Source organism: Sabethes cyaneus, chromosome 3 (assembly GCF_943734655.1).
Source record: "Sabethes cyaneus chromosome 3, idSabCyanKW18_F2, whole genome shotgun sequence".
NCBI classification, from domain to species: Eukaryota; Metazoa; Arthropoda; class Insecta; order Diptera; family Culicidae; genus Sabethes; species Sabethes cyaneus.
The window spans coordinates 207,192,249-207,742,516 of record NC_071355.1 but is presented as its reverse complement, the minus strand read 5'-3'; the positions used below and the strand labels follow the sequence as shown (position 1 = coordinate 207,742,516).

At 39.6% G+C, this 550,268-nt stretch overlaps 22 protein-coding genes, 1 non-coding gene and 1 pseudogene across 32 annotated transcripts; 9 read left to right on the top strand and 15 right to left on the bottom strand.

Moving 5' to 3' along the window:
• Positions 1-5,564: 5,564 nt before the first annotated feature.
• Positions 5,565-16,223, bottom strand: LOC128741534 (uncharacterized). 2 transcript variants are annotated; one of them, XM_053837419.1, is made up of 3 exons: positions 16,157-16,223; positions 7,603-8,311; positions 5,565-7,528 (listed from the first exon to the last, which is right to left on the bottom strand). In XM_053837419.1, exons 2-3 carry the CDS (start codon positions 8,272-8,274, stop codon positions 7,457-7,459), a joined length of 744 nt encoding a protein of 247 aa, XP_053693394.1. In that variant the 5' UTR covers positions 8,275-8,311; positions 16,157-16,223; the 3' UTR covers positions 5,565-7,456. The 2 variants fall into 2 exon arrangements, with proteins under 2 accessions (XP_053693394.1, XP_053693392.1); XM_053837417.1 differs by lacking the exon at positions 16,157-16,223 and adding an exon at positions 15,618-15,697.
• A 7,465-nt stretch (positions 16,224-23,688) lies between these two features.
• Positions 23,689-25,506, bottom strand: LOC128741616 (cytochrome P450 4d8-like). The gene is made up of 6 exons (XM_053837563.1): positions 25,347-25,506; positions 24,896-25,279; positions 24,766-24,835; positions 24,393-24,711; positions 24,089-24,332; positions 23,689-24,029 (listed from the first exon to the last, which is right to left on the bottom strand). The coding sequence occupies exons 1-6, from the start codon at positions 25,504-25,506 to the stop codon at positions 23,689-23,691; spliced, it is 1,518 nt and encodes a 505-aa protein (XP_053693538.1).
• A 5,680-nt stretch (positions 25,507-31,186) lies between these two features.
• LOC128740652 (cytochrome P450 4C1-like) lies at positions 31,187-33,670 on the bottom strand. The gene is made up of 6 exons (XM_053836214.1): positions 33,511-33,670; positions 32,458-32,841; positions 32,331-32,400; positions 31,899-32,217; positions 31,592-31,835; positions 31,187-31,533 (listed from the first exon to the last, which is right to left on the bottom strand). The coding sequence occupies exons 1-6, from the start codon at positions 33,668-33,670 to the stop codon at positions 31,187-31,189; spliced, it is 1,524 nt and encodes a 507-aa protein (XP_053692189.1).
• An 18,493-nt stretch (positions 33,671-52,163) lies between these two features.
• LOC128741644 (uncharacterized protein DDB_G0271670-like) lies at positions 52,164-52,820 on the bottom strand (annotated as a pseudogene).
• An 11,869-nt stretch (positions 52,821-64,689) lies between these two features.
• Positions 64,690-72,861, top strand: LOC128744089 (uncharacterized). Its single transcript, XM_053840863.1, has 2 exons — positions 64,690-66,144; positions 72,739-72,861. Exons 1-2 carry the CDS (start codon positions 64,690-64,692, stop codon positions 72,859-72,861), a joined length of 1,578 nt encoding a protein of 525 aa, XP_053696838.1.
• Positions 72,862-114,568: 41,707 nt separating this feature from the next.
• LOC128742143 (endoplasmic reticulum transmembrane helix translocase) lies at positions 114,569-134,800 on the bottom strand. The gene is made up of 6 exons (XM_053838377.1): positions 134,258-134,800; positions 133,523-134,192; positions 131,589-133,448; positions 131,194-131,533; positions 130,844-131,120; positions 114,569-115,352 (listed from the first exon to the last, which is right to left on the bottom strand). Exons 1-6 carry the CDS (start codon positions 134,525-134,527, stop codon positions 115,236-115,238), a joined length of 3,534 nt encoding a protein of 1,177 aa, XP_053694352.1. The 5' UTR covers positions 134,528-134,800; the 3' UTR covers positions 114,569-115,235.
• Positions 130,451-130,614, bottom strand: LOC128744826 (U1 spliceosomal RNA). The gene has a single exon (XR_008412449.1). It is a non-coding gene; the product is annotated as a U1 spliceosomal RNA (small nuclear RNA).
• Positions 134,801-141,293: 6,493 nt separating the features above from the next.
• On the top strand, positions 141,294-142,333 carry LOC128744720 (TBP-related factor). Its single transcript, XM_053841912.1, has 3 exons — positions 141,294-141,460; positions 141,521-141,600; positions 141,665-142,333. Exons 1-3 carry the CDS (start codon positions 141,365-141,367, stop codon positions 142,182-142,184), a joined length of 696 nt encoding a protein of 231 aa, XP_053697887.1. The 5' UTR covers positions 141,294-141,364; the 3' UTR covers positions 142,185-142,333.
• Positions 142,314-144,435, bottom strand: LOC128744719 (mitochondrial-processing peptidase subunit alpha). Its single transcript, XM_053841911.1, has 4 exons — positions 144,269-144,435; positions 143,733-144,215; positions 142,761-143,653; positions 142,314-142,703 (listed from the first exon to the last, which is right to left on the bottom strand). The coding sequence occupies exons 1-4, from the start codon at positions 144,322-144,324 to the stop codon at positions 142,531-142,533; spliced, it is 1,605 nt and encodes a 534-aa protein (XP_053697886.1). The 5' UTR covers positions 144,325-144,435; the 3' UTR covers positions 142,314-142,530.
• Positions 144,436-146,570: 2,135 nt separating this feature from the next.
• Positions 146,571-148,411, top strand: LOC128742968 (U4/U6.U5 tri-snRNP-associated protein 2). The gene is made up of 3 exons (XM_053839465.1): positions 146,571-146,654; positions 146,723-147,962; positions 148,030-148,411. The coding sequence occupies exons 1-3, from the start codon at positions 146,621-146,623 to the stop codon at positions 148,292-148,294; spliced, it is 1,539 nt and encodes a 512-aa protein (XP_053695440.1). The 5' UTR covers positions 146,571-146,620; the 3' UTR covers positions 148,295-148,411.
• Positions 148,412-158,458: 10,047 nt separating this feature from the next.
• LOC128741491 (nuclear hormone receptor HR78) lies at positions 158,459-185,156 on the bottom strand. 9 transcript variants are annotated; one of them, XM_053837351.1, is made up of 6 exons: positions 174,374-174,551; positions 161,074-161,466; positions 160,637-161,020; positions 159,761-160,568; positions 159,064-159,341; positions 158,459-158,992 (listed from the first exon to the last, which is right to left on the bottom strand). In XM_053837351.1, exons 3-6 carry the CDS (start codon positions 160,986-160,988, stop codon positions 158,541-158,543), a joined length of 1,890 nt encoding a protein of 629 aa, XP_053693326.1. In that variant the 5' UTR covers positions 160,989-161,020; positions 161,074-161,466; positions 174,374-174,551; the 3' UTR covers positions 158,459-158,540. The 9 variants fall into 9 exon arrangements, with proteins under 9 accessions (XP_053693326.1, XP_053693327.1, XP_053693325.1 ...); XM_053837352.1 differs by lacking the exon at positions 174,374-174,551 and adding an exon at positions 174,091-174,341 and having other exon boundaries at positions 161,074-161,493; XM_053837350.1 differs by lacking the exon at positions 174,374-174,551 and adding an exon at positions 174,091-174,341.
• A 14,910-nt stretch (positions 185,157-200,066) lies between these two features.
• On the top strand, positions 200,067-372,590 carry LOC128741738 (uncharacterized). Its single transcript, XM_053837735.1, has 6 exons — positions 200,067-201,261; positions 298,615-298,720; positions 330,004-330,563; positions 357,858-359,340; positions 359,404-359,784; positions 370,823-372,590. Exons 3-6 carry the CDS (start codon positions 330,137-330,139, stop codon positions 371,565-371,567), a joined length of 3,036 nt encoding a protein of 1,011 aa, XP_053693710.1. The 5' UTR covers positions 200,067-201,261; positions 298,615-298,720; positions 330,004-330,136; the 3' UTR covers positions 371,568-372,590.
• On the bottom strand, positions 308,280-308,861 carry LOC128741739 (general odorant-binding protein 83a-like). The gene is made up of 2 exons (XM_053837737.1): positions 308,755-308,861; positions 308,280-308,692 (listed from the first exon to the last, which is right to left on the bottom strand). Exons 1-2 carry the CDS (start codon positions 308,797-308,799, stop codon positions 308,333-308,335), a joined length of 405 nt encoding a protein of 134 aa, XP_053693712.1. The 5' UTR covers positions 308,800-308,861; the 3' UTR covers positions 308,280-308,332.
• LOC128740650 (uncharacterized) lies at positions 323,097-323,635 on the bottom strand. The gene is made up of 3 exons (XM_053836213.1): positions 323,582-323,635; positions 323,376-323,519; positions 323,097-323,312 (listed from the first exon to the last, which is right to left on the bottom strand). Exons 1-3 carry the CDS (start codon positions 323,633-323,635, stop codon positions 323,097-323,099), a joined length of 414 nt encoding a protein of 137 aa, XP_053692188.1.
• A 258-nt stretch (positions 372,591-372,848) lies between the features above and the next one.
• LOC128740649 (sodium-coupled monocarboxylate transporter 1-like) lies at positions 372,849-374,877 on the top strand. Its single transcript, XM_053836212.1, has 4 exons — positions 372,849-373,096; positions 373,154-373,244; positions 373,306-373,715; positions 373,780-374,877. The coding sequence occupies exons 1-4, from the start codon at positions 372,849-372,851 to the stop codon at positions 374,807-374,809; spliced, it is 1,779 nt and encodes a 592-aa protein (XP_053692187.1). The 3' UTR covers positions 374,810-374,877.
• Positions 374,878-377,040: 2,163 nt separating this feature from the next.
• LOC128740648 (sodium-coupled monocarboxylate transporter 1-like) lies at positions 377,041-388,159 on the top strand. Its single transcript, XM_053836211.1, has 8 exons — positions 377,041-377,052; positions 378,846-379,136; positions 379,188-379,431; positions 379,570-379,800; positions 385,961-386,423; positions 386,486-386,576; positions 386,636-387,045; positions 387,109-388,159. Exons 1-8 carry the CDS (start codon positions 377,041-377,043, stop codon positions 388,157-388,159), a joined length of 2,793 nt encoding a protein of 930 aa, XP_053692186.1.
• A 7,670-nt stretch (positions 388,160-395,829) lies between these two features.
• On the bottom strand, positions 395,830-396,899 carry LOC128743820 (uncharacterized). The gene is made up of 3 exons (XM_053840493.1): positions 396,677-396,899; positions 396,470-396,566; positions 395,830-396,409 (listed from the first exon to the last, which is right to left on the bottom strand). The coding sequence occupies exons 1-3, from the start codon at positions 396,891-396,893 to the stop codon at positions 395,830-395,832; spliced, it is 894 nt and encodes a 297-aa protein (XP_053696468.1). The 5' UTR covers positions 396,894-396,899.
• Positions 396,900-408,235: 11,336 nt separating this feature from the next.
• Positions 408,236-418,951, top strand: LOC128743585 (sodium-coupled monocarboxylate transporter 1-like). The gene is made up of 8 exons (XM_053840184.1): positions 408,236-408,639; positions 416,969-417,246; positions 417,318-417,396; positions 417,467-417,610; positions 417,677-417,817; positions 417,885-418,368; positions 418,429-418,571; positions 418,662-418,951. Exons 1-8 carry the CDS (start codon positions 408,425-408,427, stop codon positions 418,948-418,950), a joined length of 1,773 nt encoding a protein of 590 aa, XP_053696159.1. The 5' UTR covers positions 408,236-408,424; the 3' UTR covers position 418,951.
• A 68-nt stretch (positions 418,952-419,019) lies between these two features.
• Positions 419,020-429,915, bottom strand: LOC128742050 (uncharacterized). Its single transcript, XM_053838242.1, has 3 exons — positions 429,104-429,915; positions 428,742-429,035; positions 419,020-419,838 (listed from the first exon to the last, which is right to left on the bottom strand). The coding sequence occupies exons 1-3, from the start codon at positions 429,224-429,226 to the stop codon at positions 419,020-419,022; spliced, it is 1,236 nt and encodes a 411-aa protein (XP_053694217.1). The 5' UTR covers positions 429,227-429,915.
• Positions 429,916-430,332: 417 nt separating this feature from the next.
• LOC128742049 (thioredoxin domain-containing protein 11) lies at positions 430,333-435,708 on the bottom strand. Its single transcript, XM_053838241.1, has 8 exons — positions 434,877-435,708; positions 434,335-434,776; positions 434,081-434,275; positions 433,044-434,024; positions 432,621-432,986; positions 431,057-431,250; positions 430,866-430,995; positions 430,333-430,801 (listed from the first exon to the last, which is right to left on the bottom strand). Exons 1-8 carry the CDS (start codon positions 435,377-435,379, stop codon positions 430,553-430,555), a joined length of 3,060 nt encoding a protein of 1,019 aa, XP_053694216.1. The 5' UTR covers positions 435,380-435,708; the 3' UTR covers positions 430,333-430,552.
• A 7,638-nt stretch (positions 435,709-443,346) lies between these two features.
• Positions 443,347-443,762, top strand: LOC128743794 (INO80 complex subunit C). Its single transcript, XM_053840459.1, has 2 exons — positions 443,347-443,494; positions 443,556-443,762. The coding sequence occupies exons 1-2, from the start codon at positions 443,347-443,349 to the stop codon at positions 443,750-443,752; spliced, it is 345 nt and encodes a 114-aa protein (XP_053696434.1). The 3' UTR covers positions 443,753-443,762.
• Positions 443,763-445,524: 1,762 nt separating this feature from the next.
• On the bottom strand, positions 445,525-448,217 carry LOC128743901 (putative ankyrin repeat protein RF_0381). The gene is made up of 6 exons (XM_053840589.1): positions 448,205-448,217; positions 447,105-447,381; positions 446,621-447,042; positions 446,130-446,368; positions 445,913-446,065; positions 445,525-445,842 (listed from the first exon to the last, which is right to left on the bottom strand). Exons 1-6 carry the CDS (start codon positions 448,215-448,217, stop codon positions 445,525-445,527), a joined length of 1,422 nt encoding a protein of 473 aa, XP_053696564.1.
• Positions 448,218-478,909: 30,692 nt separating this feature from the next.
• On the bottom strand, positions 478,910-479,581 carry LOC128743417 (DNA-directed RNA polymerase II subunit RPB9). Its single transcript, XM_053839990.1, has 3 exons — positions 479,449-479,581; positions 479,256-479,384; positions 478,910-479,191 (listed from the first exon to the last, which is right to left on the bottom strand). Exons 1-3 carry the CDS (start codon positions 479,511-479,513, stop codon positions 479,002-479,004), a joined length of 384 nt encoding a protein of 127 aa, XP_053695965.1. The 5' UTR covers positions 479,514-479,581; the 3' UTR covers positions 478,910-479,001.
• Positions 479,582-480,047: 466 nt separating this feature from the next.
• On the top strand, positions 480,048-481,318 carry LOC128743117 (hsp70-binding protein 1). Its single transcript, XM_053839639.1, has 4 exons — positions 480,048-480,179; positions 480,245-480,491; positions 480,562-481,145; positions 481,211-481,318. Exons 1-4 carry the CDS (start codon positions 480,126-480,128, stop codon positions 481,280-481,282), a joined length of 957 nt encoding a protein of 318 aa, XP_053695614.1. The 5' UTR covers positions 480,048-480,125; the 3' UTR covers positions 481,283-481,318.
• The last annotated feature ends 68,950 nt before the right edge of the window (positions 481,319-550,268 follow it).

The following is a 550,268-nucleotide window of genomic DNA, read 5'->3' as shown; positions in this document are numbered from 1 at the left end:
TACATGTGTTTGACAAACGTCGTTTAATGAAGAACAGTCCAGAAGTTCCGGAACTATGGCGAAACATACATTTGGCAACCTCCCAACGCTGATTCCCTTCCCTGATTGACCGTCCAGGCGTTTTGGATTTAGGGCCTTCCCCTGTTACGAACCCCCTTTTTCAATCCCTTCAATTCTGATTCCCGTATGTTAAGGAACATGTGTACCAAGTGGATGAAGAACCGTTCAGTCATTTCGGAGTTATGGCTTCTTCCCCTGTTAGTAACCTCCCCCTTCTTGTCAACCACCCAGTGCTGATTCTCTTATATCAAGGAACATGTGTGCCAAGTTTGGTGGAGAACGGTCAATGCGTTCTGGAGTTATCGTGGAACTTACAAACATACATACTTTAAACGTAAAAGCTGCAGACACATCTGTGATTAACCCATTTATAATTAAACAGGTCTAAAAAACGCTGACAGTTATTACTAGTCAGACTATACTACCTTGTGAAGGATTACTTACGAATGGCCGAAACAAAAATGACCGAATCATGAATGGTCGAAACACAAATGGCCGAAATAACGAATGGCATAATATATCAAATGGCCGAATCACGAATGGCCGAATCACAAAAGGCCGAATCACGAATGGCCGAATCACAAATGGCCGAAACACGAATGGCCGAATGCCATATTCGATCGAAAATATTCATAACCTTCAACCGGCGCAAACGTTGGGTTGGGTACGGATACAGGAGGCGTACGACGCGATGGAAGGAACGATGCCTGAAGAATTGGAGAATTTCCTTACATATTTTCGGAATACTTACATAAGTGGGAGGAACCGGAACAACAGGCCATTGTTTCACCCCACTCTGTGGTCAAATTTTAAGCCTGTCATTGACAAGCTACCGTGGATCACAAATAGCTTGGAAGGATGGCACTAACGATGGACAACCATTGTTGGTTCCCATCACCTGTCAATGACCAGGATCATCACAGAGCTGCGTGTGGAGCAAAAGGCGATAGAGGGGAAAATCCTTAGAATTCTTCAGAGGGATGTTCCGAATTCGTGCCGATAAATAGACGAAAAATCTACTCGAAATGTGTTAATGCTCACAAAATGAGCAGCAAAAATTTTGTTGACGCAGGTGCACTTTTATTAAGCACTAAACAAAGGCGTTCGTAAAGCATGTTTTGTTTGTTTAATAGCAGTAGTTTGTTTTTTGTTTGATTAAATTAATTTTTTACTACTTGCCAATTCATGGTTTTTTTATTGAGTAGTTATTTAGGCATTCCGAAAAATTTCGGCCTTTCGTGATTCGGCCTTTCGTGATTCGGTCTTATGTGACTGTTATTGAAATTCGGCCATTTGGATTTCGGCCATTCGTGATTCGGCCATTCGGTACCAGCCCCTTGTAAATTACTAAAGGTTATTTTAATTTTTTTTATTTAAAAGTACCGTGAACGTACCATATTCTGCCCAGTTAAGACATTTTTATGATTCTTCCGCTATTCTAAGTATCCTAGATTTAAATTAACAACGTGGATAGCAGCAACGTGTAGTGCTACGGTCTATAATATCTGGTAAAAAATATGGGAATTATAAGTCGACCAATAATTGAGTATTTTTTCGTTTTATAAACTTATCCACGGTGCCTAATTCTGCGCACTTTCTTGCTCATGTTTCTAATTCTGCGCATATTTGCTCCTAATTCTGCGCACCCAAAAAGTGAAAATAAATACTCTTGCCATGCTTTTTATGTCTTTATACGCTGAAAGCACACAAAAAAAATCCGTCATTAGCCATTACCATAATTGAATCCATGATCCGGCCTTCTTGTGCTGTCCGGGTGGCAAAGGAATATTGTTATCATTTTGATTGCCTCATTTTAATATTTTATTCTCGATAACGTGAAGGACGAATTGATTCGGGTTTTCTGCATACTGAACATTACACTGTAGACTAATACTAAAAATTGTGTTTTCATATAGAAACCACTTCCCCACTCTCTGAGAGCCCCATGAGGTTGGACATTAACAAAAAAAAAATAGAACACATGGTTTCATGAATTGGCGCTCGTAGGTTCGGACCCCGAGACGCCAGGACAGGACGCCACAGGACGCCAATCAATGTAAGTTAAAGATTCTACTTGAATTTTCATGCCTCTATACCTCAGCCATTTGGGCGAGGTTGCGTATTCTTTCGCGATTTCTTCGTAGGATACATTACTGCGCAGAATTTGGCACATGAATAAAAAATGTGTGCCTAAATCTGCGCATTATTGCATCGCATTTTTCTAAGGAAAGCAATGCATGCAATCACTCTTTTTGTCTAAAACATGACTAAAACTAATTATTCTTTCTAATTATGCTGGGTAATTTGATCATTGCAAAGAATTTCGATCATAAATTTGTTAATTTTCTAGAAGGACAATCTTAGCTTTGGTGCTAACGACGATGTTTTCTGCCATATAAAATACTTTCAGTTTCACTTTAAATTATTTCGCTCTCAAATATTATGGCCCGTTAGTGAATAATGGCGTAATATTCAACAGACGTTTATAAAAAAATAACGCAATGATCATAGTTATGCACAATGTTGAAAAATACTCATATAAAGAAAAATGCGCAGAATTAGGAGCTGCGCAGAATTAGGAGCTGCGCAGAATTAGGGGCGGTCACGGTACTCCGAAATCACGTCGAATTTCCGCAAATTCGATTAGGTCGATACCACCGAAGGATCCAGCTTAGTGTTTATTTCTTCTGCACCCGTTTTAGTAGTTCGAATGTTTTTTGTATGTTTCTTCAATTTTATTAGGAATTAGGCGACTCCCCAAAACTGATCGATCTATGAGAGGTAAATATTTGTTTAAATGGTGCAGCAGCTGATGAGAAAAACCGGTTCATAATTCAAACCTCTGCTTTGGTGATCCTTGATAAATCTATGCTGGTTCCAAAAATTATTATTCTTTCAAACTCCGTTTCCACATTCTTTTAGAAATAATTTAGCATCGTCAAATGTCGAGGTGAAGGATTCTACTTTCAATTTGAAGTCTTCTGGGTCAGAGGGTATAGCGATCTGTTTTCGTTACCTATGGTATATGCGTTTTTGAGTAAGCTTCTAAATTTTATTTTGAATGGGAGTGTAAATATTATCGCTTATTCAAACTTTATTTTTCCTTAACGTCACGAGTCAAGAGCGATAACTTTGTAAGGAAGGGTCCTAGAGTTTTGCAATCTTGAGCAAAAACGTGTATTTTGAGTCTTTCAATAATCGCCTAGAACCATATATTCTTGTAAAATGCAACCAACATAAGCTAAATATGAAAAACTAATTTTTAAAGAATTTCGAAGGAAAATGCTCTATAGCTCTGCAGTCGATAGAGATAGAAATGTCATTCCTTCAGCAAAGTTGTTTGCCTTTATATTTTCTATAACTTTGCCGAAGAAACCAAATGTCTGTTTACTAACACAAAAGAATGGACGGGTATCGAGCTTATAGCGAACGCGAAACACATAAAACATGCTTGCCGTACTCTCTTTTGGGTGGTTGGGGACAACCGGAACCCATACAAGTTTATAGTACTTGGCTTGAGCTTCAAGATGAAGCACTGATTTCATAAATCCACTTGCGCTATTTTACCCCAAGGGCTCGTGAAGCTATGGAAATTTAAAGCTTGAATATATGATAGCTTAGAAAGTGAAAGTCCCATAGATTTGCGGTCTTGTGCAAAAACGTACATTTTGAGTGTTTCAATAATTTCCTAGAACAATGTGTTCTTGTAAAATGCAACTAACGAAAGCTAAGAATGAAAAACTAATTTTTAAAGAAATTTCAAAGAATATGCCCTATAGTTCAATACTCGATAAAGATAGAAATTTAATTTTTTCGGCAAAGTAATTAAAAAAGTTATTTTTTTATTTTCATTATAGTAAGCGACGACTAACTTTTGGCAGTTTTATATTAAGGGGGATATTCATACGAACAAAAGTGCTGAAGGGCGTAAATGATAAAATGAAAGCAAAAGATTCTAGGAAAAAAGTTCCACTTTTGGCCCTTTCGGACCACTCACTGTTCGGTAGGGTGTATCAGCATCAGGTATCAGCATCTTTGGCTCGAGCAGCACGTTCCTCACAATCATGTGGAAGATTTGTGCCTTAGGGTGTACTCGACTATCACAGGCTTTGTATCGCCTTTTCATGTTGCACAAGTGTTAGTGACAGATGATATTGTCAAACGTGTGCCTATGAAAATGCTCTACGAACACTATGACAGGTTAGCAAACCCTGTTGCCGTCAGGAGCCACTTTACTGACGATTGAATCTGCGAAGTGTAGCGTATCTACGTTCTTTAATAATCTAAGGTAAAAGTGAATTTCAAGCAGCTTACAGATCAAGAGTTTTACACGGTTTCCGGAGAAGGAAAGACTCAGCAAAGCAAAGCGTAGGTGCAAACATTCCATCCTCGAAACGTGACCTTCTATTTTTATACGACAGCCTTCGCAGCCAGTTGTTAAAAGTACAGTACAATTTCGTGGTAAGTGCTACGATCCTATCGACTCTAAGCGCCTCTCCCGGCTGGAATCTGGACATACGACGACTGTTGTCATAGATCCTTGAAAAACACATGGTTTAGATGGCGATTTGCACCGATGATGATGGGTTAAAAAATGAATTCAGCTTGACTACTAGTAGTTTCAATCAAAATATTTATGTAAGGAAATGTTTGCAAAAAAAAATACTTTGTTGCCTTTTTCCGACTAAACATAGTTGCTCCGTGCTGTTTTGGCCAGAACACGCTTTCCTATCCGCGTCCAAATCAAAAATGTAATCGACGGAACTACGAACCACAAGAAAACTCAGAAAACTGTTTGAAAAGAGAAACTGATCAATATAAATTGCTTATTATGCTTTGTCGGAATCCTAATGGTTAGGTAATCATTGAGCTTCAAAAAGAAATTTCTGTACCGTTCCACCCTGTAGTCCTTTGCGATGAATCCAATTAAGTTTTTAAAAACGTCAACAGATGAAGAAAAGATTAAGATTTTCTGATTCACAAAAATCGAATCAAATCCAACCTGCGGGTATAATGTTATTACGCTTTCTGAAAGCGGCCAGCTTTATTTGCTCTACTATTCAAGCGACCGGTGATAAGTATCAAAACACGTTGGTAAGTAACAAAACACATCAGTTTGCAGAAATACTACACTCATTGTATTTATTTCTATTCTGTCATAAATGTGTGGAATATAGTATGCTGCTGTTTGATTGGCTAGGTTTAAAACGTTGCGTTTATGGATAAGGATAATACGTTTCTTGTTTTTTTTGTGTATACTTCCGATTTACGGTTCCCATTACCAGAATTGTGGTGGATTGGGTAATATAGGGATTATTTAATTTTTTTTTTATCAATTATACTTATACTCATTGATTGATTAAAGTTTTTCAAGGAACCAAACTATTTGTTAAACAGTATATTCTTTAAAAAAAACTTAAAATAGATCATTTATAATAAAAATATATAATTTTTGATAGTCATTATGATTACTAGATCTTAAAACATCAAGAACTGTTTAAGTAGTTGTTGCTCTCTTTAGTGAAATTTACATTTACAGGATTAATTTGTATTGTTTTGTTGTTGCTCTTGTCTGATCTTATCGATGCACTAGATTCTCTACGACAGTTCGTGGAGATTTTCATATTTTGCTAATCGGCTAGAAGCGGTTTAGCTATTGTTCTTCTCTCTCACTTTTTTTACTTTCTCTGACTTCACGTCTACACAATGCACATTCCCTTTGACGTTTCACAGGTTTTTGGCTGCGTTAAATATTGTCATCTCGTTTACCGCGAGGAGGACTCCCCGTTATTCACTTTAAATGCAGATTTTCGTCATCTATTGTTGTTGAAAACACTTTTCATATTAATTATATTTAAGTTTGTTCAAGGTAGTTATTACCTATTTTATATTATAACAATTTGTACGTTTTTGACTGACCTCTGGTTCGATTAGTGGATGTTGGACTGACTGGATTAGCCAGTTCAGAACTGGCTAGGCTGTTGTTGTTTTTTCCGGCCAATGTAAATGCAAACCAGAGGCCCCCAGTCTTGAAACATACACACTCGCGCGAAGAAGTTATAGTCAAATTTCTAGTCAGTTGTGGTTGACTTGGTTGTGGTCGAAATTTTCTGTTGGTTTCAAACAAGATTTTTTCTGTCCATTATCATCTATGTTTTTCTTTGTTCTCTGTGTCTGAATGAAGGTGATTTCACTTCATCGTTGTAATTTTGTAACTTATAGTTCATATACATTACATCTGGATTCAAGAGTATCTTGATAAAATAAATGCCTCATTTTGTATATTTATATTCTAGTATTTAAGAAGGGTTTTTAAAGCTTTTTACAGCTCGCTACGTTTATATAAACGAATCAATATAGCCATAATGTTATGTTGTACGATTATCTCCGGCGGCGGATCGAACCTTTTCCCAATATGTTAAGGATTTTTAGCAGTGTCCAAAAAGCATCAACTACTGGGAAAGAGAAATTCCACCGGCTCGGCGGTATCATCAGTTCACATATTATACAATTTATGCTCAAACGAAGCTTTATCCATGATATGTCTACGATTGTGTGTATGTGTGTTCATATCGAACGGAGAGCTTCTTTCACGATTTTTTATAGCATTAAAGCCGCCTTGCTTCAGTGTCGTCATCTGAACGTAGCTTTCGCGGCATTCAAACTGTGGATCATGCTTGCGGCTCCTGTGCACCAATGGGAAATTCAAACTTGGCGTCACTTTTGCATTTCCATTGTATGTTTTACTTGTTTCGATAAATTGTACCCAATCGTTACAGGATCCGCTGTTGATCGAACAAAAAATTTTTTGGGGAATTTGGGGCAACCTAATACATTTTTGGTCGTTAAGACCGCCAGATTTTTGCTAAATTTCAGCACTTAATCTCATTTTCTCAATTACTGTAATCCGATTAGTACAATGATATTATCATATGAACTTTTTATCATGCCGAACCTCATCGATTATATGGATAATTGTTGATTTAATCACGATTATTTGAAAGAAAGCGTTTTTTTTTTTGGTTTTTAAGCATTATAAGGAATAATTCGCTTAAATAGTCATTGACTGGTTGAAAGAATGCACCTGTTGAAGTAGTGGTATTTGGGGAAAATATAGTTGGATTTATCTCATTTGAAGTATCGTAGGCTGCATCATTGATTGTTTGTGTATGGGAAACTGTGTTCGCTATATAACGGTTACCATTAGCTGCGCTAGTTACTAGTTGTCTGGTAAATTACAGCTACACGCATATATCTACCTATATATTGTGCCGTAGTCCTGTTAAGTGTGCCAGATTGTCGTCTCCGTCAGTATCCTGTTGGTACTGTTGCGTGGTGGGTAGTCTCGTTTGTCATTTGACGGCCACTGTTTGGATGCCGTACCTACTCGTGGAATTTAGGATTGCACGTTGTAACCTTTCTTCGCTGCGATCGGAAGTTTTTCACCCTTCAAGAACGGATTAGTGTTCTAGGATTGAAAAACAAAAGCAATATAATGGAATATTTGAAAACACGTTGAAGATCCCTAAGGCCTCAGCTTACCTTTTTGACGTGAAACTTCTTTGCAACCAAATTCTTGTGCTCCTGGGTGTGGAATTGACGAGCGATGAAACTCTCCAAATCGGAATCCATCTGTGAGTTGGCCTCATTCTGTGGCTGGGATGGACAGTTGAACATATGTTCACCGTCACACATGCAATCCTGAGCTGCTTGGTACTCTCGGCTGAATGCTGCGGTATTCTCGAAATCCATCGTACAACCCTGGTCTTCCGTGTAACCTACCGGACATGGGTTCGGTGGATTGCAGTACGCGGGAAGGCTAGCGTCCGTCTTCACCTGTGGTTTCGGACGATGTGGCCCTTCTCCGGCTCCACCTGACACGTACTGATGTCCCCACAGCGAGCTGTGCTGCAGGTACTCCTGATCTCGCGTTGACGGATTCGGATTACCATCAAGCAGCGCATCGTAGTCCAGTTGCTCGGACTCCAAATCCTTGCTGGCTCGTGCCATCATGGCTAGCCGGCCGGGAAATTCATCCATCGGGTCAATATACGAATCGGCCGCCTCGGCTATGTCCTTGCCCATTCGATCGACGATCTCACGCAACAGTACGTCCGACAGTAGCTGATCCTTCAAGCCCGCTGATAGGTATGCTAGTGCCACCGGTGTGGCACAAGCAGCCATCAGCGAGGCCAAAACAAAAAAGAAATACATCTGGAGGTGCTCGCACACGGGCGCACCTAGTTTAGTCCTGGAAAACAAAAACAAGAAACATTTATTGAAGTACATTGTACACATTGAGTTGATTTTCTATTCATTTTCTTAAAATTTGATTTCATTTGGTTGTAAACTAGAGATGTACTGGCCATTTTAAGTCTATACTATATACTAGTCCATATGTATAGCAATATAGGTGAAAAAAGTTAGTAGCTCTGCACTGTTTGTGCACTGTTTGTGCCTTTTTCGTATTGATAAACGTAAAAGTTTAATATCTACTTTGACGTAATATTTTATCACCCACAACTTTTCTGAACAATATATTCAGATAGAAGGTAAGGATAATTAGTTATCAATTGATTTCCAAGCTAATATTTTTCCGATATGATTGATTTATTGTTATCGTACCAGAATGGTTTTCTTTTGTGAATTATGTCGTAGAGAGTAATTCTCGTTGAACGGGGCTTCTATTGACACGTGCTTTTCAAATATTAACTCTTTTATACCCATTGTTTTTGTTGTTATTCGTATATTGGGACCTTTTAAACAGCCTTATTTGTAAGGCTAATTTTATAACAGCCGGCTGTGAAGTCTGTCGATAAAGAAGGGAAATGTCTAAAGACGGTAAAACTCACAGCTATGCTTTTTATTTGTACTTGATTAGTTGAAAATGGTTAAAAAATGATTATTACACTTTCAATACCTCGAAACAGTAGAGAGTGGTCTAAAGACAAAAAAACAAAGCTTTCAAACACGGGGTAGGTCGCAATAACTGTCAGCGCTTCGTTTTTTGGACACATTTAATTAAAAATTGGTTAATCACAGATGTGTCTGCATGTTTTTCGTTTAGAGTGTAACGCATGAATGCAAAAATGTAACTTGTGATAAATCTGTTTTTGAAAAATTTTCGACAGTGTGATATTTTAAAGAAGCTGAAGCCACTCGGAATAAATGAAAGTTTCATCTTTTGTACCATCAACCGATAAGGACTGTATCGAAAAGTAATTAGCAACTTTTAAAATGATTTTACTCAAAAATAAGCGAAGTAATTTTTATGTGCGTGCAAGCAAAAGTTTGTTTAAATATCTAAAAAGAGTTCGATTTCGATTATTCTCTTACTTTTCGCTATGCCTCGGATTGATCTTGCAAACAGAAAAAAAATCTGCACACTTGGTGCACTGAAAACGGTATTTTTATCAACCAAATCGCAAAACGGTTTAAAGTGCACAAGCGTAAAAATATCATCGATAAATAAACTAGAGTTATCCTTGAAGGATCTGCCTTGGTCCGGAAGAAAACCTGGTTCCAGTTAGCCCCCCGGTAGATTATGAAGATCGGCGAACGAGGTAGTGGACGATACAGACAGTACGAATACGCTGGAAAAGTTTAGACAGAAGATTTTAGTATGGCATGCTTTTTGTACGTGTGGTCTGTGATGCGTATTTTCTTCACAAAATGTGTGCAATAAATGCTCAAATTTACAAACATGAATAATTGTAAAAAATATTGTGGCCCCTCTACAAACAGTATCAGTATCCCCCTCTCTTTTGGCCGAATTTGGCAGATGTACATTGCGCTAAGCCTGTACTACAGTGCCTTTTAGACATTAATATCCAATTCGTCGAGAAAAACATCAATCCACCAAATTGTCCAGAGCTCTGACCAATTGAACGTTACTGGTCGATTGTGAAGAGGATCTTCAGGAGGAAAGAAACAGTTACCCAAAGCATGGAGGAATGCAAGAAAAATTGAACAGCAGCATCCAGAAAATGCACAAAAGCTACTGTGCACAATTTGCTGGGAGGAGTTTCATCAAAAGTGCGCTTATTTTTTAGAACCGAAAATTTTGACTAATGTAAGTCATGTTATTGTTTCAAGTCGTACTGATCTTCAATAAACCGAAAACAAAAATTGAAATAATAATCGTGTTTCATTTTTATTCACGAATAGATGTTGCTAAAGACTTTTCGATACAGTCCTTACAAGAGAACCCGTACTTGCAAAATACTGCCCAAACCTGACCGCAAACAGACTGTAAGCACCGGAAGCCATCAAACGAGTTTGAGAGAAACCACGGAAACAAGACGAGTCTGGATGTAAGATAGCCAAGGAACTGGAAATTTCGTAGTCAATCATGAAGAATACTTTGAAAGATTATCTTTGAATGATTCCATTTTAAAAACGGATGCACGGTTTGACTGAAAAGCGGAACAGTGATTGTGAAATTCTGTTTTCAGACGAAAAAAGGATCCTGCTACAGGATCACCACAACACCACAATTCTTCGGGGCAAACTAGTTGTTCAAAGGTTCCAGAATGCTTCCATTATAATGGTATGGGGATGTTTCTCCAAAAATTTAAAAGTTCCATTGCTATTCATTGAACCTGGTATTAAAATCAACACTAAATAATACATCGGTAATGTGTTAAAGAACCATTTGCTTCCCATCGTCAAAAAACACGACAAGAATGCACCATACTACTTCCAACAAGATTCTGCACCGTCTCACCAGGCGAAAACTACACCGTCTGAGTGTGCAGGGGCGGACTGGCCCACCGGGCAACCGGGCAAATGCCCGGTGGGCCCCAGTAAAAATTTCGTTGTTACATAAAATAAGATTTTCCAAAAATTTTATGTCAGTTAAACTCTTTCTACGACTCACGAATGTTCAATTGCTGGGGCCCCATGATTAATGAAATCATTTAAGTTGAGCTGTTGGGGTTCAAGCTCCGAAAATATTATCAGCTTCAATTCTGAGTATTTAAAAGTAGAATTAGTATTTCATCCGCAGTTTTTTGACTACTTATAAATATTGAACTGTCGGCTTAAGCTCCATACTCAGTTTACTTCCTGCGCCGAATGAATTGTGGTCCTTCAGTACTCAATCCTGGGCTACCTTTCTTCAAACCCCTCGAACATCAGCTGAACGTGCATCATCCTCGATAGCGCACATCTATCAGTGCGATGTCTACTTCGAAGTCTACGGCCTCTTCTTGATTCTCTGCTTAAAATATTTTTGGCTATTCTTTCGTCGGGCATTCTAGACACGTGACCAACTCAGCGCAGACTGTCACACTGTACTATCTTCATTATAACAGCATATTTGCATTCTTAATATAGCTCGTGGTTCATGCGTCTGCGCTACACTCCATTTTGGATTTTGCCAAATTTTACGCTAAAACCCCAAGCATTCGTCGATCAGCTTCTTTTAGCGTCCATGATACATGTCCGTAAAGGGCCACCGAGAGGATTAGTGTTCTCTAGAGCGTCTGTTTTACGCGACTTTGCAAGCTACGGGACTACAAAATGTAATGCCTGCGTAAAGGCCAATTCGCAGCTGCAATTAGTCGTTTTATTTTGCGACTTACATCGTTGTCACATGTCACGAGCATATCAAAATATATTCAGTTCCTCTTCGACGCCAACACCATTTGGATTTCCACGCCGCTAAAGTCACTTGACATCGAATGGCTTGATTCTACTAAGATTCGAACCCACGACCACTCGCTTGTCAAAGTAGACTCGGTAACCTTGCGGCTACGGAGCCCCCAATACTACAGGGATACCTCGATATAAGACAACCTTGTTATAAAACAACCTCGATATAAGACAATTCGATATACTACAATCTTATCTTGTCTTATATCGAACAAACCCTTTTGACATGACTGGTAACGATACCATAGCTAATTTTTCATTCCAAAATCGGCGCCATGAAGATATTGATTATTTCCTTAAACCCTAAAAATTGTAGAACACTCACAATTCAAAAAATAATAAATAGTTCAAAAAACGTAAACACACAACACAGAATAAAATAGGCGACCCCTAATGCAAATTTTTTGAAAAACCTAGTATAACAAAGGTAAAAATCATGTTTCAATATAGGGCAATTTCGATATAAGACAACTTTTTGAAATAACAAATTGTCTTATATCGAGGTATCCCTGTACAGATAGTTGGTTGTTTCATTTAGTTAAGCATTTCATAACATTTTTTCTCAGCTTTCTAATGGTGGTCTTAAAACTAAAATCGGTTGGTGCGCTCATGGCCCAAAATCTAATATGATGACCAAATCTAAGATGGCCGCCAAAAAATTTCACTGCTTTGAAAGTCCTATTATTATTTTTTACAGAAAAATGTCATATGTTAGCTGTTTCGACGCAAATTTAGGAAGTGATTTCACGCCAATTCATCTATGAGGTTGGCAGTACCCTCTCAGATTTTGTGTGTAAAGAGTTCATGTAAATAAACAACTTTGTATACTCAGTTTTTCCAAAATTGGTCTAGACTGACTTTTGGAAAGGGCTCTATTTTTTTCTCTTTTTTAATAAAAAGTATAACTTGAAAACTATAGGACCTACAACAAAATGATCTATGGGCGACTTTTAGAAAATCTTATAAATTTGCATAAAAAACACTGAAAAAAATAAAAATAAATTTCTATCACTGAAAAACAGAGGTGTTTTAAGAACTAAAAATCGATTTTCCAAAAAAAGACAATCTCAGAAATCGATGAATTTTGTTCCGATGAATTTGAAAATAAATAATTACATAGCCTACAAGACTTCCATACATCACTAAATGGGCATATTCAAGGGAAAAAAGTTTTTCTAACAAAAACCTTTTCAAGTCCTTACCCAGCCAGCACAAACTCGTATTTAAATGAACGAAAATCGTAAATATCTTCTAACAATTTCAGAATCGTAAATAAAGGCTAATAAAGCGGGAACAAGTTGATATTCCATCGTTTAGAATGATAATAGCTGACAAACATAGGAGTTTCAGCACAAAGTTGTATAGCTGTCGCGTTTAACCGATTTTGTCGTATTGAAATACCTATACAAGTGAACCGTTTAAAATTATTCTTCCGCACATATATCGCCTCCAAAATGGTACGGCTGGTTTTGTGCATCGAATACGATTTTGCTGGACAATGACTTTTTTAATTTTTTAATGACTATTCAGAAAAATTAATATTTCCGAAAAGTTAATCGACCCAATCCCACTTCGATTTACTTTTTCGAGAGTCCACTGTATTGATGAGAATTGTTTTGTTTACGGTTTACAGACATAATAAGTGCTTACGGATACTGCCTTTAGTGTACAAAGGGAAGTCAGGCAGTCGCCCATGTGCGGATTTCTCTGTCTTATCACATCTTATTACATTATACAAAGTCGTTGGTAAGGACCGCCTACCGGCAGAGCTGCATAAACATGGCCAAGAAACGCTGGCAATGGCTTTACACTGGGTAATTTTCATGCTTTGGGAGGTGGAGAAGCTACCGGAGGAATATATGGAAGGAGTGATCTATCCCATTTATAAACAGGGTGATTCGCACGACGCACGACTGCTGCAACCACTGTGACATAATGCTGGTAAACTCCGCCTACACGGACCTTTTCCGAATGCTGTTACGCTGGCTGTCACTGATAGCACAAGGTTTCGTAGGGAATTATCAGGCGGGTTTCAGGGGATCTCGTGTAACTACGGACCAAATTTTCACCATCGGGCAAATCTTGCAGAAATGTCGGGAGTACAACGTGCCCACGCATTATACCTGTATTGATTTCAAAGCAGCATACGATACAGTCGATCGCGACAAGCTATGGCAGATAATGCGCGAACACGGTTTTCTGGATAAACGGATGAGACCTACATTGCATCGAGTGACGTGTTTCGTGCGCATCTCGGTAACACTCTCGAGTCCCTTTAAGACGTGGCAAGACTTGATACAAGGTGACGACTTATCCTGCATGCTGCTCAACATCGCTCTTGAGGGAGTGATCCGATGAGCGGGCATCGAAACGGGGGGCACGATTTTCACCAAACAAACGCGTGTCTCCACGGACGATAATCGTTGACAGCGACGAACTAGAAGTGGTAGATTAATTCGTGTAATTGGAATCGCTGGTGATCGCGAACAACAACAGTAGCAAGTAGATCCAGCGGTGCATTCAAGCCGGAAATCGGGCCTACTTTTCCCTTCGCAAAAGAAACATACGCCGCCGTACGAAGCTGACAATGTACAAAACTGCTTTGCTGCTCTGGGATGACATTCAGGCGCTAGTGATGTTCGAAATTTTCAATTATTCGAATACCGATTAATCGGTGAGCATTGTCTGCACTAATCGATTAATTCAACTATTCGTGCTAGTGGTGTTCAATTAAAAACATTCGAATATTTCTTTGATTAATTCGATTAATCGAACGATTATGAACGATTAACGAGCTTTATTCGGGTATTATTCGTAAGTACTCTTTGAACTATTCGATTAATTCAACTACTTTTGCTGGCAGTATTCGATTAAAAATTATTCGAATATTCCTTGTGTTATTCGATTAGTTGAATTAATCGAACGATTTACGGACATCACTATTCAGGCCCTTGCCGTGTGCGAGTGGAAGGTGCTGCGGACGATATTTGGCGGAGCACTGCTTGAAGAAATTTCCATCGTACATCTGGCAAAAGTCGGTACGCTACGATGGGCCGGACACGTCATAAGGATGCGACGAAAACAGTTCTCTGCAACAACCCTACCGGTATTAGGAACGTAGGGGCTCAACGTGCAAGATGGCTCGATAAGGTCGAAAGTGATTTGTGACTTCTGAGACGACTGGAAAATTGACGTCGAGTGACTCGAGTTGAATGGACACGACTGCTTGAAACATTTTTTTTTTCACCCGGATAATCGAGTCCGACCTGTATATCGAGTTTAGCAATCGCAAGCACAAATTATTTCGTATAAAATTTTGAATTTTTTTGAAAGAAACATTTTTTTTTTGCACATGAAGGTTTTGTCGTGACGTGTTTCTGCAAGGAAAAACGTGAAAATTGAATATTTTTTTAAAACATATTGACAATCAAAGTGCAACTCAAAAGCAATAAATAGTTAAATGTAGGCGAAATGTTGATTGTGAACGCGACAGCTTGTGATAATTAGCGTGGACAATTCTTGGTAGCAATTGCTGGAAAAATTGTATCAAAAAAATCTGTATTATTTTTCAACATTTACCTCCCAATAAATAAAATTTAAACAAACAACTCCCATATCAGATGCACTCCATAATTCATACTTCCATCTGTAGTGGCAGATGCTAAATCTGTAATACGTAACATTTTCAAACTGATGACGTTAACGCTGCATTGACTCGCATACGGAAGGCTTATGAATGGAAAACTAGGCAGCGCACGTTATCAATGAAAATAAATCCACGCGCTAAAAAACACAGTCGCCGTCTGCCCGACTGACGTTTCCCTTTCCAATCAAAACATATTATCTGCAGCAAGGAAACCAATTCGTACTGGGTACTGGGAAAATCAATTATATATCACCACCTGTTAAGCAACTCAGCATTCCTTGATTGCACGAAAACATAATGATTTTTCCCGATCACCATGCACCACCACCACCACCTGTTCAAATATTCGAGACCACGGAGATGAAACGATGACAGCACGATGTGGGTGGTAGTAATCAATAGTTTGCAAGATGTGATGACGTGATCAACTATCAGGAACTAGTTCACATTTGTGTCCTACATATGTTTGTTTAATACCTTGCACAATTGACTTTTATAAAACTGTAAGACGTTTGCATAGGTAAAATTGTAATGAATGAATTTTAAAGAAAGAAAAAATAGTCGGCCTCGTAGCATTTTCAACCACTAGCTTCTTGTCCACGTCAGCTTGCGAACGAATCGATATTGTTGGTAAACTCTTTTTTCCTTGAGTTCAAAAGTGGTAACCATTTTCATCGATATTCAAACTTGTGTCGAAGAAACTTTTACGGGGTGGTCAATGATAAAATCTTCAAATTGAATGTGTCACAAACGAACACTGAAACGAAAATGTTTTTCGCCTTAAAATGGACTAACCTTTAACTCGTCTGCAGAACTCGCTCTGACTCACTGAAGGACTGAAAAGAAACTGCGACTCGTCTAGTGAGGCAGTATCCGAGAGCTCGGAAGCACGATAAGCTTTTCCGAGCTTCACAGTATACCATGTACCATCCGGTGGTATATGTACTGTACATGTGAATCCTCGTGCTGTAAACGTGTCGAATGCGACAAATAACAAGCATGTCGAAAGTGATTTGGAAAACAGAAGCTCGATATCGCGACGCATGCGTCGCTGCTGTACCGTTTTGATGCCGAAAGCGTCGTCGTTGGATAGCGGGTGTTTGGTGGCCTCTATTCGGATCATGGTTATAATTGATGTTGGGGAGAAATTGATCAAATATTTAAATTTATTGTTAAGCTAGGTAAATTCCTAAAAATTCACCATTTTTGTGTTAATATTAGTATTTGCCCTTACCGGTATTTTTTAATCAAATGTAGGACCGAAAGGCAATTAGAAAATTCACAATCAGAAAGGCACGCTAAAATCAATAGTTGGACCAAATAAAGATCTTCTAATCATGCAATAACTTTATTTTAAAACTTGAAAATTCTAAATTGAGTTTTGGGGTGCAATAAGCTGGAAATTGGTTCGATGATATTCAGAAATAAGTGGCGAAGTCGCAGAAGGAGGCGGAACGGAAATTAACCTAGGAGCGCCCATGGAAGATAGTGATGTCCTAGCACCTGATCTCCAAGAAGTCAAACGAGAAATCAGGTTGCTGAAGACCAATAAAGCCGCTGGGAAGGACCGCCTACCGGCAGAGCTTTATAAACATGGCGGGGAAACGCTAGCAAAGGCTCTACACTGGGTTATTTCGAGGATTTGGGAGGAGGAAAAGCTACCGGAGGAATGGATGGAAGGAGTGGTTTGTCCCATCTACAAAAAGGGTGATCGGCTAGACTGCTTCAACTATCGTGGTATTACGCTGGTAAACGCCGCCTACAAGGTACTCTCCCAGATCCTGTTACGCCGGCTGTCACCGATAGCACAAGGTTTCGTAGGGAATTATCAGGCGGGTTTCATGGGGGCTCGCGCAACTACGGACCAAATGTTTACTATCCGACAGATCTTGCAGAAATGTCGGGAGTACAACGTGCCCACGCATCACATCTTTATCGATTTCAAAGCAGCATACGATACAGTCGATCGAGACAAGCTATGGCAGATAATGCACGAATACGGTTTTCCGGACAAACTGACGCGACTGATCAGAGCTACATTGGATCGAGTGATGTGTTTCGTACGCATCTCTGGGACACTCTCGAGTCCCTTCGAGACGCGACGAGGGTTGAGACAAGGTGACGGTCTATCCTGCATGCTGTTCAACATCGCTCTTGAGGGGGTGATCCGACGAGCGGGCATTGAAACGAGAGGCACGATTTTTACCAAGAGTAGCCAACTTCTAGGCTTTGCAGATGACTTCGATATCATTGCCAGGAACTTTGCGACGGCGGAGGCAATCTACGCCAGACTGAAAGCGGAGTCTAGGAGAATTGGGCTAAAAATAAATGCGTCGAAGACCAAATACATGAAAGGAAGAGGCTCAAAGGAAACAAATGCGCGCCTCCCATGGACGGTAACCGTTGACGGCGACGAACTAGAAGTGGTAGAAGAGTTCGTGTATTTGGGATCGCTGGTGACCGCGGACAACAACACTAGTAAGGAGATCCAGCGGCGCATCCAAGCGGGAAATCGGGCCTACTTTGCCCTTCGTAAAACGCTACGATCAGGAAGCATACGCCGCCGCACGAAGCTAACAATGTACAAAACCATTATTAGACCGGTAGTTCTTTATGGACTTGAAGCCGTGACGCTGCTTACGGAGGACATACGCGCCCTTGCCGTGTTTGAGCGGAAAGTGCTGCGGACGATATTTGGCGGAGTACAAACTGAAAGCGGAGAGTGGCGGAGGCGTATGAATCACGAGCTACAGGCACTGCTTGGGGAGACTCCCATCGTACATCTAGCGAAAGTTAGCAGGCTACGGTGGGCCGGACACGTCGTAAGGATGCCGGACGACAGTGCGACGAAAACGGTCCTCTTCAACAACCCCACCGGCACCAGGAACAGGGGGGCCCAACGTGCACGATGGCTCGACCAGGTCGAAAGCGATATGCGACTTCTGAGACGACTAGGAAATTGGCGACGAGTGGCCCAAGACCGAGTTGAATGGAGACGAGTGCTTGAAACAGCACGAGCCACCCCGGCTCTATGCTGCTGAAGAAGAAGAAGAAGAAGAAGATATTCAGAAATAAAACGGGAACATCTGTAAAAACAATTATCTGAAGACTTTTATTTAAAAAATCTAAATTCCAGGAAACATAATCCTCCATGAGTCAGCGTGACAAAATGAAATAAACTTGATTAAGTAGAAAAAAAATAACATAGAACTGGAAAAATGTTTACATAATACTGGGGCATCAATACTGATATACAGTTCTTCGTATCATTGATGTATTTGAAAGTTTCTACATTACGATCTTAGCAAAACGGTTAAATCGAAAGTCAACTCCTCGTGATAAGCTCTTTCGTTTTTCAAGATATTGTGCTTTTAGAAATAGTAGAACTGTTTCATATAATGACAGCATAATCAATAACAACAAGCAGAAATGAAAGTACGCCAAAATTTCCGTCCTAGCTCATTACGTCCCACGCTCGTGAAAAAAAGAAACGATTCTGTATGCTTGTATAAAGTGAAGTCATTCAACAAAGAAGCAAAAAAAAAACTGTCATTCGTTACTCATTCGAAACACACAGCCCCCATCAGCAGCAGCGGGCTGGGTCTGGGTCGGTCATACAAAATGCCGTGCATTTGTTTTATTTTTCGCTCTTTAGTATCATTTGCAGTTTTTCCATGTTCATTGTCTGCCAGCCTGCCTGCCGGTCGCAAACAACAAAAAAAAACTGAAAATCCTTATTGGGAAAACAACACAAAACGGCTCCATCCGCAATAGCGCAACAGTAGTCGAGTGAGTCGAGAGACGACGACAGACGCCCACGCGCGCGAGGATTGCTAGTGGAGCTGGCATTAATCATCGGTTGGCTGGAACGTATATATATGAGCCTCTGTCCCAAGAGGTATCAAGCCGAGCCGATATTACGAAACATCCTCAGAATCACATTAAAGGGCCAACGTTGCCATGATGAACAAACACATGGCTCTTCAGAATCCAACCGTCGTCGTTGTCATTTTCATTCCCACGCTTGGCGAAAGTTGGGCTTCATTGATAATACTGGGAACTGAGGGCAACGGCGGAAAATCCACCCTCGTCGTTTATGGCGCAGGACTGTATCATGGCACAACAGGACCTTTCGCAAACTGCTAGCACGTGTGGGCGCGCCGTTTTGTTTGGAGCACGATATTCGTTGATTGCAATAATCCCCGTTCGAAATGGATTGTTCCGGAAAGGCAAACATTTCGGCAACCGGAGTAGACTGGATTTGCTGCAATTGCGCATCAACCCGCATTTTATGGCCCTGGCAAGTTTACGGTCCGCTGGCTTAGGTCCATAACCGCCCACACACGTAATTGCTGACGGTGATTGCCGGCTGGATGGCCCATAAGAAGCACCCTTTTGCACAAAGCGGAACCAAGACGCAAAAACAGGGCCAGCGTTGAGCGATTTCCCAAAACACACGGACGGGAGCTCGAGGCGTAGTGGTGGAGCGTTTTCTGCTGAAACGTGAAATCATGGCGCCTTGTGCGCAGGACCTGTGTGCCCCTGCCACTCACCGGCAGGCAGGCAGTGCAGGCGTTTTATGAATGAAAGCTTCCGTCGTTCCAAAGCTCACTTTCAAATAGCAGCAGTGGCATCTGACAGCAAGGCATGAATGTGACAATTTGTTTTGATGTTTGCGAAGGAGGCTTTTGTTCGTGATGTGATGTTAGAAAGCTGATTAGGAAAACTGAGGAAAAGAAAACGGGCATGTCATTTGCGTTTTATGATTATGAAGTCAGTTTTGTTCTTCATTTAATTGATATTTACCGAATGCTTCAGCGGATAGTTCGGACGACATAATACGGTTCTATCAAGATTAAACTGACTGAGTAATGCCCATTATCGACTTTCGGCCCAACAGAATGTCACAAATCAAACATGGGGGTGGGATAATCTTTGCAGAAATTGTTAGGGGAGTTGAGTAGCTAACTAAATTTAACAATATGAATTCGAACACAAAAAGCAAGCAATATACAATTAAGTTTCCAAAAGAATGTGAATAACACTCATGCTTAGGAAAATCTAAGTAACTGCTAGAAACATATGTCACAACACAACAGAAGTATCATAAATGAAAATTTGAAAAAAAAGTTTTCGTTTCACAACAGTAAGTCAGTTTGACCAGAATTCCTTTTAGGTATTCTATTTTTAGATTTTAAACAAAATCGATAGGTAAGCTGTTGGTGAAAGGCAAAAAACTCGATATTTTAAACGAACTTGTGTATCAATATATCAGATTTATTCATTAATAATTCGTTTTTCTTTGTTCAATGATGATGGACGTAACAATCCGCAGTCCAATTCGCGTTGATTCCAATTTTAGTCTGGTGTTAGTGTTCTCTACCGTCTAAAGCTTGGCCTAAAGTTTCGGGCTGTGATATCAAACCGAGCAACAAGGCACAAAGAATTCTTGAGAAATTGTTACGACTCAATTTTTTTTTTGTTTTATTGGGCGGCCACCAGCACACCGAAAGGCTGGCACCGACTGGAAAGGCACCGACTCAAATTGATACCCACCTTACGTATCACAACCTCAAGTGCGATACACACCTCGCCTGGTTGTCGTCCTCGAGGAACTCGTGAGCAGGGCCTGCGCTAGCCCATTTTTCGTTCCATGCAAACCTCAAAAATGGCGCCCCCAAAATTTAGTCGTAAAAAATAACTAAGATTTATACGGATGTGTCGAGACACTCAACGAATTAACGATTAATAGCCCAGGAACGAGTATAGTGGAGAGAACTTCTTGATACGTCACGAGCGACCTCCTCTACTTCCTCCAAAATGGCCGCAAATACAGAGTTCCCACACATCGTTAGTTGGTTACATTCAAAACCTGTAAGTTATCGCTAAGCACAGCCACGAGCGTGGTATGGACCCCCTGAACCAATGCCTCAGGGTCGGCCTGCCTATCCTTGTTTTCGCGGGTAAAGAAATGCTCGGGATAGATAATGGAAAACTCACGATTGGTTTATAAAGGTTCACAATTTTATTCAGCGTTCACACTCACTTCTGGCTTTACTGTTCCCACTTTCTTATTGACTATCTAACCTTTCTATTTCTCTCGTCGACGGGGCCCCGTTTCCACCACAAGCGCCTTCCTTACTTCTCCAGAATCCGTACTCCAGCCACTCCGTTTCCGTTCCTCTGCTTTCGCCAACACACTCTCTCCGCATACACTACGGCCCTTGCCGCCAAGTGTATCTTCGACAGGACACTATCGCAGGAATCGGGATCCACGCAATCCGATACTACCGGCTTTGCGATGCACTAAACTCCGGCGCTGACGATGACGGTTATTTTAAATGTAACACAGCGGGGTTCTGCAGTCCAATTAGCGTAGTTGATAGATAGCTCTTTGAGCAATAGTATTTGCACGTGGTCTTTACATTGTATTACTTTTTGACGTATTATACGTTTACTTGTCGACTGTTTCGACCAAGATAATATGCACAAAATGAGTTAATTGTGTCTCGCCAAGACCTTTTTAATGCCTGCAGGTTATTCCCCTTAGCCAAAAGGACGTTGCCCCCATTATGTACATAAACAATCCCCGATCGCCATCTTTTCGCCACCTACAGCCTGTGAGCGGTGTCCAGCTTTCTGCCTGTTTTTCCCCTGGTGGCAGCAGGTGGAAACTCGATGGGTGTTGGGCTGCGTGCTTGGGGTATATGGCCCTATTTCTAACTGTTGTGGGATATCTTGTGGGAATTAACATTAACCAATACAAACATTTCTTACTTTTTAATGAAACAGTAAACAAACGAATAAAATAAACAAATAAATCCATAAAACCTTCATAGCGGAGCCTACCGACGCTTACAAGCCGCATATGATACCATCGATCGAAAAGAGCTATGGAAAGTCATCGACGAGTGTAGCTTCCGCAGAATCTTGGCTGAAGACATAGACAGTACACCAGACTAAAGCACGAAGCAAAAAAGATTGGGTTAAAAGCAAATACGTTTAAACCAAAGTAAACGCTGGCCGGCAGAATCGAGGCCGATCGACGCCGCTTGGGTAGTAATGTAACGATGGACGACGATGAGTTAGAGATAGTAGTCGATGAATTTGTCTACCTCAGCTTACTGGTAACGACAGATAATGACACCAGCCATTAGATTCGACCGCGTATTATCAGCGGAAGTCGTGCTTACTATGGACTTCACAATCAATTGCGGACGAACAGGCTAAGCCCCCGTATAAAATGCATCCTGATACAAGACGCTTATTAGACCGGTTGTTCTCTACGGGCGTGAACCGTGGTTCGTGGATCGCTTCAGGAGGACCTACGAGTGCTCGGAGTTTTCGAGAAACGAGTGCTAAGAACGATCTTCGGTGGCGTGGAGGATGAAGCATGAACTATGGTGAACCCAGCATTCAAAGGGTGACTAAAGCTGGATGGATACGATTGGCAGGGCATGTTGCAAGAATGCTGGACAACTACCCTGCAAAAATGGTGTTCGCTTCATATCCGGTAGGAACAAGACGACTAGGAGCTCAGCGAGCAAGATGGTTAGACCAGGTGAAGCAAGATTTTGCGGAAAGTACGCGGTGCCCAAGGAATTGGAGAGCAGTAACCAATCTCAAGACCTGTCTCAAATTTTTCCTATGAGTAATTTACATACTTTTTTCAATTTTTTGATATATTTGAACTGAAATAATATTTGGGTAGAGCGTTAGGCATGAAAAACTAAAAAATTGAACTATTTCATACCTAGCGGTCCTCCAGATAAATATTTTCATATGAAAATCAACACTCGAACTTCTTTTGAGTGTACTTTCATGATAAAGTAATCATTTACCAGATCGCATCGGTTTTACGATGCTGCCCGTTAGAGGGTTAAGGGAAGCGCCGGCCCTGTGCTTAGCAATCTCAATGAATATAACGAGGTGTGGCTGTAGATAATAGCCGCAGTGTAGTGTGTCGAAATTATGTAAATTTTAATGAACGTTCAAGATTCCGCAAAAAGCGCGTAGCTTCAAGTTTTCAAGCGTTCAAGAATTTCGGAATATTGTATTTATCTCTCGCCGCGAAATCTAAAAAGAAATCGAATGTCCATCAATATGACTATGAGCGGTGACTCACAGAGTAAAACAATAACAATGAAATGCTTCCAACCCAAACCTAAGTCGACGGCTTAAATTTCAAGTGTTTGCGGGAATACTACATCAGCTGCATAAGATTAAAAATTTAAAAATTTATTCACGTATATTTAAAAATAATGACAGTAATATTTCGGTTTCAACGAATAAATGCATAAACTTATCATGGCACTTTTCGAACGCTATCATTGCCTTAAAACTATTTTAACCGGAATGCCCTCATCCGGTCGCAACACTAAATCCGTTTTAACTCTCAGTTGTCTTAACGATTCTCCGGGTAGAATTTTGTAAGCAGCAATCAATTTGATCAGCGTGACTTTCATCTCCAGCATGGCGTAACGTTGCCCAATGCAGTTTCTTGATCCGGCACTGAACGGAATATAGTCGTACGGTCCACGGTTGGATTCGGCCGCTTCCGTGAACCGTTCCGGATCGAACCGTTCCGGGTCGGGGAAAACTTCCGGATTTCTATGGATTACGTAGATTGGAATGAGAATGTCCTGACCGGCTTTTAAGGTGGTTCCATCTGTTAAAATTTGATAGGAATCAGTTTGGCGATATTCAACTTTTCCGTGAACAACTTACTCATTTCCAAATCTTCCACTAGTTGTCGGCCAATAAGTGGAACAGGTGGAAATAGTCTCATTGATTCCTTAATCACAGCCTCAAGGTAACGAAAATCTTGAAGTTCTTGATGAGTGAGATTTTTAGATAGAGGATTTGGGCCTAGAATTTTTACCACTTCATCATACACGCGATCCTGGATAGACTGATTTAGAGCAAGTTGATATATGGCAAACGAAATTCCGCTAGTCGTAGTGTCATGGCCCTGTGGGAAGACGAAGAGACTTGTCAAAAAAACCCATACTCTATCCATTGAAGTACCTACCTCAAACATAAAGGTATCGACTTCCTCCCGAATATCCAAGTTGGACAAAGGTTTTCCTTCCACTCGAACATTCAACAGCAAATCTAAAAATGTCATCTTACGTTTGGCATACAAATTTTCCTCATCCTTGTTAAAATCAATCTGTTTTGATTGTTCCCGCTCCAGCTGTGTCCTCCTTTGTTCGATAATCGAATCGGTAAACTGATGAAGCTGCTTAACAATGCCTCGCTGTTCCCATCCCTTCGGATGGAAAAGTGCATACAGAAGGGGAAATCCCGAAAGGAAGCTAACTGTTTGCAGTAAAATTAGAACGGACATTCTGAAATACATTTTTGTTATAAATTTACTAATTCTGGTGCTCCGTGTTTACCACCTTTTTACATTCTGAACATATTTGTTCTGGGGATTCTTTTGAGCATCGACAGCGGTTCCCATTGATGTTTCTAAAAATAAAATTGAAATTGCTCAGCTCGTTTGACTTCTATAAAATGGTAAAGACTTACCACAAATGCTATCCAACGCCATTAGCGTAACATAATTGTAAATGTCAAACTCAGACCCGTCGACGTGTTTCTTGAGAACCTCTACCATTATGTCGCTTTCCTTATTGAATACATTAACGAAGTTTTCCAATATGTTGAAATGAAACGTTGGAGTAATAATCTTCCTTCTCTGGAACCACTTTTCACCACTGGAAATCAGCAAACCATCACCGAGCCATGGTCTGACGAAATCATAGATGAATGACTTTTTCGTTTTCTTAGCCATAATAACTTTCTCCACATTCTCAGCACTGGTCAGATTGAGCATCGTCAAATTTAGTGGACCCCAGGTGATAACGTCTTTACCGAACAATGTATGAAATCCAACCAAGGTTTCAAACATCCCTTAAAAATAGACATTCAAATCATTTTTATTTTGAAGATACGGCCAAAACAATCAACGCATCATCACCTGGAACATCCTGATAGGCAAAAAGGTGCACGTTACCCCAAACTGGATGCGGCTTCGGACCGACAAAATGGGTAGCCATCTGTTTCAATTGCTTCCTGGTTGTCAGAAAGTTGACCACCAGGTAAGTCAAAAAAATAATTGCGATAGCCTCTGCCAACATCGCAATAGCTTGTAAAATGTCACGAGCTTTGGTTTGAAAACACCTAGAATCGTCACGTTCCGTCAAAATACTGGCATAGGTTTTCGTTTTGTACCAAGGCTTACGAACAACTGTACCGAGTGGATTTATACCGATATTCTCCGATAAGACAAGCAAAGTTCAAGATAATCAGCAAAACAGGCATCAGTTTTATCTTTTGATTTTAAGCTTTTGCAAATCATTAAGATGTTGCAGTTTTTAAAAATGAATAATAATGATGATGAGGCACATTAGGGTTCACTTAAGAGTCACTAAAAAATTTGTAGTTAAATACAAACTACCATGCGTCTACGCTGCATTATCGAGACTTTATTTTAATTGAAACTCAAAAACAAGACTGGTAAACAGCTGAATAATGCATACCATCGGAGGCTTACGCACCTATAGGTATAGTAGGTCCTACAGTGTTCTACAGCCTCTTATTCAGCAATTCCTGTCCCTACCTCCTCGTGGTACCAGCCGGGATACAAGTAACTTTTGTAGAGATCGGGTAACGAGCCCCGGTGGAAGCTAAGGTTGTATGCTGACAGAAAAGGAGGATTTTTTTGAGCTTCGTTGGCCGCCATTATGAAAAATTAATAAGTAATGAGCGATGAACAAAAATAAATTAGACTAGTACAATCGGAATAGACCCGTGCGACGAACAATGACTATGGATTGGAAACTCAGGACGTGCAACTGCCGATCTCCTAACATCCAAGGGAGTACTCGAGTGCTCTCCGACGTATTGAAGTGCTGCAAGTTCGACGACGTAGCGCTGCAGGAGGTATACTGGAAGGGCTCAATGGTACCTGCGTTCAGGGATGGACATACCCTCTATCAGAGCTATGGCACCTTACACAAGCAGACTATAGCTTTCATAGTGATGGGCGAGATGCGGAAACTGGTGATTGGACGGTGGCCAATAAACCCTCGAATTTGTAGGTTGAGAACCAAGGGCCGGTTCTTCAACATAAGCATCAACAACGTGTACAGCCCTCATCTCAGAACTGCCGATGACGTCAAGAAGTAATTCTACGCGCAGTTGTAGCGTAAATACGACCGCTGCTGTCCTACACATGATATCAAGATCGTCATCGGGGATTTCAATGTTCGGGTCGGCCAGGAGGAGGAATACAAACTGGTGATAGGAGCGTTACACCCGCTGACCCACTTAATGGGCTTAAGAGTTATCAACTTTGCCACCGCCAAGAACATGGCCGTATGTAGTACCTTCTTCCAGCATAGACTTCTATATAAGTACATCTGAAGGGCACCAAATCAAACAAAATCACAGATCGACCACGTTTTGATTGACTGGCGGCACTTCTCATACATCATTGACATCAGATCCTATCAAGGCGCTAACGTTGACGTGGATGTTTAAAATGAGCCTAAAAACGGTTTTAAAAGTCACCCAGATGTCGCCGTAAACTGCGCGCATTCACTGAAAGTTGCGCTGCTGGAAGAGAAGGACCTAGACGAAGCCGCTCTCGAGGACTATTGGAATACCATCAAAACATCCGTCAGCAGTGTAGCGAAGAGCTCTATCAAGCACGTGGAACGGAATCAATCGAATGACTGGTTTGACAAAGAATGTAGGACGGTGTTAGATAAGGAGAAAGCTGCGCGGGCGGCCAAGATGCGCAGTGGTACACGTCAGAACATGGAAAAACGCAGACAGAAGATGCAACGAATCCAAATCTTCCAGGAAAAAAAGTGCTTCCGGGGAGAGTAGGAGTATGCGGAGTTGAAGCGACTGCACCGTTCTCAGGAAACGCCAAAGTTCTACCAGAAATTGGACGGATCCCGCCGCGAGCCGAAATGTGTCGAGAAAAGTCATCGTCGCCGTCAGCAGTCATGGTGGCTCGTGCTGTTTCTAGCAATTGTCTCCATTCAACTCGATCTCGGATCGCCAATTTCCCAGTCGTCTCAGAAGATGCAAATCACCTTCTTCTTCTTCTTGTTCTTCAGCATAGAGCCGGAGTGGCTCGTGCTGTTTCAAGCACTCGTCTCCATTCAACTCGGTCTTGGGCCACTCGTCGCCAATTTCTTAGCCGTCTCAGAAGTCGCAAATCACTTTCGACCTGGTCGAGTCATCGTGCACGTTGGGCCCCCCTGTTCTTGGTGCCGGTGGGATTGTTGAAGAGGACTATTTTCGTCGCACTGTCCTCCGGCATCCTTACGACGTGTCCGGCTTACCGTAGCCTGCTAACTTTCGCTAGATGTACGATGGGAGTCTCCCCAAGCAGTGCCTGTAGCTCGTGATTCATACGCCACCACCACTCTCCGCTTTCAGTTTGTACTCCGCCAAATATCGTCCGCAGCGCCTTCCGCTCGAACACGGCAAGGGCGTGTATGTCCTCCGTGATGCAGCGTCACGGCTTCAAGTCCATAAAGAACTACCGGTCCAATAAGGGTTTTGTACATTGTTAGCTTCGAGCGGCGGCGTAAGCTTCCTGATCGTAGCGTTTTACGAAGGACAAAGTAGGCCCGATTTCCCGCTTGGATGCGTCGCTGGATCTCTTTACTAGTGTTGTTGTCCGCGGTCACCAGCGATCCCAAATACACGAACTCCTCTACCACTCGCATTGGCGTAGCTAGAGGGGGTGCCTGGGGTACCAGGCCCCCTCCAGAAATCTGTAGGCCCCCTCCAGAAATTTTCCCCATTGGAATTTTAAAACCGGAAAAAAGTTCAGTGTACATGTTCCCGCTGCGTAGATATTTTCTTCTTCACTAGCCTAGCCTAGTAACCACCCCGAGTCATGCTGTTTCAAGTAGTCGTCTCCATTCAACTCCATCTTGGGCCACTCGTCGCCAATTTCCCAGTCTCAGAAGTCGCAAATCACTTTGGACCTGGTCGACCCATCTTGCACTTTGAGCCTCCCTGTTCCTGATACTGGAGCAGTTGTTAAAGAGAACTGTTTTCGTTGCACTATAGCCTACTAACTTTCGCCACCTGAAAATGGCAATCTCTCCAAACAGGGCTTGCAGCTCGTGATTCATACGTCTCCGCTACTCTTCGCTTTTAGTTTGTACACCACCATATATAGTCCCCAGTACTTTCCCGCTCGAACAGGGCAAGGGCGCGTACCGTCCGCGGGAAGCACGCGCTTGTTTCCTTTGAGTCTCTTTCTTTCATGTATTTTATCTTCAACGCATTTATGTTTAGCCCACTCCTCTTAAATTTCGCTTTCATCGGATCACACCCTCTAGTTGAATGCCTTCACATTGTCTCAACCTTCACCGTGTCTCAAAGGAATTCGAAAGTATCGCCGAGATGCACACGAAACGCATCACTCGATCCAAAGCTCTGATCAGTTGTAGCAAATCGTGTTCGTGCATTATCTGCCATAGCTGGTCTCGATCGACCGTATCGTATGTTGCTTTGAAATCAATAAAGATGTGATGCGTAAACACGTTGTACTCCCAACATTTCTGCAAGATCTGTGGAATGGTAAATATCTGGTCCGTAATGCCGCGGGCCCTCATGAAACCCACCTGGTATTTCCTTACAAAACGTTGTACTATCGGTGGCAGTCGGAGTAACAAGATGAATGAAATTTTTTTTTGGAAGGCACCCCCTAGGCCCCCTCCAGGGAACTTTCCTAGCTACGCCAATGACTACTCGTCGCCGTCAACAGTTACCGTCCGTGGGAGACGTGCGTTTGTTTCCGTTGAGCCTCTTCCTTTCATGTATTTGATCTTCGACGCATTTATTTTTAGCCCAATTCTCCTAGACTCCGCTTTCAGTCTGGCGTACATGGCCTCCGCCGTCGCAAAGTTCAAATCACCTGGTCGAGTCATTTTGCACGTTGAGCCCCCTTCTTCCTGGTGCCGGTGGGAATGTTGATTTGCCGCACTGTCGTCCGATGTCCTTACAACGTACGTGTCCCGCCCACCGTAGTCTACCGACTTTCGACAGATCTACTATGGAAATATCTGCAAACAGTGCCTGTAGCTCATGACTCATATACCTCCGCCACTCTCCGCTTTCAGTTTGTACTCCGAAAAATATCGTCTGAATACGGCAAAGGCGCATATGTCCTCCGTGAGCAGCATCACGGTGTCAAATCCATAACAAGTTACCGGTCTAATATGGCTTTTCTACATTGTGAGCTTCGTATGGTGGCGTATGTTTTTTTTAACATACCGAATGGCAAATTTGTTTCCTTTGGGCCTCTTCCTTTCATGTATTGACTCTTCGACGCATTTATTTTTGTCCTCCGCTTTCAGTCTGGTGTAGATTACCTCTCATTTCGATGTTCGCTTGTCGGATCACCCCCTCAAGAGCGATGAACAGCATTCAAAATAAACCGTCGTAGCTGTGATCAATCGCGTCAGTTTATACGAAGACCGCGTTTGTCCATTATCTGCCATAGTTGGTCTTGATCGCTGGTACCGTATGCTGCTTTGAAATCAATAAAGATGTAATCCACGGGTACGTTATACTCCTGACATTTCTGCAAGATCTGTCAGATGGTAAAAATTTGGTCCGTAGTTGCACGAGATCCCCATGAAGCCGTCTGGTAATTCCCTACGAAACCCTGCACTTTCGATGACACCCGGCATAACTGGATCTGGGAGAGTACCTTGTAAGCGGTGTTCACCAGCAATATGCCGCGATAGTTGCTTCGCCTACTCCTAAATCCTGGAAATAACCCAGTGTAGACCCGTTGCCAGTGTTTCGGAACTTCTCGGTCATGTTTATGGTTATGTTTATGTTAGCTTTGCCGATAGGCGGTCCTTACTAGCTGCTTTGTTGATCATTAGCATCCTGATCTCTCGTTTGACTTGGAGATCAGATCCTGGGACATTACTGTCCTCCGTGAGCACTTATAGGTTAACTTCCATTCGATCGGGATAAGACTGGCATTTTTTTTTTACGGACGATCGTGAGGTGGCCGAGAGGTGCAAGCAGCCCTTCGATGAACACTATTGCAAGATTTTGCAATACAGAACAACTACCGGAGGAATGGAAAGATGGGGTTATCTACCCGATCTAAACGAAGGGCGACAGGTTAGACGTAAGAAGTATCGTGAGATCATCGTTTTCAATGCCGCCGACTATCAACGACTGCGTACAGATTTGTGGGAGATTTATCAAACCGGCTTCGTCGAAGGACGGTCAACAACGGTTCAAATATTTACACTGCGGCAGATCCTCCAACGAGGCCACAAATACAGAATTCTCACGCACCATCTGTTCGTTGACTTCAACGCTACAAGCGATACCATCGACCAAAAAGAGCTACGGAGAATCATGGACGGGAACAATTTCCCCGGGAAGTTGATGAAACTGATTCAATCTACGATGGATGGTACACAGTGCTGTGTTCGGATTTCGGGTATATTGTCAAGTTCATTCGAATCATACAGAGGGCTTCTTCAAGATGATGGCCTCTCATGGCTTGCTTATAGAACCGAGAGGATATCAACATGTGGGCACAATGTTCAACAAATCTAATCAATTTGTCTACTTGGGCAGAACATCTGTGTGGTAGAAATAAAAAAAAACTCAGAAAAAAATTTAGTGGTGCGGTACAATATTGTCATCTTCCGTATAGAAACCTTTTTCATTTGTATACTCTTATATTTTTGTTGACATTTAATTTTAAACTGCAGAACTGATAGGTATTCAAATATAGTTGTGTCTAGTCTACTATAGAGAGCTTCGGGCGACTAGCTTCACAGGAAGACCCTTGTCAGGGCGAAGCACAAGATCGGTCTTCACTCGCAGCTGACGTAAAGATTCTCCCGGTAGTATCTTATAGTTCGAAAGCAATTTGACCAGTGTAGTTTTCATCTCCAACATTGCATAGCGCTGACCGATGCAATTGCGTGAGCCTGCACTGAACGGGATGTAGTCATACGGACCTCGGTTGGATTCGGTCATGTCCGAGAATCGATCCGGATCGAATTTTTCCGGATCGGGATAAACTTCGGGATTACGATGAATCACGTAAATTGGAATCAGGAAGTCCTGACCGGATTTAATAGTTGTGCCATCTGTCAAATGAAAAGATTTAGTTTCTTTTCAAGCATGTAAATTTAATCGAGTTCTCACTCATCTCTAAATCATCCACCAATTTTCTACCTATAAATGGAACCGGTGGGTACAGCCGCATTGATTCTTTGACAACAGTTTCCAAATAGCGAAACTCTTGCAGAATTTGATAGGTGAGTAGTGGACAGTCCTGGTTCTTTCCAAGCACCGTAACAATTTCATCATACACACGGTCCTGAATGTGCTGATTCAGTGCAAGTAAATAGATGGCAAAGGAAATTCCACTGGTTGTAGTATCGTGTCCCTGCACAAAAGAGAAGACCTTAGTTAGTGAAACGACACGAACAGTTCACTGCGCTCTACTAACTTCGAACATAAACGTATCAACTTCCTCTCGGATGTCCAGATCGGACAGTGGCTTTCCATCGACGTTTATATTCAACAGTAAATCCAGAAAAGTCATCTTACGCTTCGAGTACATATTTTCCTCATTCATGTCAAAATTAACTTGTTTCATCTTTTCTTGCTCCAGTTGCTTTCTCCGGGATTTAATAATTGAATCGGTAAACTTGTGCAGCTGTTTGATGATACCACGTTGCTCGTAGGCGTTCGGGTGGAACAGTGTGTATAGCGTCGGGAAGCCGGCCAGCACGCTGACCACTCGCAGCAAGATTAAAACGGACATTCTGTAAAAAATGAAATATTATGAAAATGGATACAAACGTGATATATCGACACAATTATAATAGATAGGAGCTTCTGAGTCACATGGAAAGAACCTCAATTGTACTTGACTAACCTTTTAACATTTTGTACATATTTATTGCAGGGATCCATTTGCGCATTAACTGTCGTACCCATTGATGTTTCTATTACAATTGGAATAATAAATATTTGAAAAATAATTCAATTTAATATCATCTTACCGCAGATGCTGTCTAGCGCCATTAGAGTGACATAATCGTAAATATCGAACTCCTTTCCGCCGACATGTTTCTTAAGGTTCCTCACCATAATATCCGTTTCTTTGTTGAAAACCGTTACGAATTGCTCGAGAATTTTAAAATGAAACGTCGGCGTAATAATCTTTCTCCGCTGGAACCATTTTTCACCGCTCGATATGAGCAATCCATCTCCGAGCCAAGGTTCGACAAACGAATAAAGCATAGATTTTTGTATTTGTTTGGCCATTACGACTTTTTCGACATTTTTCGCACTGCAAACGTTGATTACGCTTACATTGCCCAAAGTCCAAAGAATGATATCGGGCCCGTGACGCTTGTGTATGTCGATAATGGCTTCAAAAATACCTACGAAAAAAAATGATAAAGCACGATAATACTCCGCGGTAATCTGCCGGCTCTAATTTATTGTTATTCAATGTTTTTATTTGGTTTACCAAAAATAAATTCAATCAACTGACAGTGGCGGGAGATAACGACTTGTGTGACGAACTGCAATTGAAATGTCGTTCGTCTTGCATTTTTGCGGCAGCTTAGGTGCAGCAAAATTAGAGATTAGCATTATGAATCATCCATTTGAAGTTTGAATAAATATTTAATATCAAAAAGTGGAACTTTTATTCATATTCAAAGGATCATAAAATTGAGACAATGTGGTAAAGTAATCAAAAATTTAGTTCAACCTTTCATTTTAAAAAAATAAGAAATCAAAATTTATCTATTAATGGATGCAGGAATGAAGAAAATTGTCTTTTACTAGGTCAAATTCCTCCCCTTACCTGCTGTATAATTTTAATGATAAAACAGTAGTTATATATATTAAAACATTTACAAAACATTTTTTGGTATTTACATTTGACTTAAAGTTATTAAAATAAATAAGACTGAAATTAATATATAGTTTTCAAAGATTTTGCGTGATAACTCTTCTCTCCTTGAAGTTGTTACTCTGTACATTTATGAAACTAGATTTTTAATAGAGGGGTATAATATAAACCACTGCATTCCACTTCGTACCCGGTATATCCTTGTCGTAAAATTCTAATACATTGCCCAGAATCGGATTCGGTTTTGGTCCTGGAAAATAATTTGCCATTCGTTTCATTTGCTTCCGGAAAAACAGAAGTCCGAACAAAATGTATATCAAAAAGCCACCCAAAATTATCTCTATAAACATTTTTAAACACCACTTCTGTTACTTCAACCAAAACACAATAATAATCAATACCACCCGCGACGGTACGCAACGAACTGTTCGGAAGTTTTTGAACCCCCAGCAGTTCATATTGATTTCCAATTTAGCGGCGAACCGATGATACCAATTTATCTCGGCTTATCGCGCTTGATTTCTTTAGAATTTGCGAATTGCGATAGCGTGGTGATTTTGTAACCCAAAACAAAGTCCACTTTCATAGGCGAGACAAATAAACCGGGGTTAGTTTCTAATTTTGGCGCGTGTTGTGGTTACTGCATTCGCAGTTCTACGTGAACCCTTCGTCCGTGCTCCTAGGCAGAGACCTCCACACTTTTTGGATTATTTTTCCTGAATTCAGTATTTAAAAATCTAAGAATCAATAAAAAACTTACCAAATTTATCGCAGTTGCAAAAAATATTGCATAGGTACGGTAAGAATCGGGGTAAATAAAACGTTACGTGACGTGACGTTCCCTTCGACATGTTACGTGCTACTTGAGCCACACTCTTCGAATAATCATACAGAAATGTCAGGAATACAACGTGCCTACGCGTCGTATTTTTGTGGGTTTCAGAGCAGCATACGAAATAGTCGAGCGTAAAGAGCTATGGTAGATAATGTGTGTTTCGAGGGCACTGTCGAGTCCTTTAGAATCGAACATAGGGTTGCGGCTAATGAATGAACTGTCCTCTATGTTATTTAACATCGTAATTGAAAGTGTGACTCGGCGAGCGGGCACGGAAACGACGATCGTTCCTGTGTCTTCAGCAAAACTCCTCCAAGGAACAATTTTTGTTTATTAAACGTTTTACCGACAGCTTTTATTCAGCACATACTGTATAGCTGATTTGTAGAAAGTAGAAAAGTGTAAAATGTAGAAAGTGTTAATTTTGTTTTGTGGGTTTCGCTATTTTCATGTCTATTTTTGTATTCGTATTATTATAATTTAACGAGAATAGGAAATCATTGGTTAACTCAAAATTCATTACGTCTGCCATTATACTTTTTTTAATCACGCGGATTCGAACTTACATCCTGTCAGTCAAAAGCCGTCGACGAACACATCTAACATAATCTGACATATAATAAGCGCCGAGTTTTTGGCCGATGCAGATTTACAAGTTTAAGTGCGTCAAGCGTGGAACAAACCTCGGCTAAAATACATTTAAGCACTGAAGAGTAGTTTCCTAAATCATGAGTGAAAAAAAAGATGGCGTCGGTGTAGTCGATCTGTACGCGTGTGCTCCACAATTATTTGCTATTTTGCTTTGAAATATTATGATAAGAGACTTTGCGAACGGTTTAATGAAACTACACCGAAACCGCGCATAACTTTCGACAGATTACATTTTCCATCAAGTTGAATCTTTATCTAGCTCTTCACATCTACTAACAACAATTCCTTTTCCGAAATGCTAGTGAAGATACAGACGATTCCATGGACTTTAGCAGCAACAAGTATTGGACTAACATTCCTTCCCATTCCACCAGAACACGCATTCTGGCGTGGCCGGCGTCGGTATTGATCAGTATGGAGGGACCAGATAAGGTTGCACAATGAGGAATACTGTACTGTCTCAAGTATGCTTTAAAAACATTTAATAAACTATTTATTCTAAAGTAATATAGGGTACGGGAGGGTATTTTCAGCAGGTTTCTAAATTCAGCCTATTTGCCTCTTCTTTCGCCAATAAAAATACTTTGCCGACATACAATTTTAATATGTTATAACTATTTTCTCAAGTTTGTAAGTAATCTACTGTTTTTAGTTTAAAGAACGTCAAAATCACCTGTTCTTTCAGTAAAACTAGGCCATAAGCCGAAAAAATAGAGTATGATTACTAATTGATTATTTAATATTGATGCAAGTTAAAAGTTCATCGTAATGTCGTCGGTATGATGTGAAATAAAGTGGGCCCAATAAAAATTTAAAGTATAAAGTATAAAGTATAAAGTATAAAGTATAAAGTATAAAGTATAAAGTATAAAGTATAAAGTATAAAGTATAAAGTATAAAGTATAAAGTATAAAGTATAAAGTATAAAGTATAAAGTATAAAGTATAAAGTATAAAGTATAAAGTATAAAGTATAAAGTATAAAGTATAAAGTATAAAGTATAAAGTATAAAGTATAAAGTATAAAGTATAAAGTATAAAGTATAAAGTATAAAGTATAAAGTATAAAGTATAAAGTATAAAGTATAAAGTATAAAGTATAAAGTATAAAGTATAAAGTATAAAGTATAAAGTATAAAGTATAAAGTATAAAGTATAAAGTATAAAGTATAAAGTATAAAGTATAAAGTATAAAGTATAAAGTATAAAGTATAAAGTATAAAGTATAAAGTATAAAGTATAAAGTATAAAGTATAAAGTATAAAGTATAAAGTATAAAGTATAAAGTATAAAGTATAAAGTATAAAGTATAAAGTGTCATTCAAGTTCTTGGTGTTATTGGTTTCCATCAAGCATCTCTTATTCCACACCTGCTTTTAGTGGTGCTACTGATACGTTTGTACGACGCTTATTCGACTTATATTCCACAATTAGCAATACAGCTGAAACGTCTGAGAAACTTTCATTCCACTCTTATCCCGCACTTGTTCTCACCAATGCTGCTGATACGTTTACGCAACGTTCATTCCACTTTTATTCCACTATTATGCAACATTGTCTCTTAGCAATGCGTATGTTTGCACAACGTTTATTCGATTCTTATTCTACAGTAACATAACAACGTGTAGATGTTGATTAGAAGCTAGAAAAAATATTGGATATAACGTTTAAACAACAGTTACTTAAGCAAATTCGCTTATTCAGCACCGGATGCTACCACACACCTCTTATTCCTGCTCTATTAAGTGCTGCCGTTTTGTTCCTTGGGTTAGCCTTCGCAGACGACCTTAAGATCATTACTAGAAACCTTGGAATGGCAGAAGCAATCTATGCCAGATTAAAAACAGCGGCTACGAGGATTGGATTTTAAATCAATAATGTGTCAAAAACCAAATGTGTGGCAGGAAGTTGCTCCAGAAAAAACAGGGTTCGTCTACCACGGACAATGACTATTGGCGACGATGAACTGAAAGTGGTTGATGAGTTCATATATCTGGGGTCTCTGGTAATCGCCGACAATAACACGAGATTCAACGACGAATTCAAGCTGAAAGTCATTTCCCATTTTCCCTCCGCAACGCGTTTGGATCAAAAAGCATACACCGCCGCACAAAGCTGACATAACGATGTACACAACGCCAATCAGACTGGTAGTCCTCTACGGACTTGAAGCTGGAGCTTTGCTTACGAAAGGTGTTGCAGACTATTTTTGGCGAAGTACAGATAAAAAACGGAGAGCAGCGCAAGCGTTTGAGCCACAAGTTGCAGGCACTACTTGGAGAGGTTCCCATAGTGCACATGGCGAAAATCGGAAGGTTACGGTGGACTGGCCTCGTCGCAAGGATGCCGGACTACTATGCATCTGTTCTCTTGAAGAACCCTACCAGCTGACCCCAGCAATAGAGGGGTCCAATGCAGATTTGCTAGATTATTCTTGAAGATAAATCCGTAGTTGTATCATCTGTATTTTCGTTTCCAAATTAAGACAGAAGCAAAATTTAAATCTAATTTTAGTTTAAATAATATTTGCGCTTCATATGAAGGTTTGTTATTCTAAGTGCTAGCTAGTTTTACAGAAACCTTAATTGTATTTGAAGGAAATTAAAACCTTTTCGAATCAAATTAGTTCATGACATATTTGAGATTAGCTAAATTCAGGTTTTGTTACACTCTTATTATGGTTTTTGTGAGCAAAATTGGTCAGGAAAGCCGCAATAAGAGCGCAATAAAACTTACATTGTTACTTGCGATACTCTCGACTATCGTCATTCGCCTTTCGTCTGTATTTTATTGTATTTCATCTTTTATTTTTAGTCGTTTGATTTTTACGTCTTTAGTCTTTAATTTTTCGTTTTTTTTTGCTATGTGTATTCTGCGCCCGTTGCGGTCGTCTTCTTGTCGTTTGTTTGTTGCCTTGTTAACCTCTATTTGTCGTTTATCGTTCTTTTAAAATTTTGACTTTCTGGCATCTTTTCATCTTCTGTTTTTCTCTTTACAGCGATTTGTTGTCATGGGTTAGGAAGTTTTAAACACGTTAAGCTCATGGCTTTGCTTTTGCATCTATCTATAGTTTTTTCGTCGTTTTTGTAGTCTTTAAATGTATATAGTTTTCTTGTGGTCTTTCGTCTTTCGTTTTCTTCCGCGTTCCGTTTTCGTTTTCCTCCGCGATCAAAAATTGGATACTTTGCTAACCGATCTCGTGTACACTCCTTGTGTACACAGGTTTTTATTATTTGCGTAGCGACGCAATAATATAATGACATAATTCAATTGAAGGAGTAGAGCAATGATAGTTTTAAATTCCATAAACAAATCGAGCCATAAAACTTGGTAAGATATTTTCGTTTCTAGGGTAGTGAGTTCAAGATTGCAATATAAAATTTTTGGTTTCAACGCATAATAATGAACATGTTTTGGCAAATGAGCGAGCTTACGCAATGAAACTACAAACTGCATCTGGTACGAATCGGAAAACGGATTATAATGGAATAAATTTAGAACTTCTTGATGGACAATAAACTACGAGCGAAGGTCCTCGGTCCGCGCCGGCTGAGTAGTTGGTTGATGGAGAATAAAATTTCCATCGCCCGGAATCGATCGACTCAACCATTAAGCGGTAGAATTAATGTCTTATGCAGACATTAATATTCGCAGCCACAAAAATTCGCAAACATCGCTATCCACCCCGAGAGCGGGTTTGAGTACATAAACGCGCGTAAAATAAATGACGGATATAGAGCTGTGCTGATAACGTTGCTGGTGAGGGAAGATTGAGTGGGGGGGGATGTTTGCCGCGTACCGTTTTCGAACTACCGACTTGGAAAACTCGACTGGCGACGGTCAGACTAGTCATTTTAAAAATAACTTTCTGTGCTAAACTACAGCGCCACATTCGAACCAAACGTCGGCTGCTGGTGCCGTTTTTGGTGGCCGCTCACAGAAAGGGGGAAGGTGTTTGGTGTTTATGCGAATAAATCCGTGGGACACAAGAGGTTAAAGAGAGACAGCGAGTGTATGCTGGGTGGCCGCAGGGGGATGAGAGTTTGCCACTAGTTTTCGTCGAGTAGTGTGTGAAATTGGCCGCAGTTGGCTTCTGGCTGTGAAGGCTATATTCGGTACGGGTACGGGTTTCGCTGCTGCGTCGTCCATGCACGATTTATTTGGCACAGTCCAGTTATAGGAAGGTTCATTTCGGTGCCTAGACACAAGATTTGGCTCTAGATGGAAAATCGATCGCTCTTCGGTAGATAGAGGATATGACATATTTCCGACTGGTATATTTACGGTCCATGAAGGCAAACAGGTCGATAGACTACAGTAACATATTGTCTTTTATGTGAGTTTATAAATCGCTTACGATTAGAAAATTTTGAATTATGATGGAATAATTAGCAAAATTTTTCAAGTTAAATAGTCTGAATACATGCTCTTTTGCTATATTTATGGAATTGGTAACTAACGTCAGCTAACGACCATAAATATACACACAATGTAGCGTAGCCATTTAGTGGAGAACACTAAAACCAAAATATGTTTATAGCTGTGTATAATATCTGTCCTAAGCTGACCCAGAGCTATGTACGGATATGTGCGGGCAATGACCGTATTAACGACGGCGATAGCTACGAATGTTTTATTAATGTTATGGACCAAATGCTTTCCTCATTTGCATGCGTTTTGTTTCAGTAATGTTTTCACTAAAATTAGTTTGAATTTCTAATGTTACCTACTCATTATCATAAACATTTTGGGGCTATGTTTCTGAGCGCTGGTGGTAATTTGCTGACTATGGATTCGCTTCTAAATGATCCTCTTTCTACATACCCCTAATTTCAACCGTAGAAATTTTCAAATATTTTTCATAGCTTATTTCAGCATCTTCAGTTGATTTCATAAATTTAAACGTCAATCATCATTAACGCAAATGTTAGGTTATCATAATTTTTAATGTTTTTAGACGACAAAAAGTTCAATATTTTAGCGCAATTTTCTCATAAACTTTCACGATAGCGTAGGCGTTCCAAACAACCACTAAAGTGTGAGCATATACATCAATCTTGATTGTTCAGCATGTAACACTAATATGCAATATACTTTTAATGGCTCAATCATACCTGAGATGTTGACATTCATTTTCATATACCGTGATGAATCGATCCTCCCCCGCACGAACAGCTAGGTATCCGTTTCAGCGCGAAACGCAGTTAGTAAGGACGTATTCATTTCGTTTTTTATTCAATTCGTCGTAGTTTGATTTCATTCGTGGAAATGATAGATTGTCAGCCACACTCCTCTCGCCGAAGCATGTCTATTTGTGTCATGATATAATTGTTACATCTAGCTGTATCCTTACATCGCATCATGACAGCGGCTGGGCTGACGTCATTAGACAATTACCACATGCAGATGTTGCCCGATTACAGCACCCGTCAGATGCCAATATTGTCCTTTGTATTGCTGCATCGAAAAATATATTAAAAGCTGCGCTTAGCAGGAAGTCTGCCCTTTCCTCGGAAAAATCCGCAATTCGTTTTCAGACTAGAGCCATCATAATAGGATTTAATGCAGAACGTTTAAAAGCTACATCACAGTAATTATACCTACTTTCAACAATTGTGTACACTGAACTGCTCCCAAATTTATGTGTGCACAAATTTTTTAGTGTTTTTTTTTTTGAAGGATACTAAAATCAGCTGCAATTATGAGAAAAAACAATGCAATTGAATTATGAAATACATCCTATTTTCTCGATAGTAAATTTTAGAGTTTACGTTAATATATATTTAGGTAGGGGAACATGATTATATTTTCAAACTTTTGGCTGAGTATTTTGAAGTCAATTAGAATTTATCGTTGAAGAGTTATATTGAAATTCATAGAAAGTTACCAGGTTTCAAAATAAGGAGCATTTGTAGTAGCATTTTGTTTTGTTTATATATAACGTAGCGTGTAGTATGTTCATAGGTTGTTTACTGCACATTTCACACGTTGCGTGGGTTCCTCGAAAACCAAAGTTTGTGAGCTGTCATGGTAGATTGGCCGAAAGCGAATCCTTTTGTACCAACACTAAAAATAGCTTTTCATTTCGATTATGTGCTCCCAGGGAGAATCCCTACCTGCGTTTTTATGCGATGATTATAACCTAACTAGTTACTGCGCATTAGTTCGCAAATCAGCAGTTAAATTTGGCACGATTCATTCCGGGTGACTAAAAATAACCTCTTATCGTCGGCATTAGCTGTCAGTCGGTGGTCCTTGCTACTCTGACTGATGACAAGAAATGAACCGATGATTTATATGTTGAATTGAATTGAATGTCTCGTCATCATCGCTTCAGACGGGACTGCTAATAGTCGCTGCTGGCTGCTGAGACGATACTCTAGTTTCTTTATACGGCAAAACATGACAATATTCAGCCTCTCCATTAGATTAGATTGAATGAAATTTCAATGGCGAGAGTTTTTGCTGGTATTCAAAAGATTGTTTTGAATATGGAATTTTCGAAGGTACGCAGGGTGACAGACGCCTTCGTCATACCTTAAGAAGACATAAACGACTATCAATTTAGAGAAAAAAATCACAATTTTATTTCATTTCTACAGACTTTTGCGGTAAAAAAAACTATTCTGGGTTATCACTTACAGCACTGAATTGCATTCATAAATTTCCACGAAATTGTTGATAGCATCATTCATTGTGGAAGATTGATTTGAAGTAGAATTGTCTAACAACTAACAAAATATAAAGTAGCTAACGTACTCTGCATCTTATCGTAAAGACACTCTACAGCTATTTGCTTGACAGAAATACAATTGAAATTATGTAAAGAATTGCAAGCAAATACCGGACGCAGAGCAGCAAATGAAACACTCAAAAACTATCAGCTGTGTTTCCGTGCAAGACGACGGTTCCGAACAAATTCTTTTTTATTATTTACTAGCTGACCCGACAAACTTCGTATTGCCACAAATTAAACTATGTTGTACATAAATCGTGAGTCTCGGATGACCTTTTGTCAGAATCTCGAGTTTTGCAAAATTCTGAGGAGTTCATGGGTGTTTTAATATACAAATTTTCTTCACAGTAAAGTAGAAAACAACTCCCTCCATCGCTCAGCCTGATAAAATAAAGCGGATAGCATTTAAATATTCGCCATCATCACGAACAATTTCGCCGAATACCATTTTGCGGAACACCAATTCTCGGTTGACCATAACGCAGAATATAGAGTTTCGCAGAATACCATTTCACGAAAAACCTTACGCGGGATGTACCATTTTACGGAAAATCTTTTCGTAGAAAGTACCATTTCGCAGGGGTGGCCCAACTGAAGAAAAGTAATAGAGGTCAGTATATCTAGGAAAATAAATAAACCTAGATAGAAGTGATCTCTATGGGGGGCTGCCCCCGCAGTGGCCGGCGCTTCCGACGGCAGGTCGCCGGCAGCACTCGAGGCCTATGGCCGACTCGCGCTGAATCATCTAATATTACTATTGATAGTTTTTGGTGGTCTTGTTATTGATTAATGTTTTATGAGTCTAAAATTTCTCAAGTTTGATTAGTTTTTGAGTTACGCAAAAATTTCTGTTTTATTTGTATGAGAGTCCTTATCCTCCTACCACAGCGGTCTGGGGTCTCAAACCATCATTAAAAAAATTCCTGCCTCCAAAACCCCCCACATGCCAAATTTGGTTCCATTTGCTTGATTAGTTCTCGAGTTGTGAGGAAATCTGTATTTCATTTGTATAGGAGACCCCCCGCCCTCCCAAAGTGGCGAGAGGTTTCAATTTACCATAGAAAAAAATCTTGTCTCCAAAAACACCTACATTTCAAATTTGGTTCCATTTGCTTGATTAGTTTTCGAGTTATGAGGAAATTTGTATTTCATTTGTATGGAAGCCTCCCCTCTTAAAAGGGAGAGAGGTCATCATTCTCCTCCTAAAGAGGGGAGGGGTCTCAATTCAGCGTAGAAAAAAAATGGCTGCAAAAACACCCGCAAGCTAAATTTGGTTCCATTTGTTTGGTTAATTCTGGAGTTATGCAGAAATTTGTGTTTCATTTGTATGGGAGCCCCCCTCTTAGTGGGGGAAGGGGTCTCTAACCATCATAAGAACCTTCCCTGGCCCCAAAAACCCCTATATGCAAATTTTCACGCCAAACGGTTCTGTAGTTTTCGATTCTATAAGGAACATTCGGGCAGACAGACAGAAATCCATTTTTATAGGTTTAGATTTGTATGGGAGCCCCCCCTCTTATTGGGGGGAGGTATCTCTAACCATCAGAAGAACCTTCCCTGGCACCAAAAACTCCTACATGCAAATTTTCACTCCGATCGGTTCAGTAGTTTTCGATTCTATAAGGAACATAGAGCAGAAAGAAATCCATTTTATAGGCATAGATTTGTATGCCTATAAAACCCCCCTCTTAGTGGGGGAGAGGTCTTTTGCCATCGAGAGAACCTTTCCTAGCTCCAAAAACCTCTACATGCAAATTTTCGCGCCGATCGGTTCAGTAGTTTTCGATTCTATAAGGAACATACGGACAGACAGACAGAAATCCTTTTTTATAGGTATAGATTTATTTATTTCGAGCAGGGAAAAGCCCATTTGAGTGAACCGGGTCATGAAGAAAATGTATGGAGAAATTTGACCTTGAAACACACACATTTTCACTATTAAGCGTATAAAAGATTATTACAAATATATTACTATAAAACTGCTGGACATTTTATCTATCCAATGACATATTAACAGTTACGTTTCATTCACTTCTATTTTCGTTTTCACAAAGTGCTACAAGGTATAGTAAACCAAGACGTAATCCTTCGTCAAAAGGCATGTCGCGATCTCCCAAGGAGCACTGGAATGATTCCGGGACCATGTGCCCTATACCCGCGGAACCTGCAGGAATTACGTAAAAAGAAAAGATTTTTACAAAAACTCCCAAATGTGAAAAAATATTGAAAAATGAAAAAATCACAGCCATTTTAATGAATTTTAAGGTGCTAAATATGATGTAGAGGGGTAAATGAACGAATACATGGAACTTAGAGCGAACAATCGCGAACGAAACGCAAGCATCGAAGATTGGTAGTGAATAGCACATAAACCGAACCTGTATGCATGGATTCGGGTAGAAAAGTAGAATTCAGGGAAAGGTAAAAAGTGTCTAATTCGAAGATTGATTGGATGAACTGGAAAATTTTTATAAAGAACAAAAATGTATTGGGTTGCTTAATGGCAGGTAAGGCTCGCACCCACACTCTTTCCGTTGGTATCCGAATGTTTTACTCACTAAACTACTGCCGTCCGTTACATTAGATAGTCTATTACTTAGTTTGTTTTATTCTCCAATTAAATCATTTTGCATACACTCCTCTTGCAACGATATTATTTTTGTATGACTGCTATTTGTTACTACCGCCGAGAAGATAGACTGTTATCTACACGATCAGTGCGATAGAAACAAGCAGTGTGTTGTCGACTTTTGTTCCGGCAAGTTTTCGTATGATTAACCACCACGGGGTGTTTTTTCTTTATATTTACTTGTATATGACTCTAAATGACCGGCGTAAACTCTTTTCTGGAAAGAGAGGAAGTGTCTGATGCCAACTACAAAGCAAAACTGTATCATGTAGCAGGCCAAAACTCAAGCTGAATTACGTACGTTCAAGGTGCAGAAAGTCCCAAAAAAATACGGTAGCGAAAATCCGTGCCCAGACGAAATCACTCTGATGCCTTATGGAAACCCTCCAAAAACAGAAAATGTCGAAGTTTGCCAAGAAAAGCTTGATTTGATGAGCAATTTGTTAACGTGGAAAGCGGAGTACAGCTTTCGGGACCAATTGTCTCCAAAGACGACTTCTGCCTCTTCTGAAGTCCTACAGCTGTCCCACGATCTTCTGGCCGGATTTGGCTTCATGCCATTACGCAAAGGTCGTACTGGAGTGATACAGTAATGTTCCGATTTTGTCTATCCCCGATTTTATCAGCTTTTTATCCCGATTTTTTTGGCTTATAACTTTTGTTTAACTTTTGTGCTTTTAAACATGATTTATAAAACTTTGCAGCCTGCATGAAACTATTCTGATTCTCTGGGGAGAGTTTTAGAATAAAATGGTGCCTTCTTGCGAGTAATTCGGGGTCAAAATTAGGGTATTTTTATAGTAAAAGTTCTATAGTTCCTAAACAAGCAAAAATAGAGGTGTACTATATTCAGCAATGTTGTGTATTTTTTGCTATTTGTACAACTTTGAAAAACAGGAAAAAGGCATGCCGCAGCTACAAAGACAGCTAAAATAAAAAAAACTGATTTTAACGATTTTTCATTTATGGGAAATAGGATTTTTCTATCTTTGCTGAAGAGATAGAAGGTTACTGTCTTTAGCAAAATTTCTTGTGATAATATGCTGTAAAACTTTGCAGAACACATGAATGTGTTATATTGAAACTTGTTTAATTGTTTCATTTAACATCCTGAAAGTTTGTTGACAATCGGATAAAAACTGGAATTTTGCGAATTAATTTTGTGTGTCGCAATTATACCGTGGACACGCTTTAATAGTTTGCATGCAGTTGGGATTATAAAACACACATCGGTATAGTACAAGAGAAAAAGTAACGGTCTTAAGTTACTTCCCTGTGGACTACACTTATTGAAAAAATTACCGAATTCTAGAGATTTATTATGGGCCTACGATTCGTCAAGTATTCTTGAAGCTTTACTTTGCTACACAAGAGCTGAAATACGGGAATCTCCAATAACAAAAGAACTGGCACAATAAATGTTATTCCATGGTAATTCTCGATGTTGCATTTATTTTCTTGGCTGAAGTTTTTGGAGCGTCTTAGTAGAATACGAAATTAGGAAATTAAATAAAAAGAAAACTTATTCAATTTAATTCTACTATCTATATTTTATTCTTGACAGATACGTATTTCGTCTACGACTTGCAGGCTTCCTCAGTGTCTGTTTTCGAACTTCGTTTTCGGTTCGAAAACAAACACTGAGGAAGTCTGCAAGTCGTAGGCGAAATACGTATCTGTCAAGAATAAAATATACATGGTAGAATTAAATTGGATAAGTTTTATTTTGTTTAATTTCCAGATGCATATTCTTCCCTAAACACTGGATAATGATGAGGCAATTCTTAAATATAGAAATTCACCAACAGTTTGAACGCAATTCGCATCAAAGTTGTTTCTAATGCTGTTTTATTTCGTTCCTCCGACGGAAACGTAGACAAAGACTTGCGGTAGACGAAGACAGTCAGCACCCTAGACGCATTGGAAAGGGGTTTGTGGGTGCTGTATGATAGTAGGTACATACCTAAACGGTAAATTGTACGAAGTGAATAGCTCCGTCGGGTGCTATGACCTTTGACATTTGTTTTGAGTTAAGAGAAATAAAAAGGTTACAGCGAGCCGGTGCGTGTCAGCATCTGTGATCGGAACGGTTGACTCCATCTCTAAGGAAAAATGAATGCCTATCCTATCAGCACGCAACAGCACCAGCAGCGTAGGCATCAACCACGAGCAGGATGAAAGGAAAACATTTGTGTTTCCGATGGCAAAAGGATCTAAAGGCCATCAACATGGGCCATGCGAACATATCCAGACAAAATTCTTAATATTTAAAAAAAAAGTAAAATCATCAATTCATACAGATTAATTTTTGACGAAATAGTTTTTCGACATATCAAGTTAACAAAACTATTTACCATTCAATAAATTAGTATTTTTTGTAACTATGAACGCAGCTAACAACTGAAAATTTTCAAAAACGTGTTTCTCCGCCAAACTGAGAAATACATGAATGTTTGAAAAACAGGAGGAATAATATATTCAGGTTTCTCTAACATTCGTCACCAAAAAGCTACCGAGTATAGAAAAAGGTTAACAGTGATAAATAACTCATATCCTCTGCGCAAATACTTTCCGTAGAAATTTGGCCCGACCCCTATATGTTGCAGAGGTTCTATTTTTTGAGTAATTTTTCATAAATTCTTTAGTACTTTAGAAGAAACCTTTTCCATACCCCGCTTAAAAGTCACTAGGAAGCAATTAATTGGTCAAAGTTGTTAATAATTTTGTTCGACTCAATGTGAAAAGTGCAAGTTTATAATTAGAATTTGGTACTTATTTGCTACATCTGAGAATCAATAGTCATTAAAAGTTGTCCACTTTCAAGAAGTGGTCATCGGTCTGAGCGCTCAAAAGTTGACTGAACATTTCCTGAACGTTATACAACTGTTGTTATCAAAATTTATCATGCCCAGAGCTAGACAAGTTTGAATAATAATTGTGTATTTGACCTTTTCGTGATCAAGTAAATTAGCGAGTACAGAAGTCATTAACAGTATAGAAGTTATTAATTAAGCTGGGCACGTTAAGTTACTTTTGGTAAGAATACTATTTAACAATTTTGAGTAAATAAATGCGAAAAGCATTTATTTATATATAAAATCAGTACTGAGGTAAATTTTTACACCCGAAACCTGCAAATCTACTGCCATAAGATAACGCTTCCAATGTTCCTTCCAAAAGTCAACCATCCACATTTTGCTTCAAGTTAGCTCCGATCAACCCGGCAACCATTTGTAGAGGTACAACATCGCAACACGCAACAAAGCAATTCCCTGCTTGCCTGCCTGCATGGTTGAGCAAAATTAATTGTCTTTCCACGAAGATCCAACTCCCAAAAGTCACACCACACAGCCAGCAAAGTCAGTATGTGCAGAGCAGCTTCATTTTTCTTCATTTAATACGAAGCAAAATAAAAAACAACAACTTAGGTGGAAATCTTCGCAAATGGAAGCACCTAAGCTAAACATGCCGAACCGAAAACCTCGTGGGCTACGCTTTATTCTCCTAGCGAAAGCTTCCAGCAAAGTGGCTATGGCTAGGATATAAACGCGCACACACACATATCGAAGCCAACATACCGTTGCTGCAGCAGTGGAAAACTGAACGCCCACAGTTGTGAGGCTCCGAAGGGTGCCGGAAAAACATGCCACAGTTCAGAACAGCATTCACACCACTACATCGGCAGCAGACGGAAAATCTATCCGGGGATTCACGAAAATTGAAGCAATTCGTGGGGGCAGCGGAAACGGATGGCGTAAGCAGCACGCAACACTCGTAATTTTTCCGTTCTATGGAGGGGGATCAGCAAATTTTGTGAATGAAACTGCTGCTCAGCTCTTTGGCAGAGCTACTGCACATACGTATTCACAAACGTACACATGCACACACACACACACATACACCGAAACGGCTTCGAAGCATGTTAGTCAGCACAAAAATTACTCTACGGACAAGTGTTTCATGAAAACGCAACTTCAATTCGTGATGGCTCTGACGTAAGCCGTGCTTTTGGTGGCTCCAGACTGTTCTTTTCTCGAGGAGAAAATATACGAAAAAAATAAATGCTATCAGATATGAAACCCTTGCCGAAAGTTGATAAGCCGTAAAAATATTAGATGATTTATTTATGGAATTTTCTGAAAAAGTGTTGTTATTTACATCTTTGGATCCGAAATAGGGCTATAAAGTTTTATAAACACCATCACTAACTATAAGCTCAATGAATGCTGTTGGAACAGCAATAGATAGTAAACCAGCAAACTAGAAGCCATGTGAACATGTGAAATACTAAACTTATTTTAATAATTTTGAATTTAATTTGCAGTATTTTAGTAATATTTCTCAGATAACATATTGAATTAAAGTTTAATTTCTTTTTTAAACATCAAACATATTCGTTCTTTTGATTTTTATGGTTTGAGAACCAAAAAGACCCCCATTGTTTATACAGTTTGTAGAAAGCTGAGATTTTTATTTACATAACATTTCTAGGATTTAAAAATGAATAATCTTATTTTGCAGATGCAATTTTTTTAGGTATTGAAACTGTGAAGCGGAGCGTTACTGTTTCAGTTGAAACGGTTGAAACCAACGTTTTATTATTCTATCCAGCTTTTTACGAGTCATAATGACGGTCGTGTTCGTAATATTTGACAGCATTTTTGACATTTCCCTAATACATCGCACGTTTTCTTTCCGTACATTCCTTTATTTTTACCGTGAACTAAAAGCTGGATTGCATTGAGCTACAATTTGCAACTGAAGATGACTTTGCTGGGCCTTGGCTGCGATAATGCAATGGAGACGCAAGGTGTTATGGTTTTACCTGGACGGAACCGGAGATTTGCGGCAAAGGGGAATCAGGAATATTCGCTTCCTTGCTAGAAATTATTATCTTTCATGGGCAAGATTCATACTATTATCATGCACAAGAAATCTGTCTTATGCTTATCTCAAGGTAGGTTCATTTGAAGAAAATGTGGTTGGAGCGAGTTATGAGCTGCATTTTCACTTATTCCAAATTCCTATGTGCTCTGGAGTACCTTAACAAATCGGTTTTACAGAGATAAATTCTTTGTTCGTAGTAGATAGAGAGAAATGAACTAATAAAATGAATTGTTGCAAAGGAACAGGCTGAGCTATACTTACCAGTAAACTTGGCCAAACTGATTTAAAGTTTATTGTCAGGCTGACTTTACAATACCTATTTCCACGGCGTGGAAATACAAGAGAAGCGACATTGAAAGAAAGATGCCCTGCAATGACATTTGCAACTGGCAACCGGAGACGAATTTTTTGTGCACAATGCAGAGAGTTTATAATTCTTCTAACAACATTATTGATTACAAGTGGGAACACCCGTAGCAAGAGCCAGGAGTTTCAATAATCGGTTATCGATGTTCTTCAGAACCAATTAAATCCGACGATTTACCTACTCTTTTGGTGATTCATGGTAGTTTTCAAACATGAATTTTCTTAAGGCACTCGAGATCAGTGTGGTAAATAGATTTAGATCTATTCAACTAAGCAGGCTTCATTCTCGGGTTTTTGCTCAGTAGATGCTCAATTGACTATAGCGCTTCTACTAAACAGAATTCGAAAAAGTAGGGCAAAGGGCGATTGTAGAGCTTATTATTATCTATGGTATGGTATGGTTTTATCTTTTGTATTTACGGCGCTATGCGATTGCTACCCCGTTGGTAGCCAAATGAGCGCTCTTTTTGCTACCAACGGGGTAGCAGCCCCATAGCGCCGTAAATACAAAAGATAGAACTACACTTCCTTCAACAATAATGTATATAATAATTAGCGCTACAATCGCCCTTTACACTACTTTTTCGAATTCTGTTTAGTTGAGGCGCTGTAATCAAATGAGCATCTACTGAGCAAAAAACCGAGAATGAAGCCTGCAACTAAGTGGTTGCAATATGGTTGAGTTTACTTACATAAACGAACATTGGCTTTAGTTTAGTTTCTGATTTGGCTCATCCCGTCGAGGTATGCGGAATTGGCCTTGGAATAATAAAATAAACATAAATGGACATAAGTAGGGTGGTCGCAGCTAAGCACAATTGCTTTTCCTTCATTTACTGGGATTTATGCTCTAATTAATGTTCGTGGGATATTATTATATCAAGCACAAGATAATCGTCACTAGGAACGACATTGTACATTGTGGGAGGAAATTTCATAAAGAAAAATAAATTTTTCGATTGAATTAGATTGAACCAATAGCTGTGCTAATGTTCCTTTATTTGTTCTCGAGGTTTCTATAATGGTGCTCTAGAGCTATTCTCCGTTCCATTTATTTAGGTCAACTTTCAGTTCTGGTTTCTTTTTCCAACATCAAAACAGCTGCGGTTCGAGCTCTTTCGATTCATTTTTCGCATAAGGTGTTTCAAAGATTTCTGGGATTTCAAAAACAACTTTAATTCTTGAAATAATAATTATGTTCATAAAACTGAACTCATTTCATTCTTTCAGTCTATCAGAACACAATTTGTTTATTTGACTATTTGTTTTATAAAAATTCTTCTGACTCACAGTCTTATTAAACTAATTCTACCTTCTATTAAAAACATTAACTAGATACTCACGGAAAACGTTGATTGGAACTTTGAAGTCAGACATTTCAAACTTTATTGAAACAATGGCACATAAATCCAAATGGCTCATGAGCTCCCAATAAGCGGTTCCGCGGTTCCAAGTGCAAGATATTTCGTTGACGTAACGGTCTGATATGGTGCATATAAGTTGAGCTGTTGTCATAGCGACGTGCAATCGACGTGATGATGCAATAACTTCAATCTCAAAGGAAGAATTCCAAGAAGTCGGCAGTGTTCTTCATACGACGTTAGGTTCAGCGGATCTCACCAGGGCAGATGACGAAGTGCGAAGCGGATGATTTTTTGCTGTACCATTTCGATAATCTATTGATCCAATTAGCATTAAATGGACACCACACAACGGAATTCGTTTCGAGGTTAGATCTGACAATGGAGCAATAAAACAATTTCAAGCATTGAGGATCGCGAAACTCATCAGCGATTTTAAAAATAAATCCTAGTTTCCAGTTAGCCCGAGATACGATGCTGCCACAGTGGTTCCTGAATGTCAAATAAGTCTCTAATAAGACTCCAAGATCTTTGACACTCTGTCACTGACGAAGCTATAGCCGGAAATAGTGTATTTATACTCAATTGGTACAAGCTTTCGACAGAATGAAATTATGTTGCACTTGACAATACTTAAGGTTAAGCAGTTTGCGACACACCAGTCAACAAAACTATTCAAATATTCCAGTCCAGTAGGTCCACACAATCCCATTTGGCACGTGATGACTTTAAAGAGTTTCGTCTCGTCAGCATAAAACAGTTGACAGCCACGCGGTAGCAAAAGCGAAACTTCGTTAGTAAAAATGGAGAAAATATGCGGGCCCGGGTTGCTGCCTTGTGGGACTCCAGATCGATTGAAGAAGCAATGGGAAACAGTAGACCCCACTTTGACACACAAACTTCGTTTACCTGGAAATTAAATAAAAAGAAAGCTTATCTAATTTAACGGGAAACTAGCAGCCATTAACTTTTCGTCGGAAAGCCCAATTTCGTAAACAGTTTTTCGGCCCAAAAGCGGGATTCTGTTAATAAAAAAGTAAATACTACATTCTTCTTGCCAATCTGAATTTTTGTTTCAAACAAAAAAACTGCTTTTGAAATTGGCAGAATCGATGACGACTAATTTCACCTTAATTCTACTATATATATTTCATTCTTGGCAGATACGTATGTCGCTTACGACTTGCGGGCTTCCTTAGTGTCTGCTTTCTGTTTCTGTCTGTTGCCTCGATTAATGATGATGTTTTTGATAATGATGATGATGATGATGATGATGATGATGATGATGATGATGATGATGATGATGATGATGATGATGATGATGATGATGATGATGATGATGATGATGATGATGATGATGATGATGATGATGATGATGATGATGATGATGATGATGATGATGATGATGATGATGATGATGATGATGATGATGATGATGATGATGATGATGATGATGATGATGATGATGATGATGATGATGATGATGATGATGATGATGATGATGATGATGATGATGATGATGATGATGATGATGATGATGATGATGATGATGATGATGATGATGATGATGATGATGATGATGATGATGATGATGATGATGATGATGATGATGATGATGATGATGATGATGATGATGATGATGATGATGATGATGATGATGATGATGATGATGATGATGATGATGATAATGATGATGATGATGATGATTATGATGATGATGATGATGATGATGATGAAGATGAAGATGATGATGAAGATGATGATGATGATGATGATGATGATGATGATGATGATGATGATGATGATGATGATGATGATGATGATGATGATGATGATGATGATGATGATGATGATGATGATGATGATGATGATGATGATGATGATGATGATGATGATGATGATGATGATGATGATGATGATGATGATGATGATGATGATGATGATGATGATGATGATGATGATAATGATGATGATGATGATGATGATGATGATGATGATGATGATGATGATGATGATGATGATGATGATGATGATGATGATGATAATGATGATGATGATGATGACGATGATGACGATAATGACGATGATGACGATGATGAAGATGATGACGATGATGACGATGATGATGATGATAACGACGATGATGACGATGATGATGATGATAACGACGATGATTACTGTTGATGATTACCGATGATTGATGTTGGCTTCATTTTGGGTAGCGAAATAGGAAAGCCCCCCACAGTTAGGGTCAACCGGTTTATCCACCCGGGGAGCTTGCCTAGGATATAGCGATATCAGGCAGATTGCCCCGCCATAAATTCTATGAAATAGCTCAGTATATAAAAGCAACTCCGAGCAACTAATGTTGCTGAAACGTTCTTCCTTCATACCGAATACTGCATTATGAACAATTAAGTTTTCAAGACTGGTACTGGCTCGAGGAGCGTAATGCAGCCTCTTTTCCTGGGCACCTGATAGCTTGTTCCACCTCCTAGTTATAGATGAAACGACGATGAAAAATAGTTTTAAGTAAGCAAACGCACACATATACACGCACTTTCGTCGCACTCTGCTTTACGACGATAAAACCTCTAGCCGAGGCTAACTACAAGAAATGCTCTGGCTCGGGGTGCGTAATGAAGCCTCTTGGCTTATAACTAGTCTACAGAATACTAGGTCTACTAGTCTACTAAGAAAACAGAAAAACACCGGTCGTAACAGAAAAACATGGCGTCTCACAGCCACAGGTACTATAGCAGAGAGTTGGAGGATTGAGCGTTGCCACCAGGGCTTATGCATTCAACTTGCGCTTCGAATACACTTATTAGACTGCCGCTTGTGCCGCTGCCCCTGCAATCCATGTGTCCTCTCAAGGGAAACCAACAGTGGTTCTCCCGCTTTGCGTTCATATTAAAGAGTGTAAACTGCAAACTGACTGGAAGCACAAAATGGCATATTTTAACGTTACACTCAAGTCGCTTTTTACGCTAAGGATACGTCCCGCGTAAATCAAAACCGCGAAAATTCCGAAATTCGCATAAAAAACCGTTGTAAGGAAAGGTCCTAGAGATTTGCAATCTTCTGCAAAAACGTGTATTTTGAGTTCTTCAATAATCACCTAGAACCATATATTCCTGTAAAATGCAACCAACATAAGCTAAGTATGAAAAACTGATTTCATAAATCTGCTTGCCCCATTTTACCCCATGGGCTCGTGAAGCTATGGAAATTTAAAGCTTGAATATGTGATAGCTCAGTAAGTAAAGGTCCAAGAGATTTGCGGTCTTCTGCAAAAACATGTATTTTGAGAGCTTCGATAATTACCTAGAACATTGTATACTTGTGAAATGCAACTAACAAAAACTAATTATGAAAAACCAATCGTTAAAGAAGTTTTAAAGAATATGCCCTGTAGCTCAGCACTCGATAAAGATAGAAATTTTATTTCTTCAGCAAAGTTGCTTGTTTGTACAATATTTACAACTTATTTTTTAATTTTCATTATAGTAAGCGATGACGAACTTTTGACAGCTTTAGATTAAGAGGGATATTCATACGAACAAAAGTGCTGAAGACCATAACTGATGAAATGAAAGCAAAAGACACTAGGAAAAAAGTTCCGCTTTTCGCCCTTTTCGACCACTGTGCATTCGCTGCTCGAAACGGTAAAGGAAACTTCGAAACGAAAATGAAAAAAAAGAAAGATCAGAATACATTCGTTCTCCTATATACAACCGGAAGTATTACTGAGAGAGAGAGAGAGAGAAAGAGAGAGAGAGAGAGAGAGAGAGAGAGAGAGAAAGAGAGAGAGAGAGAGAGAGAGAGAGAGAGAGAGAGAGAGAGAGAGAGAGAGAGAGAGAGAGAGAGAGAGACAGAGAGAGAGAGAGAGAGAGAGAGAGAGAGAGAGAGAGAGAGAGAGAGAGAGAGAGAGAGAGAGAGAGAGCGTCAGAACCCAAAAAGTATAAAATTTCGATCGGCCTAGCCTCGACACTGTTTGGAGGATTCGCCGTCTTTAGTATGAATTCGACTCCATTGGCTTTGTACCAAGTGGGCGCATCAATACAAAATGTGGCCAATACTCAGACCACACAGAAGCATCTGGCAGCCAAATTTCATATGAGCTTCACCATTCATGGGGCCTTGGTTTGACGATGCGGCTTGTGTTGCACTTCATTTTGACTTCATCATGGCTTGATCACTAAATTCATCAGGAATGGCCAAGCTGAATTCGAAAAAGGTAAATATGGGACATTACCGCCTAGTTAGCTTCGAGGTGCGATACTGATCTAACAAGTAAGTCGTCATATGTTTGAATTTCGGTTGGGGTGTGCTGCTAGTGTCAATAGGATCGTTGCACTAGCCCTGTAATTGTCCTGTACAATCCTGTAATAACCGGCTGCAAAATCTGTCGATAAGGAAGGGTCAAGTCTTAAATACTTTTATACCTCCCAGTTGGCTTCGAGGTATGACGCTGGTCTAATAAGCCAGTCGTCGTATGTTCGTATCTCGACTGGGAGAGGCTGTTAGAGTCAATAGGATCGTAGCAACTGGCCCTGCAATTGTCCTGCGCTCTAACAGCTGGCTGCGAAGTCTGTCGTATAAAAACAGAAGGTCAAGTTTCGATAACGGAATGGCTTTGCTAGGCTTTGCTTTGCTTACCTAAGGCTTTGCTAAATATGGGACATTTGTAAACCTTGTGATTATCTTCAATTTAACTAAATAAAGCTTGACTGTATATTTTGTATTTACACTCAAGACGTTTAAGCCCTAAACTTTACTTTTTGGCAGCTACCCGGTGATAACCGAATTAACGTTCACTTGGCTACAAACAGGGTAGACGCATTGTATCGCCGTATATATAAAAGAGATAGCAAAACTTTGGTCAGCAATATTGTAGACAATGACTAGTTCTACAATTGTCCCACACGTTACTTTTTCAAGTTCTGCTTTGCTAACGGTTGCTGTCAAATGAATCAAATTTGAGTCAAAGTGCTCGAGTCATCCCAAGGAACTGGTCGCAGTGATGAGTCCATACACGTAAACAGGAACAAAAATGTGCCCATATTTTAACTTGTCCTGGAAAGTACACTTTTCACCATACCTTTAAATCCACTTCGTAGGTCCGATCCGATGCTAACATCTCCCTTTTTCGCCAACTAACTCAACGAAACATTAGAAATAGTGCATCAATTCGTGCGCGATCTGGTTAAGCTGTTCCGGAGAATTTTCACTAAAATGTCGTGAACTAGCACTCTAAACATACATAGAGATAACCATCAACTACTAGTAGCAGCGGTGGGGCTTATAACATATCTTTTAAATAATTTCAAGCATTCGAAACAAGAGAATTAGGCTGGGTAATAAAAACTAAAAGATATTACCAACAATATATTGAAAATTGCATCAAAAACGCGAAACGCAAGAAACTTGCAGACATTTTGCAAGCAAAATCCCAGCAGCGAGCTATCAATTATTCATGTCAATTTATTGGGATTGACACGCGCAATAAGTTAACATAAATATTTGACAGCTAGCTTCTGGCATTTTACTTGTAAACTGTTCACAAGATTTTTGCATTTCGCATTTTCAATGCAATTATCAATACTAAGGATTGAGAGTTAACTAAGATCTCAACAAACATTTTGGTTGAATAGCAGCTTATTTAATCATTATCTGACAATCTTAATCTATCATTATTTAACGATCAGTTAATCATAATAAAGTATTTTTTTTTTGTTTTATTCGGCCATTAGGAACGTGATTAAAAGATAGTTAAGTTTCGTCATCTGATAATTTTCATTATTTAAATAACAGAGTGAGTTTAGTATGAATTCAGTCATTAAACAATTTATCATCACCATTGGCATAGCCATTTCAATATTTCGTGCGTAACATCGCAGTTATATACCGATTTGAAAGACTTCAAAAGGATGGGAAATGGGCTTGTCATTTGTTCGAACGGAAATGAAATCATATTACTTTTTGAAGACTTGAACGGTGCTTCAAAGTAAAAAGATTAAACATAAACTTTATATCGTCTACTCGACAATGAACATTCCAGCTATTGTATAGGCCGGTACATAATCTTCTTTTCTTCTGAAACAGATGGTGATGAAGGCAACCTTTGTCGTTGATTGTTTCCTTCGTTATGTAAGTCATCCCATCGTTCCCTGTATTATGTAAGCTATTTGCCAGCATTTTTTAAATATATAGATCTCTTTTTTGTTAAACTTGATGACAAACAATAATTTTGCTGTTGTAAATAGACAAAAAAATATGTTTCTTAGGACAAATTACTAAATTTGAAATATTTGCTGCTCTCGAAACATCTTCCATTGCCCACAAAACAATCTTTGTTTTGAATGGGAACGAAAACGCAATAAGTGATGAAATCATCAACCAACGGATCGACCACAGCAAGACAAAAACAACAAAATTCACAGCTGCAGTTGGCTCATTGACGGGACCGGAGCCGGCCGGTGTGGAGTGGAGTATAACATCATTTTCCTCGATTGAATAGCATAAAAACACCGCCATCATCACGCTGCGCTACTGTATAGTTGCCCGACAATCAAAGAACCCGGAAACGGACAAAGGACCGTTGGGATTGGAGCGAACGAGACGTCCGAGGCGCACACAACCGGATCGGAGCAGTACCCGATGGAGCCTCGCAAATGCCGCCACACGGAGAGCTCTGTTCTAAAAATAGATTTTCCACTCCGACGTTGTTGTAGGTTCCTGATAGAGTCCTGTGATGGTATGCTCCGTGTACGTGTATGAGTGATTTTTTAAAGACGTCATAAATATGCCGGCCGCGTTGGGTTCCCTCAGCACCATATGGCCGTATTGTTATACGCACATATACTAGTGAGAAGTGACGAAGCTTTTACAATCGACTGCGCGTGAGCCGATGGGAGGCTCGTGCAGAAGCTTTCACTAGTGGTTAATGAAAGAAAGCTCCGGAATGTCGCACTAGTCTCAGTACAAGCTGCTTCGGTAGATGTGGGCCGACCCAACGCAATCGCTGAATGGAAAACTGGTGGAGGTACGATAAGGAGGAAGTTGGGCGGGAGGAATAGTAAGGGAGCGAAGTGGAATTTTCATTCAGAATGTGTGGGCGATAGACGTGTAACTTCCGATGAAAAACCCGAACTGAAACCGAACCGAAATCTATAAAAGGAGTCGATTCCATCGGTTATCACACATTCAGCAAGCGACCAGTAAAGTGAAAAGTGGAAAAGGGAACAAAACCCCCCATAACCCAGAGGATACTCTTAGTGAAGAAAAGCAACATACCAGTGAATTGTGATAAAGTGAATTGATGATAGCAAACTGAAAGCAAGAAGAGAGAAAGAGAGTGAGCGACGCAACCGTTCAACAGAGGACTAACACCCACGCAGATGAAAATTTTGTGTCCGCGGCATAAATTGAAAATCAAGAAAATTAATCTCTCTACAAGTAACCGCTGAAAAGAACACTTCAGAGGACAATCAACTTCTACTTGTTGAAAGTTTGTATCAATCTAAAGGAACGCTACACTTATTCAAAACAGCGTAAAAAGTGCAAAACTAAATAGTGTTAAATAAGGCAACCACTTGGATACACACCGTTTTTCAAACTTGTCCCACTTAAGTAAGTACGCAATAGAATCATAAGTCCCATATGTGCTTGTTTCACTTGTACGTTGACCTAAATTCCGTGCAAACATCCTGTTTGTGAACCGTCGTTGATTGCTTGCTGGACACATTCACAGGGCATTGCACGGAGCCTACCAGGCAATTTAATAAAGCTGTGCTATATAAAATGAAACCTGTTGAAGTAAAATAGGTCATACCGGATTGTGAAGTACATAGCCGTAGCATGCATTTACATTGCGAGCCCAAATAGCTGCACTGCTGCTGCTACTACTGCTGCAGCAGCTGCAGATTGTGTTCCCATTTTACACCTATTTTCCTAGAGGCTGTTTTTAGTACACAGTCATTGAATATAGCGCGATATGTAAATAGTCCTCATGTATGAAGCAGAGTTCCGTTTAATTATTTCCCACTTCGAGTAGCCTTCGGGACAGCCACCCAGTTGAGTTGAGCGTTGCTCTGGTAAGAATTTCAAATGCTGTCGTATTTTGGCATGAATGTCCTTCATCCGACAAAAAGCATTTCTAATTCCTAATTTTCTGCAGTATTTTACATCCATATTAAATACCTACGGTAATTAAGGCTCGATGTAGCAGCTGGTAGCTAGATTAGATTACAAACAATAGCTACTCATTTTCAGGCGGTTACAGGCCACATCGAGCTGAAAGGTCCTTGAGCTGCTGCGCTTGCTCACAGTATTGTCCCGCGAGCAGCGGGTTTCAGAACCAGAAAATTCGGACCATCCTGTTCCAGCAGAACAATGCAATGCAAAACTTTACAAAAAGGGATTCACAATTTCGTTTCAGTTCCAGTATGCCCGGAATACAACGTATCTACCTGGGAGTAAAAGGAACCTAGGAGTTGAAAGTGTTAAGGAGGATGCATAATCTTTCTTGGAAATGGATACATTAATTTATAACAAACCAGTGCACTCAACAAGTCAGCTCGAATTAAACTTTTGAAGTTCCAGCTGCATCTACCAATCATACACACAATATCGATGACCTCGAGCAAGTTCTAGATAAAGCCAGTTCTCCAGAAGTTGAAATAAAATAAGCTAGAAAATAATAGAAAATGACTGGAACTGTTTTTCTTCAGATTCAAAATAAATCTCTATCCATTGCCCGTCGGTTCCAATGTTGCTACAATTTGCACCTCAGCGAAACATAATAATCATTTACCTATCTAGAAGAAAATCATTTCATTTGCTGAGTAATTCTGCGAAAATGAGAAAGAGTGTTTCAATATTATCTTTTCTTATTCATACAGTAAGTTGAATAATAATGTTTTATTATTTAATCTTAATTATCGAAATCCGCATCACGTTTTCGCAAATATCTGAATGTTTTCGTTCAAAAAAATATTAATGAGATAGCGACTTTAATAACGCAGTTTCATATTTCTTTTTAGTATAATTGCTTCAATCCAGAATCTATCTGGTTTGCAAAAATTACTGGGACTGTTATTGTCTTATACAATTTTCCAAATTGGTAGTTCATACCACATATTTCTAGAATTGGAGCTAAATAAATCAATAGCTGCACAGCTTCTGAAATGAGAAAAAAGTGATGTAATGATGTTTCTGATTCATTTTCTAATAGCAAACAATAATAAAACTTAGTTATGATCTATGACATTCACAAAACTAACACACAATGTACTTATTTTACAAAACTAAAAAAAACAACATTATACAACATCATATATATTTGTGTCCATATATCTACCCTTATTAAGATATTTACTTTCTTTGTATTAAACCATTTCTGGAATGATCAATTTTAAGATATTTTTATGAGAACTACAAAGCAAAACTATTCTAGTTCCCAATTATTTGAAAATTATATCAATTTAACACTTCAACTATTTACAAGTTCCAACTCACTTTTTATCATTTCCAATTCCAAATGATAAATAATGAATTGTTTTAATGAAAAAGAATCGTTAACCAATAAACAGTCGATATGGATATGGTATGGTAAAAATCCTTTTTAGTCAATGAATGAAAAAACACGGATAGCACCGTTCTATCTTTATGACAGGAAATCTGAATTTTTCAAAATTATCTAACAAATTTGGGTCAAAGGATCAGTATTCAAACAATATTGGGAAGCAGTATTCAAAAATTAACGAGATTCGTTGACTCTATACTTTTTTGATTAAAAATGCTCGGCAATCTAGAAAAATATTGCCAGGAAAAAAATTTCCACAGAGTTTTTCATAATCAAAGAAGGCCGAAAGTTTCTATTGCTAGCCAATCACCAATCTTTTAGTGGTTAAAATTTACAATTTCCATTACGTAAAACTTCCCAAGTAACAATTTGGGTTTTATTACACTCTTATGATGGCATTTAAGACCAAAATTAGTCTTGAAGACCACCATAAGACAATAAAACTTACATTGTTGCTTGGGTTAGTTATTCCGACTTTGCTTTGGAGTTTTTTACTACCTTCAAAATTCTATTAAGAAAAATTTCTAGATAATATTTCTTCAAGATTGCAGGAAAAAATTTCTTGAATTTTCTTATACAAATTGATTTAAAGATGCATAGTCTGAAACAAAGAATGACAACAAATTTTCGAAAGAATCCCTGGGAAAATTGGTGTTTCCGAATGAACGTAGACTACATCCGTGTACACAATTTCAGTGCGATCATCTTGCATCGATTTTAATAAATGATATTTGAACGACACTATACTGCGCAGACCTTGTCGTAAGACGTTAGGCCAATTAAGTAAGTAAGTAAGTATTTGAATGACACTAAGTCTGGTGAATACGGTGGATCCAGTAAAACTTCTGAAAGGTTTTTTTTATTTCGGTCTGGGTATTAGTGAAGTTGTATTTTATAAAAAATCGCTATTTTCTCCATAACCCCTCCAACCGATTTTCATTTTAAGGCCATTTTAAGATTGGGGAGCTGAGAAAAAATGCTACAAGAAACACTCATTAAATTAGGTGCGCAGTGGCATTAACTAAACAAAAAAGATTATCTGTAGCAAAGTTTACAATTCTCAGCTAACGTTAAATCTTACTGCAGAAAATTAATCATTTAATTGGGTTAATTCGACTGCACATTAAAATTAGTGAATGCTTCATATAGCATGTTTTCTCAGCTACCGAGCTCAATGGTCTTAAAATGACAATCGGTTGGGGTCCCATGGCGAAAACGGCGATTTTCTGATAAAATCCAATATGGCGACCAAATCCAAGATGGCCACTAAAAAACTATTTATTCCATTTGAAAGTTCTGTTCTTCTTCTTTACAGAACCATGTCATTTGTTAGTTGTTTCATTGCAAATTTAGAAAATATCAAACTTGGGATTTATTCAAGGTTTGCAGAAAACTTAATTTTTTTCAAACTGTCGGGCCCCTTGGCAAAGAAGGTCCACTGTTAAAAAATGTAATGCTTATTTTATAACCATTTTCAAGCAATCAAATACAAAAGTTTGAATATTTGAAGCCGTTTCAACGAGAATTACTCACTGTCTTGATGAGAAGAGGACAAAAACTATAAAGAAAAACAAAAACGCGACAAAAAGCGTCAACAATGCGACAAAAAATGCAAAAAAAGACGACGGAAATATAATGAAAACACGAAAGAAAAACGATAAAAGTACGATTACAATTACTGCTTTGAAAGCGTACTTTCGTCGTTTTTATGTCGTGTTTGTTGTCCTGGCTACAAACAGGACAACGAAGAATGGCAAAGAATGACAACCAAATCCGAAACAATGACAAAACACTATAAAAAAATGACAAAAAGATGATGAAAAGATGACAAAAAAACGAATAAAAATAGAATTTAAAAAAATTCCAATCGGATTTGTTAAGAAAGAGCAAAAGAGATTTCATTGGAATTTTGCAATTATCGAATAGTAAAGTTCCATTTCATGTTAATTTGATTTCAAGTAATATTTCATGTCTAATTTCAAGTCAAATTGAATTCCGATTTTAACCAATTTCATGTCCAATTCCAAACCTAATTTTACTCAAATTTCGATTTCAATTCAAGTTTATTTTAAGTCCTATTTTGTGTCCCATTTTGAGTTCAACTTCATGTCTGATTTGATTCCAATTCCAACTCCGATTTCAAAACCGATTTGAAATCTAACTCCAAGTGCAAGTTCAAATCTAATTTCATGTCCAGTTTAGTATCCTATTATAAATGTAATTTCGAATCTAATCTAGTCCGATAACAAGTCCGAACTCAACTACTATTTCAGCTTGTTTGTGGTCCAATTTAATGTCCCACTTTAAGGACAAATTCAAACCTAACTATATTCCAATTCCAATTTCATCTCCAAATTGAAGTCTGATTTTAATGCCAATTTCAAGTGTAATTACATACAATTTCAAGCCAAATTGAGGTCCAATTTCAACTCCAATGTGATGTTCTATTTTAAGGTAAATTTCTGGTTAGCATTCACGCCTCTCACGCCGAGGACCCGGGTTCAAATCCCAACCCCGCAGAAGTCACGAATGACCTAAATTGTTAAAGTGACTATAATCAAGCAAAAAAAAAAGTCTAATTTAATTCCGATTTGACTTCCGATTTTAAACCCAATTTCATGTCTTTTTAGTTAAATTCAATTTCAATTTATAAGTTTAATTTTAAGTTCAATTTTATCCTCAATGACAATTAGAAGTCTCGTGGTGGTGGAACTTATAAGTCAACTTATAAGTCTGGAGCTTTTAACTTATTCGGTCGGTAATTTTACGATAAGCAAATTAATTGCGTAAAAAAGTGAAATGTTTGAAGACTGTCTGACATAAGGTTTCGTTTTAGACTTATAGACAAACATTAGCAGTCCTTATGGGAAACCCACATTCGCCATTTCTAGATGAAGTTTGCATGGCAAAGATTTAAATAAGGGTTAAATTTCTTCACCGAAACGCTGTCATGCGGATGACAATTTCAGTATTCAGTAGTAATACCAAAGTATGGGGAGATATTGTAGAGTTTGTGGAAATCTTCATGTAACTTTCAACAAAACGATATGTAAAACCTGCCTTCTAGATGTTGTTATAATTTGGCCTCTTAGTTGACCTCGATGCCGGTCTAACAAAGTTTTTTTTTTATAAACCCAACAAGAATTTAGAACAGATTAGAAAAAACGGGCCTTTTTTGTTAAAAAAAAAGTAGTATTTTTGATCAACGGGTGGTCCAACCGACTTCAACATGGGAAACCCAATTTGTGGTCTAAAATAAACAATTTTTCAAAATTTAGCTCAAATCAAGCAAGTTCGATAACACGTTTAAACTTTTACCAAGTCACTTCGCGTTAAAGTAATGTTTGAATTATTACAATCATATTACATCATTTGAGTACGCTGTCAGAGATACCTCAAATGGAACCAAAAATAGTACAACCGGTACTGGAGTAAATATTTCTTTCAGTTACGGTAGTCTAATTGTCCAGCAATCGACACTGATTTGTTTCCAATTGGCATATTGCTGGCCGTAATTGTCAACTGCCATCCATTCGTAATTGGCAAATCCCAAAATAGCCGCGCATATTTTTTTCTATTTAGGCTAAAAGTAATATCCTGCCCCATGTGCGACGTTCGAGCAAAATACCTCCGAGGCTCCCATGAAGCAGGCAAAATAGTCTGCTCTTCCCCATTGGTGGTCGTGGTGCTGTCACTGACGCAGGTTTGCTTTCGGACACTAGAGGAAAAATAATGATAATGATTATGGCGAAATAAAAACTACGGATTCATAACACCCGTTCGGCTGGATGAGAATCAACTATTAATGCAGACAGAGCGACCCTCTTTGCTCTATCTCCCTCTCACTCTCTTTCTATTTTCCTCTAGTGCCGGTAGCATTCTATCGGTCTCATCACCATCCGTGCCCGAAGGCCAACCGAGGCCATGTTTATCCGTCTTTGTCTAGCAGCGATGACGCAAATACCGCTCGTCCCGACACCAATCCACCACCATCAGGGCCGCGGCCGACGGCGCTCGACCAGCAGCGCTTATCGTTACTCCTTTCAATGTCCTTCAACTGTACAATGCGACTGGCGTCAGGGCACAAAGCGTCAGTCAATAGTGCAAGTGTTATGAGTGTTATGTTACTTGAACCTCCATCCGCAAACTTAGCCCCGCACAGATGTTGGCTTTTCACCTTCTTTTTTTCGCGGGCAACTCTATGCTGCCGCCATCAATTGCGTCGTTTTGCCGACGGATATGTCATACCCGCATCAGAATGCACAATTTTCTTTTTTTCTCTCATGTCTTCCTCAACAGGTGTACGTGCAACGACGATGTATACTTTCCTGTTGCCTTTGTTCGGCCTAATGGCGCTTGCAAGCGCATCACTAAACTATCCAGTTTTTGGCACTAAGCGGTACACCAGAGCAAACCTGCTCCCACCCAGCAATTACGGAAGTTCACTTTCGATGCCGGCATATCCAATTGTTCCGCAATACTACGAAAGTCCGCCACAATACACGATGGCGATGCCTTCGTACTCGATGAATCCATCATCGGCGGATTACTACGACGACAGTGGCTACTACAATAGTAACTATTACTACGTTCCTCCTGTGCATCGAAGACACCAGCGGCAAGATCGCTACCCTTCGTACGGGCTTCCGACATATCGTGGTGAGTACAAACCAACTCCGTATTACTACGCCCATGCTCCCAGCTACAGCTACTCCGATGATCGGGAATCCAACAACCCATTGGATGACCTTCATGAGGAAATGTTGCAAGAAGACGAGCGAGAAAGAGCCCGTGACTACATGCCCGTAGGACAAGAGCAGTGGTACGAAAGCCCAGCACGGCATTCTGCCGATTCCACGTTCCTGCGAAATCTCATCATGTACAATAAACAGATGAACTCACTACGCAACAATCAGCCTGATTCTGCTGAAGAATATGATGAATACGATGTGGGGGAGCCAGACTACTACGATGCACCATATGCCGACAATGGCAACAGTTACAGTAGCTATATCAATCCCTACAACAATGCTAATAGCGACAGTCGCAGTACTCTTAGCAAAATCACTAGCTTGCGGAACAGTATGGCTAAGAACGCTCTAGAAGATGACGAAGAAGTTCAAGAACTGAAGTCACTTATCCACCAGCAAAAGAACAGTCGAGTAGCCCAACAGCCACAGTTACACCAGCCGCAGTTCCAGCAATCGTTCAAACAATACCAGGACGAACCTTCAACGTCCGATCCTATCCTAGACACTAAACAACAACAGCAACGTTCGATGTCCAGCGACTATCAACAGTACGGAAACACGGACAACTGGCAGCAAGACAGTCCATCGTACAGCAGCTACGATTACGAGAACGAGTACGACGACAACAACTGGAGCCACTGGGACCGGAAGCGAAACGTGCAGCCGAAAAAGGTAGCTTTCCCCATGTTTCCCTTCACTTCGGCACCTACGACAGCGGCTCCCACGGTGGCTCCCTCAATGGCCGTAACGGTAGCACCTCTGCTGACTACTTCAGCAAAGCCCCCGTCGCAAGCGCAGACGCAGACCCATAACGGCCAAAAGGAGGTAGCGGTTCCGCGGCCCGCCGCTCCGGTACGCAATCCGTTTGCCAACCTGAACGCACTGCAAAAGCAGCCGAAGGGACACCACCCGGCCGGTACCGTCGTGAATGGGGTGGCCCAGGCTAAGCCCGTCAAGGTGAAGCCCAGCAGTGTGTACGACACGATCAAGAAGATCATCGACATGCAGCAGAATCTGGAGGTGAGTGGCATTTTTTTTCCTGTATTTTGAATTGAAAAGAATCTTAATATGACGGCTGAATCAAAACTTTATTCAAAACAAGCATCCAAACTATTCTGAACAAATTTGCATGATGGCTGTTGCAACTCAACATGCACTAGATTCTAAAGTTTAGAATGTGAAAATTTCTATGAAATTTGTCTGTCTAAAACCCTCAGCCAAAATTAACTAACAACCTAAGGAAACAAAAGGCTGTAGTGGCAAATAATGTCGAGTTTCATCAGCTTTCTAATGGTAGTCTTGAAATTGAAATCGGTTGGGAAAATCATGACGAAAATGACGATTTTTTGATAAAATCTAGCATAGCGGTAAAATCCAATATAGACGCCATTTTTTTACTTCATTCGAAAATCCTATTCTTCCTCTATCAAATTTTAGAAATATCACAATAATTAGATGAAAATTGCGAACCTTGCTACAGATAACTGGTTGTTTCATTTAGTAAATGCCAATGCTTACCTTATTTTATAAGTGTTTCATGCAGCATTTATTCTTAGCTTTCCAATGGTTGCTTTAAAATGAAAATCAGTTGAAGGGCTCATGACGAAAACGGCAATTTTTTAATAAAATCCAATTTGGTGACCAAATCCAAGATGGCCACCAAAAAAAATTACTCCATTTGCAAGCCTTGTTCTTCTTCTTTACGAAACCATGACATTTGTTAGTTGTTTCATAGCAAATTTAGGAAATATCACGTGTTATAGGTATCAAGGTTTGCTGAAAATTCAACCTTTTTTGAATCTTTCGGGCCCCTCGGCAAACGACGGGTCCATTGGTTCGAGGTATTAAAAGTGTAATTCTCATTTTTTGACCATTTTCAACCAACCAAGTAAAAAAGTTACAATATTTCTGTCAGTAGTGGCCCCGTTTCAGCGAAAATTACCTACTCATCTGAAGAAGAAAATGATCCTGCATTTCGTCCAAATTCCCTGAACAAGGCTTTAAGAAAAAGGCTGAAAAAGAAATCCTTCAGAAATGTCGATAAAAATTGATAAAAAAAATGCTACAACAAAGCTGAATAACTAGATGATCCTAAATTTTGTTCAAATTCGCTGAATAATAGTTGTAAATTTCAAAAAGAGCTATTGAAGCAAATCATCGCGAATTTTGATTCAAATCACGAAAATTGCTTTCATAGGTCAGAGAATCATCTCGAATCTGGATCAAAACTGATTTTAAAAAAACGTTTCTTATGTGATTCAATAAACTTCAGACAAAATTCGTCACAAATTTCGTTTAAAATCACTTATAACGCTCCTGAAGATCAGAAAAGGCTAAAGAAGAAAGTCATCCTGAATTTCCAAAAAAAAAACAATTCTAACTAGATTAGACTAAAACTGAAAATAATCCATTTTTTACCTAAGATTGCTGAATAACGCTGACCGAAGAAGAAAATCATCCTAAATATGGATACAACATCATTGTGGCAAAAGCCATTAATAACCCGGGAAAAGCTGAAGAAGGAGAGCATCTCGATTTTCAATAAAAATCAGAAAAGTCGAACTGCGAAATGAATTTCGAATTTCGCCTAAAATTACTAAACGTACTTTTACGCCCGGAAAAAGCTTGAAAATTAGGGTATCGCTTTAAATGACCGAAAAAATACTTTTAAAGGTCAGAAAAAGGTTTAAAGAAAAAAAAATCCCAAATTTTGACACTTCTAAAAGTTTCTTTTAAAGGCGCAAGATAGCCGAAAAGGAAAATCACCTTAAATTTTAATAGAAAATGTTAAAATTTTTGCTTCGAAAGGTCTGCAAAATTCAAAACGTGAAATAAAAATGCTTTCATTGAAATTCTGGAAAGGCTGAAAAAATCTCTGTACATGGTCAGAGAAGATTGAAGAAGGAATTGATCCACAACTTTGCATAAAATGGTTAAGAAACCTCTCTTTAGAGGCTGGCGAATACGGCAAGAAAAATAGTCTCAAAATTTGTCCGATATTGCTAAATAATGCTACTAAGGGTAAAAAAAAACTGTAGAGGAAAATGATCCCAAATTTAAAATTCAGCAGCAAAAATGATTCTGAATTTCGACTAAAATCGCTGAACAACGCTTCTGAATATCTCACAAAGGTAAAAAGTAACATGGGAAACGCTAAACTTCTCATTCCGATTGACCAATTGTGGGAGGCATGAAACCGCTTCCAAATACCAGAAAAGACTGAAAAAAATTCTGATTTTTACTAAAATCGCAGAACAACACTTCTGTCATCTGAAGGTCAGGAGAATCCCAAATTTCACCCAAATTCGCTGAAAAACGTTTCTAAATAACGGTTAAGAAAATTCCCCAGAAAGTCTTCATCAGATATGCCGTCGGTAAAGTTCGGCATATCATCACAATTGGATTCTTCATCACCATTTCTATCCTAGTTTCCCATTTTTTTAGCCATGAAAACATCCGATAAATTTGATAAAATATAGGACACTAGGGAAAACAAATTTTGCATTATTTGTCAACCATCCTGGAAACAAAAAATATATTCAAAATTGCTAGAACACCTTTCTAAACGCTGAGAAAAGACTGAATAAGAATATCTTCCTGAAATTCTATTAATATTGGTAAAACCGTTTCAACAATCTAGCCAAGGCCAAAAAAGAAAATGGTCCTTAATCACGAATAAAATCCTAATATCACCTCATATAGCCGTTTCCAAATGCCAAAAAAGGCGGAATAGAAAATGATTGCGAGTTTCGACTTAAATCGCTGAACAACACTTCTAAAAGCCACAAAAGGCTGAAGAAGAAAGTGATCCCAAATTTCACCCAAAATCCGCTGAAAAATGTTTCTAAAGACCGATTAAGGAAATCCCCCAGCAAACCTTCATCATATGCCGTCGGTAACGTTCGGTTCTTCATCATAATTGGACTCGTCACCACTCTCTCGTGATTTTCATCATTATTTTAATCATACCACCATATCCGTTAACGGGAATGTCATTAAAGCAGTCATCAACTTTTCGTCGGAGAGCCCAATTTCGGAAGCAGTGGGCCCAAAAACGGGATTCTATTTATAAAAATGTAAATACTGCATTCTTCTTGCCAATCTGAACACAGCGAATATATTTTCATGAACAGAATTTTTGTTTCAAACAAAAAAACTGCTTTTGAAATTGGCAGAATCGATGACGACTAATTTCACCTTAAATTAATTTAAATAACCGGCCACCACAGAAGACAGATTTTACATTATTTGACAATTGCACCGGGAAAGAAAAAAGTGCACAAATATGCAAGATTACACTTCTAAACGTGGAAAAAAGGCTGAACAATAGCTCTTTCCGACATTTTATTACAGTAATGTTCCGATTTTGTCAGCCCAATGTTAAATTTTGGGCTGACAAAATCGGGAAAAAAATTTCTAAATTCAAGACTTAAGAACTTTCAATATCGAAGACTTTTACTAAAAATTAAATTCTAACCCTCAATTGGTCAACCGAAAGCTCAATAAACCGGGCACAGCACAATGGCCCAGAACCTTTTTGGTGCGCATTAGCTTTGAACGGGAAAACTTGGTTTTAGGTTTATGGAACCTTTGGAAGAATTTCTTAAAATTAAAAGTTCTATCGTCCAACGGAATTTGAATTCCGATTGAATTTTGATTAATCCCCCTAAAAGTGCATTAAAAAAATTTTTTTTTTAGTTTCAATATAACACATTGATGTGTTCTGCTAAGTTTTACAGCATATTATTACAAGAAATTTTGCTGAAGACGGTAACCTTCTATCTCTTCAGCAAAGATAGAAAAATCCTATTTGTCATAAATGAAAAATCGTTAAAATCAGTTTTTCTATTTTAGCTGTTTTTGTAGTTGTTGTATGACTTTGTTATGTTTTACAAAGTTGTACAAATAGTAAAAATACACAACATTGCTGAATATAGTACACCACTATCTTTGCTTGTTTAGGACGTATAGAAGTTTTACTGCAAAAATACCCTAATTTTACCCCCTTAATGCCCGAATTACTCGCAAGAAGGCATCATTTTACTTAAAAACTCTCCTCAGAGAATCAGAATTATAAATCATAAATAATAAATCAAGATAAAAAGCTATAAAATTGGGGGTAGACAAAATCGGCGGTAGACATAATCGGGAGCTGACAAAATCGAAACATTACTGTATTTTATTAATTGCTAGGAAAGGCTTCTACATTCTAGCCAAGATTAGAAAATAATCCGGAATTTCGAATCGCTGTAAAAACACAGGCCGGAACATAATCTTGAATATCTCTTCAGATTGCTGAAAAAAACTTCAAAGGGCCTGAAAACACTGCAGAAAAAAATTATTCTAAATTAAGGATTAAGGATTTTAAAAATCCTGCAAAACGCAAAAGCCGTTAGAGAAATTCCAGCTCAAAACGCTGAAAATAAGACCATTTTTGACTCGACTATTTTTGATTGGAATGAAATTTTTCTGATGTGTTGATTTTTTTCGTCAAGAGTAACTGTTCAAAAGGGCGTATTATGAAATGAGATTAAGTTTTTCAAAAAACCATACCTTGAAAACTACTTATTTGATCAAAATGACGTCAAAAGAAAAGTTGTAGGAAATTAAATATATTTTCAGAAAAAATTACACTGAATGAAACTTTTCAGAACCATGCTAAAAATCATAAAATGTCAATTATCTCAAAACCACCCCCTTCGATTTGTCTAATTTGTTTTTAAAAGATAACTAAAATTATGCCCTAAAATCTGGTGAAGAGCTATCGATGGACGGCCGGGTTTATGAAAAAGTTCATATGTGAAAATTTGTGCAAAATTATGCGTAAAGTTTAATTTTGTTTGAGTTCTACAAAAAAAATTGTATGTTTTTGAAAAATTTGTCTGACTTGCCCGAAGAACAAAATGTTTCCGAATTTCGATTAATATAATGGAACTGCTTCAAAAGACCTAACAAGGCTGAAAAAGAAAACACGTTTTTTGAACGTAAAAGCAAATGATTCGAAAAATTTCGGTCAGAAACAAAATGATTTGGATTCCGATTAAAATCGCCCAAAATATGTGATAGTTTTTTTTGTTAGGTAAAGCATTTTTTCTTTTTTTACATGACTTTACCTAAGCAACAATTTGGGTTTTATTACACTTTTTGAAGGCTTTTATGACCAAAATTAGTCATAAAAACCACAATAAGAGTTCAATAAAACTTACGTTGTTACTTGGCATGGAGGTCATCACGTAAACTTTTCTTTTTTGAAAGGAGAGTAAATGTATGATACGAAAAATTATTATTTTGTCGGTATATAGACCAAAAATGTTGAATTAGGGCAAGTGGGACTTAAACGCCACAACTCTCGATCGCTGGTCGAGTGTGATACCATTACACCACCGCGCCATTCATTTATTGGATAGATTAACATTCAGTTTTGTTGCGCTCTTTCAATTTACCATTCTCCACATACTTTCTTAACGATAATGGTGTGTGGCTACCTTTGTTTCTGTCGCACAGATGAAAGATGGTTATCTCCTCGGTAAGTGCGGTAGAAACAGCTGTCAGATGCCGTCATCGCTTAGCGTCAAGTCAAGTAGCGACACCACCATATCTCATATCGCAGGCACGAACACGTAGAAAAAATATATTTTTTATAAAAACGAAAGCAAATGTTTTTAGTAATTCAGACAAAATATTATCTGAAAAGAATTTTTCACAAAACTTTTCAAATATGTGAAAGTCTTGTAGCAACCGAACTGACCCGCACTGAGGCGGAGCCTCTGGCCGAGCAAGCCTGAACGTGGCAAGTGAACCTCTCACGAGGTGGCGCTTAAGTCACTTGCCTCGAAGATTTGGGAAAGCGAATAACGGACTGAGTAGGTGGCCGTATTACGGCAGGCTACAGTCTACTAAGATAAGTCGGAAAGCATATGTCGTTGAAATCATGGTATTAAAATTGTTTTGAAAATTATATAGAACTTTGGGACAGTTTTGCACTCCATTGCTGATGAATGTTGGTTAAAATTGTAACTTAACTGTATGGTGGTATGAGTATATGGCCATCGCAGATTGCTGAGAATTACATGGAACTGCTCGGTACTCACGGGAACATGTCATGTCTAGTCTTGCGCTTTGCCTGAGACCGTTTCAAGACATTGGTAATCATTGGTGTTTTATCATATGTTGAGAATTTTAGCATTTTAGCTGTATAAAATATACATTAAATTGTCGATCAACGCAAACAGTTTTGAACCAACAATTTTCAAATTTAATTTTTCATCACGCTTCACAGACGTGATGAACAATAATTTGAAGTCGAACACTATACATTTGAGTATTGAGAAGCACAATTAAATATATTTGAGTGCGATAGACCAGCACTGCCATAGATCAAGCATAATCAAGCAGAAATTGTTAATTTTTATTGAAAATTCTTGTGAATATCATATAAAAAGTGATTGGCTGCTGTTTAGCAATTAAGACTTTGATGAATCTATGAATCAAATATTTCATCCGCTATCTGTACACGCATATCAGCTTGTTTAATGTTTTACGATTCTGATTTTATTTTACTCCATTTAGCACAGCATTTTTAGCATATTTTTTTGTTCTCATCTCTCTCCCCAGGGTGCTGAATTGGCTTTGCAGCTAGACAACCAGAAGCACCAGGATTCACGAGTTCAGAAACGGTTCGTAACCAACGAAGAGTCCCTGGTGCAGCAACTGGATGGCCTCAAACGAACGGCGTAAATATTTTCCCCCTCACACTATCGCCATTTTAGCGGCAAAATCAACCTTCCTTTAGCATGAAACCTTCATAATCGGCTAAAAATTGACTTACTTTTCGATAGCGTCCTTAAGAGCAAACCAAATTAAGCCAAAGCTTCATTCCACTGCTACAGCGGATTTGTTTTTTTTTTTTGCAAAAGGGCTAAAGCCCCATCGTGTTTGAACGTTATGTAGAGGGGAAAAATGCATCCCCCGCCAACCTGCCATTGTGTTTGCTGGTTCAAACGACGAGCGTGAGGCTTCCCTATCGGATGAAACAAATGTGTAAAATCATTACAAGTAATATTTTAAAACGAAACAACACACAGAGACACAAAAGAAAACACTGATTGAGACTGAACTTATGTAAATAATTATTAACAATGAGTATAACAGAAATTATATAAATATTTATGGATAAAAGGAGAACTGAAAATATGAGATCTTTGAGAATTTTTAGCCTTTTGAGTCAACTTTTTCCGTTACAAAAAATAGAACAAAGAAATATTCTCTTCATACTTGAATCTGATTAACTGATTAACTGTACATAAGTGTCGATGCTCATACCGAATAGGCTTTCTTCAAAGATCACATAATTTATTTTTTTATATTTGGCCTTATGATTAGTGTTTCCAGTTTTACAATTATTACCGCACTGGCGACGCTCGGTTTCGTTCGGCCGCACGAGTTGGACTGTTTTTAGAAATGGCCGAACGAACCGCGACCGTCGTCGCGTCATCCAGCTGCTATGGTCCATTCGGATCGAAGTGATAACGTCAATTTGCAAATACATAGCAGATATATTAAGAACTTCGATTGATTTTGAAGTCTATAGTATATGTTAATCGAACGTAAGGGCAGTTAATATTTTCCGTCGGTGTTATTAAATATGCAATTCCAGCACCTTTCATCCAAAATAAAAGCTTCGAAACTGTGGCCTGCCTCGCAAAAGGCGGCCACACACGAACACAAAATAATTCCATTCTCGGGCTAAATTTTTAAACCGATCAATATAATCAAGACACACACAAGCAAGCAGAGTATTATTAATATATTAATCGTGTTTAAGGAGAAAAAAATCAGACAGCGGAAAGAGACCACAAGACCCTTCCGATGGCAGCTAGCGCCCAAAATTATTGGTGGAGAGAATAAAAAAAAAACACAAACACACATGATTCAACTGTCAACCGCTTTCGAGCTGGTTTTCAAATGGTTTCTAGTCTGAAACAGGGGAAACTGAAAACCGACCGATGCAGCGGTTAACGTTATTAGAAACATACAATAAACGGCACACTTTTGCAGTTCCGATCACACGAAATTAATCACATGCAGAAACCAGCAGCAACTTATTACATTACCCTGTAGGTTAAACGATGTGATGCAAGTTGAAACATTATCGAAAGGAGAAGAAAAACTATTCATAGTGTCGCCTAGTCGGTGCCCATCAGCTGCAAACCGATGGGTGACTCACTCTTGTACATAGAACAATAATCGCAAACTGATAAAACAACACTGAAAATATTTTTTGTTTTCTAGCTTAAACTGTACATCTACGACTTTGCCGTTTTCTTTTATGTAGCTATTATCGAAAGCTCAAATTCCCTATTGCGCCGCCCACAGCGCCATTTAATGCCCATCCAGGTGAACATTTGTTATGTTTTCCCCACGCGCGCACTGATTAATACGAGCACCGGTTTTGTTTGTTTGCGAATCTAATGAAAATTAAACGGCAAGTCGCCTACGTTTACCGGATGCCTCGGAGAGGCTAGGTTGGATGTGCGGGGGAGTAGAAAGAAAAATAATAAAAAATCTCTTTTCTATTACCCATGCACAGCTAAACAGAGCTTCTGTACTACCATTTTGGGGTAAATTCGACGGGCAAAAATCCCCGCGGAGAACGTTCGCAAATATTTTTAATGTTTTCTATGCAAACAGGTTGATAATTTTGAGCAAATACTACTATACGACAAACGAGAGCAAGGACTGCAGGTAGCTAAAGTAGGACTTATCATTGTTTTATATGAAACAAAAAAAAATGTTAAAATAATCTACATATAATATGTGTCTGAAAAAATGACAGTGGAACCGATTTGAAAACTGTGCGTATCCCTCGTTGAAGTTCCAAAAAAATGGCACCAATTTTTTTCTATTTCCACACTTAACATGTGATTGCGACAGTCAGCAGAAATAATGCATGAAAAATTTAAATTCTTATGCATAAGTATCAATTTGATAGCGTCAATTGAAGACCGTTTCTCGTAGTTTAAGTCATTTTTTCATGTCACGTCGTAGTCGTTCGATTATTTCATTTTTTCCTCCATTTTAAATCGTATTCCCGAGATTTGACTGCCAAAAAGTTTGTTGAAAAATATTCGGTTGCCTTTGACTTAGGTATACGCAATCACTAATTTATTTTTCTGTGAATTCAAGGCACATTATTACGCATTTTTCTTTAGAACAAGCTTTACAGCTTCTTCGTAATATTAACAGAATGTTTGTAGGTAAGCGTTCTTGAGGCAAATTCACGTACCTAATATCTGCTGAAATAAGCCACTTTTAGAATAGGAAATTCATATTGCATACCAATCAAGGACAGAGTTAAACTGAATACAATAACATAACCAAAACACAAAAGAAAACTAAACAATGGTCACATATTTTACTAGATAGGTATACAAAATAATCTATTTATTCTCAATCATTTTTCAACGAAAGTCCAAGAGTGCAAGCAACTATTTACCATTTCATTATCACCCAAACCGCAATCGACCCTAAATCCAAATATTTTTCAAATACCAAAACTCCGTGCAAAGAAAAGTGGTCAGTCCGGAATGAACAAAACAAACATTCACAATCAAATAAGCACTCCACTGACGGACGGTAGCCAATCGAACCGAACCTGGCCGTGCATAATCATTATGCTCAACGCATAAGAACTCCGTTCCTACGTCACTTCTTCCCTTCCACCTGTTAAGTTCGCTTTTTTCGTGACATAGGAAACTTTCTTATGAGTAAACCACAAACTCATTCATGTTGCACGGAAAAAGGAACACCGAAAGTCGAACGTGCGACCAGCACCAACCAGTTGCTACGCTATAGCTTTTCATTTCGATCGAATCACACTTCCGAAAGCTGATTGACTCCAGCTGGTGTAGCAGCCGAATACGAATGTTGTTGAATCGATCGAAATGAACCCTTATCATCAATGATTGAGCAACAGATAAAATGAAAACAAAGCACTGCTTATTTTGCTTCTCCAGAGTGTGTGCACAGCCATGCGTCTCCATCAGTTGTCTCCCGTACAGGAAGCTGGGCACGCATGGTAAACGATGACGTTCGCACTAATCACAGTTTAAACTTTTCTACTTCTAAAGTGCGGTATCGATCGATGAAAAACCACTGTGAATCTTGCATAAGAATATAGCTTTTGTGATTCGTTTTGAAACAATTCGCCTTCTTTCAAACAAGCAAGCAAAGTGTAAGCAACAGTAAAACAGGCGATTAAAGGAAACAATCTCCGTTGATGAAATAAAAAAAAAAACAATTGATACGACACAGAAGATATGTAACACAAGAAAAACCAAATTTGACAATAACTAACTTTTTAAAACTGTGTAATTTTTATTAAACGCAAATGAAACTGCAATTATTTAAGTGCTTATCCAAACCAAGCTAAACAAAGGATTAGAAGTGTAAAAAAAACCAAACCCGTAAAACTCCACCACCGGAGTGTCGCTGTTTGTGGCAATAGGTATCAGTGTGTTCCCTCTAGCTAGCAAAGTTTTTGCACACACTTGAGTGTTACCAGCAGACAAAACCAAAAAATTAAAGAAGTTTTCAACGTTCACCTTTGGTTCGTTTTGATTTAGGGTGAGTGAGAGACCCCCCAGAACAGAGTGCCAACTTTTCTAAACTTAAACAAACCTACGAATAGTTTCGGTTCCTCGCCCAATGACTAATTTAAAAGAAAATCAAACCTTGCTCCATTAACAATCGCAGTGCTTGAGAGAGAAAAGGAAAACAATAAGTGTTAAACTCTGTACAAAGTATTGGAATGATAGAAAATTGATGGTATTTTTAAACAGACAGAAGCTAACCAACTTTTATAGTTTTTTGTTGAGCAGTTATTCATTCGAGACACATCGGAATTGGAATCTGGATTTCAATTTCAATATGGCGAGAAAAAAAATATTGTCGGATGCACAAATCAATCGGATTACAGTTTTAAAGGAATAGAAGTTTGCGCGCGAGTGTGGCAGAGCAAATTGGAACCCATTTTCCACTGTGTGAAACTTGTAGTGAATATAGGAAAACAAAACTAAACAATCAGCATTGTTTGATTTGTACATTGACGCAGCATTGTGCTGTGCTTCTTCAGCGACTCTTTTAACAGCAGATGGATACTGCAAGTAGTAACGTAAAATCAACCATGTGAGAACTAAAGCAGCAGTTATCGAAAAGATTACCGCGTATTCCCATATTTAATCAGCCTACAAAAAGGAATGAAGTAGAAATGTGGAATTTGAGGCTTCTTCTATATACATTTAAAGATAAAAAACACACACAAATGTACATATCCTCTCTATATATTTATACATAATCTATAGAATGAAAATGCTTTGTACATAGAATATAAATTATACTATGATCATGATAACAATTGAAAATAAATATACCAAGATGGAACAAAATCAAAACAGTCAGTTTATTTGTCCCAATCTCCCTCCGGGCGTTCCTCCCAACAAAAGGTTTGTATACTCGCAGTTTCCATTATGCGAATACCTTGCTACGTTGCATGCAGTAAGAATGCACTCATCAGAATGTTCATGCCGTATTGTGCACTTCACAGCAGCCGGTCGAATATATCACCCATTCTAGAGACAAGCTATTCTTCGTAAATAAACAATAAGTGAGTGCCATCGGTCATATGGAGACTAGCTTGTTTGTTCAAAAAAAGAGTAGGTACAATCAAGGTTAGTCTAGAAAGGTTTTCTGATGTTCAAGTTTGTTTTTCACCCCCGCTGGGTTACCCATGACGATCACCGAAATTTTCAAAGCGGAAACTATTGAATGTATAAACAACGTCGATGGTTGCTAACCAATCGTTCCGCGCACTTCTGCTCTACAAACTGTGAAAACTAGATCACCTATTTTAACTCACCTTGGGTACAATCTTCAGCTCTCACAAGAATCAGGGTTAACTATTATTTGTGTCAAGATTTTGACGACTGATTATTTTATTTTCGTTTAGTTTTGCTTCAAATATTTTCGCCATTTCTTTTATACATGTGGTACAAATCCAATATTATTTGTAATTAATTTTAATTATAATCAATACTGGTTATTACTGAAAGACTAAATTGACTATTACAGAGAGATGTAAAAAAGTCTAATCACGTATTTCAACCGGTTCCTTCCCGTTTTAAAAGTTGGAGCTAAATGCGCTCAAGTCCATGCTTTTAGTTGCATTTAAAAAGGTTCTATAGTCTTATAATCAATACTAGCTGAATGCCCAATCTTACTTGGGACCCCTTTGTTTCCCAGTTACCTGTCAACTGTTATCATAATGGCAAATTTCCTAAAGTAATAAACAAAACTTATTTTCCTCATTTAGACGTTCCTCCTCTGCTTGTCAGTTCTTTGCTTTTGTCACCCAATCACTTGATACTTTGGAGCGTCTTAGTAGAATCCGAAACCTGACATTAAATAAAAAGAATCACTTGTACTTCGTCATGTTTTCGAAAATTCCTTTAAACAAAACGAATGTTTGTCCCAATATATATTTGGCCTCGTATTGAAATTTCCTAGTTTCATCCAGTTTAATATTTTTCTCACCAAACGCTCCTTCACTTTACTTCCTGTTCCTCCCAGTTAGCTGCGAAACAGGGTATGTTTCTGCTTCGTCCTAATTGCCTATTCCCGTCCTATCCAACACAAATTATTAAAAATATCAGCATTTTTATGACACACAATGCAAAACTAGTTATTCCCTAATATTTTAGTTTGTTGTCTATTATACGCGATCAATCAAAGTGAGCTGAGACCCATTTAAATGCTTTTTATCATTAAAGAAGTCCTACCAGCCAAATTTCCTACGTTTTTTCGTGCGAGGAAAAAGAGAATGTCGACCTTTTAATATAATTTCCGTCATTCATAAATGAAAAAACTCACGCAAGGCATTGTCGTTATTCTACACAGCAAGGTAAACTTTCCTGACCTGCAGAAATTTTGCAGTATAACATTTGTCATGCCGTCCTACACAAACACATGCGTGTTAGCTTCGTAAACGTTGTTGTAGTTTTTAGTTCGGATGATGAAACATTTTGATGGATGGATTTTAAGACGGTACGACGAATTTAAGAAATAAAGTCAGTTGCGTAATTTCAATAATATGCTTTAATAATCGCTTTTCAGTGATTTTAAAGTTCACGGAGCGGAAGGTAAGTGTGTTTTAATCAAATCCGCATCACAAGAACTTTTGGAATATTCATTCAATCCATCCAACAAGTGATGAAAATTGGAATGGCTTTACTTACTACGACGGGAATTAGAAATAAACCCTATGACACTGCACTGTGGTCCAAAACGATAAGAAATTTTTGCAATAAAGTGTCCATAATCGACTACCCAGTTAACTTCAATGTATGATACTGCTCTAGCAACCCAGTCGTCATTTGTTCGAATCTCGGCTGGGCGCATGTGCTAGGGTGCAACGATCTTAACACTAGCCCCACCTGCAAATTCTATCGATAAAGAAATCCTAAAGGCGTTTGTACCCGAGGTTTTGCTTTTTTGTTTCCCATAATCTAAAAGTATTAAAGTTTAGCCGGGGCTTACAGTGATAATAATCAAATAAATAACTTTTTCGTGTTAGGAGGTAGAGACTTGATTTCTTCAGCGAAGTTGTAGAAAATGTGAAAACAAAAGAATTTGTTGAAAAAATGGAACTTCTATTTCCATCGTGTTCAAAATTATAGAGCATTTTCTTTGGAAATTCCTTAAAAATTAATTTTTTTTGCACTAATTTTGTTGATCGTATACATATCTTTTTGCAGTCGCTCAAAAGCGTATTCGGGGCAGCATTGCCAGACTTTGCTGAAGAAAAATGCGAAGTTTTACCACCTGTGTTCTTATCACCGATGAAAAGGATTTAGGGTACGGGAGGGTATTTCCAGCACGCTACTAAATTCGGCATACATTACCTTTTTTTGCTGCGCTTTCCCAAATAAAAATTTTGCCACTTTATAACAATACTGAAACGAATGTAGCACTCATAAGCTTTAATGTGTTATAGCTATTTTCATAAAAATGTAAGTAATTTGCTAAATTTTATTCAATAAACATCAAAACCACTGTTTTTCCACTGTCACGTAATCAGGCTGAAAACCCCGGCAGCAATCGCTTACGCGTATCCGCTCTTGATGATGGTTTGGAAAACACATAATTATGATCACGTTTACTTATTCTAGCAACTAAACAGCGGGGAATATGATGTCACAGAACAATTCTACTTCTTTTCATCACGGAAGAACACGGAAAATTTTGCTTTTAATTTCAGCATATGATGCTTTATTTACACTACTACCAAGATGTGATGCAGTTGCATCTGAAACTCTTCTATCGTGTTGACATAGCTAATATTTGAGTGACAACCACTTGCTTCTGGTGCTATTATATATGTACGATTCAATGAAACACTAGCGCCAGCAGCAAGCTGTTGTCACTGCAAAACTAGTTATCTTCAATGAGCCGGTATCTAGGCAATACCGACACGTTATCCATCGGTCTCTCTTTTGATCTGTTTTTGAAAAGCATCTAATCCCTGTGCAGGCTATTTCGGCCGGTCGGATTTAGAAAACACAGACATCTCTATAGAAAATGGGCCCAATTTAGCCGCAGCAACTTCATCATTTCTCGTGAGTCGCGACTATAACTCAAATTCAGTAGCGTTTCATTAAGACCAAAATTCACGCCGATATTCTATCAACTGGTATAAAAATCTTGTTTCGAATAGATATAGTTTCCACGTAATTCCTTAATATTGTTTACGCTACCGCTTAAAATTAAAAAAAAATTAGAAAAGAAGCACCATTCATTCAAATTTTAGTTTAAATGAAAGTTTATCCAATATTTGTATTTCATTCGCAGGGTTGTTGCTAATAAATATTTGATATTTTTGCAGAAAAGTCTAAATTAATTTCGATGTGTACTGTCTTCTAATATACTAGAGCATCTTTCATCACGGATGAACCCCGCTTCATTCTGCTTAAGCACGTGATACTCTTTATCGCATTGGTTTTATAGGTATTGTTCTTAATTGTATTTAAAGGAAATTGATTCAAAAAATTAAATCAGTTCATGATTTATTCGAGATTTGACCTAAATTATCCAAGGACGCTTACTCCCAACTTTCATTCTTGATCTTTAACCATTCGTCTATCGTTTTCATTTTTCCGTCAATCATCTGTCGTTTTACGTCAATTGGTTTTTCGTGTTTTGCCTTTCATTCTTCTTTTTTTTTGTAATCTGTACGCGTTTTGCTGTCATCTTTTTGTCGCTTTCATTGTTGTCTTTTTACCGTCCGTGTGTCGTTTTTCGTTCGTTTAACACCTGCTTTTCCGGCATCGTCGTTTTGACTGTTTTCAGCGATTTATTGTCATTTATTCTAGTCTTTTGGGGCGGTTTTATATGTTCTTGATAGCGTCTGTTTATCATCATTTGAAGCTTTTTTAACAAGTCTTGTTGCTGTATCGCCGTTTTTTATCGTCGCTTCTTCGCCTTTTCTGCATCTCTTAATAGTCGTTTCGTCGTTTCCATTGTCTTTTCATCGTGTTTTTGTAGTCTTTCGTTTTTTTCCATTGTCTATTTCGTCTATTTGTCATCACTTTTTCTTCGTCTTGCTGTCATGTTTTCGCTGTCTTTTTTTCGCCTCGTGGTTGTCTTTCTGTCGTCTATTTTCTCTCTTTTCATCATTTTTTTACTGTCTTTTCATCATATTATTGATGTCTTTTCGATGTCTTTTCTCCGTCTTCTATAATCACTTTCTCATGTGGCTTTACATCGTATTCTTTATCTTTTTGTCGTATAAAAATTCGTTTTTCAACCTCTGTTTTTGGCATTTTTTAACACCGCTTAGTGTAACACCGCTTAGTGTAACACCGCCTAGTGTAACACCGCTTGCTGTATAAGTAGTAAATAGTAGATAAATAGTATAAATGGTAGAATTTAATTTGAAAAGTTTTCTTTTTTTATTAAATTTCAGGTCTTTTTGTCACTGTTATTTTTTAGACTGCCTGTTGGCTGACAAGACAACAATAATGTTGTTTTTTACTACCTTTTCATTGCACTTTCACCGTCTTTCTGTCGTAAACAGTAATGTTCCGATTTTGTCAGCCCCATGTTGAATTTTGGGATGACAATCGGGAAACTGACAAAATCGACAACTGACTGACTGACAACTGACAAAAATTTTTTTTCCAAAATTTCTTCGTAATTCAAGACTTTAGACCTTGCAATATCGAAGACTTCTACTAAAAATTAAATTTTAATCCTCAATTCGTCAACCGAAAGTTCAATGAACCGGGCACAGCACACTGGTCCAGAACCTTTTTTGGCGCGCATTAGCTTTGAGCGGAAAAACGTGGTTTTAGGTTGATGGAACCTTTGGAAGACTTTCTTAAAATTAAAAGTTCTATCGTCCAGTGGCATTCAAATTTTGATTAATCCCTCTAAAAGTGAAAGAATAAAATTTATTTTTCTTCAGTCTCAATATAACACATTGATGTGTTCTGCAAAGTTTTACAGCATATTATTACAAGAAATTTTGCTGAAGACAGTAACCTTCTATCTCTTCACCAAAGATAGAAAAATCCTATTTCTCATAAATGAAAAATCGTTAAAATCAGTTTTTCTATTTTAGCTGTTTTTATAGTTGTATGACTTTTTCATGTTTTACAAAGTTGTACAAATAGTATAAACACAACATTGCTAGATATAATATACCTCTATCTTTGCCTGTTTAGCAACTATAGAACTTTTACTATAAAAATACCCTAATTTTGACCCCGAATTACTCGCAAGAAGGCATCATTTTATTCAAAAACTCTCCCCAGAGAATCAAATAAGTTTCAAGCAAGCTGAAAAGTTTTATAAATTATGTTTAAAAGCACAAAAGTTAAACAAAATTTATAGGCTGACAAAATCGGGATAAAAAGCTGATAAAATCGGGGGCAGACAAAATCGGGAGCTGACAAAATCGGAACATTACTGTATTTGCTATCTCTTTGTTGTCTTTTTTGCATATTTTGTCGCTCTTTTCACACTCTTAAACAAACATCTTTTCGTCGTATTTTTTGTCGCTATTTCGTTGTCTTTCCGTTGCATTTTCATATGATTACCGTCGTATTTTTATCGTCTTTCGTCAACTTTCTATTTTTTGTTTGGTTTTCATTATATTTTCATTGCATTTTCGGCTTCTTTTCGTCGTTTCTTTATTGTTTTCATCGTATTTTAGTTCATCACCTGAAAACGTAATAATTTTCTGGAGGCTCAAATGTTCAATAATTTTTAATTATCGCGTAAAAAGAGTAAAGCTAATTAATGCAACCAGAATAAGGATTTCAGCTACTTGGTGATGAAAAATTATTCGCTTGACAGTCAAAGATTTTGAAATTCTACCGCACAACAAAAAACATATTAGAAATGTTTGAAATGTGGGACGAAATAAAAACCAAAATATTTTGCCTTTTCCACTATTCCAAACAGAAAAACATCAGTGATACTTTTAATGTGCCATGTACTACGATGAGAGCGCGAAAGCCTAGAAGTTAAGAATATCATGCCATCAATGCATATAATGGTGAAAAGTTCTATCTGTCATCAAAGTGAAAAAAATTAGTATTGGCAGTATTGCAGTAGTGACGAAATCTTTCCTTTTAATTACCCTACTCATTATAGCGAAGCCTCTTTACTTTATTCCTTGCTTTTTTTGTTTCCCTCAGAAAAACTCCACCAGGAACATTTATATCGGTTCATAAAGAATAAAGTTATACTTTTCGGGGTAAAATTAACATTCAGAAATTTTCAACCGTTTTTGTATAATTTATGAAAAGCCGGTGACACGAACACTTTCTTAATCCATTGAATTACGAATCAATCAATAGATCCGGAATCACTGCTTCGGGGTAATGTAGACCTCAGCATGAGGAAAGGCCAATGAGGGACTTCAAAATAAATCCACACATATGAGTGCGTGGGAACAAGCCAACGTCTATACAAGTTAATAATACTTGACCTAATCTTTAAGATCAAACACTAATTATTTCATGTCCCCACTTGTCCCATTCTACCCATTCATTGATTCGTGAAGTTAAATTAAATATTAAAGTTGCCATAACTTTACAAGGAAAAAACCTAGATATTATCAACCTTCAGCAAAAAGGTGTGATTAGAGTGCTTCGATAATTTCCAAGAACAATATATTTTTATAAAATGCAATTAACAAAAGTTAAGTATAAAAAAATAGTTTTTATAGCACTTGCATAAAAAAAGTTCTATAATTCTGCACACGATGAAGATAGAAATGTCATTTCTTCTGCAAAGATCGTCACTTTTACATTTTCAATAACTTCGTTGAAGAAATTCGAGACATCTCCTGACACAAAAAGTTTTTTTTATTATTACCAATATCATACTTTGCTACGACCAACTGTTGATGCTTTTAGATTATGGGAGGCATTCACACGAGCAAATAATGTTACAAACAGAATATATTGCTAGAATGAAATCAAAAGATGTAAGGAAAAGGGAACAAATAAGGAGAACGTTAAATTCCTACGGAATGTAGCGCCAAGACTTTGTTTTTCTTATCCCTTTCTGAAAGACATAGTTTCACTTCAAAAGATTTGGCGGAAGAAAACTTTGCTGATGGATTACCAGATGCCAGCATTTGTGGCTCAATTGACGATGGAACGTTATTCAATGTTGTTTGTAAGATTTGCACTTTTAAATTTCTCATAATACGACGCAGAAACAAAACGAATAAACAAAAGATACCTTCTCCCGGCTGGAGAAGTAAAATTTAAAGCTTAAACCTAAACGACGACAGCCTAAAGATTTTCAACCTGCTTTCTTCGGCTCTAGCTCTCTATTGCGACGGCCGCTGCCGGCCACGGTCCGGCCGACACGCTGAGATAATTTATGGGGGTCCTACCCTCAAAATCGAAACAAAATTGATTTTTTTTTCTTCGTTTAATCCTCTAAGCTATTATCCGAAAACGGAACACTGGATTCGACCAATTACACGAAAGATACGACCGTCCGGCCAGTGGACATGACCGGTCATCGGCTGTGGGGAATGGTATTTAAGAAACTTTCAGGTCGCCTTTCTTGTGTGTGTGGAGTGTGTGGAATTTTTTTGAAGCTTTTGGTGTTTTTTTCAACTTTTATTTGGTAGTATTTTTTATTATGGTAGTATGGTAGTAAATTCTACTAAATGAATCACAATTTATATCAACTGTAATAATGAAATTAATTTTGCTGCCTCGCAAACACAAATAACAACAAATTTCAAACAATGGGTTGTATGTATTTTTGTTTTCTGATTTCGCTTAATCTTTCTCGTACGTTATAAATAAAAATACTAGCAAATCAGCGGCACATGACTTGTTACTGTAACAAGCGACAGACACTATCATGTTTACATACGGTGAGGTCCTCCAATGCACTAGGGATTTTTAATCAACAGTGGAATTCTTTTATGTGATTTTAGTCGTTTAAATTCGATTCAAATTATTTTATTTCTTTGGAAAAGGATAACAACGGAGAGAAAAGACAAAAATAACTTTTTCGTCCAAAGTATATGAATTCCTCCATTACCTTTTATCCTTTCTTTTCCATATCCACCACGGCACCAATACAAGTTGAACCCGCTCGTTCTCTGCCCAGCAACCATGTACTTCGTTTTGGCGGTGTTAATAATAAGTCCCAATCTCGATACTTCCGATACGCCTCTTCCACTACTCTGCGGTCAATGATATCGACTTCACCCACAAAGCCAAGAAGTGTGTGAGATCTAAGAATGATAGTCTCGTTCCTTAAAAGTGACTTAAGTCTCATCTATTCTGACGCATAATTTTGACCATCTAGTCGACGAATCTAGACAATCTAGTCGTACGAATCAGCTTGACTAGTTTCGTAGCATTATCTGACACAACTCTTTTCGTTCAACTGAATCGTACACAGCCTCAAAATCCACAAACAGGAACTTGTCTACTACCTTAGTAGATAGACCAACCACGTGTCTTGACTTTTGTAATGAGGTCAGATATTTAATTAATTTTTTACAACGGTAGTTTTTACAATTGGCGGACGGGGCGGTAAGAGAAAGTAAAGAAACAAAGGTGTTTAAAGTATCCAAAAAGATTTCATTATAAAGGTTAAGATAAAAACACGAGGTTGGTTGAAACGAACAAAGTCAATAGACCAGGAAATCCAGTTTACACTACAATTTGGTGGAATTATCATTGCAGTCATTTATTCTTGGAGTCAAACATGGACTAACGTAACTCCAATTCAACGAAACACTTTTCCGTTATTCATACAATCGGTAGGTAAAATTGTGGCTAAAGAAGCATCTAATCGTGCACGGTCGAACTTTCTTTTTTTTTTGTGCTGGACACTGTTACCTACATGTGAACGGTGTCGTGCAGATAATTTCGAGTTTGTATACTATTAGCAAATATATGTGTACGGGGAAACACAGTTCTCTTTACATCGCGATATCAGAGCATTGTAGAAGCCTATCAGCACCGGCTTGTATAGCGGGAAAGTCCATACCGTGTGCGGGTGACGCAGAGTAATTTTATTTCCGAGTGCCCCGGACGGGTCGAATTCAACCGCAAGCTTACATACCACTCCATATACCTACCGCGGTGACGGGCTAAACTCGAAACAATTGATCACGGGGTTTTCCTGGAAACATAATTGAATGAAATTACTATTGGCGCGGCGGTTTACTGGCTCTAAATAGCGGAAAAACACTTCGAGGAGGATTTTTCATCACTGTCAATGTTCATCGGCTTGTAATGTCCGAACCTATAATTGGTTTATAAATTTTGCCCAGGGCCTGGTAATTACATTGATTAACGGTAAATAATTGATTACTTAACATGCTGACACATATTCCGCACGAGCTGTCTTCCCTATGACCTAAATAAGTAAATTAAATTGATTGATCCTGATTCACATGTCAGCTGCTATTTATATTTGAATTCTGCCTGTTGAATGCTTAAGATTTTTTCAGGACATTGTTTGATACTCGAACCTACATGTACAATAAACCCGTAACGGTCATGTTTAGTCCGATCTAACATTATAGTGAAGGATATACAATACGCTCCTTGAAAGTTTTTAATCTTTCCGAGCACGCTATCAGAAAATCTTTGTACCCCGCATTTCAAAAGCTGCCTACAAAACAGCACACTGAAACTATGTAGATATGTATAGTGCTAGCCTTCTACCCGTCCTAGCAACGATCGAACGCCTAAGAATAGTGTTTGCGTGCAAATGAAAATAAAACCAATAATTTATTTTTAAACCATCCTGATTCAGCCGAGCCATGGACTGCCTGGTAAACTGTTGCTGTACAGTTCTATAGATAAACTATATACCCATTTTCTAGACATGTTCTCTGGAATTATCCATCCAGAGCTAAATTTAGAACTACCCAGTGCTCCTATTACAACGACGCTGTACACACCTGCAATTGAAAACGTATAGTTAGCCTGTTACCTTCACTGTTTGTGACACGTGATATGGCGACCGTTATGATTTGTTTTTTCAACTTCTGGTAGTTCAACGGAATCATACCTAATAGTCTACTAAATAATTCTGATCGCATTACACACTGGCACTTGAATGAAATTCAAATGTTATGCAGTGGTATTCAGTAGCAATTAATAACAACGTCATGTTTTAGATTTTAATCGGTTCAAACAACAATTAGAAACTAAAAGCTAGTTCGAGTTCTATTTCAGGAACTGATAAATAGATGTATTATTAATTATTAGATTGTAAATGGTAATCAAAATTTTGCTTCAATTCAGTTGCGACTACCAAATCACATTGAAAATTTTGAGCAACTTAATTTTGAATGTAACATATATTTATTCAAACAAAAACAAAGTCATATAATTTTATGAATAAAGGGTTTATTTCGAATTTTAATTTAAGAAGTTGTTTACCCATAGGTAGATACAGAATGCAATAAACAATCATTGCTCTACTGAATCGCCTTTTGCCTGAATAACACGCTTCAAGTGCTTTTAGATGTCGTTACATAAGGCACGCACTACTTCCATCGGAATTTCATCCCATATCCTGTTGATAACTCACTTAAATTCATCCAAATTATGATATTTACAATCCTTGAGCTTCTGCTGCATGTACCCCCAGATACAAGAATCCAGTGGGTTCAAATCAGGAGAACTTGCAGGCCATCCCCTTTTCGATATTAAATCTGTCAGATTGACTTTGCACCACGTCTGCACAAGATGTGCAGTATGGGCTGGAGCTCCATTCTGTTGAAAGCAGTAATATTCCTCACCATACATTCCCCGAACGTAAGGCATCAAAGTTTGTTCTAAGGCCATTTCCAGATAGTATTTTGCAATAACTTTCACAATATCATCCAGTTTACCATTCTTGCTCATCAAACCCTCCTCCAACTTTATAAAAAAAATTATTTACGTTGAACCGCGACAGAGTCAAAGACAAGTAAAACAGGAACAAAATAAACTTTCGCGCCTTTTTCAATAAATAGCTACAAAAGGAATTTTTCCTTTATTCGAAATGCCTCCTCATGCCGTTGATGAATTTTGGTATTGTGGTACATTCCGTTTGTCCTTTGGAACGTCCTTGATCGAAACCGACCGCAACCGATCATTTTGAACATGATGCGGGGTTTGAAGAACAAACAACTTCTCATCAGAAAAGATCACCACGGAATCACCGTGCCGACGGAGCAGCAGTTTGCATCTTTACTGCCGTTTTTGTTTTGTTGCTTCCGTTAATCCATGGATTTTACGTTTTTCGAATGCTTTCATATCTAGATCCATTTTCAAAATTCGACGAAGAGATTCCCTGTTGATATTCAGCTTAACTGTCATTTTCCGTGTGGACCGGTTGCAACTGCGAATTCGCTCTTGAACAATCCTTTTGACCTCTGCAGTTCTAACGCTTCGTTTTCTTCCGGTTTTTTACGGTTTTGAACAGATGCCGTCTCGACAAATCCTCTTTTTATGTCGTGATGTTTGAGGTCACGAAAAATAGTGCCGCATGTAGCACCGTTCCGGAATTTATTTATTATCAACGACCGTAACTCAAACATGGAACGTGCACACTGAACGAATCACAATACGAAAATGAAACTACGTCAAGCAAAACTTAAGTTATAATAACACACACATGGTATTATTTTGATTGTATTATTTGTTGTATTATTAGGGTCTTGCCTACGCCATTCTCAAAGGAGCGAAAGAACCCCATTATCTTTTGATTGTTATATAGTCAACTCACAATCATAGGTCACACAATTGTGGGTCATTTTAGCTTTAGCTACTAATTTTGCGTTTAAATATCACCTAATAATTAATCAAATTAGTAGTGCTACTTATGAGCAACAATTTTATCAATCAATTAGTATAATATTCACGCATTAATCGGAAGATAAAACTAAAATGACCCACAATTGTGTGTGACCCATGATTGTGGACTAACTGTACACTGTTAGAAAATACTGATCGTCAGTTGACAAACCTGTTTTCTGAAAACTTGCTCGCTGCGTCCTTGGTCATCTTGTTACCAGATTTGAAGCAAACACAATTTTTGCAGAGTAGTTGTCCGGCATTCTAGCAACATGGACTACCCACTGTATCCATCCTGCTTTCACCATGTTTTAAATACTGAGTTCGCCATAGAGCTGTACGAGTTCATGGTTCATCCTCCACCTCCATACTCTGATCTGCTGTACGCATCCGAGGAGAATCGAAATTCTTAGCCTTTCGACTTTCGAAAACTTCGAGTACGTGCATTGTTCATGTTTCATGCCCATAGAGAACTAATGAGCGTCTCGTACAGATTTTTTTTTAAGTGAGGGTGTTTTTGGTGCAATGATTAATAAACTGGATGAAACTGGGAAATTTCGATATGAGGCGAAAAATATATTGCGTCGTTCAATGGCAGGCGGAACTCCAACTCATACTCTCTCGGTGGTACCCAAATGTTTTTACAATTAAACTACTGCCATACCCTTATCTTAGATAGTTTCATGTCTAATTTTGTCCACCCAATCTTAGCCATTCCATACAAGCACAAATGTACACCCCCGCCGACGATAATTATTTTTGTATGATGTTTGTATGAGGGACAACTGTGCACCCAATTGTTTTAGAAACATTCTTATACTATAAATAAAAATGCCAGACGGAAATTTCCTATCGATCAGTGATGCAGAAAGCTTTTAAAATCCAATTCACAATATACGAAAATTATAGAAATTTAGATTCTATCTGAATCTTAGATGAAAATGAAGGAATGTTGGGGTTTTTGTTGTTCCTGGAAGTGGAACCTGGATATTCCACACGACATTACAATTTAGCGAATCCCAAAGAAGTATGCATTAGATTTTCTACCATACTTTCAAATTTCGTCATTCCGCTTAGGGATATCTTCAGGTGTTTTTCGGGAAGTAAAATTGTTCCCCTTTCAAGACTGTCCAGCTTACTGGTTGTTGAGCATAAGGGCCGCGAAAAAATTCCAAAATTTTAGTTGCCACCCGTTATACTCAATATTAGCGCATAAAACATTTACGTAAACCCACCCGGCTTGGCGCATCGGTGCATTTCGTTGTGTGGTTCAATTCAACCTTTCGCCTGCATTGATTAACAAATCGGACCTACCGCAGGGAAGCAATATAGGCCCATTGCTTTTCTTGTTGTACTTTAATGACGAAACTTTACTTTTAGGTGATGGATACAAATTAATGTACAACAATGGACGAATGGAATAATTCTCGCCTTTTGGTACATCGAAAATGCAAAGCCTGGGTGCTAATTCCATTATCGAAATTTGACCTTCTGGTTTTATACGACAGTACTACGATCCTATTGTACTATTGACTCTAACAGCCTCTCCCAGCCGAGATTCGAACATACGGCGACTGGCTTATCTCGAGGCCAACTGGGAGGCACCGGGAGGTCCATCGAAGACCAACATAATTTACAGCAGGGTATTTTCACTAACTGCTGTAATCCTCAGGTACTCAAGAGAGCTGAACATGTCAACGATCTGGGCATTGTTGTCGATACCAAGCTCAGTTTCAATATGAATCACTCAGCTGTCGTGGTTTTATATCTAAAAGCAGCATGGTTTTATATCTAAAATTGGCCGGGATTTTAAGATTGCATACTATTTAAGGCTGCTCCTTAGTGAGACCACAATTAGACAACGCATGTCGTATCTGGTTTTCTTATCAACCTGCCTGCACTTTGAGAATTAAGCGAGTGCAGAAGAAATACATTCGCCTAGCATTACGGTGGTCGGTGGTAGGATTTGGTGGGGGTTTCTAAGTCTACAAAAGGATGGCCCAAAAGAGGGCTTTTCCCCATTCAATTCAATCTTCCATGGAAACCCAATAGGTTGGATGAATGTAAAAAAATAAATATTCTTATTTTGGATTTATAAAAGCTCAAAAACAGCAAACTCATTTGGTACGAGACGAGAACCTTCGGCTTGTTGGGACGAACTTTAAGGATCGAGGCTGAATCATGCTTAGCCAGATCTCAATATATATGCAAAACAATTAAGGGTTTCATTTTGGACCAGAAAAATACAACCACGGTCTAGCCGATCCTTCTGCGTAAAACTTGGCTCGAGGGACTGGTTCTTGTGACATGAGTTTATTTTTCCTCAGCACTTTTGCGAAAGCCCGAGTAGCTTTAAGCTTTAACCAATACCATCGCTCTGTACTGTTTCTGTATCGACAGTGTGCCTATCTTTTAAGTGTCGAGACAAGCCAGAATATGTACATGATAATAAGTTGACATTTTCATACGTTAGCCGACCATTCACACAAAATGTCGTGTAGAAATGACATGCATTTGCCGCTTTTTGCTTACAGTTATAGTTGAAATAGCATGGGGAAGTGATAGAGAATAAGATGTATTGGGAACCTTTTTATTTAAAACCGTGTTGTTTGGGGGAAAGCAGTATGTTTGGCTTACGGACGCAAAGCAACAAAAGAGAATACAAAAAAATTGTCTCCAAGACTGGTGACACTTTTTCCCCCATATCGAAGAGTGTCTGACATGTAGAATAAAAGATGTTTTCGTTATTCTTGCATTTCTTTTCGGTGCTTGTGTACCAGTAACATGTCGCAAGACTGGTAGCAAGATAAAATGGTAAATGTCTTCAAATTTTTGTCACCAACCAGTACATTTAACGTCCCTGAGCCGATCCCTCTGCGTAAAACTTGGCTCGAGGGACTGGTTCTTGTGACATGAGTTTATTTTTCCTCAGCAGCGAAAACCCGAGTTGCTTTAAGTCGGAAAGTGAACTCAGGATCATCCGATTCTTTTGATGAATCGAAAAGCTTTATTTTATGCATATTGAACTCCAAACACCAGGTCTTTAAATTTATCTTGTACAAGTATGAGTTGGAAAAGAAAACAAAAGCCTAAAAACTACGTAACTAGAGCATACGCTGGAAAGTGCTTGTTCTACTTTTTTATGTGAGCATCAAAACTTTATTTAAACTAGTGTATTTATTATTTGTACACTAGGTTCGTACTCGTTACTTTAAATATTAAGCACAGAATATTGGTAATTTATTTTAACAGTAACGAAGACACAGTAGCGCTGGGAACCCAATGAAATCCCGAGCTGTTTTCCAGACAAATGTGTCAATACAATAGGTTTTGGCAATTTACGCCGAATATTATTAACGCCAATTTGGCAAAATATGACAACTCATTCGATAGTTTTTTAACGAGATTCGTACGATTCAAAAGTAATTTTTCGGTCAGTTCCGATCAGAAAACTACTTAACTGAGGTGATCGCTGGAAAGTGCTTCATTTACCCCTCTTATACGAGCGACAACAATTTGAACGTCCAAGCGACGGTAAATTCAACACCGTATTTGCATTTGCGAGCTTTCATAAATTTTCGACTTAGCTACGTGTTTCTCAAAATAAGCAAAGAAAGTAAAATTATTTCAAAAATTACTTTAAAATTAATTATGAAAAATCAATCACGGAAAATGATCAAGCACATCGTAAGAAACAATTCATAACTATCTTCAGGTTTAGTTGAAAATTTTCGGTGATTTTGCGGTGACCTAAAATCAAAGAACAATTCATAACTACTAGCCTCCACCTTTTAAGATTAAAAAGCGGAAACTTGTTTGTTGATTTTTTCAATAATTATCATTGTCCAAAGCTATTGTAATGGTAGACTATGGAATAAAAAATTGGAGTATAACAAGAGTTCCAATTACACCATTCTTATGAGAATAAAAAGGAGCAGTGCCAGTGATTCAGATTTAGTGAGCTTGACCTCTCATAAAATTGCATTGGAAGTATAGTCAGTCCACAATTATGGGTCACACACAATTGTGGCTCATTTTAGCTATAGTTGCTAATTTCCGTTTAAATATGAGCTAATGACCTAATTATTAGTGCTACCTATGAGTAACGATTTTATCAATCAATTAGTGTAATATTCACGCGTTAATCGGCAGATGAAGCTAAAATGACCCAGAATTATGTGTGACCCATGATTGTGGACTGACTGTAGTATGCATACTACAGTTGAGCCACAGATAAACAGACGGGACACTCGCGTTAATTCCATCGTCCAATAAAAAAACACTCATTTTTCAAAAAAGCATGTTTCGCAACATGGCCACACCGCGGCGCACCGGTATTGCTTCGAGTTTTCAGTATAAAACCATACAAATGTAAAAACCCTACAGCATAAAACCCTGCAAATACAAGCTACTCCGCAACATGCATAGCAGATGGTGCTAGTGTGCAAGCAAAATGTGTAGGACGATGGTTTTTAAAGGATTTTCTTCTATGTGTCATGTCAGTTCGTCAGTGGTTGAGCTATTATAAACTAAACCCAACATCCAAATTTATAAACCAAAGTTACGAAATCAGTACTGTTGTTTATCAATACAACTTCAAATTTTTTCTACAACGCTCAAATTGTTTCAAATGGTACATGTGCTCTACAGATTGTGCCTCCGGATTCCTGGTAACACAAATTTTCGATTATTACATGTAAGGAAAACCAAAAAAGATCGTGTTGCCCACCTACGCCTCCGAAAGACGACAGCTGTCCTGTAGCAACAAAACCACCAGAAAACTCCTTCAACTGCTGGTTGTCTTCAGCACAGTCGGAGGCTGGTACTGGAACGAACCGGCTCGGCACACCGAGCTACTTGACTCTGTCATCCATATAAATTCAGCGCTGAAGAAGCGTGATGTTATTATTTTATGCCCAGGATATGTATCCTATTGATTCATTGTGAAAAATGCTTCACACTTTTCTCGCGCTGTGTTGCACATCGGATCCTGGCGGAGGCGTTTACCGCTATGCGCAACAAGTAGGCTGTATCTAATGAAAATGGAACCGTACGGAATGAAATTCCGCGTCGTGGGCATTTCAAGGAATATAATTACGAAAAAGAATAAAATACACAGCATAAATGTTCATTTGCGCATTCATTTTTCTTTTTTAAATAGTAGACCTCGGTGACAATTATCTACCCGACAGTGCTTCAGCTTCAGCTCCCAAGCGCAGCTAAGAACCGGACGACCTTTGACATTTTGCAGAATCGAATCAAGTAAACAGGGGGCGCGCACACAACCGGTGGGCGGAGATTTTCCAGGAAACCCGATCGGGTCGCGATTTTCGTGAACCCCCCCAGAGACAGATGGATGGATGGATGGATGGATGGCTGGATGCTACTCGATACGATGTTTATGTCCTGATATGTATAAGTGTGATGGGAGAAATTTCCACACTGCCTACCTCTAAGATGATTAGAATAAAACGGTACGACGGCGGAGGCGTTTGACAGCCAGAGCCAATGTACCTTCCCATCTGCAGATGGATGTGCTTATATGTATGTTATTTCGACACAAGCGTGGCATTCTACAGCGAATAAAAGCTTTTTAAACTTGATCATGTAGGGGATAGTAGCGAAATGTAATCATTTTATTTTGTTATTTTCCAAAAGTAAAAATTAAAATTTCAATATTTTTTGTTGTGCTTGAGAGATGATGGTTTCATTATGATCAATTTCACCAAAAAAATTTTTATTAAAAAAATCAATCGGTTCGTATTAAAGATTCTTGCAAATCTATTAGAAATTTAGGTAGAAACTAGCAATACAATTCAAAAAATGTAATGAAATCTGGAGTATCACAAACAAAAATAAACAGTTTGTTTCATGCCTTTAAACTTAATGGTGAAGTAGAGAGCCATCGATAAAAACTTATTCGTGGTTGCGTCTAATTATTTCTTTTTTTTTTCTTTAGTTTATCTAAAATTTTGGCACAACAATTTTCCCACATTTTGGTCATTTTGAATGCACAAAAAGGTTACTGACTGTGGATACCGCTCATAAAAAGTCAAAGACTAGGGTCATGGCATGAAGCTGTATTAATACTCTATGTATACAACTTGTACCCCTACGATGGTTAACAATTCACCATCTTGCTAGAGACACGTGATTTCGCAAAATACGTTGCCGAAGAGAGAAAGCATGATGCAGCAACAGCAACAGCGATTTGTTCGATGGGCGTGGAAAACCATTGCTTGTTACAACAAGCTATCAGAGGGAAGTTCAAAGACAAGAAAAACGAAATTTTCCATGTGAAATGTGACATTCACTTTCTACAAGAAGGTTTCAAATTTCGAAATGTCACGAGTGTAACATAGAGCAGCTTCGTACATAGGTACAGGGTGTGACGGTAAATTCAGTAAAAATCAAATTATAATTCGTTTATGCCTTTTGATGATGTTATATTTAACGGTAAGTAGCAAAAACTGATAATAGAAATGAAATGTTAATGTACTTTGGAGAATAATATTTTAATGAGCAATGATTTTATAAGCACACCCTCTGTATAAGAAATCTAAGGCACCGCGCAACAATAAATCTGAATACCGAGTTGAAAGTAAATTAGCTGAATACGGGGTTGAATCTCCATGAAGCAAACGTGCTGGCGGAGCAACGTGTGCTGATATTGCAATATAATCGGTCGATGGGCGTGTACGAGCGCCAACGCTCAAAACTGCTGCCGGCTGACATTTACGAGACGAGAACTCATATTTTTGTCAGTGTAGGCGATTTTTATTAACGTTTTATTTTGCTACCTACTCGCAACACTAATACCTACTTTATTGTACTGAAAGAAATTAATGATTGTCCTTCATCAAAAATGAATATTAAATGTCAATGTCAACAATATCAGGATAACAATCGTTGCTTCAATTCAAGAAATATTTATAAGGCAGGTACTGAAAACAGTCATATTGAATTATTAGACGCCTAAAAATTCAAAGCTCTACGCTAAGAATCTGCACTTCTTATTCTAACTATTTTTCAAAGATTTGCAAGTTCTACTAAAATTTTGAATAATATTTTAGTAGAAATCCAAGGAATTCTCTTACAATTAGTTCGCGTTAATTAGTGATTTCTACACACTTAAAACTGATTCACGAACTCGATAGAAAAAAATGCCGAAATCACCAGGTTACTTTCAAATTTACTGATATCTCACCTAAAACAAAAAGCTTCTGACGTGGCTCGTCAGAACGTTTTCCTGAGATTTCATAAGAAAACTGTGGTTGGCAAATCTCATCAATTAAATATTGTTAGTTTTCTACCGTCGTCAGAATGAGGAGACTCCTCAGCAAGAATCAACAGAAGCTGAAAGTTTTGCTGACGATGAAGACACCAACAAACAAGGTGGTCAACAAATGGAAGCAGCTTTTCGATAGGCAACTCAATGACGATATAACAGAAGAAGGCGAAACAGAAATTAACCTAGGAGTGCCTACAAACGATAACAGACTATCGGTTCCCGATCTCGAAGAGATCCAGCTAGAAATCCGACAGCTGAAGACCTGGAGAGCTACCGGAAAGTACCGACTCCTGACAGAATTCTACAATCTAGTCACAAAAGACTATTGTCCGTTCGACCGAACGCGATACGCAGGAGCTATTGTTCTGAACGCGGAAGAAATCTCTTTACTACAAGTATATAAAAGGCGATCAGTAAATAGCATTCAGGGTTCAATGCACTAGCAGCCACTGTCGCTGGCGGATGGTTGTCTCCGGACATCTCGTGCTTTATTTTACTGTGTGAGAAAGCCAGCCCCGTTAGTAACCGGACCACCCTAACGACGATCACGAACAAGGGCGGTCGGTTCGATTGTGATAATTATCACGGTATTAAGCTGATCAACGATGCCTACAGGGTATTCTCTCAGATCTGGTTACGTTGTCTATCCCCAATAGCAAAAGATTTCGTAGGCCAGAATCAAGCAGGTTTTATGGAGGCACGGGCTACAACGGATCAAATTTGCAGACTTCGACAAGATTTCCAGAAATGTGGCGAGTACAAGGTGTCCATGCATCAGATTTGCATGGATTACAAGGCAGCATACGATACAATCGAGGGCGAACGGTTATGTCCGAGAAGCGATAATGCAAGGGAATGGTTTTCCGGACAAGCTGATGCGGCTCCTGGAACTTTTTTTTCAAATGATCAGCGCTCGGATCGGGCATACCGCGATCACCGCACTCTCTTCGGATCGCTTCCACAAATACTTCGGGATCGAAGTATGAAGTCTTCCATCCACGGGTGGTTGGAGTGTCGGCTCTACTCGCCGCCTGCCGCCTCGTTATCTGACCATTGTGTAGCCATTGTCTATCCTCCAGTCTCCTATCAGTCCAGGACTGCTGAAAGTCACGTCGATGATAGACTCCGCATCGTTCCTACTGAAGGTACTTGTGTTGCCGACGTTGGCTAGATCTACGTTAAGCTTTGCCAGAACCTTAAGTAGAATCCGCCCCTATGGTTCGTGCGACGACTTCCCCACTCTACCGGCCAAGCGATAAAGTCGCCCGCCACAACCACCGGCCTTAAACCAGCCAGCACAAATGATATTCGGTCTACCATCCGCGTAAACTGCTCGATAGACCAACTCTGTGGAGCATAACAACTGCAGTAGAACACTCCACCCTCTTTGGCAACCGCAAATCCCTCGTCTGCAGTTGACACAACCTCCTAAACCGGGAACCTGTTTATCGTCCATATAGCCGCCATCTCAGACCTATCCGAGACCCAGTTGCCGTTTCCGGCAGGGACGCGATATGGATCCGAGATTATGGCAATGTCCATTGTTGACTCAGAAACTGCTCGGTGTAACAGCTGCTGAGCCGTGCTGCAGTGGTTCAGGTTGAGTTGTGTCACTTGCACTATGAACGTGGCTTAGTCACCGGTACACCGGACCTGCTACGTGCTTTGCGTCCCGTTTACCGGTACAGATCAGGCACTTGAGAGGCTCCGCGCAGTCCCTTGCTTTATGGCCAGCACTGCCACGTCTCCTGCACAACTGGCTCCTATCTGACCCCTTGCAGTTCCAGGCTTTATGTCCATGCTCGAAGCACCAGAAGCAAGCTTCCGACTGCTTGAGCACGCTCAGTGGGCATACCGACCACCCCACTTTAGCCTAGCAGCTTTCAGGGCTTCGTTTCCGTCAGTCAGCGGAAGTCGTATGGTGGCTACCTGGGTCCCGACCGGACCCTTGCGTAGGTGAACCGCCTCGGTTGCCCCCACTACTCCACTTTGCTCTTTGAGAGCTTGTACGACCTCGCGCACTTCGGTGATCTCGCCCAGGTTCTTAAGCTGGAGAGTCACTTCAGGTGTGAGAGCACGTACCTGCACTCCGTCCCCGAGCACTCCTTCCGCTATGGACTTGTATGCGGAACTCTTCTTGGTGGCGTCCTTCTTTAACTTGAGGATCATATCGCCCATGCGTGAGCGGCGGATGCTCCGCACGTCCGCTCCCAGATCCTTGAGTAGGGTGTCTCCTCTCATGGCCTTCAGAACCTCCGAGTATTTCGACCCGTCGATTTTCAGGATAAGAGCATCGCCCTTCTCACTCGTTTCCTTGCCGGTTTAGGTGGAGCTGTTTTTTTTTACTGGAGCCTCCTCCGCCTTTTCTCTTGGCCTTAACGCCGGTCCACGGGCCACCCATCTTGGAGCTTCCCGCTGGTTCATCGGTTAGCTCTGCCAACCCGCTAGCCTGAGGGCTTTTACTGATAAGGCGTTTTTTCGGTCCACCAGGGGTGCTATCCCCCGGGGACTGTCTCAGACGCTTGGCGGACGCCTTATCGCTACTGGTAGCGCTTTCCGTGGCCTCCTGGGCCGCGTTGCGACGCTCCGTCAACGGGCAGGCGTCCCTCTGTACTGCCTTCAACGCCTTCACGGTCACCTTCTTCGCCTCTCCTGCACGCGCCACGAGGTTGTTGTGCATTTTGGTCGCTGCAAGCTCTGCTTCAGGTCCTTGGAGAAATTGCCGCGACCTGACGTGCACTCGATTATTATATCGAGCTGCTGTGACGCTGCTACCAATTTAGGTACTGCGTCTCTATTCTTCTCCATCGCCCTGATTAGCGCTGGGCCGTTCATCGCTGTGTCCGGTGTGGTAGGCATTCCGCTGCCTTTGCCACTCACACTAGCGCTCCTAGTTGCATCCTTCTTCACCCTTGGTGGAGAACGCTGGATGCCTCCTCTCGCGAACGGGGTTTCCACCGTATCTACACTATTTTTGTATTTTTGATTTTGCTTTCCATAAGAATCCCACAAGTTGAGGGGAAAGAAAAGTCTGCCACATCAGAGCTCCTCATGATGCGTCTGGTACTCCACAGGCTCCGTTTGAGGTTGAGTATTCATAGAACACTACCCCCCCCCCCCTACAATCCATCCCTCGGCACGGGTCGCATGACATTGGATTAGGGGTTTATCCATTCATGTTTTTACTTTTAGCCATGGATAACAGCTATTAAAACCATCCCCCTTTGGAGGCTTTGGACCCTCTGCTCAGGTTCTCAGTATTTTCAGGTTCATCGAACATGCTTCTACCGAGATCCGTCATTTGCAGGCGGAGAGTTTACACTCAGCTTTCGCATAAGTGCCCCCTTCTCTGTCCGCATACGACCCTAGTTTCCACCGGTTGTCCGATTTCCAATAAGGAACGTATCCCGGATGGTACCACGAGGAGGTAGAGATAGGAGTTGATAAATAAGAGGCTGTGGAACTTCGTGGTAGTTCTGGAACGCATTATTCAACCATTTACCATTCGCGACTCCTGGAGCTAACCCGGAGCGAGCGACGGGGTGCGTGCGTACTTCGGAGGCACACTCGAGTTATTTAACATCACTGTTAAAGTTGCGATCCGGCGAGCGATCATCGAAACGAAAGGAACGATCGTCGGCAAAAGCAGCCAACTCCTAGAGTACACAGATGACTAGGAGGTTTTGGGTTACAAATGACGGCGACAAACTTGAAGGTGAAAGTAAGTTCATATGTTTGAGATCAGTATTGCGAAGCCCATTCTTGTGTGGTCTAATTTTCTCACGAACGCATACTCGTTCTAACGAACCCGCCGGCATTAGCATCCCTTTCGGACTCTCGCTCTTCATGCACTGCGACGAGTTTTTGCGAGTGTGTATTTAGCTTACAGGCATGATCACCATTCCCGATCGTCATTGCAGCCCGAGCTGGTAATATCGATCACTCGCGAGGACTCGCACTCCCACCCGTGATTAGAATCAGGATAGAAAAAGAAGAAGAAAAGAAAAAGTAATGCAAAATCCCAGTACGCCGTTAACTCTCACGGGCAGTTGATTGTTTATGAGTTGTTTGCCTCGCGAGAGGGCTATGCAGAAAGACGCTACGAGGCTGAGCGTTCGCGAGTGTGTAGGTGGCCGAATGTCTGTAACCAGCAACGGCGGCTGTTTGTCTCACGCTTGCGTTAGTGGCGTAAGCGTTAAATGCTATCTTTCTCATACTCACTCGCATGAAAGTGGGCATTGTTTGCTTCTCGCTCGATTTGCAAAATTGTTTGGGGTCTCTGGTCATTACCGATAAAAAGGAGTAAGGATATTCGACGATATATTTAAACTGGAAGTCGGTTCTATTTTTCCCTTCGCAACACGGTTTGAAGAAAGATCATATGTCGGCGCACAAAGCTGACGATGTGCAGATGGTTAATATGACCGATAGTCCTTTATGGACTTGAGACTGTAACTTTGCTTGCGGAAGATATGCGGGCATTGCCGTACTTGAACGTAAGGTGTTGCGGAGTATTTTTGGCGGAATACAAACTGAAAGCGGAAAGTGACGCAGACGTATGAACTATAAAGTGCCGGGAGTACTTCTAGAGATTCCCATCCTACACCTGGCTAAAGTCGGTAGAGTACGGTGGGCCAGCCACGTCACATGGATGCCGAACGACCAGCTTCAAGCTAACTTGCGAGTGTCGAGACGCTCAACGAACTCGCGACGAATAGGCCAGCACCAAGTACGAGCCATCACGGCTCTCAACCGTACTAGAGGAGGAGGAGGAGGACAGGCGTTAAAATACTGCAACACCACTTATTTTCTTCGTGATTGGAGAATTCGGTGAAGCGAGCGAGGGCGCAAAAGAATAACGAAACGATACGAAGAGTGAGTTGAGTTGGATGAAGGCCTTTACGGAAGTATGATTATTGTTGTTTGCTCTGGTAAGCAGTTAAAAGCCTTTTTTAATAAAACTTTTCGATTAGGGGTCAGTCCCGGCTTAGTGCTTAGCATCCCAGCTAACCACAAATCGTATATCAATATATGAAAATTATCTTAAATGTCGTTAAACAAAATCGAAATCGTACACAAAGCTTGTTAAATCGCGCCCTAGTTTATATTCAATCGTACAAAATGATGACGACTGAATTACATACGATTTTCATCACAGAATTGTATAGGATTATGGAACTAATCATCCCAGATAACACAAAATCGTAATAGAAAGTTCATAATAAATCGTTTTCATGTCAATTTCACATTGGAATTGTATAATAATTAGAGTATGTCAAATCGAAGTGAACAATAAGTTGTTTTGCAGTCGTGCGTGCCTTCATATACAATTCATGACTGTGAATTATAAAGCAGTATAGACGATTGCAATATTTGATTATATCTTAATCATATATTCAGGAGTATTTAGTTGCGTGTTATAAAAACTACGCAAAAAAGAATTACAAATAATTGTCAAAGCTTTCGCACGTATATCGCCTCCACTTTGGTACATATATGTTCTTATATGGCGTGAAATATAACTTTTTCGTTCAGATATGATTTCGTATATCTCAGTTGCAATCGAGATATACAAACCAAATCGTTTACTGGGATGTTGAGTCGGATCTCATCGTATACAAATACTTATGAATGTGAATTCTTTACGAATAATCTGCAGTACGCATATCGCCTCCAAAATAGTACGCATATACTGGTTTCGTGCATCTAGTGCGATTTTTCAAGATATATATCGGTACATATTTCTCATTTTTCACTTTGATATACGTACGAAAATGTCTGCTGGGATTCACGGTCACGCCGGTGTCCCGGGTTAAAGTGACTATAATCTAACAAAAAAAAACTTTTCAAAAAAATAACCCCTTTTCTTTAAAAACCATAGAGCCACCTTATCAACTACTGCTCGCAGTCATACGATAACACCGACCAAGAGTCCGCTTAAATGTTCAACTAAATGGGTGCGCCTTATAATCCACTATTGCGGTGTTAAGTCCTAATGACTAAATGGCCATATCATGTTAACAATTTGCATATCAAAGTATTTGCATTCAGAGGTGCAAATGAATCTGAATTAAAGCTAGTTCGGTACGGCACAACGCACATAAAATTCTCATATGCACCAAGCCGCGAAAATGTCTGTGACAGTACTTCATAGTCTATGTGATCATATGCTAATAGCAGATCAATGTGCCCTCGATTAGTGCCTTATAAAGTGCACAGATCAACGTGAAATCCAGGAGGTATGTATATTACATTCCGAGCCAGAGTAACATTGAATTTAATTCGAACGATTTGGGTGCAACAAAAATACTGCTATTGCGTCCTAAAAATCGTCCCTTTTAAATACTGATTCTATTCAGTTCCATTTTCTTCATTTTGCTCATCAATTTTTCCTCAATCAAGTTATAATGGAATTCTTCCTAGCAACAATCAGTGTGATACAATCGTATTATAGTACTCTTGAAATTAATTGCATCTCTTACCTAATCGCAGTTAGATCACATCAATCCATTTGCTATTCGACAATAATACAACTGCCTCCGGCAGAATCGTAACCAACCGGCAGCTTCTTATTATATGTCAGTATACGAATATATTACACAATTTGGCATAGCCCGTCTCGTGGTTTGCGCGTTATTATTTAAGATTGGCGCCAGCAATTTATTCCGATGCAAGCAATTGAACTTCTCGAGTGCAAATGCCACCGGGTCAAAGTTGCTAGTAAAATACGAAACGATCCATCCTTCAAACATTTAATGGACTATTGCCGCACGGAAAATCAAATGGGTCGGACGGATCGGGTGCAGCTGCTTGTTGGTTTAAGTAGTAATAAATATTAATAATCCTCGCAAATCTTTTGGAGACCGGTCGCAATATAATACTCCTACGCGGAAAAAAATCCAATAAAAACTTTCTATCTTTTCCACTTCTGCACTCTTCCAATCAGTCCAGCGGCAGCGGCTGACTTTCCTGTGTCAACAGTGAAATGGAAAAGCAAGCAGGAGACAACATTGCCACTACCGGGAAAGAAAGTCTTTTTGGCAACGCCCCGCTCTCGGTGCACTATTGCAAGAAAGCAATGACTTTATTATTATTTTTATTAGTTACGCTCTCCACTTTGGACTTTCTCCCTAGGTGTCATAAAAACTATATGACGAAGCTTTCCATTCTTTTTTTTTTCATTCTATAAATAAAAATCATGATTCAGTGTTAAGTGCTTTGTTTTCGTCATGTTAACGAGGACCTGAATGGGCAACCACAACCCTAGATAGTTACGATACACACAGTATATGTGTTCACAAGTGGAATCAAGGCTAAGAAGAAATAAAACTACTAATTTTTAAAACTTGAAATGATAAGGAATATATTTGTCACAAGTACTCAGAAAGATAGGATTGTTTAAAACTGAACAAAATCATGGTTAATTCAAAAATAGAAAAAATCCCTGCCTGCGGTACCAAATTTGCATTCAACTTGAAATTCGCCTGTCCCGCTGTGTGCATGTATGTTAGCTCTACAAGACATCTCAAGGAGCATCTAGGTTCCTCGAAATGGGATGCGATAGGTACCTCCTGCCATCGAAATCTGAGTGCGGCTATATCACCCGAGTGGATATGTTACCGATCGGGACACTGTGAAAAAAAATCTATCTGATTTTTTTTATGATTTATTATTTAGTACTTGATAAAATACTTAGAATAATGATTTTAAAATTAATTGCGAAAGCATACCCTATTATATTATAACCTGCTTTTTTACCAACCGTATCAGGCACACTGCGGCTATGTTTTGGAAGGGTCGTTCCCCATTTCGTTGTTTCGCCGGGCGAACATATTAGTGCGGTGCAAATACCAAAATGGTATGAATGAAGTTCAGCTTACGCTGATTTACATAAACATACATAAGGAACTAGGCGACGTCAGAGAGAAGAATCGTCCGTTGCTGCTGCACAGAAATAAGACTGAAATCAACGACATATAGTTTCGGCTAGATGAACTCTATCCCGCAGTCAAAGCGCGCAGAGCTGCCTTGCCTCGCGAGCGAAGGAAGCTGTCTCCCAGGGCATAGGTACGTCCGCAGGGATACGGAAAGGGAACAAGTAAAGGGTGACATGTATAACGAGGCTCCGGCAAGTCTGAGCAGATGATGATATTATTACGCTAAAGTTTTGTCATCGCCGTCGCTCCACTGCACTGCAATCCTTGTTTCCGTGAGGATGGGTTGTCTACTGAACTGGCTGCTGCTCCTACTGTATCCAGCTGCCGGCTTGCGAAACGATGGCGATAGTTTTCGATAGGGAGGCTGAGAGCCAGGAAAAATGCACACATTTTTGCATCTATTTTTGGAGAGTGCCTTGACGTCATCTTTGTTGCGGTTTTATGCACTCCACTATGCTATGGTGTACAGCTGTGGTTTGCAGAAATTTACTAACATGATATTAGCGAGTAATTATTTTAATGGAAATTTCTAGTTATGCATGCTTCAAGTTCACGTTATCTTAGAGTAGTTTTAGAGTGTGACACAAATCATGGCCCAATCTAATTTCAGTTCAGGCTAGTCCTTTGAGGCAGAAAAGTAAACAGTTAAAGAAAAAATGCACCTAATTAGGTTACTCGCCGCTAAGTTTGCAGAGACTAGTTTTTCATTCAATCTGTGGTTTCGAAACAATGCAATAATGGAAAACGATAACCCTGCTCCCCGCATTGCGTTGGAAATTTGTATAACAATTTGCATGAAAAGTAATCCTTTTGCATTTTGCATTTATTTCATGTGACGTAGAAAAGAATTTGCATAGATGCAGACAACAATCCAATCAAGTAGATTTATTCAATGTAGTTTATTTTCATTTTTTTTAAATTTAATATAAATCACTATACAATCAAGTGTTGACAACTTTTGGACGATATAACCAGTCTCGAATATCTATTTAAGAAATTTCAACAAATCTGTAAAACACATTATAAATAGTTTAAAAATGTGCCATGTTTTATATTGAATGAAAAATATGTTTAAAACACTATTTTCTTAAAGGAGAGATTGTTTGTATTTAGATGTATCATAAAACTAGTTATCTATATTCTTGATCGAGTGTTCAATTACTTGTAATAAAGGTCCATAGAATGTTACGATATTTAGGTATCTTTGAACTACACAGCTGATTTTTAGCATGCCACCTTCGTGGATTCGCTAGTGAATTAACGGCGGTTAGTTTGTTTATTCCTGAGCTGAATTTATTTTGAAAAAACCGGTGAGTTGTTGAATATCCAACTCCATTCCCGTCCTAAAGACGACATTTATTAGGCAGTCAGGAGTCGCGAATCGTGTTCAATAAACAACAAACGCAGGAACTGCTGCAATATCTCTTAGGTTCGAAGAGGAGATTGTCCGAAATCAAGTTAACCAGCGGTCGAAACTTGCTAACTAACTTGCAATTTGGAAAAAAGGACGGTTTACAGCATCCAATCCAACAAAATCCACCAAGTTTACTAGAAGCTGCAAAATTTCGAATTTTCAGAATGTTTTACAGTTTCATAGATTGAATTATGATTTTTTTTTGTCTTCATTGCAATTGGGCTAATTTATCACCAGACCGAAATGATTTCTTCAAAGAGAGGCCGTCCCGAATTATAGGGTATGTTGCTGCTTCGTCGTAATTGCCTATTCCCGTCCTATCCAACACAAATTTTTAAATATATCAGCATTTTTATGACACACAATGCAAAACTAGTTATTCCCTAATATTTGAGTTTGTTGTCTATCATACGGCATCAATCAAAGTGAGCTGAGATCTATTTAAATGCTTTTTATCGTTAAAGAAGTCCTTCCAGCCTGTTTTCCTACGTTTTTTGTGCGACGAAGAAGAAAATGTCGACTAATCGTTCTAATTTCCGTCATTTATATATGAAAATAACTCACGCAATGCATTGTCGTTATTCTACAGCCAAGACCTGCAGAAATTTTGCAGAATAACATTTGTCATGCCATCCCACACAAATACATACGCGTTGGCTTCGTAAACAATGTTGTGATTTTTAGTTCGGACGATGAAAAATTTTGATGGACGGATTTTAAAGCGGTACGACGTATTTAAGAAATAAAGTCAGTTGCGTGATTTCAATAATATGCTTTTATAATCGCTTTTCAGTGATTTCAAAGTTCGCGGATCGGAAGGTAAGTGTGTTTTAGTCAAATCAGCACAAGAACTTTTGGAGTATTCATTAAATCCATCCAACAAATGATTAATATTAGAATGGCTTTACTTATTACGACGGGAATTAGAAATAAACCCTACTTGTCTATTGACCATTCAGTAAATTTTACTGGAGGCGCGTCTAAAAAACTCTTCAATTATTTTCTCCAAACCAAGTGTTCTAATGGGCTGGGTACAAACGGATTCAACATGAGAATACATAAAAATCCCTACTTTTGTTGAAATACGCGATTTATTCATACCAATGTACGTAGACTACTATGATTTCATATACAATTTATCTGCAATCCTCAAAACATGCCGTAAAAAGTGGTCTATATCAATGGGATTTGTAAATGTCAATAAATGATACAAAATCCCTATAAAACTGGTATTGGTGAAAAAGTAGTCCAGTTCAGTCCAGTCTTCAGGATATGGAATATCGTATTCTGACGCCATTTTGGAATTAAAGATAGCGACTTTCAGTTTTTTGGAAATGACCGCATTTGACTGGAAATAATGCAAAATCTCCACAGTATCAGATAAATGGTTTCAATGAGCAGAAGTCGAATATTGTGTAACAAAACAACGTAGTTTTGAAATCAAAAATGCTCGAATATCGATTATTAACAAGTCCCATGTATATAGACCACTATAATGCGGAACAGAATGGTCATTCTGTTCGAAACCAAAAATTCAACATGCAAAATGCAAGTTGGAAACCTGCTTTTTTGAAATTTTAATTGTTTGCAGGGTACATACAAAATATGATACAAAATACGATTCGTGCAAAATTCTCATCTATACCTATAAAAATGGATTTCTGTCTGTCTGTCGCTATGTTCCTTATAGAATCGAAAACTACTGAACCGATCGGCGTGAAAATGTGCATGTAGGGGTTTTTGGGGCCAGGGAAGGTTCTTATGATGGTTAGAGACCCCTCCCCCAGTAAGAGGGAGGGGCTCCCATACAAATAAAACACATTTCTGCATAACTCGAGAACTCAAGCAAATCAAGCAAATGGAAACAAATTTGGCATGCGTTTTGGAGGCAGGAATTTTTTAAATGATGGTTTGAGATGGTTTGGTAGGGGGATAAGGACTCTCATACAAATAAAACAGAAATTTTTGCGCAACTCAAAAACTAATCGAACTCGAGAAATTCTAGACTCTTTTATAAAACATTTATCAATAACAAGACCACTAAAAACTATCAATAGTAACATTATACCTGCCGTCGGAAGCGCCGGCCACTGCGGGGGGCACCTCTCCGTAGAGATCACCTCTATCTAGGTTTATTTATTTTCCTAGATCTACTGATCTCTATTACTTTCCTTCAGTTGGGTCATCCCTGCGAAATAGTACTTTCTACGAGAAGATTTTCCGTGAAATAGTACATCCCGCGTAAGGTTTTTCGCGAAATGGTATTCTGCGAAACTCTATATTCCGCGTTATGGTCAACCGAGAGTTGGTGTTCCACAAAATGGTATTCGGCGAAATGGTTTGTAGTGATGGCGAATATTTAAATGCTATCCGCTTTATTTTATCAGGCTGAGCGATGGGGGGATTGTTTTCTACTTTACTGTGAGAAAAGTTTGTATATTAAAACAAAACTTGCTAACCTCAAAAACTTGCAAAACTCGAGATTGTGACAAAGGTCATCCGAGATTCACGATTTATGTACAACACAGTCAGCTAGTTGTCGATAAAAATGGTAATTCAAAACGGCTCATATGAAAAGAGACATAGATTTAGAAATGGAGAAAAAATGGTAAGAGGAGCGGCTGGTAAACGGTTTAATAGAGCGTATCGTCGGTGTCTCGCGCACCTGTAGGTATCAAATAGACTCTAAAGTGATTCTCTGCCTCTTATTCACCTCCTCGTGGTATCAGACGAGCAGTTTTGGTGTAGATCAAGTAATCACTCCGGGTGGAAACCCCAAGCTTCTATGCTGACAGGGAAGGAAGACTCTTTTAAGCTTTGCTGGTCTTTACTCCGGCAAGTCAGGGAGTTGATGAAAAACTACGAAGCAGTGAACTATGGACAAAGAAATTCGGAATGAAACAATCGAAATAGACCTATGCGACGAAAAAGGACTATGGATTGGAAACTCGGAACGTGGATCTACCGATCTCTCAACTTCCAAGAGAGCACTCGAGTGCTCTCCAACGAATTAAAGAGTCGCAAGTTCGAGGTGTGCTGGAAGGGTTCAGCGGTACATACGTTCAGAGACGGACATACCATCTATTAGAACTGCGGCAACGCACATGAGTTGGGAACAGCTTTCATAGTGATGGGCGAGATGAAAAAATGTGTGATTGAGTGGTAACAAATCAATTTTTAACATGGTTTTAAGGTGAAGGAGCGTAAGGTGGGTAGAATGGTAGACCGGATGAAACTGCGAAACTTCGAATGGTTAGACTGGAATAATCAAAACTAGATCTGATATAGTGTGTAGTGTGCTGGTAGTTTAACGGTCAAAACACGTGGGCGCAAACCGAGGAGTATGGGTTACAGTCCCACTTAGCAATTGAACTACGCAATATTTTTGCCCCATATCGAAGTTTCATCCAGTCTACCATTCTGCCTACCAAACGCTCCTCCACCTTTAGTTAAGATAGAGTTTACGTTGGTCCGAGAATCAGAGAGTAAAAAACAAAAAGCAAATCCATCTTCGAATGCGTAGGTTGAGAATTAAATCCGATTCTTCAACATAGCATCAACAACGTGCACATCCCTCACCCCAGAAGTACCGATGACGACAAGGAGAAAATCTACGCGTAGTTGGCGTGTGAATAAGAAATACAAACCTTTGGGCTTTAGGCTTATCGACTTTGCCACTTTCAGGAACACGGCCGTACGTAGTACATTCTTCCAGAATAGACTCATACACAAGTACTCCCGAAGGTCACCAAATCAGAATCAGAATCACAGATCGACTACGATTTGATCGACAGTCGGCACTTCTTAAACATTATTAATGTCAGATCCTATCGAAGCGCTAACGCTTACTCCGACCACTTCCTAGTGATGGGTAAAATGCACACAAAACTCGGAGTTGTGAACAACATTCTGTACTGACACCAGCCACGGATAAATCTCGCGTATTTGAAGCATCCAGACTCACCGAAAATTACGCGCAGCCACTCGAAGCTAGCACTGCTGGAAGAGGACGAGCTGCACGAAGCCCCTCTCGAGGACTATTGGAATACCATCAAAATAGCCATGAACAGTGTAGCGGAGAGCTCCATTAGGCCCGTGGCGCAGCCACGTAGCCAAGGTTGGTGCCCTGGGGGCCTAGGCCCCCCCCCCGAAATGTTTTGGCTTACATTTTAAAAAAAAATTCAATGCAGAATAACAATACACCAAGCTAAAACTGTCGCACAAGTATATTTTTGATGAGTGCGCCTTTGAATGACAATATAACCGACATCGTTTTGTATCTCTCATAGTCTGTGAAAATTCTCAACTATGTAGCTCTCCGTTACTTGGAACATTCGGCATGGACAAAGGCGACGAAATATGGGCATGGAGTGCTGCTCGATTAGTTAGGACCCCGAAAGTTTGGCATCTGGCACTGCAGCAGAGATATGTCGCAAAGGCGAGAAGGTATGGATGATCCGTGGCAGTAAAGCCCAAATTTTTCATAGCGGTGGAGCGACCAACGAGCTGGGAACGGGCTTCGTAGTGTTGGGCAAAATGCAGAATCGCATAAAGGACTGGAAAACGATCAACGAGAGGATGTGTGTGTTGAGGATAAAAGGCCGTTTCTTCAATTACACTATCATTAACGTACACGAAGGTATACTCGATGACGAGAAGGAAGCGTTCTATGTGCAGCTGAAGGCGAAGTACGACAGCTGCTCATGATAGGACATCAAGATCATCATCGGGGCTATGAACGCCCAGGTCGGCAGGGAAGCAATGTATAGACCTGTGATCGGGCCCCATAGCATGCACACCGCCACAAATGACAACAGTCAGCGATGCATCAACTTTGCAGTTCCCGAGCACTTTCGTTTCCCATAAAGATATCCACAAAGCCACCTGGAAATTACCTGACCAACGAACTTCGAACCAAATCGACCATATTCTCATCGAGGGCCGGTTTTTCTCGAACATCACCAACGTATGCTCCCTATCGACTCGGACCATTACCTAGTAGCAGTACATGTGCGTTTAAAACTATCGACGGTTTATATCTCGCGACAAAACCGCTCTTCTCGGTTAAACATTCGGCAGTTAAACAACCCGCCCCAGTTGCCGAAAACTACGCGCGCGTACTGGATGAAGCTCTGCCTTCTTCTGTTGAGCTAGATGCTTCAACCCTCGAAAACGGATGGAGTATGATACGCTCGGCCGTCATCGAGGCAACCACGGTGCTAGGAGTGGATACATCGAGTGCACGAAATGATTGGTTTGACGGGGAATGCCAACAAGCGATAGAATTGTAGGAAAAGAAGAGCTTGGGAAAACTATCTAATCATATCCACGAGAGAGAATTTGGCCAAGAATCGACAAGTGCGGAATGGGTTGACCATGATCCTGAGGAGGAAAAAGCGCCTGAAGGAGGACAGAGATCGTGAGGAGCTGGAACAACTATTCTGGGCTAATGACACGCGCACGTTTTACGAAGAGATGAACCAAACTCGTAAGGGCTACACACCTAAACCTGACATGTGCAGGGACGACGGAGGGGATCTAATCACAAACGAGCGCGAGGTGTTCGATAGGTGGGAGCAGTATTTCGATGAGCATCTCAACGGCGATATAGCAATAGGAGACGCAACGGAAGTTAAACTCGGAGTGCCTACAAACGACAACAGCGTGCCGGCTCCCGATCTCGAAGAGATTCGGCGAGAAATTCGTATGCTGAAGAATAGGATTATCGGTCTAATTAGCGCTTTGTACATCGTCAGCTTTGTGCGGCGTATGCTCCTTGATCGAAGCGTTTTGCGGAGGGAAAAGTAGGTTCGATGCGAGAGTGCCAGAAGCTATGAAGTTTTTAAAAATCCTGTAAAACATTCTTCTCACCAGCAAACTAATTAGCATAAATCATATTGTACGCAAACTTATGAAAACCATTAGACAGTTACTTGTGTAACATGAATACCTAGTCAAACAAATTAATTAATTCGAAAGAACATTCTGTACCATAAGCATTAAATATATTTCTTAAACAAAATGCTTTCTGCATACTAACTTGGCCTCCCTCCAGAGGCGAGTGAACCTCTTAAGTTTAAAACTTAACTCTAATAAAAAAATGACTTGCCCCCCCCGAACGAAAATCCTGGCTACGTCACTGCCGTGGCGCACTCATCAGATCGGTTGCTATCTGCGGGCATGACACGTGGACAAGACTAGAGGAAGACCTGCGAGTACTCGCAGTGCGCTAAGTGCTAAGAACTATGTTCGGCGACGTACAGAAGAACGCAGTATGGAGACCGAGGATGAACTCGCATAGCTCAATGGCGAACCCAATATTCAAAAGGTGGCTAAAGCTGGATGGATACGATGGGTGAAGCATGTTGCTAGAATGCCGGATAACTACCCTGCAGAAATGGAGTTTGCTTCGAATCCGGTAACAATTAAAATGAATTAGTCCTAGCTAAATATAAAAATGGGTTCGCCAAATTTGAAATGTTCTTTGACACTATTGAAAATTCGTACATAAATATCGTTGCTTCAAAATAACCGGTGTTCATGCAGTGAAAGAGGTTTATAAGCATCGAGCACTATCTCAGTACACGTTATGACGCACGGAAATTTATTATTGATTTTTAAATCATAGGTGTAAACCAGACGACATGCTTTAAAAATGAGTTGAGCTACGTCATTGAAAAATATGATAAAAGATGTGAGCCAGGAATGCTACCTTGCGGTACACTCCCAAAACTATTGAGAAAATTTACTTACATTTTTATTACAGAGTTTTTATTTTACGATGCATGGAAAATATTATTTTCATGGACTTTTACATTAAATATACTCACGTGCAAAGTTTCATGAAATCCTACGACCTTTCGACACATTTCGGACGGTAGTTTTGAAGAAAAAAAAATCCAAAACGAAGTTGTACAGTGAAAGCTATTCGACGTCAATAGCCAACAATATCAATTGTGGTTTTAATATTGTTGTTTACCGAAACTCCAGAACCCTGGGTTCTGGGTTAAACCCCAGAAGATAAAAAATGATGAAAATGATAAAAAAAATATTAATGGAGAGAAAACCAAATTTCAATAATTGTTGTTTCGAGTTGTCTTCTACGCTTCGCGATTTATCGATTCATTTTTACTTCACCCAAATGGCATATAAAAATCGGAATTAAATGAAATAGTTTTATTCCGGGAATTTCTGCTATCCCCTCTATTGTGGGAATTTCTGCTAAAGCTAACACGGTTGATATATTTTGAGCTGCATCAAGTGACTTTAGGTGAAATCAGTTCCAAAGTAGTTTTCATTGTTCGCATTCTCTGCAAAATCCACCTACGTTCTCATTTCACTTCCGCAATTATACATAAACACCTTCGCAAAAAAAAGAACGCACTCAACACACCGAACTGCACCGTCCCCAAACCTCGACGCCTGGACCGGGACTACATAATAACATACACACTAACGATTCCATAATATAGCTTCCTATCTATTCGGACCGAGAAGAGGTGAATGTACGCTTGCATAACCCTGCAACTGCACTTCCACTTCTATGAAACCATCGACGATGTCCTACTTTTAGGCTCCCTGGATGGTGCTGCAGCAGCTGCTGCTGCTTCTGCTACTACTGCTGCTGCTGCCGCTGCTCCGTTGGAAGTTTGCGTGGGAGGATGATTGCAGCTGTTACCGTTCCCGGGCTACGATCTGACTGAATCGCACTACATTTCCGTGCGTGGGATGGGAAAAACGGATATGGCATGACGGAAAACGCCTTGGTTTCTTTGAAATATTGATATTTTTCAAGCAATATCATTGGGAATGCAAGATTTATTATCCATGCAATTTTTTATGTCATACGAATAACCCGCTGATTGAGTTAGCGTTAAGGCTGAGGCAGGTGCGCCGACATTATGTAACAATTAGCTTGCACAATAGCAAGCGTGGCTCGTTCTGTCTGAGGTATATCTGAACTTATCAAGCTAGCTTTAAGTTTATAAATACCTTTCAACAAAAACTATCACGCGAATCTTATTTTATTAATAAAAAAAGGAAATTCTCAACAATAACCAAAACTTTTTGTACGCAATTTATATTGCTCTCAGTTTTTCGTATAAATCAGCAGAATCTTATCTCAGCTAAATAAACAATATCCTATTTCATTTGCTTTTATGACAGAATGAAAACTTTTTGGATTGAGCACAACCGGTACTCTGATCCCTTTGACTTTCAACTACTGCGGTGGTGGGCAAAACAGTCTTATTCCTCCCACTTCGAAGTCGGCAATCGCTATTGGGTGTCGTCACACATGTGATATTGAATCTTAAAACCGATTCCGATAAGCAAGACATTTAGTTGATCGAATGTAGTTTTTTTATTGTATACTGACAGGATCACAGGATGTCATCAAATACTGGAAATAAAACATAATATTTCACATTTAAACGTTTGTTTTCATACGACGAATCATACAACATTATTTCAACTAAAAACTCGCAAGACAGTTCCACAAATTGTGTGTATGTGTGTGTGTATATTATATCAAGTAAACGGTTTCAAACGAGCTGGCGGCTAGCTTCATTTCCACTGGCTCGTTCCCTGCTTAATTATTATTTTATTGAATTATTTCATCTATTTTCACTTCCATTGCGCTTCTATACCTTAGACACCATAAAACAAACTCGATTTTGTATTCTTCCGGGTTGTACAACCAGTTAGTTTGCGCTCATTGCTGCACTCTTCTCTTTCATATTTTTCTATGCTATTATTTTATAGTTTCAAAAACACTTACATACCCTACAACAGGATTTAAAAGCAGCTCGAAACGCGAGCAGCTGCCTCCTCTTCAGTCGCCTTTTATTTTTGCTTGCATCGGAGCCGAATTAAAAATGCTCGCTATCACACGATTGCGGTCCGCTATATACTCTGCTATGAGAACATGATTGTTTTCTTTTCTATAATTAAAAACCGCAGAAAAACGACAATGTTTTTCCACGCTTTCAATCCCTTGTTTTCTGCTAGTAAATCTGCGATGCAAATCGAATGTGTTACTACTGCTTGCGAATAGTATGGATACTTCTGTTCTAGGTAATGATGTCCGTCTTCTTGCGTATCTCTCCGAACAGGAAGGAGCAAACGCGATCGACGAAATAGGCGAGGATCATGTCCGCCACCAGGACGCCCACCAGGATCTTGCGGAACTGGAAGAGAAAGAAGGTTTTTGTAAAACACCAGAAATCGATTCAAATTGCATTCGAAACTAATTCCAATTCAGTTATTTTTCTCTTCTAGGCTTGTTATTCTGTTCAAATTAATAAACCGGATACCTCTTTAATTCTATGGCTGTGAACCATTTCGCGAAATTTTTAACTTTTTGGTTAAAATTTGACAGTTCGATGGTTATTTCTCCTTGAGTGGTTAAAATCAGTTCAGAATGTGAACCATTTCATATTTGACGGATTGATAGTTTTTTTGCTCAATGAGAGCATATAAGGTGAGGATGAAAATATTGTTTATTCTGTCCGAGTTAAAATCGGAGGAATTTTTGATGTTCATTTGCTTTTATTTGATAGATAAAATTCATCTCATTTTAACCCGGGTTGTTTGAATAAATTTATAATGCGATAAGCATCCATACTAATGTAAAAAAAAACTAACGAAAAATCAGTGAAACTTGTCGAAGCTCTCTTCCTCACCTGTGCATATCTCATTGGCTCTCAGAACTTGGTTAAAACTAACCATGCTCCCGAGCAGGGTTATTTTCGGAAAACCATCGAACTGTCAAATTTTAACCAAAATGTTAAAAATTTCGCGAAATGGTTCACAGCCTATATATGTATTGTCTCTTCCTTAAATATTTATAATGAACCAGCCCATCGCGATCCATACCTTTTGGTTAAACACCATTAAAAAAGAAAACAGGATCGCCCTGTACAAGACGCTTATTAGACCGGTTGTTCTCTACGGGCATGAAACATGGACAATGCTCGAGGAGGACCTGCGAGTGCTCGGAGGTTTCGAACGACGAGTGCTAAGAACGATCTTCGGTGGCGTACTACAGGAGAACGGAGTATGGAGGCGGAAGATGAACCATGAACACGCACAGCTCTATGGCGAACCCAGTATCCAGAAGGTGGCTAAAGCTGGACGGATACCATGGGCAGGGCATGTTGCAAGAATGCCGGACAACTATCCTGCAAAGATGGTGTTCGCCTCAAATCCGGTAGGAACAAGACGACCAGGGGCGCAGCGAGCAAGATGGTTAGACTAGGTGGAGCGAGATCTGGCGGAGAGTATTCGGTGTCCGAGGAATTGGAAAGCGGTAGCCCTCAACCGAGTGACATGGAGAAACTTTGTTCAACAGGTTTTGTCTTAGGACGGCAAGCCACCTAAATAATGTTCCGATTTTGTCCGCTCCCGATTTTGTCTACCCCCGATTTTAGCAGCTTTTTATCCCGATTTTGTCAGCCTATAAATTTTGTTTAACTTTTGTGCCTTTAAACAAGATTTATGAAACCTTTCAGTCTGCATGAAACTATTCTGATTCCCTGGGGAGAGTTTTTGAATAAAATGATGCCTTTTTGCGAGTAATGCGGAGTCCAAATTAGGGTTTGCTGACGAAACCTCATTGTCTCGTCATGGACGTCAAGGCGGACTTCCGGCATCTTCCGGGATTATTGTTCTTCACCGCCAATCACAAGTTTGATGTTCCGGAGGAAATAAGGAAGCAGAAACTTTCAAAGTTTGCAAAGAAATACATGATTTGGCAAGCGATCTACTCATGTGACAAACGGAGTGCGCCGTTCGTGACTACCGGAACTGTAAACGGTCAGATCTACATCAAGGAGTGACTACAGAAGCGTCTGCTTCCTCTGTTGAAGCAACACGAGGACCCTACGATCTTCTGGCCGGATCTAGCTTCGTGCCACTATTCAAAGGATGTCCTGGAGTGGTACGAAGCCAACGGGGTTACTTTCGTACCCTAGGATATGAACCCCTCAACGCCAACGCACCGGAACTATGGCTTTTCATTTGGCCTATTATGAAGCAGGCTTTTCATACTGGCCTATTATGAAGCAGACACTACGGAAGCATCCCAAGAAGGTAAAATCTGAGGAAGGCATGAAGAAAAAGTGGGTTTCCGTAATGAAAAAGCTGCAGCCAGATGTTGTACAGAACCTTATGAGTGGAGTTAAGCGTAAGGTGCGAGCATGCGGTTATGGTATTGAAGTTGAATGAAATAAATATGCCAAAAGGTTATATTTTATTATCTGAAAGTTTGAAAAGGTTCGGTCAATAAGGTAATTCCGTGGTGCAAAGTGCAATCTGATCTGAGACACCCTTTATGTCTTAAATTTTGAAAAAAGTTTCGAAAAATCAATTTCCCGATTTTGTCAGCCCAAAATTCAACATGGGGCTGACAAAATACGAACATTACTGTAATACATCCAGTGTGGGTCGATCCAGTAACACGTAAACTCGTCTAAGGGTTTGGCTGAAATTGGGTAAAACGATCAAGCATGATAATGCACCTTATATGATATGCTATAGATGATCAAACTTTATTTCTTGTTGAGTACAAAATACAGGAAATTATTTTGATTAGTCTTCCGACTTATCAAATACGAACTGTCGGGCTTTACATGTCACATCTTTCGTCAGATGTTTTACCGCTATTGTATCGGGCTTATTTAATGGAAAATTAGCAGGCGTTAACTTTTCGTCGGAGAGCCCAATTTCGGTAGCAGTTTCTGGACCCAAAAACGGAGTTCTGTTTATAGAAATGTATTCACTGCATTCTTTTTGCCAATCTGAACACAGCGAAGATTTTTTCATGAACAGAATTTTTGCTTCAAGCAAAAAACTGCTTTTAAAATTCTCTTTTTTCCCTTTTGACTATGCTGAAAACGTCGTCGACGTAATGCTACCATCTTTTTGAGAGCACCTTGTTTTGTTACAGCTTACTTTTAATGTTAGCCATGAACAGCTCACACAGGAACGGCGATAATGGATTGCCCATCGGTGCACCTTTCAACTGCTTGTAATAGTTGTTTCTGAATGTGAAGTAGTTCTCCTCCATACACAAACGTGTCAGCTTTAAATAACCCCCCACCTTTTTTCTCCATGCGTTGTCCTCATGTCGTTTCAATAACTAGTCTTCTAAGAGGTACACAGGTAGTCTTAAGCATCAACAGACACATTGCATCCGTTTACCTACACTAATTTTGTGTACATACAAAACCTTAAGCTTCTATAAAAACTGTAAAATTGCTTTGGCTAATTTAGTTCGAAAACAGACACTGAGGAAGCCTGCAAGTCGTAGGCGAAATACGTATCTATCAAGAATAAAATATACATAGTAGAATTAAATTGGATAAGTTTTCTTTTCTTTTTATTCAATTTCCAGATCCAGATTACAACGCTGATATGCATTCGTCAATTTCCACGAAATAGTTGAAAGCATAATTCATTGTGATAGATTGATTTGAAGTCTAATTGTCTTACAACTAACATGTAGACAGCCAGTTAAAATATCAAAATATCCTCTGCATCTTACTAGTTTTTTCGACTCTCTACAATTTGCATACTTCACAGAAATACTATTGAAACTATAATTAAAAACTATTCTCGGATAAGACAATCGCTGATTTTCTTTGCTTTGAGGATTACTGCATCACATCATATGCACAAACATCCCTTTTGCCCTGTTTTCGTGTAAGACAACCGTTTCTAACAAATTCTTGCAGTATATAGACGCAATCTGGCAAAAGGCAAAAATGACCGCTCATTTTTCTATGACGTTTCACTTTAAGGCCATCAAATTAGACTGAATTCAATGTTTAAAGATAAAATCGATTGAAGAGAAGGGGTGGTTTTACACTTAAACAAAATTGTTTACTTTCAGGACATCAAATCGGACCAGGCTAAATGTTCAAGCGATAAAATCGGTTGAATGAACGGGCAACGGGGTGATTTTGCACTCTGGCCTACTTCCCAAGCACAGATTTGAAATTGGTATTCGCACAAATCGATCTCTTATACTCTCATGGAACTGCCATATGGAAAGTTTGTGAAGATTTGGTGCAAAGTTTAGTCTATCCTTTTCACTCTTTAACAAACCTGTGCACCGACTTCACAAATAGAACAAACTTGGGAAGGTGGCAGCACCGTTTCGCGTACATAGCGAATAGATTTAAACGTGTCGTATAAAGAATCTTCAACCTGTTGGGACGAGAGCTTCTGTTACTTTTGGCGTAGGACTATGTCTTTGTTCACTAAACTAGGTAGCACTTTGTGAACACGAAAATAGAAGTGTAACGATTGAATGAAAGCTTGCAAACGCTTATAACTACTATACTTCTGAATGCAACATAACTGTTTAGATGTGGTTGGATAGATAAAATGTCCAGCAATTTAATAGTAACAATCAAGCTACGAACAGTGTTGCAGACTAATCAACCTGGACTCTCTGCAAACACGTCGGGACGTAATCAAAGCTGTCTTTATATCAGATGCTTTGACGTCCCGGATCGACTGCCCTTGGATATTAGAGAGTATCGACATCTTAGCTCGACCTCGCTTTTACATGTACCACTCAGGAGAACCAACTACAGCATCTTTAGCACTATAACTGGCTTACAACCGTAAGCGTTTCGTGTTTTGACTTTGGCGTCAGCCGCAAAGTACTGAAATCTCGCTTCAGAACATTAGCTAGCAGTTTTTATTAGTCATCAGAATCAAGAAATTAGTAGACTTTTTCAACAAATCAACAAATTATCATAATCTTTTCTACTCTTAATAGTGAAAATGTATGTAAAGTTCCAAAGTCAAGTTTCTCTTATGCATTTCCCTTGTGATCGCATTGCTCCACAGGTACCGACGACACTTAGGTACAGCAAGCGATTCAGATCCAAATGATTTGGTACATGAGACTACTTTATAAGCCACATCCCTTTTCCAAAACGTGCCATATTTTCTGCTATATAACATGGGTTCAGCTGTGAAATAGTGTCAGGTTAATTTTACAATCTGAGTAATCAACATCGCCGGAGACACGGTAAGTGATAAATGGCTACAGATGGCCAGCCTTAACACGGTAGGCAAGCGGGCAGCACGGATGGCAAGTGGGGACAGACTGCAGTAAAACCTTCTCGGTGCAGGATACAGTGAATCGATGCCGATAACTTGCGTGCCTGCTGCCATTCATGCCAAAAAGGAAGGACATTCGACTGGCACGTCATATTTGCAATGAACCTGCTTTGGCTTAGATGTTAATTGTAACCAATGGCCCTTTTAAGGGCCACCAACGAATTATATGAAGGTAAAGTGAAATTGTTCTTAATCTACACTTTGCATTTATAATTATAAATTACGTTTGTCGTTAGAATATTTAGTTAATCGTACCTAGAACGTCCAACACATGCCACTTTCATGGCGTTTCCTTTAACTACTAAGCTACAACACTGTAAAATTCCCTAAACCAGTTTTTACTGTTGCTGATACATCGAAGTGATATTTTCAGCTGAAAGAAAATTGAATTTTATCTTCAATTATTACTTGATGTTGAAAGCCACCAAGGCCGATTAATGGATGATATTCACATTTAGCCTGAAACATTTACTAGGAGCTCGAATGTCATGAAAACATGGAACCGCATTTTCGCTAATTCACTCAGACCCAAAAAACGAAAGAAAGTCTGAGCTTCACGAACGGTTTCCGTAGCGCACATACTTACTTACTTAGGTGGCTTGCCGTCCTAAGACAAAGCCTGTTGAACAAAGTTTCTCCATGTAACTCGGTTGAGGGTTACCGCTCTCCAATTCCTCGGACACCGAGTACTCTCCGCCAGATCTCGCTCCACCTGGTCTAACCATCTTGCTCGCTGCGCTCCTAGTCGTCTTGTTCCTACCGGATTTAAGGCGAACACCATCTTTGCAGGGTAGTTGTCCGGCATTCTTGCAACATGCCCTGCCCATCGTATCCGTCCAGCTTTAGCCACCTTCTGGATACTGGGTTCGCCATAGAGCTGTGCGAGTTCATGGTTCATTCTCCGCCTCCATACTCCGTTCTTCTGTACGCCGCCGAAGATCGTTCTTAGCACTCGTTGTTCGAAAACTCCGAGCACTCGCAGGTCCTCCTCGAGCATTGTCCATGTTTCATGCCCGTAGAGAACAACCGGTCTAACAAGCGTCTTGTACAGGGTGCACTTTGTACGGGCACTGCTCGACCGCAATTGCTTGTGGAGCCCATAGTAAACACGACTTCCGCTGATAAAATGCCTCCGAATCTCACGGCTGGTATCATTGTCCGCCGTTACCAGTGAGCCAAGATACACAAATTAGTCGACTACCTCAAACTCATCGCCGTCTATCATCAAACTGCAGCCCAAGCGACGTCGTTCGGCCTCGGTTCCGCTGGCCAGCATGTACTTTGTTTTAGACGTATTTATCTTTAACCCAAATCCGGGCCACATGACCGATGGAGCTCTCCGCTACACTGCTGATGGCTGTTTTGATAGTTTTCCAACAATCCTCGAGAGGGGCTTCGTCCAACTCGTCCTCTTTCGGCAGCGTAGCTTCGAGTGAATGCGCGTAGCTCGCGGCGACGTCTGGCTGCTTCAGCCGCGCGAGATCTAGCCGAGGCTGGCGTCGGTACCGAATGTTTTTCACAACGGAGAGTCTTGGGCGCATCTTAACCATCACTAGGTAGTGGTCCGAGTCAACGTTAGCGCTTCGATAGGATCTGACGTCGATAATGTCTGAGAAGTGCCGACAGGCGATCAAAAAACGTGGTCGATCTGTGATTCTGTCTGATTTGGTGAACCCCAGGTGTACTTGTGATGGATTCTGTGCTGGAAAAAGGTACTACGTACGGCCATATTCTTGGAGGCAGCAAAGTCGATAAGTCTTAGGCCCATTCCAAGGCTGAACCTTCCAATCACCGGTTTGTATTCCTCCTCCTGGCCGACCTGAGCATTGAAACCCCCGATGACGATCTTGATATCATGTTCTGGGCAGCAGTCGTATTCACTCTCCAACTGCGCGTAGAATTCATCCTTGTCGTCATCGGTACTTCTGAGCTGTGCACGTTGATGATGCTTATATTGAAGAATCGGCCCTTGATCCTCAACCTGCACATTCGAGGATTGATTGACCACCACCCAATCACCCGTTTCCGCATCTCGCCCATCACTATGAAAGCTGTACCCAGCTCGTGTGTGTTGCCGCAGCTCTGGTAGATGGTATGTCCATCTCTGAACGTACGTTGATCTCTTCCAGCACACCTCCTGCAGCGCACATCCTCACTGTTTTAGCCAGCCAAACGGGAGTCAATAGATACTCATAAACATACACATGTCAGAAATGCAGTTTGCGTTAGTCCTTGCTCTAATGATCTGGCATAAAAGAATACTTCATCGAGTGAAATATGTTATCAACACAACGATAATGCTAACATAGGCCTACGTTAAACTTTCGTACAATCCTTAGGGCTGCTTTTTTTTTCTTTTTTTTTTTTTTTTTTTGAAGAAGGAAACTGCACTAAACACTGTCTGAGAAGCAAGGTAATCGAAGAAAATGTATGAGGAAATTTGAGCTTGAAACTTTTTGTTATTTTCACCATTTAGTGATTGAAAATGAAAATTATAATAAAAATCACATAATTGCTACATCTATTATGAATCGATCGGTTTTGAAACCATCAAAATCCATTCATAATTGACAGAGTTTTCATTCATTTCATTCAAAAGCTTTCATTTTTTCGTGACGCTCGCTTATTTTGATTTTTTGGAATTACCCCCTGTACCAGGTACTTTCCAGAGAGACGTAGTTCTACGACAAAATGGATTAAAATCGAACCAGAGAAGGAATTTATAATTCCATATCTATGATCTATGATTAAAGTCTAAAAAATATCCTACAAATGGAATGGAACTTACAAGTAGAGAAATTTCGAACTACACTATAAATCGCGGCACTTATGAAAAATCCACGTGTGTATTGCAGCATAAAAAACAATAATTATTACCAACAAATACTGAAAACTAGGCATGGGCGATACTGGTAATCGATACACTCAGTATCGATACCTTACCCTAAAGTATCGAGTATTTTGGCATCGATACCTCCGGATACCAATGAGTAGTGGTATCGATACTTTTCAAGCGATACTTAATGGTATCGTTTGTTTTTTTTAACCTGACGTAAAGCTGATTTGAACGTGCTGCTCGAGCCAAAGATATGCTGATACCTGATACCTGAAGGCTAATTTAGCCCTCTAACGGGTAAGACCGTCTGTAGACGGCCTTCGCTTTTGGAGCTCCACAGCCGCATACGAAATTTGTTTTCAATTGGCAATATGCAAAATGTGTTCAGAACAAATTTCTTGATATTTTGATATTGTCAATTGCAAGGAAAATTGTACCATCCAAAGTGCGATATCACTCATAAAAGTGCTATTTTAGCTTAAATCATTTCGGTATCTTCGGCGCACTTTTTCGTTATCTTCCAAGCAATAAGTGCGCCGAAGAGACCGAAACGATTTAAGCTAAAATAGCACTTTTATGAGCGATTGCGCACTTATTGATTGGGCAATTTTCCTTGCAATTGACAATACTAATATCATAACATTCTGATCATGCATTCAAAAGTTATCATCTTTCAAAAACAAAAATTCCGAAAAATTCCGAAAATAATTAATGCGCGAATATTCCCTTTTTTAATTTTGAAGGAAAAGGACATCTAGAACAAGATGATTGACCTAAAAAATGTTTCTATGAGTAAATTTCATACGTTATTTTAATTTTGTAATATATCTGAATTGAAAAAATATCTGGGCAGAGCGTTAGGCATGAAAAAAGAAAAAGAGAAATTGGACTTTTTCTTGCCTGGCGCTCCTCCAGATAATTATTTTTGCATGAAAATCAGAACTTAAGGTTTTTTTGTGGGTACTTTCATGATAAAATAGTCATTAGCTTGATCGCATCGTTTTTACGGTGTTGCCCGTTAGAGAGTTAGACTAACCGTGTAAACGGGTGGCGTAAGCGCCACTGTTCATGAAACGACCATCACCAACATTTACTGTTGCTCAGCATGAGACCCTCGTAGAGACATGTTCTTTGTATCCCGCGTTCGGGAAGGGAAGCAAGTTGGCAGATTTAAAACACCATGCGCTCTGCTTAAAACTTCGGGTGACCATACCTATGCACTGACCCGATACTTGAAAACAGTAGTATTTGATCTTGTTACAGCAGACAAAATGACGCGGGATTTTCATCAGTGGCTGTCCAGCTTCCACGTGAAAATAATTGTGAATGATTAGAGTGTCTCTAGCTGATTCCGGAGTTAGCCTCTCTGGTAGGGAAAGGACTCAAACTATTAGGACTCCACCAACTAAAGACATGAAAACCCTCACATGGAGGTTCGTCGCATTATCTCTAAACTAGAAAACTAGCAAACTAGAACTATTTAAGAACGGCACTTAACGAATTAGCCCTTAAATTGTATAAATTATTTATTCACTGGTTTTTTAATCTATTTCATTTTACCTAGGCCTAATTTTTCCTATCCTTTTCCATTTCTATTTTCACTGTCCAGCTACAAGATATGGTCGTGGAAAACTTCAAGTCGCATGCGCATTAACAAATTGACGAAAAATGTACTTATTAAATATGTCCGAGGTTTTACTTGAAGTTTACCGTTGCCGCGGGTTTAAGGTGCGGGAAATTAACATCCGCGCTACACAGATCCCGATACTGCTTTTCCTGCGTACAGCGCACAGATTTACTCAATGGTTGCTTAAGCTAGTTGGCTTAGGCTGGGCTTAATGGCTAGTTGTTAGGTACACGATGCTGTTGGTTGCTGTTTGGTGTTATTCATTGTTACCGAATTCTTTTCAGCCAGTCTATCCCGTACAGGGCGCAAGTTGACGGATGTAACCGGATGCAATGTCCGGCGTTGTATCGTACCGAGAAATCTTGATGATGAACAATGGAACAAGAGCAAACATTGGTACAATAGTGTGTTCCATGGCGAATCTGTTCAATTGAAAGTTATCCCATACGCGGTATCTTGGCAATAATAGGTGTCATACCTCTCGTAACACTTGTCCGTACGAAATAAGGTTGCACACGGGGGTTGCGGTAAGGAAAACTGCCTATTTAAGGGAGAAGATGGCTGTTAAGCTAGACTTGTGAAAAACCTTCATGCATTCCATAACATTATACATTACTGCACATGCATTAATCACGATCTAAAAAAAAATATGGGCCACTCGCCTCTTTCACAGGTCACATCAAAGTAAAAGATCAAGGCAAGGTGATCCTCAGATAGACATTCTTGGTATCCGGAAAACTGCCTCGCGAGGTTCTTTTGGGTAGTGTTTGAAATTGTACTTTCGGTTAAAGTTGTCTTCTGGCGAACAGTTTATATATCTTGCCAACCTCTCCCGACTGTACACAGGCCATTAGCTTTTTTCGGCAGGTCAAACTCGGTAGCGTTAGCGATACAGGCAAATCAAGCAAAGTAAGCGAGCCCCTGGAATCTCATTCTCATTATCAGCGTACGATAATGCCGCCAGCACATTTTCACTGAAAAATTAACTGAAACCGTTTAATTAATTTTAACCTCCCCATTACAAAAATGTTACACATTATGCACTAGGGTAAAAAATTACCAGTTTTGAGTTCTCAATCATCCATTTTCAATCCGAAATTCGTTTTCTTGACTTCATTTGAAAGGTACGACCCCAAACTTGCACTCAAAGTAAGTTAGGGAATATTTTGTTGACTAATGGCTACTTCAACGTCGGTTTCGGAACATCCACTACCTGGTACAGGGGGATTTTTGCATTTTTGGATTTTGAGATAATTTACCTTACGGTACATCAAATCACATCAGCTAGATAAAATTAGACTAATGGAAGTACAATGGGGACAATTTTTAACCAAATAGCTACTTCACCATCGGTTCCGGAATATGCGGAAGCAGGTATTTGGGGACATTTTTAAATTTTAGCATAACTCATCTCATCGCACACCAAATTACATCGCCTTGTATTTCGAACGGATCTTTATTTCATTCGACTTCGAACGAGTTATTTGGCCCATTTTATTTTGCTCATGGAATGAAGAATACCATGGCACTTTCGTTCGAAAAAACAATCCGTTTGAAAACAGAATGCGAGTGATAATGAGACTGATGGAAGTAAAATGGGAACGTTTTTAATCTTAATGGCCTCTTCAACAGTGATTCCGGATCATTAGTTAAGGGCAGAATAGAATGTTGCATCAACGCATCCATCAGCGTGAATTTGACAGTTGATCCTTGGCCATGATTTTATACCTACTTCAACCAGTCTTATTTTATTAAGTCGATGAGATTTGATGTGCCGCAAGATGAGTTATGCTAACTTGGTACCGCCTGTTCCGGAACCGACAGTGAAGTGGCCATTTGGTTCCAAATGTCCCTATTTTATTTCCATTAGTCTTATTTTATCAAGTTTGATTTAATGCGCCGCAAGATGAATTATCTCAAAAATACAAAATTCCCCCAATAACAGGCAGTGGATATTCCGGAACCGACGCAGAAGTGGTCATTTGTCAACAAAATATTCCCTAACTCCCCTATATTACCTTACGTGCAAGTTGGAGGTCATACCTTTCAAATGAAGCAGAGAAAACGAATTTAGGATTGAAAATGGAGCTTTTGAGCAAGCTCAAAATTGTAACTTTTTTTGCTGCGCTTCTTCTAGATGTCGCTGAAAGCTGAAACTCCCCCACAATGCTAGTTTTACATAGTTGGGAAAAGTTACAAATATTCAAGTCTGGCTGGTTCTGTTATTGAATAATAACTTTGTATATGTACTATATGTCGATTGGTCAAGTGACCCCAATGCACTACGAAGGTTAGGAAAGAAATGAAACATGAACTAATATCTAAGTTTACAAATAATAATAATGAAATTACGACAAATATTGAGTTAATTCTAAAGCTATAAACACGCATCAACCATCAGCAGCCTTCCACAAGTACTTTAACGCCGGCATCCACACGAGTTCGTTGGCGTTCCGTGATGCGATGTTACCTACTCATTTGTTTGTCGTGCAATTGGAAAACTCTCAAAATCCAAATTTATCTGACATAACGGCAATTGTCGTTTTAGAGAAAATATTCCCCGTATCGTTAGCAAAAAACGGCACTGCACAATTGTTTGGCAGCTTGAAATCGTCGCAGGCAAAAAACGCTTGGCTAAATAAATGAATTTTGCACTCACGACTGAGATCAGCTCGCAACGAATTTGGCGACGATTTCGTCCGCGACAGTTACAATTTACCGCGTTCGATAAGGTGGAAAATTTACATTAACACTTTTATCTTTTTTCTTGCATTTTGAAAAAAAAGGTTCGATACCGGTGGTATCGATAGTATCGATACTTTATCGCCGATACTTCGATACTTGGTATCGAATATTGGTAAGTATCGCCGATACCAAGGTATTCGATACTTTGCTTAGTATCGCCCATCCCTACGTGAAAACCGTAATTATTTTAAATAAATACTTCTGGTTTGGTTCAACTATCGACGCCGGGATGACAGCAATTTGAGGACTTTGCTTCTTACAAATTTAGTTTAGTTGCAATTAGTGATGTCCGATTACTTCTCGATTAATCGAACTAATCGATTATCCACTAAAATAATCGATTAATTTTTAATCGATTGCTTTATGTTCCGATTATTAGATAATCGATTAACTGGCAGATCGATTATGCCGGATTATTTAATATTTTATTCTTTGACAATTTCTAACAAATTTAATTATTACAGTGGCAGGCGCTTACCTTCTAAATTAACCACACGCAATCAGCCAGTTCGTTGGTTTCGAGATACGATGCTGATCTAAGAAACCAGTAGTCGTATGTTCAAATCTCAGCTAGGCAGTGCTCCTAGATAGAGTCAGTGGGATTGTTGCAATAGCCCCGTAACTGTCTTGTACTCTATTATCTGGCTGTGAAGTCTGTCGATAAAGATGGGTCAAATCTTAGAAAGGATGTTTAACCCAGTGTTGCCACATATTCATCTGTACTGGAAGGTAAAAAAATCTTTTTCATCTGTACTTTTGCTTTCAAAAATCTGTACCAAAATCTGTACCACAAAGTTGGTTTGTTACATAGGGAAACCTGGTTTGTTTGCTTTAAAGAATAGAAAAATCGCAAATTACTGATTTCTTTGATGATATTGGTACATTGGTAAAGACAGACATATTTTGTTTTGTTTGCATTCATGTCAAGAGGTGCTCCTCTATTGATTTCAAGCAACAAAACTGAAAGAAAAAAATTAGTTTTTGACACCTAAAAAAATCTGTACCCATCTGTACTTTATGACAAAAATCTGTAATCTGTACCGTACAGAATCTGTACCAAAAACATCGGAAAAATCTGTACTTTTCCAGATAAATATGTACATGTGGCAACACTGGTTTAACCCCAAGGCTTTGCATTTAATCATCCAGTTTGCACGCAGTAGGCCGGTTTAAATACCACGCTGAAGCCTAAAAACCAAACTAAACTTTATCTAGATACTAACTGTGCCACCGTCAAAAGATAATTCGAAAATTTGTCAGTCTGTCAGACACGGAATTTTGTAAGGAATTTTTAGAAAACTGGGTAATACCCTTCGTCTTTTTCTATACAAAAACCAAAAATGCGGTCTCCTCGATTTCTATGTAACTAGCCTAAGTCTGACTGCACATTCCAAAACACTCGTGGACAGTACTACGGGACGCAAAACTATTTTTTGGTGTCGGGGATTGTAACGAGGTTACAAAATAATTAAGGTAACAAACCCTTTTGTCCAATCCCACACACAACCGTCACTAAAAGCCTGTTCGCGTTACCTGCCGTTATCCCCGAAAAAAGGTTAGGGTACCGCGACAGTAAACAAACCCTGCTAATGCCCACCGGATGGAACCTGGCGAAACTAGCCGAAGCTGAATCGGCGGTCCCGTCGTAAAGTCATGTGCTTGACAGGACAGGCAAATCAGTCTGGGGAATGAGCGATTTTAAAGATAGCCACCTAAGAGACGACACGCAAGATTGGAAAGGGCTAGAAGTTAGAAGACGCAAAGTGACACATGAGAAGACGAAAAGCGAAGTAAACTAGTATTCGGAAAAGATACAATAAATAGAAGTAAAGTGGAAAAAAACACGAGTAGAAAATATAGGCGCTAAAGCGAGGTTAGATTACCTAGTCGAACGAAGCAAAAGACCACCAGCACCCTCCTTCAAACGGAGGTCTTCCCTTAGATCTTGAGAGCGCGACCGTCGTCAGTCGGCCTCAACACGTGTCGACCATGAGTGCGTGATCCGATTCTCCGAGCAACACACCGAGCGAGCAGGTAGTTGCTACCATCCGTGGCCCTATACACCATCGATCGTAGGAACCGATCGCCGAAGAGCGAACCGTATGCTATACCCACCACATAACTAATTGTTACTGTCCGTGGATTCATCACCGTTCGTACCGGCTACCGGATGTCGGACCCGGTCGAACTAAAACATTTCATTCACCATTTGCTACCCACCACGTATTTGGTACGGGCTATCTGTAAGCGGTTCACGAAACCGCTGGTCTAGCACAGTCACCTGTTCATCGGAACATCAGAGACCCTTCGTCGACAAGAAGCAGCAGGCCGTAAGTAAAACTGAAGAAAATTAACCACTAGATTAAGCCAAATGTGTAAATGAAGATCTGTTAACCCTCGAAATGGTGTTTGCTGCGATATGTGTCCTCGGAAAGTGTGAGTCCCCGAATGTGCCCCCCCCCTTGCCCCCCAGATCGGTTCGCGAGTTAGCCTCCGGTAGGTTAGTGTAGGATGCCTAGGGGACACTGCACTAGCCGATGGTTGCTCTTGTCCCCCTCTTGAGTCGGCCGAACGGATTCAACCGATGTTAGGTTAGTCGGCATTTCGTTCGTAAGTTTATAGTTGAGCGTTTGATGGACCTGCCCTGAGGTATTCTAGCCGGACCGGGATTGTAGCGCTAAATACGCTCCTTCACGGCAAGTTAATCCTTGCCTGGCGCTTAAGTGAAGGTTGTCACTGCTCCCTGCCCCAAAACCCAACCCGCCCCGTTACAGGACGTAAAGGTTATAACCAATCGATTATTTCGATTAATCGATTATGCAGCGCCAATTAATCGATGTCGATTATTGGCCGCCTAAAAAGTAATCGATTGTTAACTAATCGATTAACTGAAAAAATCGGACATCACTAGTTGCAATACAAACTTTGATTTCAAGATTAGGTCGGGATGTGCGCGTACGCACGTCCCGGCTACCAAAAATTACACATACGAGTTATCCACATGAGGGATAATCGCAGAGGTCAACTCAACCGAGGTGCAATGGAAGAGTCTCGCTCTGGGGGAACCGCCTTACTGATCACGGTAACCCCTATGCCAGGTAAGTATGCTTTAACGAGCGTACACGCAGACAGCCCTTTCTCGTTCGTCTTCTTCTGTTAGCGATTGATAAGAGATAAACTTCGAAGCGCAATATTATTACCTGCTTATTATGTGGAAGAACATCGATTCATACAGGAATTTATAGTCTTTTAGATTCGAATCTGATAGGATTCCAATCATATCCGATGATTTTTCCGATTTCCAGTTTAATTTATGAAAAAAATAAAATACTTACATCCGGTTCGAAGTCGATCACTTCGAACGTGTCCAGCAAATCCGGCACAACGCCCAGCGCTAGGCAGAGAACGATCGTACTGGACGTAAGAATGGCATAAGATAGCAGTCTATTCTCCCGCATGCTTTCCATGAACGGGTGGCCCTTGTAGTTCACGGCCACCGTCGCTATCTGCATCGTTACGCTAATTATGTACACCGTACTGTTGACAATGTTCGGAACGAACTCTTCCTTTTCGTCCGGACCCAGGTCCAGGTTAAGTTTCACTTTGCCTTCTCTGAAAATTGAAAAAAAAAAAAACATGTTTGTGACGTTGCGACTTTAGAACCTGGAATCCTGGAGTTCCTTACCTAGGGGGCGATCGCACGTTAGCCTCGTGTACCAAGTATATCAGTGCCGAAAAATGCACGGCAAATTGCGCCAAAATGGTCGTCACCGAGTACAAATTGAAAATATTCGGCAGTGGTGCTTGCTTTGACAACACTTTCAATGGTTTCGAACGGGTGATAAATAGAAAACAGGCCGCCGTCAGCAGTCCGTGCAGCGTTAGTTGTGTGTCACTATTCTTAACACCGTCGATGTACAGCACCGACTGGCAGTATGCGGAGATTAGAGCGTTAAGGGCTAATATTTTGAACATCTGCAGTGTCGTTACCAGGGTGCAACGGCCCTGCTTTATTATGTGGCAAACTGAAACGAAGATTGTTTTTTACTAAAAGGGATTTCTGACAAATTTTTAACTTACCGCTATTGATCGACGACGAACGGCTGGTGAAGGGTGCTGCAATGCTGGCATCCCCTAGCTTAACGATCTGCACTTGTTCGTCGTCCATTTCTTTCAGGACCTTTTGTAGTCTATCTTGGGTTGAATTCAGATTTTCGCGGTGCTTCAAGATCGCCCTCTCCCTGGGAGTTAGGGCTTTCCGATCTTCCTGTTTCTTTTTTTCCTTTTCGTTTTTATCGGCCCCGATCGACTCTACATTTGGGTTTGCCGCTCGCAGCTGACGCCTTTCCGCTCTCGACGGTTGATGACTTAGCAGTGAGACTCCGACATTCGCGTGCTTCAGCGCGCCAACATCGTTCGTTCCATCGCCACACATGAGCGTACAGAAGCCGAGCTGTTTCAGAGAAGTGATAACAAATTCCTTCTGCTTGGGGGCAAATCTAGCAAATACAGTCACGTACGGCATCAGTTTCAACAAAAACGAATGATGTTCATTATCCAAATATTGGAGACCTTCTCCGGTAATACAAAAGTCGTACTCCTTGTACCAGTCTTTTAAATTACGATTTTCATCTAGTGGAATTTTAATTTCTCCATTAATCGATTCCCAGTGCCAGTTTGATTCGCCTCGAGTCAACACAACGATGGTTCGCTTGGTAAAGCGAAGTTCCTTAGCAACATGACAAGCCGTCAGTGGATTATCGCCGGTTATCATCATCACTTTGTGCGAAGCCTGGATGATCTCTTTAATTGCGTACTTTGAATCCGGTTTAAGCGGACAGGATATAATGATAAATCCAGCAAATTCGAGATCTTTCTCGACATCAGCTCGCTTCAGTTCACGCACCGTTGCATTATCCAGTGTCCCAAATGACTTGTATCCGAGAGCAAGGACTCTTGCTCCACGACGAGAATACTCCAAATAGGTTTCTTCGTAATTTTCCGGTACGTTTTTCAGCATTTTCATGACAACTTCCGGTGCTCCTTTAACGGTTCCGATGTAGCAAGTTTCGTTACTGAATGGAACAAGGTGTCCAGCCAACACGGCCATTCTCTTCAGTGAAGACGAAAAATGGAAACGCTGATAGATTCTGAGCGCTTTAAATTTACCTCGTTTTGGAACAACCGAATCTCCTTTCGTGAGATTCCAATCAATAGCTGTCAGCGTTGCCTTCTCCAAAGGATCCCCTACCAAACCGTCATCCAGCTGAACCAGCGAGTGACAAGAACCCAAAACGTGAGCTGTGGCTTCCGGAATATCCACAACCGAAGTAATGCTTGCATCTTTCTTCAGACCAGCAACTCCTTCCACAACCAAATTATCACTAGTCAATGTGCCAGTTTTATCAAAGCAGCAAATTTGTACCTTTCCGGCAAAGGGTATCCGAAATGGTTCCGTACAAAAGACGAAAAGTTTCGATAATTGTAGCAGCGAAGTGTTGACGGCTAATGACAGCTCAATGGGTAGATCCGGTGGAATAATCGACGTTAGAATCAAAGTGCACTCCAAAAACAGCTTGTACCGATTTCGTTCCGGGTCTTCCGATCCCTTAATCCACACGTACACAGCTGCAGCAACGGCAAACACCATCAAGAACAGGATAAATGCAAACGTTTCCAAATTGTTCTCCGTTACACGCTTCACTCCAAACAAAATTGTACGTAACAGCTTGCCCTGTGAGGTGTTAAACCCGGTTCGCAGAACATACCCAATGCAGCCACTGTCCGGAGCACGCATAGCCCCTTTACTAGGTGATGAATGCTGAACTACTTTCGTACCACCGAACAAAACGTACAATTTACCGTCCGCTTCAACATCAAGCTCTTTCTTGTGCTCGTCTGTGTTTTCCAATGACTCCTTCATCTGAGGAACAGATTCGCCTGTAATCGAAAGAGAATTTATGTTAATTTACAATGACTCAAATTACAATAATTGCCTAAAATATCAAGCTCACCCGTCAGCATGCTTTCGTCAACGATACAAGTTCCTCGAATAAGCAGCAAATCGCACGGCACCAGGTTCTCATCTTGGGAACGTGTAATCGACACCAAGTCCCCGGGTACAAGCAAGTTGGACTTAATAGGGCGCCATTTACGGTTACGAAATACATTAATCATGTACGGCTTGTTTCCCATCTTTCGAATCTCGGACATATTCCGCAGCTGCTGCTGCACGAGAATACATTCGAAGGAAATTAGCATCCCCAGGGTGAACAGCGAATAGTACATGTACTCATCCAGGCACCAGAGTAAAACGGAGAATATTTGAAACACAAAAAACGGTGCCGTAGCTCGTTCGACAAACAGTTCCAGAAACTCCGGGACAACCATTTCCATGTTATTGTTTCCGTAGGTTCGTTCCGCCAACTGTACATCTGAGTCCTCCAGATGACCCCTAGATTCAAAATATTCCTCGTAGGTTTTATGAATAGGAAACTCAACATTGCGAAACTGTTTCTTATCGGAATCCCAAACATATTTCGTCTTCTGGAACATAAACCAGTAAATCGTATCCGACTTATCGCCGTCATCTAGCTTGGTTCGCTGCAGCTTGACCAGCTCCGACGATCCATTATTCTCGGTTGGGACTACCTTAACTGCCTGAGCCTTTTCCGGAGCGTGAGCCTATGTGGTGACAAATGCAAATTTTATTGTACAAAACCACTCTTTCCTATCAGAATTTAACATACCTTACGACAGTTGAGGAAAGTTTGCACGTGAACGCTCCAGAAGCAGCAGAGGCAAACGAAAACTTGAACAAAACCAATCCCGGCCAACGTCAGCAGTCCAGCTTCCCAGTACTCGTCCACTTTGTACACGAACACCCACAAATAGAACCAAATGGACACGAGCAGCAAGAACGGAAGTACACTTCCGTTCAGCAAAATGTGATTAGGAATGTGCAGCGTAACGTACTGCACCAGTTCATCTAGTGAACTGGATTTCCTGGGCGGTCCCATCGTCAGTATGGACAAAACTAATTCAAAGGAGAACTGCTGGCAACCGAAGAAAAAACACGAAACTTCAGCTTTCCTTCGGAACAAAACTGCTTCTTAAGAATGATATGCTTCTATTGCACTCAATTTAAGTCGATCATTATGAAAACTAAACTATTGTGCAAAATGCTGTTTTTTACAGGAAAATAATGAAATCCACGGTCGTTTCTCAAAGAACGACCAATTTTACACAGCAAGCAGAAAATTTTCAGACAATCGGCGATGTATTGACGTGTGATTTTCTTCTCACACTGGGTTGACATTTTTCTATCCTGGCCAGAGCTGCCAGATTCTTGTTTCTAACTACTCGAAAAAGGAACCAAAACTGCTCGAAGTCGGAGTCGCTGGATGGGAAAATAATCTTGGAAATAATCAGCAGCAACCACCCACCCCAAGTAATAATTTCAGGATGATGAAACGCCGTTATAGCGGATTTTATTCAACCTATGGCTGATGGTTTAGTTTTAGAAACAAAAACCTTTTTTAGCTGTTAAACATCTAAATCTGGTGATTTTAGCAAGCTTTGGACTTGTTAAAAGCTGCTTTCGAAGCTGCAATGAAGCTTATTACAGGCTTTTGCGCGCTTTTAAATAACCAATTTGCGTAATGCTGTCGATTCTATTTTTAGAACAAGAAATAGTTTTGCAATTCTTTTTCAGCCGCTTACTCAACGTCTCATCAACCTTTATGCAGTCAAAAAAATCTGTTTTTAATTTAAGTAAAAATGAAACGCGTCGTTTTTATTTTGCCGTGAACATTGTCGAACGCGATATTTTTAATTTCGTACAAGTGGTATAACTTTATTTCGTATAAGTACGCTAATTAAGAATGCATGTTTTTTTTTCGGGAATTGAACCCACCATCTTCTGATCCATAAGCACTCACCGTAGGATCCGCCCTACACTCAACCCCCGCTAATATGAAAAACACTTCGTTCAGATTGAGCGAGTTAATTCTTAATCTGAACATTTGGTAACTCTATTCATTTTCACGTACGCACAAGTCGCGCACTATGAACTTGTTGTTTTGATTCGACGAAATCAAACGTTTTAAAAACATTTCCAACATGCGCGAATTCTAACCGTCCAGTATGTAGAAGAGGTAAGGCGTGGTACACAAATTACGTAACGCAAAAATTAGTTTTTTGACCCCCTCCCTCCCCTATGTAACAAAAAGTAACGCTTGGCATATCCCCCCCTTTAAATTACGTAACGCTAACTGAACCTCCCCCCCTTCTCACTAAATAAACATTACACAATTCGTTTAATTTTTTTATTACAAACTCAAGAAACGAACCGATTCTACCTTCCTATCAAAACCATTCTGATCAGAAGTCAATTGGGTATTTTAGCGGTATTTTAATTCTCGCATATTATGATAAGATATGATGTCACTGTAAAGTCACATGAAGACTTTTCCAAATTTGACGAGTGAAAGTAATAAAAAAAGCATTTTTTTCATTTCAAAAAATTTTTTGGAATTAGACGATAGCTTATAAGTAAACCATTTTTCTTCTCAGCTCGCCTTCGACAACACAGTGGATAGATAAACTATGGTCATCAGACGATACAAGTTTCATATGGGAGCTGTCAAAAGCTCGGTCAAAATGAAAAGCTCTATCAGAAAGATAGAAGAGAGGAAGAGAACTTCTGACATCATTTCAATCAATCGGCTTGGTTGATATCTGTCAAACAGCAAATCATTCTATTTTTGATTTTTATTAATTTTTTCATCAAATATTGACTCATTTGAAATAAAAAAAGAACTGTTAGATTCGGAAAACGACGGGCTATCAAATGAGGTAAAAAAAGCAACTTATTTTGGAAAATTAAAATACCCAATTCTGAATTCTGGTCAAACTGTATGATTTAACACAACCAGATCTGAGTTCAGAACAGACATTTTGATCAGAATGGGTTTGATCAAGTAGAATCGCGGAGAGTTTCACAGTTGAAATAGCAAGGCATCACCTTTTGTTGCATATTGGGCTCAGCTGCTCAGATTTATTTAGCAAAAAAAAATTCCATAGTTTTTTTTTAATTTGATAAATTTGTTACGTAACTCTTCTCATGACTCCCCCTCCCCTCTACGTAACAAAAAGTAACGCAAGCTCGACCTCCCCCCCTCCCCTCTGACCGTTACGTAATTTGTGCACGAAGCCTAATTGGCTCGGCAGTTTCGACTAAAATGATCTATTTTGAGTGCTAAAGAGAAGTAAGTTCCATATGAGCTTTATTGCCAAAGCTCTTGAGCAAGAGGAAACGCAATAATTTTTTTTGCTTTTTTTTTCAATTTAGGGTAACCAACCTATTTTGGACCCCATCAGCAGCTGTACATAATTTGGACACTTGCATTTGATTTTGCTGTAAGTGTCCAAATTATGTACAGCTCTTGAGGGGGTCCAAAATACGTTGGTCATACCCGGTCAACTTTAACGTTAATTGTGTATGACGCTTGATCGGTTTTTAATGTGAACGCATTCATAACACCGGGGTACCGATTAAAAATGTTCAGATTAAAGAAGGTCATACCAACGGGGGTACACGGTATTTGCTTCTGCAGAACAGACAGTGGGAATATCTTTACACCTGAAGCAGTCGAAGACTGACAAAAATTTGCAGTCGGCTGAATTACGCAATTCTATTATCTGACAGTATGTGTGCTGTGAGCTGAATGAAAACTTGGTAGTAGTTTGTAAAGCCACGTTAACACCCTTAAACAGCCGTAAAACGGTTTGATGTCTATGGCTGCTTAGGAGCGGATTCTTTAGCAGAAAAATCCGCTATTAAGCCTTTTTATCAACTTTTGAGAGAGCGCTGGTTTGAAGAACTTAAAGTAGTTTGAACATCGCTTGTTTAAACACCATTTAAGTGCTTACTTTATGCAGCTTTGATCGCTTTAAATCAACCCGTAAACAGCGATTGCTCTTGCAATTCAGCTACCGTTGTTACTTGGGTACTGCCTTATCTAACCTAATGGGAATCTATACCTATAAAAATGGATTTCTGTCCGTCGGGATGTTCCTTATAGAATCGAAAACTACTGAACCAATCGGCGTGAAAATTTGCATATAGGTTTTTGGGGCCAGGGAAGGTTCTTATGATGGTTATAGACCCTTCCCCCACTAACAGGGGGGGGGGCTCCCATACAAATGAAGCACAAATTTCTGCATAACTCGAGAACTAATCAAGCAAATGGAACAAAATTTGGCATGTGGGTGTTTTTGGAGACAAGAATTTTTTCTATGGTGAATTTGGACCCCTCCCCTCTTTAGAAGGGGGGATATTATGACTCCTCTCCCCTTTAAGAGGGGGGAATTTTAAACAAAAAGAATTTTGTCTATGGTGAATTAGGACCCCTCCTCATTTTAGGAGGGGAATTATGATCCCTCCCCCCTTGAATAGTGGGGGGCTCCTATACAAATGAAATACAAATATCCTCATAACTAGAGAACTAATCAAGCAAATGGTACCAAATTTGGCATGTGGGAGGTTTTGGAAGCAGGAATTTTTTTATGATGGTTTGAGAACCCTCACCCCAGTGGTAGGGAGATAAGGACTCTCAAACAAATAAAACAGAAATTTTTGTGTAACTAAAAAACTAATCGAGCTCGAATTCTAAGACTGTCCCAGTGGCCTTTTAACCCAATGCCCTTCTGGCATACAAAAAAAACCGTACCAGAAATTATCAATAGTAATAGATGATTCAGGGGGAGACGGACACAGGCCGGGAGTGTGGCCGGCGACCTGCCGTCGGAAGCGCCGGCCACTGCGGGGGGGGGGGGGGCGTATTCCGTATAACTAACTTCTTTTTCGGCTGGTCTGCGAGAACTAAACAATGTTTACATTTTTCCACTCAACCGGCAAACAACCGTAGCAGCTTTTATATATAGCAACCGCAGTAATTGCTTGCATTGAATGTCAAAACCGAACTGTGCGGTGCCCTGCAGAAAGTTGTACCCATCAGCCGCCACTATCACTCGTGAAAAGCTGAATATATTTGTTATCGATGTAACTTGTAAAAAGTCTCAAAAATAGCTATTCAGTTTTAAAACCAATTCATTGCGTACTACTGTCACCTAAAATATAACGTTACATTCCTAATGCCATTCAGCTTCAGAGTAGTATTTAGAAATTCAGATTAAAAATGAGTTCGTCTGATCTGAACGAGACGTCATTTATATTAGCGGGGTTTTACGTTAGGTTACTCTACTGCCTACAACCGTGGTGGCCAGACTGTGGCCTGCGGGCCAGACTGTGGCCTGCGGGCCACATACGATCCTTCAAAGTAGTCCGTGTAGCCCGTGGACTGATTTAGGAGATGGTTGACTTGACGGATAGTCTAGTTTAGTCGTGATACCTTAATGGTGTATAACTGAATACATGTGGGCATGAATGTTTTTCTGAACCTTGGAAAATGATGGTCAGAGGTCATTGCGGACTTCAACGTTTCTGAAAAGATCTGATTTGGCCCTCAAGTACGTTGAGTACACTTTGCCACCATTGATCTGCAGCTACCGTGAAACCCCCGGCTTGTATGAATAACACCTCGTTCAGATCGGGCAAGTTCAGACCTGAATGACCATATATGGTTAAAAGGTCTCAAATATAAACAAACAAACAAACAACAACAGATCAGGCAAGTTTCTCAATCTGAATATTTAGTAACTCTATTCATTTTCAAATACGCGCAAGGTGCTCCAACCGGAAAACCGTCAGGATAACGCTGACGGACGCGTTGAAGCAATATTCTGTTTGGCCCTTTAGCCTTAACGGTTCTCCACAGAACTTGGCACACTTGTTCCTTGACATTAGCGAATCAGCACGTCCAGCAAATAACGTGATGCTTACCTGAATCTAAATTTCGGAATGATATTGTCAATTACAAGGAAAATTGTACCATCCAAAGTGCGATATCGCTCATAAAAGTGCTATTTTGCATTAAATCGTTTCGGTATCTTCGGCGCACTTATTGCTTGGGAGATAACGAAAAAGTGCGCCGAAGATACCGAAACGATTTAATGCAAAATAGCACTTTTATGAGCGATATCGCACTTTGGATGGTACAATTTTTCTTGCAATTGACAATATCCCGGGTAAAATGTAGTCCTGCATCAAAACTGCTATGATTTTTTTCTATGTGTAAAAATTTTCAGATTTTTCGAGCAGTATCTTTTTTCAGTTTTCGAGCGATTGTAAGGAAAGTAAAAATAATTTTAATTATTTAAAATATCTGGTACCTCTGCCCGGTTTTTGATGATTTCGATTTGTTTACGGTGGTTCAACGTGACACAACTAGTGATGTCCGATTTTTCCAGTTAATCGATTAGTTAATAATCGATTACTTTATGGGTGGCCCATAATCGACATCGATTAATCGGCGCTATATAATCGATTAGTCGAAATAATCGATTGGTTATAACCTTTACGTCCCGATACCAAAAATAAGGATACTTGCAGTTACACTCTCGGCTCTATCTCCATTGTTGTTCAATTGATATCTATGCAACTACTATTTTACCTGACTCACTGCGAATATGCGTATTATTGAAATAAAACGTAACCATACGTTTTATTCGTTTATAACGCATTTACAGTTAATATCGATAACAAACGATTTTTTATAAGTTGTGCTATTGTTATTGCGTTTAATTTGTAAAAAGTTGCATAAATAACATTTCAGTTTCACAATACAATTATTGCGTACTACTGGCACATGAAATATAACGTTTAAGTACGTTATTTTTAGTGATCAAAATTAATGATATTTTCGACACAAGGGCGATATTTTTCGAACCAACACGATCCCGCGAATACAACGCATATTCGCAGTGAGTCAGGTAACACAGTAACGTTAAAAGAACTACATCAGATTGGTCAGTAAATAGCAACGGGATGGCAAGGTTGTCATCTCCCATATATTTGGTGCGTAACCGACATCACTGGCACTGGCACCCGAAAAATGGCCTGTTCACCCTAAGGTAATGTTAAATCGGGTAACAAAATTTGTTGCTGGCTGTACCAAATGATGGCAGTTAAAGATTAATTAGTTTAGTACAATTTGCTGAACATTCTTGCGGTTTTGTAATATATTATACATCACATAATATTTTTCTGTTGAATGAGTGAAAATACGACAACAGTTTATCCAGTTTTGTGAAAGCAGAATGAAAATAGATGTTCGTTATGCTGAAATTCTAGCGTGCCACCCCGTTGGTAAATAGCAGGTTTTTTTCTTGAGCTGTTTTCTTTTCAGCTGGATACCTTAAGACTTGACCCCTATTTATCGACAGACTTCACATCAGTATTATTAGAGGGCTATTAGGACAGTTACGAAGCTAGTGTAACAACTCCACTGATTCTATTTAGCAGCATCGCCGAGATTTGAACATACGAATACGACGACCAGTTTGTTAGATCCGCATCGTACCTCGAAACCAACAAAGCGAAACCAACTAACTGGCTAATCGCGTGTGGTTAATTTAGTAGCTAAGCGCCAGCCACTGTAATAAATTAAATTTGTTAGAAATTGCTAAATAATAAAATTTTCAAAAATCCGGCATAATCGATCGACCAGGCAATCGATTATCTACTAATCGGAACATAAAGCAATCGATTAAAAATTAATCGATTATTTAAACAGATAATCGATTAGTTCGATTAATCGAGAAGTAATCGGACATCACTAGACACAACCGGAGGCAGCGCACCGATTGCTTTACGGTACGTTTTTACATCGAGAAGTTCCAATATTTTAATAGAAGTCAGATAACTAGATTGTGGTTCAGTGATAAAATCAAACATGGAAAAGACAGCTACCGAGTCTCCTTTGAAAACAATGCTGGCCGGTTCAGCACCGAGGCTATCGGCGGCTAGCAATGCATCGCAAGTTTCCAAGGTATGGCATCATACATTACCAATATACGAAAATTATAAATCTAGATTTCATGGTCCGTAGATTCCGCCACAATGCAGCATAGTTATGCAAACCCCAATGCCCTCCGGACCTCAGGAAGCTATCAATTCCGTTCAAGTGAAGTATGATAACTAGCTAATGTAACCATTCAAAGGTACGACTTGATTATTGCATTTATTTCTGTAGAAACTGTGTAGCAACTGTCGGCCTCGGATGCGAATTAAATCTACAGACGATAAATTTTCGAACGCGCAACTCAGAGTACAATCCATCCCGCTTTCACGGTGTCGTTATGCGGATACGAGATCCACGCTGCACGGCGCTGGTGTTTCGCTCGGGTAAAATTGTCTGCACCGGTGCCCGCAACGAGCATGATGCCAACCTTGCTGCTCGGAAGTTTGCCCGTATCATCCAGAAGGTTGGATACAATGTACGGTTTCTGGATTTCAAAGTACAAAACCTGGTTGCCACGGTCGATTTGCGGTTTCCCATCCGACTGGAGAACCTCAATCAGGTTCATGGTCAGTTCAGTTCCTACGAGCCGGAACTGTTTCCAGGACTGATCTATCGAATGGTAAAACCGCGCGTGGTGTTGCTGATATTCGTTAATGGAAAAATAGTTTTTACTGGTGCTAAATCGGAACGGGAAATCACTGACAGTTTAGAGAACATTTATCCCATATTGCAAAGTTTTCGAAAAAATTAGCCTGCCTATCATATTTGTGTATTTTTTGCATCATCTGAACTAAATCAAGCTACATCTCGGATTCTACAATTCATTTCATATTTAATTTAATTTTACATGAGGAAACTGAAATTATGTATATTATCTCATGTTTGTTTAATAGATTAACATTATACATTATACAAACAATTTCGGATTGATTCATTCAGCTTGCAAACATCCCTGATTGCATATTTTATATTTAAAACAATTTTCTGAAAACATAAATCATAATTAATAAGCCTAAAATTACTCACAGTTTCGATTCTGGTTGACTGGGACCCAAGTCGGGGTGCTTGCCATATCGCAAGCGAATGCCATCAGGAGTTTACCGGAACAGTGATAATCGACGGTTACCGGGCAGTTTGCCCTCGCTGGTTAGGGCTGTTTGGATATCTTTCACATCCGGAATGCCCTTGATTTCCCCGCGAGCTGCCAGGGCCGGAGGTGATGAAAGGAATCGCCTGGCTACGTTTTGAATATCTTCCGCAGTGATTTTTTCTGAAATATTTAGTCGCATTTAGTAGAGTAAAGATTATTTTAAATAATTAAACTCACCTATTTCTTGAATAAAATATTCGGGTCGTCTTCGTTCACCAGTCGCTAGTACTTGCCGACCGATGTCTTCAAACACGACCGGACGAGCTTCCAGATTCATTAGCAACATAGATTGTAGTTGCGTTTTGGCTCGACGTAACTCCTGATCTGCAGGGCGGTTTTGCATTGTGAACAATTCTTTAGTGATAACTTCGACTAGGCTTTTAACGTGTGTCGGGGGTGCTGTGGCGTGAATGCAAAACAGACCGTTATCGCCATATGAGTGATTGTAAGCCGTTGCACTATACATCCAATGATAACGGTTCAGAACGTTTGTATAGAGCCGTGTGTACATGCCTTTTCCTGGGCCTCCAGCGGAAAATGATCCTCCACCACCCATCATAATATTTAACACGCAAGCTGCAATGAAATCTTTGTCCTGGTGGGAACACCCCTGCAATCCAATCACAACGTGCGCCAGTTCCGGAAGACCAACTGCGGCGTACACCGGGATGACACATTCTTCCAGCTTTGAACCTCCGGTATATTGTGCCACAGAAGTATCCACAGCAGTAGGGTGTTTGGCCGCAACAGTCTCCTTTTCCCAGGTTGCGCCTTCGTCAACGAAAAACTTTTCCGCCAGTTTAACCAGCTCGTCATGCGGCACTCCGACGCCCGCCAAAACCATCCGATCTGGCGAATGGTGAAGTCTTAAATAAGATAACAACATATTCCGATCAATGCTCTGCGTATTCGGTTCTGGACACAGTTTTGGCAGTCCGAGGGTATTGTCACGGAAGGCAGCAGCGTGAATCATATCCATTAGGATCGGTTCCTGTTCGGGACGCATACCCAAGGTTTCCAACTCGAACTTTACCGCCTGTCGGGCGAAATCCACTTCATTCGCGGCAAGCCTAAAAAGGGCAGCAAATTTAAATTTTAAAATTTGAAATTTTAAAAATGTAAAACCGCTATTTAAAAGATTGGACATACCTTGGTCTCAGCACTACGTCCGCCAGTATTCTGGTGACCGATTCCAAACCTCGGCTGTCTGCGCTAGCCGCATACACAAATGTATCACGGGAGCTCTGACAGTCACAAATTCCACCATGTTTTTCCAGCTCCTTAAAAATGATATCCTTTTCTGCGAATGCTTCCGTCGATTGAAAAGCCAACTTCTCGAGAAAATGCGAAATTCCACTAGGAAACGCGAGCTCATAGCGAGGTCCTGAATCAATGATAACTCCCACAGTGCAGAACTGTCCGAAACGGTTTTCCGAGGCAACCCTCAGGCCATTAGAAAGCCGGGTCACCTGTGTAACGTTGCTTTGATCGCCGGGTCGAGCGTACTGAACTGGGGGTAAATCGGGAATCGGCTCTGACAGCGGCGGAAAGGGTGTGACGATTTCCTTCGAAGGAACATTGACTGTGGGACTGTCGGGTGGGACGCTGACGTAAGGTCGCCAAATGTTGTAGCTGCAGGGAAGAGGTTAAGATGCTTCGTTTTCGGCTTTAGTTCAAATACTTACCATTTGCTCAAAAACAGCCGTCTGGCTATGTTCCTAGTGTTGAAAGATAGAGACATTGTTTGTTTTAAAACTGAAACTTTCCAATTTTTGGCGATTGTTAAATGTGTAATCACGAGAATCACAAAACTAATTCCGCACAACTTGCACTGCACAACCGCACAACGCAAAGGATGATTTGACACTTTGACAGTTACATACAGAGATGCCAAATTTTTCTAAAAAAAAATATTCCACTGCTCGAAAACCAAAAAACTGCTGGTTACTCGAATTTTAAGATTGAAAAATTTCCTGAAAAATCTTTTCTACAGAAATTGTATTGAAAGGAAAGTTGTGATAATAGGCCAAACGTCGACCAACATTTGAAAGGGGCGGATAAGCCAACAGTCAAACAGACCGAGCGAGAGTTATTTTTTGCTGGAGCAGCATTCGCTATGTAAGCACAAATCGATCTCTTGTACTCTCATGGAACTGCCATATGGAAAGTTTGTGAAGATTTGGTGCAAAGTTTTGTCTATCCTTTTCACTCTTTAACAAACCTGTGCACAGACTTCACAAATAGAACAAACTTGGGAAGGTGGCAGCACCGTTTCGCGCACATAGCGAATAGGAAAATGAACTCTCACTCGTTCTGTTTGACAGTTGGCTTATCCGCCCCTTTCAGATGTTGGACGACAAATGTTTATGTATTTGACAGCTTTTTTTGGTAACAATTTTATTGGTGTTAGGGGCCATCCAGATACCACATGAACAGAAAAATACAAATTTTCAACCCCCCCTCCGTGGACAAGCGTGGACATTGGCTTAACCCGCACCCTTCTCCCTGTTTGTCCACGTGGACATTTTTTTTCTTATGCAAAATTTAACAAAACAGAAATGCATTGTGCTAAATTTAGTGTTCAACTTGATTTATCCAGTATTTATTGAAAAAGCTTACGTGAAAGGAAACTGCAGTCTGAAGGCCCCGACACAATGCATACGGATTTTTAGTCGTTGCGGAAATTGGATTTTTTCCGTGCATTGCATGCATTGTATTAAAATCCGTGTGCAAATTATTTGGACCTTAAGGTGAAACGGTACTGAAACCCAACATGGCCGCAACGATGGCACCCATATCCTTACATGGACGCCATTACAGTTCCAGTCATTTTGGGATTCAGTATCATTTTACCTTGATTCTTGTGATCTTGTCTATACTGCAAATTATTATCGACTGCAAGAAAGTCAGTTTCAGCTTGACTTTCGCTTGACGATTCTCCTCTGTCCAGAGTATCTTTGTCTAACCGGAGCACTTCAACTTGGCCGTCTACTTCAACACAACACAAAACCTTTCCGACGCGATATGATTCGTAAAATTTTCTGAAGACGAATCCTTTTGGAAATACGCTACCCATGGATGCAAAATGCAATCCACATTTGGTACAAGCGCAACCTGAATGATAAATGAGTCACGTGACTGGTGAATATTCGTGGATTCTTCCGTTACCTTTATCATTTCCCAAAGGAGGCAAGAGTTGTAAAAAAATAATAATATCTTTATCAAATGTCAGGCTAGGCAAACAACATCTATGAGTACTAGCGCAGGCTTAATCTTTTCAACAAGATTTATGCCAGATATGTGCTCTCATAATGCTCGGTTCATGTGTTTAGGTCAACATATGCCTTAGAACAGCGGTTCCCAAATGGGGGCTCGCGAACCCCCAGGGGTACGCCAAAACTTTAGTTCGCTTCAGAATAGTATAAGGAAATGCGTCAGGGGGTACGCGAACGACAGAAAGGTTGGGAACCGCTGCCTTAGAAGATAAAACTTTATTTGAGCCCAAAACCAATCACTAATCAATGGCTAATGGCTAATGCTGATATGTAGAATTAATTCAATATTGCTGTTTCTAATTTCAATTTTTTGTATGAAAAAAAAAACTTGTCCACGTGGACATTTTTCGTATCCCCTCCCCCCTTCCGTGGACAAGCGTGGACATTTTCATGCCCCCACCCACCTCTAAGCTGTCCATGTGGTATATGGATGGTCCCTTAGTAAATGCCAGCCCGGGCAACCATTTAGTGCCTACGATCATACCTTTTTAAATGTCAATACACTTTGGTCATGCAGCGTTCATCACTAGCAAGATCACAGCAATTCGCTGCAAGTCTCTTCTCTGTGAAATTTCGATTTTCGAGCAGTTCAATTTTTGAATTACAAACGGTTCAAAATATCTGGCAGCACTGTGTGTTAGTTTAATTTTGTTAGCTTTGCTTTTATTAAACGAAATTCAATATTGGAATTTTCGCTATTTTCTGCAAATACAGGCTAAAAATTCAACTAAAACTGTGAAAATTGTGTTAAACTTGAATATAATGTCGAAAATGATAAAAAGAAAAACCGACATCGGTTAGCATGATGCAGGCTGCCTAGAAACTTTTCTCGTTATTCTAACCAAAAACTATGTTTACTTTCAGATAATCCACCGTCGCTGAAACGCTTGAAGGTGCCCAAATTTCCCGACTCGGAAAATGAAGAACAGGACCAAAAACAGAAAATTACGCTGCCAGCTTCGAACGTACTTAATCGGTCCAAGCAATGTCCTTATTTAGATACCATCAATCGGCACTTGCTGGATTTCGATTTCGAAAAGCTGTGTTCGGTTTCCCTGACTAGGATAAACGTTTATGCCTGTCTGGTTTGCGGAAAATATTTCCAAGGTAGAGGAACCAATACACATGCCTACACGCATTCGGTTGCCGAATCGCATCATGTGTTTTTGAATTTATCTACTTTGAAGTTTTACTGTTTGCCGGATAATTACGAGATTATCGATTCCTCGCTGGATGATATCAAACATGTTTTGAATCCGGTGTTTACGCTGAAGGACATTCGCAATTTGGATAGAGAAGATCAGAAGATGTCCAGAACGGTTGATGGTACGCTTTATTCTCCCGGTATAGTTGGAATGAACAACATCAAAGCGAACGATTATTGCAACGTAATCTTGCAGTCACTGTCCCACGTGAAACCGATTCGTGATTTTTTCCTTATCGAAAATAATTACGCTAACATAAAGCGTCCCCCGGGAGATACGGCATTCACGTTGGTTCAACGTTTCGGTGAATTGCTGAGAAAACTTTGGAATCCTCGCAATTTTAAATCGCATGTTTCTCCTCACGAAATGCTGCAAGCGGTAGTACTGTGGAGCAGCAAAAAGTTTCAAATCACCGAACAAGGTGATCCTATCGAGTTCCTTTCCTGGTTTCTGCACAGTCTCCATAAACAGTTACGAGGCAATCGGCAGCCCAACTCGTCCGTCGTCAATCGAACGTTCCTGGGTGAGATGAAAATTTACACCCGTAAGCTTCCACCGACGGAGCTGGATGACGTGCAGAAACAGCTGCTGCTGGCCACGGATGAGTATCAGGAGAAGGAGGAAACGTCAACCTTTTTGTATTTGACGTGTGATTTACCAGCCACGCCACTGTTCATTGACGAGTTCAGAGAGAACATCATTCCGCAAGTGAATCTCTATCAGCTACTAGCGAAGTTTAATTCCGTGTCGGAAAAGGAGTACAAAACGTACAAGGAAAATTTTTTCAAACGATTTGAAATAACCAGACTTCCAAAGTTTGTCATTTTGTATATTAAGCGGTTTACTAAAAATACTTTCTTCTTGGAGAAGAATCCTACCATCGTTAACTTTCCCGTCAAGTAAGTTTTCTGTGCGGTAAGCCTCATTTGTTTCGTAGAATTAATTTGTCTTCTTCCTTTATGATAGAAACATCGATTTTGGAGACATTTTGACTGAGGAAAACAAAAGGCGCCACAAGCACACCAAGTACAATCTGGTGGCAAACATCGTACACGATGGTGAACCAAAGTCCGGTACCTATCGGTGCCACATACTGCAGAAGAGCACTAATCAGTGGTACGAAATGCAGGACTTACACGTGACCAGCATTCTGCCGCAGATGATTACACTAACGGAGGCGTATATTCAAATCTACGAGCAGCAGGAGGAAGATTGCACCGCGGACGGTTGACCGGTGGTTATTAAAGGTAATTTATTTATAATTGATTCCCATTTTTTTGTTGTTTTTTTTGAAGAATCCTTACTATAGTTAGTACGTTATCAGATAATATAGGGAAAACAATTTTCAACACAGTCGAAAATATTGTAATTATTAGTTGGAAATGGAAGTGAGAACAAAATTACTAAACACGATGGATTGGGTGTTGTGGTTCGATGTTTATTTCATTGGAATTTTAAACATTTTTATATTGCTCTTACTTCACTGGGGAAATACCAATGAAAAAAAAACTTAATTATCAGTGCATCATAACTCACTTACTTCTAGCATAGAGTCGGAGTGGCTCGTGTCGTATCAAGAATTTCTCTCCTTATACTCGGTTCTGCGCTACTCGTCGCGAATTCTTTGAGCGTCTCGACGCACGTAAGTCGGCTTCAATCTGATCGAGCCATCTAGCTTGTTGGACCCCTCTATTCCGAGTGCCATCTTGGTTCTTGAAGAGAATAGATTTCTTGGCACAGTCGTTCAGCATCCTTGCGCTGTGAACGGTCCACTAGAGTGCACCGTAGTTTCCCGACTATTGCCAGATATACAATGGGAATCTCCCCAAGTAGTGCATGCAGCTCTTGGTTCATAAACCTCCACCACTCTCCAGTCTATTTGTAAGCCGATAAAAACAGTACGCAACACCTTTTATTATGCTCCTCTCCTTAATCGAAGTACCTTGCGGAGGGCAAATCAGGCCCGACTTATTCAACCGAGAGCCGGGGTGGCTCTTGCCGTATCAAGATTCATACGTCTCTGCCACTCTCCGCTTTCCTTTTGTACTCCTTGTACTTGTGGTTCGACTCATGCACCTTCCAGCATTGGACAAAAGGTAGGAGTCAAAATGACTACTTGTCAAGCGTAGCTACCAATATTCCCCCCCTCCTTTTCGCTCTTCCCCTCCTTCACCAACAATTTTCATTTCTTTCCCCTACCGTCCCTTCATCAATTGTAGAACCATCGTTTCAAAAAATATTAATATATAAGTATGACCGCATTTCAAGGTCAAGACTAAAAACTTGAGATTAGTCTGTTTGTACTCCGCCAAAAATAGTCCGCAACACCTTTCGTTCCAAAACGGCAACTGCACGTATGTCTTCCGTAAGCAAAGCTACTGTCTCAAGTCCGTAGAGGACTACCGGTCTGATTAGCGTTTTGTACATCGTCAGCTTTGTGCGGCGGCGTATGCTCCTTGATCGAAACGTCTTGCGGAAGGAAAAGTAGGCTCGATTTCCAGCTTGAATGTGTCGTTGGATCTCGTTACTCGTATTATTGTCGGCGGTGATCACTGACCAGATATCCCAAATATACGAACTCATCAACCACTTCCAGTTCATCGCCGTCAATAGTCACTGTCCGTGAGAGGCAAACGTTTCTTTCTCGGGAGCCTCTTCCTACCATATATTTGGTTATCGACGCATTAATTTGTAACCCTATCCTCCTAGCCTTTGTTTTTAGTCTGGCGGAGATTGCCTCCGCAGTCCCATTGCCCCGCAGTTTCTAGTAATGATGTCGAGGTCGTCTGCAAAAGCTAGGAGTTGGCTACTCTTGCTGAAGATCGTTCCTCTCGTTTCGATGCCCGCTTGCCGGATCAAACCTTTAATAGCGATATTGAATAACATACAGGACAGTCCATCCCCTTGCCGTAACCTTCTGCGCGATTCCAAAGGATTTGAGAGTGTCCCCAAAACGCGCACGTAGCACTCGTTCCAGAGTAGCTTTGGGGCCCTATTCTCACAATCAGGGGAGCGGAGTCACCTAGGTGACTGAGAATCGCAAATTGTGCTCACCCAAAAAATTTAGTTGAGGTAACTGTGAGAATAGGGCCCTTGATCAGCCGCGTCAGTTTGTCCGGAAAACCGTACTCGTGCATTATCTGCCATAGCTATTCTCGTTCAACTGTATCGTATGCTGCTCTGAAATTCACGAAAATATGATGCGTGGGCACGTTGTACACTCGACATTTCTGGAGGATTTGTAGGAGAGTAAAAATATGATCCGTAGTAGCACGGGTTCCCATATAACCCGCCTGATACTGCCCTACAAATTGTCTTACTTGTTATTGGAAATAGACGACGCAACAAAATCTGGGAGAGTACCTTGTAGGCGGCGTTGATCAGCGTAATGCCGCGGTAGTTACAACAGTCTAGCCGGTCGCCCTTTTTGTAGATGGGACAGACCATGCATTCCATTCCATCCACTCCTCCGGTAGTTTCTCTTCTTCCCAAATCCTTGAAATCAGCCAGTGAAGTGCCATTGCTAGCGGTTCTTGGCCATTTTTGTAGAATTCTGCTGGGAGTTGGTCCTTTTTGGCGGCTCTATTATTCTTCAGCAGACCGATTTCTCGCCGGATCTCTTCGAGTCTCCTGCTGCTATATCGCCATTGAGGTGCTCATCGAAGAACTGCTTCCACCTATTGACCACCTCGCGCTCGTTTGTGATTAGATCCCCTCCCTCGTCCCTACACATGTCAGGTTTTGGTGTGTGGGCCTTGCGAGTTTGGTTCACCTTTTCGTAAAACTTGCGGGTGTCATTAGCCCGGAATAGTTGTTCTGGCTCAGTGATGGCCAAACTGGCCCTACATAATGATTCGTGTGGCCCGGAAACTGATTTGAAAGATGGTGGACTTATGAGGAAATTTTTTGATGACGTAGTAGTCACTCAGTTTAGTTGTAATGCCTCGTGCATGTTATGAATCGGAATGCTTTGTAGAAAATGGTTTTTGTTGTCGCGTATTTTACATTTTGTTATGCACAGGACTGGCCAGAGATTATTCGCGGGCGATCTGAATTGGTCCGCATTGTTTTTCCTCCACAGGATCGTGGTCAACTCAATCCTCGCTCGTCGATACTTGGCGAAATTCTCACTTGTGGATATGCTCAGGTAGTTTTCCTAAGCTCTTTTTTCCTCTCTATCGCTTCTTGGCATACCCCGTCAAACCAATCATTTCGTGCACTCGAGGTTTCCACACCTAGCACCGCGGTTGCGGCCTCGTTGACGGCCGAGTGTATCCTTCTTCATCCGTTTTCGAGGGTCAAAACATCTAGCTCCACAGGGGAAGGTAGAGCTTCATCCAGTACGCGCGCGTGGTTTTCAGCAGTTCGCGGGTTGTCTAGTGGTCGAATGTTTAGCCGAGGAGGGCGACTTTGTCGCGAGGTATAAACCATCGATAGTTACGAGCGCACTTGTACTGCTACTAGGTAGTGGTCCGAGTCAATATCCGCACTTCGTAGGGAGCGTACGTTGGTGTTGTTGGAGAAAAACCGGCCCTCGATGAGAATATGGTCGACTTGGTTCGAGGTTCGTTGGTCAGGTGATCTCCAGGAGGCCTTGTGGATATCTTTGTGGGGAAAGAAGGTGCTTTTGATCACCAAGCCTCGGGAAGCTCGGAAAGTTGATGCATCATTGGTCGTTATCGTTCGTGTCGGTGTGCAGGCTATGGGGCCCGATCATCGGTCTATACATTGCTTCCCTGCCGACTTGGGCGTTCATATCCCCGATGACGATCTTGATGTCCCGTGGTAAGCAGCTGTCGTACGTTGCCTCCAGCTGCGCATAGAACCCTTCCTTCTCGTCGTCGGGTCTACCTTCGTGTGGACAATGTACGATGTATGATGATGTAGTTGAAGAAACGGCCTTTAATCCTCAACACGCACATCCTCTCGTTGATCGCTCTCCAGTCCATTACGCGATCCTGCATTTTGCCCAACACTACGAAGCCCGTTGGTCGCTCCACCACTCTGGAAAAATTGGGCTTTGCCGCCACGGATCCTCTACACCTTCTCGCCTTTGCGACAGATCTCCTGCAGTGCCACGATGCCAAACTTTCGGGGTTCTAACTGATCGAGCAGCACTTTGTCGCCACCAACGAAATTCAGCGATCTGCTGTTCCAGGTACCAAGTCTCCATTCCATGTCCTTATTTCGTCGCCTTGGTCCATGCCGAATGTTTCGAGAAGATTTTTCTTGACACTTGTTAGTTTTTTTTTGGGTTTAGATAGGTAGCCGTACAAGGGCTTACGCTACCGAGTCTCGGGATGGGACAACACTGTGCCTCCCCTTAGTTTTCACCGGGGTTGGTTACCCGATCTCCGCTAAGGTTGCTCGTATTCCGGCTGGTATCATGTGGAGTTGCTAGATAAGAGGCTAGGGACCACAATGGGGTCTGTTTTACGCATTATCCAACCATTTACCAGCCAACAACCAACAAATCAGGCCCGGCATCTAGCTTGAATACTCGTGACCAGAGATCCTAAATATATGAACTCATCAACCTCTACCAGTTCATCAATGTCAATAGTCATTGTTCGTGGCAGTCAAGCATTGTTTTGCACTGTCATATATTTGGTTTTAATTTTCAGCCCAAGTCTCAGCCTCAGTTTTGACTCTGGTGTAGTTTGTCTCCGCCATCCCAAGATTTCTAATAATGATGTCAAGGTCGTTTACGAAGACTAGGAGTTGGCTACTTTTGCCGAAGATCGTTCCTCTCGTTTCGATGCCCGCTTACTGTATGACACCTTCAACGTTAAACCTGAATCCACAACTCTCGGTTGCCGGTCAAGTGTGATACAGTTACACCACCGGCACACTATTCTGTTAGGTAGCCTAATGTCTCATGATATTAGAGGACTCATGAGCAGACATTGGAAGTAGCACTATTCTCTTACTGCGTAGCGCGAATTCGGCTGAGACTGCATATTATACTTTAAAGTGATTAGTGGGATACTATTTCTGTAGGGTTGACTGAAAGCTGCACAGTTACATCCAAGTGATCATGCTGTCGCATAGAAATGTCTCTAGGTGCATGTACATCTACATGTACATGTTTGTATTTACAATTTGTATTTTCGTAGATGCCATGTATTGTGTACAAAATTTGAATTCATAATTGATAAACGACGAAGGTTGAGGCTTGCTTTTTTATGAATCAGGCGGATAAAACCGTGAAATGTGTTCAGTGGGAGAAAATTGTTACTTCAATACACAATTTTACGTTTACGCGACAGTACATTGCGGTGCACCAAGAAAAAGTATACGAGTTGGGAGTTGGGATTATTACCGGATGAATTCTAATATGCCATTCTACTTATGCCAAATCTTTTGTGGAGTTGGTGATAGTGAATGGATTGTTTCTGCAAGTGTCGAATTGTTCCTCGTTCAGGAAGTTAATGGATCCTACTGAGGCTGGATACAATTATAAATTTAATGAAACAACCGTTCATTTACAAATCGTCGCTTAAAATCGAAGAACGAATCTCGGAAATGGTAGAAAACCTTGTTTGCCTAATGTAAGATATTTGTACGAGAATCGATTTTGATATGTTGAGCATTAGCATCCAATTTGTGGATGACAAAGAAATAAAAACTAGATTCTTGGATTAAGAATTCGGGATAGATATAACTTTAATTTAATTTAACATGCTTGCCAAGTCTAAGTTACTAGAACAGGATGAATGTATTTCACTAAGTACAGAAGAAAATAACGGGTACGCAATAATGAGCTCATTTTTGACAGTATACCTTATTCGACCGGAAATAGCTGTCGTGAACGGACGTGTTTATTCTTTTCTTCGTGAAGTGTGCTAGTTCGGGAGGATTTCCAGTTATTTTTTAGCATAGAACGTATCCAAAAGTAGTAGTTTGATCATACAAGGTTTTTAACAACCGAATAATGTGGCATTGAAAAGAAAAGCTTCGGTGTGAAGATCGACCCGCGTGGTCGACTTTTCGTTGTAACCTAACCTCAAAATGGATGAAGCAAAAAAAAAAAACACCTGACAAGCTGAACATAGCAGATCGGCAATTGGACCACGACGTGGAACCGAACAACTGCACAGCTGGAGCACATAGTTTGGAAGCACGTCATCAGTGGACAAAAGAATTTACCAATGTATTATATACGGATGAGGACACTGGACAATACAGAATATACATCGAGCAGCGGGATGAAAGAGCAAAAGATCAAAAAAAAATCCGTTGGATCCACATTGAGGCAAATGAAGCTTCAGTTGCCAAACAAGGGTCACGGCTAGAAGAAGGTACACTGGGGGATATCCTCTTTGTGCGGCTAAATGCAGATCTGTTTAAACATATACTAAGTTACTCATAATAACTCGTTTTATTATTTGTTTGTCAGGCAAATACTCGATGAAAGATAGCGGGAAGGCAGGAGAACACAGTTATTCAACACTGTAGATCGGCGAACAGTGACAGAAATGCTAGAAAGGCTGGGAGTACCGGTATACCTGATAAATCGGCTAATGTCAACATGTCTCACAGAGGGAACATTCCTGCAGTGGTTCGGACAGAGTACTGGGCAACAAACAAGTTTAGGTACGAGGAATAAAACAAGGGTGACCGCTGTCTCAAACGGTCTCGTATATACTAGATCAAGCGCTTCAACAAATAAGGCAACATATGCCAGAGTTATTTCTAGAGCAACTATAGAGAATCAAGCTACCTTTGTCTGAGACGAAATTCTCATGATAGCCACAGGTCCAACACAAATCGCCAGAACACAAGGCCTCATCGGGCCCGGCTTGAGTAAATTTGGACTCGAATTAAATGTGGCTAAAATGGAAGTCCGAATTAGAGCGCCAGCACTGATATAAGTGTGTGACATAAGATTCGGCAAATACGAGCTTAAAGTAGTAACCAAACTAAGGTACCTAGGAGCTTACTGAACAGACGTGAAACGGTATCCGATAGGATTCACAAGGCACTTCGAGCATATCACTGCTCTGTAGCATTTGTGAGAGCATACAGGGTCTGGTGGGCAATTTCTCTCAGGAAATATCACGCTGTGATAAGTCCAATAGTACTGTATGCACTCAAGGTAACAACCCACACAAAGAAAAATAGAGATAGGTTACGCAATATCGAGTAAACTACAGTAACGGAACTGTATATGGTGTCGAAGCATGCTGAGGATCAGACGAACGAGCAGAACGCCGTAGACAAAGAAGTTATCAATGTAGATGCAGTATTACCAGGGATAATTAGAAAAATAGAGTAGGAACACTACTGTATCATCTCCGGACCCCTAAAATTGGGACGATCATGTCACAATTGGTGCACGTGCAGGGAACAAGACATGGAATGCACTTACCTGTCGGAGAGATATCTGCGAAAGTTAGCAGAAAATCGCGATAGGTTCAAAGCGTACGCGGATTGTATGTAGCAATATTATTGATGCAATGCAAAGGAAATTGTCAGATATACAAATGTATAAATTTGGTTCATCTCTACTCTTCGCTCATGTAAGTACGCTTCAGTTTGCGAATTTGACTGCGTCGTGTTTAGAACAAAGTGACAGACTTTATTCATCCAATAAAGCAAAAATTATTTGTTTTTAATTGAGGCTAGATGAAGTCCTGTACGTAAGTAATTTTGCAAGTGTTTAGAATACCCTTCCTCTTCGATCGTTGATATTCAATTATATCATTTGATCATTGAACGAACTTGATGTCCTGAACGTAAAGTGTGTTTGCAATAAAGAGCAACCATCCTTTCCTTACAAGCGATTCTTTCGAAATACTAAAATAATTTCGAAGTCTTGTACGGAAACAAAGTAGACGGACTATTCGTGAGTATTGTGTGACACAGCAGTTCTGGAAGTGAAGAACCAATCATACCCCAAAAATAAGACGTTTGATTTACTGCTTCGCATAAGTTAGTGAAAACGGAAAGCTAAGAAAACTTGGCAGATACAGAAAACGTTAACTAATTGATGAACTTTTATCCGCCACTATTACTATTATTAACTGGCTAGCCACATCGTATTTGAAAGACGAATCCATTTCAAATCAATCTGTCAGTGGGCACTAAATTATCCAAGCTTTCGCAATAGCACTTAATGATAATTTCCAGGTTTTGCTTCGGATTTGATTGCTGTTTACCGCGACATTATACTAATCGACACCATCTACAAGGTGGTGACGTTTGGAAGACATTTCAATCGAGGGGGAGCGTAGGACCCTTATAAAGCTGCCTCACAAAGCTGTACATCGTAAGCTATTCAGACCTAGCTGCTTGAATGGAAAGTTGTGAATTATTTTTGGCGGTGTAGGGTTTACTTCTAATTACCGTCCTAGTAAGTAAAGTCACTCTAAATTTCATCATTTCTTGGATGGATTTAATAAATATTCCAAAGCTTCTTGTGCTGATGCGGCTCAAACACACTTACCTTCCGATCCGTGCTCTTCGAAATCACAAAAAGCGGTTATAACCTAGTGTTATTAACGCATTTTATTGAAATTACGCAACTGACTTTATTTCTTAAATTCGTCGTACCATTTTAAAATCCGTCCATTAAAATTTTTCATCTTCCGAACTGAAAATCACAATAATGTTGACGAAATAAGCGCGCATTTATTTGTGTAGGATAGGAGGTGTAGGTGTAGGAGTCAGTAGGATTGTTGCACTGGCCCCGTAATTTTCCTGTACTCTAACAGCCGGCTGCGAAGTCTGTCGATAAAGAAGGGTAATGTCTAAAGACGGTATAAACCCATGACTTTGCTTTTTGCTTTGCTTTTTTATTTGTGTAGGACGGCATGACAAATGTTATTCTGCAAAAATTTCTGCTGGTCATGCAAGTTTTCCCGGCTGCAGTATAACGACAACGCGTTGCGTGAGTTATTTTCATTTTATGAATGACGGAAATTGAAACGATTAGGTAGTCGACATTTTCTTCTTCGTCGCACAAAACAACAGCAAATTTTGCTGCTAGGAATTGTTTAATGAAAAAAAAACTTTTAAATCAATCTTAGCTCACTTTGATTGATCGCGTATGATAGTCAATCAGCTAAAATATTAGGGAATAACTAATTTTGCATTGTGTCGTAAAAAACGTTGATATTTTTAATAATTTTTGTTGGATAGGACGGGAATAGGCAATTACGACGAAGCAGCAACATACCCTACTAACAGAAAGCGGAGAGTGGTAAGATTTGCATTGCACACCCAGCGATAGTCGGAAGGCTATGGTGGTCCGGACCCGTGGTCCAACGTGCTAGGTGGCTCAATCAGGTTAATTTGGCGACGAGAAGTTCAGGACTGAGTACAATTAGGAGAAGCTTAAGATGCAGCCTGAGCCACCAGGAGAGGAGTAGTTTCTAAATACCGTATATCGAGCCACAAGGTAGCTATCTCGGGTCATCTAGGGATATTTTTTTGTTCGTTACCGAGCAGTGATTTCCAATGCCGCTAAATGAATAGCGCTGTCTTACTTTATAAATAGATCCAGTTTTATTTGCTACGGTACTGAATGAATTACAAAAAAATATATGATTTAGATTTTTTTTAACATATGCTCTGAGCACAAATCACATAATGCATAGAAATAATAGAAAGAGGTCGGTACATATTATTAAAGAAGAAAGGAATAGAGTAACTTTTTCAACTAGGGGACAATAAAACGGGTTGGAAGTCCTGAACAGGCTTACACATTTTTACACAAACGTTCATTTATGCATTACGCAATTTGTGTATCGCGCCAAAAAATCGATGTTTTATTACATTATCAGTTCCTACTTTTATTTCTTTTATTTTGACAAAAAGAAGATTTGATATGCCTACTTGCAACGATGTTGTAATAAGAGAAGTGTAGGCACGCAGTACTTCATGGATTTTGTGGAAGCTCTTGCAAAAATTCTGATCTATACACAATCAACTTCGATAAGAGTTGTATAAACTGTCCGTGGCAGCTGCCATACAGTTACGTTACGCACCTTATTGAATATTACACGATCCTCGAACGTTTTGGTTCTTAAGTAAATAATCTACTAATAAGAGCTTGCTCCTATGTGCTAATTTGTTACTCATGTGAATTCCTAATAATACTTGTATATAAATGTATGTCTAAAAGATATACCTAGTTATCTTCTTAGCTAGAAACAATATACATTTCAAGATAATGCGTATCCTACTTGGTTTGTAAGTAAAAACCTTCGTTATGCAGACTTTGGAAGAGATTTTAAATTGGTTCTGGATACTTTCAATGATTTTTTCCTCTTTAGTGTTACTTTCAGTCAACTAGTTTTATAAGATCGGAATAATGTTCCTTTTTATCCTTTCAGGGCCCTCAGTTGGACAGGCAGTTAAGTCTGCCCGAACTCCTCACCTCGGTGGTTTCATATCATTACGCAGAAAAAAAATACTAGTGCCATTTTTGAAATCAAAATCATAAGCAGTAAATTGCCTTGTTGCGAACGAGATCAGTCGTCGCTGTCCATCTGGGACCCACCGGAACCGAGAGCGATGTTGGTGGAATAGTTCCGCACAACGCTGGCGAACGTTGCGGCACCATCGTTGGTCTGCAGGATGTACGTTAGCACATTCTCGATCTGCACCTGGCCTATTTGGTTGCTGAAAAAGAGATCTTCCAGGTCGCGCTTGGAGTTCAAGGCACGCAGCGTGGGCAGCTTCATCAGTACCATCATGAGCCGCTGCTCGAGGCTCAGCCGCCGCTGCTGCTGTCTCTGCTGCCGGTGGTGACTGGATTCGTAGTAGTCGTCTTCGTCGTCGTTGTTCCCGCGGATGTTCTCCTCGCTTTCACTGGACGCCAGTCGGCTGTGTTTGTGCTTGTAGTAATCGCGGAAGCTGGTAAGTACCATGTCCTGAATCTTTGCTAAGTGTTGATTCTTAACGTTGTCCTGGAGGATGTTGTCTGTTGGTGGGAGGGAAAAAGTTTAAAATGTTGTTCGGTTTCATTACTAATTTTATGGCTGCCTATCTTACCAGGATTAAATACACACAGCAACCGCATGTAAGCAAATTCCTGATCGGTTAGATTTAACTTCTGCAGCTCGGTGACGAATTCCTGTATCAGCAGTACATATTTGGTTAGATAGTTGATTACGTCACTGCCGTATTTCTTGTTCAGAATCAACGTTTTCATGTACTGGATAAGAGCCAACATGATGGTGTTGAAGGACAGCTGACCGCTGCTCTGTCCGAGCCCGATCATAAATAGTTCCGGCCATGTTTGGCGCAGCAACTCCGATTGGAACGAGTCACTGAAAAGTGATAAGCATCATGTTAGTTTCACAATTATCATCAGGGGAATTCTGTCGTTATATTGTTGCTTGTTTTCTAACAAAATTCGTAAACCACTTGAAGATTACGGGAATTTCAAATCAAAGTGTGGCATGCACAACGTTGACGTAGTAGAAATTTAAACCTTGGCCAATTACTCATAATGTTTTGAAATAATGATGTCAAGGATGTCGCTTCTCTTAACTGTTTTTACTAATATTAATCAAGCAATAAGTAAATCAGTACGGGTTTTTACACTAATGTATTAATCTCATTGTTGCACTGCCTTGCACGTGTGCACATGCAATTAGCTACTTTACGCAAACAATTTCCAGTTGTATCATTCACTTTTTCTTCACACTTATTCTAAAAACAAAACGCACGCACGAACTTCACTCACCTGAGCATCGAAAAGAGGTGATTCTTCTTCATCCAATGGACGGTAGCGAACAGCAGCCGCGAGGCGGTCTCACAAACGTAGTGTGCACTCAGATAGCTGGGCAGTACGTTCGGAACCTGGATGTCGAAACTGATACAGTTATCCGACAGCTCCAAGCTGCCGTAGTCGAAGTTTAGACAATCTTCGTCCTGATCGTCGTCCCGCCCGTTGTTCAGTTCTGCCTTAATGCCGTAATTGTTGTTGACGTTGTTGTTCAGTTCGTGTTCCAGATTTTGGATGAACTCCAGGGAATTGCAAATGAGGTTTTTCTCCAGCGACGTATTTTCTGCCGTATCCATCGGGAGGGTATGGGTTGACGATGGTGGAGGTTTCGTGGGGGCTTCCGGTGAGTCCAGTGTGGCCGGTTGCTGTGGTGGTCCCAGGCCAGACATTGCAACGGCTGCTGCGGCCGTTGGATTCAGACCGATCAGGGCTGCGATCGAATCGGCCGGAGTCGGTTGACGGGTTTCTTCCTGCGTTTTAAGAGAGTGCAGCGAGCTGAAGGGATTGGCAGGAGTAACTGTTGTTGCGGAGGACGGAAGATGTGATGCTGCTGCCGGAGGATTGCTTGCCCGTTTGCTTAGATTTGCGGTGAACTCGGCCAGGTTGAAACCAGGAAATATATTTAGGTAGGAAGCTGCAGCGGCGGCATTTGCCTTCTGCTCGTTGTGATATTCTTTGTTCCGATGAGGATTGTACTTGCTGTTCGGATTCGGACCGGCCTGGCCATCCTTCTTATCAATGATGGGCTTGCGTTCATGCTGGACAGCTGTAAAGTAAGAGAAAAAACATTAACTGAATGGTTTTCGGGCTCGAATAGCTACGGGGTTAAGTTACAATCACTTCGCATTCCGCAAGCCAAGCATTTCTGCAGCCGACAGTATTGACACCTGTTGCGATGATGTTTTGTCACTTCACAGTTCATTGACCCCCGGCATTGGTAGCCGAGCTGTTTTCGGATGGACCGTTTGAAGAATCCCTTGCAACCTTCGCAGCTGATGGCCCCATAGTGCCGACCGGAAGCACGATCTCCGCACACCAGACACAACTCGATGCTCATGCTGCTCAGTGAGGACAGGTGCTGCAAACTCTGCGTTTTGTCATCCAGACTGGTGCCGAACTGTTGCGTTCCAGGTTCCAATTTCATCTCCTGTAGATTTGGCTTTATATCGAAATGATGTGGCTCCATTAGAAACGATTCGACTAACGATTCAGGTAGAACTACACGAAAAACAACGATAATTGGAAAGGTCAAATCTAAATAGTTATGTTACCTAAGAGAGCAGCCTCTCTTTCAGTTGCTCTTGCGCTAAACGCTCTTGGGGACAACGCCAACCGATTTCCTGTTTCTTCGAAGTCAACAACACTCTGTGCACTTGACTCGCCACTGGCAGTCGAGAGAATGGCCACCAAACTCCCAGACAGCACTGGCAGGCAGACACAAGAAACTCGTTACGTCACTAATTTCAACTTTTATATTATATAGAGGTCAAAGCTCTCGCCTCACCACACCGCGGTTTGCATTGCTCTGGTGTTCCCCATCTAACATTACTTCTCAACTGACTGAGCTGACTCTGTTGTATTTAATCGACATGATACGGTTATTCCTCGTTCTTTTGCTCTGCAGCTCTCATTCGTCTCTACACACCACAGCGCACATCACATACCTAGCCAACGAACGGCAAGCACAACCACTACACATCATCATGTTGTTCCGCTACGGGCGGGCATCCACACCGTCTCTCCCACCGGGCGCATAACTTTTACACCCTTCTTGGGCCGCGAACCACGGCAGCAGCACCAGCAGCAGCAGCAGCAGCGCTGCCAGATGGCCGTCAAAATACGGTGCACTTTCCCGTTTGAACCTGAGATCACAAATTGTACCTGTCTTGCGTGGCTGCGATTCTGATTTTCGGCTTTCGGAGCTTTTGGGCTAGTTATGTTTGTTGCTCCAGATTGTCCAGATGCCAATCGCATGCAGGCAATCGAGAATAATAATTAGAACATAAAGGTAGCTGTGGATGGGAACGCTTGGCAGAGTTATTCACTCTCGATGAACGGTGAAAATAGCATTTGTTTATGCGTAGAAAAGCTATCCAAACTCTTGAACTTCTGCCGAACATTATTCAACATTTGCACTTAAGTTTAATTTTTGCAAGCTGCATGAAGAAATTTCTAATTTTAATTTAAAATGTTTGATGCATTTGTCATATGGATAACTTTTCTGGAATGGCACTGCATTAACTATTGCTGGAGTTTCTAGGTATCTCAGCATAAGCAAAACCAGCAAAGCCGGTCATTACCATGCCCTCCAATAAGGTCGTATATACTGTATACTCTAAACCGTAAGGCTCTCAGAATTTTAAGATTTTTTTTTCGCATGGGCACAGTTAATGCACTTATGAGCAGAAACAATATATAAAAAGATTCATGAAAACTCTAAGAGAAAATTATTCGATCTTTTTGAACGTCGCTTATTTCAAGTATTCATAACTCTTGAACCAAGTGTTGAAAATTCCAAAGGAAAATCTAAAAAACTATGCTCTGTCTAATGCAATATTTTTCAAATATTTTTTCCATATTCAGACTATTTCATGATAGCGTCAGTTTTCATTCCTGAACTAGTTTTACGGCTATCAAAAATATAAATGACAAAAAGGTCGATAAACACCATTACTCTTAATCAATAACGAAGAACAAAGTGCGGAATACAGAAAAATACATCTGGACCATATTAGAATAGATCAAAATATTAGTCGCAGTAATAATGTCCACAAAAAAAACTTTCGGGAGGTTTCCAATGAGTGAAAGTGTTAAAAATAAATAATTTAAAAACTGACAATGATAAACATTGCGGTTAATATTATTTTGACAGAATTTGTGAATCAGACATAAATATAACCTTTAGCACGTAATGTTCAGGGTTTTTATTTGCAAAATATTGCTACTTCCAGCAGGTTAGTTACCTTAATTTTCATTTCTACTGATGCTTCTCTGCATCAGTAGGAATATGTAAGGAAATGGAGGAAACGAAGCGGAGATTGTCATTGGGGCCTTCTGCGACACCCTGAATATATTTGCACCTTGAAAATATTTTGTCAACAAAATTTTAGACAAATGTATTGCTCAATAGAATCAGGCATTGTAAAAAGCGTCGAAGACGCTTTTAGTGTAGTACAAAACCAAAAGTCAATAAAAAATTAAGTAACTTTACGATACTAAATTCGTCATAGATATCTATCAACAAATCAACAATCACTGGCGTGCCTAGACCTAAACAGATGGTGGGAAATTTAAAATGGGACATAATGGACTTCAGTTGAACCTAAAAGTGCACTTTCAATTGGACTTGAAACTGAAGCTAAATGTTTACTTGCAATTGGCATAAAATTGAATACAAATTTGGATATATTTACTTTGCTTTGTTCTACTTCAAATTGAATTAGGATTTGTTTGTTTTTATTTACGACCCTTTAACCTTTTGGTCATTCAGGTCAATGAATTAAGATTTGGATTTTAAATTGGACCGGAAATTCCCTACGATAAAACTGAACCTTGTCGTGGTGTAGGGCTTTTTGACTAATCAGTAAATGAACAGCGGTCACGTTTACTTCTGAATGTGGGTATATATCAAAATACTTTTGTGATTTCAAGTGGGACTCGGGGTAAAAATTTACCAAATGTGATTGTTGCGTTGTTCAGAAAGTGCTTTTATTCCGTTTAAGAATAAGGCCAGTATGGGGATCTCTGACAATAGATTAAGTTTTCTGGGATTCATCCCTATTTATCACAACTGTCACAAATATCTCCGAAAAATGTCGGATTGATTGAGTTGGTCGGGGGCTTAGGGTTAGTAAGGGGATGTAAGCGGGATACCAGATCCGATTGGATGCCGAAGAACCACTCTGTAATAATTACGGGTAATAGCACTTCTTAGGTAGCAGATGGGAAAATTAGGTCAATTCGTGTCGCGTGTTCGAGTTTCGGCTAGGCGGTGCTGCTAGATAGAGTAGGATTTTTGCACTGGCCCTGTGGCTGTCCTGAGCTCTGATGGCCGCCCGCGGGCTCTGTCGATGGGAAGGGGTCGAGCCTTAAAGAGACGCTTAAGCCCAGAGCTTTACAGCACTTTGGTCTCGAGGGTTGGAAGGCGAGCGAGTCTCTATATTTTGAAGCTTCTGTCGACTACCGCGAACGTCCAGCTTGTGCTGCGCTCAATTTACTTTGTATCGTGGGAATACACTGTGTATGCTAAGGGGATGAAAGATTTAATTTGCCCTGATAAGTTGATAACCACTAATGCTCCGAAATTTGTCTTACCTATTGGTTCATTTGTGGTTGTTTGTGTTGGAAAACTGAAAGCGGGCGCGCGGTTGAAGACCGGTGTCAGGCGGGGCTGACGAATCCTCCACTTCTTCACTATACCACATATTGCAACTCGAGTGGTACAAAAAGTCCAAAGCACATTTACAAATTCGATCTATCATTTTTCTTCTCATCATCATCATTATTATCATCGTCATCATCATGATCGTCATCATCATCATTATCATCATCATCGTCATCATCATCATTATATTTAAAATATGACTTTCCGGCCTTTGGCAGAGAGATCTTAGAGTCAGTTCGTGGAGTCCGCGCAGGGCCGAAACGCCTCCGCCTGCGGGTATAGGCGTGACGGCTATGCTTGGGGCTCTACCTGTGTTTTAGTGGGCGACAGTGCCTGTCTCGTCAGGTAGAACTGATGTTTGAGGTCTCCCTGACACTTTGTTGACATCACAAAAGGGCCCAGCGCAGAGTTTTATACGCTATTAAGCGACCAGTTGGATAACCCGAAAAAAAGGAAAAAAAGGAAAAAAAAGGATTTTAAATTGGACCGGAAATTGAAATTGTGATTCGGCACGAGACTTGGATTTGGACTGGAATTGAAAGGCTATTGGAAGAACAACTCCGATTTCCGGGCAGAACTTTGTGGAATAATTTTGTTCTGTATTATTGTATTATTTTTAGAGAAGGGGGAGTACGTATTCCAGCATGCCCCAGCTTGGGCACGCCACTGTAAACAATAGTCAACAATCAAATGTTTCAGGTATATAGATGACTAGAGAACTATATTTCTCAAATTTCTTCAGGTTTTTCGGATTTCAAATCCCGTACTAAACTATTACATGCACGTCGTAAAATTCATTAAAAAAGTTTTCAAGTCATTTGCAGTTTGTTTATTAGTAGAAAACCAAGTGACAGTGCTAGCAAAATGATTTGACACACCATTACAGAATTTCCACATGTTTGATTGAACTTTCCTGACGATATTTAACCCTTCATACAGGCATTTTCCAATGTTTTCAGATAAATCGATATTCTCGCTGCCAAGGGAGGAGTGAGGCGCAATTAAAAAAAAATGTATTGCTTCTTGCCTCATGGGAATTTCTGAAACGAAAACAGTCGTACAAGTGGCTAAGAGACAAAAGGTGTGTGGGCGTGTTCTCTGACAAGAGGGGAAATCCAACTCTAAATATATGTTTGTATACACCGCCGTAACTCCGGAACGGCGGGACGATTCTTCATCAAACTTGGCATACACATTGGTGGAACGAGCGCTCATTTCTAGAGGGGGCTATAGCCTCCGGTTTTTTCGACCATTTTATTTGGTCGGCCAGCTCCATTTTTCTAGGGGGGGGGGGGGGGGAGTCTTAGCTTTTCGAGTGTGTATTTAGCTAACAGCTACAGTCGTCGCACTCGTTCGTCATTGCAGCCCGAGCTGCTGATACTGATTACTCGCGAGGGCTCGCACTCCCGCCCGTGAGTAGAATCGAGGGCGAAGATGAAGAAGAAAAGAAAAAGTTATCCAAAATCTGTATCTCAGTGCGCCACTAGCCCTCACGGGCAGTGTTGCCACATATTCATCTGTACTGGAAGGCAAAAAAATCTTTTTGATCTGTACTTTTGCTTTCAAAAATCTGTACCACTAAGTTTATTTGTTGCATAGAAAAACTTGGTTTGCTAGTTTTAAAAAATACATAAGTCACAAATTACTTATTTCTATGTAGATATTTATACATACTCTTGTTAAACTTAAACATAGACACGTTTTGTTTTATTTGCATTCATGCCAAGTGGTGCTGCTTAATTGATTTCGAGTAACAATACTGTAAGAAAAAAATGAGTTTTTGACACCCACAAAAAATCTGTATCTATCTATACTTTTTGACAAAAATCTGTAATCTGTACCGTACAGAATCTGTACCAAAAAATCGGAAAAATCTGTACTTTTCTAGATAAATCTGTACATGTGGCAACACTACTCACGGGCAGCTGATTGCTCACCAGTTGTTTGACTCGCGAGTAAGCTATGCAGGAGACAATATGAAGCTGGGCGCTCGCGAGTGTGTAGGTAGCAGAATATCTGCATATAGCAACGGTGGCTGTTTGTCTTACGCTTGCGTGAGCGTGAGAGTAGGCATCGTTGGCATCTTGCTCGATTTGCAACATTGGTCTCTAACAAGAGGGGAGGTTTTAAAAAAGTAAAAGTTAAAATTAAGTTAAGTTAAGAAGTTAAAATTTACTTTAAAAGGTTTAAAAAAAGTTGCAAATGCGAGCCAGATTTTAGTTGAAAGTCAAAAGTAAAAAGTCAAAAATCTATAGTAAAAGGTCATGTGTCACAAACATGAAATCAAAAGCCACAGAATAAAAAAGAATTAAATTGTACAAATGTTTAGCGGCGGCAAAGCCCAATTTTAAAAGAGCAGTGGAGTGATCAACGGGTTTCGTAGTGATAGGCAGAATGCTGGATTGCGTAACTGGAAACAATCAATCTACGTAACAATCAACGAAAGGTTATGCATGTTGAGGTTAAAAGGCCGTTTCATTGTCCATATGAAGGTAGACCTGGTGACGAGAATGAAGCGCTTTATGCGCAGTTGGAGGCAACGTACGACTAGAACTTTCTTTCCCCTTAAAAATATCCACAAAGCTACCTGAAGATCACCTGGCCAACGAACTTTGAACCAAGTCGACCATATTCTCGTCGATGGCAGGTTTTTCTCGAACTTCACCAACGTACGCTCCTACGGGGTGCGATCGATTCGGAGCATTATCTAGTAGCAGACATGTGCGCTCAACACTATTGATGGTTTATACCTCGAGACAAAGTCGCCATCTTCGGTTAAACATTCGGGAATTAGACAACCCGCGAGCTGCCGAAAATTACACCCGCATTTTGGATGAAGCTCTATCTTCCTCTGTAAAGATAGGTGCTTCGACTCTCGAAGACGGATGTATAGGATACGCTCGGCCGTCAATGAGGCCGCCACCGCGGTGCTAGGTAAAGAACCTCGAGCGCAGGTATGATTGATTTGACGGGGAATCCAAATACAGTATCCCCCCCGCTAATCCGACGACTCAATAGTCCGGATCTCGCTAATCCGGAAAATTCCGAATTAAAAAGTATTGAACTTGACTTCTTTCAATCGAACACTACCTTCGTTTGGCGTCAGAATGGCACTCTTTCTAACTAAATGGAAATGGTACTGCTTATAACTACACCCAAAACTCGGGGAGAATATTTTGTTGTTTTTGAGCAATAATCTATTACTTTTTTCGTCTTATGACCGTACATTAGACGAAAAGAGTAACAATCTAAAAGTAACAAGAAAAATGACTGCTGCATCTATGTATTCGTTTTTGCAATGAACCGCACATTCGCAAATTGTACTATATGTGTTAGTAAGAGATTAGTTTTTGTAGCTGTATCGATGCGATATTCGCTCATTACTCTATTTTTCACTAACTAAATTTAGCGCTAGCGTATGTGTACACTAGCGCCGAAATCAAGCAGTTGTGATTTTAGAAACCTATTCCCAGTTTTCAAACCATTCTTCATGGATCCATTCGCAGATCGACGTCACTTTTGTCCGTTTGCATCTTATAGGGTATAATAACCAGAAGAAGACATTTTTGTACTTAAGTTAATTTCTCTTATGAGAGAAAAGTTGATTGTTGGTAGTTAATTGATTACCCGAAATGCCCAAAAAGTTATGTTTACATCTTTAACAATATTGTCATATCATATTGTTGAGCTGTATTTTTCACATTAATCTTACAAACAGAAGCTGTTACAAGAATTCTAACATATTCACATGGAGAAGATTTGCAAAATGTGACATCTTTTGCATTGTAAATCGTTTAATAGATTTTGCTAAAAATACAATGATAAGTCGCTTGGAACACTATGCACCATATTCGTGCCAATTTTATTTAAATTGCAGCTTATTGTGCCGGCAAGGTTCAGATCAGTTCAAACTTGTGCTCGTTTGTTCAGTATGACAATGTTAAAGTTGGCAAAGCTGCTAAATTCCAAGATTTTAAAGTTTAGGTATCAAAAGGTGTCACTTGAGTGCACAGTGTGCAACAAATTGTGCAATGAATGTACCGCAATTGTGATTAATGAGCTGAATTATGTAAGACATCGTTCCCTGGAAGGTGCCTAGCACAATGTTCTCAGCGACTTTCCCCTTCTAAAAATATTCGTTTGGTAAAATATAGGCGTTTTTGACAAGCTATCGCCCGCTTAGAGGCGCTGCATAAAAAAAGTGATGAAAAGTAAAATCGCTGTCAAACTCCATACATTTTTGAAAAAAACTGAAATAAAATGCATTTTTTGATTAACCCTTTCAATTGTCAGGATTTTAGATAGCGAAATATTGGAAGAAATTTGTTTATCTACGTTAAGGTTAGTGAAAATATTCGAATTAATTAACTTTATGGCAGAAAAATGTTAATGTTTGATTTTGTACCGCATAAAACAAAAGTACATAGAGTCAGCTGTAAAGTTTACATATCCTGGATAGAGAATCACCAATTATTTTCAGTCTTCAGCGTTTTCCAATGTGTTTTTAAGTGCTAACGGATTTATTTTTTTGATTAGCATCATCTGCACCAAGAACCAAACATATAACCTATCAGTTCGTAACCATAAATACATTTGCGAAGCTCTAATAATCTCCCGAAGCAGGAACAATATATATCAAATGAAAGGTAATGCTTTTTCTTACCTCTATTATCCATTTTCATCATTCCCACTTTTGGTAATTCAATAAAATATTACATTTAAAGTCGAGTTCCATATAGGTGCCAGTAAGCATTTTGGGAATTGCACTTTTTTGTAGTTCCAATAATCACAACCAGGTAGCGAACGGTTGCTCTTAGCTTTGCTCGAATTCGCCTATTGACATTTATACATTGATTATCGAACTCGGAAAATAAATAAACTATTAATAAATAAATTTATAAATTAAAGTGTATTTGATGTTAACTTTATCCTGTTTCAAGCCGAATATATACAAAATTAATTATAAGCTAGAAAAAAATATATGCCTGGGTTCATAATATGAAAAGGGTCCATTACTGGTAGATGAACCCTATAATTGAAACCGATTACATGTTTGTCATGACCAGAGCTGCTAGTTTGTTTAACTTTTGGAAATTAGTATTCGTTTGCATATCAATTCATTTTTTTCAGAGCGGATGGTTGAAAATAAGCTCTATAGTTTATGTTTTCTAAGCAGAACTATATTCTAGAATTCAATGGCCGGTAAGAATAAAATAGTTTGTTTTGCTTCTTCCGTAAGGCTTACACAATAAAAGCAATGCAAACTGTTTTATTCATATGCCTCAATAGAACAATTTCTCGTTTACTCGTTTAACGTTGTACTTTAGCTGGAAAAATATACTGCAATTCAGTAAACAACCATGGTTTTCAAAATATCCGAAAATGGATAATTAGTTGCTTTTTGCCCAGAAATTCTGGCCGCGCAGTTTTACTCTTTCGTATTGGAATACGCAAACAAAACTTACCAATACGCCCACACTTTACAGATGCAAACCAGGGAGCTAGCAGGCAGCCATATTTTGCAGCTAACATCGAACATAATGCTAGTCGGCAACAACCTTTCAAAGGAACAATCTGCAAAATGTAAACAAACCGAGTAAGGGTTATTCTCTACTGGGCTAGCATAGGAAAAAAAACCAACTCGGTTTATTTACATTTTTCAAATTGGCCCTTTTGAAAAGCTGGTGCCAAAGTGTTTTCAGATGTCGGTCACGTTGCTCTCTGTTATGTCCCATCTGATGCTCCTGTCAGTACGAGTAGCACATGGTTGCTTAGATGTTTTGATGATTGCACAAATGGTAATGCTGTCTTCATCTTTACAATAAAAAAACAACAGACAGTTCCGGATGATAGTTTTCAGTCGAATAGTTTTCGTTCGTTTACGGCCCGCGATTGCTGTAATTTGTTATAGGAAGGAATAGGGCTGCTAGTCCCCCGATGCAAACGGTAACGGTTAGCAAATTCAACTTACAACGCACATTCACATTCAGCGTTTTTGTATTGAGTGCTATCCAACAGTCATGCTATGAATGTAACTCAAAGCGCAGGCGCAAACAGCAAACAGTTGGGCTGTATAATGTATACAATGTGCATTAGTATATGTTATTATTCAACCGGCGACGAACGCTATTACTCTTTAAGTAACAAAGTTGTTACTAAAAGAAGAATTTTTCGTTATTCCTTTTAAAGTAATAGTTTCAAGTTTTGGGTATACGTTCACGTTTGCTATGGCCATAATATTTTCATTTCTATTCTCAATAGACTGATGTGCTTGCACCTTTTTCGACACTGACTAAGAATTTCAAAGTATTTTGTTGACGAAATTGAGCATTACTGAGTATAAAACATAGTTATTGCGTTCTTACGACAAATATTTTCAAAAATTTCCGGAGTTGTTTACGTATGGATGTAAACAAAACCACATTTCAAACTCACGCTGACGTCAGTTTGATTGTCGGATTATCGAGTCAAAATTCGCTAATCCGGCTATAAATTTGTCGGATTAGCGGGGCGGTACTGTATGCGATGGAGAGGAAAAAATAATTTTGGGACTATCTAACTATCTAAGTATTGCAACAAGGGAGAAGTTGGCTAAGTTTCGACGAGTGCGGAATGAGTTGATCACGATCCTAAGGAGGAAAAAGCGCTACAAAGAGCTAGAATAACTTTTTCGGGCTAACGACACGCGTCAGTTCTGTGAGTTCTGTGAACCAATCCTGCGAGTGAGCGACAATCGGTCAGCTGAAGAATAATAGAGCCGGAAAGGATCGACTCCTAGCAGAACTCTACAAAAATGGCCAAGAATCGCTAGCAGCGGCGCCTCACTGGATAATTTCAAGGATTTGGGAGGTGAAGAAACTACCGGTGGAGTGGAGGGACGGTGTAGTTTGTACCATCTACAAAAAGGGCGATCGGTTAGATTACTGTAATTACTGCGACATTATGATGGTCAACGCCACCTACAAGGTGCTCTCTTAGATTTTGTTGCGTCGTCTATCCCCTATAGCAAGAGAACTCGTAGAGCAGTACCAGGCGGGTTTTATGGGGGCCCGTGCTCCTATGGATTACATTTGTTTTCTCCGACAACTCCTCTAGAAACGTCGAGAATACAACATGCCCACGTATTATATTGTCATGGATTTCATGGTAGCATATAATACAGTCGAGCACAAACTGCTGTGGCAGATAATGCACGAACGCGGCTTTCCGGGAAAACGCGATCTTAGTTATCCTTAAGCGAGTAATGTGTTACGTGTATGTTTCGGAGGCACTTTCAAATCACGCAGAGGGTTGCGGCAAGAGGATGGATTGTCCTGTGTATTATTCAACATCGATGGTGTTATACGGCGAACGGGCATCGAAACTAAAGGAACAATCTTCAGCAAGAGTAACCAACTTCTAGCCTTCATAGACGACCTCGACATCATTACTAGGAACCTTGGGAGGGCAGAAGCAATCTACGCTAGACTAAAAACAGAGGCTAGAAGGATAGGATAACCAATCAATGTGCCAACCAATAACCAATGCGTCGAAAACCAATATATCTCAGGAAGAGGATCCAGAGGAAGCAACGTTTGCCTCCTACGGACAGTGACTATTGACGGCGATAAACTGGAAGTGGTTGATGAATTCGTATATTTGGGATCTCTGGTCGCCGACAATAATACGAGTAAGGAGTTTCAACGATGCATTCAAGCCGGAAATCGAGCCTACTTTTCCATCCGCAAGACGCTTCGATTAAGGAGCAGACGCCGCCGCATAAAGCTGACGTTGTACAAAACGCTAATCCTCTACGGACTTGAGACAGTAACTGGAGGAGTAAGTTAGGAAGACATACGTGCACTTACCGTATTTGAACGAAAGGTGTTGCGGACTATTTTTGCGAAGTACAAACGGATAGCGGAGAGTGGCGAAGGTGTATGAACCACGAGTTGCAGGCACTAATTGGAGAGATTCTGATCGTACACCTGGCGAAAGTTGTTAGTCTACGGAATAGAGGGGCAACTAGGACTAGGGACTAGGAGACGGGCGACTGAAGCCGACTTGCCTGTGTCGAGACGCTCGATGAATTGGCGATGAGTAGCTCAGCACCAAGTACAGTAGAGAGGAATTCCTGATACTGCAAGAGCCATCCCGGCTCTATGCCGCTAGAAGTAATTGAGTAAACTTTACGATAACAGATGTAACAGATGGGAGACAAAGAGGCCCGAGTAAGATATTCAGCAAATGTTCCTATCTTAGACATTAACGGGTGACAACTAAAATTTTGGATTTTTTCTCAAGCTTTTAAAAAAAGACAGTTATACTAGCAGAAGATCTGATATACCAAAATTAAAGAGACATTGTCCATTGTTTTGAAAAAAATTGGTGAACATTTGAAAACGGTCCGTGATCGGTTGTTCGGCGAAGCTTCAGTTTGATGTCGGAACAGGAGCGTTGTACGACCATCATGTCAACTTTTCGAATGCATCTCTTGATTCGACCAATCAACTGTTTGCAATTCGTGCTCTCCAGTTATTTTTGTACACTAAGGAACTCAAAATCCCGAAGAATTCTTCGCTTGGCTGCACTGAGACAGATTTGTCGGCCCAGCCAGCATTTTCAAATGTATAATTAGATTTCAAATAAGAGTTACGCACTGATATGTATTCAACAAAATCGTATTAGACGTTCAAAAACCGCTTATCCGTACCATTTTGGAGGCGATATACGCACTGAGGAATAACCCGGAAAACCAGAGGGCTTGTTGTTGAAGGCATGAGAAAGAGAACGATGTCATTCTGCGTCCATAATTTTGGCTGGTCTTCCCCTACCTTGCAAAACTGGACAAGCCAAAGCAAAACAAAAAATATTGACAAAAAGAGGAGAGAGAGAGAGAGAGAGCTAACACATACATGCTCTCAATTCTCTCTGAGCTGGTTTGTTGATGAGTATAGGGCCCTCGAAAAAATTCCAAAATTTTAGTTGTCACCCGTTAGATGTAGACGAATTTTATGCTAACACAACTATTTGAGAATCAAATAAAATGAAACAAAATTTAAAAGCCAAAAGTCACAAATCAAAAGTAAAGGGCCAAAAGTTTAAACAAAAAGTCATAAAGTTGAATGCTGAAAGTTGAAAGTCTAAAGCCAAAATTCAAAGGGAAGTCAACATTTTACTGAACTCAATTGTGAAGAATCAAGAATTAAATGGTGAAAGCTAAAATTGAAAAGTGAAAAGTAAAAAGTCAAAAATCAAAAGTTAAAAGACGAACATCAAAAGTCGTAAGTCAAAACCCGTAAGGTAAAAGTTGAAACTCAAAAGTTAATAGTACAAAGTCAAAAGTTGAAAGTTGAAATTTAAAGCTAAATATCAAGAGTCAAAAGTTGAAGATCGAATGTCAAAATTTGTAAGTCAAAAGGTGAACGTATATTTTTACCAGACTTCCAATTCAGAACCAACCAGTATTTTCATTATCTCTCACTATTGCATTTACGTGTTATTTTTCCATCACATATCTTATGTACTCTTTTACTTGATATACACACATTAAATTATATTATTTCATCATCTTACATCGTCGTCGATCACCAAGTTAGAACGATTAATTAAAAAACTCATTGGGACCAAGGCTACGGTTTGGACATCGAACGGAGGAAGTTCACGTTCAGTTTGCGTCAAACGCGTCTTTTTCGAACGGTACTCGTCTCACGCAGCATAATAACGTACGCGTTTGACGAGATCATAAATTTTCGATACAATCTGGAGCACGGCCTAGCACCCGGAATCGGCTCATTGTTATGCGCATACCACTTCAACCGAACAGCCAAGTGTCATCTGGCAGCGCTGGCTGACTGCGTTGGCTCTCGTTCGTACTGCCCAATTCGCTATACCCGAATGCGGTTGTTGTATGTGGGTCTATTACCATCACCGACCGCGACTGCTGTTTCACTCCCGATTTGTTTACGTTCGACAATTACACGAGTGAGTTTCAATGAACTTTACGTGCGTGCGCATGCATCACTCTCGACTCTCGACTGATGGACTCTATCGGTTGCGGGCATCAACACCGTACTTCATCGATAAGATCATAACTGAGCGGGGCTAACAATGCGCGATGGTGACGACAACGCTGACGCCGACGGACTGACTCTGAATGATCGCGCACTAAAGAAACTCGTTCGAACTAAGAAGAAAAAGTTGCTTACGAAGTCATTTTTGTTGATCTAGTTCAGCCATTCGATCTGCCCGATCATCACGATTGTGTCTACAACTCCATCCGCGCAAATACTTCACCGTCATTGAACCATCGCCTCAGCGAAGACGACAGTAAAAATAACCGGGACCTGACATTAACTTGCCTCCGCGTCGATATCAATCGTTAAGCAATGTGAATATAGAAAAAAATAAAATGAAACCACCAGCACCAGCTAATGTCTATGCCAATTTTTCGAAAGGTCAAGTTGTTCAGCTCAGAAAATGACGTCGGCGAACGGCTGCTCCTCGAGACCGACACTCGAGAGGGCAATATTTTATCTGAGTCTGTGTATTAATATGTAGCTCTCTGTTTACGCTCTGTATATAAGATATGAGATACCGCTGCGCCAACAATCAGCCAAGCAGTGGACCAAACGAACCATACACCTTACACTTTGTGGGCCCAGACCGAGGGGATGATTGGATGGAATGGGATGTGTACTAGGTAGTACCGTACAGGTCTCAGTAATCATTCATCCGTCCATCCACCCGGAGCCGTCAGCACTCAGCAGCAGCAGCAGTATGGGCAGGCACCATACCATGCTGGTCATGTTGGCTGGTTGGGTGTTGTTTGTTGGGATAGTGTATAAGATCAAATCAAATAGTCGTAGCTACCGTCGTGCTCCTGACCGCTACGCTACTGCGGTAGATTTATCAGAATCAATTTCAAGCCCACCTAACTGCATGCCAGGTTGGTGGTGAACCAACTCGTCCGGGTTGCCAGGTTGATGCGCCGTTTGTTGTTTTTTCTTGCTTCAATATTGGAATGGTAAAAATTGGTATTTTTCAATGCTTTAATAAGGCTATTGTAAATTATTTTGAAAGTTTTTGGCAACTTTTTGTCACCTCCCTATGAAGTTGGCTTGAAAAATCGGGGGACTAACCAAAATTGTGGGATATGGGTCAAAACGCACGAAACAGAAGTGGAAATTCAAGCAATGAAATTTCCGAAAATCGGCATTCTTTTTTGATTTCGTCATTCTTTTGGTAAGTTTTTGCTTGGAAAATAATAACGTATATATGAAAAGTAAGAATAGATTTGTTTTTCACGTATAAGCTTTAACGGGAAACTAGCAGTCATTAACATTTCGTCAGAGAGTCCAATTTCGGAAGTAGTTTTTGGGCCCAAAATCAGGGTTCTGTTTATAGAAGACACATTCCGCGGGCCGGTATACCAACCAGACATTTTATAAAAGTTGCTTTTAGCATTGTTGAATATTTTTTCATGATTGGGCAATGTTTGAACCTTTCAAAACTGCCATGACTGATATTCTAGCATTTTCGGAAGTTATATAAAACGTGTATCGAAAATAAATGAAATTTACAAGAAATAAATGATTTTTCGTGATATTTTTAAAAATACTGCTACAGTGCGCTAAAACATTTCATAATATCATTTGTTTTCGACCAACTTACAAAGGAATATATGCTGAATCCATTCCAAAAATAGTTTGGATGTAATTTTGCAGTTATTTTGTATTTCAAGTGGATGAAATAGGGCCATTTTTTTGCGTTGTAACGTCACGAAAAAGGTGTACTTTTTAGCTTTCGCAGAAAAGTACAAATTCGAACAATCTAATAATCCATATTCTCTTTGTACTCAAAAATACCTTTAAAATGGTGCCTAAAGAATGATGATAAGTTAAGTAGAACCTAAGTTACAACTGATTGAAGCTCGCGTTGTAACGTCACGGCGGGCAGCCGGACGGATTCAAAACAAGTGAGACATAAGTAGTAGCATCGAAACCTTAAGACATAGCATTATAGTTGCTTCAAGAAAGTTTCTTCATTTAAAAAGCACTTTCTAGTGGTGAAAAAATATTCGGACGTTAGGGTGTCCTCAAGCAGATACAAAAACTATTTTCTCTATTTTAATTCAGAAATGATTGCTGTCTACAGAAAATTTGTAAAAAAACTAATTTCAAGAAACTTCGTTGAATACTGAAGATTTATATTTCTAACGTGAAAAAAGTTATAGAGCAAAACTCTTAGGGACACCCTTAAAAAAAATTTTTTTCGATCTAGTTCTTCAATAACGCTTCGTACGTCTTTTAGATGTTCTAAGAAATTGGTAATCGAGTTAAATTGCACATTTTCGTCGAAGATAGCAGAAATCTATCTTTTTTCCTTAAGGAGCTATCCCTTGTTTCTTTTATTTATACATGTTCACCTACGGTTGCCTTCATATATTTTTTTAGATTTTCCACAGTCTTCTACCCTAAGTTGTACATGGTGGAATACAGCATAAATTAACTCAAAAAAAACAAGTGAGATTAGCTGCTCATAGCTGCTCTCCCCCGAGACACACCCTCTTAAAGAGTACATATAAAAATAAAAAAGCCAGTGATAGTTTCTAAAGGGAAAAAGATAGTGCTCTACTATTTTCGACAAAAATGTGCAATTTAATTAGATTACCAATTTCCTAAAACATTTGTAAGCCATACAAAGGGTTATTTAAGAGCTAGATCGAAAAAAAATTTTTTAAGGGTGTCCCTAAGAGTTTGGCTTATAACTTTTTTTATGTAAGAAATATAAATCTTAACCATTCAACAAAGTTTCTTAAAATTAGTTTTTCTACAAATTTTCTGTAGACAGCAACCATTTCTGACTTAAAATAGAGAAAATATTTTTTGTATCTGCTTGAGGACACCCTAATGTCCGAATATTTCTTCACCACTAGAAAGTGCTTTTTAAATGAAGAAACTTTTCTGAAGCAACTATTATGCTATGTCTTAAGGTTTCGATGCTATTACTTATGTCCCACTTTCTTAGCATCCCTCCCACAGCGCGACGTAATTTGTGAACAACCCCACAATTACGTAGGCAAAATAGTGAAAGACAAATTAACAACACATTTTTGGATTATCCCTCATGTACACAGAGGGCAGCAACAGCGATAATTAACGAATATTAAATGAACAGATTTTTCGTGACGTTACAACGGAGCTACGACCCTCTCTGTGCAAAGCAGAGCGTTGTAACGTCACGAAAAGTAAAAGCTGTTTAAAAATTAACTTCACTAACTATCGGAATTCTGAAAACGGCAAGTTGTTCAGTATTCATCTCTTATCAAATCATAGAAGAAAATCTTTAGATAAAAGTTGAAAGAGAGCAGAATTTTCATGTTTTTTAACAGAAGAACCAAAAGACGTATTTCTGGCGCGTTGTAACGTCACGCTACATATTTGCTTTCCAAAACAATCTGGGCAAAGCAAATGCTATTAATTTGTCCACTTTTAATAGGAAATTTTATGCTCTTTCCAAATATATAATAATATTTGGGGGTTTCTCAACGATTTTCCCAGCTAAAACATAAATACTGTGCAAAGAAAAGTCAAAACGTTGTAACGTCACGGCGGAATGTGTCAGAAATATATTCACTGCATTTCGTCTTGCCAATAAGAATACAGCGAATATAGGGTTTATTTCTAATTCCCGTCGTAGTAAGTAAAGCCATTCTAATTTTCATCATTTGTTGGGTGGATTTAATGAATACTCCAAAAAGTTCTTGTGCTGATTTGACTAAAACACACTTACCTTCCGATCCGTGAACTTTGAAATTACTGAAAAGCGATTATTAAAGCATATTATTGAAATTACGCAACTAACTTTATTTCTCAAATTCGTCCTACCGTTTTAAAATCCGTCCATCAAAATTTTTCATGGTCCGAACTAAAAATCACAACAATGTTTACGAAGCTAATGCGCATGTATTTGTGTAGAACGGCATGACAAATATTATTCTGCAAAATTCCTGCAGGTCAGGCAAGTTTTCCTGGCTGTAGAATAACGACAATGCGTTGCGTGAGTTATTTTCATTTGTGAATGACGGAAATTAAAACGGTTAGTCAACATATTCTTCTTCATCGCACGAAAAAACGTAAGAAGTTTGGCTGGTAGGACTTTTTTAATAATAAAAAGCATTTAAATAGATCTCAGCTCACTTTGATTGATCGCGTATGATAGTCAACAAACTAAAATATTAGGGAATAACTAGTTTTGCATTGTGTGTCATAAAAATGCTGATATTTTTAATAATATGTGTTGGATAGGACGGGAATAGGCAATTACGACGAAGCAGCAACATACCCTATTTTCAAGAACAAAATTGTTGTTTCTAACAAAAAAAAACTACTTTTGAAATTTGCAGAATCGATGACGACTAATTTCACCTTAAGAAAAAATGCTATAACCGCTTGTTTGTTTTTTCTCGATTTAAAAAATCTCATTGTTTTTTTTCGTTTCGGATTCGGTTTGTGAGCAGTTTAGCAATATTATTGAATGCTGGGTAGCGGATATGTGGTCGAATTTGTAACATTTTGCCCTATAATATCTATCATTGAACAAATCGCACGTGCTCGATATGTTTCGCACGCAATAAAAATAAATGGTACAACAGTTTGGCAAATTCGTATTAAAATTAAACCGGCGAAAGCGTCATAGTCAACATATGTTAAGATTGAACCGGCGAGATGGCCATGACCAACGTATATTAAGATTGAGCCGGCGAGAGAGCCATGGCCAACAACTATGAAGATTAAGTCAACATGAGTCTAAGACCAATGTTTTCAAACCGTTAAACCATTGGATAGGTTGAATATCTCGACCATTGACTTCAAGAAGGTAAGGTTGATAGACGGTACAATATCAGTGACAAGATATGGTGGATTCTGGGACTATTATGCGTGTCATAACAAAAATTTTCGGTCAAGTAGTATTTTTTACTTCAGGTCGTTAGATTACAAAACAGATAGCGATGATTTGCTTTACAGGCTACGTATGAGAGCTAGCGAATTTCAATATAACAAACAAGAATAATTTGACGACTGCAGCAGCAATGTTGAGTATCTATGATTGATCTGAAATAATATATATTAAATTGTTCATTTTACGCATGGGGAGGATGTTGCATCCTGGTATTTATACCATATTAGAGGATTTACCTGTAATGTGTAATGTGTGTTTGCTTACACATTACTTAGGTAGTTGCCGATAGCGTGTAACGAAAGAGAGAGAAAGAGTCAGAGTGAGTTGATAGCTTTCCGCGTTAAATGGGGGCGCCAGTCAGTCACTCATGAGATGGTGAACAATTAGGATATAACACCTATTTGGTGTGATAATGATGATAATGCTTGAATTACTATTAATTAATGCGGATGATGTATTTTGTAGCGTTTTACGGGAATATCCGATTCATTTTTGAAAATGTTTGGAACAAAAAGCCGAATATGATTTCGATTTTTTGTCGAATATTGATTTCTAAGATGTAATTTTTTTTCTCATTTCGTTACTTTTGCGGGGTTGAAAACTGAACCCGGGTTCTCAGCGTGATAGGCGTGAATACTAACCACTATACCGGAATTAAGATATAAAATAATAATTCTACTTTCTGATATCAAATTGCTTAAACATGTATGGAACGTGACAAAATAAAGTTAAAGAAAAAACCCGAATTAATCCACCTAGCGGCGTGACCTAGCCTTTCTACTGCCACAATAATCATTATTTAATTTTTGCAGACTTGAATGAATATATATAGAAAATTAGAAATTAACCCTCTAACGGGTCTACAGACGGCCTTAACTTTCGGGCTTCAGAGCCACATACGAAACTTGTTTTGAATTGATAAAAAAGAAGAAAAACAAAAAGTTATTTATATCCTTTAATTCTACTACTGTGTTTTATTGATAAATACGTATTTCGGTCTCGACGTGTGACCTTCATCAGTATCTAACTAACTTAGACTGTTTTGTTTTGAATTGACAATATAATATATGTGTTCATAGCAGATGTTTTGATAGTTTGATATTAATACCATGCGTTCAAAAGCTTGCATCTTTGAAAAACAAGAGTTCAGAAAAATTATTATTATACTTCGCTTTTGAAGAAAAAGGATATCTACAACAAAATGATTAATCTCAAAATTTTACTATTAGTTTGCTTGGCTTCAATTTTGCAACATATCTGAATTAGAAAAAATAACTGAATAGAGCATTAGATATGAAAAAGAGAAATTTCTTAGCTGGTGCTCCTTCAGATAATTATTTTTGCATAAAAATCAAAACTTGAGCTTCTTTTGAATGTACTTTCATGAAAAGATAGTCATTAGCTTGATCGCATCGTTTTTACAATGTTAGAGGGTTAGGAAAACAAGAAGAAGTCGAAAAATGTGCAAAAGCTGCGCCATAAACATGCTTGAGAATGAAAAACATGATCGACATGATTTCCAGCGCTTGTCATTTTGGATTTATTTATTAAAACATGATACATGACATAAGACATCTGTCCTTTAAAATGTCACTAACGAAAACAAATCTTACAAAATTACTACCGTGCACCGTTTACTTCCTATTTTTCATATAACATTTCTAAGCTCTAATATCTAATGATTGAAGAGAGCATCTATTGATGCGCAAAATTTGTTTGAAATTTGTATATATTTATTTGGAAAAATCAACTCACTAGTATTTTTTATCCTATACACCACTTTACCGACATGCTTAAATTAACTGCTTTTTTTCGCTTTTTGCTTTTCTTGTACAATTGTGAGTAACAGCAAGTGAAGAAAATGACAATTAAAATCTTAAATCAAAGAAAGAAAAAACTTTTCGATTGAATCCCACTATTTAATATTTATTTCCAACAGATACGTAGTTCGCCTACGATGTGCAGGCTTCATCAGTGTCTTATTTCAAAGCGTATACGTATCTGTCGCGAATGAATATTAAATAGTGGAATTTAGTCGGTAAAAGTTTTTTCTTTTCTTTAATTTCAGAGTTCGTATTCCACTAAGAGGCTTCAAAAACCTTCTCACTTTTCTTGAATTTCAATGCAAATTTAAAAATTGCAAATTGTCATCACATACATACATACATACATACAGACATACATACATACATACATACATACATACATACATACATACATACATACATACATACATACATACATACATACATACATACATACATACATACATACATACATACATACACACACACATACATACATACATACATACATACATACATACATACATACATACATACATACATACATACATACATACATACATACATACATACACACACACATACATACATACATACATACATACATACATACATACATACATACATACACACATACATCACACACATCTCATACATTGAATACAATCAACATTTGATTGATATGTTTTGATTTCACACGTTTTAACGGTTTAATATACGGTGCTTAAGTGTTAAAGTTTGAATAACTTTTGAATGAAGCGTCCGATTTTAAATAATTCGGTTTCGTTTGATAGATCTCAGCAGTAATTTTCAAATAATAAAAAAATGTGTGATGTTTTTCATTAAATTAATGCTTATATGTTACATAAATATGTTTTAAATACTATTTTTTCACATTTCTTTATGTAACTTTCAAACTACAAGTCCAATCGTCATGAAATTTGGAAGTTAAGGGTTTGCAAGGCTCCTGTTGCATATGCAATCAATTTTGTTCAAATCGGTTAAGAGACCTATGAGATAATGAAGTCCCATATTTTTCGTACTTTTATACATAACTTTTGAACTAAAAGTCCGATCAGTATGAAATTCAATAGCGACCAATGGGACACCTAGACCTTTCATTTGACACTAAGAACATTAAAATCGGCCCAGCTATCTCCGAGAAAAGTGAGTGAGATTAAAAGCGTCACATACACACACACACATACACACACACACACATACATACACACACACAGAAAATGCTCAGTTTTCGAAACTGAGTCGAATGGTATATAACATTCGGCCCGCAGGACCTTCTTTCCATTTCCGGTTTTCCAAGTGATTTCTATACCTTTATACTATATATTTATATAGTAGAAAGGCAAAACGTCGGAAGTCGGCTTTATGTGATTTTAACTCGGAATAGCACATCGCTTCTAAGAGCTCAAGAGGTCTAAGAGGGTCGGTATACTAGCCCTGCCATTGTACTGTACGCTTACAGCTAGCAGACTAAGGTTTTAGAGCGTCTTAGTAAAATACGAAACTTAAATTAAATAAACATGAAAACTTTGCAATTAAATTCGAAAATAGACACTGATTAAGCCTGTCGTAGTCGTGGGCGAAATACGTATCTGTCAAGAATACATAGTAGAATTTAATTGGAAAGTTTTCTTTTTTTTTATTCAGGCCATTGCAAATCATATTCAAAGTTTTTGTCACCCCCCCCCCCCCCTTGGAAATTGGCTTGAAAAATCGGGGGGCAAAAAAATTATTTGTAGGATATGAGTCGAATTTCTTTTTATAAAATCAATTGTCTGTGGGCTCTACAGTCTGAAAAACTCAAAAAATGAGTCTCCGAGTTGAATTAACGCTTCTAGCACGGAACAGAAATGGAAATTCGAACAATGGAATTTCCGAAAATCGCCCAAAAAATTTTTGTCTTTTTTCGTATATTTGTGCATAGAAAATAATAACGTATATATTATAAGTAAGAATAGATTCGGTTTTCACGTTTAAACCTTAAATAAAAATTCTTAAAATCTATGTTTTTTGTTGCTCGATTAAAAAATTCATTTTGTTTTTTTTCGCCCCCCCCCTTCAGTGGCCGAACACGGGAAGGACAAAAACTTTATAAAATATTTGTAATGGCCTTAATTTCAGGTACAGTTAGCTACGGAGAGATTTTCTCCGGAACCGTTAAACCGATTTCAATTGATCTAGATCAATCGCGGGCAACTCACGGGTGGTCAAATTATGCTATGCTATGCAATGCTGGAACCGCTAAACCGATTTCAAAATTTTAATACATTTAGTAGATCAAATAAAAGGTCTTATTATCATCAAGTATTATTTTTTTTGAAACGATGGTTCTACAATTGATGAAGGGACGGTAAGGGAAAGTAATGAAGAAGGATTTTTTAGGAATGGAGGAAAGGAAGGGGGGTAATAGGTAGCTACGCTTAACAAGTTGTCTTTGTGACTCCTACCTTTTGTCCAATGCTGGAAGGTGCATGGGTCGAACCAAGCTATAATCTGAGATGATAACCGGATTTGAATCCACAACACCCGACAGGGCATGTTGTTGGTGTATGACGCCCTCCCAGGTATAACGCTGGCCTAATAAGCCAGTCATCGTATGTTCGAATCTCGGCTGGGAGAGGCTGCTAGAGTCAATAGGATCGTTGCAACTGGCCCCGCAATTGTCCTGTACTCTAACAACTGGCTGCGAAGTCGGTCGTATAAAAACAGAAGGTCAAGTTTCGATAACGGAATGTAGCACCTAGGCTTTGCTTTGCTTTGCTCTTTTGGCATACAAAAAAATTACTACCAACCCTTCCCCCACGTTAAAGTAATTAACAATTCGATTCCTTTTTATCAGTAGAATATTCTCTTTTTACTACTCTTCCAATCAAATGGCAAACTTGCGCATACATATAGAATCATATTACAAGGCAACACTACAGCTGCAGCGCCCTTTTCCAACACAGATATCAAATTCGCCTAGGATAGGTTGCGATCGGTTGGGACAAGAAATTTTTGTCATTTTTTTCTGGCACACTTCCCTAACACAGACTCAAAATTAGTCTAGGTTAAATCACGGTTGTCATCGTTAGAAATTTTGTTGGGACAAGGAATCTTTCACTCTTTCTGGTGTAGGTACTTCCCAAGCAAAGACATCAAGTTGGTCTAGGTTTAATGTCGTGGCGTTAAGAAGTCTTGTAGAGACGAGGAGACTTTGTCATTTGTTCTGGCTTACTTGCCAAGCACAGATATCAAATTGGTCGCAATATCAATCGTCACAAAGAATCTTCGACCTGTTAGGATGGGGAGATTTTAGAGGGATACCTCGATATAAGACAAATTATTATTTCGAAAAGTTGTCTTATATCGAAACATGATTTTTTCCAAATTTTTTTGCAATAGCGTCACCAATTTTGCTCTGTGTTGTGTGTTTACGTTTAAGAGATGGCTGAACGATAGTTTTAAAAAATCGTCTGAAAAAATAGAAAAAACTGCCCCATTCGTACTTTTTTAAATCATAATTGGAAGCTTTTAGCTCATTTTGCTATATTTACAGTTACTGGTATTCATTAGAGTTGTTCGCTTCAGCATTGCACCCACTTATGTGGCAGAACAAATGCTTAGGAAGAATTTAGCTTTCTGTACCTGTGCAATAATAATACATCTGCCGTTGCGTTCCGGCTAAAGTGCATCTCCTACGTACGAGTCAGCACACCGTCACCGTACTTATAATGTCCCACTGGCTGGTTCAGCAAAAGGGTACGCAATGTTTCATTAACAGCTAGCTATACCGAAATCACTTTGACCATTCTAATCGGAATCGGTGGATGCATGAATGCACCCGGTTTGCGTTGTACAGAAAGGTGCATTCGTAGCAGATTTTTTTTTCTCCTGTGCGTTGACTTCGAAGAAACCGAGAAACCGTGTTCGGTCGGTAAATGTTGAACATTTAGAGCAACATGAACAGACGAAGAAAGTGAGAGGTTCCTGCTGCTTACATAGGTTAGGAAACGAAATGTAGCTTTCTTACCTTTATGTGAAGATTCCGCTAGTCGCGATCCATTTGTTTACGCCGACAATATCACTGGTAGAAAATGAATGTTTTAATTTGAACAGTAATGATCACGTCTAACTAATCAATAACATAGAACTTATGAAGTGTCGTATTTTTAGAGAAACAAAAATGGAAATAATCAAAATAATTAAAAACAGTTTAACACCACGGAGCGCACGATAACTCTTCCGCCATGCACCACTATTTGTCAGATTGAATGTACTTACGTATAATAACACGAGCTCTCTGCTGCGAGCAGGTAGGTGGTATGTGGTGTTGGTGAATCACCTGGCATTTTGCGGCTTGACGGAATGTAATGAACACCGCGGCAGGCAGGCAGCAATGCTGACGTCTCCTTCTAGCGCAAGCGAGCAATGTGGCAACCGATTGAGACAGGTTTTATGCTCTACATCAGTGAATGAAATAGAAATAGAATCGAATGAACACCGTGTCATGTGTAGCGAGGGGGCTAGGAAACTTGAATCGAGGGGTGTTATGCTTTCGCTTATGCGCGCTCGATGGGCGGTTCAGTGGTACGCCATTCAATATGGCAGTTGCTTTACCTCCAATACGATTGTATCTTATTTTTATATTTGAAATCTGTTGAATTGGCATTTTGAACAAGAAAATGTGGCAATGAGCACAAACAGAATTGTTATATTGGATTTTTATTGTGTTGAAAAACATTTGTTCATAAAAATAATCTCTGAACATTAAATAAAACTAAAACCTTAAATCAGTAAGGAAAGGTATATTTCTTTCTTTGGAAAAGTAGTCTGCTTTGTGTTTTCTGCAGAGTTTTTTATGTCATATTCTCCAGTTTGACCTAAATAAGCCGTTATAATAGTTCAAAACTTCAAACATAAATTTAGCATGTATGACAAACTAAAATTTTCATAATTTTAAAATTACTTATATAAAAAATGGTTGAGTTGATCGAAGTACTCTCTTCAACAAAAGACGATTATCTTGCAAACATAAAAAATTTCACGTTTTGTAGAATAATTCTGAACAGTTGTCATCAGCTCGAAAATTTTTAAAGGAAATTCTGTGAGTTCAAAAATTTCAACTTTCCTCAATACTGTTGGTGGACTTTTAATACATTTTCGTTAAAAAGAACTGCTTTAGTGAAAAATTGACGACTGCCGTTTTTTGATATTATTATAACTTTTGATCGGATTATTTAATTTTGATTTTTTTAAAGCAATCATTCAAACTTTTTGCTAAAGATAGCATATGTTTTTCGCTTGAAATAAAAAAGTTATGCGAAATTGGGAGACAGAATATTTTTTGACCAAAAAAAAGTGTTCCCAGTTGTGAGACACTTCGGAAAATCCATAAAAGTAAATAAAAGTAAAGAAAAAATAGAAATATAAGATATATAAAATAAAATACTAGTAATTTATTAACGGAAAACATCTTACATGTAAACTAATTTATCAGCTTATTTAATCATCGAAATTTGAAATTTTACAGGAAATTGGCATTGACATGAAATTGGATTTAATTAAGGATCAATTTAGACTTACGGATTTATATTAGATAGAGCTGGAAGTTAGACTTTAAATTAAGCTCGAAGTTGAACTTGAAATTGGACTTAAAATTAAACTTAAAATTGGGCTTGAAATTGACAGAAAACTAAATTTGAATTTTTACTTGTAATCAAACATGAAATAGAACTTGAAATTGGACCATAAATTAAACTTGAAATTGAAATTGCAATTATTTTGAATTTTTTTTTTGAAGTTGGATTTGAAATTCGACCTAAAATTTGAAATTACTGCAAATTCGCTGAACTAAAACATTTGTTGTTCCTGGTTACAGCTCGAGCAATTATTTTTTCATACATTAAATTTTCTGAAGAGGGTATGGCCGTGCCCTAATATGCTCCGGACCGGAAAACTAACGATTTACGAGGGCACATAACGAGTCCGTAGATTTTCGACCATAACTATGAAACAAAACATAACGTTATCGAGAAATTTTTATACACCAATCGCCTGTCTTGCCAGACGTATTATTGCCAGAAGTCGCACTTACTGCGAACTTCACAAGACCCTACGGTCTGGGAAGCTTCACATCTCTACCCGTAGCTCTCTATGGGCACGAAACGTGGACAATGTTCGACGGGGACTTGAAGGCACTGGCCGTCTTTGACCGTCGTGTGCTTAGAACCATCCTTGCACCACTTGCTTAAGCTGGAATGGTGCAACGGGCGGGACATGTTTTGACACTGCCGAACAACAAATTCGCAAAAATGGTGTTCGCCTCGAGTCCGGTTGGTACCGGGCGTAGAGATGCGCAGCGTGCTAGATGGTTAGACTAATAGAGTTTTTGTTTTTTAACCTGGGTTTATTCTAACCGACCACTAAATAAACAAACATTTTCGCGAGCATAAACAAATGTTTTCGGGTTGTCAGTGTATTGCTTATTGCGAAGTTGAAACTGTGAAAAAACTCAGTGCGAACCCGTCGTCTAAAAAGTGCAACACAGAGCGAAACTAAGTTCAATCTGAGTGAAAAAACAAACGTTTTGACAGCCGTTCGATTTGAACTAGGGCGAACCTAGATTGGACCTAAGCAAAAACAAAAACGGTATAAGTGGAGCAAAACCTGGAAGGTATGGGATAGTCGAGAAATTCGAGACGGACAGACGGGAAGGACGGGATCCCAGCGGAACTACTAAAGGCCCAGACACAATGCATACGGATTTTACTACGTTGCGGCACTTTGACAGTTTTTCCATGGGTTTTCTGTCAAATTTCCGCAACGTAGTAAAATCCGTATGCATTGTGTCTGGGCCTTACGAGCGGAGAGCGAGCGGCTGAATTAATCAGATCATTGTAAGGATCTAGTTTGAACAATAAATGACGCAGAAGTGGTTGGATCGATTTATTTGCCCTATGTTTATAAAAGGACATCAAGTGTAAAAACTTTCGATATTGTTCATTTCTGCCTATATGGCGCACTTCCGTATTCTGTTCTGTAGACTGAGACCGTTAGCGGAGTTCTACGTCGGTTTTCGTGAAGGTTGCTCTTCGCCGAATCCTATATTTACCCTGCCTCAGGTACTAGACTTGCAGACTTATCGTCTATTTGTGAACTTTAAGGCGGCGTACAATTTAGTCAAACGAGATGTGTTGTGGCAGATAATGCAGGAACATAGTTTTTCAACGAAACTAGTTTAGTTGATTCGTGCGACGTTGTATGGGTCAAAATCATGCGTCAGAATAGCGGATGGGACCTCAGCCGCTTTCTTGAAGTTGGGTGGACTGAAGCAAAAAAACGCGTTTAAGGTTTCATACCACGATGCACTTCACTTGAGTTGACACCACAGCTTTTGCCGTAACTTCTCAACGAGATTTGATATCAACAAATTCTTTTAGTATGACATTCCTAAAGGTATAAACCTCTCGAAAATGCAAAAAAATCGATTTTCCGACTTAAGCGGTCCTTGATTTTTTGTGTTTTTGCTCATTTTCACAGCGTTATAATACTATTCTGCTTAACTATTTTTAAAAGAAATTACATATGTTTAAAGCACACTTGTAGAAATTTTGATTTAGCGTAATTTGAGTGATTCACAAGTTTTCCTTAGTTTGGCATAATTTGGCATCTCAGACAAAAGTTACCAAAAGGAGAGAAAGTTTGAAACATATTAAATAATATCAAAATTAATGTTATAGGTTCTCCGATCTTAGAACGGGCAAAGTGTAGACTTAAAACAAAATTAAGGAAGGGTTTATTTCTAATTCCCGTCGTAGTAAGTAAAGCCATACTAATTTTCATCATTTGTTGGATAGATTTAATGAATACTCCAAAAGTTCTTGTGCTGATTTGACTAAAACACACTTACCTTCCGATCCGTGAACTTTGAAATCACTGAAAAGCGATTATTAAAACATATTACTGAAATTACGCAACTGACTTTATTTCTTAAATTCGTCGCGCAATTTTTCCTGGCTGTAAAATAATGACAATGCCTTGCGTGAGTTATTTTCATTTATGAATGACGGGAATTAAAACGACTAGTCGACATTTTCTTCTTCGTCGCATGTAAAAACGCAGGAAATTTGGCTGGTAGGACTTCTTTAATGATAAAATGCATTTAGATCGATCTCAGCTCACTTTGATTGAGCAACAACATACCATAACTTTGCAACATAATCGAGACAAAATATAATGAGAATGCAAGGTTACCTTAGCTGCTGACAATGAATACATTTATATATAATGCATTTGCATTTGAAAAATTAAACTTACACCGTAAGGGCATGTGACTTGTTATCGAAGGCATGTTGAAAGTTTTATTCAAAACTTTGAATGATCATATTGAACCGTTTACTCATTTTACTTACCTACATTTGCTCCAAACTAAAATTACTGACCAATTTATGAACTGAATTATCACAGCTTTGTCATTTTATGTTACTGTTCATTTCAGCCATGCATGATAGCATTTGTTTTTTTAATTTAATACATAAACATTCTACTTAAAATGCTTTTAGCTTCTTCCCAACACAAAAAGCTATTTGTTTAAAAAATATTTGAATGCTTCAGAGCGGCTAAAACGTTTGAATTTCGCATCACTCTATAACGCACCAGGATTATTTCGTAACGGAGGTTTTTTTGCTGGTTCGTTAAGCCAGACAAAGGAAACGAACGATCGCCGTATATCCTCTTCGGATTGCCGTTTCCGGTTGTCAGTTTACCAGTTTACCAGTCTACCTACCCCAGTGCAGTGCAGTATCCGAAATTCGCACCGTAGAGAGCAATAAAACAAATTCAAGCTAATACCTATATTAGTTGAAAAACTTCCCACGGTTCGTTTGAGCAATTTGGCGTGCTTTGTCCTCCCATTGTCAATTTCGGCTTATTTAAATTATTTTAGTTCTTTATTACCTGTTGACTCGTCGTAAAACGTGGCGCATATGTTTCTGATTAGATTTTATGGATGCGCTGGAGACCTTTCTTGCCTCCAATATTCTTTCGTTTTCGGTTGACTTGTGCCTGATCGAATCCTGACCTGTTATAGATGGTTGGAGAAATACGAGAACAAAAAAAGATATATTATCTAACTTGTGTAGATTTATTCAAATAGAAAAATCACTAAGCAATGTTATTTCATTGCCTGTGTATATATGAAGATCACAGCATAAGGATGTGTTTCTACTCCAGTGAAGTAAGCGGATTTCTGTAACAATTGTTCACGTTTGCCATAAGTGGATGTGCATCGCCCGGCCCGGCGGTGTAGAACATCAGTCAACGAAACAAGCAAACGTGGTTGAGCACATGCTGGAACGTGATCTATCGCGTTTCTTTCACCAAATACCCTTTTTGGGCACATGAGAGGAAATAGGCTGACATGAAAATAACACCGGTTGTGTTGTCTGAGCTGAGCATGTAGTGCGATTCGTAGCATGCAGCCTGTCGTTTAGTCCGATGCTATGGATTGAAACGGAGAGTATCGACAATGAATATTTTCGAGTGCAACTGCCCAACAGTGAGCCAATGATCGTTTGAAATTTGGACACGTCCCAAAATGTTTATTTCCTGATACATTTCACTAGCATATAAGTCAACTGGTATTTAAAACTGAACTGGTATTCAAGCCGGTTATGTTTCTTAAGCAGAAAAAAACGGATCATGTCATTTAATTCAACGATTTCATCCAGCAATCCAGCATCCAGTGTACCACTATGCAGTAATTTTCCAACCAATAGCGACAGCATCATTTTGAAGAGTAAGCAAAAACGGAAATGACTGAACTCCTCGCGATTCTGCTTCTACACCCTTCACTCGTCCTCAGAATGACGAATACAATAAATTTTTACACCGAGCCTCTTTTCTACATGCGGGTGATTTGTTAAGGAACTCGATTGAATGATGCAGAGAAAAGCTCTCGTAAACGAATATTTCAGTGTACAGCAGGAGCGCTAGATGCACATCTTGTTGGCTTCGAGAGCAAAGCAGAGCCATGCCAGAGTAATATGGGTATGTTATTTCGGGATGTGATGTTATCATTCACGTTTGCCCTGCCAGCCATCGTCGTAAGTCCATGCGGCACAGGACCAAATTCGGTGCATGGCAATATTTTTCCTCTAACTGTAAAAATAAACTATCACCTCGTGCAGAATGATGCCGGTCGTCTGCGTGTTGCATAGAATTTGTTGTGGTATCTCGATCTCATAAATGGATATGTTTATGGTAACTGGTTTTGGGCTGAGTCGAACGCATGTAAACAAACTTTCTGACTGGCTGGATTTACTGAGAAACAAGAAACCCTTGGTGATTATGTATACCTACCGATCCTTATGTATTGAAATTTAAAAATAATCAAATAAGGCCATTGTAAATCATTTTTAAAGTCTTTGTCATCCCCCCCCCATTTGGAAATTGGCTTGAAAAATCGGGAGGCAAAAAAATAATTTGTTGGATATGAGATTTTATAAAATCAATTGTCTGTGGGCTCTACAGCCTGAAAAACTCGAATAATGAGTGTACGAGTTGAGTCAACGCATCTAGCACGAAATAGAAATGGAAATTCAAACAGTGACATTTTCGAAAATCGGCCAAAAAAATTTTCTTTCGTTTTTGTCTTTTTTTCGTAGATTTTTGCATGAAAAATAATAACGTATATATTAAAAGCAAGAATAGATTTGGTTTTCACGTTTAAACTTTAAGTAAAAATGCTCAAAATTCATTTTTTTGCTCGATTAAAAAAATCTCTTTGTTTTTTTATCGCCCCCCCCCTTCAGTGGCCCAATACCGGCGGGACAAAAACTTTTTATAATATTTGTAATGGCCTAAGTAATACTAATTTAAATTGAGTAAACACGAAGAACGATTGAATTAATCCATCACAGAATGTTAAATATATAATTCGACGTTTCAAGCGCAAAAAAAGTAAGGGATAAGAAAAAGAGGTAAAATCCACCTAAGAGGCACCTATTTAAAACTAAAAACTAGTGGATTACTTACAGTCTTGAGAAAATAATTATAACACATTAAAATTGTATGTCGGCAAATACCTGCTGAAAATACCTTCCCGTACCCTATGTGTATTTTCTTGCTGAATTTAATTACATTTTTGGTAATTCAATGGGTCAAGCTTCCACTGTACCACTGTATAGAATACATGACTATCTTCATGAGATGACATGACATGACAGCTATCATTTACACACAGAAAAACACTTATTAATTTAAGTAGAAAAGAGTCATTTACACATAGAATGAAAAGAAGAGGACCCAGGTGAGAATCTTGCGGAACTCTTGTATTCGTAACATTCGTAAAGTAACTTGTATTCGACAACAACACAACAACAACAGATCGTGTTTTGAAAGTGATAGTACCGACATCCAGCAAGATTGTGCCAAAAAAGCATATATTTTTTTGTTCTTTAGCTCAGTATACACGCAATTTGAGAACTAAGTCTAAATACACGCAATTTGAGAACTATATACTAAATTGTTCAATTAACAACTACCGTAGAGATGGTTGAGTTACAATGAAACCTAATTTTACTGGAAGTGCATGAACTTTGGCACAATCTCACCCCTTCTAGGGGGTGACATTGTGCCAAAAACATAAAGTTAGGCTAAAAACCTAAACAGTGAACATTAGCATGTTTATAAACAATACATATAAATATCTGTATAAAGTAGTTCATATGGAGCCGTCCATGAACTAAGTGGACTATTAGGGTCAGGGGGTCGGCCAAAAACAACGCATCATACAAAAACTATGAACGAAAATAACCAGGATAGGTCTGAAATAACTAAAAATGAGTTCGTAGTTAATGGACAGCCTTTATATAGCCAGTAGCGTTTCTAGGGTTAACAAGGGAGAGATATATGAAGGGGTGTATCCTAAGGGGGCATACCTATTTGATCATTTAACAAAAGTAACCATTACCATAACCATTCGTTCGAGAACCCGCGGCCGCCTTATAATAGAGTGTTCAAAGTATCTGAAATTTCCAGATTCCAGAGAGAAAATTAGTTTAAATTATTTACCAGATCTATGATGCTGTTTGCTCCAAAATGGATGATGCAAGCTAATCTGTCAAAATATTGTGCTCAATAGTAAAGAATGTGAGTGTGCTGGTGTATACTGACGTATTTTTGTTGTGTATGTGAAATCCACAAATTGGATCGATCATTATGGCATGGCACAATCTCACCCCCGTGAAGCTCGAAAAGTACAAAGTTTCGACAAATATTATTTTCGTAATCAAAACTTATCCAACGCATAATAATCTTTCAATACATTGTAAATGATTAGTTTATATACCTTCAAAATAGCAAGTTGATGCGATTTCTCGTTTAGGTTGGTTTATGCGGAACATTTTTTACAAACGTTATTTACGAGTATTTTTGATCGCGAACTTTGAAACCCTGTTTAGGCTAAATAGTTTGCTAATATTATCTGTGTTCCAATCTAAGTTATGAATAAATATGTTATGTTCATCGTCATTTTGAATTTAGGTCACCAGTTTCTATAGATATAATAAATTTTTACAAATAAACATTTTTGGTTTTTGGCACAATCTCATCCCCGTGGCACAATCTCGCCCCGGCGTTGTGGCGTTTTGTGGAATATGATTGTAGCCATCCAAAAGGTTTTTATTTCATCCCATATTTTAACATTGAACTGTCCCAGTAGACGCTGCAAAAAAAAAGAAAGCAAAGAAAATACTGATTTTCGCTTGATTTGCTTACTCTTAGCGTTTTGCGTGAAAGTTTCTGTTTTTTCGTTTGCATTATTTTATGAATTTTAAATATTTATCTTCGCTTGTTTGGATTAAGCTACGTGGAAGGTTGTATTTTGTATTTTTTATAAGCATAGTTGAAATGTATTGATTAATGCATATATATCCAATATCTCCAAATTGTGGAAACTTAAGTATCGGTATTTTAAATCACACTGTGTAGGAGCGATTTAGAATTTAGACAGTCACAAATAATATCAGGTTTCTCAGATTTTTCTTTTACGAAAATGACAAGTCTTAATTATAAAGCTGTGGTAATGGTCACATCGCTATGCTATGTTTTTACTTTTTCGTTGTTAGAAAACGTTGATAGAAAAAACTTCGTTTGTTTCAATTTACTTCGGTTGCAATTGTGAATCGACAGCAGTCGTTTCCTGGCACGTACACAAGGCAACGAGGATAGATATGCAGTGGTGCCAGCCTAAATAATTTATCATAAAATGGACTAGATATTTCCGCTATTGAATGAACAATCATAAAGGGTGTCCACGTTAAAATTGCAACGCTTTAAAATAGCTCTAACTTTTAAACCGTTGGGTAAAACTAGTTGAAATTTTGCTTGAAGAAAGTTCAGAGTGTATGGCTTACACTATGTGAGTCTTTTTATCAGATGCGCAAAGATTTAAAAAATGGTGCCGAAAGAATAGCTTGTGCACGAATAAATTCCTCACAAATACATATAAAATAAGAATTTATCACATCGTGCCACCGGTAAAAAGTTGGGAATCCCGAATTGTCATAAAACAAGTCGATCGTAAGCCCAGATGCGGAGAAAAAAGTCGTCCATATACAGTTAAGGATCACACCCGCGTAGTTGAGGCCTTCAATGGGTAACCAAACTCCTTCGTTCGAGATATGGCAAAAAAACTGAACATGAGCAAAAGTTTCGTGCAAAAGGCTAAAACTCGTGCTGTATTACGTACGTTCAAGGTTCAAAAACCCTAACAGAATATGGTTGCGAAAAGCCGGGTCCGGAAGTTATGTGACAAACTGACAAAACCACACTGCTGCGTTATGGACAAAGAACCCATATATGAAAGCGGATTTCAGCCCATATTCCGGGAACCAGTATTTTACTGTCATGGACAAGTTTGATGTTCCAGTGAAGTTTGCCAAGATATTTTAAATTTGATAAGCAATTTGTTCATACGGAAAGCGGAGTGCACCTTTTGTGACCACAGATATCATGACTGGACAGGTGTATTTGAAGAGTTTCTCCAAAAACAACTTCTTCCTTTTCCTTTTCCTCTTAAGGCCAAAGCAGCGCAAGCATCAAACAGCATTGGTGCGATCGAGAAAGATAGCATTTTGAAAATCTTAAATATTTCTTAAATAACGCTACAACATTTTTCGAATATATCATTGTGTGTAAAACCCGTATCTGGTATGATATGTCACTACAGTTGAGTATTCAAAACCATCTAATAAAAGCGCACTCTCATTGAAAATTTTGCTTCGTCTTTTTCTCTCTCTAATGCGCTGGCTTGGCCTTAAGTCTCACAGCTGTCGTACGATCTTCTGGCCGGATTTGGCATCATGCCATTACGCAAAGGACGTGCTGGAGCAGGTCGGACTCGCACCAACCTTCTTTCAGTTGGTACTCGAATGTTTTACTGACTAAACTACTGCCGCACTTACATATATTGAGTGGTCTAATAACTAGTTATATATTTATTCTCCCAATTCTATCATTCTTACTGTTTTAAAGACTGACGACGGTGCATGGCACACAATACTGTGATGAAGCTCCAAATCGAGATCGAAGCATTCATTTACTGAAAGTCTAAAATTTCAATCATTTGAACAAGAAAAAATATTTTAATGTGTTTTCATGTGCTGAACAAAGTTTTTCCTATGGGGTTCTTTATCATGGATAAAAACTTTATTGAAAACTTGATTATTTTTACTTATAAAGGGAGTCCCACATCAAATTGCATCCGAAAAAGCGCTGTTGAAATTTACCACAAGGAAACCATGCCGAACCATAAAAGGAAAACGGACATTCAAATCTGTTTTAATAATTGTGTAAACTATAGAAATTTGCAACATAAATCGATATTTTCTTAGGCTTAATCGAAAGTTACTCCTATTATAAGTGCCATCGGTTGCGTGTTTTGCGTTACAAGTTTAAAGTAATTCGTGGAAGAAAACTACTCAAGCACTAACTGGTCCACTAATGGTTAATTTACCCTATAACCCATTTGTAGGCTTTTGGCATATTTATTTAATTCAACTTCAATACCATTACTGATGCTCGCACCTTACGCTTAACTCCACTCATAGGGTTCTGTACAACATCTGGCTGCAGCTTCTTCTGTACGGAAAACCTCTTTTTCTTCATGTCTTCCTCGGATTTAACCTCCTTGGGATGCTTCCATAGTGTCTACTTCATAATAGCCCAGTTTTTTGCTGGGCCTTAGTTCCGGTGCGTTGCACAATAGTCGGAAAATTGCGATTTTTGGCCAAAATGATTTTTTAGTTTCAAATTGATTCTAGATTATATTTGTAACAAAAGAAATGATTTAAACATATAAGAACTCATATTTAGGGTGATTTGGGGAAAAATGATCAAATGTTACCGATATAAATATTTGCTTGACAAAAAAAAATTTTCTTTCTCGCGGGGATTCTCCCATTTTGTCATTGAAACTCTCTTCAGATACTAAATAAATTTAGTAACAAAGATAATCAAATTTGTTGAAAGAGTACTTAAAATTTCAAAGACTTGCTAAAAATATGACAATTTTAAAATTATTTTTTTTCGGAAAACGTCAAATTATAGCAAACTTTCAATTCATGTTTTGATACAACATACTTCGAGCTTTCAGACGCACTGTTAGAAACTGCGGCGACAAGAGGCGACAAGAGTTGTTTTTTTGATTAAAGTTTGTGAAAATTTCATTTTTATTATAAGTAGCCTATGGCGCACCACATTGAGTTTAAATTTGTTTTCATTTCATTTTTTAATAGGCTAAAATATCAGTTTTAAAATAATATATAACAATAATATTTACATCCGCGATAACTATTTAATTTTTTGACTTTTTCAAAATGACTCATTTTTCAAACTTTTGAAATGGGCAACTTTGACGGCTTATTTCTACATGACATTTTTTTTCTTTCAAAATTTTATTCACGAATCATAAAAATATAGACAATTTACTACAAAACCGCGTTTAAGCATGTGCTAAAATGTGAAATTTTACATTCGGCAATTTTGGCCGCTACTTTATATGGAGCCCTTCTTATGTGCGTTGGAGGGGTTGATGTCCTTGGGTACGAAAGTGACCCCATTGGCTTCGTACCACTCCAGGACATCCGTTTTGGCATTTCGTTTGCCACATGAGCAGATCGCTTGCCAAATCATGTATTTCTTGGCAAACTTTGAAAGCTTTCTGCTTCCTTACTTCCTCTGGAACATGTGCAAACTTGTGCTGGGCAGTGAAGAAAAGTAGCCTCGGAAGCTGCTGGAAATCCGCCTTGACATAAGTCTCATCACCTATGATGAGTCTTACCTTAGTACCCCCTCCCCCTCCCGCGCCCTTCCCGGTTCTTGGCTTTCTGAACGAAAAACTGGGATAGATTCAACTTATTGGCCACATCCCTGACCAAAGCATTGGGATTCCGCTTAAACGCTTTCACGACACGCTTGTGATCCTGAACACTAATAGAACATCCATTCTGATCGCATTTCTCCTTCCGTTCGATGCTCACTCAGAGTTTTAATCACACGACTCACCGTTGACTACACGATTCCGAGTTCTTTTCCGATGTCCCGATGAGAGAGTTGAGCATTTTCCTAGTGCTTGCGCAAAATCGATTTTCATTTATAAATCCATCTATTATGCCCGTGTACAAAACTATGTGAAATTCTGAAATCCATTTTATACGACAATTTTGAAAAGTAGAGTAGGGCGGGGCATAAGTGCGATTTTTTAAGTTGTCATCAATTTCCGTGAGATGTAAAGAAGGACAACAACAAAATAGATTTTATAGTGATGCAGTAATTCAATGTCTTCACATTGAACTATAAATCATCTGGTATAATAGTGTTATGCAAAATAAATTCTTAATTCTTCTGATCAAGTGCCGATTCGCACTTTTACCTCATTAGCGGGGCAAAAGTGCGAATACCGCAGGGCAAAAGTGCGAAGCTCGAATCCATGAAATTAGCAAAGCAGTAGCTAACAAAACCATATTATCTTCAATCTGCGGTATGTTTCGTTTATTTTGCGCTGGTGTATTGCAGCCTCCGCCAGATCGAAACTTTTCCAAACGTTTGTTTTTTGTTTCATCAGCGGAAAAACATAGTTTTCCTTCGGCCAACATCTCAACATCTTTAGGGCACACAGTTTTCTGCAGATGTTCCATTTCTAGTATCTGTAATATGAGTCATTCCACGTCAAGTGACCGAGAAACAGTACAAACACTTGTAATTGACCTTCTCGGGTTTTCACCAAATTTGGCCAGATTGTTCGTTTTGCTCACTCAGTTTTCGTATTCTGTTAAGACGCTCAAAAACAAACTTTAGTTGTATTATATACTGTTTATGTGATTCCACAACAGCGCTGTGTTTTTAGATTAAACCAGGTTAATTTTGCTTTTTTTGTTATTTGCTTATTGCTAGGAAATTTTATTTTGTTTATGATTTTACATGAGAAATTTGGAATTGTTTGTTTCAAAACGCGATATCTCAAGAACGGGACGGAACACCTTGTGGTTTTGAGTGATTCTTATGTAAAAAAGTCTGAGGAACACGATGGTGTTGAAATTTTTAAGATCAAATTGTACTCAATGAGAGAAAAATACAAATTTAGATTTCAGATCGAAAATAAAAGTATTTGGCAGCACTTCCGTCAAAAACTAATATTTTTTTCGGATTCCTCAGATGATTTCCCATGAAAATGTACAACAAAATTTCTTTTCTAAACTGAATATTTATGAAGATATAAGCAAAATAAAATAAGCGAATTTGACGAAAATGAGACTTTTTCCAATAAAAGGGAGGGGTTCCCAAAAATCGAGGGAAAGTCCAATCGGCTCCAAACTTGAGATTTTTGCTTCTTGACCTAAAACGAACAATCTGGCCGAATTTAGTGCAAATCCGAGAAGGTCGATTACAGGTGACTCGGACACTTGACGTGGAATGACCCATATGGTGCCTAAAACTGTATATAATTAGCTATACGTTTTTGCCTCGTCCCTGTGTCGCACTTTTGCCCCGTCCGCGAATCGCACTTTTACCCCGCTAGGCACATGACGGGGTTTAATTAAATTATGGAAAAGCGAAATATATTTTGCAAATTCTTTTCACTGTATTTTCAAAACAGATATGTGAGTGATGTAAAAAGCTGCTACAAATTTTCAACAAGTAATATCCTCCTGTTGATATCGTGTTTACCGTATAACGAAAAATTACATCAAAACCGCCCTAAAATAACATTTGCACATAACTCAGCAACTATGCTTCATAAGCAACCAAAGTTTACGTTAGGTTCAAGCTGTCAAAGTAGTCACCCATCCATGCCAATGTAGTCAATTTACTCGGAATCTGCACCGAAAAATCATTGAATCGCACTTTTACCCACATCGCACTTTTATTCCTCCTTACTCTATACGTTAAATAATTCTACGTATCCTCGGGGTTTTGCCAAAAATAATAAATCTGTATAAATCTTATAAATTGCTGTGAAATAGATTTAGTCGTTGCAGAGAAGAAAATTGCTGCACATACTATCATTTCTATCAACATGTACATTTAACAGTTTATTTGAATAACCCCTCGCCGGCTCAATACAGGCACTTTTATGGTTCAAACATGACTGTGCTCTCTGTTTATGTTGCTAATACATTTGAATTCCGAAGATGTGTCTCGCTCTCGAATACATAAACTCTCTTTCTCTCTCTTTAATGCATTTATGTTGCAGATCGTTGCTTGCACCGTGCGCGGTTCGCTATGCTTTTGCTGCCTGCCTGCTTACTCAGCGCAGCGGCACCAACCAACAGAGAAGAAGAGCGTCGCGAGTCGGCGAACTCGTCTGTGGCCATTTGCCATTAGCAGGCGGAATCGGAGGAAAAGTGTTTCGTTAGAAGTGTTGTGCGAACCAAGAAAATAAAAACTACCAACATGTTTCTCGCATGTTTTGCTTTTCCTTTCTTGCTCGCCTATGATGAGCGGCGGTAAGCAAACTATGTATGCGCTCAACAACAGCTCACGCCGAGATCGCTAGTTTTCTTCTGTTTACGTTTTCCAAACCAGTCCTATCGAAACCTTCCACCGGGTTGGATCGCTCGCTCGTTGTCCGTGTCGTTGTCGTCGGTCCGGGTGCCTGTCGTCATCGCATGCCGACGTCTCGTCCGTTTGCCGGCGTGTGTGCACTGTTGCTTAGTTGCATGTTTTGCGGTTTTTCCTCTTCTGGACGGTGCGTCCTTGCTAGTTATGCCACGGAATGTGCTACGTACGACGACGGGAAGGATTGTTGTACGTTGCTTAGCTCATTAGAAGACAGAAAGACTATTGACAAAGGTGGTGCAACACAGTACAGTAAGGCAGTGCTTCTTCTAACAACGGATGATATCTGTGATTGGGATGACCTTGTGATTGTGATCAGTTTTTTCAACTCGAACAAATGTTTTTGTCCGTGTTATTGATTCACGGCGGATGAGTCAGGATAAAACAATGCGTGGTAAATTAACGATGATCTAAACGGGTGGAGCCTGTTTCGATGTGATAGATAACGGTAATGAACAGCAGCAGATTATTATTTTTGTGTGGTTGAGCTGATTGTAACGAAAATTACCTTTGAATCTATCGTTTCTGCCCGTCCTTGTCTACGTTGAATCTTCAAGGTGTGCTGGACGAATTTGCGAGTACGGACAGTGTAATAATTGAATGTAAATCGTCTCTCGCAGAATGGCTAATAATGCACAAATTATAAACTGCTTGAACAGCTTGAGAAAATTGAAGCATTGAAGAGTGAGACTCATATGTGAAGCAGTTGCAGGAAGTGTTTTGTTGTGTGGGGGAAGAAAAAAAAGAAATAATTACATCTCGAATAATTTCGGATGAAATCGATCTATTGGCAGTGTGTGAGTGTGCATCGATAATTATTAACCGTAAGATCGAATAGTTCACCCACTGAGCAAAAAGGCTCCAATACCTGACGCGAACGAACGGTAGCAGGCAGTGCTGAGCGCAGTAGAAATCGAAGAAGAAATGTCTGAAGCGTGTGAGCTTTCTGAATATTAAAGTCATCGCTGTGGTAGCTGCTCTGGCGTTGTTGGAGCCGACTATGAATACGAAAATATATTTTTCAGCGAGGCAAATATTAAAGTGAAATCGAATGTTGATTTATGTGGCTGGATTGTCTATGTTCGTAGCCAAAGTGAGAGTAAACATTAATAATCTGGACGACGACGACGACGACCACCACAAACAAGATGGTTTAAAGCGGATCGGATAATACACTTAGAAGGATTACAAAGGAAAAAACCAAGGTACGGGATACATTTCACACGTTTGCGAAATCGTCGCCTACAATCACATGGCATATCTCTTTAGTCGTGTTCTGTGGAATTTCTCAAGAGCTAAGCTGAGAATTCGATTTTCGGGATCCCAAGTCCATTGAAAAGCTTTTTTCTTTACTCTCTAAGCGTTGGCAGGTAGCCGAATGAGCCTAACGAATTGTTGGTGTCCGCTTTGTGCCTTGAAAATTTCGGGGTTCCCATAATTTTCTAGCCTTGAACTGCTTTTGACTCACAGCTGGCTCAAACTGAGTTTTATGTCCGTTTTTTTTTATAAAAACAATAACAATTGCCTCACAATAACAGAGTTATACTTACAATTCTTTACGATGTCTTTTGTAAGTTTGATCCTGTTTGGCAATTAAAAAGAAAAAAGCATTCTTTAACTGCACCCCGTGAACCATTTTTTATCCCATTTTCCAGAGCCATACTTGATGACAGACATGATGAAATCGCCTGGGGCCTCCCTTCATCTACTTAAGTTTTTTCATCCGGAATCGTATTCTCAGAACACCTTCGAGCGGCGAAGAGGCTGACGAGGCATTTCGCGATTTACATAATCAGCATTTATGCTTATGCTGTTCCGCAAATTACATACAGCACAAGCATAAGCACAAGCAACATCTAGTTCAAACAAGAGCCGCGCGGTGGATCTCCCGGAGGTCTCAACGAGGTGAATTTAACATGTCTGCTCTGTCATTATACAACTTCCGAAAGGGGCATACATTGTGTAGCGTTGATAGCGACGTCTAATCAGGCGGTGCATCCCATTCCGTCCGTCTCACTAGCAAATGTTGAAGAATTAAAATATATTCCAGGAAAATTGTGGTTAAAAATGCTTTGAGGAAGGCAAATTAAAACGGAGTTGACTCTGATACATTTTTAGTTTAATGGAAATAAAATAATAATTGCTTCACTCTTCACTAATGTTGTTGACAACCGAGATTTGAACCAACTTTTTTCATAGTTTTGGGCATGTTTGCTCTATAACATTCAAAATAGTTTTTTTACAGCCGGAGATAATTTTATAATTCATAGACTTAAGCTTATCCTTAGACCTGTATCACATTTGTTTTCAGCTTCCAGTTTGTTTATGCCATCGATATCGTTAATCCGCTAGCAAGGCGAACCGGAGTCGGTCAATCAATAGCGCTTGTAAACAATTTTGACTTTGTGCAAAAACTACGTCTCATTAGTAATTAACGAGTGGAGAACAGGTTGTTGTTGAGGCGCTTGTTTATGTTTATTGAAGCTTTTCAGAGCACAGGTTTGCTGCTCTGATTGACAGCTGTGAAAAACTGTGTCCCCTTCCTGCAGTAATTATTGATTACTAAATTTTATGTACGGGTACATGGTCATCACCTCTATAAAAACTACAGTCACAGTTTCCCTTGCTTGGCCTTATAGATTAAATTCTTTGCTTTTATTGTTAGTTAGTTTGGCTCTGCAAACTTGTCCATTAGTTGAATAAAGTAATTTAAAACTTATTCGTATTTACAAAATTGTTTTCAAAATGTTATTCTAAGGGCGTTTTTATCCTTGTTAAGCAGCCAATTAATCAAATTGGTACTGCATTAAGGAGCAAAATTAGTCTGGGAGAGTATGCGGTTCCCAGTGCATACAATCTATACAAAGTATTATATCCTATCGTACGAGGAGTTTCCCTTCAACTTACGGAGCTGCTGTTGAATGCAAACCACTCCCTCGCCATAGCGTCTCTTGGCGCTATTGTTTGTTGAATGGGCCGAGAAAAAGGGCAGGTACCTAGTCAAAATCGATCGTTGAATCGAGGAGGGTGAGGTCCATTCATCGTTAAGTGCCGTACCGCGCCGGCTGTGATCGATCGAAGCTCTTGATTTATAAAAAAACCATCAAACACGCGCCGTTACCAAGTGAACCGACTGACGTATACGAGCGTTTGATGGTAGCTGGTTGGGCGAATTGTTCTGCCGAGCCAAAAAGTGATTGCGTGTCGAAAAGTTCTTCTGGCCAAAATAAGAAGCCCACGAACTCGAAGGTAATTACCTATATGCTGTACGTAGAACAGATGTTTTTGTTTGGAAATCTCACCCCGCGCACCGGCGACGTGCAAGCGCTATTTGGTGGGAGGGTCGCAACTGTGTAGAGGGAAAGCCCGTCCGAATGGCTTACGTATATTTCTTCATCACATATGTTAAACATCTTTCCATAAGGCTGCGGAAATGGTCCGTTTTAAACAGTGAACTGGTGCTGACTGGACTGACGTTGTGAATCGGTTTGTTGTTTGTGTATTTTTGGGCATCAGGCTGAATGGAATATTTTACATGCATTTAAATCTACGGTTAGGAAGAAAATATCGAAGTGATTTTGCTTAATCCCAAATTACACAACAAACAATTGAATTGTAAGACCATAAACATTGAATATATTGAAATTCACAATTCAATTCAAAATAGCACACAAAGAGGACAAAACTTTACGAGAACTACTGCTAAAGCTTGAGTCTCTTAATATCTGGACTGACTTTTTTTTTCATTGCAACGCTCCTAGTGGTCGGATCTGGAATGTTTTGACAGCAATTTGTTTTGAAATGTTTCCTCCTCCAGAGCTGAAAAGTTCGCCGCAATTAATTTTGTTTTAAAGAAGCTATACTTAATAGTAGTCGCGAAACGAAAATTAATTTTTGAAACCCACTTTGAAAATCCGACGTGGTCAGGTTCAAAAATTGCGAAATCATTAAAATTGGCTAAATCGACCGTGTGCAGCGTTAAAAAACTTTTCCGTGAGCAGCATACTATCGATCGGCAGGATCATAGCTAGTATCGTAGTGGAGCTAAGGATTAAAAGCTGCATTTGGCGGTGTTGAAAAGAATTGGGATAAATTCAGGGATGTCGAATTATGCCAAAAAATTCAATGCCAAGATATTCGGATATTGCCAAGAAATTCAGTGCCAGCCAAAGAACCGTTAAAAGGATTTGTCTGCGAGAAGAATTTCGTAGGATGCATTTTCTTGGACGACGAAATATATGTGAAGATGGATTAAAAGCAGGCTCCCGGATAAACGTTCAATTAAGCCACTGGTCATGGTAACTGGCTTGCTAGAGACAAGCTAGATTTGATTTTGTCGATAGATTCGCAAAAATGCTTACGATCGATCTGGCAAGGTATTTGTAGCTGCGGATAATAAACCCAAATTCACGTGGCAATCAAGACAATGGATTCCAAAATATACAAGCCAAGGATTGCCTAAAAATGTATTCTTCCTTACATTAAGGCTTACACATTCTTTACATAGCGTATTTCCGATTTGTTCTCAATCAGACGCGAGGTGACACACGCGGGTTACAGCTAGTTGAAAAATATTAGGCAATTCTGGCTTTAGTTTTCAGAAGGCCGCATAAGCCACGCAAAAGGGCTGATTATGCGACCTTCTGAAAACTAAAGCCAGAATTGTCAAACAGAAGTTTAAGAAGAGTGGAAAGGGTCGTGGTGCGACAGAAATGAAGAGATAGTGGAACAAAATGCCCGCTCAGGCTAGCCAAGAGAGTATCCAAAATATGATGAATAGTATCCGAAGAAAAGTTCCAGTTTTCTTCAAAAATAAATTTAAATATTTTTTTCTGTTTGGAAAATATTAATAATATTTTTCAACTAGCTGTAACCCGCGTGCGTCACCTCGCTCTAATTGAGAGCAAATCGGAGCTAAGAATGTGTAAGGAATTAATGTAAGGAAGAATACATTTTTAGGTAATCCTGCTTGTTGTATATTTTGTAATCCATAGTCTTGATTGCCACGTGAACTTGGGTTTATTATCCGCAGCTACAAATACCTTGCCAGTAGAAAAAATTACCTTTATTTTGAGTACTCATCATTTTCATTTCATTAACATGGTTTTATTAACAAGTTTTAGAACAATATAAGATTTAATTTCAATCCAAGGTCGAAAATTGAGCAAAGCAAAATAAGTAATGAAAAACAATTCTACTTAGAAATCATTATTTGCAAAAGAGTTAAGAAAAACCGAAAACTTTTAATTTTTATTTGGAATTTTTATTATTCATTTTCTAAAATCCTACTTGCCACTACAACTTTTGTTGTTTCTCAATCCAAGCTAGGTAGTTCAAATTGTGGTTCTGTGTACTAGAAATTTGTATCACGTTTTTTCCGTCTTTACGCCTCCATGTTTAAACGCATTGGAGGTAAATTCTAAGTTAGGCGGGAAACTTTGCAGACATTGAATTAAATGTTCATCACAACCGTGGATCACACACACCATTGTTTGTCACGTTTGACTTTAACTGCCGATTTCCTTTTGTATTTTACCTATTGATTGATAAAATGACTTTTTAATTGGAGACATATTCATTTTGTAACGGGTGACATCTAAAATTTTGGATTTTTTTTCTCAAGCTGTCAAAAAAAGACAAAGATCCGTGAAGAAGATCTGATCTACCGAAATAAAAGATACATTATCCATTGTTGAAAAAAAAAATTAATGTACCGTCGTCCGGGGCGAGATTGTGCCAAAAAAGCATATGGTTTTGTTCTTTAGCTCAGTATACACACAATTTAGGAACTAAGTTGATTTCAAACCTGTCAATATGTACTAAATTGTTCAATTAACAACTACCGTAGAGATGGTTTAGTTACAATGAAACCTAATTTTACTGGAAGTGCATGAACTTTGGCACAATCTCACCCCTTCTAGGGGGTGACATTGTGCCAAAAATTTAAAGTTAAGCTAAAAACCTAAACAGTGAACGTTAGCATGTTTATAAACAATACACATAAATATCAGTATAAAGTATTTCATATGGGGCCGTCCATGAACTGATTGGACTATCAGGGGCAGGGGGTCGACCAAAAACAACGCATCATACAAAAAGTATGAACGAAAATAACCCGAGGCGGTCTGAAATAACTAAAAATGAGTTCGTAGTCAATGGACAGCCTTTATATAGCCAGTAGCGTTTCTAGGGTTAACAAGTGGGAGATATATGAAGGGGTGTATCTTAAGGGGGCATACCTATTTGATCATTTAACAAAAGTAACCATTACTTCGTTCGAGAACCCGCTGCCGCAGAACATGTAGCCCATCCCACCCCCCTCCCCCTCGTTAAAACTGGCAGTTTATACCCGGTGTCTTATATTAGAGTGTTTATCTGAGCATCTGAAATTTCCAGAGAAAAAATAAAAATTAGTTTAATTTATTTAGCAGACCTATGCTCCAAAATGGATGATGCAATCTAATCTGTCAAAATATTGTGCTCAATAGTAAAGAATGTGAGTGTACTGGTGTATACTGACGTATTTTTGTTGTGTATGTGAAATCCACAAATTGGATCGATCATTATGGCTTGGCACAATCTCACCCCCGTGAAGCTCGAAAACTACAAAGTTTCGAAAAATATTATTTTCATAATCAAAACTTATCCAACGCATAATAACCTTTCAATACATTGTAAATGATTAGTTTATATACCTTCAAAATAGCAAGTTGATGCGATTTCTTGTTTGGGTTGGTTTATGGGGGACATTTTTTACAAGCGTTATTTCCGTGTATTTTTGTTCGCGAACTTTGAAACCCTGTTTAGGCTAAATAGTTTGCTAATATTATCTGTGTTCCATTCTAAGTTATGAATAAATATGTTATTTTCATCATCATTTTGAATTTAGGTCACCAGTTTTTATAGATATAAAAAAATTTCACTAATAAACATTTTTGGTTTTTGGCACAATCTCACCCCCGTGGCACAATCTCACCCCGGATGGCGGTACATTTGAAAACGGTCCGTAATCGGCTGTTCGGCGAAGCTTCCGTTTGATGTCGGAACGGGAGCATTGTACGGCCCTCATGTCAACTTTGCGAATGCATCTCTTAATTCTACCAATCAACTGTTTGCAATTCGTGGCTCTCCAGTTATTTTTATACACCAAGGAACTCAAAATCCCGAAGAAATCTTCAATTGGACGCACTGAAACAATTTTGTCGGGTCGTAGTTTTTGAGTACAAATGGGATCGAATGGGTATTCAGGAACGATTGTGTTTTTATCAGAGATGGAAAATCAGTGATGTTGATCAAATCTGTGAGTTATCGCCACACGCACAGATCATGATCCGTACAATACATGACGAACAGTGAATCTTTAATATTGATCACAAGATTTTGTTCTCTAAACAGTCTCAGCAGTCGATCATAGTGTTACATCTTATCTAACTGCGAGAAAAAAGGTTGCTCGTGTTGTTTGTATTGAGATTCACACGCTGCACACAACCAATCGTCTGTAGGGTTTATTTCTAATTCCCGTCGTAATAAGTAAAGCCATTCTAATTTTCATCATTTGTTGGATGGATTTAATGAATACTCCAAAAGTTCTTGTGCTGAGTTGACTAAAACACACTTACCTTCCGATCCGTGAACTTTGGTATCACTGAAAAGCAATTATTAAAGCATATTATTGAAATTACGCAACTGATTTTATTTCTTAAATTCGTCGTACCGTTTTAAAATCCGTTCATCAAAATTTTTCATCGTCTGAACTAAAAATCACAACAATGTTTACGAAGCTAACGCGCATAGATTTGTGTAGGACGGCATGACAAATGTTATTCTGCAAAATTTCTGCAGGTCAGGCAAGTTTTCCTGGCTGTAGAAAAACGACAATGCCTTTCGTGAGTTATTTTCATTTATGAATGACGGAAATTAAAACGATTAGTCTACATTTTCTTCTTCGTCGCACGAAAAAACGTAGGAAATTTGGCTGGTAGGACTTCTATAAAAAGCATTTAAATCGATCTCAGCTCACTTTGATTGATCACGTATGATAGACAATAAACTAAAATATTGGGGAATAACTAGTTTTGCATTGTGTGTCATAACAATGCTGTTATTTTTAATAATTTGTGTTGGATAGGACGGGAATAGGCAATTACGATAAAGCAGCAACATACTCTATATCTTATATTTCTCAGCGCGATTATGCAATGAACATGATCTGACATGAGGTTTACCATAATCTGTACAGATCGCGACAAAGTATTTGTCGCTAACAAGTAGTGATGTCAATGAATCTGAATCTGATCGCTCCTATAATCTTGATCGCTAGAAGCGATTTTTTCCATCCCTGGTTTTTATCGCGTAATGTGATGATGCTCTACCTAGCCAAAACACGTATTGTCCATCTGCATGATAATATGATATTTTTGTAGAAACGGGATCAACATTTTCTTCAAACATTCGTCTGAGCACATCTTAATTGATAGCCAGACCAGTAGGCTTTTTGTTAAAGGGACATAAATGACTAAAAATTTTGAAAAAATCATTATTTTTTTATTTCAGATTTTGATTCTGCAATCTTTTCCGCTTATTTTGATACTAAATTTGTAATGATCCGACCACGGGAAGTGACTGAAAAACGATCATACACATAAGCATTCCAGTGCGGCGTGGAACAACTTCGGCGGAATAACACGTCGCTCCTGAAACACCATGATTTTTAAACTTTATATACCTTTTTCTCAGAAACTACACAACGTATTGGAACCAACTTTTTTTTTGTTTTGTTGGTAGTACTTTGGCAAAAACTTTTATAACTTTTCAGTTTCGTAAACAAAACACAGCTTGAGAAAAACGAAAAAGAAGAAAAATAGATGCCTGAAAAAATAAAATTTTGTCTTTGGCTTGCGAATAGTTGTTGGGCATCTTAGGATATAAATGTTGTACCGTATACTTTTTGCCGAGATTTCTGTAGCAGTTCGTAGAAGTTTACAACGCGCTTTCGAAATGCTCCATGTTTGGACGCCATTTTAAGCAAAACTGGGCAAGCATAAACACAACAAAAAATATTAACAGAAAGAGGAGAGTAGAGAGAGCTAACACACACATAGGGGAATGTCGTCGTGGTTGGGCCATCTTTTGGTCTACAAATTTCATTTCAAAAGAAACTTTGGAAATTTAACAAAGGTCTTAATAATAGTTCGTAGTTAGACCTTTGTAGTAAGACCTTTGTTGAATTTCCAAAACTTCTTTTAAAATGGAATTCATGGACCAAAAGACGGCCCAACCACGACGACATTCCCCTACTCTTATTTCTCTCTGAACTCGTTTGTTGTTGAGTATAGGGGCATCGAAAAAATGCCAAAATTTTAGTTGTCACCCGTTACTACTAAGTTAGACAACTCATACCTAAACCTGTATACCTAAACGATGAAAAAACAAGGTTTCCATCATTTTCATTTTGCTAGATATTGTCAATTGCAAGGAAAATTGTACCATCCAAAGTGCGATATCGCTCGTAAAAGTGTTATTTTGCATTAAATCGTTTCGGTATCTTCGGCGCACTTATTGCTTAGAAGATAACGAAAAAGTGCGCCGAAGATACCGAAACGATTTAATGCAAAATAGCACTTTTATGAGCGATATCGCACTTTGGATGGCACAATTTTCCTTGCAATTGACAATATTTAGGTATCAAATCATCGCTGGAATTGTTAACCTTGTGTGTGAAAATTAAAACGACAAACGCCCAGAAAATGATTCATACATCAAAACGAAGGTAACATTTTTCTTTTCTGGGAGAAAAATACGTAATGTATTTTCAATATTTTGAAAAGGGAGGAAGTGTATGATGCGAGGAATGATTAATTGGGCGAACTGAAAAATTTAGATATAGACCAAAAATGCAATGGCAGGTGGAGCTCGCACCCACGGACAGTGGGACGGATTCAAAAACCATAGACATCGTCCGTCGAACTATTAACGATATCACCTTAATGTCTTCTGCGAAGTTTCTCCACTTTATGTGAACTTAGGGAAAATTATAGACAATGTTAAGTTGCATATTTTTGTGGAATATGTGGAAACTACAATTATCACGGGACCCCTGGCTGCGTAATCCGTAAAAGGATCTGCTGGCATCTGCTATCCGCCTTTTCACCCTTCGAATAGCACCTTCGAATACAATGTTATGCAGTAAATTTGATAATAAAATGGCTCTGGACTGCCGAAAAAGTTCACAAACGAAGAATAACAGGCATTACTCAATCAATATTCATGTGAAATGCACTAGGGTGAATCTTGCTGAATTATTTAGAGTGACACAACAAGCAGTTTCTGTTTCTGTCATGCTATGTATCTGGTGACAAGTTAAAATCTGGCAATTCCAATACGGGCGATCGATACAGACATCAATTGATTCGTGAATACATGCTGCATGACAATGCTCGGCCTCATGCCACAGAAGTCGTAAAAAAGTGCTTAGGAGAAACGATCAAGTGGAATATTGATAGTTCAAACCTTAAAGTACGTATCTATATCTACGGTTATTTCGACGAATGCACCATGACTAACAGGTTACCGTCTCACTTTTCCCGAAGAGATCAGAACTCAGCTCGAAGCTTGGTTCACCTCAAAAAACGTAGTCGAAATTGTCACATTTCGATGACGATATATCCATAAAAGTTTAGTTTGGAACGCCCTGCTTCTACGTCACTGCGATAATGCAACCAAAAACACCAACTATTTACTTGTTTCAATTCCAAACAAATGCAAAATTTGGTCATCACGTGGTAGTCATTTTATGTGCTTTATGACTAATCACCATCCACAATTCTATTCCTGGCTAATCCCGCCGTGTCAGTGAGCTAATCAGTCATCATCCTCCATCAACACACTCGGCTCTGTGCGCCAGCAAGACATCCGCGAATTGCGAATCGCGCACATTCGCGTCTGCGAGCAAATGATGTGTTTATTGATGAGCATCTCCAGCTGTAAGCGAAATCAATGTCGCTTCGCAGAAAATGTTTTGAGCCAACAAGTGCCTCCGGAGTCGTCAGTCAGTCAGTCAACGGATGGAACCGGTTTCGATGGCTACACCTGTATGAGATCGGCTGCAGCATACCGGAGCCACACTATTTCGGTGGAAACTCTTGGACTCGCACGGTAGCTGCAAATTCTTAAGCGAATTAATTTGAGCGCACCGAAATCAATCGTTGAAAGTCCACCTCTGGAGTACGAACTTTCTGACCCCACTCCCCACGGTCAATTATACGAGTATTAGACTTACGTTGACACCTTTGACCGCCCACCCCTTGTGATATTCCGCATGTGAGAATCGTGGCCCGTCGAAAAGGCTCTTACCGTGAGTTCAAACTGGTCACACTGGATTATGGCCTCAAGGACGTTCGAACGTGTTGGCAAAGGAATGTGCTGAATTTTGCGATTATGCTATCTGTCTCTCCGGTCTCCGCTACCAGCAGCGCCACCGTGTAGTATAAACTCCAAGCAGGTTTCTTCGCACGGGAGATTTTTAGAGACACACTCGCTTGAACCGGACTAACCTGAAGCTGGATGTTTGTAAAAGTACGGCAATCAGCACGATTAGTCATGAGATTGGCTAGCGCTCTGGTTGGCACATTTGAAGGCTCGAAAGTGCCAATCACTAGGTGTGAAGTTGCGAAACCTTTGTTTACAGCTTATTTTGCATGCTTGGATAGGTAAAATTGATTTGATAATTTTCACTTGGGTTGTTAGCCTTGAATTGTTGATTGTTACTTTGAAAAACGAGCAACTAATTCTGAAGCTGTATTTTTAGAAAATAAATTTTCATTATAGAACGGCATAGAAAACTACATTTAATGAAACAGAAAATAAATCTCATTCCAAAATTATAAAAGGAAACCGAATTTTATTTCGAATTGATTAGGACTTAATTAAGTCACTATAGAGCTGCATCATCCTAGTGCGGAGTCAATGATTGAACTAATCTCGTCGGACCTGGCACGAATGAATTATAGAGAGCGTAGCGGAATGAAGAAGAAGAATTTTAATGAAGGGAAAACGAGCGAGAATGATGCTGGGTCGGGGGATTTAAATCACCATCGTGTGTGAAGAACAGGTATTCTTTAAACAAAACCAAACCCAGAACAGAGCCAGGGCTGCTGGTTATGATGTGATCAAAGGAGTTCTGAAAATGTTATTTAAGAGTAGGTTTACGAATGTAGAACGAAAGACGAACGAAACAAAGCGAACCGGGCGTAAAGGAAATAACAAGGGACAAGCAAACCGGCTGGCCGGTCCTTGTATCCTTGCTGTGGTGAATAATAATCGCTGTAAATTTAATGAATCTCGATGGTAGTATATATCATATTGGGATAAAGAAGATTTCCGATCTTCGCGTTGCCGCAGCAACCTGTGTTCACCTGTGATGACCGTGAGCCGGGGTGGTTTTGTGGCATTTTGCTTTATTATTTGGCGACTATATTTGTCCAAGTGAAAAAGCATCAAACCAATTGAGCTTTGATGCAGACTTAGTAACTTTTAGAAGATAATATTGGCAAATTTTGTATTTTGCACAACACAACATTTTTGTTATTTTATTTTATTGTATTTACTTTTTATTATCTGACAAAATTTGCCTTAATGAATTGATATAAGAATCAAAGTGAATTGTCTGGAATTTGGAATTCATTATGAATTGAATATAATAGTCAAAATACGCCCAGACGATGATCAGTTTCTGATCGAGAAAGATCTAAACTTTAAGTTTAAAAGTTTACAAAAGTGTCATCCGATCCAACAATCTGAGGTGTTCAGTTGTTCCGTTGGCAGCTATCCGAACTTAAGATCAAAAACTCATTTATTTCAAAATGGGTGTCAATTACACAATACTTACAATTACACACTGAAACTGCCTGTGTCCTTTCCAATGATTCAGCAAGCTTCTTCAGCGTAATTTGACATGGACCTTTATCGAGTATAATGCCTCCGTTTCTTTGTTTGACCTTTTGTGGGTGGGACAAGCAGGGCTTACCTTGTACATTGAAATCATCTTTCTTGGAACGCCGAAACGATTCCCTACATGATTTACCAGAGCATTGTCGCCGTAAATCTCCATAAGCGTTCTACACGCTTTAAAGTATATGCACGAAGACCCTTCCATTTCTATTGAATACTCAAGCAGCACACTTTTAGCTCTCCTGCTTATGGAAACTTAATTAGGCCAGAAATTAGTCATATGTCGGTTGCCACAACTGGTTTGTAACAACTGTGCTAGTACGGTAGTAACGCTGCGTTATTTGTAATAGATACAAAATAACAATGGCTCAGATTACTACCCTGTGGTGCTTCAGAATTATTTGTAAATGCATGCTTAACAAGTTATTTAAAAAGTTACAATCATCTACAAAATTTTATGGTATGAGAAACAAAGTCTGAGGAAAAGTTTGATAAATATGGCATTTCTGAAAGTCTTGTTAAATCACTAGGTATTATGTCTATTGTGAGACCATTGTTTCTACCTCAGTACCAGCAACAGCTATTTTTTCATGATTTGATTGATAATGATGGTCCCACCTCATGCCCCTACATTTGTCAAGTTTCATTTTCGCTTGAACCCTCTCTTGTCACTTGCAGTTTCACTCCTCTGTTTCAAAATCGACCAGTATTCCTAAATCGGTCTTAGCCTCGGGATATTAGACGAGTTTCACTCTGTGGAAACCACAGTGACGTCATTGTCAATGTACCCCTGTTTGGTCGAATTTGAATAGTGATAGCTACCAAATCGGGCAATCAACCTCATACCAAAAAAGGCAACAACGTTTTCTGACGGCACTCTTTTTTAGCCTTTTCTGGTACCTATTTGAGCTTTTTTATTTTACTGTCTTTCGGAGCACGGTACCGATCGAACGACGTGTAAAATTCTTGTGCAGGGATTCGTCCACGAACACGACCTTGCAACACGTTTAATCATCTATAACGATACAGTCCAATATTGTGTTTGAATAAATATGAAAAGGGTATGAAGCCCGCTAGATAGGTGCCGCGATTGCTCACAATTACCCAAAACAGACATCGTGTCTAGTGTGCCATAGAGGGTATGCAATCAGGGTCAGGCAATCCGCAGCAAACGAAGTTTATTGTTTTATCACTGTTGTCGTATCATGGCTACTTCACTATACTGCCGCTACTCGCATAACAGTCCCATTTTCTATAGTTTCCTATATAAGAGGCCAGCGGACAATCTGGTCCCAAGAAAACGAGGGAGCCGTTCTTTTGACCAGGATTGTAATTTAATGGTCCTCATAAAATATTTTGAAAATTGTACAGCTCAAGTAATAAATCTACAATTGCTTGGTTTTATTTGAATTTTATGTAGTTTTTTTTTGTGGGAATAATGGCCAAAACTCAAATGGCCGAAATAACAAATGACATAATAGATTTAATGGCCGAAGGCTGACTGGCCGAATGTCATATTCGGCCGAAAATATTCACGACCTGCACAAATGTATATGTATATGCGGATTACCTACGAATGGTCGTAACACAAATGGCAGAATAGATCTAATGGCCAAAACATGAATGGCCGGAATATGAATGGCCGAGTGTCATATTTGGCCGAAAATATTCGCAACCTTTAACCTGCACAAATGTTGATCATATGGTGTCCTTACTCGCTACCGCTCGTTCGAACTCAACTAAGGGATAATCCCTACTAGTTAGTAAACCTGAAAAATGCATGCATCTGAATAAAAGTGGTTTCTGCGGGGGCTGTCCCACTTTTGACGTAGGACTACGTCTTACGGCAAGTTTTGAGATAGGGTGTCATTCCAAAAAATCGAAAAATGCGAGCGTCACGAAAAATGAAAAGTTTTGAGCGCTAATAGCTCAGCGGTTTTCCGAACGATATTCAATATTCTTACACCAATCGATCGGAAAATCTTTTAAGAATTGACCCAAATGAAGAAAAGTATGGATTCTTGACGTTGAACTATTGAAAAATTGAAAATAATGAACCTATGTTTTACCAGAAGAATTCGTGATTGGTTGGAAGATTCTTTACGATGATCTAAACCTATACCAATTTGATATCTGTGCTTGGGAAGTAAGCCAAAACAAGTGGCAGAGCTCCCTCATTTCAACAAGATTTCTTAACACCACGGCTCAACCTAGACCATTTTGATGTCCTAGCTTGGGAAGTACGCCAGAAAGAGTAACAAAGCCCCCTCGTGGCAACAGATTTCTTACGAACGCTATTAAACCTAGTCCAATTTGATGTCTGTGTTAGGGAAGTGTGCCAGAAAAAATGACACAAGTTTGTTGTCCCAACAGATCGCAAATTCTTTACTGCGAGACGATTAAACCTCGGCGAACTTGATATCTGTGTTGGAAAAATGTGCTACATCTGTACTGTTCGGTTATAATACGACTCTGTATGAATACGCATGCTTGCCGTTTCATTAGAAGTGTAGTAAAAAGATATGTGCTGTTGATAAAATAGGATTGAATTGGTAAAATCCCTTCAACGTGGGAAACCATGGATAATAAAAACAATCTTTAATTTCAGTAAGGTAGCAGGAAAGCAATAGTTTGTGTTCTTGATTTTGTTAAATTGTTTTCAAATGCAAAATCTTTTGAGAATTGAACGTATGCAATGTTACTACTTTGATAAATGTTACATACAACGCATGTAGCATGTATATATGTTGCATATAGCATGTATACCTGATGAATCGAATGATTACAAGCGTGAATACATGCCACTATTACTACAAAGAGACTTACGTAGTCCTGCGTCACCTATATATGCGCTCGTGTCTTGTACACAACCCCTCGGATTTTTTGTTCGATCAAAGTTATTTGTTAACTGTTTTCCAATTCATTTTTTTAACGAAAACATAGTTAATTAGGCATTTCAAGAAATCTCTTCAGTCAATGTTGAGCCTTTCGGAACTCAGCCAAATAGGGGTTCGGCTTTTCGTGAGTCGGCCAAATTCTGTGACAGTTGTTGGAATTAGGTTTAAATTTCGGTTGTTCGTTATTCGGCCATTCGGTACTAACCCGCATTAGTTATAGCTATTACTCCTCCGGCCTAAGTGCATCTGTTTTCTCTCAGGGAATCGCTATAAAGACAGAAAAGAAAAGCTTTTTAAGTGTCTTCCATGTCTATGGTCACCCTGGACCCTGCTGCTGTCGTTTATAAAGTCCACACTTATCATCCAGCCTTTACATCTGTTATTGATTCGCAATAATACAAGACAAACAAAGGCCTGTTTCTTTATTTCGACCCTCTCTCTTGTTAGGGACTGCGCTTTTCACAATTCCCTTGAGCGATTACTCTTTGTCAACAAAATTCTATGTCAAATATGATCGAAAATAGTCCAGACGTTCCATAGCACAGTGGTCCAGTTTAAAAAAATGCGGACATTAGCAATTGGGTAAAAAAGGCGTAATTTTTCAAGGGTAGTGTCGTCGGACGTATTGGTACAGAACAGAAGTGAAAGTCCGAACGATTCGGTAATCAAAACTGGTAACAGAGTTTTTTTTTGTTTTTATTTTTCTTTGGGAAGGTTTTCGTACAAAAGCGAATAACAGCAATATAAGCAGAACGCTCGCTGCCAATCGTGTAGCAGCTCTCACATGTTTTCGTGTGCATTCGTATGCGTTCGAGTGTTTTCGTGGAAAAAAGTGACTCGCTACCGCCAGGTCCGCTAGTATCTGTAGAAAGTAGCATGTACGTGTTTGGATTTGGATGGATACTTCCACTTCTGTTCTGTGCTATTGGGGTGACCGTGAATTCACATATCAGGGTGGTACATCAGGTGGTTTTGTTTTTTATAATAATTGCGAAACCCATTTTCACAAGATACTTGTCCGGCATTCTAGCAACATGTTCTGCCCAACGTATCCGTCCAGCTTTAACCACTTTCTTGATTCTGGGTTCGCCGTAAAGCTCGTGGTTTATTCGTCGCCTCCATACACTGCACTCTTGCACGCCGCCAAAAATGGTTCTTAACACCCGCCGTCCTAGAACTCCGAGTGCTCGTAGGTCCTTTTCTAATAGTGTCCACATTTTGTGCCCATAGGGGATACTTGGTCTAATTAGCGTCTAGTACAGTGTGCACTGCACTACTGGTCTCTCTTTTAATGAAACCTAAGTTCCTGTTAGCTCTGACAATGATGCTCGAGCAATGATCTCTGAATGAAAACTGCGAATCTTCCCTCCTCTGTTGGGTACTCTTACCACTGCGTTCAGTATTTTAAACTATTGTGGTATGCCCCGTTTTATTATTTTACTATACGCTTCAAGCTTACCTATCACTTATTGAAGAAGTGACAGGCTGTTAGCTGGATCGAGGAATGTGTCAATCAGGAATGACTAGGTTTATGAATCGCCGACGCCAACCAGATTTCCCCTTTTTGAGATACAGCCCGGACTCGATTATCCGGGTGCTCATTTTTATTTTCAGCCCGGATAATCGAATCACCCGGATAATCGAATCATCATTTTTGGTACAAAATTTTTTTTGGTATGTCAAGTTTTTTGACTTTTAGGTATCAGAAATGTTTTATTTATTATTGATCTATCTTCCCAAAAGTCAGAAAAATCCTTTCTTACGATTTTTCCACTGATGATTTATTTTGGTTCAATATTATTTTTTGTATTGTTATGTTTTTCAATATTTAGGTATTATAAATGTTTTTTTTATTATTGCCCCTTTTATGACTATTTAGACTACTGTGATAATCATTTAATGCAACATACCGCATTTTGCACTGTTAATCTGACACTAAAGTGGCTTTTAGTTTAATCAACTTATGCGTTTGACTTCTTTTTCCTTCTTGCCCTTCTTTTTTACTTCATTTTCTTTGAGCGAAATCGTGTGCGAGATTCGACTGTGATAATCGTGTAAATCGGGGTAGTCTAAATAGGGGCAAATGTCGCAATATTGATCAATCTCCCCTAAAGTCATAAAATTCCTTTTTTGCAATTTTTTTACTGATGATTACGATGATGATGATGATGATGATAATGATGATGGTGATGATGATTTTTAAGTAAAAAAATTGATTTCATTATCGCAGGATTTATTTTTGTTTTTTTTTTCGCCGATAATAGGGATATAAGAGAGGAATTTTGTAGCTTTAGGGAGGTTAATCAATGTTTGTCTAGTTGGAATCATCATGTAGCATGAAAATTATAACATTTGGGTTTAAAATAAATCAGTGAAAAAAAAATTTTTTTTTTTCACCCGGATAATCGAGTCTAAAAACCCGGATAATCGAATCCCCGGATAATCGAATCCCCGGTTAATCGAATCCCCGGATAATCGAGTCCGGCCTGTACTGCAGTCTGCGCACTATTTGTGCTTCACGATTGCAGAGCAAGTGTTCCGAGGTTAAATATCACCTTGTACGAAACCGAGATTCCGAAGATGATATTTACTCGGACTATGTCCTGTCGCAAGACCAGTAAGCTTGCTGAGATCTCTCTTATTAAGACTCAGCGACTTTTAAGTAACCCTCATACTCGACGTTATATATTTTTAGGTTGTTTGAGCCATCCTACTGGCCATAACTGTTCGGCTCTCCTTTTGTTTCAGCCCACCCTCCAGCACACAGTCAGAGATCAGGCAGAGTGAATCTCGACCCGTGAGTAGAGAGTTGGAGCCACATCTTCGTTTGTCGACTCACAACGAGTCGGCGTGTTGAGAATAGACGACGATCAGGACAGAACCTCTGCTAGCGCATCGTTCAAGTCCTGCTCCTTCCCTCTTCTCCTCTCCACCTCATTCGTTTCTTTGTTTTTCGACAGAGAGAGCAAGCTCGGTAGGAAATCGTCCACTGCATCAGTGACCGGCTTGATGCAGCAAGGGCAAATTACTGCGCAGGGTGCCCTGGTACTTCACAAGCTCCGTTGCGGCGAGAGAATTTATAGAACCCCCTCCACCATTCATCCCTCGGCACGGGTCGTGTCACACCTTGGATTAGGGGTTAATCCATTCAAGTTTTTACATAATAGCCACGGATAACAGCTATTAAAGCCATCCTCCTTTAGGGGCTTTGGACCCTCTGCTTTGGTTCTTAGTAGTCTTACCTGCTACAAGAACCGTCTTGCAGGCGGAAAGTTTACACTCAGCCTTTGCATGAGTGCCCTCTTCTCTGTCCGCATACGACCCTAGCTTCCATTGGTTGTCCGATTTCCACTAAGAAACGTATCCCGGATGGTACCACGAGGAGGTAGAGATAGGAGTTGTTTAATAAGAGGCTGTGGAACTTCGCGGTAGTTCTGGAGCGCATTACTCAACCATTTACCATCCTAAGTGCGATTCTAGCAAGACTACAAGATCTTTAACCACTTTTACTCGTTCAAGAGAGCAGCCGCCGATTTTGGAATCCCATCCAATAACTGTTTTCTTGCGTGTGGAGGAAATAACACAACATTTCTGTACACTATTTATTAGTTGAGTCCAACAACATCAGTCCTCGAACAACTTCACTAACCGCTGCAATTTCTGCCAGTCTTCTGTTGATTTAACTCTGATAAACATCTTCAGATCATCAGCATACAAAAGTTTGCAGGCATGAGGTATAAGCCGGTAAACATCATAAAAAATATTGAGAACAGTAAGGGTCCCAGCCTGGGACTCCCAGGTTGCTCCCCTGAGGTACTCCGGAATTGTTAGTAAAGCTGTAGGAGCGAAACGAACCCAGCTTAATATTTAGTTTGCGATTCACCAGATAGGTTTCCAGCCATCCAACGAAATGTGAACAAGTACCCAAGCGATTGATTTCAGCCAACAGTAGTCGGTAATTAACTCGGTCGAAGGCTGCGGGGGGGGGGGGGGGGGGGGGTGTTGTATCCATTTGGTATCCGTCTTCAATAGCCGAGCCTAGAATTCGACAAGATTTGACCTGCCTTTGAGAAACCATGTTGAGCAGGCGAGATGTATGATTTGACTGCAACGAAAAGTACGTCTCCTACTAAAATTTACAAAAGTTTGCATCCAGCACACAACGGGGTAATCCCACGATAGTTGGTGATATCACGCTTATCTCCTATGTTGAATAGCAAGAAAGACCATCTCCTTGTCGAAGTACCCTGCGAGATTCGAATGGGTCCGATAATCTACCCGAAATTCTCACACAGCATTGGATCCCATTCATCATGGCCATGATAAGTTTAGTAAGCTTACCCGGAACGCCAAGTTTTCGTCCAAGATTTGCCATAGCTCTTGTCGGTTTACGCTATCATATGCGGCTTAGAAATCGATGAACAGGTGATGTTTAAATTTGTGAACCATTTAAGTCGGTGGACAATTGTTGCACGAATTTTATTCTATTAAGCAGAAGAGTTGAAATTGAGTTAATCCACCACGCAGAATATTTTAAGCATTGATCTTGACATAAAACCGTATTCATCAGAAGGCTCGTTCAAGAACTGAAGCGAACTGATCTGCCACTGCGTCAAATACCCCTCATTGACGGTACTTTTTTTTGGGATGCAGGAAGAAGCTGCTCACCTCACGCATAAACCATGATTGACCTGTCCGATGCGCCTTGTTTTCGACCGACCAATGCCCAGTGGGAAAATCTGAGACTACCCCGCCCGGTACCGCGTTGAGGCGAGGCCCTTGGATGCTACCGAACAAAACGCTTCTTCTTTTCGGTCGGCCTTCTCGAGCGTAAAACCTTTGGCTGAGCGAGAGCGAAAGCATACCAGCGCAGCTCCAAGCGCAGACAGCCACAAAAAATAATGAAAACAAAAGCCGGCTAATGGCTATACTACCAACAGTGCAGTAGCGCGGTGGACCAAACTGGGTCCGGATACCGGCTTGGTGGTGCGCGAACTCAGAAGACGATTGTTAGAACCTTGTCATTATGCATGTGCGCGAAACGAAGCCGCCATAAGAAAGAAAACAAAAAATAAATCCCGGAAGCTGCTGAAGATTAATTACCCCCACGGGCTAACCGCCCAAAAGTTTAATGATTCTGTGAAGGTCCACGATTTTCAATGTATGGAGTCGTCTCTTGAAGTGGGACAACTGGACGCAGAGATTAACGGACACTGTGCAGTGGTGATGCATTTTCAACCGACCCCATTTAGCGGTCTCTCCAGTTACTCTTATTCCCCTTTTTTGTTGATGCTTGAAATGTTGCTCAAACAGGTAGATAAATATTATCACGATCTAACTAAATCTAGCCTAGGAGGCTACACTTGAGGGCTATACTTTTACTGTATTTTCGTGAAACAAACAATAACAACTTGGCCTGTTTTCCGACCACTTCCAGTGCCATATAACCGAATGCGCTTCTAAACATATCAGTTAGTGATTGTTGATAGTCAAGTTGTTCTTCAAACGCCGAAACATTCTCAAAATTCCGTAAACGAACTGCAATGGAAACAGACATGGTAAAACAAAAACATAAATCAAGCGTAAGATGCTGTTTAATGAACAACGGGTACGGTACGAAGCCCACTACCAAAAGATGATTCTTCTAATAATGACCAATAAGCGTCTGGTGAAGATCGATACTTTACATTTTTGAGTGGTTTGTTGGATTTGGGAAAGTAGTCGATCGTGCGTTCACTCGGGATGGGGAAATCGGCCGTGAGGGTGTTCCTTACAACGTTTAAAGCAACATTATTGGTTGATTTTTTTTAACATAAAACAGTTATCGTCGTAGCAGCGATAAAACGCCACCCGGATGTGAGCTTGCACCATCCGAGCCACAGCATTTTTAATAAGGAACCACCACATCTAAGGGCCCATTCCGAAAGCGGGGAAACTACCTACCGTCGACCGAAAAGCGCAGATAGGAAAAGTGCTTCCACTTCATCAGCACACCTTGAAATTCAATGATTTGCTTCTTGTTTGTACACCGATCGGAACCTTGCGCTGCAAAATTTCGAAACCATTGCGGCCGGCCGGTTTTAGATGGCACACTCTTCCCAACCAGCCGAGCCCATGCCAAGTGCCCACTGGGGGCCGACCGACGCCAAGTGCATGATGATGAGTTTTTGCGGTGAACCTCCCCGGCAATAACAGTGTCAACGATCTAACTGCATTTTCAGAGCGCGTCGGCACCGCCGTGTGTCCGTCACCGGCCTCATTCGGGCGAACCTGAAGCCAGATAGCTACTATGTTACGGCTTTGCCGTGGGTGCCCCGAGCTGATCTGATTTACACGCGACTGACAGCGTTGTTTTTCGGTGTTGAATTACAAGTGTTGCTTTTCCATCAACTGCCTACCTTTCGAAGGCTTTTCGAAGTCGAGTGCCACACGGCACCACCGTAGACCATTATTGCTCCCGCACAAGCCTTTGTGCCTGCCCATGGCCTCCCAGCTATGCGTTTGACCACTAAATGAGACTCGAAAAGTTTAGAAATATGTAAGAACAGAGAACTGTGCGGCATAAAGCAAGAAAGCCTTTGAATCAAACACATTCTGACCCCAGTAGGGTACTCAATATTCAATAAACGAACTTGCCCGAAACCCGCTTGTCTTACAAACGACTGTAGTTTTGAGAAATTTGAAGATTACAGATCACACTCGGTGGAACACAATTCCAGCGAAGAATGGGAAATGTATCGCGCTGGGGGAGAGCCAAAGAACGGAGGGACGTCGCGTGTTTCACAAGAATCGACAGCATAAATTATCTTCCAGCCCTTCGGCGTACTCTGCACCGGTTGGTGTCAGCTTTAAGTCATTTCGTAACGGTTGACAACAGACTAAGAGTGACAGAGAGCGAGAGAGACAGAGATTGGTTAAACCACAACACCGTACCGACCGAACCCCGTCGGAATTCGGATTGCGGTGCCACGGTTTAGCCGGTTGTGTTTCATTTTACACGGATACCGCCCGGCATCATCGATAGAAGAGGATTAGGCGGAGTGCATCCGAGATGAAATAAAAAACCCAGCCGTTCTCTGTGGTTGCATCCATAATAGGTCTGTGAAAATGTCGATCGGATTGTGTGTTTATTGGCAAGCAAGGTAACATTTTCTATTCGAAGCGCTAGGAAAACACAACGGGACAGATTGATATAATGAGGTCCGAAATGGTACCGGATTAAGGAGCTGGTTAGGCGTGGGTGGATGGATGTGGGTATTTTTTTTGGAAAATGGTTTACATGCTGAATGGTACAGTTTAAATCAATGCTGTCAAACGGCTATTTATGTTGTTGTTCGTTGGACGACAAAGAAAGTTTGAAAACTCTATTGTCGACCTTCCAGCCTTCGTAAAATCTGGGTGGAATAAATTATACAGTGATTTAAAACTACATTTCTCCGGTTAAAAAAACGAGCTTTTCATAGTTAAGGTGCTCGCGATGTTAAGCTGCTTTTATAAATCAAATTCTGCTTAAAGTCAGGTTTGAATGTTACACTGTCACTATGAGACTCGTAGTTTTTTTCTGGTGAATATTCTGGGCATGGTTTGATAGTTGGTATTGTATTTCGATGAACTTTTAGGGTAGAAGCTCGTACATATGATACACGCCTACAATATCGCGGAGTGTGGAGGTGAAAACCTTAAAAAAAATTTCCACCACATAAAACAAACATAAAATATCTGACGCGTTTGAAGAGTAAGACGATTATTTCAGTAATTTATACGAAAAATAAAATTGAGGCAAAATCGATTCGCGGAAGAATCCATAAGGAAAAGGATGTAGAATTTAAACCTAAAGGTGGAAAAAGTGATCAAATTTTGAACACTTATAACTCTTTTATTTCTTGGCGGGTTAGCAACATTTCTCTAACAACCGATAAGTAAATATTTTAAAAATTTATTCGGTTGGAAGAAGTGGTCGTATTTTATTTGCTAAGCAGTGTTAACTGATTTTTTTTTGCATGCTAGAAGGGCACTGGGTAGACGTCGACGTCGCCTGATAAAGATTCGCAGATTTTTATTAAAGATTTATTGTCGATTGATTTATAATGCGCTGATTATTCGATGGCTAAAAGCTTGGATTTATCATTTTGTTTTTGGTCCGGTATGGTTTTTGGACCCTTCCTTTAGTTTTGGTTTTTGGTTTTTGGACCCGTCGTTTGTCCGTCCGGATAGTTTACTTGCTAAAAGCTTGGATTTATCATTTTGTTTTTGGTTCGGTATGGTTTTTGGACCCTTCGTTAAGTTTTGGTTATTGGTTTTTGGACCCTTCGTTTGCCAAGGGTCCGTCCTGACAGTTTACAAAAAAAAAGTTGTTTTTAGTAAACCTGGACATCTTTATCATGTGATAATACCTAAATTGGCTATGAAAAAAATAACAAATGAAATGACTCAGTTCTGCACCAGGGACACAAATTGCTATCAAATGAAGACAAAAAATCTTTGGCAGCCGCCTTTGATTTGACCACCATATTGGATTTTATCAGAAAATAGCCGTTTTTGTCATAAGCCCACCATTCGATTTTAATTTCCAGCTCACCATTGGAAATCTGAGAAAAATTGCTTTAAAAAACGTTTATCAAATTAGGCAGTGCTTAGAAATCTCATATTCAATTTATACAATAGGGGAGTGTCGTCGTGGTTGGGCCATGTTTTGGAATTCGCCCATAACTTTCGTTTCGAAAGGAATTTTGGAAATCTAAATACATCGTTGCAAAGGTCTAAGAATAAGGTATATTTCCGGAAAGTTTCGAACTGATTGCTTGAAAAATAAAAAAGTTATAGGCATTTACGTGAAGACAAAAAATGTTGTCATTGTCGGGCCATGTTGTACAGCTTGGGCCAACGCAGAAAATCTAAGACATACGTATTGAAATTCTATATAGAGGCATGAAAAGAATGAATTCCATGAACAACGACTCATATATGTACACATACCCTATTTTTAATTGCATTTTTGCGAAATTTTGGCGATCTTGTAAATTCAGTATTGCTACAATCGCCTTTTCCGAATTGTACAACTACAATGAAATAACAACAAAAATCTAAGTATTTATCGTATTAATTTTGCTTCATTTCATCACATTTTACGTGACTGACATTCTCTAGTGATTATTGCGCTTCTGCGCTTAAAATTATGGTGGCCCAACCATGACTACTCAAGTGACCCGACCTGCACAAATAGCGCTTTTCTAGTATTTCACCTTAGCCTTCCCAAACACCTTACTGGAGGGGAGTTTTCGATAGTCTACGTGTGCAACACAACACACTTCATACATTTTCAAAATTTATCTCGATAATTGCATTTCATGAATCATTTCCTGAAGAAAAGTTCATTGCGCGTGGAAAACTTTTTTTGGAAGATTTAGTCACTGAATTCAGTACGGGTGTTTTGAATACACGATTGAAACTCACAATATTGTGAAAAGTTAGCTATCACAGTAAGAAGTTTTACAATGATTGTATCATAGATATCATTAGTTACTAAAACTGTAAAATCGTGATGGCCCCACCATAACAGTGGCCCGACGATAACGACAATACCCTACATCTGAGTTGATGCAAAATAGTTATTCTTTGCTGTTTCTAGTACAGATAAAATGAATTCAGCATTTCTAACCCGAAACCAACAATTCGAACGAATCACTTGCGTTCATGTTCGTGTTATTCTCTACATTCATTCATTCATTTTGAACTGCCGACAATAGTAAACGAAACTACAATAAATGTGAACATTACTCCCAAGTTTTAATGAATTTCCTTTAATCGGGTTTAGGTTGATTTTAAAAAGCAGGCAGTTTAAAAACTAAACTTTGAGACCTTAAATTTCAGTCAAGAGCAAGAAAATTGACTAACCGTTTAGATGAGCACTGCAATTCATGAGTTAATTGTATTGAAGGGTAGAAAACTGAGAAAGCCAAACACTGTCTGTAGCTCAGAAGTCATGTCCATGAGCTGATATTTAAAAGAATACTCCTAGGGGTAAAACTGTATGCGCTACATTTTTTCAAGCACTGAAATTAGGTCTTCATTGGGATGGGCTAACTGGGCGGGCCTATTTGACCCAGGTGACCCTTATTTGACCCCGGTGGGGTTAGTGCTACGATTCTATTGACTCTTATATCCTCTGCACTCTCGCAGTTGAGACTCAATCATGCGAGGACTGCCTTGTTAGACCAGTGACGCACCTCAAAGTCAACTTGGGGGCAGTTTAAATGTTATACATTTATCGCAGGGCTGTCCTGCTCTTTGTGCAACGATTTTACTTATTTAACTGTACCTTAGACAAGCAAAATTTGTAAAAGTTATGTACAGGTAGGCTGACCAGACGTCCCGGACTTAGCACAATTGTTCCGGTTTGGATGGCTTGTCCCGGATTACTAAGCGTCCCGAAATGTCCGCATTGATTAATTTTTTATCGTGCCATTTGAATGTTGAAACCACCCTATTGACATCAGATCCCGGTTCTATGCTACTGACGATGACGACGATGTCCCAGCGTCGTCGTCAGCATAAAGCCGGGTAGCGCGTCCTGTTTTAGGCAGTCGTCTCCATTAAACTCAAACTCGCAAGTCGCTTCCGATCCGGTCGACCCATCTTGCACGTTGGGCCCCTCTGTTCTTGGTGCCGGTGTGGTTGTTGAAGAGCATCGCTTTCGTCGCACTGTCTCCCGGCATCCTTATCAGGTGCCGTCAGCCTAGCGACTTTCGCCACATGTACGATGGGAATCTCTCCAAGCAGTGCGTGTAGTTCGTGATTCATACGCCTCCGCCACTCTTGGCTTTCAGTGTGTACTCTGCCACATATCGTACTCGTACAAGGCAAGAGCGCGAATATCACAGCTTCAAGCCCATAAAGAACTACCGGTCTAATGAGAATGATGTGCACAGTAGTCCAAAAGGGTGAAAAGCGGAACATTTTTCCTAGTGTCTTTTGTATTCATTTTATCATTTATGGTCTTCAGCACTTTTGTTCTTTGTTCGTATGAATATCCTCCTTAATCTTAGACTATCAAAAGTTAGTCATCGCTTATTATATTGAAAATAAAAAAAAAATTTTTTGTGTTAGGAAATATAGACATAGTTTTTACGGCGAAGTTGTAAATGTTGTAAAAACAAGAAACTTTGCTGAAGAAATAAAATTTATATTTTTATCGAGTGCTAAACTGTAAGGCATATTCTTTAAAACTTTTCTTAAAAATTGGATTTTCGTACTTAGCTTTTGTTAGTTGCATTTTACAAGAATACAATGTTCTAGGCAATTATCGAAGCTCTTAAAATACACGTTCTTGTACAAGACCGCAAATCTCTTGGGCTTTACTTGCTGAGTTATCGCATATTCAAGCTTTAAATTTCCATAGCTTCACGAGCCCGTGGGGTAAAATGGGGCAAGCAACTTTATGAAATCAGCACTTCGTCTTAAAGCTTAAGTCGAGTACTATTAACTTGTATGGGTTCCGCTTGTCCTCAACCACCCAAATGAGAGTACGGCAAGCATACGTTTTATGTGTTTCGCGTTCGCCAAAGGCTCGATACATGTCCATTTTTTTTGTTCGTAGATAGACACATGTTTCTTCGGCAAAGTTATAGAAAATATTAAGGCAAACAATTTTGCTAAAGAAATGACATTTCTATCTCTATTGAGTGCAGAGCTATAGAGCATTTTCTTTGTAAATTCTTTAAAAATAAGTTTCGCTTATTTAAGCTTTATTTTTCCATAACTTCGTCAGCCAAAAACGATAACTTTGTAAGGAAAGGTCCTAGAGATTTGAAATCTTCTGCAAAAACGTGTATTTTGAGTCTTTCAATAATCGCCTAGAACCATATATTCCTGTAAAATGCAACCAACATAAGCTAAGTATGAAAAACTAATGTTTTAAGAATTTCCAAGGAAAATGCTCTATAGCTCTGCACTCGATAGAGATAGAAATGCCATTTCCTTAGCAAAGTTGTTTGCCTTTATATTTTCCGTAACTTTGCCGAAGAAACCATGTGTCCATCTACTCGTCGTTTTCTCTAAACGTTGCTTAAAAGTATCCACAGTCAATCCTTGATACTCCCTAGTTTGCTTAACATGTAACCCTAGAAGTCTAGAGGATTCAAATCAGGCGAAGAGGCAAGCAACTCTTTCGAGGAAATAAAATCCAGAAATTTATCCTCACACCAAGTCTGTGTGTGTAGCTTACGCCTGGTGAGATGGTGCAGAATCTTGTTGGAAACAGTATGGGACATTCTTGTAGTGTTTTTTGACGACGGGATGCAAATGGTTCTTCAACACATTATCGATGCAATATTTAGTGTTGATTTTAACATCAAGTTCAATGAACAGCAATGGAAACTTCCGATTTTTGGAGAAAGTTCCTCATATCATTATTCTGAAGACATTCTGGAATCTTTGAACAGCAAGTTTGTCTCGACGAATATCAGAAAGATGTGCTGCAGATATCCGATCGTTTAGTTGATCAGTTTTTCATATGGAATCAACCAAAGATCATTTTTCAAAGTATTTTTAATGGTGACTGCGAAATTCCCAGTTTTTTGGCCATCTTACGTTCTGATCTGATCTCATTTCCGGTGAAATGGCTCTCTTATTCGTTTGATGGCTTCCGGTATCTCTACAATGCGTTTGCGGGCCAGGCTTGGGGATCATTTTCCAAGGACCGGTTTCCTTATATTGCTTGATAGTACGAAAGATAAATTTTTCATTTATTCCATGCGATTTTAGCGACTTTAAAATATCACATCACGGTCAAAAAAATTTCAAAAACAGACTTATCACAAGTTTTTTTTTTGTATCCATGATTACCACGACTCTTGAACGATTGAAAATTCAAAACCAACTTGCCAGCTATACTGACCTTTGAATATACTCTAAACGAAAAATATGCAGACACATTTGTGATTAACCCATATCCAAAAAACACTGACAGTTATTACTGCCCACCCTGTATTTACAGCATGTGTTTAATGAAGTCGTATCGTATCATAGACAAACAGATGTCTTGATTGTACAGTCTAATACAATACAAAACAATTGTAACAAAATGATGGACGCAGAAGGACATCGTTCTCTTTCTCGTGCCTTGAACAACAAGCCCTCTGGTTTGGTTGTGCATCAGACGAATGTTTGAAGAAAATTTTGATCCCATTTCTACAAAAACATCATGCAGATTGACAATACGTGTTTCGGCCGGATAGAGCGTCATCGCATTACGCCAAAAAACACAATCATTCCTGAATGCCAATTCGATCCCATTTGTACCCAAAAACCACGACCCGACACGCCCAATCAAAGATTTCTACGGGCTTTTGAGTTCCTTGGTGAACAAAAAGAACTGGAGAGCCACGAATTGCAAACAGTTGATTGATAGAATCTAGAGATGCATTCGCAAAGTTGACATGCCGGCCGCATAACGCTCCTGTTCCGACATCAAACGGAAGCTTCGCCGAACAGCCGATTACGGACCGTTTACAAATGTACAATAATTTTTTTCTAACAATGGACAATGTATCTTTAATTTCGGTAAATCAGATCTTCTTCACGCATCTTTGTCTTTTTTTTGACAGCCTGAGAAAAAAATTCCAAAATTTTAGTTGTCACCCGTTAATTTCCTTTTTAGTCATAGGCCCAAAATATCTGGGCCCTAGATCGTAGAAAAATTCATAAAATTGCAAAAGACCAAACCAGTATCATAATAAAGAAACCCTTCTGTTAAATTTCATCTCAGACGATCACAAAATCCAAGCTTGGTCTTCCAACTATTGAAATACTTTGATTATACTGGCATATCTATCTCCATCTCATTATCATAGGTACATTAAAAATCATTTGCTAGTTCCCTGTACAACAATTCACGTGTGCCATGCGAATCGATGAGCTCTGGCTCCCAAAAGCGCTAAAATTCATACCCGCAAGGGGCTGTACTGCTAATTATTAACTCATCATTTTGGCTTGTCCTATTTGGCTTCCAAAACTGTGACCCCAAGCGAAAGGCAAGGTAATTTATTTTTGTTGTTAGCATTAATTTCTCTTGACCCTGGAATGGTGTTCCTTCACCCAAGCGGAAATATTTGCAACATTTGAACCCAATCAAACCGGACGTTGTAATAGTTTTGACCTCCTATTACTGCTTCTGTGAACTGTAAAACCATTTACAACTAACATTCTTACATCGAGAGGTCCATTAACATTTTATTAGGGTTAATCATCGGTGATTCATGATGATCACCGCCGTCAGAAATCGTGGTCGTCGTAAATATTTGCGATTGAAGTCGGAACTGGATACAGTCGGCAAATGGCAAATCTGCTGAGCTGGAAGAAAATAATCGAGCGGACACATATGCTTCTAGACATTTGCTTTCTGAAACGGTTACAGAGAGCAAATTTACATTCCTGTCTAAGCACAAGTTGCACATTGCAGGAGTTCTGTAATTCTGTCGTTCATTTCATCTGATTTTTGACAATTTATTCATGCAGAACGAACATCATGTTAGTCGGCACAGCCTCGGTGCTCAGCCGAGGAGAACCGCAAGTCCGTTTTGCCAAGAGCCTACCGGAGCCAGTTCTCACTGGAAAACCGCACAAGCATTTTATTGATTCATTTATTCGATGTCAAATGTTTTATGTTACACTGCAATAATGTACAGTAAACATAGAGTCGGCTTTCTTGAGCGTCTGTTGTCTGTCAGCGAACGGTACTATGTTTAGTCTTGTGGTTTTTTTTCTCTCTGGAGGAGGTTTGAGGAACTGCTAGGATTTTGTGGTTTGCACTTAGAAACCTAATGGTTCGTAACACAATCGCACTGCTTTGGAGTATTATACTCACTCGATGTTGGTTTTGCTTGATGCCTGATCGGAATTCCCGGTGCCAGCCCATGTAATAAAACTGTTTTTTCTTTCCGTTTTTTTTCAGGTGAGTGACCCGCTGGAAGAACAAATCGTTGTGTAAAGGTAACTGAAACAAACATCATTTTTCTTTGAAAAGACTAACTCTACAAGTAATCAATTTGGAGAAGCTGATTTCCGACAGGTAATCACATCTCTAAACAACAACCGACGTTCAAATTTGCCGCTGGGCAAATTGGACTTCACAGAAAAAAAACTTACCTATTCGTACCGCCCGTTGGTGACTGAAGGTTTATCTAAGAAGTGATCGAAGTAATGGGAAAACCAATGTCCGCTTGTATTGAGTTACAGCAGTCCGAATGTTACCATTTACTGAATCGAGCTTCAGCTAGGTATAAATAGCAATTGATAGCAGGAAGTGGTGTTTGGCGCAGATATTCCCACACATCGAATTGTCACGTCAATCCATTTCACAACGCCAAATCGGAAATTAACCGGTAACAAATGCCATTTGAAGCACAATTCATTTGCCCAGTTATTGAGCTGGAAAGTGTCAACTTTGAATGGTCTGTTGTTATGTTTCTTGCGCCGGAGGCGCGAATGTTTTTAGTTGTATGACAACTGATTTTTATGTCTGCTTAGCACAAAACAGATTCACTCACTCGTGACAGATGCAGGTCGGAACTGTAAATCATTTTTCACTCTATAATACTAATAATGATGGTTGTACTTGACATTTTTCTTCACTATGAAACAAGTTATGATATTCTTTGATATTTTGATTGTTTTTTGTTTGTATTGTTTTCTTCGAGATTATCCATTGACTCAAAATGGTGTTGAATGTCACTTAATCTAACGTTCCTTGCTGGCCAGACGTTCTAACATCTGCAACGTCCAGAAGGGCATTTTTTAAAAATCACTTTCCGGTTTAACGGAACTGTACCGGCGGTAATCTTCCTGTCACGCGATACTTTTAGAAGCTCACGACGAGAAGTATTTTGTTAGCAAACATCTTGATGGACATCCGTCTCTGACAGAGGCTGTTGTGCAGGCTTAGGTGATGCTTTCTGTTTTGGGCAGCATCAGAGCAGCACAGTATTTTGATTTTATAACGGGGCTTGTAATATGATACGCGCGATTGGTGAGTAAACACCTTGACGTTGATTGGGCGTGGAGTTTTTACGTCAATCAACGCAATTGCTTTAATAGCAGGGTCATTTGCAGGTTGTTTTTTCGGCAGTTATGGGTAATTTTTGCACAATGCTGTCGGAGTCATTAGCGTAAGCTGTGCAGTGGCTTTTGAGAACGTGAGAACAATACGCCCGGCGTATGATTTTGCCTGTCCATGGTAGCCCCCAATCAATAAAGTATGCTACGTAACTAAAAAAATCGACAGTTTTCTGTTGCAAGATAGGTTAGAAAATATGACTACGTATGCTATGCAGAAACAGAAAGTGACAGTAGTCACGATTACAGGCATTCCGTTGAAAAGAAATTTGTGGAAAATTTGAAAATCGATAATCGGGCCGCAAGTGTGGGTCCTCTTCAATTTCTACGTTTGATGAGACGGTGAAGACCACTAATCATAGATACGCACAGTTCGATCGTGATGCTGTCAGAGCACAAAGCTGGAGCCGCAAAGAAATCTTCAATCGATCGAACGCAACGTTGAAGTTTCTCCGCTGTGAGGCAATCATCGGAAGGCGGGGAAGCAGAGTGAGAGACCATATGAGGGTATCCAAATATGCTATTAGCGACTTCATTACCAACCACTCTCGTCAACAATGCCGGTATGTGAGGGAGAAAAAAGCGAATGAACAGTAAGCACCTTCGGTAGGTACCTTAAGCGCTGCTGTGGCCTTTGTGAAATTGGGCGTCCGGTTTGAGGGATCCCAAACAAAAAAAAAATACTTTCGAGTGTGCGTAATTGCTTGATTCAATTGAATGATTGCCATTGATCGCGTGTAATTGACAAATTGGATTTGGTTCGGAGGAAAGTCCGAGGTTGTCAGGTATGAAGGTAGTCGGTGCAATGTTTGTAACCTTCATTTGGGCGGTTTGGAATGGTAACTGTTCATGAACATGGTAATGATCAAGACAGTTAATCCTTTCTTGTATTTTTTTCTCCGAATAATATGGTTAAATGTTCATTACGACACTTGTCTTCCAACATTTTTCAACACTGGTGTTCCATGCTGAGTACGCTGCTCAATCCTCAAGGTGTAACCAGTAAGCACGGATACTTGAATTTAATAGACCGACATTTTTGCGATAAATAATTTAACTGCGTAAAAATAGCCTCTCAGTTGACCTCGCGGTGTGACACTGGATTAACTAGCCAGCCGTCATATGTTCAAATCTCGACTAGGAAGGGTTGTAAGAATGAAAAAAAAACAAGCTCAGGGTCCGAATGTGGAATGTAGTACCCAGGGTTTACCCTCAATTTGTTTGTTTATGTGATAAATAAGCTTATGAAAGTTTATAAATAAGCAAACATGGTCGGTTTTTGTCTGCTATGAAAGCTTATCACACATACGATCTACACTTAATTGGAAGTAATCACAATTGGTATTGTTATATAGTAAGACTATATATTTTGACGCCGTCGACGTAAAACAAAGTACGTTGATAGGTAGCGGAAACAAAAGTAGTCCAAGATGACTCCCCTGGGGGACGCCAGACGCATTCCTATGCACTTCAGAACTAGAAGTTCCAATCTTAACGCAAAGCGTTTGGTTTGTCAAATTAGATCTGAACGATCAAGGATATGTAGTCTCTAAATTTCTCTAGTTTGCTTGACAGAATTCCATAATTCACTCGATAAAATGCTGCCATGAGATCAGTGTACACAGTATCAACTTGTGCACCGTTGTCCATTGGGTGAACGCAGAGTGATACAAATTTGTCGAAAACATAATGTAAAACGAAATGTTATTCTTACATGAGCAGAATAGCGCATCATTGATAATGATCTCAAAAATTTTTGAACAGCAGCATAACGAGTTGATGTCTCTGCAATTCCGAACGTCTTTCTTGTAACATTTCTTGTGAACAGGGAACATTAGTGAGATTTTCCAAAGTTCGGCAAATTTTCTCTTTAGCAGTTACCTGTTAAATATTTTTTGTAATTTCGTAAGCAGACTAAGCAACACATCCGAGCGCCACTTTAGAATGGACGCTGGAATGCCAGTTGGACCAGCATCAGTTGATGGTAATAGCTATGACTAAAAATTTTGAAAAAATCGGGAAAATTTTTTTATTTCACATTCTGATTCTACAGACAGTTTCCGCTTCTTTTGATACTAATTTTGTGATAATATGACTACGGGAAGTGGCCGAAAAACGATCATACACATAAGCATTCCAGTGCAACGTAGAACAACTTTGACGAAATAAAACGCGGTACCTGTAGAAACACGATTTTCAAACTTTATGTACCTTTTTCTCTGACACTACACAACGTATTGAAGCAAACTTTTTTTTTGTTTTGTTGGTAGAAGCTTGGCAAAGACTTTTATAACTTTTGAGCTTTGTAAAGCTTTGAGCTTGAGAAAAAAGAAAAAGTAGAAAAAAAATTGTCTGAAAAAATAAAATGTTGTCTCTTTTTTTTGCTCTGCAGATGTTCATTTGACTACAACGCCCCAACGAATCAGAATTCGAAAAAGTAGTGTAAGGGGCAATTGCAGAGTAAATTTATTATCTACAATATTGCTGAAGAAAGTACAATTTAATTTTTTTTTATTTACGGCGCTATGCACCAGACCACACACTCCTCTTGCGACTATATTATTTTTGTATGACTGCTCTTTGTTCCTATCGCCGAGAAGATAGACTATTATCTACTCGATCAATGCGATAGAAACACGCATTACGTTGCCGACGATCGCTCCGGTAAGTCTTCGTGTGATTAACCACCATTGGGTGTTTTTTCCTGTTATTTAGGCGCCATTGCAAATTATTTTTAAAGTTTTTGTCACCCTCCCTTTGAAAGTGGCATGAAAAATCGGAGGCGGAGGTGGCAAAAAAAATAATTTGTCGGATAAACGGCAAAACATTTTTATAAAAAAATGTCTGTGAGCTCTACAGCCTAAAAACTCGAAAAATGAGTATTAACGCTTCTAACACGGAACAGAAATGGAAATGTTGTACAACGGAATTTTCAAAAATAGGCAAAAATTTTTTCTTTCGATTTTGTCTTTTTTTCGTATTTTTTGGCATGGAAAATAATAACGGATATACAAAAAGCAAGAGGAGATTTAGTTTTCACATTTAAACTTTAAGTAAAAATGCTAAAAACGCAGTTAATTTGCTCGATTAAAATAATCTCTTTGTTTTTTTTTCGCCCCCCCCCCCCTCAATTGGCCAATACCGGAAGAACCAAAACTTTTTTAAATATTTGTAATGGCCTTACTTGTATATGTCCCTTATATTATATCATATTATCCGGAGGCGGCGGTAGTTTAGTCAATTAAACACCCGGGTACCAACCAAAAGAGCGTGGGTGTGAACCCCAGCTGCCATTGCACAACCCAAATTAAATCTTTTTTCGCATCAGACACTTTCTCCATTTTCAAAAAGAGTTTACGTCACGATCGTGTCATATACAAGTCAATACATACAAGTAAATAAAAAAGACAATCTTATGTTGTTCTGTATAAATGCTACTTACTGCGTGTGCAAACCGAGCTCCGGAAACAACCGAAAAATGTTTGGATTTTCGAATTCGAAATGGAAATGCTTGTCCATTCCTTCCCACGTGTTCCTTGGCAGAATTCAATCTATAGCCGTTTCTGAATCTTGGCAGTTGTTTGCAAACTTTAAACAGCCTCTAACCGGGATGCATAAACCGCTACTTCACCCTAAGGCCTGCTCAATCCGTTTGTATCAATTTAGTGGAATTTAACTCGATCTGTATTTCGCAAATATATATTTTCAGCCCATTAAGCGATTGCTTCTATTTTTTCGGCCAATGGCCTAGATCTAGAAGAACAGGTGGTTTTGGCGTTCTTATAATAAAAAAAAGTAGATTACTTACAATATTGAGAAAATAGTTAGGGTTTATTTCTAATTCCCGTTGTAGTAAGGAAAGCCACTCTAATTTTCATCATTTCTTAGGTGGATTTAATGAATACTACAAAAGTTCTTGTGCTAAATTGACTCAAACACACTTACCTTCCGATCCGTGCACTTTGAATTCACTAAAAAGCGATTATTAAAGAATTTTATTGAAATTACGCAACTGACTTTATTTCTTAAATTCGTCGTACCGTTTTAAAATCCGTCCATCAAAATTTTTCATCGTCCGAACTAAAAACCACAACAATGTTTACGAAGCTAGCGCACATGTATTTGTGTAGGACGGCATGAATAACAGCTGCGTAATAGCTGCAGAATAACGACAATGCGTTGCGCGAGCTATTTTCATTTTATGGATGACGGAAATTGAAACGATTAATTGATATTTTCTTCGTTGCACGAAAAAACGTAGGAAATTTGGTTGCTAGGAATTCTTTAATGAAAAAAGCATTTAAATAGATCTCAGCTCACTTTGATTAATCGCGTATGATAGTCAACAAACTAAAATATTAGGGAATAACTAATTGTGCATTATGTGTCATAAAAATCGCTGATATTTTTAATAATTTGTGCAGGTTAGGACGGGAATAGGCAATTACGACGAAGCAGCAATATACCCTATAACATATTAAAATTGTATGTCGGCAAAATATTTTTATTGGTGAGAGAAAAGGCAAATAGGCGGGATTTAGAAGCATGCCAAAAATGCCCTCCTGAACCCTAAGTGTTGTGTAATGACTCAGTTCGTACCTGCGTGTACTGCGCATGAAGCTTGACTTCTGCATCCCTTTGCAATTCACGAATACCTCAGGTGTTTCACAAGGTAGTAATATGGGACCTTTGCTGTTTTCACTATTTTTCAACGACATCACTCTGCTATTAGACATCGTTTGCAGACTAGTGACGCGGGTGATTTAAAACTGTTGCATTAGAAGTTCGATTCTATTCAACTTTCAGATTGAGGGGACAATGCTCCGCAGAGTAGACCACGTTAATGACGTTGCACAGTGGTCCAGAAAGTTGCGGAACTTTTGTGGCTAAGCGATTTATAATAGCTCCCTACAATGTTCAGCAAAATTGTTCAACTTTAAAAGACAATTAATGCGAAATCAACAACTAAGGTCCAGTTTGGCTTGTAAACACATAATCCTTAATTACTTTTTATAAGAAAGAGATAGAATGATAATTTCTTCGACAAAGTTGTAGCTAAAGATTATATAAGTAACTTTTCCAAAGACACAGTAGGCGTATTTTTAGGCGTTTCGAATTCACAGGGTGTATTACAACCTTTTTTTGAAATTCGAACGCATAACAAAATGGCGGATATTCAAACATAAAAGTAAGGTTTTTAGTCGAAAAAATTGACTTTAAACCATTATAAAAAATACAAAAATTACAATATCCAAAAAAGGATGAGTCAAACACTAGATAATTTGATTTGGCTTGGCTTTGAAACAAAAAAAGAATCATGAGAATTGCTTGAGCCGTTCTTGAGATATTTAAGGTACCGACTTTCAAAACCTGGTTTCGAGAAAAACGGCGTTGAAGTTTTTATTCGCTGTGTAATCGCTCCAGACATGCGCAGTATAAATAGCTGTAACTTTGTCAATTTTTGGAATTCATCCAAACGGCTTCAAGCACATATGCTAAAAATGTTAATCTTTTGATATAAACAATAAAAAAAATTTCGATTTTTTAGAATTGAAAAAGTACTATGCCCCCTTAAGACAGCATTTTCCAAATGGGGGTTTGCCAAAAATTTAGTTCGCAGCAGAATAGCATACAGAACTCCGCCCGGGGGGTTCGCGAATCAAAAAAGATTGGGAACTGCTGCCTTAACACCTTCACGCCACCGATGCCACATAACCTACTAAGAATTGATTTTCAATTTTTTCAGGCAACAAAACTAATCAAAAAATTTAGGCGTGAAAAGGTTAAACAACTTGAATTGAATTTATTTCCAGCCAAACAGGGCTCCAACAGGTAGTCGATAGGAAGCACAAAACGGTGCTCATGCTTCACAGGTTAACCCATCCTATTCTCGTGTGCCATCACTCGTATTTACCGATACGAAACCATGACTAGCATTAACCTTGACAATGGAAAATCCGTCGCCACTCGGACGTCGTCCGAGCTTCATCCGTGCTAGCCTTACTTTACAATGATTATTTTACTCCATACCTACTATGCGAAGAAGGGGTCACACAAGCACAACACAGCAAAATGATGCTGCTGCTGGGGTGCTGTTGTTGCAGAAAAATTCCTCTTTCATGTTTTTGTATGGGTATAGTGACGCCAAAGCATGTCAATTTGTCCGGGGATTGTCTGTCTAATTTTACTTTAACTCACTCTGATAGAAGCCGATAAGCAGTGGAAAATATTTTCATGCCATCATAATCCGGCTGGCTGTTGGGTTGAGTTGGGGTTGTTGATAATTCGCTCCTGTGCATACATTACTATGTTCTATTGATGTTCACTTTCCTTCATTAATATGGTTGGTTTACTATTAATTTTCTCATCCATTATGTACCTACGCCTTGAATTGCTGGTACCCTATTTCTCATGGACGATTAATTTCCTATAATTCGAAAGAAGAATCAATGAGCCCCACAAATAATTAACGAGTAACTTTTCGGGGGGCAGTAACCATTGCATTCTCGCGAGATCAATCACCTGCTTCGCAGGAGCTATTCTGTGCTTCGGATGATTTCTTCCAAATTCCGCTGAATCATAGTTTTCGGTATCCGAATGTTTAAAGTTCATCATAGAGTCGTGATGCTAGGATCTTGAATTTGTTTTACTGAGTTCTCGACGCACAGTGCCATATTTTCAGTTTAATGATGGTCAAAAAATAATTACCAAAAAGTCGTTTAAAATAAAAATGTACTGATCAAATCTGCAACGATGTCTAGCTAATTTCCCAACATCGAAAAAATCGACAAACTACAATGCAACAAACTGCTCTTCCACTACTGATTTCATACAATGACTTCAATGAGGAAGTGTTGAATCTGCCAGCATAGTTTCTTGCTCCCTTTTTCTTCTCTCAGTTCGGATGACCGTCATAGCTAATCGACGGTTGAATTATTGGCCACCATCTAAACAGTACACCTTAACAACAACAAAAACCGGCGTCTTCACGGTCCATAAATAGCACCATTATAGCCACAATGTTCATCACCATCAGCATCACCATCATCATCATCATAATCATCATCATCCTCATCATCATTATCATCAACAAAAACAGCCTTTCTCACCACCGCTCGCTGGGTATACTCACGGTCTTCGCCGGGAAGACACCAACGCAACGCACCGCGCTGCAACAGCTCAGGTCTAGGAAAATTGTTTATTTTGTTAGCATACTTTTGGAACCGCACATTTCCGAGGTGTCGACCGAAATTTCCGAAAGAAAAAATAATATCGTCTACCTATAATTACGGCCGGCGGCAAATGTTTATGATTTATTTGTCCGAAAATGGAAGAACAATTCATTCCCATAATCGGGGCACGGACGGACAACGCGACGGGAGAAGTCGGGTGCTTGCTATGCTACCTAGTGGGAGCGGGCCCGGAGTTTGCTACTAATAGTGTGCCAATGGAACAAACTGCGATTTTTTCGTGGATGGCGTCTGTTTGATGAGACCCGAATCTGGTTCAGAGGAGTGTTACATCAGAGGAGGTATGCGTGGAATTTTTTTCGAGTTATTAAACCGCAAACTTTTCATTTACTCTGTGTAATTGTGGCACATTATTGTTTTTGGTGTGATGGGTGTAAAATTAAAACAATTACGTTTGTTTATTTGTGGAGTAGCACAAAACAGATATTGCTGGTTAAACCACGAACAAGCTCTAGATATCAAATTGTGTAAAAAGAATTACCTTAAGGGTGCGGCGGAAAAATTTAAAACCACGAAAGTATAAATTCTGCAGAGTTTGGTCTATTTCATAGAAACGGAGCCTTTCACCGAAAACCCGCGCTGAGAATCGCGGCTAACACGCTGACAGACGAACAGTGTCACGCACAGTAGCTTGCAGGTCTCAAGGGCCTGCATAGTATCGTCGTCCTGACAGTAAAAACAAGTTAGATTAAAACTTCTCGGTCGGTGGTTTCTACAGTTGACGGAGGAAGAGGCACAATTTGTGTCTATAAATAGCCCAATTACATACGTCGCCATTTTAACAAGGGGGTTGCGCAGTCTCCTTTTGTCCAGCGCTTCTGCGGTTCATAGGTACACGGATACCAGCGAGTAACATGCCCTGGCGTGTATTGTGGGTTCAAATCCGGTTATAATCTTAGATTATAGCTTGGTTCGACCCATGCACCTTCCAGCATTGGACAAAAGGTAGGAGTCACAAAGACTACTGGTTAAACGTAGCTACCAATAACACCCCGTCACCTTCCCGCTCTCTTTCCTCCATTCCAAAAAATGTTCATTACTTGCCCCTACCATCCCTCCATCAATTGAAGAACCACCGTTTCAAAAAAAAAAATATTTCAAATTTCTGCATAACTCAAGAACTAATCAAGCAAATGGAACAAAATTTGGCATGTGGGTATTTTTGGAGACAAGAATTTTTTCTATGATGAATTCAGACCCCTCCCCTCTTTAGGAGGGGAATTACGACCCCTCGCCCCTTCAAGAGGGGGGCTCCCAAACAAATGAAATACAAATTTCCTCATTCAAGCAAATGGAACCAAATTTGGCATGTGGAGGTTTTTGGAGGCAAGATTTTTTTCCCCACTTTAGGAGGGGAGGGCTCCTATACAAATGAAATAAAAATTTCCTTCAAACTCGAGAACTAATCAATCAAATGGAACCAAAATTGGCATGTGGGTGCATTTGGCGGCAAATTTTTTTTCTATGATGAATTGAGATCACTTCTCTCTTTAGGAGGGGAATCATGACCCCTTCCCTAACAATCACAAGACCACCGAAAACTATCAATAGTAATACTACACTCAAATAATTTGTACGTCGAAATTACGGGAAAACTTATGTGAAAAATTTCCATCCAACTTTTCCCATACTATTTACGTGAATTTCGCGTAGTTTGCATTAGTATGCGTGCATTTACGTGGAAATTTATTTACATTTATTTATTTACATAATCCATCCGACAAGTTGTCTACATGAATACTTAATATTAAAAACTAGAGCCAAGTACGCGCTGGCGGTACAATTGAGGTGCTTCGTCGAAGCAGAAGAAATTAGTGTATCGATTGAATTGTCGAATCATTGACGATATGGGGGAGTTGGCGGTGTATTGCATGGAGTGAAATTCTTCTTGTAATTTTGTCCTAGCTCTCAGTACTCTTGATGGTGCGTACAGTCTGTGAGAGTCTGTGAGAGTAGATTTGGCTCATCAATTTGGGTATTAAGCAGCTTACAAATAAAAATTGCTTGTGATATATGTCTCGTTTTGGCCAATGTTTCAATTCCCAGCAACTTACAACGATCTTCATATGCGGGTAAGTTCTGTGGTTCGTTCCGCGGTAGTTGACGGTAGTCACTTTTCACTGCATGCCACTGCAAGGGAGATTGATCAATCCGTACAAAACTTTGAAAAATTGAATTTGGGGTTGGAATGAGCAATTATACCAAGTTTGACTGAAATCGGAGATGTTCGATTACAACAGGTAAGATCACTTGAGAGCGACCCCTACATAAACTTAAAAATTGAATTTTTCAAAAAACCCAAGATATAATATTTTAAAACCTTTTTTAAATTAATCGTTTTGACCAATACTAACATCCTGTGAAGAGAAATCTGAGGTGCATGAAAGTTAAATAATAAGTGCCTTCAGACATAGCGTGCGTCGTTTATATATAAAGAGAAGAGCAGTGGCCCCAAATTGCTACCTTGTGGGATCAGATAGATGTTATTGTGTTTTCCAATCATGTTTAACTGAAAGTCACGTAACTCCCTGTTGAGAAATATACGTGATTTTTTTACATGGAAAGGACGTGCGGATTATTTTGCGTGTAGATAATTCAAGGCGAGACGGCCACAGGCCGCGAGTGTTGCCGGTGACCCGCCGTCGGAAGCGATGGCAATCACCTCTATCTAGGTTTATTTATTTTCCTAGGTCTACTGACCTCTATTACTTTCCTTCAGTTGGGTCCGAACGAACGGCAGCGAGTATGGAGAGGAGCACCCCTGTGAAATGGTGCTTTCCACGAGAAGATTTTCCGTGAAATCGTACACCCCGCGTAAGGTTTTTTTGCGAAATGGTGTTCCGCAAAATGATATTCAGCAAAATGTTATATAATTATGGGGGTTTTACAAAAAAAAACTCACATGGCCTAACCGTTTAGTTAGGAAGAAGTTTAACCAGGAAATGAGGAATTATTTTCAGCTAAAAGTTGGTTAAAAGTGATTGAAATGGAGGGTCCATTTAACAAAAAATCAAATTGAAATACTAGACTACAAATATTAAAACTTTGGCTTCCCAGTTGGAATTGAAGTACGTTGTATGTTCGAATCTCAGGTGGAAGAGGATGCTAGAGTCCACATAATCGAGTCTCTTCAAGCCCATTTATCCTGCGTATTCTCCATATCCTGCATGCATGCATCGCTCTTAAGGTGATCCGACAAGCAACCCCCAAACCCCTCCCCCCTGTCGCTACGCCCATGATTTGTGGTAATATGAAGTTTGTCGGGTCAGCTAGTTATTCAATGAAGACGGAAAGCAAATGAAACCCATTTTCTCGTTTGACTAGTTTTTAGGTTGTTCCAACCAGTCAAACTTGAAAGGCAAAGCACATTGAAGCCGATATTCGAAAAAAGGCAGGATATAGTTTACACTTTTACAAAATTGTTTACTTTCACGATATTAATTTGACCTTTTGGTACAGAAAGATTCTGTTACTTTCTTCCAGAATCGAAATAAACGAAATCACAGGTGTATAAAATTGTCGTACCGGGGCTGGGAAGCAAAAGCCTGCTTACGTGTGATTGGTTGACTCGTTCATTCGTGACTGTGCGTAATATTCATGTTTATTTCAATAGTGACCAGGAAATTTGTTATTATATTCTCTATAGCAATCAATGCATAGAAAAATTTATGATCGATAGATGCAAATATCTTTAAAATCCTTTGAAAAATGGGTGAGTTATAAGCGTGCAAAATCTAACTACTTTTCGTTACATGTTCATTTCTCGTACTTTTAAAATGCAGCCCAATAAAATAAACAAAAACTTAGTTGTATGTTGAAAAATCACGTCGAAAATTACGTAGATATTTTTAGTTTAATAGTGCTTTAAACAATATCATGCATGCGGTAAATTGCACGGAAGAAATTGTGCAACTGTCGTATTTTATAATATCGCTGCTAGGCAGTGAGATATTATAGGTAGATTGTTACAAACACATAAAAAAATAATCGATAAGTTTGGCTTTGAAAGCGATCTTTGAACGAATACGGTTTAGAGAAAAAATTTTATGAGGATTAGTTATTCTTTATGCGATAGGATTTTGTTTATTTATTCATAGAATTGTTTCAAATCAGACACAACATTTTTATACGGAAGCTATAATGGGTGAACGTAACTTGTAACCTAACTGTAACTGCTGAATTTCCTAATGATCCACTTTAAGTGTACCAACCAATAAACAGACGAGATTAGTGATTGTAGATTTGAAATCGTCCATCATATTTATACTCCTGGTCGAAAACCGTTCCGTTTGCTACAGACCCATTCCTGTCAGCAAGTTCAGTGAGAGTATAACCTGTTGCTTCGTCGCTGTTTTAGTGTCACTTTTATTGCAGTCCCAACCTAATTTCACAGTGTGCATACAAATTAATCTAATTATATTGCCCTAAAACAGCGCAGTGCCATTTCGCTTTCGATTTTTTTTTTCATTTTATCGTAGCATCAACTTTATGCTCGGTTCACAGTCCGTCTGCTGGTTCGGTTCGGCTCGGCACTCAACAAGTGTGATTTATTGTTGATCTCCTGGTTGATTTATAGTTCGTTTTTCTTTCTGGGGCAGCCGACCGACGACGGACGGGGCGTTGTAAAAACATACAACATCGATTCAACTCTCACGGCCAAATTGAGACCTAATGAAGTCAAAGTCAGCCCGAAATTCACAGCCTTACAGCAGCTAAGCTTACAGCTTAGCTTAAAAATTTGCAAAGTTGTTTTGGGTGAAAATCGTTTCGCCGTTTGAGGGGATTTGTTGTCCGCTCTCGCCGCCGCTCCGGAAAGCGATATTATCCGTGGTTTTAGGCGTACTTCACCTAGTTTGCGGCGGCCGACCGGCCAGTCGGCTGTGGAATTGAGATGAGTGGATTTTTCTTTACACTACATGCACTGCTGCTAAGGTCTTCAGCAGCAGTGGTTTTGTGATTGTTTTAGCATACTCATGTGTGTTTTACTTACCTACTTGTTGTTCGAATAGGAAATTTAAGACCGAGGATGGATAGGCTTGAAGTGTCAATTTGGTTTGAGACGAACGGTCCGTTGAAACTATGTCGATCGATGTACGTACACAGTGTAGGAGGTGGGTGCTTGTTGAAACCTACAACAAGGGAAATCTATTTTCTCTTTTGTGCGCACGAAGCTGGTACTGTTAATAAACATTATCTACACAATAAGTAAATTGAAATTGCTATGTCTACAAGTGATAAAAGTACCATCCTACATGGAGGAGAATTGTAAGGCTTATTAAAATATCTCCTCGGGACAGCATTTATTTTGACCGGAGGCCACTGTGTAGTGTGCATCCATGGGGTGTGGAACGTTCGTCGGCTACTATTCGTTGCAATCTTGTCCGGTCGCAATAAAAAATTTCATGGCTTTGTGCCCCGCAACGTGCAAACGACCGACGAACGAGTGGTCAATTATTTGCATTCTGGGCGATTCCGGCGTTTCAGGCAATCTGCCTTTGCTCCTTGCTGTTTCCATGAATCGATCGATGGACGGTAGGCTTGGTGGGTGCATCACTTGGTCTCGGTGGCCATTATCACATCGTAGATACTGACACTGGCGTGCCGAGGCTGGAGCACGTGCTCCACCTTCTCTTTAAAGTTTAATATAAACCAGAATAATTTCTGTAACCATCACCCGTAGTTTTTATTTAGTCTGCCACTATTTTTGCGATAAGTAAGTTAATTGCGTAAAAATAGTTTGAAGTCTTTATTTTAATTTTATTTCCAATTAAATTCAAAATCCAAGTGCTATTTGATTCCAATTTATATACAGTTTCAATTCCCCTACAATAAAACTGTACCTTGAAGTGGTGTAGGGTTTTTTTTTAAATTATTCAGTAAATTAACAGCGGTCACGTTTACTTCTGAATGTGGAAATATGTCAAAAAAATTCTTTTGTAATTTCAAGTGGGACTCGCGGTAACAATTTACCAAATGTGATTGGTGCGTTATTCAGAAAGTGCTTTTGTTCCGCTTAAGAATAAGGCCAGTACGGGGATCTCTAATAAGTAATAGTTGAATGCTTCTTGGGTTCATCCCTTGGGTCGGCCGGAGCGTACGACTAGTAAGGGGATGTAAGCGGGATACCAGACGCGGTTTGGCTGTCGAAGGAGCATTCTACAATGCTTACGGGCAATGATTGAGGTGCTAAGGTAGCAGATGCGAAAATTAAGTCAGTACTTATACTATATTACATTTAATTCACAACAGTAATATTTCTTGGTCGGTTTTTGGGTTTGAAGATGGATTCCCGTTATAAATACTGCGCACTAGCTCTTTGGTCTCGTCGGTTGGAAAGCGGGTGTGACTCTAGGATTTAAAGCTTCTGTCGAATATCGCGAACGCCCATGTCATGTTGCGCTCAATTTACTTTGCAGACCTATCTAGGGACTTAAATGCTTAACTTAAATGCCTGGGGGATAACATTTGTTCCATAGGTTAAGCCCTGATAAGTTAATAACGAGGTACGAGGTAGGATGGTACGAGGTTTGTTTTCTTATTGGTTCATTTGTGGTTGTTTATATCGAAAAATTGATGGTGGGTGCGCGGTTGAGGACAACCGGTGTTGGGCGGGACTGACAACATCTCCACTTCTTCATTGTACTGCATTTTACAACTCAAGTAATCCATGACAAAGCCAATTTACATGTATTAGTTTTCCTCTCATCATCATTATCGTCATCATCATTATATATAAAACTAGCTGACCCGACAAACTTCGTATTTACTTACTTACTTATGTGTCCATGTCCGCCGGTCCGGCAGAACAAAGGGATGAAATTAGAGATCTCCACTGCTGACGGTTACCCGCCATGGCTTTTACCTGTCGCCAGGACAGGTTCTCGTCTACAGCCCGGATGTCGTTGGCTAAGCTCCGTCTCCATGAGCGTCTGGGTCTGCCTCTTCTACGCTGTCCTTGTGGATTCCAGTCGAGTGCTGCTCTGCAAACCTCGTTCGCTCCTTTCCTCAAGGTGTGTCCGATCCACTTCCACCTACGCTCACGAATTTCTGTGGCTATCGGCCGTTGATGACACCGACGATGGAGTTCCTCATTGGATATCCAATTATCAGGCCACCAGGCACGAATAATATATCGCAGGCACCGGTTAATGAATACCTGCAGTTTTTGCGTTGTCTCCGCTGAGACGCACCACGTTTCGCAGGCATACAGCAGTACGGATTAAACGTTTGAATTAAAGATTCGGGTTTTCGTACGTAGAGTGATCTGGTTTGAGCGCCAAATGTTTCGCAGACCTGCAAAGGCACCCCTGGCCTTCCTGATCCGTGTGGCTATATCAGTCTTGGTACCACCATCGGGCGTTGTTTGGCTACCAAGATATTGAAAGACGGCTACCTGCTCAACTTGTTGTCCCGCTACTGTAAAGTTGGTGGAATTGTCAGTGTTCACTACCATAGACTTAGTTTTCGCTACATTGACTGTGAGACCTGCTGCCTGGGAGCTCTCGGAGAGGTCATCTAACTTGCTCTGCATATCGTTTCGGCGTTGTGCGAGCAAGACAATGTCGTCGGCTAGGTCGAGGTCATTTAGCTGCTCCATCGTTAGAGGATTCCAAGGCAATCCTCGATTTGGTCTACTGTCAATTGCTCCAACTAATATCTCATCCATAACGATGAGAAACAGAAGCGGTGATAAAATGCAGCCCTGTCTCACGCCAGCAGTAACCCTTATGGGGTCGGACAAGACGCCGTCGTGCAAAACCTTGCACGAGAACGCCTCGTACTGAGCCTCGATGAGATGGACTAGCTTATCTGGAACTCCTCTACGCCTAAGTGCGCCCCAGATGTTTTCGTGATTGAGTCGGTCGAACGCCTTTTCGAAGTCAACGAACACCAGCAGAAGAGAGTCCTGGAATTCGTTGATCTGCTCCAATATAATGCGGAGCGTTGTGATATGGTCTACACATGATCGGCCAGCACGGAATCCAGCTTGCTGCCGCCGGAGAGTAGCGTCGATCTTCTCCTGGATCCGGTTGAGGATTACCTTACAGAGTACTTTGAGAGTAATACAGAGCAACGTGATGCCACGCCAGTTACCGCATTCCGTTAGGTCTCCTTTCTTAGGGACTTTGACCAATATGCCCTGCATCCAGTCCACCGGAAAAGTTGCGGTTTCCCAAATATTGCTGAAAAGCTGATGCATCATCTGAGCTGACAAAGATGGGTCAGCTTTGAGCATTTCGGCTGAAATACGATCTATCCCTGGCGCTCTATTGGATTTCATACTCTTGATGGCTGCTACAATTTCATCCAGCGATGGCGCCTCCGAGTTCACGCGATTTATTCGATGAACTGTAGGCGTCGTACGCTGCTGGTTTTGTTGGTCTCTGACATTTGAAACTCGGAAGAGTTGTTCAAAATGTTCAGTCCATCGCTTAAGCTGTTCTGTACGGTCAGTCAATAGCTGACCAGCTCTGTCCTTTAGCGGCATCTTTGTATTCATCCTGGCACCACTAAGGCGGCGAGAAATATCGTACAACAAACGGATATCACCATTGGCGGCGGCGGTTTCTCCTTGTTCGGGTAGGGAGTTAGTCCAGGCTCTCTTGTCCCGCCTACAAGCACGTTTAACAGCCCTCTCCAGTTCGGCGTATCGTTGACGGGCAGCTGTCTTAGCCGATCTGGTCCGCGCTCGCTCAATGCCGGCTTTCGCCTCTCTCCGCTCGTCGATCTTCCTCCAAGTTTCATCCGAAATCCACTCCCTCCGCCCACTGTGCGCTTTGCCGAGGGTTTCATCACTGGTCGTGATGAAGGCGTTCTTGATGCCGGTCCATTGCTCTTCGACGGTTCCACCAGATGGCAACTCCGAGGCTCGAGATTCAAGTTGTTCAACAAAGGCCCTTTTCACCTCAGGATTCTCCAATCGGCGGACGTCGTAGCGGCACCCAACTTTCTCCTCCCGTCGTTGGACACGTGCGACGCGCAGACGTATTTCAGCGATAACAAGATGATGGTCGGATGCAATGTCAGCGCTGCGTTTGTTGCGTACATCAAGAAGGCTCCTTCTCCATTTCCGGCTGATGCAGATGTGGTCGATTTGGTTTTCTGTTCGGCCGTCGCGGGAAACCCACGTGACTTTATGTACTGGTCTATGGGGGAAGAGCGATCCACCAATGACCATGTCGTTATTACCACAGAATTCTGTAAACAGCTCCCCGTTTTCGCTCATCTCTCCTAGGCCATGGCGTCCCATGACGCGTTCAAGGTCCGCGTTGTTTGAGCCAATCTTCGCGTTGAAGTCGCCCATGTGAATTTGGATGTCCCCCTTCGGGATTTTCTCAACCACGCTGTTCAGCTGGCTGTAAAAGCTCTCTTTCTCCTGCAGGTCGGCAGCATCTGTTGGCGCATAGCACTGGATTGCCGTAAGGTTCCTAACCCGTGTTCTAAATCTGGCAACGATTATTCGCTCATTTATTGGTTCCCACTTCATCAGGGCCGCACGTGCCCCTGGGCTCAGTAGGAATCCAACTCCTCTTTCTCGAGTAGCATTTTCACCTCGTATGCCAGAGTAGAGCAGGACTTGCCCGGATGATGTCCTGTGTTCGCCAGTACTCGGCCAGCGGACCTCGCTCAGCCCCAGGATTTCAAGCTTCAGACGGCTAGCTTCCCTTGCAAGTTGAGCCAGCTTGCCCTGCTGGGCAAGGGTCTGTATATTCCATGTTCCGATTCGTGTCCGTGTTTTCATGCTAAAGGTCGTTGCCAATAATCCAGAGAGATTTCTTCTTTCATTTTCGGTAACTTTTTTTATGTTTTGGTACAGTAGGCTGTTAACCTAAGGTCCTTATCACGCTGATGGGGCTGCCATCTTAATGTGGACGGGAGCCACTGTGCCCCCTTTCCTGTTAGCATACGACAACCGAAGTTGCGTACCCCAGCCGGCACCTCGTGGAGGTAGGAATAGGAGTTAATGAACAGAGGTTATGGAATGCACATGTTCACCCTTTGCCAGCCAAACTTCGTATTGCCACAAATTAAACTGTGTTGTACATAAATCACAATCTCGAGTTTTGCAAGTTTCTGAGGAGTTCATGAGTGTTTTAACATACAAATTTCCCTCACAGTAAAATAGAAAACAACTCCCCCATTTCTGAGCATGATAAAATAAAGCGGATAGCATTGAAACATTCGCCATCATTACAAACCATTTCGCCGAATACCATTTTGCGGAACACCAATTCTCGGTGGTAACCGAATTATGACTAATTTCAGTCGTAATTCGGTTGCTTCAACTAAATGGACCTAAAATGTGCTACTTGGGAGGTAATAGAGGCCAGTAGACCTAGGAAACAAATAAACCTAGATAGAGGTGATCTCTGCGGGGGGCTGCTTCCACGAGTTCGATTAGATTTTGAGTAACGCAAAAATTTCCGTTTTATTTGTATGAGAGTCCTTATCCCCCTACAACAGGGGTGAGGGGTCTCAAACCATCATAAAAAAATTCCAGCCTCCAAAACACCCCCCACATGCCAAATATGGTTCCATTTGTTTGATTATTTCTCTAGTTATGAGGAAATTTGTATTTCGTTTGTATGGGAGCCCCCCCCCCCCTCTTATACGGGGTAGCGGTCATAATTTCTCTCCTAAAGGGAAGGGATCTCAATTCGCCATAAAAAAATTTGCCTCCCAAAACACCCACACGTCAAATTAGGTTCCTTTTTCTTGATTAGTTCTAGAGTTATGAGGAAATTTGTATTTTATTTGTATGGAAGCCCCCCTAATAAAATGGAAAGGGGTCCTTATTCATCATAGAAAAAATTCCTGCCTTCAAAAACCCTCACATGCCAAATTTGGTTCCATTTGATTGATTAGTTCTCTGGCTATGAGGAAATTTGTATTTTATTTGTATAGGAGCCCCCCTTCTAAAGTGGGGAGGGATCCTAATTCACCATAGAAAAAAATTCTTGCTTCCAAAAACCCTCACGTGCCAAATTTGATTCCATTTGCTTGATTAGTTCTCGAGTTAAGAGCAAATTTGTAGTTCATTTGCATAGGAGCCCCCTCCTCTTGAAGGGGGGAGGGGTCATAATTCCCCTGATTCTTGTCTCCATAAACACCCACATGCCAAATTTTGTTCCATTTGCTTGATTAGTTCTCGAGGTATACAGAAATTTGTATTTCATTTGTATGGGAGCCTCCTCTCCTAAAAAGGGGAGGGGTCCTAATTCATCATACAGAAAATTATTGCCTCCAAAAACCCCCACATGCCAAGTTTGGTTCGATTTGCTTGATTAGTTCTCGAGTAATGAGGAAATTTGTATTTTATTAGTGTAGGAACCCCCCCTCTTAACGGGAGAGGGGTCATAATTCCCTTCCTAAAGAGGGGAGGGATCCCAATTCACCATAGAAAAAAACTTGTTATTTTAAATAATTTCAGAAAATATGTTTCCTCCAAAAATTTGCAGAGCATACTAAAATAAGTAACTTTGCTGAATGTAGTAACTATCTATCTCTTGCTGGTTGCGAAATATAATTATTTGCTTAAAAAGAGCACTTAAAAGTCAGTTATGCTCAATAACTTTGCACCCGATTTTATTGCTTTCAAATGTTGTACAAAGTTATTCAGTATCCCAAAATACACATTTTCTGTGAAGACTCTTTTTACTAAAATACATATTTAATGAATAATAAACTATTTCCTCAAAAATTAACACATTTTGCAAGTATTTTCTCTGAGAGTCCTTTAGAGATCTCCTGATGTGAATATTTTTTTACAGATAAAATATAGTACTTTTATCAATTATTTGGCTAGTTTGCGCGAAGTTGCCCGAAACTGAAATTTTTTTTATGAGTAGTAAGATTTTTTTATATATTCTAGCTGACCCGACAAACTTCGTATTGCCACAAATTAACCTGTGTTGTACATAAATCATGAATCTCGGATGATCTTTGTCACAATCTCGAGTTTTGCAAGCCCCCCAGTGGGTGGCGCTTCCGACGGCGGGTCACCGGCAACACTCGCGACCGTCTCGTCCTTAATGATCGAGTGTTACTATAGATAGTTTTTGTGGTCTTCTATTGACTAATGTTTTATGGAAGAGTCTCGAATTTCTCGAGTTGGAGTTTTTGAGTTTCGCAAAAATTTCTGTTTTATTTGTATGAGAGTCCATATCCCCCTACCACAGGGGTGAGAGGTCTCTAACTATCGTAAAATAAATTCAAGACTCCAAAATCTCCCACATGCCAAATTTGGTTCCATTTGCTTGATTAGTTCTCAAGTTATAAGGAAATTTGAATTTCATTTGTATGGGAGCTCCCCTCTTGAAAGGGGAAGGGGTCGTAATTCACCATAGAAAAAATTTCTGCCATCTAAAACTCTCACATGCCAAATTTGGTTCCATTTGATTGATTAGTTCTCGAGATAAAAGGAAATTTGCATTTCATTTGTATGGAAGCCCACCCTCTTAAAGGGGAGATGGGCCATAACTCGCTTTCTAAAGAAGAGAGGGGTCTCAATTCACCATAGAAAAAAATCTTGCGTCCAAAACCACTTACATGTCAAATTTGGTTCCATTTGCTTGATTAGTTCTCGAGTTATGAGGAAATTTGTTTTTCATTTGTATAGGAGCCCCCCCCCCCTCTTAAAGTGGGGAAATCCATAGAAAATATACCATAGCAAATATTCTTGCCTACAAAAACACCCACATGATAAATGTGGTTCCATTTGCTTGATTAGTTCTAGAGTTATGAGGAAATTTGTATTTCGTTTGTATGAGAGCCCCCCCTCTTAAAAAGGTAAGGGGTCCTAATTCATCATAGAAAAAATGGTTGCCTCCAAAAACACCCACATGCCAAATATGGTTCCATTTGCTTGATTAGTTCTCGAATTATGAGGAAAATTGTATTTCATTTGTGTAGAAGCACCCACTCTTAAAGTTGGGAGGGGTCCTAATTCACCATAGAAAAAATTTTTCTCTCCAGAAACCTCCACATGTCAAATTTGGTTCTATTTGCTTGATTAGTTCTCGAGTTATGAGGAAATTTGTATTTCGTTTGTATAGGAGCCCCCCCTCCTAAAACGGGGAGGGGTCCCAATTCATCATAGAAAAAATTTTTGTCTCCAAAAACACCCACATGCCAAATTTGGTTCCATTTGCTTAATTACTTCTCGAGTTATGAGGAAAATTGTGTTTCTTTGGTACAGGAGCCCCCCCTCTTAAAGTGGGGAGGGGTCCTAATTTACTATAGAAAATATTCTTGCCCTCGAAAACCTTCACATGCCAAATTTGGTTCCATTTGCTTGATTAGTTCTCGAGTTATGAGGAAATTTGTATGGAAGCCCCCCCTTTTAAAGAGGGGAGGAGTTATAATTCCCCTTATAAATAGAGGAGGGGTCTCAATTTACCATAGAATAAATTCTTGCCACCGAAAACACCTACATGCCAAATTTTGTTCTATTTGCTTGATTAGTTGTCGAGTTATGCAGAAATTTGTGTTTCATTTGTATGGGAGCCCCCCCTCTTAGTGGGGGGAGGGGATTCTAACCATCACTAAAACCTTTCCTGGCCCCAAAAAACCTCTACATGCATATTTTCATGCCGATTGGTTCAGTAGTTTTCGATTCTATAAGGAACATACGGACAGACAGACAGATAGAAATCCTTCTTTATAGGTATAGATTTAGGCCATTATTTTTAAAGTTTTTGTCACCCCCTCCCCTTTCAAAAATTCGAAAAATGAGTGTAGAGTTCACGCAAATTCAAATTCTTTCATTTTTGTCTTTCTTTTCGTAGGTTTTTGCAAGGAAAATAATAACGTCTATATGAAAAGAAGAATAGGTTTGGTTTTAACATTTTTTTTTAAACAAACCCCCCCCCCCTCTCCGGCTCTTGTTGCCCAACACCGAAGGGACAAAAATATTTGTAAAGGCCTTATAACTCATTAATGCATCCTAGCGACAAACAGTCTCGAAGTAAATGTGTATTTTAATATTCTGAATAACTTTGTGGAACACTTGAAAGCAATCAAGAAATCACGTGCAAAGTTATCGAGCATAATTGTCTTTTAAGTGGTTGAAAATTTAATAAAAAGAAAACTTATCCAATTTAATTCTACTATGTATTGATATATTTATATATATAATTGGATAAATATTCTTTTTATTTAATTTCCAGGTTTCGTATTCTACTAAGGCGTTCCAAAAACTTCAGTTTTAAGTGCTCCTTTTAAGCACCTCATTATATTTCGCAACCAGTAATAGATAGATAGTTACTATATTCAGCAAAGTTGCTATGTTAAGTATGTTCTGCACCTCTTTTGAGGATTTTTTTTAAATATTTGAATTCACGGTCACCCTAAAGATGCCCAATATTTTATTAATAGAACTTCTCCAAGGACACCACCCTTGAAAAAATTGGCAATGCAAAGCCTTGGGTTTAAACGGCGTTTTTAAGAGCCCCTTAGAGCCTTCGACCCTTCTTTATCGACCGACTTCACAGCCGGCTATTAGAGTACAGGAGAGTTACGGGGCTAGTGCAACAATCCTACTGCCTCTGACTGACTGACTGACTACTGACTGACTACTGACTGAAAAATTACGCCTTTTTGTCCAATTACTAATGTCCGCTTTTTGCGATCCTGGACCACTGTGCATCAGTGTTAACGTACTGTTCCGACTAGAAAAAATGGATACATATCATCAAAGCATTAATATATAAAATTACAATTTTTCTAGCCCCGGAAGCGGAAACTAACACCAGTGGTCCACTATCGCTACTATCGATAGAGGTTGAGTTAACACAACAGGAGACGTACGGCAAAATGTTCTTCCATATCTAGATAGTCATTACCTATCGATCGCTTGTCGTTTGGCTGGTAGGAAATAATTTTGCGATGATGTGCTCGTTTCACTGTCAAGTTTGCATCTTTGAGCTACGAACGGGGAAACATATCATTATTACCTTAGCAAGAATGTGTAAAAGAACGGACACCGTCGTGAGCCCCGCCTTAATAGTCAGTCCAGAGTGTGTGTCCATATTGCAAGGTGATAAAAAGAAACCAATGCACTTACCTGGAAGCAACTGAAGTGCTCTTTGTGCTGCCTGCCCGGGCTATGTATGTACTAAAATTATTCTCTTTACTGACGACAGTAAGAAGCAGATCTGCTGCTGTGAAGTCATCGTAATCTTACGGGATAGTTGATGGCTAGTGCTGACTTCAGTCGAGAATTGGTTGGCACGTGGTCAGCATACGCGCCACATCGTAAGTGCCCTATTTGAACAATAACGTATCCTGTTGTGTTTCAATAAGACAGCAACACAACACTCGAACTTGAAGCTTTACACTTTAACGTTATCCATAAATTACGACGGTCAAGGGTGGTGCTTTGCATACATTCATAGCGGTCGTAGCGTTTTTCTTTTGCGAATCGAAACTGTCTTGAAGAATGTCGAAAAATGATGCTTACCATGCGCAAACGGGACATTTTTCGAATTATGAATGCAATCTTAATAGTCTTCTCAACACTATAACTAACCTGTAATTACATGTAGAACAGTTTCTGCATTGAAATAATTGCTTAATTTCATTGCACTTGTTAATTACTGTTGTCTTACTGTTTATTACTACAATTTACGCGTTCGATTCGCGAAACCGTTCGCCGAGGGGTAGCCTTTCGATACGCAAAACGACTCGCTAAAGCCGGTCACATTTTACGACTTCAAAAACGGTCATCTGCATGTGTGCAACCGTCAACCGACCGTGTCATTGCGAAATCGTAACCGTTCGTTGCTGCAAGCTGAACCATTTCTGCGAGCTGTAGATAATTACGAAGCGATCCGATACCAAGGCAAGGTTGTTGACTAAAACTGTCCAAGACCGCGTCTAGAACGGGTCGCTCGCATTTCACGTGCGTTCAGTGGAAAGATGTGGCAAGATGGATCAGTTAAAGTTGCCTGCAATAGTTTTAACTACCTTAAGTGACTACCAAACATGCTATCTTTCAGTTGATTCACATTGCATAAGACTCACGCAAGGATTGGGGGTTCACACCGACCGACCGTCTCCGTAGAGTCTGCGCTGGCTGGCTGGCTGAGTGGTTGTCAATATGCAAAACTTTGCGACGAATCTAATTGTCGCAGTCGGGGCGGTTACTAATGCGTTTACCCATTTCCACGTACCTATGCATACCGCCTCGAAGCTGCGACATCACTGCGCCTAAAGTAGCAAATTGGAGCGCAGCGAATATGGTTCCAGTCGTTGCCGTAATATGCCTAATCCGTTCGGGTTTTGCCGCGCCGCGCTGCGCCGGTTGGACTTGCGTAGAGCACTTTCGCTTGTACTACAGAGTTTAGGAATGAAGGAGCATGAGAAGAGGGTAATTTGCGCAAGAACTATGTTGAATAGTGAGCCGCTTTTACTATGTGTGTACACAGTTAGCTGGATTAGTTTGGTTGCGATTTTAAGACACACATCATGGTTAGTTTCTTTTCCAGAATTAGACGTAATGCGTCCTAAAATGAGTTCAGTTTACGTAAGTTGGGTTACGTTGATAACCAATCATGTGCTTAACTACAAACATATTCAGTAGATTCGAATGTAAACGTTCCTTTGATTTACTTTTAGCAAACTTTTAAATTTATTTTTACTCAATCAATTTCTTCTATAAGCGCTTCGAAAACTAAACTAAATAGTATTTCCTTTACCGTCTTATGAAGCACGTTGCATGCTTATTTATATAAAAACACTTATAGAATATCGCGTGCATGAAATATATATTTTATCAATGGCACTATTTCCAAATAGGGTGCCACGGTGTTCAAAATACCGTTATTAAAAAATAAAATAGGCCATTTAAACACAAAATGCCAGTTGGTTTGTATTGCCATCCTACACCTCTGAACCAATTTAAAAAAAAAATCGGTCGACGAATTTTTGAGTTACGCACTTTTGAAGTTTTAAAGGGTAGATTGCTCATATAAAGTAAATAAAAATCTTTAATGACACTTCCAAAATGAACGTAAATCACAGCTGGTATTGATTTTTTATGCAACATATGCCCATTGCCGACCATGTTAGGAGTTTTACGCTGTATTGGGACTAACCAGAAATGTTCCGGATAAATTATTGCTGTGGAAAATATCCAGTATCGAGCATGAACAAATACTTATCATGCTACGCCTCAAATTACGCCAGAATTTAAAAACTAGATCACTGACAGTCAGATCAACTACCTAGCACCACGTTGGTTATATATGGACAAGTTCCGGGGACTTGCGGAAACACCCAAACAAGTGGCCAATTTCGTCCGTGAACAATGACACTAGATTTCAATAACTAGATCAATGGAAGCCAAATCTACTATCTAGGGTTAGATTTGGTCATATTTGGACATATTTGGGGGACCCCGGGAACCCCTGGGAAGTCAATAACACAATGTGGTACATTTTTGATAATAAAGACATGTTCGGAATTAGTCATTGTACTTCTTGGTACTCAATTTGGCTTACTTGGATCTATTTTAAAAGTTTTAGTGTGATTTAAGGTATCATATGATGAGTTTTTGTTCATGTTCGAAATTGGTCATTTCCTAGGGTTTTTTGGAGTCCCCCAAACATGTCCAGATATGACCAAACCTGAACCTAGATGGCAAATTTGGCTTTCATTGATCTAGTTATTGAATTCAAGTGTGATTTAAGGTGCCGCACGATAAGTTTTTGTTTATGGACAAAACTGGCCACTGGTCTGGGTGTTTCCGGAAGTCCCCGGAACTTGTCCATATATAACCAACGTGGCGCTAGGTAGTTGATCTGACTGTCAGTGATCTAGTTTTTAAATTCTGGCGTAATTTGAGATGTCGCATGATAAGTATTTGTTCATGTTCGATACTGGATATTTCCCACAGCGATAACTTATTCCGGAACATTTCCGGTTAGTTCCAGTACAGCGTAAAACTCCTAAAATAGTCGGCAATGGGCATATGTTGCATAAAAAATTAATACCAGCTGTGAGTTACGTTCATTTTGGAAGAGTCATTGAAGATTTTTATGTACTTTATATGAGCAGTCTACCTTTTAAAACTTTAAAAGGGCGTAACTCAAAACTTCGTCGATCAATTTTTTAAAAATTGGCTCAGAGGTGTAGGATGGCAATACAAACCAACTGGCATTTTTTGTTTAAATGGCCTATTTTATTTTTTAATAACGGTATTTTGAACACCGTGGGTACGGGAGGGTATTTTCAGCAGGTTTCTAAATTCAGCCTATTTGCCTTTTCTTTCGCCACTAAAAGTACTTTGCCGACATACAATTTTAATATGTTTTAACTATTTTCTTAAAACTGTAAGCAATCTACTATTTTTTATTCAAAGAACGTCAAAACCACCTGTTGTTCCACTAGAACTATTAGATTAGAAAAATTAGATATAATCGCTAAATGGGCTGAAAATACCCTCCCGTGCCCTATATTATACTAGCTGTAACCCGCGTACGTCGCCTCGTGTCTACTACGGATCAAAAGTTATTTAATAAAATATTGATAAAATTATTTAGAGAAATTTAACTGCTATGAATCAAAAACACGATCATTTGGTCTAGCGTAAAAATGCGTAATTTTCCATGTGGCGTATCTTTGGAAAAGTTTATAAAAAAATACAGCACAACTTTTAACGCTATTAGGGTGACCGAAAATCTATCTATTAGGGTGATACAACTTTTTGTTTTTTCAAATGCGTCCAGAAAAGTACAGTGTCTTCACAAAAGTTGTAGAGCACAGTAAAATAAGCAACTTTGCTGTACATAGTAATTATATATCTCTTACTGTTTGCGAAATGTAACGATTTGTTTAAAAATGCAGCAAAAGTTGAAAAATTGAGTTATCGAAATACGGCTATTCACGTCACAATTTAAATATTTTTTTTTGTTTGTCGAAAAAAAAATCAACCAAACCGGTCCTCTACACAAGTACTGAGAGCAGTGCTGCAATTTTTCGACTGAAAATTCAAATGCTCAAAACTTTTTTACCTCAGTGTAAAGGATCACGTTTGACAGAAAGCTTTTTCGTTCTCATTTATATTTGTTTTCTCTCCACTGCTTGCATCTGTTTCACTTACACACAAAGCCGTATGAACATAGCTGTCATTCATATATATTGAGCAGTGATTGACACATAATATCAATATCGTTAAGATGCTGTTGATATTGAAATATCAATATCATCGAGATGCTGTCAATATCATGAATGCCTAATATAATATGCTGAAAAATTATTGTATGATTCAATAATTGAGTTAGATAATATCAATGAAAATGATAATATTTGACTTTTTAATTTCAGGCATTCAATTTCATCAGCGTCTTAGTTATATTGATATTGAAAGCACCATTCAATACGTGATAGACATAGAACCTAGTGGATGAACTTGTCACTACTAAAATAATTTTGATTCGATTTCGTAGTATAATCAATATATATAGAATACCAGTGTCGCTGTAGTGCGCGTGGTAAACATCATACATATTCAGATAATGTATTTACAGTACATATGCATATGTGTGTGTGCCTGAGATTCATCAAAAGGGGAATCTCATTGTCAAACTTTGACAACCAGTTTGAAATTTCGAATATGGCTGCCAAGTAATGTGATTGTAAACTTCGCTTGCTTCAAATTTCTGAAAAAATCGGTGCAAAAAGGCGCAGTTTTGGGATTCAATTCATCCGGACGAAAAGAAAATTAGCGTTTAAAAACATTTCACTGGCATGAAAAGACAGCGATGAGCGCACTGATGACAGCACCATCCAGCGCACAGATAAAGAACAGATAAATAACAATGAGCAACTTTGACAATGAAGTTCCCGATTCACAGACTTGATACAGATTGTTAGCATCATGTTTACCACAATGAGTCCCTTAAAAAAACAGCGACACTGGCATTCTATATATATTCTACTGATTTCGTCGTCTTTTCGTTATCTTGTAGTGTTTTCGAAGCCTTTCGCCGTCTTTTTGTCAACGTATTTAGGTCATCTTTTCGTTGTTTTTAATATTTGCTTTTGACTTTTTTTTGCTTTTTTCGATGACATATTGCAGTTTTGTTGTTGTTTTTTTTGGTGCTCTTTGGGCATCTTTTCAATATAATTTTGTCGCCTTTCGCCTCGAGCAGCTGTACCGCTTGCACGACACACGGAAGTTCTATCAGAGACTCAACGAATCTCGCAAAGGCTTTGTGCCGCGGACCGAAATGTGCAGAGATCGCTTTTGCCATCTTTTCTTCAGTTTTTGTTTGTCATTGTTTTGCCCTTTATTTTTCTTCACGTTTTACCTTTGTAAAAATAAAATAAAATAAAAATAACAAAGGTTTAGAAATTGGCCGAAAAACACGAATTTGATCGGGTCACATATACCAATCGACAGAGCTCGACGAACTGAGCAATATCCGTGTGTGAGTGTTGTGTGTGTGTGTGTTTGTGTGTGTGTGTGTTTGTGTGTGTGTGTGTTTGTGTGTGTGTGTGTGTGTGTGTGTGTGTGTGTGTGTGTATGTGTGTGTGTATGTGTGTGTGTGTGTGTGTCTGTTTGTGTGTGTGTGTGTGTGTGTGTGTGTATGTGTGTGTGTGTGTGTGTGTGTGTGTATGTGTGTGTGTATGTGTGTGTGTGTGTGTGTGTGTGTGTGTGTGTGTGTGTGTGTGTGTGTGTGTGTGTGCAGCTCATTGTCTATCGCCTGTTTTATATCAATTTAACACTCACCTATTTTGTCAACTCATGTCGCTTTGCAAAAAAGTTAACAATACTCGGGCTTAGCAGTGCTTGTCGTTATGATTGCTTGTCAAACCGGAATATTTTTTTTTATTTTGACATATTTTTGCCTTTTTCGATGATCTGTTTTGCCGTTTTTGTTGTTCTGTTGTTTTTTGATACTGTTTGAGCATCTTTTCAACATCATTTTGTTGCCTTTTCCTCGTTGTTTTGTTATCTTTTTATCAGTTTTTGTTTGTCGTCGTTTTTCCGTTTTTTGTCTTTTCGTCACTTTTTTGTCAGTTTTCGTTTCGTTATCGTTATTCGTTATTCGTTATCAAGACAGCTGAAATGTTGCTAAATTCAGACATACATGACAAATCGTTTCGTCTAGCAAGTCTTGCAGTTTCTACAATAAGTTTCCACAAATTCGTTCCACGACATTTTCTAAGTGTTCCACAGGGAAGTAATGTAGGACCATTATTTTTCACATTTTTTGTGCCAATTTGAGAATCACTTATTTTGTCAACTCAAGTCGCTTTTCCTCACAGATTTCCTGTGATTAATTCTTGGTTATTTTGACAAAGTACCGTAAAATGTGGGCTGAAAAGTCTCAGAATTTCATGAAATTGAACATACGAGCGTAGTTAACTTTATAAAAGAATCAAAAATTAAAAAAAAAATGCTTTTGAACTTTGAAAAACTTTTTTCAACTGATATTTTCCTAGATTGCTGAGAAACTTTTCTAGCATCTTCATAAAAAATCTTTGTTCTGCGATGCTTGGTTCAACAGTAAAGAATAGGCATGGCCCAAAAAACCGAAAAATTTCGCTTGAGGTTTTCTGGGAAAGTTGGAGACATCGATTTTTTTTAGATATTGTTTTCATTAATAAGTCCATCTGGTCCTCTCTGTCTACCCTTGAGTGGTGTCAGGAGAGTTTACTAGATTTGAAAAAAAATATTAAATAGGTTTTTTGAAATGTGTTTACGTTCAAAACGTGTTAAATGAGTATGAGTACCTGTATTAAAGAAAAGCACGATTCGAGAGTTTAGGAACAATCGTTTGTGACTGAAGGAGTTCTAAAACAGACACTGATGAAGCCTGCAAAGTCGTAGGTGAAATACGTATCTATCGCGAATCTTTTTATTCAATTTCAGGAATCGTTTGAGCCTAGTAATCAAAGCAAATGGTGATCAATTTGAATTGAACTTAGCTTTTGTTGACTTAGATATGTAAGCGTCAAATAGAAGTACAATTCGCGGATTTTCATAAGCGCGTTCTACGACTGTCGTTCTAAAGATGAAAAGGTTTTGAACATCTTCATTAATATATCTATCCGAAGATTTTTATATCCATTGATCCGTTTTGAACTGCTTTTAACATTTGACCTAAAATCGTTGTGTAAATGAAATATATATATGAAGTTCCTCAAGGAAGTGTGCTTGAACTTATTATATTGATAGTGTACAATACAATAATGATAGAAATAATTACTCTACGACACTGGGATATAAAATTTTGTACCGATGGCATTGTACGGTTTGCCAAAGCTTAAAATTTTCATTATGGTATGAAATATTGGTCCAAAGCCGAACAACTGAAATTGAATAATAATAAAACTAAATTTTGCGAAATGTTACGTTTGTTGACATGCACGTAAAACGAAAGCAATTTCACTTGCAGCACTATAAAGTAATACCGTAATGTATAGGTATGCATGTCGGTTATTCATTGGCTTGATATCAAAAAACATATTGCAAACCAATTGAATTGTTGGATGAAGTTCGATGTTCACCCAGACAATGTGAAATTGGCTGAGGAATACGAAGTTTACAAAAAAGTTTGCATACTTTTCCGATAGCAAGATTGGTTATTACACTTTTATTTACCTTTTTACCAGATCCAAGAATTGAAATTGCAGCGTTTGCAAAATGCAAATTGTGATTTTCATTCATCCGACTTAATTTCTGTTATCGGTAAGACAACGAATCGTCTAACGATCGTGTTTATTTTTAGCGTAGCTAAAATGCAAATATTTTTTGCTGATTTTTTCATGAGAAACAAGATAAAATAGAAATTCTCCACATATTTTAAAATGAATAAACTCGTTCGGTCAAACATTCCATTGTAATTTCAAAGTAGTCTTTCTTTGTTCGGGCTATTCGGGCAACTAGTAGTAGTTGATTTTCAAATTTAATCCTAATGGGCTCTTGAAGTTCGTGGCCCATTTATCAATCAAATCATTACTGGATAATTGATGTTATTACTTGATATAATGATAAAATAATATGCCAGGTTGCTCTGGACTGAAGTATGCAACGTATTTTTTGTGTGTTATTGTTGATAATAATATTAGGCACCATCCTTTTCCTTTTGATTGAAGCATTCGCCAGTTATCGACTGCTGCTTTTATGTATAGTAATAACAAGAAGTGATGGTTTGCCGTTTTATGAGGCGGATATTTGCAGCCGATTGCGATTGCCAGCTTGTTACGAGAAATGTTCAAATGTTCACATAATTACATATCTTCCGTGTACCGTTGTTAAATTGCGGAACGAGTATTAAGTAGAATGAAACCTTTTCCTGTCTTACAAAAAAAAAAGGACTGCCATTTTGCACTAAAGCTGCATCGATTCGCTTTTGGCTGCGATGAAAAACGTTATAGCACAACGTGATGTCAACCTCCCTTTTCATGATAGATAATAATGTTGAATACCGGAAATAGCTTTTCCAACCCCTAAACATGGTTTTTAGACTGGCTACTAATGTTAGATGAAATTAAACTTGCGAATACACTGACTGTATGAAACTGTCTTCATAGTTTCATGTTGCATGCTTACAGCTTCTTATTATAGTTGTTAAACCGACTACTTATTTCCGGTAGAAAAGAACCGAATATATAATAAAAAAAAGTCATGCACGGAGAGAGTGAAAATTATTGGTCCCAACATGCTACTTTGAGGCACTTCAGTGAATTCACGGAAGTAATGCTTAGATAAAAGATAAATTTCAACTCATTCTTGACCTACGAGCTTTCACGTGATTTAGTCAATCGTTATTTCTTTAACTAGACTTTGTGTTCGAGCTTCGCTAGAACGAATTGTAAATTTTAACTCGCATTGTTCGAACGTTTTGCCCCTTATACCTAATAAAATCAATTTTGTTGCCCACGTTACAAAGCACAATTAGTTTCGGCGAGCATATGCTATATAATCAACTAAGTGTTCACAATCGACAAATGTCAGCCGGCGGCGGCGGCTGTTGCTGGTGTGCATCAAAGCGACAAATCGCTCACGGTCCACGAAGCACGTGATCTTTTCGGCAAATTAGCTGCTGCTCTACCTTCATCGCGGCCAGAGACGCATCGGGCCGTAACTAAAAAGGTTCGCACCTGGCGACAGGCGGACGGAGCACGCGGAATGGTCTCCAGCCGCGGCGGAAGCTGCTGCTAAACAAAGTGACAATAATCTAGTGCAGAACCGAATGCTCGCTGGCCTACATCTGCCGACCGAGTTGACCTTTTTCCCGGCCCTGGCTAGTGCTGAGTTGAAACAAAAAAAAATGATGGTAAATTCACACCGTATTAGCGCAAATCTGCGTTAAGATACGTACCTCCCACCAAGAGTGAACCGATTTGACCGCAATCATCGCGGACTAGATGAAATCGATTTAAATTTTTTATGCTTCAGATGAGAAAGCTGTTTTTCGTTTGAAAACTCAAAGCCGGTGCGTCCAGAAGTGAGTCATCATAGGAAAGCTATTGTTCTACTGTACCAGGGGCTAAGATAAAACTGACACCGTAATAAACTGTATTAGGTTAAGATCATTAACATGAGAAATGATGAGCTAGTATAAATTATGGCTATAAAACAAGTAAAAGGATGCCGTCGTGGTACAGGGGATAGGACTAATTATGCAATGGAAAATTGATGATTTTTTTTCGCAGCAATAGCTCAACTACCCGGAAATGATTTGTAGTAACACAGAAAAAAGTTCCTATTGATAAAGTACGAAACAGCTAATCTAAACGTTAGCTTTTTTGTGCGTTAGATCTGCCATACAGGTGCACTGTTTTGTTTAAAAGAAGCAAATTAATTATTCATAGTCCGAATGATATAGATGGTGTAAAGCAATTTGACCACTTTACCGGTTATGAATCAAAGGATTTTATCCAAACTGGGCCAATTCGTATCAGCGCCAAGTGATCATAAATTCTTCAATTTTATGGCGCTACTCGAAACGCTCAATCAACAATCATGGATGCATATATTTAAATATGCACGTTTTAGGATCTGAACATGGAAACAAGTGTTTCCCCGAGTAGGTAAATATGTTTACGCCTTGAATCTATTTAACTTGTACCGTCTAATCTCCGTCAAAATCTTGACGGACAATAAATGACTGTGCAATCAAATTACCACCCACCTGGAGATTGCCTATTTAGCATAGCAGAAGTGAGTTCAGCCCCTTGGGCCGTGCACGGTAGTAAAAGTTTTCCGTCTACTTTGACGCGCTCTAGAAGCGCTGATAGAGTAAGTGAACCTTTAAGAAGCGGTGCAGCAGCATTCGGTGAAGCGCGGAAAATGAAATCGAATTAGGTTCGCCGGGTTAGCGCCCCAGCCTGCCGAGCCGAAATTTGAATAACAAAACGAATAGGTTTTCCGCGAATTCCTTGATGCGCCGAGTCCATCCGTGCGCTGTGCGCTGCTTTGATTCACATCATGGTCAAGGTGGGCTCGTCTGGGTAATGGGTTTCGCTAGGTAATATGCGAGGTGCACAACTCGGTCGTCCATGGTCGGGCAATTGCGGCAGAGGTTTAGCGGAATTTACGATCGATGCTGCTCGAAATAAAAGAAGTCGATCAAGTTCATGATTGCACACGTATGGAATTTGCCGGCACTTTTTTTTTGCCTGTAATGATTATTTTCATTGGTGATAATTGCCTACCAGGGTGGATTGATAGCGTCTTTTTTTTATCTTTTTTCCATTTTCAGGTCAGTATGATGGGGGAAGAATGACTGGGTTCAGTTTCACCACGAGAAACGTTGATTGTGGTAAGTGTAGTTGATTTGGTTGAGAAAATTAATTTAAGGTTTCGGAGGAGTTTGGGCGGCTTTTGAATGCATTTGAGAGATTACGCTTGATTGAAGTCGGGCAGTCATGGATCCTAATGAAATCGATACCGAAAATAAATTTCACTTTTTGCTGGCTACGTATTCAGAGAAATTAAACTTTGAAATATTTATCAATGCAGCGATAAATAAAATTGAATAGATAATTGCAATTTTAGAGGGTAATAGTTCAGTTCAGGCCAACCAAACACAATACATAATAAAGAAAAAATGTCCAGCAGGAACCACAATGAAAGTTTTTTCGGCTCACCATTTAATTTCGCTTTCGCGAATTAATTCCAGATGCTTACATTAATTTTGATGGCAATCCTTGTACACAAACTGATCTGGTAGCGTTACCAAAACGTTCCTCATATGGCGGTAGATTTCTGGAATCACTCCTTGGAAGACTGCGTAAACCATAGCGTAAGATTTTTTTCTGTACTGCTTCGATTTTAACGATCCAAATTTGTTGTTAAGGACACCAGAGAACAGATCCAAATTCCAAAACAGACCGTACAAGTGAGTACTACAATGATCGAAAACAGTCGGGTAACGGAACACCTTTGCGATTTTAAAGATAAATCCAACTGATCTACCCGATCAAAAGCTTTTCTTAGATCTATGTACAATGCATTAATTTGCATTCCTTTATTCATTTTGCACAGGCAGTATGAATCGAAATCGACGAGATTCGTAGAGACTGAGCGTTTGTAGTGTTAGCAGCAATTTAGTGTTGACTTATTTCTTCTTACTTCTTACTTATACCAGCAGAGAGCCGGAGTGGCTCATGAGTTCCTTTTCGCTGTATTCAGTCCTTGCCTTTTTTATAATTGTTTGTATTATTTTGAAATAATGAACATCTTCACGTCGCCGCTTTTAGAATGAATCTGAGCTCTAGTGTTATTGACAGTTATGTAAAAGGAATTTGTCTTATATCGAGGTAAAAATGGTCTTATATCGAGTTTTTTTTTGTATCTAGGTTGTTTTATGCCGAAGTTGTCTTACATCGAGGTATCCCTGTAAATGCAGCGCTGAGAACTAGCGTGGAATAACATTTTTATATAGAGTAGGGCGGGGCATAAGTGTGATATTTGAAGTTGTCATCAATTTTCGTGAGATATAAAGAAGGACAACAACATAATATATTTTATAGCGGTGCAGTAACTCAATGCCTTGACATTCAACTATAAATCATCTGCGGTAATAGTGTTTTGCAAAATAAATTCTTCTTTCTTCTGATCAAGTGCAGAATCGCACTTCTAGTATCTGTAATACAGTGCCTAAAACTGTATATAATCACGTTTGCATTTTTGTTTCGTCCATGAATCGCACTTTTGCCCCGTCCGTGAATCGAACTTTTACCCAGTTAGGCGGTAGACGGGGTTAGATTAAATTACGGAAAAGCGAAATATATTTTGTAAGTTATTTTCGCCGTATTTTCAAAACAGATATGTGAGCGATGTAAAACGCTGCTACAAATTTTCAACAAGTAATATCGTCCTTTTGATATCGTATTTGCCGTATAACGAAAAATTACATCAAAACCGCCCTAAAATAACATTTGCATATAACTCAGCAACTATGCTTCGTAAGCAACCAAAGTTTACGTTAGATTTAAGTTGTCAAAGTAGTCACCCATCCATGCCAATGTAGAAAATTTACTCGGAATCTGCACCGATAAATCACTGAATCGCCCTTTTACCCCTCGTTACTCTACTGGCTATACAGGGTGAATACTAATTACTATCAGTAAAGAAAATTGTCTCAAAAATAAGACGCTTGCATAAATTTTGATTTTGAGTGTAATTCGTATTAAGTAGGTATATGCATTACTTAACTTAACTTTTTCGACGACGATCCGCTTATCGAATCCATGCCGAATTCAGGAGCCGTCTCCACATTACTCGGTCTTGGACTGCTACTCTCTAGTCGCCCCTAACACTCGTCAACAGCACTCATCCAACGGGTACGGGGTCTGCCTCGAAGTCGTCGGCCTCTGTCGGGCTCTCTGCTAAATATTGTTTTCGCTGGTCTCTCATCCGGCATCCTTGCTACATGGTCAGCCCATTGTAGCCTGCCGTATTTAGGTCGCTTCACAATATCCGCATCTTTGTACACTTGGTATATTTCATGATTCATGCGCCTGCGCCGAACTCTTTCATCTAATATGCCTCCAAGAATTGATCGCAGGATTTTACGTTCAAAAACACCAAGAGCTCGTTGGTCGCTCTCTTTCAACGTCCACGTTTTGTACGGAGTTTTAGGCTACGGGACCTCAGCTGGCTACGTAATCCGTAGAAGGCCTTGTTGGCAGCCCCTATTCGCCTTTTTACTTCACGGCTCACATCGTTGTCACATGTCACTAACGTACCAAGGTAAACAAATTCGTCGACCACTTCAAAAGTATCTCCATCTATCATCACCGCAGTTCAAACACCCGAAGGGCTACCATGCTCTCTACCAGCCACCATATACTTTGTTTTGGTGGAAATTATGATAAGCCCTATCCTCGCAGCTTCCTCCTTAAGATGCGCGTACGCTTCTTCCACAGCTCTACGGTTAATGCCGATGATATCGATGTCGTCCACGAACCCTAGGAGCATATGAGATTTCGTGATGATGGTACCGCTTCTCTGCACGCCGGCCTTCGAATAGCGCCTTCCAATGCAATGTTGAACAGCAAGTTCGATAGTCCGTCACCTTGCTTCAAACCATCTAACGTCACAAACGAGTCTGATGTCTCACCCGCTATCCTGACGCTTGATTTTGAACTATCAAGGGTAGCACGTATCAGCCTAATCCGTTTTGTTGGAAAACCATGTTCAAACATAATCTGCCACAGCCCGTTTCGTTTAACTGAATTGTACACCGCCTTGAAGTCTATAAACAAATGATGAGTCTGCAAGTTGAATTCTTGGAATTTATCGAGGATCTGTCGCAAGGTGAACATTTGGTCCGTCGTGCGTCGTGCGAGCGTCCCTCTCAAAAACCGCACTGGTATTCGCCAACAAAGGTTTCCTGCAACGGCTCCAGTCTGGGAAACAGGATGCGGGAGAGAATTTTGTATGCAGAATAGAGGAGAGTAATACCTCGATAATTGTTGCATTCGAGTCGATGGCCCTTTTTGTAAATTGGGCATATGAGACCTTCCAACCATTCCGCAGGTAATTCCTCCTCAGTCCATACCTTTAGTATTACCTGATGAATTGCACAATACAGCCGTTCGCTCCCGACTTTCAAAAGTTCGGCGGGGATGCCGTCCTTTCCAGCTGCTTTACCGTTTTTCAGCTCTCTCGCTGCTTTCCTAACCTCGTCCAAAGTTGGTGGATCCACAGCTTGTCCATCATCTTCAATCGTTTCTATTGACCGTTCTCCATTCTTGTTCACCATTCAACAATGCATCGAAATATTGTTTCCAATGCCTAGCCACCTCCGATCTTTCGGTAATCAGGTTCCCCTTCTTGTCGTTGGACATAACAGGAGTTGGCACGGTCCGGCTCCTGATTCCTTTGATCGTATTAAACAAGCTTCTCGTATCGTGCCTCTCGAAGCAATTCTCCGCCTCCGCAAGAACACGATCCCAGTGCTGACGTTTCTTACGACGGTGAAGTCTCTTTTCGGCAGCTCTAGCATCTCGGTATCTCTCTCTGCTCTGGCGTGTCAAAGTTGCAGCCAAAATGTGACTTCTGGCTCGATTCTTCTCATCAGTCACTCGCTGGCACTCTGCGTCAAACCACTTACTGGAATGGGCTGCAACAGTTGTACCCAACACTTGTATGTTGTATGCCAACACTCTGCGCTGTAGTACTGATCGCGTCGTGCATGTATCTCCACTGTTCGTTCAGGTTCTCTCCGAGAGGTTCACCGATCCGCTCATCAGTCTTCCGAGAGTACTCTGCAACAACTCCCTCCGCTGATAACCGCCGAATGTTCAGTCGTATCTTCCTCGTTGGCTTCGATTTAAATACGTTGGACAACCGAGCGCGGATCTTGCTTATCACGAGGCAGTGGACCGAATCAACGTTTGGTCCCCGGAAGGATCGCACGTCTGCGACATCAGAAAAGTGCCGGCCATCAACCAGAACGTGGTCGATCTGAGAGCAGGCCTCTCCATTAGGGTGTTTCCAGGTGTGCTTCCGAGTGTTCCATCGTACAAAATGGGTACCACAGATAACGATTCCTCTGGCTGCAACGAAGTTGATTAGCCTCAGGTCATTGTCGTTTGTGGTAGAATGGAGGCTTTCTCTACCAATAACGGGATGAAAGAACTCTTCGCATCCGACCTGTGCATTTGTATCCCCGATGACCATCTTTTTGTCATGTCTTGGACACTCTCCATATGTCCTGTCGAGAAGATCATAGAACGCCTCTTTTACCTCATTCGGCTTGTCGTTCGTCGGTGCGTACACATTTATCAGACTGTAGTTTGTGTTGAGAATACGCATAGACACGCTTCATTTGTTTTCCATGTAGTACGAAACCAACTCCATACTCTGCTTTATCGCCGCCACTGTAATAGATGTAATACTTGAATCTACTACGCGGAATTCACGTTCTCCCGTCTTCGGCCACCGCACTTCCTGGATGGCTGCAACTTCGACTTTCATCTTCTGCAGCTCTCTTGTCAGGATACCCGCGCGTGCCGGTTCAAGTAGAGTCCTGACATTCCAAGTACCAAGTTTCCAATAATCGTTGTCTTTTTCTTTTGCCTGGGTCCATGCCGATTATCCGGTTGTAGTTCCTTTTCTGAATTTCTCCTAGCGAAAGTTGTTTAAGCATACTGCTTTACTGCGATGCCTAGTCTCGCGGACAGGGCTGCTGTCTTGGATATAGCTGGCGAGACACAGCGTTTCATAAGACAGCCGTCCGCTCCGGATCAGTCGCTGTTGTATGCCGCCCCTAACCTGGGATACAGCCGTAAATAACTTTGTCAAATTTTGCTCGGCTGAGACGGTACTGTCAAATGAATCAAAATTGGGTCAGCCCTGCTTGGAAGATAATAAATTCTTGTAAACTGACGTGTCAAATTACTGTCATTCTCTTTCTAAGCATTTGACCTTTAAGAAGCGATAATTGGGATATACAAGGATAGGGTAAATGATTTTGAAATGGACCTAGTAGAATTCTGATCTTGAATGGACCTATTTTTAAATAAGAATTTTAGGATATAATTATCAAGTCTTTGTACTGTATTTAGCTTTTATGTTTATTTTTAATCATTTCTGAACGTAAATATGCTAAAATTAAATTAAAATTATAGCCCAAACTACTTTATTGCCGCGTATTTAAAAGTTGCTGTTTTTCAGCGTTTTGGCAGTCACCATAGAGTATTTTCAAACTGTTACTACCCGGAACCCTTCTGGTTTGAAATAAAACAATGCTCTTAAAATGATGCAAAAATATTTGTAATTTCAATTTAGGTATTTAAAAGTTCAGTAAAACCAGTAAAATCTTCAAATTCCTTAAAAATGTTAACCCCCTTTTTTGATCTTGAATGGACCTAGTATTGATTTTAGAATGGACCTAGTTTTGCGCTCCGAGACATCACTGCCGGTAGCTATCATTGCCTACCACCAACGAACACGCCGTTCTATATTCCATAAAACTGCTTGTTGTCACTATAGTATCTCCGTTTATAATTAATCTATAAGCACGGGATATTGAAAGTAGGCTTGATTTATAGCCTAAATAAAAACTTAATTATATTGATAAAACTAACTATGACTCATCCTTTTTCGTAGTTGCTTCATAGTGTTTGTACATTGTACATACATTACATACATACATTGCCTCTAGTTTTGAAACTAAAAAGTCTTCCTAATTAGTTAGCTAGCATATGTCATTTTATGCTTAAAATAATATAAACTTAATTTGTACAAAATCAGTATTGTACAAAAATTTTAACCATCATTGATTAAAAGATAAGATGGATCAAAAGATAAGAGGGATACTAACTGCCTTCTGTTAAGGGACTATGCCCCCTTTTCAATTTTTTAAAACCTAAATTTTTTAATTGATTATTTCGAAAGATTAACATTTTGACCATATGTGTTTGAAGTCGTTTGCATGAATTCCAAATATTGACAAAGTTACAGCTATTTGTACCGCGCATGTCTGGAGCGATTAAACAACGAGTAAAAACTTCAACGTCGTTTTTCTCGAAACCAGGTTTTGAAAGTCGGTACCATAAATATCTCAAGAACGGCTCAAGCAATTCTTATGATTCTTTTTTTGTTTGAAAGCCAACTAAATTATCTAGTGTTTGACCCATCCTTTTCTTGATATTGTGATTTTGGTATTTTTTAGAAATGTTTAAAGTCAATTTTTTCGCTTAAAAACCATACTTTTATGTATCAATGTCCGCCATTTTGTTATGTGTTCGGATTCTAAAAAAGGATGGATCAAACACGAGATAATTAAATGTTCTTTCATGTCGTTTTGGAATTTTTCAATTCGGATAAGCCCCCAGCGCCAATCCATGGTACCGCAATTCATGGTTTTTTTGAAGACTTTATTCAAGAAGCCGTAGGGGCAAGGGGAAGAGGTTCCCTTATGAAAACAAAATCGGTCTTTTGGTCGATTGACAGATAGATTAAAAATCAGTTTAGTAAAATATTCAAAATCATGCAACCGGACTAACGTTGTAGTACGTCATCCATGGTCGTATCTTATACACAACCCCTCTGATTTTTTTCTTGTGGGATGTAAAGTTTTCTTTAAGCACCTCTCCCCTCTGACTTGTGACAAAATTAATACCTCCTTGTCCACCGAAACTGAGTGACCCTGAGATCTAAAATATTCAACTGTACCAGATAGAAAATAGGAAGGTTCACCTATTTTCTATCTGGTACAGTTCTTCATCGACTATCATTTAAAATTAAAACCTAGTATCTAACCTTACCTTTAAACCTAGTAGAATTACCAAGTCTAATTTTTTCAAGCACCATTTACAGTATGATTTCGAATTTGACAACAAATGCGTGTCGCCTATGTTGCCAAAATCGAAACCGTGGCAAAATCTAGACCATTTTTTAACTGAAAAAATTGCCTATAAATGTGTCAAAAATTGTATAATTACCACTAATTAACGAATTTTTCACGATTGCAACGGTTTTATATTCAAAATGTTCGACAGGGGCTGTCGCAAACCTTTAGATACTTTGCAGTAAGACGTAGTCCTACGTCAGTAAAAGTCTGACCTTTCGAAATATGTAGTCACTAAATAAAAACTCGAACCCCACTGTACTTGATAAACTACGTTTAATACAAGTTATATTACATATTTTTAATGAATAGTTTAAATTTTTGAAACTAATAGGCGACATAATTTTTTTATGACGTAGAAATCGTTTCAACCATATCTGAACAACAGGTAATAATAAATTCCCAATATACAAATGTCACACACAGATACATACATAACGCATATCAAGTCACTGAAACATTGTTCAATTGTTGGGCTGACATAAAAACAAAGCCCTCGGCGACTGTGACTGATTTCAAATTTTTCAACCGACTTTCATACCTTTCTAACAGAGTATAAGAAAGGTAAAAGCTGTTCAACCTTGTGTCCTATTAATAAATAACAGTAATGTAGTTGTACTATTAAAAAAAATTCTTTGTTATTATTTTGTTCATTTACATGGAAGAAACTATGACAATCCAAATTTAGGTCCATTTCAAAATCAAAAATAGGTCCAATTCAAGATCATGTTGGGTCCATTCAAGATCAAAAAAAGGCTTTGGCAAAAAACGATATATTTAATAAAAGTTTCATCAATTATACATTTTTAAAGTACTGATAATGTAGAAAAAAGGTGGTACTTTCCAACAAATAGTAACATCACCACATATTATTTATAAATGACGAGTAAATTGAGCAGGAGTGCGAGTGGTGGTGTTAAAAAGCGCTAAATAGGTCCATTCAAGATCAATTACCCTACTTATATTCGATAGAAAAGCATAAATATTTTTATAGCTCTCTGCACATTGTATTCCAAATAAGATTCGTTTGGCAGTAGGTTAATCTTAATGAAGTTAATTCGCAAACATCTCCATAACGTAACACGTTTATATAAGTGATACTTCCTTTCAACGACCTTTATTTGATCATAAACATTTTAAATTCCCCTAAGCTTCGAATTAAGTAGCCAGCTTTTTGCCGCATCCCATGGATGATATAATAACATATGCTAATCAATCAATGCAGCATGAAAGACCGACTGGAGTTATTCACCGTGCCGCCGCCGACTCATTCGGCTGATGTCAGACGATTGCTATTTTCTAAGGTTTATTTTTTGCCTTCGCCTTCGGGGCACGTTGTTTAACGAAACTGTTTGCACTTCGTGACGCTTGTTTTGCTCATTGTACATTAGCAAATATGCTTCGTGCGATGTGGTAGAGAGAAGCACCGTATTCTCTTAATTGAAAGATCAATATTGGCATCAAAATTCCGTACGGTCGGTGTTTGAAAACTGCATTCAAGGTAGAAACGTACAATCTGAAGATCTTTATCGGTGGTGAACTTTTGCTTGAACTTGACCTCCCTTGGTCTTTTGGATTGTAATTATATAACTTGAAATTATTCAAAATGGTGTAACCGGAAGATTATCTACCTGTAACAGTTGTTTGCTGTTACACGCAATTAACGTGATTATCCATCATAATGACCCAGTCCAGCGTCTGCTGTTACTCCTCGAAAGATTGGACTGCCTGGTAAGAATCAATTCTCAGAAATGACCCAATTAATGACAGGAAGCGTTACACGTCCATTAAACCCTCCTCTGTAAACGTGCAGTTCCTTCAGAGCCGGAATAATAGCACACACGTGTCGTGTCCGCTCCGGACTGCCGGTGGCACATATGATGAAAGCATTTGTTGGATAATAACAAAGACTCGGAACAGGTAGATTGCTCCATAGTAACATAAGAAGCGGTTGCATGCGTACCGTCTGGTTGTTTGCATCCCATATCAATTTTGTCAGTGGAAGAAAGCGGTTCATAACAAACTCCACACCGCACCGGTCGGTTGGCGGCCGGCTGGAGTTTGTTATGATACGCCTGATGATAGAGGAGAATGTTGTATCTGGCAGTAGTTTGATCCGGTATGAAATTTTGAGGAAATTAATGTTCGATGTTTGTTTTGGTTGTTTGGGCATCACAAGACATAAACTATGCAATTCATTTCTAAAACAGCCTCGTGTTTATCTCTTTTTAACTATTTTAGTTTTTTCCTAGTTAGACAATAAAAAAACCGCTTCATTGACGATTCAGATGCAACAGTCATAAACTGTTGCAGCTAAAGCTTCGAAGGAAACAGCCGTGTGGATATTTAACTTCCGCTCTTTCTGCGTACGTGAATACAACGGTTACGATGAAGATGATGCGGATAAAAAGACCCCCCGTGTTCCGATGGGACCAGCAGGTGGGGGAAACCTCCCGCTGGCAGGCTGGCGGCCGATCGGTGGTGGTGGTTGCTTCTTTCTGCCAAATGCGAGAAAATCGCATTCATTTCAAACCGAAAGCTGCCGTGCTTACGCTTCACTGCAATGTTGCGATGCGAAGTCGCGCAAATATTGCCTGGCTGAAAGATGGCCAGTCAGTGGCGCTCCGCCCCAGGCGACAATTAGCGGTGATTATGGGTTCGATAATGACTCGCGGGGTAGCCTCTTGTAGAGATGTGCAAATGTCAAAAATAATTCATATTCAGGCCATATATGACGAAAGTTCATCTATCATCTACTGCGGGCCACACCGCAGTAGAAAGTGTATAGAAACGGGCATCAAAGGAAGAGCGGTTATCTAATGTTAAAATAAAGGACGCTGGTGCAGTTGTGGCATTTGCTGTGAAATTACCTATTCAGTGAAAGTTTAATGTCAATAGAAATTGCATCACGGTTGTGGTAAGACAAACTGTTTGTACTCTACGGAAAGAAAATGATTATGTTTCTACTAAGTTCATTTATCTCGTAGCTTTTATTAACTTTTTTATTTTTGTGGTTGTGGGAACACTGTACGGGATAATTAATAAGCAAGTACCGTTAACATCAAAAGGGCAAACCGTAGAGACAACAGTTATGGAAAACTGTAGCTTTTAATTTTTTTTTATCTAAACTGCTGACGTCTTTATTGCATAGTGTTTTTAACTGAAGCGTAGTCTAGAGTTTGAACTAATAAAGTTTAAATTGAAAGAAATGACACGACAACTCAATTACTCAGACTTAATGTCATCAGTTAAGCTCCGACCTGTTTAATTTAACTTTTACGTTTCTTTTTAAGATTTTGAGACAACACAAGAGATTTGTTCCTAGGCCAATTCATAGTCGTAGTTTTCTGCAATTCTCATCGGGTTTAGATTTTAATGTTTTGCACGTTTCCGAGCAAATATAAATTCCCATTTAGGAAGCCCGTTTGGCTTTTTAATATTTTCCATCTACTATTTGTACTGATAAACTTATAGCCTTTTCTTTGTTTTTAATGCTTTTTAATCAGAAAATTTCCGGACAACGATAATATTGAATCTTTACCAAATTTTTAAACTAAATTTTAGGTTATAAGTGTATTTGTTCATCGCTAATGATTAATATTCTTCATTTTTATGGCAGCGAATGAATTCTGCTTCAGAAAAAGACTTTGTGCTTCGAAGCCAAAAACGAATCAAGAAAATTTTTCATAACTTTTAAAACCGTAGCGTGTATTAATGTAGCGCATTCTGTATCGATCGGTAAATAAATGGTAAAGTGGTGCCATTTCTGATGAATATGGCGGGTGGAGTAAAACTTTTCAACTAACAATCACAGAGTACTTTTTGACCGGCATAGAAACACGTTGCAAACCCGTGCATAATTGAATATTTCAGTCTTTTTCTGCTATTGTTCGTTTCAAACGAATCATCCATGGTTAATGCAGTTCTACCGCAATGGTTTAGCCTGGTTTGATCGATCCTGTCTGATATTACCAAATACAGAACATTGCGTTACAACCGTGCCATTCGGTTTTATTATTGATGTTACCGGTTTTCGGGGCTTCACATATGATTTATTGGGATTCTGCCCTAAACTTCTACGACCATTAGCTATTGTAGTATACTCCGGTTTACTATTCATTTAAAATCAATTCGTTCCATCACTATGTAAGTGTGAGTGGTGATCTCACTATTATTTTGCATTTCTCCTCAAGAAGTTATGACTTCCTTAAGGAATTTCATTACCTTTTTCGGCATAACTCGTTAGGGGACGCCCTTTAGTTTTAGAATTCTAGTATAATTCCTATTTCCTTTATGATATACACGATCGCATGTTAGAATAAGAATCCGGTATTGTTTCGTTGCAATTTCATGTGATTCTTGCATTTAGTAGAAGCTATGGTAGTTTTCATATCCCTCAACAACAGCTTGTTTTGTCGCAACGCGGAATTTTGCATCAAATATTGTTTGAAAGCTCTGGAATTTGGTTTGAAAATTCCGGAAATTAGCATGGTCAGAATTCAGAATTTGCTCGGTTTGATCCGGAAGAACTTCTAATACTAATAACAGATCCGAAAACAAAACTAGAGACAGAGCCAGAAACTGAGTCAGAGACCGTGCCAGTGACAAAGCCAAAGATGAAGCCAGAGCCAAAGCCAGCGACAGAGTCAGGAACAACGTTAGAACCAGACGCATACATACAAAGCTCTAGTGTGACATTGTGGCGCTCTCGGCGAAGTTGCGCTTCAACACTCGCCCGTCTCTATAATTAGTGTTCTTTCTAAGTTTATTATTTATGATAAGATTTTAAACCACTAGCCAGATTCTGAAACTGCACTGAATTCTGGACCACATTTTGCATTAGATTTTGTTCCAAATTTTGGAACAAATTTGGAATAGATTGTGGACCAGATTTTGATCAGATTTTGGACCAAACCAGATTGTGGACGTGGGCCACATTCTGGACCTAGACACCATTTTGGCCTACCGTCATCCGGGGATACTTGCCAACACCGGGGTTATTTGCAACACTTCGGCGCATCGCGCTTTTGACAGCTCTAACGCATTTGGTTGTTAACATAACCATTTGTTCCATCATTGTTTTGCTTGATTTTATACGATTGGAAAGTAATTTCACTTTCAGAGTAGGAAAAATGGATGTGCAAAGTTGCGTCAGTTCATTGACATGGAACATTTTTTATTGATTGGTTCCTAAACACAATAAGTGCATCATATAAGCTGACAAATAGCAACTTTGAGCTTTGTTTATATTTTGAACTTAGAGAAGAAACGATTCGTGTTGTTACTTCCAATATAGCGCGGGTTGCAGCACTTGTAAAAAGAGAAATTATGTAATAGACAGTATGTACAAAGTAAGTTTGCATCTGTACGATGTTAATTTGTCTACCACCATCTCCAGAAAAATTAAAATTGTGAAAAATTCCACGTGCCTTGAAACGGTAATTTGGAATTCGCCGACATTCTGCATTTTCACCGAATATCTTTAAAAAGGCGATAGACAAAATTGGGAAACAAAAAGCGCCTCCAGTATCTCTTGTTTTACTACAAATACATTCAAAATATCTAAAAATAGTCATTCGCAGTTTGAAATCAGATTTAAAATCATAAGAACCGCAAAATCAGAAAAGTGTTGCAAGTAACCCCGTTTCCTGGGTAACTTGCAACACCCCTATTTTCGGTTCATTCTACAGATTCATTTCGTTTATTTTTTTTCTCATAATTATAAATCAAAAGTATTGACCACTATACAAGTTTTGGCTACTTACACTTGGACCTAAACGGTATACTTCGAAAGTTATACTAAGTCAAATTCCAAAAGTGTTGCAAGTATCCCCGGATGACGGTACTTCTTTTCGTCAGATTTCGAACTAGATTCTGGATCAAATTTTGGGCAAAATTTTAGAACTTGACCAGGTAATAAACAAGATTTTGGACCGTATTTTTGGTCAGATTTTTTGGTCATTGGGTAGATTTTGGGCCACAGTTTTTTAATCAGTTCTTACACCATCAGATTTTGTAGTTAAGTGGTCCACATTTTCGATAGACTTTTCTTTCAGGTTTTGGACTAGATTCTGAACCAAATTTTAAACCACATTTAAAGCAAATCAGATTGGAATTTTGACCAGGTTTTGAATTAAATTTTAGAACCAGGTTCTAGACCTGATCTGGACCTTCATCAAATTCTGGACCAGATGGGATAAGGATTGGTTAAGATTTTGGACCACATTTTTGTTCACATTTTGAACCTAATTTTTGATCAAGTTGTGGATCTGAATCAGATCTTGGGCCACTTTGTTAACAGATTTTGGACCACATTTTTAGCTGATTTGGGCCAGAGTTACTTTGATCTTAGCCTTTAGGCGAATTTAGACCAGATTCAGGATAATATTAATTGGCTGTAGACCTTGTCCTGATTCGGGACATTTTTATTAGACTTTGGGTTAAATTTTGAATCAAACTTGGGACCAAATTTTGGACTTGGACCATAACGTAAACCAGATTTTCGGACACATTTTTTATTAGACTTTAAGCTTCCAACCAGATTCTGGATCAGATTTTGAACCAGATTTTAGACCCGAATTGAGGACCAGCAAAAGCAAAGCCTTAGGTTTATACCGTCTTTAGACATTACCCTTCTTTATCGACAGACTTCGCAACCGGCTGTTGGAGTACAGGAAAATTACGGGGCTAGTGCAACGATCCTACTAACTCTATCTAGCAAGCACCGCCTAGCCGAGATTCGAACATATGACGACTGGCTTGTTAGACCAGCATCGTACTTCGATGCTAACTGGGCGGTGTGAATTGAGTGGATAGTGTAACAATCCTACTGACTCTATCTAGCAGCATCGTCCACTTAAGATTCGAACATACAACGACTGGTTTGTTAGACCAGCGTCGTATCTCGAAACTAACTGGGCGGTAGATTTGGGACTACATTTTTATCAAATTTGGAGCAGATTAAGATAATATTTTATACCACCTTTTTTAATCAGATTTTGAATCCGACCATTCTGTGGATCAAGACCAGATTTTGGACCTGGATCAGATTCGGGACCGCATTTTTTCTTAGATTGAGGTCCAGATTTTGCATCAAATTTTGGACCAGATTCTCAAAGTGGGTCAGATGACAAACCAGATTTTGGATCATATTTTTGATCAGATTTTGGATATGGAGCAGATTTTGGCCCACATTTTCAATCAGATTTCAAGTCGGCAGCCAGATTTTGGATCCGATTTTGAACCAGATTCAGGACCTGGATCATATTTTGGACATGAACTATATAGCGGACATTTTTATCAAACAAATTTCGGAACAAATTGTGACTAGATTGTAGGCCATGTTTTGGACTACATTTTTTTATCGGATTTGGAACGGTTCCAGAGCCGTATTGTGACATTGTGGCGGCCTTTCCTTTTTAAATCAGTGTTCGAAGTTCGAAGTTTATTATTTTTTTACATTAGACTGTCTTACATGACGCGCACAACTCCTTATACTTAGTACTTTGCCGCACTTCCGGATACCTTACTGTGGTTCAGATCGTTTCTGTCGCCCCCTGCAGCTAGCGCCCTGGACCAACTGCAAGCTACGGCACTATATACTTAGTAGGAACCCGAGTCAAAGTCAGAGAAGACGACAGAGGAGATAAGTTAGAAACAGAGAGAGAACTAGAGTCAGGGATACAGCCAGAGATAATGTCACAAACATCGCCAGAAACAGAATCAGAAAAACAGCCATAGACAAACTCAGAGATAAAGCAAAAGAAATGAAGGACAGAACCAAAGACGGTACCGAAGCCAGAACCAGAGATAGAACCGAAGATTGAGCTAAAATTAGTGCCAAAAATAAAATATGAGAGATACTGCCGAAAATAAAGCCAAAGATAGAGTAAAGGTAAATCCAAAGATAGGGCCGAGTATAGAGCCAGAAATACAGCCCAACACAGAGTCACATATAGAGCTAATTTTAAAATCAAAGATGGAGTCAAAAAGAGCCTAAATTGGAGCTGAAGGTAGAGATAATTATAGAGCCATAGAGTGAAACATAAGACCAAAGATGGTGTCAATGATACAGCCAAATTTAAAGTGAAAGATAGAGCTAAAACATATTCAAAAATGATGCTGAAGGTAGAGATAATGTAGAGTTAAAGATATGCAGAGCAAAAGATAAAACCAAAAATAGTGTTGAAGATAGAGCCAAAGAAAGAGCCAAAAATAGAGCCTCTGGTAGAGGTCGAGTCAAAGATTGAACCAAAGCTAGAATCAAAGATAAAAGCAAAAATAGGGCCATTGATAAAACAAATCAAAGGTCAAATTTAGAGTCGAAGAGAGAGCCATATTAGAGCCGAAAATGGAGGTAGAGATAAAGCCGAAAATAGAGTCAAAGATAGGGCCAAAATTGAGCGACAAATAGAACTATACATAGAGCCGAAGATAGAGTACTAAAGGTAGATCCAAATGTAAAGCGAAATATACTGCCGAAGATAGAGCCTACAACTAGAGCTAAATTTAGAGACAAAAATAAAGTTAGAATGATAAATTGGATGAACTGAAAAATTTCGATGATATAGGGCCGTTTAATGGCAGGCGGTGCTCACACTAGCATGTTTTTGCTCACTAAACTACTGCCGCACCCTTACATTAAAAGGTCTAATACCTAGTTTTCATTTCGCATTCCACACCCATGCTCCACCCAGATAACACAAGATCGTAATAGAAAGTGCACATTATGTCGTATGCATGTCAATTTTACATTGGAATTGCATAATGATTAGAGTGTGTCAAGGTGAAGTGTACAATAAGTTGTTTTGCGGTCGTGCGTATCGTCATATACAACTTATGGCTGTGAATTGTAAAGCAGTATAGTTGGTTGTAACATTTAGTTATATCTTAATCGTATATTGAGGATTATTACGTTGCGTGTTCTAAAAATTGTTGTATAGAATGCAAGATAGAATTATCAAAATTTTTGCACGCATATTGCCTCCACTTTGGTACTTATATGTTCTTATGTGGTGTTTAATCTGGTGGTGTGAAATATAACTTTTTCGTGCGGATATGATTTCGTATCTCTCAATTGCAACCGAAATATACAAACCAAATGGTTTACTGGGCAGACACTCGACTCGGCGACGACAATTATTTTGCTATTTTTTTTTACCGTCTAGAAGATAGACTGTTATCTACTCGATCGGTGCGTGATAGAAACAGGCAATCTGTTGCCGGACGGACCCTATATATCGAAATTTTCCAGTTCATCCAATTTATCATTTTTCGCACTGGACACTTCCTCACTCCACAGAAAACAGTTTTCGTGTTTACTGTGTACAAAACATTTTGTACATCTAGTACAAAAATGAAAAAAAAGTCAAGATAAAGTCAAAGATAGAATCAAGGTAGAGTCACAGTTAGAGCCTTGGGCCTAGAGCCAAAAAAAGAAACAAAGATAGAGTCAACATAGAACAAAAAAAATGGAGCTATGCATATAAGTAAAGCTACAATCAAATTTAGAGCTAAAGATTATACCAGAGATAGAATCTAAAGCTAGAGTTGCATTTAGAGCCAAAGCTAGAGCGAAAATAGTGTTAGATTCAAACATAGGGCCGAAGATAAAGCCAGGGATAGAGCCAAAAATAGAGTCAAAGATAGAGCCAAAGATAGGGCAAGAAATAGAGTTAAAGATAGGACCGAAATAGAGGTCTAATTTATCCAAAAGATGGAGTCAAAGATAACGGCATAAAAAGAGCCAAAGATAGGGTCGAAGATAAAGCCACAGATGGAGTCAAAGATAGAACCAGAAATGGAGCCATAGAGCCAAAAATGTAATCAATAATTGAGGCAAAAATAGAGCCCAAAATAGAGCTATAAATATAGTTTTAGATAGACCCAAATAAAATCAAGTTTCGAGCTAAACATAGATCCAAAGATAGCGCCAAAGCCAGTCATAGAAAGAGGCAAAGATAGAGCCAAAAAAACACCAAAAATGGAGCTTAAGACACACTCAAAATATTCTGCACATAACTAATAGTAAATTTCTACATGAAATTTCATATGATTATTATGTGCCGCATATAAACACAATCCTCCCAGAAATACACATAAAAATTATACGCATATGAATAGTATGTGCAATTTTACACATAAAAATTATACGCTTATGAATAGTATGTGCAAATTTTTCGCGTGCACATAAATGATAACTGTTTGGCACATAAACATCATTTACTGGGCACATTGTAAAAATCTATATGTGGGACACATAGAAACTAGACAAAAAGTTTTCTCAGTGCAGTGCAGAGGCCGAAGATAAAACCAAAGATAGAGCCTAAGGTAGAGTCACAGATAGAGTTAATGATAGTACCATTGATAGAGTCAAAAATAGAGCCAAAGCTGGGGGGCAAGAAATAGAGTCAAAGATAGAACGAACAATAGAACTATAGATACTGTCAAAGATAAATCTGAAGACAGGACCGAAGATAAAGCTAGAGATAGAGCCACAGATAGAACCAATATTAGAACCACAGACAGTGCAGCAGAAAGAGCCTGAGACAGGATCAGGAATAAAGCCGGAAACAGAGCCAGAGACAGAGCAAGAGACAAAATTAGAGCCTGGAAAAAATCATAATCGGAAACAAAGCCAGAATTGGAGACAAACACAACCGAAGACTAAGTCAGAAACAGAGACAGAGACAAAATCACAGATAAAGTTGGAGACAAAACTAGAGATAGAATCAGTAGCTAGGGCTAGGGCCAGAGCCAAAGACAGAGCCAGAGTAGAACAAGAGAAAAAGCCGGATCCAGAGCGAAGTTAGAAATAGAACCAAAGACAGAGGTAAAATTAGAGCTGAAGATAAAACCAAAAATAGAGCGAAAAATTTACTCTCAGGATAGAACCAAAGTTAGATCTAAAGGCAGAGCTTCTGAAAGAGTCAAAAACAGAGCCAGAGATTGAGACAGAAACAGTATCACTCACAAACCTTAGGATAGGACCAATCATATGGACAAAGATAACGTCAACGATAGAGTCAAAAATAGAATCAAAGATAGGCCAAAAAATTTACATTCATGTAGACTATTAGTCGGATGAATTACATTATAAATAAATAAATAAATAAATAAATAACCAAATATAGAGCCAAAGATGCAGTCAGAAATAAAACCAAATATGGGCTATAGATAAAGAAAAGCAAAACCTTGCAACCAAGGCCTTGGATCTACATCCCACTCCCGCGTTTTGAAATTTAACCTTTTGCTTTTATCCGAAAGACTCCGCGGCCATCTGTTAGAGTACAGGACAAATGCAGGGCTAATTTTACAATCTTATTTAATCTTACACCTTACAGTACCATTCGAGACTATAACATGCAATGACTGGCTTGTTAGACCAGGTTGTATCAACTGAAAGGCAGAGCTAAAGTTAGAGTCAACGGTTGAGTAAAAATAGAATTAAAGATAGAGCCAAAACTAGAGCCGAAAATAATACCTTAGATAAAGACAAAGAAAAAGCCAACAGCAGAGTCAAAAACCCGATTTAATCCACCTAGTGGTGAAAGGAACCTTTGTTATACGGTCTTACTTGGTATTTGAGATAGAAATCGACACGTTTTCGGAACATAATTCATCTATTGGTTAACGTTGCGTAATGCGTTGGTTTACATAAAATTTTTGAAAATTGAATAAGTTTACAAATTTTGAACAAAATAGGAACACTTTTAAATTTTGATAGATCCTTTTTTCATGTAATTGCTGAGTAAGGATAAGTAAGTTGTTATTAATTTGAGTAAGTGCAAATAAAAGTAAGTTGTAAGAGGAAATCTTATTCTTTAACATATACATTGCCTAGTAAAGGTCTAGTTTATAGGTTTTTGAACTATGCATAATTTCCTGTAATGCCATTCTATTTGATTCACATCAATAGAGTTTTCTTGAATAATTTTAATCAATTTTTATTAACCTTCGGTTACTCACGCTGTTGTATTTTGTACAACACGTGTAGGTTTTTCAACGCCATATTGTTATAAAGTTACAAATCGTTGTTTAACTAACGAATATTCTTCAATAAACTTATTCTGAGCAAAATGTCATAATTATTCAATGCATTAATAATTTAAATTGTTTGAAAACTAGATCAGCATAAACCGCCATCACAGAAACGAAACAATCAGCATGCGAGGTGTACCGCAATTGAAGTGGAATTTCCACTTCCAAGTGGAATTTTCTCTCGTTTCTTCATATGGAAAAATGGTGTCTGTATGCAGCAAAACTACCCAATGTAAAATGTTTAAAATGTATCCGTCTGCTGGTAGTCGAGTAATTCGTAGTCAAAATTAAGGTATTTTGTATAATCAAAGTTCTACAGTTCCTAAACAAGCAAACATAGAGGTATACTATATTCAGCAAAGTTGTGTATTTTTATCATTTGTACAATTTTGTAATACAAGAAAAAGTCATACAACAATTACAAAAAGAGCAAAAATATAAAAACTGAGTTTACAAATTCATATACAATAAATAAGATTTTTCTATCTTAGCTGTAGAGATGGAAGGTTACTGTCTCTAGCAAAATTTCTTGTAATAATATGCTCTATAACTTTGCAGAGCACATCAATGTGTTATATTGACACTGAAGAAAAATATTTTTTTTTATTTCACTTTTAGGGGGATTAGTCAAAATTTAGATTCCACCAGACGATAGAGCTTTTAATTTCAAGAAACTATTCTAAAGGTTCGATAAACCTAAAACCAAGTTTTCCCAGTCAAACCTCTAGTGCGCACGTTTTCTTTGGTTTAGGGTTATAGTGCGCGCGAGTAACTGTGTTGCAAAAGTTGGCGCGAGTGTTCGAGGGTTAATATCTTTTGACCGGTACAACCAATTCTTATGAAATTTTGCATATATATTCGTAGTGTCAAAACCTCTCGTTTGATATTAAAATAATTGAAATTAGGTAAATTATCTTGGTTAAAATCATTATAAATTATTGTTAATTTTGGTGTGGTGTATACGGTTGCTTATAACTTTCAAATTAAACGTCCAATCAAAAAACTATTCAATAGTGATCTATTAGCATATATTATCTTTCAAATGAGACTAATAGCGCATAAATCGGTTTGGCCATCTCTAAGAAACAGGCGATAATAATTACCTTGTGAAAACAGGTTTTTTAAGCATAACTTTTAAACTACTTGATTGTTTTCAATTAAAAATTTCTGAATAATTTAGCTTTAATAAGGGCTTTCATTTGATACTAAGATCGTTGAAATCGGTCATGTAGTTCTAGAGAAACCCGTGTCACGTATTTTTCACATTTTTGTTTATAACTTTTAAACGAAACGTCGTGTCACGAAGCAACTCAATAGTGATCTACTAGACAATAATACCTTTCAAACAAAAGTAATAGCGAACGATTCGGTTCAGCCATCTCTGAGAAACAGGCGATAGAAAAAATCATTACATACATACACACACACACACACACACACAGACATTGCTCAAATCGTCGAACCCTATCGATTGGTATATGTGACTTGGCCCTCCGGGCCTCGGATCAATTTCGTGTTTTTCGACCAATTTTTAAACCTTTGTTATAGTATAACAAAGGTAAAAAGAACAAATAATTGAGCCAAAGAGAATGTCAAAAACAAAGCCAAAGACAGACTTAAAAAGAAAGCCAAAGAGAGAGTCAAACACAGAGCCACGGACAGAGTCAGCAGCAAGCACAGCCAGAGGATAGTGGATAAATCAAAGATAAAAGATTGAAGATAGAAGATGGAGGATAGAAGATAGAAGATAGAAGATAGAAGATAGAAGATAGAAGATAGAAGATAGAAGATAGAAGATAGAAGATAGAAGATAGAAGATAGAAGATAGAAGATAGAAGATAGAAGATAGAAGATAGAAGATAGAAGATAGAAGATAGAAGATAGAAGATAGAAGATAGAAGATAGAAGATAGAAGATAGAAGATAGAAGATAGAAGATAGAAGATAGAAGATAGAAGATAGAAGATAGAAGATAGATGATAGAAGATAGATGATAGAAGATAGACGATATAAGATATAAGATATAAGATAGAAGATAGAGGATAGAAGACAAAGAATTTAGAATGAAAATAGAGACATATTTAGAGATAGAGACAGTTAGACATAGATAGGCGACAGAAAAAGAGACAGAAGAGGACAGAAGGAAAAGAAGAAAGAAAAAAAAGAGTGTTTATAAAAATATTTATCAGTTTGGTTATTGGTGGTAATTATACTGAAATTCGTTTCCTATCCTGTGTAATTGTTTATTACATAAGTTTATCTCAGTTTGTCTTTAGTTTTGTTGGCATCACAATCTCTCGGTGTTAATTCTAATGCAAAATTTACATTATTTTAATCACAATTATATTAAGTTTGTAATGTAAATTCCTGACCCATATCGCATGTTAAATTCAACTTTGTCCGTAGTTAATTTATGATTGCAATTTTTTAATTCATGTTTTCTCAAACGTCATTTTTATTTAGCTCTATTTGAGAATTGTGACAATCTGATTACCATTTGGCTTTTCAAATATAAAAATGTGGTCCAAAAGTGCAATAAAGTTATCAAAAGATATAACCATACAAGATTGACGAAACTAAATTATGCAATATCCTGTAAAATTACAGTTAGCACGGTATAAAATTGAAAAGCATCATAATTTCAGAAATTGCTGCAAACAGAATGAAACGAAATGCAACGCTTTATTTTATGGCATCCAATTTAGAATAAAATATCATTTATTATCAAGCCTCTGTCCACACTGTCTATCACGGCAAGTTTCTAACAGATCACCATTAACAACTGTTACGAAATCATTGATGGAAACAACTGGTTAAGCACGTGTAATAAAAATATAAAAAAGCGGATAAAACTCATCAAGCGTGTAGTAAAATTATAAATAATCATCTTCAATTTGAAATATGCGACCCTGTAATCTCCTCAATCATCATAATTGATGCTCAAACGGTTCATCATTCCACCGTGATAGGATTTCAGTTCGTCTTCAATCATAATCACGGACACAGTTGGTAGTGCTGGAAATAATTCCTACCGCAACGGAAATTGCGTAAATCACAATTATATTTTACTGCTTCCATAATGGAAATATTCACATAAAATAATCGCCGGTCTACTAAATAAAAATGTTTACCTAGTTACATTACATGTTGAATGGATGCGTTCAACTTTCTGATAATTCTGGTGATTGAACTACATATATAGATAACCTTCATAACAAAATTTAAAAAAAATTCAACGCTGATTAAGACATCAGGATAAAACAAGATAATAATTTAAAGTATATTATTTGCAATCAGAATAAGTGACTACCCGACTAACGGTCCATAATTGATTTTCTCTTCAAAAAATACCTAATTTATTATGCCACTATTTATGATACACCTGTCAATCTTTCAACGGAAAGTGAAACCGCTTTTTCTTCTTCGAATGATAACCGATGGATACCAAAATGTGCGATTTCCAGTGCGTCCGTCAACTTTCAGTTTGTCGTCTTTCTGCGGTCGACCGACCGCGGGGGTTCGCAGAGACATCGGAGATATTGACGGCCGGCAATCGAAGGAAGTTACTTTCTTCTCTGGTCGCGCACGAGGCCCCGCGCTGCCATAATGTGTGCATCTCGCTGCAACTCTGGCTTGTGTAATTATCAACACCAGCAACAATATCGCGCCATCCGAGCCGGAGGATGCTGGGTTTGTTGTTTGTCACCCATTTAGGAACTTGGCTCGGAATGAGCCGGTACTTTACCGACCGAGTGTAGTACGCGTTTTTCCGATATAAAACTTTCTTTCCCGTCGAACGGCAGGTCTGTTAAAGAGGCATTTTAGCTTCGAGAAAAATCATTATCACCTGAAAATGAGATTGTATCATATGGTAAGAGATATACCGAAACTGTAAGCCTTTCACTGCGAGCGATCGAATCCGACCAATTCGTGAGCAGAGCTAATGACCAATTGATTTAAATTGCTCCAAAGTCGATTTTTTTGCGTTTTGTTTGCTTGTTGTTTTTTTGTGTGCAATTCAAATCTCAAACTTCCAATGGGTTACGACTAGTCTAATTGTAGGGTTCGCTTACCGCAAACACGATGGAAAATGGATCGGAAAATAATCACACCTCGAAACGAGGAAGGGTGGAAGTAGACTTGATCGCGGCGCTGCGTTTAAATTTAGATCTTGATCTTCATCGATGCATTTGATAGCCCGTTAATGGTGCTATTGTCGAATGGTTGTGGATTTTTGCAGAGCAAAAGGGCTATAATTACAGGCAAGCGCTCTTGTTTGGTTTGTAAGTGCATCTATTCACTCAATCGGGGTAATGCGCGTTTCGTGCAATTTTAGAATTTTTGGGTCAACTCAAAGGCTAACGAGTTTAATGGATCATTAGGTATTGCTTGGCTGATGGCAGCTTTTTATGTTATTCAAAGGAAGTAGCCTCGTAAAAATATCTACTTTTGAAAGTATAAAACTTTCATTGTCTTTTTTTCGTGAGGTGTTTTCGAACCTGACTTCTTACTTAGCTTACGTATTTTATTGCGTAATCAGCGTCAACATTTAGAAAAGAATTTGATTTAGAAATTCACTCTCAAAACCAAAGAAAAATGTTGAATGTGATTGTTTTTTTATTGTATGCTACAATAATATATTAAATTTTGTCAATTTAATTTCTGTCCATCAACCTTTTGGAAATGATTGTTTGCTTTTTGTTGCTAAACAGATTGTAAATAGAGCCCCCCATGAGGGCATTTCAGTGCGGCTTATTGTATTGTATCATCCCACTGACTGCAGGGCCGTCATTCTGTAATTACACCTGAGCCAGCTGTAGCTAGAGAAGCTGTCTCATTAAGTCTGCGGGACTTGTCCGTCCGGCATTTACGTTTGTACCTACCAACTGTACATAGTCTATCGACGTGGTCCATCAGGCTGTGCAGTCCATCGCAATGTAATGGACCATTAGGATAAACTGGTTCAACGACCAACGCGATCAGCTAGTATAGCAAATTATGTGCACCGTCATGCCTGTGTATGTGTGTATATTCCTGTGGATAAAATTCATTTTCTGGATGAGTCATCTTTGGGTATTACAAGAAGCTGGACTTTGTTGCTTCTTCCTGCCAAAGTATTTATTTGCACGGACGTTACCAGTTCTTTCGCTGCATTCACTGGTATCGTTGTTAGGGTTTGTTGATCGGGGAGATTTACTTATTAGAGTGATACATACGTTGATTGAATCTTCCACCTCAATCAGTAAATTGCCCCTAAATTTTTGAACCATTTTGGGACCAATTGACACAACCCCATTCTAATTGTTGGAGTTTTTCAGCATCTTTCAGTCTTTTCAACATAACTGAAAATTTTAAAAGTTCTGTGCACAATATTTGAAAAATTCACAATAACCGTGATTTAGGTGTTTTTTGTATTCTAAGAAGTGCTGGGAAGTACTTAATCGAATTCAATTTAACCAGCCCCGACGGAATTTGTTTCGCATTTTCTAACGAACTTCGGGGTTTCTTTGCGCCGGCCATTCCACTTGGTTACATCTCCAGCTCTTTCGTGAAAATTTTAGAAGATAAAAGATTTTTCTGACTCATCGGACGCCAACATTTCCAGGGATTCGTATTAACCAAATAAGGCTTAAAATTAAGGTAGTTTATAACCTCTGACTCCCAGTTGGTCTCGAGGTACAATATTGCCAATATAATAAGCGAATTTCGACCAGCAGAGACTGTTGGAGTTAACATAGGATCATAGAACTAGCCCTGCAATTGTCCTATACACTAATCCAGCCTAAAAGTCGTCCGAAACGAGTTTGATGTGTATTCACTTCGATACCGTTTTCAACCGATACTTTATGCAATTACTTGCATCCCGGTAGCTGTGCCGGGGGTCATTGGAACCCTTGAATCCGTTAATTCCAAAGTCCAGCAGGTCCTTGACGGTCAAACTGGGATCACTAAACAAACCGTTTTATCTCCACTATTCGGGCAATAATATATACGTGGTACTCCCGCGTATCAGAGTTTAAAAACAACAATCTCGTTTCTTTAGTTGAGGCTCGAGACGGGAACACGTAAGTGATTTTCGGGTCGAATTTTTCGAAACTCGGTTTCGGCTAAATAGGCTTAACCAGATCTCGAAAAATTTGCAAATCAGGGCAATCAAGTGCTCTAGGATACAGATCAACTAGAGGAGCTGGCTCTTCTGGTGAGGGTTTATTTTAACTCGGCAGTTTTACGAAAGTCCGAGTACTACTGACTCTCGACGAATTATTTTAATCAACCGGGTACACGAGTACTCCTTCAGTAATTTCAGGATAAAAGGTACTCTGATTTTGTTTAAGTTTTGTTCATTAGCTTCTTTTTGAAATATTAGATTTGTTATTTTTATTTGGCACTTAAAGTGGCTTCGATCTGAGTTAGAATGGTCCCAAAAATCATCATTTGCGTCTTGAGATTTACATAACTCTTTGACCAATAAGAATTTGTACTATGCCCCCTTAGTTCACTAAGGGCATCCTAAGTGTTAAATAAAAAGTCTGGTAATGAAAATTTCCGAAGAGAAACGATTAAATTAGCGCAAACTGATGTAAATATCGAGGATATGGATCCTTTTGGCATTATTTCTAGAAAAATATACCGCAAATCGAACATAGAATACAAAATGGGTACACGGGGTTAAGTGAGGAAGTAAGCTGAGAATTATCTAACCGATCAAAAAGACGTATGCGGACCATTTTGAATGCGCAACACAAGTGTAAACGCTATAAATATATTTTCCAGCACAACTGAAACCAAAAACTACTTAAGTGACGCACTCGCTGGGAAGTGCTCTGTTCCTCTTATGCGAGCGATACCAGATTGAACGTTCAAGCCGAAGCAAACTGAACTGGATTTACGTTCGTAGTAACGCAAAGTAAATGGTAATTGTAACATTTAATAGCACAAACGGACGCATTGAAGCGACTACATGTAAGCGAATTGGAGCGGAGAAAGACTGTCGCAAGTAATTACCAATCAGATATAAGAGCTTTGGATCACGCACCCTTTGCTGGTAAAGGTTCCCGAGGCTTGTTTTTACTTATCTTGATCGACAGAGACAAAGAAATCCGCTTGTCAGAGTGAACAAATGTTTTGGTTTTCTGTTTCACCGATAGAGCACAACTACCAGCTGAGATAATTTTTTCTAGAAACTAATCTCTATGGCATCGGACAAGCAATTGTACTGGCTAAAACGATTTGCTTCATGACCTTGAGCATATACATACATTATAGCATACATATACATTGGGAGGAAGAGGAAAGCAGCAAAGCACTGGAAAAGAAAATATCCTCCTGGCTTCGGTTTTAATGATGGTGTTTTGGTTCAGGTTTCTATCACAGTAGTTCATCTGCTGTCCTTATCAAGGATTTCTTTCCTCGTCATCAGGGCAAAACAAGTACAAGTTAAGCAGTGTCACTTTTAATCAGTTGAACATAAATGAGCCGAAAATGCACTTTTTTATTCATATTTTCAAAATCTTTTGATAGGATCATCTTCACAAATCACTTAACCATACATTTGATTCACACAAACACAATTTATTGGGTTTCCGACAAGAAATATGATGAATTAAAAATTGTTGTCCAAAAACGTACATTTTTCAGCTGCTGAAGGCAATCACCACCTCGCTACTAACGAATCCATCACATTTTTCAGCACTGATTACAACCACTCTAAAAGTCAAGCACTCAATTGTCACATACCATATCCCAAGTAGCACACGTTGTCACAATTGAGTCGCAGCGGCTGATATGCGACAAATTTAAATGTAAAACTTCGGTTACAGTAACCTAAAATATAACAGTTGTGTAACCGAAATAGCGCAACTTATGTAACTAAATCTGGTTGCATTAACAGTTACTCAATAACCAATATGTAACATGTATAGTTACAAAATGGTTACTATTGAAGTTACACATAAACTGTAAATTGACTTTCAATTGGTGGCAAATTAGTTATCTTGTAACTTTTATTGCATAGCGAAAATGTAGCAGGTTTATTATTTCAATCTATGGCTGTCAACGTCAAGCAGTAAATTTAACTGTTGAATATAGAAGAGTGTATAAATTATTATTTCAACACAAATTTTAATGCAGTTTCAAATTTATGGTGAAATGCATGATTCTAGCTTTGAAAAATTCACGCGCTCTTATTTAATATAGCTTTTCGTTACTTACTTCTTTGAAAAATTGATGTTTTGTAAATCAAATATAAAAATTTTAATTTTAATTTTTTGATTTTTTAAATTTATTCTTAGCAATAATGAATTAGTGGAGCATTCACCTAAAAACCATTAAAAATCAAGTTGTTTTCGCTATCACTTCTATCACAGTAAAATTCATAGCCATTTTGCCTTTGGTTCTAACTACTACACCATCGTCCTTGAAGTTTTGTATCGTTTTCGGCATATTGCATGAAATGATTTTAAGCAGCCATTGTTCATTGTTCACATTGTTGATATCGGGAAAAGGTATTTTTTAGTGATTGTTGTGAAAAGAAAGTGTTAATTTAATATCAAAGAATAGTTTCAGTTTGAATAAAACAGTTACCACCAGTGTTAATCATAGAAGGTTACATTTCAGTTACATTCTAGTTGTACGTAACCTTAGCCTTCGACCTGGTTACGGTATCGGTTATACGGTAACCAATATTACATCTGTTGTAGTCACTTATTTCTTATGTCGTCATTTCTAAGTTACACTGTAACCTATTTTCATTGCCGGTTTCGTTTCGATGTAACTTGATCGTTTTGACGTTTGAGAATAATCATCATTTGTTTACTTAATACCAATGTCTGGGCGGAGAAGATTCCAAGTACCATCAATTAAGTAAATAAACGCATTTACAAGAGCATTTCACAACCCGTGTACCAATTGTTTATCTTTACCATTAGCAATATTCTTCAGGTCTAGTTTTTCCTTAATCCGTTGTGTTTACAAGGAACAGTGAACAAATTGTTGCGAAAATGTTACTAGCCGACTTTTTTTGACTTCGTAACTGCTCGTAACGGAAAATTAACTGTTTTGCGACCAGCAAGTTGATGACAGTTTGGAAAAAGGTTTCATTTGTGTCACTTGATAACTATTTGGTAACTCGTAACTGAAAGGTGACTGTTTTGCGACGACCAAGTTGTTGACAGTTCGAAAAAAAGGTTTCAATTTGGTCATTTGGTAACTACCTGGTAACTTTTTGAGATTTTTGTCACTAGAAAACTAAAAAGTAACTATTTTTAATTTTATGTAACCTAACTCGTTACAAGTATCCTAAATGTAACTGCTGTGCAACCTTTTTGTATTTTTTTATTTTTATGATTAGTTACAAGTGCTACTTGGGATTATTCACTCCCTTTTTTTCTATTATCTAAGGCTTTGTCACTAGCCAAAAGTTTTATTATTTTCTAACAAAACTGAAAACAAATTCTGAATTGACGGAACCTGTTCACCAGTAGCAGCAGCTGCAGCACAACTGATGAACTATTGTGTTGCCAAGACACTGTTTCGGTTCTGGAAATAAGATTTTTAAGTTTGAAATTAACTGAAACCTCCTATGGTGAAAACGTGGTTCAATACTTTCAAGAGAAAGGTATGTTCATAATTAATTTTTCTTTATTAAAAACAACACAAAAGACAGCTTTTTCAATAATTTTCGAAGATTTTCTCAGTGATTTAATAAAGCAACGATGTGTTTCAATGTTATTTGCTTTGACAACACTGTTCTGAGTCGGTTCGTTTGTACTGCTATGTTTGCCTCTTTTGTTCTCCCACCATCCTTATGAACAGCGAGTGAGACGTCAAACTCGCAGTTTCCCATAAGAACACCAGAGAATAAAAGAGACGACGAATACCGTTTGCCGAACGGTGCGGTGAGTGTATGCCCCGGTAAACAATTTAGACAGATGGCATTTCACGCATCTATGTCGATTACGCATCAGATGCCGATTAGTAGGTCGCGAACTTACTGAATAGGGGGAAAAGTTCGAGGGATTTTTTACGGGGACGTAAAAAAATTCAGATTTCAGGATTGCTTAAAAAAGCACCTTGCGGGTGAAAATAGGTTCGGTCTGTTCAAAATTAGTTCCGCCGCTCCAACTTTTAAAGCGAAAAATCAAAAGTTTAGCTCAACAATAGTGTCTTCCAATGGTAACAGCTTGAAGAACTAAAGATAGCAAGAAGATTGGTATGCTGATATCCCCCACTTAGTCAACCCATCGCTTGTAATAAGGTGAAACAATCAGTGACCCACCTAGACTGCTTAAAACTAGTTCTTTACCCTATAACAGGTATGTTTGAGTAGATTTTTATTACAATGATCGGACGACAACCGTTCTTTCGCATACACAACGTAATTCATTTAATATAGGTCAGCTGAAGAATAATAGAGCCACCGGAAAGAACCGATTCCCGGCGCTGATTAACGCTATCTACAAGGTGCTCTCCCAGATTTTGTTACTTCGCCTATCCCCAATAGCAATATACACTTAGTAGAGCATTACTAGGCGGGCTTTATAGGGACCCGTGCTACTACGGATCAAATGTTCACTCTCCGACAAATCCTCTAGAAATCCTCGGGAGTACATCGTACATACGTACATACATCATATTTTCATGGATTTCAGGGCAGCATACGATAAAGTCGAGGGCGAAAGCTATAGCCTATAGCAGATAATGCATGAGAACGGACAAACTGAGGCAGCTCATCAAAGCTACCCTGGAGCAAATGTTGTGCTACATGTGTGTTTCGAGGGCACTATAGTGACTCTTCGAAATGTGCAGCGAATTGCGGCAAGGGGTTGGACTGTCCTGTATGTTATTCAACATCGCTATTGAATGTGTGGTTTTGCAAGCAGGCAGCGAAACGAGAGGAGCAATCTTCGGTAAAACTAGCCAACTCCTAGCGTTCGCAGGCGACCTCGACATCATTACATACGACATACACTACCATACAAATTATTTATTTCTTCAACCGTTGGTTGGTTCGCCCCAAACTACCATACAAAGCTGACGATGCACAATATGCTAATCAGACCGGTACGGACTTGAGACTGTAACTTTATTTACTGAAGACATACGTGCACTTGCCGTATTTGAACGAAAGGTGTTGCGAACTATTTTTGGTGGAGTACAAACGGAAAGCGGAGAGTGGCACAAGTGTGTAGACCACGAGCGGCCGACACTACTTGGAGAGATTCTCATCGTACAACTGGCGAAGTGTTGTTAGACTATGGTGGACTTGCCACATCGCTAAAAGGCCAGACGACTGTGTAGAGAACTTGCGCTCATCCAACGGGTACGGGGTCTGCCCCGAAGTCGTCGGTCTCTGTCGGGTTCTCTGCTAAATATTGTTTTCGCTGGTCTCTCATCCGGCATCCTTGCTACATGGCCAGCCCATTGTAGCCTGCCGTATTTTAGTCGCTTCACAATATCCGCATCTTTGTACACTTGGTATATTTCATGATTCATGCGCCTGCGCCACACTCCTTCATCTAATATGCCGCCAAGAATTGATCGCAGGATCTTACGCTCGAAAACGCCAAGAGCTCGTTGATCGCTCTCTTTCAACGTCCACGCTTCGTGGCCGTAGAGTACCACCGGGAGAATTGGCGTCTTATAGAGCGCGAGTATTGTACGTAGTTGTAGGCTACGGGACCGCAGCTGGCTACGTAATTCGTTGAAGGCCCTGTTGGCAGCCGCTATCCGCCTTTTTACTTCACGACTCACATCGTTGTTACATGTCACTAACGTACCAAGGTAAACAAATTCGTCGACCACTTCAAAAGTATCTCCATCTATCACCCGAAAAGCTACCATGCTCTCTACCAGCCACCATATACTTTGTTTTGGTAGAATTTATGATAAGCCCTATCCTCGCAGCTTCCTTCTTAAGCTGCGTGTACGCTTCTTCCACAGCTCTACGATTAACACCGATGATATCGATGTCGTCTGGAAACCCTAGGAGCATATGAGATTTCGTGATGATGGTACCGCTTCTCTGCACGCCGGCCCTTCGAATAGCACCTTCCAATGCAATGTTGAACAGCAGGTTCGATAGTCCGTCACCTCGCTTCAAACCATCTAACGTCACAAACGAGTCCGATGTCTCACCCACTATCCTGACGCTTGATTTTGAGCCATCAAGGGTAGCACGTATCAGCCTAATCCGTTTTGTTGGAAAACCATGTTCAAGCATAATCTGCCACAGCTCGTTTCGTTTAACTCAATCGTACGCCGCCTTGAAGTCTATAAACAAATGATGAGTCTGCCACCCTTATTCTGCGAGGCGAGTGACGTGACTAATTTGAAGTCAGCGCGAATGAGGTGACAATTGTCAGCTAGGTGACTCGCTTTGTCACCTAAGTGACACGGTTTGTCACTTAGGTGACAGGGGTTTGTGACTCAATTCGACTCCCCGTGGCGAGTCACGACGAGTGACAATTGTCGTATTGAGTCAAGTGACTCGCAGAATTAGGGTGTGCAAGTTGAATTCCCGGAATTTATCGAGGATCTGTCGCAAGGTGAATATTTGGTTCGTCGTGGAGCGTCCCTCTCGAAAACCGCACTGTCTGAGAAACAGGATGCGGGAGAGAATTTTGTATGCAGAATTGAGGAGAGTAATACCTCGATAATTGCTGCATTTGAGTCGATGTCCCTCTTTGTAAATTGGGCATATGAGACCTTCCAACCAGCCCGTAGGTAATTCCTCCTCAGTCCATACCTTTAGTATTACCTGATGGATTGCACAATACAGCCGTTCGGTCCCGACTTTCACAAGTTCGGCGGGGATACCGTCCTTTCCAGCTGCTTTGCCGTTTTTCAGATCTCTCGCTGCTTTCCTAACCTCGTCCAAAGTTGGTGGATCCACAGCTTGTCCATCATCCTCAATCGTTATCCACATGTACATAGAGTTATTGTTTAGTTAATCAGCCAGGAAGTACCGCCGTAGTCAATATGAACATTTACTAATTTTATTAACTTTTGTGCCAGGTTAGATGCGAACTTCCTACAAGTTCGTACCTCAAAATATTTCTCTGACTTCTGTATGCTTATGTTTGGCTCCAAACTCGTGGGTCTCATTTGTGAGGAGTGTTGTTCATACCGTTTCCGCTTTTAATGTTTAAAAAATGCCATTATTTATTTGATCTTACGTATCCGGTGCATAATTGCGATTGCATGGGAAAGATCCAACTGCGCTGCGCTGCTGGGTGGGTGTGTTTAAGGAAGGTATCTTCACATCCGAACCAACCCAGTTATTAGCGCGTGAACTGTAAAGTGCATATGAGTTTATGATTACGTGTTATTGCCTTATTCAAACTCAATTCGGTTTTCGTCTGAATCGTTTAATTTGTTCCTTGCCTACGCTTATGATCGTGGTGGCTGATCGAACCTACCTACCTACCAACCGTTCCGTGTGGTGAAGGTTGAGGTCTACCCGGTGAAGACACCGGCCGCTGTGACGCGTGCAGCTGTTTTTCGCTGCTGGTTGAGATGTTTGTTACTGTCGGAAGTAAACTGCGGTGTGCCATTTACATAATGCTCTGGGTTGAATTAATATTTGCACCATCATGAGTAGTCCCGTGAAGTGAAAGAGCCGGGGGTTGGGTGAATCAACGTACGTGGGTTGGGTTAGGTTACGACGCGACGGCTTCGCCTGCCGTAGCGTTGAGATGGTAGTTAGCGAAACAACCGATGAAGTTGTGAACCGACAAGCCGCCGACGCCGCATCTCTTTTGAGGAAGCTCGTTAATTAGCCTACAACGAAACTCCGGTACGGTAGGTGGTCGGTAGAGTGCACCGCCAAATGGGCTTAATCATAAGGTGCAATTTTTATGGACCAAGAACGTCCGTAGCAGGAGGAGATCACATGAAAAGCACTGGAATTAAAATGCCAAATTTCAGCATTCAGAACATATTTTGCAAATCAAACGAGATGTTGAAATTGATACTTCTCGGCTGAACAAACATCACTCAAGCAGCTTCGTCGGTGCATTTCACGACTCTATGCTTCAACACATCCTACAAATTGGAAATTGCATTAAGATACACAGGTTGTGCAATAAATTCGCACACTTTCATAGCGGCACTCAGTCCGTTCGTTGACCTGAGCCGTACTCGACCGACCAAGATCGGGTTTAATGAGCTCTAAGTTGTGATATCAATTTCAGCTCCCCGTATAGCAGGGCCTGTCTATTTACCGTGTCTAGACAAAGCTGATGCGGAATCCAGTGCTGAATAGTCCAGCTGGCTTGATTGGCACTGCAGCGGTCGACTTCATGCCGTTTGCTCATTGTATTGCGTAATGCAGTTGGTATCGTTTAGAAAATCGTAAACCGTTCAACCCGACATACCAAAGCTCCGCGGCACAGATGCTTCTAACGATTGATCGATATTACCCAACAAAGATCGCTAGCCAGAAAACACGTGTACCTATTTTCTTATTTGTAAATTTACCCTTTTCCGTTTCAGGAATCAACGAGTAGCTAGCGGTACGGTGTCGGCAATAGCCAATGCACTTTCCGGCCCTTTTGGATCAAAAGCACTAAAGGTGGATTTGAAACAAGCGAGCATGAATGTAAGTAGTTTTATTGTATCTTGTCTTAAATTATGACAGTGGAAATATTTCATGACCATCATTGAAGTATGGTGTTGAATAGATGTATGATAATTGCAATGAAAGGTGGTCAGTTATGTTGGTATTCAATGGCTCACGCGAGCCAGCAAACTGCAATTGCTGAGAAAAGATGTACCTAATTAGTTCCGTTTATATTTTCATAGCAGGTTCGTTCAATAGACGTTTCAGCTAATAATTATGTATTTGATTCTTTTGATCAATGGCAAGGTTTGTGCAGTCATTTGCCGAAAGCCCTGAACAGTTTAAAATCTGGTTTAGAACGAAGCACATTGACTATTAATCTGTGCTTCCTATTGAGCAACACTCTATTGGACCGGTGTGGTTTCCTAACCCAAAAGCACATTGGCACACAAAATGCTTCACTGAACAAAGCCCACTTTATCAACGGAAACTTAAACAAGCTCGGGCTTAGTGTTGAGGCTAATCATTTAGCTAGCTAGGGTGTCTGGCCCAACCTATTAACTGATTGTTTTCTATCCTAGAATGGACGGAAATTAATTGGATGGAATTTAAGTTTTATTTGATAATTGAAATATGTTTTTGTAGTTCAATTAGTTTTTCATGTGCTTTCTGGTTTCCTTTTTATCAGACTGAAATACTGTCGAACACTTAAACTACAATGGTACTACATTTCGAATCGAACACCCTAGAGCCTAGACTGTGAGCTCGAATGCACCATGCATTGAATTCCTTTGCCGGGCAAATACCCACCTCGATTCGTGCATGCATGGTTTGAGGAGCGTAAAATAACTTGCTAACAAAAGTGTTTATGTTTATACGCGTATAAATATTAATTGCTCTGTTCAAGCACAGCAAGCAGGACGACGAACACTGCACCCAGAGCCGTCCGGAGTCGGTGCACCACCTGTGCGTCGGTATTTATAGAACCGAACCGGTAAGCTATGCGCGCCCAAAGAATGTGCACAAGAGTCGAAAACCTGGAATCACCACGTGTTAATACAGACGTAAATTAATTTGAGAGACAATAAACTCAGCCCAGTTTCAGCACCCAGGCAGCTCTAGACCAAGAATGACAACATTGTTGTAGATCAAATATTTGAAACTGTTTCCGTTGACAGAGAGATAACAAAGTGCATTCCTGCGAAAGGAATTTGGTTTGGCCTACTTCCAGCTTCGTTCGGTTACATTCTTGTGAGTTTTGCTTTGGATTAGCTCTGGATTGTTACTGTCTGTGAGGTAAAAGATTTTATGACGGCGCCATTTGTCCCAAAGCAGCAACATTACCTGTGTGACTTGCTAAAAGGTGGGCTCACTTAGGTGGCAAACAATATCCCTCCCCTGTTTTATCTCTTCCAGAAAAGAGTTTCTTTGCTGTTGTCTAGACCATCAAAGATTTATTGCCAGGATCTTTTGTCTCCTTTCGGCGGGATAAAAATTGCCAAATTTTGCTTTTATCTGAGTAAAAGATTATGTTTACCATTTTCATCACGCTAATAAGTACCCTAATGGCTTTTTGCCCCCTCAAAAGCGAAACAAAACCAACTGTCAACTTTCGTTAAATTTCTCCCTTGTTCTGTTAACCTACTTTTGCAGTGCGACTCATTAGACGACATTCATGACGGCTTCTGCCACCTGAATCCCAAACAGCTTGCCCGCTGGAGGTCACTGTCTTACGAGCAACAATGTAAAGAAAGCCATTGACTTTATACTCACACCTATGTGTCAGCAACTCGCGGCGGCGGCGTGCAACAACGACGGGTTGCCGATGAATTACTTTGTGTCGTCTTTTCTGTCCCAACCGGTGATATATGACACGTAAAAATAAAATTTCCCACAGTCTGTATAGAATAGGTACCGCCGTGATGATGAGCAACAACGTAAAATGCAAACCGGCAAGCAACGTTCCGAATCGAGCCATCCATCCATCGTAATGACGAGCGCATAAAATGCTGCCACCATATTTGTGGAACCAAATGGTCCTTTACAAGTTTTTTTTTATGTTGGCAAAAAAATAGGTTTTTTTTTCATCGGATGTGACTTGTCGAGTGACTTCCGAGCCTGGAATCTGTTCCCACATGAGATGAGGTAACATGTGGCATATGAAACTTCCTGAGATTATTTAAGCACTGGATGATTGACAACAACCGCTATTCAGTTACGGTTATGAACTTTAATGGAAGGATCTAATTTTGCGCTAAACTACCCATTAAACATTTGTCTTTGTTAATTTGCTTTTCGGTGCTTTTCCAATGTTCTATTTTAAATCCCCTAGTACAGTACTGCTTCTGCCACTTTTTTTCGTTGTTGATATGATCTCGTGAAAGACTTTTATGATGCTTTGATGCCCTCGCCAGTATTTCCATCAATAACACATCACGACTGCTAAACCGAACTTACCCAAATGTATCCCCCTTAGCTACCGCCTTACTGATTAATTCAATTGTTTGTTTGAGAAACCTCACTTGTGCTTTTGACACAATTATAGAAAAACAACAAAAAACTGTTTTTCTTGAAATATTTTCAACCTCAACTTTGTTTGAGGTTTGACGTTTGTGGGACCACCCTATTGCCAGAATTTGAGCGAAGATGTAGGAATCCCTGAGAATTCAAAACTGTCAAAAATTCATAAAAATTGACTCATGCCAAATGGCGCTTGTGGAGTTTCTCAAACAAACGATTCAATTAACAAATATCGAAAGTCGCTTTTTGAGAACCAAACTTCGTCATAAAAAAAAGGAAAAAGACCATTGAAAGCAAAAACCGTATTGATCGCAGAATCTTACGTCCAACACATGTCAATTAGTATCCTGGATGGATACAAACATGATACATGTCCGGCAGGATTAGTGTTCTGTAGTGCACCAGTTTCGTGCGAATGTGCAATCTACACGACTTCAGTTGGTTACGTAATCCGTAGAATGTCCCATTTGCGGCTAAAATTCGTCCTTTTACTCCGCGGCTTACATCGTTGTCACATGTCATGAGCGTATATGAATTCCTCCACTACTTCACATCGTTCCCCAGTCTGCTTCACTTCAGCACCAACATCATTTTGACTCCGATGTGCCCTGTCAGCAACCATGTTCTTCGTTATGGCAACATTAATGATAAGTCCCAATTTCGCTGCTTTCCATTGAAAAGGTTTAAAGTCTTCTTTCGCTGCTCTACAGTTGATTCCAACGATATCGACGTCATCGGCAAAACCAAGAAGCATGTGAGATTTCAAGATGATAGCCCACGTTTACTCTTCGTATGGCACTTTCCAAGACTGTGTTGAATAGTAGGTTAGAGTGAGCATCCCCTTACTTCAGTTCATCGAATGTCTCGAAAGCGACTGAAATCTCACCCGCTATTCTGACACATGATTGTGACCCATCCAGCGTCACACGAATCAGCACAACTAGTTTCGTCAGAAAACAATGTTCTAGCATTAACTGTCAGAGCTAACTTCGCTTAACTGAATCGTATGCCGCCTTAAAATCTATTGACAGATGATGGGTCTGCAAGTTATACTCCCGGAACTTGTCTAGTAAGTGACGCAGCGTATACACTTGATCCGTCCTAGCGTCCCTCATGAAAACCATCTTGGCACTCGCCTACAGAACAGGATACCGGACAGCACCTTATACGCTGAATTGACATATCTATCGAGACTATCGAGAAATTAGATAGTTTTTACTTTCGCGTTGATGTCCTTTAGAAAAAAGGGGAAATGAGGCCTTTTTTGTGTGTGGATATTATCACTACAACCAGCATTTTGATCTACTGTGATTTTATCCAGGTATTGTTCCGCACTTCGTTGTTATTACAGTATCGCTATAGAGTGAGCGAACTGCTTATTATCCGTGCTTAACGGGAAATTAGCAATCATTGACTTTTCGTCGGAGAGCCCAATTTTGGAAGCAGTTTTTGAGCCCAAAAGCGGGGTTCTGTTTGTAAAAATGTAAATATTGCATTCTTCTTGCCAATCTGAACACAGCGAATATATTTTTGTAAACAGAATTTTTGTTTCAACCAAAAAACTGCTTTTGAAATTGGCAGAGTCGATGACTGCTAATTTCACCTTAAAGTGTCGGTGTGCTGTCACCCCTTTTTTCCTTCTATTTCCTTTTTTCCTTTTTATCTTCTTACTACTATTCAATCAATCTAGCTCTAGAGCCAGGAAGTGCGGAGACTAGTTATAATTTGTCCTTGGACAAGAGGCTTCATTCGCACCTCGAGCAAGTATTCTTATAACTAGCCCCTGCTAAAGGCTTCATGGTCGGTAAAGCAGAGTTCAGCACAGAGTGAGGGTGTGTATGTGTGTGTATGTATGTGTTCCTTAGTTCTTTTGCATTACCAATCTCGTTCCTAGAACCAGGAAGCGGAACAAGGTATAATTTGCTTGTTTAAGAGGCTTCATTCTCACCTTCAGCAAGTACCACTCAAGAGGCTTCCTTGTTAGTAAATGCAGAATTTTTAGTAGGAAGGATGTGGAGGGACCTGAGAATAAACCCATGCTAAAGTCACTTAACATTGAATGGCCTGATTCTACTAAGATTCGAACCCACGACCACTCGCTTGTCAAGACAAACTCGGTAACCTTGCGGCTACAGGATGCCATCCAACCCCTCCGTCAGTTTTTGTTATTCTTCCCAGATCCTGACAATAATCCGATGGATTGCTTCGTACAGCCACTCGCGTCCCGCTTTTAGATGTTCAGCTGGGATTCTGTCCTTCCCAGCAGGCTTATCATTTTGCAGCTCACCGGTTAGTGGCTCCATAGCTTGGCCATCGTTGACAATTCTTATCCTGTTCCTAGTTACCTCCGTGTTTACCTCTCCTTTCAACAGCGTCATGAAGTACTCCATCTGGCTGCTACACCACCTTTTTGTCAGTAAGCATATTCCCAGCACATTACAGGCAGTGTTACCGCCCACTTAGCTTCGAGGTACGATGCTGGTCTAACAAGCCAGTCGTCGCATGTTCGAATCTCGGCTAGGCGGTGCTTGCTTGATAGTCAGTAGGATCGATACACTAGCCCCGTAATTTTCCTGTACTCTAAACAGCCGGCTGCGAAGTCTGTCGATAAAGAAGGGTAATGTCTAATGACGGTTTATAAGCCCACGACTTTGCTTTTTACAGGCAGTGTTACCCGCACTCGTGCTGGATAATTTTATCACATGCGCATAGTCGTTCTAACGAACAAATTGAAATAAGCATCTCTTTTGGACTCACTTTCTTATTTTTTCATGCCCTGCGACGAGTTTTTGCGAGTGTGTATTTCGCTGACCGCCACGGTCGTCGCTCTCACTCGTCATTGCAAGGCGCACGATGGCCCACACTCATACGTACGAGTGAAGTGAGGGCGTAAGATGAAGAAGAAAAGAAGAAGTATAGCAAGATTTGCTACTCACGCTCGCGGGCTTTTGACAGCTCACGAACTGTTGGTTTCATGAGTGTGCTGCGCGGAATAACGCTACCAGATTGTGTGCTCGCGAGTGTGTCGGTAGCAAACTGTATGTATACAGCAACAGCGATTGTTTGTCGTACGCCTACGTTGGTGGAGTAAGCGTTGGACGCTATGTTTCTCATACTCGCTCGCGTATGGGTCGGCATCGTTTGTTTCTTACTCGGAAAAAAATTGTAACACAGATCCAAGGGAGCTCAAAAATAAAAAAAGCCTATTAGGGTACTTACTTACTTTACCAAGAATTCCTCTCCATTGTACTCGGTCCGGGGCTACTTGTCGCCAATTCGTTGCGCGTCTCGACACACGTAAATCGGCTTCAACCTGCTCGAGCACGTTAGGTCCCTCTATTCCTGGTACCGATGGGGTTCTTGAAGACAACGGATTTCACTGCACAGTCGTTTGGCATCCTTGCAACGTGGCCGGTCCACCGTAGTCTCCCAACTTTCGCCAGGTGTACGATGGGAATCTCACCAAGCAGTGTCTGTAACTCCTGATTCATACGCCTCCGTCACTATCCGCTTTCCGTTTGTACTCCGCCAAAATAATCCGCAACACCTTTCGTTCAAATAAGGCAAGTGCACGTATGTCTTCCGTAAGCAGAGTTACTATCTCAAGTCCGTAAAGCACTACCGGTCTGATTACCGATTTGTATATCGTCAGCTTTGTGCGGCGGCGTATGCTCCTTGATCAAAGCGTTTCGCGGAGAGAAAAGTAGGCTCGATTTCCAGCTTGTATGCGTCGGTGGATCTCCTTATTGTCGGCGGTGACCAGAGATCTCAAATATACGAGCTCATCAACCACTTCTAGTTCATCGCCATCAATAGTCACTGTTCGTGGGAGGCAAACGTTGCTTTTCCTGGAGCCTCTTCCTACCATATATTTGGTTTTCGACGCATTGATTTGTAACCCTATCCTTCTAGCCTCCGTTTTTTGTCTGACGTAGATTGCCTTCGCCGTCCCAAAGTTTCTTGTAATGATGTCGAGCTGAAGATCGTTCCTCACGTTTCGATGCCCACTCGACGGATCACATCTTCAACAGCAATATTGAATAACATACAGGACAGTCCATCCCCTTGCCACAACCTTCTGCGCGATTCGAAACGACTCCAGAGTATCCCCGAAACGCGCACGTAGCACATCTTTCACTCCAATGTAGCTTTGATCAGCCGCGTCAGTTTGTCCGGAAAACCGTACTCGTGCATTATCTGCCATAGCTGTGCGCGTTCAACTGTATCATATGCTGCTCTGAAATCCACAAAAATATGATGCATGTGCACCTTGTACTCTCGACATTGGGACTATTGGGGTCTGGATACCAAAAAAGGCTAAATAAAAAGTGAAATTCACTTGAAAATACCGATCAACAAGTCTACGTTGTCGATTGAACGTAAAACTACTGTTTTAGTCGTCGGACTAGGTCTTTCGGAAAGCTAAGACGCCATTTCAAAAAATTGGAATAGAATGTCTCGAAGCTAGTTTGCTTTTGACCGCTAATAACTCATTGATTGCCAAATCAATCTTTAGTAGTTTTACACCTATCAATCGGAATATCTTCTACGTTGCGGTTCTTACAAAGAAACTATTATAAATGCACGCTATTGAAAATTGACTAAAGGTCATGTCAGGCCTTAAATTTGTTATTTTCAGTACAATTGCAAACTAAAACGTGTTTCATTCGCACAGACCTTTCATTTTTCAGTCTGCCCTTCACAGTCAAATAGTATTTCTCAATCTGCACTGCGGGTATAGGCCGGATTCTACTACTCCTCGGGTGGCACAGTGAGGCTATTGTCTATGTACCACTGTTTGACTGTTCTGTTGAATTTGAATATCTGCAGCTTACCTAGTTGGGTCCGAAGATATGACCAGTTATGAAGGCGCTCCGTTTAATAAATTTGCTGGTTCATGGTTACAGGACTTACGAAAACACCTGTACCGTTAGCGCGCATAATTCTGTGCATGGTTCATGCTGCAAAAGATGCTGAATTTCAGTGCTTCATATTTTACAATATAGGAACCGTAGAGTGGAAACGACCGCATGGTTGACGTAAGACTGTGTTGGTCTTGGTGGCAAAATTATAATGGCAACACTAAACGATCGGCCTACGCAGGTTCAACTCACTAATGGAACTATTTTGACTTAACAATGCCTAATATTTTCCAGTTTCTCTATTGCACAAGATTTATAAAAATATTTCCAAGCAATTGAATCACAAATCTTCAAAATAAATTACAAAATTACGATTACAAAAACTTATTTTTCGAATAAAATTTCATATCTAAAAGGTGTCCTCTTGACTTTTAATTTCAAACTACCAAAGAAGAAATAGCATCAAACTGATGCCGTCAACCGACTTACTTCTTGTTATATACCAGAGCAGCAATCGATGAAAATTTTCGTGCGGCTACGTGAGTAATGAAATGTTAAAACTTGAAAAATGGGACGGACTAAAATTGTACCTGGAATGTGTTGGAATTATTTTCATATATTTTGAGATAATTCTGCAAATCATCATTCAAATCATTGAATCCGTTTATGAGAATGTTTTTGTTTCTGATGAACATTACTCGAAGGTTGGAATCCTTTTACAACTGATTTGGGCAACGAAGTGAAAACAATTCAAATTCTGCTAGCGGTGCTACCAATCGCAAAGAACTGAAACCGGCGCAGCTATTCTGTCCCTGTTAACCAATTTTGGCTATCGATTTCAGTGCTCATCATGAGTGCGCAAAGCTGCCGACCGAAGTGAGTTTGCCATAAAGGAAAAAATCAATTAATTTTCAATGCATAATTGGAAATTACAATCTCCGCTGTATGGGTAACGATGGAGGGGGACTAATGTGGCTCTCGCTTGGTGCAGTAATGATTCTGAGGCGTTCGAATGAAATCGGTGAATCACTCGCCAACTTAAGTTACTTGATTGACCATACCAAGTCTACCATGGTTATGCTGAGGTCAACCTCTTCACACCGAACCGGGTTACCCTCAATTCAATTTTTAAATGATATCGATAGTAATTTTGAGTTATTATATATATATATATTCTCTCCCTTTCATACGTACGGCTGGCTGCTGACAGTTTCGCGTTGACGGCTACTCGTGTGTTGTTTATTTTCGGATTGAATGAAGGTGTTTTTTCAATTCAATTTCATACTCGTGGGAACTCGAAAAAATCATCTGCGTGATTATGACCAAAGATGCCACTCGGAGTATCGTGTAAGAAAAAAGCTTGTTATAACGCTTGATCGAATTATGGCAATCATGACTGTTATGTAAGAATGATGAGGTTGCTTCAAATGGCTATTCTCGGAGCATAGGTCGTTGCTTAAAAATGCTTCTGTGTTTGAAATAAATTGCGTTGCATTGTTGTTGAAAATAGATTTTCTATTCTCGCTTCTTCGTTTAACTACGTTAGAGGAACTCTTATAGTCACACTAAACTGATGACTATTGTACATTTTAAAGGAATAGTAATTATACAATGGCACGTAACCTTCTTTATTTCACCGGAATGTACCTGAAACACTCCGATCAAACATTTTGCTGCAGCCGACGAAGTCATCAAAGTTCACAACAAATTAAGAGTGAAAGCCAATCGCGTCACAGTGCCTTTCGCTTTCGTTCAGTCTGTATGCCTGATTGCGATTCGATATATTCATCGACAAAATGATGACCGTCGGTTGACTGAATATTTGCGCACGTGGTAATTGATACAGCTGCATGCACACACTATTATGCACTTTCCATCACTTTTCCCGCAATCGCTTTTCGAACGTTTCGCTGTTTTGCATTTCTGCATATCAGACAGTTGCAGCACAGCACACAAACACCGAGTCTGACATAACGGGCAAAACTGGAATGCTATCAGGTAACGTTTCCTGGCTGTAATGCCACGAGGCAAACTGGGCACGAGCCAAACTTGGAGCCTGCTGGGAGAAAATTAATCTATCGCTACACGCCAACCACAAATCTCTCGGTCGTGTATAGCCGGTTGACTTCCATTTTTGAACTATGAAACTGACTTCAATCGAGGCCGTCACGAGACGGGTGGAAACTCACTTATCGCAGACTTAATTTTATTTCACTTTTGAATTATGCTTCATTATTGGTAACCCGTAATATTAACTGACCGGCTCTATTTAGGAGAAGAACGTCGTCTTGTACATGTGGTAGCATTCGTACAGTCCGAAAGACTTTTCGCAGGCGTCGTCCCCTTCGAACTTGTTGCACTGTTTGGCAAACATTTCCGCTTTTTCCCGGCTGTTTCCTATCGATAGTTTATCCGCCAACACTTCCTGGTTCACATCACCGGAATCGTCGATGAAACCCACCTTGGCGAAGATGCATTTCATGTAGCACTTGGATTTGGCATCCGCAAGTGTTAGATCACCGGCACGAAACCTTTCGCCGATGTTTTCCGGGAGTCCTTCTCCGATTTCATTCATGCAGCTGATGGATAATTTTTTCGCTATTTCATGCTGTTCCGACGTGAAGAAGGCCTACAATGTGAATTTAGTTAGATCGATGAATGTTGTTGTTTTTTGGCAAATCAGATACTTACATGCGTACTAACGACCAACAACGCTAACAAAGCTAGGTACTTCATGTTGTGGTTCTGCTTTCGTACTTATCCTGTCGAAAATCTGGCACGTTACCGGCGGGCAGAACAGATCTTATCGTCTGATTGGTAGATCCCTGATGGGAGTTGCTTTTATATGCGCAATGCGCGGTTGGTCTACTCGTCCGCGCGCGCATTTCACCCGGACCGTGTCGGCCGGAGAAGATTCGGGTTTCAGGCCACCAGTTCTTGTAGGCACATTAATTATCCTTCTTTTTGATGTCGCCCTGCAGCATTCTTCGTTGGGGAGATGCAGGTAGGTATTGTGCATATTTTCGCAATACGATCGCCGCATCGCGTTTGTCGGAGCAATAAAATGTGCAGACTAATAAATTATATAATTTTCTTGATGATACTCGTTCTGCAGACGAGTTTACGCGGTCAAGGTGAAGCCCCAAGCTTGGTTATGTTGAAGGTCAGGCGTATACTTAATGCATTGAAGAGATTGAAAAGTGGGACCTCTTGAAGAGTTATTGAATTTCACGATCGTGTGACTTTTGTTTATAAAATGACGGAACAAATCTATCTTGTTGAGCTTTGAATAATATTCTGAAAATGCATTATACCTCTGTTGGGAACTTCTTTTTATTTTGATTCTAAAATTTAAAAGATCTAGAAAGAAGTTTTTTGAAAATTACAACCCTTTTTCTTCTCCTCCTATTCATTTTTTCTAAAGTGAAAATTATGACATTATCTCCCCTATTCTGTGTTTCGAACGAATTTATGTTTCGTTCGAAGCTGACATTTCGTTCTACTTCCAATTTTGCTTTCCATATTTTGAACGTTCTTTTCGTATTGAACAACTAGATCGAACGAAAAATTTTCGAATGCGAAAACAACTCGAACAAAATAAGGCATAGGGTTGGTCTAATCAACGAAATATTTCAACTCGTTCGGAATACAGAATATGGGTGAATGTTCGCAAATGATTATTATTAAGAAAAAAAAATGTGCCAGGCTTCTTGTTGAATCCTGACGAAATTTTTAAATGAAAAATTTTTATTTATAATCTATATAAGGAATTCCAAGGGAAATTTTTTTTATTTCATCATCGCTTATTCTGAAAATTTATAACTTTTGAATCAAGCATCATAATACAAATATGTTTTTTTTTAATTTTGGAAAAAAGGCGTAAATGTAGACGTCTCTCCCCTATGTCAGATTTTTTTGGCAACTCTCTAAGAATATTTTTGGCTACACTTCTGCGCTTAAATGATATAGGGTAGTTTGCCAATTGTTGCTCACCACCCAATTGTTGTCCACTTCTCGGTTTTTGATTAATATCTGAGAATATCTATATTATCGCAGCACTCCAAACAATCAAAACACAAATATATTTCATTGCCTTCAAATATGTGTAAACATGATTGTTAGCAAACAATTATTTGGAATAGTAAAATTACCTCATAAAATCCAACTCTTAGTAGAGCCAAAATACGTCGAATGCTTACAGTGTGAATTAAGAAATCACTCATCAAATTTAAGCTTATAGATCTCAACAAAAGGCAAATTTATACCATATTACTTCGTATGCTTTTCAAAATAGCCACATTCATAATGTTTGATTAATTAAATAACTAAATGTTACTATTTTTGTGTTCTTATGCATAGTGGTTAATAATTGGAAAAAAATTAGGATTTTGTCCATTTCTTGCACACCATCCGCAAATGCCGCTAAGCATGGCCCTACTGTACCATTCTTACTTGATCCAACTCTTATTGAAAGTTTACCACTATTTGGATGTTGGATTAAAACAATACCAATAATTTTCGATTTCTCTGGAGACTAAATCAGCAAAAGCCTAATGATATTACCAGCGTGTAACAAGTTTATTATGAGAAATTCTTGAGAAATGAACATAATAACGCAGAACAATGCTTCAGCTTCTATTAAAGAGAGAAAAAAGTTATGTTGTGGCTAAAAGAACTTAAAAGTCGAGGTTTTTCTTATACGCTCGAATGTAAAAAATTGAAAAACTTTGCATTTGAAAAACCAAATCCCAGCCAAAAACGTGTACTGCATTTAAATTTGAAAAAGGAAAGATACCGGAAAACAAAATTATATTAATTAATTTTAATTAATACATATATTAATTCAATGCAATAATTTTTACCTGTTCTTGTAAACCATTGTTCGGTGAAGATTGAATTACGTTCAAATACGTGACAACATGGTAACGGTACGGTACTTATAATAGGTAAATCTGTTTTTAAGGAGTTCTTCTTCATGTGTCAGTTTTCTGTACTTGGTATTTCTCCAATTCCATATTTTTTGCCGTGCAACAATTGGATTGAAGGTGTGCAATGTTAGGCAAAGGACATTAATCAAGTGGGCAACAATTGGGTCTGTATGCTGTTGAACAAAACCTCAAATTGCATAATATGTGCAATATTCCAGGCTATGAAAACATACCAAATGTTTTAGTGAAAGATCATTTTGTTTATAGGACAAATTTTGATTTTAGTAACGAAATAGTTTCCCCGAGAGATAAGATAAACTGAACGTTCCTGCCTTAGGTGTGCAACAATTGGCAAATTACCCTAGGTGATTCAGTTACCAAATGAAAGGTATTCAATTTCCAATGGAATGAGCTTTTCAGAAAAGATTATGTGGTGCTTGTTTGATTAATTCCTTCAGTCTAGATAGACCCATTGCACTATGGTCGAAAAAGCAAAAAATCAATACAAAAATCAATTACTCGAAAACTATTTGCTCTATAGATTTCATGTCTTCAGAAGATTTTGTTTACAAAAAGAGGCCTATCTTTTGGTATAATTAGTCACTAGGGTGATTCACTTTTGCTCGTTTTAAAAAGTTTAACTTTTTATTCTTGTGCTTTTCTATACCTATAAAAAAGGATTTCTATCTGTCTGTCTGTCCGTATGTTTCTTATAGAATCGAAAACTACTGAACCGATCGGCGTGAAAATTTGCATATCGGGGTTTTTGGGGCCAGGGAAGGTTCTTGTGATGGTTGGAGACCCGTCCTCCCACTAAGAGGGGGGCTCCCATACAAATGAAACACAAATTTCTGCATAACTCTGCATAACCCACTTACATGTGGGTGTTTTAGGAGACAAGAATTTTTTCTATAGTGAATTGAGACCCCTCCCCGCTTTAGGAGGGGGGGGGGGGGGCTCCCATACAAATGAAATACAAATTTCCTCACAACTCGAAAACTAATTAATCAAGTGGAACCATATTTGGCATGTGGGTGTTTTTGGAGGCATGAATTTTTTCTATGATGAATTGAGACCCCTTACCTTTTTAGGAGGGGGCTCACATACAAATGAAATGCAAATTTCCTTATATCTCGAAAACTAATCAAGCAAATGGAACCTAATTTAGCATCTGGGTGTTTTTGTAGGCAATTTTTTTTCTATGGTAAATTGAGACCCCTCCCCTCTGGAGGAAGGGAATAATGACCTCTCCCTTTTAAGAGGGGAGGCTTCCATACACATGAAATACAAATTTCCTCATAACTCGAGAACTAATCAAGCAAATGGAACACAATTTGACATGTGGGTGTTTTTGGAGACAAGAATTTTTTCTATGGTGAATTGAAACCTCTCCCCACTTTAGGAGGGGGCTCCTATACAAATGAAATACAAATTTCCTCATAACTCGAGAACTAATCAAGCAAATGGAACCATATTTGGCATGTGGGTGTTTTTGGAGGCATGAAATTTTTCTATTATGAATTAGGATCCCTTACATTTTTAGGAGGGGGGGCTCCCATACAAATGAAATACAAATTTCCTCATAACTCGAGAACTAATCAAGCAAATGGAACAAAATATGACATGTGGGTGTTTTTGGAGACAAGAATTTTTTCTATGGTGAATTGAAACCTCTCCCCACTTTACGAGGGGGGGCTCCTATACAAATGAAATACAAATTTCCTCATAACTCGAGAACTAATCAAGCAAATGGAACCATATTTGGCATGTGGGTGTTTTTGGAGGCATGAAATTTTTCTATGATGAATTAGGATCCCTTACATTTTTAGGAGGGGGGGCTCCCATACAAATGAAATACAAATTTCCTCATAACTCGAGAACTAATCAAGCAAATGGAACAAAATATGACATGTGGGTGTTTTTGGAGACAAGAATGTTTTCTATGGTGAATTGAAACATCTCCCCGCTTCAGAAGGGGGGCTCCTATACAAATGAAATACAAATTTCCTCATAACTCGAGAACTAACTAATCAAATTATGGAGGCAGGAATTTTTTCTATGATAGTTTGAGACCCCTCACCCCTGTGGTAGGGGGATAAGGACTATCATACAAATAAAACAGAAATTTTTGCGTAACTCGAAAACTAATCGAACTTGAGAAATTTTAGACTCTTTCATAAAACATTAATCAATAACAGGACCACCAAAAACTATCAATAGTAACATTAGATAATTCAGCGCGAGACGGCCACAGGCCGCGAGTGTTTTCGGCGACCTGCCGTCGGAAGCGCCGGCCACTGCGGGGGGCAGCCCCCCGTAGAGATCACCTCTGTCTAGGTTTATTTCTTTTCCTAGATCTACTGTCCTCTATTACTTTCCTTCAGTTGGGTCACCCCTGCGAAATGGTACTTTCTACGAAAAGATTTTCCGTGAAATGGTACATCCCGCGTAAGATTTTTCGCGAAATGGTATTCTGCGAAATTCCATATTCCGCGTTATGGTCAACCGAAAATTGGTGTTCCGCAAAATGGTTTGTAATGATGGCGAATATTTAAATGCTATCCGCTTTATTTTATCAGGCTAAGCAATGGGGGGAGTTGTTTTCTACTTTACTCTGAGGAAAACCTGTATATTAAAACACCCATGAACTCCCCAGAAACTTGCAAAACTCAATATTGTGACAAAGGTCATCCGAGATTCACGATTTATGTACAACACAGTTTAATTTATGGCAGTACGAAGTTTGTCGGGTCAGCTAGTAGAGCAATATTTCCTACAACAAAGCTCTAGATACATTATTTTGCAGAAACTTTGCTGAAGAAATAAAAATTGTATCTCGTCTGTGTATCGCTATATAACAATTTTCCTAGATTGTGTCAGGGTTGGTCAGTTTTTTGCTTTAACATTTTTATTTGAAACCCAATTTAGAAACCGTGTTAGGATGACTTTTAGGGCGCAAAATGATGCATTTTTTGAAGCTATTAAGTAGTTGCTATCTATTTCCTGAAAGAAGTTATAGTAGTTTTTATTCTAAAAGATTACAGTTTTCCACGACATCTCACACTTCCATTGGCAAATATTTTCAAAATCAGTATGCGTGGTTTAAAAGTACACGAATCTACTAAATCCATGTAATGCCACTTTTCCACACTTCTCATGTTCTGTAGAAAACGCATTTAAAAAGTGAGTATTTTTACATTTATATGACGGATTTCACGTCAACTCGTCTATGGGGTTGGCACCACCCTCTCAGAATTCAATGAAACTTTGTGTGTGTAAAGAGCTCATGTAAATAAGCCACTTTGCACACTTAGTTTTTGGAAAATGAATCCTTGCGTGGTATCCACTATATCAGCAAAACTTCATTCCAGTCAAAAATTATATTTGATATGTCCCTATCAAATGTCAAATAAACTGGTATTACAAAGGTTCCTTTCACCACTAGGTGGATTAAATCGGGTTTCTGCCCCTGTAGACGTAAAGACCAGACCGCTTTTTAATATATTTTGTAATGCAACAATTGAGCGCGTTCTGCAAAGAACGCACGTTTTTTATATGCTCAGGTGTACAAATTTTAAATTTGTGGACGATCTTTGAGGTTTCAAGTCAAGTGGTAAGCCTGCTCTCTGAGGTGATCGATATATTTGCAACAAAATCCAAGATAATATAAAGGTATTACCCTTCGCTTTCGAATTGGTTCAGTTGAGCTGCATTATTTGCTCTTAAACTATTGAAGCAAGAGGCTGGGTCAGTTACACCATGAAATTGTTAATAGTTTTTACGTAAATTGCATTTGTGACGGTGAGTCAAACAAACTTTAATTAAATTAAATAAAATGGAAAAATTTAAACCCCTTCCGCAGGCAGAATACAGCAAACAGAAGACTAAAGCAATTTTCAAGGTTGGTAAGCAGTGTATGAAAGAACTGTCATATTCATTAGACGATAATATTATTGAGCGGGTCATGAATACCAGGGATGCCAAGAAGGAAGATGCTGTAAGTCTGTTATAAAATGGTTCTATTTGAAATTAAATTTCCATTTTCGATAGAAAATGCTACGTTGTTTAATGAAAAAACTCGACCTGCTCGATGCAACGGATAAAATCAAAAAAGAAAAGGTGATAGCTTTTATGGAAGACAATTACGACACAACTAAACTTTACCAGGTGCTGGATAAGTGTGTCGAACAGGAAGAACCCACCGTGGAAGACCGCCTGTGGAAGAATTACCAGTGTTTTTTTGACGTAGGACTACGTCTTACAGCAAGTTTTGAGATAGGGTGTCATTCCAAAAAATCTAAAACTGCGAGCGTCACGAAAAATGAAAGGTTTTTTCACAAAAAAGAGTTCGATCTTTGAATCATTTATTACCTATAATTTCGCAACTCATGATGTGAACTCGAACAAATTAAATAAACTTATGAATGATCCATAACTTCTATTACAGAGTATGTGCGTCACATTGGACGATCGAAGAGGTGTAATCTTTTGCAGATTTATTTAAATCCGTTGTGAATACAGTGCTAGAGCAAACGGACAAAGCAGATAACCGCACATTGCACCGGTGCTGCTGATATAAACTTCTTCTTTGGTTACTACATACGCATGCCAACATCCGCAATTCAACACTGTATCAACTTGCATTATCGACAGTGAATGAAATTAAGCAAATGGATTAAATTCGGTTTCTACTTATCGCCGGTCGTACATATGTTTTCGGAAAGTTGTAGCCCGCAAAATGGAAAAGTTGCCTAGCAAGCTATATCAGGCTTTAATGATGATATGTTTTTGATTTTTGGGATAGTTTGACTTTTATTTCAATTCAGTAGTATCAGACGCAGAGATATTTTATTGCCCGTTGAAAGTAGTTAACTTCAAGTTTAAATTTTGAAGTGATTATCGCTGAAAAAGCAATGGTGCAGATTTTTCGCCTTGTCCTCTAGTGTGTCCCCGTTTACAGTGAGGCAAGCTTTAGTAGCGGCATTTAATGTCTCCATATCGTGACCATCGGCAAGAAGCTCAATAATTTTGTCCCCCGAGATTGATCCGTCTGGTTGTATTATACCGGTTTTTTGCTGGAAACAAAGTACCCATTTCTGGAAGTACCCGTGAATGTTACAATGGCGTTGGATTTTCAACTGAGGAAATACAAACCTTGAACGTCTTTTCTTCCAGAGTAACTGCACCGTGAATCGCCTGTTCTAGTTCTTTCATGTGAAACTGGATGCCAAACTCGTTGGCACATTCTAAAGAAATTCTTTCGACATATTCTCGTTGTTTAGCGGTATATTCAGCCTGAAAAGTATCATAGACAACATTTTCCAATAACAATTAGAAAAACCTGCTGCATTTACCGAAACACAAGAGAACAGAAATATTATTCCGAACGTTAATAGTTGTTTCATTTTGACTTCGCTTTTCAGAAAGACTTGCTTTTACACCATCCGAAGCACTGACTGTTTGTGGTCTCTTGTAGGAATTCTCTTTTATACCCTGAACTGTGGCTATAGAAATTATCTTCAATATCGTACAACTTATTATTCAAAGAAACTTGTTTAACCGATATATTTCGCCTGCCAGGTCTGCAGAGCGTGGAAGAATACAGGGCACACGAGAGCACATCGCTTGACTCAATTTATTACGAATATTGCGATAATTTCAATAATAATCTGTGTTCTGTATGATTTTAGATTCGGATAATGGTACAACGAGCTGTTATTGCCCCGGTTGCAGATGCCTTTTCGATTTCTGTTAATCTTTACTTAACACTCTTGATGCATAAATTTTCCGAACAACGTCAACCTCATATGTGCACATTGATATTGCATTTAATTAAATTATCCGAAGAAGGATATACTTTCAGTAGCTCCAGTAGGCTTTTATCATATGGATGAAGAAAATCTGGTTTACCAACATTCAGATGCCTTCAGTTTGGATACAGGAGTTTAATATTTTCTTTGCGGATCGAATAATCTATTCTTAATCTATGCAGATATTAATATAAATTTGTTTTGTTATTATTGTTTAATAAGTTGTGTTTTTTATCGAATGAATTCAATTGAAACTATTAATATTTGGCAGGGCAGTCTTCAGAGAAATTTATCAAGACTGAGGTTTGACGTTTTCCCGACATTTCGACGCTTTGTTTGTGTCTTTTTCGAGGGGTAAATGATATGATATTCTACATTTGCAGCACACACTCCTCTTGCGATGATATTATTTTCGTATGACTGTTTTTTTCCACCGCCAAGAAGATAAACTGTTATGTACGCGCTCAGTGCGATAGAAACATGCAATGCGTTGCCGACAGACGCACCAGCAAGTTTTCGTGTGATTAACCACTACGGGGTGTTTTGGTAGATGATGGAGTACTAAATTTTTGTTATGCACAATAGAGTAGACCCGTTTTGCAAACTGTATTTCTCAATTTTATTTTCGTAATTTTGTATGAGTTTCTTCTACTGAGTTTAATTTTAACAAAAGTTTTACCCTAATTCAGTATAAAACTTCTGTGCCTGTGTGTTCTACCTAAATTTTTCACATTTTGCTTAATATTTGTGTCATATATGGTATTTTTTGGTACACAGGTATATTTTCGTTTCGTTTTCAAATCTTTTTCAGACATTTTTGATTTTATTCGATGTCGTCATTTTTCATTTTTTTTCTATTTTTGCTATATTTGTGCCGATTTGGGTTTTGTTTTATCATTTAATATTTAGATTTGTTGCGCAATTCCGTAAAGTTTTATAGTGTTAGTAAAGTAGTTAGTAAAGTGTTAGTTTTGTATCGTTTTTCATGCTTGTGTAAGTGTTTTTGTCTTTTTTGTGTCTCTCCAAAATTTTTGTGTTACATTCAATGGTATAATTTTTGTAGTTCTTTCCATTTTTTTATTTGTTTTTTTTTATTAAGGTGGCGGAGTGCTTAGTGAGGAAGAACGGTAGACTGGACAATACTGCGAAACATCGATGTGGTACTAAAAATATATTGATTGTTGCCTAGTTCAATTACTGAGTGGGATTCTAACCCACGCTCTCTCGGTTTGCGCCCAAGTGTTTTGACAATTAAACTATTGACGGATTTCACGCCAACTCGTCTATGAGGTTGGCAGCACCCTCTCAGATTTCAATGAAACTTTTTGTGTGTAAAGAGTTCATGTAAATAAACAACTTTGCATACATAGTTTTTCGAAAATTGGTCTAGACTAACTTCTGGAAATGGCTTAACTTTTTTTTCTTTTATTATAAAAAATATAACTCGAAAATTACAGGACCTACAAAAAATGATCTATGGGTAACTTTTAGAAAATCTTCTGAATTTTCATAAAAAAATACTGAAAAAAATAATTTTCAATTTATTTAAAAAAACTTAAAATCGATTTCACTACAAACACTTTTTTATGCCAACGATTTTCCAAAAAAGGCCATCTCAGAAATTGATGAATTTTTTTTGCAAGGTAGATATTTATATGGCTTATAAGTGTCACATATATTGCAAAATGGGAATATATAAGGGAAAAAAGTTTTTCCAACAAAAATTTATACCTATTTATACCTTTTTCCCCGGGAAGGACTTGAAGGAGTTTTTGTTAGAAGAACTTTTATCCCTTAAATGTGCTCATTTTGTAATATATAAATGACTTGTTGGCCATATCAATATCTACCTTGCCAATTTTTTTTATCAATTTCTGAGATGCGCTTTTTTGGAAAATCGAATTTTAGTTTTTGAACAGCTTTTTTTTTCTCAGTGTAAAAACAATATTTATTTTTTTCAGTATTTTGTTATGAAAGTTCAGAAAATTTTGTAAAAGTAAGTTAGATCATTCTTTTCTACCTGTTATAATTTTCGTAAATACTGAAATACCTCTTTTTCCGGAAAAAAATTTTGTCAGAAAAACTTTTTTCCCTTAAATATGTCCTTTTTGCGATGTTTGGAAGAATTGTAGGTCATAGGTTGAGATGGCCTCTTTTGGAAAATCGAATTTTTGTTTTTAAAAGGCTTTTTTCCTCAGTGTAGAAATTATTTTTATTTTTTTCAGTATTTTTTTATAAAAATTCAGAAGATTTTCTAACAGTCACTTATAGATCATTTTTAAGTAGGTGCTAAAATTTTCGAAAATAATTGAATACCTTTTTCTCCGGAAAGCACTTAAAAAAGTTGTTAGAAAAACTTTTTTCCCTTAAATATGCCCATTTTGCGATGTAAGGAAGAATGGTTGCCTATATAATTATCTATCTTCAAAAAAAATCATCAATTTCTGAGATGGTGTTTTTTGGACAATCGATTTTTAGTTCTTAAAATTCTTTTTGTCAGTGCAGAATTTAATTTTTTTTCTTTTCAGTATTTTTTTATGAAAATTCAGAACATTTTTTAAAAGTCACCCATGGGTAATTTTTTTGTAGGTCTTATAGTTTTCGAGTTATATTTTTTATAATAAAAAAGAAAAAAAAAATTAAGCCCTTTCCAAAAGTTAGTCTAGATTAATTTTGGAAAAACTAAGCATGCAAAAAAAGCATTGGGCTTAAACGTCTTTCTTAGACTTGACCCTTCTTTATCGACAGACTTCACAACCGGCTATTAGAGTACAGGACGATTACGGCGCTAGTGCAACAATCCTACTGACTCTATCTAGCAGCTCCGCCTAGCCGAGATTCGAACATACGACGACTGGCTTGTTAGACTAGCATCGTACCTCGAAACCAACTAAGCGGTTAAGTATGCAAAGTTGTTTATTTCCATGAACTCTTTACACACACAAAGTTTCATTAAATTCTGAGAGGGTCATGCCAACCTCTGGTCGAGTTTGCGTGAAATCCTATATTAGATAATCTTACATCTAGTTTCGATCATTTTAGTCTAGCCATTCGTACTCACACACATACGCTCCACCCACCGACGGTAGTTATTTTTATATGCTACTAGCTGACCCGACAAACTTCGTATTGCCACAAATGAACCTTTGTTGTACATAAATCATGAATCTCGGATGATCTTTGTCACAATCTCGAGTTTTTCAAGCCCCCCAGTGGGCGGCGCTTCCGACGGCGGGCCACCGGCAACACTCGCGACCGTCTCGTCCTGAATGATCTAGTGTTACTATAGATAGTTTTTGTGGTCTTGTATTGACTAATGTTTTATGGAAGAGTCTCGAATTTCTCAAGTTCGATTAGTTTTTGAGTTTCGTAAAAATTTCTGTTTTATTTGTATGAGAGTCCATATCCCCCTACCACAGGGGTGAGAGGTCTCCAACTATCGTAAAATAAATTCAAGACTCCAAAATTTCCCACATGCCAAATTTGGTTCCATTTGCTTGATTAGTTCTCAAGTTATAAGGAAATTTGAATTTCATTTGTATGGGAAAAAAAAAGGGGAAGGGGTCGTAATTCACCATAGAAAAAATTTCTGCCATCTAAAACTCCCACATGCCAAATTTGGTTCCATTTGATTGATTAGTTCTCGAGATAAGAGAAAATTTGCATTTTATTTGTATGGAAGCCCACCCTTTTAAAGGGGAGAGGGGTCTCAATTCACCATAGAAAAAAATCTTGCCTCCAAAACCACTTACATGTCAAATTTGGTTCCATTTGCTTGATTAGTTCTCGAGTTATGAGGAAATTTGTTTTTCATTTGTATAGGAGCCCCCCTCTTAAAGTGGGGAGGGGTCCCAATTCATCATAGAAAATGTTCTTGCCTACAAAAACACCCACTTGCTAAATTTGGTTGCATTTGCTTGATTAGTTCTAGAGTTATGAGGAAATTTGTATTTCGTTTGTATGAGAGCCCCCCCTCTTAAAAAGGTAAGGGGTCCTAAATCATCATAGAAAAAATGGTTGCCTCCAAAAACACCCACATGCCAAATATGGTTCCATTTGCTTGATTAGTTCTCGAATTATGAGGAAATTTGTATTTCATTTGTGTAGAAGCACCCCCTCTTAAAGTTGGGAGGGGTCCTAATTCACCATAGAAAATATTCTTGCCCTCGAAAACTTTTAGATGCAAAATTTTGTTCCATTTGCTTGATTAGTTCTCGAATTATGAGGAAATTTGTATTTCATTTGTATAGGAGCCCCCCCTCCTAAAGTGGGGAGGGGATCTAATTCATCATAGAAAAAATTTTTGTCTCCAAAAACACCCACGTGCCAAATTTGGTTCCATTTGCTTAATTACTTCTCGAGTTATGAGGAAATTTGAATTTCTTTGGTACAGGAGCCCCCCCTCTTAAAGGGTTGAGGGGTCCTAATTCACTATAGAAAATTTTCTTGCCCTTGAAAACCTTCACATGCCAAATTTGGTTCCATTTGCTTGATTAGTTCTCGAGTTATGAGGAAATTTGTTTGGAAGCCCCCCCCCCCCCCCTCTTAAAATGGAGAGGAGTTATAATTCCCCTTATAAAGAGGGGAGGGGTCTCAATTTACCATAGAATAAATTCTTGTCACCGAAAACACCCACATGCCAAATTTTGTTCTATTTGCTTGATTAGTTCTCGAGTTATGCAGAAATTTGTGTTTCATTTGTATGGGAGCCCCCCCTCTTAGTGAGGGGAGGGGTCTCTAACCATCACTAAAACCTTTCCTGGCCCCAAAAACCTCTACATGCAGATTTTCACGCCGATTGGTTCAGTAGTTTTCGATTCTATAAGGAACATACGGACAGACAGACAGACAGACAGACAGACAGACAGAAATCCTTTTTTATAGGTATAGATTTCTGCTTCTACCACTGAGAAGATTGTTATTTTTGTGGCCCTTTTAATGTCCTTATATCAAGTTTTGTTTTATTACAGCGTTATTTTTGTATCATTTTGTGTCATTTATGTATCTGTACGCATCATTTTTGAATCGTTGCTCTCTCATTTTCTACCATTTTTCATTACTATTTCGGTTCTTTTCAGATATTCGTGCCTTTTTGTGTGTTTTATATCGTTTATTGATTTCATTATTGGTTTATTATTATATTATTTCGTGTATCATTTTGTGCGATTTCCTACTATTTTTGAGTCATTTGATATTTTTGTATTTTTTCAATGTTGTTTTTGTATTTCTGATTAAGGGTTGTTTTGCTCTTTTATGCGTTTTTGTGTTATTTTTATTTGGTTCATAATTGCATTTCTTTTGTACTATTTCTTGTGTCATTCTTATTTTGAAATCTTTTCGAAACCATTTTTATTCCAATTCTGTATTATTTTTCTGTTGTACTATTGAGTTATTTTTGTGTTATTTCTTGTATCATTTCTGAATCGTTTTTTTTTCTATAATTTTCGTGTTATCAAATCAAATCATTTTTGTATTATTTTTCATTTCTGTGACGGTTTCTGTTTTTTTCTTTTGTGGTTTCATTATTGCAAAATTTTTGTATTATTTCTTGCATCATTTTGCATAATCAATGCATTTTTGAATTACTTTTCTGCTATTTTTGTATCATTTTTGCACCAGTTTTACTTCACCTAATTTCTGCGTCAATTGTTTTTGCGTTTTTTTTACGCCTCTTTGTGTTTTTCTTTTTCATTGTTATATTTTGGCTTTATTTTTGTATTTTTTCTTACATCAATTTATGTGATTATTGTATTGTTGTAATAAAAGTTGAACGGTTAGATCCGAATCAATAGACCTTAATGAAATTACTCTACCAGCGATTTAGTTAATTTTTAACTAAACACTGATGCAAACTGTGTTTATTATATGCATGTGTTTATGAAAATCATTGTTTGAATGTGCACGCTAAAAAGAGAAAGCGAGTGTAATGGTGGCCCTGAAAATAACCGTTTGAAAATGTTTGGTAGGTTTTAAACCATTTTCGAGACTCCATTTGAACTGTGCTGTACTGCAAATTAAAAAAATGTAATTTTTTTCTTGAAATGTTCTGGACTCACTGAAGTTTAAAAACTATTCATATCTCGAACTAAAAACTCACGATAACCACAAAATTGATGTGCTTTTACTAAGTTTTAAAGTAAGATAATTCGCTATTCTTTTGCTACATTTGCAAAATCACTTTCTATCCTCGCCAATATATAGTATAAAAGACACTTCTTCTAAAAGTTTTAAAATTTTATTCCTTATTTCACTGTAACTTAACTGTACACAACGGTAACGGGTACTGGCACGCGTTCTACAGCTCAAATTTCTTTTCAGCCCAGAAACACTTGTGGAAGTTGTATCCCTTATCTTCGGGCGTGTCGCCCTCAACTTTGGCACATTTCTCGACAACCTCCGTTATCGCATTGACATCGTGTCCTTCGGCAAGAAAATCAATAAACTTCTGAGTCGCGATAGTACCGTCCGCCATCAGAACGCCGGTTTTGGTCATGAAGCACACAACGAATTTCTGTAAAAATTCAATATATTATTATTGTAAACAACAAACGAAGAGATGCTTATTTCGCCAAACCTTTGTGTTTTCATTATCCGGGAAAGGATTTCCACCAGATTTGGACCGTTCCAGAAGATCACTGCCCAGTGTCACTTTCAATTCAATCGCACATTTTGCAATATAGTCGGCTAATTCTGCTTGCTGCTTTTCAGTATATGCAGCCTGCAAAATAGGAAGTAACAAACTAAACTTTTCTGTTTTGAGTACAACCTTCAGATACTTACCCAACAGGATGCAACAACAAGCGCAACAACAGCTGTAGAAATTAAAAGTTTCATTTTGGTTCGGACACTAGTGCGAAGAACTGCGCGAATGCTATATAGTGAAGTCCCGTCGTCAACTGCGGTGCTAACGAAAGCCCGGAGACTGTTTTATACTTTGGCAAATTTTGCACCCGATCCTCGAAATCATAGTATAGTACCAACTGCAGTAAAGTACTATAAAAAATAGGTTTTTACCTAAAGTTGATTGATGAACTTGTCGGTTCCGGAGTCTAACCAACCGGGTAAAATGCGAAGTCATCCATTCAGATACCGCCAAGTGAGGCTATCTTGGAACTTATTCCAATGGATAGCTAAGAGAAGTCACTTTTTTTTCTGTATCAATTTTGAAATAACTATAATACAATAATAATTCTGTGCTACGTTCTATGTTTTTACAAAAATTATTTTTGCGTGTAAAAATAAACCTCGTTTGACGGTAAACGCTTGAGGATGTAAAAACGCAGCTTAAGAATATCGGACCGGCGTGGTCCAATCGATGCGACCTGCATTTTTTTCTACTTCTGTGTCTGATCAGTTCGATATATGTAGTTCATCGCTGGAGCGGTATCGGTATCCAAATCGAAGAAAAAATCTCCCAATAAGATTGTGGATTTTTTTCATCAAGCTCACTCAAACGATTTATTAAAGAGCACACCCATTTGGGGCCTATGGTATCGTGTATCATCCCAATCTGTTTTACTGGTCATTTTCGCCGTTACGCGGAAATTCCGAGAGGCGCTAAATGGTCCGTCCGACGTTCCATTTGTTGTATTTCGCCGATTTGCATAGTTTATTGGCTATTGCGACCAATTGTGGTAGTGACGATGGTGATCAACGCGCCGTGCACCAGATAAAGCTCATAAACGGACCAAATTGTTTCGTTAAAGAGGCTTCGTTTGATGCCGCGCCAACACAATTGAACACGAGCCGGGGTCGGAACATAGCGAGAATGGTTTTTTACGAGTCTGCCTCTTCCTCCGCCGGAAGGTAATCGGAGATTTCATGATACTTCCTGGAATAAAAAACGGGTTCTTGTGTCTACGATAAATAAATAGTGCAAGCCGGTTTTGTAGTCGAATCCAACCAACCAACAAACCAACAGGTGTGACGTCAGTATTACCGGGCGGTGCTCGTCGCTTTGTTAAAGCGCTGATTGCTGCTTCCCTGGTCTAAAAGAAGTCTACTTCAGATAATTATTTCTTTTCCTGATTCGAAGAGATGAATTCTGCGCCGTAAAATGACTAACTGACCGGCTGTTATTGACGTAAACTGTCCGCTTCTTTTGTAGATATAAATAAAGATATAAATACAAAAGATTCAGTTAACAAGATTTGAAATATCGTGCCATAGCGCATATTGTTCCTAACCAAGTATTATTTCTGGTGCTTATTATGAACGTTATTAACGTGTATAGCCTGCGGCAGATGTAGTTAAGCGATAAGCAAAGTATGTTATGTACATCTCCACGATCTTATTGCTAGCATGAAATTACCGCTAGAACATATCTTCGGAAGAATGCCCATCTGAAGTGACACTCTGTTTGTTGCCACTTTACACTGAGGGAACTTTAATTTCTTTCAATCTTTTCTATTCAGCATGTAAGCATGTATAACCTTGCTTGGATATTAAGAAGAAATTACTCAAAAGATCACAACAGATTTCTGCCACTCAAGGAAATGTGCAATTTTCGTCTAAACAGAATGTGTGCTCGTCATTCGAGCTTTTCTTTTCTTAAATATGTCGTTAGATAACAACTGTTTCTAGTTCATCGGCCGCACTGCAGCAGCGGCCATCTGACAAGGAAACGAACATCCGACAATCCAACAATTGAAGTTCGAGCAAGCAAGTGTCGTCGGCGAAGTTATTATTGTATGCCAATTACTATCACGACATTTCATATGTAATTCCAGATTGTGCCGCAAAGGTGTAGCTATGGGCTACCTTCAGTAAACGGAATTCTAGAAAGTTTATGTCTTCTGAAAGATACTAGTTGGGAATAGGGGTGCTCAACTGTAAACGACAAAAATAGCTTAATTTTCAAATCCAACTTCTACTACACTCGTCTAAAGATTCACAAGATTATTCTCTCTATTTACAAATGATTAGAGTGCCGATTTGAATTATACTTCAATTTATAATGGACAGTAAGGCTTGTTCGCGACAAAATTTGGACACCCCTAAACACACACAGCTTCGGAAATACATTAACAATGAGTGACATATTTTGCAGAGTGGTAGACGTATGTCTGTTCTTTCTGAAAATATAACACTTGTTTATATTACAAGCGCTCAGCGTAAAATGGCGTCGAAAGAAGAGCAGGTGCGAAAAGCAATTGGGTGCGGTCGCAATGAAAATCCGGATCTCTCGTTAAGAGAACTTGCCAAAAATCTTGGATTTCCTCCAAGCACTGTTCACAGTGTTTTAAAATCGTTCGATACTCGCTTGACAACAGCTAGGAAGAAGGGAAGTGAAACAAAAACGGATCCGAGGAACCACCACAAGGATGCGAAGGTAAAACAAATAGGGTAAAGAACCGGTTTTAAGCAGTCTAAGCGGGTCACTGATTGTTTTACCTTATTACAAGCGATGGGTTGACTAAGTGGGGGATATCAGCATACCAATCTTCTTGCTATCTTTAGTTCTTCTAGCTGTTACCATTGGAAGACACTATTGTTGTGCTAAACTTTTGATTTTCCGCTTTAAAAGTTGGAGCGGTGGAACTAATTTTGATCAGACCGAACATATTTTCACCCTCAAGATGCTTTTTTAAGCAATCCTGAAATCTGAATTTTTTTACGTCCCCGTAAAAAATCCCTCGAACTATTCCCCCTATTCAGTAAGTTCGCGTTCCTATCCGCGACCTACTAATCGGCATCTGATGCGTAATCGGCATAGCGTATCGGCATAGATGCGTGAAATGCCATCTGTCTAAATTGTTTATCGGGGCATACACTCACCGCACCGTTCGGCAAACGGTATTCGTCGTCTCTTTTATTCTCTAGTGTTCTTATGGGAAACTGCGAGTTTGACGTCTCTCTCGCTGTTCATAAGGATGGTGGGAGAACAAAAGAGGTAAACACCCAGCTAGCACCAACTCGTATATCAATGTACGAAAACTATCGTAAATATCTCCTAACAAACTCGAAATCGTAACTAAAGCTGGATAAAGTGGGATCAAGTTGATTTTTTGTCGTATATAATGATAATGACTGACATACATACGATTTTAAGCACAAAATCGTAGAATAGTACGGAGCGACTCGCGCTTAATCGGATTTTATCGTATATAAATACTTATATATCGCGTCCAAAATAGTACGGATATGCCAATTTTACGCATGAAATACGATTTATTTAGCATGTATATCTGTACGTAATGCTGATTTTTACCTTTTTTATACATATGAAAATGCTAGCTGGGCATAGCAGTACGCACGGTCCGACTCAGAACAGTGTTGTCAAAGCAAATAACATTGAAACACATCGTTGCTTCATTAAATCACTGAGAAAATCTTCGAAAATTATTGAAAAAGCTGTCTTTTCTGTTGTTTTTAATAAAGAAAAATTAATTATGAACATACATTTCTCTTGAAAGTATTGAACCACGTTTTCACCATTGGAGGTTTCAGTTAATTTCAAACCTATAATTCTTATTTCCAGAACCGAAACAGTGTCTTGGCAGCACGATAGTTTATCAGTTTTGCTGCAGCTGCTGCTACTGGTGAACAGGTTCCGTCAATTCAGAATTTGTTTTCAGTTTTGTTATAAAATAATAAAACTTTCGGCTAGTGACAAAGCCTTAGATAACAGAAAAAAGAGAGTGAATAATATGGTATGTGACTATTGAGTGCTTGACTTTTAGAGTGGTTGTAATCAGTGCTGAAAAATGTGATGGATTCGTTAGTAGCGAGGTGGTGATTGCCTTCAGCAGCTGAAAAATGTACGTTTTTGGACAACAATTTTTAATTCATCATATTTTATGTCGAAAACCCAGTAAATTGTGTTTGTGTGAATCAAATGTATGGTTAAGTGATTTGTGAAGATGATCCTATCAAAAGATTTTGAAAATATGAATTAAAAAGTGCATTTTCGGCTCATTTATTTTCAACTGATTAAAATAGGTGACACTGCTTAACTCGTTCCTTACCCTATTACGGAGGAGACCAGATCTTTCCGTACGTATCATTGCTCGTAAAACAAAAATGTCGCCAACATTCGTGCACACTTCTAAGCAGCGACAAGGCATGAAGTCTTTCAAGGTGAGGACTGTGCCAAATCGTAATGATAAACAAAATACGACGGCCAAAACACGCACTCTTAAGCTTTATCGCGAATATTTAACGAAGTTTCCAGGCGTTCCATGGACGTTGAAACGTATGTCCTAGAAGACTTTAAACAGCTTCCTGGTATGTCTTTTTACACTGCCATGAAACGGAATGGCGTTGCAGAGCATTTTAGGACAAAGAAGAAAGCCAAGTTCCCCAAAAAAATATTTAGTATGGCAGGCCATATGCAGCTGTGGACGAGCAAGCAAAAGTTACATCACTACGGGAACGGTTAACAAGGAAATATACCGTGAAGAATGCCTGCAGAAACGATTGTTACCGTTCCTGCACAGCCATGATGTACCCTCGCTGTTTTGACCTGATTTGGCATCCTGTCACTACGCTAAAGATGTTTTGGAATGGTATGATGCTAATGGAATCCTTACTGTACCGAAGGAGGCGAATCCACCTAACTGTCCAGAGTTACGCTCCTTCGACCGGTATTGGGCTTTGGTGAAGAGTGAGCTGTCCCACCACAAACAACAAACAACAAGCAACAACTATAGATAAATTTCGAAAATCTTGGACAAACGCAGCTAAATTGGTTGCCAACCTGTCTGCACTGACCCTCACGTTAAGGGTAAACTCCAAAGTTCGCCAATTTTTCATGCAGACCAAATAAGTAACGTTAATTTGTTTGATAATTATTAACGATACACACATAAATGATATGAAATTGTTTCATAGATTAAACTTCTAGCAAATTTATTTTATTGCAAAATTAAGGTGTCCAGATTTTGTCCCGAACAAGCCTTAGAGTATTACAAGTTATGTTTTATGATAGATATTGAAACATTTGGGTTGGAGACCATCTTTGCACTAGACGCATAGTATGCAGTTTGAATGCCAAATGCATGTCATCGCAGATGATTAAATTCCTACTAACACGTTCCGGAAAGGTTGTTACGTTAAATTTGGGTCCATGAAACTGTCGTTGCTGTCACTCAATTCCTCCAGATATTCCGGAGGCGAAGGTACTTTAACAATTTTATTACACTCTTATCACAACGTCTGCTCCATCTGTCATCAGTGTTTGAAGCTGCGAATTCTATGTTATGTAAACTTTTATAATGTTTCCGGGATATTTTGAACAATCGAAATATTAGATTTACATTCATTTGTTTACCAAAAAGCAACAACATCAAATGAAACACCACAGCAAACGAACGAAAACAAACGTTCCCGTTGCAAATTTTGAATATCGTTTCTTCCTAGCGTTGCGTTTTCGCAACGTAAAGCTTAAAACCTATCTTAAAATTACAAAAATAATCAAAATTATGGAACAATTTTTTTTGGCAAGCTACCGATTCTTACTAACACTGATTAATATAGGTCAGGCATTAATAGAGGTAAAATCGAGTTTTATGAGCATTTTTCCTTAACTATCTGAAATATAGCAAAACCTGTTGTTTTGTCACAGCTGTAATTATGTTACATGTAACATCTGACCTTTGAGCGAAAACAGGTCGATTAGATTTTTTTTCAATCTTTCTTTGTTTTTCAGGGTCCAAGTTGAACCGGGCCTTCTTTAGAATCGTATGAAAGTGCGTTGCGTTTCTCATCGCTGGGAGGAAATGGGTTAACAATGTAATAATAAGGCCGTCATAGCCTTGTATTGTAGAGCCTCAAAGTCACATATGAAACTTTTTCTTTAAATTTCATGTACTTCTGTTGTTGGATCTTCACAATATTAGTATCAAAATAAGCAAAAATGCATGTATAACAGACATGTGAAATAAAAATACCGATTTTCTCAATAATGTTTGATGGCCATATACCTTTAACTCATACTCGTTGAGCTGGAATCACCAACAAAGGAATTCAACATGTGCATAACTTCAATTGAAAACCCCACCGGTGAACGGCACATGCGAATAGGTTTAGAATTCCATCCTATGGTGTTATTCCCGTGTGTGCTTCGGTCCTTTATGGCATTTGATGCTATTGCACTAATAAAATTCTGCTCGCCATCCGCTGAAACCTGTTCTCCCCGTCCGATGACATCTCCCGTGGAGTAAGAAAGTAAGAGTTAATTTCTGTTTCTTCTACTATTTCAGTTTGTTCAACCGGCCACGGTTCGCAGCGACGGTCAGCAGCAAGATTGTGTGTCTTCACGAATTCCAGTTGAAAACTGCTGGCAATAGAAGGAGCACCAGCCCCGAGGTTTGCCAAACACTGACCAGCCCTCCGATGATGAGGTGGTTCAAACGATCCACCGAATCGCCGAAATTGCTCAGCCTTTCGCCGTTGCGACATTCCGAGCTGGGGAATGCCTACGAAGGCCAAGAGCACTACCAGCAGCACGAGAAATCCACCCACGAGAATGCTGACGAGCCGACAACGGTTGAACCGGTCTTGCCCGGACCACTGGTGGATCTTTTTGTCGCTTCCTCCGGTTGCTCGTCAAGCTCATCCGGGTCCGGTTCGTACACCACCAGCTGTAGTTCCCCGTCAACGACTTCGTCACCTTCTACCTCGGCGACCTTTTCCTACACCAGTGACAGCAGTAGCGTAAGCACCCTAGCGTGCAAGAATCATTCCAAGATGATGAACGGCAACGGCGGCGGCATCAGCACCGGTGCCGGTGGCGGAATTATGACGCGAAAGTCGCGCATAGGTGAGTAAACTTTGATCGCTGTCACAATACTTTCGTTTGAACTATGGATGACGCAGAGTAAAAAAAGAGTAAAATAATTTTTTTTATATTATGAAGTAAATAATTGCGAAACAATGCTCATTTGAGAGGGATTTATAAACAAACCTCGATAATTTAATATTCATAGAAAGTTGGTATAAACATATTTTTACTGTTTTCCCGTTTCACAATATCATTTCTTTTCGATTGCCTGCGATAGATTCATTTCGCAAAAACCGGTATAAATACTATCACCCTATACGTAATCAGAGGTTTGAATATATTAAATAACAATGCGAATCGCATAAATTATTCTTCCATCAGCAGACAGCACCCTATTTGTATGTGTTCATGGATTCCTTGGCTATCTGTTGAAACTTTCTTTGACAGATTTCAAGCCCTGTGGCGTATTAATGGGTACCATATAGAGCGTTAGCCATGTGTCAATATGATACGAAGGAATTCTTTACTAATATTCTTTATAATAATCCCATATATTCCTTTCGAATTTTAACTCGAAAGGTTCCCACGAGTTTTATGCCTGGATTTATAGCATATCTTATTTTGTAGGGCTCTGATCACCTGTAGTTTGGCAAATCGAAGTTGAAAATTCTATGATAAGATGAAATGCCACGATATTATTCCTTGTAATCTGATCTCTGATCTGATACCTTTGATTTTATCACATATCAGAACTGATGTCGAAAACTTCTTCTAAAACGATAAGATACGACAGATTGTAAAAAAACAACAATCTTAGTTTGAAAAAAAATTTAAAATGAAATGAAAATGAAATGACCTCTGATGACCAAAACAGACCAAAAGACCCGTTGGTCATTGGACATCGCACTCAAAAAATAAAATTCTATGAAAGGCATGTGTCAGAATTTTTTTACTACTGGAATATTACTGGAATAACAGAAAATGCACTCAAAACTTATTCCAAACGTTTCTGGTCGGTTGTTAACGAAAGACGGAAAAAACTCGGTCTTCTCTTGGATACCTCTTGGACACTTCTTCGAGCTCTACCCGAGGAATTTGAATCATGTTAGCTTAACGGTTTAGCAAAGTGTTTGACGATGTGATATCACATCACATCACATCACATAGGCATATGCCTAGCTAACAACTAGGGTTTATTTCTAATTCCCGTCGCAGTAAGTAAAGCCATTCTAATTTTCATCATTTGTTGGATGGATTTAATGAATACTCCAAAAGTTCTTGTGCTGATTTGACTAAAACACACTTACCTTCCGATCCGTGAACTTTGAAATCACTGAAAAGCGATTATTAAAGCATATTATTGAAATTACGCAATTGACTTTATTTCTTAAATTCGTCGTACCGTTTTAAAATACGTCCATCAAAATTTTTCATCGTCCGAACTAAAAATCACAACAATGTTTTCGAAGCTAACGCGCATGTGTTTGTGTAGGACGGCATGACAAATGTTATTCTGCAAAATTTCTGCAGGTCAGGCAAATTTTCCTGGCTGTAGAGTAACGACAATGCCTTGCGTGAGTTATTTTCATTTATGAATGACGGTCGCACGAAAAAACGTAAGAAATTTGGCTGGTAGGACTTCTTTAATGATAAAAAGCATTTAAATAGATCTCAGCTCACTTTGATTGATCGCGTATGATAGACAACAAACTAAAATATTAGGGAATAACTAGTTTTGCATTGTGTGTCATAAAAATGCTGATATTTTTAATCATTTGTGTTGGATAGGACGGGAATAGGCAATTACGACGAAGCAGCAACATACCCTAATTGAATGTTTACATTGGCATGATGTTAATGTTGAACCGTGTGTTTGATGATGCACATGTTTTAGCTGGCTTTAGTAAAATGAAGCCTTCGACTATACCTGGAACCGACAAGATTCCTTTGATTGTTTTGATAAAGTACGCCACTGTTCTCTGAGCGCCCATAAGATCAATCTGTCGATCTGTCTCTAGCACAAGCCGTTTACCAGGAATGCTGAAAGAAATCGATAATGTTCCCGGGGCTGAATAAGAGTGATGAATGTAATATTTCTAACTAGTTCTATATTTTTATTTTTTTTTACAAAGAGATTTTTAGAGCAGCGAAGTCATTTCACCACAGCAACACAGATTTTTCCTTATTACTGTCTTTTTACTTGGTCCGTCCAGTTCTCATCACTGTGCCTTGCCTCCATGGATCAAGAAATTAAATCGGCGCTAAATACACTGACCTTAAAACAACTTTCGATAGAGTCAATCACCATATTCTGCATGCAAACTCGATCGTCTAAGCGTGTCATCAAACCTTGTCTGCTGGTTCGAGTCATATTTGACTAATCATCGACTATGCGTCTAATTGAGATCAACGGAATCATCTGAATCACACAACCAATCAGGTGTCCCACAAAGCAGTATTTTATAGCCATTGTTGTATATCGAATCCTTTAATGATGTCTGCCGTGTTTTACCGAAATGTTACAATCTTTTATATGATAACGACCTAAACAACGTCTGGAATATTAGTACTTCTTGCGAAATGATCTATAATTACATTGACGAGAAAGAAGAACACAATTCAATGGAGTTGTATACTGTAGTATAGGAAACGAAGTAGTGGAAAGAATTAATGTTTTACCTGATTTTGGGTTTATGAAAGATTCCGAGATCTTTAACGTCTGTGTCAATTGTCTGTTAGTGTAATTCCAATCGAGCAGACGACCAATCCAACGCGTATGCAGTAAAGAGAAAGAAAAAACGCATTGCATACTTTTGGGATGACATGTCGCCACTCTGTATATAGTCACTCTACTCTCGCCTATTGCTAACGGAATCTGTCACAATGAACTGTCAACGCCTGACTCAGAAAAAGAAGAGAAACCATTAAAAGTTTACACCTCGTGTTCACCACGTCGCAATTCGTGGGAAATTTTAATGCCATAAACATTTCGCTGGACCGGAAGACGGACTTTTCGGCATTTCATACTCTTAAATCGAACCATTTCGTGAATTTTAGAGTGAAGGTGACGGAGAGCGCTGAGAGAAGGAGGGGGGCGGGGGTTATTAGTAGCTACACTTAACAAGTCCGGAGTGATTCGCGATTAGGGCGCAACTAGCAAAATGTAAACAAATCGTTATATCACACCATCAGCCTTAAAGAGACTGATAATATCCGTAGCAAGAATCCTTTCTTCTGTTTTAATCGATAGAATCATTTAAAACAAGTTTTTAGTGATGGGCAATAGAAGTGTTTAATCAAAACACAAGACAATTTGCAGTTTAGCCCCTTTCTTTGTTATAAAGCCTTATTTGCAAATCGGATTGTAAACAGGCGATAGTAAAGAGCGAAACTGCGTTGTTTTCCAAACACAGGCGCATGTAAACAGGCGAAATTAAATAAAGAAACCAAAACAAGGCGAAACAGGGCTGGGCGAATCTCATTTTTAAAATGCTTTGAGGCTCATTTGAAAATCTAAGAAAACTTAGATTTTGAGTTTGAATGCACAGATTTAATGCAGTATTGCTGTGAAATTATAAGATTGTATTGTTATGTATCAACAAACGCTCAGCAAAACATCATTGCTAATGGAAAATAAATTTAACTGATCATTCAGATCATTACGTGTTCATAAAACGTATAATCTGGAATTAGTTAATAGATATTTGGTTGCACACATATTTCGTTGCACTAGCGATTTCCGAAAAAAAACAGCACCGCGGTCTCAAAGTTTCGCCGCATCAATGAGCTTTTAAAGAGCTTTCAGCTTTTGCCGCATAGATAAGCTTAGAGTAAAGTACACACACGAAACTGGCCTTCAACGCAAACGGATTAATTAACTATCCGATTGGTCCTATGCATTATTCAGTTGCTGCTGGAAATCTTAAATGAATCGGAATGTCTGGATAAAGAAAACAAACCATATTTCGGGATGTTCGTAGTCGGTGTGGTTGGCTGCGGATCAGCTGTGTTTACTTTCGGTTTATATGATATATGAATATATGGTACTACCACCTACCTTAGCAGAACAGTCGTTCATAGCAATGAGCCTATCATGTCAAAAAGAGTTGAACATATCAACGATTTGTCATGCTTCCCAACTCTTGTATGAAGGGCCAAAAAGGAATTGGTCGATAAGCAACATCACTTACACGTACCAGGGATTTAGTGAATCTCCTTCCAAGGGCTAAGTCGCCTGAGTCAATCGTTAAATAAACCGTCTTAATGCAGAATGACTCCAGCAGGTGGGGAGAAGAGCCCGCTCATTATCCACGATGTGTTGTTAATCGGGCCAAGATTAACCCTAGAAAGTTGATTGTTTCACTCTCCCTAGGCCTACCGCTTCAAACAAGTGCTCTGATGGTCCCTCCCTCTTCCCGATTCTAGTTTATTTATGAAATGTGGTATATATGAGTAAAAATAGAACAATCTCACCAGCAGTCCTTCGAATGGAATAGAGTTGCTTCCTTTTAGTTTCCATAAGTGCATCTAATAATTAATTTAATTTTTTCTTCTGGTATCCAATATCCATGTGCAGTATTAACACTCGTATTGGTCAAAGTTTTCACTATATAGCAGGAGCTGCTTCATAAGCTAAAACGAAAAAAATAATTAAAATAACTTATTTTATGCTTACCTATTAACAAGGTCGTGTGGCTCCGCCGTCTGCCTAAAACCTCGATTTTCAGATCAGGCAGCCGGGAACCACCCAGTATCGCACCTCCTAGCTTGGCTACTCAATAGAGCATTACCGGGTATGGCCACGTGGAGGCGCTAGGTAGGGGCTTGGGATAGCTAGAGCTATATTGGACGCTCCTCATTTGCCTTCCCCATTTCATACCCAGCTGTGTTTACTTTCGATTTCTCCTTAAACTCGATTTTTGTCACTTTTATTTAGATTACGACTTGAAAATTTACTTGCAAATTATCACAGTGATATTCCTCATTGTTTACATTGTGCTAGTTGCGCCCTAATCGCGAATTACTCCGGAAGTAGTCGTTGTGACTCCTACCTTTTGTCCAATGCTGGAAGGTACATTGGTCGAAAGTGATTAATCCAAACTTGCACAATCCCCAACAGTATGTTTTCCTTAAATCGTACGTTAATTAAGCCTTCTACTAAAATGTAGAAACGTTGGTAGGGTTGGTGGCTTTCGGTACAAGCCGGTTCATCTCTTTTCGTGGTCTCAAGGTATAATGAGGCGAAGCCAGGTTCGACGAAAAGACCACATCGTCCTTCGCGTGATACTTCATGATGAAGACAGAAACTTCCGGCAGGCACTTCATAGTGCATATCTCCCTGTTCACCGCAAGCTCTGAAGGAACAGTCACTTGGATATTCCCTTTTCGGTTATCATCAGGCACAGACGGGCCTTCTTTGGAACCTGGTTTGGGAGATTTATTATTCAGTTACGACCAGCCTCGACTAACGCTGGACGCTCAAAAAGTTGGACAAGTACTTGTTCACGGTTTGGCCGGTTGCTGTAACCTCTCGGCCCAAGGCGCGGAACGATGAGGCCACCTTCCTGTTGGTCTTTCTCTTCAGATTCTGGTGCAGTTTACAATCGAACAAGCTCCATCGGGCGGTCGAAACTAGGCTTCCGTTCGAAACTCTCGCCTTTCTCCAAAAGCGAGAGGATGTTGTAAATGTCGGATCGACTTTATCCGGCAAACACAAAGTGCCTCACGATATCATACTTTTTCGCTCCGGGATGGAGCTGGCAATACGAACAAAGCATCGAGCGTAGTTGCTTGACTGCTTTCGCCATAGTTGCTACAAATCGACTGATAACAGTGTCAAGTTTTTTCTGTAAACGTCCGCTTTCCTGAAGAAGCGCATCTCTTATTTGCTTAGACCGCTACAGCTTGTATTCCTGAAGCCCATCTTCAGTGGAACTTTTCCGTCTTGCTGGAAATCTGCTCATATGTTTCCTACGCACAAAAAAGGCAACAAACGAGATGTGAACAATTACCGAGGAATTGAATCGTTTAGTGTCGTCAATATTTGGTACTACCAATTTGCTGTGCCTTACTACGCACATCGTCGACAACATTTCTGCAGTGAGGCAAACCGGCGTCATTCATATCCAAGTCTCGTATATCCAAACTCGAAAGACTTAGGATAAGTGGAACTCTCCTGCGTTGGTTCCGTTCTTATCTAACTGATCGTCAGCTGACGCCATCGGCGATTGCAGATCCAGTACATTCTGTGCCACCTCTGCTAATCCGCAGGGCAGTCATCTCGGACCGCTCGTATTTTTGCTTTATTTCAACTACGTGAACCTCGTGATTTAAGGACCACGATTACTAAATGCCGATGATCTAAACATGTTCTCTCGTATCCACTCAACTGAAGACTGCCTTGCACTCCAACACCAGCTGGATGTCTTTACGAACTGGTGTACCCTAAACAGTATGGTTGAAAATCCCTAAAGTGGTCTGTAATATCCTTCTCGCGAAAACATGCTGTTATTTTTAACCACACGCTGCTATCGAGTGGATCGATCATATCGAAGACCTAGGTGTAATCTTCGATACAAAGCTATATCCAATGAATATACCATATATCGTCCATCAACAAAACCTCCGACAAATTTTTAGGATCGCCAAAAGTTTCACAGACGTCTACGGCTTAATACTTACTGCATTATCCTGCTCCCAGGTCAGATTGACTATGGAGCACTGTTCTGCGATCTGGAACCCGAACTACCACAACAGTTCTGAACGAATCGAATCCGTCCAGCGTCGCTTACTGCGCTTTGCTCTTCGTCCGTTGCCCTGGCGTAGTCCTTACCACTCACGGAGCTACGAAAACTGATGTCTGCCAATCCATCTGGATATTCTTTCCACACGGAGGGATACTTCTAAAGCCCTGTTAGTCGCCGATACTCTGCGAGGAAAAATAGGCTGCCATCAAATTCTTGAGCGTAAGGTTTTATAAGCAAAGCATTCTGTATGAATCTTTTGCAAAATTCTTTCACGCGATTCCTATGCGAGGAACCCCAGAGACTCTGTGTGAAACTGTTGTATTCATTCGGGTAGTCTAATGTTTGTATTGTTTAGAATATTTACGTTAAATATTTAATTTAATGATTTGTATCTTCCACAGAATTGCTCTGATAGTTCTGAACTATTCCATGAAAAAAGCTATGATGATTTCAAACTTAGCTTTATTGGTTTCCGGTTGAAATATGACAGATCTAATTTGAGATCAATTTATTCCAAGCAAGAGGAAAAGTTGAATAACGGCTTGAATTTCGTAATAAGATTGCAGCTGGCTTCCGTATCAGCAATTTGAATTTGACTGACGAACAACAGTGTTTTAGTAAACACAACCTATATTAGTATTCCGAAATATTCGAAACATCACTATAAAATCAAAGCTTCAATAACTCGCGATCATTTTTCATTACACAACCTTGCCGCTTATCAAATTAAAATCTAAACGAAACCGGTAGCCAAATGGACGCGTGCTGTTGACATTGTTTCGATATCATCCCAAATGGATGATAATAAACGACAATCAGTCATCCATTTCGTCCCAGCCGTCGCTCGGGGGCGGGTGGGTGTTACATTCACGAGCCAGCCAGGTCACGTCCAGTTGTTGGTTCATAATATTTTTATTGCTCGATGGACACACAATGGAATTCCGCGCTTGGTTTTAGATTATAGTAAGAGCGACGTACCTGCCTAAGTTATTTCTTTTGCGTGCGTAATGAGAACGGCCAACGCCTGCGCTCCGGCTGTTGCTGCTGCTGCTGCCTGTTCGATCCGAAAGAAAAATAGCTTCGGTTCGATTTTGGGTTTACGGCTTTTAAATCGATGCCGCTGCGGCTGGCCGCCCGCGAAACCGTCAAATTTGTCAGAGAATCATTAATATCCCAAACAAACAATGAAAAGGTTTCCTCCTTTTAAATAATGCCGACAGACAAACCAGCCCACTTGACACGGTGTGTAAAAATAAATCGATAGAAAAAGCGCGTGGACAAATTATCCCTATAGCAATATATTAGCCTCAGATAAAATGAATCCCACAGCTAAATCAATTCATGGAAATGGTTTCATGATATGTGACGAATTTAGTGACAAATTGGTTTTCTACCAAGCGAATGAGCTCGTTCGGAAATTGTTGACTGGAAGGTGTTAAGTTTGTTACAATGTTGCATTAAATGGCAATATTATTTTTAGAATTAAAACGTATAAAAAGGGTGATAATGTATGACAACAACAAAAATCACCATCCGGTTCTGTGGTTCGAGCAATAAATTTAAGATCATTTTAATATCCAATATCAAAACATGATGCAACGAGATGGCTTTGAGAACGCTGCAGCTATTAGCTTTTAATCGAAAATATCTTGCATCGCACGTAAAATTTACGATGCTTTTGACACCCATGCATGCCTTGGCATCTACTATATTGACGATGATTACTTTCTGAGAAGATTATCCCACGCAAACGGTGCTTGGACATGCCGGACAGCCAACCAGGCAGGCAGGCAGGCGTTTCTGTTTGATTTTTTAGTGTGCATCAAGAATAAACGAAGATGTCGTTTTGGAGTAATAGAGATGTGCCGGCAGCAGCCGCCAGCGGGAGGTGTGCAAATAACGCATGGTAATGTTAACTGATGGTTGGAGTGAGCTTTTTGCTGAAAGATTCCTACCGGAGACTGTTTAGATTTGTTGATAAATTTCCCCACCAGTGCTGGGTCAGAACTTTTGGACCACGAGAACAGTGATGCAAAAATTCCTACCCGCTTCAAATGTCTTTTTTAGAAAATCATAAAATTGACATCGCCTATTGCGACTTATTTTATTGATTATCTGTCTCTTGAAAGTTTCTTGAAAGTTTTCTTGAAACTCTGTTGGAAGCACAATAATCAAACACATCTCATCTCCATCGGGCGGTGCAATAGTTGCTCAATAAAGTCAAGAAATTTAATCTACACAACTGAACCGTCTGTTGTAGTCCAGCTGGCTGTACCTGAAATCAGCATCTCCTTAACCGACTGTGCCATAGACTGTGAAAGGGATCAGAAATTAGGTTAAACACTTAACATCTCTGAACCCGTTTATAACCCATCTGGTCGGGCAGAAATGTTCTGCCCGTCGGTCGGCACACGGATCTCCTGGGTTCTGCTTTAGCAAACATTTTCTGCAATACAACAAATGTGAGCCTCGCGGCTAACTAGGTTAGTAATGGACAGTACCGTAAACGGTTCAATTTCAAATCTCGATCCTAGCTAGCCTAGGTACGTGCGCGGAAAGATGAAATTGGATCCCCACCAGCACAGTGCGCCACCACGGACAGAGATCAAACGGACCCGGGTGAAATTGCTAATGCAAACGGATCGGATGGGGTGGCCTCTTTCTAAATAGTAAAACACAATATTTCCAGTGCGCCCGCGCTCTGTCCGATCTGATGATTGGTTATAAATGATACGCCGCCGGTGTTCTCTCTCCTTCCTGGCGTGTGGGGGGCGGCAGTCGTGCTACAAGTGGAGCAATGCAAACAAAATGCAATCATTCTTAAATTGAATGTGCAGTAATGATAGCCGCATACGTCTTTTCGGGGATTGCAAAATTAATAGGTTTATAAATAGAAATTTGTAACTGTTGAACTGGTTCGAGAACGAGCGATAGAAACTGTCCATAGTTATTAATTTATGAAAGCTCTCGAGGCAATAAAATTTAGATTTGCGAAAGGCGTCATCAATATTTAGCGTTTTCCAAGTAGGAAGTACGAACATTCACCCCTCCTCTTGTTTATTATGACCACGTGCTGCTGGGTGCTTTATTATTTCGCGTAACGAAAACAATATACAGCGAAAAGCAAAAGTCACGTCATAAAATTTGCCGACATTCCAAAGCAAGAAGGTGGTTACTTCACGGCTTATCACACTTCCGAGCTTTCGTTAGACCTGCTGCAGTGGAACTGTTCCGCGTTGCCCTTCCCGCTATTGATACGGAGTTGCTGTAAGGGAAAATTATCGCAAATAATGTGTGTTTGTTGAATTAATTGGTTTGAAAGATTTCGCTCTTTTTTATTTTCCTATTTCGATACAGTATTTGGCAGCTCATAAAAATAAAACTAAAATTCATCACATCATTGAATTTAATTGGCCAGATTACATGTTTTTGCATGGTTTACGAAACGGAAGTTTGTTAACTGATAAAATAATCATGATTTAGAGAGTGAATTCTTTGTTTTAATAGTTTGAATCACAGTTGAACAGTTAAAAAACAATTTTGAACCAGTTTTGCAATGCGCTGTAACTTATGTCTCAGAAATCCATCTTCGTTACTGGTTGAACATTAAAGTAACGTTGCAGCATCCCGCAATTTGAACGGCAGCGCTTTCCTTGGAAATCATCAACCAACCCGTTGATTGCCCGTGATGGCACGTAACGGTAGTCCCCGGAACTGCCAGTCGGCGGCGCCACCGAGCGACTCAAGATAAATGGTCGTAGAAATCAACGATGAGTGCAGCAGGTTAGCACGTGTATGCACGAGTACGAGTGTATGTGTGTAAATAAATTGCACGCTGACAGAAACATCCTTCGCAGGTGAATTATCACCATTACCGCCCGGTCAGTGAGTGCAACATTTCAGAACAAACGATAGCAACGGATGTGGGTAATGGCTGTTTGGCTTGGCTTGGTCGTACCTATCTACAGTGTCGTTCGAAAAAGTTGAATCTGTTATCCATCTATACCTGCTGTTGCATTCCATTCTAGAGAAAGTGGGCAATGTTCAAAAGCTAGGAGCGAGTACTGTCCGACTTCAGAAATTCCGAGGTTCGTCACTTGCTCAGCTCAGCTTTTGCCTCCCAAGTCGAGAGTAGTTTTTTCTTCTGAAGCAAGGTTGCAGGATTGGAATTGTTCTAATTGGATGAAATTAAGTGAATTATCACAGCTACTGGAAGCGTTTTTTTTTCGTTTCCAATCCATACTTACGCATTACGGATGGACACAGAAGGTGAATGAAGTGAACGAGCGAGTTTTTCTCCTTTGCAAAATCAACGCTCTAACGGAGCTATTCGTTCGTAATCGAATTGTGTTTCATCAAGAACTAAGGAAATATTTCGCTAGAAAAACTTTTTATTCTTTTCCTGCTAAAAGCCGGAAATGATAGCTAGTTTGCTCATTCAGCCTTTGGTATACAGACCTGATGTTCAAAACGGCACAAAATAGCAATCAAACCAGAACCTGATCTGTCCATCAGCTATTAAAATATAATTGTTAGTTTGCAGCAGCTGTCAAAATTCCACAAATCAGTTCTGAACAAATAGGTGTTTCACGGGGCAATTAACTAATTGAATTGAATAAGTGGATGCTGGATAGTGTATCTGAACTAAATAGGGTGCCGTTCACTGTTCAGTTCGCTGTATTATACAGTATTTAGAACCCAAACGAACAGAAAACACATTTGAAATGGTTCCACCCACAGGACAGCAGGGAAAGACAAAAACTGGATTAGTAGTTCTAAAGTTATAGACAATGCATGCTGAAACGAGCGATGTTGATTGTTTTCAACCGGACAGCCTGTTTTGGCGTATCATTATATGATGGTGCTGTTTTGTTGTGGGCAAACGTCAATCGTAGGTGCTGTTTCAAAACAAACAAATTAACAAACTGCAAATTATTTCACACCTAACAGATTTGGAATGCATTTTGCTTACGCCAGAATAGAGAACATTTCAAAAACGAGAGCAATATGTAACGTTCAATGAATTGTTTTATTTTTTTAAATAGAGATATAAAAATTGAAAATGATATTCCGCATGAGCAAAAAGGGGTTTCAAAGATGTTCTTTTTAGTGTCCTTTTCGCAAATGAGTGCAATACATATTTTCTTAAGTGGAAGAATTTAGTTTTCGCGGGATTAAGCTTTACAACAACAATTTTTACCTTTGTTATACTATATAACAAAGGTTTAGGAATTGGTCGAAAAACACGAAGTTGATCTAAGGCCCGGAGGGCCGAGTCACATATACCAGTCGATAGGGTTCGACGAATTGAGCTATGTCTGTGTGTGTGTGTGTGTGTGTGTGTGTGTGTGTGTGTGTGTGTGTGTGTGTGTGTGTGTATGTGTGTGTGTGCGCTGCTTATTTTCTATCGCCTATTTCTCGGAGATGGCTGAACCGATTTGTCTGCTATCACTTTTGTTTGAAAGGTATTATAGTGGAGCATATTGTTATGCTATCTATTTCGTGGTCCGACTTTTCGTTTAAAAGTTATAAGCAAAAATGTGAAAACTACGTGACACGATTTTCTCCGGAACCACACAATCAATTTCAACGATCTTAGTACCAAATGAAAGCTCTTACTATTGCTAAAGATTGTGCCAAGTTTTATTGAAAACAAACAAGTGGTTTAAAAGTTAGCCTTAAAAAACCAGTTTTGACAAGGTTCGAATGATCGCCTGTTTCTCAGAGATGGCCAAACCGATTTATGCGCTATTAGTTTCATTTGGCAGGTAATATAGCCGGATAGATCACTATTGAATGGTTTTTTGATTGGACGTTTAATTTGAAAGTTATGAGCAATCGTATACACCACACCAAAATTAACAATTATTTTTAATGATTTTAACCAAGATAATTTACCTAATTTCAATTATTTTTATATCTAACGACAGGTTTTGACACTACAAATATATATACAAAATTTCATAAGAATTGGTTTTACCGGTCAAAAGATATTAACACTCGCGCCAACTTTTGTAACACGGTTACTCGCGCGCACAATAGCCCAAACCAAAGAAAACGTGCGTACTAGACTTTTGACTAGGAAAACTTGGTTTAAAGTTTAGCAAACCTTTGGGAGAGTTTCTAGAAATTGAATGCTCTATCGTCTGATAGAATTTGAATTTTGATTAATCCCCCTAAAAGTGAAATAAAAAAATTATTTTTCTTCAGTTTCAATATAACACATTGATATGTTCTGCAAAGTTTTAGAGCATATTGTTACAAGAAATTTTGCTAAAGACAGTAACCTTCTATCTCTTCAGCGAAGTTAGGGAAATCTTATTTATTGTATATGCATTTGTAAAATCAGTTTGTCTATTTTAGCTCTTTTTGTAATTGTTGTATGACTTTTTTGTGTATTACAAAGCTATGCAAACAGTAAAAATACACAACTTTGCTGAACATACTATCCCTCTATGTTTGCTTGTTTAGGAACTGTAGTACTTTGATCATAAAAGATACCCTGATTTTGACCTCGAATTGCTCGACTACCAACAGATGGATACATTTTATACATTTTACATTTGCTGATAGTTTTGCTGCATACAGACACCATTTTTCCATATGAAGAAACGAGAGAAAATCACAGTTGGGGTCAATTGCAGTACACCTTAATGCTGCTAGCTTCGTTTCTGTAATGTCGGCTTATGCTGATCTATTTTCCCAACAATTTAACGTATTAATGCATTGAATAATTATGACATTTTGCTCATAACAAGTTTATTGAAAAATATACGTTAGATAAACAACGATTTGTAACTTTATAACTCTATGGCGTTCAAAAACCTACACGTGTTGTACAAAATACAACAGCGTGAGTAACCGAATGTTAATAAAAATTGATGAAATTTATTCAAGAAAACTTTATTATTTTGAATAAGATAGAATGGCATGACAGGAAATTATGCGTAGTTCAAAAATTCATAAACTAGACCTTTACTACGCAATGTATATGTTAAAGAATATTATTTCTTCTTACAACTTACTTTTACTTGCATTTTCCCACATTAGTAACAACTTACTCAGCAATTTCATAAGAAAAGGTACTATCAAAATTTAAAAGTGCCGTAAAACGGGCTAACATTGTCAAATGGACCATTCGCATAAATAAGTGAAATAAACCACTACTGCCAACTTTTCTGAACTGATCAATGTTTCCCCGTTTTACGGTACTTCTATTTCGTTCAAAGTTTGTAAACTTATTCAGTTTCCAAAAATTTTATGTAAACAAACGCACCACGCAATCTTAACCAATAGATGAATTATTTTCCGAGGACTTGTCGATTTCTGTCTAATAGCAAATAAGACCGTATAACAAAGGTTCCTTTCACCACTAGGTGGATTAAATCAGGTTTTTACCTTTGTTATACTATAACAAAGGTTTAGAAATTGGTCGAAAAACACGAAATTGATCCGAGGCCCGGAGGGCCGAATCACATATACCAATCGATAGAGCTCGACGAACTGAGCAATGTCTGTGTGTGTGTGTATGTGTGTATGTGTGTATGTGTGTATGTGCAGCTCATTTTCTATCGCCTGTTTCTCGAAGGTGGCTGAACCAATTTGACCGCTTTTACTTTTGTTTGAAAGGTATTATTGCCTAGTATATCACTATTGAATTGCATTGCTGTCCGACGTTTCGTTTAAAAGTTATAAGCAAAAAGGTGAAAACTACGTGACACGCGTTTCTCCGGAACTACGCAACCAATTTGAACGATCTTAGTACCAAACGAAAGCTCTTGCTATTACTAAACTTTTTACCAAGTTTTATTGAAAACGGACAAGCACTTTAAAAGTTAGCCTTAAAAAACCTGTTTTGACTAGGTACAAATGATCGCCTGTTTCTCAGAGTTGGCTGAACCGATGTATGCGCTATTATTCTCATTTGAAAGGTAATATAGCCTAATAGATCACTATTGATTTGTTTTTTGATTGGACGTTTAATTCAAAAGTTATGAGCAATCGTATACAACACATTAAAATTTACAATTATTTTCGACTATTTCATCTTAGATAATTTATCTAGTATAAATTTTTTTGGCATCAAATTAGAGGTTTTATTGTTGCAAATATATCTGCAAAATTTCAGAAGAATTGGTTTTGCCAGTCAAAAGATATTAACCTTTGAACACTCGCGTCAGCTTTTGTAACACGGTTGCTCGCGGGAGACAATAGCCCAAAACCAAAAAAATGTGCGCATTAGAGTTTTGACTAGGAAAACCTGGTTTTAGGTTTATCGCACCTTTGGAAGAGTTTCTTGAAATTGCAAGCTCTTAAAATTCAATGAAATTTTGCATACTAGCATAGTATTTGGACTTATTCATGAAAATAATATTTGACTCGAGGCTACTATTTGTTTAGAAATTCCAAGAAAAATTTTCCTATTTCGATTTGCATCCCACGCGCCATAGAATAAGTTTTTTATTACAAAAATGCAATAAAATTTTCTCACCAATTTAGGGTAAATATCAGTTGAAAAAAGTATTGAATAAAAAGTTGAAACAAACTTTTGCTTTTCAATTCATTGTCTTTTGAAGGCAAAAATTACACAATACCATTGTGTTTGGTTCCTAAATGTGCCGTCGCTAATTGTCAGTTTTCCAGTTGTAACTCATCGTATAACGCTATCGAGATATTTTCGTCACTCAAGTGCTATTCTGTAGGGTTTATTTCTAATTCCCGTCGTAGTAAAGCCATTCTAATTTTCATCATTTGTTGAATGGATTTAATGAATATTCCAAAAGTTCTTGTGCTGATTTGACTAAAACACACTTACCTTCCGATCCGTGAACTTTGAAATCACTGAAAAGCGATATTAAAGCATATTATTGAAATTACGCAACTGGCTTTATTTCTTAAATTCATCCGTTACCGTACCGTATTCATACCGTTTTAAAATCCGTCCATCAAAATTTTTCATCGTTCGAACTAAAAATCACAACAATGTTTACGAAGCTAATGGGCTTGTATTTGTGTAGGACGGCATGACAAATGTTATTCTGCAAAATTTCTGTAGGTCATGCAAGTTTTCCCGACTGCAGAGTAACGACAATGCGTTGCGTGAGTTATTTTCATTTTATGAATGACGGAAATTGAAACGATTAGTCGACATTTTCTTCTTCGTCGCACGAAAAAACGTAGGAAATTTGGCTGGTAGGACTTCTTTAATGATAAAAAGCATTTAAATAGATCTTAGCTCACTTTGATTGATCGCATATGGTAGACAACAAACTAAAATATTAGGAAATAACTAGTTTTGCATTGTGTGTCATAAAAATGCTGATATTTTTAATAATTTGTGTTAGATAGGACGAGAATAGGCAATTACGGCGTAGCAGCAACATACCCTAGAATAGATTTTTTTTTATTTTTCCAAAAAGGAGTAGGTACATAGATTTTCGATTTTTCTTTGGAGTATTCCACCACCGTCGGAAATATTGTGAAAAGCTGAAAACACAGAAAAGAACAGATTATAAATTACTATCCAGCGTCTTCGTAAAACTCACAAATAAACGAGAAACGCGCGTATTTTGACTAAGACTTGTAACCGTCTTCAGTGTGTAGCAAGTTTTAGAGTGGTAAAACTTGTTACACACTGGAGTGAACTCCAAAACTACCCACACACTGAAGAGGGTTACAAGTGGTAACCGAAATGCGCGTAAAGGTCGTAGAAAATATAGAAGAATTAAAAAAATCCAATAGAAAATAGTAAACGGAATACGAAAAGTTGAAAATCTGTAAACTTCCAAACTTGAAAACCCAAAAACACTAGTATACCTCAAAATCCCAAAACTTTAATTCTTTAAACCTGAGAACCCTGAAACCCAAAAACCTGAAAATTTAAAGACTTGAAAACCTGAATACCTGAAAACTTGGAAATCTGAAAATCCGTAAACATTGAGCATTTGAAAGGTTATAAATCTACAAATCTGAAAACCTAAAAACTTTGAAAATCTGAGAATCCTAAATTCTGAAAACCTGAAGACTCGAAAATTAGAAAACCTGAAAATCTGTAAACCCAGAAAATTGAGAGTCTAAACACCTGAAAATCCTAAAATCTCTGATCCTGAAAATCTTGAATATCTGAAAACTGGAATTCCTGAAAACCCGGAAACTTAACAACCTGAAAATCTTAACACCTGAAATCTGAAAACCTGAACATCTGAAACTTTGAAAATCTAAAAACCTAACAACCTGAAATCGTGAAAATCTGAAACTCTTAAACACCTACAACCTGGAAATCGAAAATCCTAAAAACTTTGAAAATCTCAAATTCTGAAAACCTGAATATCTGTAAGTCTATGAAAACCTAATAACCTGAAAGCATAAAAACCTGAAATTTTGAATCTGAAATCCTGAAAACTGGTAAGCCTGAGAACCTCGAAAACCCAAATACCTGAAAATTTGAAGACCTGTAAATCTGAATACCTGAAAACTTGGAAATCTAAAAACCTAAAGTCCTGAAAAACCTAAAACCTAAAAATCTGAAAACCTGAAAATTTGAAAGCCTGAAAATCTTAAAATCTGAAAACCTGAAATCCTGAAAATCTGGAAACCTAAAAACCTTGAAATTCAGAAAATCTCAAATTCTGAAAACCAGAAGACTCGAAAATCTGAAAATCTGTATACCCAGAAACTTGAGAGCCCAAAAACCTGATATCCTGTAAGCCTGAAATTCGGAATATCCATAAACCTAAAATCTGAAAATTTTAAAATTAGAAAACCCAAAAAACTTAATTCTCGAAACGTTAAAACAGAAAACGGAATAACGAATAACTAATGTCGATAACCGAAAATTGAAAAACGAAAACACAAATATAGATAACAGAAATCGGGAAACTTTCCGTTAGTCGCGACGGTCGCGAATCTATAATTGACGTTACCCTTCACTAATGGCAACCTGGAGGGTTTGTGAGGGTTACCTACACCAATAGCGAACATCTGGTACATACAGCGCATGCCAACAAAACGTTGTAGTAGTACGGAGTACAAAAACCTGTGAGCGGAAATGGAAGATGAAAATTTTCGACAAGGACCTCCCGGTTGAGGCACTTGGGTTAGACGTCGAGCCTTTAAATTAGATCACGGAAAGGCTTACGAACATATTAGTGAGGGCATGTGATGCAACCAGGGTCCTACAACGTCACCTTCAATTGCATAGCGTCACTCATAAATGAAGCAGTGAAGCTTCGGTTTCTACAGAAGCAGCACCGCTTCAGTTTCAAACTAGCTTCAGTCAGCGTCAGTAAAACGGGTTTCACTTCGTCATGACGATCAGTTTCAACTTTTCATTAGTACTTTTCTATCAAATATTCAGAAGAAGACCAGCAACTAGGAATGCAAATGAATTGAATTTGAGTAACAATTCCTACAATGCAACGCATATTAAAGTTAACCTTGTCAATGTCGACAAATCGTGCCTGACTTTCTGCCGTCGTCAATTGCAACAGCCACCAACTTCAACTGAAGCTTGCTTGAAACGTTCAGTTCAACAAACGAAGCAAGTCACTTCATGTATGAAGCGAAGGTAAGAGAAAGTCAGTTTCATTTATTTGTTTCGACGATGCCGGGCCCTGGCCCTGGCTTTACGATCAATAGTAACGCCCAAATCCTTAATAGCCTGTACTCGACGTAAATGGTTTTGCCCGATAGTGTAATCGTTTTGCAGGGGGTCACGTAGACGGCTAAAAGATATGACGCAACATTTCGTGACGTTAACTTCCATGCCGTTCAGGGTGCACCATCGTGAGAGAGAATTAATATCGCCTTGAAGAGCGCACCCATCAAGTGCGGACTTAATTTCATAGAATATCTCTAAGTCGGCTGTGAACATAAGTTTAGAACAGCTCAAACGGCTGCACAGCTCGTTAACAAAAAGTACAAATATCAAGGGTCCTAGATGACTGCCTTGAGGCACACCAGATGGCACCTCGAAACAAGCCGAATTAGTACCATTGATGCTGATAAAAGCAGAGCGTTCGGTAAGGTATGATTGATTGGATATCGGCAGAACATCTATAGCGGTAGATGAACAGTACACCAGACTAAAGCGCGAAGCAGAAAAGATTGGGTTAAAGGTGAATACGTCTAAAACAAAGTACATGCTGGCCACCGGAACTGAGTTCCGGTAGAGGTAGTCGACGAATTGTCTACCTTGGCTCACTAGTAACGGCGGACAATGATACCAGCCGTGAGATTCGAAGGCGTATTATCAACGGAAGTCGTGCTTACTATGGTATTTACAAGCAATTGTGGTCGAGCAGACTGAGTCCCCGTACAAAGTGTACCCTGTACAAAACACTTATTAGACCGGTTGTTCTCTATGGGAACGAAACATGGACAATGCTCGAGGAGGACCTGCTAGTGCTCGGAGTTTTCGAAAGACGAGTGTTAAAAACGATTTTCGGCGGCGTACAGGACAACGGAGTATGGAGGCGCAGGATGAACCATGTGCTCGCACAGCTCTATAGCAAACCCAGTGGCTCTATAGCGAACCAAAAGGTGGCTAAAACTGTACGGATACGATGAGCAGGGCATGTTGCAAGAATGTCGGACAACTACGCTGCAAAAATGGTGTTTGTCTCACATCCGGTAGGAACAAGACGGCCTGGAGCGCAGCGAGCAACATGGTTTTTTTTTTTTTGTATGCCAGAAGGGCATTGGGTTAAAAGGCCACTGCGACAGTCTTAATGATCGTCTTTTGTGGCAGGAGCAACATGGTTAGATCAGGTGGAGCCAGATCTGGCGGAGAGTACTCGGTACCTGAAGAATTGGAGAGCAGTAGCCCATAACCGAGTTAACTGAAGAAATCTTGTTCAATATGTTTTGTCTGAAGACAGCAAGCCACTTAAATAAAAATAAAATCAGCGACCTTCATAGTAGTTGTCTCAGAAATGAGTACAAGGAGGTAAAACACAGCAGACCGAGATGAGGGTAGATTGGAGTTCCCATTGGCAAGAGCTGCTTTGAAAAGGGAAATAATAAGAAGCAAAATAAACTGCTACAAAGGGCTGCGCCGTAGCGCTAATCCCAATCGCTGAGGCGACGCATAGAGTATAAATAGCCATGGCAAAGGTCCAAGGGCGAACGAAAACTGTGGATCTAGGTCTAGCAAAGTTGGAGGTAATTGTAGAAGGACTTTTTCGAAGCACGAGCCAACAAGACGGCCATACTTAAACGAAAGGGACAACGCCGAGAGAGTACAGGTATCCGCAGCCAAGCGACAAGCGAGTGGCCGTGGGTTTGAATCTTAGTAGAATCAGACCATTCGATGTCAAGTAACTTTAGCATGGGTTTATTCTCAGTCCTCTCATTTACCCTTCATTCATGCTGAATTCTCTAATACCCGGTGAAGCCTCTTGGCAGTGCAAAAGTCCCTCCCATAGTTGAGTGTACTGGTCAGAGGAACGAATGGGTCCTCCCAAGGAACGGCTGTAATATGGGAGAGTATTGGCATCGTGGAACGAGTGGGTAAGGTAGAGCAAGTTATTTATCAAATTTGTTGATTATTTTCGGTTAAATAACGACAATTTTGCAATTCCTTTTTTAAAAACGTGACATTTGAGTCTACTATACTATCATCAAACGCTGCAAAATTTATTAACATAGTTACGAATTGAATTGACACTTAATTTTACATTTAACATGATAATTTCATAGACAGAAGCAAGCACAACACATAATTTTCTTACTAAAAAATCGGCAGGAATATTCTCCTTTGTCACATCAGTTTGCTTCTGGTGGGCTAGGCTAGAGCAAGCTTTAAAGGAAGAGTAAACCCCAGTACACACAAGCACGCACAAAATTTAATAAGCATATCGCTCACTCAATAGCGATTATAGCAAAAAGAAATGCAGTGCAGGTCATACAGCAAACACCCGGGCGATATCACAAAAGATCAACAATACTGGTCGCAGTACCTAAAAGCCGCAATCCAAGCGTTTCTGGACATGTTGAGGACGGTGCTCCAGAACCATCTAGAGGAAGGTCACTTCCCGCATATGGGGAAAATACAGATGCTGGTATTACTGCCAAAGCCGAAGTCTGCTGGACATTCAGCATTGTATAGACCAAACTGTCTGCTGTGTATACTCGGAAAACTGTTGAAGAGGATCATCTTCAACAGGTTGACGAAGTTTACAGAGAGCTCACACTGTCTGTCTAGGATACAATTCCGATTTCAGAAAGGAATGTTCTAAGGGTGTCCTCACAGTAGTCGAGAAAGCCGGAAAGTCGGTCAAACAGAAGCGACGGGACAATCGATATTGCACGTGACGAACGACGTCAAAAACGCCGTTAATAGCGCCAGCTAAGAAGCAATCGCCGCGTCACTTTATAGAATAAGAGTTCCTGACTACCTGTAAAGGATCCTTTCTCCGAAAAAGCCAAGGGGCAGCGATCGGTGAAGATTACAACGGGAGTTCCTCAAAGCTCTATTTTCGGTCCAACGCTATGGAATGGGATGTACAACAGTATTAACTCTAAAACAGCCCAAAGGAGCAGGGATAGTTGATTTTGCGAACGACATTTAACTGTCAGTAGCCTGTGAAATGCTACAAGAAGGTAAAAATGTTGGTCACGGTGACAACCAGAATGATTGAGAGATGGATGCAACAAGCGAAGCTGTAGATAGCACACTAGAAAACAAAGCAATCAATGCGGTGGTTAGAACTACGCCGAATCTCTACGGATCTAGCAATAGTAAGCGTCGACTTCTTACTAGTGACTCCCTGTCGATTTTCAGGAACGGAGGTCCAGACTGGATTTCAGCGTTGAAGACCAAATGCAACCTAACGAAGCTGAACAGCACGTTCCGGCTCATGGTTATGCGAGTCGTGAGCGCATATAGACCAGTTTCATCCGAGGCAGTGTGCGTAATCGCAGGAATGAACTCTTTCGGAATCAAACTACACTGGTGGATGACAAGGAGTGTTATATGCGAAGCGAAACCAAAGGAATCTGGAAAGCTGTTAAAGATGATTGTCAGCATTTCAAAGAACTGGAAGCGTGGAGAAGTGAACTTCCACCTGCCATAGTTCTTATATTTGGCCATCGGTTTGGCCACGCTGCGTCACCATCCGCCCGTCCAGATTGCGGGAGCGTGGAAGAAGCACCAGAACACATAGTATTTGAGTGCCCAAGATTCGAAGTAGTGCTAAGCGGCATGCCTGCCTTAAATGTGCAGAACGAAATGTGTAAATAGGACAGTACCTGGAATGCTGTTAGTCGGGTAGTTCGAGTTAGTCGAATTATGTCGAGGCTGCAGTGCAGATGAAGAGAAGATCAAAGGGCCAGCACAATCAACTAGAATCAAAGAGATGAGACGTAGAACAAGGTCTAAATACATCGTATTAGGGTAGAATTTCCAAACAGAAATCCTGCGAGAGTGGCTGTGAAGGGATGGATGTCGAGCTGGTCGCCATTCCCGCATCGGTGCACGTCTGGACAGGTAATGCAGTAGTGCAAAGGCACAGACGACACCCCATCAGCCGTATATACGTTTGCCATACGGACGGTTGCCATACGTACGATTGCCATACAGACGCTTACTATAATGTATGTTTACCATAATAGACGGGAGCCATACAGACGAATGCCATAATGTATGTTTGTCATAATGGACGGGAGCCATAATGAACTTAAAGGACCAGCGCGACCAAGTCATAAGAGGCCGCTTTTCATTTTGGGGCCACCCCCCCGCAGTGACCGGCGCTTCCGACGGCGGGTCACCGGCGAACACTCGCCGTTGCCTGCGGCTGGCTTGCCATGAATCATCTAGGAAACGTTGAAAGTATGGATTATGGCAAACATACATTATGGTATCCGTCTGTATGGCTCCCGCCCATTAAGGCGGGTTAAGGCGCCCATTATCGTATTTACGGCGCTCGTCCGGTCACCGACACACACACACACACACACACACACACACACACACACACACACACACACACACACACACACACACACACACACACACACACACACACACACACACACACACACACACACACACACACACACACACACACACACACACACACACACACACACACACACACACACACACACACACACACACACACACACACACACACACACACACACACACACACACACACACACACACACACACACACACACACACACACACACACACACACACACACACACACACACACACACACACACACACACACACACACACACACACACACACACACACACACACACACACACACACACACACACACACACACACACACACACACACACACACACACACACACACACACACACACACACACACACACACACACACACACACACACACACACACACACACACACACACACACACACACACACACACACACACACACACACACACACACTACGATGGAAAATTGGTTGTAATGACATCGTATTCCGAAGAGATCTACCTGGTATGCGAAAATTCAACACTGAGAGCAGTTCGGGGGCATCAATTTCACCATTAATTAATTTCGCAATAAACAGTGACTGCTGAAGTTTCCGTCGTCGTTCTAGAGTATCTAAGCCCAATAGCCGGCATCTATCAGGATACGGTGGCAAATTATTAGGATCTCGCCAAGGCAAATTTTTTAGCGCTAAACGAATAAACCGTTTCTGAACACGTTCAATCCTTACAAACCATGTAACTTGGTAACTTGATGCCATACGATACACGCATTTTCCAAAATTGGACGAACGAGAGCACAGTACAGCGACTTCTAACAATATGGGTTCGGAAAATCCTTCGCAATCCTGGCGACAAAACCTTACAGTCGTAATGCTTTCGATATGATTGTTGAACATTATAAGTTGAGCGACATTTTTGAGTCAAGTACAATTCCTAAATCCGTCGTTTTTGTAACTCTAGTAAGAGAAACGCCGTGGATGTTATAGTCGAACAAAATTGGATGTACCTTGCGATGGAACGTGACCACTTGACATTTTTCCACACTGATAATTAATTTGTTTCGTTGACACCAATCAGCAAATGATATTAACGAGTTTTGTAAGCGCCAGCAATCTTCCAGTGTGTGTACTACTATGTACAGCTTCAGATCATCCGCATAAACTAGTTTGAGACTTCCATTCAGAGTCAGAGCAGCATCGTGAAAAATAAAATAAACAACAGTGGTCCCAGATTGCTACCCTGCGGGACTCCAGAACTATTTGTAAAAGGTCGTGATATACAACCGTCAATCTTCATCTGCAGCTCACGCTCCATAAGGTAAGATTCTAGCCAAGCAATCAATTGCGCAGATACACCAAGACGAGTCAGCTTATTTAGCAGTATTTTATGGTCAATTTTGTCAAAAGCTGCTTTCAAATCGGTATAAATTACATCGACTTGCGCTTTCTCTTCAATACCATGTATTACCTTCGACGTAAAATTTAGCAAGTTTGTGGTAACCGACCGTCTAGGCTTGAAACCATGTTGATCCTTGGATATATAGTTTTTCGTAGCATTGAGAAGGTTTTTACACATTATGATTTCAAACAAGTTAGAAACCGCAGGAAGGCTTGTAATTCCACGATAGTTGACAACGTTATGGCGGTCACCACGTTTGAAAACAGGTGCCATATACGACTGCTTCCAGATGCGCGGGAATCTTGCTTGTGCAAATCAGCGATTAAAAATGTCACATAGAGGTCGTGCCAAAATTGCTACAAAACGACATATTAACACCGCAGGCAAACCATCAGGTCCGGGGAGTGTGACAACACAGCCTCCCCCCGAAGTAATGCCTTGCGGTAGTTCCGGGGGGATTCTTGGCCAGCAGGTCGTGAGGTTTTTAGTGGGTTAGAGGCCCACACTGTGCCACGTAATGTGTATCATCATTAGTGTGCCAGGCATTGAGCATTTCCTCACGATAAAAAAAATCAGGGCGTCATTGTAGTTTGAAACGGATAAACAGTAATATGAGAAAACAAAAAATTGGTAAAAACGAAAATCAGAAAACAAGATAGCATTGAAACACGAAAACCGAAGAATAGAACCACATTAAAACAAAATAATTTGTAAATAGGAAAACAGTAAAACACGAAAATGAAAAAACAACAAATTTGAAAACACAAAAAAATCGGGAAAATAGGCAAATAGCAATGTGAGAAAACAGAAATACGGCGAAACAGCAAAACATGAAAACAGTAAAATAGACTATCGAACTATCGATAGTAGGAATCCAGCGAAATCATTGTTCCGGAACAATCTGAACTATCGAGTAATCGAAATCGTCATTCATTTTAATTACAATATTCTATTCTGTTCTCTCTTTTGCAAATCACAAGGTGCAGAAGAATGCGTTGATTAGGGACAGTTCCACGCTACGCATGTTCTGTTCTTTTTAGAACGAAAACATTCAACGTTTCAACATTACATCATCGCTGATTATAACTTCTTTTCAAGACCCACCCTAGAACGTGCTAAAAAGTGCACTTATCACTCACTCACACATGCACGTCACGGTGCGGCACTCCGTTCATCGCGCGACGATTGACTGTATGATTTCACTGTTCACTGTGCAATCCGATCAAGTGTCAAGTCAAACCGTAGGTACCTACTAATACAGTAGTCAAGTCGCGATCGTCACGCGATGCGCGTAATAATATTTATGAACCTGGCCTCGACCGGAGGAAGACGTATGCGTATGCCTCCACCATTCCGGCTTTGCTTTCGCTCGGTAAACACGATGCGATCGCGACGATGATGGTGACGACGGACGACGATGGGTCCCGCGTGGTTTGCTAAATGTTTTATAGTGCTTCTTTAGCCTGCTGCCTGCCTGCTCACGGGCGAAGACTTTCGCACCGGGAAGCTTAATTAGCTGAAATAAGAAGGGAATACGGGCGCGAAGTTCGCCAATTGACTGGTTGTGGTGAAGTGAAATACCTACTCGAAGGAGTACATTTGATTTTCGAACGAAAATTTTACGATTGGTACCGGAAACTTTGGAGGTAAGGTCATTGGTATGTAGTCTAGTTTTGTTGTTAGTACTTTTGGAAGTATAGTTCACCATGCCAGCGCTCATGATCGATCAAAAATTGGCCTATTTCCAATCAATTTTAATTTATTTTCATTTGTAAATAGTATTCCTATACTAATTTTCAAATGCCTGTTCGTAATCAGACATGTGAGTGAAGTTACAAAGTAAAATATAACCATAGACAAACAGACATAACACTCGTTTTCCATTCTTCGTACCTATTAAACCATCATTTCAAATTTGGGCTTAGTTGCGAATGTCTCCGTTTTAGTCAAAGTGGCGCTTTTTGATGAAAGAAACGGAATTCCCCATAAAAAATACTTGCTACTTCGAGGGATACTCCTGTTGTTATTTGATATTTGGGAATGTCGATCATAGATGGTGCTAGTGTTCAGACTAAATGTGAGGTACGATAATTTTTGTAGATTTTTCATCCAAGAGTTATGTCTGTTTGTCTGTGATATAACCATAACACTCTGTAACTACGAAAAAGACTACAGTAGTAGTAGAATTAAATTAAAGTCAAAATGTTTTTTAAATTACTTAAACTCCTATTTATTCGAACCCAGTTTTTGGTCCGAGAGGTAGGGTAGACGCACCATTAGTGGTGGTAGTACCAGTAGTGGTGGAAACTTGAATTATTCCTTTGTTTTTGCAGATTTTGGTACAAGTTTGATAAGTATCGAACCACCAGTAACAGTATTATTTGATAAATATCAAACTTGTACCAAAATCTGCAAAAATAATGGAATAGTTCGAGTTTCCACCACTACTAGTACTACCACCACTAATGGTGCGTTTACCCTAACTATTTTAAACAGGAATCGAAGGGTCAACAGCAATCGAAAAGGTGACATTTTTCTGATAATATTACGATATCCACTATTAGATCCCGAACATTCTTTTTCTGATAATTTAGTCAATCTTCATAATAACTACGTGCAGCAGATCGCCACCAGTGCATCAAGTATAACCTTAGTCAGTGCCAATTTCCTCCAACAACGAAATTACAGCAAAATTGTGGAAATTTGACCCGCTGCGAACGTTACACGGTTCACTCGATGGCCATCTCCGCGCAAATTGGAGCAAAATACACATTTTCGACAGGGTACCGTTCGCGCGTACCGATTGCAGCACTGGCTGGCTGGCTATGCGTTGAGGATCATCGCACACGCGGTCCATTGCTTATACTTTACCATCTTCAATACAATTCTGTATGTATACACTACACATGCGACGACGTCGTATGCATGCTCGGTGCGGTGCTCGTGAATTCGTCATCATCGTTTTCATGTTTCGCAAAACAAAACAAAAAAAAGAGTACCCCTTCTTCGATGCAAACCAGCAACATACTGCTTTGCGGTTGGCCTGGTCCGTCAGTACATTTTTGATTCGTGTTGTTCTAGTTGGTTCGGTCTGCGTTGGGGCACTTACTGGGGTCAAAGTTTCGAAAACAGCACTTTTTTAATGGTGGGAACCAGCAAATCCTCTGAGTTGTCATAATTTTAATTTGCCACTTTCTTTTGTCTCCATTTGTAGATTTATCACCCGTTAACTGGACCAAGAAGTCGTCCATCAATTGCTACAACATCGAGGAGGGACGTGTCGTGGATAGGCCGAAGGGTCGCTATATATCACCGATTCGGATCAAGAACAAGCAACAAGCGTTAGCGAATCAAAGTGGATGCGGGGCGAATACGCCCGTCTCTAGGCGGATTTTACAGCGCGAGAAAGGTTCCCTGGAGGGTGGATCCCCGGGAGGCGAAGGTGGTCTGATTCGTAATTTGAGTAAATCAATTGGCAACATCAGCACCTCGTTAGCAGATAAAAGTCCATCGTTGAGTCAGCGATCGATAGTTTATCGGGAAAAGGAAAAGAAAAATCCTCTTGGCAGTACACGATTGTCTTGCTATCAAACGATAAATTTTGAAACGAGCGAAAGTGTCAGTAAGGGTCCGCTGTACAAGTCCGTAGACGACCTAATCTTTATCAAAGGGGCCAGAGAGGATCGTGAAAGTGACTTTTCCGGTACCGGAGATTGTGCGCAAAACAAAGAACGAACAGAACCCGATAGCACCAACCACAGCACTTCGGCAGCAGCAGCGGCGGCCAGTCAGTTAAACCAAAGTCTTATCTCTAGTAACGTTAGTTGTAATAGTAGCAGCAGTCGAATCACAACACCATCCACCACTGAGCAGCAGTTATCAGCCGCAGTCGCAACCGATGAACCAAAGAGCGACCGTTCCGTCATGGCCGCCAAAGACGTTGCAGGAGATCACGACGAAACGTACGGATTTGCGCAGATGCGAGAAACCACCATCGAGAGCATGTACCGACAGAAGTTGAACGCGCTGAAAAATGAAGAAATCGCCGCTGCCGAGGCGGCCAACAACGGGTTTAAAACGCCGCAGAAAAAGAAGGACAACTTTACCAACAAAATAAGAGCGATGTCCGACCGCACGCAAAGGCTGTTCTCTAAAATCTACTTTAATTCGTCGTATAAAACCAGCAGCATCGATGAAAGCATTTCATCACAGTCGAATTGTAAATCCTTGAAAAAATCACCCTCAAAGTCGGCGAACAATCGACGCAGCATAAGTTACGGTGCCCTTCCGGGTCTGACAGATTTTCAGAAGAATTTGGAAAAGGTACAACACAATCAGCATAGTTTGCAACTGTCGGATCAACATCAGGAGGATGAATTGAACGGAACGGTTATTCATCTTGCCGTTTCGAACAATCGGACCGACACCGAGGACTGTGATTCGGGAATTCTGGTCAATGAATCTGGGGCCTCGTCTATTATGGAAACGGAAGAAGTGTTTTTACCGAACATACCCTCGAAAGTGTTGAACAATTGTACAGAAAACACCGAATTTAAGCTGGTAACCATTAAACTGGACGAAAGCAATGATGAGGCAAACAATTTGGGAATCATTGTGAGTCACATGGGTAACGGCGAAGGGGAGATCAGTAATCGATACAAGGTGGCTCACGTCCTGCCCGGCGGATTGGTGTACACGTAAGTTCCAAAACAAACTGTTTTAGTTAAGAATAAAAAGGTTAATTCATGATTTTCTTACAGAGACGGTACCATCCAACCGAACGACGAAATAGTCAACATTCTCGGCAAAAGATTGCGCGGGCTTTCGATGCGGCAGGTGCAGGATCTGCTGAACGGTTGCACCCGGCGGGGCACCGGCCGAACGAGTATCGATCTTGTCATTTGTAGGAGTAAGGTAAATGATAGTGATCTATTTGGCGAAGAACTGGAACAGCAACAGCAACCACCGGCGAACCGACGGTTGTTCCGGAACAATCGAATGATTTCGCTGGATTCCTACCTAACCGAGGAAAAACAGCAGCAGCATTTTGCTGTTGCTGCTGCTGCTGCTGCTACTGGCGAGGAACCACAGCACAGCGACACGAGCTCCGATCAAGACAACTACGCTTCGGTTGCTATCAAGTAGGTTCAATTTGTTTTATTATTTAGAATATGCCGTGAATAGTATTGCACGTAGTTCTACAGCATTACTGGTGCGTGCGTGGTATGTGTATTTATTTCATTTGACTTTTGTTACGACAGACGTAGAACGCTTTTGTGGTTGATGATAAGGAAAATAGTCGCATAAAGATGTGAGACTTGCTAATGAATGACTTTGATTAAAACATAAAAATTACTCGATACATACAGTCGTACGTACGAAGCGGGATGATGTTCCAAACATCTCTGACAAATTTGAAAGATTTCTTTTTTATTCTAGTGTTTTAGTATAAAAGGCGCCACAGCCTTACGGGATTTGGACATAAATACTATGACCTCAATAGCTTGGTGACCCTTGGCAGGGGCCAGTCTGGCCAACCACAAACTACTACATTGGTCTTTCTATAACAGCAGAGTACTATCAAATACATTTGACCAATTGGGGTACTTAAGGAATACAGTAAATTTCAACAAAATGAAGAATGGCCGTTGCTTTCGAAACCATTTAACGATCAGGTCATTAGAGTCCACTTACGATAATTTCGCTCATAATTCTTACCTATTCTATTCCTTTGCGGTAGAAAACGGTGAAAAGAAATAATAATTCAAGCGGTAAAAGTAATAATTGTATGAGGAATTTGCGTTAAATGTTGTGGTTTGAGCAAAATATTTTACGGTCTAACGTGTTGCCTGTCTGTGACACCGCAGAGCCGCACATGAAATTTGTTTTGAATAAACAAAACTGTGATCAGAACAGATTTTTTGACATTCTGACACCAAACTTGTAACAATTTATCCATGCATCCAAAAGTTATCATCGATCAAATGAATTCGCGAATTTGGGACATCTAGAATAAAATGGTGCACCTCAAAATACTTTATTTAAATTTTGAAATATATATTATTTGAAAAAATAGGTTAACAGAACGTTGGACAAGAAAAACGAAAAAAAATATGTCGACTATTTCTCGCCTGGCGCTCGACCAGATAATTATTCTCACATAAAAATCCAAACTTGAGCTTCTTTTGAGTCCACTTTCATAAAGAAGAAATTGTCATTAGTTTGGTCGCATCGTTTTTACGACGTTGCCCGTTAGAGGGTAAAATTACTTTCACCAGCAGCCGCACAATTTAAAAAAATCATTACGCCACTAATAAAAGTTTTAAATTTCACCCGACCCGATTGACGGCAAGAAAATTTAATGATTTTTTCTTTTGCGTGCGTGCACTTAAAATCAAGAGGAAAACTTTATTTCAAACAACAATCAAACGCCCGATGCGACAGTTTGTTGAATGGACATTTCCAAATGTGTTACTAGAACAGTAAGAAACGGCATAAAAACAGTGGGAAGCAGGATACTAGCAATTTACATTGACCTATTAATGAGATTTGACTAGTGTTCCCACAGGTCAAACATATTAAAAATGTAAATTGAAAGTATAAACAAAAATTAAGACAGGCATTTTTGCATGCTAGGGTACATTCCTTTTCTTTTACTGCGCTCTCCCAAATAAAAGTTTTGCCGCTATATAACAATACTAAACTACTTGCACTCATAGGCTTTTTTGTTTTATATCTATTTCCATAAAAATGTAAGTAATTTGCTAATTTTTATTCAGTAAACCTCAAAACCACTGTTTCTACACTAGCACGTAATTTGGCCGAAAAAATCGAAGTCAATCGCTCTCGCTGATGGTTTGAAAAACACACAATTATGTTCACGTTTACTTATTCTAGAAATTAAACAGCTGTCAATAGAGAACAATTCTACTTTTTTTATCAAGGAGGAAGACAAAAAATCCCCTCTAATATGAAAATATAAATCAATTTTCATTAACTAGCAGAACATTCACCTTCTTGATTACATTAATATTCCTTCCCTGATCCCACCTGATTGCAAGGACGTGGCCGGCGCAGTTATTAATCCTTTAAATATCGAGTCACTGAATTTTGCACAGTGAGAATGATCGGTCAACCCCAACCCCGTTCATTTGATTCATTGTGCAAGTTCACTGATTCGGGACAATCACTGAGTGCAACCATTGATACGTGCATTTAGTGAAAGCTAAGCTAAGCTTCTAGCAGAAAATTCATGTTGTTGTTAATCCCATCCTAAACAAACTGAGGTTATCATTACAAATATTTGAGGCAGAGGCACCAAGAACGCTTCTAGCGTATTGAGTAAAAATCCATACTAAATTGATGGATAATTTAAGATAACTGATTTTTAAAAGACAACCACTTGCTTCTGGCGCTAGTGTATATGGACGATTTGTACATTACACTAGCGTACATAGTGTACATTACACTAGCACCAGAAGCAAGTTGTTGTCACTACAGAACTAGTTAGGTTCAATGGTCCATTATATTGCCGGTATGTAGGCAGCGCTTGAAAAACACCGACACATAACCCGACTTACTTCCTTTTGGTCTGCTGTTGAAGTACAGCAATTCACCGAATAGGCCCATGGGTGGTGCTGTTTACTCATCGCAATGTCTCAGGTTTCTTCAAATAGATATAGTTGGTTTTTGGTAGGTGATAAGTCTTTGATAAGCCCCAACAATATGCAAAAAAATCAGCTTTATTGTTAATTGCGTAACTAAGAAACAACGGTGGGCACATTCGCAGTACGACCCATTGAGTTATTCTGGCGATTGCTTTATAATTGTTATGGTTTGTACCATGCAGGCGCGTTCGGCCCGCTGGAAATTTAAACCACACAGATACCACAATGAAAAATAGGCCTAAAATAGTCGCAGCAACCTTATCATTTCTCACGAGTTCACGACTATAACTTAAATTTAATAGCGTTTCAATAAGACCAAAGTGCATTTAGATATTCAGTATATCCTATCCATTGTATCCTATCCCTAAATCCGTATTGTATCCTATCCGTAAAATTTACGGCGTAAATGTATTGTATCCTATCCGTAAATGTATTGTATCCTATCCGTAAATCATGAATATTGTTCAGGCTACCGCTTAATAGGCTGAAAAAATCATGGTAAATGAACAAGAGATTAGTTGGTTTCGAAGTACGATACTGGTTCAACAAGTCAGTCGATAGAGTCAGTAGGATTGTTGCATTAGCCCCGTAAATGTCCTGTACTCTAATAACCGCCTGTGGAGTCCGTCGATAAAAAAGGATCAAGTCTTAGAAAGAACGTTTAAGCCCAAGGCATTGCTGTTATAGATCATCTTGAATACTTTTTGCGACTACAGATGAGTGACAAAAGGCAATTCTCATTTTCACCTATAGGTACAGCCCCTCCCCTTAATGTTGATACTACGGTCCTTACTATAGATTTCATATAAATATATCAAATTTGAACATTATTAGGTCGAAGTATATGTTACAATTCAAGATATCTACAACAATTTTAGAATTCCACTCTTTAAATATTTCAAAGGATTCTCCGTGCGTCAATTCTGGGTTCGCGGCTCGGTAAAAGTAATAATTGTATGAGGAATTTGCGTTAAATGTTGTGGTTTGAGCAAAATATTTTACGGTCTAACGTGTTGCCTGTCTGTGACACCGGAGAGCCGCACATGAAGTTTGTTTTGAATAAACAAAACTGTGATCAGAACAGATTTTTTGACATTCTGACATCAAACTTGTAACAATTTATCCATGCATTCAAAAGTTATCATCGATCAAATGAATTCGCGAATTTTAGACATCTAGAATAAAATGGTGCACCTCAAAATACTTTATTTAAATTTTGAAATATATATTATTTGAAAAAATAGGTTAACAGAACGTTGGACAAGAAAAACGAAAAAAAATATGTCGACTATTTCTCGCCTGGCGCTCGACCAGATAATTATTCTGACATAAAAATCCAAACTTGAGCTTCTTTTGAGTCCACTTTCATAAAGAAGAAATTGTCATTAGTTTGGTCGCATCGTTTTTACGACGTTGCCCGTTAGAGGGTAAAATTACTTTCACCAGCAGCCGCACAATTTAAAAAAATCATTACGCCACTAATAAAAGTTTTAAATTTCACCCGACCCGATTGACGGCAAGAAAATTTAATGATTTTTTCTTTTGCGTGCGTGCACTTAAAATCAAGAGGAAAACTTTATTTCAAACAACAATCAAACGCCCGATGCGACAGTTTGTTGAATGGACATTTCCAAATGTGTTACTAGAACAGTAAGAAACGGCATAAAAACAGTGGGAAGCAGGATACTAGCAATTTACATTGACCTATTAATGAGATTTGACTAGTGTTCCCACAGGTCAAACATATTAAAAATGTAAATTGAAAGTATAAACAAAAATTAAGACAGGCATTTTTGCATGCTAGGGTACATTCCTTTTCTTTTACTGCGCTCTCCCAAATAAAAGTTTTGCCGCTATATAACAATACTAAACTACTTGCACTCATAGGCTTTTTTGTTTTATATCTATTTCCATAAAAATGTAAGTAATTTGCTAATTTTTATTCAGTAAACCTCAAAACCACTGTTTCTACACTAGCACGTAATTTGGCCGAAAAAATCGAAGTCAATCGCTCTCGCTGATGGTTTGAAAAACACACAATTATGTTCACGTTTAGGCCTAAAATAGTCGCAGCAACCTTATCATTTCTCACGAGTTCACGACTATAACTTAAATTTAATAGCGTTTCAATAAGACCAAAGTGCATTTAGATATTCAGTATATCCTATCCATTGTATCCTATCCCTAAATCCGTATTGTATCCTATCCGTAAAATTTACGGCGTAAATGTATTGTATCCTATCCGTAAATGTATTGTATCCTATCCGTAAATCATGAATATTGTTCAGGCTACCGCTTAATAGGCTGAAAAAATCATGGTAAATGAACAAGAGATTAGTTGGTTTCGAAGTACGATACTGGTTCAACAAGTCAGTCGATAGAGTCAGTAGGATTGTTGCATTAGCCCCGTAAATGTCCTGTACTCTAATAACCGCCTGTGGAGTCCGTCGATAAAAAAGGATCAAGTCTTAGAAAGAACGTTTAAGCCCAAGGCATTGCTGTTATAGATCATCTTGAATACTTTTTGCGACTACAGATGAGTGACAAAAGGCAATTCTCATTTTCACCTATAGGTACAGCCCCTCCCCTTAATGTTGATACTACGGTCCTTACTATAGATTTCATATAAATATATCAAATTTGAACATTATTAGGTCGAAGTATATGTTACAATTCAAGATATCTACAACAATTTTAGAATTCCACTCTTTAAATATTTCAAAGGATTCTCCGTGCGTCAATTCTGGGTTCGCGGCTCAATTATCTAGTTTACCTAGTTTTAATAGATTTAATGTAAGTTCTATTTTGATATATTGTCCGTTAAGTTTCAAATCAAGCTGTAGCCGCCACAGAGTTTTAGTAACTAATCTTGAAATAGTCATCTAAATCTGCGAAGCTTTCAGCACTTTGCATAGTTAAGCATTCAATTAATTTCGACCAACTTATCAAAAGGTCCAATGTGCAAATGAGTGATTCTCCTTTCTTATGATTATCACGGCTGAATAAATACATTTCAACCCAATTTTTCTTTAGCATTTGCTAGTCAATAAGGCCAGTAATCGTTTCATGACAAATAGACACATTCAAGTACATTTATGCCTCCGTGATAATCAAAAAGTATCTCTCATTTGCACATTGGACCTTTTGATATGTTGCTCGTCAAAAAACACAGAACTACATGTTAATTAATGAACAAGATTCGCGCTACTGGTTGAAAAAGTTAACACATCTACCTAACTGAATGTTTTAATCCTATAACCTTGAGGAAATTTGTGAGTATTTAGAGCACACAAACAAACTAACTTCTCCTTGTGCCTTCCAAGAAAGTGAAAAATAAACGTTTTATCGTTAATCCAGCGGAAGAAAAAAGATATCAATCACTGGATACTTACGCCTCCCAAACACTCTGTACAACCCATTAGCATCAGGGAACCAGCCTTCAGTTGATGTTTTTCAAATCATTGCTCATAAAGATCGTAGCATGCATTGCATTTGTAGATTTAAATCGCGCGATTTTAAGCGCAAATACCTAGTTATTAAATCATCTCTCAAAAAGTGGTCATGTTTTGAACGCTGATAACTCAGCGGTTTCTTGATCGATTTGAAATATGTTTGCATCAATCGATAATGATATTTGAGATTGCACTATTGAACAATTGAACATAATGAAGCATTGCCTAACTAGAATTCTCGCTTCGTGATTGGCTGGAAAAGGCGGCATCGAAGTGATGAGACCAAGGGGGTTTCCACGCAACGACAGACTCCAATAAAGAAATCTATTGATTTTGAGTTTGTGAATCATTCAATCGACAGCGCTGGATACCACTCGTACACATTAGGGTTTCACTTTTAAAACAATCGGTCCTTTTCAGAGCCAACATAACGCGGGTTTACCATAACGACCATAAAAACCTTACGCGGGATGTACCATTTGCACGGAAAATCTTTTCGTAAAAAGTACCATTTCACAGGGGTGACCCAACTGAAGGAAAATAATAGAGGTCAGGTTGACGGCATATGGCCGTCTCGCGCTGAATTATCTAATGTTACTATTGATAGTTTTTGGTGATCTTGTTATTGACTAATGTTTTATGAAAGAGTCTAAAATTTCTAGAGTTCGATTAGTTTTTGAGTTACGCAAAAATTTCTGTTTTATTTGTTTGAGAGTCCTTATCCCCCTACCACAGGGGTGAGGAGTCTCAAACCATCATAAAAAAAATTCCTCCCCCACATGCCAAATTTGGTTCCATTTGCTTGATTAGTTCTCTAGTTATGAGGATATTTGTATTTAATTTGTCTAGGAGCCGCTCCCCACTATTGAAGGAGGAGGGGATATAATTCCCCTCCTAAAGAGGGAAGGGGTCTCAACAGAAGGAGTCAATAGAAAAAAAATTGCCACAAAACACCCACATGCTAAATTTGGTTCCATTTGCTTGATTAGTTCTGGAGTTATTAGGAAATTTGTATTTCATTTGTATGGGAGCCTCCCATCCTAAAAAGGTAAGGGGTCTTAATTCATCATAAAAAAAATTCATGCCTCCAAAAACACCCACATGCCAAATTTGGTTCCATTTGTTTGATTAGTTCTCGAGTTATGAGGAAATTTTTATTTCATTTGTATAGGAGCCCCTCCCCCCCCCCCCCCTCCTAAAGCGGGGAGGGGTCCTAGTTCATCATAGAAAATATTCTTGCCCTCAAAAACCCTCATAATTCCCCTTCTAAAGAGGGAAGGGGTATCAATTTACCATAGAATAAATTCTTGTCACCAAACACCCCCACATGCCCAATTTTGTTCCATTTGCTTGATTAGTTCTCGAGTTATGCAGAAATTTGTGTTTCATTTGTATGGGAGCCCTCGCCTCTTAGTGGGGGTAGGGGTCCCTAACTTTCCCTGGCCCCAAAAACCTCTACATGCAAATTTTCACGCGGATTGGTTCAGTAGTTTTTGATTCTATAAGGAACATCCCGACAGACAGACAGAAATCCATTTTTATATATAAGATTTGTATGGGAGCCCCCCCTCTTAGTGGGGGAGGGGTCTCTAACCATCATGAGAACCTTCCTTTGCCCCAAAAACCCCTACATGCAAATTTTCACGCCAATCGGTTCAGAAGTTTTCGATTCTATAAGGAACATATGGACAGACAGACAGACAGACAGAAATCCATTTTTATAGGTATAGATTTGTATTGGCCTAATTGAAGATAGACTTAGATTTTCTCACCAAACAATTTACATCAATTAATGAATTGATTGCTTTTGAAACGCATATCGGCTTGCTGATACCATCTAATGCACGGTGACTGGTGCTTTTACGAAATGTTTAAAGCACTAGCTGATTGCCCGATCTTACTCGGGCCCCTTTGTCTCTCAGCCACTTGTACATCGGTTATTGGAACGAAAATTCTCATAATACAAGAAACAAAACGCTTTTTCTTCATGTGAATGTGTCTATCCTTCGTCAGCTCCCCCTCGTGTTGTCCCCCAGCCACTTGTAAATTCGTGTTCTGTTTGGTAGTCCCTGTAAATCAACACAAAGCCTTTTTTACATTTTTGAATCTCCCCTTTGTCAATGGCCACCCTATTCCCCTTCTTTCAGAAAACTCCTCTTGTTGTCCAGCCATCCGTACAACTGGCATTTTAATCTCTAGCACAGACATCAAATTGGTCTAGATTTATAGCGATTGTAAGAAATTTTGTTAGAACGAGCGGACTTCATCATTTTTTCGGGTGTGCTTCCCAAGCACAGATATCAAAATAATATAAGTCTGTACGTTGTCTTGTAAATAAACTTCGACCTGTTGGGACGAGAGAGCTTTGTCACTTTTTTTTGTAAAAATAAAGGAATCGAAAGCACAGTAAATAGATGATGTATTTAACTGTTGTCCCTACCTGTGAAACAAGGCGATCAAGAAGAAAATGTATAGGGATATTCGTTCTTGAAATTGCTCTAATTAGTGGTTGAAAAAGAAAGTTATTATAGAAACCACTATTATGCATCTATTATGAGTCGATCGGTGTCTAAACCATACAAATCCATTTATTAGGGGGGGCTATTAGGGTTTGAAATCTTTCATATTTTCGTGTCGCTTCCTTTTCTTCCTTTTTTGTTGGAGTGACCCTATCCCATATTTTGCAGTAAGACGTAGTCCTTCGTCAAAATTTGGTAAAATTTCAACTCAATCAAGCACCGGTCGAAAAATCCGGAGCACTGAAGAAATCATTCGACACAGTTGTAAAAGTTCGAAGAGTGAGACTATAGGTAAGGCAAATGTCAAAAATGAAGTGTGGATCGAAATAATCAATAAACTGAAGGAAAAATTCCAAACCTGCAAGAATGTCGATGAAAAAATACAAATTCTGTTAGTGCTACTCAAATCGTGGAGCGTAACGTAAAATGTAAACATTCTATCGAGAAGCGGGTGTTAGCAAGGAATTAGCAGGAAAAAAGGAGGACATAAGCGTAAAAAAAACGCATTCGCGTTTCAACGCAGATGTGTTTGATTTTGTCGAGTCTGTAGGAAAGGTATATGACCTATTTCAAAATACCCAGGTCCGATACGGCCATACGGCTATTCACCTGCGATTTCGTTTACCTCGACTTTAATAATGGCGACAGAATCTTACCGTTCCAACAGGTCAGGAATTATTCATTTCGATAAAACCTAGAGTAATGTTCATGTCCTAAAAGCAGAGGTTGGAAAACTCGCAAAATGAATATATACGCCGAGCATCGGCAAACGGTTTTTATCATGATAAAACAGCTACGCGAGTGGTTCAATTCGCCTATAACAATGAGCATCATACACTCACGCTTCGTAGCATCGCTGAATATACGAATATCGTGAGCAACGCAAAAGTGCAAATTACTGTTTTCTGGTGCTTGTAAAGCCACTAACACTACTTTAAACTATTCCCTTTTCGTGGTAATATTATTTTGAATACTTTCTGGCGTCCCCGGACATTCTATATCCGATAAATCGAACACACTCAATGTTCAATATTCAATTTTTGAACGAATTCTGATGTTCACATTGAGGTTCTGTTCGTGATAAAATTCAAAGCTGATGCGTGCATTATCGCCGAGGCAGGCGAATAGTGTGTGTTCATGAGGGATGTTCATCGATTCAAACGATCACTTTTTCGCGAATTCTCCAACCACTGCCTAAAAGTAAACAATTTTGTAAAAGTGTAAAATTATCATTTGAACATCATTGTCATTTGAACATTGAACCTAGACGAACTTGACGTCCTGAAAGTAAAGCGCTAAAGAAAAGTGCGTCACCATATTTTCCCCACTATATCGACATACTGATGGTCTGCTGCAAGAATTTTATTCGAGACTGAAGTCTTGTTTGAAAACGTGGTAGACGGAATATTGGGCCCTATTCTCACAGTCACCTCACCTCACCTCACCTCACCTCACCTCACCTCTCTCACGCGCCCTATTCTCACAGTCACTCTCACCTCACCTTTCAGGGCCCATTTGATTTGTACAGTCACGCAGGTGAGCGGAGTTACTTAGGTGACGCTGTGAATCGCAAAGTGTACTCTCACCCAAAAAATTTAGGTGAGAAGACTATGAGAATAGGGTCCATTGTGAGGATGTGACGTGATGCATAAATTTTAAGGTTGAAGAACTGTACTGAAAGGCCAGGGACGGAATTTTATTCATACTTTCAGTTATATTGCTATCAAGTATAAAAATAACTGAAAAGCAGAGTGCCAAGAAAACTTGTAAGGGACAGAGAACGATAATGATGATTGATTATCCTTCAATCAAGGGACCCTATTCTCACAGTCATCTCACCTAAATTTTTTAGGTGAGGTGACAATTTGCGATTCTCACAGTCACTAGGTGACCCCGCTCACCTGGGTGACTGTACAAATCAAACGGGGAGCCGTTAGGTGAGGTGAGGTGACTGTGAGAATAAGGCGCGTGAGAGAAGTAAGGTGAGGTGAAGTGACTGTGAGAATAGGGCCCAAGATAATTTTGATTGACATTCAACATGCTATTTAAACGATAATTATATTTTAAATCAATCTGTCATAATAAATGGTGCTTTAAACTATTTTCGAAAGGCGAATCGAGAGTGACGAGAGCGGATCAGTGTTGTAAATGATAACCCAGATCAATTGATTATTATTTTTTATTAAACAAAACGTTGCTCGTTTAATGACAAATATTTTGTTATGAACTAGTTTCATAATTTTCTATAACGGTAATTTTTACAGTCGACGAAAGGAACTGTAGAAGCAAGCAATGTTTTATAGAATCCAAACAGTTTGAGACAAGACATGAAGGGGGAAAGGGCAGATAACGGACAACGGTGGGTCATTGGAGTAACGCTTATTAAGAAATGTACCGTTCCTCTTTATCCAAGCTGGTCTAGAGTCTAGATGAATCTTGACTTATCATTTTATCTGTAAAATATTGAAAGCAATATCGTTTTTTTGCGCTGCAAGTCAAACACTAAAACTAATATTTATATATCTTCTATAACAATTTCAGAATCGATGGCAGCAAGTACAACACGCTGGGAACACCGCGTCGCCAGAAGATCCTCACGGTGTCTGCTTCCAAACGGCAAGAATCTCCCTCGCCGACCGACATGCCCAGCATCGAGGTGGACTCGCAGCCACCCTCGCTGGACTGCGTAAAGCGGCGCTCGTTTACCAAAAACAACACTGCCAACAACGGTGTGGCCAACAGCTCGAAGCTGATACGACGCTCGTTGGTCGGTAAACAAACGACGCCGTACAGTGTGGACCACGTAACCAAAAGCACCATGAATCTGTGCGACGACGAGAAGCTGGAACTCAGCAGTGGCGCTTCGGATGATGCCGAAACGAGCAGTGGCACAGGGTCGTTGGAGATGGATAAAAGTATGACCAACTTTTGCACGCTTCCAAGGCGGCCGAAAAGTTCGCTTTGCTCGTTTCACACAGTCACATTCGAGAAGGGACCGGGCAAGAAGTCGCTGGGATTCACAATCGTCGGCGGTCGAGATAGTCCCCGGGGAGCGCTCGGTATCTTTATCAAGAGCATCCTGGCGACCGGCCAAGCCGCCGAGGATGGTCGGCTGAAGGCTGGCGATGAAGTTCTGGCCGTCAATGGGCAGGTTTGCCACGATCTGACGCACCTGGAGGCGGTCAAACTGTTCAAAAGCATCAAATCGGGAGAAATAGTTCTGCAGCTCTGCAGGAGAAGCAAGGCTAGCAAGGGAGACCGGGAAGGCGGTAGCGCCATGTGCTAGATTCGGCTTTGTATATTTCCATTAATCCTTGTTTTAAAAGGCTGTGTAGGAATCTTTAGTGGGGTTAAATATTTCTGTGCAATTTATTTCAAAAACAAAAAGATGAAGAAAAAACTTATAACAAAACTTTTAGAGGAAACTACTTATCCATGAGACTTATTAGCGTAGATTAAAATTGTATGAATCAAAATGTGTGTAAAGTTATGCCTTTATATCAAGTCTATTGTTCACCCTGAAACAAGCATTTTTGAAGTCTATATGTTAAATGGAAGAAAACAGCAGACAAGTAACATATACAACTAGGGTTGGGACGATATCGATAAATCCGATAATATCGATAATATCGCGCATATTTTATCGATACGATATCCGATACGCAGCGTCAGAAATATATCGGATATCGATAATAAATTTTGCATGCTGCGAATGAGAGTTATACTTTGTAGGCGAAGGAAAATGAACTCTCATTCCTTTTGCTTAAATTTGCGTCTTAGGGAAGTAACCGAGAAATAATGGTTGATTTGGCTTTCCATTTAAGCGATTTAAGCCATTGTTAAAAAGTTTTACTCGTTAACTAAAAAAGCAAATGTCGGAGATTTGGTGTCCTTTGTTAGAACAAGTACTACGATGTAAAATTGGTGCATGTTCTTTTGAAAGGTAACACAGTAAATTTAAGTTTATTTGGAAAAGTATCCAGTCAGATAAAAAACAACTCAAAGACCCAAAAATAAAAAAAATATCGCATTATGCAAAAGCTTTGGAGCGTTTTTCAAAGTATCGGAACTATAAGCATGTATGTAATCAAATGTGCAGATTAAATTTAGTTTAATTTGAATGTAAGAGCAGATGATTCCATATTTGGTTAAAAATGGGCAAATTTCTACTTACAGTTAAAAAACTTGGTGAAAATTGTTTTTCATTAAAATATCGGTTATCGGTACGATATCGATAATTTAAAATCCGATATCGAGCGATACCGATATTAGATACAAAATGATATCGCGATAACGATAAACTACTGTTTTGCCCATCACTATATACAACATATTCATAGAAATTAAATGATTCGACAACTTTTTCATTTTATCCGACTAATCATGCTTTTTGATGGTGGACTGAATTTTATCTTTTGTCAAATAAACTTTTATTGATGCGAGATCTTATCATGTCGGTTTCCGATAACACAGATCTCCAATGGTAGGTACTTAGAATGTCCGTAGAAGATTTACACATTCACTTTGTTTGTAACGGTCTACTGTACGTGGCAGTTAAAGCTCAGTAATGAATCTCAATCTGACGTTTACCACAGAAATAGTATCGAACATCCTCAGTACGGACAGCGTGAGCCAACAGGTTTTGCGCTTTACTGTATTCGATTATGGAATATTCATCGCACTGCTGGTAGTTTCGGTTCTGATAGGAATTTATTTCGGATTCTGTTCAAAAATCAAGCAAGACAATGTTGAGGAATATATTCTTGGGGGGAAATCAATGCCCAAGTTCCCGGTGGCAGCATCACTAATTGCAACGTAAGTACCTAACACTTCAGTTAGCAATTATATAACCAACTCTTTTTTTTATTTAAGCTCCGTTTCCGGGATTAGTCTACTTGGTGTGCCAACCGATATTTATGCCTATGGAACGCAGATATGGTTTTTCGTATTCTCAGCAGTAGTTGTAGGTTCATTTCTAAGATAAAGTTTCTAGACGTAATTCAAATTTCATGTTTCATTTACAGGTCGGCCTAACGTTGCACTACCTTTACCTTCCAGTTTTCCAGGACATGCAACTCACCTCGAGTTTTAGCTATCTCGAAAGACGCTTCGATCGCGTCGTTCGACTAACGGCTAGCTTTGTATATGCCCTCTCGGCTCTGTTCTTGGTTCCGGTTGTGATCTATGTTCCGGCTCTTGCCTTCAGTCAGGTGTCAGGCATCAATCTGCATCTGATTACTCCCATTCTGTGTATAGTTTGTATTTTCTACACAACTGTTGGGGGTTTGCGGGCCGTCGTTTGGTCCGATACCGTGCAGTTTCTGTTGATGATAGCCGCTATCCTTGCGATTATCGCACTGGGCGTGATTGATGTTGGCAGTTTCCTGGAAGTATGGCGACGAGCTGAGCGAGGTGATCGATTGATATTTTTCAAGTAAGATCAAACGAAAAGGATCCACAATTGAATTGATTTTAATAAGTCACTTGTTATTTAACAGCATGAACCCGGATCCCACACAGCGGACATCGTTCTGGTGCGTCACTCTCGGATTAACCACCAACTGGATAGCTGTATTCGGCATAAATCAAGCATGCATTCAACGTTTCCTTGCTGTACCGACTCGCGAAGCCGCGAAGAATTCCCTGAAAATTTACATTTTTGGATTGATCATAATCAACTCTTTAGCCTGTTTCATCGGGCTCCTAATGTACGCAAAGTATGAATCCTGTGACCCAGTAACAACGAAACAAGTGGAAAAACTCGATCAGATTGTACCATTCTATGTGATGGATGCTGGTGGAAAAATTCCAGGTCTTCCGGGGCTGTTCATAGTCGGCGTTTTCTCGGCGGCCTTATCTACGATGTCTTCCAGTTTGAATACCCTAGCGGGAACAATCTACGAAGACTTTATACGCCCCTTCCGTCCAAACGCCTCGGAACAATCGTCTAGTTCGGTCATGAAAGCGATTGTCGTTGTGCTTGGGGTCGTCGTTATTGCCGTGGTTTTTGTGGTAGAAAAAATGGGTTCCATCATTCAAATGGCAGTTTCATGCAGTGGAGTTATTTCGGGTTCGGTAATGGGTATGTTTACACTAGGGATGATTTCATCCAAAGCCAATACGAAAGGAGTAGTGTCCGGTGTAATCGTTTCAATCAGTTGTATGATCACCCTCTGGATCTCTTCCCTCGGTAAATTACAGTACGAATATCTACCATTCCGAAACGATGGATGTGATGAAGGTGTTCTACCACCAAACTCAACCTGGATCCATCTCCCATCACCGAAAGATGACAACTTACCCTACATTTATCGAATTAGTTTCATGTACTACTCGCTGATCGGGTTGGTAATCTTTGTGGTCGTGGCTTACAGTGTGAGTTTACTGACCGGCGGCGGAACCGTTACCGATCAAAGACTGCTGACACCGTTTGCCCGTTGTAAAAAAGACTTAAATTCGCACATAAAATTAAAAGTCCAGATAAGCCAACATCCTCTGCTGGATGACTCGGCGAAAGATAAAGTTTGACGGCGACTAAAATTGTAGTGATAATTTAAGAAGTAATAAATTGTGTATATTTAGACGTTCATGTTTACTCAGACTTATTTTCTGTTGGACGGCAGACTTCCGTCAGGATGGTAGGTTGTCTGGTGGAAAAAAACAATGACGTCTTATACTAGGGTTGAAGGAAGCTGTTTACGTGAAAACTGGGAGCAATAGCAAATAAACTGAGTTTGTTGAGAATTGTATACATTATTAAAACAAACATAAACTTTTGAACGATTACAAATAATGTACAACATTGCCAAGTTTCAAAAAAAGACGAAGTGGGTAAACCTGATTTAATAAAAACCCACAATTTCGTCGAAAAAAAACTTCTACTGTACCGTCAAACGGGGTAACTTGCAACAGCGGGGTAACATGCAACAACGCTATATCGATCCAATTTATTGTACTTTTTGATCTCTTACTTCAATTTTTAATCTATATCAGTCACTGAAACTTGCTGTTCGCAGATTTAAGAAGCCTTGGATAATGTTATGGTGACTTTTTGCTGTTTCGGTAATTTGTAAAAAATCGCACAAGATGATGTCAAATTCATCGTCAATTTTTCGTTTGTAAAACGTTTGTTTCGCCCACAAGCACTTCAAATAAAAGAAGCTTAACATACATTTTTATAGCAAAATGAATAATAAGGAAACAAAATAATGATGACTAATTTTGTTTATCCTGCTTGTTACCACATTATTCGTAAAACAAGCACTTAAACGGGGTAACTTGCAACAGCTGATGGATATAAAAAGCTGTGTTCCGTTAACTTCACGAGGCAAGTTATCATTTAATTTTGCATCAAGCAATACTAAAGTACAACGAAGAGTGTAAGATACTTTCGGTAAGTCGGAAATATGCCAGTTTTTCTCTGGATATACCGAAAATGGCTATAGAAGAGGCTAAAAAGAAAATATCTTCACTGAGAGAAATCAACCAGCAATATGACAGTGTCTAATTACGATCACTCGTAACGTAATGAACATTCATACATTACGTAACCAAGATATCGATGATTTTCAACTCCCCCACTCCACTTCATGACGTGATTTTGCATAGTGGATATACGACGTGTAACGAGTTACGCAACTCCCGCTCCCCTACGTGCGTTACATAATATGTGAATGGTCCTTAAAGAAGGCAGTTCTATCGGATCCAGACAAGGAATATCAAGTGCGTGAGTAATATAAAAAGTTTAATTTGTAATTTTCCGTTACGGGGCTCATAAATTATTTTCACCAACGTAACATAGGACGTTAATGCGTATATTCATAGCAAAAGCATTAAAAATCGCAAGTCGGATTATCATTTGCATATTCAAGTCAAAAGAAACTCATACAAATCATTAAATTCGTTCAATTTCCAAAAACTAGTGCTTGTTGCAAGTTACCCCGTTTAAGGGGTTATTAGTAACAAACTAGTTAAAAAATTCTACAACTGCCAATATTGATCGCATATTTTTTCTCAATATGTGAAATTGTTCTATCCTAGACCTAATAACTTTGTATTAATTAAATGTCCTCAAATGTACTACAGATAAGTTTTTACTTGCACTAATAATTGAGAACTGTTGCAAGTTACCCCGTTTGACGGTATTTTCGTAATCAAACTCATGTAGCCACTTCTTTCGATAAATTTCCTGGTTCATGGTTCCAAAAGTTACGAAAGCATCACTTTTCAGTCAGCAACAGCAACTGAACGCTAACGAGTAACTTTCTAGGGAACTTGGACCTCTTTTTTATATTGTAGTTTCCTAGAGACCTCTACAGGTGGCAGTGTTTTTGTCCAGCAATTTGTTCAAAAACGCACGCCTTTATACCTCATCCATACCGACGTTGTCGTTACGTTATAGTAATCCTATCCCTACTTTCTCATGGTACCAGCCAGAATAAGAGTAACCTTAGCGGAAATCGAGTATCCAGGCCAAGTGGAAACTGAAGTCGTATACCGACAGGAAAGGAGGCATTCATGCGAACTGGCTGGTTAGACGTTTCCTCAAATAACTGCGACGTTGTACTCCTGGTTAGTTACAGTTCACGACAGCGTTTGATCCGAAAAAAGAAGTGTGTTGTCTCGGCCCTATCACCTCTGATGGTAGTCCCATCACAAGACATCACGTGGCGCTAAATCCCAATTTTACCAGACAGGTGAAGCGACCAACAAGCTTGAACCGGGTTTTTATAGTTATGGACAGAATGTAGGATCCCATAATGGTTTGGAAGGTGATTATCGAGATGATGTGTATGTTGTCTATTAAAGGCCGTTATTTTTGTGGACTTCAAGGCAGCATACGACACAGTCTAGAGCGAACACGCGGCTAACGCAGCTGATCAAAGCTACCGAGAAGCGAGTGATTCACTACGTGCCTGTTTCGGGGGCATCTCGATTCCTTTCGAATCGCGCAAAGGGTTGCGGCAAGGGGATGGACTGTCCTATATGTTATTCAACGTCGCTATTGAAGGTGTGATCCGGCGAGCGGGCATTGAAACGACAATTACGATCTTCAGCAAGAGTAACCAACTCCTAGCCCACGCAGATGACCTCCTATCATTACCAAAAACCTTGGGACGGCGGAGACTATCTATGCCAGGCTAAAACGGTGGATTGGGTCACAAATCAATGCGTTGAAAACTTAATATATGATAGGAAGAGGCTCCAGAGAAAACAACGTTTGCTCTGTCAGTGACTATTGACGGCCATGGTCTGGAAGTGGTTGATGAGTTAATATATTTGGGATCTCTGGTCAGTGACCCATTCAAGATGGAAGTGGAGCCTTCTTTTCTATTTTTGGTCTAATTTCAATCCCAGCGGCAACGGTCCGCGGAGACTGTGTCACCCAACACCAGCCAAAGGTCCAAGTACTAAACGATCAACAGTGCGAAAAAAAGGCCCAAATCTCAAACAGGAGTTTCATATAGTGGGATGGTGGGTGCCTCCAGCATAGCAAGCACGTCGAGTGATTACTCATTCACTATATATACTGCGGATCAGCATACGACCATTCGCAACGAAATCCTGAACTGCATTGCAGAACAGAATTCTCCAGCCATATAGCCAAAGTTCAAGAGCTGCCAGCTCAAGAACGGATACCAACTCTTCGTTTGTGCCGACGTGGAGACAGTAAGATGGCTGCAGAGTACAGTACCAACCATCAAGCCGCGAGATGAACATACACCATGAAAGACCACCCGAGGCTCCCTTGTGATCAAATTACATCAGGGCAGAAACGCTGTAAAAATTACCTAATTAACCGATCCTTTTCAAACTTCCAGGTAATAAAATATAACCTATAAGTAAGTTTTTGGCATATTTATTTCATTCAACTTCAATACCATAACCGTATGCTCGCATCTTACGCTCAACTCCACTCAAAAAGTTTTGTACATCTCGCTGCAGCTTCTTCTGTACGGAAACCCACTTTTTCTTCATGTCTTCCTCAGATTTGACCTCCTTAGGATGCTTCCGTAGTGCCTGCCTCATAATAGGCCAGTATTTATCATTGGGCCTTAGTTCCGGTGCGTTGTGGGGGTTCATGTCCTTGGGTACGAAAGTGAATCCGTTGGTTTCGTACCACTCTAGGACAGCCTTTGAATAGTGGCACGAAGCTAGATCCGGCCAGAAGATCGTAGGGCCCTCGTGTTGCTTCAACAGAGGAAGCAAACGCTTCTGTAGACACTTCTTAAAGTAGATCTGCCCGTCTACAGTCCTGGTAGTCACGAACGGCGCAGTCTGTTTGCCACATGAGCAGATCGCTTGCCAAATCATGTATTACTTGGCAAACTTTGAAAGTTTTTTCATCCTTACTTCCTCCGAAACATCAAACTTGTACTCATCCGTGGTGAGAGAGTTGAGAATTGTCCAGAAACTTGCGCAAAATTGCGCTTGCGTTTTTTCCAATTTTCGAAAAACTGACCGCGATAACAATACAGTGTAGGCACTCTAAACTACATCTAACTAAGTTTCTTGAGAAAATACCCAATGGGTAATTTTCTACAGCGTTTCTTCCGTGTTGCAGTTTGATGTGGGACCACCCTGCAGTGTGAATACCTCGAGCGAGAGGATCCTCCGTCTGCTCCAAAATCAGAACGACGGCTTCTCTACACAAACGTGGCGAGTACTTCGTCACAATGTAATAGGGAACACCGTCACACTGGCGTTGGAGATAGGCCCTCTGTCTGCTAACCTGATTGTCAAGCATGGCTTCATGCTGAACTATATGCTCGACAAGGCTCGCATGCGACAGGTTGGCCGAGGAGTGGTCAACTGCCGACGAAAAGATTCTGTGCCAGGAGCAGCGACGGCACGTGTGGGATAACCTCTCGAGCAAGTTTCGCAACCACCTGCAACGGTTGCGCAGGCTCGAATGGATCCCCGCAAGAGGATTCTGCATCAACCACCAACCAATATTCGCACATCCGCGACGGTTGCGAAGGTTCGAAAGGTTTGCCGAAAGGGAACTCTGCATCAACCGCCAGCTCGCACAATTTGGAATCGCCCGAAAAGCGCCAGATGTAATGCGGTCTCCAGTCGACTGCAGCCACCTAAGCCCTCTGATGTAGAAAAGCAGGCAAATCAAGAAGGCGTTCACACCCCTGGCAACCGTTCGTCAGTGTCCGAGTCTAACGGCACGAGAATTCTCGGCCTAGCAAACTACGATAAGTTAATCTAATGTAACATGCAGTCCAAATCGAGGACTGCTATCCTACTAACGAAGGGAATGCAATTTCCTCTAATTTCAGAATTCATTCAACGCGATGTCGTCGCTGTCAAACTGGAAGTACCAACAACTACGGAGAATCAGGACCTGGTCGTGACGTCCGCATACTTTCCGGATGACAAGGACGGTATTCCGCCATCCGAGGTTATCGCTCTCGTGCGGTACTGCAGGGCCATGAACGTGTCGTTCCTGATCGGCTGCAATGCCAACGCCCACCACACGATTTCGGACAGCGCAGATATAAATAACAAGGGTGAATACCTACTTGAATACTTAACTGCTAACAGTGTCAATGTATCCAATGCAATGTATGGAACGGCCCCCACAGTGCTATCAGAAAAAAGGTCCCAGGCGTCAATTGACGCAGTACTTTTATAGCTAAGAAGGTCAAAAACTGGCATGTTTCTGATGAATCTAGTTTATCAGAACATAGGCATATCGTTTTTGATATTGAGACAAACTCTCTCAACTGAAGCAGAACACAATGCAGAAACCCGAAGAAACCCAACTGAAGTTCGTTCAGAAAACATCTAGGTAACTCTCGGAGCTTCTGTCATATTAATATACGCACACTAGCTGAGTTGGACGTTGCAGCCAATAACCTACAGAGTAGGATCATTGATGCTTATACCGCTAAATGTCCGTTAATCACGTGAACAGGCCCTGGTGGAATGAATCGCTCAGCAGCCTTCGTGGGGAGGCTAGGCGTTTATTCAACAGGGCTAAGATCACGTCTAATTGGGAGGCCTGCAGCACAGAACAGAAGTGGAAATCCGAACGATTCGGCGATCAAAACTGGTAACAGAGACTTTTTTGTTTTGACGTAGGACTACGTCTTTGTTTACTATCTGGGATTGCATAGCACTTTGTGAAAACGAAAATAAAAGTGTAACGTTGGAATGAAAGATTTCAAATGCTAGTAACTACACCGAAAAAACTATACACGTGCGTTCAATGTGCAGAACACATAGATATTCTCCTGGTGCTAATCACTACAGTTTCATAAGAATAACACATGAATCATATTCAATGGTAAAACCATGGGTAAAACACTTTCAGATGACCTGATATTCACATCAGCTCATCGTGAAAGCCACATGAATTTCAAATACAATGACATTTCATAAGAGTTACCCTTTGATTAAACGTGTAAAACCAGTGAAATATTTATAAAAACTTACACTTTAATTTCATGTGGATTGCAACAGGATACGATCTAATGGTAAAACACGTGGATTTGCAGTGCGAAAGCAGTGACTATCATGTTGATTGAAGGTTTGTTGGAAAAACATGGTTATTTAACGTGTTTCCCATATGAAATATTTCATTTCACGTTAAATTGAAGGGAAACACTTTTGATACCCGAATGATTGACATATGAAACAAGATTATCAATATTTGCACGTTGAAATTCATGTGTAAGATCTTTTGGTAACGCCGTGTCTATTTTTATCAGTGTACTAAACTACTGAACGAAACTGAACAATTTGTTTGTCGTTGGAAAGATAAAACGATCAGCAATTTTATGGAGGGGACGAGAGAGCAATTTCATGGACGGCGTAAGAGGGGGGCTCAATCAAGTAAATCAGAATCAAGTCAGAATTTTTTCTGTGGAGATCTCTTCCCCTTCTAAGAGGGGTGGGGGAGCTTCTATACAAATGAAACACAAATTTTCTCATAACTCGAGAATTAATTAAGCAAATGGAATCAAATGTGGACTGCGGGGGTTTTTGGAGGAAGGATTTTTTTCTATGATGAATTGAGACCCTTCCCCTCTTTAGGAGGAGGGGCTTCCATACAAAACAAATACGAATTTCCTCATAACTCGAGCACTAATCAAGCAAAAGAAACTAAATTTGGCATGTGGGGGTTTTAGAAGACAGGAATTTTTTCTATGGTGTACTGAGACCCCTTCCCCTTCTAAGAGGGGGGGGGGGGCTCCCATACAAATGAAATACAAATTTCCTCATAACTCTAGAACTAATCAAGCAAATGGGACCAAATTTAGCATGTGGAGGTTTTTGGAGGCATAAATTTATTTTATGATATTTTGAGACCCCTCACTTCTGTGTTGGGAGGATAAGGACTCTCATACAAATAAAACAGAAATTTTTGTGTTTGTGCCATATTTTCTGCTATGTAACAAGCGGTAAGCTGTGAAAGTAAACTAGTAAAACCTTCTCGGAGCAAAAGACAGTGTATCGACGCCATTAACTTACGTGCCTGTTGCCATTCATGTCAAAAGAGAAGAAAAGAGAAGAGAAGAGTGTCCCGGCAAGCTGGCGGAAAGTCAGGGTGGTGTTCATACCTAAGGCAGGCATACAACATAAAACCATGCCAAAAGCTTTCAGACCTTCTAGATGACAACACGTCCTTCGCTTCAATTAATACGGCTCTCCTTAACAAAGGAACTGACCAGCCGACAATGAGCTGGATTCAAGCAATGCTGTCCAAGGTTAGTCAAGAGAGGTTTTCTGATGTACAAACTTGTTTTTCAACCCCGCTGGGTTACCCTTGACGATCACCGAAATTTGCAAAGCGGAAACTGTTGAATGTATAAACAACGTCGATGGTTGCTAACCAATCGTTCCGCGCACTTCTGTTCTACAAACTGCGAAAACTAGATCACCTATTTTAACTCACCTTGATGCTGTCAAGCAGGGAAATCACAGCTTCATTGGGGGATACGTCGATCACGATCTCAGCAATCAAAGGATGTTCTGAAGGAGGAGTTCTCCCCTGTTGTTTTGGTCACTGGTGGTCGACGCATTCTTGCACAAGCTATCACAGCACGGTCACTGCGTTCGCCGCTGACGTAGTACTCATTGTCAGAGGTAAATTAGACGCAGTGCTGTCTAGTCGTATGCCAGGAGCTCCAAATACAACTATTTCGTGGTGTTTACGAGAGGGGTACCAAAACAGTTGTGATACCATTTACTAGGCAAAGGAGACATACTCTTACTACCCATACACTGAATGGCGTCAAACTAAGAGCGAATTCATAAATTAACCTGGTTCAGGTCGATTAGCACTCAGTTTTAATCGAAGCGTTCATAAATTAACCGAGATTGCGTCTCGGTTAAACTGACAGCATTCAGTTTGAAGCGCAGGTTAAAACTGTCTAGCATTACGGTTTACGGGTCGATCTGTCAAACTGCCCGTATCGTTCATAAATTTCGGGTTCGAGTTAGCACGAACTCAGGTTAATTTATGAATTCGCTATAAGCTTTAGTAGTGAAGTTAAACATCTGGGTATTATCTTGGATCATAAGCTGAACTGGACTGCATCTGGACGAGAATATGTTGTCAAGAAAGCAACTTCAGCCATCTGGACATGCAGTTCACTGTTTGCAAAAACATTCCATCAAGAAGACTGGCAACTCTGCCAAAAGTCGAGAGACAGTAACAGCAATGCTATCTGCCGAGTTAAAGTTGAACTAATCCACACTAGTGTGTGTAAGTCAAAATATGGATGTACACAAACACGTATGCAATGCATTGCCACGCTCGCACACATCTTTTCCCACTAATACTTGTACACGCAGCTTCAACTTTTGTTGGCAGGGGTGCGCTGTTGTTTCTGTTGCTTGTCATTTGTATGGGCGCGAGAAAGAGATCCCAGTTTTCTTGATGGGATATTTTTGCTGTTTAGCAAAACCTGGGGAGTGAAACCTCAACTAGTCGTTTGGTCATACACTACTATTGCACGGTTTAGCCTTATAACTTATGCCACTCTTGTATGGTGGCCAAAGGTGAACGAGATGACAGCGCAGGCCATGCTAAACAAAGTTTAGCGCCTGGCTTGTTTGTTAGTGACCAGCGCCATGCGCACAACACCAACTGCACCCATGGAGGCAATGTTATGCTTGCTGCCTTTACATCTTCATGTGAAGAAGGAAGCCGAACTTGATGCGCTAAGGTTGCAAAGGTGTCATAACACACTTGGGGTCACCTTCGCGTACTAAGGGAGTTCAAACTATCAAATCTAGTAGCGGCAATCTCTGCCTGGATGGTTCCCTACAGTGTAATTGATTTAAATCGTACTATATGGAACAATCCCATGCAGCGCACTTTTCGCACTTATGGTTGCAGAAACTTACTTAGGACTGAAATCAGTCATAAATCGGTTGCCACAACTGGTTTGTAACAACTGTGCTAGTAGGGATGGAGGGCCCGTTTTTTATTGGGTACCATCTGTTTCTTCACAGATGGATCAAAAATTGATATCGATATCTTTACGGACAGCCAGGTTGCACTACTGGCTCTCAAGTCCACTAAATGTGCATCCAAATTAGATTGGGAGGGCAGCACAACTCTTTCGCCATAACAAAGGACAAGGATCAGCTCTGCAGTTCATTGACCCTGAACCGTCCCGGCGAATTACTGATCTGGGCAAAGCTACAAATAGCATCCAGTTGGTATCAAGCGCATACAAGGTAAACAGAACTACTAAAGAAGAACCACTTACCTTAACACGTAATGAGCTACGCACAACCACGGGACTCCTCAACCTCACCGGACATCGTAACTGTCTTTATCATGTAAAGACGGCTGGCAAAGCCTTAACTGACATTTGCCACTTTCGCAACTTAGAACTAGAAAGTTCTTCAGCTTCTTCAGCTACCTATTAATGGATGGAAACTCGAACCCAAAATGGTTATTGGTTTTATTATCCATGTACTACCTAATTGGGGCGCAATCTTACAGCAACCTAACAGCATGGGTATAAGCAATTCGTAAACCGTGTACAGCAATTGGGGTTAGCAACACAAAACAATCTCCATAACTGTCGCAGTGACATTTTGAAAACAGTACTCTTCTGGCATATAAAAAAAACCTAGTCAAATACCGAGTACAATATCAAATCCAATTTATGTTTTATTTTGGGTCCAATTTCAATCCCTTTTAAGTTTAATTTAAAGTCTATTTCTAAGCAAAATTTCGCGAAGAATGACCCCGTAAAAAATTCAATTTCTATTCTAGAAGAAATTCCATTTATATTAACTTTCAAGTCTAATTTCACGCGATATTTCAATACAAATTCTAAATAGTTTCAAGACAAATATCCAATGTTATTTCATGTCTATTTTCAGGAAAAACTTCGCGTCTAATTTCGTGAAAAATCCATTTCAACTGCAAGTCCAAATTATTTCCAATTCAAATCCAATTTGAAACCCACTTCCTAGTGCCCCCGAAAGCCTGGAGTTTTCTCTCTAATTGGCCGATATTTATAAAGTAGATCCGCCATCCTACGATTACTTAATGTTTGCAGGCCAAAACGTGTTTCTGAAAGGGCACCCGACTTTCTACTTACGTTTGGGTACGCTAGTGGCGATAGATAATGACTTAAGGGAATGATTTACGGGTTACTAGACATCACACAGCCAGTATTTGCTTTTTTTAATCCACGATCGCCCATTCGTCAAACGGTCTATACTAATTTGCAGTAAAAGAGCTTTCAGTTCAAATTTCTAATTTCTAGTCCTAAGACAAGTTACATTTAGTAGATGGATTTGCTTTCCGTACAAAATCTCTCTAATGTGTTAAAATGAAATTATCTACATAACCGCTAAACGACCCAAGATTGCGACTGATTCTCGCTTGCACAGCATAAGCATCTGCTGGGAGTAAATTATTCCAGATGTAGGAGATTTCACTTCCTAGTTGATACACTAATGTCTCGGATGCAGTCCAGCTCGAGAGGTAGATCATGAAGATCAAATTACCTATTATTATTCTCGTGACAACTCAAATCAGCCGTCAGTCCGGCTTCAGACTGCAAACGACACCGACGCGTTTTGGTTAGTAAACCCGCACAGTTCCCGCCTCGGACACTTAGGTACAAACACACTAACTGGAAGCTGGTGGCAGGCGCGAGATTTTTCATTGCCAGTAGCGGCTAGAAGGAGAAATTTTCCAGTGTCATCCAGGTCTACCTGGCCGAGGCAGCGAGTGGGCCTACTCATCATCATACCCTAGATAGCTGGATAGATAAAGATTAAACTGCCAGTGATATACGACGAGGTTTGTAAATCTTCTAGATAACCGCTAATGCGACGAAGACGTCAGCAGCAGCCGCAGCAGGAGCAGGCGTGCCTGTCTGTTGGCAACGCGGCACGCGAAGTGCACTAGGCCAAGTTTGCCGCCATTGCCAGTCGAAAGGAATTTCTCATGCTGACGTCGATCGTTCTGATTTCACAACTTTACAGAGGGATTCCGAAGGATTAATAGTGTGCTATTTTTGACGTCGAGTGTCAGTAACGACTGTTGTTTATTAATTGTTACATGTTACAAAAATAGCAATATTGCTTATGATTTTTTCAAAGTTCCACGAAAACAAGTATTCATTTATAACATATTTTATGTATAACTTTTGATCATATTTAGACAGTAATAATTCCGATTATCTACAGACAACTTCCAAGTCTTCACTCTCGACACAATGGAAGAGGACGCCGTTATTCTGGAGGAAATCGAAGATTCACTCGACATAATGACTACTGCTAGTAGTCATCCCGTGTTGAGTAGTTCTACAGAGATGCCACTCTCCTCTATAATTACTCATCTGAGCAGCAAAGTTGCGGAAATCCTAACATCAACCTCGACGTTATCGAGTAGTTCGGTTTCGGAGTACAATCTACAAACTACAACGGATCATATAGCTTCTATAACGCCAACAGTTCCCACCACATCTGTCGAGGATCTTCGCTTCTCGATCTATGACTACATAGTCTTTGTCCTGATGCTGGTACTGTCCACGCTGATAGGCGTTTATTTTGGGTTTATGTCAAAAATTAAGCAGAACAATACCAAAGAGTACTTGTTGGGTGGAAAGACAATGAGTAAATTCCCTGTTTCAGCATCGCTGATTGCATCGTGAGTTCAACGGCACTCACCGGAAAGGTGTATTGAATAATTCTGTTAATATACTTTTCTAGGCACGTGTCAGGAATCACACTACTCGGGGTCCCTTCGGAAATGTACGCACATGGGACCCAATATGCGATGTGCCTTATTTGTGCGTTAACAGTAAGTAGTCGCTATCTTTAAGACATTGATATGAGTAATCAAATAATCACATATTTCAGGTTTTCATCCTAATGGATAGAATCTACCTTCCGGTGTTCTATGATCTGCAGCTAACATCCGCGTTCACCTATCTGGAGCGACGGTTCGATCGAACCGTCCGATCGGCTGCCAGTTTCGTCTACGCTCTGTCCTGTTTGATTTACCTGCCGATCGTGATCTACGTACCGGCACTGGCGTTCAGTCAAGTGACCGGAATCAATCTGCATCTCATCACACCCCTGATATCGGTTGTGTGCATTTTCTATACCACCGTCGGTGGTCTGCGGGCTGTTGTCTGGACCGATACGCTTCAGTTCATCCTGATGGTAGGAGCCACGATAGTAATCATCGTTCTCGGATTAATCAGCGTCGGTGGGTTATCTGAGGTTTGGGCTGCCTCCGAAAGGGGTGGCAGACTAATATTCTTTGAGTAAGTCCTTGCAGAGCACAAAGCACATAAAATACCGAATTTTATTGTCGATTTATATTTCAGCATGAATCCGGATCCTTTTGTGAGAACGTCCTTTTGGGCCGTTGGATTCGGCTTGACAACAATATGGGTTGCTCAGCTCGGCGTAAGCCAAGGCTGTGTACAACGATTTTTGGCAGTTCCCGACTTTCGTGTGGCAAGGAAATCTCTTACAATTTTTACTTGTGGTTTGATATTTATCAAAATCTGTTCATGTCTAACCGGGCTGATCATGTATGCAAAGTACGAAACGTGTGATCCGTACACCATTAAAACAATAAACAAACTAGATCAGATGTTGCCCTATTTTGTGATGGATGTCGGTGCCAAAATTCCCGGAATGCCCGGACTTTTTGTTTCAGGAATATTTTCGGCTGCTCTTTCGACAATGTCATCGGTACTTAACACGCTGGCTGGAACCATCTACGAAGACTTCATCCGAGTACGTTATCCGAAGTCAAGTGAGAAAACGGCGAGCAACGTGATGAAATGCTTGGTTATCTTGCTAGGAGTCGTCGTCATTGGATTGGTTTTCGTAGTTGAGAAGCTAGGCCAGGTAATGCATATGGCTATCTCACTCTCAGGCATTACTTCCGGAACACTGCTAGGAATGTTTACATCCGGAATGATATCCACAGTCATCAACACGAAGGGAGTGATCGCTGGCTCTATATGCTCGGTGCTATCTATCGGTACAATTCTGGTAGGAGCTCAGATGAATCCGAAGCATCCACCATTGCCATTCCGTACCGATGGTTGCGACGCTAGCCTGCTTCAGAATGTTACGCTAATAACACCGGTATCCTCTCTCGTTCATGACGAAGTGCCAAGGATTTTCAAGCTAAGCTTTATGTATTATGCCTTCTTAGGAGTAATAATTTATTTCGTTGTTGCATATACTGTTAGTATACTGACCGGTGGAGGACAGGTAACTGATCAACGGCTGCTTGCACCGTTTCTTCGAAACCAAAAACAGTACGAAAAAGAACAAGCCATTCGAAAGCATAACATTCAGTACGAGGAAATCGATTTGGCTCTTAAGGAACTTCAGAAGGCTACCGATATTAAACAGTAGTTAGGTTATGAGTTGATTTAAGGTTAAAAAGTTAATAAACAGTAAGTTACTAAGCAAACTAAAAGTTTTAATCTGAATTAACCTGAAATGGCCAGGCCAACACAAATTGCTAACTTTTAAATTTTTTTTATCGAATTTTCATTCGAAAATATAAAAAACGCAAAAAATTTAGAACAAAAATGTTATGTTTTGTGAAACAGTTATACAAACTTAATAAGCGTTGCTTTAATGGCCCTCCCATACCAAATTTTACACTCTTTTTCCTACGCCAGACTTTAAAAACTAGATCAATTGAAGTCAGATCAACTACCTAGCACCACGTTGGTTATATCTGGATAAGTTCCGGGGACTTCCAGGAGCACCCAGACAAGTGGCATGTCCATGAACAAAAACTTAACGTGCGACACCTTCAATCGCACTAGAATTCAATAAATATATCAATGGAAGCCAAATCTGTTATCAAGTCAAGGGTCAGGTCAGGTCATATCTGGACATGTTTGAGGGACTCCGGAAACCCGTAGGAAATGACCAGAAAAACCAGGTGACTTTGATGATATCTTTGTGAGAAAGTGCTTCTGATCACCAAGCTGCAAAGTTCATGCATCGCTGGCCATTATCGTTCGTGGCGTTGTGCAGGGTGTGGCCCGATCATCGGTCTAAACATTGCTTCCCTGCCGACCTGGGCGTTCAAATTGCCGATGACGATCTTGATGTCCCGTTGTGAGCAGCTGTCGTACGTTGCCTCCAGCTGCGCATAGAACATTTCCTTCACATCGTCGGGTCTACCTTCGCACGTTTATGATGGTGTAGTTGAAGAAACGGCCTTTTATCCTCAACAGGCACATCCTCTCATTGATCGCTTTCCCGTCCATTACGTGATCCTGCATTTTGCCCAACACTACGAAACTCGTTGGTCGCTCCACCGTCGTTAGATTATAGTTACTTTAACAGCTTGGCTGCTTGGGTCATTCGTGACTTCTGCGGGGTCGGGATTTGAACCCGGGTCCTTGAATGCTGACCACTACACCAGAACTGAAATTGAATTTGAAATTGGAATCTGAAATTTATATCGGACATGAACTTAAAATCAAAGTAAAAGCTGGGCTTTAAATTGAAATAGGCATTTGAAATTAGACTGGAAATTGTGTTCTAAATTAAACTTAAAATTGGAATCATATTAAATATGAAATTAGACTTCCAAAAAAAGAGCAAAGCAAAGCAAAGCCTTGGACTTAATCGTCTTTTCTAAGACTTGACACTTGTTTATCGACAAACTAACTCTATCTAGCAGCACCGCCGAGATTCGAACATACGACGACTGGCTTGTTAGACCAGTATTGCAGTTGAAATGGAATGTTGCTCGAAATTGAAATCAAAGTAGATTTCAAATTGGATTGAAATTAGACTTAAAATTAAACTTCAAATTGCACTTTAAATTGATTATGAAATTTCATTAGCACTTGGACTTGAAATTTGCATGACACTTGGACCTAAAATTGAACTTTAACTGGACCAATTTAAGCCTGAAGCATTATTTCAAATTGAACATTTGCCAATTTGAATAAACGGCTTAAACTTGGACTTGAGGGCGTAAAACTGGAATTAAATTTGGAATAACTTGGAATGACTTAAAAATTTATTTCACATTGGACTTGTAATCTTACTTGAAATGAGACTCAGATCAAAGACCCCTGTAACAAGAAGACTGCCAGCTCTGTAAATATTTGGGAGATACCGATGGTAGCTCGCTCTGCCAGCCAAGGTGGTCCCTTGATGCACCTGTGTGAGTGAGTGCTAATATTCATACCACCATGCCAACATAGTCTAACAAACGCCAATACAAAATTTTGGAAAGCTTACAAACACTCATGCAAAATTTACTACTTTCGCTAAAAGAAGCACCGCTAATGGCGACACATGACGTTTATATGGAAAAATAGATGCCAAAGATGGCAGTCTTGTTAAAAATGGGGTTTTCGCTTACATGGAAGCTGAAATTAGACTTGAAATAGCACGCGAGACAGGATCTATTTCTAAGCAGTTAATTGACTTATCACGAAAATACGAGACTTCCTGCCACAGACATAACTCTTTGAAGAAAATCCAACTGAAAATATCGTCACGCACATTTTGCGTGCACACTAACACCGTCTATAATCGACATTCACAAATCCCTCGGAGAATTAAGCACTTTGCAAATGGTCTTTCCTTTCTTTCGTTTGAAAGCACCACTTTGGCAAATATGGAGACATTCCTAAACAAAACTTAGTTTGAAATGACTGTTACAGCGTGCGAAGAATAGAACAGTGATTGTTATGTCTGTTTGTCTGCGTTCCCTTTTTTTTCTCAGTACGGGCTTGAAAAAGTTTTTGTTAGAAAAACTGCCCATTATGCGATGTATGGAAGACTTTTAGGCCCCAAAATTATCTATTTTCAACAAATATTTCATCGATTTCTAAGATGGCCTTTTTTGGCAAATCGATTTGTAGTTTTTAAAATGCTTTTTTTAGTGTTAAAATTTTTTTGTATTTTTTTCAGTATTTTTTCATAAAAATACATAATATTTTCTAAAGGTCGCCAATAGATCATTTTTTGTAGATGTTATAATTTTCGAGGTATATATTTTATTAAAAAAGGGTAAAAAATTAAGGCCTTTCCAAAAGTTAGTCCACATTATTTCGGAAAAACTAAGTATGCCAAGTTGCTTATTTACAAATCTATACCTATAAAAATGGATTTCTGTCTGTCTGTCTGTCTGTCTTATAGAATCGAAGATTCTCTCGATGGCAAAAGACCTCTCCTCCCACTAAGAGGGGGGTTCCCATACAAATCTATACCTATAAAAATGGATTTCTGTCTGTCTGCCCGAATATTCCTTATGGAATCAAAAACTACAGAACCGATCGGCGTGAAAATTTGCATATAGGGGTTTTTGGGGCCAGGGAAGGCTCTTATGATGGTATGAGACCCCTCCCTCAAATAAGAGGGGGGCTCCCATACAAATGAAACACAAATTTCTGTATAACTCGAGAACTAATCAAGCAAATGGAACAAAATTTTATATGTGGGTGTTTTTGGAGACAATAATTTTTTCTATGTTGAATTGAGATCCCTCCCCACTTTAGGAGGGGGAGCTCCTATACAAATGAAATACAAATTTTCTCATAATTCGAAAACTAATCAATCAAATGGTACCATATTTGTCATGTGGGTGTTTTTGGAGGCATGAATTTTTCCTATGATGAATTAGGACCCCTTACCTTTTTAGGAGGGGGGGCTCCCATACAAATGAGATACAAATTTTCTCATAACTCGAGAGCTAATCAAGCAAATGGTATCAAAATTGGCTTGTGGGGGGCTTTAGAGGCAGGAATTTTTTTAATGATGGTTTGAGACCCCTCACCCCTGTGGTACGGGGTAAGGACTCTCATACAAATAAAACAGAATTTTTTGCGTAACTCAAAAACTAATCGGACTCGAGAAATTTTATACTCTTTCATAAAACATTAGTCAACAACAAGACCACCAGAAACTATCAATAGTAACATTAGATGATCCAGGGCGAGAGGCACACAGGCCGCCAGTGTTGCCGTCAGGAGCGCCGGCCACTGCGGGGGAGCAGCCCCCCGTAGAGATCATCTCTATCTAGGTTTATTTATTTTCCTAGATCTACTGACCTCTATTACTTTCCTTCAGTTGGGTCACCCCTGCCAAATGGTACTTTCTACGAAAAGATTTTCCGTGAAATGGTACATCCCGCGTAAGGTTTTTTGCAAAATGGCATTCTGCGAAACTCTATATTCCGCGTTATGGGCAACCGAGAATTGGTGTTCGGCTAAATGGTTTGTAATGATGGTGAATATTTAAATGCTATCCGCTTTATTTTATCAGGCTAAGCAATGGGGGGAGTTGTTTTCTACTTTACTATGAGGAAAATTTGTATATTAAAACACCCATGAACTCCCCAGAAACTTGCAAAACTCTAGATTGTAACGAAGGTCATCCGAGATTCACGATTTATGTACAACACAGTTTAATTTGTGGCAATACGAAGTTTGTCGGGTCAGCTAGTCTCATAAAATTAACTTCGTCAATTTGCTATGGTTATCTCAGTCTGCTCGAATTTTCTTAATCCAATAAAAATTCTTAATTTCATCTCTGGCCAAGCAGTATCAAAGATAGTTCTCCAAGTCTATTCGCGACTACGAAGCTACACGATCTCTTTTACCTACCTGGAACTACCCATATGTAAGTGTGAATTAAGAATGGTCTAAAATCTCTCTGTGTCTTACACTCTTTAACAAATTCCTATTCTTGCTTCATTCATAGACTAAACTTATCCAGGTGGCAGCACCTTACCTTCGTCCTTCGCGAATAGACGGAGGAATGACTCGCAGGGGAATGTTTTTCCCGATGTCGAAGTCGATTATTTCTAGCTGCCTACGGCCAAGCGATCGCTGTGTAAGTGATAGCACTCCAAGTCCACGGACGTAGGGGTCACTCATACAAGAAAGGTTTTTACTGCAAAACGATAACTGGCAGCTGTAAGGGCTTAATCACTCCAAGTCTAAGGACGAAGAAGTTACCCCTAAATCGCTCACAGATCGGCAATAATATGACATCGCAGCGGAGCTTATCATGATGGGCCCGGATAGGTTGGCTACCTGTCTGCACCGGCTGATAGTCAGGATCTGGGAAACAGAACAGCTGCCGGAAGAGTGGAAGGAAGAAGTAATATGCCCAATATGCAAGAAAGGTGCCAACTTGGAACGTGAGAACTATCGAGCGATCACCATTCTCAACGCCGACTAGAAAGTGCTTTCTTAGATCATTTTTAGCCGTCTATCGCCGCCAGCAAGTAGATTCGTGGGAAGTTACCAAGTCGGTTTTGTAGACGGGCGATCGACATCGGACCAAATCTTTCTGCTGCGACAGATCCTCCAAAAGTGTCGCGAATACCAAGTCCCTACGCAAGGCCGCCTACGTTACTATCGACCGTGAAAAGCTATCGAAAATTAAGGACGAAAACGGCTTTCTCAGGTAGCTGGCAAGACTGATTAAGGCCACGATTGATGGTGTTCGGTGCTGTGTGAGGATTTCGCGCGCATTAGCAAGCCCGACTTTGATAAGGCGATGATAGTCTCCTGTTCAACATCGCGCCATCATAACACCTTCTAGTTAATCACCTTTATTCTTGTTTACGGCCGTATCCTGCATTCGTACGAATAGTTTGTTTCGAACGAATCGGGAAGCAATATTCTCATATTAGAATGAGCAAATTTTAGCATATTTTCAAAATCTTTCGATAGGATTATCTCCACAAATCACTTAACCATACATGTGATTCACACAAACACAATTTATTGGGTTTCCGACAAGAAATATGATGAATTAAAAATTGTTGCCCAAAAACGTACATTTTTCAGCTGCTGAAGGCAATCGCCACCTCGCTACTAACGAATCCATCACATTTTTCAGCACTGATTACAACCACTCTAAAAGTCAAGCACTCAATTGTCACATACCATATTATTCACTCTCTTTTTTCTATTATCTAAGGCTTTGTCACTAGCCGAAAGTTTTATTATTTTCTAATAAAACTGAAAACAAATTCTGAATTGACGGAACCTGTTCACCCCTAGCAGCAGCTGCAGCACAACTGATGAACTATCGTGTTGCCAAGACACTGTTTCGGTTCTGGAAATAAGAATTTTAAGTTTGAAATTAACTGAAACCTCCTATGGTGAAAACGTGGTTCATTACTTTCAAGAGAAATGTATGTTCATAATTAACACAAAAGACAGCTTTTTCAATAATTTTCGAAGATTTTCTCAGTGATTTAATAAAGCAACGATGTGTTTCAATGTTATTTGCTTTGACAACACTGTTCTGAGTCGGATCGTTTGTACTGCTATATGTTTACCTCTTTTGTTCTCCCACCATCCTTATGAACAGCGAGTGAGACGTCAAACTCGCAGTTTCCCCTAAGAACACCAGAGAATAAAAGATACGACGAATACCGTTTGCCGAACGGTGCGGTGAGTGTATGCCCCGATAAACAATTTAGACAGATGGCATTTTACGCATCTATGCCGATACGCTATGCCGATTACGCATCAGATGCCGATTAGTAGGTCGCGGATAGGAACGCGAACTTACTGAATAGGGGGAAAAGTTCGAGGGATTTTATAAGGGGACGTAAAAAAAATCAGATTTCAGGATTGCTTAAAAAAGCACCTTGCGGGTGAAAATGGGTTCGGTCTGTTCAAAATTAGTTCCGCCGCTCCAACTTTTAAAGCGAAAAATCATAAGTTTAGCTTAACAATAGTGTCTTCCAATGGTAACAGCTTGAAGAACTAAAGATAGCAAGAAGATTGGTATGCTGATATCCCCCACTTAGTCAACCCATCGCTTGTAATAAGGTAAAACAATCAGTGACCCGCTTAGACTGCTTAAAACTAGTTCTTTACCCTATCTAGATTATACACTGCACAAGAGAAACAGGTAACGTTTTCAGATTAGTAATTTATGCTTATTGGTTCATTGATTTTTTTTTTGTATACCAGAAGGGCACTGGATTCAAAAATGCCACTGCGACAGCCACGAAGATTGTCTTTGGTAGCTGGCCCCGATTGCTAGACAAGAGGCCTGCCCCTTCGGCTGCTTTGAATCCTCTCGACTTCTATGCATGGGGTTACATGCTAGGCAAACTAGCGAGCACCAAAGGATTGACTGTGGATACTTTCAAGTAACATTCAAGGAGAAGATTTGAGCTGAAATACCTCATGATATTGTGCGTGCCAGCTGCCACGCTTTTCAACAACGATTGCGACTGGTTATTGAAGCAAAGGGAGAAAGATTTGAATTGGACCAATTAAAAACAAATGTTATGGATATACTTTACACGAAATACACTCAAAATTAAATTTTTGGTGTTCAACCTTTACCAACATTCCAAATAAATTTAGGGCAAAATGTGATAAATTGCAGAGGAAAAATCGCAACTGACCTTAACCGCATTTTCTGGAATTCAAAAATACACACCAAACCATGTTTATTGTTTTTCAATGTTATTCATATCAAGGTACGAATAAATGACAATTTAATGCTTCGATGAGCGGTTTCACTCGTGAATGTCTGCGTTAGTAGGAATCTTAACCTTTCAATTATTTAGATTATTGCGTTGATTGGTATGAGTTACGGTTTGAATGATTTTCTAAGTGCTACACATTTCTCTTAGAGACTTACTTCGGCCCTACAAATGTTCTGGTTCTCGATACAAATTTAAAACTGTTCCATTAATGTATTCATCTTATTTATTTCCTATTGTATAGACATCCATACGTTTTGTGTGCAAAGAATAGTGTTTATATGCGTAAGCAAATTCTAATTCTCTGCTGCAATACCGTTTGAAATTGTGAATAAAATTAAAGCAGCATATTCTATTTATTCCGTATAAGTATTGTTCGAAAATTTACCAAAAATAACCTGCATGCGAAAAATAGCAGCTTTCTTATCGAAGCCTTTGCTCTGATTTTCATCTGGCTGGATTAAAGATACTAACTTGTAGGAATTTTCAGTTGATTATCACCTTATTAAAAGGAAAAGCTTAAGTGCCATGTTATTGAATTTGTTGCAAGTTTTTTTTTTGTTTTTCACAAATCACTTCTTTAGTTCTTGATATCACTGATGCGTCTGCTGAGTGTGGCATTTTTCTTGCTTAGCGTACTATTGCTGCGATGTGTCGGATAGAGATTCAGTGGAGCCAGATTCGGGTTCTCAATTCTGGTTGGCGATGAGACGATCGAACGGTTCCGATTGAGCGATCCAATCACTTCCTGTGGCTCTTGGTAGCCGGAGTCCATATCATCAAAGTTATTGTACGATTCCATCAGTGGTGTAGGATCTTCGTAGTCGTAATCTACGAAACCGGAATTCTCGAACGAATTCTTATTTTTGACGATCGTGTTTTGGGTCGACGGAATGTACTGTTCATGTTTTCGACCATAGTCAATTACTTCGTAGTGATCATCCGGGTTACAGTACGAGTCCGATATAAAATGTTGTGTCGTTCCATGAGGGGTCAACGTTGCCCAAAGGGTTCGATTATCCGACACAATTTGCTGGTTGTTCGGATATAGGATGGTACCTGGCATAAATCCGGACTTTGTTGTGCCGAGATGTGGCTCGTTAAGTGAGGCTAGAGGCGGGTGCTTTAAATTACTATCATGATACGAGTAATTATAAGCGCTGTAAGCACAGGAAGTGTAAGTAATTTGTCCTTTTTGCTCTAAAGCAAATAGCTCATACTCTCTGCATTTAATTAGTATCATTGCCAGGAGAGCACCCAACAGCAACACACCAACACAGGATGAAACGAGTACAAATACCCATGTATCATCCATTCCTGCAGTTATGAAATCATGGCATGGCAGCAGCAACATAGAAGGAAATCGGGGAAGAGAAGGCAAACAATTATCACTGGCGAATGTGGAAAAATCGATTTTAATTATTCACCATTTCCTGACAGCTCGATGAAATCCATTCCGGATTGCTCATTTGCCTTCAGCGAAGGCTCGCACATGAACGCTGCAATGCAGGACAACGAGTTGTTCGCTGGTCGAGGAGCCAGTGCATTCCGCGGCAGCAAAAACGATGACAATGGTGGCGGAGGCATCGATAGTATCATATCGGGCGGTGGCCCCAATTCGGAGCAATCGCCTAAGCAGCCCATTGCGTCGATTATCCTGTTGCAGGAGAATGAAACAAATACCGAATTGTATTCCTTTTAAATTAGTTTATTTTCGGTCTTTTCACGATTGTTTCTGTATTCCTTTCCTGCTAACATTCACTATCCAACTGTAATCGTTGTAATAGACACTACTTGTAATCAATCAGTCGTGAATTTACCTGCTTTCGATGATATTCAGCTTCCGATGTGTCGTTTCACTTAAGGAATTCCCAACAGTTGATGAAAACCTGAAATTTTCACCACTGGCACCAAACAACAGTCAGCGGTGTGGCACATGCGTAAAAGATAGCGCGCGCCGTCCAGGACATCCACCGCCGAGCGCCGTACCGTCGTCGGCGTCTGTGTTACAATTACACCAAAGGGGACGGTTTCACTCTCGTATGCTTTTTACCTACTGTTATTGATTCGGGATGTCGTGTTTATGCGCGGAGAGAGGACGACTTGAAACGATGTAGAAGGAAAACAAAAGAGCTGCAACTGTATTTAACGTTGCTGAATGAGAGCAAACCGAGATTGAATCTATGTTATCGGGAAATTCTATCCCGATAGGGCAGGTATGTTCGAATGCGAATTGAAGGCGCATATTGGAATGAAAAATATGAACTTGAAGGCATGAGACTAATATATTATGATGACTTCGGTATTAGCATATTATTTCTATGAAAAATCACTAAAAAATTTAGGCTGGGTTATATTCTAGTGGTTTGCTCTTTTCATAAGGTAGTCAAAGTCGAAATTACCATAAGTTATCTATTTAGAGCATCTTTGCGCGTTGTCGTCTCTTAAGCTGCTACTGTAGAAACATTAATAATGGATGTGCACACTACTGTTACAATTATGATGGAGCCTCCAATTATATACACTTTTTACAAAACGGAGTTACCGAGTTTTAACTTAAATCTAGCCGAATTTTCACAAAAATAAACCATGTCAACAGAAGGTAAATTTTTATCCAAATCCGAGAGAATGGAGTTCATGTGATGGAAGACTTTGGAAAGAATTGATGCTTAATATAAAAAATGAAAAATTAGCTGATCTGAAAAATTTTAATATTAGGTTTAAAAATATTGACTAAGCGATACACAGTGGTCCAAAAGGGTGAAAAGTGAAACTTTTTTCCTGCTGTCTTTTGCTTTCATTTAATCATTTATGGTCTTCAGCTCTTCTGTTCGTATGAATATTTCCCTTAATATACTATTTTATTTTATCGGTTGTCAGTGCAAAGAAAACCAAATCGTGACAATTTAATTTAACAGACAGAAAAACAGATGTGCAACAAAAATAACTTAGAACATGTTACTTTAACTAAACAAAGACAATTGACAAAGGACAGACAGTATTGTACGTATAAAATTAAAATTTAACAAAATTTGACAGATCTAACACAAAATGTATCGTAGAAATCCTTGATAAAGACTACAAAATATAATCGAAACGATGGAAAAAGTACAAAATCTGTTCTGATTTAATAAGATTGAATAAGCCGATAAAAATAAAATAGGGAATTTCACAATCGACAAAGCATACCCCTTAATATAAAAGTGTCAAGAGTTAGTCATCGCTTACTAAAATAAAAAAAACTTTTTTGTGTTAGGAAATATAGACTTAATTTCTTCGGCAAAGTTGTAAATAATGTAAAAACAAGTGACTTTGCTAAGGAAATAAAATTTCCATCTCTATCGAGTGCCGAACTATAGAGCATATTCTTTGAAACTTCTTTAAAAATTAGTTTTTCATACTTGGCTTTTGTTAGTTGCATTTTACAAGAACACATTGTTCTAGGCAATTAACCCTTTGTCTGTACACTGGGGTCAATTTGACCCCAGGCCACTTTGAGAATCTATAACTTTTTTGTTTTTCAATGAATTATTCTACTTCTTTCGTGACTAGGTGTGTCTACCGGAGATCTTTTATTATAGTAGTTATTTGATCAAAAAATTTCGAAAACTTACGTTTTGCGATAAGTTTATTAAAAAACTTACGTTGTCTGTACATTGGGGTCAATTTGACCCCAAAATTCAAATTGCTATATCTCAGCGAAAACTTGACGGATTTCTGATTTTTTAGATGTTTCAGAAAGGTAATTCAATGGACTAAATGATAAAATTATGAATATTGACTTAGCAGGGGGGACCTTTTACAAGGAGGGGTTCAGGTAAAGAAAAATCGGAAAAATCGGATTTTTTCAGATTTGTGTCGTTTATATCACGAAATACTTACCACCTAGAGCGATGGTTCCTTCTACAAAAATATGCGCGTACACGAGATCTTCAAAGTTACATGTAGCATTTTACTGAATTTGCTCGCTAGGTGGCGTTTATGCGAGGAAAATCAACTTTTTTTGTCTTAACTTTATGAATTCTACTCGTGTAAGTCGTTCTTGCTCTCGGAAAATTTGAACAGATACACAAGATTTGCAGTAAACATGATCTTATGACAAATAAAATCTATAGTGTGGTTCAGAATTTGACCGTTAGGTGGCATTGGTGCTTCATTTGTTTTTCTTTTTTACAGCAGGTTAGAATACTGACTAGATATAAATTTTTTTGTCTACGGCATAATTGTTCAAATAGTCGCGACCACTCTATTCTGAAAATTTTGGTATAAAATTCAGTCGTCAGGTGACGTTAGTGGTGTATTCATTTTCTTCCGGTACTATACTTAATTGTTGCGGATCGTTTTAACATAAATTTTGCCTGTATCGGTACATTACTTAGCTATATAGTATTGCGAATAATTGTTACTAGTTTTATTTTGCGATATAATGTCGAAGGCGACGACCTCTTGTCGAAACAATATGTTCATACACAATGAATAAATCAAAACAAAAAGCATACTAGCGCCACCTAGTGATTAAATACTGTGCTAAATTGTCTATTATAGAATGACCTGGCCAATCTTACCGAAGACAAGAAACTTGCATGTCATCTATTTTGTTTAACCTCGAACAATATTAATAAAATGGTACACGTACACCACCTGGTGGGTGAATTCTGTGCCGTTCACCAAGTTGTTATCTACCACCGGACTATGTTTACTTCATATCTTGTCTAAATAATCAACTTTAGCGTGAACAAGAACGATTTACACAAGTAGAACCAAAAAAATTTACAACCAAAAAATATCGATTTTTCCGGACAAACGCCACCTAGCGAGCAAATCCTGTAAAATGTCACAAGTAACTTTGAAGATCTCGTGTTGGCGCATATTTTTGTAGAAGAAAGCATTGTTCTAGAAGGTCAGAGTTTGGTGATATAAACGTCACAAATCTGAAAAAATCTGATTTTTCCGACTTTTCTTTACTAAAACCCCTCCTTGTAAAAGATACCCTCTGCCAAGTCGACATTCATAATTTTATCACTTAGTCCATTGAATTACCTTTCTGAAACATCTAAAAATTCGGAAATCCGCCTATTTTTCGCTGAGATATAGCAGTTTGAATTTTGGGGTCAAATTGACCCCAATGTACAGACAACGTAAGTATTTTTTTGTACAGACAGAAGGTTAATATTGAAGTGCTCAAAACACACCTTTTTGCAGAAGACCACAAATCTCTTAGACCTTTACTTGCTAAGTTATTGCTTATTTAAATAAGATTTAAATTTCCTTAGCTTCACGAGCCTATGGGGTAAAATGGGGCTAGTGGATTTATAAAATCAGTGCTTCACGTTAAAGCTTAGGTCGAGTACTACAAACTTGTATAGGTGCCGCTTGTGCTCAACCACCCAAATGAGAGTACGGCAAGCATACGTTTTATTTGTTTCACGTTCGCTATAGGCTCGATACACGTCCGATGTACACTTTTTGTGTTAGTAGATAGACACATGTCTTTTTCGGCAAAGTAGAAAACAAACAACTTTGCTAAAGAAATGGCATTTTTATCTCATTTTTAATAGCTATGGAGCATTTTCTTTGGAAATTCTTTAAAAATAAGCTTTTATACTTAGCTTAAGTTGGTTGCATTTAAAAACAATATACGGTTCTAGGCGATTATTGAAGGACTCTAAACATATGTTTTTGCAGAAGGTTTCAAATCCCTAGGACCTTTCCTTACAAAGCTGGCATGGTCCAGCAGAAGCCTGGTCCTAGCCGTTCTTTAATTCCCACGAACACCAGCTGAACGTGCATCGTCTTCGACAGCCCACACCCATCGGGTGCGGGGTTTGCCTCGGAGTATGCGGCCTCTTCCTGGTTCGTTTTGGCTACTCTTTCGTCGGGCATTCTGGTTACGTGACCAGCTCACCGCAACCTGCCACATTGTATTACCTTCACTCTATCAGCATATTTGTATACATGGTACAGCTCGTGATTCATGCGTCTGCACCACACTCCATTTTCCTTTTTGCCACCAAGTATGGATCGCAGAATTTTACGCTCAAAAACCCCTAGCACTCGTTGATCAGGTTCCTTTAGCGTCTATGATTCATGTCCGTAAAGGCCACCGAGAGGATTAGTGTTCTGTAGAGCGCCAGTACTGTGCGAATTTCCAAACTACGGGACTTCAGCTGGCTACGTAATCCGTAGAAAGCCCGATTCGCGGCTGCAACTCGTTTCACTTCGCGGGTTACATCGTTGTCACATGTCACGAGTGTACCAAGGTGTACAAATTCCTCCACTACTTCATATCGTTCCCCGTCTAACTTCACTTCGGCACCAACACCACTTGGTCTCCCACGTTCCCTGCCAGCAATCATGTATTTCATTTTGGCGGTGTTAATGGTAGCTTGGTACTCGCCGACGAAGGACTCCGCTAACGGTCTCAGTCTGCAGAACAGGATACGGGAGAGTACCTTGTAGACATTGGAATCGAGCAGTGTAATTCCTCGATAGTTTTTACACTCGAGGCGACCCCCTTTTTAAAAATTAGGCAAATGAGACAATACAACCACTCCTCCGGCATTTGTTGTTCCTCCCAGATCCTGACAATCATTCGGTGAATTGCTTTGTACAGCCGCTCGCTTCCCACTTTTAGAAGTTCAGCCGGGATACCGTCCTTCCCAGCATCCTTATCGTTTTTCAGCTCACTGATTGCCTTCTTAACCTCCTCCTGTGTTAGTGGCATCACAGCTTGGTTATCGCTTATAATTCTTATCCTGTCCCTGCTGATCTCTGCGTTTCCCTCTCAATTCAACAGTGTCTTGAAGTGCTCCTTCCACCTGGCTGCTACCGTCATTTTGTCAGTAAGCAGGTTTTTTAGACGATGGGTTCTTTTTTCGCAGCTCTAGTCTCTCTGTACCTCTCTCTGTTTTGACGCGCTTCCGCAGTGAGCATGCGACTTCTGGCCTGGTTCTTTTCGCCTGTCATTCTCTGGCACTCGGCATCAAACCAGCTGTTACGTTGTCTTCTACGTGTCGTGCCTACCACCTCTCTCGCAGCTGGTTTGATAGCACCATAAATGTCCTCCACAGCCTCCACAGCCCATTTGTATCTTCTCCTTCTAGGGTACGGAAGGGTATTTCCAGCACGCTACTAAATTCGGCATACATTACCTTTTTTGCTGCGCTTTCCAAAATAAAAACTTTGCGCTATATAATAATACTGAAACGAATGTAGCACTCATAAGCTTTGATGTGTTATAACTATTTTCATAAAAATGTAAGTAATTTGCTAAATTTTATTCAATATACATCAAAACCACTGTTCTTCCACTGGCACGTAATCACGCTGAAAAAACCAGCAGCAATCGCTTACGCTTATCTGCTCTGATAACCAGCTTGGAAAACACACAATTATGATCACGTTTACTTATTCTAGAAACTAAACAGCTGTGAATATGATGTCACAGAACAATTCTACTTCTTTTCATCACGGAAGAACACAAAAATTCCCCTCTGATATATGAAAATATAAATCAATTTTCATTCACTAGCAATCTGCAGTATTTTGCTTTTAATTTAATTTTGCTTTATTTACACTACTACCAAGATGTGATGTTGATGTTGCGCCTGAAAATCTTTTATCGTGTTGACATAGCTAGTATTTGAGTGACAACTACTTGCTTTTGGTGCTATTGTATATGTACGATTCAATGATACACTAGCGCCAGCAGCAAGCTGTTGTCATTGCAAAACTAGTTATCTTCAATGAGCCGGTATCTATACCAATACCGACACGTTATCCATCGGTCTCTCTTTTGATCTGTGTTTGCAAAGCATCTAATCCCTGTGCAGGCTATTTCGGCCGGTCGGATTTAAAAAACACAGACACCACTATAGAAAATGGGCCCAATTTAGCCGCAGCGACTTCATCATTTCTCGCGACTATGACTCAAATTCAGTAGCGTTTCATTAAGACCAAAATACACGTCGATATTCAGTAAATATTATTCTATCTACTGGTATAAAAATCTTGTCTCGAATGAATATAGTTTCAACGAAATTCCTGAATATTGTTTAGGCTACCGCTTAATGGGCTGAAAATACCCTTCCGTACCCTACCTGCTGTTCTGCGATTCGTTGACCAAGCTTCCTGGCGTACTCCACTGTCACGCCATCTGCCGTCAACCGCTGGATGTTGAAACGCAGCGTACTCTCAGTGCGAGCTTTTGTCGTGTTCGACAGCCTTGCGTGAATCTTGCTCACTACGAGATAGTGGTTAGAGTCGATATTTGGTACCGTACACCGCACCGTACATCGATGTCATTCGAAAAGTGTTGACCGTCAATCAAGAAATGATCAATTTGAGAGCTAAAGTCTCCATTTGGATGCCCCCAGGGATGTTTCCGAACATTCAAACGTAGAAAGTAGGTGCTACAGATGACCGCGGCAAAATTCATGAACCTCATACCGTTATGATTGGTCGACAGGTGAAGGCTATGTCTTCCAATGACTGAAGGGAAGAACTCCTCCCTCCCGATCGGCGTATTTGCATCTTCGATGATGATTTTTACTCTCCACAGGTCCTCTCAAGCCTGTCGTATAACGTTTGTCGGTGCGTAGACGTTGAATAGGGTATATTTGAAAAATTTGCCCTTAATTCTCAACACACGTAGGGGCCATCTACGGGCCTCCGGGTCTCTTGCTTTTGCTTTCCCAACACTACGAAACAGACCCCATATTCTGTTTTACTACCGCCACTGTAGTAGATGTGGTGCTTAAAAGAAATGCCTGCAGTAGGGTCTACTGCACGAAACTCCATTTTTCCGGTATTCGGCCATCGAACTTCTTGTGTAGCAGTAATCTCCACTCTGATTGGATGCAGCTTTCGAGCAAGCAAACCAGCTCGTGCCGGTTCATGGAGAGTTCGAACATTCCTGGTACCAAGTTTCCAATTACCTTCCTTCTGTATTACCTTCTCCGTTGTTCGTGGTAGGTGAGAGTTTCGGTATACCCGGTATACCTTACCGGAATCGCGTTACCTACATCCCACTGATGGGTCTGCTATCTTAGGTATAGCTTGCAGGATACTGCATTTCATAATCAGCCGCTCGCCCCGAGACAGACGCTGTCTGAGCTGCCCCTCACCTGTGATACAGGCGCTCAAGTACGCACATCCTAACTTAGCTGTTCCAGTATGTACATGAAGCATTTCCAGGTAAGGCCGTCCATCGTCATCGTCAAAGCTATGTTTGATATTCCTTCCAAGTAACCCTCCCCATTCCCCAAAGTATGTTTACTTTGGCGAATTTCCGAACCAATTGTTGCGTAAGCTCCCTCCCAAGCAAAAAAGTTTGGTGACTTGATGCAAAAATGTGTTGGACATGGGATGACATATTCGGATGTACCCACTGATCACCCTCAGAAGGTAAAGTGAATTACGAAGGTGTAAGTAGACATTTTCAGAGTATTGCGTCCCGTTGGTTATGGAGCACCACGCACCGGAGCCGAATGTGGTATTTCAACAAAGCGGAACTCCATGCCATACCGTGAATTTCGCTTACAATTCACTGCATGAATTTCCCGTTCAGGACAAAACGGATGTGATCAGTCCTAATCCTAATCCACTAGATTATTCAGTGGTCTGTTCCACTGGCCACACACAACGAGCCTCACATAGACATTAACCCGTAGTTGGCAATAAACGGAACTGAGCTGTATTATCAAAGATTTCGAAGCTGTATTATCAAAAAATTCGGGAAGCTTGTGTTGAAAAAAAATGTTTTTTTTTTGTTTCGATTATAGTCACTTTAACAAGCTTATGTCATTCGTGACATCTGCGGGGTTGGGATTTGAACCCGGGTCCTCGGCGTGAGAGGCGTGAATGCTAACCACTAATTTACCCCTTGTTTTTTATTTAAATTTTGTAGATTTTCGCCCAGAAATCTAAAGAAATGATACCCAGGAATGGAATTATCTAATATTCCTAATTAATACACAGCTGTTTCCACAACACGATCTTTTGCGACCGCGTCTGAATGCTTCTCGTGCTCTGAATTTGCTTTGAGCTTCTTTTTTTTCTTTTATCAGCACCGAACGGATGTGCCTGTTCTGTGAGCAGCATCTGCCTCTTCTTCTAAGAGATTAAAGTAGGATTCTGCTAGTTTGCCTCTCTTGACCGCAATTACCATAGGAACCAGAGCGGGAAAGATTACATACATATACCATTACCGTCAATTGCTTGCCTGTACAGTGGCGTTTCTAGCTTGTAATTCCAGGTGGGGGCCCTGACCAGTAAGCGTATGGCACGAACTTACTTCTAAAAGGTCTAAGCCTCCGGAGACGGCACCCGTTCCGCCAATGTGTGTAAGGCAAACGTACAACGGTACCTACCTCCATGTGTCGACAAGTGCATGTTGTCAGCACGGATACTGTCTGTCTAAGTGAATGATATGATATGATATGATGCTGAGCCCGCCACGTTGTCTAAGCCACGTTGGAATATTTTGAGTGGCTGGCCAGAGATAAAATCCGTGGCGTGATGCAAACATAAATTAAAACTAGCTTTGATGCCTATTACGTTGGCTAACTTATTTATCTAAAATACACAAATCTGCCGTCATACACCCGCTTAGTGAACAAATAGTTTCACATAAATCTTCGAATGTGAATGCGTTTGCATATTTCAAAACAATACTTTTTCGTTCAACATGGATCATTAGAAATAACATTTTAGAATACTGATGATAGGCGCTAGATCAACAAATCTTTGGATTGACTCAATTTGTTCATACCGAAATGAAGTTAACTTTCCTCATGCGTTATGCGAAATAAAACAGCGCAAATACTCGTAGGTTAATTGTGTTCGGATGCAATTTGTTCAAACTAGATTCTACTGAGCTCTACAAGAAACGTTCAGCTTTAAACAGGTTGCAACGGTTGCGATATTTGTTCTTGTTTGATTTTATCATGTTTCATGATTAAATTAGTATATATGTATGTAAATATTGGCTTTAATAATTTATGAGGAGATTATTATTTGAATAATAAATTAAATTATTTGAATAATTTAATGATGCTCAAATATTGGTACCTGTTACCGTTAGACTCATAATAAAATATGGAAATTTGAAAATTGTCAAGAGCATTTGTTTTGTTAAGACAAACTATATGTAAGGTCTGATTTTTTGCTAGTTCCTAATTCAATAAAACTGAACATAAATTATTACACTTTTTGTACATATCCATTTTGGAAAAATATTTCTACGACACGAACGTAGATAGTCTTTCACAATGATTGTCACAATTTCTCTATGAGCTAACAGGTGACAACTAAAATTTTGTAATTTTACCACCAGTTATTTCTGTACACCAAGGAGCTCAAATCCCGAAGAAATTTTCGATTGGGCGCATTGAGACAGATTTTTCGGGTCGTGGTTTTTAAGTACAAATGGGATCGAATTGATATTCAGGAACGATTGTAATTTTTTGGCATAATGCAGCGATGCTCTATCCGACCAAAACACGTCTTGTCCATCTGCATGATGTTTTTGTAGAAACGGGATCAAAATTTTCTTCAAACATTCGTCTGGCACATCTTAATTGATAGCCAAACCAGAGGGCTTGTTTTTGAAGGCTCGAGAAAGAGAATGATGTCCTCCTGCGGTCCACTGGCTGGTCTTCTACTACCTTGCTTGCAAATAGTCGTTGGGCATCATAGGATATAGTAAACAGTCGAAGCTGCAACATATTCGCTTTTTAAATGTTGTACCGTATATTTTTTGCCGAGATTTCTGTGGCAGTTCGTAGAAGTGTACAACGCGCCACCGAAATGCTTCTTGTTTCGACGACATTTTAAGCAAAACAAGGCAAGCATAAACAAAACAAAAAATATTGACAAAAAGAGGAGAGAAGGAGAGAGAGCTAACACATACATACTCCCATTTCTCTCTGAGCTCATTTGTTGTTGAGTATAGGGGCCTCAAAAAAATTCCAAAATTTTAGTTGTCACCCGTTAAATGGCGATAAGAAATTTTCCACCACCTGGTAAAAAGCTTCTCGACTATCTTCAGTGTTTAATGTGTACAAATTTGTAGACTAACCATCACGCCAGGTCTGCTTGGCGTGTTCTATTGTTACACTTTTCATTTTCCTGTAGTGTATCCAAACAATCAAATACTAACAGACGCAACCGTAATAGTAAACATGCATGTGACATTCACCATATTCACGGAGCGAAAAAGCTCCAGTTTGTTTCAAACAAAATTATTGTTGCTTTAAGCCTCAAAAAAATATTTTTATAACAACCTGAAAATATTGTTGTTTCAAAACGAGATTCTGTTTGAATCAAGAAAATAACAGTTTTGAATTAAAAGTAAAGTATTTTCAAATTTGAAGTTAAGATTGATATAACAATAAATATTTTCATTTCAATCATATATTTCAGATTGAAACAAAACGAAATTTTTATTTGTGCGTAAAACAACCATAAATATGGTTGAAACTACATTTTTATTCTCCGTGTTCCTATGTACCAAAATAATATTAACATGCCAAGCCTGAATGTAGTAACCTATCCCAAAAACTGGGAGTATCCACCGTTTGTCTCCTCATAGGCAGATAAAACGTCCTGCTAAGTGAAAGGTGCAATGAATGGATAATCCCTTATCAAGTTCTCATTGCAGCTATTCAAAAAACAAACATGTAGAAAAAGGCACACACCGGACAGTCTACCAACAGGTGAAAGCTTAACAACAGCCTCACTCTAGGTAGTGGGACAGTCAGCACAAATCTCCTTTTATTGCCCCTCGACAAACGGTTCCCATTGTGATTCTATAAAAATATAACTCTCAGCTGCGACCACAACGAAATTTAAATCAGTCGACCGTTGACGGAAGGGCTGAAACTATCGTGCACGGTCTCGGAGGTGTCGAGCATCGCAGTCGGTTTGTCGCGTCCACAGCCGCCACTGACTAGGCCGAGCATCTCGGTTATCCAGTTTAAAAATAATCTTGATTAAGTATTGTACGGGCTAAGAAGTCATGCGTGTTGATTGGTTAGATAGCGGTGAACTATGCAGCGCGTGCAATTGATAAAACCGAACTTGTGAGAAGGGACTTACATAGCAGTGGACGAGATCGAATCAGTGTTGTTCAGATTGTTTTTATTTTATTCGAGAGAACTCTAGTTTTTGTTAGAATGAGTCTGGAAATGCCAGCGGAAGAAATCGTCCATACAAAAGTATGGTTCACTACATTCGATTATGTTATATTCTGCACAATGATGCTCCTATCGGCAGTGATTGGAATTTACTACGGATTTTTTGCCAAGCAAAAACAAGATAATACAGCCGAGTATCTGCTGGGGAGCAGGCAGATGAAAGTATTTCCAGTGGCCATGTCGCTAACTGCAACGTGAGTATACAGCATGTATTTGAAGTGATCAATTTGTGCAATCAGTCTCCAAAGCTAATAGTAGTTTCCTGAAACTTTTCTTAAAGTTACAATCATTTTAATAACAGTTTTGGTGATAAAACTATGTAAATGTAAATTTGAACATACTTTCAATGCGGTGAATACAACATACATAATATGGTGAAAACTCATAACTTCACATTAGGCTAGGCTTACAATGAGCTAGTTCCGTTTGCACCAGCCAGTAAATGAGCCAAGCAAATCTTTCAATCAGCTGGAGTCGTCTTCGTCTGTATTTTCTATCGAAGCAAACAATTTTAGATCATTAGCGCATACTAACTTGCTGCCAACACCCAGCAGTAACACAACATCATTAAAAACAGCAAGAAAAGCGGAGGTCCCATGTTGCTGCCTTGAGTAACTTCAAACTTATCGTTAAAAACCGATGAAAAACTGCATCCGGGTTCTATACGAAGCACCCTCCCACTGAGGTATGAGTTCAGCCATTCAACCATTTGTTAGGAAGCACCAAGTCGAGACAGTTTTCGTAATAGTAGTGCATGGTCAATTCGATCGAAAGGCGCTTTCAAGTCAGTATAGATTACATCATCATAACACATCGATGTAAACTCAGTCAAATTAGTGCAAACAGAACTCCCAGGCATGAGACTGTATTGTACCCTTGAAATATAGTTCTTAGTGTGGAACAGTGGAACTTGAGTGTAATCAAGTCTTTTTTAACACGGGGGATACGTGCCGTGCAAAAAATTGTTTAAAAAAAATCGCGTTAATTCAAAAATTTTGTAAAAAAACCGCATCAATTCGAAAAATTTTGTTAAAAAACCACGTTAATTCAAAAATCGTCGAAATAAACCGCGTTAGTTCAAAAATAACCTAAAAAGTCACTCGAATTTAAAAATCGCTGAAAAAACCGTGTTAGTTCGAAAAATGATGTAAAAAACCGCGTTATTTCGAAAAATGGTGTAAAAAAAGCCGTGGTAATTCAAATATCGTCATAAAAAAACCGCGGTAATTCAAAAATCATAAAAATAAACCGTGTAAAAAGAGACTTGAGTGTATATCGCTCACAATTATCTCGAACAGTTTAGAAGCCGCGAAATGGCTGGAGATTCCTCGATAATTCCTAGCGTTAATACAGTCGCCAAATTCATATACTGGAAAAATATAATATTCCTTCCAAATGTCGGAAAATTTTCCTGGAAATTAAAGAAAAAGAAAACTTATCCAATTTAATTCTACTATGTATTGCCCTTCTTATAACTATTTAAACTACTGTGATAATCATTTAATGAAACATACCGCATTTTGCACTGTTAATCTGACACTAGAGTGGCGTTTAGCTTAATCAACTTATAAGTCGGACTTCATGTTCCTTCCTTCCCTTCTTTTCCACTTCATTTTCCTAGAGCGAAATCGTGGGCGAGATTCGACTGTGATAATCGTGTAAATCGTGGTAGTCTAAATAGGGGAAAATGTCGCAATATATTTTATTCTTGACAAATATGTATTTGTCAAGTGTTTTCGAACCGAAAATTTTGATTCGATTTCATAATTGCTGATATATGATTATGTGCTATCCAGGCAACGAGGATCTCCCAGTTTTCCTGGGCTTTCGAACAAAGTTAAATATTGCCTACGCTGAGTTGCCCTTCGTTAATTCCTTGGTATATTTCGTATTTAGTGTAGTACTAGCTGATTACCCGATTTTACTCGGGACCCTTTTGCCTCTCAATCACTTGTACATCTATTATTGTAAAGAAATTTCTCATAATGCAAAAAAAACAAAACCCGTTTTTCATTATAATGTGTCTATTCTCTTGGTCAGTTTCCCTCATTTTGTCCCCCAGCCACTTGTAAATCTGGCTTCTTCCCGGTAATCCCTATAAATGGACAAAAACCGTTTTTGAACCTTCACTTTGTTAATGGCCACGCTATCCCCCCTTTCAGAAATCTAACAACTTGTACAACTGCTATCATTCCAATTGAAACGCGCCCCTTTACCCATTTGAACCTTTCTTTCCCCTTGTAAGAGACCATCTCCCTCTTTTGTCAACCCCCTGTGCTGATTCTTTTATGCCAAAATCTTGTGTTTGACCAGCGACGTTTAATGAAGAACAGTCCAGAAGTTCCGGTATCCACCAAACGCGCAAGGCAGTCCCCAGGGGAAGAAACCCCCACGGGCCCGAAGAAGCGCCTGATCGTAAAGGGATAGTAAACCAACCGAAAAACCCACTGAGGGTAACAAGACGCTGTTAGCGTCCGACAACCAGTGGGCCAGGAAGAAAGAGGAGGATCGAGCTCCACCGAAAGTGGCCATAAAAAAAGAAGAGCAAAGACGATGCCCTTATCCTCAAAACTGAGGGGCCGAAATGTTCGGAAGTTTTGAAGGCCATGAGAGGAATTGATCAGTTGAAGGGTGTTGGCGCGGATGTGCGGAGTATTCGCCGCTCTCGCACAGGCGACATGATCCTTGAGCTCAATAAGAATGCCACTGAAAAGGGTTCTGCTTACAAAGTGTTGGCAGAAAAGGGCATTGGCGATAGCGTACAGATCCGCACACTAACGCCCGAGATGACTCTCCAGCTTAAAAACCTGGACGAGATCACTGAAGCAGGCGAACTAGCACGAGCTCTCAAGGAGCAATGTAACGTGGTTCGTCTGCACCAGGGTCCCGGCGGGAACCCAAGTAGAAACTATAAGACTTCCACTGGTAGATGGAAATGCAACCCTGAAAGTGGCCAAGCTGAAGGTGGGATGGTCCGTATGCCCACTGAGCGTGTTCCAGCAGCCGGAGGCCTGCTTCCGGTGCTTCGAGAGAGGGCACAAGACTTGGAGCTGTAAGGGGCCAGACCGAAGCCACCTGTATAGGAGATGTGTCGGTACGGGACATATAGCGAGGGACTCTACTGGGCCGCCTAAGTGCCTGATATGTACCGGCCAACGGGACGCTAAGTACACAACAGGAGGCCCAAAGTGCTCGGCAGGCGCACCGGCGACTAAAATACGGGCGTAGTGCAGGTAACGCAACTAAACTTAAATCACTGCCACGCGGCCCAGCAGCTGTTGTACCAAGCAGTTACTGAGTCGTTGACGGACATTGCCATCATCTCGAACCCATACCGCATCCCTGCCGGAAACGATAACTGGGTCTCGGATAGGTCCGGGACGGCGGCTATATGAACGACAAGCAGGTTCCTGGTTCAAGAGGTTGTGTCAACTGCAGACGAGGGATTTGCGGTTGCCAAAGTGGGTGGAGTGTTCTACTGCAGCTGTTATGCTCCGAAGCGATCCGAAGAGAGTACGCTGTTCGCGGTATGCCCGATCCGAACGCTGATCATTTGGTTAAGGTACTGTCGCGAGCGTGTGACGCTACCATGCCTAGGAAAGGTCGACCTAGGTATGGGAGGTCACTGGCTTACTGGTGGACAGATGAAATTGCGGAACTCCGCGGAGTGTGCTTTCGTGCGAGGAGAATTATGCTAAGAGCTCGTTCCGACGAAAGCGGGGCACAATGTCAAGTAGCACTAGTTGCTGCACACGCAGCGTTTAAGAGTGGGATAAAAGCTAATAAACGAGCCTGATTTGAAAGGTTATGTGGTAGTGCCAATGCGAACTCGTAGGGTGATGCCTACAGGGTCGTAATGGCAAAGACCAAGGCATGATGGTGCCCGTAAAGCAATCGCCAGAGATGCTGGAGCGGATCATTGAGGCCTTTTTCCGCAAGGCCCTGGCCCCAGGCCGTTGAGTCGTCCCACGGCCGACGTTCCAGTATCTCAGACCATACCGTAGGATGGTCGGCCTCTCAGTCGAGCTTCCAAAGTAACGTGGGCGACAGCGGTTTAGAGGTCGGGGAGGAAGCGACGGTTACGAACGAGGAACTCATTCAGATAGCTAAATCCCTAAAGATGAACAAGGCACCGGGACCAGACGGAATCGCGAATTTGGCCATTAAAGCGGCTATTTCGGAGGCTCCCGAATTATTCGGAGCAGTAATGAGTAGATGCCTGGAAGATGGCCACTTTCCGGACAAATGGAAGCAACAGAACCTGGTCCTATTGCCGAAGTCGGGAAAACCTCCGGGTGTCCTCTCGTCATATAGGCTTATTTGTCTGCTAGATACTGCCAGCTGGAGAAGGTTATCCTTAACAGACTCGTACAGTATACTGAGGGTACAAACGGCCTGTCAAGGAACCAATTCGGCTTCCGAAGAAGCAAATCTACGGTGGATGCCATCTTGTCTGTCACTAAGACAGCCAAGGTGGTAATCCAGCCACAGAGGAGTATTTGGACCAAAAAGCTGGCCAAAATGAGGAAAGTTGAAACTCGTTCAATCCCCTCCAATTAAACCTCGCTGTCTTTCCAGATACCTATCACACAATGTAACGTTAATTTTGAAACCATTTGTCTTGTTTACATCTTGCATAGAGCTGTCAAACTTCGAATAAAAATGCGCCATATATTTTCGCTCATGTAGGTAAGGATGTTGCCTTTCACATTTCTAAGGTTATATACATCCTATCGACCGGCTGTAAAAAGGCTTTTGAATCTCAAAGATTTTACAATTATTTGTTGATATAGACTTTAGATTTCAATGAATATAATGATAACAAGCGAGCAGTATTTATTATAGCAAATTAACACAAATATGTTACTACTTTAAAGTGATATTTGTTTATGTTCTCACCTTTTCTCATCACAATCTTTGATGCCATTTGATAGCTTAGAGTCCCAGGAAGAACGTTGTAAGTTAAATTTTTGCAACTTTTTGCAATTTCATGAAATAAAAACTTTTTACTAAATGATGAAATATTCAATTTTGCAGCATTTTTCTTATGATAAATTATACTATCATGTAATTTCAAGCATTTGAAAGATAAATTTTATGTCATTGTGCTTGTGAGACACCAGAGGAATGCTCTATAAAGTAATTGAACAAGAAATTTTAGGTATTAGAAGAGAAATTCGCCAAATTTCTTTAATTTCTATCAAATTTGCGCATGCTTTGAGTCTCTTTATTACGTAATTCATTCGATAAGCGTATTATCAGTCAAAAGTCCTGTTTTGTAAGAAGAATAAGTACATGCTGGATCTGGATTAGGTTTTCCTGTGATAATTTCCGGAGGGTCACCCATCGAAGGGATTCAATAATGGACCGAGAGAGAAGCATGCGCAGAAAACGAGGGCAAGTGTTTCAGATCTCACCTCTCTCTCTCACTCACTCACTCTCCCTCACTCTCTCACTCTCCACAACTCTCCACACACCACACATCTCTCTCTCACACACATCCCTCTTTCTTACCTCTCTCTCTCTAATACACACCTGTCTTTCTCACCTCTCTCCCTCTCATCTCTCTCTCTATCTATCTTACCTCTCTCTCATATATATCTCTCCCTTTATTCAGACAATTTCTAAAAAAGTTTCCATTCTTCAACTACAGAAAAGCAATATCAGAAAAATTGTGCTACACTACTAGGTAGATACAAACATAATTCCATAAAAAATTACTTCATAGAACTAATGATACTATTTTTCACTCATTACCGCTTGTTTACTCTAACAAAAATGATTAATAATACTTTTGACCAACTTTTCGGCTCAAATACTCCTATGTGCTATAGCGCAAGAGGACAGTTATCCGCTATTGCGAAATTGTCACGCTCGACGTGAGAAATGCGTTCAATAGCGCTAGTTAGTACTCCATAGCCAATTCGCTTCAGAATGTCCAAGTGCGGGTGTCGCTGTACAGGATTCTGGAACATTATTTCCAGAATCGTCTGCTATGCTACAAGACAGAGGAGAAAGTGCGTTCCAATCACCGCAGGGGTTCCGCATGGTTCCATACTGGGCCCGGTGTTGTGGAACGTTATGTATGACGAGGTGTTGAAGTTAAAGTTCCCGGTAGGGGTGGTGATTGTCGGCTTTGCGGACGATATCACCTTGGAAGTCTACGGTGAATCTATCAGAGAGGTTGAGTTGACGGCTGTCCACTCTATAAGCATTGTCGAAGATTGAATGCGCTCCAGGAAACTGGAGCTTGCGCATCATAAAACGGAGGTTATCGTGGTGAACAACCGCAAGTTAGTGCAGCAAGCAAATATCTGCGCCGGGAACTGCACTATTTCGTTAACGCGGTCCTTAAAACTCCTGGGAGTCGTGGTCAACGACAAGCTCAAGTTCGGGAGCCACGTCGACTATGCCTGCTGTGGCTTCCACAGCTATTTCGGCATTGTCTCGTATGATGTCTAATAGCTCTGCGGTATATGGCAGCAAGCGAAGGCTTTTAGCCAACGTGGTCCAGTCCATACTTAGGTATGGCGGACCGGTGTGGTCATCGGCGTTAGGAACCAAATGCTACCTAGGTAAACTGGAAAGTACCTATCGTCTCATGTGCTTGAGAGTGCGTATCGCACAGTTTCATATGACGCAATCTGCGTCTTAGCAGGTATGATGCCTATTGGCATCATCATCAGTGAGGACGTGGAGTGCTTCAACCAACGTGTAACTAGAGGCATACGGAGTACCACAAGATCGGCCTCGATGACCACATGGCAGCGGGCATGCTCTGATTCCACAAAGGGCCAGTGGATACACCGACTTATCCCGGAACTATCCGGGTGGGTCAACAGGCGCCACGGCGAAGTCAACTTCCACCTGACACAGATTATGTCAGGGCATGGTTGTTTTAAACAGTATCTGCACAAGTTTGGGCATGCGGAGTCCCCCGCATGTCCCGAATGCGTGGATATTGAGGAAACTGCAGAACATGCTTTCTTCATATGCCCTCGTTTCGCGGGCGCGAGAAGCAACATGATGGCAGTGAGCGGACCGGATAACTACTCCGGATAACTTAGTCTAAAGGATGTGTTCTCGCTCGGACGTCTGGGGATCGTCCAATGCGGCTGCTACCCAGATTGTACTTGAGCTACAAAACCGCTGGAGAGCCGATCAACGGCGAATAAACAGCCTAACTACCATAGTCCAGTATTTATCTAAGAGGGTGCGTTAAGCCCCTCCCTGAAGTAATACCGATAAGGTGATGCTAGGGGGGATTGAGGCTGGAGATTCACGCCCCATTAGGGGGGTCGGGATACCAAACCCCACTCCCTGAGTTATCTTCTCAGGTGTCTGATAGTACTGTATCTTCTAAGGTGCTGAGCAGATTTTCCTACTCGTTAAAAAAACGACTTCTCTGGGGATAGGCAAACTGCTTATTCCTTCTTTTCTCGCGACTATTTCTTATTCTCTTGAAATTTATAATATGATCTTGGAATTGTAATTGGAAGTTGTGATTATGATTTTGGATATTATGCAATGAAGGGCTATTACCAGCGGTTCTTGACCATGTTTATAGAGTTCTGCCGGAAGTCAAACCTTTGCAACTTCTGTCAGCTGTCCAATTTCTCACCGAATCTCCTCGACATCGAAAGCAGGGACGCTACTAAAGCTGTGCGAGAACTCGCGAAATTTCGTGTTTTCCTCGACCTCCTTTGTATTCAGGTTTACTTCCTAGTTCTTATCACATGTTAAGTTACGAAACTTGCACTTTTCATAGAATTCGTGAATAGTTATTCTAGTTCTTCAAGATATCTCCCCTATTTCTGGATGTTTGACTATCTCACCAAGGTAACCAATAAGTATTGCCTATGCTATTCATATGCAAGCCAGTTAGCATTTAGGTCACCTTATTTACTACTCAAAAGCTACTTTACTGCTATCGCTCTTATAATGCTAACAATGCTTATTTCCAGTTTATTATCGACAAGAAGAATGTTGCTTACTAATATACAATAGTTATGCAGTCAAAATGCTTGTAAATAGGCCATTTTGTGCATTCGGAGTTAATTAACTCTTGCCTGACGGTTTTCCCTCTCCTTTGACTTCTATTTTCTTTACAGTATCCGAGCACAGTTCCTGGCAGTTGACGGATTGTCTATTTGCCTGAGGATAGCTTCGGGGCTCTATCAATCTGTCTATATACAACCGTCCTATCGGCCTGGATGTTTATATTCCCGATGATTATTTTGATATCCCATGGCAATTTCGTAATGGGGCTGCCATCTTGGAATTCAATTAATTGAGCTGAGAACTGCGCGAAAGACGGTCATTATACGAGTAGTGAGGCACGAAAAGTGATTGTACAGCATGACAACGCTCAGTCTCACGTTGCCCAACTCGTTACCTAGCAGCATGGACGATATTTTAGTGATTGATTTGAAACTATTTTCGACAATAAACTTACTTTTTCATAAAAAAACAAACAAAGAAAACTTAGTTGTGCATCTAATGGTGTCTGTCTTTTCTCCTCAGCCACATTTCTGCCGTCACCATGTTGGGCGTTCCGGCGGAAATGTACCGCTACGGAATCCAGTATTGGGCATGTTCCATATCCGGTTTGATAGTAACGATATTCATGGTGTACGTATTTCTGCCGGTGTTCTACGAGCTACAATCGACCTCGTGCTATGCGTACCTGGAGCAAAGGTTCGATAAAACGGTGCGTCGTCTGGCTAGCTTTCTATTTATGCTGTACTGCTTGCTGAACGTACCGGTGTTAATCTACACTCCGGCAATAGCATTTAGTCAAGGTAAGTCTGCCAAAATAATCCTCAATAATCAGTTTTCTCCGTCGACTGTTCCAATAATCGTCTATTTACAGTTACTGGTATAAACTTACATATCATCACGCCCGCCATTTGCTGTATTTGTATTTTTTACACCACCTTCGGAGGCATACGGTCTGAATTGATAGTAGCGTAGTGAGCATAACGAATAATCTTACCTTTTATGTTTCTAATTTCGATTCAGGGCAGTGATATGGACAGATACACTTCAATTCGGCAGTATGATTTTGGCACTATTAGTTGTCATGACACTGGGAACACTACAGTTGGGAGGCTTCATCAACATATTTAAAATTGCCGACGCTGGAGGGAGGCTGATCTGGTTTAAGTATGAACATAACCACAAACATTTACATATCACTTTTTCTTATTTTATAAAATGATTTTCATCCAGCATGGACCCCGATCCTTCACTGCGATCATCCTTTTGGTTAGTATCCGTAGGCTTAACTTCCATGTGGATTTCAAATATTGGCGTCACACCAGAATGTGTTCAACGATTTCTCACAGTACCGGACATATCAAGTGCGAAGAAGTAACAATTACCAAAAATATAGTTTAGAGGAATTGAAAAACATTAACATGAATTCTTACGATTACAGAGCCGTTTGGATATTCGGTGTTGGTCACATTTTGGTCAAACTATGTTCCGTTTACAATGGACTGCTGGTATTCAGTAAATATCATGACTGTGATCCAGTCCACTCGGGTCTTGTTAAAAAGAATGACCAAATTTTTCCCTACTACGTACTGGACGTGGCTCGCCGGATTCCCGGTCTTCCCGGATTGTTCGTAGTGGGTGTATTTTCCGCAGCCCTGTCGTCGATGTCCACCATTTTAAATACTCTATCGGGAACGATTTATGACGACTTCGTGAAGCCACGATTCAACTTTAAAGAAAAATTGGCTAGTTCCGTTATCAAATCGATGGTTGTGGTGATCGGGGTCATCTGTTTACTGCTGGTTTACGTTGTAGAGAAGCTGGGAAGTGTTTTCAGTTTAGCCATTTCAGTGTCCGGCGTAACGTCTGGGACGCTGCTGGGAATTTTCTTTCTGGGGATGTTTTCCCCGAAAATAAATGCAAAAGTAAGTGCTTTTTGTGCCTGCATTTAAAAAAAATTATTTGACGCTTATTTTCCCCGCCAGGGAGCCTACTGGGGAGCAATAATTTCGCTGGCATCACTGTGTTTCATTGCTGCTGGAGCTCAATTGGAAATTTTGCAAGGAAATTTAAAATATCCGAGTTTACCGTTGAGATATGATGGTTGTCTTGGTTTCAATTCCACAGGGTAAGCATGTAACAATTAGAATGTTGGAATTCAATAAAATACCTACTCTAAGAAAATGAGAAAAACGTTTTAAAAACAACTCAATTTCAGAACGGCAACCAGTACATTCTACGTCGACGCCGAAGGGCATGACAACTCCGAAGTACCGTGGCTGTTCCGGCTAGGCTTTATGTACTATTCGGCATTGGGCACGATTATTGCCGTTTTCTCCGGAACCGTTATAAGCTACATGACAGGTGGTCAAACTGAACCTGTTCCGGAGGTACTGCTAACACCGTGGGTTCGCTCACTGTACAAACCTGTCCGCTGTGTGGACGATTATGAATTGAAAAACGCAAAAGAGCATCGGACGTTGCAGATCACAAAAAACGATGAATAAATCTCACTGCGTTGTTTTAACTGTTTTATTATTGTAAATAAATGATTTTATAAATATGTTATAATATCTTCATCGTTCATTCAATTTTCGTAAAACAGGTCGCACATAAATCTTAGGTCCCATTCGTTGGCTAATGTATTGTTTTCTTAACTCGCGAAGCTTTGTAGCTATCAACGTTACTGACTGATCGGCTTCGCTAAGATCCTTTTTTAAAGTTGCTCGGTAGGTTTCGTAAACCCATCGGACTGACTTCTCCAAGTTGCATAAAAATCCCTCCAAAACAAGTTTCGTGTGTTGATATCGTGACGGATTTGCCATATCCGTTAGCATATATATTAGAGCATGCTTTACTGCCGATTGTTGTCTAAAGGTAATAAAAGGAATCTCCACCTGCGGCAGAGCCGCTAACGCTGCTTCCAAAGACATCAGAGAACCATGACAAGCGGTTCTACAGTCCAATGCAAAACCAATTTTTTCTGCTGCCTGGTGAGATTTTCCAACATAATTCCAAAATTCAACTGCTTGCTGCATCCCTTTGACAGAAGCTCTCATCATTAGGTTGGTCGTTCGCCATTGCTCGGAAACACCTCCCAAACGATCACGTACCTCACGGGCAATTTCTAACTCACCATCCAGTTGCTGCTCCATTAGCGAGCTGTAGGTTCCATTGTTTACGGATGCAATCAGACTGTCCAGTTCGATATATAGTGCCTTAAGCTGGTTGAAACTTTGGCGTAATTTTAGCGCCCGAAGTTGTCCATGCTCAATCATGTCCGCAGTGAAGCTCTCCGCTTCGAACTCCATTGCCGAACGTGACACACGTGCAATGAACTCCTCCTGCAGGGCTGCTTTCGTCGGATCCAGGGCAATGCCCATCTTTAGGGCTAGCTACAGAGGAAAGAAATAGAAATGGACATTTGTAAATTTGTGAACATTTGGATTGGTTAAGATGATCATTTCTCTAAAATGGAAATTTCAAGCAATTCAGTTAACAGGTACAGAAGCTTGCTTATTCATATGCACTTTCGACCTATTGTAATACATTTAATATATTGTAGTATTAAACGAAAAAATATGCTTATAAAACAATTGAAGCTAAAATAGGGCAATTCGTGTTGGTTGAGTGCTGGCAGGGAAAGCAGACTTTCTTCTTCGGAAAGGAGTGTTTTGGTTCTACTCAGGTCCTAATAGAGTTCGGGACCAAAAACTGCAGCACTACGTTGGTACTCCAGTCATATAGTAGGGTTGGACGTCAGCCTTGCAAGCCGGCATTACTTAAAACGAAGCAAAAACGTCAAAGTAATAATTCAGATTGGAATAATCGGCAAAGACCCAGGCGACGTAAATGAACATTGGATCGGAAGCTTGGAGCATGAAACAGTCGGTCTCCAAATCTCCTCAGAAGTACCCATGTGCATCCCAAAGAAGTGAAGAATTGCAAGCAACGATGTAGAGCTGCAGGAGTTATGAGGGAAGAGAACGGTAGTACATACATATAGAGGGATGATACTATCTACCAGAGGAGCGGCGATCGATTGGGCACAGCTTTCATGCAGCTTATAATGCAGAAACAGATGAGACAACAGCTTTCGCATAGCGGATGGTGACCGATTCTTCAATATTAGCATTTACGTGGACAGTCTTCGCCTTGGAAGTACCGATAATGACAAAGGGGAATTTTTTGCCTAGTTGGAGTGCGAATATGACCACTGCCCAAGACAACATGTCAAGATCATCATCGGGGACAAGAATACTCAGGTTGGTTAGGAGGAGTAATTCAAACCGTGTGATTGGACGGCTCAGCGCATATCAACTATCGATCGAAAACGACCTAAGACTTGTCGACTTCACCGTTTCCAAGAACATGAGCATACGTAGAATCATTTTTCAGCTTAACCTCCGCTATTGGTGCACCTGGAAATCATTCCACCAGACAGAATCCTGAACTGACCACGTTTTATTTAAAAGATGGTTGCTACTTTTCAGACATTATTGACGTTAACATACATTCACCCTTCCTCGTTTACCCTTCCTTCATGTTGAATTCTAAATTTACTTACTGAAGCCTCTTGAAAGTGCAAAAAGTCCCTCCTATAGTTAAGTGTACTGGTCAGAGGAACGAATGAGTCCTCGCCAGGGACGGCTATAATATGGGATAGTACTGGCAGTGAGGGATAAGTGGATAAGTAGATCAAGCTTTGAAGGAAGAGTAAACCCCAATACACACAAGCACGCATAAAATTTAATAAGGATATCGCTCATTCAATAGTGATTATAGCAAAAAGAAATGCAGTGCAGGTCATACAGCAAACACCTGAGCGATATCACAATAGATCAACTATACTGGTCGCAGTGATGAGTCCATACAGGAAAAAAAACCGCAATCGAGTGATGGTTAAGATACTTCAAATACAATTTGTTGTAAATAACAAAGGATATCATCGCTCGCCACGGTATAGCCTAACGCGACTGCAGTGACTCGGGTAGTTGTAACGCTCCCATGATATGCGGAAATTGTATCAAAAACTTCAAAAACGTCAAAAACGTAGCCCTTGGTAGAGGCTTTGTGCCGTAGGTCTCTCATCATTCCGTCATCATCGTCGTCCAGCCTGCAAAGTATAAGAAGTGAACCGAACCACCCACACTGACCTTACGTATTTTATCAGTATTACGTTTTACTGAATCGTACGCCGCTTTATGGTCTACAAACAAATGATGCGTATGCAAGTTGTACTCCTTGTACTTGTCTAGTAACTGTCACAGGATAAACATCTAATCCGTCGTGCAGCGAATCGTGCAGCGTAAACCAGCTTGGTACTCGTCGACGAAGGACTCCGCTAATGGTCTCAGTCTGCAGAACAGGATACGCGAGAGCACCTTATAGGCAGAATTGAGCAATGTAATTCCACGATAGTTTTTACACTCGAGGAGCTGCCCCTTTTTTTAAAAATTGGGCAAATGAGGCCATCCAACCACTCCTCCGGCATTTGTTATTCCTCCCAAATCCTGACAATGATCCGGTGGATTGCTTCCTACAGCCGCTGGTTTCCCGCTTTTAGAAGTTCAGCCGGGATACCGTCCTTCCTAGCAGCCTTACCGTTTTTCAGCTCACTGATTGCCTTCTTAACCTCTTCTTGTGTTGGCGGTTCCACAGCTTGGCCATCGACCACAATTCTTATCATGTTTCTGCAAATTTCCGTGGATACCTCTCCATCTAGCAATATTTGGAAGTGCTCCTTCCACCTGGCTGCTGCCGTCGTTTTGTCAGTGAGCAGGTTGCCAGCACTCTATCATTGCGCATCATATAGCGAATTTATTTATTCAATCCGGGTTGGAACTGTATTAATTTTTGTGTTCATTTGCTCCTATCTGACAGATAAAATTCATCCGATTCCAGCCCAGATTGAATAAACAAATTCGCTAATAGGCATGGTAAAATTTCTGCACCTCACCGTTTTGTAGAAACGTCGTGTGTGGTTGCCGGAGAATCTCTCCTCTACGCTGGCGAGCTCGTGCTCCCCGTACACACGTTTTTTAGACGGTAGGTTCTTTTTTGCCCAGTTCTAGTCTCTTCTCACAACCCACTTATATCTTCCCTTTCATCCTACTGTTCTGCAATTCATTGATCAACCTTTTTGACGTATTCGGCTGCCACGCCATCTGCCGTCAACCGCTGGATGTTGAAACGTAGCGTCCTCTCAGTGTGAACATTCACCGCGTTCGACAAGCTTGCGCGAATCTTAATATGATTACAGTGATCAGAGTCGATAGTTGGTCCTCGAAAAGACCTTACATCGATGAAATCCGAAAAGTGTCGACCGTCAATCAAGACATGATCGATCTGAGAGCTAGAGTCTTCATTTGAATGCCTCCGGCCTTAGATTATTAAAGGAAGCAGATCCGCCACTCTTCGCAGATTTAATCGTTAGTAAAGTAGCTTCTGATGGCAACAGGGTGTACTAACCTGCCATTGTGTTCGTAGAGCGTTTTCATAGGTACACATTTGACTATATCATCTGTCACTAGCACTTGTGTAAAATGAGAAGGTGATACAAAGACTATGATAGGCTAGTTCCCCTACCGCCAGTAGATAGTGGTGATGACATACTTTTTACTCAAATATGAGGAAATCAAAGACTGCCCAACAAACAATTATTTTACTTAGTAGCTTATTCAACCGTTGTATAGCTAATTACCGGGTAACAAGCGCTTGATAAGTCGTTATTCAACACAAATATTTGTTGGGTGGCGTATCTACTTTAATAATCTAAGCTCCAGCTGAGTTTCCGAATATTTACACGTGGAAAGTAGGTGCTACAGATGACCGCCAGATCAGCCAGACTAATATGTAGCGAATTTGTTTATTCAGTCCGGGTTGGAACTGGATGAATTTTATCTGTCAGATAGGAGCAAATGAACACAAAAAATTAATCCAGTTCCAATCCGGATTGAATAAATAAATTCGCCATAAGGCTTCCAGTAACAGGACGGAAAAATTCCTCCTTTCCGATATGTGTGTTTGCATCTTCGATGATGTCAAGAGTGCCCAAAGCTCTTCATAGGCCTTCTCGAGTCTATCGTAGAACTCGTCCTTAGCATCGTCGGATTTATGATTTGTCGGTGCGTATGCGTTGGTTAGGCTGTAGTTGAAGAATTTGCTCTTAATTCTCAACACACACATATATGTTTATCTACGGGTCTTCTCCGAAAAGCTCGCTGCTTTTGCTTTCCCAACACTATGAAACTGACTCCATATTCTGCCTTTCTACCGCCACTGTAGTAGATGTGGTACTAGATGTTATAGGGTCTACTGCGCGAAACTCCCCACATGCTGTACCAAAATCATCTTTGATCGACTGCCGCGAGAAGCCAATAGATTTATGAGAAGTAATTAGGCCGGCTTCATGGAAAGTCGGTCTACAGTAGACTATATCTTCACCCTGGGACAGGGTTCCAGAAGTACCGCAAATTTCGAGTCCCCACACATTACCTGTTCATTGATTCCAAAGCCGCATATGATAGTGTAAACCGACAAAAGCTATGAAAAATTTTGTACGAAAACAGTTTTCCGGGCAATCTAACTAGACTTATCTTGGCTACGATGCATCGATTCATCGCAATGGATGGGACCCAGCACTGTGTGAGAATTCCGGATCGATATGAAGAGATGCAAAAGTCCATATCATCGCATCCCGCTGGAATAAAATTAATCTTTTTTCGCCATAAATATGCAATTTTCATGAGAAATTCGACTAATTCTACTAAGATTCTACATCATTTTTAGCACCAAAAAATTTACTAAAATTGCCGGAACTTTTTAATCTTTCACCAAATTTGGGAATTCTTTTTTATTTTCATAATTCTTACATTGGCCGTATGTCACATAGTCCCGGTAAAGGATTGGTCAAAATTCCCGAAAGTCGATAATTGATTATCAATATCAAATCCGCCGCTTTTTCGATACCGTCGATATATCGTTCGTGAAGCATCGATATTAGATTTATCGATACTGTTTAAGGCCCATCACAGAACAGAAGTGGAAGTAGAAATCCAAACACGTACATGCTACTTTCTACAGATACTAGCGAACCTGGCGGTAACGAATCACTTTTTCCCACGGAAACACACGAACGCATACGAATGCACACGAATGCAGTGAAAGCTGCTATGCGATTGGCAGCGAGCGTTCTGCTTATATTGCTGTTATTTGCTTCTATGCGAAAACCTTCCCAAAGAAAAATAAAAACAAAAAAGACGCTATTACCAGTTTTGATCGCCGAATCGTTCGGACTTCCACTTCTGTTCTGTGGCGGCATTCTGGGATTAGGAAATGCTACGCAAAAAACAGGGATTCATAAAAATGAATAAAAAACAGTAAAAAGAGCAAAGAAAGTGCGCCCAAAACACGCACGCAACACAACGTCACTCGCTCCAGTGCAGCTCTATTTCGGACACGTCGCTGTGTACGGAAAACCGCACCACCTGCCAGAGCTGTTCGCGTTCGACTGAATCGTATACTGCCCCGGAATCCACAAAAATATGATGGGTTGTACTCCCGACACATCTGGATGACCTGCCGAAGAGTAAAAATTTGATCCGTAGTAGCACGGGCCTCCATAAAGCCCACCTGGTATTACCCTACGAACTTTCCTGCCACTAGGGACAGACAACGCAACAAAATCTGGGAGACCATCCTGTTGATGGCTTTGACCAGCGTTATGCTGCGGTAATTACAGCAATATATCCGATCGCCCTATCTGTAGATAGGACAAACTACACCCTCAATCCCCTCGTCCGACAGCCCTCTCCCAAACCTCTGAAATCATCCAGTGATGTGTCGTTACTGGCGGTTCTTGGCCATTCCTACAGAGTTCCGCCGGGATTTGCTCCTTTCCGGTTCTAGCTCTTCTCTGGAAGGTCTTTGTTAATGCCGTCAACGCCCAATACTACTCTCTGTGCTCTCTGGTCAGTTCTGAATTGCTGAAAATCGCGTATCGCATGCACTTACTGTTCAATAAGCGTTAAACATGTAAGTAACATTGTTCAAGGTTTTGCATAAGAGTCGATTCCAATATAGTAAATTTGAGAATTAAGCTTAGTAGATACCTGAAAAGAAAACAGCGCGAGGAAAAATCCTTAAAATATTGCTTTCTTGAGCGTTTCCTGGCCTAGTTTTAGCCTATATTTTTTCAGCTACATATCCCGCTTTATCAAAACAGTATCGGGATGAAATTATCGATTTAGCATAATAACGACGTCGTAAGTATCGATGAAATATATCGAAATTCGGCCTTCGAGTATCGATATCGCCGGTATCGATATAGTATCGCCCAGTCCTCTCCCGGAGTTATTCCGGTGTTCCTTGGGCGATCACGACATGGCTTTTTTGAATAACTTTGTCGAATTTTCCAAGTTTTTTTTTAAACATGCGGATTTTTTAAAACAAATCAACGACTGTGATCATATCAGTTACTTTGCTGCGGTTACGATCCATGGTACACGCCATCTGGATTTGGGAGGTTACTATGAATCCGGAACCGGCTTCTACAAAGGGACATTTCAACATCCGTAGTATATGTCATGTCGCATATCAAAAAACGTTAGCATTCGATGAAATAGCGATTAGCGATCAACGCATGTCTCTCAGAGGCCGTATGACCGGGTTTTACGTCCTGTCGTAATGTAGTCTATATAGGCAAATTGTTCGCAAAAATTTCATAAAACATATTTAATTAAAGATTTTATTCTGAAAGTGGCGAAACCTATCAGAGAAAGTCGGTTTACATGTTGCATACTACAATCGGCATCACAAACACTGCTTATATATAGGTGCAGTATCAAAATGTACGAGGTTTATTATGAGATCATTTATCAGGATAAGATGTTGTCATGCTGACGCAAATTAGGCTGGTTACAGCAACCTGAAATATTACTTTGGTTATTCCGAGTAATCTTTATCCACTAAACAGCGGTATACAGTCAACCAAAAAAGTATTCGGACAGCAGCGCATAAATTTTTCTTTTAGTAATTTTGCGCAGTATTTTTGCAAAGAATGGTAACACATATTTTTTAAAACAATGTTTAACTAAAGCATATTTAGATGCACAACAAAAATTCGGGGAAAAGCTTTCCGTTTTGAAGATAGAGTACATATAATTTGAATTGCTTAAAAATGCAGCCAAAAGAGTATTCGGACAGTTAACTATTAGTTGAAATAAATGTCCTTTCTCGCTCAACCATCACCTTGTAGGACCATTTTCATTCTTGATGACCTGTTTTAATCTGTTTAGGATAAAATTAATAATTTTTCAAATACCCCTCTGTGAATTGCTGACCATTTTTTTGCAAGAGCTCGGTTTAAGTCATTTTGATAAGAAATCAAATGATTTCTCATTATAGAAATGAAATTATCTAAAAAGATGTTCAAAAGGGTTCAAATCTAGACTGAATGCTGATGTTTCGATAGCGCTAGGACAACTGTATGGTGCCTACCGCTTACAATTATCGACGGTATGTTTAGATTCAACATCCCGGTACAATATGTATGTACCACACAATTACAATTTTGCTTTAATTTCACCTAAAATTGTTCAGATAATTGAGCTTACACTTAGTTCTATCCAAAAATATATATTTTTGCTATCTCGGAGCTTTCCATGCACCCCAGCAAGGTACGACAGCACCAACCCTTATGCAAGAATAACTAAAAGAGAAGGATTACAAGAGGAAAATCACTCGTGGGCAAGTAAACAAGCAATGCGGTTAGTGTCATACCTTGTTAGGATGCATGGAAAGCTCCGAGGTAGCAAAGATATATATTTTTGGATAGAACTAAGTGTAAGCTCAATTATCTGAACAATTTTAGGTGAAATTAAAGCAAAATTGTAATTGTGTGGTACATACATATTGTACCGGGATGTTGAATCTAAACATACCGTCGATAATTGTAAGCGGTAGGCACCATACAATTGTCCTAGCGCTATCGAAACATCAGCATTCAGTCCAGATTTTAACCCTTTTGAACTTCCTTTTAGATAATTTCCTTTCTATAATGAGAAATCATTTGATTTCTTATCAAAATGACTTAAACCGAGCTCTTGCAAAAAAATGGTCAGCAATTCACAGAGGGGTATTTGAAAAATTATTAATTTTATCCTAAACAGATTAACCCATTATGACCCGGGTATACCTAAATTTGGACCAAATGAAGTGAAACTCTGTAATCTATTATATTATGGCTCGAATGTGTCGGGAAACGCAAAATCGTCATTTGGAATGCTTTCAAGGCCAAAATATCGCAGGTTAAATATTTTATTGGCTCAGTTTCAAACAAACAAATCACAAAGCTTTTTACAGATTTCTTATCGAATTTTGTGATAGACTTTACATATAAATACTAATTTACATGTCAGGTAATGTTTCGTCACTAAATGTAGACTTTTTCATGCGTTTTGGAGACAAACATTTTTTCGCCATTTTTTCAACTTTTTTTCCGCCATTTGTCACAACTTTGCACTGTTGAAAATACAGATGAAATGACAAAAACTGACAAATTATATCACACACACATCAGATTGATGTCTTATCTCTCTTGTAGTGATATATTAACAATGCTAACTATTGAAATTCAGTAGTAAACAGGTTTTGAAGACGAGGTATGATATATCATACGCTGGGTCATAATGGGTTAAAACAGGTCATCAAGAATGTAAATGGTCCTACAAGGTGGTGGTTGAGCGAGAAAGGACATTTATTTCAACTAATAGTTAACTGTCCGAATACTTTTTTGGCTGCATTTTTAAGCAATTCAAATTATATGTACTCTATCTTCAAAACGGAAAGCTTTTCCCCGAATTTTTGTTGTGCATCTAAATATGCTTTAGTTAAACATTATTTTAAAAAATATGTGTTACCATTCTTTGCAAAAATACTGCGCAAAATTACTAAAAGAAAAATTTATGCGCTGCTGTCCGAATACTTTTTTGGTTGACTGTAAATGGTTCAGTACAAGCAGTGATGTAATTTGTACCAAATACAAATTAAATGTTTGCTTTTAAGAAAACTACTCACTAAGAAAATATAAAACATGTTATTTTTTCTCGAACTTTCAGTAGTCCGCACTGAACATACTTCATGTTCACACACCTTACAGTTTCGCATCCTGTCACATATTCGATAATACGAGTTCATAAGTAGTTTTAAGTATTAAAAGATGCACCGTCATCGTCTCATTCAATCAAACAGGTGTTCCGCTATACTGCGGCCAATAAATAGAACAAACAATACATACACGACGAACCTTGGCGATATCGTCTCTGGCATCCCCGTCGGTAGCACATTGCAACTCAGTCGGACTGGAAGATCCATTCGGTATACCATTCGGAATGCCGATAACTTTTACTTCGAGTGCCAGTTTATTTGTGGGTAGAAAAATTTCATCCTGAACATTTGATCGCACGATATTTGTTTGCAGATGATCCACCCAGGCTTCCGCCGTCAACAACCGTGGTCCGGGACAAGCACTTTCAAGCGCGCATATCTGTTCGTCCAATCGTTGATATGCTTGGGAGATAATTTCGTCAATCTGTAATTCCCAATAGGCTAAATAAAATCCAATTCCATTCCGTACGGTGAGTTATTGGTTCTGCATACCTTCGCAACACTATCCTGCAATTCGAAGGCTACTTCCGAAAATCCTAAACGGTTTCTGGCAGCATGCCGCTCAGGAGTACCGATATCTTCTTCTATTGCCGTACTTGAAGAGGAGCATCCCATGACATTTTGTTAACACGTTTTTTTTCTTCACATATCCATTTGTATGAAAGTCACTCACGGCGGAGATATTGATTTACTGTCTCTTCATGGTCCCACGGTAAATTCAATACTGCGCCGAAGTCCAGCCGCGGCGGTTGATTCATGGCGACGTTTGTTTATTCATCCTAGTCAGTAGTATGACATCGTTATGTACCTACAACAGCCCAATGGCCGCACGAAGGTCGATGTTTGCGTTCGTCGAACAGGTTGTAGGACACTGTGTACACTGAACTCCACCCGACACGTGGTGCGAGAGCGCGAAACGTGAAATTATCGTGCATGTCACACAAATCATGCAATAGTCTTTCTAAGAAGGGTTGGCCGCTTCCCGTCTGTTGTCTGCACCACGGTAGCGTATAGAACACGCAAAATCTTGGCTTGTGTGCGACCACCCCCTGCAACTCTACACTACGGTGGCAGGCTGTGATAGCAGTCGTTAAATACATAATGCTTATCTGCTAACATGATCTCTATTGGGAGTAAACGAAATCATTATGAGCGCAACAGTGTAATCGTTCTAGTGCACTAAAGTGTGAGACGTAATGATATACGGAGATATACAACAATAGTGGCACTGGTTTGTAAATTATTTATTTTGGCCTACACAGAAGATAAAGGGCGTAAAAAGTTTCTGACCAGCCGTGTGCTAAATTTAGGTAGGATCGGTACGAGTATTGGGAAAGTGTCTCAAACAATTTGCAGTAAGGATACCAATGGAAAATGCGCTCCGGTTTTTCATAGAATAGAATATATTAATCACTCACTAAGTTCTCCCTGCTTTTTACACTTTACCAAAGTTGGTAAATATTTGTAGTAAATCAACAGATGTTTAATCTACATCCTATTAACGTTTGTTTTTTTCTCTCTTATGGTATATACAGCTCCAAACAATATAGCATGATTGAAGTTCATTTAAATTTTAATCATTGCAACACGTGTAAAGATACTTGACGTGACATTGCAGATGTTATATCCGACGTTTGTGTGAAAATATCTACCACGAGATCCGATCTACGCAGTAAACTTTTTGTAGTTCATATTAGGAACAATTTAAAGAGTAATATTTAAAATAACAAAAATAATTTATTAGTTTATTTTTCCGGTGACTTGAAGGAAATAAATTGCAATATCAAAGAAAAAACTACTAGTAGTTTTTGGAACCGTAAAAGTGACTCTTCATATAAAATGAATATTATTTTTCGTTCTGCCAACCAAGGAAGCACTTTGGCAATTTCCTAGAAGACTTTTTCGATAAACTTTCGACCTTGGGCAGTCGCGCACAGTTTCTCACACCGTCATTTGCCACATAGTGAGGATTGTATCGGCGTGGGCTTTTAGTCGAGTAAAATCACAGGAATGGCTGAGACAACCGAGCGTGGTTAGATAGAACTCCTGCAGAACCTGCAGCCGACGCAGCACTTGCGCGGCTCTGGCCGGACGATTGGTAGACTTTCGATAGAGGCGCAAATTGAGCGAGATGCCATTGCTAAGCTCACGCTTCATTGTCTGTAGGCATTCGTCGCGAGATGGTGACGACTAAAATGAGAATTAGTTACTTAATTCAACGATCGTAATCTTTACATTTTAGTCCGGGTTTTACCTTCACAGTGTCACAGATAAGATAGTTGGCATGGATTCTTTCGGGAGGTGTGAGATTTGCTAGAATAAATCCCAGAACGTTCGGCACAGTTAGCTGTAGGTGGCGAGAAAAAATCCGACTTTCGGATTTTCTGAAAAACAAAAATGTAATTACAAATTACAAATTTTCTAGTTTAGAACTCGTTTCGTTACCTTTGATTGGGGAATATAATTAACGTTGGGAATAGATCCATACTGTATTCCCACTGCAGATCGTTTTTGTCTCCGTCGATCCGGACAAATTCTAGCCGTGGCTGCTGGCGCAGTATTCGCGACACTGTGAGCAGCTGCTGTGAGAGCAAACTGCAGAAGGCACATTGAGTTGAGTAGAAGTGGACGATGACAGTCTGGAAGTGAGGAATGAAAAAAACATGTTGAACAACTTTATTTTCGTGTTTTAAACAGCTTTCTTTTTGGGCACTGTCACATAGAGCCGGACTGACTGGCACTGTGTCAAGCAGTTGTCTCCATTCAACACGATCTTGGGCCACACGCCGCCAATGTCCCAGTCGTCTCAGAAGTCGCAAATAACTCTCGATCTTGTCGAGCTATCCTGCACGTTGAGCCTCCCAGTTCCTGGTACCGGTGTGGTTGTTGGTGAGAACTGTTTTCGTCGCACTGCCGTCTCGTATCCTTACGACGTGTCTAGCCCACCGTAGCCTATCGACTTTCGCCAGATGTACGATGGGAATCCCTCCAAGTAGTGTTTGTAGCTGGTGACTCATACGCCTCCGCCACTCTCCGCTTTCAGTTTGTATTCCGCTAAATATTTTCTGCAGCACCTTCCGTTCACGGTAACGGTAACGGTAACACGGTAATGGCAGGCCATCCGTGAGCAGTGTCACAGCTTCCTGTCCATAGAGAACTACCGATCTAATAAGGGTTTTGTATATTATCAGCACCGTACGACGGTGCAGTGTTTTGCAAAGGGTAAAGTAGGCCAGATTTCCCGCTTGAATGCATCGTTGGATCTCCTTGCTAATGTTGTTGTCGATGCAGCTCGCTGCGTCTCGAAGGAACTCGAGAGGGTTCCCGAGATGCGCACGAAACAAACTACTCGATCCAATGTAGCTCTGATCAGTCGCGTCAGTTTGTCCGAAAACCCGAGTTCTTGCATTATCTGTGATGGCTGGTATCGATCGACTGTATCGTATGCTGCTTTGAAATTGAAAGTACAACGCCTGCATGTCAGACAATGCTCCATCAAACAAAATTTTCTTCCCCTACAGCTCCCTTTAATGCTTTATTTTCTCGTTCAACTGGATTTGTTCAATTTCTATAGTTTTTGCAGCACTTCAAGCAACGCTTTTGCTGACTACCGAAATAAACCGAAAGCTATCGACTCTGCTAGTAATTTCCCCTTCTTCGGAGTAATTGAAACTTAGTTCGTCATAGCTCTCACGGCCATTTGCAACACTACCAAGAACATCCACTACCTGCGACTCAGCCACCGGATTCTTGGGACGTCTTTCCGGCTGGACTGACCCAATATTTTTCGTGTTTACTTTGCAGGACTTCATTGATTCTTGTATTGTTCATTGATTGCAGGACTGCATTGATTTCTTCTTGAGGGCCGGATCCTTCGTTTTCTAGATCACAGAATATGAGCCTTGCAGTTGCCCGAAATGCGTAAACTACATTTCATTTTTCCATTTAATGTTTAATTCTGCCTGATAGATTAACATGCATCGAGCTATAATTTACTAGTTCGACTTACCTTGTTTGTGTTGATCACGGCTTGCTGAAAGTTGCGAGAATTTATCTCCCTTATATAATGATGTTCGTGGTCCGGCACCATTTGCCCATTCATCGTTTGGTGAGATCCTTTGCTAGTGACTTGCTGTGACGCATTTTTTTCAATGTCCACCTGTCGTTTTCGTTCGACCGAAGACTCTTTTCGTTTGACTTGCATTGTACGCTTGTTTTCCTTTCGAAACTCGCTCATGTTGAACGAATGGGTATTCTTGAAAGCTACGTTATTCGCCCGTAGAAACCGTGGATAACTTCTATTGTAAAAATCGTACACAAATTTGGACATTGAAGCTAAGCTGATAGCGTCTTTCAACAAGTAGGTTGATTCATCCTGCGGATAAATTGAAAAATTGAATTCAATTACATAAAAAATCCTTCAAAAATCTACCTCGTGATCGACGATTATCGCTACGGACTTATTGGCTTCAGTCAGAACATCAACACCTAATCTTTCCGCAAACGCATGATACAAAGCACTGTCCATTCCCAAAAATGTGAGCGTTTTATTGGACTTGCAGGCCATCCCCTGGATCAGGTCTGTGTAATTGTCATCCCGATCAGCAGGCTCGCGGAAGAAAATTTCATTTTGATCCATCTCACTTAGTTGTAGTAACTCGCATTGCTTCCGCTGATATAGTTTCCGCAACATTTGTGACCCCCGATAATCCTCGTCTGCATCCAGCAACGAAATCGTCGGTTGCTTTGACCTATTATCACCTTTCACTGAGCCATACAAACTGGAATGTTTACGCTTTCTTTTTGAGCAGGTTTCTTCTGGCTCGTAATTAAGTGAATTTTCGTTGTCAGTAACTTCGCACTCATAGAACCTTTCGTCGCACTTCACCCGTTCGATTTCGCAATAATCATGAGGCCCGCCTCCTAAAGAGCGAATTTTTTGACGACCTTCGGTAAATTTTGATGTATTCAGAACATTCACAAATGAAACTGCTACTGTATTGGAAGCAGTACAAGCTTTTTTTCTCTCATCGCCATCTTCATTGCTCTGATAAGGATTGTTTTTCAACATTAGGATGCAATTATTCTTTAGTTGCACGTATGTTTCGGCATTAAGCCGTCGATGCTCTGCGATGTATCGCTTCGCCATCTCTTCTATCCATTTATCGCCCCGGCAGTTGTAGTACTGCATCCCCAACTGTCGAAGCAGCATATATGCATCGGACGGAGATGTGGCATCATAGAGTGTACGAGGAGTGAAATAAAAGAGAACTGGGCCGTGCTTAAAGTACGGAGCCAGGGAGGCAGACTTAGTAGCTCCAGGTGGGGCAATCCACATCGAGACTACCTGAATGTGCTTGCCAATCCATTCCACAATCTCTGATTGTGCCCATGTATCATTGCCAGTGAATTCCTAGAAAGAAGATTGTTTGTTATTCAATTTAACTTAGCACATAGGCAACCAGTTACAATTGTCTCATTCCAAAGATAGAGTCGAATCGCTGGAATTTCCTCTACCCCAAATGCGTTGGAAGACTCTCCGGTGACTATTCCAAATGCAACTTCTTGGAATGGATCCTTCTCCAACCATTTAAGGGACGTTTGATAAAAACTACTGTACTGTTTAGAGTTTGCTTTTAAGTCCAAGAATGCTACCACAACCGCCTGCGAAAAATTCAACATGAAACAATCAACGTAATATAGTGGGTCCGAAAAATACTCACATCCTTTCCTGTCATAAAACTCATTAGATCGCCTGGACCCGTTAGCCGATGAATGGGTTTAATGAGTGACTGTACAAATCGGGTGAGAGCAGCGTTGGTCCATGCCTGATGGTACTGAACTGCCAGCCCGTTCGGTTGGTAAGCCATCAGCACCGGCCACGAGTGCACTTTGGAGTATTGCAGGCGACATTCGCCTCCGGGCTGCCAACAGTTGATGGCAGCGAAGTGCGCCTCTCGGAAGTAAAGCCGAGCGACGTGCTCGTAAACGGAGCGAGCATGCTGACTTTCGGCGCACCAGGGTGCGTAGTAAAATACGAACGATAGCTCCGACTGGGAGACGCGAGTCTGTGTGGGACCCAAAGCACCCGAGGGCCAGTCGTGAACCAGTGATCCTCGAGAAAAAAATGGAACCGCAGGAGGTGCCTTGGAAATTCGCGGTTTGCTAGCAGAGAGGTAAACACGTTGACATAATAGTTAACATTAAAGTAAAAAAATTAAAATTTATCGTACAAATAGATCGTCTGAATATGCTTGAACCATACCTGTTCTGAATTGATGCGTACGTTGTTAGTATCAGGGCCAAAATGCACAAAACTTCCCGGCCGTAGATAATTATCATACTGATTCGGCTATGTCTTCGGCTTGGATTGATGCTGTTTATATCGCTTCCAGTAGTATCTAAAATTTCAGCGCTTTGGTATTGATACTTTTGCACTGTATCACTTGCTAACTGTAGTTCTTGTTCCACGTCGCCAGTCTCATTTTCTTGCTGTTCTTTCAGGCTATTATTATCGCAATTAGAATCAACAACCTGTGTTAACCCTGACACAGTGCCTGCTGCCGTTGCTTTCTTCGCTGGCCCATTGTCGGAAGATGCTGATGAGTCTGGATCCTGGCAGGTTTGTTTCTCCCACGTATTCAGACTCGAACTGATTCGGCGGCGAATATTGTACTGCTGATTTTCGGCTGCTGCCGCTATCGAATGGTACGTAGAATTGCACTCGTCGTCCGCTGTTTGCCTCCAGGCTGGTGTTAGTGTACTCATAAGGAATCGCAATTATTTTTATTCGTAGTCGTCGTCGTTGCTGCTTTTGCTGGCGTACGACCCAGAAACAACACGTCATTACCAGCTTAGTACCAAATCACCTATAGAGCATCCAATATCCAATGAAGGAGCAGCTAATCAGCATCACACATTATCACTTTTTTATTCACACTGTGCCGCACTTTGGCTATGCTTCTTGAAAACGTGAGAACAATGACTCTTCTTATCAACTCACGGCATTTGATCTCGAGTTATCTCACTAGCGCATTATAAAATCATGTCAAAATACCGTTAATCTAATTATTATTTGATAAAAATGTAAGATATTGCAAAGGAAAATATGTTGACAATTCGTAGCTCCTATTTGACAGCTGACAATAAATTGTGCAGCGATGCCAGTATTCGATAAAACTAGAAATTAATAAATTTTTTAATTACATTTACATATTTTTCTGTTTTTTCAATGCGAGTAATAAATATCATAATAAAAAAATGTGGTTTTCCTTAAACATAAGTTTTAATTTTTTTTTAAAGTTCAGTGCTATTTAGCAATGATACATAAGAAACTTAAACAGTAAGCTCGGAGTATTTGTAGGTAAAATTTTTCACCTATTGCGCAAAAAGTCTTTTTTTGTATTACAGCACATACAATATATTCATTTAACGTAATAACACAATCAGGGCTATGGTGTGTTTGTCAAACTCCATATATTCGTTGCGTTACTAACATGCACCAAAAATTTGGCTCTTAGGGTTACCATTTTTTCCAAATTAGAGTGACCAAGAAATTTTTCCAATATTTTTATAAATTTTTTACTTTCAATTAAGGCGTTTTTTTTAATTGGTTAGAAATTGAAATAACAGCGAAGAAAAAATTTGACTTACATATAAAACTAAATCGCTTGTGAAACTTTAAGCTCGTTTTAATTAATTACAATAAAAATTCATTACGACAATTATCAATGACCTTCAAACAAAACAAGTTTGGTTAGCTTAATATGAATAGACTGAATGCTTTTTACTATTGAGTATTTGTGTTTTTATGAAGAACGAACATTGGAAGAACTGGGATTGTTGTTTTTGAAATACTACTGCAAATACTAAATAGGAGGAATTTTTTATGGGGATGATGATTTCGATGCTAGGTACGAAATTTTCGCTTGACACCACCCCCCTGAACACAATGCAATAATTAGGCTTATACAAATTTGGAAAAAAGTTTATGTCCTGGTCTCGAAATATTGTTCAAGGGGGGGGCAAGAAAAAAATAATAACATCAAACCTTCAATAACTAAACAAAGGAGAAGAAACCAGTGTATATTTTTCCAGATTAATAAAAGTTCCTTACAAAAAAGTTGTACTGTACTTAAATTTTAGTTCAAACCAAAACAACTTTTAAATTTTTTTGATCCAAGTACATAAAGTAAGTATTCTGGCAGAGATGAATCAACTTGAAAATAGTGGAGTGCTACAGGATCACTTTAGAGAGCCATAAACGTGTAAATTGACCTTCATTTAAATTTTGTTTTTTACTTGCATGTCACTCGGTTAGTTACCTTGTATTTTAGAATAATCCAAATCTGTGTCACTTACTAGTTCAGAACTCGGTACCCACGAAATAGTATCGGAATCTAATCTTCACGTAAAAATGGCAATTTAGGTCCCTAAAACTTTTTTAGGTGGAACGCATGTGCTATGCTACTGACATTTAAAAAAAAAATCTGACCATTCACGTTTGAAACCGCTTGTTTCTTGGTCAACCTTTTAGTCATATGAATATCAGCCCATTCCTCAGCTGATGCTGGTTCTCAACAATAACGTATTTATCTTTGATATATTAAGGATGCAAACGCACCACTATCAGAAGCGATTGTCATTGTTTGACTAATAGCATTTGTCCAGTCCGGTGCACTTCGGATGACGTGCAGTACTGCGCTGGGAGTTGTTTTTCAAATATCAAGGCTTCTAATAGCCCTCTGTCGAAGAACCTTGATCTTTAATTGAAAACATAACAGGTGTTCCGAGTCTTTTTTTCTGTGCTACAGAATCGACATATATCACCTTGCAGTTTCCCCATAAGCTTCAGATGATAGCGGCAGGCTTGCTGATTATCGCGAAAGCGCTATACTCTCTTTGTTAGTTATTCTCCAGAGAGTTGCACTACCAGTGAAAAAAAGCTTCTCAGATCAGCATCGATCAGCCTTGCGGTTGAAGCTATTCGGCATATTTCGCTTTTTCATGTTCTTCGTTCTTCTCTGAATTATCGCCTGCATGGCAGGCAACAAGTATAGCTCACTAATGAGTTACGAGCTAATGCGATTCATAAAGCAGTCTTCAGCTAAAGGAGTGTTCAATAGTGAGCGATATCATCTACATTCTTCATGAAGAATATTTTTTTGTTCTTCCTCGCGAATGAATGAATGATTTTAGGAAACAAGGGAAACCAGTTATTCATGTTGAATGGCAAAATTCGTTGTGATGGTAAACAGAATCAGAAGTTTTATTGCATTGCGGCTAGGTAACCTAAAACTTTTCTTCTTAATTCTATTATTTGGTCGGCGTTAAGTCAAACCGAACAAAGTTTTGTTACTTTGATTTCGAGAAAAACGATGTCAAAGTTTGCTACTACTGTGTAGTTTAAAGGTTTCAATTGTTCGAAATCATTTCATATCTTTGGCTGTTTAAAACATTTATGTATTCTGATTAGAGTGAATTGTAGCTTAGGAAATTCTTAACCGTTTGTTGTCATTAACTTAAATTATTTAAATTTTGCGACTTGGTCCGGTCTGATTTAACACCGACCATTTATAAATCGTAGAATTACAAGGAAAACTCAGTTTTTTTCCATTTTGCATAATCTTCTAAGACGAACTGTAGGTCTAATTATAACGATATATAAGACATTATAACAAACCTTAAGTAACTTTGTTCATCGTTATACAGAATATAGCCATAGTTGTGGCTGTGAAATGTGAGGGTCGACGAAGTTTGATGGTATTATCAGCAGCTACGCTTACTTTTTATTATTAAATTAAGGCTTCGTGATCGAAAAACAAATGAAAAATGAATTTCTCTCGTTATATTAAGCAAATTCGATAGACGCTGCTCATGTAATATTACGTTTTTAGCTTCGTATACCTTTATCTCAAAAACTAAACAAAGTGTTGAATAATTGTTTGTTGACAGACGTTTGAAGAAAATGTTTAAAATTTGTGAGCTTTGGCCACACCTTTTTTTTTTTTTTTTTTCCTGTATGGACTCATCACTGCGACCAGTAAGTTAGATCTATTGTGATATCGCCCGGGTGTTTGTTGTATAACCCGCACTGCATTTATTTTAGCTATAGTCGCTATTGAGTGAGCGATATGCTTATTGAATTTCTTTTTTTTATGCGTGCTTGTGTGTAATTGGGTACCCTTCTTTCAATGCTTTACTCTACTTTATCCACCTCGTTCCACATGACAGCGCACAGTCCCCAATTATAGTCATCCCTGGCGTAGCAAACCAGTGCATTTTTACTACAAGGGTCTCATTTTTGCACTGTCAATAGGCCATATCGGGATAATATAGAACTCAGCATGAAGGAAGGGCGATGAGGGGCCTGAGAATAAACCCATGCTAAAGTCACTTTGACATCGAATGGCCTGATTCTACTAAGATTCGAACCCATGACCATTCGCTTGTCAAAGCAGACTCGGTAACCTTGCGGCTACAGAGCCCCCCTTGGCCACACCTACATCGCATAATGCAGTTTGAGAAAAATTTGTTGATTTTTTAATATATTTATCAACAAAAATCAGTTGGGGATAAGTCAAGTCAAAGTAATTTTTTTTGCAATCATTTTCAAGTGATTTTCAACAACCTGCATGGCATCACGAAGTAATAAGAGTTAATATTTAAAAATATGACAATCGAATTGTTTTTCTAACTCCGCTAGTTCACTATTTTTCAAAAAACATTCCTATTGGCAAAGGTGAGACACAGAGACGTAGGTGGCACTGAGACATAGCTTTCGCCACGCAATTTTTTTTTTGAAAATTTTTGCTTGTGTTCAATTGCAAATCAAACTATAGGGATTGACTGTAAATAAATTCTGAAGTGTAAGTTAAAAGTTAGATTTCTAGGATTCATCCCTTATATGAGTATAAACGTATATGTGATAATAATCAAAATTTTCAATCAAACCCAATAATAATGTATGTACAATGAGAATTTTTTAATCGAGCAAAAAAAAATATGGATTTTAGGCATTTTTATTTTAAGTTTAAACGTGAAAACCAAATCTATTCTTGCTTTTAATATATTCGTTGTTAATTTCTATGCAAAAATCTACGAAAAAAACTGCAAGGTATACAGCCCTAAGGGTTGTACGAATGGGTGACGTAGGACTATATCAGATCATTAGATCAAAGGCTAATGTAAACTGCATTTCTGGCATATGTATGTTTATAAGAATCTGTGAGTGTCATTGTTTAAGTGAATGTTTAAAAGAAAAGAGTGAAATATTCAGATTCAATTCTTCATTAAATGCAATGGTGGCTATGAAAATACGTGGACGAGGGTTCATAAGCACAACGCCTGCAACCAGGTATAGTAAGTAATGAATAACCAGCCCACAGGGGTCTCAGTATGCCAACTTTGGTTCCATTTGCTTGATTAGTTCTAAATTCCTAAGGAAATTTGTATTTTATTTATTTGGAAGCCCCCCTCTTAGAAGGAGAAGGGGTCTCAGTACACTATAGAAAAAAATCCTACCTTCTAAAACCCCCACATGCCAAATTTGGTTCCATTTGCCTGATTAGTTCTCGAGTTTCGAAGAAATTTGTGTTTCATTTGTATGGGAGCCCCCCCCCCTCTTACACCGCTCATGAAATTGCTCTCGCACCCGCCATAAAATTGCTGGTCATTTTATCTTTCCAACGACATATAAATTGTTCAGTTTCGTTCAGTAGTTTAGTAGTTATTAGCATTTGAAATCTTTCATTCCAACATAACACTTCCATTTTCGATTTCACAAAGTGCTACCCAGTCCCAGATAGTAAACAAAGACGTAGTCCTACGTCAAAAACGAAAGAAAATCTTTTGGCCAATTTTCGGAAATTCCGCCGTTTGAATTTCCATTTCTATTTCATGCTAGAAGCGTTAACTCAACTCGTACACTCATTTTTCAAGTTTTTCAGTCTGTAGAGCCCACTGACAATTGATTTTATAAAAAAAAAATTAACTCATATCCTACAAATTATTTTTTTGCCCCCCGATTTTTCATGCCAGTTTCCAAGGGGGGGGGGGGGTGACAAAAACTTTTGAAATGATTTGCAATGGCCTAACTATTTTAAAACTGAAAAGGTACCCGGGTACCCTGTTGTACACATAACGGTCAAATAAAAATAATTCAAGAATGTGCTAGGTGCAATAGTGATATTTCTCTTAATCCTGGGGTGCGTAAACATTTCTTAGCGTCACCCAGTTAATTTATTTTATCAACACCTTTATTAATTTCAAATATATTCGTATGGTTAGGAAAATATATCACATAGATGATCATTTTTTCAGTCCTCAATGAATATATGTAAAATATCAGTAACTACTGAGATAAATAATTGTTTGTCCAGTGCAAGTCTTTGTTGATTGCAAGAACGCAAAATTTGCTTGAAATTTGTATAGGAAAATTATTTCTTGCTATTTTAATTCTACGAGTAACTATTTGTATAAACCAGCTACAGATCGAATCGATTTTGGCACGTTTCACGGATTATTTTAGACACGGCCGTATTCGAAAATCAGTTTTATTCTTTTTTAAAAACAAAACTGACATCTCAGAATATTTCTTCGAGGCGGACCTGGCAATTCTGAAGGCATAGCGGACAATTACCGAAATTATTACGAAATAAAATTAGAAACAAAATATATCAATGTTGTGCGTACATACAAGCACACGTACATACATCACAAATACATAAATACTCATACATATACATGCAAGCACACATACATACATTAATACATAAAATGGACTCTTGATAGATGTTTTGTTATCCACGTTTTGACGGTTTTATATACGTTCCTTACGTATTCAAGTTTAAATATAGTTTAATTTCGTTTGTTAGGTCTAAACAGAACAGTTTTCAAATAACGTATGCTTATATACTTATATAAAATTCAATAATGATCTTTCATTTGCCACCAAGATCATCCAAATCTGTCTACCGACTCTGAGAAAAGTGAGTGCAAAACGTTCATAAGCACACACATACGTACACTCGCACATACGTACACTCACACATACATGCATACACACTATCTTATAAGGTTTCCAAAAATAAAATACGGAAACAGCTTGCTTTTACATTTTATCCGTTATCTGCAGCCAACTACACTAAAGTATTATTCATCGCCTCGGTGATAAATTTTTGTTCGCTTCTTCATGAAGATCGAAGTTCGAAGCATTCGAAGAAGAGTGAAGAATATCATGTACGCTTCGCACTACAAACGGACCGAAGGCGAAGAATAGAAAGCGCAAAGATAAAACAGAAACGTTCGGCCTATGTATTACTCTCTCGCAAATCGCATCGCTGCAAGCATTCTAGTGTTATTATTATCTTCATTCTGGAGCAGTGAGGCGTTATTGAATCTTCGAATGCGTTCGTGCTTGAAGACTAAAAATAGGCGTTATGATGCGATTATCAGCAAGCCTGGATAGCGGTTTGGACAATGTCCTGTTATAAGATCAGTATATATGTTTCAAAACCTCTAGGATTTTGCGAACTATTGAAATGTTTGGAGAATAAACTGTTTCGAATGCCTAGCAATGAAAGTGTTATTCCAATTTAATTCCACTTTCGTACATTTCCATACTAAAGCTCAGTAAAAAAGCAATATAACTTAACATGACTTGGTTTGATGTAATGGTCGGGACCACCGTTAATCCCAATGATAATCACAACATGACAATAGGCAGAAAAGTTTCGAACAGTTCAGTGACATCCTTTCTGCATGCATCCAATGCATGGTAAAAAGTTGTATCTTTAAGTTTTTCGTCCCTTACATCCAAAATTAGGGTAGATACAAGGACACTACAGAATAAAACGATCAATTTGAAGCCCCGAAAGCACGGAAAGCTGATGTTCCGGAGTGTGTAATTTGTTGTATTTCTATTTTAATCTTATCTACTACCTATGACAGCAAAATATAATCCCACAGCAATTCGGAATATCTTCGTCAAAAGTGGTAGCAAATTTCACTAATACATTGTTTAGTTGATTGATGCCTCAATCTAATTCGGTTCTTTTGAAGCAAGTTGAATTAATGGAACCAAATTTAAAGTAACTGGAGTAAAAGTCTATTTCCAAGCATCCCAATTTTCGGCGTTGGAACTTAAAGGTTAAGCACAATAGTCGCCTGTGACCTGTAGCAGGAATCAGAAAGCATAGAGGGTGTAGGATAGTTGATTGAGACTAACGGGATAATTACTTTAACTTTGCACGAATTGGGTAATTTAGAGATGTAAACTGGTTGAATTGCAAAAATCTGCTTACCATTAAAGAATGCAACATAATTGCATTTATTTTTTTGCCCCTTCAAATTTCGAAAATTTTTGAAGGGGGGGGTGACATAAACTTTTTTTCAAATTTGTATAAGCCTTATTGCAATTATTATGTTATGTTGTGTCGGTTATGCAAATATGTAATAAAAAATCTGGCATCTTTGCAATTAATGCAGCATAAATTTCAGCATAAATTGGAACTGAACACAAGACTGAACAGCTGTTCGAACCGTTCGAACCGGTTCAAATTTCAGGGTTCAACCGATTGCTTAATACTGAACTTTGTTTACCTTTACTTCTAAATAAAGTTTTAATAAAAATATTTTTGGACACGTTTTGCGCGTATTTTAGTTTAGTTTATAAATAGTATCTAAGTTGGTGACGATTAATTTGTACCAAAGGCGTTATTACTCTCGTTTTCACAATGGAGGAACAACCGATGCCTGTTTTCAAACGGATGACTTTAGCCCAAACCAATCCGATCGCCGGCAATAAAAAACGAACGTGGAAATCTTTGAAACAAATTTTGGCTTACGAACGGACGCTACCTTGGAAGGAATCCGACGTTACTTGTAAATATTAAAAGTATGTTAGATCATTAAAGCATGTTTGATTTCCATATGTTTTCAACAGATTCATCGATCAATGGGCCACCGTCCTTCGTGCCGGCAAAAAAATACTCTGACATATCGGGTCTAATTGCTCCGTACACCGATCCTCATTCCAAGCTGCACTACCACAATGCAGAAGAATTTCAAACCGTACGCAGTTTACCGATGGATATTACGGCCGGTTTTCTTGCCCTTCGTGGCGCTAGCAGCATTGTTTAAGTAACGGATTTTCCTGTCAATTTATAGTTAAGAGTAAGGTAAATACTAAATTTAATTCTATTATAATTTCAATTAAATACATACGAGCTAGAGTTAGAAAACGATAGCAAAGTATTTGAAAGTATGTAGGATGTCTCACACTCTAACTGGTCTGGGCTCAATTTCAGTCGATGGAAGTGAGATTTTTTGAGACGCAAATCTGAAGGTCAATGTCGATAGGTTGATAGATAGGCCAATAGCCGTAGAACAGCGGTGGCCAAACTGCGGCTCGCGCGCATGCGGCTCTTGAATATGGTCCTTGCGGCCCGCGGACTGGTTTGATGGATGGTGGACGGAAACTGAAGGTTGAATTTGTTAATGTCAGAAGTCATTCCGGGTGGGGGATCTTTTGAGAAGATCTGATTTAGCCCGTATTATGCTTATACCGCGGCCACCACTGCTGTAGAATGTCCACCGAGTGCTTCATTTACGTGAGCTAGAAAGTAGACTATGTATTCCCAACCACTAACTTGACCTACAGACATTGGTCCGTAACCGTTGGTTACAGCATCTTGCTTGTCTCAGGTGTCCGCTGCAGCGTGAGATTTTAGTTCCTGCACAATCACTAGCCTCCCAGTTGACCTCCAGCTATGACAAGCCAATCTTAGTATGTTGGATGTTGGAATCTCAGCTAGGAGATAATGTTGAAGTCAATAGGATAGTAGCACTATTCCCGCAATGGTCGTAGAAGGCCAAATTCCATCAGAACGTAGCACCAAGAGCTTACTTGCTTACTTGCATTGCGTGCTTTACTACTTGATACCATTCCGACTTCTCTGAATGAGATAATATTTCTCATACCTTTGGGTTGTTTTTTCGCTTCACCGTTCCTGGTTCTACGTACCTATTCAGTACTGGTTTTGCTGTAGGGACGCGCGAGTTCGTGATTCATTCTTTACCTCCATAAACTGTTCTCTTGCATGTCGCCATAAAAGGTTCTTAACACTCGTCCGTAAATTCCGACTGCTCGCAGGTAGTTTTCTAGCTTTGGTTAAAAATGATGCCATTTTTTGTTTTTTTTATGTTTGGTCAATAAGCTAAACGCAGTGGGAACATTACTTCCGCATTAGGTCTTGGATATAGAAATATATGACACTACTAGACATTTTAAATAATACAACTTTATTGAGAATTACATATTTACACGATTATATCACCAACAAGTTCCAAAGTCTGCAAGAATATTATCTTGATTATCATGTGTTCAATATTTATATGAGCCTTTTGTGCTTATATCATGCTAAGCATTACTTTTATAACATTTCGGGTAAATCTCGATTTTTACAAAGTTTAGCTTCAAAAACCACACGGTCTCACTGAATGGGCGGGGATTTTCTGCATTACTGAACGTCAGATACCACCAGCAAACAACCATTCACTTGAGAAAAGTGGCAGTGTTTCGGTATTAAACTCTATGGTCCAATGACAAATTACTGAGGAGTGTTTTCCTTCTTCATAGAATCAAATGTAGACTATAGTTTATGTTTTATCATTACTTAATTTTGCCTAACGAAAATTCATTCGTAAGCTAATGAAAAGTCTTGTGTCATGTGAATATTGTTGACGATCTGGACTTGAAGTTTCGATCGCCATTTTCAAACTGGCAGGAGGCGAATGACCCGTTTTAAGTTTTTTTCCCTTTAGTTAACAATTATTTGCATGTTTGTACCTTTTCGTTTAGTCATCGCCTCTCATCCAAACAAAGCAAAAAAAAATCTGCAATAACCTTAGCCTCAAAAACTATGCTCATAAAGCAGATAGCTCTGTAGCTCCCTGGGGATGAACAGGCTGGGTACAAACTCGGGCAGATTGCGTCCAAACATCCTTCTGAAGTGGGCCCGTAGTCGCGACTTCAGCGGAATTGGAGTGGTGGCACGCTCTAGCAGCAGCTCACGTTGCCGGTCGTTGAGGTCCCGATTGCGACGGATCATGCACGGGTCGAATTCTTCGGCAGCATCCAGGACGATTCGAAACGATTCGGATTCGGGATCCATACTGCCGAGACAATTTAGTAGGCCGTCCGGGTCACGGAATTGTGTTTTTAGAATTACCTGCCGGGGTAAAAAATTAAGGAATGGTTATGATTATGATACATATATACAAGAAGAGCTTGGTAAATACCCTTGCGCCATATTTTAGAAGCAGATGTAGTTCTTCCGGTGTTACTACTTCGTTGCTGGCGATCAGTTCGGCTAATGCGGGTCTCAGAACGGCATTAGTGGCGATATCTCCAATGACACGAACATTGGGATCGGCACCGTAGGATAAGAGCATCTGCAACAGTACATTTAAATTGTGATTTTAAAGTAATCAGATTTGAAAAAACTGATTTGTCAACCTTCATGATTTCAACTCTGTGTGGGATATTGTCTGCACATGCCACATGCAGTGGTGATCCAATGATGGGACTGCAACGGTGTACATTAGCTCCATTCTCCAGCAGTATCCGTACCAAGGCAGGATCACCGCGTAATACTGCCAAATCCAGCGGACTAGGTGAATCTGGTTCCGGCAAAGGAGCTGGAATGTCTACACGGGCACCTTGCTTGATGAGCAGTGTAACTAATGAGGCGTTTCCTGGTGGTTTAGAAAGAAAAAGAAGGAAATTTTGTTTCGTTAGATCGTTACGTCGTCGGTAGTCTTGTAAGGTTCTAGTCTAAAAGCATGTGTTTCGTTTAGCTTCAAACGTACCGCCAAATAATTTAAGACCTCGTTTTGTTAAAAAAAGTCCAATGTTTAGTAGACATAAGCACACACATTTAATTAAAAAGGAAGTAGGTATTTGGTTGGATTAGTATTAGTAGAATTGAAATGTTAAAATAAAAGTACCTGATAGTACGGCATAATGAAGCACTGTTCGGTAGTCGTTTCTAGCGTCAGTCATGGCATTCACATCAGCTCCAGCTTGCAGAAGCAGCAATACGGAATCGATGTTACCATTAGTGCGTACGGCTCTCATCAAGGGCGTAATTCCAGAACGATCCCGAGCTTCCGTGTTTGCTCCGAAAGTGAGCAACAATTCCAAGCTTTCAACATCTGTAGCCAAATTGATTTCGGATCCAAAGAAGTATCTTTTGTTAGGATCTGCTCCGCGTTCCAGCAGAAGGCGAGCTACGTCATAGTGACGATTACGAAGAGCCAAACGCAGCGGTTCATCGCACAATGTTGTCCTTGGGTAGGGATCATCGCTCGGCTCTCTGTAGTCCACTTTACAGCCAGCATTCAGTAATATTTTGGCCAAATTGTAGTAGCTGTATAAAATAAGTTGGATTTTTTACAACAATGAAATTGGATGTTCAAAAAAAGCTCTTACCCATGCTCTGCCGCAAGATGAAGGGCGCTGTATCCAACCTCGTCGATCGCATTGATATCGGCGTTACGTACCAACAGCAGATTCACGGCTGGTTCGTTATTCTGCCAGACGGCATAGTGCATTGGCCGTAAACCTTGCGTTACCTGCTCGTTGACTTTGGCACCACAGGCTAGCAGTATACGCAGCTCGTCCATCGGTACCATACGAATGATGGCATCGGCAAGGGCCCGCTGCAGTGGGTTGGCGGCACACTCGGCCGGCATCGTGATGACACGTCCTGCGGATACCAAACCAAACATACAAAACCTTAACATTTCGGAATAATTCTAGGCTTTTAAAAAGTATAATTTTCAGCTCTTTTGGATATTCGAATTAAATGAAATAGAAATAGAAAAAATAAAGTTAGAATCGCCTAGTCATTGGATATTCCTGTAAAAAGTCAATCACCATATAAACCATGTTTACATCGAGCCATGTATTGGCTCGCAGGCTAGAGTAAAGTAAAACATTTATATTAGGTACGTGATGGGAATTGTTCCATTTTTTTGAAACACGTTTACAGGAAAAAAACTTGACTGTTTGATAAAAGTGAATCAGATCAAATGTTACACCATGCGTACCCATAAAGTTCTATTTAATGGAGACGCACGGTCATCAACTTTATCGTTTTTTAATTTAGGTCTTCTGCTTTGGCATTGCATTTTAACTAAGTTTTCAGTTTTAGATTTAGTTCCTAGTCAGTTATTGGAACTAGGAAGATTAGATTTAGAAGTCCTGCTGATAATGAGGAACATGACTGATTTGGTACTAGTTTATGAGCTCACATTAGATAAAAACCATTCATAAAACCGTCTGCAGTCTGTCAATTCACGTGACTTTCGTGAAGCAGCACCGAACTCAGCTGCTTCTGCGCTTTCCTTATTCATTCGACGAACGTCGAACGGCTGTCTTCAAACGAAAATAAACGAAACCACACTCGCTCGCAGCGAGTTGAAAAGTGTTACACATATATTATCTAATCGTTTTTCGCTGTGTTGTTCCTTACTACGCCGGATATTTATTTTCCGTCATTTTATTTCTCGCAAAATTATTACACTGACCTCTTCCGTCCATGTCTGTTCGCGTGTGCTATAGTATCAGAACCGTCTTATGATGGCAGCTCGAAGGTGTATGACTCTGATGCTGATCTCAAAGCGGCGGCTGTCTCGTTCTTTATATTCGCCCGATTTGGCTCACTTTCTTCACTGTTCTCTGGCAGACATGTGCGCTCCTTCAGGCCCCCTCTGCACTACCGGTGCTGATCTCCGGTGTAATTAAACAAAAGATTTTCTCGGTATTGCGTTTTAAGGAAATCTCGCTGTACTTTGTAACCTATTTGATGACCTGATTCTTTTTTTTGTTCTTTTATATACAACTAAATAGCGCGCGCGCGTGTTTGGGTTTTCACAGAGGCAAAGCAAACGAACGACTAAGCGTGTAGAGGGAAAAATAGAGGACAATGGTTGCGATTGAACTGAGATTTCGGTAGCCAGAGCAAGACGCTGATGATAATGACGAAAAGGTTCGCAAAGTTTAGTAGGAACTCTATTCCGTTGTACTGATGGGGTTCGCATAACGCTGCTTTCGCGTGATTAGATTCACAAACTGATATTTAGATAAGAATATTTGGTAATACAGCAATTCCACAAAAAAAGGGATCGGCTGTCGTAAATTTTTTATCACTAATATAATATTAACAGGACAGGAAACCAAGAAAATAGTATTTTGAAAATTATCCATGCGAAAATAAATTTGTGAATCATATTTTTCTTAGATTGTTGAGAAAATTTGCTGACATTTTCAAGATAAAATGTTTGCTCTACGATGCTTGGTTCCTGCGATATGATGTTTTAACATAAGCGATGTCCGAGAAACCCGCAAAAAATAGGAAAAATCGTAGTTTTCTGAGAAAATAGTAGCGGGCATCCAATCGCATCGAGCAGGTATCTAGAATCTTTTAAACATTGTGTTTTTTCATAAGTCCAATACCTGTGAGGATTGCAGCAAACTTTTGCGACATTTTCCGCGTCAATAATTTTTACCTTTGGACATATCTAAATATATTATTTCGACAAATTGGTGATTGGTATTGAATGGATAAGTTTTAAGTAATTTCTCGACCAGGGATATGGGTTGCCGGACCCGGAGTGACTTTGTTTGGATCTATAACTCGCCATGTTTAAAACTCTTCCTTCAGCTAATACCTACTTGGAATCGGAGTGTTGCGGAATTCATGATGTTCTGCAGTATGGGTGCAGTGGGGGGCCCTGTAGCCGCAAGGTTACCGAGTCTGCCTTGACAAGCGAGTGGTCGTGGGTTCGAATCTTAGTAGAATTAGGCCATTCGATGTTAAGTGACTTTAGCATGGGTTTATTCCCAGGCCCCTCCTCATCCTTCCTTCTGCATTCTGCATTTACTATCAATGAAAGCCTCTTGCTAGGGCAAGTTATAAAAGTGGTACTTGCTTGAGGTGCGAATGAAGCCTCTTGCTCAAGGGCAAATTATAGCTTGTTCCGCTTTCTGGTTCTAGGAACGAGATTGGTTATGCATAAGTAGTAAGGAACACATACATACATACACACATACACACCCTCACTCTGTGTTGAACTCTGCTTTACCGACCATGAAGCCTTTAGCCGGGGCTAGTTATAAGAATGATACTTGCTCGAGGTGCGAATGAAGCCTCTTGTCCAAGGACAAATTATAACTAGTCTCCGCACTACCTGGCTCTAGAGCTAGATTGGTTGAAAAGTAGTAAGAAGCGTAGAGGGAAAAAGGGGTGAAAAACACACCGACACTTTAAGCACGGATAATAAGCAGTTCACTCACTCTATAGCGATACTGCAATAACAACGAAGTGTGGAACAACACCTGGATAAGATCACAATAGATCAAAATGCTGGTCGTAGTGATAATATCCACACACACAAAAAAATGGGTAAGTTAAAGTACAGCTGCTTTGCCATCGTCATGGACGGTATGGCTTGCTAGTAAAAGGGTATTGACTGTTCACAGTTTTTCCACGTGGATTTATTAACTAGTATTTGTGGGACGAGAGTTGCTGTGCACCTAACGTTCAAAAGTCAAAAGTCGTCTTGGAGGCTGTTTCTGTGTGGAATGTTTCTATCGTATGATAAGTCCTTTAAGCATAGAGCCGGAGTGACTCTTCCCGTATTAAGAATTCTTTTCCACTGTATTCAGTCCCGGGCTACTCGTCGCCAATTCGTTGAGCGTCTCGACACACACAAGTCGACTCTGGTGTCGGTGTAGCTCTTGAAAAGAACGGATTTCACTGCACAGTTGTCCGGCATCCTTGCGACGTGGCCGAACCATCGTAGTCTCCCAACTTTCGCCATGGGAACCCCCTTGCAGTGCCGGTAGCTCGTAGTTCATACGCTTGCGTCACTATCTGTTTTTCGTTTGTACTCCGCCAAAAATAGTCCATAACACCGTTCGTACAAATACGGTAAGTACACGTCTGTCTATCGTAAGCAAAGTTACAGTCTCAATTCCGTAGTCTCAATTCCGTAGTGGACTCAATTCCGACAGTGGAGTGGACCAGTTGATTAGCTTTCTGCGGCGGCGTATTCTTCTTAATCGAAGCGTCTTGCAGAAGGAAAAGCACGCTTAACATCCAGCTTAAATGAGTCGTTGAATCTCCTTACTCGTATTTTGTCGATGGTGACCAGAGATCCTAAATATATGAACTCATCAACTATTCCCAGTTCATTGTCGTCAATAGTCCGTGGGAGGCGAACATTGTTTTCTCTGAAACCTGTTCCTACCCTATATTTGATTTTCGACTCATTGATTTGTAATCTAATCCTCCTAGACAACGTTTTTAGTCTGGCGTAGATAGCCCCTGCCGTCCCTAGGTTTATAGTAATGATGTCGAGGTCGTCTGCGAATGCTAGGAGTTGGCTACTTTTGCTGAAGATTGTTCCTCTCGTTCCTCTCCTCATATTAAGTATGAATACAGGATAGTTCATCGTCTTGCCTCGACTCGAGAGTGCACCCGATGTACGCAGGTAGCACATCTTCCACTATAACCGTTCTTCTTATAAAACCGTTCTTGTACATTATCTACTATAGCTATTTGCACTCGACTGTATCGTATGCTGCCTTGAAATCTACGAAAATATGATGTGTGGGTACGTTGTACTTTGAAGATTTTTAGAGGATTTGTCGGAGAGTAAAAATTTGATTTGTAGTATTTCTGGACGACTTGATGAATTCTTTTGCTATTACAACAATTGATTCCATCGTCCTTTTTATAGTTGAGACAAATCAAACTTTCCATCCACTTCTCTGGCAGTTTCTACTACTCCCAAATTCTTGAAATTACACAGTGAGAGATTTGCCAGCCGCGACACACGAAGTTTCTACGAAACGGCGAAATGAAGGAATTTTGTCATACCTGTGATATGTAATGATTATGTTGGCAACCAGCGTACCGACAAAATGGCATATAAGATGCCTATAAGATGCTCTCCCGTATCCTGTTCTGTGGACTAAGACCGTTAGTGGAGTCCTTCGTCGGTGAGTACCAAGCTGTTTTTCGTAAGGTTCGCTCCACGACGGATCAGATGTTTACCATGTGTTAGTTACTGGACAAGTTTCAGGAGTACAACTCGCAGACTCATCATCTGTTTGTGGACTTTAAGAGTTCAGCTGCTTTCTTACTGATTTAAGTACTTATTGCCACTATTGTTTTGTTTATGCTATGGAACTTTTTCCAGGAGAACAGAGTTGCTTGTAGTAGGTAATAATCTGTTATGAATAATTATGAAGCGTAGATTCGCGTAGATGTTTTTGCTGTTGAACTAGATCCAGCAGTAATTCTATCACGTAAAATGTTGTTTACGGTGAATTTTATTGTCAGTGAATTTTATAAGTATATTATCGACGCTCTACGACCCTTCACTTAATAGTGAAAATTATTGGTCAATTTCATGCTCAAATTTGTACGTTGGCATCACTCCATATATACGTCCGTTCCCTTGGCAACGTATAGCAACGACGGTCGTGAATTCGGAATTGCAATCGTATCGAAGTGAAGTTTTTTCCTTTCAATTCAAGTGTACAGTTTGGGCAAAATCACCATTATATCTTACTAAATAACTGTGCGGACGGTAAATTAAAGTTTTCTGTGCCTCAAGTTAAGTTTCGCGAGTGATGTGACGAAGGAACGGCTGAAAAAAATTTATGAAAAATCGACGGCAAAAAAGTGAAAATATAGGGATGAATTTCAAATGGGGAGAAATCTCAGTATTTAGTGTAATTTATGCTCCAAAAAGTAATAGAACCTGTAGAATGCAATGTTAAGTCCTTCAAATCAAGATCTTATTACGGATAGCAGGTTAGTTGAAATAATTTTATTTTTTGTGATGGTTTCCCAAGTCTATGGGAGCATGTTGGTACACTGAGGAAGGGAAGGGAAGGGTGATATTCGGTGCCATACTGACTGCCATAAATGTACTCTGATGACCTTGTCGTTAAGGCGACGGACGATTCAGTCAAACGAAACGAGTAGTGGGTAGTGGCAGGTAATGCTAGAACGTGATTTTCGGACGAAACTAGTTCAGCTGATTCGTGCGACGCTGGATGGGTCAAAATCATGCGTTTGAATAGCAGGTAAGATCTCAATCGCTTTCGTCACGTTGGATGGACTGAAGCAAAGGATAAAGGATTCATTTGATTTAACTATTCTAACCACGGTTGCCATTATGGCAGATAAATTTGGATTTTGCCAGATTTCTGAACGTGCGCTAGATAAACCTCCAAAGTTCAAAATTTTCAAGATATATGGCAATGTGTTAGATTTTCGTTTCTTCGTCTTGCAAAAACGTCATCACTCTTAATGTCGGATCATATTTTACATTTGCGGTGCGAAAAACTTCCATGAAATTTCCTGGAAAACGGTTTTCCATTCGAACAAATTGACCACCAGATTGTAATCAAACACAGTTTATTCGTGCTTGCCACATTTTCGGCAAAAAAGTATTGGCAACCCTGCTTCTAGCAGAGATTTGTATCTGATTCAATGTATGTTAGTTTAGGCAGTCTTCAAAGATACTATTTCATCTGAGAAATAAATTACTAAAATCCATCAAACAAAAACTCATTTATTTCATTTCCCGTAATATCATAACTCGAACACTTTCTCTCTGATTTAGAATTCTAATATTATCACAAGTCAACCATTCATCACTCACCAATATTGTTACATCGCCAGAATCAGTGGCAAGTGAAAGACAGACAGCTTGACGGCTTAGCTATTTTAAAACCAAAAAACCATGTCATTGCTGACAGACAGTTAATTATAAAAAGTCAATCCATAAACCAGTAAATATCTAATCGTGATAGTACGGCAGCGTGCAGTGGGGCTTTTGCCAAAAAAAAGTAAACCCTTCTAGCTCTAAATACTCTTCGCTTCGTTTTTATTAAAGGTGCGCAATTAGTTGATTTCGTGCAGAAAAAAACGTAATATCGTCAATCCCCCCTTTCCACCACTGCCGCCGCCACCCGCCCGGTTCGGTTGAGCAGCGCAGAAAATTAACGTCCTGCCAGAGGTAAACATTATCGCCTTCATCTCCGCTGCACTGCACTACGCTGCTGCGCTGCGGCGGCGTCGTGGAAATGTTTGCCAATTCCGAGAAAACTTCGACACACGCTCTCGCGTGACAATGCGGGAAATCTCGGATGATGGCAGCATCCAAACTGGGGGCTAAAACTGCCGCACATGATGAAATCCACCGCCTCTGTGTCACGGTATTGACAAATACAACTAAAACGGTTGAGAATTATGACCAAAATAGCAAAAGTAGAGCGAAATTACCATGCGGAAAACGCAATATTGCCTGACTGCGCACTTTCTCGGCTCGGCTCGATCAGCCGGTAGGTACCTAATGTTTGTGTTGCTTAGCTTGGTTGTGCGTTGCATGTGTTGACTGACCCTTTAGAGGAGGGTGGGGTCGAATAAAAATCTGTTTATTTTCAAAGCAATCATGACGCAGGGGCTTTTCTATATTGGCTACTGATTGATATAGGGTATTTCTCATTCGTATGAAGTTCTTTTACGAGCTAGTTTCAATTCACTGAGGACGTACTAAGAGTAGTCCTCATCATAGATTCTATTTAATGAAAATGAAAATAAATACACAATCGACGTTGCACTCCACTGTGAGACAGTTACGAAGGTATTGAGACACTATTACATTAACACGTCGATCGTCTAGTTTTGTATAAAAAGCATAACCTAAGTACAAAGGAGCCATTGCATAAGAAAAAGCACATTCGTTGCACTATCTTGCTTCTCAACCATATTATATTGTCAATTACAGCTGTTATCAAGAGACCGCCGAATAGATAGCTCTCTAAAATTTTAAACCTAACGTTCACAAATGATCACCAACTCTATGACAGGCAAAATGGAGAAACTAATTATAGATGGCGTGGATCAGGGTCAATAACTAGACTCTCCGAGCAGCTAAATTTGGAACACATTGCGGAAGGAGTGAGCAGTGCTAATTAATTGGCTTGTTAAACAACATGCGTTGCCTTGAAATTAAGTTTTTGTCCCAGCGTAATGGTTTCCAAAACCTAGCCGGTAGCTTCTGATTATGATTACCATAATAAATCTAATGCATAGTACATAATACTTTAAGTTGATTCTCAAAATTCAATGCCAATTCTAATCGAGTTTATAAAGGTAGGTTTGAAAATTGTTCAAATACCGCCTACGCCTTTTTTACCGCTTGTAAAAATGGTTTTCATATCAAAAGCAGAAAAATATTGATTACTTTCAAAAATTTCATACCAATTAGTTTATTATCAGTATTATTGAAAACTAAGAAAACAATAACAGGTATATGACTAGATATCCAACATCTAAATACAGTCACCCCACAGTTATGGATAACCATTGATTTGAAGTCGCTAATTGAGCTAAATCAATCCGCAACTTCCAACATCATTAATATTTTAGTCTATATTATTACACTATAAAAATAGTTATGTTGAAAGTTAATCATTCATTCTATTGCTCCACCACTGTGGAATGACTGTATCAGTTCGCTTACGTGGCTAGCAAATCTACAATCACTGCTTTTTACACGCTTGTGATAAGTTTGAAAAGTTTTTTTCATTGCAGATTTCATTTCAGATGCAACAAAGCAAAGCCTAGCTGAATTCCGTTATCGAAATTTGACCTTCTGTTTTTATACGACAGACTTCGCAGCCAGCTGTTAGAAAACAGGACAACTGCAGAACCAGTTGCTATGGTCCTTTTGTTTCCAGCAGCCTCTCCCAGCCGAGATTCGAACATATGACGAGTCCCAAGCAACAATGTGAGTTTCATGGTATTCTTATGGTGGTTTTCATGAGCAATTTTGATCTTAAATACCATCATAAGAGTGTAATAATACCGAAATTGTTACTTGGGCTGGCTTAATAGGCCAGCAACATACTTCGAGGCGGATTGGGAGGCAAAAAGATACAACACTATGCGCATTTCTCGATATCAAAGGGGTCCTTGATAACGCTACATATTTAATTTTTATTTAAACTAGGACTATTATTTCACGTAAGCTTGTCAATTTGGGCTTGGACTAATCTAATGCTTTTTCAAAAAAAAGGCAGCATGTGCATTTGGAGTTTCCTCTTTTGTACATTTTCCTAGTTCATCGTTCTAGAAGTCATGAAAGCGTCACTTTTTAGCGAATATATTGCTCACGAAACGAAGAACTTTTTCGTTAACTTCGGCTTGACTTTTATCTTGCATTTTCCCGGGCACTCTGTATAAAATTTTTGTTCAGTAATTAGTTCATCATCATGTAACCGTATTTTATCAGTAAACTTTCGTAGAGCTTCCTTGAATATTACTTGCCTCCAGATTTTGCTTCGCGTTACAGGCCGGTGCTTCGAAACTTCTCAAACTCGCTCTCTTCTTTGCTTTCTGGATATAGAATTGGAAAAGTCCTGCAGCTTTCATTTCGTGTCTTGAAGATAACTTCGACTTCAATTCGAAAAGACCGCTTCAAATGAGTTTATCTGCATTTGCTTTGCTATCATTTCCGAGTTTCTTGTCGACAGTCAGACAGACAGTTCTCCAAAATGTTTCGCTACATCGCAAACTGTTGATTTGGCATAATTCGACAATTCAACCAAATCACAATACTGGATAGACCCGACTTTGCATTGCGAGCGTACAGGATCGATCTGCGATGCACTTTTGCGGTCAACATGGCGTTACAAATCTTGGGCCGCCCGTCGCCAATTGCTCAGGCGCCTCAAACATCACTTCTGAGCTGGTCGAGTCTCCCCTTTGTCAGTTTGTGCCACCAAATATCATTCCTAGTACGTTCTTCCGGACATGGCAAGGGCGCGTATGTCCTCTGTTAGTAGCGTCACAGATTCAAGCCCATAAGTCCGGTAGTCTTGGTTTCATTAGGGGTTCTAGGTCATAACGTTTTGCAAAAGGGTAAAGGAGGTCCGATTTCCTTACTCATTACTTATGATGTTATCCGCAATCACCAGCGATCCCAAATGCACGAACTCATCTACCACTTCTATTTCATCGCCATCACCGATTATCGTCAGGAGGAAGCGCACATTCGTCTCCTTTTAGTCTCTACCTAACCTCCGCTTTTAGTCTAGCGTAGATTGCTTCTCCCGTCACAAATTTCCTGGATATAGTATCAAGTCGTATGCGAAGCTTAGGAACTGGCTATACCTTTGCTAAAAATTATGCCTCTCGTTTCGATATCTGCTCGTCGGATCACTGTATGATCTATGGCTCTTTGCTTTAACACGCGCCCCCTCACGAAGGAACTCGAGAGTGTCTCCGAGAGTGTTTTACATCTAATTCTATACATTCATAACATATTTAGTGAAATTTGTAACGTGAGGCCGAGCGTTGTCATGCTGCAAAATCACTTTTCCGAGCCTCCCCCCTTATTAGGACCTTTTAACACACAATGCTTGACTCAATCGCATCAATTTCATTTGATGGTCATTTTCCAGTGATCGGTTTGTTCGGTTTCAACGGCGCATAAATGACACCGGCCTGGTCCCTCCAAATATACAGTAGAATGCCCTTTGCAGCGTGAATGTTAGGCCAAACCATCCAAACTATAGTTACTATATATATAGTTCAGCGGATAGAAAACCAGGCGAATTGGCATCCCTGATTTATGAAATTAAATTTGAAATTATGGTGAAATGTGCAGGTTTTTACGAAAAATAATCACTGGCGGGTGTTGAAAATGACTAGTTCTATGAAAATAAAGTGTGTTTTTTTAACATTACTCCTGCATTTTGGATTTTGAAAAGCTTTTGGCTCCGCTTTTGACGTTTATTTGGCTCCCGATTTTCTATCCGCCGAACTATATATATAGTAACTATAATCCAAACCAGGTAGAAGCATGGGTGGGCAGTCCCTATGCCTTTCCATTCTTTGTAGTCATGCAGCAATTTTTCATCACCCATCGCAATGTGATGAAGAAACTCTTCCTTATCTACCATTGGAGCAGTTTTTCACCGACGAAGAAAAGATGTCTGTTAGCTTCAAATCATAAAAACCCAAACTTCTTGCTTTTGATTCATTTCTAACGTATGCAATTGCTTGAAAATGGCTTGGCAGGTAACCTCCAATGCTGAAGCAAGCTCTTCTAGGGATTGGCACGGTTCCTCATCGAGCAATGCTTCCACTTCAGCGTCTTCGATAGTTTTTAACTTTCGTTTACGTGAAGGGTCATCAACATTGAAATCACCGCCATTGGAACGACGGAACCAATAGGTGTTAGAGAAGTAGGTATCTCGGTACACTTTTTGAAGCTCTTGATGTGCTTCAGCCGCCGATTGTTTTATTTTCAACTGAAAGACGAACATCAACACTTCCCGCAAATGACGGTTATTGGCACAAAATCAGACATTTTTACACAACCAAAAGTATATGATGCTCAAACAAAATCACTAATGAGTCAAAGCGGTTTGTTTACCATATGTATACGCACATGACGTTTTGAATATGTTGAAATCGATCAGCGCTTACTGCTGGAGCCATCTATTTATAAACAGCGAAAGCTTAGTTATCCATCTAATCACTCTGTTATTAAAGTATTTTGGCTGTAAAAACATTGTATGTTAACAAGTAATTTGAAAAATGCACATACCTATTGCGCTGTGAAAAATATAAATTAACAAATTTTTACGATGCAGAAAAATAGCAAAAAAGTCCTATTCTGAGAATGTCATACACAATATTATTGGTATTGAAAACATGTGTCATAGCCAATAGAAATAAGTTCTTGGTGTTGACTGACTAAATTTTTTCGAGGAAATTGACAAGTCATATATTTAACACTCGGCACCTTTAGTTGACTAAGACACCTTGCCAGAGAAACAGTAGCCACGGAATCAAATTCCGTTCGAAACGGATTTAATCCCGTACACAATACGGCTCATTTATTTTTCAATTTTAATTGCCACGGTCTGCCTAAGTCTTCCTTAGAATGTAAAAAAAATAGTTGAGTTTATTTTAGAAACATGCAGAAGAAACAAGCAAAACAAATGTTAACTTATAACAATTTGTTCAACAATTTATTTCGGGTTTGAAAACCCGTTGGTTATCAATGGTTTCGGCAGGATTTCCTGAAGTTATTTTTTGTAATTTGGAGTGGGAAGTTATTTTTGGTCGCAAACGGCCATTACACTCAAATATAGGTTTCCATTTTCCATCACCAATACCGAATCTACTTGACGTAGTGTATGATATTATGCGTATTTGTCAGTTCAACGATTGTTTACTTATTATTTCAAAAATAACTGCGAAATTATAGGACAACCCATAGGACATGTTTTAAATAAGTTAGAAATTTTTGTTAAAAAAGGTTAATTACAACCAGTAAAACATGTGCTTTAATATCGATTGCAAATGTGAATAGTTAATTGTATGATTTACTTGCAAAACTGTCTATAAATATTACAAATTTCAACACTCACCTTTTACCACAGGTAATTTTAGAAACAAGTTCACTAACTCTTCGTTGCACGTTGCACTAGCAATGCGTCACCTTAATGAATGATGTATATTCCTATGTCCCAAAAAGCAATTAATGCTGAATTTGAACACAATCCAAATGTTATTTAAATTAGACACAAAGAAACTGCCTAGGAAACGCTTTATTCCGCATTACAATTAATCGTCCCAAGTTGTTCGCTCAGTTCTGGTCTGTTTCTTTATTTGCACTTCCAAATCACTTATATAAATGTTCTAGTATATATTGGTTATATTTTATTCACTTCAGCTACTTTCCTCTTCGGAGGATCGGTACCGACTGATTCTGGCTGCTGGTCGCAGTTTGGCCCATCGCATCGGTTTGGCGTACGTTTGCTCTTTGGAAGCGGAAAATCCCTTCCCAACACTAATAACGCAGCAGATCATATGTTGGAAACGGGAAAACAAGAAGAGAATAAAATGCGCAAATTAATAAGCCGCAATACAACTTATTTGCCAGCAGCGCACAGGGTAAACAAAAACAAACGTTGAGCAGATACCCATCCCATATGCGACGCGACTACGTCGTTTTTCCCGTTTTTCCAAGATGTACACCACCGTCACCATGTCAATCCCGTCCTCATCAAGTGCTGTTTTCTGCTGCGCACGTTAGGTTGTAGTTGGCGTCGCGACGCATATACCTCCATCAAACACAACTGTATCAAGTTCAACGCTTCAGTATTCACTTTCGGTATACTTCACATAGTTGTATACTCTGACCTGACACAAAGACAATCCCTTTTGCCAAAAACATGAATTAGTACACAAAAACAAATTGAGAAAATGTATTAGTGCAAGGGAAAATTTAGAAAAAGCCAGTAGCGAAAGTAGACAGTTCAACGATCTTCGAAATTATGCCAAAAAGGAACAATATTTGCAGTCACACCGATTTCCTTTCTTTCCACCGTCTCGTCGAAATGTGTACATTCGAATATACGCCTCGGAACAACTCGGAGTACGCAGAAAAGTGTTGTACGTCGCAATGTTCCTGCCCATTACGAACAGATCTGTATAGATCACGTGGCGTATCCACCTCACCCCGGCAAGACGGGGAAGCCAGGATTTGGCTACTGCGTTGAAACGGCTGCGCCGAAATGAAAACAAAAGTCATTTCCTCGACCGTTGCGTTCGATCCACCCATTAGGGCCACACGGTCAGAGCAAAGAGCCCAAAACAATCAATCACTTCATCGTTGCTCTAAGTTAGATGAAACTGAGTACAACGATTGAATCTCATTCTGTTTTAGTTTTGCCATTGGGTTCATGTTCGAAAGAACAGTGCGAGTAAAAATCTTCCACATTTGATCGCCTTTATCTAGGTTTCTGCGCTTGATTTTGCTTGTTTTCGCACTATGATCGGATGTTTTCCTCTCAATTACGATGAACTCATAGCCTGTTTACTTCTTTTTCAATCCATTAGTGGTGGCACTACCTTGGTGTAGTCTCCATTGTAACACGAAAACCTACTTGAACCGTGGCTAGGGTTTTGAGTTCCATGACATATCATCGCCTCGCCTCGCCCGTAGGTACCAAGTGAAACTGCTCGGCCTTGACTCTCGTGCAGTAGTACTGTACATTATCTACAGAGTGTCAACGTTGTAAAACAGCTGTTTGTATAATTTTCTCGATGGTGGTACTGATGCGAGTTAACCTATTTTTTTAAATAGACTTTTTGGTGGTTCCATGTATTTTATGAAGGGCAGATTTTTTGGCTCTCGAAATTTTACAAATTTAGGAGACATGATAAATGACAACAAATTCAAATAAAATCATTTTTTTAACTCACATTTTGATCATATAGTCTTTTCCACTTATTTTGATTCTAAATTCGTAATGGTCCAGTCACGAGAAATGGACGAAAACCGATCATTGCCAAACCATTTTCCTACTTTATGTACCTTTTTCTCAGAAACTACACAATCTATTGGAACAAACTTTTTTATGTTTTGTTAGTAGAAGCTAGGCAAAGACATATATAACATTTAAGCTTTTTAAACGAAACACAGCTAAAAAGAGTAAAAAAAGGTGGTCGAAAAAATAAAATTTTATCTTCCTTTTTCTTTTTTCTCTGACTGTTGTTTTGTGTACAAAGCTCAAAAGTTAAAAAGTTTGTTTTAAACTTCTATCAACAAAACAAAAAAAAGATTGTTCCAGTACGTTGTGTAGTTTCTGAGAAAAAGGTATTGCTGATAGCAAGGAAGATTGACCAATCAATAAGTGCGCAATCGCTCATAAAAGTGCTATTTTGGCTTAAATCGTTTCGGTTTCTTAGGCGCACTTATTGCTTGGAAAGTAACGAAAAAGTGCGCCGAAGATACAGAAATGATTTAATGAAGGATCGCACTTTTATGAGCGATTTCGCACTTTGGATGGTACAATTTTCCTTGCAATCAGCAATACATGAAGCATGGAAATCGTGTTTTTACAGCAGCAGCGTTTTACTTCGACGAGGTTCTTCCACACCGCACTGGGATGCTTATGTGTATGTATGACCATTTTTCGTCCACTTCCCGCAGTAGGATCATTACAAAATTAGTATCAAAATAAGCGGCAAAGACTATAGATACAAAATCTGTAATATTAGATAATAGTTTTATCAAAAAAAATTAGTCGTTTATGTCCCCTTTAAAAATATATATTATTTTATGATACAAAATGTATACTGAAAACAACGAAAATTTCTTCTAACCCCATGATAGTATAATAAAAGCCATTTTCATCAAAGACATCAACTTCACCGGGAATAGAAAAGCCCATGGGCTATCGACAGACTTCGCAGCCGGTTATTAGAGTACCAAAAAAACTACGGGACTAGTGCAAAGATCCTATTGACTCTATAAGTAGCACCGCCGAAGCGAGACTCGAACATACGACGATTGGCTTGTTAGGTCAGCATCGTACCTCGGAGCGTACCTGGACGGGACTCATAAGGTGTAGGCCACCGAAACCTGAAATCTGTAGAGACGACGAAGGGAACCTGATCACAATCGAGCGCAATATAGTCGACAGATGGAAGCAGTTCTTCGATGAACACCTCAGTAGCAAAGTTGCAGATGGAGGTGGAATGGAAGTTAACTTAGGAATGCCCATGAATAGATAGTAATCTCAGCACCAGCACCTTCCCAAAGAAGTTAACCAAGAAATCGGGAACTTACTTACTTATGTGTCCATGTCCGCCGGTCCGGCAGAACAAAGGGATGAAGTCGAAGATCTCCACCGCTGACGGTTACCCGCCATGGCTTTTACCTGTCGCCAGGGCAGGTTCTCGTCTACAGCCCGGATTGTTGGCTAAGCTCCGTCGCCATGAGCCTCTGGGTCTGCCTATTCTACGTTGTCCTTGTGGATTCCAGTCGAGTGCTTCTCTGCGAACCTCGTTCGCTCCTTTCCTCAAGGTGTGTCCGATCCACTTCCACCTACGTTCACGAATTTCTGTGGTTATCGGTCGTTGATGACACCGACGATGGAGTTCCTCATTGGATATCCAGTTATCAGGCCACCAGGCACGAATGATGTATCGCAGGCACCGCGCACCGGTTAATGAATACCTCCAGTTTTTGCGTTGTCTCCGCTGAGACGCACCACGTTTCGTAGGCATACAGCAGTACGGATTTCACGTTTGAATTAAAGATTCGGGTTTTCGTACGTAGAGTGATCTGGTTTGAGCGCCAAATGTTTCGCAGACCTGCAAAGGCACCCCTGGCCTTCCTGATCCGTGTGGCTAAATCAGTCTTGGTACCACCATCGGGCGTTGTTTGGTTACCAAGATATTGAAGGCGTCTACCTGCTCAACTTGTCCCGCTACTGTGAAGTTGGTGGAATTGCCAGTGTTCACTACCATAGACTTAGTTTTCGCTACATTGACTGTAAGATCTGCTGCCTGGGAGCTCTCGGAGAGGTCATCTAACTTGCTCTGCATATCGTTTCGGCATTGTGCGAGCAAGACAATGTCGTCGGCTAAGTCCAGGTTATTTAGCTGCTCCATCGTTAGAGGAATCCTCGTTTTGGTCTACTGTCAATTGCTCCAACTAATATCTCATCCATAACGTTGAGAAACAGAAGCGGTGATAAAATGCAGCTCTGTCTCACACCAGCAGTAATCCTTATGGGGTCGGACAAGACGCCGTCGTGCAAAACCTTGCACGAGAATGCCTCGTACCTCGAGCCTCGATGAAATGGACTAGCTTATCTGGAACTCCTCTACGCCTAAGTGCGTCCCAGATGTTTTCGTGATTGAGTCGGTCGAACGCCTTTTCGAAGTCAACGAACATCAGCAAAAGAGAGTCCTGGAATTCGTTGATCTGCTCCAATATAATGCGGAGCGTTGTGATATGGTCTGCACATGATTGGCCAGCACGAAATCCAGCTTGCTGCCGCCGGAGAGTAGCGTCGATTTTCTCCGGGACCAACAAAAACGCCGGTAAGGACCGCCTACCGGCAGAGCTTTATAACCATGACCGAGAAATGCTAGCTGAACTCCACGCTAGGTTATTTCCAAGATTTGGGAGGAGGAGAGGCTATCGGAGAAATGGATGGAAGGAGTTGATTGCAATCTCCGTGCCCTACAAAGTACTATTCCAGATACGTGGTACAACATGCTTATTAGCCTTTAACTAGTCAGCGGATATATGGGGTAAAGGAAGCGGCAGAAGATTTAAACGATATTAGCTGAAACCTCCCTTCACCAAACCTGCAGCCTACCTTGAATGAGGAGGTTAAACCCGATTCACTCACTGATGACTGTCCAAGAAAAATGTCGCAAAGTGGAATCGCACAACGAAGAACAACTCAAAAGCGACAGTGAAACTGATAACTGAACCAAAACCAGATCAGACCGAGGCCTGGCGACTAGCTTTATGAGTCCGGTTTTCGACTAATAGAAGTGGTGAAAATCTTTGGATGTGTGAACTGTACTTGAATTTAAAGGTACCTTGTACATTCTCCTACATGCTAAGTTTTATTACAAATTGTACATGGTGGGTTAGTTATGGCTTCTTGGTTTTACTTGCGGTTTCGTGGGTACTCGTGGTGGGTATGGGTATTCACAGCTGGATAAGGTCCGTCCAGCAGATGACGACACTGACGGCTCGACTCGATGACGTCCACTTAGCAAGCGTATGTATTGGGGAAGAGTAGACGCTGGTTGCGGTTAAATTTCAGGAACAGAATGACACGCCACAGTTTACAGTATGGGCCGTATGCACCGACCCACAATCAACGGTGGCTACGACTATCAATGATGAACTCAGCAGGGGCCGGACCTACCGACGAAGAGTTTGGAAACGTCGTGGATGAATATCTCGGCAGGTGCCGGATCTACCGCCGAGCGATGTATACACGTCGTGCCAGTGGGTGAATATCTCAGCAGGTGCCGGATCTAGCGCCGAGCGATATATAAACGTCGTGACGGTTGAGGGGAAGTTCAGCAATAGCCGGGCTTAGCGACGCACACCCCAGCAGATGAATGTACCGCCAGTCGGCCTATCGGTCACGGTGCACAGGTAGCAGCCCGGTTCTAAACGGATGAGTTGATTTACTCTCGGCTACAAATGACGTTGATCTCAACCCCGAGTGGCACGGGTAGAGTATACGCGTGTTGATTTGACCGGTAAATTCGCCGACCGAAACTGAAGAATTGGCTTCGTTGGCTTTCCTGTACAGACGAAAAACTCCGGAAATAATCCGGTAAAACAGAAAAGGCCCGCTGGACCTTTCCAGCACGATTAGTAATCGGTCGCCATACCATCTTTTCTTCCACCATCTACCCATACCGCACAATATTTAACCATAATCAATCATACAGAGTTATTCATTTACCTTTTCTGTTGTACAATCTATTTGTCTGACACTCGATACAATAATGACAATACTCAGCTTTATGTTGCTCACAGACAAAAGCTACTAAACGACAATGATTAACAATAAAATACTCCACGTACAATAAAACACTAACCGTATTCTTAACTTATAGATTTCACTTTTGTGCATGCCAAATTTTAGGTTTTTAACTTCTACCTTAGCTGTAAGTATAGAACAACACATTAAAACTTTCACCACTTTTAATAAAATAAATTTACTCTTAATGACACACACGACGCGCACTTCTGGAATCTGTGCCAGTTTCGAACATATACAAGTTTCACTGTGAGAACGCTGAGCTTTTATAGATTCGAAGAGCGGAAGTTGTGAGACGAGGCAACGACAAGTCCGAATGTCACCGAGAGCGATGATTTGCCTACGTCCACTGAGCTAAACTTCTCCCGTTTAACCATTAGTGAGGTGTGCTGTACGATGTACCTCACACTCATGGTGGTAAGACGCACACATTTAGGTGACGGCGAGATGGCCTGTTGAGTGGTTCACCAGTTTAGTACAATCTGGATGCACCTCACTCATCGGGTCCAGCTAATATCAGGGACGGACTTCGGGAATGGACGGGAAATTTCCACTACAAGTTATTGGCTACATTGTTGTGGCGAATGCCACAACTTATACTTGTAACCCAACGGTTACAATACTCCATCGTCCCTCTCCCCTTTTCCTATCACCTTTAGTATTCTGGTTATTAAACTGATTGCATTTCTTTTTGCACATGCAGAATCTTTTGTACCCAGTACAAAACATTCCCATATCCCCTTAAAACCTCCTGTACTATTTCTGTGATCTCACTTTCTTTCTTCACTTATATGAAGAAGCAAAAGAGCGCACACCAATACCTATTTATGCTTGGTTACTGTCTGAGTTTGATGGCAATCGTGATTGTGAGGAGAATCAGTGAAGATTAGTAAACGAAGCATCGTGAAAATAAAATTTTCTTAAGGTAAGTATTTCACTTTGATAATTAAAACTTTCCTCTTACAGCGATGTCAACCCGTGATCTCTAGTGCGACTATTCCTCCTCTATTCACTATCATTCGTTTCTGTGCGGTACCACGGTAGGTTACACAATCTATTAGATTGTGAAGCGTTAAAGTGAACTGGGGGTATTTCGAACCATTGGTAAATGAAAACATCGCGAATTATAGTCGACCCGGCCCGTGGTGTTTTTTCCGCATCGGGTGTTAGAATCGCAAGTGCCAATTTCCTTCGATGTTGGACCCCCCCCCCCCGGCTGATTGCTTCTAAATTGAGGGTTGGCCTCGGTTTGAAGATAACCGTTGCGTTCTCTTTTTAGGATTCTGGCTTCAAATCGGCGGCGGAAAAAACTCCGATATGTTTTCCTCGCTCATCTGCCAATTCATAGGAGCTTGTTCCTACTCGGGCCACTATGGTACATGGCACGTACAGAGCATCAAGCTTCGCGTTGTAGGCCTCTGCGGCGGAGGACTGCCGAAAATTACGTTTGAAAACTCGCTGCCCTACTGCATATACGGGAGCGGTATTCTTTGCACGGAGAAGGTAACTATGTGTATTTTGTTCATGGGCTTTCTGTAGATTTTTAATTACTATAGAATAAATTACTTGATCGATTTCCCCCTTCTTATCAATCCTTTCCCCTTCCGACATGTCCTTTTCCTCCCTATCAATTCTATGTTCTTCCCCGTGTCCTATAATTTCGTGTCCGAAAAGAACCCTGTATGGAGAAAACCCGGTTGCTGAATGTGGAGTATTATTTAGGCAAGATTCGATTTCCGATACCCTGGTGTCCCACAATTTTTGATCCTGCTTTACATACGACCGAATGCAAGCGTTGATTGTTCGGTTTAGTCGTTCCACTGGATTGGCCTGACTATGGTGTCTAGGGCTGGTCCAGTGTTGGACCCCGTACTTAGATAAAAGTGCTTTGAATTCGACCGACAAAAAGGTGCTGGCATTATCGGAAATTAGAAACTCGGGGACTGAATATCGATGAAACCACGCCTCTTCTAGGATTTTAGTTACCTGAGGGGCTGAAATTCTTTTTACTGGCACAAGGAGACACCACTTCGAAAAGAGATCCATAATGACCAAAAGGTGTATGTTTCCCTGTTTACTCCGCGGGAGCGATTGAATAAAATCTAGTGCGATGATCTGAAACGGTTTCGTTGTCAGGCGTTGTTTGCCTGGCTCAGGTAGTTGCGACCGATTAGCCGGCTTATTCTGACGACAGAGACTACATTTACGAATATAATCCCGTACTTCTTTCGCCATCCGAGGCCAAAAGTATTTTTTCCTGATCTTCGCCAGAGTTTTGTCACCACCCAAGTGCAGACGATCATCGTGTTCTTCTATTAGAATTTTCTCTCTCATCGTTTCTGGTACGCATATTTTCCAGGAGAATCGGTAGTCCAGCACATGATCGGGAGAGGCAACGAGTTTTTTCAGAGTCCCTTGGTCGACTCGATAGTCTTTATATTTTTCAGGGGTCGCCTTGACTTTTCCCAATAAGTCGTGATACCAGCCATTCGAAACTTGGAGTTCTTCTATAGATCTGGATAGGGCATCGGCTACTATATTATCCGCACCTTTCCTATGCAAGATGGTCATACTATGCCGTTGGAGTTCTATGCTCCATCGACATAAGCGTGAGGAGGTCCGCCAACTACTCCTCATAATGTAAGTCAACGCCGAAGCGTCCGTGAAAACGGTAAATTTAGTGCCTTCTATGTAACATCTAAACTTTTCAATGGACTTTAGAACAGCTAGTCCCTCCTTTTCAGTCGCGAAGTAACGTTGTTGAGTCCTTGATAATTTTTGTGAAAAGTACGCAACAGGTTTTTCTATACCCTCATACGATTGCGTGAGAATTCCGGCTATCGCAATATCACTCGCATCGCAGTGAATCGCAAAGGGCCGGCGGAAATCCGGGTTCGTCAGAATGGGGGCACTAATTAGTAAATTTTTAATTTGTACAAATGCGGATTCAGCTTGGTCATTCCAGTGAACCGTTTTTGGTTTGTTTCTGAGTAAATCGGTTAAAGGTTGTGTCACCACGCTGTAATTCACTAAGAACCTTCGGTAATAATTGCACATTCCCAAAAATCTTCGGAGTGCTCGTAAAGATCTGGGACGTTCGTAGTTGACGATGGCCGATACACGGTCCGGATTTGGTTTAAGTCCCCCTTGACCTAGAATATATCCCAGATAAGCTACTTCCAGTACACAAAAACGTGATTTTGCGATATTGATCGAAAGGTTTGCTGCCCTCAGACGGTCTGCGACCTCGCCTAAGAGTGCCACGTGTTCCTCGAACGTGTTACTGACGATAATTATGTCATCTAAATATACGAACACGTTCGGTTCAAGTTCTCCCCCACCGAGCACTCGGTCCATTAGACGCGATAGTGTGGCCGGGCTGTTTACCAAGCCGAATGGCATTCGAGTAAACTGAAATAAACCTTGGCCTAATACTGAAAAGGCCGTGAATTTTCGTGATCTAGGGTGCAAAGGGATTTGCAGGAAAGCCTGCGACAGGTCAATAGTCGAAATAAATTCAGCAGCTCCCAATCGGCTAAGGATTCGGTCCGCATGTGGGAGAGGGTAACAATCTCTGACGGTTCGTTCGTTCAACTTTCGTGCGTCTAAACAAAGTCGTACCGTCCCATCAGATTTGTCCACCGGAACAAGGCGAAGTGCCCAGTCGCTGTAGGATTTTTCGATGATTTTGGCCTTTAACATTCTATTCAATTCAGCGTTAATTTGCTCCTGTCGGGACGGGGACGTAGGGAACGGATTAATTCGCGCAGGTGGCAGTTTTTTTGCTTCTTCAGAAAGCTCTATTCGGTGGCTTATCCAGTCCGTCATGTCCAATATTTCATTCTCTGCCACCTTGAATCGGTTTTTAACACTTTCCAGTTCTGATTTCTGTATTTCGTTCAGTCCTGTTTCCTGATCCTCGCTTGCGTTTGAAGCGGGATCTACATCTTCGTCTAGTGGTTCCAATTCTTTACTAATTTCTAAGTTCTCCACCCCTGGTTGACCGATCGCTGGTCTAATTTGAAACGATTTCCAAAAATTCATTCCCAGAAGAATTCGTCTTCTGAGTGCGGGAACTACAAGGGTTTCGATTACTTTAGTCCGGCCATTGAAAGTGACTGGGAGGTTTACGATGCCACGTACCATGAGCTCAGTTCCATCCGCCGTTTTTAAACTTATCTCACTGGGAAACAGCTGTAGTTTGCATTGTTTTATTAATTTCAATGAACCTGCTCCCAGAATACTCAAATGTGCTCCGCTATCTAATAAACCTCTTAGGGTATTGCCGTAAATGGAAATTTCTACGAATGGACGGTTATCATTTTCTAATTCGATAATTGCTTCATTAGTTTCATATTGGGAGGAATACACATAATCTTTCGATAAAACTTTGGCAAATCCTAACGTTTGCAAATTGGTTACCTGTTCGGTTTTGGCGAGGGGCTTTTCTAATGTTCGACTGGTCGGCCCTCGGAGACAGTCTTGGGTAAGTTTTTTTCACAGTACGGACAAGAAGCTGTGTCCACGTTGTGAAAACCACACTTTTTGCAAAATTGGTGCTTCGGTCGTTCACATTCCCGAGCGTGATGACCCCTCAACCGACAATTGTAGCAATAGCCCTCTCTTGGCGGTTGATAGTTACGTAGTAGCATGTCGAGTCCCTGATTTTCCTCGGAAGGGTGGGGTTCGTCTCTATTCGGGTATTCTTTCTCGTCTTCTGAGCTCCGCGCGCGCGATTTTGAATTAAAGAAATGACGCGTTTTCTGATGCTCGTACGTTTGTTTCCGCGAGGTTTTCGGTATTGCCCCGGTTTGAATCTCATTCACCTGGGACGTTTTCCCGCGGGGGATATCATTTGCCGTCGTCTGATACTTATACCAGTACGTCGCATCTAAACGGCGACCAAATTTCTTCAGGTCTGCCAGGTTATCTATTTCTGAAGACACCGCGTGGCCTTTGTAATCCGCGCGCATATTTCTGAATACGAACTCGAATTTTTTTCGTTCCGACAACGGTTTGGTAAGGGAATTAAATATTTTTTGCATTTCTAAATAGTAATCTTGAAAGCGTTCGCGTGGGCCCTGTTTTCTCGATCCCGCGCGCGATTCATTCATATGATCGTGATCCGGACTCAAGAATTCTCGTTTGAGCTCTTCTTTTAGTTCGTTCCAGGAGGTGAAATCTTCATTTTCAAAACCTGTCATGAACCACGTTTTCGCGTGGCCGCTAAACAAATGAATTGCCGACCGAAACAATTCTTTGTGCGACATATTTTCCGATTTGGTATAAAACTCCACTTCTTTGAGGAATTTCATTAACGATTGGCCGTTGTCCGCGCCATCGTACTTAAGTCTCCAGTCTGACACTGGTCTTCCTCTACCGATCTGTCGATTTCGCTTTTTTCCTCTCGATTCCCGACGCGATCTATCCGATGACCTTTCCGATTCCGAATCTGTTGCTTCTCTACGCCATCGCGAACGCGGAGGTCTAAAGTCTTGGACTAACGGTAACGATTCAATTCTAGCTCGATTAGATTGTTTTTCCCTTCCTTCAGGAATATCCAGGGTCTCGGCTCTACCATTAACATTTTCAAAGGAATTAATCCCCCACATTTTTTGCGCTGCCCACATTTGCATCTGGGTGGGACCAAACATCCACGGAAACTGACAGGCTTGCATATAGAATGGGAGTAAGTTGTTTGGGGTTACGGTCTGATTATACGACGGGACCCCTATCGACTGTAATTGTCTCTTAAGGTGTCTACCCGGTGTGGCAAACACTTGTTCTTCCGGACTAGAAGATTCCGACCTATTCTCGCTTTCTTGACCGACTGCTAAATTAGACAAAGATTGATTAATTTGGTTCACAATTTCTTGTTGACCCATGGGGGAAATGATCGAAAAGTAAGTATTAAACGTTCCGCGGATACACGATTCTAGTGAATCCAAATCAGCGAGGTCTTCCTCGTTTTCTGTGCCTTCCGCAGCACGCTTCACACGGGCAAAGCAATGTACTAGTCGCGTTTTGAGGGCCTCCCGTATGCCTTCAAATTTCTTACGATGCGAAAGGAACTCCTTAATTTCCTTCACTTTTTTATCTATTACCTCTATCTCCTGATCTACCGAAGTATTAAGCAAATTGAAGTCTAATCCTGCATCATTCTTCGCTTTATCTTCTTTTATTCTAGCCTTGAGTCTTCTTGCCAGTGCGGATCGTGTTTCAACCTCCGTATACTCAATACCGCGAATTATAAGTTCATGCACAATTTCATCCCTTTCTAGATGATGGACTAATAAATTTCTGTATTGTAAATCAAATTCAATATCCATTGTGTGCGTTTGGAGAACGACGTGCCGCTAATCTAAATCAGCGTACTGATTTTTCTTTCCCTCTCCGGGGTCACTAGCCAAAATTCTACTTAGTGGGTATTTAAAGTTGGGCGCCAATTATTAGCCTTTAACTAGTCAGCGGATATATGGGGTAAAGGAAGCGGCAGAAGATTTAAACGATATTAGCTGAAACCTCCCTTCACCAAACCTGCAGCCTACCTTGAATGAGGAGGTTAAACCCGATTCACTCACTGATGACTGTCCAAGAAAAATGTCGCAAAGTGGAATCGCACAACGAAGAACAACTCAAAAGCGACAGTGAAACTGATAACTGAACCAAAACCAGATCAGACCGAGGCCTGGCGACTAGCTTTATGAGTCCGGTTTTCGACTAATAGAAGTGGTGAAAATCTTTGGATGTGTGAACTGTACTTGAATTTAAAGGTACCTTGTACATTCTCCTACATGCTAAGTTTTATTACAAATTGTACATGGTGGGTTAGTTATGGCTTCTTGGTTTTACTTGCGGTTTCGTGGGTACTCGTGGTGGGTATGGGTATTCACAGCTGGATAAGGTCCGTCCAGCAGATGACGACACTGACGGCTCGACTCGATGACGTCCACTTAGCAAGCGTATGTATTGGGGAAGAGTAGACGCTGGTTGCGGTTAAATTTCAGGAACAGAATGACACGCCACAGTTTACAGTATGGGCCGTATGCACCGACCCACAATCAACGGTGGCTACGACTATCAATGATGAACTCAGCAGGGGCCGGACCTACCGACGAAGAGTTTGGAAACGTCGTGGATGAATATCTCGGCAGGTGCCGGATCTACCGCCGAGCGATGTATACACGTCGTGCCAGTGGGTGAATATCTCAGCAGGTGCCGGATCTAGCGCCGAGCGATATATAAACGTCGTGACGGTTGAGGGGAAGTTCAGCAATAGCCGGGCTTAGCGACGCACACCCCAGCAGATGAATGTACCGCCAGTCGGCCTATCGGTCACGGTGCACAGGTAGCAGCCCGGTTCTAAACGGATGAGTTGATTTACTCTCGGCTACAAATGACGTTGATCTCAACCCCGAGTGGCACGGGTAGAGTATACGCGTGTTGATTTGACCGGTAAATTCGCCGACCGAAACTGAAGAATTGGCTTCGTTGGCTTTCCTGTACAGACGAAAAACTCCGGAAATAATCCGGTAAAACAGAAAAGGCCCGCTGGACCTTTCCAGCACGATTAGTAATCGGTCGCCATACCATCTTTTCTTCCACCATCTACCCATACCGCACAATATTTAACCATAATCAATCATACAGAGTTATTCATTTACCTTTTCTGTTGTACAATCTATTTGTCTGACACTCGATACAATAATGACAATACTCAGCTTTATGTTGCTCACAGACAAAAGCTACTAAACGACAATGATTAACAATAAAATACTCCACGTACAATAAAACACTAACCGTATTCTTAACTTATAGATTTCACTTTTGTGCATGCCAAATTTTAGGTTTTTAACTTCTACCTTAGCTGTAAGTATAGAACAACACATTAAAACTTTCACCACTTTTAATAAAATAAATTTACTCTTAATGACACACACGACGCGCACTTATGGAATCTGTGCCAGTTTCGAACATATACAAGTTTCACTGTGAGAACGCTGAGCTTTTATAGATTCGAAGAGCGGAAGTTGTGAGACGAGGCAACGACAAGTCCGAATGTCACCGAGAGCGATGATTTGCCTACGTCCACTGAGCTAAACTTCTCCCGTTTAACCATTAGTGAGGTGTGCTGTACGATGTACCTCACACTCATGGTGGTAAGACGCACACATTTAGGTGACGGCGAGATGGCCTGTTGAGTGGTTCACCAGTTTAGTACAATCTGGATGCACCTCACTCATCGGGTCCAGCTAATATCAGGGACGGACTTCGGGAATGGACGGGAAATTTCCACTACAAGTTATTGGCTACATTGTTGTGGCGAATGCCACAACTTATACTTGTAACCCAACGGTTACATGCTAACGCATCATAGTTTTCATAGTTTCCAAGCCGCATACGATACAGTCGATCGCGATCAGCAATGGCAGATTATTTATTTATTTATTTATTTATTATTGAGAACTTCATCCGACAGGAATGTCTTAATGAATATGTTCATGATTGGGAAAAGCCGCCTTGAAATGCATACACAGCAGCTTTCAAGCCGGCATAAAAACCCAATATCTTTTCGTCTGGAGAAACAAAGGTCAATACAGAACACTAAACACAAAGTTACAAATATCGAACATTAACAAAAACTACCGAAAATCAAAAAATTAAAAGTTCAAATCAGCCTGGTTATACGCTAGAGCCAGTCGACGAACTGGTTCATGCTGGCTATAATTTGTGCGGTGCGCGTTCAATCGAAGAAGCTGTTGATGGCGTTGTGGGCGACGAGGGCAATAAAGTTGAAGCATCGACAGGATGGTTGGACAATCATAGCTACCGCAGAGGATTTTTTGAGCAGTTCGAGCCATGATATCTTTACGTCGCCTTTCGAGGGGTGTAATTCCTATTAGGAGGCACAGGTCCGTATAGGGCGGTAGGTTGTCAGAATTTCTCCATGGTAGTGTACGGCAAACCCTTAAAACAAAGTATTTCTGTACGCGTTCGATTTGTTTTATCCAATTATCGTAATAGGGATCCCAAATAGCGCAGGCTGACTCCAAAATTGACCGCACCAGCGAGCAATACAAGGTTCGCAAGGTACCGGGATCGTCGAACTCCTTGCCAATTCTCATGATCAGTCCGAGTTGTCGATTAGCCTTGCTGATAATCATGGAATAATGTTGCCTAAATGTAAGTTGAGCATCCAAGACTACTCCGAGATCGGTGACTACATCGCAGCGTTGCAGAGGTATTCCATCAATGCGATAGTCATGCACCATAGGCTGCTTTTTACGATGAAAACTGATTGCAGTGCATTTAGAAATGCTTAGCGACATGTAATTTCTGGAGCACCAGTCTGCGAATGAATCAATCAGCGCTTGAAGACTGTTGCAATCATTGCGAGTTTCGATACGCTGAAAGATCTTCGTGTCATCTGCGTACAACAATCGTGTGCCACGAGGTAATAGTTTAGTAACATCGTTAAATTAGATCGTTAGATTATGCATTAACACGGTTGCCCGAACAAAATGATCCGACTTGTTATTAGACAAACGGGCATCGAAACGAAAGGCACGGTTTTCACCAAAGGTAGTCAACTCATAGGCTTCGCAGATAACTTTGATATCATAGTTAGGAACTTTGCAACGATGGAGGCAATCTTCGGCAGATTGGAAGCGGAATCTAGGAGGACTGGGCTAAAAATGAATGCGTCGAAGATCTTATAAAGCTTGATTTAGAATGGATCATTGAAAAAGCTAAAAAATTTCACAGATGGCTCCAGCATAGACATGTTCTGCCAAACACCCTCGACGAACGTCTATGACCGACTGTCAAACTGCCTTGCAATCTGATTGGTCCACCTAAAAAGACCGGTTCAGATTAACCGTTATCAACCGTCAACAACAACGGAACGGCAAGAAATTATGACGCGTAATCTGTATCAGCCTTGAAGTTTACTCTAAATATGCCACGTGGGGCTTTAGTGTTCATCTAGCGGTAAGCATGAGCAAAAGCTACTTACAATGATCCATTGGAACAAACTTTTGCTCATATTGTGGCGTTCTTGGTGGACGGATTTGGAAGTTCTTGGCGCCCACGTGCCGGAAATTTTGTTCGCTTCACCTATGTATTTTTGGCATTCCACAAAACGACTGTATTTTGTAAACAAACAACATGGAAGCCAAAAGAAGGGAAAAAATTGTGCACAGTTGTTTGGAAAATCCATTGTGGTCTGCATCTAGGTTAGCTAAACAGCTCAAATTGCCCAGATGATACCGTATGGCGCGTTATCAAACGGTTGGTGTAAGGAAACATTGACGACGATTCGGAAGCCTCAAGCTAATCATCGGAGTGTAACTGTCGACCGGAAACTGCGTGGTAAGATTTTGAAGACCATCAAGAGAAATCCCAATCTGTCGGACCGTGATTAGGCCAGAAAATTCGGTGCTGCCTATAGTACCGTGAGGAGAATTCGACTCCGGAAGGAATCAAGTCGTATCGAGCTAGCAAACAGCCAAACTGAACCATAAAGCAGAATAGTGTGGCCAAAATCCGTGCTCGAAAGCTACACGATCGGGTGCTAACCAAGTTCGACGGGTGTCTTCTGATGGACGATGAAACCTGTGTTAAGGCTGACTTCGGGCAAATGCCAGGTCAAAAATTCTACTTGGCAACGGCTCGGGGGGATGTTCCAAGCAAATTTAAATTTGTTTTTGCCGACAAATTTGCACGAAAATTTATGATTTGGCAGGGCAGCTGTGGTAGAAAAACGAAAGTTTTCGTTACGAATTAGACAATGACATCGGAACTGTACCAAAAGGAGTGTTTCCGAAAACGAATTTTGCCGTTCTTTCGATCCCACCACCATCTCGTGATGTTTTGGCCAGATTTGGCAAGCTGTCATTACAGCGTTCGTTCTAGTTAAGTCGTTCAAGAATGGTATGTAAAGAAAGTGCTCCAGTTTTTTTCCGAAAGATCTTTACCCACCCAACTGCCCCCAGTTCCGCTCTATTGAGAAATACTAGGCAATCATGAAGAGGAGACTCAAGGCAAAGGGAAAAGTTGTCAAGGACATCAATCAGATGAAGACCTGGTGGAATAAGATAGCCACAACGATGGACGAAGAAAGTGTGCGCCGCTCAATGAGCCATATTACAGGAAAAGTTCGAGTATTCCTTCGAAACCGCGACGAATAATTTTATCCGTATTTTTCTTCAAAATATGAAGAAAATGTTATATTTGTGTAAGAAAAGATCTTGAATTCAATATTGCCCCTTTTATGACTATTTAGACTACTGTGATAATCATTTAATGCAACGCACCGCATTTTGCACTGTTAATCTGACACTAGAGTGGCTTTCAGTTTAATCTACTAATGTGTTTGACTCCTTTTTCCTTCTCCTTCTTTTTCACTTCATTTTCTTTGAGCGAAATCGTTTGCGAGATTCGACTGTGATAATCGTGTAAATCGGGGTAGTCTAAATAGAGGCAAATGTCGCAATAATGAATAACTGAAATACACACAATTGTTTGTGTTCCAATACTATCTGAAACAAGCTTTTTATGAGTGGAAAAGGCTCCAGGCAGACAACATGCCCCTCCCATGGACGGTAACCGTTAACGGCGATAGAAATGGTAAAAGTGGTATTCGTGTACTTGGGATCGGTAATTACCGCAGACAAGAACATTAATAAGGGGATCCAGCGGCGCATCCAAGCCGGAAATCGGACCTACTTTGCCCTTCGCAAAACGTTCTAATCAAGAAGCATATATATGCCGCCGTACGAAGCTGACAAGGTACAAATTAGACTGGTAGTTCTTTATGGACTTGAAGCTGAAACGCTGTTCACGGATGACAAATGCGCCCTTGCTGAGCTCGAGCGGAAAGTGCTGCGGACGATATTTGGCGGAGCACAAAATGAAAGCGGAGAGTGACGAAGGCGTATGAATCATGAACTGCAGGCCCTGCTTGAAGAAATTCCAAAAAAGAGCAGGTAGGCTTCGTTGGGTTGGACACGTCGTACAGATGTCGGACGATAATGCGTTTCTTCAACAAACGGGTGAAAACGGGTTTCTTCAACAACTCCACCGGCGCCAGACAGCTCAGCGAGCTCAGCGTGCAAGATGCCTCAACCAGGTCGAAAGTGATTTGGACGACTGTATCCCGCATTCTGGTTATCACCAAGTTGAAGTACATGGGATTGGACTACAAAATGGCCTACAGGATGAGCAATGGAACGCGTATACGTTTACGTCGTAGTGAGCTCTGCTTACTTTTGAACTTTTCATGTTCCATCCAGCGAATCCCAAGGCAGCGTGCTCGGGTCATTGCTCTTCAACATTTTTATAAAAGACTTACGTGCTCTTATGTCGTTCTCTATGATTCTTTAACATCTTCGCAAGTGATTTAGGTGCACTTATATCGTCTCCTACACTATCGTTCGAACTCCTACAAAAATGAGGACAACGATACTGCAGTTGTACATGTTGAAACTGAAGGCAAGGTAACAACAAAACAGAAAGGTTGGCCGATTTGTTGGTTCCTTGAAGCGAGGACTCAAAAAGGTATGTCCATGAAACCAGCTTAAGATCAAACCATCTCAAATGAGATTCAGAGCACGCTGTTTTACCGGACACTGAGCAGTTATGTCCTGTTAATGCAGAATATTATGACGGTAACAAGAAGTCTCGGGAATCAGGCGTGACCATCGAGCGTAAAAGATCCGTAAATTATAACGTGAGGCTAGTATTTCTTCCACCTTTTCCAGATTAAGATACCACTTCTGTTCATGAAGACGCCAACCCTGTTCCTCAACCCGGCGAAAACATTTCCTTGTCGAATGAATCAGTTACCTAAGATATCGGCCAAGGGTGAGATGTACCACACTTAAACAGTTCGGTAAATTTTACCGAAATTTACCGACCGAAATTTTACCGGTAAAAATTTCGGTCGTGCATATCGACGTTTACGGATCTTCAGTAACGTTTGGTAACATAAAAAATTCTACCGAACGTTCAGCTGTTTAGATTTCGGTAAAATTTTACCGAATTCGGCGCTTTTTTTTAAGTGTGAGCCGAGCAGACCGTGATAATGCGGTTCGCTACGGTAGAAGAAAAAGAAAATCTTTTCTATTAATTCTGTCAGGAAATTCTGAATAATAGAGACATACATTCAAGTCGGTTTCTATTTTAAATCGTAAAATATGCATAGGTATATCAAAAGTAGGTAAAAATAAATGATTCGAAAACCAAATGCATGAAAGTAGGAGGTTCAAAGGAGACGCGCGCCTTTCATAGGTAGACGAGCTAGAAGTGGTGGGTAGATGAGCACGTGCATTTAGGATTCAGGTGACCGCGAACTACAACACTAGTTAGCGGTGAGATTGCTCACAGTCCTTTTTTACTTACCACGCTGATAAAGGTTAAAGGTCGTTATCGAAATACGCGTATCTGTGAAGGTCGCATCAGTATAGTATAATTGTAAGAAACTTTTCTCGGTTATTTGTGAATTTTACCAAGACGCTTGAAAATAATTCACTTGCCACAAATATTGAGATAAATCGGTTCATCCATAGAACCATCATCCATAGATTGCATACAGAAAATTGAAATTTTTTAGGCAAAAGCTGGTAAACCTGAAACTGATTATTTTTACCAGACTTCTCATGTCTTTTAACAATAGTAAAGTGTCTATATTGTTTGTTTGTATGTACCTACTTGAATAGGTTTGGTACTATAGCTTACTATAGCTTAGCTGCATCTATGAAAATTTGTTTGTTGAGTCGTTAAATTCTATAGGCTAATATGAAACAATTTTTCACGGTTTCTACGTATATTTAATATTCTTAGATTACTTTTCCGTAAAAATCTTCCGGAACTGGATATTATCATGTTTCTCCGCTCGCTTTATCGCCACTTACTCTGTCCAGCGGTGGCAGCAATTCGGATTGGTACATACATAGTACAGTCTCATTTCTTCTTCAGCTCGACGAGTTTGTGCCTGGAAAAATACTGCCTCCCGGTGTGAACATTTTGGGCAAGCGTGTTCCTCGGTACGTGGAAGGGTTGGATCCGATATCACATCCGGAACAATGTGAGTCAATTCACTGAAACAAGCAAGAAGTAAAATTCAACAGAGCTTCAAACATATTGATCCCAGTTGATACTTACTCGATTTCGTGCATAATTTTGTTAACGTAGATACAGTTTGAATCTGCTTCCTGCTTGTAATCGCAATTGCGGCACGCATAAAGCAAAATTTTATTTTCCTTGTCCTCCTTCGGGTATAACATGTTATTGCTATAAAATAGAGCGGGTAAGTTAATCATTGTTTTCGTCGTAACATTTGGCATCACCGACTTACCATTCCTGACAAAACCGAATTCCAACGAAACCGGGCCCGTCATCGTGAGCAGCATCGTAAGCCATATTTTATAAATTGTATTATTTTTTCCCGTAATTCACGTAAAAATTGAATAAAACCCGAACGCAGCGTTACAGCTTGACTCACTCGTACAAACTACAAAACAATATGTTTACGTTTGACAGTTAACCTAACCTCTGTTCTGATGTCTGCTTGTCGAACCGGTTATATTCAGCTCGATGTGCACTACCTAAAGAGGTAATGAGAAGTGTTGCCTGACTTGATTAGCTTGAAACGGAAAGTTCTGGAACTTTACCTATAAAAAATATAACGAATTTGTTCACTTTCACAAATTTTTATGTGCCTGTTAGTGATCTGTTGAAATCTGCATGCCTAAGTAAATTCAGTTGTGACCTTGACCTGTGATTCAAATTATAACAATAACTGCAAAACTAAAATATCTGCGTATTTGCCAGTGCCAGCCATCAGCGATACTAAATATGCTAACTTGTTTCATTTGACTGCGAATTCTTTGAATTTGCCCCAATTTACTCCAAACGTGCTTTCAGTTTGTTATTGCGCAGACAAAAACACAAGACGTCTTGTAATAATTATTTATCTGATTCATTTGTACGAATTGTAAATTACTTTTCACAAGATTGTAAAAAACTAATAACATGTCGGACGGTGGAGAAAATCCCGATCAACCACGGCAACCGCGAAATATGCAGGTAAGCGCAAAACGTGTAAGTTTTTGAATTCATTTCAATATTTATTGCCAATTTGTCCGAAAAAGGGTCTTCTGAAGTTTGCCATGGAAGCAACACAGTCCGAGGATGCTCCTAATCCAGCGCACGTGGATGCGATGGACCCTGAACGAAGGCAGTTTCTAGAAGCCGCCTTGAAATCTCTTACGGTGGATGTTATACATGAAATCGAAAAAGCCATGAAAGTATTGACGGATCCGGAAGCGGCAGACGAAGACAAGGCAGAAGCTTTAGATGTTATCATCGATTTCGTTCAAGACATCGATGCTGCCAATGGTATGTACATATATTGTTGATTAACTAAGGGAACCGTATCAATAAATTATTCGTTTTTTTTGTGTTCTAGATTTTTACAAAGTAGGTGGATTTGTTATAATTCAACCGGGTCTTGATTCGTCTAGCAGCGAAGTTAGAACGGGAACTTTACGGCTAGTTGCTGAACTGTCCCAAAACAATCCCACCTGCCAGCAGCATCTGTTGGAAGCAAACATTCTACCGCGGTTGGTTGAACTACTTTCGGATGAAGCAACGGTGGCCGTCCAAGCGATGCATGCAATATCTTGTCTCGTTCGGCATTATGAACCCTGTCTTGCTGCCTTTATAGAAATGGGTGGACTCGAATGTTTGCTTGGTTGCATACAGACGGATAACGACAAACTTCGGATTAAATCTTCTTTCCTTATGTCTAATCTATGCACTGAGTTTGCTGCCGTGAGGGACGAATTCATTAAGCTAAACGCTGTGGAGGGTGTAATAGCGTCGATTCGCCCTTCCAAGGAATACGAACCGAAACTTGAGACAGCTTTGTCGACGTTGAATGTTTTGACGGAAAGCTCGGAAGCTGTCATTCGTTGTCAGGAGGCGAATTTAAAACTGAAGTCTAAGCTGGAAACGATACTGAAACTCAACAATGGGAAAGATGAGTGTTTGGTAAAAGCATTTTTAACTTCCCTGGCTAATTCGAATACTTCTTAATAAATATTCTTTCGTTTTAGGAACAAATTGAGTACGCTAACACGCTTCTTAAACGCTGCTTTGCGACAGAGCATGGCTTAACCGACCGTTAAAAATCAAGTGAATACTAAATGGTCTCTAGAATCAATTGAAGATTGTTTTTCATTATTGTCACAAGGCCTGTGTATAGATTGAGCATCGATAGTCTATCTGGCGTCATCTATATGACGTAAATTATTGGAGAATCAACGATAAAGTTGGGAGAAAATTTCATTTATTTCTAGCCTACATTCCCGATTCGACGGTTATAATCGGGAATTCTACTAAGACGCTCAACTACCATCAACCGTGAATTTTTAGTGATCAACACGATGGACAGAGATGGTTAGCGTGATTGTCTCATTTTTCATCTTGACTGCTATAAAATGTCATTCTAACTTGAGTAACCATAACCAAATGGATGTTTTTAGATTTGACAAATTCCATTCGTTTTTAATTTGCTAATCGATTTCAAATGTTTTTGTTCTTATGCAGAATAAATACAGGGGTTAGACAAAGTGATCGGGACAGGCAAAATTTTAATGAAATTCAAACGGCCATAACTTCCACAAAATTGGACATTTTAAAATGAAACTAATTGCATTCGACGGGGAAAGCTTTCTAGTTTTACTAAAATATTTCAAGATTCGGAATAGTCAGCGGACACCGGAGATATTCCGGGTTATCTGGGAGTATGTCAAAAACTGATTTTTTTCATCGCCTGTATCATAGTTAATATATTGTCCTCTGCGGCCGCAACGTCATTTACGCCTTCTACGTAACCGTTCATCGCACTAATTATGATCAGCACGAACCCATCCGTCGTTAAGTTTTGGCATATGACGAATTTAATGTTTGTGGGTATAAAATGGGGAAGGCAAATGAGGAAGCGTCCAACATATCTCCAGCCATCCCTACCCGGTAATGCTCTATAGCTAGGCAAGGAGGTGCGACGATGGGTGGTTCAAGGCTGCCTGATCTCAAAACTGCGGGTTTGGATGACGGCTGAGCCACACGACCTTGTTAGTAGGTAAGCTTAACAGAAGTTATTTTATTGATTTGCGAATTTGGTTTTTTTTTCGGCTGGACAGTCAATTGGCACAGCAAAACGACACTTTATTTTTTCTATGCCCGACGTTTCGATGTATTTGACATCTTTTTCAAGGGGTTAGAACCACGTATCGTCTTTTGCCTGGTGGCTTCTGCTGAAGGCTTAAACTAGTCCCATCTACTCGCATTACTAGCATTAACCGAGTGTATCTGAACGAAATTTTGGCGGATCGTTTAAACATACACCCTGGCTGAATCGGAACACTGCTTGGCTAACGTTGCCAAGCCAACTCCCCCTTGAAAAAGATGTCAAATACATCGAAACGTCGGGCATAGAAAAAATAAAGTGTCGTTTTGCTGTGCAAATTGACTGTCCAGCCGAAAAAAAACCAAATTCGTGAATCTTCAACAGTCGATAGCTCCAAGTTTATTATTTATTGATTTGTTTCGTTTAAGCTCATGGAGCAAGCACCTCCTACTGTACAGTGAAAACTCGTGCCAAAGAAATTTTAAATAATGCTCATGGATACCAGAAGAAAAAATTAAATTAATGATGGAAGCACTCATGTAATCTCAAATAATGCAACTCTATTCCATTCGAAGGACTGCTGGTGAGATTGTTCTATTTTTGTCCAGATATATTCATATAATACATTTTTTTTACATTGCCATATACCATCATTATCGTAAAGGGGAAGGAGCATCAGGGTATCGAATGAATCGAAGACTGGATGAGGGATGTGGTAACCAGCCCAAGTCATATAAGGTCGGAGAGGATTTTGACGCGCCCTTCTAGCACACAAATCATCACGCAAGAAACCAAAAGTCTATGCTGGAAGGAGTGTCTTGTATTCCCGTGGAATCATATAAGTGACATTGCTTATAGATTCATCCAACCCCTTTTGGTCCTTCACGAATAGCATTGACATGAAAGTTGCTGGGTAGATACATTCGATTTTGCAGTAATTCTACTTGCATACAATGGGAAACTCTTGAGGTGATGTTGGCTATCCCCATACATACATACATACCTAATTTTCTATAGCACTTGTCGGTTTATACTATCATATGCGGCTTGAAAGTTGATGAATTTGTGAGGAGTGGGGATTCAGAATTCGCAGCACTTCTGGGTATGGGTATCTACAGCAAAGTAAAGATCGATCCATTTTAACAACAACATACAATGACCTCTCCACAAATCTATCGGCAGATGGCGGCAGTCGACGTAAGATTACTTGGGAAAGCATTTTGTAGACGCCATTCAGGATATTGATCTCTCGGTAGCTCGTACGAACCAGCTTGTCGCCTTTCTTGTAGATATGACAACTAATAATCTGGCACAGCTGGCCGGGCTTGTCCGGGCATCTCCAGGCGCTGCAGTTATTTTTTTCGGTGCTTTTTCCAAATTATTTTATCTAAAACTTTATTGTTTCTAAAGCAAAACATTAACAATTATTAAAGCGTTCAAACCTGCCCACAACTTAGTAATTTTTTTGTTTTATTGCATACATTCCAATCGAACATTACCTTCTTATGATGTATCCAGTTTTGAATCACGATGGAGCAACGCCACCGGAGAAAGATGGCAAGAGTAAGAGTGGAAATGAGCCCCGTGATAAAAAATATGCATTGCGTGAGACCAAAAACCGCCTGCCTGCGTGATGGACATAAATGTTGCTGCGGTAGCAGCAGCAGCAGCATCGTTCCATTCTGCACTGAGAGATACCCCGTCTTGCTTCAGACAAGGCCCAACGAAGTGCGCTTACCTTACCTACATATACGTATGCAAAAACGGAGAAAATGTTCAGCTTGGTGATTGTCCCACGGTTTGCAGATGGCGGTTTTTTTCGTTTTCCGGTGCTTGAGTTCGGTATCATGGTGGGATTTATAGATGACGGTGAAAGTTTGTCTGCTGGAGATCAGCTGGCGGATTATACCATTCTGTACAAGTAGCACAGTTGTCGACCTGGTAATACGCAGCAGGATATAATGGTCGGCTGGTGGAAATGTTTATTTAGCCATTATTTGTAGTGAGAAATATAAATAACATTCAAATTCATTGCTTTAGATCGAAATCAAAATGAACATAGATGATATTTTGTCAACTCTACCTACGTCAAACACTTCAAAAACCAATACAACAAATCGATTGATTAAAACCATTGAGTTGCACTATCGAGCAAAGCGGGTTTTGTTGGCTGGACAGAAGTCAACGCACTTTTCACCGAGCGACAAAGTCTACCACCGGTTCACCGTTCAACGTTTATGGAAAGCACCGACAGTACCTAGTATGAAAACAAAAGTACAGCGTGCGGCATTCGTGCACTTCACGGTTCGATGAGGCGTCTGTTAAAAGGAAGGTACACGCCTCCTCCTGCACTGTCCTAGTACTCATATAACATATTAGATATTTTACCATGGGCCGCGCCGTACCGTGTGGTGTCTCGGGTGGTATATGCACATGCGATTAAAGTTTGTAATTGCAAATTGTAATTGGTATGTTGTTCTGACCTCACACCGACTCCCGCTCTCAGGCAGCGTGAATGCGCCCGACAGATGCGTAGACCCGCTCATCTGTTTTTCCTCATATGCGTACAATATGTTGAGTCGGTTTTATTTAAAGAGAATTATACCTGGAATTTTACAATAAAATTAATTGCCCGCTTGTCGCTGGGTATGTTAACATGCAAGTTTAACATTAAGTATTGAATTAACTGTATCAATTACATATGAACATGTTTGTTTGTTTGTTTGTATGAAATCAATAGAGGAACAGTACAAATTTACATTACCACCTAGTATAATATGCAGATGTTAAAAATCTTATGTCCTATTAGGACATGTCTACTCTGAGAAAACTTCCGACAATTTCGTATTTCTATCAATCTTTTTAGTCTGATATTTTCTGAAATTGTCTGAAACTAAAACGTGAAAACGAAATTAATGTTCTCAGCTTTAAGGATGCGCACAGGAGCACAGCACAAATGCAAACAACTGCTCGACCTACTTTCGAATCGGAAATTGCAGCTGACCCCAAGATGCAAAGGGTTAAGCGGTCTATTTGGTTGCTTACAGGCATAAAAATAATGGTAGCCTTCTTACAAATGAATCCTTCGGATGCTACTACGGCTGGCCAGCATCGTACTTTCTGGCGATATGCAGATCCAAACGTTTTTTTTTGGGTAGGAAGAACTGGACTAGATATATCGCTGTTGGTGGTACTGGCTGGTGGTTGGTGGCTGGCTTTTTTAGACAACATACACCACATACAAATTGATTGGTTTGTCCGAACCAATGCCTATTTGATTTTTTTAAATATTTCATACATGCACCCTAGCATTAATCAATCTTCAGAGAAAATGTGTATTTTAATTTGCAGTATAACTTTGTAGAACATTTGAAGGCACTAAAAAAATCGTGTACAAAGTTATTAGGGTAGCCAACGTATTTTGGACCCCAGCAGCAGCTGTACCTAATTTGCACATTTACAGCAAATGGATTTAAATCAAATGGAAGCGTCAAAATTATGTACAGCTGCTTACTTACTTACTGACTTACGTGGCTTGCCGTAAGACAAAGCCTGTTGAATAAAGTTTCACCAGTTAAACTTCTGCGGCTGAGGCGGTAGTCTGACAGACACCGAAAATCAGACTAATGCAAGAGAAGCGTTATGTATTGTATTTCGATTCGGAATTTTACAGTGTCTTCCCGACTCATATCTGCGGTTTTATTACATCCAATAGGTTGCTAAATATAGGTTCTCAATTCTTAAACACTTAAAATCAGAATATATATTAAGTTAAGTTTAGGTGTTCAGCAGACTACCACGTCAGCAAAATCTTTAAGATTAGGGCACCCCAGCCGCAGAAGGTTAACTCGATTGTGGGATACCGCGGTCCAATTCCTCGGATACCGAGTACTCACCGCCAAATCTTGCACCACTTGGTCTAACTATCTTGCTCAATGCGCTCCTGGCCGTCTTGTTCCTACTAGAATTGAGACAAACACCATCTTTGCAGGGTAGTTGTCCAGCATTCTTGAAACATGCCCTGCTCATCGTATCCGTCCAACTCTAGCCACCTTTTGGAAGCTGGGTTCGCCATAGAGCTGTGCAAATTTATGGTTCATCCTCTGCCTCCATACTCCGTTCTCCTGTACGCCGCCAAAAATTTGTATTTGTATTTGTTCTGACTTTTGTAGGCTTTTTGCCCTTAACGGGAAACTAGCAGTCATTAACTTTTCGTCGGAGAGCCCAATTTCGAAAGCAGTTTTTGGGCCCAGAAGCGGGGTTCTGTTTATAGAAATGTATTCACTGCATTCTTCTTGCCAATCTGTTTCAAACAAAAAACCTGTTTTCGAAATTTGCAGAATCGATGACGACTAATTTCACCTTAAGCAATAATTAAATTACAGTTATAAATTAAACATTGACTTAAATAATTATAAATACATAAAATCTAAACACTATATAATTGACTCGGTAGTACAGACTAAGTCTTCGTCTTAACATATTCGGTGTCATATCCAAAGTTATAATATTCTGAAGTCCGTTAAACTCGTGCATGAACCTGCATGTCGCTTCATGCTGCGTATAGTTTCTGCTGCGTAGAGGAGGCTCGAATGTTTTGCGCCGACAAAGTACAGCGGGACTCCTATTTAAACTTTATTTGTCGCTTAACACTTGGCTTCTTACTCGACCAGACAATACATTTACAAAGAAGACAACATCCGTTATTTTATGTCTGGCGGTCACGGTATCCAGATCGACAAGCATACAAAGTTGCTCATATGCAGGGAGGTGGTTGTTGTTCCGTACTAAGTTCCTTAATGTAAATCTCACGATTTTTTTTCTGAATGCCTTCCAAACGGTTTATTTGATAAGAGTACTGCGGCCTCCAGACGGTACTCGCAAAATCCAGCTTGGATCGGACTAAGCCAATAAATATAGCTAGCAAAGCATGCGGATCGGTAAGTTCGCGACCAAATCGGCGCACTAGTGCAAACATTCTTTAACCAAATTATTTATATGGCAGTTGAACGAGAGCTTTTCATCGAATATAACTCCTAAGTCTCGTATCACTGTCACTCGCGGGATATTTGTTTCTTCGTAGCTATAATCAAATACAATTGGCGCTGATCTTCTTGTAAACGTCAAAACAGAACATTTCCTGGGATTCACTGACAACCCACAGGCAGCACAGAATCTGCCAAAGTAAACTAGATCTTGTTGCAGGATAAAACATTCTTTGGTGGTTTTTACTGGTAAGAATAGTTTGACATCATCGGCGTATACCAGAATATTTGCTTCTACGACGAAAGTGGAAAGATTGTTCATCACTAGTACGAAGAGTAACGGACCTAGGTGCCTTCCTTGCGGCATACCTGAGTTTACGATGAACGGCTGTGAAACTTCGCCATTTTCACATACTGCGTTCTGCATGTTAAATATGAGTTTAACCAGTTTAGCAGTGAGCCTGTTATGCCGAAATCATGAGCTGCATCGAGTACACTACCAATTCCTACTGCATCAAAAGCTTTACTCATGTCCGTGTTAATACAGTCTACTTGATATCCTCTTGATATGTAATCTGACACGGTTGTATGGAATTCACACAGGTTCGTTACGACTGATTTACCCTTCAGAAACCTATGCTGAATCGATGATATTTGCCCATATACAGCACTCGTGCGCTAATTGCACGTCCTCTAACTGCACCGTCTTTTAATTGCACGTTCGCTAGTTGCACGATCGTGTAACTAAAAAACAGTTATCTGTCAAACTACACGTGGCTTTCCAGGTGGTTGCTATAAACAAAAATGCAGCGTTGCCGAATGCAAACTCTCTATCTCTGCATTGCGTAGATATATAACAAACAAATTCATGCAAATTTGGCTAAACTTTGACTAATTGAACACATATTCATTAGGCTTTTAGTTCGTTTGTAAAAATTTAGATGTTCTTCCCAAAATTTAGCGTACGTGTGAATGCATGTGAAGAGTTCTTTACAGTGATAACGCATCACGTTTTACAATAAATATTGGCAACTATCGTGCAATTAAAAAACGAAATTCGCTAATCGCATCGCCTCATTCGTGCAATTAGCGAACGAGTGCTGTACTTTGTCATATAGACTTTCGTATACGATTGCCTCGAACAAATTAGGAATAGCCGACTGAATAATTGTTCTTAGCACTCGTCTTTCGAAAACTCCGAGCACTCGCAGGTTCTCCTCGAGCATTGTCCAACAACCAGTCTAATAAGCATCTGCTCTACCGCAAATTTCTTATGTAGCCTGTAATGTGCACGACTTCCGCTGATAATACGCCCCCGAAAACTCATCGCCGTCGATTATTATACTACTGCCCAAGCTGCGTCGCCATCGGTCGGCCTCGGTTCCGCTGGCCAGCATGGGAAGGGTATCACACATCAAATTGCATCACGGAAAAAATGCTGTAGAAATTAACTCATTGAGTATTTTCTCTTGAAAATTTGGGTAGAAGTAGTTTAGAGTCTATTGTTTACACTGTATTTTTATCACTGTCAGTTTTTCGAAAATTGGAAAAATAGCGTTACCCGTCGTCGGCAACGTCGCGAATTTATTTTGCGCAAGTACCTAAAAAATCTTTAAGTCTCTTATCGACACTTCGGAAAACAACTCGGAATCGTCAGTCAAGGGTGAGTCGTGTGATTAAACGTTACTACAAAACTCTGAGCATCGAATGGAAAGAGAAATGCGGCCAGAACGGATGTTCTATTAGACACATTCTAGCGTTACGGGACACCATGCCCACCACGCCAATCAGTTCCTATTTCACCAAAACCCTGGAATTAAACTGGAAAGTAACGTTCCCTTTAGTCACTAATTTTACAAGTTACTTGGCAAAAATTTGGTAAAACAACAACCAATTTACACGGCTAAAGAGGTTGCTAATTGTGTCCCGTTACGCTGGAATGTGTATAAGCGTGTCGTGAAAGTGTTTAAACGGAATCCCAATGTATCAGTCAGGGATATGACCAAAAAGTTGAATCTGTCCAAGTCTTTCGTTCAGACCCAAGTAACAACGGTAGCTGAATTGCAAGAGCAATGGCTGTTTACGGGTTGGTTTAAGGCGATCAAAGCTGCATAAAGTAAGCACTTAAATGGTGTTCAAATAAGCGATGTTTAAGCTACTTTAAGTTTTTCAAACCAGTTCTCTCCCAAAAGCTGATAATCAAGCTTAACAAGCGGATTTTTTCTGCAAAATAATCCGCTTCTAAACAGTCATAAACATCAAACCATTTTACGGCTGCTTAAAGGTGTTAAAGTGTAGAGTAGAGGCTTTCATTAGGCTCACAGCTTTCAAACTACTTTAAGGCTGCTTAAAGGTGTTAAAATGGCTTTACAAACTACTATCAAGTTTTCATTCGACTCACAGCACACATACTGTCAGATCAGAGAATTTCGTAATTCGGCTGACAGCAAAAGTTTATCAGTTATCGACATTATCGACTGCTTTCTGGTGTTAAGATATTCCCACTGTCTGTTCTATAGATGCAGATGGGGCAGATCATACGGTGAGTGCTCATGGACCAGAAGATGGCGGGTTCAATTCCCGAAAAAACACATGCATTTTTAATTAGCTTACTTATACGAATTAAAGTTATCAGAAATTTAAAATATCGCGTTCGACAGATGATTCATAGCAAAATAAAAATGACGCGTTCCATTTTTTTAAATTTAGAAATAGATTTTTTTTTGCTGCATAGAGGTGGATGAAACGTTGATTAAGCGACTGGAAGAGTATATTGCATGCGAAGGCTGAGTGTAAACTCTCCGCCTGCAAATGACGGATCTCGGTAGAAGCATGTTCGATGAACCTGAAAATACCGAGAACCTGAGCAGAGGGTCCAAAGCCCCCAAAGGAGGATGGTTTTAATAGCTATTATCCATGGCTAAAAGTAAAAACATGAATGGATAAACCCCTAATCCAAGGTGTCATGCGACCCGTGCCGAGGGATGAATGGTGGGGGGGGGGGGGGGTTCTATAAATACTCAGCCTCAAACGGAGCCTGTGGAGTACCAGAGCGCCCTCCACAGTAATCAGCCCTTACCGCATCATGAGGGGCTCTGATGTGGCGGACTTTTCTTTCCCCTCAACTCGTGGGATTCTTATGGAAGACAAAATCAAAAATACAACAAGTGTGGATACGGTGGAAAACCCGTTCGTTAGAGGAGGCATTCAGCGTTCTCCACCAAGGGTGGAGAAGGATGCAACTAGGAGCGCTAGTGTGGGTGGCAAAGGCAGCGGTATGCCTACCACGCCGGACACAGCGATGAACGGCCCAGCGCTTATCAGGGCGATGGAGAAAAATAGAGACGCTGTACCTAAAGTGGTAGCAGCGTCACAGCAGCTCGAGGTAATAATCGAGTTTACGTCAGGTCGCGGCAATTTCTCCAAGGACCTGAAGCAGAGCTTGCTCATGCTTCGGAGAACCTTGAATGCAGCGACCAAAACGCACAACGACCTCGTGGCGCGTGCAGGAGAGGCTAAGAAGGTGACCGTGAAGGCGTCGAAGGCAGTACAAACGGACGCTTGCCCGTTGACGGAGTGTCGTAACGCGGCCCAGGAGGCTACGGAAAGCGCTACCAGCAGCGGTAAGGCATCCGCCAAGCGCCCGAGACAGTCCCTGGGGGATAGCACCCCTGGCGGACCGAAAAAACGCCTGATCGGTAAAAGCCCTCAGGCTAGCGGGTTGGCAGAGCTAACCGATGAACCAGCGGGAAGCTCCAAGACAGGTGGCCCGTGGACCGAGGTTAGGGCCAAGAGAAAAGGCGGAGGAGGCTCCAGTAAAAAAACTGCTCCACCTAAACCGGCAAGAAAGCGAGCGAAGAAGGGCGACGCTCTTATCCTGAACACCGACGGGTCGAAATACTCGGAGGTTCTGAAGGCCATGAGAGGAGACGCCCTACTCAAGGATCTGGGCGCGGACGTACGGAGCATCCGCCGCTCACGCACGGGCGATATGATCCTCGAGTTAAAGAAGGACGCCACAAAGAAGAGTTCCGCATACAAGCCCATAGCGGAAGGAGTGCTCGGGGACGGAGTGAAGGTACGTGCTCTCACACCAGAAGTGACTCTCCAGCTTAAGAACCTGGACGAGATCACCGAAGTGCGTGAGGTCGTACAAGCTCTCAAAGAGCAAAGTGGAGTGGTGGTGCAACCGAGGCGGTTCGCCTACGCAAGGGTCCGGCCGGGACCCAGGTAGCCACCATACGACCGCTGATTGATGGAAACAAAGCCCTGAAAGCTGCTAGGCTAAAAGTGGGGTGGTCGGTATGCCCACTGAGCGTGTCCAAGCAGTCGGAAGCTTGCTTCCGGTGTTTCGAGCACGGACATAAAGCCTGGAACTGCAAGGGGCTAGATAGGAGCCAGTTGTGCAGGAGATGTGGCAGTGCTGGCCATAAAGCAAAGGACTGCGCGGAGCCTCCTAAGTGCCTGATCTGTACCGGTAAACGGGACGCAAAGCACGTAACGGGAGGTCCAAGGTGCCCGGCCGGTGTGCCGGCGACTAAGCCACGTTCATAGTGCAAGTGACACAACTCAACCTGAACCACTGCAGCACAGCTCAGCAGCTGTTACACCAAGCAGTTTCTGAGTCAGCAATGGACATTGCCATAGTCTCGGATCCATATCGCGTCCCTGCCGGAAACGGCAACTGGGTCTCGGATAGGTCTGCGACGGCGGCTATATGGACAACCAGCAGGTTCCCGGTTCAGGAGGTTGTGTCAACTGCAGACGAGGGATTTGCGGTTGCCAAAGTGGGTGGAGTGTTCTACTGCAGTTGTTATGCTCCGCCGAGTTGGTCTATCGAGCAGTTTACGCGGATGGTAGACCGAGTATCAGTTGTGCTGACTGGTTTAAGGCCGGTGGTTGTGGCGGGCGACTTTAACGCTTGGGCGGTAGAGTGGGGAAGTCGTCGCACGAACCATAGGGGTCGGATTCTGTTTGAAGCTCTGGCAAAGCTCAACGTAGATCTGGCCAACGTCGGCAACACAAGTACCTTCAGTAGGAACGGTGCGGAGTCTATCATCGACGTGACTTTCGGCAGTCCTGGTCTGATAGGAGACTGGCGGGTAGATAATGGCTACACTCACAGTGACCACCAGGCGGTCCGCTATGGTGTCGGTCAGATAACGAGGCGGCAGGCGGCGAGTAGGGCCAACACTCCAACCACCCGTGGATGGAAGACATCATACTTCGATCCCGAAGTATTTGTGGAAGCGATCCGGAGAGAGTGCGGTGATCGCGGTATGCCCGATCCGAACGCTGATCATTTGGTTGAGGTACTGTCGCGAGCATGTGACGCTACCATGCCTAGGAAAGGTCGTCCTAGGTATGGCAGGTCACCGGCTTACTGGTGGACAGATGAAATTGCGGAACTCCGCGGAGCGTGCTTTCGTGCGAGGAGAATTATGCAAAGAGCTCGTTCGGATGAAAGCAGGGCTGAACGTCGAGTAGCACTTGCTGCTGCACGCGCAGCGCTTAAGAGCGGGATAAAAGCTAGTAAACGAGACTGCTTTGAAAGGTTATGTGCTAGTGCCAATGCGAACCCGTGGGGTGATGCCTACAGAGTCGTAATGGCAAAGACCAAGGGTGTGATGGCGCCCGCTGAGCAATCGCCAGAGATGCTGGAGCGGATCATCGAGGGCCTCTTTCCGCGCCACGAGCCAAGGCCCTGGCCCCAGGCCGCTGAGTCGTCCCACGGCCGACGTTCCAGTATCTCAGACCATAGCGTAGGATGGTCGGCCTCCCAGCCGAACATCCAAAGTAACGTGGGCGACGGCGGTTTGGAGGTCGGGGAGGAAGTGACGGTTACGAACGAGGAACTCATTGATATCGCTAAATCCCTAAAGGTGAGCAAGGCACCGGGGCCAGACGGTATCCCGAATATGGCCATTAAAGCGGCTATTTTAGAGGATCCCGAATTATTCGGGGCAGTAATGAATAGATGCCTGGAAGCTGGCCACTTCCCGGACAGATGGAAGCGACAGAACCTGGTCCTATTGCCGAAGCCGGGAAAACCTCCGGGTGTCCCCTCGTCATATAGGCCGATCTGTCTACTCGATACTGCCGGCAAGGTGCTGGAGAGGGTTATCCTTAACAGACTCGTACAGTACACGGAGGGTACAAACGGTCTGTCAAGGAACCAATTCGGCTTCCGAAAAGGCAAATCTACGGTGGATGCCATCTTGTCTGTCACTAAAACAGCCGAGGTGGCAATCCAGCCCAAGAGGACAGGTATTCGTTATTGCGCAGTTGTCACGCTCGACGTGAGAAATGCGTTTAATAGCGCTAGCTGGGACTCCATAGCCAGCTCGCTTCGGAACGTCCAAGTGCCGGTGTCGCTGTACAGAATTCTGGAAAATTATTTCCAGAATCGTGTGCTATGCTACAACACGGAGGAGGGTCAGAAATGCGTTCCAATCACCTCAGGGGTTCCGCAAGGTTCCATACTGGGCCCGGTGTTGTGGAACGTCATCTATGACGAGGTGTTGAAGCTAAAGTTTCCGGTAGGGGTGGCGATTGTCGGCTTTGCGGACGATATCACCTTGGAAGTCTACGGTGAATCTATCAGAGAGGTTGAGTTGACGGCTGCCCACTCTATAAGCATTGTTGAAGATTGGATGCGATCCAGGAAACTGGACCTAGCGCATCATAAAACGGAGGTTATCGTGGTTAACAACCGCAAGTCGGTGCAGCAAGCAAATATCAGTGTCGGGGACTGCACTATTTCGTCAACGCGGTTCTTAAAACTCCTTGGAGTCATGGTCGACGACAAGCTCAAGTTCGGGAGCCACGTCGACTATGCCTGCAAGAAGGCTTCCACAGCTAGTTCGGCATTGTCTCGTATGATGTCTAATAGCTCTGCGGTATATGGCAGCAAGCGAAGGCTTTTAGCCAACGTGGTCCAGTCCATACTCAGGTATGGCGGGCCGGTGTGGTCATCGGCGTTAGGTACCAAAAGCTATCTAGCCAAGCTGGAAAGCACCTATCGTCTCATGTGCTTAAGAGTGGCGAGTGCGTACCGCACAGTTTCACATGACGCAATCTGCGTCTTAGCGTGTATGATGCCTATTGGTATCATCATCAGCGAGGACGTAGAGTGCTTCAACCAACGTGGAACTAGAGGCATACGGAGTACCACAAGATCGGCCTCGATGATCACATGGCAGCGGGCATGGTCTGATTCCACAAAACGCCGGTGGACACATAGACTTATCCCGGAACTATCCGGATGGGTCAACAGGCGTCATGGCGAAGTCAACTTCCACCTGACACAGATTCTGTCAGGGCATGGTTGTTTTAGACAGTATCTGCACAAATTTGGGCATGCGGAGTCCCCCGAGTGTCCCGAATGCGCGGACGTTGAGGAAACTGCAGAACATGCTTTCTTCATATGCCCTCGTTTCGAGGGCGTGAGAAGCAACATGATGGAAGTTAGCGGACAGGACACTACTCCGGATAACTTAGTCCAAAGGATGTGTTCTAGCTCGGACGTCTGGGGTGCGGTCAATGCGGCTGCTACCCAGATTGTACTTGAGCTACAAAACCGCTGGAAAGCCGATCAACGGCGAATAAACAGCCTAACTACCATAGTCCAGTAGTTATCTAAGAGCGTGCGTTAAGCACAATAGCCCCTCCCTGAAGTAATACCGATAAGGTGGTTCCAGGGGGGATTGAGGCTGGAGACTCGAGTAGGGTTTTAGTGGGTCTGGATCTTCACGATCTTCACGGGATACCAAACCCCACTCCCTGAGCTGTCTTCTCAGGTGTCTGATAGCAGATTTCCCTACTCGTTAAAAAAAAAAAAAAAAAAAAAAAAAAAAAGAGTATATTGCAAAACTATTTCTCGTTCTAAAAATATAATTGACAGTATTGCGCAAATTGGCTATTTAGAAGCGCGCAAAAGCCTCTATTAAGCTTCATCGCAGCTTCGAAAGCAGCTATTAATAAGCCTGAAGCTTGATAAAATCACCAGATTTAATGTTTAAGAGCTGAAAACAGGTTTTTATTTCTAAACCTAGACCATAGTTCAGCCATAGGTTGAATGAAATCAGCTTTAAAAGCGTTTGATCAGCCTGAAATTGTTACTTGGGGAGAGCCAAGGACCGGAAGGGACGTACAAAGTGCAGAACGCTCCAAATCGTGATAAACGGCAATACATGGTGAGAAAGTTATGTGCGGGTCCGGAAACTACACTCAGATGCTGACCAAGCCTCATTGTCTCACCATGGATGATGAAACTTACGTCAAGGCGGACTTCCGAAAGCTTTCGGGGCTACTGTTCTTCACCGCCCAGCACAAGTTTGATATTTCGGAGGAAGTAAGGAAGCAGAAACTTTCAAAGTGCCAAGAAATGCATGATTTGGCAAACGATCTGCTCATGTTGCGAACGAAGTGCACCGTGACCTCTTCCCCGTATGTTACAGCATCGAAATCGCTTTCCTCGCCGCCATGATTCTCCGTCTAGGCGCCATTCAGGTGTTCATCGAAGTGGTGCTTTCACCTATCGGTCACCTCACGATCGTCCATCAGAATACTGCCATTCGTATCCCGACAAAAAGCCTTTGTGGTATCCACTAGAGATGGTCGGGTATGAAAATTTGAATATGGCGTGGCTATTCAATACGTCGAAAAGCACTCGTGTGCTCCCTTGAAAGTTGAGAGATCGACGGTTTCACGTTCCGAGTTTCCAATCCATAGTTCTTTTTCGTCACGTAGGTCAATTTCGCTTGTTCCAGTCCGAATTTCTTTGTTTTTCGTTAATAACTTTATTTTTTTCCTGGTGGTGACTCGCTTAATCTGCAGCCAACTAACGAATCAACGAAGCTCGAAAGAGCCCTGCTTTCCTGTCAGCATACGACCTTGGCTTCCACCGGAGGATTGCCCGATCTCCATCAAGGTTGCTCGTATTTCGGCTGGTACCACGAGGAAGTAGGCATAGGAGTTACTGAATAACAGGCTCCGGACCACTGTAGGGTCTATTTTATGTCTACAGGTATGCTTGGTTGGAAACCTGCCTTGGTTTCCGGTCGAAGGATCCAAATACTCGCTTGTGATCCTCAACACTATACGTGCGACTTTTATCTACCCATCTTGGCTTACGACGCCATTTACTGTTCTTTCAAAGCCATTTTACTAGTTTTTACGCACCTGATAAAAATAACTCACATAGTGTAAACAATGCACGTTGAACTTTCTTCACGCAAAATTCCAATTAATTTTACGCAATGGTTCGAAATTTAGAATAAATTGAATGTGTTCAATTTATTCGTGGACACCCTTTATCTTTGTAATAATGCATGGATTATTATGACTGAACTGTGTTTTAGTCAATACACACCTTACATGTATCTAATAATCAATGAAAGGGAAGATAAACGTTCTAAACTTGATAAAATAATGCAATAAAAAAACAACTTTTACACGAAATGCTAAGAGTAAGCGAACCAAGTGAAAATCTGAATTCTTGCTTTCTGCCAGTGCTTGTTGATTTCCTAAATAAAGTTCTACAGTTTAATGCCATACCTCATCGAATAGAGGATCACCTCATCGTATTCTAATGAACATAGTGCACAGTGAGGATGTTTTGGAAAATGACTTTTTTCTCAATATCTCAAAATGTCGCTGGGCTACATACAATATTTTGATAACAGAGGAGAGCTATCTGTATCTCAAAGAACGGTGTTTGACAGTCGACTAACGAAGGGCGCTATTTCAGAAAAAGTACCCGCCTGACAGATAAACTTATAGGAATCCCCCGAATAAGGCGATAGGTGGTGCTATACGTCCATTGCGATATCTTAGCTGTGCATTACCCAACAAGCAGTTATGCTGTATAATTGCTTATCAAGCGCTTGATTCCTTAACATTGGCTATATGACGGTTGAAATAAAATGTTTCTTGGGTAACCAATAAAGTTGATTTTTGGTAATTGACTAGGCTGTACCACATACTAACAATATACCAAAAATCAACCTTATCGATTAATGGAAAACTAAGAAATCACCGCTTTATTCGGGGGACTACTGTACTGCCAACATGGTGGAGTGAAACGTATGCGCTGACTTGCTGTTTCTTTTACGCATGTGCTAAGATGCTGGCGACATAAATATGGCGCCATCGCAAGCCTCTGTTTGATATCAAAAGAAAGGTATTTTTATAGGGATTCTAATGGTGTGTCCTTGTTCACAGCACCCGTCCGTTCTTTTTTCGCCACAAGAAAGCTAACTGTATGTAGATTTCGATGGAAGAGTATTTGATTGCGGCAAAATTAGTCAATTTATCCTATTTCTCTCCGTTGACGTTGCCAAATTATGGTAGCATAATCTTTGTTTGACCAAAACTACAAGAAATAAACAGGTACTGTGAACAAATATCAAACTGTTCGAATGCATACAAAAATAACTTTCTTTTAGTGAAAAATGATTTAATTTATACCAGCGAAATCCAGAGATAATAACTTTTATTCATAATCATTGATAAAACTAGGGTAAAATGCCGTGTATTTGACCAACATAACAAGAAACTAGGTGTCGTAAATAAATACCATGCCATCGGATTCCTCTTGAAGATAGCTTATTTATAGCGAAAAAAGATCAATTTAAATTCCAGCGGGATCCGAAGGTATGAACTTATACATCACTTTATGTCAAGAAAAGTAGGGTAAAATGCTCTTCTTTTGGCAAGGTAATATCTTTCTTTTGACACCAAAAGATTGATCCTAGCTCAGCGGCATTTGAGATGCAGAGATAAAGGATTTTTTTTTCGAAAAAATCTCCGCTGTGCGGTGGTGCACAATAACCATAATATTTTATCCTCTTAGCGATTCTATTCTAAAGTGTTCGAAGTTGGAGACAAAAGGGTGGCTGTTAGCAGAAAGAACCGAGCGCAATAGAACTCTCATGGGTAGTAGTGTTGTAATCGATTCGTTACTTAATATTTCATTTGTTGTTGAGGGAGAGTCATCAGAATAGTTACGTAACAAATTTATCAAATTAAAAATAAACACAAAACTATTCTTGGTTAATAAATCTGCGCAATGAAGACCATTGGAGTCCAACATGTGGGGCGACGTCTGACTACAACCCCCACTCTGAAACTCCCGCCGACCCTCGCTTCAATTCCACCCGAACAAACCCACTCCGATCAACTCCGATCCGGGTATGATTGGCTCTCATCATAGCTTGGTACGATCCGCGAATCCTCTAGCTTGGATAAAGAAGATCGTTATACAAACTTAATAAGCGTAATTTCAATGACCGCTCTGGAATACTTTCTACACATTTGTTTCATTGCTTTCTACTGCCGCTCACTCTGTCGATTGCAAAAACTACCGTTATATAAAAAAATCCCCACTCTACATTCCGATTAGCTTGTGTTAAAGCATGCACTTTGATCAGAATTCGATGTTCGAATGTTCGAATCTCGGCTAGGCTACTCTAAACAGCCGGCTGCGAAGTCTGTCGATAAAGAAGAGTAATGTCTAATGACGGTTTAAGCCCACGACTTTACTTTTTTGATCAGAATTCAGAACAGACAATCCGAACTGAATGGGTTCGATCAAGTAGAATCGAAGAGAAAACTATCGTAAGATTTACAGTAAAAACAAAAATCAGGCGTCGTTTTAAGTTTGTTTGATCAAAAATGAGGCGATTGCTGATTCGTAAAAAAAATTGTTTTTGAATGGCTTATTGTTACATAGGGGAGGGAGGAAGTCATAAACTGTAAATGCTGCGTAATATGTGACCAGATTAACTATTTGCTGTAACTTTTTGATGCAAGTGAAATCCTAATAGACGTCACTTCGGGATAGGCAAGCAAGTGGTTACGATGGACTGAATTCAGTAGCGTAGCAAGCAATATGTCTCGACCACGTGGAGCAGGATCTGGCGAGCATTGGGTGCCTGCCTGAATGGAGACTAGCAGGTTTGGGGTAAGTTTGATGGAGGAATTATGTTACGCAGGCGCTGTAACGTAAGGTTTTTGTATAGCTTTTTCTGAATACTTAAAAAAAATTAGTTCCCGATAATCTCGCCAAAGAGAAGTTTTTATATTTATTCGATAACTTCGAATTATACTCAATAAATGGGTTTGTGGCTCACTAGTGGAATTAAACTATGTGCTCAAATATGTAATACTCAAAACGTTTAATTGAGATTGCTGGTAGCTAAATAGAATATAGGTTGTGCGCTAAGTATAATTTGGATTCGATATTTTTTGTACTGAGCTAATTGATACCGGTGGCAGAGTTCCGGTCCATAGTGCGATAGCACTTGCCAACGTTTCTTTTTCCTCATTTCAAATAAAAATATCGTAATAACACGAGTATAAGTGCTAGGTATAACTCAGCTGAGGTGTTTACCACGGGCATGCAAAGAAAAAGCATGTAGGTTCCACTCCTGAGGGTTCCGGAGTATCAATTAATCCTTGTTAGCAGCGAAATAAAAGATATTATCATTATCATTATCGGTTGAAAGTTGGAACGAGCCGTCCCCGTTTCTGCTTGTCTTGTTAATTTAAAAATGCATCTGTATATGAATAATGTATAATTCTTTGTAGAGAGAACCGTCTTAACGGCAGTGTACTATCACAATCGTCCTAGCCGATTTAACACTTGTGATGTAACCTTGCAAATATTAATATAGACCAGAGAATGGTTTAAAATATTTGGTCGAGTCGGAAATATTACCAGCTATTTCTAGGGAGTCTTTTACGAGTCTACATTTGATTTCCAAAAATTGTAATTTGTGAATGTTCAAAAGTCATGATGCCATTGGATCACACAATTTTGTAGGTCTAGATAAATCGAATTACCTAGAGGTTCTGTTTCGTTTGTCTAAAAAGATCTTTCTGATTGATGAAACCCCTAAATATGTACTAATATGTAATCACCGTTCGTATTGCAATTGCCATCTAAATAAGAAGAGATACGGATCAAACATATCTCTCAAAATAAATTCTACCCAATAGCAAAGAAAATGGCAATAACATATTCCTTTCCAAGTGTACACCTATGTGAGTAATGGCTTACACCAACAGGATTTACAGGTTTTTCGCTTCCTTTCATCCCAAAAGGCACCGGAGTCTGCGACTGCATATAAGAATATTATGCTGTACAAAAAAGGAACAGCCAAATTGATGGTCTAAGATTGTTGAAAATCATTACGATGCACCTCGTTTCTAATGCATCAAAAATTGCATGCATAAAACTTGTTTTCTAATGCATTCGCCAGCACAGAGCCGTGGCCTGTTCAAAGATCGTCGAGGGAAACGGCCGCCAACTGGGAAAGAGACGAGCCCAAATCCGCCGGGCCGAGGTGTGTATGTGGATGATGCGGGGGAAAAATAACAAGATTTAGCAAGTTCGTAGGGAACAGTGGAAGGAGAAGAAGAAAAAAGAACAAGAAACCGTGCATACATTCCGAAAAGGGATGAGTTGCGGGAAGTTTTGTAATAGAACTTAGGCGAATAAGAGTGAATAAAGAGAGGCTTTTGGAGAGGATTTTTCTGAATGCAGTGCGCTAATGTTCGCTGATTCTGTGTGCATTTCTTTCGCTGGAAAACGGCGACCCGCGGAAAATAAAGAGCAAAAAAACACACGTTGTAAGAAGAAATGGCTAAAGCAGTGTATGCAATGCACTTGGATGGTAGAGAAAAAAAAAGTCCGGCATCCAAAAACAACATGCATTCGCGCAAACGTGCACTCGGCTGATCCGGAGCAAAACTGCATTCAGCAACGACACGTAACCTATACATTGAACCAGATCTTTTCGTTCCGCGCTTTGGGCCCTCACCACGGCCAGGGAGGCAGGCCAACGCGTGGTAGCACTGGGTAGAAATCGAGACTTTCTGGAATAAATTTTCTGTCCAGGTTTCGAATGCTGTGGGCACTGACTGGGGACTGGAACACACTTCAAGTCCAATTTCAATTTCAGTTATAAATGAAATTTTAGTTTAGTTTCAAACTTAATCTAAGCTAATTTCTAATACAATTCTAATTTCATGGCCAAGTGCAACACCGATTTATAGTCCAAGTCCAATTTCAAGTTCAATTATTTCTTCTTGTTTGTCAATTTCTAATCTTTTGATGATAGAATTTTCATTTTTTATTGAACTTGAGTTCAGGGCTGAAAACAGTTGACAGAAAATAAAGAGTTTGAAAAAAGGAAAATATCAGTTCAATATATTCCCTCTATTGTAACACCAACATCAAATCATAGCACTCGGAGATATTTGATACCTACATATCCAAAGGCTGATTTTGAATTTGCGCGCGTTTTACTTTCCCTACGCAGTCTAGTAAGCTACTTTCAGTTATCAAAAAAATCAGCATTTAACAAATGAAATGATTTTTTCAGTAACGCCTCTAGACACACAGGCAGTTGACATACATTGCGCCTATGTTCGCAAGAATTTAGTGTTAAGGTTTTTTATTTAACACTTTAATTCTAATCACAATAATTGTACAACTAAACAAAAAATCTTGCTGCATATACCTAAAAAAATGAAATTCTAATAGCGTCTGAACTAACCATTCATGATTGAACACACAATGTAAATTATATTATAAGCAATTTTATGAACACTCTTGATACGCATAGGCGCTGCCGGAAAAAAATCATTTAGTTGAAATGAAAATGATTTTCTTTAAAGTTCAGACTCAGTGATATCATGTGTGAGTTGACTGCCACAATCGCTAAAGGAAAAACAAAGTTCACATACTGGACGGCGGCGTTCACGATAGCGCCCTTAATTCATTTATCAGGTAGCACGAATCATAGGTTGCTGATTTCGTAGCTAACTCATTTTGGCGCATTTTAACAGTATGATTTTGAATTTTTGCAGCTCTGCTTGAGTTTAGCTGAAATACTCGGGCTCCTGAAATTCTTAATTCTCATGAACCAAACATTGCATCTTATGAAAATGTTAGTACATTTTCTTAGCATATTAACAGATGGGTTATCGATGGATCTACAGTTAGTCCGTCTCCCGCTGCTCTCCATAAAAAGTAGTAAAAATGGGACAAAAAAACGGAAAATAGCACGATGGAAAACGTGACAAAAACTGGACAAACGGGTTAGAAAAAAAAAAAGAAAACCGCGCGAGAGAAAAGAATAAGAGCAGGTACGAAAAAAATTAAGGCAAGAAAAAAAGTGTTAGAATGAGATGGAAAAGGGGACATAAAAACAGAAAAACACGGAAAAGAAGGAAACGGGAGAGAAAAGGTGGGAAAACAAGGCAAAAAGCGAGGAGACTGGACAGAAAAATATGAAGTACGGAAGAAAAAAGTAGTGCGAAAAAATAAGAAAGAACCCTAAAGAAAACGAAGAAAATGAGAAAAAATGAGGATAAACTGGACAGAACAAAAGGGACAAAAGAAGAGCAAAAACGGGACAAAAAAGAAGGAAAAAATGGAGAAAGCATGAGAGCAGAAGAATGGAGAAACGAGGACAAAAAGAGGAAAACCACGACAAAAAGGAAATAAAATGGCTCAGCTTAGCTTAGGTAGACTGCCCGTAATTAGGACAAAAAGCAAATAGAATATGGAGAAAAACATGAAAACAGAAGACGAATGGGATAAAACGAAAAAAAAAACGGAACGTGACAAAAATTAGGAAAAGCAAGACATAATGAAAAGCGAAAAAAGGCGAAAACCGACAAAAAAACCGTCGAAAAGGGATAGAAAAAGACAATAAACGAGACAGGAAAAGACGGGAAACTAGCGTGAAAATGGAGCAGAACGAATTTGGGGCTTAAGAAAAGGGCGAAAAACAAATCAGGAAAAGAAGAAAAAATTAACAGAAATATGAAATTGCGGGCAGAAAAAAAGTAAAATAAAGGGAAAACGGAACAGAAAACAAGGGATACCAAAAGAAAACGAAAAACGGAAGAGAAAAAGATGACAAACAGGAAATAACAAAGAAAAACCGGAGGAAAAAGAGAACAAAGAGAGCCAAAAACAGAATAAAAAGTCAAAAGACAGAAAAACGGGGCTTCAAAATTAGAAAAACGACACAAATGAAGACGAAAAACGAAAAGATAAAAAGAGTTAGAAAAATACGAAAATTAGAAACGAAGAACAGGAAAAAAAAAGAAAACAGAAGAAAGCTTAAAACGAGATAGAAAATAACAAAAAAACATGTGGAAAAGCATGGGGAAAACAGGACTGTAAACATGAAAAAATGCAGTAGGAAACGAAGAAAAACGGAACAATAAACACACAGAATAGAAAAAAAAGGAAAATGAGAGTAAAGAGAGAGAACTCAATGAAGGTGAGAGCAATAACCAAGGAAACGGTACAGAAAGGAAAAAAACGGAACCAAAACTGAAAAAATAGTACTGGAAAGAAAAAAGCAGTACAGAAAAGAGATAAAACGTGTGAGAGAATAAGACGGAAAATGTCAATTTTAATTTAAACTAAAACTTCGTGTATAATTTTAAATTCAAGTTTTTATTAACCAATATTCCAGTTTAATTTGATTTTGAAGATTTGGATTGTCATATTAGCTTAGTAAAATTTTTATTTTTTTTCTCAAGATAAAAACCCTGTCCAACGCAGTGCGAATGCAGCACACTTTAAGGCTTCGGATGCACGGAAGGAGGAAGCAGCCCAAGATGTAGTGCAGAACGTAATAAAAATGACGCGGCGAGAATGAGTTTAATGAACTTTCACGAATCGTTCTGAACCTCAACCGTGTGCTGAGAGATAGATGGACAGCGAGAGAGACTGAATAAGTAAGCGATCGTTACGAAATGGAGAGCAGCAGCAGCAGCAGCAGAAAAGTTTGCGAAAAAAAACACATTCAAACGGAAAGAAGTGCATGAAAAACGGCGAACCAAGCAAAAACTGCAGAAAAAATAATAAAATAAGAAAAGAAATTGACAAAACGAGATTCGCGCGCTGCGACTTGCTCTCTTCCTGCTTGCTGGCTGGAATCCTGCAGCGGCACAGAAAGGTGCGAGGCGGCAAGACTGCGTTCGCTTGGGAGTTGCGCCGAAATGCAGCTCATACCGTCCGGTTCGGTCCGCAAGACCAGGCCAGCAAGACCGCCGAACCAGCTTCCTATGCTGCAAGAGTTCAGGAGAGTGCAGCTCTCGGCGCAGCAGTGCAATGAACCAAAAAGCTGACTGTCCGCTGCAGAGACAAAGAAGCGCACTAAACTACATAAATAAATATAGATGAATCATGAGTTTGGCAGAAAATGAAAGCGTATCGCCTACCTCGCGAAGCAATGCAATGGCCGTAAAAGTAACGGGGCGATCCCATGTTCGGTGGACCTTCGCGAACCTTGGCAATGCTGATTTGGTAATACAACACAAGAAAGCGAATAAGCTTTGCCATTATTTTATTTTTAAACACTTGCAATCGGTAGAGAATGTAAGTTTTACTTCTCCGTTTACAAATTTATTGTTTATTTTCGTTGGATAGTTGCTTAATATGAGTTTCAAATTGGAGTTGAAAATTAGTATTCACTTGTATAAAGCAAGTCAAGCACGTTTAATATTTTTTTAGTGGGACATGTTGATGAACTGAAAATATAATACTGTATAATACTTTTAAAAATGGAGACTCGGGTTAAATCTTTACCTAGAGAACTGTACTATACTATACTCGAGCTTTACTTTTCAAAGTATACCATACGTATTTTATTTCTAATCACAACATTTTTCAAGGCGAGTTATTTGGTGAACATTTGGATATATTTTGAGCTATTTGGCATTATTTCAAAGTAAATTCAAAAAGGTAATTTTTGAGTTCCGGAATAAAGCGCCTAACAGAAAGCTGCGTCAACGCGTCCGTCCGTGTTATTCTGACAGTTTTCCCATGGGTTTACTGTCAAATTGACGCTGACGGATGCGTTGACGTAGCATTCGGTTTGGCTCTTAACGGATATTCCTTAATGTCCAGATGGGTTCAAAATGCAACCTAATGTCCACCTAAACACTCGTGTTGAAAAATACCCATTTGCCATATTTACAAAGAATATTTAAAATGGCAAGGTTTCAGTTCCTATTGTACTCTAAACGTATGTTTTGGACTGTAAAGCATAACCTAGCGCTCTACACTCACTAAAACACAAAAGGATAATTTTATGAGTTTTTTACCTTTAAGGAGTCCAATGCCAAATAAATTCGACAACCAGTTAATAAATGTTGTGTTTATTTTTTATTTAAGCTTGAATGGCACCATTTCATGCAAAAATCTTAAATTTGCAATACGCGTCCGCCACTCAATGTTAAAATCTTAGACTTCCAGTTTCTTGTTCAAAATTAGTAACCATAAGGCCTTCGCTGTACTAGATTTGAGTTAGATATCATAAAATTTTCAGATTTTAGTTTCATTTTTGATTTCAACGACCTGAAACTCGTTTCGATGAAAATTAAGTCAATGGTACGGGGCGCATGTAGAAAAATTCGCCTTCTGATGCAGGAACCGAGGATCTTTGTAGTATAAATACCCAAGTTGCGCATTGAAGGATTGTGTTCTTGCATGTGAGTTCTTGCATGCCCACTTGTTAATCTGACTGGTGTGGTCCATTATTAACACTCGTCCTTCAGATGGGTTATTAAAGTGAGCATTCATATCATTGAGAATGCTGTTTACCATTCACATAAATTTTTCAACTATAAACCTGCTAGATATCAAAGGAAGATTAAAACATTGGCAGCTATTCAATAACTGACAAGATTTTAGATCTAGTTTGTAATTTGGATTTAGACACTAACTGCCCGTGAATTGGCGGGGGAATCAAAATGGCTGCTGCTGAGCGCGCTGACCGTTCGTCAGTGCGATCGTGCGATGAATAAGCCGACTGCAAACCAAGTGTGTTATTTTATAGCTTCTCGTGAGCTAGTGTTGGTGGAGGATGGTGGTGTTAGTTGATTTCGTAAAAACGTTAATTTGATTACATCACGAAAACATCTATCGCGACATATCGCTGGTAAACGCTGCCTACAAGGTACTCTCCCAGATCCTGTATCGTCGGCTGTCAGCGAAAGGGTTTCGTAAGAAATTACCAGATGGACCAGATTTTTACCGACAGATCTCTTGCAGAAATGTCGGGAGTACAAAGTACCCACGCATCACATCTTTATTGATTTCAGGGCAGCATATGACACAGTAGATCGAAATCAGCTATGGCAGATAATCACGAATATCCAGGTTTTCCGGATAAACTGGCGCGAGAAATAAAAACTACATTAGATCGAGGGACACCTACGAGTCTCTTCGAGACACTAGGTTGACTCAAGGTAGCGGCTTATTCTCAATGCTGTTCAACATCGTTCTTCAGGGGTGAACAGTTCTTATAGACTTGAAGCCATGACGTTGCTCACAGAGGACATTGGCGCCCTTGCCGTGTTTGAGGGGAAGGAGCTGCGGGCGATATTTATTGAAGTACAAACTGAAAGCAAAAAGTGGCGGAGGGGTATGAATCACGAGCTGCATGCACTGCTTGGAGAGATTCCCACCGTACATCTGGCGAAAGTCTGTAGGCTACGATGAGCCGGACATATCGTAAGGATGTCGGACGACATTGCGAAGAAAACAGTTCTCTTCAACAACCCCACCGGCACCAGGAACAGGGGGGCTTAACGTGCAGCATGGCTTTACCAGGTCGAAATTTATTTGCGACTTACGAGACGATTAGAAAATTGGCGGCGAGTGTCCCAAGATCGAGTTGAATGGAGACGATTGCTTGGAACAGCACGAACCATCCCGGGCCTAGGCTGCTAGCGACGACGGCGACGATGTCCGGCGAGCCTTAACATGTAGAGAAGTTCTAGATAAGCTCCAGAGCGCATCGACACCGTCTTGTCGAACCCTAAGTTTGTTACTGGAGTGAGACATAGATTCGTCAGTGAGACATACTTGTGACGCTACTGCCCCTCGTCGTTATGGGCGAGATTTTATTTGGAGCCACTGACAGTAAACTAAATCGACGACTACACTGGAGTTTGTGACAATGGAGTAATTGAATGACCCCGATATGGCAGACGACATTCCCTTGCTCTCCTAACGGTGCGGTGATTGGCAGAGCTAGTTTTAAAGTTTTTGTTAGCCCCCCCCCCCCCTTCAAAATTGTCTCTAAAGATCGGGAGGCAAAAAAATAATTTGTTTTTTGTATAAATCTAAAAGCAAAGCCATGGGTTTATACCGTCTTTAGACATTACCCTTCTTTATCGACAGACTTCGCAGCCGGCTGTTAGAGTACAGGAAAATTACGGGGCCAGTGCAACGATCCTATTGACTCTAACTAGCAAGCACCGCCTAGCCGAGATTCGAACATACGACGACTAGCTTGTTAGACCATCCCATTAAGCGATTGCATTTATTTTTTCGGCCTATGGCCTAGTTCTAGTGGAAGAACAGGCGGTTTTGACGTTCTTTGAATAAAAAATAGTAGATTACTTACAGCAGTGGCGACTCGTGGCTGTTTAGCTTACCTGTTCAACCAGCGAAAAATACAAATCAAAACGCTGCCTTTTACTATTACATTTCTATATTTTAAGCGTCAAACAAACATTAGGAGTATTCACGCAACGCTTGCTATGTTGCGTAAACGGTGTATTTCGTGTATATATTGCCGCAATTCGCATTGCAGCTCCGGTTTCTATGGATATGGAACTGTTATGCGAGTAGCTGCAGTATAAACACGCAATACTCCGTATACGCAACATAGCAAGCGCTACGTGAGAACCCCTATTATTTAAATATCAACGGAATACGACGGTTTACTTTATCAGCAAACTCGTCTCTGAATTTTTTTTTACAAACCCAAAACTTTTCGTTCAATTTACCTATTGAACCAAATTCAAGAATAAACACCTTACTGCGACTGCGATGCTTTCGAACGGTGGCAAATAGGCATATAACTTTGCAGAATACCACAAGCAATGTGCGTAAGTTGTTCAATGCTAAAGATGAACGAGTTAATGAGAAAATTTTGCGAATAATGCATGCCAATCGCGCTCTATATTCAAATACCTTTCGTACCAACACATTGTTCCTGGTGCTAATCCCTAAAGCAACGTTCAAACGTCGTGTTGAACGTTTTGCTCATTAGTTTCGTAACTAAATAAAAATGGAATCGAAGCGCAGACCATAGGGATATGTGGTAGTAAGTTGTTCAATGCTAAAGATGAACGATGACAATAATGAGACAATAATGCTCCCGCGCTTTTGAGTAGAAGCTGTTCCATATTTTCTTTTTATCTCCTCCGCACCAACACATTGTTCCTGGTGCTAATTCAGTATCAAGATCAAGAATCAACACCAGGAATAATGTACTGGTATGCTTGTGCATTGAGATCTCTAAAGCAACGTTCAAACGTCGTGCTGAACGTTTTGCTCATCAGATTCGTAGCTAAACTAAAATCCTATTGCATATGCGTCGGTTCAAACGAAATCATGAACCAGTGGCAGTGATGAAAACAATTTCGCCGGGTTGAATTTTGTTGCCTGTCCTATGAACAGGTTGAACATGCGGACGAGTCGCCACTGACTTACAGTCTTGAGAAAATAGTTATAACATATTAAAATTGTATGTCGGAAAAGTATTTTGATTGGCGAAAGAAAAGGCAAATAGACTGAATTTAGAAACCTGCTGAAATACCCTCCCGTACCCTACTTTCCGAAAGTCGACAAAAAATTCTTTTAATTTTGACTCTATTTTGGAAGGTTTTTGCATGGCAAATAACAAATTTTTTGCGTGATTAATTTGTTTTTTTTTCGGCCCCCCTTCAGTTATCCAACTTTGGAAGGACAAAAACTTTAAAAAATATTTGTAATGGCCTAATTTACATGCTTTATTTCAATTCTGTAAGATATCTAAATTGATAAAATATCTTGGTAAAGCGTTAGACATGATAAACGAAAAAACCCACTGAAGTTTTTGGAACGTCTTAGTAGAATACAAAACCTGGAAATTAAATAAAAAGAAAACTTATCCAATTCTACTTCGAACTTTCGGTTCGAAAACAGACACTGAGGAAGCCTGCAAGTCGTAGGCGAAATAGGTATCTGTCAAGAATAAATATACATAGTAGAATTAAATTGGATAAGTTTTCTTTTTATTTAATTTCCAGGAAAAAACCAGTAAACACAAACTCGTATATCAATGTGGAAAACTGCCGTTATTGACTTTTTTATAAATTCAGGATCGTAAATATAGTCTAATAAACCGCACACAAGGACATATTCTGATGTATATGACGATAGCAGGTAATTGGCCCACGATTTCCAGTACTTGTATAGCATTATAAAACTAATCGCTTTGAATCGGATTTTATCGCATACAAAGGCTTATGAAGTTGAATTGTTTATTGTTGTTTAATTGACTATATGTTTGTCGGCTGTTGGGATTTAATTCTCGGATTTTTTCTCGGCTTAATTAGTCTCAAAATGTCAAAAAGTGCGTTTGGTCTCTACATCCGACAATTTCGCTGATTTATTCCATCTTTTTCAGAGGAATCTATAAAGTATAACGTAGTGTTGGTTTTCCGTTACTATAAGATCTTTTGTCTATGTGTTTTGTGTTTGGTTTACTTACAGAAGATTTATCGTTTTGGCCCTACTGATACACTCTACTGATACACACCTAGAATCTACGAACTAGTGCCAGGAATCGAGTTTTCAGTACCTCGCGGCTAACGTTTAAGTCGAAGCTAGGTATAAAGCGATTAAAATGGCGTTGCAGACCGGTGATTGTGCTGTACTTGGTTCGCCGATGCGGTACCCGACGGTTAACGTATAATTTGTAGTACGTATATGGCCTCCAAATTAGTACGCATTTGCTAGTTTTGTGCATCAGATACGATTTTTCAGGGTATATATAGGTACGTACATATAACTCATTTGTTGCTCTGATATGCATATGAAAATGTTTGCTTGGAAGGGAAATTGGACTATTTCTTGCCTGTCGCTCCTCCAGATAATTAATTTGCATGAAAATCAAAAGCTTCTTGTGAGTGTACGTTCATGAAAAAATAGTCATTGCTTTGTTCGCATCGTTTTTACGATGTTGCTCGTTAGAGGGATAAGTAAATAAGTAAGAACAAAAACAATTTTTTAAAACTGCAACGTTTTCTTTTTTCCAGAAAACTTCAAGGAACATCTGCCGATTTTCTCGAACATTGCTCATTTCATAAACTCTTCGCATTTGAGCAAAGCATCGGAGTTATTCTCGTTAAAACGGAACCAACGGTCTTCAGATATTAAAACTTTAGTGCTTGATTAGTTAAAAATGGTTAAAAATGAGAATTTCATCTTCAATGCCTCGAAATTGTGGTCCCCTTGAATCGTATATCTGTACGGAGCAGGTTGGGCTTAATCGGATATTGTCATTTATAATTACTTATATCGATGAAATGTTTATTCCTAATCACGTATATCGCCTCCAAAATACCACGATATGCCAATTTTGCGCATCAAATACGATTTATTGGTATGTATATATGTTCGTAATGCGGATTTTTAACTTTTATATACACATAAAAATGCTAGCTGGGAAATATCAAATGACACGGCTCTGTAAAGAACCCGAATGAAGCTTGTAAATGTAGTGGAAACATTTTTGATAGCCATCTTGGATTTGGCCGCCATATTGAATTTTATCAGAAAATCGCTTTTTTCTTTTAGTTTGAAAGCCTTATTCGTTCTCGTCGAGTAAAATTCGCCGTACTTCGAAGTTGGCCGTCCACAAAACACTTATCAGACCGGTTCGAGACATAGGTTGCGCTCGCGATGGACTAGTGTGGCGGTTGGCTGTCGCTAAACCGAATAAAGCGTTGGAGTACTTACTGATGGAACATGGAGTAGTCGGATTAACTATGAATTGTACAAGCTGCTGGTATAGAATCATTCATGAAAATTGGCCAGCTACGGTCGACAGCTCAGTGAAAATGATTCTCGACCGACATGGACGAGGCGAAGAGACTACAAGTCTGGCGATAAGCTAGTATAACCCGAGTAGAATGAAGACGACTTCTGTGTAAAGTGCAGGCAATTTGGGGGATTTTACCTGATTCAGTGAGTTAGTTAATTTACAAAGTAAATAAGGCAAAACTGCAGACTGAACGAATTATAGTTATTCGGTAGAGCTCTCAGTTTAGGTGAAATTTAACATCATCTGACTGGCTATTATTGATCATAAGTTAACCCATACAAATGAAACACAAAGGGTCTAGTCGGGTTTCCATACAAAAAATGCCCTCGAACCTAATTAAATTATGCAATGATTCAAACAAAGTACTTGACCTGAGGAGCATTTTGGCAAATTTTCAGATCATTAGACGCCATCTTGAATCAGTAATGGCGGCTAGAGTGAATTTCATTTTTCGCAGTTTACTCCGTTTTTTTTTAGATTTTTAGAACATATGGATGGCGGTCAAATTTTCTTTTGAAAAGTTCAATATTGAAATTGCTCTTATATGTAGTTCAGGAAAACGTCAATAGGTTACTAAACTAACACACTGCTTACACTACTGGTAATTTATGATGGCTGGCAGTGCTTTTGAAATAAGAATTGTGTTTGTATTTGAAATTTTATGTAATTTTTTCAATTTCACAGTAAAACAAATTGAAAAAATTACAAAAATATTAGTTTAGCATCAGAAAATTTCCAAAAAAACAATGGAAATGTGTCCTGCAGTGAGTATAACATCTGTGATTTTTTTCAAATTTTTATGATAATTGGTTTCGGAGTAAACTGCGAAAAATGAAATTCATTCTAGCCGCCATTACTGATTCAAGATGGCGTCTAATGATCTGAAAATTTGCCAAAATGCTCCTCAGGTCAAGTACTTTGTTTGAATCATTGCATAATTTAATTTGGTTCGGGGGCATTTTTTGTATGGAAAACCGGCTAGACCCTTTCTGCATAACTCGAGAACTAATAAGGCAAATGGAACAAAATTTGGCATGTGGGTGTTTTTGGAGATAAGAATTTTGTTTATGGTGCATTGAGACCCCTTCGCTCTTTAGGAGGGGAATTATGACCCCTCCCCCATTTAGGTTCCATACAAGCTCCCATACAAATAAAATACAAATTTCCTCATAACTTGAGAACTAATCAAGTAAATGGAACCAAATTAGGCATGTGAAGGTTTTTGGAGGCAAGAATTTTTTCTATGATGAATTAGGACGCCTTCCCTTTTTAGGAGGGGGGGCTCCCATGTAAATGAAATGCAAATTTCCTCATAACTCTAGAACTAATCAAGCAAATGTAACCAAACTTAGCCTGTGGGTATTTTTGGAGATAAGAATTTTTTATGGTGCATTGAGACCCCTCCCCTCTTTAGAAGGGGAACTATGACCCCTCTCCCCTTTAAAAGGGGGCTCCCATACAAATGAAATACAAATTTCTTCATAACTCGAGAACTAATCAAGCAAATGGAACCAAATTTGGCATGTGGGAGGTTTTGGAGGCAGGATTTTTTTTTATGATGGTTTGAACCCCTCACCCCTGTGGTAGGGGGATAAGGACTCTCATACAAATAAAACAGAAATTTTTGCGTAACTCAAAATTTAATCGAACTCGAGAAATTTTAGACTCTTTCATTAAACATTAGTCAAACTATTAATAGTAACATTAGATGTTTCAGGGCGAGACGGCCATAGGCCGCGAGTGTTGCCTGCCGTCGGAAGCACCATCCACTGCGGGGGAGCAACCCTCCGTAGAGATCACCTCTATCTAGGTTTATTTATTTTCCTGGATCTACTGACCTTTATTACTTTCCTTCAGTTGGGTCACCCTTGCGAAATCGTACTTTCTACGAAAAGATTTTTCGTGAAATGGTACATCCCGCGTAAGGTTTTTCGCGAAATGGTATTCTGCGAAACTCTATATTCCGCCTTATGGCCAACCAAGAATTGGTGTTTCGGAAAAAGGTATTCGGGGAAATGGTTTTTAATGATGGCGAATATTTATATGCTATCCGCTTTATTTTATCTAGCTAAGCACTAAGCAATGGGGGGAGTTGTTTTCTACTTTACTGTGAAGAAAATTTGTATATTAAAACACCCATGAACTCCTCAGAAACTTACAAAACACGAGATTGTGACTAAGGTCATCCGAGATTCACGATTTATGTACACCACAGTTTAATTTGTGGCAATGCGAAGTTTGTCGGGTCAGCTAGTATACATATAAAAATGCTAGCTGTGAAATATCAAATGACACGGTTCTGTAAAGAACCCGAATGAGGCTTGCAAATGCAGTGGAAACATTTTTGATGGCCATCTTGGATTTGGCCGCCATATTGAATTTTATCAGAAAATCGCTTTTTTCTTTTAATTTGAAAGCCTTACTCGTTCTCGTCGAATAAAATTCGCCGCACCTTGAAGTTGGCCATCAACAACTCAACAAGCACAAGACCGATTCGAGACATAGGTTGCGCTCGCGATGGACCAGTGTGCTTTGGCTGTCGCTAAACCGAATAAAGCGTTGGAGTACTGATGGAACATGGAGTAGTCGGATTAACTATGAATTGTACAAGCTGCTGGTATAGAATCATTCATGAAAATTGGCCAGCTACGGTCGACAGCTCAGTGAAAATGATTCTCGACCGACATGGACGAGGCGAAGAGACTACAAGTCTGGCGATAAGCTAGTATGACCCGAGTAGAATGAAGACGACTTCTGTGTAAAGTGCAGGCAATTTGGGGCATTTTACCTGATTCAGTGAGTTAGTTAATTTACAAAGTAAATAAGGCAAAACTGCAGACTGAACGAATTATAGTTATTCGGCAGAGCTTTCAGTTTAGGTGAAATTTAACATCATCTGACTGGCTATTATTGATCATAAGTTGCCTAGAACTCACGGGGTCATGCTGTGTCTGTTCTTGCGCTCTACTGGAGTAAGCAGAGCTTAAAGAATATATTCTGGTGTAGTCGATGCTGCGAGCAATTATTGATCGTCGTAGAAGAGTCTATCAAGAAATTGAACAAGAAGTAGCAATGATTAGCGGGCAAGCAATAACCCAGGAAGCTGAATTTAAAAAATACACTGGAGTAAATCACGATCACTTTTCACGATATTTCGAGTTAAGCTAGAATGTAAGTGGAATAATACAACTTTATTTCACTCAAGAGAAATTGCAGGTGCATTTGTTAACTGGGCACTAGTCTTCATTTCTGTAGCTCAGCATTCCATGGTTTAGTAACGCTGGTGAGATGTACGAAAAATAGACAATTTTTAGAACGTAATTGGAGAAATTACGAAGATTGGAGTCAACATTAACGTTCAAATATTTGCATGCGAGATCATAAAATTACCATACCAGGATGATTGATGAGACTATTCCTTCGAAACGTTTCTGATATTTGAAGATAAGATCTACAAAGGAAAGAACTCACTACTTTACTGGTTGATGTGGAGTGGTGTGGTTTTAATGAGCTAGCTACATCACAAACTAAACAATTTAAAACAACTCTAGTATGTTAGAGCTATAGTTTGATGACTCGGTGATTTTTGTGTTTCAATTCAAACAATGATTTGGGTTTTTTGCACGATTAAGAAAAGAACGTAGCGATTTAATCCTATCTACTGCAAGGTAACGGTGTTCCACCAGAAGCAGTATTCGTCCGGATAGGGGTCATTGCACATTAAGACGGCGGAAATGCAAGCTGCTGGAAATATCAAATTTCTATGCCTCAAACTGGTCATTCCGCGTGTGAGATCAATTATATGACATTATGCATACGAAATGTTTGCTTCCAACCATCTGCTTTATGTGAAAAGAGTCGTTTAAAAAGCCGAGGTACACCGCGGGACATTCCTTGATGGGGTAGCCGTCTATCTCTCTAGCTCTAGCTTAGCACCAGGCGCACGTTAGACGGGGTTTTAGTTCTATCCCGTTTCGGACCAAACCCGGCCCCTGTCCAGAGAAGATTGTCCCAAAAAACCGGTTATGCAGAGAAGTTTCGCCAAGCGATAGCAGTTTTATCTTCTAAACGCACAAAAAGTGGCGTGTAGATTCCGTTGCAGGCGACAGAACATTAACATATTTTACTTTACCTTCAGCCACAGACAGCACTTCGCGAAAAATGCATCCCCCTGCGACCGACGAGTACTATTCAAATCGTACGAGAACCGCGTCTCCGTTCTGTGGGTTATGCGATGCATTGGTCCTCTTTTTCGCGAAACCAACGAAACACAATGAAACCCGGTGCACAACCTACCGTCCGTCCGCCCGTCCGACCGTCGGCCCACCCGTCGTCGCAGGGAACGATGGCGAAACTAGGGAGACCTTGCAGCATCCCGGAGCTATCTAAGAAGAGGTGCACGCTGCGTTCTCGCCTAATCGTCCGGTCCAGTGATGCGGGCACAGATAGCAAGAAGCTAACAGCTTAGGGTGGATCCATTAAAAATTTTCGTCGGTAGATCCACTTTAAGTTTAAAATAAGTTAGTAATTTCTGTGATATGGATGCAAATAATACCTCTGAAAAAATATTTAATATTTATTAAAATATTGTGCCAATCCACTCTATGACTGCACCATCGAAGGATCACACTTGCATACAATGATGGCTGACTGCCTTCTCGGTGCGGACCAACCGCCAGGTTGTCCAGAAGAGGAATATACCTACACACATTTGCGAAAGAGGTTTTACCATCATCGTTAGCATCAAATAGGCCGGCCGGGCCAGGGAAATGAAGCTGATGAAAAACCCAGAATCGCTTCGGATAAAAGTCTACCTCCGATGCTGCATTCGAAGTTGAATGACCCCGCGAGCAGCAGGATTAAGAATACACTGGAATGGAGAGAAAAAAAAAATAACAAAAAAAAAACTCGCTCACCCTTTCGCTATAACCGCGATCGGGGCTGGTCCCATTCTATGCGTCCTGTAGAAGAGGGCCGCCCGGTCAGAATCTGTATGAGTTTATAAGCCTATTGATACATCAGAATACTTGTTGTTTATTTTTTTCTGCTATATTAGTGAGTTAATCGTTAGTGAACTCGGCTGAACGTAGGACAAGCGCTGGTATTTTTCCGAATATGACTTTTGCGGTAAATCGGTATTGACAGCAAACATTTGAACGAAAAAAACATATTTTTAAACAACTTAAACTTTTTGCTACAACTTCTGAATGACGAGACAAAAACTTTGTATGCAGTCTGAAATGCAAGACAGTTAGTAGATCCTAACCGAAGATACTTGAAACAAAATTTATTTCTTTGCAGTTTCTAGAATTTGTCGTGTGTCGCTCTTTTTTGTATAAACTTTATTTGTTGAGCATTCAGTAAAATATAAAAATAGTGAAAGAAAAATCTTTTCCGTTTAACAGTTACTGACGAATTCTGCAAGTTGTAAGCGATATGCGTATTAATCGATAAGATTATTAAGCAATGAAATTAAACAGAAAGGTTTCTTTTTTCTCTATTTTTTTGTTTAGTAATACAGGTCGGACTCGATTATCTGGGTGAATTTTTTTATATTGTAAACATGTTTTGAACATAAACGCATTTCAAAAAACCTTTCTGAAATGTTTTCTTCGAGTCCGACAGATGAATCGGAAAACAAATTATGTCATCCGTACTATAGTTTGTTTGCAATTCACAATAACAATTTTTACATCCTTTATTTATATAACAAATTTCATTTTGATTTCCATTAGAAGGATTCTGGACGATTCCATTATATCAAAATTATATCAAACGCTTGTTCATTATCTATACTGGAAGTTGGAATAATCCACAATGAACTAACCTATTCATATATATATATATATATATATATATATATATATATATATATATATATATATATATATATATATATATATATATATACGTTTGGACTGAGAAAACTCAGCATTTGCTTCAAATGTAAGAATTCTGATTAAAATTACTTACCTTTACCGTCAGGAGGGGCTACTTAAGTAGGGGTATTTTTGCGGTATACTTGAACTGCAACTACATAAAGATTTTTTACGCCATACGCTATTCATTGCGAAAAATTTACTCTATGTATCGTGATGCTTCTGAATATCTATACCTATAAATAAGGATTTCTGTCTGTCTGTCTGTCTGTCTGTCTGTCTGTCTGTCTGTCTGTCTGTCTGTCCGTATGTTCCTTATAGAATCGAAAACTACTCAACCAATCGGCATGAAAATATGCATGTAGAGGTTTTTTGGGGCCAGGAAAGGTTTTAGTGATGGTTAGAAACCCCTCCCCCCACTAAGAGGGGGGGCTCCGATACAAATGAAACACAAATTTCTCCATAACTCGACAACTAATCAAGCAAATAGAACAAAATTTGGCATGTGGGTGTTTTCGGTGACAAGAATTTATTCTATGGTAAATTGAGACCCCTCCCCTCTTTATAAGGGGAATTATAACACCTCTCCTCTTTAAAAGGGGGGGCTTCCATACAAATTTCCTCATAACTCGAGAACTAATCACGCAAATGGAACCAAATTTGGCATGTGAAGGTTTTCGAGGGCAATAATATTTTCTATAGTAAATTAGGACCCCTCCCCACTTTAAGAGGGGGGGCTCCTGTACCAAAGAAACACAATTTTCCTCATAACTCGAGAAGTAATTAAGCAAATGGAACCAAATTTGGCATGTGGGTGTTTTTGGAGACAAAAATTTTTTCTATGATGAATTGGGACCCCTCCCCGTTTTAGGAGGGGGGATCCTATACACATGAAATACAAATTTCCTCATAACTGAAGAACTAATCAAGCAAATGGAACAAAATTTAGCATGTGAAAAATTTCGAGGGCAAGAATATTTTCTATGGTGAATTAGGACCCCTCCCAACTTTAAGAGGGGGGGCTGCTATACAAACGAAATACAAATTACCTCATAACTCGAGAACTAATCAAGCAAATGGAACAAAATTTGGCATGTGGGTGTTTTTGGAGACATTATTTTTTTCTATGATGAATTGAAACCCCTCCCCACTTTAGGAAGGGGGGCTCCTATACAAAGGAAATGCAAATTTCCTCACAACTCGAGAATTAATCAAGCAAATGGAACCAAATTTGGCATGTGCCAGTTTTCTAGGGCATGAATATATTCTATAGTGAATTAGAACCCCTCCCCACTTTAAGAGGGGGGTTCCTATACAAACGAAATACAAATTTCCTCATAACTCGAGAACTAATCAAGCAAATGGAACCAAATTTGGCATGTGAAAGTTTTCGAGCGCAAGAATATTTTCTATGGTGAATTGGGACCACTCCCAACTTTAAGAGGGGGGGGCTCCTATACAAACGAAATACAAATTTCCTCATAACTCGAGAACTAATCAAGCAAATGGAACCAAATTTGGCACGTGGTTGTTTTTGGAGACAAAAATTTTTTCTATGATGGATCGGGACCCCTACCTACTTTAGGAGGGGGGGCTCCTATACAAATGAAATTCAAATTTCCTCATAACTCGAGAACTAATCAAGCAAATAGAACCAAATTGGGCATGTGGAGGTTTTTGGAGGCAAAAATATTTTCTATGGTGAATTAGGACCCCTCCCAACTTTAAGAGGAGGTGCTTCTACACAAATGAAATACAAATTTCCTCATAATTCGAGAACTAATCAAGCAAATGGAACCATATTTGGCATGTGGGTGTTTTTGGAGGCAACCATTTTTTCTATGATGAATTAGGACCCCTTACCTTTTTAAGAGGGGGGGCTCTCATACAAACGAAATACAAATTTCCTCATAACTCTAGAACTAATCAAGCAAATGGAACCAAATTTATCATGTGGGTGTTTTTGTAGGCAAGAATATTTTCTATGGTATATTTTCTATGGATTTCCCAACTTTAAGAGGGGGGGGGGCTCCTATACAAATGAAAAATAAATTTCCTCATAACTCGAGAACTAATCAAGCAAATGGAACCAAAATTGACATGTAAGTGGTTTTGGACGCAAGATTTTTTTGTATGGTGAATTGAGACCCCTCTCTTCTTTAGAAAGCGAGTTATGGCCCATCTCCCCTTTAAGAGGGTGGGCTTCCATACAAATGAAATGCAAATTTCCTCTTATCTCGAGAACTAATCAATCGAATGGAACCAAATTTGGCATGTGGGAGTTTTAGATGGCAGAAATTTTTTCTATGGTGAATTACGACCCCTTCCCCTTTTAAGAGGGGAGCTCCCATACAAATGAAATTCAAATTTCCTTATAACTTGAGAACTAATCAAGCAAATGGAACCAAATTTGGCATGTGGGAGATTTTGGAGTCTTGAATTTATTTTACGATAGTTAGAGACCTCTCACCCCTGTGGTAGGGGGATGTGGACTCTCATACAAATAAAACAGAAATTTTTGCGAAACTCAAAAACTAATCGAACTCGAGAAATTCGAGACTCTTCCATAAAACATTAGTCAATACAAGACCACAAAAACTATCTATAGTAACACTAGATCATTCAGGACGAGACGGTCGCGAGTGTTGCCGGTGACCCGCCGTCGGAAGCGCCGCCCACTGGGGGGCTTGCAAAACTCGAGATTGTGACAAAGATCATCCGAGATTCATGATTTATGTACAACACAGGTTAATTTGTGGCAATACGAAGTTTGTCGGGTCAGCTAGTAGTAAATAAATAAACATCGCTATTTAGTCAACCAAATAAATACCTATGTGACATTACACGTCATGACAAACATGTGACATTACAAACATTACAAACTTTTCGTTTTTTTTTCTAGAATAACGAGTAAAACATATTTGTTAAGTTTAACATAGAGGGTGCCCACGGTGAAATTGCAACACACAAATTAATTCGCAAAACTCGAGTTTTTATCCGATTGTCATCAAACTTTCAGGGTTTAAATGAAACAATTAAACTTTCTCAATTAAACTTGTTGTTTTACCGTTTTTATTGGGCTGGTACCGAATGGCCGAAACACAAATGGCCGAATCACGAATGGCCGAAATCCAAATGGCCGAAATTCAACAACAGTCACAGAAGGCCGAATCACGAAAGGTCGAATTTTTTCGGAATGCCTAAATAACTATTCAATGAAAAACATGAATTGGCAAGTGCTTAACAAATAACTTTAATCAAATAAAAAACAAAACATACGCGTTACCCTATTTACTATAGAGTATAGACGATTGAAAGTTTTTTGTTCCTCTAAGCGCAAATGAAGATGGTCGCAGGCCACGAGTGTGCGCAGGTGACCCGCCGTCGGAAGCATCGGCCACCTGCGGGGGACACCCCCCCCCCTGCAGAAACCAACTCTATTTAGGTGCATGTATTTTCTTAGGTTTACTGACTAGTAGGGATTATCCCTTAATTAAGTCCGAATGAGCGGTAGCGAGTAAGGACAGCATGTACCAACGTTTTTGCCGGTTGAAGGCAATATGGTGAATATTTTTGGCCAAATATGACGTTCGGCCATTCGTGTTTCGGTCTTTTATAATTCGGTCATTCGTAATCCGGCCATTAGATATATTATGCCATTTGTAATTTCGGCTATTTGAGTTTCGGCCATTTGTGTTTCGGCCATTCGTAGGTAATCCTTTTTATTTCGTTAAATTTCACCTCCGTATCCGAATGCTGGTACTTTGGCCTTAGCCCCATCCATGAGATCTTGCACAACTTCAAAATCAACATGGTTTGCAAATTTACCCATACCTTCTTCATTTATTCAACTGTTTTGACTACTTTAGGATGTTTCAGAAGATTCCGCTTCATAATAGCCTAGTATTTCTCGATTGGCCGCAGCACCGGTGTATTTGAGGGGTTATGATCTTTCGGCACGAAATCGACATTATTTGCCTTATGCCATATGCCACTCCAGCATGATCTTTGCACAATGGCATGAAGTCAAATCCGACCAGAAGATCATAGGACAGTTGTGAGACTTCAGAAGAGGAAACAATCACTTTTGGAGACATTCTTTTAAACACACCTGTCTATGGTACCTAGGGTCGCGAAAAGTGTACTCCACACGCTTTCTACATGAACAAATTACTTACCAAATCAAGAGTTTCTTGGCAAAGTTCGACATTTTCTGTTCTCGGAGGTTCTCTGGAACATCCAACTTATCCTTTGCAGTAGGTAGAATTTTGGATTCCCAACTTTTTACCGATGGCACGATGTGACAGATTCTGATTTTCGACGTAATTGTGCAGAACTTTTTCGTAAACAAGCTGTTCTTTCGACAACATTTTTCATATCTTTGCGCACCTGATAAAAAGACTCACACAGTATAAACAATGCATTTTGAATTTTCTTTAGGCAAGTTTTCAATTGACTTTACCCAACGGTTCTAAAGCTAGAGCAATTTGAGTGTGTTGCAATTTTACCGTGGACACCCTTTATTTGCACAAGACGGGTATGAATAATTTTCATCCGGTAAGTAGTTCATTTTGATATTTGATAGTGTTTTGAACTTACTTAAATATTTTTAAATTTGTTACAAAATAGGTTATCGATTTAATTGATACCTGAAGGAAACCATCCATTTTTTCTTCATATCCCTTCAAGCTTGAACCCACACAATTGTGGAGGTGAAACATGACTACTTTTAAACATTTTTCATTTCCTCTCTAAACGTCGTACTCTAAACTCATCGTAACTCGTAGAAAAAATAGAAAATAGCTGAAAAAAAGTTTTCTTTTGAGCTTGGATTAATTATTGTCTAGTCTTAAAAATCTTGTGAAAACAGCAAATCTGCTGCTGCCGTCTCATTTTGGGCCAGTAAGAATGAATACATTATACTGTAGAGCACTCGTTCATGCTCCACACTATGGAACTTCCGTTTAGAGTACTACCGGAACGTAAAACTGGCCATTTATAAATTGTAAAATAATAAAGAAGTGTGACAAATGGTGTATTCAACTACGGGATTTTCTGAGATAAATTCTTGGATCAACATTTGGATGTTTTTTTGAGCCAGTCTGGTTACTAAGGATAGTAAGCTTAACTTGCAAAAAGTTGCGTGTATTTCCATAGCTACGTAACGACCGTTTCGCTATTTCAGAAGCTGAAGTCTATGAGCCTCGAAGCGATGATCTCGCTCTAAACTAAACGGGGTCAACCCTATTCAATTCTGTGGACTTCTTTACCCAAATTATTAGGGGTTTATGTTTTCTTTTCTCAAAGCCTGGCTTGGTATAGTCCAAAAAGGGTAAAAAATGTTTAAAACAGGGGAAAATGAGCAAAATGGGGCACTTCCCGATGACAAACACAAAAACGGTGGGCGTCATGCGATTGTCCGGAAAATTTTGCATAAGATCACTTACATTTTATCAGCGTGCAGGCCATATCTTAATTGCGTCCGTTTTTTCGGCTCGTTTTTGCCCATAGTGCAATGGTATAAGATAAGGCCGAACCTACACAAATGTGTAGGTTGCTAAATTTAGCAAATATTTATTGCAATGTGTAGAATACATTGGTTTTGTTATCTCGAGAGATAAAAAAAAAATTATGTTGACCGAAAAACCAAAAATATTGTAACTACAACCCTCCGTGCTTAAAGGGATATCTTCCTCCAATTTCAATTCCGTAGGATGACTCCTCCAAAGTGCTTGCTTTGTGACGGCATAGTACTTTTCAGTTGGTTGCAGTTCCGGTTCGGTGCGCTGGAGGGATTGAAATCCTTCGGCACGAAATTGATCTTCTTAGCCTTATACCATTCCAGAACATCTTTCAAGCATCCGACCAGAAAAGCGAAGGGCCATGTGTCTCCATGTGGACCACCTCAGAAATGGAATTATACGGGTTTGGATGCATTTTTTTCTTTGTTAGGGGCATTGGACCACTGCGATCAAATCTTTGATCTATTGTGGTGTGTCCTCTTTTACTGCGTGCCTTTTCTTATACACAACTACTCTGTCCTTTAGTAATTGTTATCTTGATTGAAGGCATTATCCCAACATGGTAGTGTGTTGCGAATAAATTGTATTAATTTATGAGGAAAACTGATCCATATTTCCGTAGGCTCCAACAGCCCTTTATCTAGAAATTTGCGCCTTTTATTGAATAATACCGTGCATTCGCGTAATGTATGATGAGCACATTTACACTCTAGATTACAGAAACATCAGCTACCATCATTACGCTTTCTTATTACCCTTTTTGGTTGCATACCTACCCATTGACCGTCCCGGTTGTCACGCTTTTCACTCGAGCAATTTTTTGCCATTTGTCTGGACAATATAGTCGAAGACCACGAAAATAAATTTAATTAAACTAAATCTTCAATTGAACTGTTTGGATTTCTCTTGAAAGCTGTAACTATCCGCTTGTGGTTCTTTGCACTATCCGGAGATCTATTTAGTTCCATTTTTTTCGTCAAGCGGTGCTTGTACCGATTTATAACACGATTACCGTAGATTCCCAACAAACGTTTTTGTTGAATAACAGCTTATCAAACGCTTGTTACTTAGTAATTAGCTTTACATTGATTGAACAAGCTACTATTCAAAAAAATTGTTTGTTGGGTTGTCCCTTTCCCTGTTTCGACGGCACGTTGAGAGAGTTCTGAATGTTCTAGTTACACGCAAAATTTGTTCGCGCCGTTGCACAGTAGAAAAAAATGGGACAAAAGTCCAAAATGGAGTTGAAATTTTTCATGAATCTACACTTGTATTTGAACAGCTAAATTTGAAGAATTTTTGAAATCTGAGGTTTGTGAGGCAACTCCCAGGCCATGTCCGCTTTTTGACGATTCTGGACTATTGTGCAATGGGAGAATAAGCCTGTATACCCATTGAAAGCAGATGCTACCAAAACGAAGCACCAAACGTTTCGGGCGGTTGCTATATAGTTTACCAAACCGAAACGTGAAACAGTGAAGGTTGATCAGTGTTGATTACGCCCAAAACCAAGTACCTATTAGCTGGAGGAACCGTGCGCGATCGAGCTCGCAAACGCAATAGTGTGGTAATCGACGGGAAGGAGTTCGAGTTAGTAGACGTATTTGTATTTGGGTCGTTGATGGCGACTACAGGCGATAACAACTGCAGCAGAAAAATTCGCAGACGTATTCTTACTGGAAGTCATGCGTACTACGGACTCCACAAGACCCAAAGGTAAGGTAAGCTTCATCACCGTACCAAATGCCAATACGACTGGTAGTCCTCTACGAGCACGAAACATAGACAATGTTCAACGGGGACTTGAAAGCACTGAACGGTTTTGAACATCGTGTGCTTAGGACCATCGTTGGCCGTCTACATACACGGTGTATGGAGGAGGAGGAAGATGAATGATGAGCTGGCGGAGCTCTTCGGCGAACCCAGTGTCTACAAAGTTACTAAAGTTGGAAGGGTAGAATGGGCGAAACATGTTGTGAGAGTGCCGGGCAACAATTTCGCATGGTTAGACCAAGTAGAACATGAGCTGGAAAGTTTTCGAGAAATGAGAGAACAATAGCCATGGACTGAGTTTGTTGGCGGAACATTGTTATGCAGACCAAATCCTAGAGGCCATCGCACCAGGATAAGTATGTTTTTATTTGTCGTTCTTCAGAAACTGCACAGCTAATTGGAACAAACTCTTGCTTTTTTAATTTTAGATCTTTTGGAAAGACTTATAACTTTTGTGCTTTGTTATGCAGAAAAATAAAAATCTTTTGTTTTTCTTTTCATTAGTTTTGGCCTTTGGTTGGCGAACGACTGGATAATGCGTAACATCGATGCTTTGCATACCTTCAGGTATAAAATTGGCCCCATAGTGGTCCTTAGCCTTTTATCCAGCTACTCCGTGGTACCAGTCAGGACACGAACTACCTTTGTGGTGTGGAGATGGGGTGACCAACCCCGGTGGAAGCACGGGTCGTATACCGACAGGGAAGGAGGCATTCGTGCGAATGCTGATTGGAGCAACGAGGAATAGGCTGGTCTACTTTGAGCATCTGTTCTTATATTAGTGTTGGCTCTCGTTGGCTTGACGATTCATCAGCCAAGTGCTGGGTCGTACTTAAGGTTAGGAGCGGCTCATGACTGCGTCTGATCCGCAGTGGACGGCTGAGCTAAAACAACACATTTTTTAGTTCAGCCTTCCACTGCGGATCAGACGCAGTCATGAGTCTCGGCACTACAGTTAAGATGGCATCCCCATCGCGAGATTCGGTATCATGGTAAACTACCTATGAAAAAATTAAGAAAATTTGACTTGGAACATTCGGCATGGACAAATATGGATATAAAACGGATGCTTGGTATACCAGCGTGCTATTCGATCAGTTAGAACCCCAAAAGTTTGGCATCGTGGCTCTGCAATAGATCTGCGCAAAGGCGAGAAGGTATCGAGGATTCTTAATGGCAAGCCCCAATTCTACCAGAGTGGTGCAGTGACCAACGATTTGAGAACGGGTTTTGCAATGATGAGCGGGCTACAGGTTCACGTCATGGACTGGAAGGCGATCATCGAGGATGTGTATGTTAAGCATAAAAGGCCGTTTCTTCGACTACACCATCATACATGTGCACTGTCCGCACGAAGACAGACCCAACAACGAGAAGGAAGCGTTCTATGCGCAATAGGAGGCAACGTACGATAGCTGTTCGCCACGAGACATAAAGATCGTCATCGGGGATATGAATGCCCAAATCGAAATCGAATCGATGTATACTCCCTCTCACTCTTTTTGTATTCTCTCCCTCCAACTTGAAAAACTGACCACCATTTTGGGTAATTTTTCGAATTTTTAAAAACCGATACGTAACTATTTTGGTATTGACCTAAAGTTTGAGAGTCATGTTTGAAATCCGTTCTACGATACTTTATTAGTTTTCACCACATACCGCCAACAATGTACTTATTTCGAGGGAGTATCCACGTGCTCAGCTACCAACATCATAATAATCACTATTTTTGCTTCAAAAAAATACAAAGCGCATCTTCAAATATACCTAAACCAATAACCAAAATACCCCAACACGTAACTTTTATCCCAACATCAGAAAAAATATCAGGAAAATTCATTATTTTTCGACCTTCCGGAGTAGTGTCCCCTTTAATTATCTTTCCTAACATAAACATGTAGAAAAAATAATGCAATACTCGATTCAGAAAGATTATAGATTACATTTAGTTCTACAGATATTTCATAGATAACTTTCATAGATTTTTTTTCTACGAGGCAACACAGCCGAATAAGCGCAAGTGCGCGTAACTTGTTTTGAATAAAAAAATTTGAAAATTGTATAGAATAAATCCAGTCCAGTTAAATATTTTTTGTGTTAAGTGAATCAATTTTTATGAAAAATGTTTATAAAATCCATATTTACGTTTTTAATTACGTATCTGTGGCATTGACTTTTCTATCGTATTTGTGATTTTGCAGATAAAAAGCATGTTTTGGAGAAAACCTGTACTTGATGGATCAAAATCGAAGTTAGTTTTGGATTCAGCATCTCAAAAAACAAGAAATTCAGTTAAAACATCGCATGCAGATAAAATAATTTTATTTTGCAGATCTGTGATAATTTAATACATTTTTTCAGTTTAATTTTTATTTCTTCGGACGTTGGTAATCTGTAGCTTTCGAGATATTACTGTCTGCATATTTCAGATATTATATGAATGAAAAGAAAGAAATATGTTTATTTAAAACATTTTCTTTATGTTAGTAGAGTTGATTTCCTAATCTCATCACGATGACTCTTGACAAATGAATGTCGGGTGAAACAATAATCACCAAGTAATGCATGTAGAAGCCAACTGCACAGGCTTTCGATAAATTTAAAAAAGCTAGTAATAATTTGCTCCAACTACGGACAAAATTTTTACTATCCGACAGATCTTGCAGAAATGTCGGGAGTACAACGTGCCCACGCGTCACATCTTTATCTTTATTTCAAAGAAGCATACGATACTGTCGATCGAGACAAGCTATGGCAGATAATGGACGAACACGGCTACATTGGATCGAGTGATGTGTTTCGTACGCATCTCTGGGACACTCTCGAGTCCCTTCGAGACGCGGCGAGGGTTGAGACAAGGTAACGGTTTATCCTGCATGCTGTTCAACATCGCTCTTGAGGGGGTGATCCGACGAGCGGGCATCGAAACGAGAGGCATGATTTTTACCAAGGGTAGCCAACTTCTAGGCTTTGCAGATGACTTCGATATCATAGCCAGGAACTTTGCGACGGCGGAGGCAATCTACGCCAAACTGAAAGCGGAGTCTAGGAGAATTGGGCTAAAAATAAATGCGTCGAAGACCAAATACATGAAAGGAAGAGGCTCAAAGGAAACAAAGGCGCGTCTCCCACGGACGGTAACCGTTGACGGTGACGAACTAGAAGTGGTAGAGGAGTTCGTGTATTTGGGATCGCTGGTGACCGCGGACAACAACACTAGTAAGGAGATCCTGCGGCGCATCCAAGCGGGAAATCGGGCCTGCTTTGCCCTTCGTAAAACGCCACGATCAGGAAACGTACGCCGCCGCACGAAGCTAATAATGCACAAAACCCTTATTAGAACGGTAGTGCTTTACAGACTTGAAGCCGTGACGCTGCTCGCGGAGGACATTCGCGCCCTTGCCGTGTTCGAGCGGAAAGTGCAGCGGACGACATCTGGCGGAGTACAAACTGAAAGCGGAGAATGGTGAGGGCGTATGAATCACGAGCTACAGGCATTGCTTGGGGAGACTCCCATCGTCGATCTAGCGAAAGTTAGCAGGCTACGGTGGGCCGGACACGTCGTAAGGATGCCGGACGACAGTGTAACGAAAATAATCCTCTTCAACAACCCCACCGGCACCAGGAACAAGAAGGGCCAACGTGCACGATGGCTCGATCAGGTCGAAAGTGATTTGCGACTTCTGAGACAACTAGGAAATTGGTGATGAGTGGCCCAAGACCGAGTTGAATGGAGACGAGTGCTTGAAACAGCACGAGCCAGTCCGGCTCTATGCTGAAGAAGGAGAAGAAGAAGAAGAACAAGAAATTTACTGTATTAGTGACGCACCTACCTGCATATTTCCAGGACTAATCCAGTGACTATCTAAACTTGAGGCAATTATACTAAATTATGATGGAGATTGAAACAGACATTCAAACAATGTTTATTTTTAATTTTTTATGAGTTATTTCATTATTATTTCATCCAACCCTAAGGTCTGTAACTTAGTAAAATTTGGTGGTGGGGAAAAACCCAGCTTAGATCGACCTTCAAGTGTGCGTAAAACCCTTCATTTTTTTTTACTTTCTTCCTACGCATTTTAGTCTGGTGTACTGATCTTCCACCGCCTTAAATGTTCTGCCGATAGCATCTACGTCGTCGGCAAAGCAGATAAATTAAATGGATTAAATAAAAATCGTACCCCAAATTTCGATCTCCGCTTGTATTATAACATCTTCAAGCGCAATGTTGGATAGCAGGTAGGAAAAGCCATAAAAACCATCTCCTTGTTAAAGTCCCCTGCGACATTCGAATAGGTCCGACAATCCATCCAAGATTCTCACACAGCACTGGATCCTATTTTCGTAACCATGATAAGTCTAGGAAGCTTTCCCGGAAAATTTTCGTCCAGAATTTTCCAGAGCCGTTTTGCATAGCGGTTTACCTTATCATATGCGGCTTTGAAATCAATGGACAGGAGTTGCGTGACGACTTGAAATTCGGGGCACTTCTGGAGATCATTCAAATTGGATTTGAAATGAGACTCTTATTGAATTTGAAATTTGATTTAAAATTAAACTTTAAAATGTAGATAAAATTCATTGGAAATTAAATTGTAGATGAAATTGGACTCGAAGTTGAAATTTTACTCGAGATCGAGATTAAATTATAGATGCAATTGTACATAGGGTATGTTGCTGCTTCGTCGTAAATGCCTATTCCCGTTCTATCCAACACAAATTATTAAAAATATCATTTTTATGACACATAATGCAAAACTAGTTATTCCCCAATATTTTAGTTAGTTGTCTATCATACGCGACCAATCAAAGTGAGCTGAGATCTATTTAAATGCTTTTTATCATTAAAGAAGTCCTACCAGCCAAATTTCCTACGTTTTTTCGTGCGACGAAGAAGACAATGTCGACTAATCGTTTTAATTTCCGTCATTCATAAATGAAAATAACTCACGTAAGGCATTGTCGTTATTCTACAGCCACGAAAACTAGCCTGACCTGCAGAAATTTTGTAGAATAACATTTGTCATGCCATCCTACACAAATACATGCGCGTTAGCTTCGTAAACATTATTGTGATTTTTAGTTCGGACGATGAAAAATTTTGATGGACGGATTTTAAAACGGTACGACGAATTTTAGAAATAAAGTCAGTTGCGCAATTTCAATAATATGTTTTAATAGTCGCTTTTCAGTGATTTCATAGTTTACGGATCGAACGGTAAGTGTGTTTTAGTCAAATCAGCACAAGAACTTTTGGAGTATTCATTAAATCCATCGAACAAATGATGAAAACTAGAATGGTTAGTAACAGGGCAACTTAGGGACCCATCCATTTATTTCTCAATACATTTGGGAGAGGCCCCACATTCGTCACGTAGTTAGTAAATGGTCCCTAAGCTGCACTGTTCTTGAGTAATCGTAAAAAACAAACCGTGTAAAAAATGACTTGCCAACGCCCGTGCGACGTTTGTGGTGAGTAATTCTCCGTTTTGTTAATAATATTTTATTATTTTAATGATGAAACTAAGGTAGGTATACGAAAACTTGAATATTTTTTAATTTTACCCCAATTGGTATTAAGGATTAGTAACAATCTGTGTTCCAAGATTCCTAAATACGAAAAATAAATTTCAGCAACATTCCGAACATAAAAACAATTTCATTTAGATACCACCTTGCAATCCCTGCTGTCCGCTGAGGGTTGCCTTGCTGGCGAAAAAAGAAGACGATAAGCTGTTGAAGGTCTTTTACGTGAATTATATTTTTTTTTGCTTGCCTAATTTTCCGATTTTCGCCGTTTCACTCGAAAAAAAAAAGAAAAGATAAGAGAATAAAAACTGCACCTCTGCCCACGATATTGCAAGGTCCACGCGTATACATAAGCAAGTCTTGCGCAGCCAGCGGAGATTTCGCTGCCTTCGTTTGTTGGCATCTCTTTCTAACCCCGAAGGATTCATCACCCGGACAAGAAATTCCATCTCGCAGCTGAATGGGAGTTGCATGGAGGCGACCTGCCAAGCCGGTTCCAATTATGGGTTTATATGTGCCTCGATTCTTCTCCGTTCAAGCAGTTTTGCAGTTACCTACATGACGCTGCCATTCGCGCGCGCGATTGACTGTGTGAAAGTAATGGGGTTAAAGGTTATTAAACCGCAGTCTGATGATAGGTTTTAATTTTCCAGCAAATAAAACAGATACTTGCCAGAGGTGTGCCATGGTGCGATTTCCCCCTTCAGACGTTCCGAGGAGAGTCCACGTTGAATCTCGACCGCTAATACCGGAGATCAAAACTTGTGAAACTTCAACTATAGTCACAAGTTAGGGTCTCAGGGAATCAGCAGAAACAAAACTAAACAATAACACTAATCTACATTTGACTATGATTGACAATTTAGTGTGACTTCTGTATGTGCTTGAAATAAAAGTGGGGTGTCTAATTTAAAACAGAAAAACTTAGCTAAAGTTTTCACTCTTGTGTACCACAAACACTGCATTTTTCATTCTTCCGGTGGTTTGCCCGACTAGCGAAATTTGTTGAGTGGCTCTCTGTCAGGGTAAGCTAGCAGATTGCATAGTAGAATTTTAATTGCACTATACTATACAACCAACTACCTCAACTTGACAGTAGCAGCAGCAGCAGCAGTTTGCAATTCGCTTGTTGGTTGCACATATGCATATGCACGCTGACAGGAACTATCCTTTTGCGGTTGTTGTGTTGTCACCATTATTGTTCAGAGTTTCTCTATATGCTAATATTTTTATATATACCGTGAATAACAGCTAGAATTTGAGTTACAAAACCACTGATAAAACAAGCTGAAAAGACTTCGAACATGGTTCTAGTCCTCCGTTAGGTTAAAGAACAAGGGAATTGGGAAATCATAAGGAAAATTATATCGCTTAGTTTTATTGCGCAATAGTGTTTTCATGATACCAGAACTAAAGAGTATTTAAAATTGTGACTAGTAGAAGTGGACAGTGATTGCTAATTGGATATAAGAAAACCAGAAACGAGTTCGAACTTCTGCCCAATCAAATCAATTTTTTGTTAAATTGACCATTGATAGATTACACGTTGTTTGCTGAAAGCATTCTCAATTCATAAAGCTCTAAAATACTAGTCTGGAAGGCTTGCTTTAAAATATGTAATGGATATGGATGAGTTTTCACATAGGGATTCAAATATGCAAAGTACATTTATAAAAATAAAATGCATTTAACTCGAACGCAGAACGCTTTGGGGGCCCCCTTATTAAATTTTGTCCATTAGGTACCATTGTACAAAGTATGATGTAAATTAATTATTTAAATTAATTGTATGTGAAATAAAAAAATTACGTAGTCAGAGCAAATTAATTGTGCACGAAATAAATTCTGCTGATGATTGGATACCTTAGAGACTTTGCCATTCTTCGTTTCTTTCCGAAATCCACTCAACAATAGTTCCTTTTATGTATCCATTATTCATTAACATAATGTTTGTGTCATCATATCAATGACACTCGTATAAAGCATGAATTTTTCAAAAGCAGAATATTCATATGTTTTTCACATTTCTTTTCCATTTACCTCCAAAGGAAACAGGTTTGGCAATATAAGCAATAGAATACAATATGAAGCTCAATTTACATAAAATATATAAGCATTGCTTATTTTAAAGTTGGTTCTGAACTGTTTGGATGGGATCTTGTTCGAATAGCTGTTCTTTTTTGATGGTAAATCATTAATACGGTTCATTCAGCCAAGTTCAAAGTTGTGCCAAGTTAAAACGGTAGAAAAAATCCGGATTTCACATCAAAAATGCGACACGATCATGTGCCATAAATTGGAAATCATTTGATTTGATTAAACGTACATGTCTTAGTGGAAAACAGTAACAGTATTGGAAAGGATTGAGAATAGATAAACCTTGGATATTCAAATAGCATTATTTCAAAATACAAATACAAATGTAATAAAACTACCCTCGGGCGGATTTGTCTATGACAGTGGTTCTAAGTTTTATTACGTTCCTCTAGTCTGAAGTTTTTGGAGCGTCTTAGTAGAATACAAAACCTGGAATTAAATAAAAAGAAAACTTACTCAATTTAATTTTACTATATATATTATTCTTGACAGATTCGTATTTCGTCTACGACCTGCAGGCTTTCTCAGTGTCGAAGTTCGAAAACAGAGACTGAGGAAGCCTGCAAGTCGTAGCCGAAATACGTATCTGTCAAGAATACACAGTAGAATCAATTTGGATCAGTTATCTTTTTATTTAATTCCAGGTTCCTCTAGTGGTTTTCATGACCAATTCAAAAAAACCGCTAGTAAACTAAGTGCTCCACCAGAACTAACTGATGATCGCTATAAAATTGCCTTCCGATCAATGTGCCCGTTCTTTAGAAGATTTTTATAATCTCTTTAAGAATCAGGCTATAGGCTGAAGCAATCTTTTCACGTTCTGCTGAAACCAGTTATAAACCCAATCATGCTTTTCATTCCTTAACAGCTACCGCCATTATTTAATCAAGCTTTTCGCTACAAAGCTATAAAGCGTACAGCTTACTCTGGTAAAAAGCTAAATCAGTCAGTCAGCTTTGTTAACTTGATAATACATCCGTGAGCATTGAGTTTAAAGTTTTACAACCAGATCATCCGAACCGGTTGACTTTTAGCGACCATAATAAAATATCCCATAGAACAATTAATAAATTCACAGTAGTCTCCGTAGGTGTGCAGCATATGCACATTAAATTTTATCGTGCATATTGGTGTAATAGGTAGATAGCGGGTGACAACTAAAATTTTTGAATTTTTTTCTCAAGCTGTCAAAAAAACCCATTGTTGAATCCATTGTTGAAAACGGTCCGTAATCGGCTGTTCGGAGAAGCTTTCGTTTGACGTCGAAACAGGAGCGTTGTACGGCCGTCATGTCAAATTTGCGAATGCATCTCTTGATTCTACCAATTAACTGTTTGCAATTCGTGGTTCTCCAGTTATTTTTGTACCCCAAAGAATTGGGCGATTGGGCGTACTGAGACAGAATTTACGGGTCGTGGTTTTTGGGTAAAAATGGTATCGAATGGGTATTTAGGAAAGATATTGTCCATCACGTATTGTCCACCTGCATGATGTTTTTGTTGAAACGGGATCAAAATTTTCTTCAAACATTCGTCTGGTGCATCTTAATTGATAGCCAAACCAGAGGGCTTGTTGTTGAAGAAACGAGGAAGAGAACGTGTCCTCCTGCGTCCATAATTTTGGCTGGTCTTCCACTACCTTACTTGCGAATAGTTGTTGGGCATCTTAGGATATGGTAAACAGTCGAAGCCGCAACATATTCGCTTTTTAAATGTTGTACCGTAAACTTTTTCCCGAGATTTCTGTGGCAGTTCGTAGAAGTGCACAACGCGCTCGCGGAATGCTTCTTGTTTTGACGCCGTACTGACAGAAAGAGGATAGAAAGTGCTAACACATAAACACTCTCATTTCCCCCGAGTTCTTTTGTTGTTGAGTATAATAGGGGCCTCGAAAAAATTCCAAAATTTTAGTTGTCACCCGTTAAAATCAACGCGTCATCGAATTTTTGATAACAGCTGTTTTAACAAAATAAATATATTCGGTTAATCAATCTCAATTTCCAGCAAAGTACTTTTAGTTGCTTTCTGTGATATGAAAACCGATTAATAATATTTTTTTTTGTGCTAGGTATACACTTTGCAATGGTGAAGTTTTATTTGTGAGCTAAAAATAATACTCGAATATGATAATCTCGCACAAACAAATGATTTCAGTGTTGAACTGTAATATTCTTCATAATGGCAGCAATAAATCTGATTGGTCAGGATCAGGATGATACCGTTTTTATAGCTCTATAAAACTAGCGGTTTGACAAGCAACCGTAATAAGATCAATTTTAATGGGTGCCATATTGTATTACTACGTCCCACGTATGATAAGTTTATAAAAGATGTTGCGCAGCCAACTAGTTCTATCGTGGTAAAATTAGCAACCACATTAAATAAATATTCACAAATTTATGGTGGTTTTACAACAAGCTATAGGTAGTTGATAACTAGTAGTTGACTTGTATCATCTTCGTATTGCGCAATACCATGTTAAAACCAGAGGTAATGATAATAATACCGCAATCAAACCTTTACAAAACTTAAATAAAACCAAGTGGCTTTAGAATTGTTACTTGGGATTTTGCTGCGAGCTAAATTTTTAGCGACCTCCTGAAGGTTCGCGAGCCCTTATTTGGCAAACGTTGGTCAATGACAAGATTTTCATTATTTCCGTAAGCAAGCGCGCCTTATTTGGAATATTTGTTTTGCACAAATTAGTTTTGCACAAATTCAATTTGAAACTGAAACATTCTCAAATCAATAACTATATGGACAAATATTTTACTAGATGCGTGGATTAAGATAATAATTTACCAGAAGGCGCACTTACGATACCAGCCATCACTGGCGTGCTCCAGGCACATGCAAAAAGTGGGGCACATATCTTCGAATTTAGGCTTGTTATTTGAAGTTTTTATATGCTACATTTTAAATTAGACTCTATATTAGAATTAAATTGAAATTGAAATTGAACTTCAATTGGGACTGAAAATAAGACATGAAATCATATTGAAAATTAAGCTTGAAGTTTTTCTGGAAAGTGAGCTTGAAATCGCACTTGAAATTAGACCTGGAATTGGCTTGATCGGGCATGAAATAGAAATTGGATTTAAAATTTTTAGTGTACAGTTGAAATTTGACTTAACCCTCCGTTACTCGCGCTGTTGTATTTTGTACAACGCCTGTGAACCGAACATTATCTCGGTATATCTCGGGATTCCAGCAATAAAGATAATTACTGTTTTCAGCAAAGTTGATCCGCAGACCAAGATCTTTCAAAAGGTGAAAAAAGTTTCATTAAATCGTTGGCGCGAGTAACGAAAGGTTAAAAACGGACATAAAATTGAATCTGAAATTGATGTTCAAGTAGGAATTCAAATAGATTTAATTTTAAAGTTGAAATGAATCTTTATATAGGAAATGAAATAGGACATAAAATGGGATGGAATTGGACCAAATAATTTACTTGAAATTGGGCTTGACATTGGAATAAAATTAGATCTGGAGTTTGGGCTTAAGTTCGGGCATGGAATTGGTCTTGAATTGGACATATTATTGGAATTAACTTGAAATTGGATATGAATTTGAATTATTTTTTACTTGCTGTATACTTTAAACTGAATTAGTAATTCCATTTTAAATTGAACTTGAAACAGGATTCAAATTGGACTTGAACTTGGCGTTGAACGTAAAATTGGACTTGATGTTAAAGTAGAAATTGCACTAAAATTTGTGAGTTGGGAGTTGAAATTTGACTTAAGGGGATATGAAATTGAATCTAAAATCGAAATTGGACTTCAAAATGGATTTAAAAGTTGCCCCGCTATTATCATGTACCACCCAGGTTTTGCTTTACTTTATGGTACCGGCATGCAACCACATCCCGAAGAACCAAATGGACTAAATAACTGCTTGAAAATTGTTGAATAACGTATTTACCAAAGGCATGAAGATTGGATATGAAACGAACGTGAATATCAATCCTGTGCAGCTTTCAATATCGAGTACCATCGAGTATAAGTTTAAAGAATAATTTTCTCGAAAACTACTGCCACGGGATTTGCAGTTGTGAGCAAAAAACTAAGCCTTACAAAAGTATATAAAGCAAGGTACCGTCAAACGGGGTAGCTTTGATCATCGGGGGCAATATTGATCAGTTCAGGAAAGTTGGCAGAAGTTATTTTGTAGAAGATACTTCAGGAAATTCTTTATAAAACGTTTATTCGTCCGCTTCTCGAAGGTTAATGAATCATTTTTAAATAAACGTCACCTTTATATAAACTTCTGTTGTGCGCTATGCCTACTATTTCTCCTACAATTCGGCCATCTTGATAAAATACATCATCCTCGATGTACATTATTATATAAATGATTATTCTGTGTTTCCATAATTTTATCTTTATAAATTTGAAATCTGGAACTAAACTTCGGGCATCGGAATTAAGAAAAACAAGCTGATGTCTTCTTGTAGTCTCCTCAATTGATATTTTCTTCGGAAGCTGCTCCAACAATTCGTTCTTCCGTACTAGAAGCTTCAGAATTTGCAATCCTGATTGTCAAATCACAACCAACTGCTCCAACAGTTGTTACGATGTCAATAGTTGCTGCTCCAACAGCATTAGTCTCACTTCTGACTGCTCCAACAGTCACACTTGTAATCGCACCAACGATTCTAGTTGCTGCTCCAACAGCATAAAGCTTGATTCTGACTGCACCACCAGTCACACCAGCAGTCGCACCAACGGCTCTGGATCTTTCATACAAAAACTAATCGATACTGGTGATTTTGCTCCGAATTCAGTTCTGATTTGTCGATTGCTTTGAAGAAATTTCATTTGCCATCAAACATTCGTTTCTCGGAAAATTTTGCTGCGTCGCTGATTGTAAATAGGGCACTCGAATGGGTATGGAGGATAATCCCACTTCTGATAATTGTAGAAGATACTTCAGGAAATTCTTTATAAAACGTTTATTCGTCCGCTTCTCGAAGGTTAATGAATCATTTTTAAATAAACGTCACCTTTATATAAACTTCTGTTGTGCGCTATACCTACTGTTTCTCCTACAATTTATTTGGTCTAACTGATCAATGTTACTCCGATGATCAATGTTACCCCGTTTTACGGTAGCTGAACCATATATAATGTGTGTCAATGGAGGAGCATGGTACGCAGCATAAATGCTAACGAAAAACGAATAGCAGAGCAAAGAGAATAAGATACTTTTTGTAGCCTCATTTCCAACCAATTGAGTCTTACACCTAGCCAGACGGAATGGAACGATTTATAGGTTGCAGATAGTGGACGACCCCAAGGTTAACAAAAGACTCCCTGACAATAGGAGCTACCACAAGACGAGTCAACGTCGCCATAAGTGTCAGCCCAAACACTTTGTGCATCTGCTCTACAAGATTAGCGACCAAAAGTGCGGCTATACTCCGCTAGAGCGATTGAAGAACTGTTTGTGTTCTCGCCATCTACACTTAAAATGGCAGGCTCGTCACGTGGCTAACCATCGAGCGAACTCTAGTGAGGCAGCGTGGTGATGAACAACTTGCTCCGAGATATCTAGGAAGCAAAAGGTATCCGTCCAAAATCCGTAATGACCGTAATGACGTAATGATTAAGGACGACGTTTGTAGCATCGAAATAGACCAGTTGATTACGATATCGCAGCGATCCAGGGGCTCGACCTGAAGCTCGGTCAGAAGCTACAGTGAACATGCAACGGCAGAACCCAGCACCATCAGAGCGGTAGGTGGTGGCTCAATGTAGAAACTCGATAACGGTTTTCTTCGGGATGGACAAGATTCGAAGTCGTCTGATTAAGTGGCAAAGGCAGTGTTTATCCACCCAAAGAGCTTGTCTAGGATGTGGTGAAATCGGACAGTAGGCCCAGCGGAATTTCTATAAAATACGACGGTATCCGGAAGTAGTTCTGCCAAAGCAAACGGTACCACTTTAAGCACAGCTCACATACATTCTTCATACTGAGTTCTGGATTTTCCAACAAAGAAGACTCCTGCCAGAGCATGTTTATAAGATTGGTACTGGCTCGAGGTGCGTAATAAACCCTCTTATCATAATCCCTCTAATCCCTTAAAGTACGAATTTGGTTCGAAAGTAACAAAAAATATGGTAGAAAAAAGGGTGAAAACATTAAAAAATTTGAAAAAAGTTTTCTTGAATTTCAATCTTCTTATTCCATTAAATCGCTCTAAAACTTCAGTCAATGACTGCAAAACTATAAAAAACGAAGTGTGGAATACAGAAAATGTATGTCATCAACTGTATCTACTGGTGGCATGGTTTACTACTTTATCATAGTTTGTATGGCCTTCTCATTTTATAATATTGGTGAGAGACGACAGATTGAACGTGTGTTATGTGGCTGAACGTTCGGTGAATTTTTTTATGATACCAAACGTTACTAAAGAAACGTAAACGTCAATTTGCACCCCCGAAATTTTTAACGAACGTTCGGCTGTAATAACTTCGGTAAATTTTACCGAAATTTTTAAGTGTGCATGATTCGGCAATGGAAACAACACCAGCATTAGAAACCAGCTTTCTTCAGCGGAAGTTTCACAAGCTGGATTGGTTTATTTACACAGAGAAACGCTTGGTAGAGCACAGTACGGGCTACTTACAACATCTGTGAGGAGGAAAAACTAGTGGAAGAGTGGGTACAGAGTCTGTAAACTTCATATGCAACTGCAAGGAAACTGAAAAGTTAAAATTTTGCAACTGTTTTGATTTTGATTCTTTATTTGAGAGGCTTTCAGCCTACGGCTGTTTCGCCTCTTTTTTGCTACTGTTATTATGCACCATGGTAATCCATCTTATTTTGACTGAATGTCTATGACCGTTAGCCATGGATTTTGTGAACATACTACCATAAATCCAATAGGCTCAATTAGATCATATCAGATTAAAAAAAAACATTGTTATGGATGTCTCACCTTTACATTTTTATAGAAAGCAGCGTTACATTTTTATTCAAAGCAGCGTTCGATACAGTCGATCGAGAACAGTTTAGATGACCATAGACGAGAATGAGTACATCTTCCTGGTTAAACCTACATGATTATTTCAAATATCCATGAGTTGTGCGATATGTTACGCGCATGTTTCGGGAATACCATCGAATGTCTTCAAGACCTGTAGAGGACCGAGATAGTGGGATGGACTTTAGCGCTGACTAGTGAACATTCGTGGAGACGACTATTTAATACAACGCTAGCCATCTCGGTTCTAGCTAGTTTTTATGAGGTTTTAACCACATTTTTAGAGAAAGTTGTCGTCCAGTTGTCGTTTGTTTAAATCTCGACTGGAAGCAAAAGTTAATAGAATCGCTGCACAAGCATCGCAATTGTCCTGTACTCTAACAGTGTGCTGGAAAGTCAGTCAAATAGAAGTAGATAAAAAGTAGATCAGGTTCCAAAAACGGAATGTAACATCTAGACTTTGCTGGTTTCGAAATCTCTTTTAGTATTGTTGCAGATAACCGATCCATGCACCCCCCTGGCAACTTCAATTACTCTGACTTTCGTTTAATCGCAGCAAATACTTTCTTGTTGCATTATTGGATATACTGAGCCTAGTTTATCAGAGAAAGTAATGGTAATATTATTGTTAAAGGACAAACGATAAATTTGTATTCATCAGTTCAAGTTTTAGCATTGTTAAAAACAACTTTTCTTCACATTTTCATTTTCATAAACATTTTCATTTCATCGCTAGGTATCGATGTTTTTCAATCACGAAAGATACACGAAAGTCAGAAAAATCGGAGTTGTCAGAGGGTAAAACAAATTGGCTTTAAATTCCACCATATCATTATCGAAAAACAAGACTACCAGACTGGTTGATCCAGACCAATTTCAATTATATCTAAAAATTTCGCACACCAGCCTAATACTAATCAATCTAAAATGAGATTAACTCGTCAACTTATATGGTAGTTTTGAACGGTCGCATAATTGTTTTATCCGACAACGATATATTTGTTCAGTTTTTTTTATCTCAGTTGAGGGGGACATCTACCTTCGCGGTCCGAATTGTGGGCATATATGGATTGTAGAAACCTGAAAATTGTGGACATACTCTTGCCAAAGCTTTTGAAAAACCTGATTTTTTTGGAAAACACATTCTAACATAAAGTATTTTATAAAACACGATTATTGCATGAGCTTTCGTAAATTGAAAACTGTAAGAACAAAATTAACAAAACCGTTTCTAAATATCGTACCGTCCAAAGTTTTTTTACAATCCATCCTTGAATAAAGGTTTACAATTTGGATCGCAAAGGCAGAAGCCGTCTTTAATCAGCCAATTTGCATTAGATTCGAAAACATAAAACAAAAAAAAAATGAATTTGAATAAAACGATCCTGTTCCCAGTTGGCCGAGCTAGCATTGTACTAAGCTTTGGACGTACCTACTTACCTTACACTTATTCCTCAGGACAGACTGCCAGTGATAGAGGCTCTGCGGCGCTGATAATCAAAAGCAACGCAAAAGTGAATTCAAGAGTTTCCGAAAATTCGAATCGCTCATCCATTTTTCAGCAAATGCCAAAGTGTTAAAAGATCCATTAGCTGACACACACATCGTCACGCTCACAATGCTAAGAATCATTTTCAACTAGTAGGAAAAGTTGAATTTTCTTATTGAATTTAAAATAGAGCAGAAGAATGAATGCGTTTGCTGTATGATATTGGGAATACAAAGTGCTTCGGTCCGTTTTAAAAAGGTAACTCTAACTATTATGAATGTTTTATAGGACAGCTAATTTCGAGGATTTCTGAGAGGTTTGATATAAGTCAGTAATCTTCAATTTAAATTGCTTTTTGTTTCAAACTGGCATACTCTTTTCGCTTCGATTCGATACTCTTTTGATTACAGCACCTTAGCCAAGCAGTTTTATCAAATTCTACTTGACTGAGGTGCAGTAATCAAAAGACCAAAATCGAAGCGAATAGAACGTGCCAATCTTAATTACAAGGATAACCTGCTTGTTTACTGTTGTGAAAATGTCGAATTTTGTGGTAACTAAGCAGGTTTTGCGAAAAATTTTAATGTTCTACTTTTAGTTTGAAGAAAATGGTAGCTGTAGCGTATATAATACTTGTAATGGGTGGCAACTAAAATTTTGGAATTTTTTTCTCAAGCTGTCAAAAAAAGACAAAGATACATGAAGAAGTTCTGATTTACCGAAATTAAAGATACATTATCCATTGTTGAAAAAAAATTAGTGTATATTTGAAAACGGTCCGTAATCGGCTGTTCGGCGAAACTTTCGTTTGTCGTCGAAACAGGAGCGTTGTACGGTCGTCATGTCAACTTTGCGAATGCATCTCTTGATTCTACCAATCAACTGTTTGCAATTCGTGGCTCTCCAGTTATTTTTGTACAGCAAGGAACTCATAATCCCGAAGAAATCTCCGATTAGGCGCACTGAGACAGGTTTTTCGGGTCGTGGTTTTTGGGTAAAAATGGGATCGAATGAGTATTCAGGAACGATTGTGTTTTTTTTTGGCGTAATGCAATGATGCTCTATCCGGCCAAAACACGTATTGTCCATCTGCATGATGTTTTTGTACAAACGGGATCAAAATTTTCTTAAAACATTCGTCTGGTGCACCTTTATTGATAGCCAAACCAGAGGGCTTGTTGTTAAAGAAACGAGAAAGAGAACGATGTCCTTCTGCGTCCATGATTTTGGCTGGTCTTCCGCTACCTTCTTGCGAAAAGTTGTTGGGCATCTTAGGATATGGTAAACAGTCGAAGGCGCAACATATTTTCCTTTTAAATGTTGTACTGTATACTTCATGCCGAGATTTCTGTTGCAGTTCGCAGAAGTGTACAACGCGCTCCCGAAATGCTTCTTGTTTCGACGCCATTTTTAGCAAAACCGGGCAAGCATAAACAAAACAAAAGACACTGAAAAAAGAGGAGAGAGTGAGCTAACACATATATAGTTTGATTTTTCTGTGAGCTTGTTTGTTGTTGAGCATAAGGACCGCGAAAAAATTCCAAAATTTTAGTTGCCACCCGTTAGACAACAATGCTCCTACTGATAAAACATATAGTGAATGGTTTTGACAGGTCAAGGATAGTGATTTCAGTATTGCACACAATCCCCACTCTGGACAATTAAAAATGTTTGAAGACGAGGAATTGAAAGTTTTACTCGATTAAGATCCAAATCGAATGCAATAGGAGCTGAATCATTGAAAGTGACACAAAAAAGCAATTTCTGTGCGATTGAGACCCATTGAAATGATTCAAAGAGCAACTGACACAAAGGCAACAAAGAATGTTTGTTTATCAGATTGTGATTGAGGATAAGAAATGGAAATTGGACGATTAACTCGAAGGAAAAAAAACACTGCAGTAATACCTCGACATAAAGCAACTTTATTTTTATTTTCATTACCTTATATCGAAGCAAAAACGAAATTTATTTATATTGAAACGAAGTTCATTGCGAATGACAGAGGAGTCTTTCAAACCGTTAACTTTCTAATTTTATGGTGATTAGACTTGTAGTTTGAAAGATCTATTTAGAAATGTGAAAAAAGCAAGAGTGTGTAAAGATTTTGTTAATTGAAAATCTAAATAACGCAATGATATATCATCATATCATATACACTCATTTTACATATCATTTTACGTCCACAATTGGGGGACGTAAAAAAATCAGTCATAAAAAAAGAGGATGTTAATTCAAATTTTGGACGTAAAACGAGTGGACGTTAACTCAAATTTTGGACGCAACAAAAGTGGACGTTAATTCGAATATTGGACGTAAAAAGAAAAGACGTTATTTCGAATTTTCTTAAACCTCCTAATGATTTTTGACTACCACGTAATTCAAATTTTTACACATTGATTGATAGGACGTTAATTCAAATTTCGGACGTAGAAAGAGATTCTAGTGTACTTAAAAGTTTAAAAAATAGTAATGGTTTTCCACAGTAGGAAGGCGAGGTCACGCCGCAAGGGCGGTTAATCATGTTTAATTTTATTAACTTTCAGACTTTCTAAAAGATTGCGTTATATCGAGGTAAAAGTTACGTTTTATCGAGTTAAGTTATATCGAAGTTGCTCTAAATCGAGGTTACCGCATATCAAAGTATTACTGTATCCTAAGCCCGGGCTATCACTGCAATCGACCTCAACATGTGGTGGGACCAAGAAGGTCCTACTGTTTGCTATGAACCGCTGAAACCTGGCGATTTCATTACGAGCAATTGGTACAGGGTACAATTGATTTGTTCCCAAGCAAAAAGGTGGCTAGAATGCGCGAAAAAAACCTGATAATATCATGCAGCTGCACGACAATGCTCGGCCTCATATCGCTAAATTTGCAAACGCACTTGTGGGATATTTTACCGCGCCCATCGTATTCTTTGTTTATTGCTTCTTGTGGTTATTGTTTTGATGCAGCACGTCTTAACCGCTTACCGATCCATTTCTTTCGAAGAGATCAAAAGTTGGATCAATGGATGAAACAGATTTCTAAGCAAAATTCAAAAATTACCTGAGAAGTGGTAAAAAGTAGTAGAAATTAAGGAACATTACCTTAGTAAATTTGATGGTTCATTTTGATTTTAAAATAAATGAGTTTTTGATCCCAATAGATTTGAACGCCTGATGGCGATGGTGGACATTCAAGCCTGAGACTGAGTCTCAGATTCAAGCATAAAAGGCTTGATTTGACGGTTTGTGAGATAATTATGGTTTCGATAGTAAACTTTGATACTCTGGCTTCGAGGAGAATGTCGTTAAAGTTTTCCTTCTTCCTTCGCTTTGTAATTGTTTTTGATATGCCCTGGTAAAAACAACTGTATTCACGCTTCTCACGCCAGAAACTCATGTTCAAATCTTGAACCCCATAGAAGTCACGAATGACAACCAGCGGATATAACAAACAAACAAACAAAAAGAATAAAAATCGACGTTTTGAAGTTGCAAAACTCCTATGCCTTGTCCTTAATGTTCAAAAAGCTCTACAGTTATACTGAATAAGGCGCCTCCATTGATGGCAAATAAAAAGGAGACACGTGGTTGTTTTTAAACTTGTAGGACGGGACTTGTTTCGCAGGAAAATAAGTTCAATTTTATTGAAAAGTATGTACCAAAGATTGATACGATAATACTTAAAAGAAGAATTGTAGAATACTAAAAAGTACATGTTGTATAAGCGTTCCATCCAGCAATTTTTCAATGGAAATTAACATTGACGGTCTATCGGAACTGTTGTTGTTTAACTGTCTTTTAAGAGAGCACCGATAGTTACTTAGAAATCAGTATAATTGTTTAATGTATTATTCATTAGGACTTAATTTTCAGGTGAGTTTTATAAACAAACAAATAATCACTGCAGAGAGTCAGTACATTCGTGGAATGAAACGTCGTCTGAAGACACCCAGCAACTACAATAAGTTGTTAGACGGCACTTAATGAACATTTTATTAGATTTCCAGTTTATTTCACTTTATTAAGCAGCATCTGAACGGCACTAACTTTCCGACGAACTTTCAATTCACATCAAAACTAGGCAAACAACCATGAATACAGTCGCCAAACTGGCAAAGGGCAAGATCTTTAACAATTAATAGACGTAATAAACCGAAATGCACATTGCAATTAGAGATGCCAATACAGAGGGGTATTTCGAAAACCAGTTTTTCGGTATTGATAAATGCAATACCGGTAAAACCGGTAAAAGTTAATACTTAAAAACAACATTTATAAATTATATGATTTGAAGAAGATCTCTCCATAATCAATGGTACTCAATTTCTATTGGTATAACAAATTGATTAGTTCATCAATTAAAAAATATTTAAAAACGCGAAGAGAATTTATCGTGTCATCTTAAATTTTAATGAAAAAACTTCCGGAGGTAGAGAATCTTCATCCGGTGTCCACAGAAAAAGGAAGTACAATTCCCAGCGGTAAATTTGATATGTGGCCTAGGATAGGAAAACCCTTGTTCAAGAACTTTCAATAAGCGGATTACATACTGAAACTTATCATAAATTAATACTGAAAGTCTAGATATCGCATACGAAGCATACGCTGCCGTACGAAGCTGACAATGTACAAAACCCTTCTTTAACTGATAGTTCTTTACGGAGCTGTGATGTCGCTCACGGTGGAAATATGCGTGCTTGTCGTGTTTGACTAGAAGATGCTGCGGATGATATTTGGCGGAGTACAAACTAAAAGCGGAGAGTGGCGGAAACGTTTTATGAATCACGAGCTGCATACACTTCTTGGAGAGATTGCTATCGTACAGCTGGCCAAAGGCTATAGGCTCCGGTGGGTCGGGCATATCGCAAGGCTGCCGAATGACAGTGTGACAAAAGCGGTTCTCAACAATCCCTCCGGCACCCAGTAGGATCGACGTGCAAGATGACTCGACCATATCAAAAGCGACTTCTGAGACGCCTGGGAAATTGGCATTTTTCGTTATATATGTATATTTAACTATGCATAAGGCTTAGACAAATTTGAAAAAAAGTTTATGTCGCCCCCCCCGTTCAAAATTTTTCGAAATGTGAAGGAGCATAAACATAAAGTGTTATATTATTATGTTGAATTCTTTAGTGATAAGCAGATTTTTTACAGTTCAACAAGTTTACTTCTCTAAATTGCCCAATATGTGCAAAGTTAAAGCAATTATCTGCTTAGTCTCGATCAACTTTCTTTCACCAACTAAGCTTTCTGGTTCCTGCTGCAAGTCGCAGGCGACTATTTTGCTTAACCTTTATGTTCCCCACGTCGAAAATCGGAGTGCTTGCCATCAGACTTTTGGCGACATTTGCAATATATGAGTGACATTCGGTACCGCTTTTGACGGACATATTCCGAATTGCAGTGGGATTATTTTTTCCCGTTATAGGCACTAGAAAGGATAAAAACAGAAATACGACAAATAAGTCACTCCGGAATATCAGCTATCGGGTGCTTTCGGGGCTCCAAATTGGTCGTTTTATTTCGTGAAGTGTCCAAATACGTACACCAATTTTGGATTTTAGGAACGTAAAACTCAAAGATACAGTTTGTTTACCATGCATTGGGTGCATGCAGAAAGGATGTCACTTAACTGTTCGAAAATTGAAATTTTCGGAACGGTTTGCATCCTTAATATACAAAAGTAAACACGTTATTGTTGGAGAACAAGCAACAACTGAGGAATGGCTTGATATTCATGACTAAAAGGTTGACCAAGAAACAAGCGGTTTCAAACGTGAATAGTTTCAGAGATTTATTTGCTTAAAATATGTCGGTAGCACAGCATATACGTTCCACGTAAACAAGTGGTAGAGACCTGAACTGATATTTTCACACTATGATTAGATTACGATGCTATTTTGTGGTTACCGAGTTATGAACTAGTAAGTGTCACGGATTTGGATAATTAAGAAAAACAAGATAATTGACCGAGTGACACGAAAGTTTAAAGTAAAATTCAGGTGGTTTTGTGGCACTCCACTATTATCAAACAGGTTCATCTCTACCAGCCTGGTAGTACCAGGATGCTTACTTTATGATCGAAAAATATTGAAGTTTGGTTCGGTTTGAACTAAAATTTAAGTACTGTACAAAATTTTCATATTAAATTTTTAATAATATGTAAAAATAAACGCTGGTTTCGTCTCTTTTGTTTAGTAATTGAAGGTATGATGTTATTATTTTTTTCTTGGACATAAACCTTTTTTCAAATTTGTATAAGCCTAATTAGTTTTAGTCATTTTTTAGACAAAAAGAGTGATTGCATGCAGTGCTTTCTTTCGAAAAACTGCAATGCAGTATTGCGCAGATTTAGGCACTGATATTTTATTCCTGTTCCAAATTATGAGCAGTAATGTATTATAGGAAGAAAATGCGAAACAATACGCATCCTCACCCCAATGGCTGAGACATAGAGGTATTAGAATTCAAATCGAACCTTTACCTTGCATTGATTGGAATCTTGTGCAGCATCTTAGGGTTCAAACCTGCGAGCGCCAATTCATGGAACCATATCTTGATTTTTTTTTGAATGATCAGCTTCATGGAGCTGTCAGGGAGTGGGGAAGTGGATTCTATATGAAAACATAATTTTTAATATTAGTCTAAAGTGTGATGTTCAGTTTTGCAGAAAACCTAAATCAATTTGCCCTTCACGTTATCGAGAAGAAAATATTTAAAATGAGCCAATGAAAATGATAACAATATTCCCGTGCCACCTGAACAGCACAAAAAGGCCGGATCATGGATTTAATTCTGGTAGTGGCTAATGCCGGATTTCTGGTGTGCTTTCAGCGTTTAAAGTCATAAACAATATGACATAGGCATTTATTGTTACTTCTTAGGTGCGCAGAATTAGGAACAAATTTGTGCAGAATTAGAAACAAACATGCGCAGAATTAGGAACATACGCAAGTAAGTGCGTAGAATATTCGACACCGTGGATTAATTTACTAAACGAATAGTATTAGTCGACATTTAATACCTATGTTTTTTTACAGATATTATAGACCATAGCGCTATACGTTGCTGGTATCAACGTTGTTAATACAAGTCTAGAATACTTATAATAGGGGGAGAATCATGTCTTAATTGCGCAGAATATGGTACGTTCACGGTATCAATAAATTTGAAACCAAACGTATAATTTCGCACTAAATCTCTTACCAACACACAGATAATATCAATATGTGATCGAAAATAATGAAACCTACTAAATGAAATAAATTCATTTACATTTTACATTAAATTTTTTCTAATTATCGGAAAGGTATTGTGTAAATGTTGAAGTACCGTAGAATAAACGTAGCTGCAGTATCATTAGCATATCCCAAGTAACAATTCTAAAGCCACTTAGTTTTTCTTGAATTTTATAAAGGTTTTATTGCGGTATTAATCATTACCTCTGGTTTTATTGTGGTATTGCGCAATACCAAGAAGATACGAGTTCAAAGACACTTATAGCTAGCTAGAAAACCATAGTAAAACTGTTAATAAAGCAAATTTGTTTTGGTTGCTTATATTACCATGTTAAAACTGGTTGGCTGCATCACAGCACCACGTCTCTTATAAGCTTGTGGCGTAGCAATACAAAATGGCGTACGAATAAAAATTGATCTTATCACGGTTGCTTGTCAAACCGCAATAAATCTGCTAGTTTTATAGACCTATTAAAACGGTAACACCCTGACCAAACAGTTTCTTTGCTGCTATTATGAAGAATTCCAAAGTTCCAAATCATTTTTTTATGCGAGGCCATATTGCCATATTCTAGTATTTTGTTTTAGCTCGCAACAAAAATTCATCAAAGCAAAGTGTTTTACAGAAAGAAAGTTATTTTCAATCGGTTTTCCTCTCATAGGAAGCAACTAAAACGATTTTACTAGAAATTCAGTTTGACTAACTAAATATTTTTATTTTATTAAAACAACCACTTTTCGAAAATTGCAAAATTTCAGTGGTGCATTGATTTTATCTACCTATCAAATCAATATGCACGATGAAATTAAATGCGCACATGCTGTAAACCAACGGAATGTTCGCTATAAACCAAATCGATCAGAATGATCTGTCAGTAAAACTTTAACTTTTCTGCTCACGGATATATTATCAAGTTGACAAAGCTGGCGAACTGATATTTAGCGTTCGCTAGAGCGAAAAGCATAAAGCTTTATTAAATTATGGCGGTGGCTGTCATGCAGCGAAAGCTTAATCGGTTTTATTGCTGCTTTCAGCAGAGCGTGATACGACTACTTGAGTTTATAACCTTATTCTTGTAGAGGTTATGAAAACATTCTGAGGAGTGGGCCACTTGGTCAGAAATCGGTTTTATAGCGGTCATCAGAAAGTTCTAATGACGTTGACGTAGGTCCTGTTGACGTAGGACTACGCAAAGCTGTTATTTATAAATATAATTTCACTATGCTTTTGGGTTGCACTTTATGATACGAAAAATAAATTTTTACTTAACGAAAAGTGGATACGTTTTTTGCGCTAATAACGCATTTTAACTTCAACTGCCGATTCATGCTTGTATACTACCTATTGATTGACCAAATTAATAGTGCTACTTATGAACAATAATTTTATCAATCAATAAGCAACATCAAACATAAATCGAAAGGTAAAGCTTAAATGACCCATTATTGTGTGTTACCCATGATTATGTACTGACTGTACAAAGCGTTACAATTGTATTGAAATTGTATTTGAAATTGCATTGATCGAGTTTCAAAAAATATCTACCAAATTTAAGACACAACTAAAATTGAATAACTGAAACCTGACTTCTAAATTAGGTACAAACGTATATGAACAATTTTAAATAGTTTCGATGATACATTTAGAGCTTGATAATTTAATTTTAGTGAAAAGAAAATAAATTCAAAAACATCTTTAACAATTATTCTGCGGCTCTCAAAAAGGTCGATTGTTGGATGATTTATAAAACTTGTTTTGAGACATGTACTTAGATAACAGCTACCAAGTACATGATTAGAGATGACGAGCTTGTCCAAGTCTCCTGGATGCAGTATATTTCGATAGATTTGACCCATGGGAGCGCTTGTTGTAGTGAGTCAGACTAGAAGTCTCGGTAGGAATTCGATCGAAGATACTTATTTTAATTCAAGAATTGTAAGTGTAAGGGTGGATCTGCCTCAGGACCTTACCCCGTTTTTGCTAATCACCCTGGATGACATTTTACGAACCTTGCGCGACTTTCACGATTAATTTTCGGAGCAAACCAGCAAAAACCGGCAAAATTCACGTGCTATATGTTTGAACACTTCGTAGAAACTAATTATGTGATTAAGTAGTCTCTGTTTCGTTAAAATTGCGATTCAAAGTTTTTTCAATTCTATCATTCCATCATCTACGTAACTAAAGGGTGTAGATTGTCGATACACTACTAGTAAGCCGCGAAACTGTTACTGTTTTTGCAACACGTAGCAACAAAAAATGATAGATGTTTTGTGTTGCATTCCTGTGTGTCTGGCCAAGTTGGAAAAGTCTGCGGATTTGAAAGCTAAAATATCCAATATTCAATAAAATGACAATAATTAGACTGGAAGGTTATAAAAACGATGGATTTCATTCTCAAATCTAACTGATAAATGCAATAGAAGTAACAAGTTCATACCCGAAAATGCTCGAACGTGTATGGCTGAAAGCTAATGTAAATTCACGAAAATTGTTCGACTTTATGTAAAATTTCCAGCAGTTTGCTGTAAACACCCATCTTTTTGTGAAAACAGGCACAGA

Coding starts and splice junctions, on each gene's coding strand:
- LOC128742143 (XM_053838377.1), bottom strand. CDS start 134,527: ATGGGACCGCCCAGGAAATCCAGTTCACTAGATGAACTGGTGCAGTAC. Junction 133,449..133,522: donor TGACGAAAGCATGCTGACGG/GTGAGCTTGATA, acceptor TTTCGATTACAG/GCGAATCTGTTCCTCAGATG. Junction 131,121..131,193: donor AACGTGCGATCGCCCCCTAG/GTAAGGAACTCC, acceptor TTCAATTTTCAG/AGAAGGCAAAGTGAAACTTA.
- LOC128744720 (XM_053841912.1), top strand. CDS start 141,365: ATGGAAAAGACAGCTACCGAGTCTCCTTTGAAAACAATGCTGGCCGGT. Junction 141,461..141,520: donor ATGCATCGCAAGTTTCCAAG/GTATGGCATCAT, acceptor CATGGTCCGTAG/ATTCCGCCACAATGCAGCAT. Junction 141,601..141,664: donor ATCAATTCCGTTCAAGTGAA/GTATGATAACTA, acceptor TTATTTCTGTAG/AAACTGTGTAGCAACTGTCG.
- LOC128743794 (XM_053840459.1), top strand. CDS start 443,347: ATGGAGGAACAACCGATGCCTGTTTTCAAACGGATGACTTTAGCCCAA. Junction 443,495..443,555: donor GAAGGAATCCGACGTTACTT/GTAAATATTAAA, acceptor TGTTTTCAACAG/ATTCATCGATCAATGGGCCA.
- LOC128740648 (XM_053836211.1), top strand. Junction 379,137..379,187: donor CAGGAGCAGCGACGGCACGT/GTGGGATAACCT, acceptor ACGGTTGCGCAG/GCTCGAATGGATCCCCGCAA. Junction 386,424..386,485: donor TCAGCATCGCTGATTGCATC/GTGAGTTCAACG, acceptor ATACTTTTCTAG/GCACGTGTCAGGAATCACAC.
- LOC128741739 (XM_053837737.1), bottom strand. CDS start 308,799: ATGAAGTACCTAGCTTTGTTAGCGTTGTTGGTCGTTAGTACGCAT. Junction 308,693..308,754: donor TGTTGGTCGTTAGTACGCAT/GTAAGTATCTGA, acceptor TTCACATTGTAG/GCCTTCTTCACGTCGGAACA.
- LOC128743585 (XM_053840184.1), top strand. CDS start 408,425: ATGAGTCTGGAAATGCCAGCGGAAGAAATCGTCCATACAAAAGTATGG. Junction 417,397..417,466: donor ACCACCTTCGGAGGCATACG/GTCTGAATTGAT, acceptor ATTTCGATTCAG/GGCAGTGATATGGACAGATA. Junction 418,369..418,428: donor CCCCGAAAATAAATGCAAAA/GTAAGTGCTTTT, acceptor TTTCCCCGCCAG/GGAGCCTACTGGGGAGCAAT.
- LOC128740649 (XM_053836212.1), top strand. CDS start 372,849: ATGAATCTCAATCTGACGTTTACCACAGAAATAGTATCGAACATCCTC. Junction 373,097..373,153: donor GCAGCATCACTAATTGCAAC/GTAAGTACCTAA, acceptor TTTTTATTTAAG/CTCCGTTTCCGGGATTAGTC. Junction 373,716..373,779: donor GATCGATTGATATTTTTCAA/GTAAGATCAAAC, acceptor GTTATTTAACAG/CATGAACCCGGATCCCACAC.
- LOC128743417 (XM_053839990.1), bottom strand. CDS start 479,513: ATGGCTTACGATGCTGCTCACGATGACGGGCCCGGTTTCGTTGGAATT. Junction 479,385..479,448: donor ATTCGGTTTTGTCAGGAATG/GTAAGTCGGTGA, acceptor TCTATTTTATAG/CAATAACATGTTATACCCGA. Junction 479,192..479,255: donor AAAATTATGCACGAAATCGA/GTAAGTATCAAC, acceptor TGCTTGTTTCAG/TGAATTGACTCACATTGTTC.
- LOC128740652 (XM_053836214.1), bottom strand. CDS start 33,670: ATGTTTATAGAGATAATTTTGGGTGGCTTTTTGATATACATTTTGTTC. Junction 32,842..33,510: donor TTACGACAAGGATATACCGG/GTACGAAGTGGA, acceptor TTTTTTTCGTAG/GTATTTTTGAAGCCATTATC. Junction 31,534..31,591: donor GGTGGATGATTTAGAGATGA/GTGAGAACTCGA, acceptor TTCATTTGACAG/ATGGCACAACTATTAAATCC.
- LOC128741534 (XM_053837417.1), bottom strand. CDS start 15,679: ATGGTGATCGGGAAAAATCATTATGTTTTCGTGCAATCAAGGAATGCT. Junction 8,312..15,617: donor AATGCTGAGTTGCTTAACAG/GTGGTGATATAT, acceptor TTTGTTTTCCAG/GACTAAACTAGGTGCGCCCG. Junction 7,529..7,602: donor AGAAGTTTCACGTCAAAAAG/GTAAGCTGAGGC, acceptor TTTCAATCCTAG/AACACTAATCCGTTCTTGAA.
- LOC128741491 (XM_053837349.1), bottom strand. CDS start 160,988: ATGGAGCCACATCATTTCGATATAAAGCCAAATCTACAGGAGATGAAA. Junction 160,569..160,636: donor TTGCGGAATGCGAAGTGATT/GTAACTTAACCC, acceptor CTTACTTTACAG/CTGTCCAGCATGAACGCAAG. Junction 158,993..159,063: donor GCTGTGTGTATTTAATCCTG/GTAAGATAGGCA, acceptor TCCCACCAACAG/ACAACATCCTCCAGGACAAC.
- LOC128743820 (XM_053840493.1), bottom strand. CDS start 396,893: ATGGGCTGCTTAGGCGATTGCTCCGAATTGGGGCCACCGCCCGATATG. Junction 396,567..396,676: donor CATCGAGCTGTCAGGAAATG/GTGAATAATTAA, acceptor TCATAACTGCAG/GAATGGATGATACATGGGTA. Junction 396,410..396,469: donor ATACTAATTAAATGCAGAGA/GTATGAGCTATT, acceptor CTGTGCTTACAG/CGCTTATAATTACTCGTATC.
- LOC128744719 (XM_053841911.1), bottom strand. CDS start 144,324: ATGTCTCTATCTTTCAACACTAGGAACATAGCCAGACGGCTGTTTTTG. Junction 144,216..144,268: donor CGGCTGTTTTTGAGCAAATG/GTAAGTATTTGA, acceptor TCTTCCCTGCAG/CTACAACATTTGGCGACCTT. Junction 143,654..143,732: donor GACGTAGTGCTGAGACCAAG/GTATGTCCAATC, acceptor TGCCCTTTTTAG/GCTTGCCGCGAATGAAGTGG.
- LOC128743117 (XM_053839639.1), top strand. CDS start 480,126: ATGTCGGACGGTGGAGAAAATCCCGATCAACCACGGCAACCGCGAAAT. Junction 480,492..480,561: donor AGACATCGATGCTGCCAATG/GTATGTACATAT, acceptor TTTGTGTTCTAG/ATTTTTACAAAGTAGGTGGA. Junction 481,146..481,210: donor ATGGGAAAGATGAGTGTTTG/GTAAAAGCATTT, acceptor CTTTCGTTTTAG/GAACAAATTGAGTACGCTAA.
- LOC128742968 (XM_053839465.1), top strand. CDS start 146,621: ATGTCGAAAATGATAAAAAGAAAAACCGACATCG. Junction 146,655..146,722: donor AAAAAGAAAAACCGACATCG/GTTAGCATGATG, acceptor GTTTACTTTCAG/ATAATCCACCGTCGCTGAAA. Junction 147,963..148,029: donor ATCGTTAACTTTCCCGTCAA/GTAAGTTTTCTG, acceptor CCTTTATGATAG/AAACATCGATTTTGGAGACA.
- LOC128742049 (XM_053838241.1), bottom strand. CDS start 435,379: ATGAGTACACTAACACCAGCCTGGAGGCAAACAGCGGACGACGAGTGC. Junction 434,777..434,876: donor TACGCATCAATTCAGAACAG/GTATGGTTCAAG, acceptor CCTCTCTGCTAG/CAAACCGCGAATTTCCAAGG. Junction 431,251..432,620: donor CCGTGATCAACACAAACAAG/GTAAGTCGAACT, acceptor CCTCACTTCCAG/ACTGTCATCGTCCACTTCTA.
- LOC128741616 (XM_053837563.1), bottom strand. CDS start 25,506: ATGTTGGCAGAGGCTATCGCAATTATTTTTTTGACTTACCTGGTGGTC. Junction 25,280..25,346: donor TGCCTATCAGGATGTTCCAG/GTGATGATGCGT, acceptor TCTATTTTTAAG/GGATGTTTGAAACCTTGGTT. Junction 24,712..24,765: donor TATGTTCAGAATGTAAAAAG/GTGGTAAACACG, acceptor AATGTATTTCAG/AATGTCCGTTCTAATTTTAC.
- LOC128743901 (XM_053840589.1), bottom strand. Junction 447,043..447,104: donor CATCTTGCGGCAGAGCATGG/GTAAGAGCTTTT, acceptor TATTTTATACAG/CTACTACAATTTGGCCAAAA. Junction 446,369..446,620: donor TCATTATGCCGTACTATCAG/GTACTTTTATTT, acceptor CTAAACCACCAG/GAAACGCCTCATTAGTTACA.
- LOC128742050 (XM_053838242.1), bottom strand. CDS start 429,226: ATGGGATGCTCCTCTTCAAGTACGGCAATAGAAGAAGATATCGGTACT. Junction 429,036..429,103: donor TGCAGGATAGTGTTGCGAAG/GTATGCAGAACC, acceptor TGGGAATTACAG/ATTGACGAAATTATCTCCCA. Junction 419,839..428,741: donor ATATCGCCAAGGTTCGTCGT/GTATGTATTGTT, acceptor TTTCCTCTGTAG/CTAGCCCTAAAGATGGGCAT.
- LOC128741738 (XM_053837735.1), top strand. CDS start 330,137: ATGATGAGGTGGTTCAAACGATCCACCGAATCGCCGAAATTGCTCAGC. Junction 330,564..357,857: donor GACGCGAAAGTCGCGCATAG/GTGAGTAAACTT, acceptor CTCCATTTGTAG/ATTTATCACCCGTTAACTGG. Junction 359,785..370,822: donor TACGCTTCGGTTGCTATCAA/GTAGGTTCAATT, acceptor TAACAATTTCAG/AATCGATGGCAGCAAGTACA.
- LOC128740650 (XM_053836213.1), bottom strand. CDS start 323,635: ATGAAACTTTTAATTTCTACAGCTGTTGTTGCGCTTGTTGTTGCATCC. Junction 323,520..323,581: donor TTGTTGTTGCATCCTGTTGG/GTAAGTATCTGA, acceptor CCTATTTTGCAG/GCTGCATATACTGAAAAGCA. Junction 323,313..323,375: donor CGGATAATGAAAACACAAAG/GTTTGGCGAAAT, acceptor GAATTTTTACAG/AAATTCGTTGTGTGCTTCAT.
- LOC128744089 (XM_053840863.1), top strand. CDS start 64,690: ATGTATACTTTCCTGTTGCCTTTGTTCGGCCTAATGGCGCTTGCAAGC. Junction 66,145..72,738: donor ACATGCAGCAGAATCTGGAG/GTGAGTGGCATT, acceptor CTCTCTCCCCAG/GGTGCTGAATTGGCTTTGCA.